The sequence below is a fragment of the Nematostella vectensis genome, chromosome 1, assembly GCF_932526225.1.
Source record: "Nematostella vectensis chromosome 1, jaNemVect1.1, whole genome shotgun sequence".
NCBI lineage: Eukaryota > Metazoa > Cnidaria > Anthozoa > Actiniaria > Edwardsiidae > Nematostella > Nematostella vectensis.
The window spans coordinates 10,961,601-11,435,738 of record NC_064034.1 but is presented as its reverse complement, the minus strand read 5'-3'; the positions used below and the strand labels follow the sequence as shown (position 1 = coordinate 11,435,738).

Below are 474,138 nucleotides of genomic sequence, written 5' to 3'. Positions count from 1 at the left end.
ATCTTCTTGTCACGTATTCCAGTTATGTTTTTATCACCACGATTTTGGAGGCGAGCAAATTACATAGACCCGTAGAGAACCTTTTAATAAATGCTCTATCCGCTGATAGATCATTCTTCAAACCAGCAACATATTTGTCATGGTAGTCAACAGAAAAACTTAAAGGAAGTTAATCAGCCTTCTTTGAATAAGTTTACATTTTAAAATACAACAGCCGATTTGTAGGAAAACGTCAAAATAACCATACACGTCGGTCTGATTCTTTATGAACAATATTTGACGGAAAAATCTCTGTAACTGGCTTGATTATTCGATAGAAAAGATTGCTTTCGTGTGTGCTTTGTACTTTGCTCACGGAAATTTCATTGCATCGATATTTGTAAAGTAAACACAGTATGCCAATTTAATTGTGATCTTTACATCACGTTCCGACTAGAAACTGATACAAGACGGAAAAGGTAAAATAAACAGCGTTAGTAGAGCCATTGATTCATAGAGCAGGCGACATTAACAAAGCCTCTAGGCCATTAACAGTGTTATCATTGGCATCGCAGGTATCGATAGAGAGGTGATTCCCGCTGACTCACTGTGACTCATAAAGCAGGCGACATTAACAAAGCCTCTAGGCCATTAACAGTGTTATCATTGGCATCACAGGTATCGATAGAGAGGTGATTCCCGCTGACTCACTGGACTTGGGTGAGTCCAGTTGACGAGTTTTATTTGACGTGGCCGGTGGCGGATCAAAGTGGGATGAATTAAAGCCAAAAGTAATTCCTGAAGTCTTGATTCATGATTTTTTTTCAAACGATTCACAAAGAGGCATTAGACACTGTATAGACAGAGATGTGGGGTGCGTTCGCTTCCCCCACAAAGGCGGAAAGTCCACTTCCGGTCCGGTCCGGTGTTTTTATCATTAAATTGTTCCAAATAATTACATAAATACATAAAATATAAATGAATAATATACAAAAAAATAAAGAAAATACATAACAATACACGAAAAATAAAAATACACTTACAATAGAGTGGTTTTCAAAAACCCGTGAAATGCTATTTAGTTTTAAGAGGCTCGAGTTTTGTTATATGCTAAACGAATGAGGGTTCCAGCCTATCATCTTTCTTTTAAATAAATTGGGCTACCTGTGTTGCCACAGCATCACTACTCAGCGGTCTTTCTTTCGAAAACATGCTCAAATTGTTTCTTTACCGTTTCCTTACCAATCTCCCAGAGCCCACTACTACCTTTATGCCAGCGGCAAGGTATCTGGGATAATCAATTCCGTGGGCGATTCTTATTGGCTCTCGAGCTTGCTTCAGTGAGCATGCGCAAATAAAACGAAAGTGAATAGAACAATGGAAAAGCTTCACGACGCCTGTCACACATTCTGTAATTACTAGTAAGATCTGTTTAAAAAAATTGTAGAGAAAAATCCCACGAACCAGCGTATACATTTAAAACCAAATTTTATTATTGTTGCTACAAACGTTTAGTACCTTACAATAATCAATTGTAGCGTTTTTGGTCTTACAAGGTAGAGGGAAGAATTTTGGAAAGTCTATGGTAAATAAGAAGCGTGCAAAGTCGTAAATTGTTTCCTTACAATCTTGTTCCCAGAACATACCTGTCAACTCTCCCGCATTAGGCGGGAGTCTCAAGATTTTGGACCCCTTCTCCCGCTCTCCCGCGTTGAGCACAAAATCTCCCGCTTTTTAGGGATTTTTATCGCTTCCGAAAAATTATTCTATAGAAAATCGTAATTTTGCCTATTTTTTATTAAAATATTTGAAACAACAATTTCCTTGCGACGCGCAATTTATCTAACACCCTCGTGAGATCTATAAGTGGATTTGTTCGCGAGAGCTTTCTATACGGCAAACGCCTGCAAAGTTAAAACCACCCCTCCCCCTCCCAAAAAAATGAATATACCCCACCCCTCCCCCTAAAATAGTCTCAAGCCTTGAGATTTTCGGAGGTAGACAGGTATGCCAGAGCCCACGTACCCTTGTACCTTGCCGCTGGGCCAGTGCTGAAAAACGCAAGATTGGTTCCAGTTCCGCGCGGTTAAACCAGCCTTTTTGTTTTAAAATGGCGGCTTTTTACCTGCGAACTGTCACATTTTGGCGAATGCTAAGAAAACTAGACCAAACATAAGGCTATAATTTTCTTTATGACTCCCTCATTATCACTCAAATCTGTCACCTTTTGTATATTATGGTTTTAATGCTGTACAGTTAGTCAAAACAGCAACTGAAGTCAGCCTTTCGTACCTTTACTCTAACGATGCAACACTACGATTGTGATTGTTTTCGCCTGAGCATGCGCATGCGATATTCAGCACTCGCTGCCGCTGGCATAAAGGTAGTGGGCTCTGGGAATGAGATTGGTTTCCTTAGTAACAGATTCAAGATGGCTCCGTGGACAGCAACAAGAATACGTCCGACAAAATACTACGGCTTGTAAATATAAAAGATAACCAGGATTTTGATCAAAACAAGTTTGATACAGCTTTTAGTATAACCATGTCTCACAGGTATTGTGTCTGGGCTGGATTTGTTTATCTTTTACCGCAAAAACATCGAAATTACTGCAGTTTCTGATTGTCATTGTTGTCGTTTCTTTTTTTTTACGTATATTTTTATTGTCGGTTATTTTAGACGTTTTTGACTTGAATAAGTATCTCCTAAACTTATCTCAAATTTATACTAAAGCTACTACAACAAGCAATGGGGAGAGACGCAAGGCGCGATCCTCGATCTCCTAGAAGTGGAGTTACCAGCAGAGCCTATGAAACCAGAAAAGGTCAGAACTTAACCGAATAAAAACTGTATTCTTTTAGAAAATGTATGTTTATTTTGTCAAAGTGTGTTACTTCTCTATTTTATTTTCTAGGATCGGATTGCTGCATTCCAAATGTTTGCCGTGATGTATATCAAATATATTCAAATTTTCCGAAGAATAGAGGAATGTTATGATCAGGTAAGGTGACATTACTTACTTATGATTATTTAAATCAAGTATATATAGTAAAGGGACAGATACTAGCCCCAAATAAGTGCTAAGCCTGTTTTCCCACCTACCATAACTTTACCTACTTTACTCACAGGGAGCCCAAGCACACAGTGGTTTTTGGGTTTTGTGAGAAATTCTTAATAAAAAAGCAACGAAACTCACCGAGCGGTTAGAAGTGATCATTTTAATTACCTCTGTGAAGTTTCGTAAAATTCGGTCACCCCTACCTCATTCAACGTATGTGAGAAGGGAGCACACAGAGCGCCTTGACTCACTCACAACCACATTACTCAAAGACGATTTTTTTCACAAAAATGTACCATGTGCAAAGCATGTGCACATATTTTGCTCCAAAAACTACATTTTTCCTGGTCGGAACAAGAGGTTTTTGGCTTATTTTGAAAGTTACCGAAACCTTTTTTTGTCGTACTGCCATTTCTTTAGGCGGGATTTGGGTGGTGAGAAAATAAGAAGGGCAGAGGGGGGGTGGGATTTTTTTTGATTGAACAAGAGATGACGGTCTCTATCCGCATATGGGATTTTTTTCCTCTCAGCCCCAGACTGTATTACCGTCGGCTGTCCAGTGTTTAATCTTCACGGATAAAACGGTCATCAACGGATTTGAATTATTGACTTCTTTGCTGCTTCCTGCTGACATTTACAAGCTTCTGTGGATTTGACCACATTCACAATGTGGGCCATCTTCGGAACACACGGAGCGCCTTGACTCACTCACGACCAACTTCTCTCAAAGCCCTTTTTGTTTCACAAAAATGCACAGTGTCGTCAAACAACAGACCTAGAACTGTGCATTTTTGTGAAACAAAAAGGGCTTTGAGAGAAGTTGGTCGTGAGTGAGTCAAGGCGCTCCGTGTGCTCCCTTCTTATATAATATGTTGAATGAGGTAGGGGTGACCGAATTTTACGAAACTTCACAGAGGTAATTAAAATGATCACTTCTAACCGCTCGATGAGTTTCGTGTGTTTTTATTAAGAATTTCTCACAAAACCCAAAAACCACTAACTGTGAGCTTGGGCTCCCTGTGGTTTACTCAGCAACTAGACCCTGCGCGCAGAGTTGACTGGGAAACCTGAGATCTGCAATTTGTTTGGGTTGTTTTTGGATTTTTCTGCCCACCACCTTTGGACATAATAAAAGTATATATATTATCTTGATTACCACGCGAGTCATTGCGACAATTGACAGCCAAAATATTTTGACAGCTGCCTAAAAAGGGGCAGTGGGTGTCACATCTAGTATTTGTGTGAGGCGTAGTTTTATTTTCCCTCTCCGACTATTGAAAAATAAAATCGCCTGATACCGTACTCTGGCTAAAAAAAGGCCTTCAATGAGGGATAAAGGTATTTTAGGAAGAAAACAAAACTTATGTAGGAAGCACCAAAATACCAAACATTAGCACCAAAGACCAATCGTAGTTTTATATATCTTTAGGGTAAAGCCTTGGGTCTATATTGAAAGCACATTGGTCGATACAATTTGTGCATTGAATACATTTTTCAAAGTTTGAAAAACTACACGTACATGACTACTAACATATTTCCCACTAAAAATATACCAAAACCAAAGCAGCAGGCTTTTAACTATTCCAGTACAAGAATTCTGACACCTATTACCCCCCCCCCCCCCCATTAATAATTAAAACTACTCTATATTCTGTTGGATCTTGTCTTTATTTACACATATGCTCTAATTAATTGCAAAATTGACATGGTAAAAATAATATGATTAATCTTTATCGGAAGCTGTTCATTCAAAATAGATTAAGCAAAAAAGGTAAATACCTCAAGTCCATTCATGAGTTTCCAGAGCACATTTAATTAATCTTGAAGTAAATTGTGTGCGTCTAAAGCAGTCAGCACATAATTCTTATCTTGAGCCTCACAGGTCCTGGGTCTCTTCAGGTCGCAAATTGAAACACAAGTAAATACAGCGGAATCAATCTAACTTGAGATTATTTTGCACTATTACTTGGTAGAAATTAAGGCTAGGTAGAATATGCAATAAAGAAATCGCTAAATCGCTAATTCTCATACCTGTCAACTCTCCCACATAAGCGGGAGTCTCAAGTTTTCGGGCCCCATCTCCCGTTCTCCCGCGTTGGGCACCAAATCTCCTGCTTTTTAGCGATTTCTATCGCTTCCGAAAAATAATTATATAGAAAAAATCACTATTTTGCCTATTTTCTATTAAAATATTTGTAACAACAATTCCCTTGCGTAGCGCAATTTATCTAACACCCTCATGAGATCTAAAAGTGGATTTGTTCGCGAGAGCTTTCTATATGGCAAATGCCTGCAAGGTTAAACCCACCCTTCCCCCCCAAACAAATATATATATATATATATAAAATGAAGGTTGAAGGCTTTCATAGAAAGTGCTCAATACTCGAAAGTAGAGCGGTGTATAGTGTTAGTTTGAGAAAAATACAAACTACATAGGTTTCCCCTATGTAGTTTGTATTTTTCTCAAACTAACACTATATATATATATATATATATATATATATATATATATATTGCATTGTTATAGGAACCACGAAAAAAACAGTTGCATTTTATAACTGGGCTACCACAGGTATCCCAATAAAGAGAATACATATAAAAAAACCTTTGAATCAATGATGTCTCAGTGAGTGTGTGTTTGTTTAGGTAGTGCACCCACAAAAAAGAAGAGTTCTACGGCACTTGTTAGATGGCATCATGGGAAGGTTGGTAAACCAAGAACAGGTGTATTTTTGTCAAATGTATTGCATAACCATTCATTTTGGTGTCTCCCATCAGTGTCATTGAATTATTTCCTTACATTCTGTGCGATTACATTTTATTTGTTCGCCGTAATTGCTAGAATAAAATAAAAGCCCCAAATAAGCACCTCCCCTAAAAGGAAAGATATGAATAATGCCCCCCTCCCCCTAGATTAGTTGTCCTAGTGTGTTTCTAATTCTTTATTTTTTCTAATTCAGAATTCTTGAATTAAAGAATGAGATGGTACAGCTTGAGTTTTCGGAATTTCATTACTTTGACGATGTCCTATCAGATCTTAAACTGACACCTGTAAGTATAGATATTCTAACCATCTTTTCTTTGCTGATATTTACTTAACACAACTCATAATAAACTAGCATAAAACGAAATAACAAAATAATGAATCCTGTTTGTATTTCTGTAGGATGACATCGAAATTCCTATTCCAAAGTATTTCATCTATGAGAACTCCAAGGAGTTACAGGAACGCGAAAAACTCCTGGGCGGGATACTGGCCAAGATGGGACCACAAGACACACCCACAGTAAGTCCATTAAAGAAGAGAGAAACAAGGATTCTATGAAAGGGGGGATTTATTGTCCACTTTAAAGTACACAATCATTACATTTATCATCATCATGTGATCTGCATTGTGAACAGTGGGCAGTGCAGAGCCACGAAAAACGAAAGGGAGTGGGATAGGGTTAAATAAGTGATAACCAAGGAAAAATACAAATGTTCCAAATCACTGCCCGCTCATTTTTGGAGCTGTGTGCCCGTAGCATCAAACTCTTAACGTAATGTCATATTCGATTCATTTTTTCCTTGGTTAAAAGTGTGTCTTTACACACAAAATGTAAACCACCCCTATAATACTTTATAAATAGAATCCAACGGTTTTCTTGTATTTAATTTTGCTTCTAAGTCTAAAATCAAACGTGGTATATCCATGAGCCGTATTCAATGCAAATGCATGCAAATGGAGATTAAACAATTGACCTGATTCATTAGAGATATTCCTACCCTGGGTACCAGAGCCTCCAGACTTCTCTTGTCCAGTGACGCTCAGCCAAAATGCAGTCCGACATCTTGGCTGAGCGTCACTGGGCGAGAGAAGTTTGGAGGCACAGCTCAGCCATTGCAACCCCTCCCTTCCACTCTCAAAAATACTCATTATTAGGCCAAGTAAAAAGGGAACATGCGGCCCTTTTATTTATTTTTTCCCTTGGTTTATCAATGATTCTTACGATTCACAAAGGAAATTTCCGCGATGTTGCGAACGGGTGAAAAAAAATTGTAAGAAAAGCTTTGAAACGTCTGCCTTTATTTCAGTCCCCAGGCACTGCTAACGCACGAAATTTGAATTTCTGAGGAACAAACACTCAAAAAAGCAGCAGAAATATGTAAATAATAAGAAATATATATATATATTGATGCGGCCCCGAAAAAGGATGCGGCCGGGGACGATAAACATGTTTTTTTTTATTTTTTTTTTACTTGGCTTTATGAAGACTTACAAAAGAAAACCGTTTTGCGTTCTATTGACATGATCATCACCCGCTACCAAAAAAGCTTGGTATGATTTGAAAGTGTACCTCCCCTGTTCCTTCCCTTGGAAGGAAATTTGGAGAAGGGAACGTTATACATATGTTATTCGCGTCTAGTCAAGTTTAAAATTAGTCTGGTTAAGCTAGTATGCACGCGGGGCAAAATACCGATCTATCCTCTCAACACATTGTAGCCACTGCTAGTACGATTTGGAAAAATCACAAGCGGATAACCGATAATTGCAGAGGTTAGGTCAAATTGTAAAAACTAACATAGTTTTTCCATTGTTAATTGAAAACAAGCCTTTAGAAATTGTGAGCCATGCTTGCCCGCTATTCAGGATTTACCTTTATGCAAACAAAAAGTTACCCTGGGTACCAGAGCCTCCAGGGCTCGGTTCCTCGAAAGCAGGTTGGCGCTTATCCACGGATAAATATGATTATTGCGACATTTGATTGGATAACAACCTTATTTAACTCTGAGTTAGCGTTGCTTTCTAGGAACCCGGCCCAGACTTCTCACGCCCAGTGACGCTCGGCCAAAATACCGTGACGAGCGTCACTGGACGAAAGAAGTTATGAGAGTCTCTGGTACCCAGGGTAACAAAATGTTTGTAAGTAAAAATAACGACAAGCGTATCATGCTTCAATTGTTAGTGAACTTTGCGCTCCGCTTTGTGCCTAGACCTTTGACGTTTAGTCTGAAAATAAATAATTTAACAAACTCACTGCATTTAAATTAAAGAAGTATTTAAATATTCTTAAAAAATGCCTATATAAAAGTGAGACTGTAAGATTAAAAGCGAAAATTGTAAATGAGCAAATCGAATATAGATTTATCGCAACCATTTTCAACACGTTTTCGGATAAGAAACATCTGAGCGGATCAGGATTGGGAAGCGAAATTATATAATTCCAAGAAATTCATACAATTTACCTCAAAACGAAAGTTTCAATGAGATCTAGACTTACTTCGGAGCTAGAATATTAGAAAAAATATTTGTTTAAACTTGAAACCTATGTCCAAACAACTTTGTTTTACTCTTTAAAAAATACTTTAAGTTTCCATTACTGTAACGTCCTTAGACGCCCGTAAAATATATGCCCAAAATCAAAACGTCAGAAATGCAAACTAAACATCACCAGACCCGGCTACTCATGGGTTTATCCCAGGCATAGACGACTTTTTAAAAGAGCGTCCAAGCAATGTAATAGAATTGACTCCATTGCAAAATATTAACCTTGATTTCTGACCAATTTGTAGACAAATGCTTAAACTCAGAAACATTTCATGCCAAAAAAGACACGAAATTCCGAACACAGATCAAGTCACAAATAGATACCTTTATTGCGCTCTGTCAGGTCCCAATTTACAGCCATCAGCCACAATAATCAATGCTAAAACCTCCATTAGTGGCGAACTCCAAGTTTAGGCTAAATTGCATTCCCTCACTGCATCATGGGAGTCTTCACAGAGAGGCGGGCAATCTCCTTCCCCGTAATCATAACAGTTTTTATAAGTCTCTTTGCCCCAAAGCCAAACAAAACATTTCCAGGTACAAGGAACCAAGCCTGAAAACAATTTTTGAATAAGGTTGGGTAGCAAAGATGTACGACATTGGAAAGTATGAGGCCACTCACTAGAAATTCCTTTCTTACTCGGTGAAACCCTAACAAGGAATGATCCCATTGAATTAACCTCAGCGTGCAAACATCCATAAGCACATCATTAATTGTGCCCAAATAGAGTTCATGATGTCCTAAGGCACTCTCCAGATGTGAAAAAGCTGTAATTTTTAAGCAAAACTGTTGTAAGCAACAGGCTGTAGCAATGCCGTCGCTAGATTGAAAAGACACCGCAGTGCATTGTTGGAAACTTCAAGGCATAACGTTTTGGGTCAGCGGTAGCTTAACTTAACTGGTAGTGTTGGAAATAGGGGGGGGAGGTTTCTGTTTTCAGTCTGTTTTTCTTACAATTTTGCTCAAAAGTACCCAGGAGTTAAAGGGTTAAACTACATGCGTGTTTTTTTTTTACATTGTTATATCTGTGAAAATGTTCATTAGGGGATTTTTCTATGTCAAATTATACACCCTGCATAACCAAAGAAAGATGAATTATAAGTTACTGTGTAATGGCATACTTCGAGAAAAAAAAAAAAGTTTTTTTTCTGCAGTTTTCTAGGCAACCGTGAACGGCCGCATTACAAAAAGCCAGCTCGATATTTTTGTCACAATCATCCCTGCATATATCAATATTTAGAATTAATTTCTTGTTCTTTATCCATTTACCATCGGATATACAGGCCTCTGAAATAGACCATCAAAATTCTGAGCCTGGAACATAGTTGTACTTGGGAGTGTATATTTTTTTTAACATTTTTAATATTTTCTAAGCATTTTTACTTTATTTCATAGAGGGGATGATAATTTTTCACATACCAAATATTACCGGTATAGATTAACCCATTGACTCCTGGCTTTTTTGGAGCTGAATTTACAAAAAACAGACTGAAAACAGATACCTCCCCCCCCCTATTCTGAGTTTTATACAGCCCGTCAAAGTCAATGCTATGAGCATATTAGGAGAGTGAATCAGGACATCATGAAGTCTTTTGGGGCATAATTGAGTGCTTTGCTTATGGATATTTGCAAGCAAAGGTGGATTCATGATGATTTTTTCTTGTTTGGCTTTGCCCGGATGAGAAAATAATTTTCTAATGAATCACCACAGCTCTCCTAAATGCTGTCTTTTCTGAAACCAAATTGATTCCAAAATTGTTTATACTGCTATTCTGGGTCTGTATGACCTGGAATTGATTTGTTTGGCTTCGGGGTGAAAAGACAAAAAAACAAAACAGGTAAAAAACCATCTGACTTTGGGGAGAGGAGTGTTGACTGGCCCTCCCCTCGTGAATTTTCCCCTGGATCTCCCAGAATGCTTTGCAATACGTAAAGATATTTTCGTGGTTGTACAATCCTTCAAGGAATGGACATTGTGTTTTGAGGCCAAGGAAATGTACCTGGAGGATCATAATAAAGGTATCTATTTGTGTCTTGAGCTGTATTTGCTGATCTCTCTCCCTTGTGTGGTATTTTGAGCGTTTTATTGAGAGGGGTGATTCTGCTTTTCTCTCCTTGTTCGATTTGAGATTTGTCAAAGAACCTGTGCTATTATTTGGCTTAAGAGTAGATGCCAACACCTTGGTTGGATGCATATCTGCAAGACCATTTATCCCTTAGACTGATGCCTGAGTATCTTCATCTTGTTGTGTTTATTTTGAATTTAAGAATTTGTTGAGGGGTCAATGTGTTAACGACGAAACTGTTGGCGCCCAGGTAAAAACGCACATTTTCAGACACGCACCACGCCCGTTTTTTCGCCCAAATAAGGCAAAACGGCGCCGAGTTATAATCTTACGAAAATAAAATAAAGTCTGCCGTGAAGAAGTCTTATTAAAGACGAAAATTTCGTCGAAGTAGAATTCCAGTTTTTGGTGTATTGTATTCATTCTTCTGGTTCACGAACACGACTATTTGGGCTTTTTGTATTTCTTACGAAAAAAAAAAATATATATATATATATATATTAATATTTTAATGCAAATCCGTAAAAAAATTTAGCCAAATCGGACGACCCCCAATATCCGACTAATGCTCGAACGGGTCAAAATATGTCCAGACTACATCCCTCTTAAAGGTCCTTTGTGAATCAATGCCTTTGGAAGACAATAATAAAAATACAGAAAATAAAATAAAAAATCCGCCTGCCCGCTCGCTTTTTTTGGGAAATCCGGATGGGAAACATTTGTTTTTGAACTTGGCCTTACCAAACAACTAACTTTGGACTTGGTCTTACCAAACAATTAACTTTGGACTTGGCCTTACCAAACAATTAACTTTGGACTTGGCCTTACCAAACAACTAACTTTGAACTTGGCCTTACCAAACAATTAACTTTGGACTTGGCCTTACCAAACAATTAACTTTGGACTTGGCCTTACCAAACAATTAACTTTGGACTTGGCCTTACCAAACAACTAACTTTGGACTTGGCCTTACCAAACAACTAACTTTGGACTTGGCCTTACCAAACAACTAACTTTGGACTTGGCCTTACCAAACAACTAACTTTGGACTTGGCCTTACCAAACAACTAACTTTGGACTTGGCCTTACCAAACAACTAACTTTGGACTTGGCCTTACCAAACAATTAACTTTGGACTTGGCCTTACCAAACAACTAACTTTGGACTTGGCCTTACCAAACAACTAACTTTGGACTTGGCCTTACCAAACAACTAACTTTGGACTTGGCCTTACCAAACAATTAACTTTGGACTTGGCCTTACCAAACAATTAACTTTGGACTTGGCCTTACCAAACAACTAACCCCTGTCACGGAGCACACACGATAAATGACAACTTAAAGCCTAAGGACTTCAGGACCAGCCTTGCTAGCTCATTTGGGTTTTGATTCATCCCCTTTAGAGATAACGGGGTTCCACTATTAAAGGGGCAAAAAAAAACACGTAAATTCACATCGGTATTACGCCTTCTCGCTACATTCATTAGAAAGAGCATCATTTGATATACTCTTTGTGAAAAAATCAGCTCATAACTCCAACAGCAAAGATGTTAAAAGTGACAATAAAACCCTTCAAAAACGTTCGAAAGGCGGCCGCCATTGCTTTAGCTAGCGTGAGTTGGAAAGTACTTATGACGTCATTTGTCCCCCACAAGTCCATTGACAAATAGACGTGTTCACTTGGTGTCTGGCCTGAAAACATCAATATGGAGTCGAGAGAGCGAGAGGAGAGATTTTAAGACCCTCGGTTTTCTAACTCTTTAGAAAAAACGACAACAACAAACAATCAGAGAGCGGTTAAATGCTTATGTAAGGGGACTAGCCGGGATCAGATGAAGGCATACACGAAGCTGATATTTCAAAGCTTTAATTGTATTTGCCCGAAGGCCAGCACACTACAAATCACAGACTTGCTGCATGTATACACTAGGACCAGACAGCAATCCATATGGTGGTCTCACATGAAAGGGAAAAAATGCAAAACAATCCAAGAGGGAATGGAGTAAATTGAAACGTTTAGCAAATTGAACCAATCGTGGAAAAAAGTCAAGGCGTGGGAAATCATAGATTGATCTCTTGTCCAAATGTATAACTCTAAAATAACACTAATGATTAAGCAACTTTTAAAACTAAACTGCGCATGTACATCATGCACGTGACTACAACAAATTTCTATATTTAAAGTTAGGATAAAATTGTCGATGTCTAAACCAAGGGGTGTAAATGGCATATGGTTTCAAAGAAAATTCATGAGATTAACTTGCTAAAAAAAGGACCGACACGATTCTGCTGCGTATGTGAAACTGAACACACCCTGGATTTAGGCGTCACAAAAGTTCATCAAAGCGAAGATTATTGATGTCATTATTTGCCAATGCAGTGTTGTTACAAACGGATCTAGTATCACACTATGTTGTGCAATGCAAGAATAGACGTGAAATTACGACATTTGTTGCTATATCTATTTGAAAAGTATTCCTGCAATTTAAAAAAAAATCACTTGACATTCTTCAGTAATTCTTTTAGTGCTTCAAACGATAACTCACATCTTTCATGGGCTTCTTCACTTTTATCATAATGAGGACATTTCTTCGTGAGATCATTGAAAGTCATCGCATACGGCATCTTGACTCTGGGGTTTAAGTTCTCAGGACACCTATGATTAAAATGCAACTTATTTAGAGACAGTAAACTTGCATTCCATATCTATGCAAATACAAATATATTGGGTCATTGTAACACGCGTAAAATCTAATACCAGCAGTAATGTAGAACAACCACATCAACTGTAAATGTAGTACCAACCACAGATGTAGTAATGGTAATACGGTTCTAGTATGTTTTACGTTTAATGAATAACTCGAAAAAGGCATAGCCATAACGTAAAGGTATAAAATTAGGTACAATAGAATTAATATAATCAAATGAATGTAAAAAAATATGTAAATGGTGGCTGGGTTATAGCTGGGTAATGTACCGAAGGACCAGCACCATCAAATGTCTGATAAATTTTAAATTGTCGAAGCAAATGATGATCATGCAGTGGTAGAAGCAGCATTGTCACTAGACATTGATTTTTATTGAAATAGCACGTTCTTAAGGAGATCGTATGTGATATTTCACTAGCTCAGAGCTATTCGTACTGCTGCTAAACACCATCTATTTAAAAGTGTAAAATTTTGGATTCCTTATGTCCTCACAATAACCTTCTGTGGAAGCTTATTGTTTTTACTTCGGCCACCTACATTGAGCCGATTTACATAATGTTGAACAGCTGAGGGCTGTAACAAAAAAGTCAAAAATCACCTAAAAAGGGCCTAAAAAAGTGAAAGAGGCAATTAAAAAGTAGTGAATGTAGTTTGAGTGTAATACCTTGAATGTTTCACTGTTCTCAACAAATTAAGCACTAATTTACAAACTTTATTTCTATAGAAATAAAGTGTTTCACTGTTCTCAACAAATTAAGCACTAATTTACAAACTTTATTTCTATAGAAATAAAGTTTGTAAATTAGTGCTTTATTTGCTGAGAACAATAATTGAACACAAAAACTTACCAAAATATAAGAAGAACTTTGCTTCTTTTCGCTCCTTCTTTATTTTCATAGTCCAGAATAAGACCGATGTATCTCGGTTCGTCTGCTGGAAGGTCATCAAGGAGGTCTTCATGGCTACACTCACATTTCATCTTTTTCTTCTCAAAAACAACATTTTCTTTATTTTCATCCAACTTGAAAATGATGTAGCGGAGGCCAGAATCTGCCTTTGTCATTTCATTCCAGCCGTCAGTAAACTCCCTTGTAATGTTGACTCCTGCCTGTAAAGGAATAAAATATAATACTCTATCAGTGTTTGTGATTGGCCTCTCAAATATAATACTCTATCAGTGTTTGTGATTGGCCTCTCAAATATAATACTCTATCAGTGGTTGTGATTGGCCTCTCAAACAAATAACAGGGGTAAACTGCACGCATAATGTTTTGCTAGATTTTCAGTACATTTATAGCAAGGGCATTTAATTCAATCATGAAATTAATAGGTCTTTCACTTTTATCTCCAACTAGTGTTTGAAGAATTTGATTTAATATACAAGAAACACTGTTTTAATAATGTGCAAACTTTTTCACATAACAAACAGCAACATAGAATGTTGCAAAACTTAGCGCTATTGCACCACCCCTCCCTTCCGGTTTCTTGCCACACCTGTGTCAAAAGTACGGAAAGACAATAAAAACTGAGATAACATTTATCTTTCAGTAATTGTTAGAGTTAATTCACAAAGGTACAAATTAAATATTAAAACCTAATCGAACGCATTCGTACAAATTGCTTGCGTTTATAAATAGCTTCACTGTATATATTATAAAGGGAAATTATATTTATATAATTTTAAAAGAAACCCTGAATAGATCTAAATTATATTTCAACTATCACTGGCAATCAATTCGTACAACGGATATGCCTGATTTCTATAATCGCGGAAATGGTAGTTTAAATTTGTCAAAAGCATTAAGTTAAATACATACATGCCAACGAGAGACATTGCCCCGAAGATAAATATACTGTATTTTAATACTGATATCTCGATTAAAATTCATTAACTACTACATAAGGAATAAGTAAGTAGAATGAAGTAAGATTTGGACGGGAAACACGTAGGAATAACTTTGAACCATTGGTTACAAATTATTGAAAACCCTTGTACTAAACGGGGCGTCATGGTTCGTGAATTCTGATAGACCACAAGGCGAACTTTCGCTAATTACATATGAGTAGTATAAAAAACCACAACGCTTTTTAAAGTTAAAGCAGCACTTCCCTGGTTAAATTGACATAATCATTTTTTGCTGGCTTGCGGGACAGTAAGCGCTATGAGTGTGAAAACTCGCTCGTATTTGAGATTTCAGGTAGCCTTTACAGGTTCGAAGGTATATACATAGCAAGCGATATATCTCGGCGATATATGGCGGCTTTTCAGTGATTTCATGGCGAGCGGCGAGTAAATATCGAACTAGCACTGGCTTTCTTGCTCGGGTCTATGACAGGACAACAAACTCACCGACCTGGACATATTTTCGTCATGCTCCTTTTTTTAAATGCCTAAAGAACCCATTCTTTTGGGAATAAAGCTTTGGTTAGTTCCTCATGTTTGTGTGAAATTTCATGGCTCTCAGCAGGATGGCCACGATTTTGAATTTCAATTACAAACTTTTCGGGCGCCGCTAAGTACTACCAAGCATTTGAGCAAAGATATCGCTTATGTATCATTTTAGTATAGTTAGTATAGTATAGTTAGTAGTTTTAGCTTAGTTTTAGCACATATATAATTTTTAGTTGTAAAGCGCATTAGATCATATAGATAATGAATTTTGCGCTATATAAATAATAAAATTATTATTATTATTATGTTGGCCTTGGTTGCTTTTTCGAGAGTGCAGTGAGTTTATTATCCGAACTCATTTCAAAATCCTGCAAAAGAAGCCCCGTAATGACCACATAGGGAAATTGAGATCAATGATAATTCAGTGTAAACGTCCCTGAATCGTGCCTTTTATGATCATATCATTATGCCCTAAAAACAGTTGTAAAGTTGAGTGGAATGAGATTGATCCACGATATCCAAGACTGCTACAAGTTTAAGGCCCCTTTAAGTATTGTTTCTATCAAAATATAAACGGAATAACGAGGTTACATGAACCATAGTTTGTTTTAGTTCTACTGACTATGCATGAATCCGTCGTAACTCAAACGAAGCATACCGAACGATCTTTAGAATACGTCTATGGGAGTTTTGTTTCTGTATATTTAGGTCTCAATTTATTCGCTTCCGATTGGCTGAATCTTTGTTTTGGTCCTATTAAAAAGCGTAGACTATGTTGAAAACACTTACTTGAAATTGATACTTACCATTCTGTAATCCGTTAACAATTTCACCGTACCGACGCTGTTTGTCAAATTCCTTATATGCTCGAACGCCTCATTTGCATTGATCGATTTTGACCATATTTGGGCATGTTAAACTGGTAGTTGAAACCCGCGTAATAGCCAAAAATACGAGCACGTGTAGATAAACATTGATTAAAAAACTTATTCACCGCTTATTTTTGTTTTGTATGTAATGATTTTATACATTTATTATACCAATAATCTTTTACTAATATTGCGCAGTCGTCATATATAGTAAGATATAAGAACAAAAGAATAGATTGCAAATACCACAAAATTGTAAAAAAAAAATATTTATAAGTGAGAATAGAGCGAAAAATGAAATTATAACTATGACCGTAAAAAATATTCATTTTACAAATTGCATCTTAGGGTGGTGAGGGTTGAAAAATTTGAGTTAAAGAAAAAAAATATATACTACCCTCTTTCAGATAATTATTTTAATATTTCATGTTGGGTCAACTTTTGCTTTCCCTGTTTGGAAGCGTAGCCGGGATGTGCAAAATGCGACAGTTCCTCGTATTGGTAGGGACAACTAGGGCCACAGTCATGCCAATAATAGTACATTTTAACTTAATACTATAAACACTACCACATCACCAACAGCATAATTTCTATCATCATCAATATTTTCATTGTATCTCCATTATTTGCTACAAATTTATAATAACATCATCACAATAACATCAGAGAAATTACCATATCGCTGCCACCTTAAATGGCCTTTTAAAACTATAACCAGAAATAAATGTGACAATAGTGGAAAGTTCAGTAAACAGCTTAAACGATACTGCAATGATCACTGCAATGTACTGCATGGTAGTGAATAACAGTTTTGGATCAATGCACCCAATCAATACTACACCCAATCAATACTTTACAGTTACGGACTGACCATATCAGTCAGTGGAATATCTAACATTAGCCCTTGGACCCACTGAGTTCTTCGGCGTCAGACAATAGCTTATCGGGACATTATCATTTGGTTGCTCTCAGGTCTAAAATTCCCTATAAATTTCAATTTCAAGGGGTGGTTCTGGGTAGCAACGACATATTCATTTTAAAAGTTCCATTGCCCTGGTGTTTAATTTGTAGTTATATTTATAGTTTCTCAAGTCCAACCTATCTACTTTTTCCTTTTACCCTTATGTTTCTCATCTAACTCATGCGATTTTCGACCCCTTAAACCGTTTCCGTGCGCTGGCCGGCAGGATGTTGCCGAAACAGGCTCGTTCCCAGGACTGGCCGAGGGAAGGTGCACAGTCACGAGTATCATATGGAAAAAGTATAAAAGTTGAAGATTCCTTAAAAAGTATTGACCCACTTTTTGGGGGGTGCACGCACCCCCTGTGTACGTCCTTGTTGTGTCAATTGTATTTTTTTCATAATAATAAAATGAAGGTATTTTCCCTGATCGGGCCAATACTCTGTCCTTTTATAAGAAATGTCGGTCGTGTTCTGATATGCTATGCATGAATGACCTAAGGGATAGGCCTGGTTTTAGGTCAAAATAGCACATAAGCTAGATTAAGATTAAGCCTAGAAAAGCAAGCTATTTCTGCGATCTGTTATTATTTTGTGTGAAATATATTAGATGCATATTGACGGAATTGCCTTTAAAAGTATGGATGGCTCTAAAAAATTAAAGCGACTTAAGATCACTCTACTTCTTGGCTGGTTTTTTGGCGGCCTTCTTTGGGGGTTTGCGGAAAACAAAGAACGAAGACCTGGCGGAGAACGAAGACCTAAAAGACCTGGGAAAACAGCAAACCTCTCGAAAGAAGTCGAAATAATCATTCCCTGAACTATTTAGAAAAGACAATGCACTCATTTCCTGAATGCAAAAAAAGGTCTTCATTTTCCGTATAAGAAGGGGTACTGGGAAACGAGCTTGGGTTAGCAAAACCACAACAACTTAGCCCTTTCTATTAGCTATTATCACCTTATTATCATAAGTGTAGGGTAATACGTTAATACATTATCTCCAATATTCTTGTTTTCTAGCAAAGGGAAGAGATTCAAATGACGGTTGATGATGCTATCAGATTAATTCAGGTAAAATGCTTTTTGAAGCTATGTAGCTGTACTGTAGTCCTATTCTTTAGCCTTTTTTAGTATTAATTGAGTGTGTGCGTAGACAAGGCTTCTTGATCTATTAGTATGGCACCTGATTAAATCTAATTGTGTGTATGTGTAAACAATGATGGCTTATTGACCTATTGGTTTGCCACCTGTGATTAAACTAATGTTCAATAATGCGCATTTGTTGGCAATGTCTTATTGATCTGTTAATTCTCGAATTCAGGTCCACGAAAGAGCAAGGCAGGGTAGACTGAGGGCAAAATTCATGAGAGAAATTAGGTATGGTACTTTAAAAACTTTTTTTTTATGTAGTGGTGCTCTTGGTATAATTATTTGCATCAGTTTTTACTTATGCATTTATAAGTCTTTGAATTGCATTTGAACACGTATCTTCTAATATTTCATTTAAAGTCTCAACAAAATTCACAAATTACAAACAATAAAAATGCTACAAACTTTTGCGTTTATTTTAATTTAACCTTAATTTTTTTGGCTATTATTTCAACGTTTCCTCTTGACGTCAAAACATATGTATTCTTTTACACAGGCAACAAGAAGAAAGAGAGAGACAAGCTCAACTGCGTGGCGCACCAACAATGGACCCTGATATTGCAGCTACTAAAATACAGAAGGTGAGCACGTATATTAATTATAGCTGTCAACCAACTAGGACAGAAATCTTGTAAAATCGGGTGATGTGAAAAAAAAAAACAACAACAAAAAAACAAGAGAGCCAATGCGGGTGAATACAGAGAATGTATGAACATTTTCACAAAAATCATGCTTGTGATGAGGTCCAAAATCTTATGACACCCGCCTAATGCGGGTATACTGACAGCTATGTTTATGGTCCCTTGCATATTTGGGATTTCTAAGGTACAAGTTTTCATTGAGTAATTGTCTTTGAAACTTTAATAAAATCCTGATTTGGTTAACTTATATTTCAAAGTTCCGAGACATGTCTTTGTTTACATATTTTTACTAAAATTAGGTCTGGAAAGGATTTGCTCAGAGAAAAAGGACTCAAAGGTTGAGAGAGGAAGAGCTTATATTTGTTGGAATGGTGAGTTATATATCTTACTCTACATATTCGAGAACCTTTCTTTATCTAACTGACATTTTGTTACTTTTTTACAGTCAGCTGAACCAGAGCAGGACAAGAAAGACACTCCAATGTTTGCTGCTGATAAAACAGAGGTAAACAGGTGCTGTTTTCTAAAAAAATTATTCATAAAATAAAAAACAATCATAGTATTTAAAATGCCCAAAAACCTTATTTTGCAGACTCACAGACATGTTATACAAGAAGAACATGAAAGGGAATACCAACAGGTAAGTAAAATGTTTAGGAGAATAAGACCTCCTTTTTCATAGGGTTGTTTAGCGGCTGGTACTGTAAGTAAGATTGAATGTTGATTGGCATTTAAAATATTTTGTAAAAAGTTACTTGCCACAAGCAGCGCAAATCGTCACTCAAGCAAAACTTCCCATTATGGGGTAACTGAAGTGCAAAACCTGTAGTTTTCACCCTGTTTTATGCATAGAATTAGCCAGCATGGCAAGCTTCCTTGTACTTTGTTGACCACAAGACAAAATCAAATGTCGGCAAACTCCTTCAGGAGCACCTTCCAACAAGTTGTGGAAACATCACCAGCAATGTTACTGGGCAAGAAATCAGCATTTCTAGCTTCCTTGTGCTTTGTTGACCACAAGACAAAATCAAATGTCGGCAAACTCCTTCAGGAGCACCTTCCAACAGGTTGTGGAAACATCACCAGCAATGTTACTGGGCAAGCAATCAGCATTTCTAGCTTCCTTGTGCTTTGTTGACCACAAGACAAAATCAAATGTCGGCAAACTCCTTCAGGAGCACCTTCCAACAGGTTGTGGAAACATCACCAGCAATGTTACTGGGCAAGCAATCAGCATTTCTAGCTTCCTTGTGCTTTGTTGACAACAAGACAAAATCAAATGTCGGCAAACTCCTTCAGGAGCACCTTCAAACAGGTTGTGGAAACATCACCAGCAATGTTACTGGGCAAGCAATCAGCATTTCTAGCTTCCTTGTGCTTTGTTGACAACAAGACAAAATCAAATGTCGGCAAACTCCTTCAGGAGCACCTTCAAACAGGTTGTGGAAACATCACCAGCAATGTTACTGGGCAAGCAATCAGCATTTCTAGCTTCCTTGTGCTTTGCTGACAACAAGACAAAATCAAATGTCGGCAAACTCCTTCAGGCTTACCTACCACGGGTTATGGAAACAGCACTAGCAATGTTACTGGGCAAGCAATCAGCATTTCTAGCTTCCTTGTGCTTTGTTGACAACAAGACAAAATCAAATGTCGGCAAACTCCTTCAGGCTTACCTACCACGGGTTATGGAAACAGCACTAGCATAGTTGCTGTGCAAGCAATCAGCATTTCTAGTTTTCGCCACCAATGCTGATTGTGTGCATTTGGCTGAATTCCTTTAGGGCTTCTCTTGTCACATTCATTATATTGTTCCCATTGTTGAAAATTTCCCACTTTATTTGTTGTAATGATGTGATTTGTGTTATGTTTGCCAGGCTTTGGTCTCAATAAAAGAAAAGATTCGAGAGATTGAAGGTCCAGACATGAAGGAAAACATGCAAGACCAGATCCGACAATGGTTTATAGAATGCAGGTACTTTTGGCTTAGCCTGCAATACAGGCGTTTACCTGTTTACCCGGTGGTTTTATAGCCGCCACTTGGATTGGCGGCCACGTGCAAAAGGGCCTGGGATGTCACATCACTATAAGTGATCAAATTAGTTGAATTCTATTGTTTATCTATAGTAATTCTAGGTTCCAAATCCACTTCAATTCTATTCCATGTTTAGTGAATCTTGGAGGAAATTGCTCAGCCTTTTTGGGTCACACGCCCTTTTCTTACATGGTAAAAGGCGAGGTGTGGGTATTCTTTTTACATGTATATGTATTTACAGGGACAAGAGTGGTAAATTTCCCGACTACCCTGATGATGACGAAGGCGGATCAGCGGCTATCTTTAAAGAGAAAGATCCTGCAGAAGTAAGGAGAAATGAAATGAAAAATGAGCTCCGATAATATATTGATTAGTAGTTGGTGCAATTGTCTATTCACGATTTCGATCATGTTTGTTTTTCGTTTTACCAGCTTGAGAAAGAGGAGGCTGAGAAAGGTGAAGATGGTGGCAAGAAAGGGAAAAAAGGAAAGAAAGGAAAGAAAGATAAAAAGGATAAAAAAGACAAGAAAGGCAAAAAAGGGAAAAAGGGCAAAGGTGGAGATGAAGTAAGTAAACCAATTCTTCCTTTTTCGTCTAAATGAGTGAAACTTACTAAATGATCATTTGTTAGGAAGAGGAGCCTGGGATTAAGATGGCGGAATCCAGTTTTGTACCAACAGTGAACGAAGCAGCGGCAACATACAAAGGTATGGACTGCCTTTTTATACATTTTTATTGAGGCTTGTTCTATCTCTTATTAGACATGTCCCTTCGAATAGCAGAAACTAGTAAAACAACTGATGTAGAATCTAGTGTAGTTTGTAAACATGGACCTTTGGACATGGACCGGGACATGGACATTTATTGCATATCTATGGGTGAAAACAACAATAAAAACCTTATTATTATAACAAAACATTGAAGGGTCTAAAAATAAAAGCGTTGGAAAAGAAAAACTTGGAACAGTAAGCAGATAACTTACGGGAGAATTAATTATGTGAGAATTAATGACATGATGATACTGTAGTTAACCCACCATTAATTTTTACAGATGTCTGGCAGTTTAGAGATGAAACTGGAAACTTTGAGCAAAAACATGACGCTGAGTTGATCAAAGAAGCAAAAAGGTACTAAACAAACCCGCTCGATGAAATCCCGCTGTGTTACATGATTAAAATTCCTCCGTTTCCTTTGTAAGGATTGAAGTGGAAGAGGAAATCCGCAAGCAAGTAGATGAGCTGATGAGACAAGAGTTGAAAAATCTTAAGATGGTACGTTGAGTCGTGCACAGAAATCGAGTGTAAATGGCAATTCAGAGTCTAACCTACAGTTGTCTTTAGGCGGTTGATAGAGATAAGGCTGGAAAAAAGGGAAAGAAAGGCAAGAAAAGCGGAAAGAAAAGTGGAAAAAAGGTAAGTCTGATGAAATAATAGTTGAAATATTTTCATTGAACCTTGAAGAAGGTATACTATGAGTTTGAGTATAGTTGGATGATGCAGGCTTGTGACTTTGAATGTCCTTTTTGTAGAAAAAGAAGAAGAGCGGTAAGAAAAGCGGTAAGAAAGGAAAGAAGAAGAAGAAAGAAAAGGATTTGACAGCTGACAGGTGAGTAACTTTGCATATTTCCCTGGAGATGAATCGCGGTAAAATGCGGACAAACTACCTTTCTACATTATAAAAGTATATTGTTTGCGCCACAATGACTTTTTGCGTTTTTCAAATCTACATTAAGTAAAATAAATACTCCGCAAAAATTATAAACATGTGATCATCCAAAACATCTAAAAAGTGGATTGGCAAAAAGTTGCGCTAGGAATTCCACCTACTGTAGATGGAAGGGGGGAGGGGGGTATGGATCGTTTCTGAAATCAAATTTTTCATTAAAAATATGAACGCTAGATTTTGCCATTACTTCACCAATATTGTCTGTTTTCAGGACAATCGAATCCATATACGAGGAATTAGTCCACGAGGGAATCATAGTGCGCCCACCCAAAATCCACTTGCGAGACTTTGTCGGTGAATATAGCTACCTTGGGACCACACTAAGACAGGCAAACATCGAACCCATGCCGTCACTATCAGACGTACGACGTGTTATAACCGAGTTCTCGATCCTACCTTTGGGTAAGCCACACTGTAATATTTCAAAATACATAGAGTAGCTTTTGTTTTACAATAAAGCTACCCATCATCAACATCATCATTACTAGGCTCCCAACGTATTGCAGCCGAGCTCCCAATCTTGCCTTCTGGTAAGTCAAACTTACTATTTAAAAAAGAGCCCACAATCCAGTTAAAGCATGATGATACTATTCCAACCAAAATGTTCACCTCCTCCACTTGATCAGACGAACTCCCAGGAAGGCTTCCCTTCCACTTTGCACCGAGACTTTTATGACGAAATGCATGGGAGCTAGAATGCACAGATTTACGCCTCGTCGCATGTTTTTTATATTATATATTTTAGGGCTCTCCAATCGGATCGTGTCCGCTTTCGAGAAAATCATCAATCCTTCACTGCTGATCCTTGTCTTTTTCTTGTAGGCTCTCAGGCTGTTCATGAGAGATCTCCGATGATCAAGTCAGTCCTGATCACAGGGCCACGTGGTGTTGGTAAGAAGATGCTCGTACACTGCATCTGTACTGAGACAGGAGCTAACCTTTTCGACCTGACCGCGGCAAACATCGCCGGCAAGTACCCCGGCAAGGCAGGACTGGCCATGCTACTGCACATGGTCTTCAAGGTGGGTGAACTACCGTAAGGCAGGACTAGCCATGTTACTGCACATGGTCTCAAGGTGGGTAAACTACCATAAGGCAGGACTGGCCATGTTACTGCACACGGTCTCAAGGTGGGTAAACTACCGGCAAGGCAGGACTCGCCATGTTACTGCACATGGTCTCAAGGTGGGTAAACTACCGTAAGGCAGGACTGGCCATGTTACTGCACATGGTCTCAAGGTGGGTAAACTACCGGCAAGACAGGACTGGCCATGCTACTGCACATGGTCTCAAGGTCGGTAAACTACCGTAAGGCAGGACTGGCCATGTTACTGCACATGGTCTCAAGGTGGGTAAACTACCGTAAGGCAGGACTGGCCATGTTACTGCACATGGTCTCAAGGTGGGTAAACTACGGTAAGGCAGGACTGGCCATGTTACTGCACATGGTCTTCAAGGTGGGTAAACAACCGTAAGGCAGGACTGGCCATGCTACTGCACATGGTCTCAAGGTGGTTAAACTACCGGCAAGGCAGGACTGGCCATGTTACTGCACATGGTCTTAAAGTGGGTAAACTACCGTAAGGCAGGACTGGCCATGTTACTGCACATGGTCTCAAGGTGGGTAAACTACTATTACTATTTTCCTTGTTTGATGTGAAATGAGTATATTTTAAACACAAGAGAGGGAAAAGGTCAGGTTTAATCTCGTTCATGCGTTTCATTTTCAGGTCGCTCGTCAACTGCAGCCGTCGGTTGTGTTCATCGGAGACGCTGAGAGGACCTTCGTGAAGAAAGTTCCCAAGACTGATAAGGTATCTCCTGGGGTATTGTAGTGGAGAACCACTGCAATTGTTTGGCTAGGAACATAGTAACGTGTTTCTTAGTTGTGCCTGCCTGCTTGACTAATTTGCTCAAGTAACGTTATATTCTCCACATCTAATTTCAACAAATAGTTGAAGCTCAACATAGACTCGCTTTTTTCTGCAACCACCGAAGTTAAGGACTAGAAATTCAACTGCCTGTCATTAACGTTATCCTCTGCCCTCTGATTGGCTAAAGGACTTTCAAACGATGGTTTCTTTCACGCTATTTCATTGGAATGCGCCGAAGTTATACAGTTTCTTTAACAGTTCTCACACTTCCCTTTTGCAAATTATTTTTGGATATTAACCTTTTTGCCAATAGCAATTTGAAATATATCTGTTTGAACGTCACCCCTAAAAATTTATAACATACACATTATAACACTTCCAGTCCTCACTTTCAATTCTATATGACCAGAACCTCATCAGTACATATCAATTATTTTGTAGTCGGACCCAAAACGACTGAAGAAAGATCTGCCAAAGCTCCTGAAGACTTTAAAGCCTGAAGACCGTGTGATTATCATCGGCACATCAAGGCAGCCTTTTGATATCCTTTCAAAGAATCCGTTTGTATCAGAAACACTTGGTGTTGCTGGTTTGGTATATCCATAGAGATCCTAAATCTTAATGATTATCTTCTTTTTCATATGCATTCAAAGCCGTAGCCGGCCACGTTATATTGAGGGTTGGGGGGGCACAATACTAAAACATTAGGAAAATATTGGGGGGGGGGGGGGGCACAGCCACGTTCCTTCTGGTCATTGCATTATCATTTTTTATAAGATTGGGGGGAACATGCCCCCAGTGCCCCGACCCCTGCTACGGCCCTGCCATTTCACAAGATTTATTTAACATGTAACATCTCATATGGTAAATGCTTTGAACCATATGAAATCCAATGGCAATTTCGCATGGTCATTTCACACACATTTCGCGGTAATTGTAAGAGAGTACCAGCAGTGTATCTGCTTGAATCTTGTTAACATTCCTGATTTTTCGGATTTTGGCTTGTAACATGTTGTCTTTATGGTTATGGAGTTTAGTTTCATTTTTCCTTAACGCTGCACACATGCGGAAGTGAAGCCCCTCTGTTCATCTTACCAGAAGATCCTACTTGTGCCAAGGCCGGATTATGCATCCAGATACCGTAAGTATATCCCATCTAACATACCATCAGTTTTAGTGCCGATATATGCCTTCCCTGTCTCTTTAACAAACCAACACTTTTAGTGCCGATAAATTAGTCTCCCATACTTCTCTTAAACACTATCAATGCATCGCAATACAGTAAAAGTACGTGTTCAAGAACTCGTTTTGCTTTCGAGTGAATCGTGACTTGGCGACGGTTCTTATTTATCTATTTTTTTTTTCGCATCCTCTGCCATGTCTGATCGACTCAAGGATTTCGACGGATTTCGAATATTTTGTCGAGGAGAAAAATTCAAACCATCGGTTCCAAACATCTACAACAAGTAAAGGCCTGACAAATTACTGCACATAGTTTTAAGTGCTTTGAAATACAGTAGATCAATTTCTAACTGAAGTATTGTTTTGGCTACCTCCATTAAGCAACCAACCTCTATCCAGTGGGAACCTTAATCGGTCCCGAGCGTTGTTTGATCTTGGTTTCCCATTTTTTGCCCAGCATGTGCATAAGTGTTCTTTTAACCGCCACATGCATGACAGCCAGGTTAAGGTTGCTTTAGAGCTATTAATATAGTAGTCTTCAGTGCAGCCGTTCGTAGTGTCGCTCACACAACTCTCCCATTCCTAACTGGAGATGACCCAAAGATGTCATCCACCATTCGTTCCAGAACAAACGAATACAGTTAGTTTCGAGTACTTGCTACGAATATTCCCATAACTTCTCATATATGTCCTGTTGTTATGCTTAGTGTTATGGCGAACACTGATCCTGAAGTACGGCGGACGCGTGTCGGAATCCATGGACCTGAGCTCTCTTGCCAAAATAACTGACGGATACACCCAGGGACATATGGTACAAGCCATACAGCAGATCCTGTCCGAGAGAAGAATCCAGCAGGTCAGATATACCAAATAAACAATAGCCTGCGTAACAGGTGTTTCTGTGGAGCGAAGAATATGGCCGCGCGAAGAATCGGTCATATTCTTCGCTCGAAACTCCACAGAAACGCTTGCTACGCAGGCTAAATAAACAATTGTTGGCTTACTGTCGAATCCGTTGTATCGCGACGCCGCATTTACACAACATCGATTTGTTTTTGTCTTTTGGGATTTTCTGTTCCGCCAGCCAAATTATTATAAGCCATCTCTTGCCTAGTTCAGTTGCATGGCTTTCTGTCGCGACACTGTCTGGTTTTCGTCCAGAGGATAGCCAGGGAAGTGCACAAAGCGAGACTCTGATTGGCTCAGAATGGTTTTACTGACGAAACAGAAAACCAAAACAAACCGTGTTTTGAAAACGCGGGTCGCGATACAACGGATTCGACGGTAAATAGGTAGATTTGATGTGTTTCTTTAGGATTTTGGGCAGATCTTTTTTATCAGTCTTGAATAAGTTGGATTTAATGTGTTTCTATCCGTGGTTTGATTCGTTGTTTAGCTCTCCAAGCGTCCTCTGACTGCTGCCGAGTTCGTGGCTCCTTTGGCGAGAATTGACCCGATCTACAAGGAGGAGGAAGAGGCCTTCAAGGTTCGTCTCCAGACTTGTATACTTGTCTGTCCCTCATCAGTCACAGTTCAACTGCTAAAATGACTAAACGTCTTTAGCCCGCATAAATACAGTGCTGTCATAATAGAATTCGATTCTGGACTAATTCTGGAGATCTTGGGCATACATCTTATTCCAAAGCGTTTTTTTTTTCATGTTTATACGTTTTTTTATCCAAAAATGTTTCAGACGTGCTTTTTTCGACGTGGTTTTATATTAAATTGTTTCCTTGTGTAGACGTGTTTTTAAGTGAATATGTTTTTCTTGTCCAGACGTTTTTTTATATCAAATTGGTTTCCTTGTGTAGACGTGTTTTTATGTGAATGTTTTTCTTGTCCAGACGTTTTTTTTTATATCAAATTGGTTTCCTTGTGCAGACGTGGTTTTCCAAGACTCCCCTGGGCAAGAAGCGAGCAAAGGCTGCTGCAGGCGATGACGAGGGAGGAGACAAAAAGGGAAAGAAAGGAAAGAAGGGAAAGAAAAGCGGGAAGAAAAAGAAGAAATAATAGATCTTTCTTCTGAGTATTTGAGAAGTGTGTGTAGACTTATTTGTAAATATGTTTTTATTCCATTAATAAAACCTTTCAGAGAGGCCATGTTTGTATATGTGATAAACTTCTTTCCTCTAATTTTTCGACATGGTTGCGGAACGCGATCGCAGATATGCACACAATCTGCGCTATTTCTACTGGTAGAGTCTAGTGTTGTTGTACCGTTGCATTTTGATTTACAAAAATAAACAACATAACTCGAAACGCGTTCCCCGTTGAATTAAGGTCTTGGTAAAGGTAAATTTGACACCACTGTTTGTTTTTGTGGTTTTTGCAAAACCTGTATCAATAGTTGTTAAACTTTTTTTTTTTTCATAAATTGCATTCTAAGACGGCTAAAATGGGCCTTTGCTGTTTCCCGTGACCTGTTCACTGTGAATTCACGCCAAATCTTTGACTTTTCTAGCGTATTATTTTGAGGCGAGAACTCGAACTTGTCGGGTGTAACCTCGCGACGGGTTTTAAGATATAGCCTTCAAAATTTTCGGGATCTGTTAGATAATTATTCCATATCATAAAGTGTGTGAGGAATTTTCGACTGAAGATCGCTTTTACAGCACTTTTCGTGTCCAAATTTCGCCAGAAATTAGAGTTCCAACATTGATTCGTGATATTTTGTTGACATTGTCAAATAACATACACTTTGGTAGATCATTTATCTGTCATTGAGATGCACCTACGTGCAAGTGCATGCGCAATAACGCGTAGGTGCATTACGTTCTAGAGTAAACTCCGTACTTTTGAGTTTGAGGCCTCAAAACTTAAACACGGAATTAGCTATTGCAAAAATAAAACTTGCAGGAGATAATTCAATCTTTTATCTGATATAAAGTTTGTTAATGTAGTGAATATGCGGCGCGACAATCGTTTACGTCGTTTACCTTTACGCAGACCTTAAAACAAATCGATTGTTGAATCCAGTGCAACTCTAAATGCTCTGTTTTTTTTTTTATTTCTTTATTCACTGGCATAAATGAAATGAGGTAACAACAGTATTATAAAGATAAGCGTCTCACCGACGTGGGATGTGTCGAGTAACTGGTGTTAAATGTGGTTGCCTGTTAGCACCTTGATACCTACTCAAGAACTAACAGTGAGAAGGCGCCCAACCTAGACTTACCACAGCAACAGTTTGAGGATCTGAGACGAAGTGTAAATTTGTGAATCTGTCTAGCAAGATTAACACACATCTTAAACTAGTATAACAGAAATGCTTATCAATGCATACAAAACTTATTGAGAGTTTTATCAACCCATTCACAATCACCAAGTACCTATACAGCATCTCACTATCTATGGGTATTTTTCCTCTAAGTAACAATGATGAGCATCTACGTAAGAAGGGAAATCTACTCTACAACGCCATTCGCCTGTGGGTGCTACTTAGGCAATGATTCCATTAACGGCCTTGACGATGCAGCTAGCTGAGATGCCAAAGGCTTGCAGCAGATCGTTGGGCGGGCCACTCTCAGGAATGCGGGGCACAGCTAGGTGCGCCACCTTGATGTTATCGTTCACGACAGCGTGGCACACAGCCTCGCCGATACCGCCTGCAAGAAAACACAACCCGAAATAAGTAAGAGAGAACGCAACGCAATATAGGCACGAGAGAACACATTACAACTCTTACCAGCCCCAACATTGTTAGCGCTGTGTCGGATACGAAAATCTCACCAACTAACCACGCAAAAAGTTGTGTAAACAACACAACGTGGTTTGGTCCAGCCGTGATTTGAATTTGTTTCCAACAATATTGTTGCAAGGTGCTTGAGGCCTGTAATGAGCGCAGAATACTTGCCAGTGATGGCGCTGTTTGCGCACGATGTTTAAGTAATACACAAACTTTTCCTTTGCCCTGTGGCCAGCCCTGCGAGGCGGTATCAGCAACCCTTATTAAGGTTGAAACTGTTTACACGGGGCTTAGCGGTACCAGCAATGCTAGATGATGTTGCTGTTCACACGGGGCTTAGCGATACCAGCAATGTTAGATGATGTTGCTGTTTACACGGGGCTTAGCGTTACCAGCTATGCCAGATGATGTTGCTGTTTACACGGAGCATAGCGGTACCAGCAATGCTTGTGGATGTTGACGCTGTTCACACGGAGCATAGCGATACCAGCAATGTTAGATGATGTTGCTGTTTACACGGGGCTTAGCGTTACTAGCTATGCCAGATGATGTTGCTGTTTACACGGAGCATAGCGGTACCAGCAATGCTTGTGGATGTTGACGCTGTTCACACGGGGCTTAGCGATACCAGCAATGTTAGATGATGTTGCTGTTTACACGGGGCTTAGCGTTACTAGCTATGCCAGATGATGTTGCTGTTTACACGGAGCATAGCGGTACCAGCAATGCTTGTGGATGTTGACGCTGTTCACACGGGGCTTAGCGATACCAGCAATGTTAGATGATGTTGCTGTTTACACGGGGCTTAGCGTTACTAGCTATGCCAGATGATGTTGCTGTTTACACGGAGCATAGCGGTACCAGCAATGCTTGTGGATGTTGACGCTGTTCACACGGGGCTTAGCGTTACTAGCTATGCCAGATGATGTTGCTGTTTACACGGAGCATAGCGGTACCAGCAATGCTTGTGGATGTTGACGCTGTTCACACGGGGCTTAGCGTTACTAGCTATGCCAGATGATGTTGCTGTTCACACGGGGCTGAGCGGTGCCAACAATGCTTGTGGATGCTGACTGATTCTGTTTACACGGGGCTTAGCGTTACTAGCTATGCCAGATGATGTTGCTGTTTACACGGGGCTGAGCGGTGCCAACAATGCTTGTGGATGCTGACTGATTCTGTTTACACGGGGCTTAGCGATACCAGCAATGTTAGATGATGTTGCTGTTTACACGGGGCTTAGCGTTACTAGCTATGCCAGATGATGTTGCTGTTTACACGGAGCATAGCGGTGCCAACAATGCTTGTGGATGCTGACTGATTCTGTTTACACGGGGCTTAGCGGTGCCAACAATGCTGACTAATGCTGTTTACACGGGTTTACACATACCCAAGGAGACAATGCTGCTTTACCTTCATAATAGTGGTCCTCCACCACCACCACTTTGCCCCCACACGCCTTGGCGTGCTCCACGATGGCGTCCTTGTCCAAGGGTTTGATGGTGAACGGGTCCATGACCCTCACACTTACACCACTAGAGGCGAGCTCATCAGCGGCCTTGAGTGCCTCGGCCAGGGTGACGCCCGCGCCAATCACAAGGACTTTGTCATCAGCACTTTGGCGCACGATCTGCCAGGAAGAAAGTAGTTAGTTGTAATTAGTCTTAGAAGTTAACATCAGGGTTCCCTTTAAGACAGGAATGGTCGTGTTTCTTAGCTTTAGAGTTTCCCTGCTAGCAGAGGCCTCTTTTCTCTGTATTTCGCTGGGCTGGCGTTTGTGAGGAAAAGAGACCTCTGCCATGGGTCGCAAGTTCGTTTGATCAAACCGCCGTCCACGATCGTGGCCGGGAGATCCAGAGCACATGCTCCGTTCATTAATTACTGGCCACATTAATTTGAGCCCACAATGACTAGCGCCTACGTAAAGCGTTTATCCGCTGTGGGATAACAAGCCCGCATTCGAAACTGCGTCCTCCGTAGAAATATCACGCGACGAATTATAAAAGAAGCCATTAAATGCTTGTCTTCATTCAGAATTTTCTCTCTTTTGACTAACGAGTCAATCTACCGTTTACAGCTTTTGCATATTCTTCTGGAATTAGCTGATCTAAGTTTACCAAAACATTTTCTTCGAGTCCAACTGTGCGATATTTACATTGAAGAAACTCGCCTACCCAGATGTATTGAAATTTATCCCACAAACAAGACAAAACTCGTCTTTGCTGCGTTTGCTGTTCAATCTTTTTAGTAACGTTTTAGGTGATTGAAATTGAACAGTTGTTTTCTTTTTTTCGTAGAGGAGAACTAACCGGAGTTTGATTCATAACTTGCGACAAAATCAAAAACAGCCATCAAAAACATGCGTCACACAAGCGAGAACAACAAACTTTCTAAGTACGGTTCACCAAACAAATCAATCCTTGACAAGTAATCCTTGACGTCAGACAACAAGAGTTAGACAACAAGAGTCAGACAACATTCCGTGGTTGTGTTACCTTGGCCTTGCCAATAGTGAAGGTCTCCTCATTACCATAGATGACGGGCGTGGCTGGCCTGCTTGCCCTAATGAATGTCATACCGGTGGTGTTGGCAGCCAGCTCCACCGCCCTCTCACATGAGACAGCATCGCTTGGGTAGAACACGGTGCAGTTGGGCAGGGCACGGAACATGGCCAAGTCCTCTAGGCCCATCTGGGATGCACCGTCCTCACCTGGTAAAAACAAACAAATATATTCATCCTAACCTCTATGATACCTTTGTAAACCTTTTAGAAAATAAACGTTTCCCTTTCTTTTGCTACTGTCAGTATTATATTGGGTTATTTAATTTATTCAATTTCAACCAGTTATACTGGTGCGGTAGGTACAACAGAGCTAGGCTTCAAATCAATTACCCCCTTGAATGTATCGTTTAGTAATGTTGGTCACTGCCAGAGGGTTTATTGCGTCCCCAGTGGGTTTTTTTTTACCTCCCTTCGGTTCAGGTTAGTTTAGTGCAGCTTGAAGAGACGGTGTCCTTATCCAAGAAGACTTGAAACTCGGGAGAATAACTTGTGACACAAATTCAAATCAAGGCAGGATTCAGGAAAAATAATCCCCAGTTTGAGCCAGGATTCGAACCTGGGCCTCAGGGGTGAGAGGCCGACGCGCTAACACACTAGGCCACCCGTGCTTCCAATAGCTTCGAGTCACGTAGTGAATGTGACAGTAAGGAAAACTTACTATCAAATGAGAAACTATACATTTCTGATTCATTAAAGGCCGTACTCACTAAGGATTGTTTTGTTATCCCCAGTAACTAACGTAATGTGCACTCATGAATAACAAAAATTAATATGTTGATTTGCAGCGGGCTAATTTTCAAACATCAAGTTGGCAATTTTCTCGATATTTAAGACATTTTTAGTTGAATAAACTATTTTCATTCTAAATAAGATTAATAATGAGGGTAAATAATCGCTAGGTTTTTTTAACAGAGGGGTTTGAGCATGGTCACCTGGTGACTGAAAAAGAGGCAAAACCGGGCTAAAAATAGCTGGTGAACACAGCAAGCAGATAAAAAAAACTTTAGGAAAAACCCCATGCAAACTACCAATGATCAAGTTTTTCCAGACTTGGAAAATGAATAAAGCTTTTCATAACCTCAGTCAGCCACAAGTTTGTTATTGTTTTCATTTAAAGTTGGAAAACGAAATTATATGAAGACGTATTTAAATAACCATCTTGAAATAACTCCCTTATCCTTCCTATACTTTGCTTACAAAAAAATAAATAAATAAAAAAAAATCAATGGAAAAAATGCTGTTTTCACACTTGGTACTTTGGTAGGATGATAACATAATAACCTATATAACACCTACCAATAGAGCATCCAACATGGGAACCCATGATATTGATGGTGGAGTCCGACACAGCTGCCATACGGATCTGATCGTAGGCGCGAGAGAAGAATGCAGCAAAGGTACTGACAAAGGGGATAGTTCTACCCCTTGTGGCACACCCAACGGCCACGCCCACCATGTTCTGCTCTGCAATAAAGCACTCTATGAAACGGTCAGGGTGGGCTTTCATGAACTCTTGGGAAAATGTAGAGTTCTTCATGTCCCCGTCCAAGGCAATCACACGACTGTTGGCATTCCCAATCTTCAACAGGCCATTACCATAAGCCTGGCGGGTGGCAAGCTGTAAAAACGCACAAGTCCAGATAAGTTCCCATAAATGGCATCTTTATAGTTTTAAAAACTGTCAGCTTCCCCCCCCTCCAAATATTTTAATTTTTTTTTACCAGTAGGGGCATGGCTGTGCAAATATTTTCTTACTGTTTCTGTAATGTGCTCCCCCCCATCTTACATGGCCTGTTACAGCTCTGCAGTTCCATATCGGGAGGCAAATTGTGATGAAATCTCAAAAACAATGGCTCATTTTTTATATACCAAATAAAAAAAAACATTTGCAATAGATTTCCTAAAACACGTGATAAAAATAGATGCTTTCTCTCACTTGATATTTCGCAGGATGACAAAATGGTGGCCGATGGGTCTTTAAGTTATGTAGTAAGAAAATGATACCTTATCCCCTAGTTTATAGTTTGGTGGCTCTATCAGATGAAAGCTATGTAGTAAGAAAATGATACCTTATCCCCTAGTTTATAGTTTGGTGGCAGATGGATCTATCAGATGGAAGTTATTTAGTAAGAAAATGATACCTTATCCCCTTGTTTATAGTTTGGTGGCAGATGGATCTATCAGATGGAAGTTATGTAGTAAGAAAATGATACCTTATCCCCTAGTTTATAGTTTGGTGGCTCTGAAAGCTTGACCTCCGTGTTGTCAATGGCTGGAGCATCATCAATAACTGTGGCCGGTCCAAGACTGTGCTTGTTGTTAGATATCAGTTTCTCGATTTCAGCAATGGCGGCTAAACCCTTATCTCCCAATGCTTTGCCATGGAAGTTCAACTGGTCTTCAACACCTATACCATGCAAAGAGAGTTGTTGAGAAAGTCAAATGGACCCATCAGCAGGGCTGTTGTAAAGTGTTAAGTCTGTTAAGACTGCTGAATTAGCAAAACATTTTTTTCTATTTAACTGAATTACAGGGGCGGATCCAGGAGTCCCCCTTCCTTTTTTTCAGTAAAATTAAGGACAATGGGTGTGTGTGTGGGGGGGGGGGGGGGAAGGGTTGGTGGAGGCTGCATCCTCCTAGGCCTATTCTACCCAAGCATCACTGTATTATAAAAATATATTTATCTGATAGATATATGATACTGACTTATTTATGAAAAAGTAAAATATGAAATAAATATAAAAATTTTGAAAAAAATATATCTAAATAAGAAAATCTTAACAATCTGGAAACCAATAAGGCTAGAATAAATTCAAATGTTCTATACTGCAGTAAAATGAGCTTTAAAAAGCAATACCGATTATGCCACGGCCTTTAAACGTCTTGGCGATTATGCAGGTAGGCCGTCCTTTGGTGTTCTCAGCTTCATACATGGCACGACAGATCTGCTCCACATCATGGCCATCAACCACAACAGCATTCCATCTGGGGAGGTCAAAGCATCATTATGATAGAGGTTGGCTTGGATTTATTAAGGTAAGATTTATTTCTAACTAAAATGCTGATAAACAATTTTAATTAATTTTAATTAAAATTGTTATACTTTTAACACATTACAAGGAAAGAACCTTGTGACAATGAATAAAATTGTGCAAAAATTAAACAAAGATATTGAAAAAAAACTGTTCATACCACTGCTTGACCATTCAAAAACACGGACTGAACAGACAAAGTGCTTTAAATGATATAGATAGATCAGAATAGATTTGAAACAAGATGGGATGAAGATTGTTTTTGCAAGTTCAAAGATTTTTTGTGAGTTGTTGCTGTCTCATAGTTTGTTTAGTATCCCTGCAAGAATAAAGGGCATAAACAAGCCCCTCCTCACCCAAAAGCTTCAGCCCTCTTTCTATAGGTCTCCATGTCGTGCTCTAAAGAAGTCGGCTGACTCTGCCCTAGTCGGTTGACATCAAAGATAGCTACAAGATTGTCTAACTTGTAGTATCCGGCAAAATGCATGGCTTCCCATACGGCTCCCTCTGCAGCCTCACCATCACCCAGAAGGGTGAAAACACGGTAGCTTGCCTTGTCAAAATGTTTTGCTGTGTAGGCCATACCACAAGCACAACTTAGACCCTGGCCCAGGGAACCGGTTGCTACATCAGTAAAGCTTTGTCGCTAAAGGAAAATACAAAAGCTTCATGTAAAAATTGATTATTATTATTGCTTGTGATGTGTTTATTTTTTAAATATCAAAATGCAGACACAAAAAGCCAGTCACGCAATCATCCCCACAACCCAACAGCACACAGACTGAACTTACCGGCACAGGATGGCCCTCAAGCTCAGATTTAAATTTTCTTAGGGTCATGAGCTTGGCTTCATCAAATAGACCAGCTTCCATCCATGCAGCGTAAAGTATTGGTGCGGCATGGCCCTGTAAACATATTAAGAAATATTATGTAGCCACATTTGAATGGAATACAGTATCAGTGGTTTGCAATACATTTTTCTCTTCAAGTAACTTGTGCTAAACAGAGCCTCATTCCAACCAGTTTTGCTGAATCTATCTAAATATGCAAAAATAAGTAAATAAAAATCCCAAACAAGACACATTTATATCCTAGTCAGGTCAACTTGGTACTTTCTGGTGGAAAAATCTACTCTCAGAATTGTGAATTCTCTTTTCCTCAGATAAAGGACATTAATTTGGAGATAAGAGGTCTCTTAATGCACATCATCGGCCTTTTTTTAGGGGATGCAAAATAACTGCCAAATGTAAGGGGAAAAAACACCTCACAAAAAGCTATACCTTGGAGAGGACAAATCTATCACTGGATGGGTCAGCAGGGTTAGACACTAAAATGATAAAATATGGATGGATTAGATTCCAGGAATTATATCATTATATAGCTAATTCATTTCGAGGGGAAATTTCGTAAAAGAAAAGACCATCACCCAGTCTACTTTTCTGGACAATCCCCCCAGGCTTTATTCATTTGCCATAGCATTAACTATGTGACATTATTAAAGGTTATCATTTGTTCATTAGCAAACAAGACAGAGAGACATGGTTATGCAGACCAGAGGAGTGTAGAGGGCTAAAACTGGCAACCATTCAAGTGAGTAAGAATGTGTTTTCAAAATACTTAGATCTGGTGATCTTGGACTCAAGTTTTAATAGACAGATCACATGAAATGATCACAGGTCTACACAAGTAAATGAATGGGGGCAAGTACAAAAGTTATTCATGTCATTTACAAATTGTTCAGTTATAATTACTTAAGTAATTACTTAAGTGAGGTAAAAATACATAAAAGTATTTATAGGTGAGACATGAAATACTAATCAGTATTTATACTGATAAATACAGAGCACAAGCGGAATCTATTATAAATTGCATCATAGTAAAATTAAATGAAATAATTAGCACATGATGGTTCGAACATTTTTATGCAGATTCGCCATCTTTGGCCAACAAGGTTTCCACTGACCTTTGTAACGCATAGTGTGAAAAAATAGCACAGACATCAACTCAGCGATGGAGGCGCATGATGTAGGATGGCTGTCAAGTTGAAACAGTAAGGGAAAAAAAGAGAAAAATTAGTTTAAAATGATTTGAACAGTCACACGTGATTTACAAACACTTCATTGCAAATACTCATCACCCAGAATTTGAAGCATTTGTCGCCTTGATGCTCAAAATACGAAGTTTGTTTGCAATATCCTTAAGAGATTGGACTGTGCTCTGGTCGGGTTTATGGTAGTTGTCAGCCATATTGTTTTAAAGAAGAATAGTTTGTGATCGACTATGAGAGAGAAGAAAAGATTCCTTCGCTTGGCGAGAGCACGAGAGGGAAAATATACAGCCTCGACTTCAGGTAAGCCGCCAGCTTTTGATTGGTCAATGGGTACTCGTTTTAGTCCTCTACTTGGCGGTACATTTGATTCGATGGACAGGTCAACTTTTTGAAGTAGTTGGTATGAAGTTACCCTGCAAGCAGAGCTTTCTTCCCGTTTGTTTCTATCAATCGTTCGATTAACAAACAAGAACGCGAAAGAACAGACTCGCGACACGGATAAGTTCACTGATGGAAGCAATCAGGAAATAGCTCTGCTAACACTAAGCAGGGTAGTATGAAATTAGTTTTAGTAGTTCTTCCAATGTAAGTATGTTCGGCAGTCAGTGTATGGATTTTGAAAAAAAATGCATACACTCTTTCTTTTATAAGAACGTCTAATTTTCAGTTGAGCTGGGCCGTTCTTAATTTTGGGACATTTTAAGGCTGAATATGTTCTTAACATTTTTTTCTTAAAATTTAGTGTATATAAGAATATAATACCCAATGAATTATTAGGAAGAGAATTACACTTATGTTTCAGGGGGGGGGGGGGCACTCCCTTATATGGGCTATACGGGGACGTGCCGCTGGACAGGGTATGGTTTTTGACCACTCCGTCCTAAACAGGGTATATATTTCAGGCCTCTCTGTCCTGAACAGGGTACCGATTTGGTCGCCTTGCTAAAACTCGTAACCGCTGATCTGATTGCTTTGCTTGCCCTGTGTGCTAACAGGGCCCTAAAATTGAGGGTGTTGTCCTAAACAGGGTCCTAAAATCAATGGTGTTGTCCTAAACAGGGTCAGGTTTCAAAACCACCAGCGGCGGCTGATCTAAGTCCCCCCCGGGACTTATGATCAATAGCAATAAATAAGGTTGTTACTTTGCGCATTATTTGATTCTGCATTTTAGAACGCATCAGGACTAATAAAGTAAAGTAATTCTGCTATCTGAGCCTCGGCATGTTCTTAGCATTTTCTTAAAATTTGGTGAAATCTCACGCTGGACGCTCTTGTGATGAAAAGCCTTAACAAAAATTAATGGCACCCCAAACCAGAAAAAAATGTATACCACGATTTGAAAAAAATTCATGTACGTCTTGGAGAAAAGAAAAAAAAACCGTGCACTCCTGAAACCTCCTCTCCATCCCCCCCCTTCTTAATCTGTCCCTTCAAAAGTATGGTGATATAACATTTAAAAGCGCCACACCCCCATATGAAGATGAAAACTGTAAAATAAAGTTCATTTGTGGGTAAAAAATGTTATTAGCACATTTTTATCGCATTTTGCGTGGCGCAGGGGGAGCAGGGGGGGGGCAGGGGGAAGCTCGAATAGCAAAATTGAAACACAACAGCTAGTGCTTTTTGTGTTATTTTACCAGAAAGGTGTTTTTGTTCCATAAAAATCAAATAGTCTTGTAATCTACCTGGCTACAAGGGAGAAGAAAAACGGTAGGGGGACTTAAATCTTTAATTATGGTAATTGCTTATAGTAACAAGATACTAATATTGCAGATGGGGAGTGTTGTCTCGATCTTATTTACATGTGTTTAGCTTACTTACCGTATATAACAAATAAAATGATGACAGATGACGTCAAATGCGCGTGTGCATTCAAATAAAAAATCGACCAATCAGAGCTCCCGTTTTAGACCAGACGCCGCGGCGTTTATTCAACTTTCGTCATTCAGCTGCTGCGTGTATTTGGGGGCGGTGATTTCGAGAGTGGCATTTAGTCACAGCGGAAAATGACAATGGAAAATTTACCATTCTCATCGATTTGGATATGGAAATCACGTTTAGATAACAAACAAAGAAAAAAGCCTTCGTGTTTAGTTGGATAACAATTTGCTTGTCAAAGGTACTAATGGAAAAGGGAAAAAACAATGAAAATAGTGAGGCACCTGCTTTACAGCCAAATTAGTTGTTGCGCGACTCCGGCGAATCCCAAATCCTTGTCTCGTTTGGGAATAGCGCGTAGTCAGACACAAATTTTGGGGAAGGTTTGTCTTATTTTGATTTTTTGGTTTGGTTCACTACGCGCTATTCCCAAACGAAGAAATGAATTTTGGATTCTGAGAGGTCGCGCAATTTCTTTGAGACCGGACACAGGAGTGCATGGTATTGTTTGCTCCCACCCCCTCCGCAGCACGCACGCATACACACAGAGATTTGGCAGTAAGTTATTACACATAATCCAGGGCCGGGCATATTTCTGAAATTTTTAAATTTCCATCATCTATTTTTTAGTTTTGTTGTTAGTTTTTTAGTTTACTTATTTCAATCAATGTTGCACCTACGAATCAATGTATCCTAACCCGCGGTAATTCATGGTTAACGTAAAAATGCTGGTCTCTGAACGCCATGTGAAAATTTAGAGGTACATAAACAAGAATGCTAAAGCTTTCTAAGCCTGTGTTTGTTTATTAACGCTTATTCTATTATTTATTTAATACCGATGATGCACTGCGGGTTACGACACAGATTCTCCGAGTGCAAACTTATTTAAAGTAAAACTGTGGGCTAAGGTTTAGAGCTTACATATGGTAAGCCCCTTTTATCTATGAACTAAACACCATGTATGTTTCGTAATATCCTTTATCTTATCTTTCAATCTTTGAAATGTTTACATTAAGTATACCCGATATGAAATTGTGATAGAGAGTAAATTATATCTAAAGCCATACGAACAGGGTGGAGGTAGTTTGGAAGCAGACCTTCTAGGACTGGCACTGTCCAATCTTATAGAATACAATACCCCCCCCCCCCCCCCTTGACATTAGATAATCTGATCCTACGCAACATATTTTAGTGTAGGGACTGATTTTCTTCTCTACAGACCAAAGCACAGCTTGTAATTCTTTCACCAGCTAACTCTACTTTTCTTTCGTATCTATAAGATTCTAAGATTTTGTACGTGTAAGTCTCTAGAAATATGAAAGATAAGATAAGCCTTTGCCTTTTTTTAATACTACCTCTAGAGCATTTTTGGCTCTTCTAGTTAGGGTATTTCTACCGGAGTTGGCGCCTGCATATCTAATTGTTGTCCTGGAAGCATTAGAAGAACACGTAGAAGCACAGGAAAAAAACAGGTCATCTACACACTGCTTGACAGCTGGATTCGGTATTTACAAAGACGTCCCTAAAGATAAAAGCATGTTTAACAAACGATTCCGCCAGGAAAAATTTATTGTCCTTAATTCCGCCCTCAGGGGTTTTTGTCTGAGCTCACTGCGCTTTTTCTTCAAAATCGAGTCGTTTAAAAGGTCGCAACGCAAGCGCAGTGAGCTCGCAGATCAGCCAGTTGAGGTAGGAATGCGTGTTTTATTCAACACAAACAAGCATTATACATTATTTTGGACAAATTATCCTATAGCCCGTGGTAAGACCAATGAGAATGCGAGAGGTGCTAATAGACCAATGTAACCAATAAACTGCTTTAGTACATATCACAACACGATGGAATCCTTCTAGTTATAACGTGTCAATTAAAACTGCGAATCTCGTATGCTGATTGGCTAGCTGTCTTACAGCATTTTTCTTGGCCACGGAAGCGCGCGTCGAACTGACACAATGCCGTGTTATCTATCAATTAAAGACATAATAAATATCTTGAAAAAGCTGTTTATTTTCGTTTCCAAGCTGTCTATATTTCACTTAAATGCTTGGCAAAAAAAGGAGCGTGAAAAAAGTTTTTTTTTTAGTTTTGATAGTACAAAAAAATATTTGGATGGTGTGTAGTGTGTAGACGTAAAGAAAAACAAAAAAATAATAAAAAATACAAGTTCCTGAAAGAAAAACAACTATGTCTTAATGACACCTGTAAACGAAGCACTATTTTGGTTTGAGAACGGGCCCAATGGGAGAGAGTGCATAGGTCTAAAAGGGGCATTTGATTGGATGCGAGGATAACAAGAGATACAATAAAAATAACTATCTTTTTTTCCTGTTTTATCTAAAAGAAACTCCCTGCTTTCCCGGAAAAAAAGGGGAAGAACCCCCTTTCTTTGTTAATATCTCTTTTTTATCCATTTATTTAAACAATCCTTCAACCTTTTTTATTAAAGCACACAAATATAAACAGGAAAAATCGGTCTTACGATAGCCTTTACAAAAAGCGGCAAAAAATTCGACGACAAATATATCGCAAACGCTTTAACCTTAAAACGTTTTAGCTAAAAAATAATAAAATGGATTCCCTAACAGAAATGAATTAGAAAATGTTGTGCCAAATAGAGTTGCAGTGCGGATAACAAGAACATCTGCTTTTAAAAGCAAGCATTAAACGGTGATGAACACACTAAATTCACTTTATAAAACCCAGCTGGCATCATTAATAACCAAAAAGGAGATAAAAAATGTCAAAGAGTTTATCAGTGCGCGCGACCAGAGAATATTCACTTACAAGTTTTGGCGCGAAAATGTTACATGAGTCCAAGATCCTCCATCGTCTGGCGATGTTCCTCGGGGTGGTTGATAGCAAACAGCTTTTCCTCGCGTCGGCTATCTCTACAGCAAAGAAAATTCACCACGCAGAAGATAGCGACCGAGACTGCGCTTACGATAAACAAGAAAAGATAACCATTCAGTGTGAAGCGTTCTCTCTCCATAATCTTCATCACGACAGCAGTTGTATCGATGGTGGCGTTCGAGGGAGCCATTTTCATCCAATGTCTTTCGTTTTCTTCGTCTTATGTTTTTTAGCGGCTCTCAGCAAAAAACCGTACGAAGAGTGAACAACTCAAGCGGAAATGTGGCTCTTTTCTCGAGTTGAGGTGAACAATGGAAGGACGTTCTTACTTGATTGGAGTGATCTGTATGGTCCCACAAAAACCTTCTGACGAACAACACAATTGTTGAAGGACAATTATTCACCAAGTTTCTTAATTACCACCGAAACCGGAATATGGAAAGGCGCAGACCTTTTATGGGTAATTAAACGAAAACACATGCCCATAGTTTGAGCGAACTGTTTTATCATAATTTTTGGTCAAATTTCACTTTAAACTTTTTTATCGTCAATTAAACCTTCGCATATTTCTCTTAAAAACGAAGTTTCTCTAAAAAAAAATAGTGAAACTTGGGTTAATATTTAAACTACATGTATTAAGGTATTATTGTCTAGACAAAATAAAAAAAAGGCCACAGAAGATGAAAACAGCTTTTCTTGCCAATCATGTCTCTTTTCTAGTGGGTGTTTAACAGATTATAGGGCAAATAATTAAATATCTAAAAACTCAGTTGTTTTGGCTGCACCTTTTAGGTACGACCACTTCGTATATATATAGCATACCAATACAATACAATAAAACGAGTTATTGAGTTCAACGAAAGACATAGCAAAATGCTCAGACTCTACCCTCTATCTATCTAGAATCAAAACCCTGTAGGGAAAAAAGTCCTCAGGGAGAGAAGTTTCCTACAAAATCATTTGTTTTTCAAACAACCTTAAACACAACCTTTACTATCAACAGCTAAAGGTTTGCATGCACAAATAAATAAAAATGTTGTTCAGTAACAACAGCTTTGGCATTTAAGTTATGTAAATCAGTTTGAGACCAATCATCCACTATACAAAAACCAATCTTTAATATGATTCAGTTATTCAGTTTAGCACTAAATACAAACAATACGAAATATCTTAGGGAGTATTGAGAGTCAGTCAATTATTAGTATAAAGAGGGGGTCCAATTTTATTTTACGGATTCTTTTTTAAAAGGAGCCCTCTCTAAATACTAAATACTGGAAACAGGAGATGTGCCCCACGGGAGCCATGCACTATAAAAGCTTTCTAGTGGTTTTGAATATTTCACGCACGAATTTCAAAGGCAGCAAAACAACTTAAGAGAAAAGGTTCCCTTAGCTTTAAGGTGGTACAGACCTCAAAAATTTTAACAATTTGAAACCAATATACATTTATTCTACATGGGATGAAGAATGGAATACCACATTTGTATTTCATTAGCGTTGCTATGGTTACAGATAATAAGGGCAACGCCCAATTTTAGGATACGGTACTAAAAACGTAATATCTCCACTCCATTTCATTTAAAAATGTTCAAACTTGCAGACAATGTTGTTAAATAGTATATCTACAAAAATGAACTACAATCACTTCAAATATTTCCCCCAAAAAATCTAGTCTAGATCAGAACTTTCGTCTGTGACATTGACCAGCATCTAAAATCTAATTTTTAGATGACATATTACACTAAACAGCTTGTTTGTAGTTCATTTTGTGCATTGATATTCCATATACATGCCCTGAAAAAATCAAGCCAATCCATCAAATTGCTTTTCTTTAATCATCGCTAGCGTTTTGGTGATACACGGAAATTTAACATTTTGAAAAATAGCTGACTAAAGATAAAGTATTGTTATTCACAAGGTTTTAGTCCATTATTAAGCCATTTGGAGACTTAAAATGCTCCAGCAGCATAAGCTGGGCCTTCCTTTTGCTTTTTCTTGTCATCCTTATTCTTTTTTCTTCCCCTGAGCACCTTTACCTGCTTTTTAGTGCTCTCCTGAGCTTTGTGCTCCGAAACCCGAACACGGGTAATGTCCTGTAGCAAACAGCCTGCCTCAGTATATTTGCCTGGGGGATATTTAGGGCAGTTAACAGCTTTGGAATAGAGCTTGCCCCCATATTAAATGTAGAACTGCATCATAAAGTCCCAGTTCAAGTATGTCTCTCCCTACGTATACTTCCTTGGGGACCCTCTGCCAGGGCGAGGGACGCCTGATCTTAAATATCCGTGACCGGCCCATCCGCCAGCAAAACCGTTGAAGGACTCGTTCTGGTTCTGGGCCTTCCCATGGAGACACTTCTCCAGTAATGAGTCAGAACTAAGCCTAGTAAACACAGGTTTGCATTTTTCAATTATTTCCCTTGGGAGTCCAGCACCATGCTTGTATGTATTTCTGTGGCTAGCCTTGTCCCGCTGATAGTTACACCAGCGTGTAGAGCCTTCTGGGCACCGGTCATGTGCTTGGTGCTTCTCATTAGAAGCACAGTGAAAAAAGCTAGCAAGCACTGCCTTCTTCATTCCTTCCAAATTTCCAACATTGGACCGAACTGCAATGTCATAATAGTTTTGAAGTCTATCAATTTGATGGTCTGTAAGCTTGCCCTGACCCCCAAGGCCAGGGTTTTCTCGCTTCAGCTTACGTAGTGCAGAGCCAACACGCTTCTGTACGTGGCCTATGCACTCCTTTTTTTCAGCTGTTATGCCCATGTCCTCGTAAACATTCTCGACCCTTGCGAATCCTTTTGAGTCTCTATCTCCATAATACTCGGTGTAGCGAAGGTAACGCGTTTCTGTTGATCTCTTGAAAATGCGCTCAACACCTTCTGGTTCCATGGCAGGAGCCGAGCCTTTAAAGTTGGCCTTGCAGTTGACATGGTCAACTTTCCATTGCTGGTACTCTGGACTTGCTTTGTCCAAATGCTCATGTAGCTGGCATTGCTTACATGATACCGTCAAAGCCTCAACATCAAGAACCTTGCCAGTATCAATAGAAATGGCTGATACACAGCCATTTAGGGAAGAGTAGCCTCTCCTTTGCCACGTGCTATCAAAAGAAGCACCACAGTTAGTAGGCTCTTGGGATTCAGGATCTCCCTTTAATTCTTTAAGTTCCTGGGATGCTTCGCTCATGCTCTCTTCTGCCATTGTTTTGACATGTTTGAGAATAACACGAGCATTCTTTCCATATGCTTTCTCGGTCGTTGGAGGTGGCATGTTCATGATTTGGCACAACTTTTTGGCACCAGCATGCCCCTTTCCTAGGGTTCTCATCGCATAGACTAATCGCCGGTTAACCTCAAAGCTTTTTCCTTGCATCTTTGATGTATAAGTTACAAAGTTCCAGTCACAGTTCTTACATAGTAAGGTCAGGTCAGGCTGAATGCATAACCTTTTCTTTTGTAATCGTTCTCAGATAAACGCAAGGAGGCGAATTTGCCACACTCTCCACATCTTGAATGCTTGAATATGCCCGCTAAAACCTCCATATCCATCAGGCGATATCCGGTCATTCCTTGGGAAGCAGATTCTGCAAAAGACTGAGCTTTTTCCTCGGTTTTGCTGGTAATCTTGTGGAGTTTTTTTAAGAAAGCCGATTGTCGCAACGTGGTCGATTGCTGGCTCTTCGACACAGTTATTTTGCCCACTCTTTGCTTGTTTGGAAGAAGCACAACAAGTCAATAAACACTGCTACTAATAAAGTGTTAGAAAAAAAGCTCAGTGACGCTGCCTCACGCTTGAGGGAATTCTATGGAGAAAGAGAAGATGCCGTACTTGATGCTGCTGTGTCGTTTGATGGCACATGGAGTAAGCGGGGGTTCACTGCCAATTTTGGAGTAGGGATTGTTATCTCAGCTGATACTGGAGAGGTATTGGACTATGAAGTCATGTCCAAGACATGCGAGCAGTGCAAAGCAGCCAATAAGATAAAGGGGAGAAATCCTGACTGCGATGGCTCTAGTCCTTCAATGGAAAAAGAGTCTGCTAAGATTATTTGGGGGGAGATCAGAGGAGAAACACGGACTGCGCTATATCGACATGGTCTGCGATGGAGATAGTAAGTGCTATGCAGAGGTGTGGGACACTTATGGAGTATGTAATACATGCAATAAATATGAAAACATGGACAAGAATTCAGCAGAGCATAAAAAATGGCTGGAATCAAGTGCCCACAAAGAATGGGTGTCGAAGCATGACAGTGGAGAGGCAGAGTGCAGTCGGGTAAACAAACTTGACTGCATAGGCCATGTGCAAAAAAGAATGGGGAAAAATCTAATTTCCCTGCAAAGTAAAAAGAAGCTGTCTGATGGGAAGCCAGTTGGTGGAAAAGCTGGGCGGCTAACCAGGCCTACCATAGACAAGATACAGAAATATTATGGCAATGCAATCCGGGCATGTATCAATAAGAAAGCAAAGAAGGAAAAGGATGTCGACAAGGCAATTATAAAAATGCAGACTGCAATAAAAGCAGTGCTGCATCACAGCGTAAAAACTGAGGACAATAACACAAGGCACCTGTTCTGTCCTCAAGGCAAAGATTCCTGGTGTGCCTTCCAGAGGGACAAGGATTCATTTGTGGATAAACCTCACCATTTGGATCCTATTTTCCTGGAGTTTTTGACTCCGTTATTCGATAAACTTTCCAAAAAGAAACTAGTTAAGAGGTGTCTACCTGGATTATCTCAGAACGCCAATGAGTCAGTGAACTCATTGGTATGGAACAGATGCCCAAAGCACAGATATAGGGGCTTCACAAGTGTGCAGACAGCTGCGGGGTCTTCAGCGCTGCAGTTCAATGTCGGTGCTAGTGGCCGGCATGACATCATGTCTGAGCTAGAAATCGATTGTGGCAGGCACACTAAAAAAGGAAGTGACAGGAAAAATAAGAAAAGGGTACAAGAAGCAGACAAAAGAGGGAAACAGTGATTCCAAGGAAGCCAGGCATAAAATAAGGCAGGCAAAACTCAGGGAAGAAGATAGACTTAAGCTCCCAGTAAACCTATTGCCAGAGAATCTTCTCTTCTTTTGCCTTTTGCAAGAAACTTTAGGCATATTTGTATGAGTTTGAATAGAATTTAGGTTTGATCGTGATTTATAAGCGAAAATATGGCTGGAGTTGAGAAAGTGTGGCTGATTCATCCGGAATATCGCAAGATGCTGGGATAATTAGACTTCGGATAAACTTCGGGTTGTCGTTACGAAGCGCTAGCTTAGAATCACTGATAAAAAAGAAAATACCTAATAATTGTTGTAGTAGCTACATGTACGAAAACCACCGACAATAGCCTGATTAAACAAGTATTAAATATAAGTGTAAGCGATGTAGTTCCCTTGGGATCCACCGTGGCTATTTACACCTCTTTTTGGCTATAAAATCCCTGGTTTCTGTTATTTATTATCCATTCGCTGTAGTTGTACGCGCCGGGTGTTACACTTTCAACAGCCCACCTTACTCCCCACAGCGAGAAAAAAACGCACACCCTTTCACTGGGCTACCCGCTCTCAACTGCCTCGGGTCGACTTGACTCCCATAACTAAGTTCTTATGGCATTATTGGTGGGTGGCCCTAGTGAGAATATAAAAATAATGCTACGACTTCACAACCACCACAGGACAAAGATGATGCTAGAAAACTAACATTTTTTTAAATAGGATGTACAGACAGAGCTAGTCTGAGAATCACAGCGCATGCGCATTGATGACGTCAGCTTAGAATAATCCAGAAGAGTCTGGGCGAGCGTTGTCTTCAAAGAGCAAAGTTAAAGCCGCATTGTCGCGACAGTGCTGAATAACGTATGCGCATGCGCGTGCTCTGGCGAAAACAAGTACAATCGTAGTGTTAAAACATTCGAGAAAAGGTACGAAAGGCTGACTTCAGTCGCCGATTTGACTAACTGTACAGCATTGAAACCATACTGTACAAAAGATGACAGATTTGTGTGATAATGAGAGAGTCCTAAAGAAAATTATAGCCTTAGGTTTGGTCTAGTTTTCTTAGAATTCCCCAAAATGTGACAGTTGGCCGGTAAAAAGCCGCCATTTCAAAACAAAAAGGCTGGTTTAATCGCGCGGTACTGGAACTAGTCTTGCGTTTTTCAGCACTGGCCATTGTCACCATTTTACTTCCGGTCGATTACGTAGCAATCTCCGATGATTTTTAACGGAAAACGCGAAAAATATTTCAAAATATTGAAAGCAATGTGTTTATTGGAATTTTCTTTGAGGATGTGATTGATAATTTAGAGCGGATGGCCTGTTTAATATCTCGGATTTTAATAGATTCTTTTGTCTTTTAACGGTTGAGGTTTCCGTCGGACCTCCGGAAGTAAACTGGTGACAATGCGGCTTTAATTTTAATTAACATCGAGGTATTTTTTTTTTTCAGGAGAATTCATGAGCAGTTCGTAAATTTAGGTAAAACTAAATTGTCCTCCGGTTAAAACAAGAACTTCTTCAGACGTTAAAAATACAGGGTAGCGATGTGACAAAAAAATCCATTTACTGATTTAAAAAATATATATATGAGAATAAAAATCGTAAAATTTTACCCTCGGAATCACCTAGTGAAATAGTAAAGACTGTCCGCATAACTTATCACTACCGACAATAAATTTGACGTTCCAGTTCAAAAGTTTATCAGAACCATATGCTTAGGGCAACCTTACATTTACAGCTTTTACCTTTAAGAAGTTAAATTTCCAAAAGAAAATAAAAAAAATTCTGTCGCACCTAACAAAGTGTGTGTCATATTTTTTTTATTATCAGTTTTAATTATTTTCTTTACAATTTACATATAAATGCTACCGTTGCATTTCTGGTTAAGGCATTATACATAGTATAAATTAGCTTGTGTATCAAAATAAGAGGGACAACCCCAGATCATATGAAGATAAATACAATAAACCAGGATCTCTCCTTCACAAATGCTTTTCACTTCGATAAAATGAAAAATAACCCGCCAAAGCAGAGCGATGCATTATAAGTAGATTGAGGTTGCCCCTTGTTCAAAATCTTTTCAAGTACTGTTTTGTTTGCCAGGCTTACTGCAAAACAAAAATAGATACGAAAATAGCTTTTTTTAGTATTTTGCTGTTATTTTGTCGAAATAACGATCTTAATTTAAAGTTCTGTTCACCTGAGTTGAACACGTGAGATAACGACAACACCAGGATATTAACAAAATGTCTAAAGCCCGAAAGGCCATGTTTGTTCGCAAAGTAAGCGAACAAAAGTTGATAGGAAGCAACATTTCTCTCTTTTTAAAAAAAAAATATGTATAAACATTAGCACGTGTCCTGGTTCCCCACCAGAAGTCTACACCCACCTAAAATCTTACTAGTGGAGCCCTTTGCTAGTTGGGCACATATCTTACTTACTAGTAGGGATGAAGTCCTTCTTTTGAGACAAACATACCCTTGCCTTTCCCTGACCTTTCAGAAATAGCAGAATGGTAAAGGCCTCCCTGGCTCCCTCCTACTTAGGGCTCGTTTTTTACTCGTGATTCCGGAATGAGAATGATTAGAATAGAAAAAGCGCGCGTTCGTATATACTTCGTTCCCATTTCGAAATGCAATGAAGGCCATTCCACCAATTCTGCTACCTGTAGTAGAATGACTTGAATGCCATTCTGAACATTCTCTACCAACCATTCCCATTCCAGAATGATAGGAAAAAACGCGCCCTTAAGCTTAACGAAGATTAATCTTAGTCTCTTGCTATGCCCACTGTGGGGCAGGTCCTACTCTTGGATGCAACCCCTACCTACCTAACCCCTTACAGCAGGGCAGGTACATTTTTGGCCTAGAAACAACATTTCACGATCCAACTATACCACAATTCACCTATACCATTGCCTACCTGCTTGAATTCGTAATAGCAGCAGTCGTTTTTCTGGTCTTCGCTTTTAGGCCACATATCATCTATATCATCATCTATACTACTGGGAATGGAGACCCTTTGTGGGGAAAACTATACCTTTGATAACGCTTTACTATTATAGGCCACATCATATTTACTACTGGGAATGGAGACCCTCTGTAGGGAAAACTATACCTTTGCCTACGCTTTACTATTAGGCCACATCATCTTTACTAATGGGAATGGAGACCCTTTGTGGGGAAAACTATACCTTTGCCTACGCTTTACTGTTAGGCCACATCATATTTACTACTGGGAATGGAAACCCTCTGTATGGAAAAGTTTGCCTACCCTCGGGCCTCTTGTCTCGTATCTCATATCTCGTCTTCGCTAGTAGGGTCGGGCCTCTTGTCTCGTATCTCATATCTCGTCTTCGCTAGTAGGGTCGGGCCTCTTGTCTCGTATCTCATATCTCGTCTTCGCTAGTAGGGTCGGGCCTCTTGTCTCGTATCTCATATCTCGTCTTCGCTAGTAGGGTCGGGCCTCTTTTCTCGTATCTCATATCTCGTCTTCGCTAGTAGGGTCGGGCCTCTTGTCTCGTATCTCATATCTCGTCTTCGCTAGTAGGGTCGGGCCTCTTGTCTCGTATCTCATATCTCGTCTTCGCTAGTAGGGTCGGGCCTCTTGTCTCGTATCTCATATCTCGTCTTCGCTAGTAGGGTCGGGCCTCTTGTCTCGTATCTCATATCTCGTCTTCGCAATAGGGTCGGGCCTCTTGTCTCGTATCTCATATCTCGTCTTCGCTAGTAGGGTCGGAGTCCTCGTCGTCAGAGTGGCTGTAACCTCGGTAATCCTCGTCGAGGTGGATCTGCTCTCCCTTATGCATGGCTTCCTCCACCTGTAGCCGGGATAGCACCGTGCCGTATGTGGTGCACCTTAGTCGCTTAGGAGGGAGACCGCAGTGCTCGAATAGAACAGGAATCTCCTGATTGCATTCAAAGCAATTGGCAAGAAAAATGTCAGCTATATGACTATAATAAGATCATTGACTACTCTAGATACGAGATGCGTGATGAAGATTGAAATGTCTTATTTTTTTCATTGATTAATTTAGGCTTTGGAAATTTAAAATACGTAATGATTCGAATAAGCGCCGCTTTATTCGGGTCTTTCGGGGGGGGGGGCTTATTTCATTTGCACTCATATGAAAATATAGTTTGAAGGGATAATAAGTAGACCCGTGTTGTATGTGAGCTAAATAAAATGATTTTTTTAGAGGGAGGGGGCGCTTATTGGTGAGAGGCTGTTATTCCAAATTTAGTGGTCAAGGGGGGAGGGCGTGCTTATTTAAATAATTACGTATTTTATAGCAGCGATTAAAATAGATTAAGTGATTACTTAGCTACATATTATGTGCATTGGTTTCAGTATTTTTACTCGGATAACTCAAACCTCGCTAACTCGAACTCTTTTTTCACAAACCCAACTTCTTGGGGGAAAAGGGGGAAATGCAAATAAAAACTCCCGATGACTATTTTTTCTTCATTGCAAACACTACGTTGCAAAGCTTAAAACCTATTGTTAAAAACGAGACAAACTAAAATTGAGCAAGTAAATATCACTCCTAAATATGGAGAGCAATTCCTTATATGGAAACACAAAGGCTTGATTGTCACCTTGGTGATGGGGAGGAGGGTTTTGAGTTGATACTCGTGAAGCGAGTCGCTCATGCGATGAGACAGCCATTCACAGATCCGCATCACCATGCTAGTGTACCATTTCTGGGGGGAACAGATAAATAAAAGAAAGCTTTCACAAAACACTTCACCGCATCACCATGTTAGTGTACCATTTCTGAGGGAAGCAAATAAAACAAAGAAAACTTTTTAAAAACACTTCACCGCATCACCATGCTAGTATACCATTTCTAAGGGAAGCAAATAAACAAGAAAACTTTCAAAATACACTTCACCGCATCACCATGCTAGTGTACCATTTCTGAGGGAAGCAAATAAAACAAATAAAACTTTTTGAAAACACTTCACCGCATTACGGTGCTAGTGTACAATTTCTGGGGGAAGCAAATAAAACAAGAAAACTTTTTGATAACACTTCACCGCATCACCATGCTAGTATACCATTTCTGAGGGAAGCAAATAAAACAAATAAAACTTTTTGAAAACACTTCACCGCATTACCATGCTAGTGTACAATTTCTGAAGGAAGCAAAGAAAACAAGAAAACTTTTTGATAACACTTCACCGCATCACCATGCTAGTATACCATTTCTAAGAGAAGCAAATAAAACAAAGAAAGCTTTCACAAAGCACTTCACCGCATCACCAAGCTAGTGAACCATTTCTCAGTGAAAGAAAATAAAAAAAGAAAGCGTTCACAAAACACTTTACCGAGTCACAATGAGAGTGTACCATTTCTGAGGGAAACAAAACAAAGACAGCTTTCACAATACACTTTCGCGCATCACCATGCTAGTGATCCATTTCTGATTCAATACAAGAAGAGCCCAGAGCCCAGTTTAAAACTTGCCAATTGGACCATCCCCGGACTAGAAATTCGTATCAGAATAAAAAAGAATCAGGTGCGCAACAATTCGTAGATGCTGTACCTTAACAATATACTTTTTCAACCTCTCTTCACTCAGCTCCTTCATAACACGGCTGAGGTTCGTCTTGACAAATCGCGTAAAGTTCAATTCCATTTCATTGCCTGGATTCTACGAAAACAAAACCAACGATTTAAAATACATAAAAATATAGGTTTTTCTATACTACTGACATTTGAGAGAGTTACTCTTTACTACTGACGTGTGTGAGAGAGTTACCTTAAGTGCAAACACAGATGAGAGAAGCGATCCATGGTCATACCGGGCCAGCTTGTGCAAGAGCGCGTTAAGAACTGAATTCAGCTGGGAAGAATATACAGTACTAAGTGGAAATTATAAGAATATATGACCAGTAAAAGCTATTATTAAAAGGAATGTTTATATTTATTTTACAGTAGAATTCTAGCAACCAAAACCGTTCCAACCTACCTTTTCCGCGATACGTTCCGCCACATCCTTCTGAGATCCTGTCAGAACTTCATATACATCGGAGTGGTAGCGGTGCTGAGGGAGATTTGTGACCATGGAATAAGATACTTCTCATTATCTATTATTTTATTCTTTTACTTTTCCCACATTCTGAATTAATGACCATCAGCTGGCCCCGGTTTGACTTATTAATAATAATCTTTTGATTTATCAAAAACACTTTTGAGGCTTGAGCATCTCACATCGAGCGAATGGAGATGTATTAAAAATAGTAATTTGGGAATAGCGCGCAGGCTTTCATGTGTTCACCTGTCGCGTCATAAACCATTTGACTGCACACAGCAAGGGAATTGATTGGTCACGGTGGTATGATTGACTACGCTATATTCCCAGACAAGAAATGTCGGAAATGGATTTGAATTATCGGCGGTCGCGCAAAACCACCCCTTTACATTGTGAGCAATGGGTTTAAAATACGGGATCTCGGTCATGTGTGTCTCATCCGAAAGACTGATAACCAAAAGACATGAAACAGAAGAAAACCTGTATGTGGGTTGAGCTTGTTTCACTTGTCCTTATCCGCTTATTTACCTGTTCACTCTCACTCTCCTCTCGGGCACAAAGGATCTGCGACTAAAAAATATATATAAATCATGATTATTTCGTTTGCCGCGGAATAGGGATGATAAGGCCTACTCTTTAAAACACGTCCCTCGCTGGAAAAGAGGGTGACGCCCCTCCATAACCCGACCGCGTACCTGTTTCTTGGCCTGTGTGATGACGTTCATCATGACGAAGACAGTGCTGGGAATGACGTAATCGGTGGAGAACTTGGTGGTGCTTAGCCACTTATCCAGTCGTTCCTTGGTCCTACAACATGAACAATTGAGGCATTGCACCGAGGCGGGACACAACAACAGTCTTTAGTGAATCTAGTTAACACATAGATCTCATTTTTGCAAATATAATCCACGGATGACTCTAAGCGTGTCATAATCCTGAAAGTGTTCAGCCTGACTGTTTTAGGCAATTTAGTCCTTATGTGAAAAAAAAAATTATCTAAACAAAAAAAAATAAAAATAAAGTGGTTAAACAGGAACAAATAAAAATTTAGGTTTCAATTTTAGAATTTAAAGCTGGTGTGATGTATATGGCGTTCAGCGTTGTTTCGGCTTTTTTGGTAAATTCATGCATCGTCATCTGAATGGAGTGGTATTGTTATTTGTCCAGAGAACTCTATGTTCTACGCAACTAAATTCTGCTCGTCGGCCATAACTGCCTACATGGACTTCAGTAATGGAGTTATTCTAATGCGTTCTGATATCTACGAACCTCTTAATGCAGCTCTCGACCATATCTGCTGACATGAGCTTCAGTCTCTTAATCAGATGGGCCTCCATCACCTCATCCGGCCAATTAAGATCTGAAATAAACTGCTGCAGTGCACCAAGCTTCCAAAACAACTCCTCGGATGAGTTGCAGCCCTCTCTGAGAAAAACAAAGGAACGAGTCAAAAGTGGCGAGCTATAGAACTCTGTCAAAGAGGGGCCAAAACAAAGTAATGATTGCATTTTACAAATTTCGTTGAAAGGAATATAACATAATAATCCCTGCCCCTGAATTTTGGTCCCTCCCACATTGCCGACGTAGCAATTCTTTCAGTTTCTAACAGCCCTGGCAAAATCAGTTTCCATAAATTACGATGAGTAAGTAGGACATGTGTTCTTTCGAAAAATAGTGTAGTATTTGTACAGGGCTTACGACAGTAGTATAGAGGGGTCTGTTTGAGATTAATTTCAAGTGGTGCTCACCCGACCGCTATCCAAGTCTCCTTGGCGAAATCCTTGTGGACCGACTGGGCGATGGAGGACTCCATGAGGTCAATGTACCGGATAACCAGCGGAGCGAAAGTCTCGCGCAGATGAAGGTGAAACTTGCCGCGCTGTAAGGAGGCTGAAATAGGCAGAACATACTAACTGAGTACAGGGAGGCTGTAAAGGCTAATTTACACGCACCGTGCTGAATCGATTTATGCAAGCTCATTTGCCTGCTGTACAACTATTTCTGTTGTCGGGTCCGATGTTTTTCTTCGCAACTCAGACAATCGGCCCAACAAAGCCTGGATAGAGTAAAGCACACAAAATGGGTACAGGGACGTTTCTAACTCTTTTATATGCAGCCGTGTCCAATGTCCAGTCTTCTTTGAGTTGGACACTGTAAGGGTTATTTTGTTCGTCGGTTTCCGCTCTAAAACATGCATGGTACAAAATATCATTTGATCGAACTCACGTTCGTTGCTGAGGTAATCGTTGAGAAGCTGAAATAACTGGAAGCTGTCCCAGGTGTCTGGAAGTTGGACAGCCAGCGCCGCATCCATATCCACAGAGAACAGCGACCAGAAGATCTCTTGATGTTCCGCCATCAGGTCTGCAACCCAGGCTAACGCCTGTACAGGAATAACTCAATAATTAAGGGGTCATCCTACCCCTGATGCATCACGTGCTCACGTTTTCAACCCCAGCTAGCACCTGTACAGGAATAACTATATAATTAAGGGGTCACCCTACCCCTGATGCATCACGTGCTCACGTTTTCAACCCCAGCTAACGCCTGTACGGGAATCACGAGATACATAAGGGATACTTAAGTCACTCTACCCAAGATGCATTAGATCCACAACCCAAGCTAACGCGGAAAACGTACGCACGTGTGAAGGATCAAAGCAAAAGCTTCCTCCCGAAAATGTGGGAATTAGCCGTTAAAATGGTGCCAAGGCTGGTTCGATATTGATGGTGCTGAACTAGTCTTACGTTTTTCACCATGCTCGAAAGAAGACTTATTGTATACAATTTTGAAAGGATTATCATTGAATGTACTGTTGTCAGAATATCTGGGACGAGGCTGTAAAGGTGTCTCTATATCTGAATACTGTGCTTATATCTTGGCGTTGAGAGCCTACCTCGGCATGGTGCTCCTCGTTTTGTTGAAGCAGGTCGATGCAAAGTTCCGCCAAGTGCATTATGTCATCTAGTCTCTTGTCTGGTGGTGCGTCCTCTTTGCTGCCCTCTACAAAATGTGCTCAGTGAATCGTGACGAAAAAGTAATCATCGTTCAAATTTCTCCTCTTTATATATTGAGCGTCTCATTAGGTCCTTGAACTTGAAGACAGGATTTCTAAAGCTTTAAAAACACAAACTTGGTCCATCTGTTTGCCTCTTATTGGGTCATTGGTGGCTGTTCGAGAAAGTTCGAGAAAGTTTCTATTTTCATTGGCTGTTGCGATATTTTGGATTGAATTTGGTATACAGGGTGTTTCAATAGTTCGTGGACATTTTGCAATTTGTTATAACTTCAGTTCTGAGGGTCCGACCAACAAAATTTTAGGAAAATAAATACATTAATGTAGCAAGCTACCAAATGAATGTCAATAGTTTGCGTGTCCTACTTTTGCTTTGATGACGTTCTTAAGAAGCTGTGGCATGGAGTGAGAAAGTTCACTCAAAGTAGACAATGACACATTTCGCCAGGCTTTCTTTAATCGGGATTTCAGTGAGGTCATTGTCTTGGGCTGAGAATCACGGTAGGTTTCTTCCTCGATAATGCTCTACAAGTTCTCAATTGGGTTGTGGTCAGGTGGGATAGCCGGCCATTCTGCTTTTTCAATTAAAGCAGGAAGGTTTTTTTTGCACCAGTCCTGACTTGCCTTAGCGGTATGAGCTGGTGCTGCATCTTGCATGAATACCATTGACCGTTTATTTGAAAACAGCTTTCTCTTCGTAAGGTTATCAGAATTGGATTTCCTTGTAAAAAAGGTTCAACTTCTTTTTCCAGTATTCTCTTTGTGTAGTATTCTGAATTTACTGTGCAAACCCTGGGGTAGAAAGTGTAGTAAAGGTAGCCACGACAGGTCATGCCACACCAGACTATCCACTTTGCACTTCCTTTGACTTGACGAGACGGGGGAACGTCGGTCTCTTGAGACCCCCAAACAACATCGTTTTTTTATTTGGGGAGATGAAACGAGTACTTAGGGTACTCGTCAGTAAATAGAAAGTCGTCCCATTCAGTACCGGACCGAGACTTGTACTTGCGTGCGAACTTCAAACGGGATTTTCGTTGCCGGGCGCTCAATAATGGCTTTTTTTTTTGCCGCTTGAAAGGTTTCACCCCCTTCCTGGTCATGTATCTCCAGACGGTCGGCGAAGACACTAAGAGAGCTTTTCTCTTGAGATTTTTGCTTATTGTTCTGGATGAATATCCTCTCTTGTACTTGGCCTTTTCGATGACGCTTTTTGCAGCTTGGTTGAGCACTTTCGGCCTTCTACTTCTTGGCTTGTCGGCAAAATTTCGTCAAACTCGAGTCCACTTTGAAACCCTTGCTTCTTCCTAAAATTGTTGCCGTTGGCATACAAAATTGCTGCTTGTGCTCTTATTTGAACATTGTTCAGGCGTTCCTCTGTCATATTTGAATCCATTTTCCTAGCCTATATTGCGGACAGCCTATACCCAAAAATGGCGGGAAAACGTAATGACGCGCGACCAAATCTTTTTTCGCCTTTTGGTGGGAATTTGAATTTTTGTGTAATCTCAGCGAATAAGAGCATCTTGAAAGTGTCCACGGACTTTTGAAACAACCTTTATATAGTATAAAATATTAATATTTCGAAATTTCTTTACCTAATTTATTTTACAATATTGAACAATAACAAGGATGTGGCCGACTAGAACTCTTTTTTCTTACACTAATACCTTCTATCTGCGCATAAGCAGAGACGCGTGTGTAGTTGACAAGTGCAGCTTTCTGCAAACACTTCCTTATCTCGTTACGGAACTCTTCTGGCGGCACTGGCGTTGATATGTCCTTCATCATAACCTGGGAATACCAAGTGTCACACACATGTGCAAAGCACTATCCTCATTGGCTGATTTAGGCGAGTAACTGTAATCAAGTTTTTAAATTTATCTTTTTTTCAAACGTAATCAATAGCAAAGAAGTGGCAATGCAGAGCGAGATTCTCTGACAACTCTCCTTCATGGGCGCGTAGCTAGGGATGGCCGTCTAACCTCTTTTAGCCAAAAAGCCGGTCATTTGTTATCAGATAATCACAAAATCTCATTGGGTATGATATTTTCTAAGCTGCCCTCCCCCCAGCTATTCGCCCGTCTTCCCTCAGATAACAAAAAGTGTTAACAAATCTTGAGTCCAGTTCTATCACTTACGCGTTCAAATAAGGACAACGTCGCCTTCAACGCTCCTTCAGGCCGACCGAATGGAAAACAATACCTAATAAACAATAACGTTCAAATTGCAATGAAATGGTTTTGAACGCATAATGAAACTAATACCTAAAGGCTAACAAAAAGCTAACCCTTTAACTAAACTCCTCCCATTTTCTCTCTTTTTTTATGTTCTGTGTACCTGTTCGTCTTGCTCGTCCTGTGTTTGTTATTTCTGAAATTATTGTTGCTATAATTGTAACTATTATTTAAGCTAAACCCGCCTAGATTAGCCTGTTCTATTAGTGGGTGAGCACATAAAAGAAAAAAATAATGTATTTATGTTGAATAAAGTTGAAGTTGAAGTTGTAACATAAGAAATAGTAGAGCTAACAAAAGCAACTCACCCACAAGTAAAGAAAAATAAATAAATAAAAGTAAATAAAAATAAGAATTGAAATCGATCATTTCTGATTTTCAGGAGTTAAACCAACAAAACTTCAAGTTCAAGGTTTTGACTTTAAGTTATCCGAATAAAATTTTGATTTGACTGAAAACTAGGTCCAATTTCAAGGTAGATACCGAACTCAGTTCAATTTGGCAGGGAATTCAAGTGGTATGCGAGCTCAAGTTAGCGGGAGGCCTACTGTATCTCCTCTTGTCACTGATCCTTCCCGATGACATACTAACCTGAAGTGAGTAATCTGATGCGCCAATAGATTCCACAGACGATCCTTGATCTCCTCAAATTTATTTTTCTCGTCAACGGTGATCGTACCAATACCATCGGGCCTGAACCAATAAGCATACCATAAAAGCTCTATTAAGCCCCCATCTCTTTATAGCTTCCCTCTCTATATACTAAGTCCCCTGAGTCCACCTTGTTTGGCTAAAAAGAGTATGGTTCTGACATCCGCATTTGAGTGACACTATCAAATAGCTCTATCTCACCTGTTGCTATAGACAGGATTGTCATTATCAGATCTCTCACCTGTTGCCATGGACGTGTGATGCGCAGAAGGCAAAGCTGTAGTGCAGTAAGGTGGGATCTATCATAATCCCTGTCTCTGCTCGATCCAGCAGGTCACTCAGGTAATACAAGTGACGATGGCAGCCACGAACTCCGTAGCGCGCACAGTACTCATCTAGCACAAACACTTGGCCAGGAGAGAACCACCCCTAACATGAAAAAAATAATTACTGAACCAGCTGCATATAATGTAGTATGATTATTATAATCCACATGATGGGGATATGAACATCACAAGAATAAGCCATGCATAACACATATTGTGATTAGAAATAATTGAAATACTGTAGCAAATAGCCAGGAGGGAATCCCGGCCTAACATAAAGGATGATAATTGAACTATAACATATAGGATTATTAGTATACTTCAGGCGCATTTCCAGGATTAGCCAAGTGGGTGTGCAGTCATAGGTATCATATGGGAAAAGCATAGAATTTGAAGATTTAATAAGAAATGACCCACTTTTTGGCCGCCAAGGGATGGTACCCCCTGTGTACACGCCTGTACTTAAAATAGCAGAAAGGGAGGATGAAATCTTGTCTGGGGGAAGAAGGTGGACGAGCACTATGTGAGCTTATCTCATTAAGCAATTTCTCTCAAGCCTTACAATAAAAGGCATATTGTTCAGTAATGAGATTTGATATTTTGAGCTTACTAAGCAGGAATAGGAATCACTAAGTCTATGATCCAAGGTCCTCCTTTGCAGCTGCTCAAAAAGATAGTGATGGTCGAACTTGGACGGGTCTGCCTGGATCAGGTCATCAAACCCGTGCTTCTTAGCACGGTCAGCCGCTACAAGAAAAAAAAATTACATGACTAAATCCCTCTCTAAATAATGATATTGAAAGCCACAGCAATAGGGATACTGGCATGCAAGTCCTTACAACATCAACAGGGATGGTGGCCCAGAGTGCTGTGTCTTACCTCCTTGTACTCTGGAGAGCGTGCTGCTACTCTCCAATGCTGTCGCTACCATAGACAGCTTGGGTGCCACTGGTTTGTGTGATTGACCAGTGGCCATGTAGAGTTTATTCACCCATACAGTACGTTCAAGCTCTTCATCTGTAGCAAATATCATCTGGTCGCCCTCCTTGACAGCTTTGAAGAAGAATCTTCCACCTTTGAATTCCTCACCTGTACATAAGCAATTTGGCATTGGTAACTAGCAGTTCACACATGTGCCATTTCCGCCCATGCCAATTAGAGAAAAATTGCAAGCATAAGAATAAAAATAAATAATAATATATATCCAGAGTATGAAGCTTTCTCCACCTTAATAATTATAATACCTTAAGTCTCATATTTCATAAATACAACATTGCGATTATGCTTTATATAATTTGATTCTGACTTAATGAATATGAACTTGAATGCATTTAAACATAAAACTCTTAATGCAGCTGAATCTAAAATTTCAATAATGTGTTAATATGATTCATTCCCCTGATTACAGAGATAATTGCTGCAAGCAGCCACCAACCCTCAATCTTTTCACAGTAGTCTACTGTATAGCCGTCAAGCTGCATCATGTCTGAGGGCTCAGATTTCTTCTCCATATATGAGCACATAGCAAATGTGTACTGGCTCACCTGAAAGATACAACACTGTCATTGTAATTTTACCATCAAAACAGGTAACCTCAGGAATTCTTCATTGGTCTTAAAAAACACACAAGTCACTGAGCTATGATTTTTCTTCTCTTTTATCAAACATTGATAGTTTGGATTTATTTCAATCATCAGTATAAATAGTTTAAGATTCTTAGACTTTTGTGTTTTTTTTTTGTCCCGAAATTAGAACAAGAGTAACACCCCAGACATCTAACCGATGGTGTTGACCCTTTGAAACAGTTATTGTCTTATTTATAAACAAAAATTTTATAACAAATATAAGATGCAGAATTTGTTAGTGACAGTTTCATAATCACAACTCTACAGTACCTGTACAAGCACAAAAAATCGCTTCTTCCATTTCTTCCAAAGGGTTTTGCCATGAGCAAACAACATGCTGAAAGTCACATAAAACATAAAGTATCAGACTACCACCAACAAGAAAGGTTTTCCAACAACCACTCGAGTAGTCCATGGCCAAGATTAATTCTTCTGGACAAAGATTTGGATAACACTTCATACATAAAAAATCACAAAGAAAACGTGTATTTTGGTGCCTTTGGGAGAATTCAAAATAAAATTTAACAGCTTGCAATAAATACTTTTTTTTAAATATAAAGCACTACACATGATATAGCATATTCATATCTGAATCAACATTCTGTTTGAGTTTTTCTTACTCATTTCTACTCTTACCCTGACTTTTTCAGGTTTAGGGGTTTATCCATTTTGACTGCAACTTTCAGCTCAAGTTTACCGCCTGTCCAGCCCTTAGGAGCAGTAAGCGCATGCCACTCAAACACATCAGACCCTCCAGGAACAGGCTTGATGATCAGCTAGAAAAAGTATTTGTTCCATTATTGTACTTGACACTTATCACTTATCAGTAACTAAGTGTTCATGGAGACATGTGTGGTGGTCTTCGTGACAACATCAATATATAAATATTATTAAGAATTACTGTGCAATAATTTAACAAGGTTTTAGCAATGCTGCCTTCATTGTCTGTCTGACTGAAGTGAGCTGGCACTGGTAGCTCGTCCATGTGGTTGATGATATCTATCCATCCTGTGGCATCTGAAGTGGTTTCCTAGTCTACACCTTGTCTTGTTGTTGAATACATAATCCTGGCACCAAACAGCCTCAATCTCGACATGGGACTTCCCTTTGTCTGAACATCTACAGATCATTTAACGTATGCACAAGCGTGCCCATTGGAAAAGCTGTTCAGTTAGATCACTTGTCACTAGGCAGCATTGCCAAAACGCTGGTGAGTTATCACTCGCTAATGATCACTAACTGATTAATTCGTTAGTATATTTAACAGGGACAAAGACAGCTGTGATATGGTGTGACCTGGAGTAAACAAGACACATATGTCATCACTGAATCACAGGTTTGAACACCCACTCTGAGCTTAGGACATGTCTTACTTTTCAAAAACCTTTGTGATATACGCCAGCTTATGAAGTTATAAACTACTTTCCTCTTCTACCCCTATCACCCCAGTCAGTAAATTCAAAAATTCAGCAGTTTTCTAAATTAAAGTTATAAGAGTCCATAGGATATCAAGTCTCACTTACTCTTCCAAGCTCTTTGTCGTCAAGGGCCATAATCCCTAAGTTCTCTGCGAATAGTTTGATTTTGATGATAGGTCGGGCGTGGCATGTTGTGAAGTCACCTTGCGTGTCCCATCTTTGATACAAAAGGAGGAGGAAGTGTGTTACTACTGTGGAACTGGTACAAATGAGCTGTGCGTCTAATTAAAAACATCCAATACCAAGTTCTTTTTGTTGGAACAGGGGAAAACAAATCACAATACAATATATATTTTTCAAAATATTTGGCAGGCCCCCAGAGCTCTGCCCCTGCCATGCTTGAAGTTGGATTTTCTGTACTGTCAGTAGTAATGTTAAAAAATCATTTAAGGCCTTACACTGGTTTTCCTGCTTCTGCTTGACCTGTTTGTAATTTCTCTCCTCCTTCGACCTACAAACAAAAATTACCCTGCTCAGAGACAATAATAGCATTAGAAGCAAACGGTCCTTTAAAAGCATGCCACATGTAATCAATACACAAACAAAAACATTACAACAATAATACCTACCTCCATAGTACAGTAAACAATTTTCTTTGCTGGTAGTTGTTTGAGACCTCGAGCTTCAGAAACAACAACCTATTGGAAATAAGATTGCGAAAAATTCAACCTATTTCTAAACTCATTACAATAGGGAAATCATTCTAGAAGAAAAAGAGATATAATCTAAATAGGTACAATAGTGCAATAGAAAACCAATTAACACCATTTACAAGTCAGAAAAACAGAAGTAATGTCAATTCAATTTAATAAAAAGTAAGGATATTGTTTTCAGCAGTTTATTGTCAGGAGGATCTTCAGGTGATAGTGCTAAATTACCTCAATAGTAAATGACAAGACAATGTCGGACTTGGAAAGGGTTGGATCTGTATCATCAGGGACATCCACAACAGAGATGGAATTCTGCACCCTGTACAAGGACATCAAAGACAATTATGCACCATACACATGTACATTAAAGACAATTATGCACACTACACATGTACATTAAAGACAATTATGCATCCTTCACATGTACACCGTTCACATGTACATCAAATACAATTACGCACCCTACACAGGTACATCAAAGACAATTATGCACCCTGTACAATGACATTAAAGACAATTATGCACCCTGTACAATGACATTAAAGACAATTATGCACCCTGTACAATGACATCAAAGACAATTATGCACACTACACAAGTACATCAAATACAATGTGCCTTACACATAAGTACATCAAAGACAATTATGCACACTACACAATGACATCATAGACAATTATGCACCCTACACATGTACATCAAAGACAATTACGCACAATGTACAATGACATAAAAGACAATTATGCACACTACACATGTACATCAAAGACAATTATGCACCCTACACAAGTACATCAAATATAATGTGCCCTACACATAAGTACATCAAAGACAATTATGCACACTACACATGTACATCAAAGACAATTATGCACCCTACACATGTACATCAAAGACAATTATGCACACTACACATGTACATCAAAGACAATTATGCACCCTACACATGTACATCAAAGACAATTATGCACCCTACACATGTACATCAAAGACAATTAAGCACACTACACATGTACATCAAAGACAATTATGCACCCTACACAAGTACGTCAAAGACAATTATGCACATTCTACAAGTACATCAAATACAATTATGCACCCTGCACATGTACAGAAGAACATCAAAGACAATTATGCACCCTACACATGTACATCAAAGACAATTCTGCACCCTGTACAAGGACATCAAAGACAATTATGCACCATACACATGTACATTAAAGACAATTATGCACACTACACATGTACATTAAAGACAATTATGCATCCTTCACATGTACACCCTTCACATGTACATCAAATACAATTACGCACCCTACACAGGTACATCAAAGACAATTATGCACCCTGTACAATGACATTAAAGACAATTATGCACCCTGTACAATGACATTAAAGACAATTATGCACCCTGTACAATGACATCAAAGACAATTATGCACACTACACAAGTACATCAAATACAATGTGCCTTACACATAAGTACATCAAAGACAATTATGCACACTACACAATGACATCATAGACAATTATGCACCCTACACATGTACATCAAAGACAATTACGCACCATGTACAATGACATAAAAGACAATTATGCACACTACACAAGTACATCAAATACAATGTGCCCTACACATAAGTACATCAAAGACAATTATGCACCCTGTACAATGACATCAAAGACAATTATGCACACTACACATGTACATCAAATACAATTACGCACCCTACACATGTACATCAAAGACAATTATGCACCCTACACATGTACATCAAAGACAATTATGCACCCTACACATGTACATCAAAGACAATTATGCACACTACACATGTACATCAAAGACAATTATGCACCCTACACATGTACATCAAAGACAATTTTGCACCCTACACATGTACATCAAAGACAATTATGCACACTACACAATGACATCATAGACAATTATGCACCCTACACATGTACATCAAAGACAATTACGCACCATGTACAATGACATAAAAGACAATTATGCACCCTGCACATGTACAGAAGAACATCAAAGACAATTATGCACCCTACACATGTACATCAAAGACAATTATGCACCCTGTACATGTACATCAAATACAATTATGCAAACTAAACAAGTACATCAAATACAATTATGCACACTAAACAAGTACATCAAATACAATTATGCACACTAAACAAGTACATCAAATACAATTATGCACCCTACACATGTACATCAAAGACAATTATGCACCCTACACATGTACATCAAAGACAATTATGCACCCTACACATGTACATCAAAGACAATTATGCACCCTACACATGTACATCAAAGACAATTATGCACACTACACATATACATCAAATACAATTACACACTCTACACAAGTACATCAAAGACAATTATGCACCCTACACATGTACATCAAAGACATGCACCCTACACATGTACATCAAAGACAATTATGCACCCTACACATGTACATCAAAGACAATTATGCACACTACACATATACATCAAATACAATTACACACTCTACACAAGTACATCAAAGAAAATTAGGCACCCTGCATGAATATATCAAAGAAAATTATGCACCCTGCACAAATACATCACAGACAATTATGCACCCTGCACAAGTACATCAAATACAATTATGCACACTACACAAGTACATCAAAGACAATTATGCACATTCTACAAGTACATCAAATACAATTATGCACCCTGCACATGTACAGAAGAACATCAAAAACAATTATGCACACTACATAAGTACATCAAATACAATGTGCCCTACACATTAGTACAGGGAAGACAATTATGCACCTTACACATGTACATCGAGGACAATTATGCACCTTGCCCATGTACATCAAATACATCAAAGACAATTACACACCCTGCACAAGTACTTAAGAACATTAAAAACAATTATGCACCCTATACAAATACATTCAGACAGTTATGCAGTTATTAAAAAAAAAAGCTTTAGTTCTTATTAAGACGGTATTCATGTTTCAAATTAAGTTTCACCTGCTGGGCAATGACACTTTAAACAATATGTAAGATTTTTATTTTATTTAAATTTTGTATTATAAAGTAGTATTATTTTCTTCAGTAGTAAACCTTGCAAAAACAAATACTTACTTCTTAAGTCTGTATAGGGAATACTTGGACTCGGAGGAGCCTTTAGCAACAGGCAGGCTCTCTAGGGCACCCATCAGCTGGTTAATCTCTGCCTGTTGCTCCTCTACATACAAGGCTTCCATGTCTTTGATCAAGAAGGGTGGAAGGCGCTGCAAAAAGCAAAGAAATTCAAGAATCAATAGAAAATGTCATATCAGTAAATCAATCATTTGTGGGGTAGATCAAGGATCTCTCAAAGGAAATACCATTATTTAGGGAAGGACAAAAAAAAACATATGGCAGGAGACTAGAAAAGCCCTAGCAAATAAGGATAATAAGATATTTTTATATAGTCTTTGTTTATGAAAATAGTGTTGCATTGTTTCTGAGCAGGCTATGCAAGGATGTAAACATTAACAAATAAAAGAACATATGTCACCGTAGCTGTATAAAAAACCAAGATTTGTCACCTTTCTCTGCTCTGGAATGTTTGTCATCTTTCTCTGCAGTTCTCGTCTAATACAAGCCGCCTGCTCATCTGCATTGTCCAGCTGAAAAAAAATTTCATCATGATCTAATTCTGGTAATGCACTTGGAAATTATTGTATTTGGTGTGCTGTGTTAAACCAAATAATTATCAGGATTACACGACCAAAATCACCTAATTCCCATTTTTAATTACAGAGAGCAGGTTGGGATTTAGCAATGTGACCTGCTTGGGCATATTTTATGTAAAAAGCAAATGCTTGGGGAAATATTTAGTTTTTATATTGACAGGTGAAGTAAGTGACCACTTGATGTTCATCTGTACTTGGTTAAGGTTTCAAGCATGGCCTATTCAGGCCTAAATTTAGCCTTAGTTAATTGCAAATTTAATCATTTTTTTTTTCAATTATGATGAACATGAAATGAAATAAAGCAGGTCACAATAGATTTGCTATGTGTAGAAATATTGACATTTAGGATGGTTGGAAGTATTCCTTTTAATTTGAATTTACAATTATCATCTCAATGTAATTTCAATTTAAGGAAAATACTTTTTAAGGAAATTTAATTTATAATAGTGATATTTCTATCCATTAATATTACAATTATAAACTACAACTTTAAATACAGTCACAAGTAGGTTTAAAGCACTGTTACTTTTCTTATTTTACAGATTTTTTAAAACACTTGAACCAGTCTTGTTAACATTGTCGAAAGTTTTTATTCTATTGAAACAAAACACTCCAGGCGATATGGACTAATGCCCACGCGACCGTACTTCTAAAACATTCCGAGTACAAAACGCTATCATTTAAGAATCGACGGGTGATCAACCTTTAGTATGTATACTTAACGTCCAATTAGATTAGTGTTTATGCTTTATTGTTGACAATATGTAGTAATGCACAGATCAATGCCTACCTGACAAGCATTGTAGAGAATTTGGTGTTCATATTTCTTGATTCCAAGAATTGTTTGGAACATTTCGTAGAGTTGCTCTTTTGATAAGATCAATTCGGATGCGGCCGAGGCAGCAATTCTAGAGGTCCCTTTCCTAGGGTCATCCTCCCCGCGATAGATCGCATCAAATTTTGCCATCCATGCACTGAGCACCGTCTCCTTGCTCAACCCGTGAATTTCTGGAAGACTTCGAACTCTTTTTTCAATAATACTCTTAAAAACTTCACGAAAATCATTTGCAGAACAGCCTCCACTGACAACAAGTTTCAAGACTCTTTCGCTGCAGATAAATATATCATAGTATGCTCGAACAGCGTTATAAAATGCTTCGTCGGATGCGATTTTCGTGTTTCCATTCAAGAAAGCCTTGAACCTCTCCTTGATGGTATGTAGCTGTTGCTTGCTAACTTTAGCTTGCCTTCTCGCCATATCGGTCGGCTGTTTCGCGTTAAATGGGTAAGCAATGCAACGCAGGACAAATACGTAAAGCTGTAGAACCTCTTTGCGCTCTTCCTCTTCCTGAAACTCTTGCAACTCTGTAGCAATTGATCGAAGGGAGAGCGTAGGGCTGATATTTGGGGTAAAGTTGAGCCCTGACGCGAAAGAGCCGTGTGGACTGCCATTTGGCGATGGACCTCCATACTGATAAAGGGAGCTTTGATCTCCTTGAAATATAGTCAAAAGCTCGTTTGATACTTCTTCTTGGACCTCATCCTCTGATTCCTCTTCAGAAGAAGGGTCCAGCATTGTCAAGAAGCTCACAAGTTGGAAACTTGCTCTGAATCGAAAGTTGTTGCTTGCTCTTTTCCTTCTGTTTTGCCCCTCTTTGGTATGTTCTTACGTGGGCACACGCTGACCGAATAGCCCGTGGGCGGGCAAATGTTTGAATGTACATTTCCGCACGTTCAAGCCCGTTCAAGTGTTTTTTTTTTTTTCTTACTCGATAAATGCATTGCTTAATATCCGCAGTCAAGGAGTAAGCCAAGGAGTAAAGTGATGAGCGTTGTAAGCGAATCAATGTATGTGTTGCGTGACATATTTGGGATGCTCGGACAGTAGTAGAGTCAAAAGGTCACCAAGGTCACCCAATCAAGTCACCACGAAACTACTCAGTACTTCATTGGTGATCCCATGAAAGTCACTATCCCTAACCCTAACCCTAACCTACATGGAGTACTCACTGTGGGGTCAAAGTCACCCAGCGAGTGAGCGAGTGTTGGTGTACGGGAGGGGTGATTAAAGGTGGGTTCTTTAATTCCGAATGACCATCGAGGAGAACATACAAGCACACGGATACTCCAGTTTCTCAAGGCTCCGAGAGATTTCGAGCTCTGAATATATATAGCACAGGAGGCTAACACTACGTGCCCTGTTGTCAGTTTCGTGTATCAAGGATAAAAAAAATAAGCACGAGAAATGTATTGAATTAGCGGTGCGTAGTTTGTTTCTAAGGTCGAATCAAAGAAGGTTATCAGGCCGAATGTAGATTTAAATAAGATAGTGTTGTGTGACGTCTATCGATTGTTTTTCGAATTACTCGAGTTCGCGATGGCGGGGGTTGACCAAAATACTGTCCTCAAGTTAAAACAGGTTGCATGCGAAGCAATAGATAAAAATGCAAGCGAACTACATGAATTAAACAAACACATCTGGAAGCATCCCGAGGTGGCCTACAAAGAACGAAATGCTCATGAAATCCTAACAAGCTACCTCGCTATAAAAGGATTCGATGTTACGAGGCAATGGACGATGGATACGGCGTTTGGGGCACGTTACGGGATCCCCAAAGGTCCGTGTGTCGGGATTTTCTGCGAATATGACGCCCTTCCTCTTGTAGGGCATGCATGCGGGCATAATCTGATCGCCGAGGCAGGGGTAGCTGCTTCTATAGGTGGGTTTTGCTTCTGCGAGACGTGCTCTTTGTTGAGTTGTTTCCGTTCTTTGTGCCACAATTGAACTACAAAATGTCCGCATTTTTGCGAGTTTTAGTATGCTTAGTGGTATTTTTTGCCTTTTTCTTGTACTTTAGGTAACCGTTAACCAACTTTAGTTGGTGGTACGTGTGTTATTTGTTGTAGGGCATGTGGAGGGTGAGAAGCGCGCACGGGCTGTAGGATAGCAGCAGGCGTAACGATCTCGTTTCACCTAGCCTCCCTTCGACGCCTGCCTAAAAACGCCTGCAATGGAGGCTAGTTTCACCAGGAGTTGTCAAGTTATTTCAGCATTCTTAGGGAGGGATTTTAGACTAGATCAACTATAACTGCACAGAAAACTAAGGAGGTTATTATATTGGAAAGAGTCTTGTTATGTTGAATGGCGCTTTGGGTACATTTCATGTTTGATGACAAATCATAAGCAGCCCAGCCGGAGACGTTGTTGTTTTAACTTCGCTGGAGTCCAGACACTTATTCACAGGCGGTTGTTACGTGCCCTTTTTTTGAAAGGTCGTACAAGTCACGAGTCGTAACAGAGGGGGCTAAATAAAACGAAGTGGTTGTGACAGACAGCCTCCGCCCTCGCTATCCAATAGACCGTGCGTGGTTAATAATACAATATACCCTCTTTCTACAGTTGTAGTAAATATAGTAATGTAGGGAGCTGGGTGGGTGGTCCCCATGGATGGCCGCCAGTGATGCTAAACTCCAACGATGCTCCCCTTTATCTATTGCTATTTCAGGGATCAAAGCGGCTATGGACTCTGTCGAGGAACCTTTAGGTAATCTCCTCGTGGCTGGTACTCCCGCAGAGGAGTCTGGAGGGGGGAAGATACAGATGCTGGACAGTGGATGCTTCTCCGAGGTCGACTTTGCCATGATGGTTCATCCATGCCCGTTTGATGTTCTCCAACACTCGTTTCTTTCTTGTGCTACACTTGAGGTCATCTATAAAGGTAATCATAAAAAAAATGATCCCCTTTCGGGCGAAGTTGGAAAATGGCCCGCTCAACACCGACGGGGAGTCGGCTGCAAGAGTTTTTTTTTTTTTTTTCATTACGCCATCGTTTTCTCGTTCCCAGCGGATCCAGGGCTTCCTATTAGGCATGCTCGGCAGCGGTTTTTGCGGGCGCTTTCAAAGGTGTTTTTCGTGACCGAAGAATGCTTATGGCTTTAAGTTAGGGTCCAATCGGATTCACCGTCACAACCACAGCGTTTCCTTTTTTTTTGGGGGGGGGGGGGGGGGGGGTAGGGGACGTTGTGGTGGTGCCTTCTTTCCTCACAGCCAACCACAGGAATCCTTATTCCCCACTCGAACTTTCCTTCGTCAACTCACAACTCCCTGGTCCACCACAGGCCATGCTGCACACGCAGCAGCTTTCCCTTCGGAGGGAGTCAATGCACTGGACGCCGCCATTATGGCATATAACAATATCAGTACCCTGAGACAGCAAATGAAACCAGCTTGGCGTGTGCACGGCATAATCGTCGAGGGTGGGGTCAAACCAAATATAATACCGGACAGAACAAAGCTTGAGTACTCTGTACGAACCGAAGATGACAAAGACATGGAGACTTTGAAGCACAAAGTGATGGCGTGCTTTGAGGGAGCCGCACAAGCCACAGGTTGGTGAGAGCTCATAAGCCATACATAAGCCGGTGCAGGCACAAGAAATAGACGGGGGACTTTTAGAATGGATGCGTCAAGTCCATATACAGGATTTTATCTTTTAGTTTTAAGTCACTATCTCGATAACTGTAAGGGGTGGCGGACTACTTGTGGTTCAGTTTCGACTTCTCTAATGTCGTTTGGAGTTATCGAGGGTGACCTATATATAGAAACTAGTGAAGCGTTCGAGAGACCATAGGCCGATCTATCCTGTTTAATTAAACTGTAAACTCATTGGCTAAACTTTTCGGATACGACGCGGGCAGAAGTGTTTCAAAAAAACATTTCATGAGTCGTCCACGACATTTCATGTGTTTTTCAGCGACAATTGTTTGTTTGTTGAATTTAAGGATGCAGTCTTGAGACTTCATGGAAGGAGGAATACAAAACAGTCAAACACAACCCTAAACTTGTCCAACTTTACCAAGGCAATGCAGAAAGTCTTGGTGTGAAATTTCTTACCAAGGAGGAGGCAGCCACGTTGGGAAGTGGCTCTACTGACATGGGTAACGTGTCCCAAGTGCTACCCGCCATTCACCCCATGTACGGTATCGAGACAAAGGAGGTGAACCACTCACACGGGTTCACGGCCGCCGCCGGTACCGATGTGGCTCACCAGAAGACTCTGATCGCTGCTAAGGCGATGGCAATGACGACCATTGATGTGATATGTTGTCCTGATACTTTTGCTGAGATGAAGAGGCAATTTGCAAGGAAGTCGTGAAACAAAGCGTTTTAGACATTGTGTGTGTTGTGTTACGTTCAAACGTCGTAATACAAGAATACATATTACGTATTCTCGTATTACGTAGTATCTCTGGAAGCTTTTGCTCTTAGCAAGTAGCTACACTTCTTTGACTAGGTTATCAGGCAACCCTACAAAAAAAAGCGTTCGTACTATCTTTAAAGGACCTTGATGAAGAGCTATTCCTCATCTGCTATTGGTGTGAAAAATCTAGGGGAAAAAAAGGATTTGTATTTTAGGTAAAGAAAACATCAAATCTAACGTACATTAGATTACAAAATCAGTACTTCTCTTGAAATATTCTTCAATATGGCTCTGAGTGAGAGGCAGCCAATCTTCACCAAAAATCTCAGTTTCACAAAATTCACAACACGGTTATAAAATAGCCGGTATACGGCATGTACATTTATTGAACACTATACAACCATCTTAAAATACAACGGTGTAAATTTTGGATGGTGTGTGGTTATATAACAGGGGACTTGTTTTACGAATGTCTTTAATAAACTTATTTTATCTCCCCGCCACTTTCAATGTATAACTGCAAAAAATAAAGCATTCTTCTGATGCCTGACTGGTTGTGACTGAATACACCACGAAGTGTACCTCTACAATATGTCATTTAGACTGCGTAGCAAGAGTTCCGTTGGTTTCTGCATACAGTTCGACCAAGCAAAGAGTTCGACCTCGCGAAACCTTTTCGCTGGCTCACGGTAACGGTTGCTACGCAACCAGTTACAATACTTATTGAATCCAGTCAAACATCGCTTTAAGATACAATTATTACTATGAACCATCACTCCTTATTCACACCAATCTGGGCGGCGCAAACCTGCGAACGCCTCCAGCAAAACATCTTTACAATTAATCCTAAACCAAAACCTTGGCTAAACCCCTAATTGAGGGGTCAAACGGTATCGATAAAAGTGTCTGAGAAATCAAGAAGCACAAGGACCCACAATGCTAATGACAGTAAACTCTACAAGAGTCGAGGTATAATAATGACTATGTACAATGGGTTATGGTCTACGCTGTCATTGCTTGTAATAGCTGGCGCCTTGTGAGGGTGGTTTGCGCGCATAGGATGGTGGGTATGCCACGTGTGAGGGCACGCCCTGGTTCGGCGGCATGAGGTAGGTGGGCTGGCTGATGCGCGTCCCTTGCGGCTGAGAGGGGGTGGGAAGCTGTCCCGGCACAGTGATGAGAGGAGCCAGCAAGGAGGGCTGGCTGTGAGGGTGGTGGTGGTGTTGCTGGTGCAAGGCGAGGTGGTAATCTGGCGGCGGCTGCTGTTGATAGAAAAGATTAGAAAAGATGAGATTGAAATGTTTGCGGTAAATGTATTAGACATATGCAGGCACTTCAATTAGCCGCCGTACTCTTAAATCGGTTCTAAAACTAGCAGCGAACCCACACCCACCACCCCAGCCCACACAACTTATCGTAGAAGTGTGACTGTGAGGGTTATTAATATCGTATCTCAAAGCTTCCAAATCTGACTTACATTCAAACTCTGCCCACTCAAATTAACCGCCACTGCCTTTGCCGACAGTCAAATAACAACATCAAAAGAATGACTGAGTTTTAAGAGCTTATTGCGGGTGAAACAGGAATAGTCGTAAAGTGTAAAATGGTGAGAAATTGCAACCGGTGCATACCTGTGAATGAACCTGGGCGTAGTCAGACACGTGGTTCATCGGTTGCTGTGGTAACGCTAAGCGGGTGGGTGCGATGGGTGTATTGACAAGAATCTTAGACCCACTAGGCTGGCCCTCCTCGTCCTCGATATCCATGGCATCACCTGGTGAGAGGAACAGAAGAAACAAACTGAGCTAAAGTCTAGCAGGGATATGGAAATAAAAGCACTCAAGCAGATGATAATCCTGGTGAGAGGAACATCAGAAACAAACTGAGCTAAAGTCTGGCAGCGAAATATGGAAATGAAAGCACTGGAGCAGATGAGAACTAGTTGACTAAACGCGACCGAAAGGAAACAGGACTACCTATGTCCTTGGGCACTATTTTTTGTCCCTTTTAGTGTTTTGCTTACGTAGTTTGGATCCCGTTAGGCGCAACCGGAAATGGCAATAATGAGTTTTCATTTATTATGACCGTTCTTGTTTCTACGGTTTCTCATTCATTTATTCTTTTGTTATTGGTTACGAAGCAATATTTAAAATAACTATGCGCATAATTTTTTAAAAAAACCTCAAAATACATCAATAGTCGATGTACTTTAGGAAAAACATGAGGCATGAGCGCACGAGTTGAAAAATTAAATCCTTGCCCAGTAACAATTTATTAGACATTCCTCAAATAGTGCCTTACAATGCGCGACAGGAAGGGGCTACCGGAAATTCTCGTCTCTTCTTTCTTTCGTGTTAGTAGAGAATGACAAGAGGGCCCCTTTGAACGAACTGTAGCAAAACCCACATGTTCAGTCGCCCAGTGATCGGCCACTGAAGCAGAACGAGTAAAAACAACAAAGGAAGAAAATGACACGTACGCTTACCAGGCTGCTCCGGTGGGGGTGGGGGTGGGGGAGGCACGCTGGGAGAGTGGGACCCTGTAGACGGGGACCTAGTGCTGTTGCTACCAGGGGATGAGTTAGCATCTGAGGAGGAAAGATAAAGCGCATGTGTTAAGAACAAGGTATTTCATAAAAGATAAGTGCATAATGGAATCTGTTCACAAAGCAAATCTTCGATGGATAAGTGTCTAAGTACTGTAGCATGGTCTAAATTATGATGATTTAGAGGAGAGATTCTTAACTTTAAGAGTTTGAAAAGGGTTTGAAAACATATCAATAAGAATTGATACAAATAAGAATTGTAATTCGGGGCAGAAAAATTGTAGATTTCTATTAACCAGAAAAAATATAAAAATAACAAAATATATTTTAGGAACTACTCCACACAGCTTTAGGGTAACGACTCCTGTCCTTTTTCTATTCTCTCACCTTTCTGAAGTTGTTCTGATATAATTGCTGAGAGCTGCTTGCTGAATTTTGAGATCCCTTCCTGCTTTCTTGTGAGCATCTCTTTGTTCTTCTGAACTAGCTCTAAAGAGGTAGGCACAAAAGTAAATTCCACCATAGTTCCACACCTAGTAAACACACACTAACAAATATCCATGGACCGAAATATATCAATCATATCTAGGTGTCTATATGTAATAAATTTCTGTTACATAAAGGTTTCACTGAACACATGAGAATACCACTGACACTCACGTTTTCTAAGGACAGGATCCACGGTAGCAAGGGACCCAAACTTGGGACTACCAGTCAGCAAGGTTGACGTCGCCGTCAGGCTACTAGAGGAGCGAAAAGAACCTGCAAGAGATAACTACACATAAGGGCCAACCAATAGTCACACTGCTAAGTGAATCCAGTCACCGTTCCATTCAATTACCTACAAAATTTAATTCATTGGTTATCAAATCCAAATTACAAATGATGTCATAGGAACTAAGATGATGGAAATGGTAATTTTTATACATTTTCATAAATAATTTTTAAAGATGCCTTTGAAATCTTTAATCTTGTCAAACAATTTGTTTTTGTTTTGTTTGTTTGATGTCTGGCTCTGGGTTTGATTTAAACAGGCCAACAGAACTCAACGCTCTGTGCAAACAATACCAGAGTTTGGAAACACACATCATTGCCTGGTCTTACTAGGTATCATGTTGATGGATGCTGCAATCATTTACATGACAATTCCTCTGTCTTGTTGATGCTTGTGGCAATGATGGTGCTGTTTACACTCAAGTTGGGTTTCAGGTGATTACAAGAGTGTCATGGTGATAGGCAAGGTCCCTTGCACCTACCATTACTATGGCTATCATCATCGTCTGGACTGACAGGTTCAAGACAAGGCCCATTAGTACTGCTAACTCCACCTGCAGTGGATATCTGGCTCACACCAGTATGGGAGTCCACATTTGAGGTTGACATGTTTTGTAAAGGGCTACTTGAAGTTCCCTTAAGGGGTGTGCTGGAGGGTGTGGAAGAAGGTGACAGGCTACTGTTGACGACTGAAGGGGCTGTGGTGGACCTTGGGCTGTCACCAGATAGACGCTGCTGGGACCTTTTGCGATACTCAAGCAAAGAAACCTACGAACAACAACAACTGGTGAGAAAGAGTAGAAAAGGACAATGGAAGCAGAACTGTTACCTTAATGTTTTTAAGATGAAATTATATATAAATTAGGCATCTAGGAAGGATAGATACTCTATATCTGTCTCAACCTTTAGGTTAAGATAATTGAAAGATCATATTTCCTTCAGACACATTATAACAAAATAACCATCAAAAACATAGCATAGTGTAAAATTAAACCTTTACAGAGTTGAAGATAATTCAATGCAAGCAAATTTTTCCCAATAAACCCTATAGTTGCTGAAATTAAAACATGGCAAGAACGTTTTTGCCAGTAAACTCTATAGTTGCTGAAACAAAAAAAATGGCAAGCAAATTTTTCCCAATAAACCCTATAGTTGTTGAAATAAAAAAAAAAATGACAAGCAAATTTTTCCCAATAAATCCTATAGTTGTTGAAATAAAAAAATGGCAAGCAAATTTTCCCCAATAAACCCTATAGTTGTTGAAATAAAAATAAAGCCGCTGACAGCCCCCTTAAAATAAAATTATGTTCTGTTTCAAAGGAAATCCGTCATGTGAGCAAGGGAATAAAAGACAGTATAACAAAAATATTACCTTTTTCTTTCCAGGGGTAGAATTTTGCATATCAGTGGTACTGCTAACAGATGCCGACACCAGACTAGTAATAACACTTAGTGGCTGGTGGTGGGACACAGTGACAGGATGCAACCCAGTGACACCCGTAATGACACTAGTCGCTATAGAGGTAGGTGACGCCAAGGAGCTCCCAGCTGGACTCACTATTCTCGGTTCACTGGGCCTTCTGTGATAGCTCGCATTAATAGTCAAGGGCTGGTAATCCGAAATAGCCCTTTTCTCAAGTTCAGATCTTGGAGAGGGTTGCTCTGGTGAGATATCAGCTGTTACAAGAGGTGTCCTTAACTCAGGCTTCGCATCCACATGTATCTGGTCTGTCCGCGTGTCTAATTGTCTAGAATAAGTGCCAAGTAATGACTGTGAATAGTTTCCCGGTTCACAGACTGATACTGCTAAGTTTGTTTGGTGTTCACTTGGTGTTAAATCATGTACCAAAGACTGCTTTTCTTCCGGTAATGCCACAGATGTTATGACGCTTGGTGCAGTAATAACCAAAGTACTTATATTTGGTGGAGAAGACAAGAGTTCACTAGAAGGACAATCTGAGGGTCGATTCGACACATGATTGACTGTTGGTGCAGTTGAAAAGCTGATAGTAGATGCCAGAGATGATGTTGTTGAACACATATCTGTGACTGGGGTGTCCTGAAAAGTCTTGAGATGTCTCTTCTTCAATGGCAAGGGCTCTAAAAAATAGACCCAAGATATTAGTTGTAGTGCAGAAGGGTTTATGTCTCAAGGATAGAGGGTACAGGTATGACAAAATGGAATCAACAATGGCCCCCTATTTATGTCAAGATACCTTAAAGCCATAGAATATAAACTGTTTCCACAATGTTGCACGTGCATTCAAAATGCCACAGACTTGAGGGCCACTGCTGATCTTAAATAACAAGTGGACTTTACAGATGAAGCTATAGAAAATACTGTCAGAGTGCTTTGTTCACAGAGTTTTGGGGGCACATTCCCTTTCATTCGCATTTTGGATCAGCTGTGGCCCGCCAGTTTGCTGCATTTTGGATGCGCGTGCAACATCATGAAACTGTCTGTTAACAAAGCTTTATTTTCTGGATAAATAGGATAACATTAATACACAGGGACCCTGCACTCATTAACATGTTTTTAATCATATAGATATACAAAAATCAAACAAAACATTCTTTTATCATGACTTTGAAAACTGCCTTTAAAAATGGGGGGGAGGGGGGTAGTTTTGCACACACTTGGACAGCTTTTAATGTTGTTGAACTTTTTGGGCAGAATGCATTGCAATATTTTGTTAGATTATGTACCCTTAATTGTTCTTGTGCTGCTCTTGCTACCACTGATTGGTGAAACAGGAACCCTTTGCTTTAAGCCATTTGGTGGTTTGTTTTCTGGCATATTGTACCCATATAAGAACTGACATAACCAGCGCTGCAAATACCAAGACATTACAATTATAAATGGGAAGCAAGTCATTGGCCAGCACCACTTCTGAGTGATGCTGTTGGGATGGTGTTTATCAATTTAAAGAATTATAAGTTTCAATAAGATAATTTGTTTGTAAGAACATTAACCTTTTTGAGGGAGCAGTACAGCGGACTAGATCTGGATGCTTGCGGACCATGCAAGACCGCAGAGAGTGGGCTCCCAGGTGCCGGCCCAGGACTCCGCCCACTGGACACTAGTGGTGGGTAGCCATTCATCACGCTCTCAGAACAGGTAGGTGATGCTACAGTGAAAAGGAGTCGTTAGTGGGCCACTATATTCTCCTTATTCAATAATATTACACAGTAGTTGTCAAAGTAGTTGTCAAATCAAACATGATCTATGGTATCACAATAAATATATGCTCTCATTAAGATGGCAAAGCAAAATAACTGTTAGATCACTCCAATTGGTAAAACATATCACTAGAAAAAAAGTATCATCACCTTGACTGTCAAAGATATACTAGACAACTTCTAATCATAATTGGAAGGGGAGAAATCCCTTACCTGATGTTGATGGACATGGACTAGGAGTGTTGCTTTCGCTGCTAGCAACACTACTAAACTCAGCAAGTCGACCAGCAAGGGACATAAACCTATGGTCATCCATGGAGGAACCACCCATCTCGTCCACCATACCACCATCAGCCTCCTCATCCATGGCAATGTCGCTGTTGCTGCTTGCAATGCTTGGTGTTGGCTTGGTTTCAGTTTCACTTTCCCGTGGACTGCAAGGAGAGCTTAGACAGGATGTAGCATTTGATTCTCCTCCTTCTGTCTTGATAATAAGTTTAAGAGGATGGCCATGGCTGTCATCCTTCATCTGAAACAACAAAAAACTTTCAATCAATGAAACAAAGCAAATGAATCAAGATTAAACAAGACCTTAACAAATTGGCAAGACAAGATCACTACTATACCAGTTCTCCTAGCAGAATCACATTCTAGTATGGTATCCCTCCACTTTTTACTGGCTGTGGTTTACACATACAGACAAAATACCATACAACACACACCTTCGTCTTGGGGAAACGGAAATTTCTACTGGGGGATGTTGAGGGTGTGACAGAAGTTGCTTCTTCAGGAATAGTTGAGACGGTCTTAGGTGTTGTGGGTGTTGATGCAGAGCTGCTAGCTTCATCTGCAGAGTGAGGCTCGGATGAACAACTCGACATTCTTGGGCGTTTTTTCTTCATTGCAGACCCACCGTTGGACCTTCGCTTATGATTCATTCGCTTAGAGATTTTTGGACCTATACTCCTTTGCAAGATCTTTCCTTCTTCAGATGGAGTCCTTGTTATAAGTCTATGGTCTTTTGTTGGCTGTTGCCTTTTCTTTTCTTTCTTTTCCATTTTCTCTATTTGCTTTACTAAGGCTTCAAGTTTCCTTTCTTCTCTGCTGAGCTTTTTGTGCTGGCTCTCACCCTCGAGGGATCGATCTGGGTTGTTTTCAATGTCTGAATCACTGTCCCCCTGTGAAGGAGAATATCAAATTAAATAACAATTTAAGAATAGATGTTAGTTATTCCTCCAGGGAAAATATGGTATGGAATGGTGGAACAATCACCCTTAAGTACTGTCGCCCCTTCATAGTTAAGTACAAATGCCCAACTCAAAGAACAATTCACCCTACATTAGAAATGTTCGTCTTTTGAAGCAGGAAAGTCATGAAGAAGCATATATTCTTGTCCACGGTAGTTATTTGGATAAAAAAGAATACTGCTGTTATCGGGCCAGCTTTTAGTGGTTAATAACCAGAATAAACATGGTAGAGAAATAAAACTTACACTAAAAGAGTGCTGAAATGATGTTCTATCTTTATTAGGGATTTAGATGGGTCTGTTGATTTAGATACAAGTTAACAACACAATTTAGATGAAGCATTCTTCGATAAGATTCTTGTTTGTTTCTGAAGAAATTGGTAGAAGAATACTGCTGTAATCGGACCAACTTTACATCATTGAGAAACAATTCCTTCACTAAAAGAGAGAGTTTTATTCCTTTCTTTGTTTCTAGGTACAAAGTTATTTTTTTATAACCGCAAAAATTTTGTTTCGATCACTAAACAAAAATAAATATTGACTTTGAAATGAACCCTTCCAAAAACTGGTCTCAGATGGAAAATATATATAATCAGCTGTTGGGAATATATTCTTTGAGTAGAACACTTAAAAATGGTGGACATCTTGGCATTCTCTAAATGTCTAGGTTCTAAAACATGAATGCCTTTCAACTTGATACTAGTACATTTTTTTTACTTTTTTAACTTACATGGAAGCTATTGTGGCCAGGCAGGGCCATTCGGAGAGGTGACATCTTATTATGGTGGTGGTGTCCAGAGTTACTGCTATCGTCAGCAGTTGGTAATGGTGCTGAGAACTGCTGGTGCAGCTTGTCTTGTGAATTGTGGTTAGGCTGCTGGCATCGGAGGTTAAACTTGACAACAGCACAGGTGTCCTGGGAGCAGGCACATGTCAGGTGACTCTTGTACTCGTGCAAAGAGTGCTCAAATGGTATTGTAATCTCTGCCCCCTTGGGCAGCGGACAAAGAGAGAATAAAGCCAGGCACAGCTTTCCATTAGAGAAGAAATGACGCACCTGGAATAGGTAGTGAAGAAGAAAATATCAGGCAAATTCTAGAAAACTAAAGCTGAGATTTTTTCCAAGACTTCCAAAACTTGTTCCTACCTCTGCATTAGGAGAACAAGACCTCCTAACAAAGCGTGCATCATTTCCGAAAGTACGAGCATCTACACACAAGCACAGATGGTCCAGCTTGTCATAAAATAGCACATGAGGACTGTACCTAAAAAAAAATGGGTCGTTACATTGACACAACATGCAATTGATACAAAATGGTAGAACAGCAGTCCAGTATGTACATTGCATGTCCTTTTAAATGCACACCTTTTGAAGAATTGATTTTCCTTTTCAAAATTAGAACCAAGCATCATTCTGCCTTTGCATTTAATGAGGAACTGGTTTTTGTTCAAATCTTCAGTAGTTACAAGACCCTAGAGAAACATAAAAAACTGGTTAGCCAATAAATTCTAAAAATAGGAAAAAACAGCCATAATTTAGTCTTTTATTCTTCTGGGAAAGGTGGAGGAGGAAAAGGTTTCGTGTGACTACGTAATTTAGCTATGTACAATGTATCTTCAAACCTTGTTATTCCTTTGGACGTCCACAACTTCACAAAACTGCACATTCCCCTCTGGTACTGACACACCATTGGTGGAGTCATCCTTGACACTTAGCACCAGGTCTTCAAGCTCTTTACTATAAATGTTTTCTACTGCCTCTTCATAGTCTTCGTAAGCATAGTTGTTGTCCCAGGCCATGTTGGTGTCCTCATCAACAGGTAAAAAGTTTGGTGACCTCTGCTTGGGGTGCTAGAAAATGAAAAGATGTTAAGAAAAAAAAATATATATATATATCACATGCAAAATCATTAAGGACAAAGTAAAAAGCTAGCAGGAGAAAAAGATATTAATTCTATAGCTTTGTTTGACTTTCGTTTTAATACAAAGGAAGGTTGTACTTTGAAACCTTAAGGAAAAAAAGACAGGTGAGTTATTCAATTAGAAATAATATACACAAACCTTTCTTCGCTTATTCATCTTGTCCTTTTCCTTGTCCACCTAGAGAATCAAATATAAAGATTTAGAATCACAAAATACACCACCAAATGGTTCCAGAGACCCAAACTATACCTTATTCTTGCCTACAGTTCTCTTTCTCTTCTGACGGCTGACTTTTGCTGTGAGAGTTATTCTGGTTGGGGTGTTGGAGACAGCAGTATAGGTGGTATTCTGTCCCTCCTCCTCACTGTCATCATCGTCTTCATCATCATCTAAAAAAAACAGGTATCAATGGTTGAAGCACCTTGTGACTAAAGACAAGACTGTTGCCAGCTTAAAATCCAACCAGACAAACTTGATTTACAGTACTTCCTCCCTACATACCACTCATTTCTTGTCGTTTCCTGGATTGTATAGCTTTAGCAAGTTCCTTGTTCAAAGGTCTGTTGAGATAAATAAAACAATGTTTGATTAAAAAAGGAAGGAAGAAAATAGCTCTAATCTTGAGCTATTGGTAACTTACAGCATGAGAATGCAGGTAATATTGAACTAGTTCATTGTTGACACTTGTTATCACGTGTTAAGGTAGTTGAGCTAGCTGGCTTTGTTTTATGATCGTACCTTGGGTCACACTGTTCACATAGGTAGTTATCCGGCACTGCTTTTGAACTTATACCCATGCACTCAATATGCTGCCAGACACTACAAAACAACACAATATGATAAAACATCAACTCAGCATGATAAGAACGATGACGTCAAAGTTGTCTTGTCTATCTGAGCTCGAGCAGATGGAAGAAGGAAACTAAGAAAAGTTTAGTTGTCCAAAAGATGAAACAATCATTTGGAAATTTTGAAATTCAGGATATGACAGGCAGAGGGTCATTTGTCTGACAGCGTGCAAGGTTCTGGTGTGTCTACACATAAGTGTGGCACTAACCTGCACTTGTCGCAGCAGATCATGTATCCATCATCATGATTGTACCCGCTGTAGAACACAGAGATGTGGTCAGTTGAATGTAACAAGTGTGAGAGACAGGCTTAACACAAACAACATACCAAATGCAACGAGTGATGCCGCTGTCCCCCTCTTCCTCGTTGCCAGTGTCAACGTCTTCGGGAATGGGGCTGCATGAGTCAGGCGGGGTCATAGGTGGGGGTTGACCATAATTGTGATCCTGAGAAGATAACAGGCTTGCTGTCAATACATACAGGCAAACATGTGACTTTATTGGTTAAAAAAAGTCAGCTCATTTTATTTTTGAAACCAAATATAAATCATTAAGGAGCTTTAGATGAATAAACACTCATCAAGGCTAAAATTAGTGGTTGTGTGTGAATACAGAGTTGTAAACTATCAGAACAAATGGTTGTTAATTAACATATGATTTTCCTCCCAGCTTCATCAAGTCTCTTCAGCTTCATCAGGTCTCTAATTCAAAGTCCTCAACACCAGGTGGATTGAAAAGTAATTTATTCAAATTAAATAATAATTTTGAGGATCTAAAGGCTTATACCAGACCTTGTCGCATCACATGATGGCTATAAATATTCATCATGATAAGATCATGCATAAACAAAAAGATGATGCAAGAGGACTGACCACACTGCCTAGGAAATCTTTTCTACTTGTCTAGACCACTTCATAAAATCTTAATCAACAGAATGAACTGAGACACATTCACCTATAACAGCAGACAGAAATATTACAAAACAGAAATATTAGTCTACAACATGCTTAGACATTTCACCAGGGGCTATATAATGGGCACATGACAATCAGAGGAGCAAAAATCATGCTGGTTTTGCTGTATGTTTAATTGAAGATTGGTAAAGCCATAAGACTGAAAGTCTATGGGAAAAATTATGCTGTGAATGTCATTTAAGGCTTGGTATGAGTTTAATCCTACATGGCTAGGCTGTTTGTCTAAGCAGGAATAATCATGGGAGTACACTCAGGACATGCTAGTTCATACTAGTTCTTCATAACAACTAAACCTTATTGGATGCTGTATGCAAATACTGCTTGAGATCACAGGCTTAATTTATTACCAAAATGCATATTAGTTGACCACATCATCAAAGTATTCAGATGATATGATGTGTTTAGGTTACCAACAAGATCAGTTTCTAAACAAAAAAGACAATAAGGAATTCAAGGGTATAGATTATATATTACTAGTTCAAAATTATATTTGTTTTGAGTAAAGTAATCACCATAAATAAAGAATTTTAGAAGCAAAGCATTCAGCAAAGCAAAGCATCTTAAGACTCATGAAACCCAGAATTCAACAAGCATAGCCATTGGCTCCTGTAGTGACCAAGTAATCACTTGTGATAAAATGCAGTGTGGAAGCTCAGTCATTGAAAAAATGGACTACTAAATATTTTACAACTAACAACAGACATGTATTAGGTGCATAAAAGATGCTAAAGCTCATGCTTCATTCAGTGTCATGACCCACGAAGAGTTATATTAGATACGCGCAGTCTGATTGGCCAAGATTACAATGAATGCTTGGATGAGTCATCCCTTTTTTGTGCTTGAATAAAAACAAGCATAAACTGATAGAACAATAAATCAATCCCTTAGGGAAAAACTCTGCTGTGAAATTTCCAACCATTCATAAGAACTAATTCTACAAAAGAGAGCTTTATTGACCTTGAGAAAGAGTGGCTTTTATGTGGCTCAAAAGAAAGCTTGCTTTTTGTGAATTGTTTGCTTCGGTTGATTGGTTACACAGAAATGAATTTAGGAATTCTGCATGACAGTTTACAGAGTAGAACAAGTGCTGGCAAATGCATCAGTCAGAACAAGTGCTGGCAAATGCATCAGTCAGAACACTAAGCAATAATTTGAGCTGGGCTGAAATTCAGGGCACTCCTCCAAGTTCCCAATACATTATCTAAACATATTACTTGTCATTGCCATAGTGATGTAAACATTCAAAAATAGAATAACAAGTTGTAATATTATAAATTTGTACAATGCAGCATGGCAATTGGGCAAGCAAATAGAATAAATATGGAGACTCTTGAAAAACAGATCATAGAGGTGTGATAAGTACTTCCGGTCACTGTTATCATATATGTGCAAAGATGGCATGGCGAGCAAGTTACATGCAAGTAATGCTGGTTTTCACTTTTCTGTAGCTAACCTCAGTTGAGACGTCACTCACCAGGTAGGGTATGTGATGACGGGGCTGTACAACACTTGGCATTCTCCCTGCATTTGAAGATTCTCCGGGGTCTGGGCTGCTAAAGAGAGATTTCCAAAAATTATTCTCACAAAGGGCCCAAACCACAGCATGACAGGCACAGAATTCAAGAGAAAAATGTAAACAGTGATTGTCCACCCACAGAAACAGTAAAAATCTTAGGGACTTTGATACTTAGCAAAACTAGAATGTCAATAAACCTAGTGCAATAACATTATTTTGCTCATAACAAAATATATAAAGTTGACAGCAACATAGTAGTTTAGGTTAAGAAAGTGTTCATTATGCTTTTTATTTTATATCATTTTACCCATGTGGTCCAAGAGAAATGTTCTGTGCATATGTAACAAAGGGAATGTGAAACAATTATAAAAGGCTGCAGCCTTAAGATTGACCTCTATTGGGCAAAATTCCAAGTTGCAGACCTTGATCTCATACCAGTCATTATTTTGTCTAGTTGGATGAATTTGATACACCCCAGTAATTTAAGATGCTTAAACTAGGAAACATGAAGCAAAATCAAGCCAAAACAGAAAGAAGACAAAAGAATGAATAATGTCATCCTTCAATACAATCTCTAGTTACTATGGGAAAATATATATATATTTGTACTTATGGTAGAGCTGATTTCAACAGGGGTTATCCACAGATCTGAACTTTGCACCAAGCAACATTTCTTACTGGATCACTAATTCAAATTTCTTACATAGACTCACTCACTCAAATGTACTGAGCCAAGAGAGCAAAAATGAATAATGGAAAGCTAGCTACACATTATATTGAGTGCAAATAATTTGTAAATCAAATCCTGCTTTTCAACAGCAAATTGTAAACAAAAAAAGGATGAAAGTAAAGGGTGAAAAATTCATTATAAAAAATCCATGAAATGACATGCTTAAACAGTGCCAGACATAATTTTGTGGGATAATAAACATTCTCTGGTGGCTTAAATACAGATTTCAAAGGGGAAGTGAGACAGGGGAGATGTGATGAAAAAAAGCTATCAAACAGCTCTTTTTCATTTACTAGAGCAAGAAATACTAGCAATTTTTCAAAGATTATAAGAAGTACAAATAAACAGCCCATACAGTATTTTCTTATCGAAAGTAACAATGATGGGAACAAACAATGTTAATAAAGGTTACAGAGGCTTCCACATCTATTTTGGTGAAATGTGTTCCCTTATTTATCAGTAACAGAATTCTGAGTGACACTTTTTTTCAAGTCATAAAAACTGTTTTATTTGGACTACGGTGTCTTCTTTATATAAGATGTTTCTTGATAAGGGCAGGAATCGCTTGGAAGCATACTTACTCCGTGCCTGCTGTCATGAGTGAACATTTGCCAATAAATGCAATATTTAGAAGGTACTAGAAAGGATGGGGTCACTCAAGGGCAGACCATAATAGTCCCCCATCATATCAGCTGCCACCAAAATGGATCCCCAGCACAAGCTTGCCACAAAACCTAGCGAGCAAATAACATGAACGTGGGTAAGTCAGAGCTAAAATAACCCCAGGGAACAAGTAATGGTTTACACGGCTTACGCATACAGTGACAACATAGAAAATTACAGAAATTCTATATGTGAAGGGCAAAGCAAGCTTGGATGACAGAGAGTCGTTCATAGATGCTTATGAGATATTTGAATGCCAGAAATGACCGATTCGGTTCTTTTAATGATCATGAAAGTTCACTAGTTGTATTTTTTAATGAGGATCACTAGACTGCATGGAAGTTCAATCATTCATTGCTGCAATCAGCCTGTAGATATGAAGACACAAGGCATATATATATCCGTGGATGTCACATTAAAAATTTATTTTGAAATATTGGTATTGTTTTGAAGATGAAGGGAATACCGGACTATTCGTTTGCAGTGAAAGTGTTTGGTAAGGCAAAGTCTTTAAATTACATTTCTAATTCAACCATCAACCAGGTAGTTTGGGAGCTGATATTCTAAATGCAAAACATCGAAGTAATTAAAAACAAGGTCTTTGTAATGAGAAGAAATAATAACAGCTTCACATAAAATAAGCGGAGAAGGCAGGGTCGAATTTCCCGTTGTCATTGCCAAACGCGATCAGTTCCGTGCCTTAATTTAAGTTTCAAAGATTAAAATAAAAAAAAATACTCGTGGATAAAAGCTTGCGATAAGCCTTGCGAAGAAGGAGATCGAAATGTGTTTTAATCAGCACATAGTCCTAGGCAACTATCACATGTGGAAACCAAATATAAGTGCATTTCAACCAATAACCTTGGCTAACCGAAATCCCTAGTTATGGTTGAAATGCGAGTGAAATAAGTTTGGTGGGCCTTCCATGATACCACACTGCGAAATACAAGAAGCTTTCATTTATGAAATCATTGGGTTTTGCATCGCGTACTTTACAAGTAATATCCGCAAGAAATAGTAAACAACTGAGATGTTTGTTGCTTCGATCTCTCGTTTCCCGATGTATTCGAAAATTCTTTCCGATAACACATTGTTAGATTTCAAAAGGGACAAACCAAGCAGGAATGTGTGCGCAATTGAGGGTAACAAAAATACAAGGGTTTTTTTAATTCCACAGAGGATTTGGTCTGGAACGAAATGAATACGACAGCGATGAATACCCATCGCAAAAATCAACAGCTTCGTTTCCATCTCAATATTAACGAAGAGTTGGTTCGAGATTGTAGTAAGTTTTAGGGTGTAACCATCAAAATTTTGCCAGTGTCATAGAAGATATTATTACCGAGGCAAAAACGAAATGAGAGAGTTTTCGGGGGCTAAAGGGCATGTCATACGACATGTGGCAGTAATTGAAAACCCTAGTAGGGCTCTACAGAAAGCATCTCACGAATTTACTACCCAAACATGAATATCAACGCGATTTAAGAGCAGTTTCTCGAATGGAGTCTCTTGTTATTCGTGTTTTTTTTTCAAGATTCAGTATGTTTTTTTTTTCAACATGCAAAGCTGTGGGCTGATTCGCTTCCTGTTGTATTCACACAACACAATCACAAAGGAAACACACAAAAGCCTCGAAAGACCACGCTGCCGTGGCCAACACGTTCGCCAAACACTTCCCTTCTCCTAGAATCATTTATTCAGCCTCAGATCATAGTTTTCGAAGAAGCGAAAGTACTTATGGGGGGAACTGAGTTTCGATAGCGAAACCACTCTCGCTAGCTGCCATGTGCGAACTTTCCATACATTAATGATAGCGGACGAGAAACGCAGAGACAAACACGACAGATGGCGACTAGAGAACCCTGAAAGCGACTAATCACAACACTGCAAGACACTCGCCATTAATTCCGCAACTATAACCCTAAAAGCCTCCTTTAAAATGGACACGATAATCATACCACTACAGCTTAATTTCGCGACACAACCTCCGACAAAAAAACGCACGGTATTCTTGAATGTAGATTTTTGGTGTAGAATCGATTGATAACTTAATTTGAACAAGGGAATCATCGACTAGAAGAGAAATCATTGCCTATCTGGATAGAACAAGGGACAAATTACAAGCAGAAGATTGGGGAGCTATGTTAATACGTAAGAGAATATAGTATTTTGTGTCGAGAGGTTCGTTTTAAAGGCCCGCCCCAGCTACTGAGATGAATTCGTTCGTAAGACAGTTTATCCGACAGCGTAGACCCCACCAAATAAAATATACATAACAAGGGAACTTCCCACGCTAAAATTACGACATTGTATGTCAAGGCCGTAAAGATCTGGCTAGAAATCGAGTAAATGTTCAATCGTATGGTAGTGGGGTGTCGGATTTCACTTTGTGGATCGACCAACTTTATCAAAACAACATGGCGAACGGACACATGGGAAATACGCTGGGATAAAATAGAAAGGCAGTAGAGTAAGAAACAATCTTCATAATGATAACAATCACCACAGAATAGATTAATACAAAAATGTGCAATAAATCCAATTTCTTTGACGGCTAAAAGCGAGGGAAATATTTTAAAAAACAAAGCGTTTCAACCAGATATGTGGCGAGATGTCGAGTGCCAAGTACACGTTTTTTACGATGTAGAAAAAGTTAAAATAAAGATTAAATAAAAGCTCTGGGTTATGGATGATAATCTTCTAGAGAATACATCGTGGATATAGGTGAACTCCCTATTACACAGATACATAGTTCCTAGTCTCCGGTCTTGCTAAAATAACATTGGAAATTCGTAAATTTAGATGCTCGCTTTGAACTCCGACTTAGAAAGGGTCTATAGTGAAATACAAGATCACATTTTCATTAAACTGAAAGGAAAAACACCGTTCTTTTCTACCATTACTTTATTACGAGTATTACGAGTAAGCTCAACGCATATGTCGATTTTCTCGTCATCGTAAGAGGTTGTACCCTCGTCAAAGCGAATTGTTTTTCTCTGAATTCTGCGCTGAAGCAAAGCAAATATCCAGAGAAAACACTCAGGGAAATCATATAAAAGGGTCAGGGAGTGTGATTTGCTTAAAATTATTGAGTGTTTTTCTCACAAGTTTAGGTGGAAAGGTTTTGAAAATAGACCAAAGTTTGCCAGTCTCCCAGTCATAAACACACATTAAATGTTAACAACATCGCAGAATATGGAATTTATCAGTTTAAATACAGGATTTTAGAGGCTAAATATGTCGACCAATTACCATGAGACGTGTTTTTTTAGTACAGAATTGGTGGGAAAATGGTGAACCTACCTTGGAAGGTCGCACGATGCTCTAGTAAGTTTGCTAACAGTCATCTAAACCCTGGCTAACACCACACAAATCCACCCCGATATCTCCACGTAGATATCCACCAACGAAACAATATATATATTCAATGCTTCTATGATGCTTGCCACTTGCTAAATGATTGCGTTTTGCCGCGAAAGGAGTTGTTTACCAGCTTATTTTGGCTTACGAAATTCCCTTACTTTTCGCCATTTGCTCGACCAACGAACAGGAAACAAGGCATAAGAGCGCATGCGTGTTAGGAAGGCATCACGTGATACAATAATACACTTGCGTACGTCACACGAGGGCATAACACAGAGCGTGGCAGGCCGCGTTAGTCGTAATCTACAACTAGGAGGGATGGAAGGCTACACTAAAGCGCCTACCACAACTAGGTTAAAAAAATTACCGCTAAGCTGTGCTAAACTTCAAGTCAGCGTTTGATACTAAAGATAATTTACAATCGCTATTCAATTCATTCATTTCAAAGCAACCGCATCGTCGTCATTCAAGCGAAACATAACGACGGGAAATTCAAGTCTTTTTAAAGTTATAAATGTATCGTAGAAATACAATCAAAATAAGACGAGGTTTGCTCGAAATGTAAATATTCCACAAGTATCTTATAGGGAAACTGAATACCTTATCCAAGATTTATTTTGTCCACATGCAAATATGTCCTTCGCTTTTGTCAAGACCATGACAAAGCAAAAATAACGTGTCACAAATAATGCATGGCACATACATTTTCAGAACAGGTAAAATGCCGCGTGACAAGCGCTACACGCTTCATAAATTAAAAGAACCGAGCGTTGGTTTATCGTACAGGAAAACAACCTTCATTTTGATGAGACTACGAGCATAAATCCTGTCGCATACAGCACGCGTGAAGGATTTTAGACAATAAAGGTGTGATATTTCCCAATATCCGGCAAACCGGTTTTTCCTGTTTTCATCGTGTTATCAACACAAAGCACGATTTGTTCAAGATAAAAAATTTCGTTTCTCTGGTCCAAAACTCGGCTCTATGTTAGTACGGACACGGTCCCAACAGCGCTTTCCCTCACAGCCATAATTAAACATTGCTACATAGCGAATGTCTCATCAATATACACGAGATCTCCCTCCAAAAGAATTTGTACACTGCTCAGAGCTCCATCTATCATAATTGACGTTCGGGTACTCAAATCCCTCGGAAATAATGGTTATTCCTGATAATTTTCATTTTCCAAGTAAACACCACTCATTTCTGAAGCTTCTACGGGTATTATCCGTTCCTTGTGCAATAAAGGTGGCAATCGATTCCTCTTGATTCGTTTTCCTTCATGTTTGGCAATTAGAAATTCCCTGCCAGGTTATCAAACACACGGGAGCGCATCAACCTTTCTTCGTTCATTATGCAAATCCCGGCATGCAACACGGGCAGCTTGTATAGACCTCATTCGCGCGCGTAAAATTCAGACGCGCGCGAAGTGAACAGAATTATGATATAAAATCCCTAGTATCTAATTTTTTTATGTTTAAAAAGAAGAAAGCTTGTCACCATCTTTATATTTCCCACATTATAAAAAGCAACAGAATCTTTGCCTAGATAAAATTACTTTTCAGCATTATTTTTAATATAACTAAGCTTGAATATTTGCATTAAATGCTTTTTTTTCCAATGTTTTTTTTAAATATGGACGCAAAGGCCATGATGGAGAGGTGCTTTATAATGCAAGCTTTTACCCGAATCTTTTTGAAGTAAAGTGACGTTAAAAGAATGAAATGGTTTCAATATTGAGTATGTTATCATTAGCAATATCTTTTATCGTGGTTTTGAAAGGCTGTTTTTCGCTTCTGGGCAATGGATAGAAAACCGAAATCATTAACCTCCTCACAGTCCTTGGGGTTTTCACGCTATGATACGCAAAGGTTGAAAAATAAAAATAACAGTCTCGGTCATCTAAGGTGCATTTGCTTGTCTACGTTTTCCTATCTGAGAAATAAAATAAATCTGGTTATCGGTTTTAGGGACGCAATTAGATTTTAGCCCACCAAAACAACAAGGAAATGAACCTCTTTCGAATCGTGAGGTTTTCTGCTGTTTTGTGCCATGATATTTGCATGTGTTATTATGGGGATACCATATATGCCCCTGTTTTCAGTTACGATTGCTATGAAAGAATGACAGGTGAATTCGCAATGCGCATGCTTTAAACGCTGTTACAGCCTCGCTTCTATGTTGTGGAAATCGCCCAAAAGACCCCGGGAACGAGGTTGCTGTTTGCGAAGTGGAAAACGAGATTTTGACAAGTGAAGGACCGCTGTTCGGGATTTTGGAGAGCACTGCGGGCACTAATATTGGGAGCAAATCCAAATTAGGTAGGTGGCTTGGACTGAGATAGTATCAGTGGCTCCAGGAGAGCAACCTCCTCCCCCTACCCATCTCCCCCTCCCCTTTCGAAATTCCTGGATTTCCCTCAGCATAGTCTGTAAGAACACTAACCTGGTTGAACTGAATCGTGCGCTTTTACGTATCATTGCTATATTTTATAAACGACCTACTAACGCCATAGAACATTCAACCTCGACGGCGCTCCTTACTAAATAAATGTCAGTCAAGGTCGACAGGTTTTGTCATCAGAGACTTTAAGACACGAGATATTTCGAGCTAGTGAAATGGCGAAATTAGTTTGGAGATCTCCTCGAGAGTATCAACTCTGGCTAGAAGAGGGGCTGCTTTTTTATCAACAACCCCCCTTCCCCACCTTGCCCCCTTGTCCCCCCCCCTGACACACGCTACCTTGAGCACTAGCCTACCTCTAGGCTTTGATACTTTTTCCCGCACGAAAACCCCGAAAACACGGAGTTCGCATACCACGGCCGCCATCATGGCGGCCGTGGAAAGACGTCAATAAAAATCTACCGACGACCGTGCACTTGGCTAAATATCTACAATATCATGATACATATGCAAAAAGTGAAACTTGATCAAAATTGATGCATCCTTGATTAGTTTGTATCTCAGCGCGCACAGCTGCCGCTCTCGTCCTTTGTAAAACACACGATAAATTGATCGCTACGAAGAGGGTTCTGGAAACCTCCTACGCAGAGCTAATCTTCACATTCGTTTATTATTCTATCTTAGCGGAGTAATGAGCCCACCCACGCGACGCTATTCATTTCAGTAGTGCCTAAATGAAATGGCTCTCGGTTTTTGGGGACAAATCACGTGTTGGTGTCTCCATCTGGCTTTTATATCTATGCGGGTAGTGTGAAGGTGGTGCGGTTGTAGGGGTGGGGCGGTGGTGGATCGTTTTTTTAGGGGGGGAGGGAGGGAGTGGTGAGATCCTTAAAACGAAGGAAACAATGCATGAGAAATAAGGTCAATGAAAAAAATATTAGTAAAAAAAAAATGCCACCAAAATCATAAAATCATACCTAACCTCTATCTATAACATGTCTATACTCGGAGAGAAAAATCCAGAACGGACCAAAGCTTCTCATCTCTCCCCCTTTCAAACTCAAGAAATATGAGTTGGTAGGATCGGGGAGACAAAGGGGGTAATGGTTGAATTGAGATAACTTTTGCCTGACTGTTCCACATATTCCGAAGTGTTTTTTTTTTCACTATGATTATGATGATCAACTGATTATCCTAAGTAGAAAAGTGACGCTTCCCTTCTGCTTCAAGTGTACAAAGAAAAAGTTTTTTTCTAACGCAGCGGGTTAAAAAAGGAGCCCTTAAAGATACCACCCACAATGTTTCCTTCACCCAAAATTATCCAAAAGTTTCCAACCTACAAAATTCCCCCCCCCCCAGACAAACAAAGCTTCGAACCTGCCGTCATGCTAATATCCGAGTATACCTTGGGCCAGATACCGTCCTTTTCCGCCTCTCAGAATTCCTCGGCTACAACCCTGACACACACACCCTCCCCTCCCACCTCTCGAAACATCTTGGCTACCACCCTTGCTGTTATATAGACAACATTAGGATCTTGTTTTAGAGAGTCAACATTTTGTACCAATCTTTCAAGACAACAGTCACAAGTTTTGAATTTTATTGGGCACTTTTTGGGTGCGAGCGGCGCACTAATTAAATGAATAGAGTCGATTGTTTCATCATCATTTGCACGCTTTTGCATTGAATACGGTTCATGGATAATACAACGTTTGAACTTAGCCTAAGAGTGTTAAAGACGGGAATATGAGCATTGTGAGCACACGTGACGCAAGAACACGATCATTCTTTTAGTTTTACAAGAGGTGTTTCTATCATCTCCAATGAAATTATCCTATAGATCACTCAGGGGCACTGTATAATTGCTTCCGATTCTGGAATGGCGACGACGAGATTAGGAAAAGTAGCCATTCTAAGGAGATAATTAGCTGGTAGACCGCGATCAGTCTCAGTCCTAAAAGGTCTCTTGCCAACCGTAAGTATAATAAGTATAGTCAAGACGTTTGGCAAGCTTGCATATGCTTTCCGACTTTGTTGGCTCGACCAAAATTGTGCGCTCGTAGAAACATAGCAATAAGTCATGGTGGTAAGCATGAATGGGTTGTTGAGGCCACATCTGTAATAACCTGCCACAGTTGTAATAAGGTAGGCCACATTTGTAATAAGGGGGGTTGCTAGAAAAACAAATAGAAATCGTATTTTTCAGGGATTCTGAGGTGTTTTTTTTAGGGTAGCAATTTTATTAGAATAAAATTTCATTAGAATTTCCACATATACCCTGAAGACCCCCCCCCCCCCCTCGGGGGTCTTCCTCAAGACTAATTAATATTTAACCCTTAGGCATGATGATTTGGTGGATTGTCTCAAATTGTACGTTTAGCTACTGCAATTCTAAAACGGTGAAAGTTAAATGGCTTAGAAGGAGAAGCGTGGACTAAGATCAGACAAGTGGATATTTGGCAAATACGCGTAAGCTTTATTGAATTAAGTCAAATACAAAATCTAAAAGTCCACTTAAAGATTAGATATCGTGGCAGTAGAGGATCTACGGGGGGGGTAAGATGTCCCCCCCCTTTGGGCAGCCTTTTCTATTGTTTTCATTGTGTCTGTGCATTCCAAAATCGAAGGTAAAATAATGGCGAAAATTTTTGGGTCCCCCCCTTGGCAAAAAGCTAGATCCGCCCCTGCGTAGATGTGCTTGCTAAAGTCGCTTCGGTTGCCGTGGGGTGGGGTGGAATGGTGTTGTTCCTAAAAAGCCCTGGATTTGTTCGGGGTCCTGCTGTAGGCCCTGTTACACGAGTTTAAAAGGGTGGGGAAAAAAGAGAAAAAGGAACATTGGCACTTATACTGCGAAATATGATACTGTATACACGAAATTTATCAAGCAAAGCTATTTACGCATTTAAGTGATTTCAAATACATGCGTAATTGAAAACCAGCAACATCGCCACCGACTAACAACTCCAAGTCCTCCAACACTAATATGTAATGAAGGGTGTGGGGTGACCACTGCAACACATTACCACTGATGCCCTAAACTATGAACAGGTTATTTTTTTTAATTGTTCAAAATTTTATTTGGCACCTTTTCATCTTTGATTCACGGGCGTTGCCCCAAATACATTCATATTGAAAAACTAAATTTACAATTGGTTTTCAATTATATTTCTATTTACAATAAATTCTCTATCATCGTACTTTGTAGCGATGTCATTATATAGTTCTCATTACAAAGCACTTTTCCTTATTGTTGTTGCTTCCCAAACAAATTGAGCTATTTCTTTTTTGGTTGCACTCTCCTGTTTCAAACTAATTGCCTGGAGGCATCGCTTTTAGATTCTGTTTTGTTGCGGATTGAAAAACCCTAATGCCTAAACTATGGATAGGTTATGAAGCAAGTGGTGCGGCCAATACCATCACTGATAAAAACACCTCGATTGTGGATCGTTAAATGTCTTTAATCACAAACGATGATAACTAAGAATCTAATACATACAATCGGCTAATCATCTAAAGTAACAAACTCACGATTATGAGTCAGTGAGTATCCCAAATTATACCGTATGACCGTGATCCAAGATGACCGACCGAGAAGTCCTGTCAGCGGTCTACTTGAGTCATCGTACCGGTCAGCGGTAGTCAGCGGTAGTCCCTTCATCCCCCCCCCCCCCCCCCTCCAGTCCGAGGCCAACGTGGGAAGTCCTCCGTAGCTTTGGTGTTGAACCCTGGGCCTCTGTCACTCGAGGGCTGCTCTGGTACACCGAACGTGGCGAAAAAGGCAGGGAGATGGCGAATTGATCTTGTACTTCCTGCAAGGTTGTTCTTGGCTGGGGAACTTCTACCTAGCCGGAAGAAGTAAAAAAGTCGGCGAACACTGCTTCGAATACCCGAACGAATACTTCGAACGGGTTGATGACGGCGCAGTGGGAAAAGGTGGGGTTCTGGCCTGTGACGGCGCGCTCCTGTTACAGTCGTGGCATTTTTTCCTGGTAACACGGATGTCATTCGTCATGCCCAGCCAGTATACAATGGAACGGGCCCGCTGTTCCATCGTTGAGGTTTCTTGGTGAGCAGTGTGCAGGCTCGGGAGCACCGGCTGTCGTAGGGATGGGGGGATCACCAGTCGATCTTGGTACATGAGGACGCCCTCCTCCTGGTAGACGGATTCGTAGAGGGTCCAAAGTTTGCCAGGGTTGGGTCATCTCTGCTAAGTTGGGTTCCTTTCTCAATAGAGAAGATCGCCCATGCAAACGTTTGCGGCTGTTTCCTGCGCTAGGAGGGTCCAGGAGATGGCACCTAGCTCCTGGGCAGTATCCCGTATGGTGGTCATTAGCGCAATCTCTGCGGCGTCATGGGGACTCGCTGAGCGTGGGGGGGGGGCCTTCTCTTCCGTGTGTGATGGGGATGGGTGTCTAGACGTGGCATCTGCTGTGTGGCTGCTCTTTCCAGGCAGGTGGTGTATCTCAAAACGTCATAGTAGGGTGCGCATCTTGAGACAGAAAAGTCGCGAGTTCGAGATCTCATCCAGCGTACGACCGCCGAAGATCTTTATCACAGTGATGATCATAAGGTGGCCACACCCTTGTGTGAAGTAGAGGGTCTGTTCCATGCCCCAAGCAACGACGAGGGCCTCACCCTCGATGGCAGCGTAGCGTTACTCGGCGGGCGACAGGAGCTGGAGCCAGCGAGGGTGATTCTCTATCTCCCGGGACAGCAGTCGGGCATGCCGGAGTAGGTTTGGGGTCGGGGTTGTCCGACGCGAGTGAGGAATTCGATAGTCCTCCACCAGTGTTGTTCCGTGTCATGGTCGTAGTCCACTGTGTCGTCAACGCATCGCTCTTTGCGCTCAAATTCAGCTAGGTAGCGTCGAACCTCCGATTGTAGCCGTCCCCTGAAGAAAGGAAGATTTGGAGTGCCCGTGTGTGGAGCAAGTGGTGTGATTACGATAAATCACCACTGATGCCTAAACTATAAACACATAATCAAACATGTGGGGTAACCACCACAACACATTGCCAATGATGCCTAAACTATGAGCAGGTTATAGAGCAAGTGGAGCAACCACGATAACACATCGCCACTGACGTTTAAACTCCCGCACGAACAACCTATGCCGAAACGCCACCAGTAATGGATTAAGAACTGCGTTGAGGCTCAATGAGATATAGCTCAAGGTTTTCCAAATCGTTTGCTTGGTGTCTGCTCCGACTCCGGAAGGTACCTCCACGATCAACCAGGAAATTCCGACCGGCATGACGAGAAACAGGAAATTCGAAGTGATCAGAAACACAAATTTCCGTGCTAGTTTGCCTTCTATCTGGATGCCAACGTTCTGTGTAGAATGTTTAATTGTCTTGTAGATCTTGAAGTAAAGTGAAGCGCAAGTGACGTAGACAAGAATAGCGATAACTAAAATCACTAATCTGACGTCGAACCCATGGATGCCTCGCAAGGGTGCGCACATGGAATCAAACCACCCCGTTATGTGTTTCACTGTGGAGATCAAGATAGCGCATATAAATGTGAAAGACCAAACGCCCAATGTAAACCACTTCGTCCACCGTCCAATCTTAAATTGAAGGTTGAAGTTAAAACTGTGTACAATTTTACAATATCGCTCAGCCGTCAGTAGAAACGACAGTAAAAGACTGGCAAACAGCCCTGTAATCATAGGGATACTGATGAGCTCACAGAAGAAAGGGGTTGAAATCAGACGGGAGTACGCTATGAAGGTTTGCGCACGACGCGTGGAAGTGATTACCACCAAGTACAAATCTGTGAGAAGATCAGCGAAAGCGATGTTGCACATGAGACTCAACGCCACATTTCGACGAAGACGGCGGCACCGAAGAGTTGTTACTATGACAGAGGCATTGAATACAATTCCTACTAACCCCAAGGCCAAAGTGACGGACGATATAGCGTTCATAGTTTTCCAGCAACGATTTCCTTCTACGAATTTGTACAGCGACGAGGGACCAATGGAAGAGGTTGACGGGCTACACGTCACTGCGAAGTCGTGTTTTTTGTACAGTGTTAGGTTTGGGTGAATGAATGAGGCCTGTAGTCCATAGCAGATGTGCTTTTCGACAGGAATGTAGTAGCTGCCAGTCATGGTGGTGATAAGTTCACCAGGGTGCTTATGTCTGCTTGACCCAATTCTGTCTATTTGAGAGAGCAAGAAAGGAATGATGCTAAAGTTTTTCCAGGCGTGACACTCGACTTTTGATACTGTTAGAAGGCCTTGTATCAAGCGTAGTCTTGGCAAAGAGAAGATATCATCGTTGGGTAGGAACTGGGTATTGTTGTACACGTTCAGAATAGAAAGGCGTGGGACCTGGTAAGCCAGATGCGCGGTGTCCCAAATCAGAAGGCGATTCGACGCGAGGTTCCTACGCGTGGTATCAGAAAAGTGATTATATAAATGTATCTCGTAATCTTCTATGGATTGTATGGTCGAGGATATTTGTACTGGTGGTAATGGTAAGAATGATTATGATGGAGATGGTTATAGTATAGGTATGATTATTAAATGGTGGTGATTATAAAGATGATTATGATGACGGTGTTGCTTGTGTGGATCATAATATCAAAATCAATGACGACGACGATGTTGATGCTGATAAATTCGATAGTGATGTGTAAAAGTTGAACAGCGTTAACTTGTGGTGATGACGTTGGCAGTGCCCGATGGCTAGTTCTTGTGGAGTCAAAAGCTAGGGTTGTTGAAAGTATAACTTCTGGGCTGGTATTGCAATGCTAGTACTAATTTCGTTGTATTGTTAGCATGTATATTTATCTGGGGTTGCGCCGAGCGCCCCCCCCCCCCCCCCCTCCCGCATCTTCAGTTATTTGGCATAATAACAGGAAATATAAAGAAATCCAGAGAAGAAGAATTTCAAGCGGCCAGCATATCTTGAAATCCTTATGATTCCGCCCCCTTATAGGAACCACTGAACCTGCCCCTGCAAGCGGAAGACTGGTGACGATGAATGACGTCATATGATACTGATATAATACTGAATAACAAGGTTCGTGTGTTGACCTTGACTTACAGCTCCACGAGATGGTCCAGACCTGTGAATGCTCCCTTCTCGATGCTCCGTATGCCACTCGTCGCTAACGATCTAAAACACCAACAGCTTGCCCTTTTAGTAGATAAAGAAGGTCTTTGTTATCATGAATTAAAAGAATTACTCACAAGTATGTCAGCTGTTTCATCATCCAGAAGGAGTTTGTCTTTACAATCATCAACTTGTTTCTAGAGAGGTCACTACAATAATATAGAAAACAAATAATTGAAAACGTGTAAGAACATTAGCCAGTTGTACCGTTTGCAGGTTCGTAGCCAGGATTTGCTAAGGGTCGCCCCATGAAAGGTAATCCGGAATCTGGAATCCATGAAAAAATGAGACTTGGAATCCGGAATCCATGCTACTGGAATCCGGAATCCATAAACTAGAATCCGGAATCCAAGACTGAAGCTAGAATCCGAAAAACAAGAACCCTGGAAAACAAAAATAAAAACCAGAGTCCACGGGAAAAACCCACATGGAACACACAAGGATCCGGAATCCAGAACCTTATTAGAGAACCTGTCATGGGGCGATAAGGGGGTGCGCAAACAAACATATAACACATGAAAAAGTGTTATCTGACACACCCTCTCTAGCTGACAATGTTTCGATTAGAAATTACAGCTTTTTGGCCTTTGAGGGGTTGGGAGGTAGGGAAGGAGGAGGGGGTGGAGAAGTCGTACTCGCGCCCTCCTTGTTCCTAGCAATAAAACTATAATACATGCGTATATTGACAGGGTTGAAATACCCTACAAACCAAACAGTCAAACCCGTCATACTTACAGGTGCTTCACTGTTGTCCCATTCATCGTCAAGTTCCGCAGATCTTCCAAACGGCATAAAAAGCACTTCAGTGTCACGTGGTGTGTTACGTTATTGAGAACACGGCATTCTGGGTAGCCGCCTGGTGCTGTGTAACTACCAGCTTCCGGGCAATAAACCGGAAGTGACGTCACGGCCGCAGTCATGATTAAAAGAATGACGTAGATCGATAAAGGCCTCTTAGCAATCATATGCTATAAAATGGAGGAATACTAAATAACTGAATATTACGAACATAGTTGAGTTTGTAAACAATAACTAATGTAAAATATAAAGAAGTGGACATCAAAATAGAGAAGCGAAGTTAGGCCTGTACAATGTCGTACGTTAAAATACAGCAGCCCATGAAAATTATTATTTACGCTGTTCATATTTTTTTGTTCTTATACTTGGACGTACGAACTTAAGCCTAGTTGAAAGAGACATTAATTTTATTTCATTTCCTCTTAATGGGAATTTTGAAGTCCTGTTACTACTTATAAGCTATCATCCGCAATGTGATACAATTGTATTTTTAACAAGCCTCTAGTACATGACATACTGCAGGCAAGCGCGTAGAATTTTCCGGAATCTGGACTAGATTTAAGTCATGAACAATGAGTGAAATAGAATTAGTTGTGTATAAACAGGCTAACCTAACGATTGGCCTCATCAAAATGGAAAAGAACTAAACATTAAAACTATAGACACAAAACAGACACATTATAGAGGTTGTTGATGTATTTCTAACTCCTTACCTTAAAAAAGTGTTTCGCTTCTCAAGAACCAGGTGTCTTTGAGTATCTAACTTGATAGATCTATTTCACCGAACTTTATTGCATCGCCTTTTTATTGCAAACAGGAAACATTCGCTATATCAAATTGTCACCGTTATTTGCTCTATATGTGTCAATACCGGAGCTTGTTTCCCGAAAACGATTCATTCCTTAAATTTGAAAAGCTTGCTAATTCTTATAAAATTTATGGTATCTAAACGTGTACCTCGAAGTCACCCGAGACTTTTCGGGCAACTTTCTGGCTTTAGCAAAACTTCGAAAATAGCCCTTTTGAGCGTAATCAGTTGGAATATGAACCACGAGGAAGTTTAAACTGTTATAAAACATAAAAGCGGTTCTCCAAAAGGAAAAAATGCAAAATAAAGTTTTCGGGCCAGAAAATTCTTGGGTGTTTCGAGAAACGGGCGCCAGGTGGGCGGGGGGGGGGGGGGGGGGGGGGGAGGCAATATTAGGCCTGCAATATTAGCTATCTGGTTCTGATGGATCCTTTGATAGTCAATGAATAAGTCATTAAAAAAAAAACAGAGAAAAAGTAGATGGGTAATATTTCACTATGCGTGAAGGAAAGATATCACTTTTGGCGCTCACTTTTGGAGTGTGCGATAGTTTGCTACCTAAAAAGTAATTTGTTCTGAGATTATTCCTAGACATGTTTGTGCAAAAATATTTTTCATCTGATTAAGGACTAGTAATAGGCGTTGAATTGAACCGTGAATCAGATCTATTTGATAAATATCAGTATGAGATGCACTTTCTCATAATTATCCCGATCCAGCACCTTGCATGGCTCTTGGTCTATTGACAAGCTAACCAAATCGCAACACCGAGCACTTCCAACCACGGTAGATATAATAGGCGGCACTTTTTCCTTCCAATCCTTTTACTCAAATATACTGTGAAGATTGGTTATTTTGTTATAGCTCCAACAAATATAAATTTAATTACTTTTGCTTATTTAAACTTCCTTGAACGAAACTTTCATTACATTACGTAAAAAAAATTCTTTTTGGGAGCCGTCTAATTTAAGAATAAACAAATATTAGCAATAAAAGGGATTAATTGTTTTTATTTAAATGCTAATTTATATGTAACTTATATAAATGTACATTATTTGAACTATTGTATAACTCATGACTTGAAATTATTTTCAAATCGAACGAGGAATCGTATGATTACGTTTTTATAATATACAAGGCAAAATTTGATAGAAAACGGCCGCATAATTTGTCTAAAAAATGGTAGGGGTTTGGACGAAAACGGTTAAAATATATCGGAAAGAGTCCACTTCTTAGTCCATTCCAAAACTATACTGCTCTCGGCCATTCTGAATAGAGTAATTTTGGCATGTATATTATAAATAAGAAAACAAGTCTGTAGATTTACCACAAGGACTTTACAAGGATGACTATGAACGCAGCACACATCAAAACTTTTGTGGGTATGAACACTTTGATCGCACCAATTTCTGTCAATCAAGCCACTGTCACAACAATCAGCTCTGTGATTTCCGATAACCTCCTGTAACTTTGAACACATCTATATACTGCAATATGTTATCAGTAACTGTAAACAGGCCAGTCTCTTTGTTGGATGTTTTAGGCATGGATGGTAGAGTAAAGGCAGTGCCCAGGAAGCTTGCTATGAACTCACTGATCAACCCCCAGCACTGCTCCACATCCTCACAAGGCAGGTACTCCACCTAGGAGACAGCCACACTTTGTCATAGTTTGTATTTATTATTGGAAGTCATATTATGTGATTAAATCTCAGTATTTGGCTAGGGTGACACATTAGCTGTTGACAGAGACTCTATTGCAGTGAGTTATTTGAGCCCATAGTGAGGGGAGAGCAGAAAGGATAGGAAAGGAATAAGGGCAGACAGAATTGCAATCATAGGCTGAAATGTTCTGAATGTACAATAATATTGAAGAGAAATATTCATATGAAGAGGGCAAGGTTTTCAAGTTGAACCAACTAGTGTTTGAGTACTGACCCTCTTGAAAAGAAGAGGTATTTTCAGTCAGTTTTGAATTATCTTGAAAGAAAAATGGGAGTTGAAGAAAATGATCTATAACAATATCTTTAAAATCTCCCTACCTCAATCAATACCCCTTTGACACTTGGGCCAAGCGAGATCTGCCCAATCTTCAAGATGAAATCTCCATATTCATAACTTGGTCCTTTCACCTGCACAAATAGTTTAATAATGTGAGCTATGGATTTACCATGAAAGAAGGGTTAGAATAATAAGAAAATGCTTCTAAGTTAATAAATATATATATACATAATAAATATAATTATATATACATAATTATATAATATAACAATAACATTAATAACAATTATTACATAATTGACATGGTTTCCATTGTTTTTTTTGTAGGGCTATATTTCACGTACAAACCTCATTAATATGCAAGTAGCTAAGAGCCCGGGGAGGGTTTTGATATTCAGCAGGGAAGAGCAGGGCTGATGAATTGAATTGAATTGCTCATTATAAATGCAAGGGATGTATATAGATACATCCCGGGGAAGCTCGTATACATCCCTTGCATTTATAATGAGCAATTCAATCAATTGACTACCTGCACTCTTCCATGCTGAATATCAAAACCCAACCATTTGGAACTTAAATTTACAATTTTCCAAAATCTATTGGACTATAAAAATGACAAACTTCAACATTAATTTCTTACATCTGCAGGTCTTTTTAGGGGTTTATTGCCACTTTCGCCCTGGCTCTTTATGACTTTATCAACCTTACAAACATCCTCTATCATTACTTCATCAACACTACAATGAATTACCTTTGATACTATCGAAACTTACAAAACTATCCGATTCTGCCACAGCTCTGGTTCTAATTTCTCACTTCTGCCCACTCTTGATAGGTATGAACAGCCCACACCGTGTTGGTTTTCACGTTCTCCGGAAACCTGTTGTGCTTTCTCTTCTCAACTTATTCTTCACTTAGAATCGTAATATTATGGCTTGTTGTTCAAAGGATCGTTCCGACAATATCAAAGTCCGGGAGAAACTATTCGACTTGCGAAAAGGTATTCTGTGTCTTCAAGGAACCTTGTTGTGGTTGTTGCTCTTGTATGTAAGAGTTAATTACCCTGCGGCCTCGGGATGTATACCGCTTATTGCCTCGGCTCTCAGTAATTAACTCTTACATTCAAGAGCAACAACAACAAGGTAAGCTCATTTCAATTTCTCATTTCTAGCTATCAATCTTAAACTGATTGATAATATTCTAACGGTATAGAGATTAAGTAGTGATACTTGCCAGTTACTTATTAGTGTTCATACCTCAATCTTGGCAGCTTTTCTTTGTGTATAAAAAGCCTTAAGGCGCACCATGAGAGAATCAAAGCCTGTCTGTGCAACAAGGCAAGTACCACTCTCTAACACCACAAATGATGAGTATGGGTGTTCGGTACTGTGTACCAGGTGCAGTACCTTGCTTGAAGATGCTGATAAAAGAAGATCAAAATATTCATGTATGCTTTAAGAATCCATTTATTCATTTATATTTTATTCTCAGATATAAAAGTCAGCTATTTTTTCAGTTATAGTTATTTTTATTATGTTTTGCTAGTACACCTATAGAGGAAAATATTAATAAGTTCCTCTACAGAATAAGGGGGCTTTATCTAACTGCATGCGTTGCACGTTATAGTCTCTGATGATCAGGGGAACAGGAAGGAATGATAAATGACAGTACTTCCTGCCAAGCATTTATTAAAAGCTTGTTTCAATATGGTTCTGAGTGGATTTGTTCTCCTTAGAAATTGTTGAAAACCTTTTTATTTATTATTTATTTTTTTATCTTATCAAATCAATGCTGGGGCGCCTTTCCCAGCAATCACAGTAATTTTCTTCATGCCAGAGACAGACAAACTAAAATCTAGTTCACTTACTGTGAAGGGAGGTTGCTTGATAAGTTTCACAGTCAACACACCAGTTACAAGTCTTTGTAGCACCAAGAAGCTCGGCCCTTTTCTGAAGCAATTCCACTGCTTGTTGGGTGCTTTTTCCCTCGGATAACTCCAATGGAAATACTCTGAGAAATGATGTGTCCAAAAACTAACTTTCTCAGACTGTATTGATCCAGATAAAGAACCACACACAAGTAGATATTAATATTCTAAGCGACTGTGTTTTTATGCATACTGGTAATTAAATTTTTCTACGATACTTTAACATAACAATCTTATGAATGTCGAAAGATGTGAAATACTGTCAAACCATTTGAAACATCTTTTATACTAAACATTCAAAAGTAATAGGATCACAATATTTACCGAGAAACCCCCATCCTGGCAAAGGAAAACAGTTTTCCCTTTGGCAAACTCTAAATTCCGTTTCTTTGTCCACAGTCCGCCATGTTGGACTTTTTCTATCCCTAGTCTTCCTCGTCCGTAAGTGAAGGCCAGGATTACTTACAGAGCAAATATTGCACATGGGTAGGCGGGGGTGGGGCTGGTGATTGATACTGAAAAACATCTATAGAGCAAGGGCAGGAGGAACAGAGTTCTCCTTGGCATTTTCATCAAATTAGGGGATTCATTCATGTCTTGGAATTTTGCCTAACAAACACTATTGTTCATCCTAGTCCTGATTGCCGCATAAAAATGAAGGATTTGGTGAAGTCCCCTTTTTTTCTTGAACATGTTAACTTCATGATATAAAGAGTACCCCACCCTACGCTTAAGGATATCTGTATTCCTAGCACACAAATATGTAGTCTGCGTGCAGCCGGAAATAGTTCCATATTTCTGGCTGCACGCAGGCTAACAAATATGTAATGCTGAAATACACATGGCAATTTTTTTTAAAGAATATTTACCTTTTGTCTTGCATAACATTTACATCACCTCACTTTAAATCATGTTTATTTTGACCAAATAGTTGCCTATCCTGTCAAGTGTTTCTAGTATCTTGTTACCAGGGGGGAAGATCCAGGGTTGAGTTACTCAGTATGATAAGGGGAGTTGAAAAAGGCACAGAATTTTTTACACCCCACCCCTCCCCCTAAAAAAGGCAAAGGAAAAAATTTACAAGCCAAAAATGACCTTATTGCATTGGGAGAAGTTTCCCTTTTGGTATGGCCAAGTTTTATCATTTTTCTTGTACTGTAGTTGGTTTACATGCAACATTGCAAGACCGACACAAAAAACTGCTGCCCGGGAGACTATTGGCTCACACAAAATACTGTAAAGATTTTAATTTTCATGAATCAATTGTGGTGTGAATTTGAGTGAGGAAATAATTACAGCAGTAAAGGATTACCTTTGATTGCAAGCAGGTTCAATAGAAAATGCTTATCTGGATAAACAAAATTTTAAAATCCTATTGCCCTGGTTCTCCATTCTACAATCTAATCTTAGTCCTTTCACTAGAACTACTCTTGGCTGAGAGCCTTTCTCTTTTTAGAAGTGTTCATATAAGGTTTTAGTCGCCACTCTGTTTCTGCCTCGATTTGATCTACAGTCCCAAGTTTAATCTCATAAACTGAAAAAGAAATGTCTTGAATTAAAATATGACACTTAAATGCACAAAACATCACAAACAAAACCAAACAAGCTCTTACACACTCATAAAATATATACTCATAACCAACTGTCCTACCTTTCATTTCAAATCTAGGGCCCACTTCTGAAAGTTCTATTTGTCCATCAACTTTCTTATATGTGTGATGCCTGAAAAAAGTATATATAGGTTTTAGCCAAATTATTATAAGTAAACAACAGAATTTGTACTTGCAAAATTCTGAAAAACATTAATGTATCATTGTCTCATCATTTAAAAAATAAAATATTCTATGCATGCCTTCATTGAGTTTTGAAAACCAAGGTGTTTTTGTTTGGGAGAATTCGAGAGCAGATCAGTGGAGCACGAGGGAATTCCTCAACCAAACACCAAGGTTTTAAAACCCAATGAAGGCACAAAAATAATGATTTATTTCTTTTATAAATTATTTCTAATCCTACGCAAAAGACAAAAAAACTTCACAACAGTGCATACTAATGGCGTCATTCCAGTGCATGTCAGCTCGTGCGCAGAAAACAGTTTTAAAAACCGGAAAACTGGCTTCAAATTCGAAGCAATATTTACTTTACTGTTTGGTTGTTCATCTATGTGGACTTATTTTGCAATTTCCTATCTACCTGGGAAATGTTTTCTTGTCTGAATTCACAGGGTTGTTCACTGATGATGCACAAATTATCTTTACACGATTTTATGCTGTGTCACCACATGACGTTCATCTTGTAATTAAAGTGACTAATCTCAACAATCAGAGTACCTGTACTATCTTATTTATTTTTTAAATTTGTATACAAAATGGTCACCTGAATGAGATATAGTCGCTCTGGTTTGCAAAAGTTACCACTCGACGAGTATCTTCCTTGGGTACAGGGAAGAGATATTTGAGGATATTCCTGACCTGAAAAAAGGTTAAGCTATTAGTTAATTTTGACCTCGTATGGCTACAAAAAAAAAACACATTTAATATTAGCTAGAAATATCTAAGACATCTGGAAAACTACAGTGCAAAAGTGCAGTTATAACAACTATAAAACTTAAAATATAGTTTAAACACATGATTAAAAGTAATTACTATATGGTTCTGCGATTACATAAGTTTATTTACCACCTTCATTTTTACATATAACTACTACCCATAAGTGCCTTTCAGTTGTAGAGCTGCCATAACTTTTGTGTACTGTCTCACAATGTTAAATTACATTCTAGAATTCATACTTAACATTCAAATATTTTTTTACATTCCCATTTAAATAATAAGATTACCATGTAACTAATAATAAATACACTATGACAAATGCAGACATGTGCGGTAAGCAATGAAATGAGATATGATGTCAGACATTGCTGCTGATGGACAACTTTCTCACTTTCTGAGGGTTAGGGTGATATAGAAAGTGAGTTCATTTATACTTACTCTGTCTCCTAGTTTGCTCTTGAAGTTGTGAAATATAAGATGGGGGTAGGCCTCTGACATTGTACCAATCTTGGGAATGTCATGCCGCATGACCGTACTAGAGAGAGTGAAGTATGCCGTGGGACCAAACGGTAAGTGACAGACCACTAGGCCATCTATCAGAATACAAATAGATTACATTACATACTGAATGAGTTTCTACTAGATGACTTGCACTTAGAATCATCTGACTTTTTGTTTGTTGTGTTCTGGGTTTTGGTGTCAAAATAACAACAACAAACATGTCAACGAAGGTAAAATAAATTACCTGGCTCTCCTCTGTGTTCATGAACAATAATAAGATCTGTCACATCATTAGCTTTACATGCATCTACAAGTTGCTTCATGACATAATTTCCACGGTTCAACCTCTGGCTGTTTGGGAACACAAGTCTCATTTCCTGTGAATGAAAAAAAAAAGCATTAAGTCGACTTTTACAGCGCAACCAATAAAACTGTGAGCACCTGAAATATGTATGAAATGTTGGTTCCGACCAATCACTTGCAAGATATTCAAACAGTCATCTAGAAACATGTCTCAACAAGTATAAGTCTCTGAATTTTCGTGTCTGATATGCAATAAGCATGCCACTGATATTTTACGTGTTCACGGTTTTACTGGTTGCGCTGTAAGTCCATAACTCTAAAATAATTAACTGAGAGCCACGATAATAAGTGATATACAGTATATAATAGCTGACATCTGAATGATTTATAGTATATGACCTATTGTGGTATAAACCCTTTATTGGTTTGTTAATGTCAATCCCAGGGTTTCCTCAAGACATGGATCACAGCCTAAGAGTTTGCCTTATTGGACTGAAGCACCACAGACAAGACAATAGGAAACAAAACAATAGAACAAGAATACAATTCAGTCAGTTATGTTAGGTCTTACAAGGGGGTTGCTACATAACTGAATGGTGAGACTAGAAAACATGCATTTTACATTAACAGTAATAGACAGATATTTATCTAAACCTTTGCAAACTGTTTCAGTCTTGAGCTTGGATTGTGTGAAGTTGTGATCATGATTTTTGGATCCTCAACACCGGCCCAGGCATATTCATCATCAATATGGCTTCCAACCTCTGGGAACATTAGAGGGTAATATATTAGAGTTGCTTTAATTTTTCGAAAAAAAAAAAGATTAATCTGCTAAACCTGCAAAACTTGGTATTTGTAGAAAAACTAAGATCCAACACCAGCAATGGTCTTTGGAAGAAGAATAGTACCGTAGAAGTATTACTTACCTATACTTAATATAAGGAACTTAAGTTAAGTACTTAAACTAAACTTACTTTCGTGTTTCTCGTCATCGAATTCAATTGCTTCTCTTAATTCAGCTTCATCTTTGCGCAGTTCTGTAGGAATTGCCTTTCCCTCTAAAACAAGAAAACGTCACCTAGTTAATTTCTTTCCGTAATCATGGATACCTCAGAATATAGAGTATAACTTAAATTCACTCTTACCAGAAAGAGAAAGCTTCAATTTCTTTTTCTTCTCATAAATCGTTCGTTCTTGCTCTTCTAGTGATTTTCGGTACAAATATTCCCTCCTTAACCTGGCTTGCCTTCGAAGCTATGGAGAAAAAGCGATATTAAGACGATGCATAGCTTATGGATCATGAGATACTGACAAAAAACTCGACAAAACAGAGTTTCACGTGCGTTTACCCACCATCTTGGACGGGAATATAGATTCTAGATGAAGGACTGGGGTAAGGCTAAGGCGAAAGCCGATTGTCTTCCACAGGGAGCCCACAATAAGACCTCCTGCAAAAGTGCGATCATGAAATGATTGATTTTCCCAGTTCGATTTTTACCAAAAAGATACCCAGAGCTTTTTCCAAGCATCACTGACTTGCTGATTAGCGTCTTTTAGCAGGATACCAAAGAATAAGCAACTTGATTGAAAATAGGAGTGAGCAATTTTTTTTCTACTTTTATCCATTTTCATACTAATACTTGGGTGACCTTCATACCCACTTGGCCGACCTCTTGGAGGCCAGGGTCTAAGGGCTTTTCAAGATCAGTGAGAAAAAGGTTTCACCAAGCGATCAAGTTTTTCTAACGAATTTTGACCGCAAGTCTCAAATTGACAGGAATCAGCATTTTAACATACGAAGGACACTATATGTGGGGAATATGTTTGATATGTAAAAAAGGCCCTGCCACACAAACGTTTTTTCTCTTGCTGTCTCGAAAAAAATGGTTACAGGTCGCACGCGCATTTTTTTTGCGTGTGACACCCCCTTTGCAACTTGTTTTGCATTTCTCAAAGTCGCACGAAATGTAGAACATCTTCTACTTTCTGCAACGAATTGTTTCAAGTCGCAGGAAAAACTTCACGTGTGACAGGGCGCGTGCGACCTGCAACAATATTTTGAGAGACAAGTTGCAGCCGAAAAGTCTACGTGTGACAGGGCCTTCAGTGAAAAGTGCGATCATGAAATGTTGATTTTCTCAGTTTTAGTTTCGCCAAAAAGATACCCAGAGCTTTTCTCTTTGCTTTTTCCAAGCACCACTGACTTGCTGATTCGCGTCTTTTAGCAGGGTACCAAAGAATAAGCAACTTTATTGAAAAAAGTAGTAAGCATTTTATTTTTACTTTTATCCATTTTGAATAAGACCTGAAGACAGCTCTAGATAAAAATATCAGATCAGAAACATTGAGCATTAATTAAAGCCGCATTGTCACCAGTTCACTTCCGGAGGTCCGACGGAAACCTCGACCGTTAAAAGACAAAAGAATCTATTAGAATCCGAGATATTTACATGCCATCCGCTCTAAATTATCAATCACATCCTCGAAGAAACTTGCGATAGACAAACCGCTTTCAATATTTTGAAATATTTTTCGCGTTTTCCGTTAAAAATCATCGGAGATTGTGTTACGTAATCGACCGAAAGTAAACTGGTGACAATGCGGCTTTAAACTTTATTCTTACATTATAAATGCTTATTTCTTTTTGATACAGGGTTCATTTGAATCATATAGATGACTCCTTATTCTAAATTAGGCCGTAGCTAGAAACTTTATTCAGGGGCAAGCCTCAGATATTTACTATTTGCTTCAGGGACAGACACTAAATTTTCCTATGTCTTCTGCTATTTGTTTTCCTTTTCTAATACATCAGAATTCCCTTTTATGCTAATATCTGAGTTCATTTTCATGCAGCTAAGCTTAAAAACTATGCCTGTGGAGCAGGATGCCTAGGAAGCACATTGATTTCAGTCCTGCACTTTAAATAGAAGGGGCACACCAATTATTATTTACATTTTTTTTTGCCCAACCCATCGCAAAGGTTCTGATCGTTTTAAAATTCCTCCTCATCTTTCTGGGACCATATTTTAGTGATTTGCTTTTCTTCATGCTTAGCAATCAACCAATCTCGAAATTTGGCCAGCCCAAAGTAAAAGAGCTGTACAACAGGGATGACAATAAAGAAGAAGAACACAACTATAAAACCCTCTGCTGTTGTCATGGAATCGTAGTCAAGTACCGTATAGATGTATGGGTTTCCATGGAGATCTGTACCCCCAACGCTCCAATAAATGATTGTAAAAATTAGGTAAACAGCTGTTGCTATGAGCGTGTACACAAAATGATAAATTCTAACTGGGATTCTACTCATAAAAGTGTCAATGACACAAAAGATAGCCACAAAAAGATGCTTAAAAACTCCCACAAAAGTATTAGGATTTTTGTCTGGATCATTTATCATTGTCCAGTACCCAATAGTTAGGAATAGAGTCATGTTGGCAGCTATGTTGTACAGTAGCCATGTGATCATGTGGTGGGCTCCGATGGCATCTTGGTGTTCATTGTCTGGCCTGGGAAGGTTGGGGCTTGCGTTAACTGGCTGCATTTCTACATCAACAGCTTTGCTTGCACCAGGTTTTTCTGGGTATTTGCGCTTGGCTAGATACTGCATCATCGACACAACGGAAGACACTATGAAATAGATGGTGGCAACCGTAAAACTCCAGTTGGTATAGAAGATGAAGAACTTTCCCTTTGAAATGACATTATAGAGCCATATGACGCAACAGAGAATGGAAATAACTACACGGAAGCCCACAAACACTGGTAGGGGAAGCCACTGTAAAAAAAAAGCATAAAATCACCACTAACTATTTTGCTAAAAAAGATTTTTGGATATTTGTTAAATAAATCCTTACAGCTGACTCAGTGATCTCATCTACTGATGCATGCCAAATCCTACGATGGCCACAGAGACACCGTTCTCTCCCGAAAATTAACAGTTTTCTCCACATACTGTAAGCTTATTTTCGGTTTCCTGCTCGCCATGTTGGCCGAAATTACATTTGGGGTCTGGTAACTAGTAATTTTTGATACCGTGATCTAAACGCCCCTCTCTATCTTACGCCCCCCCCCCTACCCTCCCTCCCAGCTTAAAAACAAAGGACATAAGAATTCCGGTAATATAAATCAAATTCAAATTGCCTTCTTGCTTAATATGAGCTTGTCTTCTACTGGTTGAGACTTGCTCAATGTCAAGAAACGCTTGGCTTGGCAAGCAGACTATAATTTAACTTGATCCGAACTGAGATTAGCTTCTCTTCGATTCCCTTGGACCATCGAAGTTTAATTAACGCCCTGGGCGTTTATTAGATCATTTACGGTATGTCAGAAGACCCTGGGCGAGGTTGGTAACTTGAACGTCTGCTGCTTTTGGCAAAATTTGGTAATTTGTAGAAATTATTGCACAGGATGTGTTTTCCCAGAATATGAGGACGTTTCTTTAAAGAAAGAAAGCATCATTTGGTTTGGATTTTCATGGTGATAAACTAATTTCAATCTAAAAAAGGATAAAAATGAGACAAAAAACATAAAATAAAGTCCTGTAATTCCAATGCATGGATTTCCTTCACATTTACCTCATTACTCCCTGCTGAGCTGTACCTGTAACAGAGCTTTGTCGCTCTGTTATGCACCCGTCGCGTATAATTAAACAATCCCAGCGAAACCCCTATCGCAAAACCATTCTTCCGTATCATCGCGATTTCGTACACGCTTTAGTCTCGTATGTACCGCATCATTTATCGCTAAATGTTTTAGAACTATTTTCACAGAGTTTGAGTTCAGTTTTCCAAACAGCTAGTTTACTCGCTGCACCTAAAGGATCAAACGGCGAAACCCCCGATCTTTGTCCAATGCGATGAAGACACCCCCAATCCACCTTGGAATCAAATCATTCACTGGAGTATGATAATTCAGGTGTCTGAACTGAATCATGATTATATAAAATCTGGAAACACTTAAAAAATGGAAAAAAAACCTTTTGATAGCGAATAAAGTAGTGCAACGCCACACAGAAACCGATAAACGATCGCAATTTCTTGAAATGACTTCTCAGTAATAGTTATTAAACAAAATAAAGCGCAGCACACAGCATACCTTGTATTCAAACCATTAACAAAATACGAAATACTTACGGGGGACTCAGTTAGATGCTCCACACAGCAATGCCACAGTTTGAAATTTCGTGGGTGGAACTCTTTTTTGCACCCTTTGCTGCACATTTTGAGATGAGACGACTTCGGTCTCCTTAAAGAAAGCAGTGACACTGAATATTCGCCTTCAGCTTGCGTGTTTTGATGACGGAAATATGTGTCATCTGTCTCATGAATTCGTCAGTGGGTAAACAAATTTTTGTCACGCAATCGTCAAAGCGAAAGTTTCGATACAAGAAAAATTAATTCCTTTTTTCTTGCACTTTCTATTTCTGCTTTGTTTGAAAACAATACTTGAGTACTTAGGTGACTTTGCCTAACAGTATATGTCACACGCAGGCTGGACAAAAAGCTTCAAGGATAAGATTTAGGAGGGATGAACTAGTCACGATATATTGAATTGTTGAGATCAGAGGAGGACGATCGTAAGAAATACCAACCTACACCTCAAGTTATGTTTATGACTTCCATCTGATAATCTTAATTTTAACATAACCATTACAAAATTGTTTATGAAAAATGGTCACTACCGCATCACCACAGGGAAACATTTATTAGTATACGAATAATGGAGATTAATGCCAAAACAAATATTTATTGTATCTACGACATCCTATACTGTCTTTAAATATACATGTTTGATACACTAATTTTATGTACAGCATAACAGCTATGTTCGATTATTAGTAAGATAATGTACACCAAGTGTATTACGGATCTCAGCGGTTATTATTCAAAGTAGATTACTAAAATCTTAAATGTCTTTTGCCTATCGCATTTGTGGCGTATTTAGAAAATGGCCAGCCTACTCGTAAAGTCCCACAATTCAACGTTTACAAAAAAAAAAAAAAAAAAAAAAACGACGAGGACAAGGTATTTTTTAACGATTGTAAAAACGCGCAAAACTTATCTTGACCTTCTTGAATTTTAAAACCTATCGATCAAAGTCAAGAAAACATATCCAGTGTCCCAAACAGAACAATTAGTATTCAGGTTCTGTATGTAGAATGATTGTTCATCACAAAAACATAGAGAACAAGACTCCACGTTCTTTCCCTTTTAAAAGGGGATCAAGGGCGGGGCCAATGGTGCAATCCCCTTTAGAAATTTGCTGATGTCTTGAACTCTTCCGGTAGGCCTTATTTAACAAGTATAGCTAATACATTATAAATTCTGATTGACTGTTCAGTCCCCAAATATCAACGACAATCAGCGCTACTCCCCAGTTCATTCAACAAATATAGCTAATCCACTATAAGTTCTGATTGACTGTTAAGTCCCCAAATATCAACGACAATCAGCGCTACTCCTCAGTTCAAGTCATCCAGTGAGTTCAGACTTTCGTTGTCATCATCAACTGCCCAAATGGCTTCTTTCTCTCTCAAGATCTTCGCATCTAAAACAGAAAAAAAAACTTGCTAAAAGGTTGGAAAAAATTGACTAGAAAGTCAAGAAAGCAATGCTATTATAAGCTTGTATTTCTATTAGTGTCATAGCCATGGGCCCCTCTCGGTGGCGTCTTGGGATTTTGTGGTAAGGTAAGGATTTATACCTTCAAGCCAAAAGAAACTTCGATTGGACGGTCCCTGTGGAATTTTGCCATTAACCCAAATTCTACACAGAAAGCGAGATCAGGGAAAAACTCCTCAAACCCTTGACCTCCTTACCTGAATAATGCTCGATATCGGACATTAGCCCGTGTTGTGCTAAATAGATATCATACAGGCGTACGTAGGGTTGTGTGCAGGAGGTGCGAACCCCACTTTACATTGAAGGGTCGTCAAACGTTTTTACATGCACCCCCTCATCCCAAACAATCCCACGACTGTAATGCAGACCAGTTCTAAGCCCTTGATAGTGTTGAATGGACATTACTGAGAAACATCACACGCAGTGAGGGCACACTTACAGATGTCCTCAAAGGACTCAATGACCTCTCCCAGAGCCTGCAGTCTTTCGTCTGCACTGGCCAGCTGCTGCTTGTAAGAGGCAAGGTTCTGTTCGTTCTGGGCCTTTGTTTGCTGGAACTGGCTGTACGACTCCTTGTACTTGTTGTATTCTTTAGTGAGCTCCTCGACAAACACGGTCAGGTTACTCTTGGCCGCGTTAGTCCGCTCTTCCTTCTTTGCTTTCATCTGAAGATGAGGAAAACAAAAAACAATGCTTTCTGTCATATGTCATATATGCACAATGATCATAATAATACAATTTCTAAATATTTATGACAAAGCTTTTCTATCTAATCAAGCTAGAAGACGATGACCAGACCCAAGTATGGAACGTTAAGGGCCTCCAATTCATGTAAGCTTGCGTACATATTGTCAGAGGGGCTGGTGTCAAATCAACAACACATTTCAACTGTGCAGCAATCCCCTTTAAAGGAACTTTAAATCCATATACTTCTTTGTATGTTTCTCCACCTCACCCATTCCCTGCTAGCAGAGGCCTCTTTTCTCTGTATTTCGCTGGGCTGGAGTTCGCGAGGAAAAGATACCTCTGCCATGGGTCGAAACTGTTTCTGTTGCGCATGCGTGAGCGTTAATAAGCGACCGACCGACGTGCCAAAACCCGTACCATCGCGCGAAAGCTGTCAATATGCTTTGCATGGGTTAAGTCGGAAATCATGAATCAAACTCCGGTTAGTTCTCCTCTTCGAAAAAAGAAAACAACTGTTCAATTTCAATCACCTAAAACGTCACTAAAAAGATTGAACAACAAACGCAGCAAAGACGAGTTTTGCCTTGTTTGTGGGATTAATTTCAATACATCTGGGCAGGCTAGTTTCTTCAATGTAAATATCGCACAGTTGCAAAACTTTTTGGTAAACTTAGATCAGCTATTCCCAGAAGAATATGCAAAACCTGTAAACGGAAGATTGAGTCGTTAGTCAAAAGAGAGAAAATTCTGAATGAAGATAAGGCATTGAATGGCTTCTTTGATAATTCGTCGCGTGATATTTCTACGGAGGACGCCGTTTCGAATGCGGGCTTATTATCCCGCAGCGGATATACGTTTCATGCATACGCTAGTCATTGTGGGCTCAAATAGTGGCCAGTAATTAATGAACGGAGCATGCGCTCTGGATCTCGTCCACGATCGTGGACGGCGGTTTGATCAAACGAACTTGAGACCAATGGCAGAGGTATCTTTTCCTCGCGAACTCCAGCCCAGCGAAATACAGAGAAAGGAGGCCTCTGCTAGCAGGGAACCTCACCCAAACAAGTGTGCCTGATTCCCCGGCCTAAATTTCAAAAGGACCCGCATATCCTCAGTCTATACAGTCTCTCTCCCCCCCGCCCGCCCCCACATCGTCGTCTGAATACTGTCCCCTATTATCTATCTAAATATGCCCTTTCCTTCCGTGGGGGGGGGGGGGGGGGGGGGGGGGACTCTCCACACGAAAAAGTGTAGATATGCTCGTCCCATCCCTTAGGCTTTAAAATTCGCCCTAAGTGCTATCCCTTAGGGTCTTCTGGAAATCTGCTATCCCTTAGGGTGTCTACCATGACCCGACCCAAAAAATACAAATCACACTTCCTGTTACAGTTTGTAAGACTTTCTGTTAAATCTCAATCAGTCGATCTCGTGTCAACTAAAGACAACGAACGTCAATTGGCAAATCATAATCGCCATTGTCCTTTGGATTGCTGTGAAGCCGGCTGTCACTCTAGCAATTGTTCGCAGCGATATCTGAAATTTCTTCTATCTCTTAGGGTTAAAACTTCCCTGCTAGCAGAGGCCTCTTTTCTTTGTATTTCGCTGGGCTGGCGTTCGCGAACCCTTAGGGTTAAAAAAATCCAAAAACCACACCCATTTTGCTATCCCTTAGGGTTAAAAAATCCAGAAACCAAACCCAATTTGCTATCCCTTAGGGTTAAAAAATGTAGAAACCACACCCATTTTGCTATCCCTTAGGGTTAAAAAATGTAGAAACCACACCCATTTTGCTATCCCTTAGGGTTAAAAAATGTAGAAACCACACCCATTTTGCTATCCTATAGGGTTAAAAAAAGAAAAACCACACCCATTTTGCTATCCCTTAGGGTTAAAAAAATCCAGAAACCACACCCACTTTGCTATCCCTTAGGGTTGAAAAATCCAGTAACCACACCAATTCTGCTATCCCTTAGGGTTAAAAATCCAGAAACCACACCCATTTTGCTATCCCTTAGGGTTAGAAAAATTTAGAAACCACACCCATTTTACCATCCCTGAGGGTTAAAATTCATTTTCTCAATGAGCATATGTACATCTTTTTAGGAAGAGTCCGCCCCGGCCTTTCCTTCTCTACGCGATCATATCTGGCCTTACCCTCTGTCTAAGCATGTCCAAGTTGCTGTTGCACGTTTCAACTGTTTGTTGGGCTTCCACTGCTGCAGCTGCCAGCGCATCTCGCAGTGCACGCTGGGCCATGATGTCCATCTCATGCAGGCGCTTTTCCTCCTCAATCTTATTGGCTATGGAGCTGTCAATCAACTTAGCCGACCCCTCTGTGTGTAAACAAAACCAACATTTATCAGACTGCGCAATGCACCAGCCATTGAGACGCCTTGTAGGGTACAAGGGTACATCTTACAACCCTTCCTGATGTGACACTTATAAAAACATGAGCTGTTCCCATGACAAGTACGTCAATGCAGGCCCATACCCAGGGGGTGCAGGGGGTGTGAATCCACCCCCCCCCCCCATAATGGCCGAAAGTCTACTTTAGGTTCTCAATAGACATGCTATTTGTACACAAAACTATAAAGCATAAGCTAGATCACTCTGGTTGTCATAAATCTATAAAGCCACTTTATTTGAAGCCAAATCTGACAATAAACGTCCCGTGGCGATACTGCAAAGGCATAAAAAATGTTCTTTTGTTCTTTTGAGGGTGGTCAGATTTTTATCAGAAAACTCACTCTTTCCCCCCTCCCCCATAAAAATTTAGTCCACTTTTCGGATTTCGCACCCCCCTGAGAAAAATCCTAGGTATGGGCCTGCACTGAGTGCCAAAATGTTTAGACATTAACTAATGTAGTGCTAGTAACTAATGTAGTGCTATAGTGCTGTTTACCATTAATTGTTTTTTTCCAATATCCTCCTCAAATTCCTCAAACAGTACCTAAGTGGATTTCGATGTCCTAGCAGATTTATGAAATTTACCATCTAATCATCCAAAGTCACCATGGATACAGCTAGATCACTTTGTCTGGGCTAGCTTTGTTGGAGTCATTTATTGGGTTTGCTAAGGGATCAGACACTTCCATAGCTCTTTGTATGATTTTGACCCCTTCCCCTGTCCTACCACCTCCCCCCCCCCATACCCTCCACCCCATCCTGTGTATCCTCGTCCTACCTTGGAATTGGTACATCACTGTCAGTGCTGCTCGGCAACATCCACTCAGCTCCTCTATTTGTCTCTTCCAGTCTGTCATCTCCTCTCTTGCTCTTTCCACAGACTTAAAGGAAAGGATTAAATCTCATTTACTACCACAACCAAAATAAGGCTGACCTTTGGTCATCCAAAACTGTGTGTCTTTTCTGCACACAAGCTGTATCTTGTTGTATGTCCCTTGCATACTAATTTGGCCCTCCCCCCCTGCTCTGCCCCAGAATAAAATCAAAAGATAGAGTAATTTAAAAGTCAAATCAATGTAGGTCTCCTCTTGAATAGCAATTAAGCTCAGATTAGCCTTCTTGGTCTTTTATCCCACCAACCTGCTCTGCTCGTTCTTGCATCTTTGTCCTACACTGTCTTTCTTCTTCCAGGGCTTGTTCTGCTTCCTGAAGAGCCTTCAGCCTGCGCCTCAGTTCCTCCTGCTCAGCACGGTTCTCTTGGACTTTTTTGCACAGGTCCTTATCTGTTTCAGTGTACTTCAAAAAGGCTGTCTCTGCTAAATTACCAAGGTATTCCAAGCTTTGCTCTAAAAACAGGTTTGTTTCCAGAATTAGATTGTGGATAGATTATAAAACAAAACCAAAATTACCGCCTTAGTCTTTTGAATTTTTAATGTATTTAACCACAGTTATATTGGATAAAAAATTCTAAACCAATAAAAATATGCAAGACACCTCAACTTACTTAAAATCTGACTACCTTGTAGGGGTATAGGTTCCCTGCTAGCAGAGGCCTCTTTTCTCTGTATTTCGCTTGGCCTCTACCATAGGTCGAAACGTTTCTAAGCGACCGCATGACGTGCCAAAACCCGTACCATCGCGCGAAAGCTCAATATGCTAATTTTTGTCGCAAATTATGAATCAAACTCCGGTTAGTTCTCCTCTTCAAAAAAAAAAAAAACAAACAAACAACTGTTCAATTTCAATCACCTAAAACGTCACTAAAAAAATCGAACAGCAAACACAGCAAAGACGAGTTTTATCTTGTTTGTGGGATAAATTCCAAGACATCTAGGCAGGCGATTTTCTTCAATGTAAATATCGCACAGTTGGACTCGAAGAAAATGTTACAAAATTTTTTGGTAAACTTAGATCAGCTAATTCCAGAAGAATATACAAAAGCTGTAAACGGTAGATTGACTCGTAAGTCAAAAGAGAGAAAAATCTGAATGAAGACAAGGCATTGAATGGCTTCTTTTATAATTAGTTGCGTGATATTTCTACGGAAGACGCCGTTTCGAATGCGGATATACACTTCACGCATGCGCTAGTAATTGTGGGCTCAAAAATTGTCCAGTAATTAATGAACGGAGCATGCGCTCTGGATCTCCCGTCCACGATCGTGGACGGTGGTTTGATCAAACGAACTTGCAACCCATGGCAGAGGTATCTTTTCCTCGCGAACGCCAGCCAAGCGAAATACAGAAAAAAGAGGCCTCTGCTAGCAGGGAAGGGTAGAGGGCAAGCAGGCATAAAGCCTGACAAAGGACATCAATGGAAGCCTGTACTTAATGGGAACATAGCTGAGTGATATCTCAACAGGAAAAGTGTCATCACCTGTTTTCTGTATATCATCTTCACAGTAGTCACTCATGGTGCTGAGCTCATTAAGCTCGTCATTCACCAAGGTCTCTGTGTCCTCTTTCTTTTCTCTGAACCTGCGTAAAACTTGCGCCTCCTCCTCCTTTCTCTGTCTTTCAAGTACCTTTGATGCATCTTTCTTTGCAGATTCAATAGATCTCTCTAAAATAGAGAATATATTTTTCAGAAACAACTAGGAACAATCACAAACAGAAGTTACAAAGTATCTGGATTATGATGCGCAATCACACACTGAACACCATGTGCAATCACAAACTGAACACCATGTTATATGGCACAATGACCACCATGTGCATTCACACACTGACCACCATGTGCAATCACGCACTGACCACCATGTGCAATCATACACTGACCACCATGTGCTATGACACACTGACCACCATGTACAATCAATTACACACTGAACACATTGTACAGTCACACACTGACCACCATGTGCTATGACACACTGAACACATTGTACAGTCACACACTGACCACCATGTGCTATGACACACTGACCACTTGTGCAATCATACACTGAACACAACGTGCTATGACACACTGACCACCATGTGCAATCATACAATGACCACCATGTGCAATCACACACTGACCACTTGTGCAATCGTGCACTGAACACAATGTGCTACGACACACTGATCACCATGTGCAATCATACACTGAACACAATGTGCTACGACACACTGACCACCATGTGCAATCATACAATGACCACCATGTGCAATCACACACTGACCACTTGTGCAATCGTGCACTGAACACAATGTGCTACGACACACTGATCACCATGTGCAATCATACACTGAACACAATGTGCTACGACACACTGATCACCATGTGCAATCATACACTGAACACCATGTGCAATCATGCACTGAACACAATGGCTATGACAAACTGACCACCATGTGCAATTACACACTAACCACCATGTGCAATCATACACTGAACACATTGTACAGTCACACACTGACCACCATGTACAATCACAAACTGAACACATTGTGCAGTCACACACTGACCTCCATGTGCAATCATACACTGACCAACATGGTGCAGTACAAGTATCAAGTTAAAGTTGAAATTCATGTCAATTTACCCAAGTGGTGAAGTCCCTCTTCTCTTTTCATATCTGCCTCATTCATCCTTGCCCTTTTCATCAGCTCTTGCCTTTCCCTCTCGCACCTCTTAAATTCAGCCAAGGCTGAGGTGCTCTCAGCAGACAGCTCAAACTTCTCAGCGATACCCTGACATGCCTCCTTAAAAACCTCAAGGCTGCTCTCCAAGATCTGGTTCGCAGAGCTTAATGACGTGGAGCTGTCATTTGCAAACCTAATAGCACTGGATAGCAGCCCTAAAGAAAAGAAAATAAGTCAGATGAGAGCAAAGTCAGAGGTTCAAATGCTGAGGGAGCCATGATTTTTGATTCGTGATCCATGTCCATTACCCTTGACTTCCTGTCCAATAGGGTGGAGGGTTGCGTATTCTGGTGTCTGTAAGAGCTCTGCCAGTGAAGAGATGCATTCTTGGATGTGCTCATCTACATAATGGAGAACAAATGATCTTAGAATGTTGCTTTATTTGGTCTATTCTTAGGGCTATACCACAATCAGGGAAAAGCAACCCCACCTTCACCCTGAAAATTACAGCCACTATATCACGCCATTATGTTTGCATGACAATGAGTCCAATTTATTAACCACAGACTTTATTCAACAGGGCAGTCATGGCCCGTGAACCATGAATCACCACTGGGTATTACAAGCTCAACCTAGCCATATTATATTGTGGCACATCCCTCCTTCTATACCACCTACAATTCCCTCTATATAGAATCCTGCTTGAAACTTAAAGGAGGAGCACAATACAGAGACATTAAAAAAAATTATGGGGTACAGCCTTTTCCTTACTACAGTTCATTAAATTATATATATTTTTAAATACTGAGGGGGGAGGGGAGGTTGCCTGTTTGCCCTGCTACGGTCCTGTAGAACCAAAGGCTAAGCAAAACATGCCCCTTGGCTAAAATCTTAAGATAAATTAAATAACTAGATTACATAAATAGTGACAAAATAGAACAAATTAACATGTAATTACCAATCCTTGGTTTGGATTTAACCCTGGATTTTTGTTGGTTTAAGCTCTCCTGATTGCTGTAAAATAATCCTCCTTTGGTTTCACTGGGAAGAGCTTGTGCCTGACAATAAACAAACACTATTATTTAATCCATGTAATAATTTATTAAAGCAATCTGACAAAGAGAAAATAGAGAGACTTTCGGATTTTAAAGAAACAGTTTAGTATTTGTTAAAAAAAAAACAATTTTACTCTTTCATCTTAATGTATGTTAAGAAAAGTGGAGGGGGGGGGCCGAAAATAAATAAAAAATACGAAAAAATCTTTCTTTTTTGAATTATTTTTTCTTTTAGCGCAAAAGGGGTGGGCCGTCGCTCCCCAGGTCCTCCCCCTCCGCTGGGCCTGATCCTCCCCCCTTCCTAAGCTAACCATAAATAAGATTCACCCAAACAAACCTTTGCAATATCTTGCCTCTCTTGGGTCACATCTGACTTGGCTGTTGCATTTGTCGAGTTAGTAATTTCGGGTTCCTCTACGGTAGTACTGCCTTCAGGAGATTCTCGGACTACTTCAATACTTTCCTCTCCTGTTAAGGCCTCGACGAATACCATACTTGCTTCACAGTTGTCTTCAGACACTGAATAGCACAAATACTGAATATGCAATATGGCCGAGCGAAGGAGAGGTAATTTTTAGTGCTCAAGTTTGATCTCAAAAGACGATTAAACAGGGAATAGACGAATAAACAAAGGAATGCAAATTGGAAGAAAATATTTCATGGGGGATCCAATAAGTCTTTTGGTTCAGAAACCAACAAGAATTAAACGTTACGTATGCATGATAAACTGGAGCAAAATTGTATGCAGCTTTTACACATAAACAGCGAACTCAACCCAGTCAAATTGCCAGCGGATGGACATCGCATTTTGAAAGTATACAGCTTTGCAACTCACTTTTCAAATCTTGATACCAACGTCCCTTAAAATTAGAAATAACTCTCTTCTTCTTGATTGCGTTGGGTGATCTGTCGCTGTTTTGAACGAAGTTGAGTTTTTTTTACCTTTGCTTTGCAGCAAACGGGTAATCCCATGACAGCATGATTCCAAGAACTTATGTAACGAGAATTCTTAACAAGAGCAGCGTCAAATGATTCAAGAAAATGAATACAAACCAAATGTACAAAACAGAAACGCAGATAGAACCTGAAGTAGAAGGTTTGTATTATAGTTACACATTATTTTGCGTACTAAGGAATTCTAGGAGTGAGCAACTGGAAACTTTATTATGAGTGTATTTGAGGTTCTTGCTAAATTCTCCCTACTACTTTAAGGGGTTTCCAAATTTAGAAGTTTAGGTCACGAAATTTCGGGACTGCTGAATCATAGACAGAAACAACACAGTGTCGATTACCAAATTACATATACAGTCGTCTCAAAAACAAAACATGGAACATCTAGAATTATCTTTCTCAAGCTTTTGTGCACTGGATTCTGTGTATTTGTAAAGCTTGTAATAATGCAATTTCTAATCCTTTGATCTAGGTGAACTTGAAAGAAACTAGATACGAAGAAGAAAAACATAACTCACATGAGTTTACCAAGAAAAACAGCTAGTGAGTACGGTAGACACAGAAAGCAGAGCGAGGATGATAGCACAATAATGAGAAAACAATAAAATAGCAAAATAAAAGTTGCGAGAAACAAGTTTTGATCTACCTGTGGATTGGTTGGGACGAGCCATCCGCATGACCACGTGCGAGGGAACAAAGCGCGGGAAATGGGAACTAGTTGTTTTCAACATGGCGGACTGAACGTACTCATATGAAGCATTGTTGGAAACTCTTTTATTTTACTCAGTTCAAACATGCTTACACCGCGATTTGAGCTCACACAAGATGATAACTTCGTGATTGTCGAGATTAAAACCCCATACGTAAAGGTGGGTTGGTTAAATTATTTTATAACTCGACAGAATTGATATTTTGAATCTCTACGATTTCCCATCAAAGATCGATAACAGATAAGTTGATACCAAAGCCATCGATCACCAACATCAGGGCCGTAGCAGGCCTCGAAATATTGGGGGGGAGGGGAGACACAATACAGAAACATTAAGAAGTATTTGGGGGGCACAGCCACGCTCCTACTGGTCATTCCCTTATAATTTTCCAAAATATTGGAGGGGCACGTGCCCCCAGTGCCCCACCCCCTGCTACGGCCCTGAACATCGCTTGGTTTGCAAGACTTTCGGACTTTCTAGTGACGTTTTTATAAAGAAAATAGTTTGGTATAATTTTGTTAGTTCTTACATCTGTTACATGTAAAATGACCCAGGCTAAAACTTTTTTCAAATTTATTCAACTTGTTGCAGATTTCAGATGTTGATTTTTTTATTGGTGGAAGAGAGTTCAAGTTTTTTGTGAAGCCTTACTTTTTAAGGTTAGTAGCACCAAAAAGTTACCAAATTTCGCTTTCTTTCCATTTTGATCTTGCTGGCAATGTTTTTTGTAGGCTAAATCTCCCAGGAGAAGTGATAGAAGATGGTAGAGAAGGTGCAGCCTATGATGTTGATAAAGGTTTGTAAAAAAAAAGCTTATCATTACATAACTACAGACAACTCTTGCCTCACATCTCGCTTTTAAAGGAACATTGTTATTAGAGACAAAAAAATTTCCCAGCTTCAACTCTACCCTTGACTTCTATAATGTGTACAAATATCTGCAAAGTGTAATCAGATAAATCCCTCTTCATAGGGACTTTCACTGTCAAGATACCCAAGCTGAATGTTGGACAGGAGTTTCCAGATCTTGACATGATAACTACTCTACTTGCACCTAAGAACAAGTTGCCAGCACCAGCAGGACCAATGATTGAAGTTGTCAATGATGGTAATTAAGTATACATAAAATGTGAAAATAGGCTTTGGTGAAATCTTTTTTGGAAAAAGACTGCTTTGGCTCCTAGGGGAAAGAGGGGGGGGGGGGGGGTGCCTAAATCTATGTAGCCCTAACTATGCTACCACTTGGGTGTGGAATGTGGGTATGTTTAATTGATTATGTCTTGCCTGTATTGTTAGCTTCCTACTTGATCATAGAGAGTGTGCTCTAGAAGTTTTAAGAAAAGGAGTGATTGCAGCCTCAACATGAATTTGAAAATTTGGTGAATTTTATCTGAACTTTCATTCTACCTCAGTAAAAGCACAGTGAAGTGACATGTCATCTGGAAGACTATTCCAGTGGGGGGTGGGTGGGTGGGAGGCAAGTCTGCCTCTGTTTGGATATAGGTTGCAACCGGGGTATGTAACCCTTACCCTGTTTAGGACTAAGTATCTGAATTAAAAAAAAACGTGTTGAGAAATTAAGAAATACCCCTCAAAGCTTGGAAGTCTTATAAAAAGGCTTGATGGCATTCTACTTTTACAATTCACATGGGATACCTGTTTTTATAATCCTGTTGAGGGATTAAAGCTTTGAGTTTTTACCCTGTCTAAGACAAGAGAAGGTAAAAAAAAAATGTGTGACATGCCAGCTTCCCCCCCCCCCCCCCCCCACACACACACTGTACTACTATTTTACCTTAAGTTCAAGAGGTTGCTAGGTTGTGATTTTAGACGCTGATTGGTAAAGGTGTTATTTTCAGCAATCATTATATGCATGGCAATGAGCAAGTATTTCACTTTCTTATGATTATTTCTTTTTCCTCTCTAAGGAGAAGAAAAGGCTGCATCTTTCAATTCGGATGAAATTGGTGGTGGTGGTGATGCTGATGATGGTGATGATAGCAGTGACTTTGACTGGGAGATTGAGCAAGTATTTCCCCATGTAAGATATTGACTATGCCATTCCTTACAGTGGATCTTAGAACAGCTTTGAGTGTGTTTACTATGTGTTTTAATCTGTCTCAAGGAGGCTAGTGTTATTAATGTGTTATTGTTTGGTCAGATAAACATAGAGCTATTTCTTAATGACATAGGTTTATTTTCTTGATCATTGTATCTTTAAGGAATAGCCATTGTTATAAACAGCAACTCAGTTACAATTTTATTTTAGAAATGTGTGTATTGGGGTTATATTTTCATTACTGGCAGCTTAACCTACAGCTTTTGGGGCTACTTCTGTTGTTTTATTCAAGGATAATCTTAAGTTAAGCATGGAAGAAGAGGAGAAATATGGTTTTGCAAGACAAAAGAGTGGTATTCTCAAACGAAGACAGGTAAGTGTTTACAGTCATCACATCTATTCTAATATATCATAATAATAATAATAATAATAATATTTTTTTTCTTTATCACAGGAGGAGTTGTTTGAGATAGCTGATATCCAGAGTCCAGAATCGATGTCATTATCTCAAATCAGAACTGCCCGACTCTCTTCTGAGGACCTTAAATTTGACCCTGAGCACTATCTGTACGTATCCTCCTCGGAAGACCAGTGTGTGAACAATGGGACCGCATAGCCAGGGGTCAATGGGTTACCTGAGCACTATCTGTACGTATCCTCCTCGGAAGACCAGTGTGTGAACAATGGGGCCGCATAGCCAGGGGTCAATGGGTTAATGTTGTATGGGGTTTTAGTTTTGTGAGTAGCTATGGAGACCTTTGTACTAAAATGTGCTCAACTAATTTTATAAGCCTCACTTTGGAGCTAAGTTTATCATGCTGATAATTTATCAAAAGTAGTTTTATGTTAATGCTGCTCATTCTAATGTAGCATTTGTGTTGCATTTGAAGAGCTGACTATTTTGATGAGGAATCAATTCAACATATACTGGCATTCAGACCCCCATGGACAACAGGTTACAGGCAGTCATCGGTAGAACCAAAGGTAGGAAAATATGCATCATTCAAATTGTCTCAATTGTGTTTTGTTATCACCACAGAGAACCGTTAGGAATCCTGGATGTGGCTGAGGATTTTTACTCCCCCCCTCCCTTTTCCCACCTTTATCTTCTTTGCACTTCTAATTGCAATTAACCTTTCATCCTGAACAAGAATGCGTGCTATATTTCTCTAGTGAAGTAACAAACTTGTATTTACTTTTGGACAGGCAGGAAATATTACTGTTCCAGAATTTCAGACCTCAAACAGGTGAGAGTTGATTTGTGTTCACAAGAAAAATAGACAAATTATCAGTGGCAATAAATGTGTTTAATGTTTTTTTTTTTTTTATTCTAATAGTGAGAACGAAGAAATTAATAACCAGTCAGAAAATACAGGTACTGATATTTATAGTTTTTTAGCAATAAGTAAGTTTCACATTTTTATTCATTTGTCCACATATTTATTAACTTGTCTTGTCTCACTTAACAGTTCAACTTACAGAGAAGGAGAAAGATAAAATGAGAAGATTGCCAAACAAAGAATGTATCCTTTGATTTCCAAATTTAAGTTAGGGCAAAGTTTCATATAGGCATAAAACCCTATACATTGTAACCTGGATTTTACGATACTAGATTTTACGTTAACCTTGGTTTTACGATGGTGTTCCTTTCTCCTAACGGAAATACAGTGAAATGTATAAGAAATTACCTATTTTACAATATTGGATACAACGATATTCTCGATTTTACAATACAAATCTGTTCTCCCGAGCTTAATTTTAACCTTGATTAATCAATATTACTGATTCTTTCTATCAACAGAGAGAAAACAACTCAAGACACCAGATACTTACTGTACAGCTAATCGATTTTTTAACTTGACAGGTCTCGAAACAGATTTCTACAAAGAGTAACTGTGAACACTCTTTCACAGAGTACGGGTACAATATTTTGTAAAAGTTGATTATTAACACAACCTCGCTACAATGATATTTTCAATAGATTATCCTAAATATCGTAAAATTGAGGACCTATTTACAACAATACCTCGATTTTATGATTTTTCTTTCTCCTGAGGCATATCCTAAAATCCAGGTTCCACTGTACTTCATTATAAAATGTTTCCTTCACACCCAAAAAAAATAGACATTCTAGATGAGGGTGAACAGAAGAGTCTACTGTTGGGGCTGGTGGACATCATGTTTGCATATGCGTATAACTATAGGACAACTGAGGGCGAGAACACTGTAAGAAAAGATTGATTCTCACAGAACTACTAGCCCTTTTCCTGGACCTGTTAGACTAAGTTACTTTATTTACTCCAACTTGCCTTTAACTGGACAAACACCATGAGCACTAGAATAAAAAAAGTTTGGGGTGCCTTGCATGCCAACACCCTGAAAGATTCAAATTATCGCTAATATATGTTTAAGAACTAGTACTACTAGTCCTCTGCCGATGATTGTATTTTTGCAGCCAGCCCAACCTACAATAACAAATGATATGAAATACTGTATATTCTCTTATGAGCCAATAGCTTGTACTAACTCTGGTGTTATTTGTCCCTGTCACTTGTTGTTAGGTTGAATCCGCTTGGACAGTCAATAAACTCAGTGCTACCCTTTCTTGGTTTGAGGTAATGGAAAAATAATTATAAGGAAAATGCAGAAGGATGCAGAACGTTGTTTTTAATTCACAGCACATTGCCAGAGAAGCTGTTATTTTTTTATCACAGAAGATAGAATCAGCAAATCAGTTCTAAACAGTTTCAAAGGATCGTTTAGGAATTGGTCCTTTGGTCATTAGTTTGGAGGATTATGGATTTGTACATGTATTTTCACGTTTTTTTTTTTTTGCATTTGTGGTTCTCTCATATTTAAACTACTAATGAAATTGAATATTCTAGAACAAAGCTTTTCGTCACAATTGTGCTTTATATGAATGTCAAATTTGGTGGAGATTGAACCAGCAGAGCTATGGAATTCTCAATTTATTTTTTCATGAAACTAAGTGTATCTAAAAGAGAATCCTGTGAAAATGAATATATATTCTTTCACAACAACTTTTTAGTGTAAAAAGTGTTAAGTGTTTATTATTATTTTTCACAATGGTTAAGATCTAGTAAAAAGTGTACAGTACCATGAACTAACCTGTTGTGCGCTCCCTTAAGTCGTTCACCAGTGAGTGTAAAGTACCATGTACTAACCTGTTGTGTGTTCCCTTAAGTCGTTCACCAGTCTGCGTACAGTACCATGTGCTAACCTGTTGTGTGTTCCCTTAAGTCGTTCACCAGTCTGCGTACAGTACCATGTGCTAACCTGTTGTGCGTTCCCTTAAGTCGTTCACCAGTCTGCGTACAGTACCATGTGCTAACCTGTTGTGTGTTCCCTTAAGTCGTTCACCAGTCTGCGTACAGTACCATGTACTAACCTGTTGTGTGTTCCCTTAAGTCGTTCACCAGTCTGCACGATGTCGTCTCAGCATGCTGCAGGCGCTCTCTAAGCTACCCTCTCCATCGGAACTGGAAGATATGTGAACGTGTTTTTGAGGACACCAAAGCTTTGTTTGACTCAGGTAAATAACACTATTCCTGCCCCCTGTCATCTCTCCAGGTGGCACTTTTCCAGTGACGGAGATCCAGGGGCCGGGGGGGGGGGAGGGGAGTGCCTGTTCTCCCTGTGGACTTAATTTATAGACATATGAGTCTCCTCCGATATGTTTTATGTATGCAACAGTTTAAGGAGATCCTGTCTCATCCTTTGCTAACTATTTGTGTTGGAGTATCCAGACAACAAGTCATGTTCGGGCATTCTGTTTCCGGTGCTTCGAAGTAGAGCTCTATCTTCTTACCAGCACTTACCAACATGTGGCTAACCGTACAGCAGTGTTAGGTCTGCTTACATTTCTGCTTACACATGTTTAGCTTAATTACTTAACAACCCTTCTGCTTTAACTCCAGGGAGACATCGTTTGCTAAGGTGTCTGCTGGAAATTCATGACTTGTTCAACCAGGATGACCCTCGATACTTGCTGAACGATCTTTACGTTACCGATTACTGTGTCTGGATCCAGAAAGTCAGGTATGTGCCTTTAATGTCTTAATATCCCAGGGTGTTAAATTTCGCCAAATCGTGTAGCGAGCTAGCTAGCCGCCCAGGCATCTGCTTTCGCAGGCTAAAATAAGGGGGGATCTTTGAGTTTATACGTAAAGCTTAGTAAAAATATCGTAATTATTTGGTTGCCATATTTTGGCATTAACCCGTCCATGTTGCTTTGTTTTAGTAAAAAGAAGTTGAAATCGCTTGCACAAAGTCTTCACGAGGTTAGTCGCTGTATATTCAAAATATTCTTAGACATACAAGACTTATTACATTTTTTCTTCTATAATAGTATAAACTAAAGATATCGGATGTTGGTTGGGAACTCGATGAACTAGTGTCAGCTGCAAAATCGCTCGAAGAAGAAACGGATGATGAGAATGATGATGATGAGGAATCAACTGATGATAGTGATGAATCAAGTGATGATAGTGGTGAATCAACCGGTGATAGCGACACGAGCGGTGAAAGTGAACAAGAAAGCGGAAACGCCACAGCTCGGAGTCACCAAGAAGATTCTAATGAACCTGTTAATAATCTTAACTCTAATGCTCAACTGCAGGAAAGCTTCGAGTCATTATCATTGCAGGAGACTTTTTCCACAAAACAAGGATTACAATCTTGCGACAGAGATCCCGAAAAAGTGGAGCTAGAACTTCCTGAGAGTTGCGGCACATTCAACGCGGACTCTAGTCTCCCAAAGGCTGCGGCTGAATTGCAGCCTAATGAAGATTTATCAGACTCTTCGACGGAGGAAAATGTGGAGATCAAATTTTTCAGTAGTGATCTGAACGAAAATCAAAGCCAGAAACCTAAAATTGTTTTTTTGGATTGATTACTTGACGAGACTTCTGGAATTAAAAGAGAAATTAAACATTACTAAACCTAAACCAGCTTTGTGGACGCTTTGTTTTCGAGGTTGTTTTTATTCTTTTTTTATTGCTTTATTTTATCTGACAGTTATTGCCGGAAGCACATTTTCGCTACTTTAGAGCTTATTGAGATACAAAATAAAGACAGTTAAAGGAGGTTGATAAGCATCAAATTACTCATAGTTTATTCGTATGTCATAAGGTTTTAAAATCATAGTCGTCAATTCATTTGCGCGATCATGTTGGAAAATAGGCCTTCTTTAAATATAAACCCCTCTACTACCTTGATATGCAAAAAAAAATATACTTTAACGGAAAAAAGAATGTGTTGCTTATATTAAAAAATGACATATACAAAGCTGAAGGTGCGCAAAAATAACTTCTACGCGCGGTTTCCAAGACTTTCGAAACCCTTGATAACGAAAGGAAGGGTTTTGTTTTGTCTACTTAACCACAGGAAGAAAGGTTACCGTTAGAACTAGAACTCTTATCATTCACTTGTACTAACCGAAATATCCTGGCCAGAACGATTACTTAATATGCATATTAGCAGATTGTCATTAAAATAACACGAACAAAAACGTATGATTAAACAGTCTCACCGGCAGACAATAATTGTCAAAAAATTTACTGCCGTCAACCTCCATGAAGAAGACGTTTAAAACAATGCTAAATCTTGCTTCCACGGACTTTCTCGAGCTAGATGCGCGCGCCGTGTCCAAACTTTCTCCTGTATCGATATAATGACGATTAGCGTGACATACCGTATCAAAAATTGAATATCTTGCGAAGTCACGTACTGGTGGCACATACCAACGCCATTACTAACACAAATAACCCTTTTCGGCATTGACGCCTTTGAACGATGTAGCTAACCCCTAACGTGTAGCTGGTAGTTCACAGAAAGCTACCCACAAATCTCCTCATAGCGATTTAGTCCCTCGCCGCAAGCTTTTGACAAAAGAAGAGATGAAAACAGAATAAAGAATGAGAAAAAAGCCTGAAACTAATATTATATTTTTGAATTTCAGTTGTTTTCAGTCCAGAAAACATAGGATTGATGATTACAAGATTATAGATTTCCTGTAGTTTTTACGTCAACATTTTGTTGCGGTTTCGAGCGCTCCTATCGAGATTTGCATTTTCCCTTTGACTTGAAATTAAAAGATAATGCTTTATCATTTTCATAATTACCTTATTATATATTTTTTGGCAAAATCCTGAATTTGAAATACCAATAGATAACATTTTCATATACAAAGGGAAAGGCAAAAAATCCCCTCCCCCACTTAAACCGTTTTACCGTTTAAGTAAAATACTTGGACTACGATATAATATTGGATATTGATTCTGAAAAAAATGGTAACTTGTTAGTTGGAGATGACTAATAGTTTGCTCAGGAAAGCGTTGGGAAATACCAAAGCTCTGAGGAAACTCAAAATTCCTAAAAATAGCCATGAAGACCAGGGCAAAATATCCTATCGGTTCCCGGGGTTTGTTGTGTTGGTCATGACGTCACGGATCACGTGACCATTATGAACACCCGCCCAAATTTCTTTTCACACATATTGACTTCAACGGTGCTGTTTCCTCAACAGTTTCTATACAAACTTTGAGCAACGGCTCCGAAAAATAGGAATTTTCCAGTGCAGCTTTGGTAACTAGGGATTCGACCCTGTGTTTGATCGCCAAATTTCGGTAAGTTGTCATAAAGATCACATGCAAAGGGAATCTGAGAATTTTCACATCTCGCGTGCGATGAGTTTGTTATTTCTTCTCAAGAGAAAAACCGTCGACCCCTGGTTCATATGAACCCTAAGGTCTCGGAAATGTCTAGAGGAACGCTATGCCATTCTAGCCATGTCTCAGCGCGGTTTTCCGCGTTTAGGTTTCGAACGCAAGTATAGACCTATCCAAAAAGTTGCTTTGTAGTCCGTGATCTGATATATTGCTGTAGTTTTGTAACCGCTTTGAAATTCTTTTGTCAGACAATGGCAAAGATCCAGTCACAGTGAACTTATGAGCATCCTCGAGAATGATTTGAGGTTTTAGAGTAATTGAAAAGGCGACCAAAGATCTTAGTTTGGAGTATTTCCACACGACATCGAAGTGCTCGCTTCTAGAATAGCGAGCTCGCTACGTTCGGTCTCCGAGCCATACATTCTACAACTATAAAATTAGCCTTTTCTCATCAGAGCTTAACATGCCAGAATCATGGAAGTTCTATTCGACAGTATTGCCGGATTTCAGTCTGCAAGATCGCACAAACAAGTGCTATATTATTCGGAATAAATTAACTGCGAATTTGTGCATGGCTTAGCAGTGCGGCGGCTTGTCTGGAGCAGAAGACTTGTTTACAAATACCAAATTTTGATTACAAATCCTTTCTTATTCTGTTTTCATTTTATACTAGAATGCTCTGCGTGAGTTAGAAAATTAAGGAAAATACGCCATGCATTTTACTTCTCGTTTTTAGGTTTACGGTTTACCTCCGATTTTGAACGTCACTTTCATCGCTTTACTTTACTTATATATCTTACCAGAGACTTACAATTCCCTGATCTTACTTTGGTATGCGTGAATCACATATCATAGGTTAAAACCATTTTCGCTGGAACTGAAATGCAAAGCAATTTTTATAGTTATTTTTGATATGAGTGTTATTTTAGTGCTATTTTGTTCATTGTTTTTTCACACTTTATTTTGTCAAAGTATCAAGGCTTTTAGTCCTCAAATTTCGACTTCGTCCCAACTTCTTTATTTTGTTAGTTTTAATCCAAACCGTTTCAAACATAAAACAAAATAAACAAAAGACATTGGAAGTGATTAAGCTTACTTTAGTTTATTTTTTTTTAAGTTTTGCCTTCTTTTCTGTAAACAATATTTGTAAGATAATTTACTTTAAATAATTTCAAAAGATAGCAAAGATGTCGCCAAATTGTCTAAGCCCGAATTAATAGCTTCATTAACTAAAAAGATCTTACTGATCAGTCAGAAAATACTACTTTCCTTTCTTTATTTTCTCTGAAAGAATTACCACTTCAATGAAGTACTGCGTTTATTTTCATTTATTCAAACGTACAATTAAATTAAGTCACGCACGACATCAGAGCTTTATCCTTCGTTATTTCCTGCCACAATGTTTTCATTCTAGAAACTGTTGATTACTCCCCGTTATTGCGCCTAGAAATTGACTTTGGAACCTATTATGTCCGATTTCATCATGCTTAACAATAATAACTGGGGAAGTACTATATTGTTTTAGCAACTACAAAATTATAAATGATTAATCATGATCCATATAAATAACTAAGCTTATCATAAACATGTTGAAATGATAAAAATGTCTGTGTTTGTTTTAGTATTTAGTATACAAGCTTTCTTATTACTGTATTTTTTTTTCAGCACCTTAGCGATGCATTTCTTTCTATGCATTGTCTTGTTAGTAGCAGGCTGTATAAGTCCAGGTGAGTCGATGGGAATGATCAACTTTACCAAATAACTAGTCTGTCATCCTGAAACCGGAGTCTTTTATTGAGTTTCATTGTTCTTTTTACTTGTTTGAATAAACGCAAGTGAGAATTATTTAATAAGCATGTACTTATCCTTGCAAGGTGTACGTTATTGCCTTTATAAAATTACCAGATAAATGTGTTCTATGTAGTTTGTTGCGGAGGGTGAGCGGGGGGCATGGCTCCATCAATTTTTGCGCTTAATAGATAAAAAATAATTATTCAAAAAAGAAAGACAAGTTTTTCCTTATTATTTTTTTTTCAATTGTCAGCCACCCCACTGTTCAGGTGCATATGAGCTCTCAACAAATCAGTGAAAGACTTGAAAAGTGCTTTATTAGGCCTATGAAAACTGAATGAAATAGATTTTACATGAGTAAAATAGATTTTTACTGTAGAAATTGGAATTGTGAAATAGTCTTTTTAGTTGTTTGTTGATTCTAAAACAATAATAGCCTGTAACTTGGTTAAGGGAAGGTAACTGTTTGATTTGTATGGTTATTCCTCTCATGGGAAAGGAACACTGAAAACAGCTGTTATAATGTATAGTACAATTTTTTTTTTATGTTTTTCTAGTTTCCGCCTCTCCGCCAATAATTGAGGCCCTGTTACCGGAAGGGAATTTAGATGCACCATCACAAGTGAAGGCAATGGATGAAGATGGCTTCACGTTAGAGTGCAGGGCATCTGGTAAAACACCCATAACAATGTATTGGGAGAAGGATGGAAAGTTGTTGGCAGAACTGGAATTCAAATATGAAATAATCACAGATAAACAAAAAGGTGTTAGCAAGTTGAAAGTCCAGATTCCTCGCCCTTCCCAAGATAATGGGAACTTCCAGTGCTTTGCAGAGAATGCTGAAGGAAAGGTGTTCAGCCGAAAGATTCGTGTAGTTGTTACTTGTAAGTAATAATACTTGATTTTGTCTTAAGCTAACTCATACATAATATAAAGTGTGCTTGAATCTTAAGATCTATATTTTTAAAATCTTCTATTTTAAAAAAAATCCAATCAAAATAGACAATGTTTTCCTTTTTTGCACATCATTGTGAATAAATGTTAAAAGTGCATTACAAAAAAATAAATTGTCAATAAGCTTGACAAGCAAGCTTCACATTAAAGCCACAGTGTTGCCAGAACTCTCTACCAATTCCTTCATTTTGACACTACATACCACTCTTTCCAGTATTGGAATTGCCTCACAATTGCACTGTAATACTAACATTTTGTTTTCTTTAACTTCTTTTAGACATTGGGAAGTTCACAAATCAGGATGAGAATTATGTGGAAGAGAAACAAGTGACAGTTGGCCAACCTTTCATGCTGAAGTGTCCTGAGAGGAACACAAAATATCCTCAGTTTGGTGCGAGCTACTACTGGGGTAACAAGGACAGCACAACAAACACCATCAATCTACTGCCACAGTCTTCGAACATTGCCATGACACAGAATGGAAACCTGGTCTTCTTGTATGTTACTGAAGCTGATCTTAAAACCATTGATGATTGGGGACGAGGAGCTAAGAATGGCACGATTCAGTGCAACGTTCAAGCCGGGACAACAACTTATACATCTCACAAGTTCCTGCTCAAGCAGGTTGGGACAGGTAAAGATTTTTCAAAGCTTGTATTTATGATGCACATTATATTTGGGTGTGCATGTTATATGGTAAAGATGTAACTTTTTCATTGAATTACTGTTGTTTACGTCTCCAGATAATTCCCCTCTCAAGCCAGTCTTTGTACAGGATGGTGAGCCCAAAACCCTTGAGAGTGCCATCCAAGGGAAATCAAAAGCCTTGTTCTGTGTTGCTCAAATGAGGTATGTAATTGCATAAATAAATGTACTTGGGTTTCAATTTGAGCATTTTCAACTTAACATAACATATATGTTATGTATTTTATTGAACCATAAAATGTTGTTGCCCTGAAAGCTGATGCAAGCAAATGTTAGCAACATGTGAAATGCTTTCATCCTTCAACAAGCAGTCAAAAGTCTAAGCTTGTAGCATTCCCCATTATTTATACTTTTTTCTGAAAATGGGCAGTTGTGTCCCTGTTATAGAGAATTGTAAACTGAGTCCGGATTTTTGTGTACAGCCCTGCGCCGAACAATGCTATTCGTTGGGTCCGTGTGGATAGTGTGACAAATGACAAGTTGCCAATTGTAGATGGCAAAAATGGTTTCTCCATTCCTGAAGACAAGTCTGGTCGTAATCTTATCATTTCACAAGTCTCCAAGGAGCAGCATGAAGGAGTTTATCAGTGCATTGTTGAGAACAACCAGGGCAAGACAGAGTCCCAGTTGAGCCAGCTCAAAGTATTTGGTTAGTATAAGATTAAATCATGCCTTCTAATCATGGAAGGAAATTATGCATGTCTTTTAGAAATTATCAGAGATCAGACCATAATATGTGTAAAAGGAACAAGAAATTTAAAGTACTTAATGTACAACCTTAACCTTAATAAAACAGTTTTTTTTTATAAAGGCTTCATACTTACATACACATTCTTCATTATAAATAACAATATGTACATGCTTTTTAAGGACTAGAGTATGTTCTGTCTGTTCCCCCCCCCCCCCCCCCCCTGTTCTCCATCCAACATTATCTCCGATATTGATAAATTGTGTTTTTCGTCTAGTGCCCCCGGGTTGGATTGTCAAACCCCCCCCAAAAATGAATATACCCATGTATGGAGGGGCTGTCCTGCTTTGTGAGGCATTTGGTGATCCAACTCCAGCCTACGGCTGGTATGTCAATGGATCAAAGATTGTCAACTCGTAAGTATTTGTTATTCTTTAAAGGTTATTATCCAACAATCACATTATATCCAATCCAAAATCTTTTTATACTTTTCTTGTGTAGAACTAAATACAGTACTGGGAATTGTTGATATTTAAAAAACAGAGAAGTGGATGAATAGCTGTAAAAACTATTGAGTCTATTTTAACAGCATTTTTGTGACAAATGTGACAACCTCAGAACAAACTTGTTTAAACTGACTTTTCAAAATCATTTAAATCAATTAATTACTGATGAAAACAATTTCTTACTGAAAATAAACCTTTCTATTCCTTCTAAAAATGTCTGCTTTATTGTTAACCCTAAGCTTCTGATGTATTTACAGACAACACCTTATAGTTACAAACAACAAGCTGACATTCAAAGCAGTTGAGTTATACGAGCATGCCGGTATCTACCAGTGTGTAGCAGAGAATGACTATGGCATGGTGGTCTCAACAACTGTTGTTGAAATTGATGGTAAGTTTCATATGGTGACCATACGGATATGAACAACAGGAAATATGTTTAGAATGTTGGTGTCTTCTGATGAATAAAAAGTGAGAATTTTGACATTGGGGCTTGTTCTATTTGAGGGTTTGTGTAACACATGTTATTGATTTGAACTTTGAATTTACATATACACATATTGGAATAAGTCAAGGAAATAAGGCAAATCATCATAAAACAAACAGGAGTTCTTGTTTATATTATTGCAAATGCTTGTATTAATGGGTCCCGATTTCACAAAAATTCACAGGTCTCTGCAATATGAATTATTATGATATTAGCAAGGTTCTTACAAAAAAATTGAAGATTATAATTTATTTCACCCAAGCGTATTGTTAGAATTCACAGAGTCATCACATGCGAATAGTGTACAATTTTTCAGTAAAAAATGACTGTTTTTTTGGTGTCCCTGTACTCACCTCTCACTATGTCCCTGCTACAGTAGTTTACCTTGATAAATTTCCACACCATTCTGAGTTCTCCATTCAATTTCATCCATCTAGCCAGAAAACCAGGCATCATAGGCTTTGGTCCGTTCTACATCTTTAAAGACACCAAGGGTGAAATTAAGTGTGACTCAAATGCCGCTCCTGCCGCCAACCATGTATGGAGCAAGGACGACCAGGTTTTGTCTATTTCTGGGCGCTACTCACTTGGCCCTGGAAACTCACTTGTGATCACTCCAGTGCAGCAAAATGATGAAGGAAAATACACTTGCAAGGCAACCAACCTCTTGGGCACTGATACCAAATCAAATGATGCTACTGTTTATGGTATGTAGGTGTATCAATCTTGTTTAGCATACTGGTACTGCTCCCCTTTATACTGTATTGGCGTTATCTCTGTCTTGCTTGGTTAGTAGGACTAAAACACTTTAATGTTGCACAGGAAATCCTTTTAACCTTCTGTTTAACAGAGGAAGTTCTACTGAAGACCATAAATCTGTTTTAATCATTTCTTTTAGAGAGGACAAAAATCACTGTAAGGCCAGATGCAAGTGTGGAATTGATAAAAGGCAAGCCCACAGACTTTCGCTGTCAGGCGACTGCAGATCCACGGCTCATGAATATCCTGAAATACAAATGGCTAAAGGATGGTACTGAACTGCAGTACACAGAGAACATCAATTGGATCCCAAACCAGCTAAGATTAAAGCTATCGGAAGCTGATATTGATGATGGTGCCGTCTATACCTGTGTGGCTTATACGGATGACAAGCTGAAGTACTCAGAGGACAGGGCTTCCTCTATTGCTAATGTCCAAGGTACAGTGAGTGGCTACAGCAGGGCAGTTGGACCACCAGAGGCTGTCAGCCTGTAATGGCTGGGCTCAGAATTTTGCAACAGGAGTTTGTGGGCTAAATGTAGGAGGCTAAAAAGTGACATACTGTATCTCTTATGCCTTGAGCTAGTTTGGCGGTGATATAAGTGGATTTAATTCACTGCTTTAATGTACTTCTTATTGTGTACATTGATTCTTTTGGAAAATTTTTCTTGTATTCTTGTTTCTTTTTATGTCCTGCCTTAATATGAGCTGTACTAAGAGGAATATTAATTGCGTCAGGTGTGCCTTTCCCGCCATCCAACCTCACCATCACAAACTGCTACAACCTGACAACTGTCATTACCTGGGTGCCTGGCTCATCCACCGGCAAACCAATCACCCATTACCAGATTGAGCAGGAATCTGAATTTGAGGCTGGGGTGTGGCAAATCCTGAAGAAAGTAGATGACCCCAAAAGTACCTCACTACAGCTGCAGCTAACTCCATGGGCCAAACTAAGGTTCCGTATGCGTGCTGTGAACAGTGTTGGGCCAAGCAGGGCTAGTCTGCCGACACCTGTGGGAGCATGTGAGACAAAGGTTTCCAGTAAGTACTTTAAATAGTTTACAAAGATATTATACACTAGGGCCACACCTAGAAAAGGGGTAGGGGTCTTCTTTTTCTAAGAACTCAAAACCACTGCATTGAAATACACTTCCCTGCATGCTTGCAAACATGTTGTTCTATGCCTGCATGGCATTTGCAGTCACGTTTGTTTAAATGTATTCTTTGCTGTCTTTTTTAGGACCCACAATGGTACCAAAGAACTTCCGTGGAGTTCCTGGCAAAGCTAATGAGTTGGATGCTGCCTGGACGGTAAGCTTTCTCTGTCCAACTGGCCTGGAAAATTGCGCCAGTCTGTCAGATTGAACCATTATATGGCTGTCTGCTCTTGTCCCATTACTGTCTGTCTTCCTGTCTAGCTTTTTAAATGATCTGTTTATCTGTCCCTGCTTGTTTTTCACTCTCTTTATATCAAGGTGCTGAACCTGATGACATTAACGAATTAGAAGAAGAGCTCTCTGGAAGGCTTGCTCAAATAAACAAATATTAAGAAACTGTGGTATAGAAGGAAATACTAAATAAGTAATTGGGCTGAGAAACAGCCAAGTGGACTCTCCTCAAAATCCTGACAATTGGCCTGTCATCAGTGTTATCACAACTGTTTCTTTATCTGTTAATTTGTCTACAGGACCTGCTTCTTTTTGGTTGGTGTCTTTATGGTTGTTAACCTTTTTCCCTGTTTAAATTTTAGCCTTTGACCAAGCTTGAACAGAATGCACCTGGATGCAAATATGTCTTGAAATACCGTAAATCTGGTGCTAAAGACTGGCAAAAAGTCACTATTGATAACCCTTCAACCGCCAAGTATTCCATCCTAAATCCTGGCTACTACGAGCTTTGGGAGTTCATGATCTATGCCACGAACGACATTGGAGATGGTCCCCAGAGTGACATCATCAAATCACGGTCAGGGCAGGACGCACCTAAAGACAAGCCTAAAAACTTGAAGAAGGGGGTTGTGACGGCTCGCACAGTCAGCCTGACATGGGACAGAGTGACAGTGGATCGCGGCAGTGTTGATGGATACATTGTAAGTGTGATGCGATGCCTTAAACTAGTTTTTTTTCTTTTTATCTTTCAAAAGCAAGACTGGAATTGAATTAGTTTTCCTTGACCACAACACAAAATAGGGAAATTCAATAAAAAAAATACAGGCAATTAGAATTTTCTGTTGAAAATTCCTATAAAAATGTAGCACGCTGTTGTATATGCACCCTATTTCAGAACCCAACTTTAACAAGCTTTAACAATTAGCTTTCTTTATTAAAAACACTTCCAATTTTTTTTCTTAATCATTTGTCTATAGTCCTACCACTGGTTCAAGACCATCGAAACCCAGAATGACCAGGAAACACCTGTGAGGACACGCCGCCGGCGTGAGATTCCTGTGGGTGCTCAGACCTATAAGCTGAATGCGACCAGCCAGCCCTCCCAGTCTGGCACAGTTCGAGGACTCACACCTTTTTCAAGTTACACGCTGGTTCTTAAGGCATTCAATAGTGGAGGGGAGGGACCAGAGAGTGATGCCATCACGTTTGACACTAATGAAGATGGTGAGTATGTATTAAGTGTATGGCCATGTAATTTTACGTTTTCACAGCTGGTTGCCTCACACTAGACATAAATAAGATTGATGTCTCAAGCGAAACTATGATAGATCAAGGATGAAAGCTTTGCCTTACTATTCTTCTAGCTGTTTCTTGTATTTTTTTCCTTTTCCTTTTGAGCTATCCAAAATAACACGCAGTGTTAGTGCGTTTGACATCTCTAACACTGTCTATTTCTTCTCAGTCCCTGGTATAGTCGCTGATGTTGATGTTACACCTTTTGCTAAGTACATCTTTGCCCAGTGGGGTCCCCCATTGGAGAGCAATGGTGTGTTGCTAGGTTACGCCATAGCAGCTGTTAAACATACGCAAGGTCAACCTGATCCACCCATGAATTCAGTCAAGTTCACCGAGCTCGGTACAAACAAGCTGGAGCATTTATTTGAAGACGTGGAACAAGAGAGCCACTATATCATCTACTTGAAAGCGAAGACCAGGATAGGCTATGGGCCTGTGTACACGGAGAGGGTAGATACTATCAAGCCAAGTGGTGAGTGTCATTTCACTCTTAATAGTTACCTTAATCCAACTTCTTTGTCTGTGTTTCCATATATCATTGAGTGAAATAAAAACTTGACTTCTATCCTTAATTCCCCAGCTCCTGCAAAGCCTCGAGCGCCTTTTGTTGTTGGGTATGAAACCGACAGTGTAAATGTCACGTTTCTATTTGGAAAGACTAAAGGGGGGTACCCAACCGAGTTCAAAGTCAAGTACCGAAACAAGGGTGAGTTTATTCAGTCCACAAGGACTATGGTCTGATCATGATGGAAGTAACGCCTGAGAGCATGTGCAACAAATTAAAAAAAAACTGTTCTGTTCTCTTTTTTTTCACCAAAGAAAAAATATTTTTTTTAACGCTTTTAAGTCCTCACAACTTTTGAAACTGTTATTGTATTTTTTTTTTTACCGTAACACCATTGCCCAAGAACCAAGCAAAAGATAGAGGGCAGATTTGTCCCCCATCCCATCGTTTGATGTGCGAGTAGTTTTGATTTCTGTTTTAGCTAGTAGTTTTGACTCTTCTGTCCTAGCGAGTATTTATGACTCTTCTGTTCTAGCGAGTAGTTCTGACTCTTTTGTTCTAGCGAGTAGTTCAGACTCTTCCGTCCTAGCGAGTAGTTGTGACTCTTCTGTTCTATCGAATAGTTTTGACTCTTCTGTTTTGTCCTAGCAAATTATTCTGACTCGTCTGTTCTATTCTAGCGAGTAGCGATAATAGCTACAAGGAGACTTCGTGGTCCAACCATTTCGAGAAGCGGTGGGTGATAGTTGGCGGCCTGTCTCAAGACCTCTATGAGTTTATAACTGTGGGTAGGAATGACCTGGGTGAAAGTATCGATAGCCCCCCTGCTGATGGACGTCCTGTGCCGTATGTTGGTAAGTAAATGTCAAAATAACCTCCCAAAATTACAATCTTATGCTTTATTTACCAAATTCAATCGAAATGTCACAACAACAGTCGATGGAAGTGGATGCTTTCTCACACTTGGTACTTTGCTAGGATTTTACGCTGCCGTACTTCACTGAGTCACACACAAGCATCCTTTTCCGTCATCTAATTAACTAAGATACATGTTACTCCAAACGAGTTTATCAAGTTGAGTCACTGCTTTAACTAGTGGAGTCTTCAGTAGACCTGCCGAAATAGTCACTGCTGAACCTGTTCATAATCTAGAGACTATCTTTCAAAATCAGTTTGTCTAGTGTAGTCATAAGTAAACCTGTTGTTCTAAACCTGATTTTTGTTTTTGCAGGCGTGGGTCAGCGGGCTACCCCTCTGCACAAGTCCACGTGGTTCATAGTTCTGCTCGTGCTCATCGCGCTGTTGCTGCTCTTCGTGGTCATCGTGGTCCTCTATCGCAAGAGGGGCGGGGCTAAGTACCAAGTCGGCAAGCGCGAGAAGGAGCGTGCGGGCATGCTGGACCAGATGCCTGATGAAGAAGATAACATCGAGATGGCAGGGTGGGTGTTCTGATAATGTTAATGTGTGTTTTTTTTTTTTTTTGCAATATTTGAAAACTATTTAGTTACTTTTTGATGTTGTAATAATATGTTGTTGTTGTATTTTGTTTATGATATTTTAAAGCTTTTGTAACTATTTTCGTCTTCACTGTTTTGTTGTAATATTTAAAAACTTCAGTAGCTTCTATCTTTTTCCCTTCCCTCTGCATTTTTGATATTCCACGCTTTTCCTATGCTGTCCGTTACAAATAAGTGTCCCATGAACATTGCGACCAAGCCCTTTAAGTATAGCGTGCACGTTGTGACCAAACCCTTTGAGGATGGCATACACGTTGTGACCGAGCGCTTCAAATATAGCGTTCATGTTGTGACCAAATTCTTCTTCCCCAACAGACGCGGAGACGATAACCCTCCGCCGTACAGCGACGGCTCAATAGGCAGGGGCAGTGATGACGACAAGGACAGTCTAGATGACTATGGCGAAGGGCCGCAGTTCAAAGAGGATGGGTCCTTCATCGAAGAGTATGGAGACGATAAGAAGAAACTTACTGATGGCAAAAACGACAAAAATGCCGCGGCTACGTTCGTGTAAAAACAACTTGAATGCCAACGAGGAAACCTTTTTCATTCAGACATCAGGCGAGTCCATCGACAGTATCCAAGCGCTGGAAAATTTGCGTTCACGCGTGAGAAATTCTAGCTGTACGAAGAGATCCTGATGTCACCCGAACATGGACAAACCTTAAATGTTGAAAATGAGAAACGAGCGCTCTTCGGCATTTTCTCGCATTGTTTGAGCTCCCAGATGGAAGTAGAAGTTAGGGCACCAGATAAAAGAACATTTCCAGATTTAAAAAGCGTGGTTGACTTCGAGACGCAGCCGGCGGCCAGTCCTCGGTCGTACAGCGGAGTCCATCAGCAAGAAGTATTTATGTTTTAGAGTTTGTAAAGGAATTCAAACGTTAGTTGTTAATAATTGCCTTATGGGATAAGAGGAGATAAAGAGCAAAGCCCGGCGCCTACATAAGCCAGCATTGCTTGATAAACTGCCATATGGCACCTCGCAGCATAATGTGAAAACAGCCAACAGTTGGTGCAGTTTGTACGGGGTTTCCTACATTGAAGATTTCCAATTTCTAGCTTTCCCTTTTCTACACGATAGCCCAGGGGCGTAGCCAGGGGGCCCGGGCCCAGCCCCGCTCCCTTCTAGCAGCCACAAATACAGTAAGTGTATGAGACATTATCTTAAACACAGGAGAAAATGCCTTGAAAGGGCCTTTTGGGTCCCCTCCTGTTTAAAATCCTGACTACGCCGCTTTAGCCCTCTGTAACAGACCGAGAGTGAAGAAAGAGAAGAAAAAAGGAACCGTCACATTCAGTCAGTTACAAGGCTCTGTACGGGAGGAAAAAGTAAATAAATCGTAGACATTGAGGCTGGTTAGTTTAAAGGGGTTGTGCCGCGAATTTTCGTTGTCCACGGGAAATCTTGAGCAATCTACACTGTATTTTATCTACTCTCGGGATCTACTCATTCTCTACCCATTAAATTACCCGTAAATCATTTATCATTAATTAAGAATATTAGGTTGCGTTTATTAAACCCTGCAACCTGGGAATGGTTTATCGAAACACCGTGACGTGGCCTGTTAAATATCAATCCATTTTGTGTTCAACCTGTTAGATTACACAATTTACTTCCTAGCAGAGACGTAGCCAGTGAGAGACGAGGCACTTGCTTGTAAAATGTTGGATATAGCTACTTTTGTGTAGGGCCCTTCATTTCCTGCCATGCTCATAATTTATTGCTGGAAACGTTTCTGCTTAGTACAATACCTAGTGCAGTTTTTGTTTTCAATCTGATATATCAGCCAGAGAGCATAAAAATTTGTACTTTCTTTGTATTGGCTAGTAATAGAATATACTGTTTAGGGAAATTTTAGTACTAATCCTATGACTGTCTATAAGATTGTAGATTATAAATATTTGTAGCGCCTTATCGGTTTTGTGAAATGTAACCGTAAGTGCCAAAGTATTTGGCCTAACTTTCAAGTAGACATTTCCTGGTTAAGAAATCGTTCATTGGGTAAACATCCGAATGAATCTGTTGCGATATCTATAAACTTTTGGTTGATGCGAATTAGATTTGCACTGAAATAATTCAACTGTAGCTACTTGATGCTGTTTTAGATATGTAAAAAAAACTTGTATTATAAGGCTTAAATGTCAGATAACCTAGATGTATATTTTGCACAGTCATTATCACGTTTAGTTTTTTCAATAAATAAGTTGCAGTGCCGAGAGATGTGGTGGTCACTTTGCTCCGTGTGGGTGGGGTGGGTGGGGGGCATGATTGGCCATGGCTTCAGGGATGGAGGACCCCTTGGCTACGGGAAAGACGAGGGGGAGATTGCCTCTGCTTTTTTTTAGGAGGGCCCCTTGGCTACAGGAAAGACGAGGGGGAGATTGCCTCTGCTTCATTTTAGGAGGGCCCCTTACCTACGGGAAAGACGAGGGGGAGATTGCCTCTGCTTCATTTTAGGAGGGCCCCTTGCCTACGGGAAAGACGAGGGGGAGATTGCCTCTGCTTCATTTTAGGAGGGCCCCTTGGCTACGGGAAGGAAGGGGGTGATTGCCCTGACTCTGTGGGAGGGGCTCCTGGCTCTGGGAAAGAGGGGGAGGATAGCGTACAATTGCTCCTGGCTCTGGGAAAGAGGGGGAGGATAGCGTACAATTTCTCCTTGCTCTGGGAAAGAGGGGGAGGATAGCGTACAATTGCTCCTGGCTCTGGGAAAGAGGGGGAGGATAGCGTACAATTGCTCCTTGCTCTGGGAAAGAGGGGAAGGATAGCGTACAATTGCTCCTGGCTCTGGGAAAGAGGGGGGAGGATAGCGTACAATTGCTCCTGGCTCTGGGAAAGAGGGGGAGGATAACGTACAATTGCTCCTGGCTCTGGGAAAGAGGGGGAGGATAGCGTACAATTGCTCCTGGCTCTGGGAAAGAGGGGGAGGATAGCGTACAATTGCTCCTTGCTCTGGGAAAGAGGGGGAGGATAGCGTACAATTGCTCCTGGCTCTGGGAAAGAGGGGGGAGGATAGCGTACAATTGCTCCTTGCTCTGGGAAAGAGGGGGAGGATAGCGTACAATTGCTCCTTGCTCTGGGAAAGAGGGGGAGGATAGCGTACAATTGCTCCTGGCTCGGGGGGGGGGGGGGGGGGGGGGGGGGGGCCCTTGCTCCGGTAAAGAGGTGGAAGAGAGCGTGATTGCCCCTGGCTCAAGGAAGAGGGGGTCCTTGAGGCGAAGTCAATAAAATAAAAAGAAAGAGAAGGGAGTAAATAGAGGAGGGCGCCTTTTGCTGTGAAAGGAGGGGGAGGGTGTTTACCTCCTGCACCTTTGCATTACACATGGGCTTTAGTTGACAACCAATACAATTTAAGCATAACTTTCTTTAATTTATAAATGCTATTAGTGGAAAAAGTACAAATAATATTATATTATAATAATTAGGTGATTCTAAAGCTCGTCATGCTGGTCGTCTCGAGTAACATCCTGAGATTTGTCATCACTGGCATCATCATTGCCGCTTTCGTCATCATCCGCTACTGGCGACTCTTCATCATCATCATCCTCGTCCTCCTCCTCTTTCGCTTCCTTTTTCGAGTCTATGGGTCAAACAATACCACTCAGAATGCCTGAAAATCTAGTCATCGATTCAAACCTAGTATAATGTCGCATTTTCGTAGGCGATATTTAGAGATTAGTGAAAAGGAAGAGAGAGACGAGAGAAGGATAAGAGGACGGTGAGAATATCGTAAAAAAGCATCGACCTTTATCTGACGGTCAGTAACAGTTCTAAACGCTAAAATTCAGTCAATTTAAAGAGAGCAATCGACCAACACCACAACCCGCGATAGAAAGTTCTAAAAGCATGAAAAAATCTGTTTCATCGCCGTCAAATACATCAGATGGCCGGCCTGTAATAAATGCACACACAATGCGCCAGCGCGATTAATAAACAATCTGTCTTTCGCGTATATGAAACAATAAGTACTATTTTTAAGCGAGAACATATGAGATCAGCTGGAAACAGATGACAGGCCCGTACCCAGGGCACCCCCACAACGACCGAAGGTCCACTTTCCGTTCTCAATAGACGTGCTATTTGTAGACAAAACTATAAAGCATAAGCTAATTACTCTGGTACGTAGCCAAGTCCGACAATAAACGTCCCGTGGAGATACTGCAACGCATAAAAAATCCCTTTTTGTCCTTTCGGGGATGGTCAGATTTTTATCAGAGAACTTATTACATCCGCTCCCCCCCCTCTCCCCCGGAAAAGTTAGGTCCACTTTTTCGGATTCCCCCCCCCCCCCCTTTCCCCCCAAGAAAAATCCTGGGTACGGGCCTGGGTTATTTTACAAGTGCATATAACTAATTCCCCAATTTGTAATTATTAATTCCTTAATTGAATCTTGATGCATTTGACTATTTTTCCATTGCCCGTCCCTGTGTATAACTGAGTATATCCCTATCCCTATGAGCCCCTCCCCCTCCCCCATCCACATTAACCACGCTCCGAGCCAGTGCTCACAAATTGTCCTAATTTTGATAGTTTGGCATGCAGTTGAAAAAACACGTTGTGTACAGGTACTAAGCCAGTCGTACCATACAGATAGACCAGTAAGAGCTATGAAACTAATGGCGTCACAATGTCATGGCTAAGTAACTTATGACGTCACTAGACAGCCCAGTAAGCCATGTTCCAGAGTCGCCTAATCTCGCGTATTATAAGGGCCTGGTAACTAGTGACGTTACTCAGCTTGTACCCGTGGGCCCCAGCGCGTCCTCGTGTAGTACATTACGCATGCGTAAAGCATGGCTAGCCCCGCGAGTGCTAGCTTGCTCTTTTTCATCAGCGCGGCTATGACCAGCGCGAAAAAGACGGCGTAGAGTAAGCTACCTATCTTCATCTGCCCTTCCGTGAAAAGGCGCCCTTTTTCAAGGTCTTCCTCCAACTGTTCCTCCTCGGTTTTCGGTTTCTTTTTCTTTTTACCTTTCTTGCGCTTGACGCATTTGTCTCCTTTGCGCTCGTAAGCGTTGCGGCATTCGCACGAGTAGCTACCGGGCGAGTTGCTACAAGTTTCGGATTCTGCGTCACATGGACTCGACTCACACTCGTCCACGTCTGGGAAAAAGGAATTACTCGTTACAAACATACCTCAGGCGACATCATTGCTCACGTGTTCTACCACTCATTCGACATGCTAAAAATTAAATATAGTCGCCTTCGTTTGCATCCTTTTCCACCTTTTCTCCCATAACCTGATAAATCGCGCAATTCGCAGGCATTAAGATATACCGTATAATAGGGCATGTAGATGTATACAAGGCCGTAGCAGGGGGTGGGACACTGGGGCACGTGCCCCCCCCCCCCCCCAATATTTTCAAAAATTATAAGGAAATGACCAGTAGGGGCGTGACTGTGCCCCCCATTGTTTTCTTAATTTTTCTGTACCATGCCCCCCAATAATTCTAGGCTTGCTACGGCTATGAAATAGTATAAAAGGGCCTAAATAATACCTTATTACACTTAATTTTCACGTCACTTTAATTTCGCGAATTTCGCGATTTTATAAGATTCGCGAAATCAAAGTGACGCGAAAATTAAGTGTCGCGAAAATTAGGATGCGCGAAAATTAAGTGAGTACACAAGAAGCCTTTTGGTGAATATTGGCCGTTCAATAAGCTTTATTGAAACACCTTGTCTATTAAATCATCTAATGTACATATAGTACGGTAAGGGGTTGAGTTGGACTGAGTATTTACTAAATTTACCCCACGCATCTTTTTGTTTTAGTTTTGATGATTACAGCTTACAGCTATAACCTTGCTAATATAGATATATATGGTGTACCTGTGCACTTATTATCCTTCATCTGGTATCCTGTATACTACATGGCTATAACCTTGCTAATATAGATATATATGGTGTACCTGTGCACTTATTGTCCTTCATCTGGTATCCTACGCTGCACTTGCTACAGGAGCCAGGCCCATCTCCAATACACGTCTCGCAAGCTGGGTCACATGCTGCAAGGAATGAGAGCTTTAGTTATCAAGACTTGAGAATATATAGCAGCTGCATAGCCAGGATTTTCAGCAGGAGGGGGCCCAAAAGGCCCTTTCAAGGCAGTTTCTCCTGTATCTTAGATGTCTTATACTTAGATGTCTCATTACTGTATATTTGGCTGCTAGAAGGGGGGGGCAGCCGGGGGGGGGGGGGGGCTGGCCCTCCGTGTTTTCAACTAAGAAATAAAAAATAAGGAACAGGGGAACTGCTGCTGGAAGTACTCATATTCACTTTTTTGTGTATGAGTAATAGCTACACCAACCAATGTATGGTAAAATGTGTATGTGAATAAAGTGTGGTATGGTATGGTATGGTATGGTATGGTATGGTATGGTATGGTATGGTATGGTATGGTATGGTATGGTATGGTATGGTATGGTATGGTATGGTATGGTATGGTGTGGTATGGTATGGGAACAGTATACGTTAGTAAGGCACATAGCTAGGGGGTTGTGCAGTGAGAATGTCCCTTTGAGTCAATTATGTTTAAACTTGTATGGAAAAGTAAAATATACAAAAAGTGGCTATCTTCATGTTCTATTTCCTATAGTTCCTATACACAACAGGTCCATATGTGAGGGTAGGACCAAGCAAACCTCCCCTCACTCCTCCTGGGATTGCTCAAATGAAAAATGAGTTAGTGACAATGCAAGCTAAGAGAAGATTCCCTCCAAAATGAAGAATGTATGTATATGTAAAAAAAAAAAACACATCCTTCTGTCAAACCATCTTGGCTTTAGCTTGCTTACAAGAGGAAATCAAATAAGTACCTTTGCATTCAAAGGAGCCAGGAGAGTTTTTGCAGTATTCGCCTGGTGAGCACAGGGAGTTTGAAGTATCTGCAGCACATTCATCATAGTCTAGGAAAATATAAAATACAAGGACAATGAATCACAATTATGAGTTATATCTTATATCTCAGTCACAAACACAAAAGTCCAACACTGGCTGTGTTAATTACATAACAACTGGCTGTGTTAATAAACATAACAACTGGCTGTGTTAATAACATAACAACTGGCTGTGTTAATAACATAACAACTGGCTGTGTTAATAACATAACAACTTGCTGTGTTAATAACATAACAACTTGCTGTGTTAATAACATAACAACTGGCTGTGTTAATAACATAACAACTGGCTGTGTTAATAACATAACAACTGGCTGTGTTAATAACATAACAATTGGCTGTGTTAATAACATAACAACTAACATACACCCACTTCAAAGATGGGTGTAAGTGGGTGGGCTTACCTTTGCAGCCCTCCTCTTCTGTCATGTTATAACCACTGTTGCACTCCTGGCAGGCCTTAGGGCCTTCACCGCTACAATTGCCCTTACAAGACTCATGGCATGCTGCAATAAGACAAAAACAATTGAACGCCTGAGGTGACCAACCAGTTTGTATGAGAAAAGTCACAATGATATCTATAATAGGTAAATATTGTGATAGAGGCCATCATTGTTATCAGCAATCAGCAAGTATCAACACCAAATCAACATCATAATCATTAATCATCAACATTAACACAGCATTGTCAGCAACATCATTAAATAATCAACTTTAGAACAAAGAGCATAACAACATTAACAGCATCATAATTTTCCTCAATGGCAACCAACACCTTCACCATGTTTCCACTACCATAGCAATCACCACAACCACTAAAATAATTTTCAACATCACCACCACTATCACAATCATACCACCACCACCACCACCACCATCATCATCATCATCATCATCATTACAAACACCACCACCACAATGACTTTAGATGCCACGACAACACCATCAAAAGGTGTAACAAAGGAATACAAAACCAGCAAACAAGTGTCTAAAAGAGATGGTCTGAAAGATTGCCATAAATGCCGGGTCTAATAAAGCCAGCATCTCACCTTCACATCTGAATGATCCAGGTTCGTTAACGCAGTACTCCCCACCAGAGCACTTGTCCACCTCCTGGCATTCATCCACATCTATGATACACAGACAATAGTCACACAATATGACTGAAAATCTTTTTCAAATTTTAGGCTCATTCCAAATCAAATAAGGTAACAAGTCAAACATTTATTTTAATGCTACTCCCTGAATGTCCTATAAGATTCTACAACGAGGGGGTCCGTAATAGCGAGAGTTGACTGGATGTCCCATAAGATTCAAGTTCGTAATATCATGGCTTCTGGAATTACGCGCTTGTGCGGAAGCGCGTAATTTGGCTTTTTCCGCGTAATCCACAAATTTCCGCGTAATCTCGCATAATTTGGCTAAATTTTAAAAGACAAAACATTTAATTGCACAGCTGATGTGTTCAGGGTTGTTACCTTTATTTCTCGTGAAAAAAGAGAGATATTCTTCGTAAGAGTGCAATATTTCGAACTGAATTTCCGAAAACAAATAAAATGACTAGGTGTTCTTTGCTTAACCGCGAAGGCCTAGGACTAATAATAAAATACTTTTTTTAATTGGCTGGTGGCTAGGAGCCAGAGAGAACTCGCCTAAGATATTTTCACGCAAAAAATTAACCTTTTCAAGTTATTTTGTGCTTTTCTTCGGTACAAAATGTTGTTTGGGCGTAACAGTTGATATTCCGTGTAATTTAGCGAGTAATTCAGTAAAGAATCCCGCAAAATTTTGATTTTTAAAGAAAAATGTATTGCAATATCCCGCGTAATTTAGCACGTAATGATTGATTTTCCACGTAATTTAGCGCGTAATTTAGCCAAGAATCCCGCGTAATTTTGAGTTTTTTTCCGCGTAATTCCAGAAGCCCTGTAATATGTCATTAAAATTTAAAGTTTCAGTCCCTCAGTTCATAAATAGCAGAAAGGGTGATCAGCTAAAATCTTGGTATAGGTTTCACCCTCACAGTATTAGTGGAAATCAGAGAACCCATAAAGAAACCCTGGACCTGCCCCTGAGATCAGCTCAAGACTGTGACAAAAGGTGGTTTGTTACATGCCCTAGTTAAGCTCATGAATAGCCATTTTACCTTTGCAACCCTCCTCTTCAGATTGCTCCCACCCTGATTTGCAGGCAGAGCAGTCTTTAGCGGTACCACCGTGACAACCACCAAAACAGGACTCATGGCACGCCTTACAGCTCATCTTGCCGTCATCACCCTTGTCTTCATAGTAATCATCTGTGCATTCATCACAAGCATCTCCCTCATAACCAGAATGGCAGTCACACTTTCCTGAGCCTGATCTGGTGCCAGCACCCTGGAGATGGGGGTAAACGAAAAGATTATCATCATGAAGAGATCAGCATATGGATTATGATGCTGATATATGATGATGATGATGATGATGAGTATATCTATGGTGGAAGAGGTGATGGATAATAATAATAATGATATCAAGATGATGATGTTGATGTTTGCAATCACAACAACAATATGAAACAAAGACGAAACAATGATGAAAGTGATTTTGTTGCTGGTGGTGTTGGTAATAAAGGTGAGGAAGGTGTAGTTTTTCTTATCATAACTGTGGTGTACCTGGCAGTCTCCGTGCTCGTTACATGGGCTGCTTTTCCCTCCCGGACACTCTTTGCATTCAGCACCATATGTCCCATTGGGGCAACACACTGTCAAATTACAATCAAAAGCTGTCAGTGTTCTTCCGTTTTAAAAACAGTCAGTGCCAGTGTTCTTCCTTTTAAAAACAGCTTGAGATAAAAAAAACATAATTACCTTTTATTTCATTTATGCAGAACCAGACCTTGAGATCTTTGTCTTTATCTTGTCTGTGAAAAAAAAAGCACATAGTAGTTTAGTTGATGGGGGTGGGGCTTAAACTTGTGGTGATCTCAAAACATGACTTACAATTTTATTGATTAGTAAGGGGCACCAGGAAAAGTATGTTTGTGAACAAGGTAATAACTGGAGGAGTCTCCGGTGTTCCTTTCAAGAGTAAGCAAAGCTATTAAAAATTGAATGCAAACTTTCAAAAGCAAAAAAAATCTTTACTACTTTGTCTGCTTTAACTTGCGCTTCTCACTTTTCCAAGGAAACTCTAAATGAAATGTCTAATAGGGTAACACCACTGGTCACGGACATGATGTCATAAAAACCTATTTCTGCAGTGTCAGTGGCCAAGAAGGGGGATGAAAAGTCACCTGGTCCCGTCACTCTCCCCAGTTTTCAAACATGAATCATTTAAAATCTAAATATTTTTTATGGGTTGTTTTGATTTAGTACTTACAATTTGAACCACCATTTTTCTAGCGCTTCTTCATGTTCTTCCACCATGGCATGGCACTGTTAAAATAATACAGAGGACCATTATCAAGCATTAATTTATAAGTGATACTACAATAATACAGAGGATGCTTATCAACAACTGGAGGAGTGAGCTCCCTTTTGGCTTCCCAAAATGTTTTTATTTTTTATAAAAAGACACATTAGTAAATTTCACATGACTAAACTATATCAACCAGACATTCCTCTCAATTTCATCTTCAAAAGGTTTTCATATATTTCCTGAAAATGCACAACACACTCTTACCTCAGAGCTACCACACAGACTCTCAACAATTTCCACAAGTCTTGTTTCACTAGAATGAAAGAAACATGTTCTAATCTAGAATGCTCATCTAGAATGCTTATCATTATGTTAATTAGGATCTAAAGGGGGGAGGTGGAGCAGGTGTAGGTTGCCCTGTATATCTGGGGTCGGGAGAGCATTTTGTCTTCTATATGCTAATACAGAATCTTCAATCTTATATGACATCAGATCCATTCCTCTAATTTAATCATGTTTACCTTCGTGCATAACTTCCCAATTTCCTCTCTTCCCAGTCTGTATTGCCACCTCCAAAGTTTGCCTTGACTGTTTTCTCCATTCCCTGGTAGAGTGAAAACAAGAACATCAAACTACTTTACAGAAGTTCCTGTACATCAGTGGTAATCAGTGCATTGATTGGTAATGCACTACCATGGTCAACTGGAAACTTTTTAAAAGTACCCTAAGGGAGCGGCCATTAATTGCTGAGGGGGCAGCAATTATGTGGGGGGGGGCTATGTTTTTTTGGGCGCGGATTTAGGGGGGTCACATTTTTGGGGGCTGTCTTTAAAGGGGGTCATATTTTTTGGGGGCATCGAATTTAAGTCTGGTTTTAATATAATACTGAGCAAGAGAGTCATTGTTGAAAAGAAAATTGTATTCAGTTCACAATTTTTCCTACTATTGTATATCTAGTTCCATATTGTTCAGGTACCAATCTTGTCTTTATATAAATAAATTTTGAGAAACCCTCTCATGGTTGACAGACAAATCAAATCAGTTGAACAAAACAAATACTTTAAAATGTTGCAAAACCTAGACTCAAATGTCTTTGTTAAAATTGTCGACAAAGAAGTCGTTTTCTAGCTACACCAGTATTTGTTGTTTATCTCTGTGCCACTCTTAAAATAGCGAAAGTGAAGGTTCTCACTTTAATTAAATAGGACAAATTTGCCATGCTAGCTGATCTATATTTTAGTAAAGGTTATATTCAGCTACACTCAGTATGCATATCAAGTCTCTGTGGTTTTATTGAATATGAAAATGTGGTGGTGGTGGTGGGGGGGGGCGCAAATTTTTGGGCGTCCGGTCTAGGGGGGTCACGATTTTTTGGGCTTGAATTTGAAGGGGGGGGGGGGGAATATTTGAGCCCAGGGTTTTGCAAAATGCCCCTCCCCCCAATAATTAATGACTGCTCCCTAAGTCAAGTAATTGCAGCCCATTGGCAGATCTAGGAGTGGGCAGATCTAGAAGTCAATTTAGAATGCAGCCAGCCCCTCCCCCGATTCTCTAAACTTTTGAACCGAATTAAGAAATATAATTAAATCCAAGGAATTCCCCCTTTATATAAAATTTTTGCTTCAGCCCTCCCCTGTTTGGAGATCAATTAGAGAGCTCTGAGAGAAGCGTACCATTCAAGTTATTTGATTGACAAGAATCAAACCTCATCAATCACTGTGGCGATGAAACAGTCAAGTTTATTTCAGAATATGGCAGAATCCCCCTTGCTTTTGAACACTTTGTCAATCAAGACTAAGATTTTCTGCAAACTGATTGAGGCGCATACACAGGGAGGCGGGCAAGGTGAGCACGCACCCCCACTTGGCGGCCAAAGAGTGGGTCACTTCTTATTGAAGGGTTGTCAAAAACTATCCTTTTTCCATGACACCTAGGACTGTGCCCCCCCCCCCCCCCCCCCCCCTAAGCCAATCCTGGGTGCACATGCCTGTGATTGACTAGCTTATTCTTAGTGGCTCAGTAGTGTATGTCGCATGGTTGTTAATATGTATGATGCTTTTCAGTACCAGTATAGAATAGTTACCCATGGGTCTAATTTCACAAGAAATTAATATAAATTATTTCATAGTTTACTCACCTTATAAAATGCTTCTACAATTTCACTACAAGTGTCACAGCTCTCTTTTTTGGCTGCATATGTCGGTACGATAATAAGTAGGCTTGCCGCTAGCACCGTGTAAACAAATATCTTACAATTTTTTTCTCTAATTTTGAACATTTTGTCAAGTGAATGAAATGATATCAACAAATAAGGTGAATTAGAAATGTTTGTACAAGAATTTTGTGCGCTTTTCTTCCAAAAGAACCAACGCAGCTATAAAAAAAATTATTTAGATTTAGAAAAAGCTTGAGAATTATAGAAAATCCGACTGTTATAAAAGTGTTAGATCTTTGGAAGGATTCTCTACGCTTTGTGTAGACATTTTGATTCCCTTCATCCAGCGTAGATTACCCGTCGTGCATTGAATGGCCAGGGAAAACTTTTTGAAACGGAAAAGGAGAATTCAAATTTCCATCAAAGTCACGCAATCTTTACATTCTCGTAGAACAATCATATGAAATCGCTCAAACTTTCTTTCGTTTATGCGTTTAAAACAAGAGCATCTAGCTGAAACTAACCTACGTTCATTGGTTTGAATGAAATGTTTATCGCCTATTTGTGGATAAAACCCAGATCACGATTGTGACTTTCCGAAGTGTCATAATTAAAATTCTCCAAAGCTGGGAATATTTCGTGGACCTTCTAGACTCATTTTTAAATTTTGACCAATCAAACTTATCCACGTGCATCACGTGACCTATTCAGACCAATCAGAGGGCTCCACGCTCTCGGCTCGTGGATGAACGTGGTTGGTTTGAAGGCCGATGACTTTCTTCTACACTTCAAACACCGCTTCCACCATTTACATTTTGTAGTAGCTGTCTTGCACTTAGGAAGGAAAGTTTTCCAGAGATGGGCAGGAGAACATACTTCTTGGGCCTACTGGCTCTCCTATTTATCACATGTAAGTTTGATATCTTATATTTTATCTCCATCTAAATGTTTATGCACATGAGTTTGTAGTTGCTTGCAAAGCAAGGTCTGTGCAAAACTCTCTGCACCAGTTACTTGGCGTTGTCACGGTATTTCGCTTGTATCTACCTCTTAAATCATGCCATATTCCAAGAAAACTAAATCACTGCTTCTATTGTAAAGCTACTCCCTAATCAAGACATCCACTCATTTTTTACTTTGTATATTTTCTCATTTTTTTACGACACTATGAAAATGACAATCTTTGTGTGTGTGTGGATTCATGAAATCTGATTTAGTCCATTCATAGAGAAACTTCTTCTTTGTGCTTGATAGGATGACAAGCTAGTTATTAAATAAATGCATTTATCCCTAAAAACTCTTAATCGTGAAAGCAAAAAAAAAAGATTTCCTGAGAGAAGTGAGCTCAAGATCGATATTCGCTATATTATAAGTTGTAAGTACTTATGCAAAGTGAAATGAACTACTGCTTTTGTATGAATGTCCCCTGGATACTTCATTCAGTAAGTTCTTACTACGGTAATTCCCATTGATATATAGAAAATACTGATTATTTTATTCAGGAAACTAGTTCCATTTACTTGAACCTTTAAATTTTTCAACAAAAGCTTGATGGTCCTTTGTTGGTCATTTGTTTTGTGTTTTATAAATGTTGCATAATTCAAGATACAATTTCAAAACCTACTAGTACTCAGATTTTTCTCAAATATTTTGGTTTGGGATAATGTACCCTCGCTAATAACAACAGTTGCAATGGTTGGTTAGTTTTGTGTGAACACAAATGGCATGTTCTGATTGGTCAATGGACTAAGTTTTTAAAACTCTAACACCTAAATAAAACTCAACCAAAATAACTTTCCTGGTTGAATTGTTTTCCTTTCTAAGTTTGTTCTTATTTATACATTAAGTTTGTGTCAATTAAACATTAACTTAACTACATAAAGCAAAGAATTTTACAGTTTGTGTTTAGTTCCCCTCAATTCTAGAATGTCTTTTTCAGGTGGACAAACAAATTCCATTTACTTTTCAAAGGTTTTAAATTTCACTGTTGAGCAAAGCAACAACTTGCTATTTTTTTAGTTTCTTGAATTCTAATCTGAGGCCTTCCACCAGGCTATGCAGTATGGCAACATATAAATTGAGAGTTGAGGTCATGTTCTCAATGATTTATAATTTTTTATAATAAAAAACATTTTTCCAATGGAAAATCCAAACACCACCAGTATAGCTTTCTAGAATATTATACTAGCAAAATGCTGTTTTTTATTAAACTATTGATGATGATTTACCCAAAAGAATTGTTTATAACCTGTTTCCTGCTTTGGCCTCTACTAATTATGCCCTTTGTATAATGTGCTTTCACCTATTCCAGAACTTTAAAACACAACTGTACATCACAGGCTGTGAAACATGAAACATTATTTTTTAAAAGATAATGATATTTTGTTGATGACGATGATTGATTCCAATAGTTAATGTGATTGAAAACACTCTCTTATTACTTGATAGCATGTCTTGCTGAAGAAACAAAAGAAGAGCCTGAAAGTGCTCCCAAAGTTGATGATGATGCAGGAAAGAGTAGAGATGCTTCAAGAACAGACGATGAAGCTGTACAGAGAGAGGAAGAGGCTATCAAACTAGATGGCCTGAACGTAGCACAGATGAAAGAGCTTAGAGACAAGGCTGAAAAGCATGAGTTCCAGGCTGAAGTCAATAGGATGATGAAGCTAATTATCAACTCTCTCTACAGAAATAAGGAGGTAAAAACTCATCTTGAATTACTACACAAGTCATCCACCCCTATCTGAAAATGGTTAAAACTTCGTGCTGTGGTTTATCTGTGTTTCATCAATAAGAAATCTAAAGTTCATGCTACCTTTAACAGTTTTACTGACACTGTCCTTTTTCCCTGTTTCAGATCTTTCTTAGGGAACTTATCTCCAACTCTTCTGACGCTTTAGACAAAATTAGACTCATGTCTCTTACCGATAAGACTGCTTTTGATTCTGGCGATGAGCTCTCAATTAAGATCAAGGCAGACAAGGAGAACAACATACTTCACGTTACAGACACTGGTATTGGCATGACAAAAGAAGAACTCATCAAGAACTTAGGTACCATTGCAAAATCTGGCACCAGTGAGTTCTTCCAGAAGATCCAGGTATTATGATCAGTTGATACTGTAGTCTTCAATAATCACTTTTGTCCTTTAATGCTTCACAGGTACCAAAATTCTATAATAAAACATAAGGTGCTATTTCCAATAATTCCAGGAAGCTGCATCCAGCGATTCTGCCTCTGACCTGATTGGCCAGTTTGGTGTTGGTTTCTACTCGTCTTTCCTAGTCGCTGACCGTGTCATTGTGACCAGCAAGAACAATGATGACAAGCAGTACATCTGGGAGAGTGACGCTAGCTCATTCTCCATCTCAGAAGATCCCCGTGGCCCCACCCTTAAGAGGGGTACTACCATCAGGTAACATCCTCAATAGCGCAGCACACACAACCACACTATGATGTTGTCTCCCATTTACATGGTGTTGCTACGTTTGAGATCTTTACGTACTCCCACAGTTGACATTTTGCATGACACATAGCATCCCCTATGTTCTCTATATCAAAGATGTTTTTGTACGTTTCCTGTATTCACCACTGTTTTCACCTAACCCAGGAGAGGGGTAATACATTCTCAGTTTTTCATGTTCGTATGTTCATACAAACATGTTTATAGAACAGGTAGTTTTGGTTAAGCAAGTAACGATTTTCAAATGTTCTTTGAAGCCTGCACTTGAAGGAAGAGGCCCGCGACTACCTGGAGCCAGAGACCATCAAGGATCTGGTCAAGAAGTACAGTCAGTTCATCAACTTCCCTATCTTCCTGTGGACCAGCAAGACCACAGAGGTTGAGGAGCCCATCGATGATGCACCTGAGGAGAAGAAGGAAGAGGCTGCTGAAGACAAGAAGGACGAGGAGAAGAAGGATGAAGACAAGAAAGATGATGATGTCGAGGTTGAAGAGGACAAGGATGATAAGGAAAAAAAGCCTAAAACCAAGAAGGTATGTGAAATTTTGTCTGTTGTTATGGTGCTTGGATTTAGTATCCAATGTTGTGGCCCCTTTGAAATATTAGATATCCCACTCCCCATTTAGAATTGAATGACCTGACCAAAAAACAGTATGTGCTGCTAATCCCCCTCTCTTGGACATGCATATAGAATCAATGTGTAGAATAATACATACTTAACACATTCACCCATTGATCTTATGTCTGTGTACCTACAGGTTGAGAAGACTGTGTGGGACTGGGAACAGCTCAACACCAACAAGCCGATCTGGACCAGGAAACCCAAGGAGATCAAAGATGATGAGTACAACGAGTTCTACAAATCCTTCACCAAGGTATGTACACATATGCCTGGAAAGCTAAATACTTTTTAATGCCTTGTTATGCATCCTCACACTAATATAATTTATAAATGACATTTTTAACTGCCATTGATTTTGAATTTGCATTTTTGCAGGAGTCTGAGGACCCTCTGGCCAAGATCCACTTTGTTGCTGAAGGAGAGGTTACCTTCCGCTCCATTCTCTTTGTCCCCAAGGCCGCCCCATCAAATCTCTTCTCTGACTATGGAAAGAAGATGGATGCGATCAAGCTGTTTGTCCGCCGTGTTTTCATCACAGACAACTTTGAGGAGATGATGCCCAAGTACCTTAGCTTCATCAGGGGTGTAGTCGACTCAGACGACTTACCTCTGAATGTGTCCCGTGAGCAACTTCAGCAGCACAAGCTACTGAAGGTGATCAAGAAGAAGCTTGTCCGTAAGGCGCTGGACATGATCAAGAAGATCCCTAAGGAGGACTACATGGCTACCTTCTGGAAGGAGTACAGCACCAAGTAAGGGCTTATGGAAATAGAGAAATTAAGCAACCGTGACAGCATTAAACAGCTTACTTTCATGAGCTTTTTTAATATCATTATAATTTTAGCTAAAAGTTAAGCAACAATTTTTACGCATCTAAATAACTGGCTAGTATAAGTAATAAATCTTTAGTCTTCCATAAACACTGTCTTTAACTATTTATGACTTGCCTGACTTCTTCCAGCATTAAGCTTGGAGTGATTGAAGACCACTCAAACCGCACCCGTCTGGCTAAGCTCCTCCGATTCTACTCCTCCAACTCTGAGAAAGATATGACCAGCCTTGCCGAGTACATTGAGAGGATGAAGGAGAAGCAGGATGTGATCTACTTTATGGCAGGACACAACCGCAAAGAGGTATGGATAAAATGGCTTCAGGGTCATCAAAACTCAGACATGGATCTGACTTATGTTTTTTTTTTTCTGCCACACAGCTGTGCATTTAGTAACAAGAATCTCTTGAAACACTGTGAAATACAATTTATAATAATGACTGTTGTATTCCAATTGCTTAAGCATTTACCAAACGATGGTTGCTGTATCCCAGTTTCATTAGTCCGATTCGCACTCATATGAACTATAGGGAATTCTCAGAATATTTTGGAATATGGCTGCATTATAAATGTTTCATACTTTCATTTCGCCTTTCAGGTTGAGAGCTCCCCCTTCGTCGAGAAGCTCCTGAAAGAGGGCTATGAGGTCTTATACCTCATCGAACCCGTGGACGAGTACTGCATGCAGAGTCTGCCTGAGTTCGAGGGCAAGAAATTCCAGAACGTCGCAAAGGAGGGCCTCAAGATTGGTGAAGACAGCGACAAGAAGAAGAAGAAGTTTGAGGAACTCGAGAAGACCTATGAGCCCCTGCTGAAATGGCTCAAGGAGGATGCTCTCAAAGATCAGATTGAGAAGGCCACTATCTCTGAGAGACTCCACGATTCCCCTTGTGCCTTGGTCGCCAGCTCGTATGGATGGTCCGGCAATATGGAGAGAATCATGCGCTCACAGGCTTATGCCAAATCCAGCGACCCCAGCAACGAGTAAGTTATGCCCTCACAAACCTTTTAGTAAGATGTGCTTTCTCGAACCCTTTAACAAGTTTTGCGTTCTCAAACCCACTTTTTACGCGCAACGTGTGTATTTTATGAGCTCCGTACTTCTAAAGGTATGTTTTCACTATTGATACAGAAGCTTTTTATCTGCACAAATAAGCAAGTATTGATTGGCCAATGCGGTTTGAATGACTACACAGTATCGCCAAGCGTACGCTTTAGTTTTTCCTGGTACAACGCACCAGACTTTAGAATTGTGACACCTTTCTTTTGGTTAAACATTTGTTTGATATTTTTCGACCTTCAGGTTACTATATGTACTCATGATGCTTCCCGCCAAAATGTGTGCACGGTAAGATTGTACTTCCTCTGACGGATCACTTTTGCTTGTTTAGATACTACGCCACGCAGAAGAAGACCCTGGAGGTCAACCCCCGCCACCCTCTCGTCAAACAACTGCTGAAGAGGGTCGAGGAAAACAAGGACGACCAGACAGCTAAAGATCTATCAAGGATCCTCTTCGAAACCGCCACTCTGCGCTCAGGATATCTTGTCAAGGTACAGTCAAGACCCTCGTCATTTATCAATCCTTGTTCAGACGCCACGTTGACACATTGTCATTTTTTCAGCCGCCATTTTCTAGTACAAAGCAAAATTACCTATCAATGTATCCTACCAAAGTTACATATTCTCCTTGTGGCACATAGGACAAAATACCAAGTATAAACCTTGTTAGTATAAGAAAGAATCTATTTCCATAAGCTGGTTTGAGGTTTTGCAATGTTTTTTTTATTGAATTTGGGAAATAAAGTATTAGCATTGTTTTGAAATTCCATCACATGGCCTATTGGGATAATCATGGTATGGGACGACGTTACAAGGACTCCAGATTCCCTGCCACAATGCTGCGCATTTTTCCAACAATGTTGGCACCAGTTTTTTTTATTTTTTTTTTTTTTATTGTTGCTCCATAAAATGAACCAACTAGGTTTCCTAGCCCAAAATCCTATGGGCTTATATTTCAAGTCTGTAAATAGATATAAATGACACTAGATATCACTTTTGTCCACCGTTCTAGGACTCGGCTGACTTTGCAGGCCGCATCGAGCGTATGCTCCGCCTCAGCATGGGCGTAGACTTGGAAGAGAAGGTCGAGCCTGAAGAGGAGGACGAGGAAGCTGAGAAGGAGGAGAAAGAAGAGGAGGTTGATGCAGAGGGAGAGAAAGAAGACAAGAAAGGAGAGGATAAACCAGCGATGGAGAAGGCCGAGGATGTCGACACCAAGACTGACTCCAAGCCCGACCCCAAATCCGAGGGCAAGGAAGATGAAGTTGAGGTGAGCCCGCCATCTCATTCGCGCGGACAAATATACCCTTGCTAAGAGACCAAATATTGAAATTTAACTAAATTGTTCTTAAATATCCCTTTGATATTTTTTGGATTTATATTATCGAAGTTTTTTCTTGGAGTTATTATTAAATTTTTATGACCAAAAATTGTGACTCGTTCACCTGCGAGTTTAAAACGTGAATTTGGTAAACCAAGATTTAACAGTTTAACGATTTCACGGGTAGATTTTGTCTACGATCAAATATAGATACTATTGACTATACTCCGATTTCTTTGTCTAATTTCATTCTCCCTCATTTTCAGGAGGAGAAGAAAGAGGCCCCAGCAGAGCCCAAGAAAGAGCTTTAAACATACGCACCGCCTAAAATTTTTCATAAAAAAATATTGTACATTGAATCTGGATGTTCCAGTTCTATCACCCGATCACGCATTGCGTTACCAAAACAAGACATTTGAAATGAAGGAATTACGTGACACGGTGTGGTCACGCGGGCAGCCCAGAGACAAAAGAACGAATAGAAAACAATCCAGCCAGTCGTTATTGGTTGGAGTTTATTTATGAAAATTTCTCTGCTAGGATAAAATATATTTGGCACTCTTTTTATACCCTTTAGAAAAGTGGCAAAGCCGCGCCGGGAATGGTAGATGGCCTCAAAATGAGGCAAATTTACAAAGCGGGTAAAAAAATATTAATAAACTTTGTATTAAAATTTTATATGTTGTCATAATATTATTGGGGAAATCTACATTTCCTAGGTTATTCATTGTTGAGCCAAAGTTTGGATGTTTACCACTAAATGCCCCCCTCCCCCTTGGGAGTGGACGGGATCGAGCTATCACTTCTTTTTGGAGCCTGGATTTTTTACAAAACCTCCTAATAATTCTAATATGCGTTATACTATGTTATATAAACTGATAACAATAGTTTTAGGTTTCCGGAAGGGGCCGCTTTCTCAGAATACCTTCCGTATCTCCTTTAGCAGGTTACCGAGTAAACCTTGGTTCACAGATGCCGCCTGTTGTAGCCCTAGTCTGGCTAATTTGTCAACGCAAACTTAAGGATATGCTTCTGGCTATTATAAGCGGTGCCTTGTAGTCCCCCACTATTGAACGTTTCGATTATCCCGAAGGAGAAACCTAGCCTGGCTAATTTTTAGACGCAAGCTTTGAGGATGCGCTTTTTGCTATAAGCGGTGCCTTGTAGTTCCCCACTATTGAACGTTTCGATTATCTCGAAGAAAAAACCTAGCCTGGCTAATTTTTAGACGCAAGCTTTGAGGATGCGCTTTTTGCTATAAGCGGTGCCTTGTAGTTCCCCACTATTGAACGTTTCGATTATCCCGAAGGAAAAACCTAGCCTAGCTAATTTCTAGACGCAAGCTTTGAGGATGCGCTTTTTGCTAAAAGCTGTGCTTTGTAGTCCCTCAACATCAGCATTGGTTGTTCCTTGATCGCGGCGCTCGTACCGAACGTCAGAGCGACGTCTGCCATCTCGAGGCCCATCAGCTCTCGTCTCACCGTCTTGGTGGCGCTGTGGTACACCCCCAGCTTGGCAGTGCGAATATCGAGTGAACGCTGGAACAGTTGTTTGGCTTCACGTGTAGCGTCCTTTGTGTTTTTCACGCGAAGAAGTTTTCCTTTTAAAAAAAAAATATAAGATTTAGTCTGATAAAAAAAAGGTTTTATTATTTTTTGCAAGACAAAAAGAATCGCATAATTCTATTTCTCTGGCCTAATCTATAATTCTAATACCCACCCTAGAGGTCTTTTCTTGTGAAATTTATTATCAAAGATTTTAAAGTACATTCCAGGTGCGCCCGAACATCCGAAGGCGCGACGAACAAGTGCCGAGTAAATACGGTTACCACTCGGCTATTCACCAGAAGCCTGGGTCACACAGATCCAGAGTAACGTTTTTTACTGCCATGGTGTGACTGGGTCAGTACGCAGCTCTTACAAGCTGCAATTTGATTGGGCAAATGAACAATATCCGCACCTCGACACAAAGAACGAGAAGAATAGAGACAAAATAACTCCTTTGTAGAATAAAGATAATAGGAGACAAAGCAGCTGCGTACTTATACTTGTGTGACTTTTTTCTTATTCTCTAGTGGCGCAAAAGAAACTTACTGAACATCCCTAGTGGCTGGATCATATATATTAGGGAATGCTGTGTGTGTTAGTAAGTTGTTATCGCTGGTTCCCCTTACCGAGCTTAAATAACGTGCTCGCCACCTCCAAGTGGGTCTTCCCTAGCGCTTCCTCGCGCATGTGCAGTGCCTCTCGGTACAGCTTCTCCGACTCGCTTATCTCACGTGACTCGCTGGTATCATTCCAACACAGGGTGCCCAGCAAGTCCACGATTCTTGCAACGGAGGGGTGAGTACGGCCGTACCACTGCTTACGCATGAGCATTGCTGTTTCTAGGGCTTTGCGAGCTTCTGACCACTGCTGCTGCTTCATTGACTGCAGGCCCATGTAGTAAAAGGCAGTTGAAGTCACTGTAAATAAGTAATTGTCTGAGAAATAGAATCGCTGAAATACAGCGCTGCTCTGCCATTGGCCAAGTAAGAAGGATTAATCATTGCCTCTGAGCCCAGGAGCTATCGCATTAAGGGGGTATTTCAGGCACGTAGGATTTTTCTTCTGAGGGTTGCGAAATCCGAACCCAATTTTTCCAGGATGGGGGGGGGGGGGGGGGGGGGGTACGGAGAGGGTGAGATTTCTGATAAAAATCTGATTATACCTGAAAGAACAAAAAGATATTTATTTTTTATTGATTTATTAATACGCTTATGTTTTATAGGTTAGTCTACAAAAAAGCACTTATATTGCTAGCTGGAGGTTCGCACCCCCTCCCCCCCCCCCCCCCCTGGGTACGGGCCTGTATTTGTTGACTACGACAAGATTGTATTTGATTTTGTACAGACATAAATTGGGTGCAAATAAATTCTGCTGAGAGTTGAAGGTTACTTCTTGAACAAGATCGTAACCTTTTATGAAAGCAAATATGGATAAAATCAAGTATTCTAGTTAGATATTTGGGAATCCTTCATACAACGCTCGATTCAAAAGTAAGGAGGATAAATAATAAAGAAAATGTTTACTTACCCGGAAAAGATCCAGCTAGTTGTAAATGCTTGAAGGCCTCTTTTAATAAAGGCCCAACAGAGGAGTCAATATGTGGGTCCGAATCATTGTCAGGTCTGCTGTGGCCAGACGTCGTCCGCGATCGACTGGATCGAGAAGGAACACGTGACTTGGGCCGTTCCTCAGATGGTCCTACAGGGACGTTTTCGCCGTCCATTCGGGTCATTGCCAGCTTACAAAGGATTCCACCAATTGTTGCCTCGTGTTCCCTCTGGTTTACAAAGAGAGATATTTAAAAAAATGGTCAAACAAAATTTCCAGGTGATTGAACTCAAGTGCAAAAGCACGGCTTTGTCAGGTCAGTCAATAAAGCTTGAAGCTAAGTACCTCGCCAAAAGGATTAAATTGTGGCAGTTTGGGAAGAAAAGAAGCCGCAAATCAACATTTACAAGAAAACGAACTCCACCCCGTCAAAGCCCCGCTTCCGCCCTTCTAAAAACGTTTACTAGATACAATTGAAAAGATCGCGATATCTTCCCCAAAATCAGCAGATGGTATTAATGGACGCTTTCCACCCTCGACATTTTGCTAGGATGGTAAAATAGAGGCTGACAAAGACACTGCTTTACAGCAACTGCTGTCGTCGTCGTTTTTCATGCTTATGGCGTTACATTACCTTATTACTCACGCATGTAATCTCACTCGACGTCTTCAGGGCCCCTGTGTACCAGTTTGCCGCCGTCGACATGGTCTCCATAGCAACGTACATATCTCCCAGCGCGCACTGCACATGGCACATAAGCTCCAAGTCGAGAACTGAAGCCACAGGGTTCCCAGTCTTGTACGCTGCCAGGAGTAGCCGTTCCGCTGCCTCTAAATCCCCACAATGCATCAGGTATTTTCCGGCATGGTACAGCACGACAGTTAGCTCCATGGGAGACAAAGGGTCTTCCTCGGTTTTATAGCAGACAGTTTCTACGATTAGCGGTTCCTCCACTCTAGAGACAGAGGACGCAGCGCGCAAGTGTTCTTGGGATAGTCTCTCTTTGGCGCTCTCTGCCATTTGTAGTAGCACAACTTCTGGTTTGTGACCTCGCGATTTGAGCGCTTTCCAATAGCACAGAAAATCAAGCTGACGCTGGGTTTCATTCCTATTGTGCGCAAAATAGACGAAGAGCCCGGGGTTAGTGATAGTTCTGCAAAGTTCCTCCAGGTTTCCGCTTATTAACTGTTGCCATGGTAACTCCTCAACAATACGTGGCGAGTTGGGCTGCATCGCAAAGTACTTGCCCAAGACCACGTGACACTGCTGCTTCTGTCGCTCCCAAGGATCGCTCATCGGTGTGATGACACGCTCGTGTGAGGGCGACGTCAGGTTGCTAAGCAACGCAACATCAACGGCGTTACGGATAACCCCGTGTGAGAAAATAAGAGCCCCAGATGGAAGCTCCAGCAATGCATTCTGGGCGGCTATACGGAGCATGCTCCAGTAGGCGGTGGAAATACTGTAGTTGTTGGCGTACCCCATGATCCTTAGGGCGCCTAGCATTTCTCTTTCGGTGAGGCCGCTGCGCGACACGCTGAAGAGGCGCATGGCATCTGCAACCCAACCGCTGTTCATTCTGCGAAGCCCAAGCATGGAGTATACTTAAAACAATACAGTCAAGACTTATTAAGTAGATACTTTGGGACTTGAAACGTGCGTTCAATGGATAGACGGGTAAAGAGAGAGGTACAACTTAATTTATTTACCAATGTCTCTATTTCGTCAGTAACTTATAGCAACAGACTCGTACCCAGTTGCTAAACAATAAAAACGAGAAAGAGAAGAGAACTTGAGAGAAAAAAAGAGGGCGCGCAAGTGAGTCTGGTAAGGAAGATGAGGGCGCGCAATGCGTTATGGGGAGACTCCTTTGCTCGCCCTTTTTTTCTCTCAAGCTCTCTTCTTTTTCTGTTCTTTTATTGATTAGCGACTGGGTACGAGTCCGTTATAGCACGGAAATTCATGCACTCAGCACAAGTCAAAAAGTAAAATTTTGATGCCATATGTCATAGTGCTTGTTACAAAACACAAATCTTGTACGTTGCGCTAGAGGTCACATTTTTTTTTTACCAAAAAAAATTTCATCTTACCTGTCACGTGACCCTTGCGCTTTGATTGAAGGCACTGGGTTCCTGCTAGCCGCTGGTCTGAGCCAGCCATAGTCATGTGTCCAGCGGCGTATGATCTGCTTCCAAAGCTCCCCCACCGAGGTAGCGTGCACGTACATGTCAAGCTGTCTCTCAGGGTTCTTAACCGTGCCCAGAATCCTCAGCTCGCTCGCTAGCGCAACGTAATACATGGGGAGTTCGCTTAGCTTTGAGCTTAAGATCTTGGCATAGTGCTGTTCGTCCATGAAATTCGTATAATTCGCACCAACATACTCCTCTAACAGTTTTCGCTTTGACTTTGCGTCTAAAACATTATTTAGTTCGATGAAGTAGGAGTCTTTGCGCTGTTTAAGCGCGCGATATGTTATATCGGATTTGATGGTGGTGATTATTAACCGACAAAACTCAGGAATTTCCTTCGGAAGCCACGTCAACTCCTTAGCTTGGTACGCCGGAAGGTCGTGAGATTTCCCGAACTCGCTGGCACCGTCAAGTACGATGACACTGGGCCCCAGTTCTATGGCCGCGTGGAAAGCCTCGGTCACACGCCGGAAGTCGGTGATGTCGTTGTTATCAATGATGTCATTGAGATCTGACCCAAGGTACTGTGTCCGCAGTTCTCGAGTACAGCGGCGCATGAAGTTTGTGACGTCAGCGGAGGAGGAGTCACATCCCACGTGATGTGGTACTAATACCACTTCCGGCCGTGCAGTTGTGAATTGCTTCAGCCAATAGGAGACAAGGGCGCTTTTGCCAGAACCGCGTTCACCTGATGAAAAAACTTAAATGTTTCTTGTGCAGCGAATAGATGAATAAATGAATGTCTCCTCCCACCTTTGTTGTTAAATACTATTATAGAAATTTCTAAATAACCATCGATAAAAAAAGTTGTATACTTTATCTAACAAATTATAAAAAAAAACACCTCAAAGCTTCCTCGTCTGAAGGGGCTCCTAACTAATAGAAATATTTCCACTTTCACGGAAACAGCAGAGTATCAGATATGCACTCACCCAGTAGAGTCAAGATGGGCGGCAACGAATCGCCTCCAGGAACACTTGTCATGAAAGTGCTCAGCATCACGTGACTCAGCGCAACACTCGTCTTGCGTGTGACGCCTTGTTCGACTTCGGCATGCACGCTCAACACGTCGGAGATCTCTCGGGTCCTCGGTGTTCGTATGAAGGTGCGCCGATAAGATTCACTGACGGTTTCGTGGAGCGACCACTGCCGGAAGGGTTCGGTGTTCGTATTGGAGAACACAAATGGCTCGATAGGAGAGTATAAAGTATTGATAACGCTTGTCCAGTCTGCCAGTACGAGGTCTCCGAGCTCCTCTAAGGTGCGAAAATGTCTCACAGGTAGCTCTGAGATAGAAGTATTAGAATGTTGCATGTATTGTTGGTGTAGAAAAAAAAAGACCTACTAGTATTTGTAGTTGCATGGCTAGGGTTCTCTAGTTTCTATAGATCTAAGATGCAGCTGATCTTCAAAATGCTGTTCACATAAAAAGACTTTCCGTAAAAAAAATGAAAATCCTTAAAAAAAGATTTTGCTGCCAAGGGAGGTGTCTGCACCCCTGTACCCTTAGGTACACGCCTGGAGGCTAGCGTATAGGTAGATGATGTCATGCCGCTTGACTGATAAAAAATAGTGGAGATGGGTGGGCTTCACCAAAAAGACATCATCTACAGCACTGATTTTCCAATGTCCCATTGTAACTGAGACAGTTATTTTTACTAAATTGGTTGGCTAACCTGTATCAATAACTTGCTGTTTGAGCTCTCTAAGCTTCTTGGCGGAGTATTCACTTTCGATTTTATGGTTGGAGAGTAGTATTTCCTTCTCCTCTTCAGAATCTGCACTGTCTATCTTTTCTTTTAGATGCTCCGGATCACGGAAATAGAAATAACCATAATCATACTTCTTACGGAATGACGCTTGCACAACCTCAAGCTCAGTTAGGCTGCTGCACCTAGGGAATAAACAATACGAAATATTTTACCATTATGAAGTGACGATTGCAAAAGAACCAATGGAGGACATACTGATAGGCTTGGGGCAGCTCCCTGTGTCAGATCCAGGGAGCCCTTGTCCAAGGGATGGACCAAGGGGTGGACCAAGCAGACCCAACCAACCATTTTCAGATATTTGGCTCAAACATAACAAGAAATATAAGGAAATTCACAGAAAAAAAAAACAATGAGTCCACCCTCCCTTTCTTAAAACCTTGCTTTGCTCCCCCCCCCCCCCCTTTTGGAACTCCTGGTTCGGCCCATGTGTATGTACTTGAACGGATCCAGGAGTATGCTAAAATTCACAAATTTACCTCACCAGGCGTAGAAATAGGGGTTGTGGGGTTAACACCCCTGCTATGAGAGAAAAAGCATGCTGTAAAGAAAGGTCAATTCAATTTCTGGGCCTCAAAAAAGCAGATTTTGCTCTTCAAACTCTCCTCTGAATCAAATTTTGGATCCTCACTCCATTTTTTAAACATATTGATGGCCCCAAGTCCTGATTCACCCTAGCCCTTTCTAAACAGACAAAAACAGGGCAAGGGATACAGACCCTAGACACAGGAAATACTGTGCCGTGGTTGTTCTGTAATGAAATTTTACACCCTAATTTAGAAAAAAACAAGGAAGAAATACAAAGAAATGCAAACTATGTGGCAGGTATTTTAAAGTTTTCGGCCTTAGTAGCTTCCTTCCCCTTGTATCCAACTATGGAGTGATTATCCCATGAAGGTGTTTACAGCCTGCACATAGGTGTTATTCTAGGGTGTAATAAGATTCTGCTAGGCTACTGTAACAAAGCTCCGGCGACTACACTTTGGCCCCAGGGCTCATGAAAATATATCATAAGTGTAACTAGGGGTTATTACCAAAAACTCCAACAATAATGTCGAAAAATTCCACCATCCCACTCCCCCCCCCCCAAAAAAAAACCAGACACATTCATGTACGAGATACGTAACCTGTATTCGTCCTCTTTGAGCCACTCATAGCCGTGCGAAGTAGCAAGTTCGTAGTTTTTAGTCAACCACTCCTCCGTCGCAACATCTGGAGGTTCGCTCTCGGACGGTCTATGGACCCCATATCGGTCTCCAAGAAGACAAATAAAATACGGAGCGCAGCGCTCCACATTATCTAAACAAACTCGTAAAATATGATCACTAGCGGATTGTCCTTGTTTTGAGTCCCAGCGCAAATCCACAGGAAGAAAGCTTGTTCCCCGTTCCTGGCACAGACGGTGTAACTTCGGGAAGACATGATCATTCAGGAAGTCCCTTTCTGCGTGAAAATCCCGGAATGTCCCACAAACGAATGGCCGTATAACCTCTCTACTGGCATTTTGGCTTCGCATATGGCTTAAACTTGCAGATTTGGAGTCCATGTTTGATATGTCCAATTGATAAATAAACTGAAATTAATTAGAGCGAGTTGTTAAAAGTGTGAAAAGTTAAAAAAAGACAGCACATTCTCTCGCCATAGCGTCATGAAACAAGAAAAACCTATCTCGCATTTTTCTCAAGGCTGCTCAGGTATTGATTCGTGAATGACGAACACTCTTAAGTCATTAAATTGGTAATTGTACATTCACCGTCCCAAATCGTGACTGCATCGAACGCTACACGCTGTCCCGGTATCCAAAACACTAACATCAACCAGGCGTTACTGGCCTACGTGACCGAGGAGGTCTGGACACTACGAAAATAATTTTCAACGAGTAGCGTGTGATTATTTGTTGTTAGAAATTTAGCAGATTCTAACCACCTATATCTACAATGCGATAATATGCAAGCCCCTCATTTTTTTTTAGAATGATTTCGATAGCAACAACAACAAACAGATTGGAAGTATGTTGAGCATCGAATGAAGATGACCCCAGCACGAAAAAGGTAAGCACGCAGATTTACCCAGACAGCAGAGTCGAATTCCAGTTTTTGGTGTATTGTAGACAAGCTTTAAAGTGTCTTAATTTCCGGGTTTATACCAATATATCAGTAGTTTAGGACTTGAAAACAAACCATACCAAGTTTTATTGCCGTACGACGGGTTTTCGTGGGGTTTTGCCGGCTTTTAAATGTAAATAATATCGCACTCTTGTATGGTGGCCCAGTGTTATAATAGTAAAACCAATCACAATACTGGAAATCAACTATAAAAATATAAAATAAAACGAATTAAAATCCAAATTCCTTTATTCAATATTTATTTTTATTCTTTGAAAAAAAGATGCAAAAATTTTGTGGCAAAAAAAAAATGGCAAAAAAATGACAAACAGAAAAATTAATTGAAACATCCCGCACGAAATTTATCCACACAAATAAATAAGATAAAACTGATAAAAAAAATCTGGACGTCCATAAATAAACCGCATTGAAAATCAACATTGAGTATCAACATGAAAAAACCAACATTAAAAATCAAAGGTAATTTTTTTTGTAATGCCAAAAAGAGGGAGAGTTTGCAGGTATGATGTACTCTTATATAAATTCCCAACTCAATAATAACCCAAATATTGCAAGGAAGCATTTTAATAGCACAACAGTATGCATACACCATGCACATCCTAGTCGTATTTGTAGCAACATTGTTCTCTAGTACTGTATTAAGTCTACCAGTGTATTACTAGTCATCTTCAATGCACCATCTGGTATACAGTTGAGGTTACTTCCAAAACAAAATGACACAGTTCTCTAATAGGGTTTGCACTTGATAATTGCAGTAGATTTTCATATAATCAAGGTATCCAGATGCAAACCGTTGATAATAAGGGGCAGAGGGGGCAATGCATGCTGGGTGAGAGAGGTACTTGTTTCCTGACACCTCAGTATTCATCCTCCTCGCCCCCATCATAATCAGCTCCAACCTCCTCGTAATCCTTCTCAAGGGCGGCCAGATCCTCACGAGCCTCAGAGAACTCTCCCTCCTCCATACCCTCACCCACATACCAGTGCACAAATGCACGCTTGGCGTACATCAGATCAAACTTGTGGTTGAGTTTGGCCCAGGCCTCTGCAATAGCTGTGGTGTTGGTCAGCATACACAGTGCTCGTTGAACCTTCGCCAGGTCGCCACCAGGGACTACGGTTGGAGGTTGATAGTTGATGCCCACTTTGAAGCCAGTCGGGCACCAGTCGACAAACTGTATAGAGCGTCTAGTTTTGATTGCCCCTATTGCAGCATTGACATCTTTGGGTACCACATCACCACGGTAGAGCATGCAACAAGCCATGTACTTGCCATGGCGCGGGTCACACTTCACCATCTGGTTGTTGGGGTCAAAGCACATGTTGGTAATCTGCGCAACTGTCAGCTGTTCGTGGTATGCTTTTTCAGGGGAGATAACTGGTGCGTATGTGACAAGAGGAAAGTGTATACGTGGGTAGGGTACCAAGTTTGTCTGGAACTCAGTAAGATCCACATTCAATGCACCATCAAACCTCAGCGAAGATGTTATGGAAGACACAATCTGTCCAATGAGGCGGTTCAGGTTTGCATAGCCTGGCCTCTCGACGTCGAGGTTGCGTCGGCAAAGGTCATAGATTGCTTCATTGTCGACCATGAAGGTGCAGTCTGAGTGCTCAAGTGTAGTGTGGGTGGTGAGTACAGAGTTGTATGGCTCCACGACAGCTGTTGAAATGTGTGGTGCAGGATACACAGCAAACTCAAGTTTGGACTTCTTGCCATAGTCAACCGACAAGTGTTCGGTGATGAGGGACGCAAAGCCAGATCCTGTGCCTCCGCCGAATGAGTGGAAGATGAGGAACCCCTGCAGACCTGAGCACTGGTCAGTCTGCGGAGAGAAAGTGAGCGCCTTTGGGTAGACCGTGGACTTTAACCACCAAGCCCTCATAAGAGGTCAAGGTGTCCCACGATCCACCCAAAGGAGCAGCTCGAACAAAACCACACCCTGTAAACACAAAGCTACATACAAACATATTACATTACAAAACACTTTAAACACACAAAGGGGACTTTATATTTTACATATTCATGCTTTTATCACAGCTTCAGAAGGAAAGGAGTGCTAGCTATTAAAAAATTGTACTTTTAATATTTGGTGCAACACTCTAAACCAAAGACAAAAAATGGAATAAAAAGTGAAAGCAAAATGAAAAATTGAACTGAGACAACAGGATTAAACCACAGGCAAACCATACAGATTTAGAAACACCTTTAGCTTGCAACACCCATAGGATTGGTCTAACTAGGCTTGAAAAACCTGAAACTGAATATACTTTTGGGTGGCCACATTTTTTAGTTTGATTTTATCTACTCCCTGGACCCTGGGGATATTTGGTTAATGTCTCTAAGTCTGTAAGGGGTGGGGGTCGGCCGGGCCTTACCTGGTGCCTCCAAAAAATTTAAACACATCCTAAACAGGGAAATTATTGATATAATTTCTAAAATCTTTTAAAAAATTGAAACAAAAAATGACTTTGGTAGAGATCTAGCATTCCTTTCCCCCACCCTCCCTTCCAAAGCTGTATCATTCTTCTTTCTCTCATCTTGCTTGCTTTTATTCCCGTTTATTTTTTATGCTAAGGGGATCACATCTTTATTTACTCAAACGATACTTACAAACAAACATATTTACAAACTCATATACAAATAGTTAAGAAGACTATGAAGATGACAAAACCACCTGCACCAATACAGATACTAAACATCTCCAAGCTTGTTCTAAAATAAATCCAGAACTCACTCAGATCTGAAGTTCTCTAATCAGCACAGGCGATCATAGGCCTTCATGCTCACCATTTTTCGAATCTTGTCCATGACAACCTCAACCATTTCCTTTCCAATAGTGTAGTGGCCACGGGCATTATTAGCAGCATCCTCCTTTCCTGAGATCATTTGTTCTGGGTGGTAGAGATAGCGGTACATGCCAGTTCTCACCTCATCTGTGTAGTAATAAAAAGGAATTCGATACATCTTCCTTCAACCATCCAACTCATCAACCAACCACCTAAAATCAACCAACCAGCTATTCAATCATTTGATTAAATCACAACTCCTTGAATTAACCAACCAGTTTGAAATTTTGGTCTCCTGGGGGTGAGGGGGGAGCTTATTGTAGATGGGGAGCCAAAAGAGATAGGGGTTTAATTGAGCTTTTTTTTGTGTGTTTTTCAAACAATAGGGGACTTACGCTAAGAGATCATATGACTTTTTTTTTTTGGGGGGGCGGGCAAATTCAAGCCAAAATAAACACAGAAATCACTGTGGTCGTTATGCCAGAGAGCAATGAAAAAAATAAAAATTTTAACAAACTTTCTGCCTTTATTAATAAGTGCTAAATAAGTTGCTTTTTGTTGCCGTTATTTTGCCGCTAAAGGCCTGAGCGTGCTAGTTTGCCATCCAAATGTCATGTGACCAACCAACATGACAACCAACCAGCCAAAGCTATCAATAAAACCTCAAATCTATCTGGTAATCAATAAAAAAAATCATATCAATCATACAACAATCAACAAAACAATTAATCAACCAAATGACTGACCACCCAAACAAAACAAACCATCAAAAAAAATCATATCAATCATACAACAATCAACAAAACAATTAATCAACCAAATGACTGACCACCCAAACAAAACAAACCATCAAAAAAAATCATATCAATCATACAACCATCAACAAAACAATTAATCAACCAAATGACTGACCACCCAAACAAAACAAACCATCAAAAAAAATCATATCAATCATACAACCATCAACAAAACAATTAATCAACCAAATGACTGACCACCCAAACAAAACAAACCATCAAAAAAAATCATATCAATCATACAACAATCAACAAAACAATTAATCAACCAAATGACTGACCACCCAAACAAAACAAACCATCAAAAAAAATCATATCAATCATACAACAATCAACAAAACAATTAATCAACCAAATGACTGACCACCCAAACAAAACAAACCATCAAAAAAAATCATATCAATCATACAACAATCAACAAAACAATTAATCAACCAAATGACTGACCACCCAAACAAAACAAACCATCAAAAAAAATCATATCAATCATACAACAATCAACAAAACAATTAATCAACCAAATGACTGACCACCCAAACAAAACAAACCATCAAAAAAAATCATATCAATCATACAACAATCAACAAAACAATTAATCAACCAAATGACTGACCACCCAAACAAAACAAACCATCAAAAATTCAACTGTAAACCTAACTTTAGAAAAAATCTTGAGAAAATATAGTGAATGTAACAGAAGTACCAAGAAAGCTAATGCGGTAGAATAAAGTAAATGTATGATGTTTTCAAATAAAATTAGGCTTGAGAAAAGGTTCAAAATCTCAAGACCCCCTCCTAATGTGGGAGAGTTGACAGCTATGTTCAACTAACCAATCAGCAAACAAGTTAGTTCAATGAATCAATATTAAAAACTATTAAACCAATCAACCAATAAGTCAATCGGCCAACTAATATATAAGGGAGTCAAGGACATTTCCATTCTGTCACCTTACCAATAACCGTAGGCTCAAGATCAACTAACACAGCTCTTGGAACATATTTTCCAGCAGCTGCCTCACTGAAGAAAGTGTTGAATGAGTCATCACCCGCCTCTTCACTTGGTCCACCAAGCATCAGCCCATCTGGCTGAATCGCATGTTCCAAGCAATACAACTCCCAGCATGCATTGCCTATTTGTACTCCTGCCTGGCCAATGTGAAGGGATATGCACTCCCGCTGGATTACCAAGAAAAAAAGCTATTGTAATTTGTGCACGTTTACAAATTATTTTCACTTAGTGTCTTTCATCTAGAAGTGGATTTATAGCTTTTATGAATTATTTTAAAAATGGTTTAGACGTTGAAAATCTTGACAAAAAGACATTGAAAATCTTGACAAAAATGTTTTTTTGATCAAGTGGCATATTCTTTTTAAAATAAAAGGAACTTTTGATAACAATATGAAAGCTTTAAAATACAAACAAAATGTTGTATAACCGGGATCACTGGATTTGATTTTAGAAATAACCTACTTTCTGAATTCCAGTGAAAAAAAAAATTAGGAAAATGAAAGCTAACAAGAAATGTAAAGTGAAGTATTTACCATTCCGCCAGAGGCGTGAAACCTGTTTGGTTTTGTGTAGTGTCGAGCTTTTTTTCTTTCACTACGTAGGTTTTTTACTTGCTTTTCCCCGAGGAAAAACACGTCTCCCTAGACAGAGATGTTTGGGGCTTTAAAAGTGTTCCTAATTGAAAGCATCACAATGGATAATGAGCTAATTATTTAGCTAATAGATTAATTACCTGATTCCTTGAAACTGAGGAAAATTCGATGTGTTAATTCCATGTTTTCTGGTACTTTTTAGCTTTTTCCATACGCTAAATTAAAACAACTAAAGGAAATAAAGTTTATCGTGTAAAGTCACAAAAATTTGAATAACGGACCAGCAAATGCAGCCAATCAAATTACCGGGACGTAATGGCGACTTGCGCCCGACATTTTCCCGCCAATTATGTTAATTAGAACTGAGCGCGCGATTTGGTGTTAAACACAGGAAGCCCAGCTCAAAGATCCGACGTCCGAATTCTGGTCAAACGTGCTGTATCACAGACAACAGCGTTTCGAGGATTTCTAAGTTAGATCTTGAGGCACGAGGAACTAGAATAGAACAAATCCTCTCCGTTGGTTTTTCCCTGATTTTTTCAAGTCCCCACTGACCAGAAGTCAAATTGGTGTACAGCATTTTGCCATGCTGAAGCCGAGAATAGAATAGGGGGGATTTAAAAATAGAATTTGCAGAGAGGAGGGGGGTGCTTTGGAATCATAGGTCGTCAAAAGCTTTAAGACCGAGGTGGAACGCGCCGCAGCGCAGAAATCTGCATTATCAACACATTGTCGGGAACATCAATGAGCAATTGAAAGTGTTTTCCTAGAACGGTCGCACTGTTTGTGTGGGGCTTCAAGATTGCCAAAATGCCTGAGAAACTAGCGCTTTCTTTATGTAGGGCCCTCAAAGACCAATGCCTGAAAGTCCGTAGCCTGAAAGTTGTTGTGCCTAATTTCTTACGCGTCTGATATGGAAATATTTCCGTGTTCTATTACCTTCCATCGAATATCTAATTCATTAAAAGCGTTATCGTTTTATTATTCTTGTATATCCATATTCTTTATATTTGTATCATAAGTGATGCACGCGCATCGTTTGCAGCAAGCACAAGGGAAGACTATATGGTATTATGGGCCGCGCGTCTTTCGCCCCCTAACGCTTGCTATCAGTACCACTAATACTGTTGATGTTCATATATCTAATCTAATGATAGGTCAACCCCCAGGAGCCCGCTCCCTACGGGCAAATTTTTATAACTGTGTTCATCGGATATCAGTTCTTTGTTGTTATAACATCTCGCGACATTGTTAGTCTTGTACACTCTGCAAATTTCCAAGGCAAACAAATAGATGCCGAAACACCGAGCATCGCCGCTGCTTTGTACTTTGTAAGGAAGACTATGACTGTCTGTGGCTCAATCGCCAGGCTGCTAGCCGGCTCTCATTCGGGTTTATTGGGATGTTTTTTTGGTGGTGAAGGCCAAGGTGCGCTGGGACAAGAGAATTCCCAATATTCGAAACAAAACAGCTCCGAATAAACCCGAATGAGAGCGGCCACAGGCCACGCTAGTGCGGTTTCATCAGGTTTCCCCTTGGTGTCATTGGAGCTCACTGCGGTTGTGATGTCAGTAATTCCTCCCTGCAAAAGCAATACAAATATCACCATACCATTATGTCTCTTGGTAGTCACCAACATAACCATAACATAATAGCTATGTTGTAACCATAATTATAATCATGATCATTAAAGACATGAAAATATTGTAGTACCAGCACAAAATCAACGTCCTTGTCACCATCATTATATAAGCCCGATGCACTCGGGGAAGAAAAAAAAATCACGCGTGGACTTTGCTCACTGCCTCGTGAGGCCAAAACCTCACAGTGTGCGGACGTCGATTGAACGAAATTACGTCTCGCGAGAAACTGAGCAAAATTCTCTAGGCTTGAACTGTGAGTTTTTTTTTAAGTGCACGCGTGAATTTTTCCTCACCGTGTGCTCCGGGCCATAGGTGTAAACAAGAGACCATGATGTTTTCTTGGTGTAAAACGATACACAAACAAAGTATAAATGACTGAATCCTGGTCTCTGAATGCAAAATTTTCCAAACCTGGAATTTCATGTTTTAACGAGTGCAACCTTTTTTGGGATGGGTGTATACGTAATGGGAAACCCAAAATAGATGGACTTTTTTTATGTTTACTTAATCGGTTGGTTAAATATCACACCATATTCATCGTATGCAATGGTAATGTGACATTACCTTGTTTTACTCCCAACACCAATCTCTTTACAATGGACTACAGATGACTGGTACTGAACAGGACTGGGTCCGACTGAGCTGGTGATATCATGTCCCTCGGTATCACTGTCTGTGTCCCTAACGGGCTCATCCCGTAGAACGTTCTTTTTCAAGTATTTCTCATCAGCATCCTTTGGCGCATGTGAATAGTCAATAGCTGAACCCTTATCGAATTGTTCATCTAATCCGTCTAATTTACAAGTCACTTTGCTTTTATTTAAATCTTCATCCAAGAGAACCTCTTTACATGAGTAGTTATCGGGCATTTGTACCACTGTACTTCTCTCTTGGAAATGCATGCCCTGTTTGCTCGGCTTGGATTCTTTAGTTTTGATCATTGGCGAAACCTTTCCTACCAAAGGATCAATTCTCGCGTCTCTGACTGGTTTTGCAGGTTTTTTGTTACGGCTTGGCTTGGCAAACCCCACTGATGCTAACTCCTTCAGAATGTGCGTCTTGTTTAGAGTCGTGTCCGAAGATGAGACGGGGCGCGTCTTCGACTGAATTTTCGTCTTACGTTGTGGTGGCACGCTCTGCATATCTCTCGCTCGGCGAAGCTCGCTTTCGCTGCGAACGGTCCTCCGTATCCTCGTTTGCGGGTTCGTATAGTAGCTGTATTGGGGCATCTCTGCGTAACCATTGAACCCATCTAGATGCTGTTGATACGGGTTGTGTCTGTAATGTGGTATCTGCGCTGAGTAGTCAAACAAACCTCCTTTCTCTTCCTCGTCTTCGTCAAAGCTCATCAGATCTTCTGATGATGATTCGTCCACTATCACAGGATCAGTATGCTTGTCAATCATCTCTTTGTGTTTTTCGCATGGGTACTTTTCGGAAGTCTGCACGAAGCTGGTTTCGTAGTTAAAGCTCGCGGGATAAAATTGGATGAGTTTTGGACTGGGGCTTGCCCTGGGAGTGTCTCCAAAAGAACTTCTACTCGACGATTTGCTATCATCGATTGAGAGCCTCTTCAAAGGAGGAGGCTTTTGCTCAAAGTGTGCTGCAACTGATTCAAGATTTGATTCCGAATGACTACACGGCCGCGACTGAGACTTTTTCAACGCGTTCTTCGGGCGTTCAACCACCACCCCCTTTTCATGTTGGCAGAAATTTTCCATTGACTGATAATTCTGCGCTGAAAATCCAATTGGAAACTCTTGCAGCTCAACAACTTGCCGGCGCCTCGGTTTCGATTTCATAATGTCTTCGACGCTCTGATTGGCCGGTGCGTCACGTGACAGCTTTGAAAAGCAGCCATGTGTGCAAGTCGTCCTGCCAGGATCTGTGCTTCCGTACATCCTCTGAGCTCGATGCCTTGACTGCCTGTTGAGAAATTCTCCGGCGCTGTACCAATCTGGTTCGTTCTCATCATACAGGGAGCTGCGTTTGTGCTCTGGGTGGTTGAACTGCTTGTAGTTGTAACCGTACTTCGCCGCTAGGAATTCGTAGCGGAACTTATCGCGTGATCGGGAGCGTCGAAGAATTGTCTGGATAATTGAGCGTGATTTTTTCTTGGGTTTGGTTGGGATTTCTGTCATGGATCCCATCCCGAAGTCTTCCATCCAAGGGGGCTATTCGAAAAAATGGAAAAACTATTGTAAGCAGAGTAATAGTAAGCACTTTAGATTTAGATGACAAGGAAACGTGGTTGAGAGAAATCCTTTAAAAAGTTACTATAGAGGGCGAGTTCTTGATCATTCTGGTGACCAACATTGAGACATTGATGTCCTACTATCAAACAATCAAAGAGAGAAAGAAAGGGGCAGGAAAGACGTGAGAGATATATGTGAGGGGAGAGGCAGGGACTGGGGGAAATGAAGGGGACAGTATCGGATGATTCCGCTCCGGATAGGACTGGTCAGATTAATGCCTGGTGCACACTAGTGACATAACGAAAGAACAACAACACTTAGTGACATAACAACAGAACAACTCTTTTAAGCCCGACATAACAACATGGACATAATGACATGAAGAAGTTGTTTTCTCTTATGTCGTTATGTCGGGCTTATGTCTTAATGTCGAGCCATTCATACTTAAACATACGAACATAACAGTGCGCGCGCACTGTTATGCCACTGTTATGCCACTAGTGTGAACCAGGCATAACAAAAACATATCTTACCTGCGCCGAGTACATACTCTCGGAAGCCAAGAAGAGATCATCATTATTCCTCCCAATGGAAACTGGCGTTGATGGAGACCGAGGTATAAAGGACTTCTTCGCCTTCTTCTTAGCCATGCGGTCAAACAGGCATTTACCGCATCTTCCCTTGTGCCTGGCGGAGGGGTTGGGGCAGCCTATGAGATCCAGATCAAGGTCTAGATCGCTCTTGTAGTGAGTCTTGAAGCAATGACAAGGCATGTGAAGACACGCAACTACCACAACGACCAGCACAGCGGTACCGGCGATACTCAGGAAGATCATTTGAAGCGAGTCCGTCTCAGCAGCCTTGGTCTGCCTGACAGCTGTAAGATAAAAAAATGATGTAATTGGGGCAATAAAAAGCGAAAGAATAAAATGGAAAGAATATAAAGGGCATTGAATGGTATTTTACGAGCGCTTGAAGCATACGAGAACCCCAATTGTCGGCACTTTAGTTTTAAAAATACAAGAGGCAAGCACTTAAAAACTTTTTTTAGCGAACATTGGAGCAAAGAGAACAGAAGTGCACTGTAGGGTTTCTCAATGCTGTAGGAAATAGGAAATGTGCCAGTAGTGAAGGTAGTTAGTTGGAGCGATAGAAAGAATGTGTGGTGCAGCCATCACTGATCGCTTTTCTCTCAAGCCAATGCTACTCGATTTATTACATGTGGGATAGAATCTAGGGCGAGCGTACAAGAGGTGTTAGTTTTGTACCTAAGTGGTAGATACTAACATGCATGCGTGTTGTACAAGCCTGTAGTTGGTATGTATTATTCTTAGTACCATTTACCTACAACTCTAAGGGCGCGTTTTTTCCTATCATTCTGGAATGGGAATGGTTGGTAGAGAATGTGTAGAATGGCATTCGTGTCATTCTGCTACAGGTAGAAAAATGGGTGAAATGGCCTTCATTCCAATCCGGAATAGCGACGCGGGATAAATGAACGTGCGCTTTTTCTACTCTAATCATTCTCATACCGGAATCACGAGTAAAACTGTAAAAAAACACGCCCTAACACCAGCTGTACGCTCACTCTAGATTCCATCCCACATGGAATAGATTGAGTTAGCATTGACTTGAGAGATCAGTGATGGCTGCTATGTGTGTATACCGCACATTTTTTCTATCGCTCCAACCAACCACCTTCTTTACTTGCGTTTTTACCTGTCTCTCCGTGTATTCTAGACCTGAGCAAATACTGGCCATATACTGCGAGTACTTATAGTATTTTGGGACTCGGGGTTTCTAAAATTATTAACTTTTAAAGTGCATTGGATCCCAAGCTAACAGACAGCCCTGTATAACGGATATCTCCCTATCACAGATTTCCCTATATAACGGACATCTCCCTAACGACCCCCCTATAACGGACAATCCCTGTGTACTGGAAGATCCCCGGACCGGACACCCCTGTAAACCGAAAGATCTCCGTATACCGGACACCCCTGTAAACCGAAAGATCCCCGTATACCGGACACCCCTCTCTACTCGACGATCCCTGTATACCGGACACCCCTGTAAACCGAAAGATCCACGTATACCGGACACGCCTGTATACCTGGAGATCCTCATATAACGGAAAATCCCCGTACACCGAAAGTCCTTCATATACCGGAAAATCCCCGTATACCGGAAGATCCCCATATATCGGAAGATCCCCGTATACCGAATGATTCCCGTATACCGGACTGTTTCGTATAACGGAAATTCCCCATATAACCAGATAACGGTCAGTTTTGTAAAAAAAAAAAAACACTGTTTATGTTAGACACTCTTGCTTTACCCACTAAATCTTTTGTTATTGATAGAGGTTTACTGTGTGAATCAATATTCATGTTAGAAGTGTAGTGAGAATTAGAATAATACTTCTAAAATACGTTACATTTATCTTGAACTATTATTGCCCTAGTACAATCAAAATATGTTTATCTAAAGAGCATTTGACCTTGTTTTTAAAATCCACTCACTAGGAGGAGTACAAACATTATTATTAAATTCTTGACAATCAATAAATTCAGATTTCACAGAGAAGAAAGCTTTGTATGAGTTTTTGAACGAAAAGAATAAAATCCGCCATTCGGTCTTTACCCTCCACAGGGAACACGGATGATACATAGAACAGACTACTTCGTTTTCCTCAACAAGTGAATTAAGCGATTTATTCTTAGAAAAACAACATTAGAGGCGTTATGGGAACGAAGAAAAACAATATATTTTCAGCAATAAACATTATTTGTCGCTCTTCACCTCCGCTCTAGCGGGCATTACCATATATGGTGCTGTGCGTTCCCCTTTAAACATTAAAAAAAAATCTATCAATTCACTTTAAGTTACCATTTATGTTTTCCTGACAACTTTATCGCCTAGATAAGAAAACCCAGTCGAAAGAGGGAAATATCCATGAGTCAAGGTAAAAAAAGTAAAAATTATACTTTTTCATTATCCATACAGCGTTGAACTTTTCAATGTCTGAGTTTATAAGTTTTTGTTTGTATCTTTTTTAATTAACATATTTATCCCTACTAAAAAGCATTTTTTTTCCAATATTATTTTTGATGTTTTGTCGGTAGACAGAGTGCTGTTCAGTGGTTTTCGTTGTTTAGATAAATACCTAGAAATTTTTTAACTTTGCGAGGACAACAACACATAAACGCTCTAAGGCATTTAAATTTCTTTTCTTTTAATTTTTCGGTTTTTCTTGCGAAAACAGCGATGTATGATCCTTGGCCAAAGTAAAACTTTCAACAGGACAAACCAAGTTGTAAAATAATATGTGATAACAAATTTAAAGCAAAATATAGATATGCTCACTAACATGGTAATAACTGGTTGGCTCTAATCATTTCCATAATGAAATAAAAGGAGAATTCCTCAAATTAGATTTTGTGTAACCTTTTTAATGATCAAGATATTGTTTTTGATCAAGTGAAGGGTTTTTTTTTCACATAAATCTGCAAAACATCTCCTTTTCGTGGGTTCATGTGTTGAAATGTAGGCTTTAGGCCCCCGCTTCCGTTGACGCAAAATGTAAATGTGTTCTCCTAACGTGTTAGAAGGCAACGTGCCATCTAAATATGCGCAATGTACTCGCCAAAATATACACCACCGAGACAATTACTTACGAGGCTTCAATCGCTGCTATTCTAAACTTTGGCTGGACGGATATATAAGCAAAAAAACCGCAATCAATAACATTGAATGAGAAAAAATAAAACATATGAATTTTAAGTTGAAAGATTATACTTTAGTCATATCATGAATAAAATAAATTTTAGATTTTTGACAGACTATTTTGCTAATATACTCAATCGAGTCTGTGGGGACTTTTCTAGTTATATTTGCTTAGGCTAGATTATATGCGCCCAATATAATTACCTAGGGCTTTGTCAAAAAGTGTTCAGTCACATTTTTTCTATCGTATTTTTAAAAGTGTAAGTACTTTTCCAATGGAATTCTCAGATAAAGAATAAAAATGAGAAGCAATAACCTTTTAAATAGAGCCGTCTACACAGAGACACATAGCAAAGCTTTTGGAGAAAGTGAAAAACCGAAATAGTATCGAAACTCCCTCCAATTTTTTTCTACTATCTTTAAAAAAAGAAAAAAGCAATTTTGTCGGTAATAAGGCCAAGTAAATATGTCATTGAAGGTAACTTCAGCTTAAATTATTAGAATTTCAGACGGATAAGATGAAATCAGTTGCATCTTCTGTCAAAAAATCCAACATAAAAATGACTTGACCCCCAGAGGGTAGCTGATATCTATCGCAAAAGCGTAACCTTCGGCTCCAATTTGCATTGAAAAAAAGAAAAACATAGCTGTTACAAAATACATACGAGCAATAGAATTTAAGACTTAAAGAGAGGAATGTAGAGTAGTGATGTTATTTGCGGTTCTGCTTATAGAAGCTGCGATCACGCGAGATTGGTGCCAAATGATCATCAAACACTGAGAGTACTCTCAAGGCATTTCGCCCACCACAACCAAATGATGCCTTCGTGGCTCCACTTTACGTGAATGAATTTCATAAAGGTTTTTTCATGAATCGTTCTCGATTTTTAAAGGTGAAGATTCCTTACCGAGTGAAATCTGATCGCTTTCTCCATGGGCATTCTCGGGTAGCTTCACAAATTCCGGTTTCCCTGTCACTGTGATGAAATTCGCGCTGCGTTTAGCAGTTCTCTTCAGCGCCTGCCAATCTCTCACGTTATTTCCTTGCCCATTATATGAAGAAAACCTTTTAAAATCCACACGAGTATTCGAAGTAACATTGGGTTTTCTTCTCTCCACCAAGTTCCGCGTTTTCTTCAGCAAACTGTCGATTTTTCCATTTGTGTATAAAGGCGCATTGACGGGGATTTCTATCGAGTTTCCATGTTTAGTATTTACAAAACTGTCGGCATTTCTAGCGAGAATATCTGCAGAAAAATCTTCCCCGTAAACCTGAAATGAAATGAAAAGATCATATAATAACAATCCAAAATACATTCCCATTTTATTGCCACGAATCTCGTTAGAAAATATCTGAACGTCGAGAAACTGTGAATTAAAAGAAAATAACATTATTTACCTGACACAAACATAAGAACATTACAATGATCGTGTAGAAATGCTTCGACAGATATACCCCATGTCTGAATATGCCGATCTCCATCTCCCTTTGAGGCATCAGCCTTGGCTTCGGTGAGAAAGGCGTTATCCTTCTTGAGCAATGCTCTCGTCGTATGTGAATACTAACATCCGTACGCGTCGGCTATAGCGTCATATTATCAACTCGCAGGAGTCCAACTGCAAAATGACAACTTTTTCGCACCCACATAAAATGGTTCCGCGAATTTGACTATGCAATCTTGATTAAGTTTATACTGTAAAATACGACGCGACAGGTTGCGTTGGCCAGAATTCTAAAAATACTCTATACTCGTCTCCAGGAGTTTAGCATAATTGAGCACTTTTTCTCGGAGCTTATCGGGCTGTGTGCAATTGCGAAAAATGTGAACACAATGGCGCTGTTCTGGCAATGTGTCACGCTTATTTCCCTCGTCTGTTTGGTGTGAATGCGATAATAATGTTATTTTCTCGTCTATTTTGGGAGCGTTGTTCGCGCGCTCAATTCATACCAGGACGCAACTTACCTCTGAACCACTGAATAATTACCATTCAAATCTCATTGGATATAAGCTCCATCTGACATTGTCTGCAACTCCTCATAATAAAATACCCACAACTACCTATACGATGCCACTATCGTTTATTCAAATAAACACCACTCAAATGTAAATGGTCAGCTTCTGAAACCAAAATTTTCATTTGCGAATGCCTTCGGAAAACGCATCGAAAATAACTTAAGTGGATTATTTATTATTCTTTGAAAAAAATAAGAATTAGCAAATGCTATGGTGAGTCGTCACACAGGCGTGCTTGTTGGATAAGATGTTTAATTTATTGGGTCAGGGATCGGCCTTTCAGACGATGACTCATCCGCATTGTTGTGGATTTTTGTGTATAGAGCGCACGATCAAGTAAATTCCCGCAGGTGGCTCGTACTGAACGGAATAATTCCTCAGCGCCCCATCAGCATGGTAATGGGCTAAAATCCTAAAGCATTTTCTCTAAACGCGTATTGTTGATCGCCGCGGGAAAAATTAAAAACAAACAAAAACTCAAATAAATATGAAATGAATCAATGGAATGTTACTTTAAACTATTAGATAAGACAATATTCACTAAAGTACTTTTATCTGTGCATCACCATTCGCATATCTTAAGTATTAGCCAGGCATATTCAAAGGATTTTTTTAACTTAAAAATGTTTTGGCGAGGAAAGGCAGATGACGTTTAAGGCCGTATTCATCATTAGGAAGCCATATTGTCGATTAACACTAAGATGGCTTCCTATAATTTATTGCAAAATGGCTTCCCATAAGCAGCAGTAAAATGTTTTCATGTGTAGTTGTCTCCGAACATCACCTGATCATTGCTAAAAGAAGCGACAAACCTTGATGATCAAAGAGAGGATGACCATAAAATGGTTTTGCTAAATCAAATAAATATGTATAGGTTTCAATGGCTGACCACCTATGTAATTTAGTCCTGTAGACTACGATCAAGGGTAACAAACATATTTTATATTTTTAAACATTTAATCGATTATTTCAAAATTGTTTATAGGCGTGATGCAAAGTAAATAATCGAATATACGCCGGGCCGCTTTTTTGTTGTTCCAGGCGAGGCGCTTATTTGAGCTATAACGGTAGGCTGAAAATGGATGGGAAGGCCCGCTATGTAGTCCCAGAAATGATCAGACGGGTCGGGTACTCTCCAAAAGAAGAAAATATCTCAGATGAACCCCTTGACCCCGGAATTTGTTCCCTTTAAATTGAACGAAATTCGAAAATTTTTTAATTATTTTATTCTGTAAGGGGGCTAAGGAAGTTTTTACATTTTGAAAGCTCTGCCTTTTGTGAATTACCCCTCACTTTTTAAGTTTTGTTTTTTTATCTCAACAAATAAAAAAAAAAGCAGACTCAGATGGACTTCAATTAGTGAATTCGGAATTTATCAATTAATTGCACAGCCTAGCGTAGTTTTTGGCAAAACATTTGTAATTCCGTCTCCTAGAGACTCCATTCTTCAATCTCATAGGAGACTTTTCATTCTGCATTTTCATAGGATGACCTTCTTGCACAAAAGGTAAAATTTTCATGGTATTAAGATGGCAGAAATTCAGGCTATTTGGACCTTTTCAGAAAACAATAAAAATGAATAAACAGTGTGTATTTACAACTTCAACATTTATTTAGCAGCCACATTTGGGTGTTTCTTGTTGTGCTTCTTGGAAAATCGAAGATTCCTCAAGAACTTGGGATCCACCTGAAAGATAAAAAAGGCCAGGTTTAATATAACTGCTGTAAAACCACAAGCCTACACAAGAATAACTAAATCCAAATTTTTTTATCTTCCTTTGCAAGAATAACTAAATCCATTTTTTTATCTTCCTTTTATTACAAAAGTTGTCATGCAACAGAGCAGGTATTGTACATTAGAAAAATTTATTATTTTTGCAATTTTTATATGTAGGGTTGCAAAGAAAAAGGTTAGGCCAAGTTTTCATTGCAAATGAAGGCAAATGAATCAAGTCGATTGTCTCTTCTTCATTTGTAATGAGTATGGCTCATAGATAATGCAACATTTGAACTTAGCCCTACGGGTGCAAATGATCAGTGACTTAATAATGATCTAGTTTTCTCACGTTTTGTGTGCAATGGGGCCAAAACCCTGATAAAAGCCCTGCTATGTTGGTAGATTATTCCAATAACACATGCAAATTGCCAGTACGAATTACCATCAGCCAAGTATGCTGCTGGTAATATAATATTTTATTGCAGAACAGAATTATCAAACATTTCATCATTACTATGTTTTGGTTCCTTTCGAAAACATAGATTTGAATGGTACCAAAATTTCTGACTGATGAAAAACACCTACAGATGCACATCACCACAATCCTTGGTCATTTGAACATTTAAGTTTGCATTATAGCTAAAACTATGCTTCTTTTTAGAAAACAACCAAACGAGGAAGGAAATGCGAGAGCACAAGAATGTTGTCAAGTAATGCTTCCGATGACTAGTCTTAGATTTTCAAACAAATGCTATGCTATGTATGTAATAATGGTGCAATTTCAAAGACAAAAAGAAACAAATCATGCCAAAGATACAAAGCAGACTTCTTTTATTCAACAAGCAAGACAAAACATGTATAATTTCATGAGACAACCTACAAACTGTTAGGCACAATATTTAAAAAAATATGCTTTTTACACACATTGCAGAGCTTAGTTATAGTGATCTTATTTTGTCAAATTTTATTGTCCAGTAATAGTTTTTATTCCCATTTTGCTTTAGTATACTGTTACCCACAGATAATATGCAAATGCATATAATACACAACCTATTTTGTTTAGCTCATTTTACAAAAAAATGTTAGAAATGACAAGAAAATAAGGAAATATTGAATTTGCAGCTGAAGAATGGTGATTAATTGCAAGATCAATTGCAAGATTACTCTGCAATTGTTTTGAAATTTGGAAACTTTTCTTTTCCAAATTTCAAAACAATTGCAGAAAATTCCCACAAGAATTTGGAATGTAAATCACAAAGCTTGGTGCAAAAATACCTGAACAACTTTTTGGGATGCCTTAAAGTGCAGTGCAGTGGTCACTTGATCACGATTATTGTTAAAAATGCCAAAACAATTAAGACATCAAATCGGTTCTATTTAAGTAAGATATGTAAATTGTGCAAGATAAAGCTAAACTTCTGCTTGCAATTGATTCACTTTGACTAACTTGGGCTTTCTCACGAGTCACCTTAAGAGAAATAATCTAGTGTCATTGCTTCTTTAACATTGCTTTTTAAACACAGCCAACTTTAACTATTCTGGACAACCTTGGGATACTAATTTAGTAGCCTGATCGATCAGACAATCAGAGATTTTTTATTTACTTTTTCTTCCCTTGTCTGATTAACTTTGCAAGAAAGCCTGTTCTGTGATGTTAAGGTAATCAGACATAATGGGGAAAGGAGGGGAAGAGTTATTCACTGGTTTCACAGTGATATGGGTTTTAACTCCTTCCAAGTCTATATAAAACACTTTTGATGATTAGCCTGTAAAGTTTATTTCATGATTGGCATCAGCCCCTACATTGGTCTCTCAACAAAAAAGTCAATCTTTTATTTTCACTAGACATGGTGCTTCCAAAATTTAGAGACATTTTTCACATTTTATGTAATAATAATCTATATAACGGACCTCTATTAAGCGGACACCCTTTATTCAGCGGACACCATCCAAAGTCCCGATTTTTTTGCCACTTAAATTCAGTAAATGATACCTCCATTAAGCGGACACCTCTATTAAGCGGACACGGACACATTTCACGGTCCTGTCTTAAACAATCTCTGTATTTTTTACCTCTATTCAGCGGACACTGTGGTTACCTTTTTCGAGAATTCTTATAATAATTTCATGGAACCGGCCAAACGACATAACCATTAACGATACACTTTGCTTAGAAACTTTATTTTACAAAAAGTAAGCAATACGCTAAAACTTTTACAGCTCGAAGTGATGACAAAATGGTCATTAATGCTGCTTGGTTCTTGTGTTATGCAACCTCAAACCCTTCTTTCTGTAATTTATCTTGCAGCCATGTTGTTGAGAAATTGTCTGCCTTGAAAATAAACATGGCTGGAATCTCGAGGCCGCAACCGCCGCCTCTGTTGACACGCTTGCCAGTTATTTTAACTCTCGCCGTGTTAGTTGATCGCTTCAAATACCTAGATAACCAAAGGGCCATAAGTCTTGGTGCATGCCCAACAACCTCCATATTACTATCTCTTGTCTCATTTGGATGAGAATAAGGTTTGTTTTTGCGACTTCTACCCCGCCGGGATCTTTTTGATTTCTTACGGACCACTGCTATAGCATTTGAATCTTCTTTGTTAAAAGGTTCACGTTTTAAATCGTACTCTTCGTCGATACTTGGCTCCCATATTTCTTTGTATTCGTGATACCCTCGGATGAATGACGGTACTTGAAACTCTTCATTAGACATATTAGCGGGGATTTAAGATTACTGTACTCTGTCAAAGAAAGACACTAACGTGCTTCAACAAACGACGTGTGTTGTCTTCATGGATCGCCCCCTAACACGGTTCCTGGCATTGTATTTTAATTGCAACAATAATGCCGCGTGCTATCTGAGCTGTCAAAAAGGTGTTTGCAAAATTCCCAACGCCGGATGGAATTTCATGTGAGGTCTGACTTGTTATTTCTAGCCATGGCTAAGCAAAATCGAACATGCATTGACTTGAATAGAAAAATTGAACTCTTAAACTATGCAAAGGACAACCCTACGCATGGTGTTCGAGTTATTGCAGCTAAATATGGTATCGGGAAAACTCAGGTATCGAAAATTTTGCAGAATAAGGAAACGATTCTCGCGAGCTATGAAAACAACAATGGTCATAGCAAACTTAAGAGAATCAGAACTGGAAAGTATGCCAATGTAAACAATGCTGTTTAAGATTGGTATTTAAGAATCTACCGAACAAGCAGTATCCCTATAAATGCAGGTATTTTGCAAACGACAAAGCATGGATGAGAACTGAAATTATGCAGGAAGTTCTGGCCAAGTTGAATCGGCGACTAAAGAGGGAAAATCGAAATACCATGCTGTTTATGGACAATGCCCCATGTCACCCGCCCTCATTGAAAAATACCTATTCCAAAATCAAGATAATCTTTCTTCCGAAGAATACGACCTCGAAGACCCAGCCTTTAGATTCCGGCATTATTGCGAATTAGAAGATCCATTACAAAAAGCGAATGCTTCGATTTATCTGTAGCAAAGTTTCAGCTACAATAACTGCGTCGGACATTGTGAAGTCAATCGACGTGCTCATGTCAATAGAGTGGGGTAAGCAGGCATGGGATGAAGTACAGGAAAGCACTATCATTAAGTGCTTAAGAGCACTGGTCTTTACCCTGATACTGAATCTGTAGACGACGACCCGTTTGAGGGAGAAGACCTTGTACAGCATGAACAAACCGACACCATGTTAGCAACGCTAGGTGCTCCCTGCACCGCACAGGAATTTTGAGATATTGATGCTAACGAGCCAACCTGTCAGCTAGCTTTAGATCCAACCCGTGCAGACTGGAGAGACCAGGCCAGGGAGATTCTATTTGATCAGGACGATATGACTCAGGAGGAAGATGAAACAAATAGTGACGACAATGAACCCGACGTACAGATAGTAGGGACAAAGGAGACGAACTTGACGTTAGCAGAAGCTACATTGCATGGTGAACGTCTTCGTCAATTCGCCCAAGACAAAGGGCACGAGGAACTGTCTCTTCTTTTTGCTCGCGCAAATGACATTCTGTATTCTTTACAATTAGCAGGACAAAAGAAGCAAACTACGGTAGCTAGTTTTTTTAAATAGGGATCGCAGTCTCTACCTTTCGACTTCATGATTTGTAACTTCGTGTACACTTCGTCATTGTTTTGTTTCAGGTGTTATACAGTACACCAAATGCTGTAGACAATCGCGTCACAAGCAATATGAAAATTGCGCAAAAAATGTACGGAGACTGCTAGTTATGCACTCTAAGGTAGTTAAAGTCAATAAAAAATGTGTTTACTCTCGAATTTGATCGAAAAAAAGTAGACCTCCATTAAGCGGACACCTCTATATAACGGACACTTTTCACGGTCCCGAGGGTGTCCGTTATATAGAGGTTCCACTGTAATACCTTTAATAAGACCGGGTGCAATGATCATCAACCGATCTCTTTCAAAAGAATAATAGATGGATAGGAACAATGTCCAGAAGTTGTAACATTAACCCATTGACTGGCTATTTTTGAGCTGAATTTACAAAAAACAGACTGAAAACAGATAACTCCCCCCTATTCTGAGTTTTATACAGCCCGTCAGCCCGTATTTTTCATAAAAAATACAGCTATGAGCATGTTAGGAGAGTGTCTCAGGACATCATGAAGTCTTTTGGGGCATAATTGGTACAGGCCGGTTGGCCGGTTGAGGGGTCAATGTGTTGACTGCACGACCAGGAATTCTTAACCAGCACAACAAAGAATTGCTTTATTGCTAAACAGTGCATTATGCAATCCTTCTTCTGTGGTTTCGTAGTTTGCATCAATCAAAAACGTCATAATGCTTATTGGTTAACAATCTTAAAACTTGCATTGGTGGTAGCATGGTAGCATATCTCGCACTGAAATACATTACAATCATAATAAAATTTGGTCAACAGCTGATGTTGAAGGATAACTGATGACCTAGAACCTGTAGCAAATCACATGCCAACGCAAGTCATGGAATCGACTTTCATCAGCCTTAGCTGTATGCACCCTGTTTTAGAGGCTTGCTGGGAACGCTTGTTCATAGTTGGAAGGGCAGAATGGAAGTTGTTGTACATGAATGAAGCCGCAATTTCCTTCGTTTTTGTGCTTTCATATATAATTACCAAATTTGTATGCTTCCAGAACATAGAAGTATAAGTCATAAGGATGTAGTACAGAGAAGTGAACACCAAAAAGATTAGATTTTTATCAATAAACGTACCCCCTTCAACGAAGGATATCGGTTGGTTCTTGGCTTCTTAATCCCGTTTCGGTGCCATTTGTGTCCTAGAGAAAGCAAAAGGAAAGAAAAACAAGTGAGAACGATGCAATATATTCGCAGAGACATTGTCAACTCACTAGGATACACTTTATTCATATTATACAAATCGAACCTTGGTTGTGGTTTGTGTGATTCTTCGACTTCGCCATTACGCTCGCACTTTGGTGTTTTTTCTAGACTCAAAGAAAAAAATCATAAAAAATAACCATCATGTACTAAAACAAAATGTATACGACAGCTGTAGGTGAGACTTCGTGAGCAGATGGTAATGAATACCTGAGAATTCCCAAAGATTAGAATGGCTACTCGACTGCTTTCCCTAAGAAATTTAGGTTTACAGTAAAAGAGGGAGAAGAGAAACAGGCTACCCGCAAAGAATTGTGGATGTATTTTAACCCAGGCTACCTGTGACATCTCACCACAGCAATCCTTCATTTTTCCACACGCGAACTCCCAAAAATTATAATCCCCATAAAGTTCCCGAGCTTTTTTGAAATTCTTTCGATGTCTAAAATACTAAAAAAAAATTGACAGAATAATCCGTCTAAGATCTAACACTGTCACAACATAAGAGCCATCGGTATGATAGAGGTTGCCAATCGCAACCGACCTCCTATGCACGAACAGAAGGAAAACTGTTATGTTGTGTATAGTAGTTCACATTTAAGTTCACATACAAAGGCAGCTATCAGATTTTAGTTTTACTTGAACGTCCAAAAAGAATGCAAAAACAGCCAACTCACCGCTAGGCAAAACACTGCTCTCAGATCAAATCTTTATTTTGGCAACTTAGCCTGTTTGCGAATTTTTACATACTTTTTTTCTTGAAAGCGGAAACTATCCCAGGTTCGACGGACGCGACCTACCTTTATGATAAAAAAGACGTTTTATTTTGTGAGATGTGAGATACGGAGCACAGGCTTACCATCCTCTTAGTCCGTCCTAGTACTTGGCTTGTATATTTTCACGATCGCCTCCGTAATAAACGCACCTGAAGTTCCGTGCGCTTAAAAAAAAAAAAAAAAACTCAGGCTCGTTATAAAATGGAGGGTTTTGTGGGAAGATGCGAAATTGCGGTGAGGCGAGCAACAGAGCGAAGCACACATATTTTTAATTTTCTTAGTAAAAACGCAACCACAGAAAAGATTGGGTAAACTGCTGTCATGCGCCATTAAATTTGTAGATATTTGGCAAGTGAAGTTACGGGCCAGAGAGTGCCTAGTTACGGGACAGAGTGCCTAGTTACGGGACAGTGCAGACCTAATGAACCACCGAGACACATGGCTGAGAGGCACATGACATGGAGGGGCATGGAGATATTGCCCATTTTAAAAAGCAAACTTGTCCCCAAAATCCGCGAACTTTGTGGCCGTTATTATTGTCGGTGGGGTCAGGGGCTCTAGGAACGAGATTGTAACTCTAGAAGTATTTGATGTACCAGCGCGCATGCGTGATACGTGGTCAATCTATTATTTCATCACGGGATGTCGTCATCAACAGAGTAAACAAAAAGATAAAATCATGAGGAAAGGATAGTCTTTTGTATATGTTTATGGTTTAGGGTAATTCTCTCCCTCTTGATTATTTTCCGGTCTGGTGTTTGTTTCATGTGCACGTTTTTGGATAATTGATTCCCTGCTAGCAGAGGCCTCTTTTCTCTGTATTTCGCTGGGCTGGAGTTCGCGAGGAAAAGATACCTCTGCCATGGGTCGCACGTTCGTTTGATCAAACCGCCGTCCACGATCGTGGACGAGATCCAGAGCGCATGCTCCGTTCATTAATTACTGGCCACTATTTTGAGCCTACAATGACTAGCGCATGCATGAAACGTATATCCGCTGCCGGATAATAAGCCCGCATTCGAAACGGCGTCCTCTGTAGAAATATCACGCGACGAATTATAAAAAGAAGCCATTCAATGCCTTATCTTCATTCAGAATTTTCTCTCTTTTGACAAACGAGTCAATCTTCCGTTTACAGGTTTTACATATTCTTCTGGGAATAGCTGATCTAATTTTACCAAAAAGTTTTGTAACATTTTCTTCGAATCCAACTGTGCGATATTTACATTGAAGAAACTCGCCTGCCCAGATGTCTTGAAATTAATCCCACAAACAAGACAAAACTCGTCTTTGCTGCGTTTGTTGCTCAATCTTTTTAGTGACGTTTTAGGTGATTGAAATTGAACAGTTGTTTTTTTTTTTTTTCGAAGAGGAGAACTAACCGGAGTTTGATTCATGATTTCCGACTAAACCCATGCAAAGCACATTGGCAGCTTTCGCGCGATGGTACGGGTTTTGGCACGTCGGTCGCTTATTAACGCTCACGCATGCGCAACAGAAACAGTCTCGACCCATGGCAGAGGTATCTTTTCCTCGCGAACTCCAGCCCAGCGAAATACAGAGAAAAGAGGCCTCTGCTAGCAGGGAAGATAATTGATAGAGCGCCGCTAAAATTTGTATTTCAATCATGGGGTTTGGATTACACTCTTTTTTTTTTACATATAAGAACCTTTTTTTTATAAGAACACCCAGCCAAATTTTAAGAACGTGTAAGAACATGCCGAGGCTCAGATATAGCAGAATATATATTTATAAATATTTCTTTTTCAATCCTGATGCATTCTAAAATGCAGAATCATGCTATTGATCATTAGTAAGTGTAATTCTCTTCCTAATAATTCATTGTGGTATTAAATTCTTTTACAGACTAAAATTTAAGAACATCGTTAAGTACATATTCAGCCATAAAATGTCCCAAAAATATAAGAACGGCCCAGCCTCAATTGACAATTAGACGTTCTTATAAAAAATAGTGTATTTCTCGTTCTTCTTGAGAAGATTTTACTCATGGTGTTTCACATCATGTGAAAAACCAAATTTGTCACCATCTATCTGTCTGTCTTTTAAAAGTTAAATGATTACGATTCTAATATAGCGAAAGGAGCTGAAGATAAAAATATTGGCGAATGCCGGGTAAAAAAATAGCACACTTGAAATCCCAAAAACAAGAAACGCCCTTAAACGTGGCTTCACTTTAAAATCTTAAAACTTTTAAAAGAAAAAGTCGACAATAACGCAGATTTATGTTTTTTAGAACGATATTTCGGCAGGCCAATACCTGCCTTCTTCAGGTTATAAATGAGTTACAATGGCATGTTACAGCTAGTATAAAACACTATTTGATTATCGCTTAAAAGATTGCAGGTTTAGTTCACCGTATCTTACTTTTTGTCTCAAAACATCGCACTTTGTGTCTTAAAAAACTCATCATTTGGCCTTTGCTTAAAACATTTCAGTATATCGTTCACGACATTCAGCTTTGTGCTTGTAACATAGCACTATTTGTCTATTGCATAAAATATTTGACTTTGTGCTTTATAACATGGGACTTTGTGTCTTAAAAAATCTCGCGATTTCTCGAGATGCAGGTACCTCTGGCTCGCCTTGCGGGACTACGGCCCCAATGATAACTCTACATCGGAAGCCTCTCCTCCAAACGATAAATCACGGCATTTGACTTAACAGCATTCCATAATATCTTAGGCAACGACTCACAATGGGTCGCAATGCTGAACTTTTTACTTTGTCTTATCAACAATGCTATTTATTTCGCTGAGCTTTATGGCTTATAATCTTGATGCTTATAATCTTGATTTAATATTTATATTTACTTATATATCTCTTAGTATTTCGAAATTACGTTTCTAGTCTATTCGCAAAGCATGCTGGTCTATGTAGAAAAACTCACTTTTTGCATTGTGACCCATTGTGAGTCGTTGCCTAAAATATTATGGAATGCTGTAAATGATTGTCAAAAAAGTTAGATATTATTACCATTCAAGCGATGAGCCGCCTCATGATTTACGTTTGGAGGAGAGGCTTCCGATGTAGATTTATCATTGGGGCCGTAGTCCCGCAAGGCGAGCTAGAGGTACGTTCATCTGTAGAACACTGAATAAAGCTAAATGTTATAAAATACAAAGTTAATTATTTTATGCAATAGACAAAAACTGAAATGATTTGCGCATTCGGCAAATCGCGAGATTTTTTAAGACACAAAGTCAAATATTTTATGCAATAGACAAATAGTGCTATGTCATAAGCACAAAGTTGAATGTCGTGAACGATATACTGAAATGTTTTAAGCAAAGGCAAAATGATGAGTTTTTAAAGACACAAAGTGCGATGTTTTGAGACACAAAGTGCGATATGGTGAATCTAAATCTGCAAATAAGCGATAATCAAATAGTGCTTTGTCGTGACACTCCAAGTGTGTTGTCGTGACGCAAATTGTTCAAAGTCGTGACCGAAAGGTGAGATGTTGTTAACGAAAACCTTGAGTGGCCCTCATGGGCTTCCATACTCGTGAACCCGGTGGCCTCAACCGGCGTGAAGAAACCGTTTAGCTACTTAGTAATCCACACCACCCTATTTACCATCTTCCACAAGTCACTCCTTACTCAATTACTATTTTTACCTTTTGTTAGTTAATCATCAATGAACTTTGTACATATACTAGCTGTAACATGCCATTGTAACTCATTTATAACCTGAAGAAGGCAGGTATTGGCCTGCCGAAACATCGTTCTAAAAAACATAAATCTGCGTTGTTGTCGACTTTTTCTTTTAAAGGTTTTATTAATTAATCAACTGTCGACGCAGACAACAAGGCCCGACGCACACCAGCAGATAGAGGCTGTCCGGTGGTTTCTTCCTACTTTTTTTAAAAATCTTATCACTTTCATAAACATCATCACGTCACGACATCTCTTGCTCATCTTGTTTACGTCTGGTGTGATCTCACGAGCCGGAGGGGGTATTCCGAGTCTATTGCAACGAAAATCGGGAAATTAGCTGGTGATCTAGGGAGATATTATTGAAAAAGGCATATCTATGGGCGAAATCTAGCATTTAGAGTGATATTTCTCGCTTTAGTATTTTTCTGCACTTTGTTCGAGTTGTTTGTTATTTTTAGCTCCAAAGTTGTGAGACTATTTCAGAGGGTTTTAAAACCCCCTTATATTGACGGACTGACCGCAGCGGTGCCCATCTAGCGTCAAACCCCATTTGAAGACCTATGTTTAACAACCTTAAAGGAAAAAACAGGATACACGTTGCCAATAATAAGTCGAAAATTACTTGAAATAAGGAAGTATGGGGTTTAGGTTTAACAACGGATACACAATCAATAAACCAAAACAAAACACAGGGGCGTACAGGAGGTCGAAAGGAGGCGCCTTCTTGTCTGGCGAGCCGGAAACAGAAAAAAAAGCGCAATTGACCTCTTGGGTAGTTAAAACTCTAGTCTGTAGAAGAGCTTATAGCATATTTCAGAGCCATCAGGTAGCGGGTTTTTACTTTTACGGGTATTTGGGAGGGAGTTTGTCAATAAGGTATTTCCAAAGGTGAAAACTCACCCCTTCGAAATTGTTAAAATATTCGAGGAGTACTTAAAAAAAGTTAAGTCAATCCATTGTGTGACTTGAAGCAACCTGAAATATCAGAAAAAAAAGCGATAAGTAAAGCGCCAAGAGCAAAGAGATAAAGTATTGCTCCAAAACAAACCCGTCCAAAAGCCTTACGGCTAACCTGCTTAATCAGACAACCCGTGGAAACTATCCCCGCAATCTGCTAAATAAAGCTAGGCGTTTAGAATATTCATTCCTAGTTTATCCACTTAGGCCATTTTGTCCGGAAAGATCCCGCGGATGTTAACTGCTAGCAGAATTCTCCCGAGCGTTTGCTAGCAGGGAAACACGGATACCACCAACAGACTTAGATTTTATAAAGATTCTTTGGTATTCTCTCCCTGTTGTGATCTAAGCTCAATCTTTTTGATAGCTTGGGCTTTCTCTCTTGGGTTACCTAGGTGTGCGACTCGCTAAGCTAGCTCACAGCACGATAGCAGGAATGGAGTCGTCGCCCCCAGGCTGTAATCGAGCCGAGTGCATGTGTGAATATCTTTAATTGGATTTTAGACGTTCTTTTATTTCCGATTGGGTGACGAAAAGGCGATTCAAACTGGGATTAAAGTTTCAAGGTCACTGGGGTTCCTCAGAGTAACAGAAGACGATGCAAGTAAAATCAGGGCTACCTACCATGGGGTCGAGAACTAAATTAGTTAGCATCTTCTTTCTACCTTATTTCCTTTGTCAAAAAAAGTCATAAGTAATATCTCAAGGCTAATTAGGTGGCCAAATAAAAGAAGGACAGAAAATATATCAAACCACATTCAAGTGTTTATAACTCTGTGGGGTAAATTTATTCATCTATGTATATACAATATTTACAATAATAATTCACGAACAATTGAGAATAGTTTCAATCGAAGTCTCTAATTATCTAAAACACAACGCTGATGAAGTCGAGGCACATTAATAGAAAATTGAAAACCGTATTTATATAGAATAGAAGAATATGCAGGACTGCACATGATAAAGTCATTAGAGCTTGAATGTACGATTTTTTTTAAGATTTGAAGAATGTGAAGTTGTTGAGTTCGCGCATGATTAGTCGACATAATATATTCCATTACAGAACATAACTATACTATTCCCATTTAACAAAACTTGTGGAGCTAATATTCTAATAAATTATAAATAGATATTTATATTTATCTGCTATTCAATGATTTTTGAATTCAATAACTCTCTGACTGACATTTTGCTATAGATCATCGCTTGTGTCCAATTCGCTCTCATCCAAGCTACTGGCTGGCGAAAGGGTACTGGTTGTGGAGCTGGGAGTACGAGGCAGATTCAGCGATCTCTCAAAGTCCAATAATTGACCCATGAAGTTGAAGTTGGGTGAAACGTTCGATTTTCTTGCCTTTACAAAGTCATAGGCCTCGTTAAGACTTAGGTGTTGGGACGACATTAGATAAGCGATGGTGATGGTGACGGATCTGGAAATACCAGCTAGGCAATGGACAAGAACATTACTACTTTTCTGCCGACCTTCGTCTGTTGATAAATAAAAGATAGAACATTAATAATAATTCGTAAAATAAAGAACGGTTCTTAGTATTTAATACATTGTTTTTATGTGTTACTTTTTGCTCTAATTGCTTTTTGTTTGAGTTATTATGAATATTAGGTTGGGCGGCAAAGGACTGTAAAGCAATAAAATAAAGTAGAGCAATTAACGAACACAACAAATCGTTTGCCTTATTTTCTCTTGGGAGCCCATTATTGTGAATATTTAGCGAAATTAGCCGTAGAAGCAATATGGGAAAGCAAATTCTAAAGACGATGTTTTGGGCAATGTGAATTTATAAAAGAAAATATTACTAGCCACGTTCGCTTTAAAAACAAAACAAAAACATAGTTTTATTTTGAAAGAATCGCGCGCGTCAGATTTTAAATTCCGATAGGTAACTCTGCCGAAAAGGCCAACGAGTTTAGTAATTCATTGTGTAACAATTGACAAAAACAAACACTACCTTAGGCCAAAAACACTAGAAGATTCTAGCTAAACGAGGTAAAATAGCCTCATTTCCCCTCAGGTCTAACGATGTATCGACTGAAGTATCAACACTTGAGGAATATACTTTAGTTAATTTCGCGCTAAAAGCGGCCGCAAAGTAAATAAAAAAAGCAACTATGCTTTTTGAAAAGATAAGAATGTGTTGTGACGGCTAAATTATACTTCAATTACTCACCGATAAATGCGAAAGCCTCTGGAAACAACTCCGTTAAATTTGCCATCAAGTTGTCCTCAACAGGTAGGTTCTTGTATTTAAATCCTTCGATATGAGCGAATGTATTTGGACGGTCGTGGGTTACATTTAGAACGTAGCTTATTTTGTGCTTTCTGAGTAGTTCGATGTTTGAAGCGTCTTTTTCGCTACCAAGGTAAAGGCGGGGAAGTATTTCGGCCAATTCACAGTTCGATACATTGCGATTCTCTGGCGTCGAAGGCTGCACATTTGGGAGTAATATCCTTGATGGAACCGCTTGTTCACTTGCCTCTCGTATTGTCAGTCCGGACAGGGATAGCAATGGCCGGCCGGACTCCTCTCCCGGCTCACAGAAGGATGGAAATCTTTCCTCAAACTTAGAAAAACCACCTAAAAATACAGAACGGAGTTAGAAGGAAAAGTAATCTCAAGAAAATTATCAAACCATTTTAGTACTGTCTCGTCTCATCTTGACAGAATGAAATGAACCATGAAATCCAAATAAACTGAAACGAATGCTGAACCGTACGGTTAACCAACTCGACAATGCAATGGAATTTGTTAACTCACCTTCAAGTAGCCGAAGAGTTCCTGGAGCACATTCGTCAGCCAATTTCTTTATCAGCACTGCCATTACCGAGTTAATTCCAATACTCGCGATGTCTTTGGTATTGGAGTCGTACAGAACTACTGCAGTTGCCATATGTAGGTTCTTGTTAAACTGCTCTTTTCCCTCTTCCGAAGATATCAGAGAGGTGAATGAAAAGTTATTTCCTTTCTTCATTCTCCGTAGCATTAAACTAGGGATAGTTAGATTTATTGCCCCTTGAATGTGACTACGAACGAACTCAGCGAAGGGACGACAGTCCAGCAACAGCACGTAGTTGCCGCTTCTCATTTGCTCTGAAAGCCAGTTCGGACTGCCTCCGCGCGCCATTACTTTCTTTTCCGATTGAGTCCTACGATATTTTCGTGGACTCTCCACGACAAAAGCAAGGGAAGGCATGATTAAAAAATTCAGTTCGTCGTAAACCCCCCTTCCTCTGGACTGAACTTGTACTGATTTAGTTCTCTAGTTCTCGCTCGCCATTTGATGCCGCGAACCGAAACTTTGTTTTAAGTGCGAAATTGATTGACATTTCCGATCATCAGAGTGTATTGGCATGTTCTATTTGACCAATCAAGAGCGAGGATATAAATAATCACAGTGTTCTATGCGCAATACTAGGTCATCTCCATGACAACTAACAGGAGGGAGTGACAGGCCTTCATACGCCTGTCAAAAGCTTCCGGTTCAGACACAATTGAAATAACAAAATTAGCATAACACTGGGGCAAGATAACAATTTTGGACACTAAATTTCACTCGAATTCCGGACATAAAACCAGCACTGTTGCTTGAAAGGGTGTGTAGAATATTCCGAAAGTGAAGTAGTCTTGATCATAGTTTGATTCCGTGCGATATTTTGTCGATTTGGTGACAAGCAATTAGACCTAAAACAAAAGGGGAAGGGGTGCGGCTTTGAAAGTTATTCAAATCTAGCGCCTACGTAAACTGAACTTATCGTAACGTGCATGAATGAGCACTCATAGAACATAGAATACACCACAAGCACAAGCGTAAAATGAAGCATTCAAGTCATGAATACAGTTAAGAGCAAGCTTTCATCAACTATGCAAGGATTTAGAGTTTGTTTTCTTTCCAAAAAGCTTGCCACATCGAGGTCAGAAAGGTCAACTAGAAAGTTTGAGATAAAAATACCTTGACCAACACCGGAATTACGATCGGAATAACGGACCCACAGAACATACTCTCACTTTCCCGAACTTGAATGAGGGAGGGGTGGAAGTATAGATGTAAAAACCCAGCCCTTCAAAAGATCAGTCGGGCATAAAATGGACAGGAAACGAAGTTAGTGGAAGGCGAAATAAACCAAAGAATGTCTATCCCGGAAATAGCTTTTTCACGAACACTTTTCCCGCCAAAAGGTTACTAGGTCCTGGTTGTCTAACAGCCTTTTTTTTAATTTCATAAGTTATTATTTTTGTCCAATAGCAATGGGCTTGTTTACTGAAGCCCTTTTAAACAATGGAAGTAAAATAACAGCAAACAAAGCTTAACTTATTGTTTTGCTAGCATAAGATAATTGGGGTTCCTAATTAAATGTTAGTTTGGAACCTTTTTGTTTTACCCAGGGACTGTAAACTCTCAACTCTTTTGCTAAAAATTTATAGAATGACGGGCTGTTTAACCCTTTAGCAGTATACTTTTTCCACTAAAATTCTTTAGCTCCTTCTAGTGAGTTGCTAACGACCTTTTGCACTCTTCGCCTGTATTTATGTATAATGTTTTAATTGAGTTATATTCTTTTATCCGACTGATGATTGAGAGAAGCAGCACTCAAACAATAAACTTTACATAATACTTTAATACTTTATAAAAGCTACTTTCCTCGGTTATTGGTGTGCGAAAACAAGTTTTTAATGTTTTGCAACAAAGAAGAAATGGACTTCACTAGTTGCAAAGACACATTAAGACAAACGAAGTAGGTTAAATAAAACTCTCAAGTGTTACTGAACTCGTCGTTTGAAACCCACGGAAGAGGATTTTCATGTTTGTAATGCTTTTAGAGGGCATTGAGTTACAGGGGTCGTCGGGGAGAAAACATTCCTAAGATTTGAGCGGCTCAAACGGAAAACCGAGTGCCACCTACGCAGAGAGAGGGAGAGAGATATACAGAAAAGATCCCGTTGGGTTTGGAATGGAAGAAACGTAAAAATGTTTTGTCGCCAACGGAACCGCGAAAACATGTGCGTGCGAGATACCAGTTCTGGTTCTCCCCAAAAACAAGTCGATCACATGGAAGGAAACAAAGCCTTTTAAAATCACAATGACCAGCATCATGGCAAAACGAGAAAAATAGTTTCATTTGTGAATATTTGCGGGCGATGCGTTTCACCGCAACGTGTGTAGATATTTTGGGACTTTTAGGTTAACCTTTTTACGGGATATAAGCTCTGACGAAACTCTATAGTCAATACATATCGTCGTTGTCAAAACATTCCAATAAAGACTTCATTCATTCATGGTTTGTCTATTTTCTTTATTTTTTTTTTTTTTGTCACATGAACTTTTATTACCATATTACGACTTTATGTCCTCGTTCCAGATTCGGGGCATTTCGGTGTTGCAAATTATAACATATTACAAGGCATATAGAAAAAATTCAAAAAGGCGCATTGTAGTAATTGTTGAGCAGCTCTGAGGACAGTGTTTGAAACGTCGCAATATATCTGCTGCAAGTATCGGGGGGGAGGAGAGGGGGATAGGGGTGTTTGCTGCATTCCATTTGCGTCGGGAGTCGAAAAAGACATGTGTATGAGCGTCAAGGAAAAATAGGAGGTAATCTAGCACTCAACTGCTGGAATTTGTTGTACTGTCTTCTCAGCCCTTATATAATATTCTAGATTTCATTCGACCTTTATTTTGTAATAGATCATTTAAGGGAAATAATTCTGATGGTGACAACGGGAGGATGGTAAGCCTGTGGTTTCTGACTATGGTATACAGCGGTTATTTTCTAGACCCTTGATGCCATTTGGTTTCAGGTGGTGACTTGTTGTACCAGGGGTTGGGTTCCCTGCCAGCAAAAGGCTTCTTTTTCCTGTGTTTCGCTTGACTTGAGTAGGAAAGTTTACGGACAGGAAATGACAATTGTGAATCATCATTTATCATTGAGAGAGAATTATCCAGTTGACTACTACGGTCATATCCCCACAACATTCGTGTGTGAGGATTGAGGGAACAATATAATATACCTTAATATATCAAGTTTTGCTAACTATGGCTAAACTCTAAACTAAAGAAAAATTCCTAATTGTTCGCTGAATGTTCCTGCATTGCCAGAATTACGACAAATTTGTCGAAGGGGGCGGGGCAAGCCTTTATTCATTGCATTTGTTAGGTGCACAGAGACCATTTACTTCCCACAGGTACCAGGTGACGGTTCTAGACTCAAAAGCTATTAGAGAGACTTTGTGTAAAGCTGTAAGACATTGAATATTCCTGCCTCTGGAGAACTAGGCGTGACCTAACTCATCACCTAATTCAGCTAAAGTTTACTTTTCACCATCGCGAAGCGGATACATGTTGGGCAGCAACTATCCTTGCTATGTAAACAAGCTAATAGTTCCTTTCCTTTCAATAGAAATGCCTATCAATGATATACATTATCCAGTTGTTCCTTTCTCAATAGAAATGTCTATCATTGGGGGATTCTACGCTAAAAATGAAATGATGTCCATTGACCAATCTTCGCGTGAATAAGGCCGATCAATGGCGAAAGTTCCGCATTCCTTTACTTCCAGCGAGTGTGTGACTCATCATATCTTGTGATTTATTGTACAGCAAAGGGAAACAGCTGGGCGTTGTGTGATGGTCGTTCTTGTGACTTCAAACCTTACGTAACGTTCATCTTTTGGGATCGTCAGGAAATTGGCTGATAAAAAACGTCTATTTAGAATAAAAAATGGCTTTTAGTGACATCAACTTGAGAAAAGGACAAATCAGGATATAACTTGGAGCAACTGCAGAATACCCGTCCACAAAGAGTTAACAATGAGACTTCACACCTCGATTTCTATAGAACGAGGCAGTAAATACAAGGAAAATGCAAATAAGTGGACGGGTCATTCTGCAGTTTAGCCTATAACTTGCAGAAGACTTTTTGATATTGCTGTCTAGATATATTATGCCAGTTTGATTTTTTTCAGTTAGAGTTACATGGAGATAAGTGAGAAAAAGTATATAGTAATTGCCCTGGAATGACACTCGTCCAGAATGATTTACACTCTTATAGTTCTTTTTGGGTGATTTTTGGACAAAACTTTTCTGCTCCACTTTCGACTGTCCCTTTCTAGGTGAGCCCAACAAGAGACTAGGTTATCTTTACTGATAAAGATGAGTGACACTATAAACTATCACAGATTGTTGAGTATCGAATTACATGAGCTGATGGTGTCAGACATTTAAAATTTTAAAAACAATTACTCAATATATGTGGAGCGCAACTCTTTGAGTGCTCACCAATAATATGATTGTTTCTTGTCTGGAGTTTAGCCAGAAGTAATCTTATACTCATTATAGATTAAACCAAGTATAACGAGGCATCTCCACCTTATATTTGTAGCATAGGCAGGGCTAGGTTTGTAACCGAAAGGAAGTGGCTAAGCTGTACACACATCTGTTCGCGTGTGTGACTAGATTAGCTGGGAGGACTGGAGGAAATCTGTGGTAGAGTACCCAGGGTTTTACGATCTTGGTTTTCCGTTAATCAAGGATGCGGGTATAATCTTTTACATTTAAGGAATTAGCAAAGTTTTACAGTAAGATAATAACAGGATGACTTATTTAGCGGTCAGCCCGCGCCCTCTGTGTTACCACAAGAAGTCCGTAAAATGGCGGAGCTTGTCATGCCTTTTAGCGCGGGCCGTACGGGAAATCATGGATCCGTAGGTATGGACCCGTTCGCATATGGTCCCGTCCGCATATGGTCCCGTTCACATATGGACCCGTTCGCTTATGGTGCCGTTCGCATATGGTCCCGTTCGTATATGGACCTGTTCGCTTTTGGGCCCGTTCGCATATGGACTCGTTTGCTTACGTTCACTCATGAACCCGTTCGCTTATATACCCGTTCGCTTATGGACCCGTTCGCTCTTGGGGCATAAAACGAAAAGTTATCGGGTCCATATGACCCCCTACGGCTTGAACAGACAAGGGCAATAAGATATTTATAAACAGCATTATTTTTTTTTAGAAATATTTCCATCGGAAAGCGTTGCGTTATTTCTGAGGGGATGTATGGCCCGCTCGCATCCGCCGCGCTTAGTACAGTTGCTGTACAGGTGTTATAACCAGATAACGGAGTAAGATTGTGTGTATCGGACAATATTTTTATAAGTAGGAGAGTGATTTTCAATTCCACTGTTGCGCATACCAAAAAACGCGCGCATTCCAACTATATGCTCAGTTTGACAATGTTCATGTTCAATACTACCTTTATTCTTTGAAAGGGCGCTACATTTATTCTCGCGCTGTCTTGCTTTTCACGCTAAATGAAAGCGAAGTATCACCAAAAAGGTCAAATACGACGCACGACCTAAGCGTTTTAGAACAAACCTGCTAATACAGTATATCTGTTTATAACTATCAGGGCGTTTTTCGTCTTTGTTGGTCGGGGAAAGGAGCTACGTCCCTGATATCATTTAACATTATGAATGTAGAGGCGGTTCCTTATCAGGAGGCGCTTGATTGAAACCCTGCTTACGGGGAAGTCTAGGGGTATTGGCACATAGAGATTTACTTCCGCAACGTGTGTTGCGTGACAAGCTTCGTACCCGGCAAGGATGTTCATATTATGATCCATGAAAAAAAATTAATTCAAGAATCAGAGAATGGGACAACCCAACACAACAGAGACGAGGATCTACTCTGATAATAAATTCATTCATAACCGAAAGAGACGTTGGTGGCTTTTCGAGCGACGATTCAAAAGCCAATACGAACTAAACATCATTTGTGTTGGAGATTTCACTTATTCACCTTGTACGCGATCTGATATCTTACAAGACTATATAAATCATAGAGCTCTGGAAGATAGCACAACCTCTTGGCCGACTGTCCGTGTTCGACTCCATATAAGCAAAGTATCTTGGAGCACCAAAAAGCCAAAATCAAGACGTGATATTACAGTTAACATCTTGGATATTTCGCAACCGGAAATCGATTCTTCTGTGACTCGAATCGATTGTTTTAGGGAGGCCGTGGCAGCATTGGTATTTTGCGGACCCCACAATCCAAACAGTCTATCTGGGTCTTTACGTTGGCGAAATGATGTTATAAGAGCTAAGGGAAGTGCTATACCGATGGTTCTAGTCGTCGATAATCTACCGAGCAATCCGGGTAAGGGATCAAAGGAATGGATTGGACCGGGGTTGCTATTTGGAAATAGAGAAGAGGTGGATCAGTTTTGCTCTGAAAATGGGTTTTTCTCTTGGCATGAGCTCAGCTCAGGTGATGGTTATTCGGAAGCGATGGAGAGGGCGATTAATTGTCTGATAGAAAAGGTACAAGAAGATTCTGATCTACTGAAGAACTGATAATGAAACGACGGACCAGGGGTTGGGGGATTGCTGTTGATCACACCCAAAGTGCTATCAATCCCTCAGGGTTTAAATTAATTTTCCCGGCGATCACCCCATTTTACATTTTCATGGGAGTCCCCCTGGCAATTGTAAATACTCCAAACAATTTATGTTTTTATTTTATTTTTTCTGTCTACCATCATACCCTCAGGGGGGGATACTCAGGTTATTATTGTCTTTTATATTATTAAATAAAAAATGTAACTGTCACAATATTCTGATCATAATTAGCCTTTTGCATAAATGTGCATGTTTGTCAACCAGCTCTGTATTAAGCCCCAACGTCACTGAGTCCATTCCATGTCTCCCCATGAAGTGCCGGTTTCATATAATCATACCCGTACCAATTCTTTAATTCATAGTCAATATCCCTTATAGTGATATACTTCTTACGATTAATCTCAACCAGTGCAGATCCATTCCACCAGATATCTGGGGCTGGGTTGAAGTCGAGGTACCCCCTATCTCTCCAGTGCAAACTCAGAGGTGTTAAACTCTCAATGGATTTCTTTATCTCCTCACTATAAAATCCCTGGTCTAAGTCCATCCTGCAATAACCTTCTTTGAAAAGCGAAGAATTGTTGACTTCGATATAAGCAGGTATATGAGGAACCATACGTGGCATATCCATAAAATAGTGTCCTAGGTAGTACATTCCACCAAAGTGATCTTGTAGTTTGGAGAAGAAAGTTCTGTTAGAGCAGATGTCTTTATCAAGAGCAAGGTCTACATCATGGGTCCATGGTATAATAGCTTTGCTTCTGATTCCTCCAAGTAAAGTACCATAGATAACCCGGTATCTTATACCTATTGTATTCAAGGCATTGGTTATATCCTGCAACATTCTATCGAGGACCACCATACAACAAATAGGCATACCCAAACGTGGTAATTCTACAGGGGGGGAATAAGGCTTTTCCTTGCACTGTTGTCCATTTGCAATACATGTTGTCCACTCAATTCTATCTTCCTGGACAATACGTAGAATACCATGGTCATTCCCAAAGTGTGCATAGTCTGGAAATTCAGGAACGCCCTCTTTAACTCCCCTATCTACTTTATGTAAACTGTCACTCAGAAACATATTTCCAAACTTTGCCATTTTCAAGTGACCCCCTGACCGGAGAAAGAAGTCCAAATTCCCAAGTCTTCCATATTTGGAGCGGTGCTTGATTTGCATAAAACTATCTCTTCGTATGACGAAAGCTCCGTCTAGTACATTACATGTCTGAAAAACATATGAACGCATACCTCTGCTGATCTTGTTATGGGCTAATAAATCATTTAGATTTATCGAACTAATATTCCCACAGTTTCTGATTTGCAAACTCCACTGATTCCTTGAGAAATGACACCATGTTTTGCGTAATATTTCTTGATATTTACCTAAGATATCTGTTTGATTTTCATCAGAAATTTCCTCAGCTCTTGTATGCGATTCAGCTACGCATGTAGCACCGTCGAAGTCCGATAGCTCTTCAGTCAACAGCTTTCCCAATCGAAGAACATTTTGCAAATCGCCTTCCTGAAGAAATTCCAGTCCAGATATTTCCTCCTTCTTAGTAAGTCCATGAGGAACAACAAGTACGAGCTTGGCACTCGGCTTGATCGATTGATCAAGTGTTCTGTCGAGGTTCGCGTGCCTGACAATAAATGACTCAGGTGTGATCGTATTCGCAGCTTGACTAGTAGTGTTAGTAATTGTTACACTCATTCCTTCTGATGTTCCTCTAATTGTTTTCAGTGACTGTTTTAATGATTGAGCATAGATATTCCGTACGCTTTGTTCATATGCAACCAAGCTTTCCAGCGGTTTAAGAGACGAACCGTGAAGAAATAAAAAGACAGCAACTTGGAACGAAAAAATCCATAACAATACTACACAAACGGCAGCTTTGAAGCGTTGTTTAGGTAAACAATTACGAACCCGAAGCATCCCTTGAACACACATTAGATAGACTGTTTTTCTGAGTAAATGATCGGTAAATGAAGATCACAGCTACTATGTCGTTCCCAGTGTCCCTGAAACAGGAAAACCATTCAGCTAAACTGCGGGGATACAAAAGGCGCGTATTATATTCTTGGTTTGCAAGCTTGTCTCAAGCGTATGCAGATTAGCAAATTTGACGGGGTTTCCTGTGAAAAGAGGTCCACCGGGGCGTTTATTAAATTTCGATGGTTCAAGGGGGTGACGTTCAGTAGAGAGGGGTGGTCATAAGTCTGCTTGTAGCTGCTTTTAGTGTCAGTCACGCAACGCTTCCATCACACTAAAAACGGCTGCGAGCAGACCAGTGTTCATGATAAACTATAACAATCCTAAGAGAAGTGGGGTTCTAATTTCAGTCAGGATCAAGTTAATTGAGCAAGACGCTCCTTGCACTTAGATTAAGCAAGAAGACAATTAAATTGGATTTATATCCTGTCGTTTGTTTTTAAGGATATGGAGGATGGAGGGGAGTTGAGGAGTGGGGGAGGGCGTTTAATAGAGGGGAGTTCAATACAAACTTGTAAGCTTAGGGGTGCAGGTTTTGAAAAGGGGGCGTCTATAAGTCCATTTATTGTATGCACAGCTCGTTTTCGGATTTGTAGTCACTGTCAACTGAGGAAAAAAAACTTAGCTGTTTGGCGTATACTGGAATTTCATAGGCGGAGGGTAAAGTTTATGATCGGATGATAAGGCACTAGTCATTTGAAAACCCCACCCCATGGTCCCGAGGAAGTGTGGGGTTAAAATGGGGTTTTGAACGATAATATGTCACTAGGGGGTGGGGGAAATTGACGGTTTTGGACTCTACTCAGGTGTATTAAGGACTGACTTGAGACTTGGTGGGGCTTATACGCGGACAAAATCTGTTTTTGCTAATATCTCCCAAACAGAAACAGCTATGATCACAAAACTTGGCAGCTACAACATTGATGTCAGTCCGAAGACTATTTTATTGTATGTTGCCATGGCAACCAATTTAACGAGGTTTAAGACTCAATTTACAATTTTTGCGTTCAAACAAAAATGGGGATTACACAACGACAATAGAGAACGCCTTAAATGATATATTTATAATCGCCATGAAATTCCCCACACCATGCTGTCTTTTAATCGTGTCCAGCGTCACGTGACCGTGAAAACCGTTGCCATGGAAACATAGTTTTGTTTGTATTTCAGCTAATGCTCTAGGTGGACAGCCTTAAAAGACAGCACGAAAAGAAGACTACTATAGGGATTGAAAATATGCATTTAAATTTGAGATCCACTATGTTTCTGTATTCCCCATTTTCCATTGAATGTAGAAAGCGAAAAATTACGCTCGAGCCACCTTAAATCGGTGCCATAGAAACGAAATTTGTCAAAATGTTTAGATCCATGCGAATAAAGTGCTTGCCAATTTTGGTTTCATTAGCACCTTGTGTCCCCGAGATATTGATGAAAATGTGTTTTTCAACGTATAAGCCTGTAAGTCAGGCCTTAACATACCTGAGTAAGACTTGTCCCCACCCTGGGGTTTGGGGACAAGTGAATAGCGTCACAAATTTACTTTGCAAATGTCATGTCAGTTTCTGGTTTGAGACTCTTTCTCTTCTGTAGCAAGCAATTCCATGTATCAGCTGAACAGGTATCAGTGTGTGGCAAGCTGCACTGTGAAATATGTGAAAACCAATATGAATGATAACTATGCCAGATGAAGATGATTTTTCTTTTTTTAGTAACTGTTATCTTTATAGTTATTGGTACAAATGTACTTGCTTTGTGTACTGGCTTTGAAAGATAAAGGCTTATATTTTAGATGGCTTGTTTTAAATGTCTTGTAGTTGCTTATAGTTTGCATCTCCAGGTTCAGTGGCATTTGACTGCACTTTTTGCCGAGGGGTGGGGGCTTTTCTCAGTTTTGTGCAGGGTCAAAGCTTAACCCCCACCCTAACAAGGACCATGGGGGTGAGGGTTTTAATTGACTAGTGCATAACAAACTTTCAATAAACTTAGATACATGGCCAACATCTAATTGAATCAAAGGTCACCAGTGGTAAGCTCGTGGAGGATGTATGTAACACGACAAAGTTGGAATTTTAAGTTAACAAAGTTGTTTCAGGGGTTTCATTATGTTTCAGAGTAGAAGGCGTTGGAGATTGGTAAGTAGGCAGCGGCGTAGCCAGGATTTTCAACAGGAGGGGGGCCAAAAGGCCCTTTCAAGGCATTTTCTCCTGTATTTTAGATAATGTATCATACATTTAGTGTATTTTTGGCAGCTATAAGTGGGGTCCCGGGACCCCTGGGCCACCCCCCTGGCTGAAAATAGCGGGCAGATCCGCGGGCCGCCGGGGCCTAATGAAACCCCTGAGTTTATTAACATACATCGTTTCTGTAAACACAATTTATCAGTTAAAAGACTTTAATGACTGCAAATTGTCATTGAAAACTATAACAATATAAATGAAACAAACGAAAACCGTCTTTCAACTTGTTTGTATAACTTACGTATTGACAAATTAATAAGACTTAATAAGATTAATAAGTTGGCTTAGAGATCACATAGACAATGCTCGAAGCACGAATGTCGATACATGTCTTGAATTACGTCCCCTTCCTCAATAAAAGAGAACATTAACTTAGATTGTGGCCAAGTCTGTTAGCCGAGTGTTGTTGACTCAAAAGCCAGTGATTTGAGTCTTTCAATCCACAGAATAATTGGGCGTTTTCAAATGAGTAGTAGCAAAAGCAGTGCTACCAAGAAAAAAAGTGACAACAATAACAAAAATAGGCAGTCGAGGACTGCATGTGACTCAGGCTAAAGAGGTGTAATATAGGAACAGAGATTGAAAATAGAAAATAAGATACAGAGGCTATAATTTGAAGTCTCCTTTATAAGTTCGCAAAATGGTGGCACCAGTTTTATGAGCTGACTAATATACTCATGCATAGAAAAAGTCTTCTGACAGTCATTGTTATGAAAAATAAGGTGTTTCACACTTTATGCATCAATGCTAAATATAGTATTAATGACAATTAGAAAATCGATCATCGAATTTTCACTATTACTGTTTCACGGGTCAAAGTGTTTTTTTATGGCTGTATTTTTATGTATGATCAAACATGAACTCCAACGGCCCAAAACTCTCTAAAACAAGCTCAAAACCACGATAGAACGTTGCAGTAACTAACAAACTTTATTTGTGATAAATATTTAGTAAAACAATAAATTATAACGTTAGTAGCAAAGTGATATTTGAACATATATAATTTGAATATATAAATATAATTTGAACATAAACTTTATACATAAGTTAACATAAACTTAAAAACATAAGTTTGAACTCAACGGTCACCACAGGAAGCCCACCAAGAAAAGTGACCTTCAATCCTTCTAAGGATTACAAATATGTATTTTAGCGGAGTATATCTTTTGGGTGCACGGGAAGCCTCCTTCCGACTAGAATTTTCTTGCATTTTGATTACTCATTTCAATAATAATAAATAAAAAAGTTTTCTACTTTTGAGGGATGAAGGTTTTTTAGACCACCCCCTCCAACCACATTAAAACTTTTATGACCCCCCGATCGACGTATCCAAAACTTTTTTACTCCCCCCCCCCCATCCATGTGGGAACCGATCCCCCTCGGTCATAAATAATGAACACTCCCTAAAGGTATCTATTTGTGACTTGATTTGTGTTTGCTTGTCTCTATTTGTAGTTCAGAATTTTGTTTTTTTTGGTAAATGTTTCTGACGTTTTGCAGTTGGGCCTATATTTTACTATAGCGTAGAAGTGTTAAATAGTTTATAATAAACGCCTCCTATCTAATGAACACCCCCTCGGGCCATCAAAATTAGATCATTTACGGTACGCCAAACTTCGGATAAAACCCCCCAGGAACCGCAATGGCTGTCTACGAGCTAAAAAAAAGGGATTGTGGAGGGTCCACATCAGGCGCTCAGCATATTCGTGAAAATTAAGTGACGCGAAATATCGCCATCTCAAAATTTTTCAGTCGCGAAAATTAACTGTAATAGTACATTTACATTGGATAGGGGAAATTGAGAAAAGTTCACAGATTACCCTACCTTGGGTACCAGAAACTCCATGCTTCGCGGCGAAAACGTTTTTAGCGAAGCGAAATAGCTCTGGTACCCAGGGTACGTTCACCCCAACAGGCCATCCTGAGATCAATATGGTGCTACCAGATTGCAATTTTCACTAACGCGGTGTTCATCATTCGTATTCGAGTGAATACGGCACCAGCTTCTGGTGTCTTTCGGGTAAAGGTTCCGGGTAAGGAAGAGTGATATGAAAGTCTTTAATATGAATAGAATCTTGATAAAATATTTAAAGGAAAAAAACGCACACACAAGGAAAGGCAAAGTTTTTAATCCCCAAAAGTGCTGAGATTCCCCTTTATGTTTACTGTTATACGAATAGTCTAACCCTTCCCCCCCTATCCCCATAAGGAGGGTCATTGCTTGCAAGTCCAATCACGGGTCTATTCGTTAGTTGCACGTTCCGGCTAAACCATGTATGTTGTGCCCCTTTACCTTTGGTATTCAGAAATTGTCCCTATGGGTTAAATAATGAAATTAGGATATCTTTATTACGAAATCGGCAAATTAAATCTATAATACAATCTTTAATCTGCTTATATACTCTTGCATTAATTATATGTCTACCAACTTCGCTTCCTGAAAAACAAAAAAGGAAGATAGATCATGTATTGAATATTCAAATATCATTTTATATTTATATAATTATTTATTATATAATTATATTCCACTAGAGTTCCACTGTACCCATGTTGAACTTACTCTTAAAGGAGACATGGCTGCAAGATCAATCAGGTTTACCTGAGAATGAAAATAAGGACATAGTTGGGTTTCAATCAAGTAAAATTACCTACGTATTTTCTTCACACGCACACGCGCGGCCTGGGTCCCAGAAGCCAATTCGACCTACTTCACCATTAAAATGTCATTCTGATATCCACTCACCTCAACAGGTCGCTTTGGAGTATCACGGGACAAGTCAATCAAGTCGGCCGCGTCTGGGTGTACAACCATAGGATTTAAACACGCGTCTTGGGGGAGACCCGGCGATACAAGCCCAGGTGAAAACGGGTCTACAAACTCATCCTCGCGCGCAATCTTCAGTAGAGGGCTGTCGTGGATTTTAGGTTCAGACACGCCATCGACTAGTTCATATTCAACAGCCTTCTCTACTTCGGGGTCGAGCGAGAGGTTGACATCAGCCATACAAGAAATGTTTTCCTGACACTCAGTGTCGAAATTTAGGTTCTGTTCATTGGCAAGCTCGCAAACAGGGTCTTGAGCAGGCGTCGCGCTGGCTTCTTCCTCGTCTTTCTGTGCATCTGTGTTTTCGGGCATTAAGACGAAGGTAAGCGAGAGTTCCAGAGGCACAGGGTCGTCACTTGATTCACATGAGCTGGTGCTGGGACTGTGTTGCTTGATTCTCGCACCGTCGGGACTGCATGTGGCCGAGTCGAAACGAGACTTGGTTTTGTTCTGACTAAAGTTGGGGGTGGGGATGAAAGACCGGCGCTTGATGCAGCTAGCGCTCATTGACTTGCTATTGACACCTGTGGCAGCGGAACACAGCAACAATAACAAACGGAACACGTCAACAATAACAATAAATAGAACAACGTAAACATCACTATTCCTCTAATGAAGATATAAAATAAACTGGTCGGAAGCTCTGCTAAATTCTATTTTGATGATGCAGTCTTTACTCTTTACTATTTTGAAATGTAGTTGATTCACTGGAAATGGAGAGTACACTTGACCAATTACTTTAAAATTCGAAAAGTTTAGTGTCATAGTTCACAACTATCACCGACCTTTGTTGGGTGGAGTGCTTGGCGCATTTTCACCGCACTCGTCCTTGGAGCGCGTTCTCATCTTCACCATCCCCTGAGGGGAGCCCATACCGCTCTGTGGTTTGCTCGAGGTCTTGCTAGCGCTACGTGGAGTGGCTAAGAGGCTACGGCGACCTTTCCGTGGTGTAGAAACTTCAGAAGAGCCTACGGAAGTCTCATCACAATTTCGCGCGGGTTTCTTCACCTGTGATCCTGGCATGGCTATACTTCGTCGCTTGGGTTGAGCACCTTGAGTTGGCGTTCCGCTTTGTCTGGGCGTAACCCCTTGTGACGAACCAGCGCTGGCAATTCTTCTGGACACCATGGGCCGGACAGGACTTTTCGAACAGGACGCGGAAGCGCTTCTGGTTGCACCGAGCGTGGAAACACGCGGTAAGGCTTTCATTGGCTGTGGCTTTCCACTCGTTTTAGCCACATCGGTCGGCCGTGCGAATGTCGGCTTGGCCAAGCCTTTGCCGATGTTGGTAAGGCTCCCCTTGCTAGCTGGCAACTGCCTGGTCGAAGTTCTTTTGGATGTTTTCTTGATGGATTCTGATTGTGGGGTTATCGTGAATGTCTCGTTTGGGTTGAAACTCGGAATGGACGAGGCACTGGAGTTGGAAGACACGGAGGAATTGGAGTTTGTTCGAGGCCGTGGCTTTGCTGTAAATCCAGGCGGTTTGAGACCAGATCGGGACACCAAGGTCAACTAGAAAAAGACAGACTTTTGTTATAATATACCGTACACCGCTAAAACTCGCTAGTAATTGGCATTGCAATACTTTGTCTTTTTTTTTTCTTACCTTAGACGTTTTTGGTTCTTCAGTCAACGAAGTATCGCTTGCGCTTGAGCTATTATGATTTCTAGAGAAGGATCTAGAAAAACGAGAAAAAGATGAGAATCTATAAAACAATCGATCAGCATCACCCTGAAATTACTGATGATCCCTTTTGACTGTCAATAAGCCAATGATACTCTTTCTTTAATACCAGATGAACAACACAAATACGAACAAATAGGGTTGAATTGAGGTGCGCTAAAATAGTCGGTTTTGTCTTATAATGATAAGGAAACTGTAGATACCATTTCTTACCTATCTGTTCGAGAGAACGAGTTTGATTTGCTTCTAGGTGTGCTAACGAGTTCACTCTAAAAAAATAACAACAAAATAGGGTTTCCGTGTTTAGTTGATAGCCTGAATATTAGTGATCGGAGGTAAAAACAACTGTACGTACTTTTATTGGCACGAATTATTTCCGAATCATATTTTTAAAATAATTAGATGTTATTTGGATTTTACTGTATAACAATGAATTAAAAAAAGCTATTTATAAGAAAAACTAAATGATGTGAGATGGACAAGGCACAGTTTGAATTTTCAAATAGAGCTTACATCATACATTATTTTGCTAGTAATAGATTACTTTCGATAATTGATGGAGCTTACACGAAAGACATCATAAGGATTTTTAATAATTAATTCACTAAGTAACTCTAAGTAGTTGTAATGTTACGACACAAAGGAATTTACCATCTTTGGGCTATCAGCCTTTACCATAATGACACCTTTAAAAGGCTCAAAAGGAGAGCACAAAACGTTAATAAATAGAGGAAAAACAGATACAGATGCTTTTTGCTAATTCATTTTGGATTCTTTCAATATGAGTCAGATTCAAATACAAGTAAGGCAAAACCTAAAATATGAGGGCTACCGTTGGCTGTAATACAATATTGTAATACAATACTTTTGATAAATGAAGGTATGTTACCTTAGCATAGATCTGACATGTTTATAAAGAGTGAGGTACAAATTGAAGATTTTTCAAAAATTTCAAGTTTCCGAGAGAATAGGAAGTATATTTGAACTTTAGAGGATATAAAACAGACTTCTAGCTAGTATTTTGATTAAGGGCCTACACTTCTAGCTTGTATTTTAACTAACGGTCTTGTTTTTCACATTAAGCAGCTTATTTGCCCAATTTACCTTCTCCATCTGGGGGTATTAGTAGTAGTTATTTCTTTTTGATATAATTCAATGCAAATCCATCCAGACTACTAAAACCCTACCTATCTACTGTTTGCTGCAATCCTATAACAGAGTTAAAGCATAAGGACTTACAGAATTGCGAGTTGTAGGTGCTGTATTGATTTTTTTCAGGTGTAACCGAGTACTCTTTCCTGGTTTTGAGAGGCCACTTGTGCCTCTTGTATCATGCTTGCTTACAGGAGTCGTATCCATGCTTGAGTTCTTCTCAACAAGTGCTCGCCTTCTCACCATAAAACCAGCATCATTATCTTTGGGAGCATTTATCAATTTATCTATGCTTTTGTTACCATCCATATTTGCATTAGCAACCACAAGATTGGTATCAGGGCTTAAATTTTCTTTTGTATTAGTCTGAGGCAAATCTGACTTATCTATCCCAATGTCTTTTAACAACTCAGGCATATCACTTGCTGGTTCATCTTTTTGTTCTTCATCAGCAGTATTCTTAAGCATACAAGCTACAGCAGTGGCTTCTTTGAAAATTTCCACTATCTGTTCAGCTGTCAATGGGCTCATAGGCTTCCAGTCTTCATTCTCAGCCACAGCATGTACTTCTGCATTTGTGGCCACACAACGTTCTTTGTGTCCAACTGGACCAAAGAAGATCTCATCGTCATCTTCTTGCCTGGAGTTTGTAAAATAAAATGTGTTTAGTAAAAAAAGTTTGTGATACAATGAACCTTACAGATCTTGGAGCAATTGAGGGCTAGGGAATTGCACTGAATAACACCCTTATTTTGGGGCTACTGTAAAGACCAAATTTAGAAGTTGTAAAGTCTGTATCACTTTTGCTGCAAGTGTGTGCCTTCACTATGAACATTATTTGGCAAACTAAATTAACACACAAATAAAACTACAGGCGTGTACTGAGAGGGGTGCACAGACATAGGAATCATATTTACAACAGATAGTATTTGACGATTCTTCGGTAAGAAATGACCAACCTTCTGTCGGCCAAGGGGGGGTGTGCGCACACTCTGCTTTGAATGTGCATTAACTGTGTGTTGTCTTGCTAAAATATACTATCAACAACAAAATGCCTCATTGAAGCTCATTTTAGATTAAAACTCATTTCAGTGGACTGTTTGAGGGCAAACTAAATGATTATGTGTACACGTAGTGTTTGTATACAGGAGATGAGAGGTTATGATTTCCATAAGAACATCTAGCCTGATGTTTTACAGCTAAATGTTAAGAACATGTTATTGAATATGCCGAGGCTAAGATGGCAGCAACATATTGCTTTGTGCAACTGAAAATTAGACATTCTTATAAAAAAAAAGTGTTTTCCAGCACCAGCACTGATGATGGCATCAGGTTTTTATGAAGTGTGTCAGTTCTCCATAATTCTTATAATTTACAAAATATGTGTTCTTCTCTGGATCGTGTTGTAAACTAGAGCTAAAAGCAAATTTCTTAAGTCTTACCGCTATATTACACAATTTAAGTAATACAATATATGTTTTTGTGGCAAAAAGAGGTGTTGTTTTGTTCGTTATGATAATTAAGATAGGTAGGTTGTTTTGTTAATTTGAATGAACTCATCAACTCATTCTAAACTTACTCTTCGTCTGAAGACAGTGGTAGATCAAAGTCGAACTTCTCGTCTTCCAGAAGTGCAACGTCCATCTCTGAAGACAAATAAAACTGTAGCTTAAATACTCGTTCCTCAAATGACACGATTCAAATTATAATAAGTACCCTTCAAAGCTTCCAAGTGGAAGACGTCGGGAACGCAACCAGTCGATTCGATCAGTCAATGAACTAACAAATAATAATATAAAAGGCACGAAAGTACTCAAAAGAATTTAATAAGCGACGTCATTTCGCTGCAATCAAAGCTAGAAAGAAATTACGATCAGTAGTCAAAAGAGCCAAAAAATATAAATAGATTTTAGTTGCGCGTCAGCAACGGGCAAGCAATCTAACTCTATCAAAAACGTTCGATCCATGCGTTTACTAAAGTCTGTTTGAAATGTCTGTTAATCCTTTAAGCCATCTAGCTACATACCACTTATACAGAAGGATACTTTACAATCTAGACGCTAAAACATACCCATTTCAGTGTATCCGAAGTCCGAACTATCCGTGTTCTACAAAAAAAACGGCATTGGGTTTCAGATCTCGCGGTGTGATTTTTAAATTTTGACACGTGATTGCTATATGTGATCTGATTGGCTAACAAGCTGTTCTAGTCTTCCGGAAGCCAGGATCATAACACAGGGAACCCATGCTTATAACATTGACCCCTCAACCGGCCTGTACCGGCTTTTGGAAGTACCCACAACCCAAAAAATTCATAAATGCAAAATAAACACAACAAGATGAAGATACTCAGGTATCAGTGGATCAAGGGATAAATGGTCTTGAAGATATGCATCCAACCAAGGTGCTGGCAACTACTCTTAAGCCAAATAATAGCACAGGTTCTTTGACAAATTTCAAATCGAACAAGGAAAGAAAAGCATCACCCCTCTCAATAAAACGCTCAAAATACCACAAAGGGAGAGAGATCAGCAAACACAGCTCAAGACACAAAAAGATACCTTTATTCTGATCCTCCAGGTTCATTTCCATGGGCTCAAAACACAATGTCCACTGCTTGAAGGCTTGTAAAACCACTTGGATGCCTTTACAGATTGCAAAGCATTCTAGGAGATCCAGGGAAAAATTCACGAGGGGAGGGCCAGTCAACACTCCTCTCCCCAAAGTCAGATGTTTTTTTGAAGCCTTTTCACCCCGAAGCCAAACAAATCAATTCCAAGTCATACAGACCCAGAATAGCAGTGTAAACAATTTTGGAATCAATTTGGTTCCAGAAAAGACAGCATTTAGGAGAGCTGTGGTGATTCATAAGAAAATTATTTTCTCATCCAGGCAAAGTCAAACAAAAAAAAAAACATCATGAATCCACACATTTGCTTGCAAATATCCATAAGCAAAAGCAATTATGCCCCAATAGACTTCATGATGTCCTGAGACACTCTACTAATATGCTCACAGCTGTATTTTTGATGAAAAATACAACTTGTGCTCGCTTCATCGTTTCATCAACTTATGCTCGCTTTAGCACAACGATGAGGGATTAAAAGTGGGGATGCAAAGCACTGTTGGAAAGCTTGGATACTGCTGACTACCGTTCGACTTTGACGGGCTGTATAAAACTCAGAATAGGGCGTAGGTATCTGTTTTTTGTAAATTCAGCTAAAAAATAGCCAGGAGTCAATGGGTTATAAAAAGAAAAAAATATAGGATAACGCTTTATATAAGGAGTGTAGAGACCTTAACTTAATCTTTGTTTGTGTTTTTTTTTTTTTGCAAAATAGTGGTATAATAAGTGGCCTGTGCCTTGCCTTGGGATGTTACATAGAAATAAAAATATATATCCCCCAAATCTTCCTCCTCAACCCCCATCCCTCTACAATCCTGCTTTTTTTTTAACTCCCCACCAAACCCCCTGGGAAATAATCCTGGACCTCTTCTGTTGCAAAATTGTGATTTCTGGCTACCCCTTCCTGAACGTGAATCTGAATCCCATTTCCATGGAAGCTTAAGCTCACCAATCCAGTCCCAACTTTTCTGTTCACTACCACAAATCCTATCTGTGAAAGCTCAAGTCCCATTCCTTATAACACAAATCCTAAACCTGAAACACAATTCCTAAACCTGGAATTTTATATCCCATTCCTGGTAGCACATATTGTGTCCCTGAAATTTAACATCCAAATATATGGGTAATATAGATTAAGCACAAAGTCAATCAATGAGATCATCACATTTTAATTAAAGAAAAATTTAACTCTCTGAGCCTGAGCTATTGTTTCCTGCAGCTATGATCAGTATGCTTTAAATCACTGAGGAGCTTGCACTTTTACTCCATCATATTGAGCATGGCTTCAGAGCTGTAGAAAATATTCAATTTTCTGTACAAGGCATGCCACACAAACAAATACATGGCCTTTCTCAGATAAAGTATAAAACCCAAGAAGCCTTTTCTATACCCCTTTACTCTGCTTAACCTTTCTCTCAACAGTGCTTATGCCCTTTTTTGGGCCTACAGGGAATACATTGAAAACAGTTTCCATGAATTATGTCCTGTGTCCTACTTGTCACACAGATGGGCTATCTTTTCTTTAAAAGCATAAAATTCAATTCTCTTGTAGAGGCAGCCATTGTCACATCTGGGATACCTTCTTCATATAAAAGCCCAGTGTAAACAACACAAAAACTGAAAAGATTGCTGACCCAGCAAAGGTGGCACTAATTGCAACCCTTGTTGGGAGGTGCACTGAAGAAGTTTGACAACATTTTCTTTGCCTATGTATATTCATTCAACCAAGTTTAGCAGTGCCAGAAATGCTGGCTGATGTTAGTGCTGTTTGCACTGGTTTAAAAATTCAATGTGCCTCTTTTGTAGATCCAGTCATGCCCATTTCTTGTGGCCTGAACTCTGAGAGGTCCCCGTGGGTCTCCTCAGAGATCTCTTCATCTCGAGTCTCCTCCATGAAATATGTGTCCAATAACTCATTAGCATACTGCCGTAATGTCTCATTACAATTATATTCCAATCCCTCAAGACATGCAACTCCTTCTAGCTCTTCAAAGGTGTTTTTAGAATCAGGGAAGAGTCGGAGTGCCATTTCTGCAAACTGCAAGGCAGTTAAAACAGTATCTTGGTCATGGGATTTCAAAAGGTGAACAAATCCTTCCATTCCTCTACAATCCAGTACAACTTTGAGGCAATCAGGCCCATGGTAGGAAATGTTGCACAGGGTAAGTGCTACCTGGAAAGTAAAAAAAAGGAGTTAAATGCTATTTCATCCTGGCGCCAAACTCTGAATTTTATTGTTGTTAGTCAATTTAAATTTGTATTAATTCATTATGTTAATGGTGTTGCATTTGAATTTTTGTTGATTGAAGCAGTTTTTACATCATAAGTTGGTTATAAAAATGCCAAGTGGAGAAAGAACTTCAGGGCCTTTTGCCCTACAAAACCATTGTTGAATCAAACCTTGAGTGCTTTCTTCTGAAAACATCAACTTCCAGAACTGGCATACAGTAGTAGTAAAAGCATGATACAATTTGATAGTGAGTTTTAAAGCTGACCTCTTTCTTGATGTCAAATGCTTCTGAGGCCAACATTTTCACTGTAACTGGAACCAAGCCAGCATGTACAACAGCCCAACAGCTCTCTGCTGGTCCTGCGGTTAGGTTGGACAAGACCCACAAGCTCTCCTTGCGAACATGTCGATGTGAGGACTGCAAGCATGCCATGACAGCATGAAGGAGTAAGCCGCCTTGCATGGCCATAGCACCATACTCATCTGGGCCACTTATGATGTTCCCTTCAAGGGAGAAAACAGAGATTATTTATAATCAAAATAAAACTGTTATAAAAGCTTAGATTAAAGTTCATACAATATACAACAATTTAGAAATGTGGGCCTTGTTACGACATGCTCTGCAATCAGAATAAACCATTGAGGGCAGGTAAAACAAAATCATGATCATCAGTCTGGAAAACACGCTTGACAATAGATGATGATATCTTACCCAAACATCTTAAAATGGGTGTAATGGCCTGGCTGTTTGGCTGTGCCTCTTGTACCAGGCTATGTAGAATTCTAACAAGATGATCAATTACTCCACTTTCAACAAATGCTGCCAGATTATCAGGCTTAGAAGTGAGATAAGTCGAAACCCAAGAGACCTCTGTGACAACCTCAATGGTACTCTGTCCAGGCACAAGAAGAGCGCAAATCATGGAAGCTATGCCGAGCCCCATCATGTCATCAGCAGCCTGGCTGTGACCTCTTGCTAGATTAGATAAGGCAAATGCTGCTGACTGCACAATTGATGGTATCTCAGACTAGAAACAGAAAAAAACAATTAGTATGTCTATGGAATCATGGAAAATGTTCAAAATAAACCGAATAAACTAACAGCAAACAAAATGCTAAATGGAGTTTTTTTAATATAAAGACACTTCTTGGAAAGCTTGGATAACTCAAACTCTTGCTAAATTGAGCTGACTTCAAGTTCCCTAGAGAATAATTTTCTACTTGAAAACTCAAACTGTATTACATTTTTCTTAGGATTCAAGAAAATCCTATATAGCTTTTATCATGACGCTCGTAAATTGTAAAATAATTTGGTAAAACTTCACTGTAAAAGCCAGTATCAGGGCATATCAGTAAGAACACAAAACCATGACATGAATAAAATGGCTTCTATGTGGCCCTGCACAGTGCAAGTTTTCCCGTCACGTCAAAGGGCTTCGTAAAACAGGATGTTATGGGCTGTAGATACCTTTAATAAATTGGCCATGGGGGGGACTATTCCTTGCGCACGCAAAAGGTCCCTACACTCGACAGAATCCCCCGACATGTTTCCAAGCGCCCAGGCGCACTGGTCCTGTAACGACAAGTTCTGCCCACTAAGATACGTAATTAAATAAGGCGCTGCTGCTTTTAACACCCTCAAAGTGTCCTCGTGGGTGCCCGCAGACAGATTTGTGATGCACCAAGCGGCTTCAAGCTGTAAATCGATGTTGTGACCAGTCAAGTACCCCACGACTGAACGAAGGCCATTTTCAACGCCCATAAAGGCGCTTATGAGCTCGCTTCCTTGTGCAAATGCCTTTCTCAAACTGCGTAAGCAGTGGAGAGTATTAGAATCATACTTTTGGATTGCCTTGGCGTAGTCTCGCACTTGTTCGACAGTGAAATCTTCTTCCTCGGCCTCCTCTTCGGCGAAACGAATTCGTTTGGAACTCAAAAGTCTTTCGCGCCTTTCCTTGCGTAAATCTGCTTCTTGGCCTCGCCGTCTTGATCGTTGGGCTTGTACGCTGTGTCCACCTTGCTTGTAAAGGTCTTTTCTGTTCATCTTGTTGTCGTTGATCAAGAGGATATTCGGGAGACAGTATTTTGTTAAAAAATCAAATCACGGTCGCCATATTGAAAACAATAGAAAATGCTATCCCAGAGTGCAACGCAAGATAACAAATCCCATGAGCCACTACGATACAGAGTACACAGGAAGCCCAAAGTCTCAATAAAAAATTCGCTAATAACGATCTGCACTTACTTGATTAAAAAAAGATAATGATAAAAATGGCAATATATCAACCAACGACCTGACTTTTAATATCATGGGTCATATTCCCCGCTATACATTCTAGGTCAACTTTTGATGAGCCCAAGTCGTACTGATCAGCGGACATACCCATGACTGCTCAACCGCCCGCCATATTTGAACGAATCGAAAGCATTCTTTTGCAAAGTTTCTTCAAAGCTTCATGAATTTCTTCTGATGCGGGAAAATTAGACAGTGCATAAGATGACTTCAAGTTTAGTAAGTGATTTTTATTGCTTTCTATGAAATTATGATGATTTGTTGGTTCTACGATGTCAAAAGATAGTTTGTTTACATTTACACTCCGAAATCTACACGTCAGACTTGTGTTGTTGTGACTCCGATTTCAAAAACATTCATTTCATTTTTACTTGTAGGAAGATCCGACGCTTGAGCGTCATTTCAAAGGGCACAGAGACACTGTCACAAGCGTGGATTTCAATCCCAACATGAAACAGCTGGGTAACACTCATAACATGTCCAATTTTATTTAGCTGTTATTCAGAGTGTAACTTTCTCAGATATTTCTAAACTTCATTACGAAACAATACAAATCCTTTACCCTTTTTTATACAGTCACTGGCTCTATGGATTCTAGTTTGATGATTTGGCATTTCAAGCCGCATATGAGAGCGTACAGATTTGTTGGACATAAAGTAAGAGTATATATCAAGGGTTTGTTTGAATATTTTTAGATAATTAGATGTCATGACTATTAGGGGATAGCCACTAAGATTAGATGAGATCTTACAGAGCATGAGGCGGTCACAATCATTATAAAATAAGTAGTTTTCTCTCTGGGATTAAAAATGTCTGTGCACCCAACTCAAAGTTTGAAGAAAATAAGTTTATTCTTTCAAATTCCATCAATGAAAATACCTAGCTATGATGTTAGATTATTAGGCAATGTCTAGCATATTACTAAAACCAGTGTCTCATTTATGCCCCATGCCAAGTTTTTTGGCCTATCTATTATCCTAGCAAAAGATAAAGTCTAGGTTCCACTAAAGTATAAATTACCTAGATGTTTACTTGATTACTTCAGAGCTAATAAAATTACATTTGCTAAACATCCGATAGCTTTCATCTATTAGAAAAACAGATTTATATGAAAAGATATATTTAGAATTATAAATTAGAAAAACTTCAAACTCAACTGAAAATATGAATTGAAGAGCACTAGTCTTAAACTGTGCTCCATTGTTTTCTCTAGGCCAAATACCACTAAGCCTCACTGCAAATAAATGATATTATTGAAAAAGGGACTAATTCATTGCCTGGTAACTTGATCAGTCCATTAACCGATTGATTTGCTCATTCCTAGGATGCTATACTGTCTGTAAAGTTCTCTCCGTCAGGTCACTTGATTGCTTCAGCATCCAGGGACAAGACAGTCAGACTCTGGGTCCCCAGTGTGTGAGTAACAGAACAATCAGCCTGCTGAGGAATTATCATTCTTGCAAGACTGCAGTCGCAGAATAGTACAGTCGTCAAATAAGTCATTTGAGTGAGCGTGTTGAAAGGGTTTAATAGAAGGGAATTCTCACTTTTGTTCAGGATTTTACAAATCATTGATTGTGCACTTGGAATATTTATTGGAACCATGAATGCCAAAAGTATTTTCACATGTTACTTATAGAAGCTCCTCTCTCAACAGGAAAGGTGAGAGTACAGTTTTTAAGGCACACACTGCAACTGTACGAAGCGTGGACTTTTCAGGCGATGGCCAGTCACTGTTAACAGCATCTGATGATAAATCATTAAAGGTTTGTTAAGTTTTAAATAGAAAAAAAAATCGTTTTTTTTTTTCTTACTCATGTTTGTTATTTTGATTTTAAAGGTCTGGACAGTTCATCGCCAAAAGTTTTTGTATTCATTGAATGCACATATGAACTGGGTGAGATGTGCAAAGTAAGTCTTTGAAAAATGTACACAGCAACTCTTGACACAACTGTTGAAATCCGTGCATGCGCATATACATTGTAAAAAAAGGAAAATCCTGTTCTAGATTTGATGCCATGGCAGTTAAGCCTTTTTTGGGTGGTGGAGGGTGGGGGTGGGAATTCATCAGTGTGTGTACCATCTCAATGACTCTGCAGATCCTTAAAAAAAGAAAACTTGCTTTGGCATTGCAATCTTATTCCTTTTTTCTTATTCAAAGGACTTCTTAGTGTTGATTTCAATTGACTGGTATAGTATATGGATATGGTTTGTTATCTTTGCAGTAGAATCAGTATTTTCAATGACTTCTCATTTTTCTAGGTTCTCCCCAGATGAGCGTCTGATTGTCTCTGGTAGTGACGACAAAACAATCAAACTGTGGGATCGCACAAGTAAAGATTGTGTCCATACCTTCTATGACCCTGGAGGGTTTGTAAATTCTGTGGAGTTTCACCCGAGTGGGACCTGCATAGCTGCCGGGGGGACAGACAGTACAGTCAAGGTAAAGTATGACCACGCATGGATAAATATTTACTTCTGGTTTAAAGTATAATAGCTGACTCAATTCTTGCAGGTTTGGGATATCAGAATGAATAAACTTCTTCAGCATTACCAAGGTAAAACAAGTTCAGCCAAAATTAGGCTTTAAATGACTCATGCTATACAAGGTGATATTTTAAGTCTTGTTTTTGAGGGGGCTCTTATACTCATGATAATATATTTCTAAATAATCAGCTCATACTGGTGCAGTCAACTCAGTGTCTTTTCACCCATCTGGTAACTACCTCGTGTCTGCATCAAGCGATACAACCCTCAAGGTAATATCCATGCCCTTTTCACTCATATTATCTAATGTAGTAAGCCATCTTTTAATTTCTTCATTTTTGTCCGTAGATTCTTGATCTAATGGAAGGAAGATTATTCTACACTCTACATGGACACCAGGTACAACATGGTTTTTATAAAAAAATATATTGTTTGCTCAGGTTAACCTTGTATTGTGGACACATGTCAACCTCCTTTGACGTGATCCATAATCGCGATACAATCAGTGTGTCACTGTCACTGTAGTGGGCGCATCCCTTTCAGCAAATATTTGAAGTAGTCCAGTGAATCATAGGTGGCCCAGTGTGTTTACACGTAAGCATATAGGGCCTCTCACCTCTGCTGAAACGGGTTTGACTCCTAGTTGAGACATGGATATTATCTTTCTGTTTCTCTGCCCTAAATTTGACTTGTTGAATGTATGTGAGCTTACTAGAAGCTTGTGTTCCTCAATTCTCCAGGAATTGATGTTCTTAACACATAATAGGGTTTTAAATGTGAAGCGCTTAGAACATGGTTAGTATAAGCGCTACAATAAATGCTTTATTTATTTTATTTATTATTCTGGATACAGTATATTAACGCAAGCTTTCCCCCCTAAGAACACAAGCAAAAAGGTCAATTTAGAACTAAAAAAAAAACATGATTTAATCTTTTTCTCAGGGACCAGCAACATCTGTTGTGTTCTCAAGAAATGGAGAATACTTTGCATCTGGTAGCTCAGATGAGCAGGTATGTTATCAAAATTTGAAATGTAAAAGAAAAAGAAAATCGAAGAAAAAAAATCAAAAAAAGCAATATCAAAAAATACAAAAAAGCTAACAAAAATTAACTATAAAAGAGAAAAGCAATAAAAAAAGGAATAAAAAATATTAAAAAGGGGGAAAAAATATATATATATATATAAAGAAGCAAATGAACTGGGACAGAGTAAAGTAAAAAAAGCGCAAACTTGTAAAGAAATATTATAAGTGGGAAAGCCGCCTTCTGTGTACAAACTGTAACTTGTAGCTCGTAATGTATTGTCATGTAAATTGTAAACATATATATGTAATAAAATTTATTTAAAGAAAAAGGTCACAAAATTTTCTGGACTGCCATTTTAAGTATAGTGTATGGACCATTTGATCTGACAGTGGTGGATAGGGATTTCTGCACAGATACCCATAATTTATGATATATATTTTTCTATAACTCCCCCTCCCCCCACACACACCATCCGATCTTGTCTGGCCCTAAATAATACTTTTTCCATTTGCAGGTGATGGTTTGGAAAACAAACTTTGACAAAGTTGATTATCAGGAAGGTAAGTACATGATATAGGCATAGTGCTTTTTTATCATTGGCTTTGGTCATATTTATCATTGGCATAGTGCTTTTTTATCATTGGCATTGGCTTTTAATTTGATTATGGGGAATTTTTTGGGGGATAATGGGTGGAATTTGAGTGTAAAAGCAAGGCATTGGCAGACTGGAGACAGTTGACAAGAAAGAGATATGAAAATCTGTTCTTCTTAAAGCGACAGTGCTTGCCATTGTGCTGCTAAGCAATCTGACAACATTCCATTTTGCAGTTTTGCGAACACATAGGAAAAGAGCGGCGCCAGTATCACCTTCGCATACTCACGATCCTCCACCACAATCCCCTTCAAAGCCAAGGGAACCAGGCCAGGTAAAGTATGCACGGCTGAGCAAAGTATCTGTGACCTAAGTACACTGCTGTGAGTTGATATATCTGGCTTTACAGAAGAGATATAAGACCCATTTACCTAGTAAATGTAGGACCCATTTACCTAGTAAATGTAGGTCCTATTTACCTAGTAAATGTAGGACCCATTTACCTAGTAAATGGTCTTTGGTACCTTTACTGTACTAGCCATAATGAAAAAATGCAATATTTTGGATCTAAAACACACACACAGCATAAGACACCAAACTGTAGATCAGTCATCAAGTGAAAGGTACTTTTTCCTTTTTTTCCAGATAAATGCTAGTGCTCATCCTAGAAACATGGGAGTTGGTGACCCTGAAGTTGTAGAAGTTGGACCTGCTATGTTCTCAATACCCCAGGTGCTTAAATAACTGAACTTATCACATCTATTGGTCATATTATGATAAACATTAATAACTTTGCACACAAGAGAGGGCAAGGGTTGATTTACAAGCAACTTCCTTGACAGAATTATTGTTGTCCCCTCTTAATTCCTTGAATCTCTAATGGAGGTGTGTTAGACAAGGTTGGTGCAGTAACAGATACTCTGCTCCATCTACAAGTTATGTTAAAATATGTTTGGTAGTTCTAATAAAACAAGTAAACATCGTATTTGATTGTAAGGACTGTCTATGGACATGGTACAGCAGGCCAGCATCCCCAGTGGTTCAGTTGGTATGACTCAATATTTTACTCTTTCTTAATACTAAATCATCCCTCAATCTTTAAATATCACAGCAACAGAGCAAACTTGATGACTACACAGCTCATCCAAACCGCCTCAGCCTAGGGGGCGTGGTCAACGATCCCCCGCAGACCACCCCTCTAGAACGGCGTGATATCCCTCCGCAACTTGCTAACACCCTGGAACACATTGTTGGACAGCTAGATGTTCTCACTCAGGTATGAATTAACTAATGGCTGCTTCTAATTGGAACTCAAGAGTAATTTTCTTGTGGATGTGCTTGACCCATTTTCACTTGTGTTCTTGCAAACTAGTGAGAACCAACCTTTGCAATAACAGGAAGAAATGGTATACTCTCTCACTTTTTGTCAAGATCTTTAGTAGCCGCTTTTAGTGTAATGCATGCCTTCCCCACAAGCTTGGGGGGAATGTGGGGAATTTAGTTCTTTTTAGAGATCACATTTTTTTAACCTATTTATTGTTGCTGGGCCAATTTCTGGGCATGCTGCCTATCTATTCTGGAAATGCTGTCTATGTTTCCTAGTTGGCAACTAAAGGCAAGCATATTGTTTAATGCACGAGGCTTCTCTCAGAAACAAGTAATCACATTCAGTTGGTTGTGTTTTTAGAGAAATTCTGATTAAATTATTCTTTAATAAGTGAATGGGGGGATCCAGAAATAGGGGGGAGAAACACTTGAAAGCAAAAGGGCTGGACCACTGAGTGTTGAGCAGCAACTTAGGACCAATACCATATTTTATTTATTTATTTTAAATAAGCTTGCCCAAGAGAAGTACCCCATTCATTCTTACATGTCCTTATTTATACTTAATTCTTACAGTATGTTCTTGTTGTCTGTAGACAGTGTCAATATTAGAGCAACGGCTCACTATGACGGAAGACAAGCTCAGAGAGTGTCTGGACAACCAGCAGAAAATTACTTTGCAGATAAGGCCCAATGAGTAGAGTGTAGTGAGGGATGAAAATAGGTTGTAATTTCCACTAGCTCTGTACAAAATTCTCTTAATAACTGTATTTGGAAGTTTGTTTTCAAAATTTCTAAAAAAATCCTGTAAAATGCTAGTCCCCCTCCCATGGAGATTGACTTATCACACTCTGTGATGCTCTAGCTGGCTCAAGTGTTGCATAACGTGACAAGTCCAGCACGGCTAAATGCAAAAATTCCAAGTGTGAGCCAGCTAAGCTTGTAAAATTGGCAATGGGCAGACAACACCTAAGCATACTACTTGAAATTCATTTATATGAGACTCTCTTTTGTATTATCACAGGACAACTCTTTATACCCTATTATCACCCAAGTGTACATAGGTGCCGAGTAATGTGAACAGGCTATGTGAAAATGTAAATATGTACTGTCAATAAAAAGAAATCTTATGCTGTATTGTCTAATAGACAAGCGTTTGTAGCATTTTCAACAGTATTTGCGCATGTTTTGCTTTCCTGCTCAACCCTTGACTAAAATAATCATACTGTAATAAGTTTGTGTAAAATTTTATTTTTATATTACCATATATGGCGACATGTATGGATCAAAATGTGCATTTTTAAATATATCTACAAGTATCTGCATTCAAATTTACAATAGTGTAGTTAAAAATACCGTAGTTGGCATTCAAGATTTGATTTTTTTCTCTACTCTTTTTCTGTCCTTTGCTGAAACTTTAGAGGCAATTTTGATCTGAAAAAAAGAAATAGGAAAGCTAGCTAGCTATTAGCCTGCTTGTAGGCAGTACTCAGTGTTATTATCGCAGAAAACCTGTTCTGTGAACAGGCGAAATCTTTGAACAGAGGATCAAGGTTTTCTGCAATAGTAACACTGGGTACTTCCTGCAAGCAGGCTAAAAAAGCAATTGATAGTATCTTTTCTAGCTATTGTTCACAGATGTCATTGCATTCTGTGGATAGTTTTTTAGTGTCCAAGCCATCCATACCTGATCAACTGTCACCTGTGTGTGAGGCTGGAAACAGGAGAAATGATAATGATCTGTAGCACCTGAATATGGAGAGGAAACTCTCCAATGAAGATATCTGAAAAGAAAAGTAAAAATGTTATAAAAAAAAAACAGCCAACTGTACAAATTGTATCTCACTTCCTTTTTTAAAAAAATAGCTGATGCCACAAAAACTGGCCTAACAACAAATCAATCATCCTAGAACATAACAAAAACAAGTCATATTGCAGTATTGAGCTAGGTTTTAGGCCCATTATCCTGCATTTCTGTAGCAAAATCACAGGTTTTTCTCAAGTAGCCATCATCTGAAATAGTTGGGCTAACCATTTGAGATTACTTTGGGTTTTGTAAAAATAAAGAAGGCCAATTCTTCAAACAAGAATATATTTTGGCAAGATGCTGGGTCATCTACTGCATTTGTTCTTAGCAAATCAGACTCGAGGAATTTTATTTCTGCTAATTAGCCGGTACCCATGATTTGCTAATGGGGGGGGGGGGGGGGGGGGGTGGGGTTGATAATCCTTTAATATTAAAAGAAACAACCAACTTTTGGTATTCAAGGTGTGTGTGATGAGTGCTTGTCTAAAATCTGGCACTTCCCAGATCCTTGTATCCAGGGTTTGGGAGTACAAAGGCATAGAAAATGTGCAAAATTTTGACCATTTTTTGGTGGAGAGGTGTGTGTGCCCTCTTTTTCTAGTTACAATGCAGACCATCCTTAATATTGCAAAAGTCCAGTTAATGCAAGACATTTACCCACGAATTGATTGGGAGGGTGCACAGTCATAGGTATCATATGGAAAATAATTCCTCAATAAGAAATGACACACTTTTTGGACTTATAACACACTTTTTGCACTTATGCATTCCCCCCCCCCCCCCCCCCCCCCCAGAATGCTGATCATTACAAAGGGACATAAAGATTACCTGTTAGGAACAGGTGAATAGCATTTGTCACAAATCAGTCTATTCCTGCCAGTTGGGCCATATTCAGCATGTATTTCTATATTCCATTCACCCTAGGGGTAAATAATACAATTAAGCTCCTACAACACATAAAGCTGGTAAAGTTGGTGAGTGTATTTATGATGTATGATTTGAACAATGATGTTATTGTCTTTTACTTACTATTTTTCCACTTTTTCTATCCAGAAGCTCCTGTTACGAAAAGGAACTTTTTATAAACTTTGATGAAGATAAAAAGCATTGACAGTGGATGACTAAGTTAGCAATGGAAAATCTTCTTACCTGTATTGCTTTTTCTCTTTGCTCGAGCTCATCTAAAGGTAATACCTTTTTTGCAACCTTTTCAATGGTGTTATCTAGTACCTGGTGAAAATGGAAGTCAGCTTTTTCAGTACCTCAAGTTTAACCCCTAACTGGCCAAATGACCTACTGTACTGACAGGAAAAAAAACTGTCTGATCAGCTCACTGACTGCAATAAACTGACTAGCATGCCACCTGCAAGCACTATCTCAAGTAAAGACCCTAACTGGCAATATGCTAACTAATCAACTGCCTGATCAACTGACTGTCTTATCAACTACCGTCTGATAAACTGACTAGCATACTTACCATCTAAAATGATCAACTGACCATTGACTGACCAATCAATTGTCTGATCTACTGACTGTTTGATCAATTTACTGTCTGATCTACTGACTGACTGATCTACTTACTGTTTGATCTACTGACTAACTGATCTACTGCCTGTTTGATCAACTTACTGTCTGATCTACTGACTGACTGATCTACTGATAGACTGAAAAAATGACTGTCTGATCTACAGACAGACTGATCTACTTAATGACTTATCATCCAACTTGCTGACATGGGGTCAGGCAAGAAGACATCCACCTTAACTGGGACCAGTAGCTTATGTGTTGAGTTTGCTCTGCAGCTTGGACAGTCAGTTGCCTGCTTTAGCCAGCCTGTGATGCATGAATGGCAGAATGTGTGAGAACACGGCAATGCATGTGCACTTATCATCAGCTCACGGCAGATGCAGCACAGCAGCTCTTCATTGAGATCTTCAAGCCATGCCTTGGTTTCATTTCCTTGAAAAGTCATAGCAAAGTTTATCATTGAAGAGTTATTTGATGTGATCAAATGTTGAAAAAGAGTTTACCATCATCCTTGTTTAGCCTTTTTCTTGCATCAATATTCTAAACAAAAATCATAGCCACAGATTAAAACATCTCTTTATTCTAAGGGACTGGTGAGTAACTGTAATAGACAACAGATATTTGTTTGTAGTGGTTTGATGTACCATTTTTGATTTAGGATCTCCCTTTGAAAGCAATTTTTTGCTGAGAGGGACACTTTTTTCCACATGATAGAGTTACAACTTTAAATGTATACAAGACTGGCTTCACCCAAAGCCTTGTGTTCCTGGGGGAAGCAGAACAAAAGCTAAGAAATCAAATTATCAAAAAAATTACCAAATTATTTAAAAAAATACCAAATTATTTCTATGAGTACATTGTGATGTTTTTGTGCACCCCGCTTTGACAGCAGCCCTTTTATAGTTGTACCTACCAAGTTAGATATCGAGCTACTGGATCCCCTGATAAGTTTAGATGAGACACTAGATCTTCGACAATGTTTTCTTTCAGGCTGGCTTGGACTGCAGGACGACACTAAAGTTACTACTCAATAGAGAACAGAAAGTTGTGTATTTCTGACACATTTTTTCCACTGGCTTTCAAAAATGAATTGTGTTCCCCCCTTGTGGAATAGCTTTATTATTAATTAAGGGTGTAAATGGTATGATCATATATGGACAAAATTGTGACTTTTGAAGTGCTCTGATGAACAGTGGCTACTACAAGTTTTGGTCCAGTGTTAAGATGTTTAACCACATTCTGTGTTTTATAGATTATTAATGATATTAACACACCTCTCATCATCAGAATCCAAAACCTTTATTCTTCGTCTACGCTTAGACACTCGTACTCTACCATCGCTGGTTCCCTCCCCTGGGGAATTTTGGCTGTCAATCAAATGACTGGAAACCAATGATTGGCTAATGAAATTGTCACTCAACTTAGAAGAACTTTTTTGCCATTTGTTTTCACTTTTGATGACGGATGGTCGTTTTCTTCGAGGTGTGCACACGTCCTTAGGTGTACACACGTCCTTCACACTTACATTATTTTTATCGTCCTTCTCATCACACTCGAAAACATAGACAAGTTCCGATTCCGGAGTAGAGACAACTCTCCCTTCGGGAGTCTGGACGCCGGCGCCTCCAAACACAACTACATCACCATTACGTAAAACACACTTTTTCCTTTTCACTGAATTCACTAAAATACCATTCATCCCGTTGCACTCTAAAGTATAGGAGTCGTTGTCATGGGATATTTGTGCGTGGAAGCGACTTATCATCAGGGGGGATACGAGGCTGTCCATAACAACATCAGCGAGGGCCGGGGTTCGGCCGATTCTAGTGATGGGTTTTCTTAGCTCAATTGATTCAGGCTGAAGAGCGATGTTATACTCTTTGCCTTGCATTTTCTTTAGTCGAAGCATTGTGTGTCAGCATAAATCCCCACATAAATCCTAAACGGACAAAAAAATTCCGTTTGTTTTGCTCACTGGCCTTCCGAATCACCCCCTCGAGAAGCCTGGTGACGAAGACACAGGTATCCAGTGAAGCTTCAAAGATTGCTGTTCGAGTGAACAAGGGTATCAGGACGTCTTCCTTTCAAGAGATTCTCCGAAATTATTTTTTCAATAAGCCTATTATTCCTGACTGTCGCATCCAGAATGTTATTCGCCTGCACTTTTTTATCAACACGCAAAAGGCCAAGATTCACTGGGACCGAGAGTACAAGACTTAGAAGCGTTACAATAGTCAAGGCCAGGTTTTCAGAGGATAGTTAAAAATGCTAAGGGAAAATTAGAAGGGAGGTGGTAATTGAATTCACCAATATATTTTGTAAAATGTCAAGTGCATCAGAAGAAAAAAATGTTTAAGAGGCAACTAGCCTACACAATTCCTTATACTCTCTTTGGTAACATTACAGTTGATAATGAAAATACTAAAGTTTGGCCATTCTAATACATTAACTGTAGTTAACTGTAATTTTCAAGAAAGGCTTGAATTGAGGTTGTAGGCATATTGAACATGGTTTATTAATAACTGGGAAAAAGAAAGGTTTGCTTGCCTGCAAATGTATCATTTTTTGTCGTTGCTTTTAAACAAGCAATAAAATCTGTTTATTATTTGGTATTTTCTACTACAAGTCCAACAATGTAGTTGTTTAGGTCTTTTTACACCAAAATTACCACAACCCTGGAGTTCCAAAAAAGAGGGGGGTGAAGCAAGGGTTTTAAGAAAGGGGGGCCACATTAATTGTTCCTCCGTGGACTTCCTTGTATTTCTTGTAATTTTTAAGCCAAATATCTGAAAATAGGGGGGGCCTTGGCCCACCGCTAGATTCACCTTTTGATAAAAACATGGGGGAATACAAGGCTCCTAGTTATTTGCTCTTGTAAGGCCTGATACATGGATGTCCTGTTAGGTAATCCTCAAGGAATCTCACGTGATCGCCCTGTAACTCCACTGCATTATCCCTAACAACCCCCCCGGATCCTGTCCTTCTTTTTAGTTCCGTCAGGAGGGTTCTCGGGTCACCACAGACATTACTGACCACTGTCACTTTCTTCCCTTTCGCGCGGTTTTCAACTACAAGAGGGAGTTTTCCTTTCTTTGTTTTTGACACAAAGAATTCTCCGCAAGTCGTGGGAACCTCTTTAGCTGGAATTTCTGCTGCCCCTGTAGCGGGTAGAGCCGAGGGAATACTTTTTAGTGGTTCATCGGTGCGCGTCGTCTCACTCCTAGAATTACCCAACACAGGAAAATCAAGGAAGCTTCCCAACGTCAGCCCAGCGGGCCTGCCCTCATGATCGTCTCTGAAAGCCTCCTCTTTCCTTTTATTTCGCTTTGGCATTTTTGCATGCTAAAAAATCGTAGAAAACATGGCGCCCTTATTTTGGTACTATGAGCCAACTGTGTAAGCGACCTTCGGTCCGCGGTAAATTGGAATACGCATGCGCCTTGCGATGTCAACAAACCCGCCGTAAGTCCCGCAGCGCGCCTTTATGAAATAGTGAAATGTTGTTATGGGTTCTAGACATATAAGCTTAAAAGAAGCCGCCGAGCATGGATGTACTCGATTTATTCCATTTTTGTCGAATTGGAGATGTGGAAAATACCAGGTTAGTGCAAAGTTATAGTAAAACAAGGCTCATACAAACTCTTTAAGTAGTCGATAGTCGACGATTACGCATGTCATATGATAGGTTTGAGCTCCTAAAGTTCTCTGGCATTTTTTTTATTTTACTGCAAATACCAAATATATGTTTCACAAATCTATAGCTGGTAGCTCATCTAGCCCTACCATCTGTCTTAGCTGTAAAAGATTCAGGTTATAAAGCTTAACACAGCTAAGGGATATATCCTTTTGCGCCGTGGCATCATCATAAGTATATATCGCTTTCCGCAACATTGATTATAAATAATATGTTTTGCAAACCGTTACCCCTACCACCAGTCTTTTATGTCTACCACAAGTCTGTTAATATTGTATTTTTATCTATCTACACCAGGAACTTAGTGGAGGAAGAAGATGTCGATGTTAATGTGAGGGATTGCTGGGATAGTACACCACTGTAAGTCATAAAAATCCAAGTCACTCAAATTGAATTTTTTTAATAAACAAAATATTGCACATGGCACGTTTCAACTGGTCACGTATTCTTCCTAGGGTGCATTTATGTGGCCATTTTTCATGGGATGTGATTATTTAAAAATTCAACCATAAAGTAAATAGTTATTTCAAGTGTTGTAAACATCACACCTACATACATGGATGACCTTGGTAGTTTGAAGCACTTCTTTCAATAACTTTTCATATTGTTGTTTTTCGTTTTGCTGTTATGTAAGAAATGACAATGGTAAGAATGATTGTGTCTGTGCAACAATAAAAATAAATCAATTTTATTTATATTTTGAATGTTTTTGCCAGGTATTATGCATGTCTATGCGGTCATGAAGCTTTGGTTGCATATCTTCTGTCAATAGGTATTATGATACTTTATGAAATTACAACTATATGCCATATGTCGAAGCTAGGGTGAATAAATGATGAAAATAAGGCTCGGAATTGAGAAAGATCGGCAGCTGTGACTGAATGGGTCAGCATTTGTTTTATTTGCATAATATCCTGGGGTGCTCAATTTCATTTGCTCAATAGAATCACCAAATTTTTAAGCAAAACAATGATTGTATGCTTAGCAGTAAACAAGGCCTTACAGAACTTTCGTGAAGTTTCAATAAATACTGAACCGGCCCCCTTTGAAAATTTCTAGTTTCAACCTTTGAAATCGATAAATCTAAGTTAATATGTAGTTGTAAAAGAAACAGCTATCGATTGATAATCACCATTAGATACAAGTAACGTGGAAAAACTTCACTGTAGATGGTATATTTTGTAGTTTTGTTCACTTTGTTTTCGTTTAACAGGTGCCAGATGTGAGCCAAATACATTTGATGGAGAGCGATGCCTCTATGCAGCACTCACAGACAGAATTCGCAAGATCTTGCAAAATTACAAGGCCATCACCAGTACATGTATGAGAAGGAATCCTTATTATGAGTTCCTTCGCAGGTTGGTTGATGATATGATGCGGTTTCAATCTTTAAGCAATAACACACTCATTTCCTGTTTTGTATGCATTGTAGGACTCTAGAAAGTGGTGATTTTGCAGATGTATGTTTTGTGATACATGGACAGAGATTCTGTGCCCATCGAGCTATTTTAACTACACGTAGCAGCTATTTTGCTAGCATGTTTGAGACAAAATGGAAGGACAAACATGTTATCACTTTGAATAATTCATTGGTAAGTAGGATGCACTAGGTTGTTGTTTTCTGACGTCACAAATTTATAATTTTTGAAATTATTTTTCAGGTAAAACCCTGGGCATTCAAGGCTTTGCTAAACTTTATTTACATGGGTATGTTGATTATAAAATATTTTCTTTGGTGTGAAAAGGTGGTCGTAATATGGCACTGGCACTGGATGTGACCCCCTTCCCCAACCTCCTTCACTCACACCCACCACAATTGACCCAAAGGTCTGTTGAAAAGAAATTTTACCTATTGAGCTAATTGGATGAGATGCCTAAGAGCTAGTTTTCTTAAAACAGTTGTACAAGGGTTTGGGGTGATCATTTTAATGACAGTGCAATAGGGGTAGCGATGGGTACCTTGAAATTTCAAAAGTCTTGCAAAAATTTCGCAAAGTCTTGGAATCTCAGCATTAAGCAAGTCTTGTTTTTTCACAATTTTAGTATTTGCAGCTGTTTTTTTTAATCATAGTCTTGGATTTTTAAACACGATCCCGGAGCCTCTGATTCTGTTAAACGCTATCTGTATTATGTTGTTACAATGCTAGTAGCAAGATTGTATTGTTACTCTACTTTATTTTTTTTTTTCAACTGATGCTTATGACATACCTCGGGCTCAGATTCCAAAATTCAACAAGAGTCTGGTGCTCGGATTACGAAATTTGACTAAAGTCTCAGGCCTTGTCAAGTCTTCGATTTGCCCATCGCTACCCCTGCAATGTATGCTGGCATGGACATCTTGTCAGTTTTGTGAAGAAAACCGCTTTAAGCCAATGAGAATGCGAGGGATATACTATCTGATTAACATTGAGTGCACATTAGAAAACAACAGAATCCTCCCAATTACAAATTTGATGTCAATCAAAACTTTGATTCTAGCAAACTTGTGGGCTCAACTTTGTTTAAACTATGTATTGATGGCCACAGCATTGCGCATCACACTTATAATAAAGCAATTTGGGTGATGTTTGGGAACCACATGATCACCCTGATCTCACCTAGAGGAGTTCTATCTATCTAAGGGTTTCCATTTAATTGTATCAATCACATGTAAATCAAAACCAAATAAACCTAATCACTTGTGAAAAGAACCATAACATATGGAAACTGGGGAATGGGAAAACCACCTCCCCCTATCCCCATCCCGCCATCCTCCCATGCAGAGCTGTAGCAGGGGGCGGGGCACTGGGGGCACCTGTGCCTGTTTCTGTTTCTGTATTGTGTCCCCTCAATATTTCAAGGCGTGCTACGAAACTGCCATGCCAATGTAAATCCTGACTACAAGCCTTGCATATTCTTATTTTTTGTACATGTTTGCTCACTTACTTACTTTTTTATTTAGATCGTCTAGATGTTGATGTCTCACAAACCATGGATGTTTTACTCTTGGCAAAACAGTGTAAATTACATGTGCTAAAACAGCTCCTTGAGATGCGTTTACGAGATATTGAAATGATGAGTAAGTATACTTTCAAAAGAAATGACTTGAATGGAAAACACATGTTTCCATTTGATGAGATTAATTTTTTTTATCAAGGTGATTCCAAGCCTGGAACTCATGAAGTCAAAGTTATCAGTGTTGAGCCAGATGCGTCTCTAAGGACAATGCAAGGAGAATATGGACAAATGGCAGAGATTGCTATTCCTCAACCCTATCGACAGCAGGTATGAAATGTCAATAGTTATCATTTCAAATATAATCAGTAACAGTAGCAATTCCCAGTCAATTCCCAGATATTATCAATTTTTATCACTCATATTTATTTACTTATTCTTATTTTAGCAATTTCCTCGAGAATTTGGAGGTAGGCTAAATTTCTGGCATCATTCTCTATTATAAACTATTTATACGATATTATATGTTGAAGTATTATTTCTATTTTCTTTAGAGTTTTTCTTCCCGTTTTCCCTGTCTCTACCAAATGATGACAGAATTCCTGGTGACCTTCCATCATATACTGATATCTGTATCAACGTACAAGGAAACAAATTCTTCTGCCACAAGGTATTAAATAACTTTAAAAATTCCAAAGTTCCCTTTGAGGTCGTGTATTTTTCCTATCATTCTGGAATGGGATTGGCTGGTAGAGAATGTTCAGAGAACATTCGAGTCATTCTGCTACAGGTAGCAGAATGGATGGAATGGCCTTCATTCCATTCCGGAATGGGAACGCGGGATAAACGAACGTGCGCTTTTTCTATTCTAATAATTCTCATTCCGGAATCACGAGTAAAAATCACGAGTAAAAAAAATGATAAAACCTGGCAATGTTACCTTCTTTCAAGTGATAGCATTATTCTGTCGCGGCTTTTTTGCGCAATAAAAATTTTGCAACTAGTTCACAAACATTTTTGTTGTCTTGTGCAAGCCGAGCGATGCGGTGCCTAGCAACGCTAGGTGTTGTTGTACGGGGCTCCCATGTTGTTCGAGCAACGCCAGCATTATTGGGGCAGCAATGTCCTCACATCTGATTTTCTATCTGTTTTTATTTTGCTTGTAGATGTTTTTATGCGGCCGCAGTGATTACTTTAGAGCTCTTTTGATTGATCACTTCGCTGAAGTCTCAACAGAACCAAACTCAATACCGGAGTTGGCACTTCATGACGTCACGCCGGAGGTCTTTGCTGCTGTTGTGTCCTTTGTATACAGGGACAATGCCGAGGTGTGCAGTTTCAGCTAGCCTATTATTTTATCCTGTTTATATCTTACCAAAAAAAATTTTGAATGTTTTTCAGATACCCCCTGGTACTTATGTTTTGCAAAGAGTTTCGAGAAGAATCTGGCGATCATGGGAATAAATACATCTTTGCAATCACGAAACACATCATTGCGCCCATAAAATAGATAATTGAATAGACACTCGTGGGACAGATTTATTCAAGTCTGTTTCTGTCAATTTCTGGAAAAAGCAAATTTTCTTAGCGGTTTCTTCAAAGAAAACAACCACCGAAGTGTGCGAATTTCGCTAATACAGTTATTAATTTTGTCTAGCTCACAGATGAAATCCTTTATAACGTTCTCTGTGCCGCGGATATCTACCTACTACACGGACTCAAGCGACTATGCGAACACAAGATCAGCGGCCTACTTGACCGTGCTAATGTTTTGACAGTTCTCCGGACCGCGCGGCTTTTCTCGCTAGACCGACTTGAAATGAATTGTTGCGACTTCCTTGCTGGAAACATCGCAGAGGTAATCTCCATTAGTCGTAACTCATACCCACGCCGGGTCTCAAAACCGTCCTTAATAATCAACATCGGTATCACCATCATCTTCAGTCAACATCATCCTCTCCAGTAGCGGATCTAGGGGGGGGGGGGGGGGCTTAAACCTCCCTTTGAGCTGCCAGAAAGCCATATAACTAAAAAAATTATCCCCTCCCCCCTTTGTCACTGAGCGAAAAGCTAGATCCGCCCCTGTCCTCAGTTATATCATTAGCACCATCATTTACAATACCATCATTAACAGCTTCAACAGTTCTATCGTCCATCATCATAATCTGTCATAATCAGCGTCATCTATCATTATCATCATCATTATCAACATCGCCCTTCTACCTTAATCTTGTCGTTATCATCATCGGTTTTTGTCATCACTATCATCCATCAACATCATCATCATCGTCAACGGCACATATCCACCTTAACTAGTTTCCATGGCAGCTCAACAACACGTTTACCTACTAAACATACAGCTCAACGACATCAGTTATCAATATCACCGTCATCTTTCTTATACCACACCACCTTATTCATCACCATTATCTTGTCGTTATCATCAACAGTTTTCGTCATTAACATCATCCTTGCTCAACATCACACATTCATCTTAACTTGTTTCCTTGAATACTGCACAGTTCATCGATAGCCAAGACTTTCACGAATTGATCCTCGAGGATGCCGCGGCCATCCGCAACAGAGAGGAGACCGACTCGATTCCAATCGTGGACGACCTGAGGTTCCACCTGTACAAGAACATCCTACCAAACGATGGCAGTGGCTCCCTGTGCTTGGAGGGAGGTGATGCTGAAATTAACCTCTTGATCCTTAACAACATCTTGGAAAAACTCGGACTAGACTGCTGAATGGAACAAGAATGCTGAAATGTACAGATAGTGAATTTGAATAGAATTTTAAAGAAGACCTGGTGAGTCTTGAATAGTGAACTAGAAGGCTGAATTGAAGTCAAACGCTGTTTCCTGCAGAATCTGTCTCAGTTCAATCAGCGCACGAATTAATGAATCGTAGAAAAAAAAATTAAGTTAAAGAGGCTGTGAATTTTATTTCCACATTTTTTATATTTATTTTTAACTCGTGAACACGTAGCACTCGACTAGCTGTAGGAATTCAGGAATTCATTTACCTCAAGATGGTAGTTACCCTCGCAAAATAAAAGGATTTTGTAGAATATATTGACTGATCGATTGTTTGTTTGGGATAGGCGCCCGACCGACTGATTCGACAATGTGTAGTTCCAGAAAATATCCATACCCCCTAATGGAAGGGGTTGGAGGTATGACCCCCCCCCCCCCTGCCTCATACAGTAACTGTTAAGGAAACCGGCCTTCTTAACCCCCCCCCCCCCCCCCCCTGTGGAAATTCCTGGGCGTTTGACACCCACCCCACCCCACCCTACCCCGGAATTTCAAATCCCCTTTATGGGGATGGACATTTTCTGGAACTACACAATTAATGTTTGCGATGACGGTGATGATAAAAATTGTCTTTTGAGAAGCTTGCAAGAACCTCAGAGCAGATATCAATTAGTAGAATCCACCGCATTTGTGCAATCCTTCATTCCTGGTAGATTTTCAAGAGAAATCTGATCGCCCATATCACGTGATTCATACGGGACCACACGTGAATGCCTCGTGCACAATCTGAACACCTCGCGTCTGTATGTCCTATTTGCAAGGCAATAGAGCATCGGGTTTACGCATGCGCTAAAGAATGCTAGCATGCTGAAGCCCATGTAATAATCTTGCGTTAAAATAACAATCTGGTATTTTTTAAGAATCCAAAACGTTTCAATGGGAAGCCAACAAACTGTCAAGAACAGAGCCGCCAATGCGCACATGCGCACAACACGTTGCATGGTTCTGTTGCGATGGATGCTTTGTGATAGCACGGTATAGTAACTGTTACCAGGAAAGTTTCGCAAGGCATCACGGTACACTCTCATTGGGTCTTGTCGCAACCGTATCCATATATGGCCAAAAGAAGCCCATGTGACTACACTGGGGATGTAAAACGTGATGGTGATGTGTAACACAACAAACGCATTCTCAAGTGTCACGCCATAGAATGGCGTCACCCATCGGCAACGGCCGTCTGAACCGAGCTTTGTGATAAACAACTCGAATATTTCTGTAATGGATGCAGATAGCCATATAAGTCCAATATATCCATAGATTCGCCGTCTTCCGAACTTGGCCTTGTACTTGGTTGGCATGACAACAGCATACCAGCGTTCTATTGCAATGCACATTATTGTAGCGTTGGACGCTTTTCCTAGCACGAAGATACAGTAAGTTGAAAAGACAAGACGGCAGAACACTTTACCACCAATCCCTGTCAGCCTCGGGAAGGACTGGGGAGGAATGGCGTAACCAGGCGTGACCAATAGGAACACTCCTATACGAATAAACAAGGAATAAACGCTGTCAGTTGCCTGTTTGCACAGTTGTACACAGGGGCGGACCTAGGATTTAGAAAGGGGGGGGGGTGACCTTTTTTCTGTCGCAATTTTTTTTTAAGATTTTAGGAATATATATTTCATGCTACAAATTCTTCTGCAAAATTTCGAAATACTTTTATTTTCCCTGTTTGTGAAAATCGCGTTATTGATTAAAGTTTTAAATTAAAAATAACCAAAAGCATAAAAGCTCCTCTTACAACGGACTTTACCGGATTACCGGAGGAATTCTTAGAAAAAGGATAACGCCATCCGCCATGGTTGCGCTGCCATAAAACGCTACTGACCTCCATCCTGTCGATCGACACATTTGCGTATTCTATCGTGCAACCCAGCAAATTTTGCAAAAATCTTCCAGTTTGCGCTTTCTATTTTCCGGTGCAAGTGCATTAATCAAAACACAATTTTAAAGGAATTCTGCCTTGAAAAGCTCATGGCAACACATTGCGTACTATATTGCAGGCGTGGCAAATGACTCGATTCAGTGGATAAAGGCAGCATCCTTGATATTCGGCTTCCAACTTAGATATTCCCACATAACCTCCTTTCTTATCCGAGCTCATTGATGAGCTATGCCCGCGGCAGTTGGTCAAGTCAACCTCATTTTTAGCCAGGGATTCTTGTATCGCTCTTGCTAAAGCTTTCCACTTGAGCATATTGATAATTTAATCGTAGCTTCAGTTTGCTTCTTCAACTCTAAACTATGTGCGAGCATTAATTTGCCGCTCCATTTAGCTAGTGGTAATATATACGAGTCCGTGTGTTTTTAGAGGAAGTTGGCAAATTCTGGGGTAGGGCTTTCCCATAAAAGTAGACGATAGGGTGATCGCCCTTTCTTTTAGGGCATTAAATTTAACCAATTGCTATAAAATTCTTACGCTTTTGCCATTTCTTAGGGGGTCTCACGGGTCTCGCAGTGATTTTAGAGCATAGGATTAAAAATTGCTTCGACCACATCCAATATGCTATCTTTTAGGGTTATAAAAAGTTGCTGAAAAGTGCTATCCCTTTGGAGGTTTTCGGCTTCCGCCAGTTATACCATTCTGATTCATAATGCATGCCCTGTTTCGCCTTAGTGCAGTAGCCTGGCTTTCTGTCGCGAATATTGTTTGGTTTTCGTCCAGTGAATATCATCGCGATACATCAAATTCGGCTGTAACAAATTTGCAACGATTGGTGTTTTTTTTTTTCAAAAACGCTTTTTTTTCACCCAACAACGGGGGTGACATGTCACCCCCGTCACCACCCCTAGATCCGCCACTGTGTACAGCGAGATTGGACACCCGATATCGCGCGCACAGAATTGTATGGAAAAGCTGCCTGTGATTGGGCCTGTCATTGGGCTGACACTCCTATAGAAAGAAAAAACAGGAACAGGAATTTCCAACTCCTATATCCCGTATCATTGCCTTATGGTGTCGATTACTTGAGTGAGTTCAACCAACCTTCTCCGGCAACTAGCGGCCAACAGAAATATTTTACCTTTGGTTTGCACACTTGGTCTTTACTTACAAGGTATAACAGTTATTAGACAAAAAATATACACGATTTTCTCTAAACAAAACACTTTTTCACAACGTGCTTTGTGTTTGAAATTTCCTTCTGAAAATACGTACCTGTGAGAACATCACATACTGCCAGATTCATGATAAGAACATTGTAGGTTTGTCGAAACACTGCTTTTTTAGTAACCAACATTATTGTAAGTATCAGATTTCCAAGAATAGCTAAGGATGCAATAACACCGAATACCAAGGACACAGCTAGTTGATCCATTGAAACAAGACGATGGCTGCTAGCTTGTCCTGATGACTAACTTACTGTGTTAGGAAATCAAATATACACTATTATCGATTATGAAACATCTGCTATTCTGAAAAGTTCGATTCATTACTTGTTATTTACATAAAACTACGTTTCCTCTCAAGGGAAATCTTTTTGATCAAGTTGTTGATAGTAAAAGTTAGTTTGTCGTAAAGGGGGCACCATTTCAGTCAATTTTAGATCATTTTTTTAATTTTTGATTTCTTGAAATAATTAAAATCCCTAATTTCACAAGGTTTGCTTGCCTTTATTCCAAGCTTAAGCGATATGAAACAGATAACAGCATAAAAAACAAAGAGAAACCAATTAAAGGAATTAAGGAAAACAAACAGCAATCAAACGTCTATGAAAAATGTCTGCAATAGATAGTAAATGGGACGCGTATATGTGGAATTGGTAATTAGAAGTGCCATTTCTGCTTCCATCTGCTCCATTTAAGCTAACAAAATTGACATACGTTGGCTATCGTTGGTCATTAATCGTTTCAAAAACAGAATCATTTAAAAGATAACTTGCCTAATTGTCTTCAGCCAACAATATTTCCCGTACTGAAACCGCGTACTGAAATTGCTTCGGGTTGACTATTGCGTGTAATCTGCAAATTCGAGACAAATCTCCCACCCGTTTATCTTTCGTTTACTTTCCATTTACCGTCCTGTCTGGGTTCCGGTAACCTTGACAGCAGATGGAAGCAAAAGCAAGGAAAACGCGTCAATGATCTTGGAATAACCTAAAAAACACATTTAGTGCAAATTTAGCGCACACGAAATGTTAATGAAATTATGAAAAAGATTTTCAAATAATGAAACTCTTCTAAAAGATCCCTAGTCAGCCACGCCTTTGCTGTTGGTTTCATTCAATCAATACTTGAAGATATTAATTATGTGATGAAATTTCGAAATAACGCATGCCCCGCGTCCGTTCTTTTTTTGCGCTCGTCCCCAGGAACCGCGCGGCTCAAGATTCAAGAAGGCGCCCGATATCATTGATAGGCGTTTCCAGATAGTGCTCCCAAAAAGCAAGAAAAGTGCTCCCAAAAACACCCAAAAAGTGCTTAAAAACTGCTCCAAAATCAAAATAGTGCTCAGATAGTGCGAAAAGAAAATTACCGTATATTTTTAAAACAGTTTAGAGATAAGTTGTGTTTTAATTAAAATTTGAAGAAAAGGAAGAATATTGCTTTTATTAAATGCATTAGAGTTATATTGTTGTCCACGAACGGGTAAATCACACTTTAGTGTATAACAACCTTTAACTGTATTATAGATGACTTTTTTTGTGTGTGTGTGTTTGTTAACCTTTGTTATTTGGATACTACTAAAAACAATGTTCATTTACAAACATAACCAATGGCAATAATGTCAAACCTGATTTAATTATAACAATCTCCTAACGAGAAATAATTACGATAGATATAAAACAAGAAAACGTGGTTTCCAATTTGCAAGCAATGTAGTGCTAGCAAATTAAAGTGTTAGTAGCTAATAATAACTCATTTAGAGCTTTCTCTGGTTGCGATTGTATCTCACCATCACAGATGCCTCTGTAGTGTAGTTCTTTAGAGCTGCTTTAGAGCTGAACTCCACAGGCTACCCAATATTTGTGGTCAGTACCGTAGCACAGGCTACCCATTAAAAAATGTCGAAATCACCATTCTTACAGTCTTAGCCTAGTTGAGATAATATAATTTGTAGTTAAGGAAACTAGAAATGTCTATATTAGACAACAAAATCTAAAAAAGCTAGAAGTTGACTTGTTTACCCAAAAAGTGCTCTCTGATCAAAATAGTGCTCCCAAACCCAAATTGCGCTAAAATAGTGCCGAGCACAATCTGAAAAGGCCTAATCATCGAACGGAGAGGGTTTTTCGCGATGATGACACCGAGTATCACCCGCAAGCAGGCTAAACCTATACCAATAAAAACTTCTTCAATTAAGCCGATGGAAATGGATGCTTTTTCACACTTGGTATTTTGATAGGATCACAAAATGGCGGTTGACAGACAGTCTTTAACACCCTGACTGACAAACACTATGGTATACCCCGAGGTTACACATTCAGAAACGTTTCTCCTTCCCCTCCCCCAAACAATGATGTTTTAGCACCAATCTCGCCCCCATAGCAAGTGAACTTTGGGGCATCCGAAATGCGCGAAGGCGGTTTGAATTCAAACTTGTTACCGGGACATTGCAGCTTCGGAAAACGTCACATTCTCACCACGAAACCCGATGCACCACAGGAAACCCGAAAAACACCAGTACCAGGCTAGGGTTTGGGGAAGACTAGTGGAGGCCAAGAGTACCGTTTTCTAGATAAGTGCTAAAAATGGCTTGGTAATGAGTAAGTACGCAGCTGCTTTGTCTCCTATTATCTTTGTTCTACAAAGGAGTTCTTTTGTCTCTATCCTTCTCGTTTTTTGTGTCGATATTGTTAATTTGCCCAATCAAATTGCAGCTTGTAAGAGCTGCGTACTGACCCTTGGTAATATGATCTAATCGAATATGGGGAGTAGCTGTGGAGGCGGCAGGGAGCGTGTACCCTACACTCTCCTCTATAAAATGTGTGTCATCGAAGGATCTGAATTCGAGTTATACAAGTTCAAGATATCTGGGTTAGAGTTGTCCGAGTTCTAGTTATCCGAGCAAGAGTTATCAGAGTTGGAGTTACCCGATTTCGAGTCATCCGAGTTAGTTGTCCGAGTTAGAGGTGTCCGGGTTTGAGTTTCCTGAGTTATCTGAATTAGAGTTATCCGAGTTACTGAATTAGAGTTATCCGGGTTACTGAGTTAGAGTTATCCGGGTTACTGAATTAGATTTATCCGAGCTACTGAGTTAGAGACATCCGGGTTACTGAGTTAGAGTTATCCGGGTTACTGAATTAGATTTATCCGAGCTACTGAAATAGAGTTATCCGAGTTACTGAATTAGAGTTATCCGAGTTCTAGTTATCTGAGTTCTAGTTCTCAGAGTTTGCGATGTAGCGTTGTCGTTTGAGCTGCAGCTGAAATGCAGCTGTGATGGTCGATGTTTTGTGCTAAAAAAAGATGATGTCGGGGGAAATCGGTTTGCAATTAAACAGCTTTGTTTGTAAGATTCCCTTTCCATATGTTCACAAAAAAATCCACAACAAATGGGAACAGTGCAATGATTTAAACAGTCACTGATATTTCCGACAGGATTACATTTGCTCGCCGCCAAAAAATACTCATGAATTGACCAAAAGGCAATTTTTCAGTTGACCATTCGACAAATCTGTCAAAACACGGACTCATTCTCAATACACCGCACTCAAAATTGGTATCTATTATTCACTTTTCATTAAATTAAATACACAGTGCATTCTAAGCGAAAAGTTAGAGGTATACACTTTTAGGAAGTACTGCCTTTGTTCTCCAGCTGCGGGGTGACTGAGTAAACTTACCGCTACGCAAAAACAGGTTTTTACTGTCGGTTGCTTTGCCGGGACATCAGTTTTCGCCTAGCCTAGCTCCAAGGAAGGCGTTAAGACAATGTGCGTCTATAGTTAAACGCAAGTCAAAAGGTAAGGAAACACCCGACTCCTTACCACAAATAATGTTATATAGAAAGTAGGTAAACGTCTACAAAAGGCTTTGGTTTTGTTTACTGACTTAAATGTATTTTGATTTCGTTGCAAAGAAACTTTATCTTAAAAGATATTGTTTATTTTTAATTGATTAAAACTTAAACGCATTGTATCAAAATACTGGATCGTTATATAGATTGCATCACGAGTACTATTTCTTTTATTTACAAATTACCCCGTGTTTTCAGTTCTGCTTTTCACCAATTGGTTACTTTGATTTTGGTTTGGGTTTTCTCGCTAAATCACAGAATTGATACTGATTAATGAATAAAATAGTTACCTTCAAGGGCCCTTTAAAGTATTGCTGTATAACATATTATTTATTCGACATAACGAATATATTTTCAAAAATTTATTCGCGGGAGCCAAAATATGGCATATTAATATTTTTTTATTTTCTAAGCACAAAATATTTTTTCATCATCCTCCTCCTCAAAAGAAGTGTTCATATGATATTGTTATGAGCGTGATTGACAGATGTCATACCTTGAAGAGCTGCCGAAAAAAGTCCAGATGACAAAGCGACGTCTCTATCACAGGTGAGCTAATCGACGATCATGACTACCGAACTACCAGCGAACACTTCTCGAGAGCAAATCGGATTCGCCACGAACACTTCTCGAGTGCATGCTGCCGACCCGGATGCACCGTCACCGTTTCGTGCTTTGTTTGGAGCTGTCGCATGTCTCTCGTTGTTTGGCAACCTTCTTTTGTGTGTTGTCATGGTGCGACGTCGATCCATGCTGAGAAAAACGTACAATGTGCTGATTCTCAACTTGGCGTGCGCAGACTCCCTTACAGGTACTTGTGCGCATGCGCAAAATATCACTAGGTACTTGTGCGCATGACAGGCTCTCAAAGAAAATCTGCGCATGCGCATACTATCTCAGATACTAGGTACGTATTCACTCGTGATTTATCACAACTCATATTTTCCCGATTGATGAAGCTGATAAGGATTTACACCATTGTAGCTTACTGTACGCAAAAATATACGATAACAAATATAAGATTAATGATCAATCAACCGTTCTACTTGCATTTTCTTTTTATTTTCCTTATTTTGCATTTCCCTTTAACATGTACCATTTTCCAATTCGATATGTATTCTTCTCATATTTTTATTGCTGTTGTTAACGTTTAAGGAGAAAAAGAATATAGTGCCATGAGCAAGGAAATGCCTAGAGCCTAATCTAGATGTTAGTTTCGACACCAGACAATAACGCTGTTATTGTTTTTAAATTTTCTTGAGAGCTAAGAGATTATGTGCAAGGGCACAAAACTGATCTGCTCCGCAAAATATTTGTTCCGCAGCCCGTTTTTTTACTGGCTGGGAAGATGTTAGACCCCTCGGTTGCTGCGAAAAAAATCGTTCCGAATGGTTCTGCTGGCAAATTTGTGGTGCCGAACTAGTCTGCTAGTTGTGGGAATATTTTTGGGTGCCCTGGAGCAGATGCTTGGGGAAAAAATCGTCCCGACCGGTTATATGGGCAATTATTAAAAAAATACCCAACCACTGCTGCTGACTGGGAAAAAAAGGAATGGTCCCTCCTAGGAAAAAAAGCATATAATTTGTTCCCAGCCACTTTTAAAATGTATTTTTCCTGCATCAGATCATATTCAAACGACGAAATATGCCATTTTAACATGTTTGGGAAGGGGGGCTCGTTGTATTCCCTTGTATGGAGGAAGACGTATGGAGGAAGACGTGCAACGATTCGCTTTTATCGTTTAGTGTTAATCTGTCATGCTTCGTGTCCTGGGTATATTCTAGCGATTGACATACCGCAAAGTGCCCTGTCACGATAAAACAAACACACCATATACTGCTGCATTTGACGGGCAGTCCGACTGCCCGTCAAATCAAAAATAAAAAAAATTTTAAGAAACATCTGAGAAGTTTCTCTTTTTCAAACCAAAAGAAAGGAAACGGAAAGGAGACCGACTTCTCTTCCAGGAGTAGATTGAAACCCCTATCTTTACGAAAAAGCATTTAGTATCGTCGCTCTTTAATCTTCTCCTCAGCGTTTCTGTATTTGACGCAGGAGTTTCACTGTGTTATCTTGCAATTGACGTATAATCCTCTTATGTTTCCTGACAGGCCTGTTTCTTCTCATCACTCCACGGTACGTGGTATCCCAAGAGATATTCTACCCCCTTGAGGGGGTAAAAGGGGATATGTTTTGTAGGTTCTTCTGGTCCACCTACTTCTTGTTTCTCTTCGGCAAAGCTTCAAACGCCAGCATCATGTGCCTCGCAATCGATCGCTGGTACTCCATACTGCGACCAATTAGGTACAACTGGCTAATAAACCATTAGAGTGCGACACGCACTACCGTGGCCACAAAGACTAAATTTACCATGCAACGCACGCTACCATGACCACCAAGACAAAGTTTACCATGCAACGCGCGCTACCGTGACCACCAACACAAAGTTATACAATACGACGCGCGCTACCGTGGCCACCAAGACAAAGTTATACAATACGACGCGCGCTACCATGAACACCAAGACAAAGTTTACCATGCAACGCGCGCTACCGTGACCACCAAGACAAAGTTATACAATACGACGCGCGCTACCGTGGCCACCTAGACATAGTTTACTTTGCAACGCGCGCTACCGTGGTCATCAAGATAGAGTTTTACAATGCGACACGCGCTACCGTGGCCACCAAAACAAAGTTATACAACGCGACGCGCGCTACCATGACCACCAAGACAAAGTTATACAATACGACGCGCGCTACCGTGGCCACCAACACAAAGTTATACAATACGACGCGCGCTACCGTGGCCACCAAGACAAAGTTATACAACGCGACGCGCGCTACCATGACCACCAAGACAAAGTTATACAATACGACGCGCGCTACCGTGGCCACCAACACAAAGTTATACAATACGACGCGCGCTACCGTGGCCACCAAGACAAAGTTATACAATACGACGCGCGCTACCGTGGCCACCAAGACAAAGTTATACAATACGACGCGCGCTACCGTGGCCACCAAGACAAAGTTATACAATACGACGCGCGCTACCGTGGCCACCAAGACAAAGTAATACAATACGACGCGCGCTACCGTGGCCACCAAGACAAAGTTATACAACGCGACGCGCGCTACCATGACCACCAAGACAAAGTTATACAATACGACGCGCGCTACCGTGGCCACCAACACAAAGTTATACAATACGACGCGCGCTACCGTGGCCACCAATACAAAGTTATACAACGCGACGCGCGCTACCATGACCACCAAGACAAAGTTATACAATTCGACGCGCGCTACCGTGGCCACCAACACAAAGTTATACAATACGACGCGCGCTACCGTGGCCACCAAGACAAAGTTATACAATACGACGCGCGCTACCGTGGCCACCAAGACAAAGTTATACAATACGACGCGCGCTACCGTGGCCACCAAGACAAAGTTATACAATACGACGCGCGCTACCGTGGCCACCAAGACAAAGTAATACAATACGACGCGCGCTACCGTGGCCACCAAGACAAAGTTATACAATACGACGCGCGCTACCGTGGCCACCAAGACAAAGTCATACAATACGACGCGCGCTACCGTGGCCACCAAGACAAAGTCATACAATACGACGCGCGCTACCGTGGCCACCAAGACAAAGTCATACAATACGACGCGCGCTACCGTGGCCACCAACACAGTTATACAATACGACGCGCGATACCGTGGCCACCAAGACAAAGTTATACAATACGACGCGCGCTACCGTGGCCACCAGCACAAAGTTTTCAATACGACGCGCGCTACCGTGACCACCTAGACAAAGTTTACCTTGCAACGCGCGCTACCGTGGCCATCAAGATAGTTTTACAATGCGACACGCGCTACCATGGCCACCAAAACAAAGTTATACAACGCGACGCGCGCTACCGTGACCACCAAGACAAAGTTTTACAATACGACGAAGTGCACAACCTAGTCTTATCGCAGTCACGCGTTCCCTTTTCAGATACAAAATTGCATTCGGTCAGCGTCGGTTGCTAGGATACATCGCGCTGACGTGGGTGACGAGTGCTGTGACGGAATGCATTGGACTGTTTAACGTGACAGAGCGTGACGGGGTTTGCGTGAGGATTTCCCCCTTCTACGGCAAGCGAGCCGAGCAAGTCTTTATCCTTGTACACGTGATTGTGACCTTCTACCTTCCTAGTCTGGTCACGTGGTGTTCCTTTGCCCATATTTGGCATAACATGTCACGCACGGTCACGTGTCAAGCGGCGATGGAAAACAGCAGCGTTGTGCTGAAGAGGAGGCTTGTGCGCATGTGCGCGCTGGCGGCATTTTTTCTCACACTCTGCTGGTTCCCCACTGAGACGTTCTTTGTCCTCAAGCACGAGAAGGTTCTAGAACTTTCTAGCGGGTTCTACTGGGGCTTTAACCTCCTTGCCATGTTCAGCTCTTGCATAAACCCGTGGCTATACTGCCTTAGCAACCGGACCTACCGACGAGAGTTCATGGCGCTCCTGTTATGCATGCCTGGGTTTCAGACAGGCGGGTCGTCATGGCAACCGACTGCGACACTTCAAATGCCACTAAGGCCGTCGCAGTTGCGAGCTTGGGGAACTGGACCGGGACTGCAGGAGTTAGGATTTAGGAATTGTGAAGAGTCGGAGACAAGCGTGTGAGTCGGACAGGAAGGAAGTCAGAAGGAAAGTGACATAAAGGGGGACGGGATGGAGTGAGGGGGGGAGAGGAATGAGGTCGGGAATGCTCGATTTAAAGCAGAATTACACTTTTTTGCAGGTTTGTACGGCATAGCATATGTTTGAGAGCCAGTTTACATAGGCAACATAAGCAGAATCTTATGCTGAAAAATTCCCATTTTCCTCTATTTTTTGTTTTGTTAAGGTTGCCACGCTAAGGGTTAAAGAAATTCATGCTTGAATCGGCGAAAAATAGACAAAAGAATCTACGCGTCACGGTCGGCTTGATTTACCTCGGCCTCTTTTCACGCGCAGTCATACGTATCATACAGAAAAAGCGATTTGAAGTATAATATCGAATAAGAAATGAACCACTTTTTATCCGCCAAGGGGTGGGGGGGGGTGCGCGCATACCCTACGCCCTACGCACCCCCCCCCCCCCCCCTGTGTACGCGCCTGTTGGGTGAAGCAACTATTCTAGTACCATTGAGCAGATTTAATATAGACGCTTTTTTATCATAAAATGGCGGCGACTTTGCTTGTGTTGAAAGGCAATCGTGACGGCATTGCGTCACCATAGCAACACTAGTTGTTAGCATCGGGGTGGTTCTTCTCGAAGTCTTTCTTGAGTTGTTCAAGCTCCTCAGGTGCCATCATGATGTCGCCTTCGAAGAGGTCCATTCCTCCACCTGAAAAACATTAATACAAAGCTACGCATTAGATAATGTGTGTTAGCAGAGCAAGAGATAGACGTCTTAGAGCAGAAGTCATGTGACCAATACTGCCTATTCTGTCTAGTCGGGACTTTAACAACTTTTTTAAAAGCAATGTTTCAGTCTAATAATTCATGTATCGTAACTTAAATAAAAACTAGTTGGCATTATAAATGAAAAAATATCGGTTTCTGAAATACACAGCAAGTGTTTAGAAGGACATAAACACCAAAAGACTAAAGTACAGTTTCGTATGATTTATGATCATGCACTTTACCCATGAGGCAAACGCCGCCTTGAAAAATAAGAGATAGACTATGTACACGGCTGATTGCCTAGCGTAGAGATTGATATGAGTTCAAACCCAGAAAGATGTTATGAGTTCAAACCAAAAAAAGCACTGCATTTACAAAAAAAAAAAAGGAATTTTACAACAGATACTCCATAGTTAGTAAATTACCCTAGACCTTATGGGTGGGGAGAGTGGACCAGGTGGCCCATGTTAGCGATTTCCTTATTTTCAAGAGACACGAGAAGGGTTAATCAAAAGATTGTAAATCATACTTACATTTAGCTCTTCATAATGAAGAGAATTAATGGAAAGTTGAAGATAAGCTAGAACGGAAAATGGAATGAAATGCTCCATTTAAAATAACAAACTAAATGTTAATGGACATTTGTTTACAGAAGAAGATTTACTTTTTTTTTCTACTGAAAAAAGATTAGATATTAATCGTGTCGATGAAGAATTAGCAAGTTTCTGAGCTACTAAGAAGACAGTAGAAAAGAAGCCCAATCAAGATACTATACCATGGAAAACACTACAGAGGAAGCTGTCGCCGCTTACGTTTATTTGACAGGCCCGTAGCCAGGATTTTTAGCGGGGGGTTGACGTTTACCTTTTTAGCGGTCCATTTTCCCTTAGGTAGCTAGCCCTAGCTCGCATTTGTACTCAGTTCCTTCATTAGAGCGGACCTTCCAGTAGAGTGTGTGTGTGTGTGTGTGTGGGGGGGGGGGGGGGGGGGGGGGGGTTCTTTCGAACCCCCCGAACCACTCCTGGCTACGGGTTGAAAATAGACGTGAAACTTGACTTACGTTGGTTAACTTCAATTTCATTAAGAAAATCGCTGTCGTCTTTGGTTTCTATCTCCTCGTCACCAGTCTGATCTTGGTCAACACTGTGCACTGCATCATCACAACCCACAGTTTAGCTCAAAATGAATATTTCTTGCGCCTACACAACTCACACAGTGGTTCTAGTTCTCAGAAACATTTCCAGGTCCCTTTCCATGATTTAAACCGTATATATAAGCAAATCATACCCTGCTAGCTTTTTCCTGAACGAGAACGCGAAAGAACAGAGACGCGAAACGGCTAAGTGAACTCATAGAAACAAACAGGAAAAAGCTCTGCTACCAGGGTAGGAAATTAAGACTGAAATGTTTAGAGAATCGGTAAAAGAAAAAAAAACAATCGAACATTGTTAAAAAAAGAAGAATTTGACCGATTGGACACAATTCTCTATATATTCATTTGAGCCTGGAAAAGTAATAATATTTAGCGGAAAAAATCATCCCCTTTAATTCAATCATTTCTTCAGTTAAAAAGCCCAATGCTATATTTATATTTTGTCCTCTAATATTTTAACGTAACTATTTGATTTTTCATTTTTCTTACCTTCGGGGGCACTGTTTTCATTTCCCCGTACAAAAGCCAGCGAACACAATACAACAAGAAATATCTTCATCCTCCAGCCCCGAGTCTTAAATGTTCTCGAGAGTAAGTTAGCTTGACTGGTTCACATGGAGAGCGAGAGAGCCGGCTTCGTGGAAACAGCTGCTGTTTGAGCCAATAGGAACTCAACATTCACTGTCAATACACTTGACGCATATTGGTTTTTAGTATGCTTTTAAACGCAATTTGGGGGGCTTCAATCCTGGGTGAAACCAATAAAAGAGATGCTAATAGAAGCACTTGGACTATTTATTGCGAAAAAACATCCTATTCATTTTTTTATATCATCAAGGGGAAATGACTCGCAACCTATGGTAAAAAATGCTGTATGATGTAAGAAAACGAATCCCCATGACCCATGTTTATTATGTTAACATTTTGCATTTCGATTTTGGTTTGTTTGACACTTCAAGCAGGAAGAATAGCTGCGCTAGAATGAGTGATATCGATATGTATTTTTGAAGACTTAAAAAACCTGCAAGTATAATAAAGGATAAAATGAATTTGAAGCTAACATGTGCACCATGCGTCAAAGTAGCATAATCAAAATCATCGCTACTGGTGTCGGTGATGGCGGTGATGAAAGTTGAGTAACACGATGCATAGCGTGACCATGGACAGTAGGATACCACCAATACACGTGATCAACAAAAGAGCTGGCTGGTGATCATCCTAAGAAAAAAAAGTACACTATTAAATTGGACAATCGAACTTAGTTAACACACGCACTACTATTGGAATCTTCCAAATGATAGATTATTTAGACTTGAGGGGGAGGGGATATCTTTCGAAGAATTTCTCTTTCAGGAATTTATTTCTGATCTAAAAGCTATGCTCGATTTTATCCATATAGCCATATATGTATATGCCTCCAACGATTGATATCCTAACGCATAAACAGCCCAAATGCTTCGCTACCAGCATGCAGCGCGCGCTCAATTTTGTTTTACGTCATAGTAACTAATTAAGAATTCATTAACCTAAGTACTATTTCAAGAAACTCTTTTGCAGTTCAGGTATCTACGAATATATCTCTTGAAAAATGCCAAATTACTGGCGCTGCGCTACGATTGGCGTGCTAGCACTCGGCGGGGTGGCCCTCGGGTATTATGGGTACAAGTACTGGTGCGGAGATGAGGTGAGACAAGGGACGAGAAAAAGAGGGCACGCGCACGGTCGCGCGTATTGATGCGTGCTCGCACCTCATGAACTATGGTCAGTCATATTCATTTCTTCCTCTTTTCACAGGAAAATGTTTCAAGCTCCGATGGGGAGAAGCTCGCGGTAGCGGAGTCTAACCAGATGTCATCTGTTAAGAAGCAGCAAGTCGCCAGCGCGTTGGTAGAGACGGAGGCGTCACTTCTTATCGCAAAGGACGACGACCAAATCAGTGGTGAAGTCACTGATGCTTGGGAAGGACTTTGCAACAAGAAGTGCGATGCTGCCGCTGTTAAGCTGAAAAGCACTGAGGTCGCTGCCTTTGGAGAGGAAGTCCAGTCATTTTCGGAGAATGAAACTCTATGTGTCTCCATCAAGCCCGACTCTGAAGGCGATAACGAGGAACATACAAATGGCAACAACAATGCCGAAACTGTCGAGCACAAGAATGCTGACATGGCTTGTAGCCGGCCTGAGTTGACGAAAGCTGAGGACAAATCTATTGCAAAGCGTGAACCAGAAGTGACCGTCAACGCCATCAACATGGAGAAGCAACTCGAGGAGGACGAGCCAATTGACGAGGAGGAAGAGTTCGCCAAGACAATGGAAGCTATGGCGTGCTTCGTGTTCTTTCAGGGAAGAAGTATGGAAGAGATCAGGCAGGCTGAGGTGGAGCTGGGCCCCCTGTGGCCGATTGTCGTGGCGTTTAGGGAAAAGGTTCCTGAGGATCACCCGATGAGGAACCAATTCAAAGGGTGAAGCGGCCGCTCTTACGCAGATAGCAGACTTTGGATTTCACTATTTGGACTTTATACTATTATACTATGGTTATCAAGACTTTTAACTTCTTTACTATAAATCTGAATTTTCTCACTAAATGCTTGTATCAATGATTTATAATTCTAATTTATCTGGCTTTTAATACAATGGAAGGCTTTTGTTTTGACAATCTTGTTGACTTTTTAAGACTTTCTAATTCATCACTTCATGATCGTCTAGATCCTCTGTTCTATCATAAATGATAAATAATGTTTAGAAATGGCATAATAAATACCTCCAAAGCTGAATTTTGAAGTACCTTGATTATCGCGCCCATTTTGCATCCTTAACGGTTATGATTATCACAAAACCTTACGTACCACTTACTTAGTGTGAGTGCTGTTGGTACCGTTGACACAGCAACAATAATTTGGCCAAAACCCAAGCAACCTGACAACAAAGACATTGATCTCATTAGATTAGGAAAATGATATTTGAAGATTACGCAGTTGTGTGTAAAATTTCACTGGAATAGAACAATAATTTTGAATAACTTCTTTTATACTTTTTTCGCTTCTATTCGTCGCACCTCCTTACTTCTACGGAACGACATTTTCACTTCCAGATAAATTGCAATTTATTTCAGGTCCTGTATGTATCTAGTGAAGGCATGAAATATCCGCTCGCTTCTTAAAAAAATGCAAGAGTGTATGATGTAAGAGAACGAATTACGGCGACCCATGCTTGATACCAATGCTTTTTGGTTGTGTTTCATGTGTCATTTTAAGGTAATTCCCTTGAATTGCACTGCGCACCCCTTCTGCGCATAGTGGCGCGCGCTGTTTGTTCGAATTTTCCGGTATTAAGTGCGCGTGCGCGCCAAGTTGTACAAGAAAACAAAGCAAAAGGCACGCGTTTTTTACTTAAAATCGCTTTGACAGAAAAACGAAGTCGGTTACCCCCATTTTTTATTTGCTGAAATAGTTAATTTTATACGGAAAAAATTTTTTGAAAATTTTTTTTATTTGCTGAAATAGTTACTTTTATATGGAAAAATGATATACTGAAAGAAGAAAAAAGTTGGGTTGTAGAAGTGTTTTTATTTTCTCTTAAAAGCCGTAAAAATACTTCAAAATGGCGCTTTTTACCGTATAAATAGTGGCGAAAATAATGTCTTCAAGTGCGATCTCTTAAAATGTAATTTGTTTTGAACATTAGCTACTACGGGTTATTGTTTAGGGATCGGATTTTGGCAGCCTCGACAAACAGAACTTAATTTTTTAAAGACTATAGGCACTCTTTTTGGATACTAAAGGGTTGGGATTTTCCCTCGCGCGATCAGTAAAAACGCGTCAACTCTACGCCCCTCTGTTGTGAAAACGAGTTCGATGCCCCCATTTTTTTATTACATTTTTTGAAAGCCCTTAACTTCAATATTGTTTATGCCAAGTTTTAAAAAATTCTGGGTTGTAGAACTATTTCAAGGGAATTACCTTAAGGACCTATGGTATTATCTTTTGAGTCCGTTGCTGAGAAATTTGCTTGTTTTATAAAATCTTCTGTTTTTGTCAAATCTCTTGGAACTTTCAACATAAGTGTTTTAGACATAAATGACACAAGTGATAACGTCATCTGACCCCTCCCATGGTCACGTGACCCAGAACAGAAAAACGTGTCGGAGAAGCTACTGTTCAAATCTAACATTATTTTTTTTGCAGAAATATTTTAACATTACTTTTTTCTAAAAGTTCACGCATCGGATTTGCGAAATTTTGATACCGCGAGAAATAGCGAATTTTTATGTTCTTCGTAAACCACATATTTGGTAATAACTTTCTCATTTCTTCAAAAATCAAAAATCCCATGCGCTAAGTTGTTAGGAATGGTAATATCAATGGTTTGATTGAAAAAAAAAATCACACTTGTTGTAAAATGTTCAAAATTAACGTATTTTTCTCGCGCGGAAATGGCCGCTATCTTGTTTTTTCACCATCTATTTTTATTCTCGAAAAACATATGAAAATTGTATTTTTTCTCTACAAAATGTCGAAAGTTTATTTCAATCTCTTGGAAAAAAGAAAAAGGAAAATTAGAGCTGGAGTTTCGAAGAAAAAAAAAAGGCTACTCGACCGGGAATTGAACCCGGAACGCTTGCTTACGAGTCAAACGCGCTAAACACTGTGGCAGGCAAATTGTGATTTTAGTCTATTTGACCAAATGTAGCGCTTTTCCCTTTAGTAGCAACGGAGTTTCGTAGCAACGAGATAGCACCATAGGCCCTTAACGTTTTGCATTTGGATTTCCGTTTTGTTGACTCTAAACATATAAAGTAGCTGCGCTATAGGGTGTGAGATATCGATATGTATTCTTGTGTAAAAATATACGGGAAGACTTGAAAAATCTTGAAAAGTACAATAAAGAATAAAATGAATTCGAAACTAACATGCGTCAAAGTAGCATAATCGAAATTATCGCTACTGTTATCTGTTGCTGGTGTTTGTACGCGATGAAGGTGAGTAACGCAATGCATAGCGTGACCACGTACCTGAGCATGATGAAGGTAATTAACGCAATGCATAGCGTGACTTCATATCTGAGTCTGACAAGGGTGAGTAACGCAATGCATAGCGTGACTTAGTACCCGAGTGTGACAAGGGTGAGTAACGCAATGCATAGCGTGACTTAGTACCCGAGTGTGACAAGGGTGATAAACGCAATGCATAGCGTGACCTCGTATCTGAGTCTGACAAGCGTGAGTAACGCAATGGCGTGACGAAGGTGGGTAACACCGTGCATAATGTGATCAAAGAGAGAAAAAAGGCTCCTACTATTAGCTTGGATAAACGAAATGATTTAACGCACCACCACTAGTCTCTACTGTTAATATCTTCCAAATGGTAGGTCATTTAGAAATACCCAAGGGGAGAGGGGATATCTTTTGAATAAATGCCCTTACAGGAATTTAATTTTGCTCTGAAGGCTGTGCTCGATTTAATCAATATAGCCATATGTATATGTCCCTAACTTTTAATTATCTACTGGACCTTATATAACTGTTTATTGGAGCAGTAAGAATACCGTTTCTTAAAAAAACAATTCCTAAGAGAAAAAAACCCAAATGCTACATGCCAGCATACAGCGCGCGCTGAGTTTAGTTTTTTTCATTTAGTTTTACGTCATAATACCTAATTAAGAATTCATTAACCTAAGTACTATTCCAGGAAACTCTTTTGCAGTTCAGGTATCTACGAATATATCTCTTGAAAAATGCCAAATTACTGGCGCTGCGCTACGATTGGCGTGCTAGCACTCGGCGGGGTGGCCCTCGGGTATTATGGGTACAAGTACTGGTGCGGAGATGAGGTGAGACAAGTGACGAGAAGAAAGAGGGCACGCGCACGGTCGCGCGTATTGATGCGTGCTCGCACCTCATGAACTATGGTCAGTCATATTCATTTCTTCCTCTGTTCACAGGAAAATGTTTCAAGCTCCGATGGGGAGAAACTCGCGGTAGCGGAGTCTAACCAGGTGTCATCTGTTAAGAAGCAGCAAGTCGCCAGCGCGTGGGTAGAGACGGAGGCGTCACTTCTTATCGCAAAGGACGACGACCAAATCAGTGGTGAATCGACTGATGCTTGGGAAGGACTTTGCAACAAGAAGAGCGATGCTACCGCTGTTAAGCTGGAAAGCACTGAGGTCGCTGCCTTTGGAGAGGAAGTCCAGTCATTTTTGGAGAATGAAACTCTTTGTGTCTCCATCAAGCCCGACTCTGAAGGCGATAACGAGGAACATACAAATGGCAACAACAATGCCGAAACTGTCGAGCACAAGAATGCTGACATGGCTTGTAGCCAGCCTGAGTTGACGAAAGCTGAAGACAAATCCATTTCAAAGCGTGAACCAGAAGTGACTGTCAACGCCATCAACATGGAGAAGCAACTCGAGGAGGACGAGCCAATTGACGAGGAGGAAGAGTTCGCCAAGACAATGGAAGCAATGGCGTGCTTCGTGTTCTTTCAGGGAAGGAGTATGGAAGAGATCAGGCAGGCTGAGGTGGAGCTGGGCCCCCTGTGGCCGATTGTCGTGGCGTTTAGGGAAAAGGTTCCTGAGGATCACCCGATGAGGAACCAATTCAAGGAGTAAAGCGGCCGCTCTTACGCAGATAGCAGACTTTGGATTTCACTATTTGGACTTTATGCTATTATACTATGGTTATCAAGACTTTTAAGTTCTTTACTATAAATCTGAATTTTTTCACTAAATGATTTATAAATGATTTTTAATTGTAATTTATCTTGCTTTTAATACAATGGAAAGCTTCTGTTATGACAATATTTATGGCATTTTTAAGAAATTTTATTTCATCACTTTTGTATCCTTCCATGATCCTTTGTTCTATTATAAATGATTATTATTGATTATAGAAATGGCATAATAAATACCTCCAAAGCTGCATTTTGAGTTGCCTTGATTATCACGCCAATATCTCCCTTAAGTTTCATAACAATAAAAAAAACCTGTCAGATAGTAGTTTGACAGCAACAACAACAAATGATTTTTAATACAAATAGTGAAACATACTGAGGCTACATGCACTCTTTTACAATTACAAAGAGAAAGATAAATCAAGATTCTTAATAATATTGGCGTTTTGCTAGTTTTCCTTTTTGTTCTTTTTTACGTTAACATTTGTTTTCTTGTTTCTCTTCTCTTTTCTTTTCCTTGGTCTCTATTTTTTTTACGCTAGCATGTTTATTTTTAACAGGTATGGTACTCAACGAATATGACATGTAACCTCAGCTCCATACCGATAGGGGACATATTTGGGCTATGGACACCTCAAGGTAACTGGAGGGCTTAACGGGCAAGGGAGCGCTTAATAACTAAATTTCTGGTTTAAGTTCTGGCGGGTATTGAAGGAGTTGTTAGGAATAAATCGAAATAAGTAGCACACACAACAAAGCGGATGGTAGATTTACCGTTGACATGGCGACCCTTGTTTGACTAGAACCCAGGCACTAAGAGACTGGTACTGGATTTTACGATGACCTCCGATTTTACGATGGCGTATCTTTCTCCCGGCGGAATTAAAGAGAAATGTGTAATTACCTTGATCTAACGATATTGGATACAACGATATTCTTGATTTACGAAACAAGTTTGTTCTCCTAGCCTCGTTCCCTGGCTTCTATTGGCTGAGCGTCTTGTCGGTTAATGATGTCACTTTTGATTTTCCAGACTGTTTGACTACAGAGGACTACATGCGGACAAAACTACTGTTCTCCAAAGATCTGTTTTAGAGATTTTTTTAGAGATTTTTCTAAATTTAATAGTGAAAATTTCTTGTATGATATGAACCAGCTTGATTGGAATTCCCTTCACCAATCAACTAAAACATTAAATGAAAAAACTGAAGACACAATTCATGCCATCCATTCTGTTATCGATAAACATGCACCAATGAAAATTGCCTCTCGTGCAAAAAAAAGACAACTTAGTAAACCATGGATTACCAATGGCATCTTAAAATCAATAAAGCACAAGCAAAAAATGTACCGAAGTCACTTTTTTAGCAAAAACCAAGAAAAAGTAATAGCATACAAGCAATATTCTAATACTTTATCACATCTTCTCAACAAAAGTAAAAAGGAATATTTCCATTCTCAATTTATTAGCTGTAAAAACAACCTCAAAGCTACCTGGAAATTAATCGGCAAGCTGATACAAAGGAAAACAAAGGGGCAAAGTGCTCCTAGTCGCATTACTTCAGGAAATAGGTCGTTTACCAATCCTTCTGATATTGCTGATCAGTTGAACAAATTTTTTACAAATGTAGGAACCAATCTAGCTTCCCAAATTAAAGATGACAAATCCATATCTCCTACATCCTATATTAAACAATCTACAACTTCTTCTTTTGTTATGTCTCCAGTTTCAGAAGCACAGGTTTTTTTACTTTTTGCATCTCTTAATGAAAATAAATCATATATTACTATTCCTAATAAATTTATAAAATTGTCAGCATCCATCCTAGCCTCTCCCTTTACTGCCATTTATAATGAATCTATAGCAAGTGGTGAAGTCCCTGATATTTTCAAAATCTCAAGGGTTACTCCTATATATAAAAGTGGGGATGCCACTGAACCAGGGAATTATAGACCAATATCAATAATCTGTTCATTTAGCAAGATTCTTGAGAAGCTTATCTACAACCAGCTGATTTTTTTTCTTGAAAAACATAAAATTTTATTTGAATTTCAATTTGGATTTCGGAAAGGCCATTCAACCGAACATGCCATATTAGAAACTGTTGAGACCCTCAAGTCTTCTATTGACCAAGGTATGACTACATGTGCTATTTTCTTAGATTTTTCAAAGGCATTTGATACTATTAACCACGACATCTTATTAGCTAAAATGTACAAATATGGAGTCAGGGGAACCCCCGCAAAATGGTTTTCTAGTTATCTCTCTAATCGTCATCAGTTTGTCAAAATTGGCAATGCGGAATCATCTATGCTACCAATCTCTTGCGGAGTTCCTCAAGGATCTACCCTTGGTCCCTTATTATTCCTCTTATATATTAATGATCTCCCCAACTCTTCTAAGAAACTGAAATTTAGAATATTTGCAGATGATACAAATCTATTTTATACTTCAAAAAACCCCAAAGATTTAGAAACCACTGTTAATAGTGAATTAGACAATGTCATCAAATACTGTAACGCTAACAAGTTGTCCATTAATTTTAAGAAAACACATCATATCACTGTCACCTCCCCCAGAAAAAGTGTTTCTATTGACTTAACAGCATATGGTATAAAGAATACTAACAACATAAAATACTTAGGTGTCTTTATTGATGAACATCTCAAATGGAATTCACAACTAAATCATGTTAATAAATGCCTCGCAAAAAATCTTGGAATCATTTCCAAGTTACGTTATTTTCTTCCCCTGACTACTTTAACACAACTATACTATAATTTAATTTACCCATATATTTCTTATGGTATAATGAGCTGGGGCTCGGCAAGCCAAACACGGCTTCGCCCTATCAAAACGAAGCAGAATAAATGCATTCGCTCTATTTTCTTTGCTCCCCAAAGGGAAAGTCCATCGAATTATTACCAACTGCTTAGGATCCTGAATCTTGATAACATACATAATCTAAGGATATCATCTCTTGTTTATAAGCTCCAACACTTTCCTGATACTATGCCTAAGCCATTATGTAATCTAATCCTGCCTGCCACTCAAGTTCACTCACATAATACCAGATATGCTTCCAAAGGCAATCTCTTTAGGCCAGCTTCCAAAACCAATTATGGATTAACTAAATTTACAGCCATGTCTTCTAGATTTTGGGAAAAAATACCAAATTGCATTAAGTCCTTACCTTACAATTCCTTCATAGAACAACTGAAATTGCATTTATTAAATAATCAGAATTAATATTGATCCACCCTGGCCAGATTTACTTTTCCTCACTCTAAAATATTATATTTTGTTTATGTATATATTATATATTGTAAAAAAAAAAAAAAAAAAAAAATAATAATAATAATAATATTATAATAATATTATAATAATATCCTGTAAGACCCTCGAAATCTGACTGTGGCAGTGACCATCTCGAAAGCTTATGCTTCTATGGTCACTGCGCACCTTAAATTTTTTTTTTCTTCTTAAGTACCGTAAATAGTTAACTTCCCCTTTTTTCTACCTGTATCCAAATATTCTTTATCTTATTCAAAATAGTGCAAAATAAAAAAAAAAAATGAATGAATGAAAAAAATGAATGTTTTCCCAAGATTTTCAATTTTTACCGCGATACAGCAATATTACAGATTCTGTCTATCAACAAGACACCACAAATGTACAGTACATTTAATCGAACTGTACAGTCTTACGCAACTGTACAGTCTTACAGAGTACAGTTACAATATTATTATTTTGTTGATAATTAGCTGATTAATTAATTGTTGATTTAAGTTGATAATTAACACGAACTTGCTACAACAATGGCGGTAGGAACAGTGTTTGTTAGGCTAAATTCTGATAATAAACCAAAAATGAATAAATTTAGTCGGTCAGGTTTCGGGGACAGTTCGCGCCATCCTCGGGGACCGAGGGCGCCACGGAGATCAGAGGAGGCAAGCGCGGCATAGAGGGAGGGGAGAAAAGACCCCTCTTCTTTCTCCCCTCCCCTCCCCCGCCCTCGCCTCCTCTGACCTCCGTGACGCCCTGGGTCCCTGAGGATGAGTAATCTGAGCCAAGGGGTAGTAGCTCAGATCACAACATTTCAGCCAAATTAGAGGAAAATTCGTAGTTTATTATCAGAATTCAGCCAACACTGTTCCTTCCGCCCTTGCTTAGGGTATCGAACACCCTGTTGACAAAACATTATTCCACTTCCCCACCAGCGCAAGTGGTTCCCTTGGAAGAACAACAGGTGGGATGTAAAGGCTTATGAATCCCCTAAGCCAGGAACGCGTTTTATATAACTGATGCTGTAAAATGAGCGTACGGCTCTACTGGATGGAGTGGTGGTAGATCAAAACAAACCGCGCGCGAAGTCTCGACGTACTGCTCCGGGTTCTCGGTAAAACGGCGGACGAGCTGACTGCGCTGATACTCGGCGGGTAATGTGCGCGCTACTCGACGTACTAGCTCACTCCATACCTTAGAGGCGTTGCGGTCGTCTCGAGGGTAGTCACTATGCTGTGAATTAACCGCAATTACCACTGGTGCGTATATCCACACATGACCTCGAAACACGAGTTCGGCTGCAGTAATAACGTATCTCTGGCTGTGCCACCAGCAGATATCATCGTAATCCGTGGGATATGGTATTAAATAGTGTATTGCGTCCCGATGGAAAGCGTTGAAGCACGCGTCAAAGTGCGTGACTGGTACGTAGTCTAACTTTTCAGAGTTGTTGCTTGATTTCCATTTAGGACATAGTCGACGCCGTTTTTGTAGCATATCTTCTGCGGAGTGATGAATTTGGTAATTAGCGGTTCCTACTGCTGGTCTTTTCTTAACCAAGAACTGCTCAAAAGCTCTCATAGGAGAAATGCTGCGCTCTTCAGACACGAAGCGATTTCTGTACGATAATTGTACGTCATCATCCATGAAAATGTAATATAGGTACTGCTTTTGGCAACTTGTCGATAAATAATAGAGTAGATTTCTCCCCGCGCTCCAAGATATTTTCTCTTTGAAAGTGTAGGCGACATGGGAAGGTGGTACGTTGCCGCATTTACGCTTGTAACTCAGCACAATCACATCGCAATCGCAGCTGTGAGCGTCACCAAATCCCCCAGATTCGAGCAGTCTCGGCGGAATACACACCGCCGTTTGAACGAGATAAATTAATTTTGTTGTACTTCGTGGTACTGGGCGTTTCTCCGACCATTGTGAGCCTTTTTGCCTATGATTAATGAAGAAAAAAGATGATAAGACTAATGACATGAGAACTATCATGCTTCTCCTTCTACTAAAGGCAGATGGCCGAAAGCATCTCGATTTCATCTCGTGGATTATTTTGTGATGCTAAACTGATGCTACCCCGGTTCCAGAGCCTCGAGTGTCTCTCTATTCAGTAGCCATCGAGAACCAGGGTAAACTGATGCCAAAAATGATAAGTGTTAGCGAACTGGGCCGGCCTGTACTTGGTGTATCCAGGTGACCCGCAAGACCGTCTAAGAATCATAAGGGAGCGGTCATTTATTACTGGGTTGGGGGGGGGGGGGCGGATATGTAGGGGGGCTACGTTTTTTGGGGCGCCGATTTAGGGGGGTCACATTTTTTCTTCTAGTTTTTTTTTTTATGTAAAAATGCATATACCAAACCTCATGTTATCTTTTAGTTTTTTAATGTAAAATGCACATATCAAACCTCATTTTCTCTATTAGTTTTTACGTAAAACGAATATGTCCAACCTCATGTTATCCATCCAGCAGTTGATCGTGAGAGGAACTAGAAAGCCCTTATGCGGCCACAAGGTGAAATAACCCGAGGAAGTCTTCTTGCAGTACCAGTCGTGGGCTTGTTCAGCTTGGCCTCGATCTGACTTCCGCCAGTACCTGGCACTGGGAGCAGAAACACATAAATATTTGGCTACCGTGAATGATCGAATGATCTTATCAACGCCCCTTAAAGAACGCCTCTTATCTAATGAACGCCCTTCCTAAGTTTACAAATTTGCATTGAACGCACCTCTGACCCCTTACCCTAACCCGCTTCCCTCCCTCCAAGCTTATAAAAGCAAACGACGTAGGAATTCCGTATAAATAAAATGTAATCGCCTTCTTGCTTAATCAACACTGGTCATTTAGTAGCTTCTTGCTCAATGTCATGAATCACTTGCTAAGCAGGCTATAATTTATATGATCCTGACTGAAATTAGAACCCCACTGCACTGGATCAGTTCACCGTCCTGGGCCATCGTGAACGATTTCAATAATCCTTCACGATTTTAAGAACCCTTCACGATTTTGGAAATCCTTCACGATTTTTAAAATCCTTCACGATTTTGGAAATCCTTCACGATTTTTAAAATCTTTCACGATTTTAAAAAACCTTCACGATTTTGGAAATCCTTCACGATTTTGGAAATCCTTCAAGATTTTTGAAATCGTTCATGATTTTTAAAATCCTTCGCGATTTTAAAAATTCTTCACGATTGAGAGCTGCTATTCGTGCGCGTACACAGAGGGGTGCGTGCACTCCCCCCCCCCCCAGCGGCCAAAAATTGGGTAATATCGTAATTTCTTATGAAGGAAACTTAAAATAATACGCTTTTCTATACGATACCTATGACTACGCAATCCCTCTCTGGCAATCCTGGGAACGTGCCTGCTTATAATCCCGTTTAGACATCGGCGATCTCTTTTTTTCCCCACACACGGAATAAAAAATAAATAGGAGTTTGAGTATAAAGAGGGACCAAAAATATGTGTAAGAACAGAACGCTATAAGTTCATGAACAGATGCCTCAGTCTTAAATTTTGTAAAACCGTAATCAGTACAATAGATTATTAATAATGTTGTGCGCGGGTTCGTTTATAAATACTTCTACACAAAAGTACTTCACAATTAATTGAAAAAAGGAGAGATGTTGCTTTTCGCAGTATTTCACTAAGACTGTGAACATAAGGTGGGGATCCGAAACAATTACGTGCAAGCTCCATTTTTATTTCCATAACATCGCGAGAAGAAGAACTAATCTAAAAACACCGTAAATCACATTAGCAGCGTACAGTATCCAATAAGCTACACGCACCCCATAAAATAGAAGAAGGCCCAAAGAAAAAGGCTGTCACACTAACACTGTTTAATTATCAAATAAGTATACATAATAAAATACTCTTTAAAAATCAGATCCTTATTATGACGTATTGTCTCGTGATTGAGGTCTGCCGTCCGAGGCAATCGAGTGAGTCTACGAGGTCCTCTCTTCGGCTCTGAGATCTGAAAAAAACAAATTTTGAGAAAGCCGGTCACTATCCACATGACGTGAAGCTTCAAATAAGCCCATTTCACATCGAATAAGGCGGAGAATTTCTCTGAGTACTTAGTAACTTATAGCAAACAAAATAGTGCGACTTTTTTGATTGATGCGACTTTTTGTAAAGTGTCATTGAAATTTGAGCTTTTCGTCCCTGAACTGATGCACAGGGCAATGATAATCAAGGAAAAATTATCTTAAAAAGCCAAAATCTGGTTATGTGCACTTCGGCTTCACGTTATTTGTGTTTTGAAAATCAGTTCTTATAACAAGGAACCTATAGCCGCCAGTGCTTAAAAACGCAAGACTAGTTCTAGTACCGCGCGGTTAAACCATCCTTTTTGTTTTGAAATGGCGGCTTTTTACCGGCGAACTGTCACATTTTGGCGAATGCTAAGAAAACTAGACCAAACCTAAGGCTATAATTTTCTTTATGACTCCCTCATTATCAAACAAATCTGTCATCTTTTGTACAGTATGGTTTTAATGCTGTACAGTTAGTCAAATCAGCGACTGAAGTCAGCCTTTCGTCCCTTTTCTAGAATGTTTTAAAACTACGACCGCGCTTGTTTTCGCCAGAGCACGCGCATGCGCATACGTTATTCAGCACCGTCCCTATAGCCATTTAAGTAATTGTGTCTTCTCTCTTTATCTGGAATTGCCCGTTTTCCAGGATTTTCCGTCATGTCAGCAGGCTCAAACTAATACTTGGGTTTGTCATACCGTCGTAGTTTGTAAAGAACGCCCCTCTCTAATAAACGCCTCCTTTCTATTGAACGCCCCCTTTGGACCATCGAACAAAAACGCCGGGGGCTATTATTAGATCATTTACGGTATGTTGATAAATAAATATATTGAGATGGAGAGGGAGGAACGAAGAAAAGGAATGTAGGTAGGAAAAACAGAGATGAATGAGGAATAGTAATGGAAGAAAAAGGGATTTAAATAGGGGAAGAAATAGGTATAGGAAGATGGAAATAGGGGTTAAGAATGTAGGGAAGAAAAAGAAATAGGAATAGAAGGGGAAGGAGGGAGATGAATCAACGGGGAGGGTCTAAAGAAGAATAGAGTGAAATGAAGGAGGAGGGGTATAGAAGGGCGTGCGAAAGGGAGAGGGGTGCCTGTTATATACTATTTTTTCATCGAACACTTTCTTTATTTTTAATTAAATCATTCGCGTGTACGCAATGCAAGCATATGCAAGACGGGACGGGTGATTTATAATCTGTCTTTTAAATGTGTGTATGAAACGAAGTTGCCAAGGTTTTTTTTGCTTTCGGTATACATCTCAAGTGAATGATTAGTTAATGATGGTTTACGCTTCCAGGCGAGTGCACTATAAATCATAACAAAAATAATACGTTGATTTTTATAGCGCTTTTCTCTTAAGGATCCAAAGCGCTTTACAATAATATAAAGGATGATATAAATAGCAATGTAGTATAAATCTGCTTTATGTATTTGTGTATAACCTCATTTATCATGTTTATAATCAATATTAAAATGTTATAAAAATAAAGATCTGAAACGATAAAAAAATTTAGTGGCCGCAGAAAGGGAATTTTTTTTTAATGATTATTAAAATATTTATCCAAAGCGTGCTGGAAAAGAAGTGCCTTCACTTTTGATTAAAGTTAGACAAATCATCACAAGCTCGGATTTATGATGGTAAAGAGTTCCATTGGAATATACATCGTTGGAATATACATCGATGATATCTAGGATTTGTTAATATATGTTTTTCGAAGAAGGGCGTAGATTTATTGTTGGTTTATATGGAGTGAGTAGGTCAGTTAAGTAGGTGGGGCAAGGCCATTGACGACCTTGAAAGACGCAAGGAGCAAAGCTTAAAATCTATTTGCTCTGTGAAAAATAGATTTGATTAGCAACCAATATATGTCTGCAAAAATCACGATACCTACGGAGTTCGCATAACAAATTACAAGACGTGTAGCGTTTACCGAAGAAAGTACGATTTATATATTGTACTTTTTTCAGTTAATTTTTAGTTTATATCATCTCATTTCTTCTTATTATTATGATCAGTGGGACAAGACTCAGATTTTTCTTTTATTTGTTTCGGGAGCTATTCTTTCATATGTGGTTTGTGAAATTCGTGTTCTAAAGGGGGCAGCTCCCCCTCTCTGCCCCCGTGCTAACTATGGCCCCTAATAGAAAGATGGTTCTGAAATCGCTATAAGGCGAGCTCGCGAAACAAGTGTACTTACCAATTATAACTGGGGTCTTGACTTTAGCGGTAGAACGGTACTTGGCCATCTCGCATCCGCGCACTTCCACCATCACGGCCATCATCACCATACACATCGCGCGGAAGAATGCGTGGTTAGCCATACTATAGCTACCTCGACCTCCTCAGTGTATCTAAGACCCTGTTCTCACGGATCCGGACGAATATTCGTCCGCACAAATACTGTACCTGGAACACCTGTTCAGACGGACCCGCACAAAATCTGGCAGTTTGCTGAAGTGCTCACACGGATCCGGGCCGGTTTTGATACGCTAGAAACATTTGAATGGCTTCTCTACTTGTCTTCCCTAATTGGTTGAAGCTATCCGTATCAGCCAATCACATCGCAGATTGTTCGCGGGCTTTTAAACACGGAGTTCCGGTATAAAAAGGCGAGCCCCGGGCCCTCGCGGGGGGTCTCATTGTCACTCAACCTCCTGGAGTGAAGAGCCCCCGAGAACCTCCATAAAAAATTCAAATCACCGCCATCACCATTGCTTTTTCTAACTACGCCTGCCTACGAGTTTGAGCTTCCACATCCCTCAAAAGGCGATAATAGGTAAGAAAAATACTTTTCTTGTAATTCTGTTATTCGTCTTTAGCAAAAAGCTCAAAATTTTATTTTATTTTTAGTGGCAAAAATCGATAAGATTTTCAGAGGGGTTTTTATCACGATGCATGGCGTGCCTTGGAGCAAGTAGCCATAAAATAATGTAGAACCGGTAAAGATGACAGATTTATTTATCTTTGTATCTTTGCATTAGAGTACCAGGAACATCCTACCTTCAATAAATAAGCAAAACGATACATTTTGAGCATTAAAACTCGCTCGTCTAATCCAGCCATTTTCACATTCCAAACCTCCCATTCGCACAACAAAAGCGCTTAGCTTTGAAAATAAATTTTTGGGTCTCTCTAATATTTGATGGACGTGACAACATTCCTAGCTATGTTTTTTTGAGATAGATGGCGTTTAAAAAATGTGTCTGAAATAAGAAGCGAAATAAAGTTTACAAAAGAATTCTTGTGATTTAACTTATATCTTAATAACTACTTAAGCTTACACTCTTATTTAACTTTTAAACTGCATATTGTCAAATTGCATTCTTATTTTGGCAGGGCAATAAATATTTTCTCAAAAAGAAAGAGAACAGCTGTATTATAAACTGTATTTTGAATCATAATTGTCTAGTTTGAATTTAATGCATCTGTAAATAATATCATGTTTTTCAAGTACAACTACAACTTCGTTTATATAGGTATTTGATTCTAAATGATATAAGTAAAGTCCATGGAAAATAATGTTGTAGACAGTATCCTGCTAATTTGAATATTTTGTAATAAAAGATTGACTGATTAAAATTTGAAGTACTTGGTACAAAGTTGATTTAGACCCCCTCTACTGCTCAAGGAAGGGCTTCTATAGCCATTAGCTAGGCAAGGTTTTGAAAAAGAAGCAGAAACCAGTGCCACAGGGTACCCGAGTATGAATTTTACAAAATAATTTATTAAGCATGCAAAACATACAATATGAGCATGGAAACATCCTACAAACATACTTTCTATATGTTGCAAGTCGCTACAACTAAAACAGCCTAAAACCATAGGGTGCCTGAGTCATATATTTGCATGAAGGACTCAGATAAATATTCAGAGAATGTTTGAGCAGGACGCTATGCTTACTTATTATGAAAAGATGCAATTTTAGCAATTGCAGTCCTTCATTGAAAGTGCGACAGAAACCTCAACAGTTAAAAGACAATAGAATCTATTAGAATCCGCGCTATTTAACAGGCCATCCGTTCTAGATTACCAATCGAACATCCTCAAAGAAACTTCCAATAGACACACTGCTTTCGTAATTTTGAAATATTTCGCGTTCCCTGTTAAAATCATGGTAGATTGTTACGTAATCTACCAGAAGTAATCCGGTGACAATGCGTTTGTAAACCCAAGCGAGTAACAATTAGTTATCGCTGTTGTCTTTGCCTGGATCCCCCCCCCCCTGCTTATTTGTAAAAGACTTCTGTGGTTGAAATGGGAAAAGAACGAAAAGCGGAACCTAGATTTAAGATATTGAACGATAACTTCGATTTTACGTTGACGTTTCTTTCTCCCAGCGGAATTAAAGAGAAATGTATAATTACCTCGATCTAACGATATTAGATTCAACATGAATATTCACGATTTTTCAAAACAGATCTGTTCTTCTAGTAAGGGAAGTAAAGGATTCTGGTAGAAGTGGTATCGTAAAGGATTCTGGTAGAAGTGGTATCGTAAAGGATTCTGGTAGAAGTGGTATCGTAAAGGATTCTGGTAGAAGTGGTATCGTAAAGGATTCTGGTAGAAGTGGTATCATTTCTTTATAAAGGGAACCTGAATCCCCTATCCCCCCCCGGGGGATACCTGTCACACCTTTCGGTAGAATATACTTACAGGTATCGGATAGCTTGGTAACCGCCTAACCAAGCGCACCCGAGGAGCCAGGCCTCCGAGCCACAGCTCCCCTCCCCCCCCGGGGGATACCTGTCACTGTAAAATGAGCGTACGGCTCCACTGGATGTAGCGGTGGTAGATCAAAACAAACCGCGCGCGAAGTCTCGACGTACTGCTCCGGGTTCTCGGTAAAACGGCGGACGAGCTGACTGCGCTGATACTCGGCGGGTAATGTGCGCGCTACTCGACGTACTAGCTCACTCCATACCTTAGAGGCGTTGCGGTCGTCTCGAGGGTAGTCACTATGCTGTGAATTAACCGCAATTACCACTGGTGCGTATATCCACACATGACCTCGAAACACGAGTTCGGCTGCAGTAATAACGTATCTCTGGCTGTGCCACCAGCAGATATCATCGTAATCCGTGGGATATGGTATTAAATAGTGTATTGCGTCCCGATGGAAAGCGTTGAAGCACGCGTCAAAGTGCGTGACTGGTACGTAGTCTACCTTTTCAGAGTTGTTGCTTGATTTCCATTTAGGACATAGTCGACGCCGTTTTTGTAGCATATCTTCTGCGGAGTGATGAATTTGGTAATTAGCGGTTCCTACTGCTGGTCTTTTCTTAACCAAGAACTGCTCAAAAGCTCTCATAGGAGGAATGCTGCGCTCTTCAGACAAGAAGCGATTTCTGTACGATAATTGTACGTCATCATCCATGAAATTGTAATATAGGTACTGCTTTTGGCGACTTGTCGATAAATAATAGAGTAGATTTCTCCCCGCGCTCCAAGATATTTTCTCTTTGAAAGTGTAGGCGACATGGGAAGGTGGTACGTTGCCGCATTTACGCTTGTAACTCAGCACAATCACATCGCAATCGCAGCTGTGAGCGTCACCAAATCCCCCAGATTCGAGCAGTCTCGGCGGAATACACACCGCCGTTTGAACGAGATAAATTAATTTTGTTGTACTTCGTGGTACTGGCGTTTCTCCGACCATTGTGAGCCTTTTTGCCTATGATTAATGAAGAAAAAAGATGATAAGACTAATGACATGAGAACTATCATGCTTCTCCTTCTACTAAAGGCAGATGGCCGAAAGCATCTCGATTTCATCTCGTGGATTATTTTGTGATGCTAAACTGATGCTACCCCGGTTCCAGAGCCTCGAGTGTCTCTCTATTCAGTAGCCATCGAGAACCAGGGTAAACTGATGCCAAAAATGATAAGTGTTAGCGAACTGGGCCGGCCTGTACTTGGTGTATCCAGGTGACCCGCAAGACCGTCTAAGAATCATAAGGGAGCGGTCATTTATTACTGGGTTGGGGAGGGGGGGGGGGGGCGGATATGTAGGGGGGCTACGTTTTTTGGGGCGCCGATTTAGGGGGGTCACATTTTTTCTTCTAGTTTTTTTTTTATGTAAAAATGCATATACCAAACCTCATGTTATCTTTTAGTTTTTTAATGTAAAATGCACATATCAAACCTCATTTTCTCTATTAGTTTTTACGTAAAACGAATATGTCCAACCTCATGTTATCCATCCAGCAGTTGATCGTGAGAGGAACTAGAAAGCCCTTATGCGGCCACAAGGTGAAATAACCCGAGGAAGTCTTCTTGCAGTACCAGTCGTGGGCTTGTTCAGCTTGGCCTCGATCTGACTTCCGCCAGTACCTGGCACTGGGAGCAGAAACACATAAATATTTGGCTACCGTGAATGATCGAATGATCTTATCAACGCCCCTTAAAGAACGCCTCTTATCTAATGAACGCCCTTCCTAAGTTTACAAATTTGCATTGAACGCACCTCTGACCCCTTACCCTAACCCGCTTCCCTCCCTCCAAGCTTATAAAAGCAAACGACGTAGGAATTCCGTATAAATAAAATGTAATCGCCTTCTTGCTTAATCAACACTGGTCATTTAGTAGCTTCTTGCTCAATGTCATGAATCACTTGCTAAGCAGGCTATAATTTATATGATCCTGACTGAAATTAGAACCCCACTGCACTGGATCAGTTCACCGTCCTGGGCCATCGTGAACGATTTCAATAATCCTTCACGATTTTAAGAACCCTTCACGATTTTGGAAATCCTTCACGATTTTTAAAATCCTTCACGATTTTGGAAATCCTTCACGATTTTTAAAATCTTTCACGATTTTAAAAAACCTTCACGATTTTGGAAATCCTTCAAGATTTTTGAAATCGTTCATGATTTTTAAAATCCTTCGCGATTTTAAAAATTCTTCACGATTGAGAGCTGCTATTCGTGCGCGTACACAGAGGGGTGCGTGCACTCCCCCCCCCCCAGCGGCCAAAAATTGGGTAATATCGTAATTTCTTATGAAGGAAACTTAAAATAATACGCTTTTCTATACGATACCTATGACTACGCAATCCCTCTCTGGCAATCCTGGGAACGTGCCTGCTTATAATCCCGTTTAGACATCGGCGATCTCTTTTTTTCCCCACACACGGAATAAAAAATAAATAGGAGTTTGAGTATAAAGAGGGACCAAAAATATGTGTAAGAACAGAACGCTATAAGTTCATGAACAGATGCCTCAGTCTTAAATTTTGTAAAACCGTAATCAGTACAATAGATTATTAATAATGTTGTGCGCGGGTTCGTTTATAAATACTTCTACACAAAAGTACTTCACAATTAATTGAAAAAAGGAGAGATGTTGCTTTTCGCAGTATTTCACTAAGACTGTGAACATAAGGTGGGGATCCGAAACAATTACGTGCAAGCTCCATTTTTATTTCCATAACATCGCGAGAAGAAGAACTAATCTAAAAACACCGTAAATCACATTAGCAGCGTACAGTATCCAATAAGCTACACGCACCCCATAAAATAGAAGAAGGCCCAAAGAAAAAGGCTGTCACACTAACACTGTTTAATTATCAAATAAGTATACATAATAAAATACTCTTTAAAAATCAGATCCTTATTATGACGTATTGTCTCGTGATTGAGGTCTGCCGTCCGAGGCAATCGAGTGAGTCTACGAGGTCCTCTCTTCGGCTCTGAGATCTGAAAAAAACAAATTTTGAGAAAGCCGGTCACTATCCACATGACGTGAAGCTTCAAATAAGCCCATTTCACATCGAATAAGGCGGAGAATTTCTCTGAGTACTTAGTAACTTATAGCAAACAAAATAGTGCGACTTTTTTGATTGATGCGACTTTTTGTAAAGTGTCATTGAAATTTGAGCTTTTCGTCCCTGAACTGATGCACAGGGCAATGATAATCAAGGAAAAATTATCTTAAAAAGCCAAAATCTGGTTATGTGCACTTCGGCTTCACGTTATTTGTGTTTTGAAAATCAGTTCTTATAACAAGGAACCTATAGCCGCCAGTGCTTAAAAACGCAAGACTAGTTCTAGTACCGCGCGGTTAAACCATCCTTTTTGTTTTGAAATGGCGGCTTTTTACCGGCGAACTGTCACATTTTGGCGAATGCTAAGAAAACTAGACCAAACCTAAGGCTATAATTTTCTTTATGACTCCCTCATTATCAAACAAATCTGTCATCTTTTGTACAGTATGGTTTTAATGCTGTACAGTTAGTCAAATCAGCGACTGAAGTCAGCCTTTCGTCCCTTTTCTAGAATGTTTTAAAACTACGACCGCGCTTGTTTTCGCCAGAGCACGCGCATGCGCATACGTTATTCAGCACCGTCCCTATAGCCATTTAAGTAATTGTGTCTTCTCTCTTTATCTGGAATTGCCCGTTTTCCAGGATTTTCCGTCATGTCAGCAGGCTCAAACTAATACTTGGGTTTGTCATACCGTCGTAGTTTGTAAAGAACGCCCCTCTCTAATAAACGCCTCCTTTCTATTGAACGCCCCCTTTGGACCATCGAACAAAAACGCCGGGGGCTATTATTAGATCATTTACGGTATGTTGATAAATAAATATATTGAGATGGAGAGGGAGGAACGAAGAAAAGGAATGTAGGTAGGAAAAACAGAGATGAATGAGGAATAGTAATGGAAGAAAAAGGGATTTAAATAGGGGAAGAAATAGGTATAGGAAGATGGAAATAGGGGTTAAGAATGTAGGGAAGAAAAAGAAATAGGAATAGAAGGGGAAGGAGGGAGATGAATCAACGGGGAGGGTCTAAAGAAGAATAGAGTGAAATGAAGGAGGAGGGGTATAGAAGGGCGTGCGAAAGGGAGAGGGATGCCTGTTATATACTATTTTTTCATCGAACACTTTCTTTATTTTTAATTAAATCATTCGCGTGTACGCAATGCAAGCATATGCAAGACGGGACGGGTGATTTATAATCTGTCTTTTAAATGTGTGTATGAAACGAAGTTGCCAAGGTTTTATTTGCTTTCGGTATACATCTCAAGTGAATGATTAGTTAATGATGGTTTACGCTTCCAGGCGAGTGCACTATAAATCATAACAAAAATAATACGTTGATTTTTATAGCGCTTTTCTCTTAAGGATCCAAAGCGCTTTACAATAATATAAAGGATGATATAAATAGCAATGTAGTATAAATCTGCTTTATGTATTTGTGTATAACCTCATTTATCATGTTTATAATCAATATTAAAATGTTATAAAAATAAAGATTTGAAACGATAAAAAAATTTAGTGGCCGCAGAAAGGGAATTTTTTTTTAATGATTATTAAAATATTTATCCAAAGCGTGCTGGAAAAGAAGTGCCTTCACTTTTGATTAAAGTTAGACAAATCATCACAAGCTCGGATTTATGATGGTAAAGAGTTCCATTGGAATATACATCGTTGGAATATACACCATACACATCGTTGGAATATACACCATACACATCGCGCGGAAGAATGCGTGGTTAGCCATACTATAGCTACCTCGACCTCCTCAGTGTATCTAAGACCCTGTTCTCACGGATCCGGACGAATATTCGTCCGCACAAATACTGTACCTGGAACACCTGTTCAGACGGACCCGCACAAAATCTGGCAGTTTGCTGAAGTGCTCACACGGATCCGGGCCGGTTTTGATACGCTAGAAACATTTGAATGGCTTCTCTACTTGTCTTCCCTAATTGGTTGAAGCTATCCGTATCAGCCAATCACATCGCAGATTGTTCGCGGGCTTTTAAACACGGAGTTCCGGTATAAAAAGGCGAGCCCCGGGCCCTCGCGGGGGGTCTCATTGTCACTCAACCTCCTGGAGTGAAGAGCCCCCGAGAACCTCCATAAAAAATTCAAATCACCGCCATCACCATTGCTTTTTCTAACTACGCCTGCCTACGAGTTTGAGCTTCCACATCCCTCAAAAGGCGATAATAGGTAAGAAAAATACTTTTCTTGTAATTCTGTTATTCGTCTTTAGCAAAAAGCTCAAAATTTTATTTTATTTTTAGTGGCAAAAATCGATAAGATTTTCAGAGGGGTTTTTATCACGATGCATGGCGTGCCTTGGAGCAAGTAGCCATAAAATAATGTAGAACCGGTAAAGATGACAGATTTATTTATCTTTGTATCTTTGCATTAGAGTACCAGGAACATCCTACCTTCAATAAATAAGCAAAACGATACATTTTGAGCATTAAAACTCGCTCGTCTAATCCAGCCATTTTCACATTCCAAACCTCCCATTCGCACAACAAAAGCGCTTAGCTTTGAAAATAAATTTTTGGGTCTCTCTAATATTTGATGGACGTGACAACATTCCTAGCTATGTTTTTTTGAGATAGATGGCGTTTAAAAAATGTGTCTGAAATAAGAAGCGAAATAAAGTTTACAAAAGAATTCTTGTGATTTAACTTATATCTTAATAACTACTTAAGCTTACACTCTTATTTAACTTTTAAACTGCATATTGTCAAATTGCATTCTTATTTTGGCAGGGCAATAAATATTTTCTCAAAAAGAAAGAGAACAGCTGTATTATAAACTGTATTTTGAATCATAATTGTCTAGTTTGAATTTAATGCATCTGTAAATAATATCATGTTTTTCAAGTACAACTACAACTTCGTTTATATAGGTATTTGATTCTAAATGATATAAGTAAAGTCCATGGAAAATAATGTTGTAGACAGTATCCTGCTAATTTGAATATTTTGTAATAAAAGATTGACTGATTAAAATTTGAAGTACTTGGTACAAAGTTGATTTAGACCCCCTCTACTGCTCAAGGAAGGGCTTCTATAGCCATTAGCTAGGCAAGGTTTTGAAAAAGAAGCAGAAACCAGTGCCACAGGGTACCCGAGTATGAATTTTACAAAATAATTTATTAAGCATGCAAAACATACAATATGAGCATGGAAACATCCTACAAACATACTTTCTATATGTTGCAAGTCGCTACAACTAAAACAGCCTAAAACCATAGGGTGCCTGAGTCATATATTTGCATGAAGGACTCAGATAAATATTCAGAGAATGTTTGAGCAGGACGCTATGCTTACTTATTATGAAAAGATGCAATTTTAGCAATTGCAGTCCTTCATTGAAAGTGCGACAGAAACCTCAACAGTTAAAAGACAATAGAATCTATTAGAATCCGCGCTATTTAACAGGCCATCCGTTCTAGATTACCAATCGAACATCCTCAAAGAAACTTCCAATAGATACACTGCTTTCGTAATTTTGAAATATTTCGCGTTCCCTGTTAAAATCATGGTAGATTGTTACGTAATCTACCAGAAGTAATCCGGTGACAATGCGTTTGTAAACCCAAGCGAGTAACAATTAGTTATCGCTGTTGTCTTTGCCTGGATCCCCCCCCCTGCTTATTTGTAAAAGACTTCTGTGGTTGAAATGGGAAAAGAACGAAAAGCGGAACCTAGATTTAAGATATTGAACGATAACTTCGATTTTACGTTGACGTTTCTTTCTCCCAGCGGAATTAAAGAGAAATGTATAATTACCTCGATCTAACGATATTAGATTCAACATGAATATTCACGATTTTTCAAAACAGATCTGTTCTTCTAGTAAGGGAAGTAAAGGATTCTGGTAGAAGTGGTATCGTAAAGGATTCTGGTAGAAGTGGTATCGTAAAGGATTCTGGTAGAAGTGGTATCGTAAAGGATTCTGGTAGAAGTGGTATCGTAAAGGATTCTGGTAGAAGTGGTATCATTTCTTTATAAAGGGAACCTGAATCCCCTATCCCCCCCGGGGGATACCTGTCACACCTTTCGGTAGAATATACTTACAGGTATCGGATAGCTTGGTAACCGCCTAACCAAGCGCACCCGAGGAGCCAGGCCTCCGAGTCACAGCTCCCCGCCCCCCCCGGGGGATACCTGTCACTGTAAAATGAGCGTACGGCTCCACTGGATGTAGCGGTGGTAGATCAAAACAAACCGCGCGCGAAGTCTCGACGTACTGCTCCGGGTTCTCGGTAAAACGGCGGACGAGCTGACTGCGCTGATACTCGGCGGGTAATGTGCGCGCTACTCGACGTACTAGCTCACTCCATACCTTAGAGGCGTTGCGGTCGTCTCGAGGGTAGTCACTATGCTGTGAATTAACCGCAATTACCACTGGTGCGTATATCCACACATGACCTCGAAACACGAGTTCGGCTGCAGTAATAACGTATCTCTGGCTGTGCCACCAGCAGATATCATCGTAATCCGTGGGATATGGTATTAAATAGTGTATTGCGTCCCGATGGAAAGCGTTGAAGCACGCGTCAAAGTGCGTGACTGGTACGTAGTCTACCTTTTCAGAGTTGTTTCTTGATTTCCATTTAGGACATAGTCGACGCCGTTTTTGTAGCATATCTTCTGCGGAGTGATGAATTTGGTAATTAGCGGTTCCTACTGCTGGTCTTTTCTTAACCAAGAACTGCTCAAAAGCTCTCATAGGAGAAATGCTGCGCTCTTCAGACACGAAGCGATTTCTGTACGATAATTGTACGTCATCATCCATGAAAATGTAATATAGGTACTGCTTTTGGCGACTTGTCGATAAATAATAGAGTAGATTTCTCCCCGCGCTCCAAGATATTTTCTCTTTGAAAGTGTAGGCGACATGGGAAGGTGGTACGTTGCCGCATTTACGCTTGTAACTCAGCACAATCACATCGCAATCGCAGCTGTGAGCGTCACCAAATCCCCCAGATTCGAGCAGTCTCGGCGGAATACACACCGCCGTTTGAACGAGATAAATTAATTTTGTTGTACTTCGTGGTACTGGGCGTTTCTCCGACCATTGTGAGCCTTTCTGCCTATGATTAATGAAGAAAAAAGATGATAAGACTAATGACATGAGAACTATCAGGCTTCTCCTTCTACTAAAGGCAGATGGCCGAAAGCATCTCGATTTCATCTCGTGGATTATTTTGTGATGCTAAACTGATGCTACCCCGGTTCCAGAGCCTCGAGTGTCTCTCTATTCAGTGGCCATCGAGAACCAGGGTAAACTGATGCTAAAAATAATAAGTGTTAGCGAACTGGGCCGGCCTGTACTTGGTGTATCCAGGTGACACGCAAGATTGACAGGAGTGGAGAGTGGAATGAGGGATAGAACTGGGGGAGGAAAAAAGATTAGGAATGTAGGTAGGAAAGACAGAGATGAAAAAGAGATAGTATTGGGAAAAAAAAGGGATGGGGGAAGAAATAGGTATAGAAAGAGAAGTACGAGAAGAAGAGGGAAAGGTGACCGAATGCCTGTTATCTACTTTTTTTTCATCGACCATTTTCTTTATTCCTAATTAAATGTTTCGCGTGTTCGCAACGCAAGTACATGCAAGACGTAGACGCGTGATTTATTATTCTGTGTTTTAAATGAGTGTATGAAACGCCGTTGCCAAAGGTTTTATTTGGTTTCGGTATACATCTCTAGTGAATGATTATAGTTAATGATCGTTTAAGCTTTCAGGCGAGTGCGGTTTAATCATAATAAAAATAATAAGTTGAGTTCCATATACACCCAGAAAGAACGCCACATTATAAGGTGACGCCACATTATAAGGATTTGTTAATATAGGATTTTCGTAGTAGGGCGTGGATTTTATGTTGGTTTATATTAAGTGAGTAGGTCAGTTAAGTAGGTGGAGCAAGGCCATTGTGCCGACCTTGAAAGCAAGGAGCAACAGATTTAAAAAAATATATTAGCTCTGTGAAAAATAGATTTAATTAGCAACCAATATATGTCTGCAAAAATCAGGATACCATCTGAGTTCGCAGAACAAATTACAAGAAGTGTTGCGTTTACCGAAGAAAATCTTCGGGCAAACCTTCAAAGAAAATGAGTAACCCCTATCATCATGGAAGCGCAAACATGAAAAAAAAATGCGCAGCTTGCAGGATGGTGTGAAAAGGGAAGGGCTTAAACGATTTTGCCATCATTTACGTTAAACGTGTTAATGTTATTTCTACCTATTAATTAAATGTACTTTGTTACAATCTAAAATTTTGGTTTTCACCTTTTCTACTTTCAACTGTAACCATTACCAACATTCAGGCTCTTTCGCTACCATTCATGTTACAGGGCCACGTTATAAAGTTTGGATATTTTAATTTTTTCGGGTTTTTTAAAATTCCTGCTTTTTGGGGGCACCTCCCGTGTTAAAAGCGAGCTCGGAAATCCGCAAAACAAGCTTCCTTACCAAAGTAACTGGGGTCTTGATTTTAGCGGTAGAACGGTACTTGGGCATCTCACACTTCCACCAGCACGTTCATTACCACCATACATATCGCGCGGAAGAATGCGATGTTAGCCATACTATTGCTACCTCGACCTCTCTGTGTATCAATTAGCCTGCGTAGCGGCGGTGAAGGGAAGGAGAAGAGAAACAATCGGAGCTAGCGGACGGAGATTTGAGAGATAAGGGGAACAAAAGCTTCCTTCTACTTTACCGGTAGTGTGGGAGGAGGAGTGTGTGTTCTGTTTTTCAGTCTTTTTCTCACAATTTTGCGCAAAAGGAATACGTTAAACCTATGGTTTGTGGGTCTACCAGCCACTGGGATCAATATTTTGGGGATGAATAGTGCTTCCCTTGCCGACAGTGACCTCTGTGAGGAGGGTCGTACTTATACTGGCTTGTCTTAGCACCCTGTGTGCTTTCATTTTTTTTTCTTTAGGGGGGGGGGGGGGGCAGTTAGTTGTAGAAGTTTAAAGTTTAACTTTTTAAAATGAACACTTAAAAGCCATTTATTACCATAAGTGAGTTATTCCAATATTTTACGTCTTACAGGCGCCAGTTCGAGAGGGGTCGAATTGATAATTAAGAGTGGTTTAGCCAACGTGTGACTGACGACTTGCCGAATAAAATCATTTGGTAGCTAAGAGATATTCGGCGAGTCAGCGGCAGACGTGAATATCGGCCCTAGATCCGTTTTGGGTGATATTGTTCTCAAGGAATTCATTTTGAATATTGAATTATCTCATCAGTTTAGAAATTATACATCGCCACCAAATTGTGTCCGTAATATCGAGAGTTGACTGTGGCGAGAGTACTTAATAAAGGATGATTTCTTTGCATTCATCGGGATTGTATTTCTGTCTGTTCTAGAGAGGTATCTGCGAAGGGGGTTGTCCGTAAGATGAAGGTTGACTGTATTTCTGTCCGTCCTAAAGAGGTTTCTGCAATAGTGGGTTGTCCGTAAGACGATGCGTTGACTGTATTTCTGTCTGTCATAAAAAGGAGTTTGTACCAGTTTTTATCAGTACCAGTTTTTAGTAACTTGTAACTTCTGGTCACATGCTTAACAAAGCCCCTTTGAAAGCAGCCAAGTCCCAGGGATGTGTACTGAGTCTGCAAACAGCGAGTTCCACCCTCTCCTCATCACATGATCCTGGAGTCTCCCCTGTGTTCTAGATTGGGAAGACCTTGAGCGGGACGAGCGCCATTGGGTAAACAACGCTTTTTTAAGAACATAAACCAGGACGCCACTAGAATGACAGTTAGAATGATGGTCACAAAAACGCCGGTGAAAAACCCTCCTACCGCGGTCATGGCGAGTGTCCTGAAACAACAAATCCTTACTGAGTTTGATGGGCGAAAAACTTACGGCATTAGTCAGAATTGTGCAAGGCAAATGGCTTTGTTTCAGTCTTACCTACCGTGTATAAGGTAGGCCTAGCTTGCACGCCTGACTCACGGAAATTGTAAAAATGATGCAAGGGAAATGTGTTTCAGTCTTACCCACCGTGTATAAGGTTTGCCTAGCTTGCACGCCTGACTCACGGAAATTGTAAAAATGATGCAAGGCAAATGTGTTTCAGTCTTACCCACCGTGTATAAGGTTTGCCTAGCTTGCACGCCTGACTCACGGAAATTGCAAAAATGATGCAAGGCAAATGTGTATCAGTCTTACCCACCTTGTATAAAGTTTGCCTAGCTTGCACGCCTGACTCACGGAAATTGTAAAAATGATGCAAGGCAAATGTGTTTCAGTCTTACCCACCGTGTATAAGGTAAGCCTAGCTTGCACGCCTGACTCACGGAAATTGTAAAAATGATGCAAGGGAAATGTGTATCAGTCTTACCCACCGTGTATAAGGTTTGCCTAGCTTGCACGCCTGACTCACGGAAATTGTAAAAATGATGCAAGGCAAATGTGTATCAGTCTTACCCACCTTGTATAAAGTTTGCCTAGCTTGCACGCCTGACTCACGGAAATTGTAAAAATGATGCAAGGCAAATGTGTTTCAGTCTTACCCACCGTGTATAAGGTAAGCCTAGCTTGCACGCCTGACTCACGGAAATTGTAAAAATGATGCAAGGGAAATGTGTATCAGTCTTACCCACCGTGTATAAGGTTTGCCTAGCTTGCACGCCTGACTCACGGAAATTGTAAAAATGATGCAAGGCAAATGTGTTTCAGTCTTACCCACCGTGTATAAAGTTTGCCTAGCTTGCACGCCTGACTCACGGAAATTGTAAAAATGATGCAAGGGAAATGTGTATCAGTCTTACCCACCGTGTATAAAGTTTGCCTAGCTTGCACGCCTGACTCACGGAAATTGTAAAAATGATGCAAGGGAAATGTGTTTCAGTCTTACCTACCGTGTATAAGGTAAGCCTAGCTTGCACGCCTGACTCACGGAAATTGTAAAAATGATGCAAGGCAAATGTGTATCAGTCTTACCCACCGTGTATAAGGTAAGCCTAGCTTGCACGCCTGACTCACGGAAATTGTAAAAATGATGCAAGGCAAATGTGTTTCAGTCTTACCCACCGTGTATAAAGTTTGCCTAGCTTGCACGCCTGACTCACGGAAATTGTAAAAATGATGCAAGGCAAATGTGTATCAGTCTTACCCACCGTGTATAAGGTAAGCCTAGCTTGCACGCCTGACTCACGGAAATTGTAAAAATGATGCAAGGGAAATGTGTTTCAGTCTTACCCACCGTGTATAAAGTTTGCCTAGCTTGCACGCCTGACTCACGGAAATTGTAAAAATGATGCAAGGGAAATGTGTATCAGTCTTACCCACCGTGTATAAAGTTTGCCTAGCTTGCACGCCTGACTCACGGAAATTGTAAAAATGATGCAAGGGAAATGTGTTTCAGTCTTACCTACCGTGTATAAGGTAAGCCTAGCTTGCACGCCTGACTCACGGAGATTGTAAAAATGATGCGAGGCAAATGTGTATCAGTCTTACCCACCGTGTATAAAGTTTGCCTAGCTTGCACGCCTGACTCACGGAAATTGCAAAAATGATGCAAGGGAAATGTGTATCAGTCTTACCCACCTTGTATAAAGTTTGCCTAGCTTGCACGCCTGTAACTCCGTGTTACCACATGCGTCACACCACGACATCTGGTCACGCACTTGTAACGATGTCACGTGCTTGATGAACGTCTCCAGCGGACAGAGTGTCTCTTTGCAGCCAGGCAGCACGTGGAATTGCAATGGATCCTGGGACGGGTAAAAAAGGGAGAGAAAACAAATAAGGTGTGAGATCCAGAACTTAATAAGCAAAAGTGTTTCCATATGAGATGTTTTACGATGACACCCACACTATCATCGTCAACACCATCGTCATCATCATTACATCATCACCATCAACACCATCATCAGGCGCGTACTCGGGATTGGCTGCGAGGGGGGGGGGCAGTCATAGGTAACATATGGAAAAAGGATATTATTTGACCATCCTTCAATAAGAAATGACACTTTTTGGCGGCCAAGCAAGAGGGGATGTGCCCGCACTCTGTGCATCCCCTCGGTTTTCGCTTGACCATCATCAGGGTATGCTTCACGATCATGACCTCGTCACAATGGCATACACAGAGCCCCCCCTTTCCGAAACACGTTAAAATGGCATATTTCGTCGTTTAAATATGATGTGATGCCGAAAATATCCATTTTAGAAGATGCTGGGGAAAATATCCGTTTCTTTTTCCCAGGGGTCGGGTTTTTTTATTTTTTATTTTGGTAAGGCATTTTAGCACATGAATAATTGCCCGTTTAACCGATCGAGACCCCAGCAACCGAGGGGTTTAACATCTTCCAGGCCAGCAAAAAAAAAAAAAGGGGATGCGGAACAGATCCGTTTCGTGCCCTTGATAACAATTGTGGCATTCACTATCCTCCTACTAGGCATCGTTGTAAACACCATGATAATAGACGCATTGCCGTCAACCATCATCATCGACCATCTTCATCAACAAAGAGAAAACTCCCCATCATCATGATCACCATCTGCCTCTTATATACCATTGCTTGTAATACCTGTCCAGTGTCATTATCCGGTCCATCTCGGAAGCCAAAGCGAACATTATACTCCCCCACATTGGTCTGGAGCAACTCAATGATTACCAGTGAGGCGTAGGATGGAATTGAATGCAGGGTGAGGTCTTTATCCAGCCCAAGAGTCGCAAAGAGAGATGTTATTGTAGGGTAGTGAGCTGAGTAATACAGGAGCTGCAAACCAAGAAAACGAAACAAGTCATTACACCATTATTTTCGCATTTAACATGAGAAACACAAATTTAAATACTCGTAAACTTTGGCACAACATTTTGCCATTTTCGCTAAATTTGGTGTAAATTATTCTATTGGCCATAAAATATGAGTTCGTAAAAAGCGAAAAAGGAAAGGAGCACATATGTTTAACGTGCAAAAATAAGAATTCCAACTTTTTAACAAAGCCAATATTCAGTGTTATTTTTTTGTGTTCCAGAATTTACATAGAAGTTATTTCAAAACATAGCTTGGATAACCTTAGCTTTACGATGCCCTGTCTTTGTCTCCTGGAAATTTTCAGCAATCTCATTGGCTAGAATCCCCCCTCCCTTGCTGCCAATCACGTCAAAGCTGAATTTGTGGCTCTCGACCCAGGCTGCGATGGACTGCACCCGCTGCCATTGGCCTTTTGTCAAATTAAGACTCGTGTCTCCATATACTCGATGAAGATGAATGAAGTCATAGCTAGAGAAACGACAAGGAAAAGTAACAGAATGTTGACCAGCTAAATAAGCAAGGCATAACTCAAGTCATTAGTTCATCATCAAGTAGAAATGTAGAGTACATAGGGCGGAGTTATTTCGAGGGGAGGAAGGGTCATCCTGAAGTTTTAATTGCATTTTTTTCTCTCATAGGGAGAGGCAGAACCAGGACTGCCAAGGTATCCCATTCTTCTTCTAGCCAACTCTTCTTCCAGCTCTTCCAGTTCAGGGCAGTTCTAAAAATAACTGCTGTGAACTATTACAATCATTGGCCTTATGGCCGCGCTTTACAGTCTCAATGTCTATCTCAAAAAGAGGAATAACTTTGACAAATGACTATCAAAAATGCATTGTGCCAAAAAATTGGATTCCATTGCAAAATGAATTACTTCAGACACCCCTCTTCCTCCCTCAAATAGGACAAACTTAAAGTGAAAATAGAAAAAATCAAACCCAAAATTATCCATTTCCTTCACACATTTTTCTTTGTATGGAATTCGAAAAAATAATGCTTCCTCACACATTATAAAAATTTTCTAGCTGTATGTCCTCCATCCCTGTTAAATCTTCAAGCTCCTTTAAGAAATTTGCACTCTGTGATTTATATGATGTGAATTGCTCGCTGTTGTAGAATGCAGAAACTTTTTTCTGGAATGTTGAGCAGTTCATCCAACCACGCAATAGTTGATCATTCTCCACATCAACAGTATGAATAGGAACCTGGAACAAAATCAGTCAAACTAGCATCAATATAATAATAACACCAATAACATAATAATAACAGGCCCGTAGGCAGGGGAGAGGGTGCTCATGCACCCTTTTAATGGCAGGGCCGTAGTCAGGGGAAGAGGGTGCTCATGCACCCTTTTAATGGCAGGGCCGTAGTCAGGGGAAGAGGGTGCTCATGCACCCTTTTAATGGAAGGGCCGTAGTCAGGGGAAGAGGGTGCTCATGCACCCTTTTAATGGCAGGGCCGTAGTCAGGGGGAGAGGGTGCTCATGCACCCTTTTAATGGCAGGGCCGTAGTCAGGGGAAGAGGGTGCTCATGCACCCTTTTAATGGCAGGGCCGTAGTCAGGGGAAGAGGGTGCTCATGCACCCTTTTAATGGCAGGGCCGTAGTCAGCATGAGGCAAGTGAGCCCCTTGCCCCTGTAAATATTTTATGTTTAGTGTTTCACAATTGAAATGTATGAGATAAAACACCTGCTTTTGTTGGATTTATTATCCAGTGGCTAGCTTTGGCTAGGTAAAATTTTTATTCTGGCTACAGGCCTGAATGGAAACCTTAAAAATGCCCCACCCATTCCTCCAACTCAAATCAAGCCTACAGGCCTGAAATAATAATAACTTTTCCCAGTTGACGCCCATTCGACAGGTAGCTGTTTGTTCTCTGGGAGAGACAGCTAAGCATTAATACCAGATGCAATTGCTACTCGACAGAGCAAAAAAATGGCACGAAATTTACAATTCCCAATATATAAGCTCAAGATTCCACATACAAGGAGTTCCTCTGACCAAATGCTTTATTCCAAATTTTAAAGAAATTTAGAACATATGAAATTTAGATATTAGCGAGCAAAGTTGGCTTAATTTCTGATCAGCGCCCGACTTCTCCCTAAAAACGAGGAGAATTCATACTTTGACCATTGGAAAATTGCACTTCAAGCCTCATATCTCAAAGACGAATCCATTAGAAAAGAACACTTTTTGATATGTTGGTTTACATAACAAAAGGAACCTCTCTGCAAAAATTCAAGCTTACCGAAGTAAACCAGACCTTATTTTGGAAAAATTTGACATTCTTTTGCTCTGCCTTGCTACTCTAACAAAAGCACACAGATTTTTTTAACAACAGGTTCATTACGCCATGACATCAGTTTTGTGTCTTATCTGTAAGACAAGAGAAACAATTCCAAACCCATCTTAAATCACCAAAGCTCAAATCTTGCTGCAGCAGTAGGCCATCTGTGCTGCTTCATCAAATCAAATATATGTATTTTAACAGATAAAAGGGCAAAGAGGGCATTTTGATGAAAAACAGGCTCATGATTTGATTCATCTCAGACTCAATGTATGACTGAACCCCAAATCTTTTCAGGCAATGAGAAATATGTTCACCCATTACCTGTTGAATGTTGTATGGTGCTGAGTATATTCTGCCATACGAAGTGGACTGCGTCTGGTTCATTGGGGGGTAAAGTCCAAGCAGAAAGCTTGAGGCACTGCAACCATATGACGATAACATTTGGTTTTGCTTTCTGTCCATGGTAGCAATATACCTGTTGAGTGCCCTGGTCATTATAAGTCAATGTACCTATTGAGTGTCACTGGTCATTATAAGTCAATATAACTATTGAGTGTCACTGGTCATTATAAGCCAATATAACTATTGAGTGTCACTGGTCATTATAAGTCAATATAACTATTGAGTGTCACTGGTCATTATAAGTCAATGTACCTATTGAGTGTCACTGGTCATTATAAGTCAATATAACTATTGAGTGTCACTGGTCATTATAAGTCAATGTACCTATTTTCAGTGCCCTGGTCATTACCTTTAAGTCAATTTACCTGTTGAGTGTTCCTGGTCATTATAAGTCTATATACCTGTTGAGTGCCTCTCGTCATTAAAGTCAATATACCTATTGAGTGCCTTTGGTCATTATAAGTCAATGTACCTGTTGAGCGCCCCTGGTCATTATAAGTCAAAATGTACCTGTTGAGTGTCCTAGCAAAGTCACTGGATCTGACATAGACCTCAGATGCATTATACTTCTCCGTGAGCAAGTTTAAATGTGTTGACTCATTGTATTGTCGTCTGATATACTCTCCCGCCATGAACATCTCATCCATCCCCCTGACAGTCAAGCTACTGTCCCCTCCCTCTACAAATGTTTTGTGGTGCTTGGTGAGAAAGCCACGGCTACCATGCCGAGAGATGACAACAACTTGTTTGATGAGTGGGGAACCTGATGGGCTCAAGATAATTGTGAACATTTATCAAGGTTGAGATCAACAAATAAACATGATTGCTTTACTTATATAAATCTGAGCTAGGATAACAGCTTACATCGTTGTCCGGAAGTGAGATCTAAACTACTAATGATTATCCCTTGAAACTGAATGGGCTCCAAATCGATAATGTTATTTGACTGAAAGGCAATACGTATTGACTAACCTGTTATGGAAATACTAGAACACAACAGCGACAGTAGAAACACGACTAGGAAATGAACAACGCGTCCGGATACTTTGCGACGAATTAGCGACGGATAGGAAAGTTCCATCATCATTTGTTAGTACTACTTCAGATAGCAAAGTGAATATGAACGCAAAATAAAAACCTCAACGAAAACCTTATAAAAGAATTTTAACTCGTAAATTCCTCTGCACGAATGCATACGAGCAATGGTCAGCGGTGGTAAACAATATATCTATTTTTTTTTCGAAATAATTAAAAAATTAGCATGAAGTACCCTAGGATGAATAAAATAATGACTAAGTGTACAACTTGAACTCCCATGCAATAAAAAAACTCTCGACTTTTTCAACCTTCATATCTGACGCCCCCAGCCCCACCCCACCTATCCAACTAGCACTATTGTTTGTACGAGAGGGAAGAAAGACTGGAACTAGTTGCTCAAAATGGCAAGTGAAGCGAAGGGACCGAAGCGAAGAGGTAAATCTTCATTTCTTCATTAGGGGTTTGTGTTATTTATATTTTGCATCTTGGTCCAAATTCTATAAAGTATAAAGATAAGTCCAAAGAGATTTCTTATCGAAATGGCATTCCAACAGCATGGAAATCAAGGTAAGAATCGGTCGAACTTTTTCAACGGTCTGCAATTCTATGACTTTAGTAAGCTTATTACATTCTTTTTGCTGTTGTTGCTTTAGAAGTTCGGAATAGAAAAATCTTACAGGGTCTGGAAGAAAAGAAGCGTCAAATGATGAACCAACAGCAAGGTGGCGGTGCAGGGTAATGTTAACCAGTGTCATCTCAATTTCCCTTCATTTTTATTGCATTGTCTGGATAATAAGAAGAGTGCGAATAAGAGAACTGCGGAGCTAAGAAGAGGAAAATTTTAGGGCAAGGTGTGGGGGCCCCAGGCCATCTCTCCTATCCTCTCTTGCACCCCCCCCCCAAACAAAATTTTCTATCGCCTCATCTCAGCAGCACTTTTTTGTGGCTTTTCCCCACACTCCACCCTGGGTCCTAAGGGATGTAGTTTCCAGCTATCACTTGATAACCAGCTTTGCTTTATAGTCCTCTTCCTGGCCCAAGCCATGTTGCCAGACCACCCACAGACGCTGGCAACACGTCAGCGTCAAGAATACATGAGCCGGTAAGTCATGGATTTTTTTGGTGGCACAGAAAAAGGCACCCCTTCTCCAGATTTTGAGTTTTTGGACCAAAAAACTAAGCACATATGCATATAGTGTCATTGATGTCCGTAGGTCCAACTCAAGTGGCAATGTTTTGTTTTTATTTTGAATTCTTGTCATTTAAAATTTGGACCATAGACTATGTGATTTATAATAAGTTATGTTATTGCTGTATTACAGATTGTGCGTAATCCGTAAAATTCGGACCATAGACTATGTGATTTATAATAAGTTATGTTATTGCTGTATTACAGATTGTGCGTAATCCAAATCAAACCCATCAGTTGGCCATCAGCCAGAGACAAGCATTAGAGGTATATAAGGGGATACAAGGCTAAGAACATCTTGTGAACGAATTCATACATTATCTTACATGACCATTACATGACACATAGCATTTCAGGCCCATAACTAGGAAGGTTCAAAAGAACCACCCACTTGACTGGAAGTTCTGCTCAAATGAAAGAATATTGAAGAACATATTGAAAAAAGAAACTGGTCCACTAAATGCATGTACAACCACCTCCTTCCTTGCTAAATATCCTGGCTACAGGATTTCACTTTCTCTATAATATTAGAAATTCTTACTACTGTACACAGCAAAACTTTCAGTTGAATGAATTTTCTTTTGTGATGTACCTGCTAATCAAAGGGGGTTACATCTTTATTTAATTTTTTTAGTTTTATCAGATCCCCTTGTGATACATGTACATGATATTTTTTTTATATTGATAATAGTTAAAATATACCAAACCAAAAATTACCAAACCACATTTTGGCCTAGCAGTTTTAGTATATATTTTTTCCTTTTTTTTTTCCGCTTGTCATGCCAACTGCCACTTTGCAGCATTTGACATGATTGTCATACTACAAGTCAAGCTTTGGACAAATTGTCCATACACTGATACTTATCCTTGTCATATTTGCGTGTGCATGCTGACTTAATTTACTTGATTGTCACACTACAAGTGATGCCTGGGACAACTTGTCCATACACTGATACTTATCCTTGTCATATTTGCGTGTGCATGCTGAATTAATTTACTTGATTGTCACACTACAAGTGATGCCTGGGACAACTTGTCCATACACTGATACTTATCATTGTCATATATGCATGTGCATGCTGACTTGATTGTCACACTACAAGTGAAACTTGGGACGACTTGTCCATACACTGATACTTATCCTTGTCTTGTTTGCAGCATGCACACTCTGTATCACCTGGATTCTACATCACTCAAGATTCCATGTATGGAAACCTCATTCTTCCAGTAATCCCCAGGGTGGAAAGTGAATAATATGAAACACTCAATTGCTGTTTCACACATCTGCAGACAGGGATTTGAAAGGACCTATCTGCTCAAGTGGAAAGTTAACACCAATGAAAAAAACTGAGTATCAATGCAAGCTTGAATAAAATATCTTAGAGAGAAATGGTCCACTTAATGGTTTAAAGAAGCCCTCTGCTCAAAATCCTATGGACCTGACTCAATTCAAAGAGTGTTGAGGTTGGAAGCAAGTCAGAAAGATACAGTTATTGCACCAAGCAGCTACTCAAGGAGCTGAAAAACAGATTGACTAATTAATACCAGCCACATGATGTTCTGTGTAGTTTTCTATTTGATTGAAGTGTCATAGTGTAGTCTAGATTCTGATCAATAACTGGATTGATCTATTTTGAAGTCAATATCATGAGTGTGAGTTGCAATACTACCAAACTACGATTCCCAAACTCCAGGCACCCCAGATCACTCATAATCACCCACCCCTATAGTACCGCTCTTGCTGCAATGAAAGCCTTGGTTCCCGAAAATACATCTTTCAGTAAATGTAATCAGTAAACTGAAGTTGGCCTAAAGCAGCAACAAAGGCAGATTGCATGCCAAAAAGCAAGAGATTTTTCCATTTAGTTGTCAGCTAATAGATGCCATGCAAAGAAGCTGTAAAAAAAAATTAATTAAAGGGCAAACTCAACAAAAAAATACTTTATTGGAGTAAGAGTAGGGAATAGAGGAAGAAAATTCAACACTACTATTAGATAAAAAGGCTTTTCCCTATTCTTTGTATTGTTACACAATAAAAGCAAAGAAAGTATTATATATGTTCATCTAGTCATCAGAACTTAAAGACCCACTCCAAATAAAATAACATTTGCATATGGAGCTCATAAAAAAATTGTATATTAGATGGACCTTACATTATGCAACCTGTAACAGGCTACAGCTTTCAACTGAAAGAAACATATAATGTCATATAATTTTTTTTTATATTTACAAATAAATTTCCTGAGAAAAAATTTCTTTTCCCTACATTTAAAAGTAGTTCATTCATATGTTTCTTCAAACGTTACTGTGTCGAAACAACTTGATTCCCCTCAAAATGTGGATACTGTATTTTACATTGTTTCTTGAGTGATCATGATTTGAATAAGATGTGTATTTAAAAGTATTAAGAAAGTTGGTAGAGAAGTATTATGAACAAAAGCTGCAAAAAATCCAAAGGGGTCTCTGGTCTTGATTTAGGGTAGGTACATTATATATGATATTATATATTGTTCTGAAATGTAATTCTATTGTTCTTTAGACTTTCGTTTATCCATACTTTCTTTGTTCTTTTGACATTCTGTTGTCGGTTCATTACTATGTATCATATATAACGTACCTACCCGATGTAGGATCCAAGGGTAACATGTTGTGGCTGAAGGAAAAGTATGGTTTTATTGTAACATTTTCCAAGTAACTTCCACCTCCAAAAGCTGAAATTCGCGTTATCCAGACAGAAGGTTACAATGCCTTCATACAATAATTGAACATCAAATATTAAAATAAATTTAAAGTTTCACTTTAAAAAATAACAAGAACATGTTTCAAATTTTATCAGAGCCTTGGCAAACATAGTGTCTGCTTATTATTGCTCTTACTGTCACACTCATCTTGTAGGGAGGGAACGTCTGACACTAAGAAGAAGTTTTGACACCAAAATGTATTATTTGGATAAATTATCTTACAGCTTCATTTGAGTAGTGAAAATAGTATATATAAGTGCAGTATTACAAGCATGGAAATGATTTTTATGAAACATTTTCTTGACTGAACGACATGCCCATATTTCTAGCCATATAGCCACTGACTGTATAAATTGAAGTGAAAGATGTCATTGCGTCCGACAAGAACCAAAGCTTGGCCTTTTGAGCTTGGACTTTTTCTTGCTTGATTCAGAAACAGTTAATTTTAGGTCATCAGTCGATTCACCTAAAACGGGAATAAAAATTTGGTAATCAGAGACATAAATGAGAGCAGGAGAGAGTGATAATAGACCAGCGAAAAGAACATGCTAAGTTTAAGTGAGGGCAATGCTAATAAAACTGCCAAAAAGCTGGATGAAAAATCACCAAAATGGACTTTCACCTTTTTTTTACCAGTACTGGTGTACAGAAGTTTAAAAAGGACTCTCAGGAATACTGAAAGCATTTTCAAACATTAAGACAAAATTGCAAGTTTACATAGGATATTATGATTAATTACAATTTTTATTTTTATATCATTTTATATTTTTATTGCAATTTGAGTAGAGAAAGCTACGTCACTGACCCTCTTGGTTGAGGTGCTCCGAAGAGCTATGCAGGTCCTCTAGATATGGAATGACTGTCATCCCCCGCACCTCATCCCCACCGAGAGGAGGGATAGCCACAGGATCACGAGGTAGAGGGTGGGTCTTTATCACCCATCTGGGGAACCACAATGAATACATCAGAGTCAATGGTCATCTATTATTGGCCTGATATTGGCGTAAGGGTTTTACCTGTGGTTTCGTATTTGCTCGATAGTGAGTCTTTTCTCAGGATCTGGATTCAGCATACCTGGCAAAAATTTAATTAACTTTATGTTTTTATGCCTCTTATATGAAAAAAAGAAGATATGATAAAAGTGAGTGCAGATGGTTAAGGTCATAGGTACCTTTTAATAAGTCGGATAAAGAATCATCTACTTCATCAGGGATTGAGAATTCCCCTTTGCCAATATTCTCAAATAGCCTGTATATATTGTCACCTTCGAAAGGGTATTTCCCTGTTGTTATATTGTATCTGAAAAGCAAAACACATAAACATCACAATCTTTATCATCATATAAAAGAGCCCAGATGATAAAAATGTAATGATTTTTGTAATGGTATAGACATTTTTTTACCATTTCCACTGTTATAAAGTACAAAAATGTAAATCTATAAATTCTGCTGTGAAAACACGATGAATGAATAAATAAATTGTTCTTCACTAGAATTATAGAGTACATTACTCACAGTGTAACCCCTGCAGCCCATATATCCACTTTAAACCCTGAGAAGGTCTCAAGCCCATTAGCTATCTCAGGAGGTTGAAAGGCTGGTGATCCTTGACTAGTGCGACAAGTGTCATCTGCACTGAATGGACTGAGTCTCTGGAACCGTGTAACAAACAGCCATAAATACATCAGACTTAATTGAGGCTCTGTGTTCCTGCCATGCCAAACGAAACCTTGTTGGCTTTTCATGGCAACCAACATGCATTAAGGTTAATGTTTAATCAGAAGTCACACTACATGAGTCAGGCTCAATAGCTTTTGCATAGTTGACATTGACATATGGTCAGCTGAGAATAGTAATTGATTCAGCACAACAAAAGCTTCGTGCCTTTGCCATACACCACTCCTGTGTTCAGAAGCATGCCAAACATTATTTATTAATATGTCACGCTGCTTATGAGCTAGATCCAAATAATGAATCGGGTTCATGAGCTGATCCAAATAATGAATATATATCGGGTCTCAGACAAAACAAAGTTTGTTATTAGAAGATTAGAAATATTTGGTTAAAGATATATTGATGTGTGAAGATGTGATTGAATCTGTGTGATTGTAAGCCTGTGAACTCGTTTGAAGTGGGAAGAAGCTTTAAATCAGGTTTGACAGTATTTTATCAATGTACCTCTGCAACGCCTAGATCAGAAATCTTCAGAGTGCCATCTGTAGACAAGAGTAGGTTACTTGGCTTGATATGTGGGCAGTGTCAAGGAATGTCAATACAATTGGCAAATAACCTAATCAAAATTTGTTCAGCATATTCATTTTAATTTTACATGCATTTCTTTTCCAATGTCCAATATTCAAAAGCTTTTGGAAACCCTAGCAAAAAGTAAGTTGGTGAATTGAAGATGTCTCGTTATTGCTTGAGTTATAAGCTTGATAATTTGTGTGCTTAGTTCTTGAGTTTGGTAAGTGTTGCTCTATGGATTTTATTAGAAAACACTATCAAGCAGATCTTTAATTTGTGTGCTTAATTCTTGAGTTTGGTAAGTGTTCCCCCATAAATTTTATACAAAAATATATCAATAATATTTAATTATCACATCATAAAATATATGCAAAAAATTTTGCAATCTAAGGGCTGGATAGCCAAACCATTTCAATTTTGGGATTTTATGTTGGAATGTCCATTTTTTTTTAAAATCACAAGCTAGAAATCATGTGCTGAACCTGGCTGAGTTTTGTTTCCATTTGACTTTTTGAACATTTAACATTATTTTGATGTCTATAGTGTTGTACTGCTAGTGTTACTAAAGATGATTCAAAAGCCAAAAGGCAATAAAAATATGCATATTGTTCATTTTCCACTTGAAAAAGGATATCTTTATGTACAACGCCTTGACAATGAAGATACTTTAGGCCATCCATCAACTGGCAAAAGTACCTGCAAATAGTGGAATTTCACTCAAACGATGAAAGCAAAACAGCAGTGGGCATTGAATAGGCATATGAAAATGGATGAGGTATGTATATAAAAAAATAATGTAGCAAGTTAGCCTGAAAAAGAATAGCTTGAATTTCATCTTCTCAATTGGCTGATGGAATTAACATTGGATGACGGTCTACTTACCCATGTGCTTGAGATATTGGAAACTTGCGGTCATCAACACTTTCCAGCATCTCTTGTAACTCACCCACACAATACTCAAATATCATATACGTGACAAGGGTTAAGAAAGATAAAAACAAGTGAGTAAAGGAGAGCATTCTTTGGCTTCTATAATTTTTCCTTAAAACTGTTTTGCATAGCTGTACATCATATATGAGTATTTGCCATGCCTTTCATTTTTAATTGCCAACCCTATTATGAGGCTTATAAAGTACTGTATGTGCAAAATTATACAAACATTCTCTCTAACTACTAACTACATTGTTTTCTAGGTTCTTCTTGTGTAACTTGGGCCTCAAGCCCCTCAAATCTCTTAGTTTACTGACCAGCCAGGCTCAGCCAGCTGAGAGGCCAGCTGATAATCTGTGTGTGACTTAAATGTGGGAGATTACTAATGGGAAACTATTAGCATAACCAGTTAAAAACTGATAAAACAGTCCAGCTTAGATATTACAGTAATTAAAGGAGCATTACGGGGGAAGGTCCAGGATTTTTCAGGGGTGGGGGCACCCACCTATTTTACAAAACATATGGCGGGAGGTACATTTCTGAATTAACGCTCCCATACATTCTTATACAATTTTTGTCAGGGGTGGGGGGTACCGCCCCCTCTGAATCCATCAATGAATCATTTAATAATTGGTGGATGATTGGTGGTTAATAGTGAAACATTGTGAGCTTTGACAACAACACTGCAGTTAAAAGAATGATAAAACTGGCAGCCTGTATTGTTACTGTCCTGAGAATTTGAAATACCTAAATAATCTAGATAATAGAAAAATGGCAAACAAAACACGAAGACTTCTTATGTACTGTTAACAAAGTGGGAGTGGGTTATTTGTTCGAGTATAATTAAATTACGTAAACAACATTGCAGTGAGTGATTTCAAAAGGATATATTTTTTGTTTTACTTCGTCGTAAATAACATCATAAAGCTGTATAACATTTTTATGATTCAAACGCTTAAGTAAACGAATTTCCCTGCGAAGAAAAAAGTAATAAATATAAGTTACATGAACAGAGGCTAGACTACTACTCTAAATACTAAACGTTGAGGTTTGGATTATCAACAATTTTAAGAACGTTTGAGATGTTCAAACACAACCGATCATTCTATGAGGGCTTGGAGAATTCACCGCTTGAAACTAAGGTTAGAGTTTGAAAACCCAATGCTCACCTTTTTACATTTTGCTCGCCGTTAGGTATTCGTCTTAACCGTCGCTTTTTCAAAATTTTGACAGCACACCTCCGAAGGTTCTCACAATCTAACATTTCCTTGACCTTTCCATAGGAGCCTTCTCCAAGCATGTCTCCCATCAAATATTTTCCGACAAGTTTAGCTCGCTTTGCACGCGGAGAATAAATTATTTGGTCGGAATTAACGCGATGGAATATAATCGTAGGGTCATCGTTCTCGAGCCACGGAGGAGAAGAGAAATGAGCTAAGGGGTTCACGTCCAAGTCGTTTTCATCGGGGCTCGATCCACCCATAATGAACTGCGGCTGACCTCCATTGCCAGCTACCATACTGTCCACCATTTGGGGACGTAGGGAAAGAGGCAGGAACCATCCAAGATTAGATTTTTCAGCTAGTGGGATGAGGCAAAGCTCCCCTCTCTCTCGACTCAATAACAGCCACCATCTTGGTTTACGTCACACCGCTGCTATGACGTCACGTAAACACGTGACACCTAATGGCGGGCATTTACAAAACCAGTTCAAAAGCAGAGGTGCAGGACCACCCCCGTCTATTTTCTGGAGGTACCCCCGGGAATATTATCTGGGACAACAAACGTAGCAAATAGATTGTCTTTTTATGAGAAGGGAAACGATAAATCCAGGTGCGTGCGTTTCAAGTTACTACCCTTGACACCACCCTGCGTTTTACTCAAGCCACGCCCCTGCTTGGTAATGAATTAGATTTTTTTTATCAAAGCTTGAGTGTGAAAGGTCTTATCTAGATCATGGGTGCATTTTATTTCTAAAGAGCCATATCTTTGCGATTCTGAATGGAAATCAGAATTGATTTTCAGATCTGGTACTCATTTAACGTAATCTTCATATATTATCTAGATTATGGGTGCATTTTATTTCTAAAGAGCCATATCTTTGCGATTTTGAATGGAAATCAGAATTGATTTTCAGATCTGGTACTCATTTAACGTAATCTTCATACATATACCAAAAATACTACGATAAAAATCCTTGGTTACGTCATATTTTATGACAAAGTGCGTTAGCTTTTTTATGACAAAGTGCTTTGTTACAGCGTGAGAGACTCTACACTTAAAATTGCACGATTTAAAGGTTTTTTGACTTTATAGTATTTAGGTTTGAGACCCCCACCTCCGATGCCTGTGCAAAGGAAAATATTAACTCTAGAATCTGAAATGCTTTTAAGAATTTACGAGGTTTATTCACTGTTTTTTTTCAAACCTAAGAGCACAAAATATCTAGATTACATGCATCTTAATGTAGCTTGCTTTTGTTGTTTCTGAGCACAAAAATATGTCGTATTGAGCGTGCGTGAACAAAGAAGAACAAAGGCTAAAGGCAGTAACGTAGACCTAGGTCGTAGTGTACTGCACATGGTGACGACATATCGCTACATTAATATAGGAACACACCCATTCCCAAGAGACGCAAGCAAAAAAGACCCCGATATTTTTTTAGTGTACATCTCAGCGAGCTGTGCGTGGCGTAACCGACTATGACAGGCCTGGGATCCTGGTTATTGCCTCCCCATTAATGCGCGAGTACCTCAGGTTCCTTTGTGTTGCATAGTTCGCTAGATAGCGGTGCTGGGGCCGAAATTTCCAGCTTGTCCGTAAAGCTTTATGCTGTCATACGGCTTTTCAGTACATGTCTGGAACGTATGGTCTATTTTTTTCTCATTTTATCTGATCTAGACGAGGTTCGATTCTTGGCCATGTCCTCGAATTGTTTTTTTCTTTGTTTACTATTATACTACCAGACTAGTAGTCATGATATTATAGCACATAGCCTGGATTTGCCCACGGGGCAGTGACATGCGCTATGCAGACTTGACGCTTACATGGCAACACATGCCACAGGGTAACCATAAGAAAATTGTCATCACTTCTTGAATTGCGATCTTATTGACTTGAACAGTACAGGGTACCCGGTGTCAGGTCTTAGTTAGGGCTAGCAGACCCATTGCCAAGATTTTCGAAGATTTTAATTTTGGGGTTAACTATTATCCATCGGTTTTCAAGTAAATTCTATATGGGGAATGTACCAACGCACTTTGTTATACCTTGCGCAATTTCTAATACAAACTATCTGACAATCCACGGAGGCGCGTGTAGGGTGCGGACCCCACCCTGCTCATGTAGTCATGTAACCGTAGTCGATGGAATCGACTACGGCTGACCCCTTTGTTGGTAGCTTTAAGACACGGTTAATTTTATGTGTGTATTTGGATAGGAAAAGCTTATTGATGGATCTAGCGCCCTTTTCACTTCGAATCCGGCGAATAATTGTTAGACTGCAACGAGGTGGAACAAGGAGGCAGATGCGGAAGGGCGCCGTCTCGTTACGCTGACCGCGACGCCCTGGATACCCGAGTATGACTGCATCACAATGTGTACTTTTGGCGTTTCTCTTTTGCAGGAGAAATTTGAATAAATAAAACTGACAAAGAGTTAATTAACCTGCACACAAATCTTTTTTAATAAAATAACTTTTTCGTCAACTTTTGTAAAACTGCACACAGTTTGTTACCTTTCTTTATACAATGCTTACCAGCAATAAATAAGATATATTTACAATCTCTCAAAACCGAAATTCGACATATTTTTCTGCCGTATAAATTGTCTGATCACACAGATGTTCAAAAAACTCAACAACAAATGAATACAAGATCTTTAGGGCCACTTTCGCGCGATCTACGATCTTCGATACCAAGTAACTATCTTCCCAGCTTTGCTTGCCACATGGCAAAAAACTCTTCTCTTGCAAACCCCATAAAATCAGGGTAAAGACCTACGTTGTAAGTAAAGAAGAACAAGATTAATGGAAAAGGAAGGGTGCGTCTTGGGGTCGATGGTCTCATATACACCACTTCCAATAGCTAGGGTAAACAATGTAGAGGTGGGTGAAGGGGTTATGTGCACCTCTATTACCCTCCCCCCCCCCCCCTCCAAGAAAAAAAATGAAAGCCTCACTTGTCACCGGTGGATCATCAGTGTCTGATACTCTTTACTATATCAAAGTAACAGTATGCCAAAGGGGTAGTAACTGCATTTATGTTGTTGAGTTTCGAACATCAATGATCATCTTGCGGAAGCGTGTGGAGGATCCAGGTCTTGGCCCATGTGACTTGGCAGAGTTTGGAGGAGATGGTACATTGCGGTTACTGTTTGCTGAGCCCTTTACATTACTGGCTTTCACAGTAAAGCTCCTCATTTGTAGTGATGCTTGGCCCTGCCTGTCAGGGGGTGACATGGGAGGCTTTGGCACTGCTTGTCTAGCTCGATTTCTGTTGTTGTCAAGTGAAGTTTCCTCAAGGGAAGTCTGCTTGAATCTAACAGGCTTATGTTTTGGTGACCTACAATGGGATATCCTTTGTTAAAATAAGAATGTCATTTCTGTAAAAACTTGTTAAGTGAAGTTTCATCGTTTCATCAATCTTAACTTACGTTTGATTGACTGTGGGTTTGCTTAAAAGTTCTTTCTCAAGCCTTGTTCCAAGTTCTCGTAGTTCTGTTAAAAATAAGATTTATCAATATATAGTTGCATGCATAGTTAAAGTGTGTGTACCTTTTTTAATTTTTAAGTGCACAGCTGATGTGTTCTTTTAGGGTTCTAACCTCTATTTCTTGTAAAAAAGGCAAATATTCTTGGTAAGAGTGCATTATTTTGAACTGAATTTCTAAAACAAAAAAAGACTAGGCGTTCTTTTTTTAACCATTCTTTGTTAAGGCCTGGAGCCAATAAAAACTTGCCTAAGATATTTTCGTGCGAATTGCGAGTAATTTAGCTTGTAATCATTTGTTTTCCGTAAAATATGTACAATCCCGCGTAATTTAGGGCATAATAGTTGATATTCTGTGTAATGTAGCGCGTAATTCAGTACAGAATCCCCCAAATTTTTAATAAAAAAAACATGCATTACGCGCTCCCACGTAATTTAGTGCATAATCATTTATTTTCCACGTAATTTAGCATGTAATTTAGCAAAAAAAATCTGTGTAATTTTGATTTTTTTTCAACGTAATTCAAGAAACCCTGACTAAACAATACAGTACCTTTGATAGATGGCTCGGGGTCAGGTGATGCCATTACTTGTTGCCTATAATCTGACTCCTCAACTAGACACTCCTACAACATTAGACATATTCAGTAGTAAAACCTAGGAAACACTTGGAGGGAAGGATTTATACAGTACTAACTTGTAGAAAGGAAATATCATCAGACAGTCTTTGCTTCTCTTCAAGGAGTAAGCTTCTGAACAAAAATAACAGCCCAGTTTTAGTTACAACTATCTGCTTGAGTAGACAAATGTATAGTCAAATAATCATCATGGAGTTGTACTCTACCTCAGATGGTCTGTTATTCTATCAATCTCAAGAGCATTCAGCTTGTCATTCATAGATTCCAAGTGATCACTCAAAGAGGAAGTACATCTGTGCACAAAACAATCAACAACATTAAATACTGTTAGTCTAAGCTGACATCTATAAAAAATATATCATCACTTACCTGCTTCCTTCACTACTAGGTGTGGCTCTCATGGGTGTCTGACGGCCGTCTTGCGAGCTGGCTGCTGTTGATGGTCGACTGGATGCACTGCGGCACCTTTTTACAGTAGCCTCTTATAAAGAAAAGTATTGATAGAGTAAGTAAGAGATGACACAATAAAACTTGGAATATTTGAGGTTAACTATGAGTTATTTAAAGGAAGAGATTTAGAATAAATACTGTTAATATTGTATCTGAGAAAAAATAGAATAACATCTACCTGGCCTTTCCATAACATAATCCACAATTTCATTATCCTTCTTTGAGAGCACAGAAGATGACTGCCTGCAAAAGACAGTGACAAAGCTAATTAATTATTTCTTAATTATAACAACAACAACAACAACAACAACAACAACAACAACAACAACAACAACAACAACAACAACAATAATAATAATAATAATAATAATAATAATAATAATAATAATAATAATAATAATAATAATAATAATAATAATAATAATAACACTGAAATGCGTTATGTCCAATAGTATATACATGTATTTACAACCAAATTTGTTTGTGTTGTAAATTTTTTTTGACACTTGCAATCAACTCTTTGTATCAAATTTTGTAAAATCTATTTATTGTTTTGCTTTGAGCCTTTGCAGAAGTCTTTTTTTTTTTCTTGAAGAGATATGCTTAACCTGGCAAATCATAAAAATACAAGCTTCACTGTAGATGTGTCTCTCATAGAAGAAAAAAAAAATGACAATGCTTCTGGCTGTGCTGTATGTATTTCAAAAAGAGGTATCATCTGAAGAAAATCCAATGTTCATATGATAATTATAAAAAATAAATAAATGTACCTCCCCTCCTCTTCTGCTCGTTGTTGCAGCATCCCAACAAACATCATGATCTCTTTTTTCAGGTTCTCCCTGATAAGAGGAGGTTCTGGTAGTCTACTCAAGTGTCTGTTCAATGCAACCTCTAAAAACGAGCACATCCAACAATGAGGGTAGGGTAAGTAAAGTAGTAGTCGAGACTGAGTTGAGACTGCTGCACTTGGTGGTATATTTAGCTAGTATTCTAGATGTCTAGCCAACAGGCCATTCCAGCTATAAGCATGCGCACACACTCACCATGGGAACCTACCTCAGCTACTGCCATGCAGTGCATGCTTCATTTGGTGCAAGCTTAAAAAAGCATTTGCTGCATTGTGGTAGTTCAGGTAGGTTTCTATGGTAATGCCCACACAAATTTATAGCTGGAATGTCCTATTGAGGGGTAGCCATGCATTATTGTGTTGCTACAGTGTACTTCTGTGAAATTGCAATTAAAAACCTCAGCTGCTGAAAGTGATGATAAGCAACCAATTATTTTTGTGCTAAAAGACTAAACATTGACATTGTCCAATAGATTCGATGCCCTCTCTTTCTTGCGCTCGTTTCCAATTTCGTGATAACTGACCTCTTTCTTCCCTGTCTGTCTCTTCATGGTATTCTCTCCAAATTTCTAATAATGATGTTGCCTTAAAAGAAAGATCGATAAGAGATCTCTTCATCATATTTAGAGTGAAACTTATAGCACTTAATAACACACAAATGCCTATGACAAAGGCAAAACCCTTCAAAAAAAAAAAATCAATTTAACCAAAACAAAGGACTATTTGACAAGCTTGATATTATGACCAGCAGGGTTTCATTTACCTCATTATGGAGCTCTACAGTCTCTTCAACCAGGTCTTCCCCCAAAACTTCCTTGATTTCAGGTCTTTCGCTTTTTGCTACAAACTCTTCAATAAGTTTCCAGAGTGAAGGCTGGATTTCAAACTCGCTAAATGTCCAGTCCATAGGATGGGAAGAGTTAGACGAAGACATACCACGAATTAAAACAAATAACGTTACAAAATCATGACATTTTGTCAGGTAGTTAACTTAATCAAACTCCTTAGTCTCGTTTTGCGGCCCTACTTGAGGAATTATGCGATCATTAACAGAATCACATTTATAACAAACATGGACGCCATCTTTGTTGCTTAGAGGTAAAAGCTGAGCAGCCGTGCCTTCAGTTCAGGTGCTAATAAAATATGGATCGCTTCGCTGGATTACGGACCGCGGATCTTGTGGAGATGCATGAGGTTTATTGAAACTCCCAAAAACCTCTCGGCCCGTAAAGTTGCCCGAAAAGCACGCGGGTGATGAATTTCTTGTTTCTCGAAGTTCTCGAGTTTTCCGAGAAACGGGCGCCTGGCCTAAAGGCAGGCCTGACATCCACCTACTGATCGATTGGGATTCTGCCCAACAAGGGGGCATCTAGGCTTGCTACAGAGGCGGGTTTAGGGGCGGGCCCAGGCACCTCTATTTTCAGATATTTGGCTTACTGTCGAATCCGTTGTATCGCGACGCCGCACTTTCGAAACATCGATTTGTTTTTGTCTTTTGGGATTTTTTGTCCCGCCAGTCAAATTATTCTAAGCCAATCAGATTTTTGCCATCTTTCGCCTAGTGCAGTTGCCTGGCTTTCTGTCGCGACACTGTCTGGTTTTTGTCCAGAGGATAGCCAGGGAAGTGCACCACAAAGCGAGACTCTGGTTGGCTCAGAATGATTTTACTGACGAAACAGAAGACCAAAACAAATCGTGTTTTGAAAACGCGGGTCGCGATACAACGGATTCGACAGGAAACAAGAAATATAAGGAAATCCACGTAAGAACAGTGAATCCTGCAACACTTTCTAGAAACCCTTGCTCCGGCCCTCACTTTTTGTACCTCTAGATCCGACCCTGTGCTAGAGCCAAAACACAGTAAATATTTTTGTTTTCAAGAAGTAAGGAGGCAATAAGAAAAAGCATCAATTCTCTTTTATTCATACATCCATTTATTCTTTTTTTTCAATAATTCTTTTTCTACCCATTATTTTATCCTTCATTCTTATTACATCAACCGGAGGGGAAGCACCAATATATAACTATGTTATTGGATTAAGAAAGGGGTGGGTAACCCTGACCGACCCGCCATTGGATAGTTGTGGGTATCATTAGGGTCACGACAAGTTGGCTCTGAGAATCACCGGGTGCTCCACCATGCCTCCTTACTCATCACGACCAGAAGAATGGCCATTTTTGATCCTTAGTATTTTGGGCCTTTTCGGACCCACCCCCCCCCCCCCCCCCCCCTCACCCACTCAGTTGGGGAGAGAATCCAGTTGCGGTCCCCCATAGCACAATACCTCGAGGCTATTTACTAGGCTAGGGCCTAGCACATCCATTGTACAGTTATCATTGACAAAATTTTTTATGTGTCACTCTTGAGCCCTGTAACTTGCGTAGGAAAGGGTGGGGGAGGGGTAGGGAAGTCAGCTAGAGTAAATGGGTCAGTACGCAGCTCTTACAAGCTGCAATTTGATTGGGCAAATGAACAATATCCGCACCTCCACACAAAGAACGAGAAGAATAGAGACAAAAGAACTCCTTTGTAGAACAAAGATAATAGGAGACAAAGCAGCTGCGTACTTACTCGAGTAAATATAATAAATATAACAGAATTTGGTCGTAATTTGTTTTCAGAGTGCTTGTTTTGCCGAAAACCGTTTGCGGCGTCCCTTGTCTCTTTCAGAAGTAAGATTACTTCTAAAGGGTCTCTCACAAACCTTATAAGCACAGCATGTGACGCTTGAAGCCTGCTAACCGGCTCTTCAATGGGTTAATTCGGAAATTCCTTTTTTGGGGGTGTCTGGACTCCTGTGGCGACCAAAAAAGCCTTTCCCCCTCCCCCCATTATTGATTTCTTGCGCCACGGCGATCCTGAACAACGAAAACACACAGGAGAGCCGGCTCACTCTAGACGCTTGATAATTATAATAATTATATTATCACTGACTAAGCAGGTCAAACCACTGGTGTGTGGTTTGCCTTGGGGTGTCTGACGCGGAATATTACTACATCGGCTACATCACGTACACCGAAAATTTCTTCAACGCATTCAATAGTATACCCACAAACCTTTTTATTGTAATACCTACAATAAAAAATTCCCTACTGCTATCTAGTAAAGAAAACTTGAAGCGAGAGATCAGTTGATCATATAACTAGACTAAAACATGATCACTTTGAAGGTTGGTCAATGGAAATTCTTGAACTGATCAAGTTAAAGGTTTTTTTTGTCTTAGCCTCTGTTGATGATGATTACATCACGTACATCAAAACCGCTTCAACCCCCATTGCCATTATCAGAGTAAAGAGATCTTGCAGCGAGATGAGTTGAAAATGTCATCAGATGCAATTCTCACTTTGTTAGTCTTGTGGTCAAGCTACAAGATTTTTATAAATAAAAACCTCAAAAATTATCTCTGTTGGTTATCACGAGATGAAATCCCTTCGCATTTAAAATAAATATCGCACAAAAGCTAAAGCAATTATAAATCCATTTTGACCTAACCATATGGTTTAGTCACGTGACAGGAAAAACCAAGACACAACTTTTGTTTCCTATTTTTGACTCAGCACTCTCTGTCCGTAATGATGGATGTTCTAAGATGTAGACCCGAACGTCTCTATATCTAAATAAAATTAAACATATTTTTTACACAAACAGCAAAATAATTTCTACATAACCGAAAACAAAACGGCGCACTTTGGCGCCCTGTTGTTATTGACTACGAAGCGTGGCTTTGTTTAACGATTGATAATATATAACCTTAAATCAATCTGTTGATTAAACTCTCTCTTTCAAATTAAGTACTTTTCTACCTTCTTGAAATAAAAAGTTCTAATGGTTCTCAGTTGAGGCCTCATTTTCTTACTCAAAGTATACACCATAAACCGTAGCAACGCCAAACAACGAACCATTCTTGAACTCGTACGTGGTGTAAGTATCAAAGTTGGCGTCCCACAAACATCGGCTCCCGATTCTCATAGCTTGTTTGCCGAGCTGTCCAATATGAACCAAGCAGATAATCTTGTACCTCTGCACACTTAACTCTTTCACCCGGTTCTTTAAGGTCTCGGATATCGTCTTGGTCAATTGTCGACAAGTATTAGGGTCATAATTTACGTCAGCCAAATTCTCGATTAATACCTCCTTCATTATATTCCGAATGTTTCCTTCAGGGAACTTCTTTGTGGGAGTTGTTTGATAGGTATTTTCCATCACTGGTTCCATCCCCTTTCTGGAGTGAGGTGTCACCATTGACTGGGCGATAGAGACGGAGCTAGCTGGCCGGGTAGTCAACCCTTTTACAGGAGTTGGTTCACCTCTCTTCTTCAATGTTTTAGCCGCTCTTTCGGCCTTTGATGTATCATGCTGGTCTGCTTTTATCACTTCGGAACTCATGATTTAAGTCGGTGACCTTCGTTAGGATCTTTTTTTATATATCAAATCCGGTCAAGCGATTGGGTTTCGCAAAGCGCCCCGTTGTACTCGCTACGCGAGGTTCATAAAATTCTAGAAACCACGGCAACCTTGCTCTCAGTTTGTTTCCTGTTCTGAATGTTTGTCTTCCTCGGCTTTAAGATTCTGCCACAGCTGTCTCTAGTCCATGAGATGGTTGTTGTTAAGGTAGAGTCCCTTGTTGTAGTTACGCTATTTGATACGCCTCAGGGGTAACCGTTCAAATGGCTACCGACAAGGTTTAGTGAACACTAACAACTAAAATTGGAAAAGGCTTTTAAAATAAAATACTTTGTTCGTTGTTTACTCTATTGTAGACACAAGCTGTATTATTTGAACAACAAAACCAAGCGAATTGGGCACGATTCTAGAACACAACAAATGAAATACAGACGAATTGAAATTTCCCCATTATCAGTTATGGATTTTAATTAAGAAAGCCGGTTATTAGTCAAAATGGTCGTCTAATTTTGTTAAAATTGCAAAAAGTGATCGTCTAAGTGACGATTGTGTTGACTTACCATTAACATCCAATTGTGCGAAACCAAGCAACGAACATCTTGTAGACGTAATTTGCATTTTCTTGAGTGTGTTCTTAAAAAAAATCAACGGAATCTTTGCCGATTTTACGCATAATCACTTTTTTGCATTGTCTCATGGAAAATATTACATATAAAACAATATTTCATAATTTCTTTTACTCATAAAAATAATTTCTGAATATCGGGGCATTATTTCGTTACATCAATATATTAAAAAATAAAATATTATGAATAGCTTGCAGATATGAAAATATTTGGTCAAAGGTCCTCTTTATTGACCTGTCTCAAGGCTTCTTTCATAGTCAGCGGCTTCGGTCTGTTGCGGCGAATAAACTGGAGAGATAAGAAAGAATACAATTTTAATCAAGAAAAAAAACACGATAATTTTTTATTAATTTGTGGGAAACAGGCCGCATGCGCGTGACAAGTCAGGCTAAATTACATATGAGACGAGAGGGGGGGGGGGGGGGGGGGGTGCGCACCACCGTTTTTCAGATATCGGTGGTATCAACATAGGTAATATATATGGAAGATATCGAGAGAAAATGAATCAATTGCGCTACGCTTTTTTATGAGAATTTTAGAAGTGTAAAATTGTCAAAATTTCTCGGAGAAACCTATCCCGGAACCCCCTGTATAAATATGTAGTTTATCCGTCATGAAGTTCCGCGACATGTTAGGCCATCCCGAAAAGCATCGACGAGCGCGCCAAATATTGGGCAGTGACATATTTTAGCCGGTGGCTATACTAGAAAACATTTAAGACTTTTATGCAACCTTTGTAACGACGATTTTTATATTTAGCGGCGATATAAGAATGTTTCGACCGTTTTCGAAAGTTGAGGCAAGTTTCGTGCAATTTTGCCAGTGGTAAAGTGGCGTTTAACTGGGGATTTCCGCTGTGTTTTGAATTACGTAAACGTGTAGGTGTTATTGGACCATGAGCGCAGCACTTTTGGTGAGAAAATACACTGAGGTCGTAGTGAAGTCACAGAGCACTTAAAAATTGCCACTACAAACAGGCCCTTTTTATACACCCAGATCACTACCATCCGTCTATTGGTCAATCTCTATAAAAAATCAATCTATTCCAAGCCCTATCTATAAAACACCTGGCTGTAAGACATACCTCCATTGTATCCTCTAAGGTGGTGTACTTGTAGTTGTTGTTCATATTAGAAGTGTAAGCTTGATACATGCGGTTATTGGCATCCACAAACTGTTCCACCAATCGTATTTGTTGTCGCAGCATATCTGTCAATGCTACTACTGCAGGATTGTAGGCGGTTATTGCTGCAAGTATTCACAAGTAATTCAACAAAATTTATTAATAGAAGTTTGTTGAGAAGAACCTTGTTTATAGTACCTTCCATGGCCTCAGGAGACACAACATGTGTTGCTATGGGAGAAGGATCAACGTACTGCATACCAAGTTGAGGTCCAACAGCTGCCATGCCTACACCAAGGCCTGTAAGGATCAACAAATAATAAAATCTTACTGTGTGATTCTATGTTCCAAAGTTCATACTGAAACATCACTCAGGGTGGGAAAGATGGGTGATATAAATCATGTTTTACAGATAACAAAAACAAATATATTTATTCTCTTTTTCATGTTCTGCAGAAACAAGTACGATAAGAAATCATGTTTCATAAATAGCCTGCTAGACAGCTTCAGTTGGTTAACTGGAAATAACTGATTCCTCTCTTGCTTTTTGCATGCAACAAGAGTCCCAAAACCAAAAAAACCCATTAATTTCCAAATAAATCCACTAGGTTAGCAGACTACACGGGATAAATTGAGTGTTTCACATTTCTGAAAATTTATTCATAAAATAGTATTTCATGAAATAACCTTCTACTATCCTGTTAAATTTGCTGTAATGTTTCGGTTACCTTGAGGGAGAGTACTTTGCATGCTGCTTATTTCAGGGACAGTCTGTGTTGCAATCTCACAAGTATTCCTGTTGAGTTTGTTAGACTCATTCTATACAACCAAGAAAACAAACATAAGCTCATTTTAACAAAATTTAAAAGGATATTAATTAAACAGTTTGTCATTTTTTTAACCATGTACCTTTCTATTATAAGACCTTGAGTTGCTATCATTTGATTTATTTGATCTGTGATGACTTGACCTTGAACTATGAGATGACCTTGAACTATGAGATGACCTTGAACTATGAGATGACCTTGAACTATGAGACGACCTTGAACTGTGAGGCGATCTTGAACTATGAGATGACTTTGAACTATGCCATGACCTTGAGCTATGGGATGACTTAGAGCTTTGACCTTGTGCCTTTGAAACCTCGCTAATTGTCACATCATCCTCTGTTGAAAAGTTCATGGAGTAGGATGGTGCAGCACTCTCACGACTCTTAGCTCTTGATCTCCTGCCGTTCTTGTCTGGCTCTGGGCTGCTTTGAGCTGTATGCTGCTCCTGTACAGAATCATTTAATTCTATGAGAGACTCTGGTACAACATCCTCTTTAATCTCTTCTATAACCTCGTCCTCGTCTGTATCAATTTCAGAAGCAAAGTGAAGATTGTTCATGATGGCATCCAGTTCTTTAGGCTCACTTTTACTTTTTGATTGGCTGTTATTGTTTAGTGACATGTTTTCGTTGACATCTCCTGTGCTTTTCTGATCATCACTTAATTCAAATTCTGCTAGCTGGATTCCATGTAGAAGTTGAATAGAGCTGGATGAATCTGATTTAAGGTCTTCAGATAAGGAATGCGTCAGCATCACTAAATTTGGCTTGTAATCATCGTCACTATCACCATCAGCTGGCTTTTCAGAGTGAAAGCTCTCTACTGCTGAACACAAAAACAAGAGAATACAGGGTATTTTAGAGTAAGTTTGTAAGACTTGTAATCAGAATATGTGAGCTAGATTCTTTATCAATTAGGTTATTTTACCTTGCTCATCTTCAGAACTCGTAATCGATATGTCAGGGGTCTTATCCTCGTCATCACGCACCGCCTTTTCGAACTTCTCTCCTGACCAAAGCCGCTGAATGCCTGACTTCTTTTTCAAACTGTCAAGATAGTCTTGTAGCTCTCGATCGCTGATATCTTCTTCAAGCAAACTTCCCTTTCGTGGAGATGCTTCGAGGGAATTCTGTGAAAATGACCGCGCTTTTTGAAAAGAATCCTTCCATAAGGCTTTCCCAGTGCTTGTTTTTCTCTGCATTTCGAGGATTCGAACAAACCAACCACCGTTTCGCGCTCCCTGTTTCGAATCTATGTTCAAATACAACAACAAACGGCCATTTTGTTTGGAATGGTTCGAAACACTCGGAATGGGCCTGGATCCGAGGTATTCGGATTCGGAGTTGAATCGAGTCGATACTTAATCGTGACGTCTGTACCTCTTCTCGCAATAATCAGAATCTTTTATACAAATATTCTAGTATACAGCGTTCTTTACTTATTCCAAGTCTGAGCCTCGCCTCCGGCCAATGATTTAGAGGTGACTTGATTAACTGATATTTTATGGTACGACTCCCGCCGAGATATTTCCGAGAACAGTTGTGTTGATGGCGCGGCTACCAAGGAGAATAGAAACAACTTTCATCTTGGTCCAACTATAATGTGAATGTAATTTAGGTTCCTTATTATTTGTATCACGAGTGGTTCCTGGGATTTTTTGCAAAGCGGAAATGGAGCAAGGTTGTTTTTGGTCTGACCGTACTAAAATTATCCGAATTCAAAGGACATAACAAGCTAAAATACTTTGTAGTTTATGAGGGCTACTCCACTTGGAACACATCGAGGTATCCAGAACTCCTTCTAGGATGAGCACTATTTCTCCGCCTTCTTTGGAACAAATTTGCCTAAATTACATTTGTGGAAGTATCCAAGTTCTTTGTTACGAAGTACAGGAAAACGTGGGCAATTTACAGCGAATCGCTTTCAAGTTTCCAGTTTTTCTCCACGAACAACTTGCCGAGAGCATATTGCGTCAACTTGCATGCACAGGGAAGCTAACTCTCAACGTCTTGACACTGTTTATGGACCAGAATACATGCAGATTAAAACGTGCATGTATTCGAAGCTCCGATGTACGAGAGATTGGGCTGAGACTTATACTGATGCATCATAACATCACAGAGCTTGATATCTGTGGAACTGAAATCCCTTTCTCTGAGCTCTTCGCAAGTTCCCTTGAAGGTTACGAATGCACATCTTCCTTGAGGAAACTAAACATAAGTCATGCAAAGGGTGAAATTGATTATGCTGCACTTGGCTACTTTAAAAACCTTACAAGCCTTGACGTCAGCCACAACATGTTCAGTGACTTTGACCTCAAACAGATTTCTATCAAATCACCTAATCTGCTCGAACTCAATATATCCTGCACATCTATAACTGATGCTGAGGCATTTGGCCATCTGCGGTCATCACTTATCACACTCAAGGCATACCACTGTCCAATTTCCTGGCAGAGTCCAACAGAATTTTCAAAATTCACTGCCTTGCGGCATCTTGATATTTCCAGGAATCCAGGGAGTCCTGAGGGTTATGACTGGCCTGGTGATGCTGAGAAACTTGAAATGCTTCTTCTTGATCAAAACGCTTTGAGAAACCTTGAGATTCTTGACATCTCTGGAACACCACGTGTGATGGACCTGCCCCTTCAAGTTTTTATATCATCACATCCAAGGTTGAAATTCTTGGGGCTTTGTAATACAGGGCTTTCTTCTTATGCAAAGTTCCTACCCAAGGACATCGAGGTAAAAACACAAATACTTTATAGTAGGAGTTATTTATGAGCCCTGGTAACTAACAGAATTATTAATTTTTTTCCACATTTCACAAAAATTGCTTGACTGTTAAAAGCTGTTGCACCAAATATCTATATTTTCAATCTACAAGCTGCCCACATATTTTACTGTAGGCTCCCTGGCCTCTGGATATTAAGAGAAATGGAAGAAAAACACGTCTGCCAACCAGCAAATGCTAAGAATTGTTGCGATCCCCTCCAAAACAATTTTGGTTACCCAAGCACCCCTCTTGGCTATACCCCAAACATATATTTTTTTAGAATGCTGGGATGCTATCTCAAAAGCAATAAAGTCTATTAGCTCTGCTACTGCCCATTTGATGGTTCTAGCAACTGTGTGTTCCACAGATCACAGGAGAGGCGACAGAGCAACAAATTCTCTTGTCACTTTGCTGCTATCCAGAACGTTCATCCTACATGACAGAAAGTCTTAGGAGACTCTTTCAAATCAGCAAGAATTGGACACAGGCTAGATTTGAGGTTCTGCAGGTTGGTTCTTCTTGTTAGGAAAACACATTTTATTGCTTTTAACATTTTTTGGACCTGACAAGATTTTTTCTCCTTCTGCAGATAGTCCTTCCACCCATGGAGAAGCACCCCAAGGACCTGCGAGTGCAGATGGCAGCAACGTAAGTGTTTGTTTCTCAGGAACAAATTATTATGATTTGGAATAAATGGTGTATTGCAGACCATATTTCACCAACTGAAATAAACCATGAATTAGAGCCATATCAATCTTTGTTGATCTCCCCATAACTATCTGTTTTTCAGAGCTTGTGTTTTCAACTTAACACGATTTGCAGTGACTCCGAAAGACCTGCATCCTGAAACATTAGGGTAATGTATTTTAACCTAAATTGAAATTAAAACTTATGTCATGGCCCCTCAAAGGCTAACTTTTGCAACTTGATGGCTTTTAGGAGAATTGCCAACTTGGTTTTGAAGGCTATGGAGACATTTCCCCGTAAACATGAGGTATGATACCCTTGTTTTTTCAATTATAATATTTAAAAAGAGACTCTATTTTGATACTAGATAACTGGATTTATTTTTCAGTTATTAAGAAACTGTCTTCTTATTCTGGATTCCAAGCCAATGCTGAAGAAAGCTGTAAGTTTATTTTTAATTTCTAGAAAATCACTCAAACAGCCATAACAGAATGGTAGTGTACAAAACAAAGGCATTAGATCTAAAAACAAAGAGTCCCCAGGATTCTATAAATGACTTCCAAAAAGATGGAAGGATTTTTAAGAATTAAAAAACCTTTGATGTCTCCTTAACAGCATCCATACAATACAACATTCAAGCTATTTAATGCAGTACTGCAGTAGTCAGGGACACTGTTCAATATTTTTTGTAATTTAGATTAAATTATTTGTAAAATTTCAGAAATTTGACTACTATGTTGCATGCATGTCAGCCATGGATGCACTCTGCCAGTTCTCAAATGATCTAAATATTGTCAAGCTTGCCACAAAGATCTGTGCTATCCTCACAGCAAAGGTACAACAAAAATGGTAACATTCAAAATATAAATGTATGCATTCTACATCTTTTGGCTTGGATTCCAATATGAAGTTACACAAAAGGCCTATTTTTTTCAAGATTTCAACTTATGAGACCATTGCACTGGGGACGGATAGGCATTTAAAGGTATTGTCTTTGTCATGTTTTTTTTTTTTTGTGCCAGAAAAACACTAGAAGTATGTGCTCATTGAAATCAACAACTGAACTCAATTTATTTACTGTCCCTTGAACGCCTGCTAGGGAGGCTAACCCCTGGTATGCCCATGATGCATTCCAAATATGGTCATACCACACAGGGAGCCCATCCAAAATTATTACGTCCAAATCTAATGAAGCTGTATAGTGTGAACCAAACTTAAGTCAATTGGTATATCTTTCAGGCCTTGATGTATATTGTGGAAGGAAAGGTAGAAGCTGTGCAAGCGGATTACATTCTCAGTGTGACCCTGAGTGTGCTTTGGAATCTAACAGGTAAGCAGGCACAAACATAGGGGGGGAGAACCCCAGCCCCTTGGCCACCAAAAGGAGGCTATGTATAAGTGAAGGATCATCAAATAATATTATCCTTTTTCCAATAATACCTACACTGCACACCGTACCGTCCACTCTCCCCCTATTTTTATATTTGATAGCTCTGTTTTTTTAATGATTTTAGATGAAGCATGTTGCTCATGTCAACTGTTTATTGATAGCAAAGGACTCAAGTTGCTACTGAGAGTGCTGAAGGTATTTTGATCATTCAGACAGTTATTTCTTGTGTTTATGCACAATACTTTTCATCAAATAATGGCGTCAGGCTGATTTGTCTCTAAATAACTTACATCTTTTACATGTAATACTTTTTTAACTTAAAATTTCTTTTTCAGACTTTCACTTTGGAGAACAAAATAATCATAAAGAAAGTTCTTGGTACTATGGTAAGGGCCTTTAGGGGGTACTGGAGTGGTTGGTAGTAATGCTGGTTGCTTAAACAGCATACAATAAGAGCAACCAATCCATCATAGCTTTATATTCCTTCTGTGATAAGTATGGCATCTGAACATCATCTTAGAGCTATAGAGTTTAAAAATGTTATAATAGCAAGTAATCCAGACGAACTCTTCATTTTAGAGTTACATACCACTGTGTGACATTCCAGCACTGTTTTTTCTTGTGATTGAGCTGCTTTTAAAATACAATGGTCTTTTGTCTGTAGAGAACTTTATATCTTTAACATGTAGATCAGTTTCTCGCTTGAAATAGCTGCTGGAAATGGATACTTTTTGTGACTTGGAAATGTGCGGTGGTGCTCTATTTTCAGCCACCCGGTCGTCCTCTGGTACCCAGGGCATCCAGTTCACAAGCGCGATAACGAGGGGGTCCCTTACCCCCTCTGCAGGCCTTGTTCCGCCATGTTCTCGTGCCTGTGACCTCGACGCCCTGGGTTCCAAGGATGCTACCCTGTTGTATTTTTCCTGATTTGTCAGAACAACATTTCTGAGGTCCATCATCTTCGCCACCACTTTATCAATGATGAATGTATCGAAGCTCTAAGGTAATGCCCCTAGGCCGTAGCCATAATTTTGAGCAGGGGAAGGGGGGGGTTCGTTTACCTGCTTAGCGGACCATTTTCTTTTAGGTAGCTCGTCCTAGCTCGCAGTTGTACTCAATTTTCCTTCATCAGGGCAGACCTTAAAGTCGAGTGGGGTGGTTCTTCCGAACCCCTCCTGGCTACGGGCCTGTGCCCTAATAATTGAAATGAGAATTGTATTAAATTTGGGAATCCTACAGGGTCAGGATTAGGTTCTTTATCCATCCAGCATTTCCTCACCTTTCTTATGTGCAATATTTTTTCGTGACACTCCCCATCTAAAGGGGATGTCAATCCTGCACCCCTTGAAATCGGTGAAATATGTCTTGTATATTCTGTACAAAAATTAGGCAAATTACTGTATCCTTCAAATACCGTTTCCATCTCATGTTCTGTCATGCTTCTAGGAATCTGTTGAAATGCAATGAGATTGATGTGAGTTATTTTGCTGGTGGGATTCTTTCAAACATCGCGCTGGCCTGGACACAACCGTTTTCCACGAAAAGCAGTAGATGCGAAGTTCTTGAGCAGATTGTGAGTAAGCTTGTTATTACCCTTTCCTAGTCTTTACACTCCTCTAACATACAATAGAGCCCAGGCTCAAGAAGAAACATATTTACAAGTTTACAAAAGTCACATAATCTTAATATACGCATTGTGCGCACAGCATAAATCTTTTTGTGGATTGTTCCCACAAAACGTGTTTGCGTTCTTCTATATTTTATTATGAAATAAGCGTCTTTTGCAAGGGCATTTAATATTGATATTAATTCCCATCCTAAGAGGTCGTTCATCTCCGTGTTTTGTTTTAGCAAGATGTGGTCCTTTCTTGGGAGTCGCCAGGGGAGGAAATGGTAGCTTACAGGTAGGGAGGATGGTCAGCAGTTACTAGGACACTGGGAGTTATTACATGAGACCCCGTGGCATGTGCTTGCTGGGCCTGCAGGTTGTGTGGTCCCAGTGACTCCATCATTGATTCCTGGGTGCTAAATGAGAGTCTTTTTCTCATGTTTAACATAATCACATATAATACAGTCCACATTCTACATCTTAATTCTATCTCAAAAGTCTGTTTTTGTCGATAGTTCAATAATAATATTTTTTTTTCCTCTATTGTCATGGCAGATCGTTCACGCCTTTTCTGCCTCTGTTGAGCTCCGATTTGCTGTCGATTCAACTATGGGCTGTCTGGGGGATACTTCACGTCTGCACAAGAAATGGTACTTGACTGAATATGATGCTGTTGATACGATGGTGTTGTAACTAATGCTGCTGCTGAGGATTGTGATGGTGTTGATGATGGTGATGATAATGATAGTAAAATTGGTGGTGTCGGTTGTGCTGATAGTAGAGGTGATGGTGGTGTTTGGGATGATGGTGGTGGAAATAACAGAGATTATGATAATGGTGGTAGTGATGATGATGGTGGTGGTGATGTTCATGAAGATGGTAGAGACGATGATGGTAGTGTTAGTTGATGTTGATGATGGTGGTGGTAGTGGTGATGATGTGGGTTGTGGTGATAATGATGAGGATGGTGGTGGAAATGATGATGGTGGTGGTAGTGGTGACAAAGATGATGGTGGTGGTGATAGTGGTAATGATGGTGATAGTAGTGGTGATGGATTGCGACTGTGATCTTCGTAAATATAATAATCATAACGATGTTACACTAAGTACGTGACCATTCCTTGTTTGTATGTACAGGCCCTCGCTATGTTCCACTGTTGCTGAGCGACGGCATAAGAGATGTCCTCGTGCGTCTTGCAGGCGACTCCAGCTGCTCTGTACCCTTGAGGTGCATGACGGGAAAACTTATCGAAAAAGCTGACGAGTTCCTAGCCAATGCCCAATCACATGGGGTCACGGGGGATTTATCAGATTGAACCGAAACTCCCGAGTGGCCTGTTTACACAAGCGCATTTAGTCGCGGGACGCGAATAGATAAAAATCTATGTAAAACTAAAGTCGCGCGACAAAACATGTTAAAGAACCAGAGCCGTAGTAGGCCATGTAAGATTGAAAAGGGGGGGATACAGAAACTATAAAAAAATAATTGGGGGGGGGGGTCACAGCCAAGCCCCTACAGGTCATGCCCCCAGTGCCCCGCCCCCTGCTACGGCGAAACAGGAGAGGAACAAGCATATCATTGTTTACCAAGAACCTTTGATTGTTGTTAAGGTTCAGAGCTCACAAATTTGTTATTCTGGCCATTTTCTTCTCGTGCTACAATCTCATCCGAACATTGGGCTACGTGGACATTTTATAAGCAAAGAGAAAGCGTCGGCTTTTTGCTTATTGTTCTCAATGGCTGCCTTTTTCTTGAACACTGGACTGTGAGGGACTTTTTGAGAGCAAGAGTTATTTAAATGGAGCTACCTCAAGGCAAGTTTACCGGCTGTACAGATCTTAGGCAACCCAGCTTTTAGGGGTTTAGCGCGCTCTATCGCAGAGAATGTAAATTTTATGCAAGCAAATTAAAGATAAATATTTTAATATAAATATATTTCTACAGTAAAACTCGCCTAAGTCGCCGGCATGTAAACCGCCAAAGTGTCAAAGTCGTCACTCCCCAGAAAGTCCCGATTTGATGAAATAAAATTTTCAATCAAATTTCCTGTTTTTTTTTATAAAGAAAAGTATGACATTATTTTAAGTTTTCCGACTCAAATCCTGGAATGAAACGAATATTTTTCATTCTTTTTCAAGTCGTAAATTTCGTGACTACGCAGGGTGTACAACTATCCCGTGATGATGAGATATCTGTGTATCAGCATCAATCATGTGAATTGACGAATTCGTGAAATACAAATCAGGCCATAACCACAACATAGCAAAAATATATGGCATCAATAATCTCCGTGGACGAAAGGACGTCTTCGCTGCCTTTCGACCTCCCTGATGTTATTTTAATCCAAATTTTCAGACACTTCACCATCAAAGAGTTAGGGACATTGTGCCGCGTCTGTCGTAAATGGAACGAGTTGATAACTACTGACTCGACCTTCAAGCGCTTCGTCCCAAGGTGCGTCGCTAGTCACAGGACCGCTTCCGAGCAGGCTTCATATTACGATGTCGTCAGATATTTGACTTTGTTTAAAAAGATTACACGAAATGGGACACGTCGTGTAAAACATTGAAAAATGGACCAGACACGGGAAGAAAAAAGACCCCCCAACAGTGACATCGACAGAATCATTAAAGTTTGAAGTATATACCGAAAATGTATTAGTTTTAATTTTCCTTTCCAACTTCTGAAAAATAAAATCGCCTGATACTCGGGCTAGAATCTCAAATGAGTCTATTTCGACAAGAATTTCGGCACAGCGGCGTAGCCAGGATTTTTAACAGAAGGGGGCCCAAAAGGAACTTTCAAGGGCATTTTCTCCTGTATTTTAGATAATGTCTCATACAGTTACTGTATTTTTGGCTGCTGAAAGGGGGGAGGCCCGGGCCCCCTAGGCCACCCCCCTGCGGCAATTAGCGCACGATTGCACTCTCGAGTAGAGAGCATTAAAGACATCAGCGAGGACTGGTGCGAGCTCGAAGGCAAAGGTCTTTAGAACTACATTTGGGATGGCATCCGGACCAGGGGACTTGGTCTTGACTGTGAGTGTCGTGTACGCCTCACCCTCGGTGACGAATAGCTCGGAGGGATCTCGTGAACATCAATAGCTGCAATGATCGCATTAGTCAGAGGGGTGAATGAGGAAGTCTGACCAGTAAAATACCGGTTAATTCTATGACACAAGGTCTCTATATTGAGATTGCCAATGTCAACCACAATCAGTTGTCTGTACCATTCCCCATGGTTGCAAGACCAGAAATTATCTCTTCCTTCCACCAGCGTCTTGGGTTGGTGTTTTTAGGTTCTTCACTTTGCAGGCATAGTAAGATTTTTCGCTTTTCGCAATTGCACTCGCTACTTTGTTGCGCCAAAGCTTGAACACAGGGGAGGTTTTCCTAAACTTAGCTAGGGACTGTTGCCTTTTTGCAATCCAGGGCTTCACCTGAAATGTATTCCAGGGTTTTTTGTTGATATGGCGGTGTGAAGTTTTCAGGGAGAGGTACTCATTGATGGCTTAAAACATTCATGAAAGTATAGAACTTCTCGCGAGGACGCTGAGAACACATTTTGCCATGAAAAGCTCGTAAGCCGAAGTTACGTAAGCAGCTGTCTCTAGAAGTCTGTCTCTGAAGTACAAAGACACAACAATAGTCACTGGCGCTGATTTTCGGGAGCTGCGAAGGATCTTGTAAAATCTTGGGTCTGTTTGTTAAAACCAGTGGGGATCTTCCCCAGTGGGTTGAAATCGCCCGTCACCCATATAAGGCTATCCGCATGGTTAAGGACCTGCCTGGTAATTATGATGACCAATCGGTGTGGGTTGGAAAGAATCATTCAATTAGATGTTATCAAAGGATGGATACAATAAACTGAAAAGAATATTTGCAGAATAGCAATCATTTTATTATATATTGTCTTAACGATGACTGCTTCAATGAGAATCTCATTTTGCTTGTTCATATCAAACCCACTATGAGTTACAATACATCAATACATGGATTCTCTGAGTGGAACATTTCAAATGGGAATTATATATATATATATATTAAATGAAATTTTCTACAAATTTTACCTATGACCATTCACAGTTTTGATCGAGAACATGAGTATATAATGCCCACTAAAACAGTTTAGGAAGCTTGCGAAGTCTGTCGATGTCCAGCACTTTTGGTGGTGCGCTTTTAAACTGCTGTGGATCAGGACTAGGCGGTGGGGTAAGACATTGCAAAAGCTGTGAAGTCTTACTAGTACTATCAACACTGCATTTCCTGTGAGCAGGTTTTGAACCACTGTCTATTGCATGTGATTGTTCTCTCCTTTCCTCACTCAATTTTCTAGCCACCAAGTTGTACTTTTCCAGGTAATGTTGTGTTGCCATAGATAAATTGGTTATGGTGAAATCAACAGGGCTCGACCTGAACAAGTTATGTTGGCTTCCATATCCATGATGTCCAGCAACTGTCTTTCCCTGTTTGTGTGAAGCTTGATGCAAATCCTGTAGTTGTTCGCTTGTAAGATACTTCAAGGCAATGGCATCTGCATCGCTGACTTCATCCATGGTTTCATCCAGCGCAAGAGAGACATAATTAATGCATGGATGATTTGGGATAGCATTCATTGAAGCAGATCTTGAAAATGTTTCGTCACGACCATTTGTTTGTGTCCTATATCAAAAGAAGAAAAACACACAATATTACTAGAAATAAGACGATAAATGGCGATGATGATGAGCGGCATACAAATATTAGTATTCTTGATAAGTAATTTTAATTCACTGATGATTGTCCAAGCATACATACCTATGTTCTTTGCTGCTGTTACCACATCTGATTTTTTCCAGCTCTTTCATCGTGGCTTGTATCACCTCCTCTGTAGTGGGCTCATGTACCCTTGTTTGCTCTCTAGGTTCTTGTTCCTCAAACTTTTCTTGCTTTTTGGATTCAAGGACAGAAGACACAACTTGCTCTCTGCTGGATGACTTATCAGTCTGCGACTTGTGTGATGATTCATTTTCACCTTCTACTTGCTTGCAAAGAAATTCCCTTGCATTTGCCTGTCATAGAAATAGTCCAACATGGTATTCAAAGAAACTTTTTGGCTACATAACCAGAGCTTGACACTCATGCATACTTTAACTGATTAACTAATCAGGGAGAAACAAAGGGACATCAATAAGAAGTTGGTACATAATTTCCAAATAAGCTTTCACATTATCATGGGTGATAACTAATATTAAAATGGGATTACACAGTAGACGTTATTGATTACAGGGTGGATAAAAAGCTCGTGCACTTCTCGTGTACTTTTTTAGTTGAGTAAAAAAACAAGTCTTACAAAACAGCATGACAATGATAAAAAACTTTTATGGTAGTGTGTGAATACGAAAAATCAATAGCCATAGTGGCCGCCTTTATTATTTATTACAATTTTTATGTTTAGTTATTTTATCGTCGTCGCGATGCGATCACTGTAACTTGACTTGTTCAAAATACTCTAAACACTTTCTATCGGTTCATGGTTAGGTTAATTGGCTGGTAATTCGTCCCTTTCTATTGAATTTGGAAAGTTTTGTTGGCAACATTTGATAAGTAACATTAGCTTTGTGAACAGGAGTTCCGTTTTGTATGGATGTCATGTCTCGATTCGCACTGAACTCCCTTATTTTAGTAGCTGATCTTGGGCACGGGAATTCCTAGAATCACATCGCTTGTATTTTGCTTTGATGATTGTATTTTGGACGACTATTTTGGACGCAGCGCTCCGACCTTTGAATAATTTTAGCTATTTACGTGCTATTTCTCTAAATGAGCTGGCTGATGACCTCAAATTGCTGCCTCTCTTTTCAAATCAACAACAAAATTGTTGCGAAATGTACATTTCTGACTTCGCATGCGCGCAACATTTGACTGGAAAAAGTTAAATTCTTCAAGATCTTAGGACTTCTTTAGGAATACTAACCAATGTTCTTCACTTTTTTAAACTGGAAAGCAGGTTTGTGGTCAAATAATATTCTAGTTTGAAAAACAATAAAATCAACGCATTATAAAAAGTGCACATGATCCACCCTGTAGTAATGATGTCTAAAATCTCAGACATCAATTTATCTGATATTAGTATTGTTTTTTAGTAAAAAAAAGTCATACCAAAAGATTGTCATAGAAGAGTTTTTCATTCTTCTGCAGCAAGTCTTCAAAATGCGAATCCTGTATTGCTTGTTGCTGTAGTTTTGGGCCCCCAGACTCATCACCAGTCCTATCATCGTCCATTATTAGACTTGCACTTTCACCTGAATAATCAGAAAAATGGTTAAAATCAATGACAGACCAACCGACCGACAGACTGATCAACACCGACCAGGGGCAGGCCACTTATTGGAATTTTTTCCTTCACACGTGCAGTAAGTTATTACAGTATACAGTTATGGAGCTTCTAATGGAGCCTTGATTTTGCATTTAATGACTCACAAGCTTTACTCTTTTAGGCCATAAGACAATGAAAATCAGGTCAATAAGTTCCCATAGAGCCTGCACACTTGGTCACTAAGAGTTATGGATTTGTATTTATAGGCCAAAAAGGAGAGCTTATCATAAGGTCTCACCTAAGACTGGGCTCAAGAAGCTATTCTTATCCATCCTCCTCTCAGTGGCCTCGGGACTTCCTATGTAGCTATGGAAATCAACTGCATGGACAGATGAAGCCAAAGTTGTGTTGGGGTCTTCAGAGATCATAGCCTGCCTCGCATCCTCAGCATTAAGCACTAGTGATTCTCCGCTTTGATCTGGGTAAGTGGGAGAAGCAGTGGATGTGTTATTTGAATTCAACTTCATGTGATCTGTTCCACTCTCAGGTTCTTTAATAGGTGATGTAGCAGCTGACTTTTTTCCATTTACGCGGATGGGAGAGCTGAGCATCAGGCTGGCACCAGTATTTGTGCACATGGTCACCCTGGTGACTGCTGGGACTGTTGATGGGCAGCTGGCTGGTAGGGGTGGCGTTTCAGTTGGCACGCTAGCAGTTGAGAGGTTCTGCTGTTGGAATTGAAGAAGTTTGATCTGGACAGAAAAAAATTTGGACACATTGTAGCGAAACTGAACAATACATTACCTTTCCCTATATTATCATGCAGCATGGACATGAGAGTATGTACCCAGTATCCCTTGCGCTCATTGCAGATATGGCAGATATGTTACTTACTTACCCTTGCTTTCATGCCACATGAACTAATTTGCAGAAATGTATTTCCCATTATACATGTCTAGTAACATTTGTGTTATACATGTCCTTTCCCCACTTCTTTTGTTGTATTGTTTTGTCTGACACACAAGTTAAGGCTATAGTTCCTCAGTAACAGATTGTGAAAACTATGAATTAAACAGCAATTTTATATTACAGGCACAGTACCTGCTCTTGAAGCTCTTTTATTTGCTCTTTTAGTTGTTCCTGTTGCTTGAGCATGGTATATGGGTCAAGGTATTGAAGAGACGCCTCACTGTGAATACTTGTCACAGCACCGCTTCCTGGCAAACCGCCAATCACAGCATCGCTTCCTGGCAAACCACCAATCACAGCATCGCTTCCTGGCAAACCACCACTCATCACAGCATCGCTTCCTGGCAAACCACCACTCATCACAGCACCGCTTCCTGGCAAACCGTCAATCACAGCATCGCTTCCTGGCAAACCACCACTCATCACAGCATCGCTTCCTGGCAAAACGCCACTCATCACAGCAAGACTTCCTGGCGAGCCATCATTCCTTGTCCAGTCAATTGTTAAATCTCCAACTCCTGAATCCTGGAACCTGCTTGGTGATACCTTAGTTTCTGTGTTTCTGCTCCCCTTAGTGACTGGGATTGGCTGAGAATGGAAATCCTGGAGCTTTTCTCCTCTTTGGATCTGAGAGTCACACCGGGCAGGGTCGGCGTTATTTTGTAGGGATGGGTGATCATCTGATGCCCTCTTATTTGGTAGGGATAGGTCATCTGATGCCCTCTTATTTGGTAGGGATAGGTCATCTGATGCCCTCTTATTTGGTAGGGATAGGTCATCTGGTGTCCCCTTTTTTGGAAGGGATGGGTCATCTGATGCCTTTGATTGAGTTGGTGAGCTAGCGCATGGCTTATATGGAGCAGCAGCATAGTTGTCTTCAAATTGATAATCTTGACAGCAATTAACTGGTGCCTCCCCCTGCTCTGTCCCATTTGACTGTGTGGACTGGAGGTTGCCTTGCGTCTTTGGCCTATGAATAACAGGTGTAGAGCTGGACCTGTCCGAGACTCTCCCTCTCCCTCTTGCAGGTCTACCTGTGCCCCTAGAGTGCGGGTTTATGTTTTTCCCTCTCTTGCTTGGCAACACAGGGGTGTTCTGAGATTGATTGTCTCTTGTAATCTGCTTTAGGGGCTCCCTATTTGGGGAATTTCTAGCATTGGAAATAACCTGCTTTCCAAAGTTCCTAGGTTCTGAGAAAACATTTTCTTTGTTAGGGAAGGAGTTCCTGGATTGCCTGGTTTGTTTTTTCAACTCAGGAAAACAGACAACTGGAATCTCTAATTCTTTCACATTTGCATTTTCTTGGAGCTTCCTTGTATTTGTATCTTCAAAGCTTAGAGATAATGACACTTCGGGTACTTCCGGCACAAATAATGGATTCTGGTGAAAGAGGAAATTTGCACTATTTAGCAAAGACTGTACCACATAACATGACTGGCATGGGTATTTTGGTCAAGTTCTTTTACAATTCTGGATTATGCAGTCAACTTGCCAATAAAATAAAAAGAAATTGATGAAGCTAAATTCCCAACTCGTTTTAATTTTGTAGATTATCTGGAATGTAGAACTTGATGGAAAGACGAAGAAAGACAAGGCCATGGATAATGCCTTCATTTAAAGGTAGCAAAGAAAGCAGATGGAAAAGGGTGTATGTATCACCAACCTGTCTTGCCTGTGGGTGTGGCGAAGGTGAGGGACGAGGTATCAGGCTGCCATCTTGTAGGTATGAATTTGATGTTTCATGGGTAACTGGTTGCTGGGTCTCACTGGGAAATAAATGTAGTTTCTAGTGAGAGGTACACAATTCCAAACCATTTTGAACAACACAATTCATAGCCTCTTCTGCAGGCATCTCGAGTGTTTTTTACTCTCAGTATTTTTATGAATCGGGGTTCCTGTGGTGAGTTGAACTGAAACTGGGAGCCAAAAGAAGGGAGGGGGAGATAAGAAATGAAAGAAAAATCCCTCTTTTCACTGACCCAGGCCCCACTCTTTCTTGAATATGCCACAGGAAGCCCGAAATTGAAAAAAAGCCTTTTTTTTCACTTGAGATGCCTATACCATAGGTCAGATAAGGCAAACTATCATATAAAGAATGTTCCAGCTTAGCCTCATCATCTGGATAAGTGTCTCCATGTTCATTCATGTAGATTTGGCTGTAAAGTTAAGTGTAGCAAGGTAGAACCCTACCCTAAGGATGCCAGCTTTTAAAGGACACTTTACACATTCTCAAAATACCTGAGAAAAACATTTTTATTTTATTTTGAGTTCTATCTAATATGAATCATGAATTACGCCTGGTTGATAGATGTTGGCACAGTAGGAAACCTGCAGTAGAGTACTTCCATACCAGTTTGAGCTCTGTCTCTTGTTGTTCCAGCTTATGACGGCTTGATCAAACAGGTTTCTGTTAGTGTTGTCACCACAGGGTAGTAGGTCAAAACGCAAGGGTTCTGAAAACTTGTCACTGAAAGGCTAAAAGACACAATATTTCCATTTAAGACACAAGCACAATTTACATTAAAGACTTTAACATCTAGCCTCTTACCACTTCAAAATGTAGATTTTCATAACAGCTGTAGAGTTCAAAGGGACCAGTGCTAGACTGTTCCTAGTAATTAAACACAGAAGGTTTGAGCACTGCATATCAATGGAAATTCCTTGCGATTTTCAAGTCAGCTATGACTTACCTGTGGGGCACATTCCCAGAAGATGGGAGCTGCATTAGCAGGCGAGTAATGCACAAGAAGGAATGTGTTAGGAGCGGCAACCACCCTACAGAGAGGTAAACATAGTGTTACACATATACATATTGTGTTTGAACAAAGCTTTCAGTAGGACACCTGAAGGTTATAGTAAATATAATTATTTTCCAGGGAGGTGTGAGAGTACCTTTCTTTGATGGATTTGCAATTCAGGAACTTGATACAGCATGCCCACACAAATGGATGATGAACTGTGAAAGAGCCACTTACCCAGCTAAATGTGAAAGAACAATTATGTGGGCATCAGTAAATGATTGACAAGCAATGAGTAATAAGGCACTTTTCTCAAGAGTTGGCTCTGACCCATTAACAACAATCAGCCATTAGTTCCATGGTACAGTACTGTATAACTTACACTCCTATAAGAGGGAGGGAAAAAGCCTTGGGATCTGACTCCAAGAGGAGCAATAGCTTCCTGGTATTATCCATGGTAAGAAACCTGCAGAAAACATGTTTGGCTTGGTTAATATTAAAAGTTCATTAGAACTTTTGTCATTTGTCTTGAAGAGGGGGCATGAAAAGAGAGAGGGGGGAATTTCATTTTTTCTTCTTCTTTTTTGTTTTTGTAATTTTTGCCCACTGTATGGTACATAAACTATTTACATCAACAGTGGTTTCCTTTTCACATTTTTAATTAGTAAGAAGCAAAAAACCTGATACTCTTTGAAACATGCTTCAAGAGATAGTTTGAAAGAGATTGGCCATGTATAAAGGTTTTGGTATATCTAAGTTCTAAGTATATCTATCTTTCGTATACTCACCCACACTTAGGGACTCCATGGACTTCACTCAAGCGCAGTGGTCCTGCCAGGTTCCTGGCTAAAGCTGTTGGTATAATGGGGACTGGGGTAACAGGAATGGCTAGGATACCAGTTTCCATGGTAACTGCTCCAACTATGAATAAAACATGAGACAGTTAGGCAAGGTGGGCTTGGAAGTTTATGAACTTTGTTATCAGTTTTCAACATTACATTTATTAATTTTCAACATCGAAAACTGTCATTATTCAAAATTGTGTAGTGTTTCTCAGACTGCATGTTTCCTGTATTAGGTTTCCAAATTGGTAGGAAAGATTGAAGTAAACTTACAGTGCAAGTTGAGTATGACTTCATCATCGCCACTGTGAGCATGACAACAGGCCTTAAAGCTGATGAAGTTTGTTAGAGTCAGAGCATCTTCTCCAGTAATCCTGCTATGTAGGACCATCAAAGCCCGATCAAATTCCTCTTTTGAATGTGTGACAGAGTTTTCAGCTCCAATCAGTCCTTTAATAAACTACATGAGAGAAAACATTTGGTAACTTTTAGTTATACACTGTAAATCACAACCAACTACAACTCACTTGTCATTGATAAAAAAAATAATTTGCAATCTAGGCAACACCATTTTGATTGAATTTTTTAAGTGCTACTAAAAATATCAGCTTGGCAATTCACAAACTAAACCTCAACACAATCAACTGACACAACAAACACAAGCAACTGACAAGTTGATACTTGATGAGGAGCTGATGTTTTCTTTCCTTTTTCCATATTTTCTCTGAAATTTGACTGTACCAAAGTTCACTTCTATTTTATTTTTGTCATCAACCCATCAGTTGCAAATGGTCAGCTCCTTGCAAGGCTCCAGTCACATTTATTACCCTAATTGGAATTACTTGATCACCAGGTACAATAGTTGTTGGTACTTTGTATTTTGCTCCTTTTGCACTCCCTGACATAAAAGAAAGTACTGTTAATCAAAAAATGGCATATAATTAACGTTTTAAAACAAAATCCTGTCATATTTCTCTCACCATCCCGCTCTGCTATTTCTCTTCCAGGATCAAACCTGTCAATATGTAGAGCCAGGCCTTCTTCTCCTACACACAAAAGGCAATAAGAAAATGGTGAATCCATCAATCTAATTATGAAGATGCAAACTTGTTGGACTGATAATTTGGTGTTTGGTTAAAAGGTATTAGTAAGCTTTCAAGATAATCAAACAGGGACCTATCAGAGTTGTTGGACTTACGTGAGTCTACAGATAATGAGCCTATCAGGAAGGAATTGAAGGGGGATGCTGATTGATTTAGGTGTCGCACGGCAAGCCGCAGAGTCTGCTCATTGACCATCACCCTCATGTTTCTACCAAGAAAGAAGCAGATGTTAACTGCGTATGTTAAACATATGTAATGAAAGGCCATACTGTCATTACATTTCATAAATAGGTCAATAGGTAAAATTGTATTACTTTTGTTTTTAATACTGTACATATTTCAGTCTTGGATAAATCAAATTTACTCCTTGGAATTTGACAAAATAGAGTGACTGCAGAGTGACTAAGTTATTTTTAGCTGGTTACTAGGGCTGAAAGACTTAACATATCCCTAGGAACTACCAATAGCCTCTGTGTGGGTTGTATGATTTGTTTTCTGGAATCACTAAATAATAAAAGGACAACATTTAAAAGTTTACCTCCTAGAATAAAGATGCAAGAGCTCATGGTCACCCTGTGGTCTCCTGTCCCTGAAAACAACCCAGAATAAGTTGATATCAGTTAGTAGAACAAATCTAAACTTCATTTAGCAAAACACCCAAGCAGTCCTGAAAAGAAAACTTCAGAAACTAGTAGTTGACTCAAAACACTTGTCTTTATTAAGACTTCTTTAGGGCTTTACCACTAGGTTTTGGTGTACTTTTAAGTGTTCATCAGAAATTTCACTTGTATCTACAGTTTCCTCCAAAACTAAACAATGTCAGTGATCTTTGTCAATAAAAAAAAAAAAAAACATTTAGGTTTGGTAAAGCAGAGAAGACTATCAAGCCTAAATTCAGGGTAACACCATTTGTATGGTGACCTTATTAGGGAAACTCAGGAGAATTGCAAACATAGGCTCTTCATTCATTGAACGTGTCTCTTACCATAGAATGTGGGTAGTGGGAGGAAACTTGAAGGGCTCGACTGTTACAGGATTTTGGCTATAAAAAAGTGCACTTTGTTACAGAATTCATTATCATATGCTGAACTGAAACCGTTACAATCAAAGTAGGCACACCAGTATACCAGGAGCACTGTGCTGCAGTTAAGATAAAGGAGAAAGAGTAAGTATGTTTAATGTACCCGTTGTTATGTCCAAGTAGTGTACAAACACTGAAAATGACCCAAGCCTACTACACTCATTGACGAGACGGCGAAAATTTACAGTCAAAACTTTTATGAATGAGAGATAATCAAAGAGAGATGTTAAGACTGTAAATGCAAGATCAATTGTTTAAGATAAGACAGGCAGCCCAGGCAATGGTTTTGAACTTGTTCGTAGCTTGGAATCGGCTGTTTGTAGTAGAGGTAAAACAAGTGGATTGGAGTAGCGATTTTTTGTAAAATGTTGCCAATAAAATTGCCTTAAAACTTAGAACATGTCTTGTTGTTACCAAATGTATGTCTGATAACCATTTGGGGGTGGTTTTCTTCGCGAAATATACAGCTTCACTCACCCTACTAAGGAAAGAACCAAGGTTGGAGGCGCCATATAGAATGTTTGTACCCTGGCATAGGTCAATGAGATAAAAATATTTCGTTTGTTGTATTTTCCTCGCGAATTTGGACAGGATTTGAGTGCTACCGAAAAAGGCGCCTCCAACCTTGTTTCTTTCCTTAGTAGAGTGAGTGAAGCTGTATATTTCACGAGGAAGACTACCCCCAAATCGTTATAAGACGCTACAAACTACAAGCTACAAAATAGCTTCAAAACCATTGCCTGGGCTACCTGTGATTAGAGTTGGAACTTACATAGACACTCGTCTTCGTTTGATTGAGGCTTAAACCTGAGTTGAAACTTCGGATAAACCATGGTTGTAATGAGCTAGAACTTAGCAATATCTAAAAATACGTCTATGTCTCGCAACAAATAACTACTAGCAAATACCTCCATTGTGATTTCGGAGAGTGATTTGGCCCCTGTGTCCTATTCCCATTAGTAAAGAATGCCGATGGCTTTGGAGGAAGGATTCTTGGGTTGCTAACACACTCCATATTATACACAATACCAACAGCACCGTTCCTGCGATAGCAATCAAACATCAAAGGCTAAAATCAGTGACGAACAAAGTCTATAAGGTGCAAAAATATTCGCTCGCGTCTTATCGTGAAAGAAATTGTTGATGCCATCGAGCACATAACTCAACTGTGTTACGCTACCGTACCATATATAAACCCTTAAATACAACTCAGACCTTATTCTACATCTTTCATACCTTTTGGGATCACATCTGATGCAATAAAGTGCTCAATTTAGAGTCGAAAATCAACTTCCACTTTTATAAGAAAACAAACACAAACGAAAATGCCGCGCAAAGCTACCCGGCCCCAGTACCACGCGGGTAGTCTGGGAGCGAGGCCAAAACACAGGCCGCCCAGCAGAATGCACTCAGGAAAAAGATGAGAAGGTCTATAAATCTCGTTTCCGTTGCTCGGTTGATAAATCCCGTTTCCCGGTCTACCATCTAAAAAAGCAAAACCTGATTCCACTAGCCCTAAAGTTAAGATATCAGTAAAGGATATAGTTATTTTAGGAAAGTGAAACGAAAAGTTTATTTACATTTTTCAAAGTGTAAATAAAAAGACTACCAGATTTACCACACATTCGACTAACCACGGGAATTAGGATACTTCGTCAGCGATTTTATTTCAGATTAAGGTTAGAAATATTTTATTCGCTGTGTTCAATATTCGACACATAGTGGCATGGCAGGCCCGTACCCAGGAGGGTGGAGGGGGTGCGAACACCCCCCCCCCCCCCCCCACACACACACACACAACGGCTGAAAGTCCATATTTGGTTCTCAATAGACGTGCTATTTGAAGAAAAAACTAAAAATCATAAGCTAGATCACTCTGGTATGTAGCCAAATCCGACAATAAACGTCCCGTGGAGATACTGCAAAGGCGTAAAAAAATCCCTTTTTGTTCATTCGGAGGTGGTTAGATTTTTATCAGAGAACTCCCTCCCCCCCCCCCCCCCCCCCCCCCCCCCCCCCCGGGAAAATTAGGTCCACTTTTTTTCGGATTTCGCACCCCCCTCCCGAATTAAGAAAAATCCTGGGTACGGGCCTGAGTGGGTGGGTCTGCATTTTTGTTTATTTTATTAAGAAATCGCTGACAGTTTCATTTGACGTTTGATTGAAAATTGTAGTAATAAAAGATAATAATGCATTCAGCTTGACAGTTTACGTGACAAAATGCTAATAAATTTCACACGTAAACTTATAAGCTAGGTCAAATGTCCAAGTAAGAGAACAGAGATGGCCTTGATGTAACTTCGAATATAATTAAAAACGAAGGGACATTTTACATTGATGTTGTTTTGAAAACAAATATATATTTTTAGACGTTTAGACTTAGGTAAAGTATGTTTTGTGAACGTCGGAAACACAGTTTTACCTCATTCATTTTTTTTACGTCCGAGTTGTAGGTTTAATGTAATTGACAGTTCAAAAAGCGTGTCTGTTGGCCTTGTCTCGAAGTCTGAAGGTGACGTGCTAAGTCGAATAGAAATAGTCACGTGACGGTATAAGAAGCCGTGCGACACAGCACATCACAAAACACGCACATCAAACTGAACGGCGGCTGCGAAACACAGAAGGAGTCTGCTTTGTGTAAGTATTTTTTTGTTTCATGTGATAATCAAACAATATATCTATGAGCACTAGGCTCTGGCTTTAAATCGTTACGGTTTGCTTTATATTCTCGGCGAAATTTAGCGTGTTTTGATGCTGTACTAGAATAACGTGTTCAAAGTGAAGCGACCAAATGTTTACCTACCGTTCCTTCTAAACCACAAACTCATGATTTTCGCTTAAACACACATAGCTTGTGTTTTCTATGTAATGATTCTTGATCAAGCCCCTTTTTATAATGATGGTGGCTGTTTGCGAGTACTATTTCGTGTTATTTGGATAGAAAATGGCGTATTCTTGGCGCCTGCATCATGAAAATGATTAGCTACCTCTTATACTGAATTAAAATGGCCGAAGCAAATTACCGATGTTTACTTCATTTCTAAACTCTTTCATATCAAATAATATCGTATGTGAAAATTTTAAAAGCAATGGTTAATTTTAACTTATGTTTGATATTGCGTGCCTTTACTTAATAGCGACCTAAATCCTCATCACGAAATTTGAATTTTGACAATTTTGAAAAAGAAACGAAGAAAAAGAAGAGTTCTTATTGGTTTCTTTTTCAAAGTTTGGACAGACTGCAGTTGTTGATGAAATTTCGACAGATACCTTAACCGAGATTCTCGATGCGGTTAAATCAAAGTTTTGATCAAGAAAAATATTTTTGATATTTGTTATTTAGCTCATCATTCTTGCATTTTTTTTGCTCTAACGGCAATAAGGGATGGAATGCAATGGTGTAACGAAAATGAGTTTTCCCTACTTCTTACCAACCTTGCTATTTTCTTTTGAAATTCCACGAAACCTAGAAAACATTATGTCAAATAATATTACTTATGTGCTTTTTCCTTTGATTTAGTCAAAATAAGATTCTCATAATTTTTCTTCCTTAGAAAGTAGCCATGATCCTATAAAGTGTTTTTCCATAAAACCAGCTGCTATTTCTTGTGTGTTTTTTAAGACAGAGTGGTTGTTGATGAGGCATAATGTGAATGGACCAGAGGTCAATTAGATTTTCATTAAAGGAGTGTTAGTATATGATTTCTAGACACCAGAACCCAAAAAAGGATATTAGGGCACCCCCTGTGTACAGGAAAAAAATGGCTATTTGTTTTTATTAGCCAACATATTATTTGGAAGCCAGAAAAGCCCCCCCCCCCCCCCCCCCCTCCCTGCTTCCTCCCCCATTCCACACATATCACATAATAACTCTAGGATCTGATCCTATATACAAAGAACTGTTGTTATGGTTTTGGAAATATACTTCCAAATGCAAAACGATGTTACTACAAAAACTGCATGCTTATAAAAAAAGTTGCATTACATCAAAATTAAGTTACAACATCATAAAATATACAATCAAGGATGAGGCTTAAGAAAGTAGAAATTTGCTACTGTTAAATTCTTGTTTACTTATTTTCTGTATTTTCATGATTTCCAACATATCTTGCCTTATCACAGGTCACTTATAGCGGTCAATGCTCTAAAAATGACAGGACCTGATTGCTAGCCCTTGCAAGGACACCCCACAGGGTGTAGATACAAACTAAATGGGTAGGTAGTATTTCATAGAAGTGTTTTTATCATCCCAGGAAAGTAGGTGCTCAGATCAGATCTTTCAAATGATTTATCTCCACTAAAAAGTTATTTGAAATATATTATTGTAAATAATCATGGAAGCCAATTTTATCTAATATTGGTGCATCTTGTATTAGAGGGGAATATATCCGTCTAAAAATTGATGGTAGTCTTATAATAATATGGTTGGTGGCAGTCAATAAGCATTTAAAAAATCACTCTTTTGATTGACACAGACTTCTTAGGTAGTTTATGTTCTGATTTGTACTGTTATAGGTTCTTTGGCATGCTTGATAAATTTCATATCTTAATCAAATTTTCTTGCATCCTTGTTGGTTGTTATTTGCTGAGACTTTCAAGGTGGCAACAGCTGGGCATGTTATACTATATTTGCATTTCCAGAAATGAAACAAAAGTGGATGATAACAAGGGTTCATTTATTTATTCATTCATTCATTCATTCATTCATTTATTTTTTTGCAGCTTTTTCAAAATGGCACAAAATTGTTTAAAGACAACTACTTTGAAAAACAAGCATCCAAAGACATTGAGATTTCACAGCAAGCAAAAGCTGAGTGAACTCACAAAGAAGCGTGAGATGATTTCAGGGTTTAAGAAGGCGGTTATAATATGTGACTCTGCGGATTTGAGTTCTAGTGACACCACCACATACAGACCCAACAACATTGTAGTAGAACTACTCAAGAAAGATCCACTCAGATATGGAAAGGTTACTTTTTACAAGTTTACATCAGAGAAGGAAGTCAGAGAGGAGCTGTGCAAGCAGTTCTCAATTCTTAGAAATAAAAGGCAAGCTATGATAATTAGCAGTAGCAAACTCCCCCCCCCCCCCCCCCCCTCAAAGTCCCCCCTATGTTTCCAGATCGACAACAATCACAACAAAAGTTCTGGATTATAGTTGCGACTTAGTTGCGTGGATGTGCCCCTCCCAAACTTTATTAATGTTTCTGTATTGCCCCTCCCCAATTATTTCGATGCCTTCTGCAGCTCTGATTTAGCTACTTGCACAGTTATAAAAAGATACTTTGTTGTAGGTTCTGGTTCGCTTCTGCTGATCAATATGGCAAGCTGAATTTCCATACATGGGATGAATGGACCGGCAGAAACATCAGGCGATGGTTGCCTGGGAGCTCAGCCATGTACCTTATCCTCGAGGTAAAACAATGGTTTTAATCTTTGCTGCATCTGTTTATTCATTTTATTTTAGGCAAAGCTATTTGCGCGTAAAGGTACAGTCAAACACCAAGTTCTTTTATTAGTTTTGAGCACAGTAAATCATTCCGCTCCGGTACACCGGGCATGCCCGGTACAAGTTTGCCTAGGAATTGAAAACATTTAAATGAAGTGGTACCGCTTTTCTATTGACACCTGGGTTGTTATACTGAGGACTTGGCAAAAGCCATAAAAAAACTTCATTTTCACCTGTGTCTTCATATCTGTTCGTTTTCAGGGTGATGGAAGAAAAGTGCCAACGTTATCAAACATCCTAAAAGGGGAATCGCTTACTTATCCAATAAAAGGGCAACCGTGCAGCTTGGCATTCTCAGGGTACTCTTCAAGTAGCACTGATGGCAAGTCAAAGAATTCGACCATTGATTTGGTGTCGTCTTCATCTTCATCGTCGACGCTAGGAAAAGCTACAAGCGACAGTGCAGTTAATATCGATAAAAACGCAAGCGACAAGGCTCCGAGTGAGTCGGACTCTGCTAGTAGTCTGCTTGTACTGTGCGACGACGATGACCGAGGTTCGACGTCCACGTCTTCTTCAAGTATCAGGAACTCATCACGGAAGAGTCCTAGTTCAGTGAGTGCGAAAGGTTTGGGAAGCGCTTTTCCTACTAGTTACGCAGAGGATGTTAAGAATAGTGAGGTTGGAGCGCCAGTCAAAAGAAAGGAGAAGAAGCGAAAGCACTCGGTAAGTGAGGAGAAGAAGAGTTCTTCCAAGCATCGCAGTATGACCTGTAGTCCGGATGAGCAAAGTCCAACCTCTAAGCGCTCAAAACTGGATTCAGAGGAAAAGGCCCTTCGATTGTGTCGACATCTTTCCTCGGCATCTTGCTCTTCCGGAAGACCATCTGTAATTACGTCACTGCATCGTAACTCCGAGCCGTCTAAGTCTCCGAGGAACCCACTTTCGATACCTTTCATCAACCCATTCTGCACAGTACCAAAAGCAAACGATAAGCAAAACGAACAAATCAAATCAATGATGAAATTCCAAGAAAACGTTTTGCGTAACCTTTCAAACAACGAAAACAAGGTAGGGGCCTACCAGCCCCCTGTCGGCGCGTATGTAGTCCCTCAGGCTATGTTGCCGTGGAAGCAAGTAGGGACTAATAAGGGAGAGGCTCTAGGCATGCCCTCTGCCGGTAAGGGCCCAAACTTGGCGTTTATTCCCTTGGCATTTCCTCCCCCCACATACCCTCTCGGTGCTGTGCCAGTTAAGGTAGTCCCGGTAGACAGGCAAGGCCAAGAGATCACAGACGAGTCCAAGAAAGGATCAGATGACGACACTCGAACAACACAGAGTGAGTACTCATTGAATTTAATGGTTCTGAGTCCATGTCAAAGAATTTCATTATGGATAAGACTATGGCTAGGGGATGTGGTTAGAGAATGGTTTTAGAAATGTGCAGTGATGAACTTGGACATGAAAATTTGCGCCCCCTTTTGTCGTCAAGTATTCATCAGTAAGTTGACGACGAGTTCAAATCTCTTTTCAGCGAATCAGGCACGTGCAACAAGACCCCCACCTCTCCCTCCCCCACCCCCTATGCTTTGCTTTCCCATTAAATTTAGCTTGAGAAATCCCTTATGAACTTTTTCGTTTGCCAATACGCAGATATATTTAAATAAGCTAGAGTGAATAGATAGAAGTTTGTCACTCTGTGTTGGCCATGAGGAGGTGAAATCCTATGGGCACGCAACAGTGACGTAGCATCTTTAACATAATCCTCACAATGACCATTATGTGAGACAAATAGAGGATCTAGAGCTCTTTTCTGTCCTTAACTCGCGCCTATCGCCAAGACAACGTGCTCTTGGGTTTGCACATGTCAGGGCCTCGTGTAGTTGTGGATTCTTTTTGGCCTCCGGTTACGATTTACTCCATTAAAAGGAAATAGGGAAATGGGGGCGGGAATTACACACCAAATACATGTATTTAAGTTCTGTAAAAACCCTCAAGGGAATGTGGGCGAGTCCTTAATTACAAAATAAGTAAGGATTTTAAAGTTGGCGGGAATAGATTTTTGGATTATTTTTAAAACTTACAGCGGCGTAGCCAGGATTTTTAACAGGAGGGGGCCCAAAAGGCCTTTTCAAGGCATTATCTCTTGTGTTTTAGATAAAATCTCATACGTTTACTGTATTTTGGCTGCTAGAAGGGGGGGGGGGGCCGGGCCCCCTGGGCCACCACCCTAGCTACGCCCCTGCGTTATTCTTGAAGTTTTGGTAGTTTTAACCAGATGAACCTAGATTTTAAATACACGAATAAAAAGGGTTTGAAATTAATAAGTATTTACCCCGTCCCTACGATTTGATTTTATTCATCAGGTAGAGACAACGAAAACAAAGACACGAGGGGGTGTCTAGAGTCTGATCAAGATGATTCTTCTTTAAAGGTATGTCTTGGCCGGTTTGGTATATAGACTTTGGCATAGTCTACATGGGTGATAACTTTGTTGTATCTGTTTTTGGCAGGAATCCCCGCCACTCGACATATTTCTTGACGAGGAAAAAGTGGAAGCAAAAATACATAGGACAAGTGAGTTTTATAATATCAAGAGACCATCATGGCCTCTTGATCATATTGATTTTTGACGTTCGTAAATAAGGTTCATTTTTCTACACTTAAAAAACTCGAACATTTCGCTTAGGTACCATCACGCATTTATGAATATTGCATTAACGATTTATGTGAGAATTCGAGCAGCTAAAATATATTTTTTTTTCACTCGGCCCTGTTAGTTCGAACCAAGGTTTTCCTCCCTACAGTGTCCAAGTTTGGCGTGGACCCAATGTTTTTTCGCTATTTTCACACACAGTTTTTCGCTTTTTTCCAGTCCCCCCTCCCCTGAGGGCCTTGATACTCAGGCTACTTGCCCCAAGTGTCGTGGCCGCCATCTTGTCGTGGCCGTGTGCGAGCTGAAGGGAGGGGGGAGGGGTAAAATTTGATCGTTTTCGTGGAGAACACGGTCTGCTACGTTAAAAATAGGGACCCAAAGGGTACACGAGTCTAAGTGCCAACTAGCCTGCGTAGCTGGCGATTATGTCGAGTATCAGAGCAGTCAGTTTCTATCCGGGAATACTTTAACTCGTTCGTAGTTTGTTTCGTTAGCTCATTTTTTTTTTTGCCACGTTAATCCAAATTCCCAGTAATAACCGGGCCCGTTAGGGTACTGGGAGAGTTTTGCTTGCGGTAGCGTCCTGGTTGTTTACGGGTTCACGATAAGCAAACTATAATTTTCAGAGTTATTGAATAGATTGGCTAAATAATTATTAAATATCAGTAAAAAGCGTAGATTTGTCGAAGTCTGTAGACAACTAGTACCCCAGACACTGCTGTGGCAGGGGCGGCGGAGTGGTCCCATAAATGGGATAGGGGGAATGAGGGGGAGGGGTGGGTAGTGGTTTCAGGGGGAGGGGTGATTGGTGGTTTCAGGGGGGGAAGGGGTGGGTGGTGGTTCCAAATCCAATTTATAAGAACGCGGGGATTTTAAACTGTTCAAAAAAATTGTTATCGGTTGCATACATACCGCTTGAAAACCGTTGGTTTAAAAAAACGTTCATATATATCTAAAGAAACATCCGCTCAGAAAAGCTTTCAAGAGTGTGGGGCCTGGCGCCCCCCGTGCCCCTCCCCTTCCGCCGCCCCTATGTGGCATCGGCACTTTTCAAAAAAGAAAGACAAAGAACAAGTAGATATGTCTCAATTTGTAGCAAAACTTCCAACACCTTCGCAAAGTTGTTTACATTTTTTGAGTAATGACGCAGCTGCTTTGTCTCCTATTATCTTTGTTCTACAAAGGAGTTCTTTTGTCTCTATTCTTTTCGTTCTTTGTGTCGAGGTGCGGATATTGTTTATTTGCCCAATCAAATTGCAGCTTGAAAGAGCTGCGTACTGACCCCATTTTTAGGCACACAGTGACAGCTAAATGTCAAATCATTTGGCAGAAAAGAAACCTGATTGGCTGGTAGGGAATCCCATAAAATAATGTTAGCCGTGATTGGCTCACTCCTTATCGGGCAGTGGAGTGGTTTCCTCAAAAGGTGAAAACTCACTACAACTCGACACAACTTGAAAATGGCTAGATTTAATCGGAAAAAAGCACCAAATTGGGTATTTCAACTTGGCTAATTCTAGATGAATAGTTGGTGTATAAATTCAGCTGGAAATATTAAGGAAAAACACCGTTTTGGGTATCAATTTTGGCATTTAAAGTAGTTCCCGGTAAGTTAACGGGAGCTCTTGAGCTCCCGTATGTTACCGGGCGAGGTACCGGGATTTTTTCCGGGCCCGAAAATAGCGGGCGTTTGGAGAAACACCTGAAAAGTTTATCGGGGGCTTCCCGGTGACTTTCCGAGTTTCAAGGTTAATGGGGACTTTTAAGAAACGACCCTCGATCTTCTAATATCAAGGATTGGGGATGATCTAGTGTCAGATATTGTAATACGTGATCCGGCACTTTCTGATCTCCTAGCTGTCCACTGTAAGTTACGTTTAAAACAACCCCCTTTGCAAAGGGCAGAAGTTCGATATCGTAAACTTCGTTCTGTAAATATGGAACAATTTTATAATCTCAAAAAGTCTGGACTTTTCACAGATGACATCACTGATTTTTCTGATCTTGTGAAAAACACTTGAAAAACATGAAGCGCCCCACCAAAACTTTACGACCATCGGCTCAGTGGTAAAACGAAAACGCAGAATACTAGAGTGTCGCTGGCGTAAATAAATAGTTTGTCGACAAAGAGCTGTGTGTTAAACAATGCAATGAAGTCAACTCGGTGCTCAAAGAGGCTAAAACCTATTATCTCAGACAGCTCGTCAGATCCAAAAGTCCTCTTTAACACCGTTGATACCCTTCTCCACCGCAAGGTAGTATAAAGCGTTTCCTAACAACTTACTCAACTACTGAGCTAGCAAATTATTTTTCAGACTTCTTCTCTGATAAAATAGCAACCATTAGATCTGAACTAAACAGTGCTAGTGGCCAGACTCCATCTTCCTTTTCGTTCTCCGAAGGTAAAGAAACTACTTCTACCTTCTCGGAATTCTGATTGTTGTCCCATAAAGAAGTTGATCTTGTGAGCTGGACCCCATCCCTGCATCTATTTTTAGAGGATGTAAAATTACCTTATTGCCAGCCATAACCAACATAACAAACATGTCACTACAGTCGTGGTCGATGCATACCAAGCTGAAGGAGGCGGTTAATAAACCTAACTTAAAAAAAACATTCTTTTGAAACTGAAAAATATCAGAGTTTCCGGTTCATCTCTAATCTGAAGGTTGTTTCTAAGGTTCTGGAGAAGGCAGTCGCCTGCCAATTGAAAGACCATATCTGTGATAACAACCTTGAAGAAGCTCTCCAGTCTGCCTATAAACGGTTCCATAGCACTGAGACGGCCCTTTTAAAAGTGCAAAACGATATTCTCCATGATATTGATGATCATAAATGTGTTATTCTTTTACTGTTAAATATGTCAGCCGCTTTTGATACGGTGGACCATGAGATATTGTTTGAGAGAATAAGTAAGCGTTTTGGAATCAAGGGCAGCGTGCTGAGTTGGTTTCGCCCTTATCTAAATGACAGGTCTATGTCCAAAGAAATGCGCTATGGTGTTCCACAGATTTCTGTACTGGGCCCAATGCTGTATGTTATTTACACCTCGCCTATCGGTGACATTATATGAGGCTATGGACTTAACTTCTATCTCTACGCTGATGATACACAGCTATATCGCTGTTTCAAGCAAACCCCTATTGATAAATCTGCCTCCATCGCAAAAAATAAAGCGTATGTTCATGACATCGATAACTGGATGACAAATAACAATTGGATAAAGAAAAGACTGAGCTACTAATTCTTAGTGCTTAACATCGTCCTCCCCCGACAATAGAACCAGTCAATGTTTCTGGTGAAATTATTCTACCAACACCATCTGCAAGGAATATTGGGGTTATTTTTGACAAAAGCGTGTCCCTTGAAGTTACTAATATCTGCAAAGCATGCTTTTTCCGCCTAAGAAATATAAGCAAAATTCGTGACTGTCTATCCGTGTCGGACACAGAAACTTTAGTACATGCTTTTATTACATCTAAATTGGATAATTGCAGCTCATTGCTATTTGGATTACCAAATTGTTTAATTGATCGCCTTTAAAATGTCCAAAACGCCGCAGCGCGTCTTATCACCGCACTAAAAAATGTGAACACATCACACCTGTGTTAATTAAGACAGCTTCACTGGAATCACGGAGGTATGTATACAGGCTATGGCTTCCCATGTCCCAACGTATGAATTTAAGACTTTTACTTATTATTTACAAAGCGCTGAATGGCCTAGCACCAACCTACATTGCAGAAATGCTGGAGGCATATAAACCCACAGTAAATTAACGCAGTCTTCTGTAATAGGTAACATATACTTAGACAGTGCGCATGCGCACGTTCAACCCACATGGAAAACTTTCTTGCAGAAACCTGCGTATAAATATTTTTTCGGCTTTAATGCTTATTGACCGTAGAGGTCACAGGTCGACAGAGGGCGTTTTATACTTCCCAAACCTTTAACCGGAAGTTTAAAAATAATTCAAGGATTACTGTGTTGCAAAAAGCACAGTAAGAGCACAAAAAGTTCACGCAGGTGAGCAGGCAGAACGCGTACGCTAACATAGAGTCTAGGATGCTCAAAGCACCTAGACTCAAAAACGTCTCTGCACGGCGAATGGCAACCGGAAGTTCAGCTTTTTCCTTCTTTGTAAAGTTTCCGCTAAAGCACAATTGAAGTAGACGTATAAACTTTGATCACGCGGGCTCATATAAGAAACCTACTCATTACGTAATCTCCTTTGGTTGCCGTCCGTTGTCCGGGGAATGACTTGTTCTCTCAAGTCCCCTAACATTCTTTTGCGTTCAATTCACCAGATGATCCCGATAATTTGTTGGAGGATATGTTACCCCGTTCTGGGTTCTGTGAGGTATGCCTTTGCCTTATAATTCATTTAGCTTTTCAAAAATAAAGAACCAAAAAAAAAGTTCAAGAGACCCACTCAATATAGCGTGTAGTGTCCATATCATAGCTTTACTTGACATAACTCAAGGTAACAAAACAAACCCCTTACGATAAAATGAGTAAAACAGAATTTCGGCCTGTAGAGCTAACAAAAGCTTGTTGCCCAGCCAAACATGGGCATCGGCCACATGTAACAGCAACGACAAATACTATACCATAGAGAAAGCTTGACTGGATCGTTTTAATCACAAGTGCAAATGCTCTTACGAGTTGGGCATATTTTGGTCCTTTTAGGGAGGAGACATGTTCACCCTGTTCCTAAAGCACCCAATCCAAGAGGGGTTCTGTAGGACTAGCATGGTGGCGAGATTCGGCAGTGGTACGCCGGTCAGTCTTCAGATGATCAACCCGTTTACACTTCGCGGGGCAGCCGTGCCAAGTAAGTCCTCGCCTGGCCTCTCCATGCCGTGAAGACTTATTGATCTGCATTGTTATACCCCTGTTGGTTTCTATGGTGAATATTCAACAAGTGTAGATGCTGTTGATGATTATTACTTGCACTGCTAGCTGTATATAGCAGGGCCGTAGTGATGCCCCCCCCCCCCCCTCAATATTTTCGAAAATTATAAGGAAATGACCAGTAGGAGCGTGGCTGTGCCTCCCCAATATTTTCTTAATGTTTCTGTATTGTACCCCCCTCCCCCCAAATGTTACGTGGCCTGCTACGGCTCAGTATTGCCAGGAGCCCGAGAGGGGGATTAAAGATTCAAAATGGATTTGGTTCAAATTTGGTAATAGATTGACATTGATGTTTGGTAATAGATCCCCGGCCTTGTGTGGCAAATAATTATGATGAAGATTTTAATAATAGTAATTTTCTGGAGGAGAGGATTGTGAATTCCGACGTTTAAAACCCCTCTGTTTTTACTCAGTTCATATTCTCATTTCTTCGCATCGATCCAAAAGTTGTGTAAACAATATGTTACTGCTGGAAACTGCTGTAAACCGATGCCAATCAGTACATTTTAGTAGCGAACTAAATCCAATTGAATCGTAGAACTCAATCCACCCTAAAATAAAAAAGTTGTTGCTAAAGTATTAAGAGATTCAGGGGGTGACGATACTTTCTTGATAGGACGATAAGACCATGACAATAGTATAACACAAGCCTGGTCCAGTGTCACACAAGTCTTTAGTGTGTCTTTAGTATTGCAGTATTGCAAACTGTTTTATTTGTGATCAGGATCGCATCACGCTGGTCGTGTCACGGTTGTGCTTGAGAATGCCACAGGTCAAGCAATTGGCACTGCAAGTTTTGTATACAAGGACAACCTGATAGTTTCATTCCAAACGTTGCTCTCGTCCAGCTATGGTATCCAGATGGTACGCGCTCTCCTCAACATCGACGGTGAGTGGCAGGCGGAAAGCTCACATGCAAGCCCCGCAGCTGCGGGTTCAGTCAAAACAAAATTTGACTGTTTTTTTTTGTCGTTTTTTGAAAAAAAAAATACTTCTGTGGTTGTTGCAGACGATTCTAACGACGAGATCTTGGAGCTGCTGGTGTACATGTCGGCCAAGATGAACTTGAAGCAGCTTGTAGAGATGATCCTCAACTCAAAACGAGGGGAGGCTTTGTGCATGAGGATGAGCGTGAAGTCCCGCCAACCCGAGGACGTCGCGCGGGTCGTGGGACATCTCCACATGGTCAAGTCTTTAAAAGCTCTGAAAAGCAGGTTAGATTGTGGTTATGGGTGGGTCGCGGTAAGGTCGAGCCCGCGGGTGGTAGACCACCTACTTGATATGTTGTAGTAAAAGGATAAGTCGCTGGTATTTGTGGGATGCAGTCATGATTGTATTGGCCGTGAGGTCGCATTTAGGTGAAGGTTTTGGCCATAGTGGGTGGCGCTCTCAGGTAGCTTGTGGTAAATCACCGAGTCGCGAGGGAGGCGCTAATTGGAAGCGGGCGATTATTTCAAACTTCAGCTTTAATTGAATAACTATCATGTCTTTATTCTAAGTATCAAACTAAAACCATCAAGCTAAATAATCAAACAGTAAGAAATTAGACAAGAACAACCCCAAATCAGTATATTTACATATGCTTTTGATTCTTAGGTTCAAGTTGAATAATGCACCCTCAGAGCAAACACAGCCGAAAGACTCAGATACGCTAGAAAACACGCCAGAGATCAAATCTCAAAAGGGTAATGGATCTGCCTTTTTGTAAGAGCTCTGTTCCTTTTAATTGATGGACGCTGACAATAATTTTCTTACGTTCTCAGGACATAAAGAGGCTTGTTCAGAAGACGGTAAAGTACCAAGTCAGAAAGGTGAGTTTTGGTTTGCGAAATATGCCTAAAATGGTGTACAATTATTGGCTTGAATATACTCGCCTTGTCTTGAAGATGTGATGCCACGATTGTGAAGAATGTTGCAATAAAAAAAAACACTACTTGACTATTCAATTCATCAATTAGCAATAAAATCAGTCAGCTTATGATATATATCAATTCACGCTGCCAGCGTAAATACGCTCTTATGAGTCCTGATGTTTTCAGGTTCATTGCAAGAGACCGACAACCTCATGATGCTTTCTGCCATAGCAAGTCATATGGTGACAGTACAAACCGCAAGCCCTCCCCATGCCAGTCACAGCTACCAAACCACCAACACCTCAAAGGAACCCAAAAGCGCCTCCAAACGAACGACCGGTTGTCCCAATATCCATGGACACAACGCAAGCATAAATGGTGGTAACTTCAAACCTCATTCAGACGGCTTCCTTAAGAAAGTCTTCGTGTTGCCCTGGCAGTCTCGTTATCTTCCTTCTCAGTCGGACTTGTGCAAGCTACGTGCCACTAGGCAGACGTATGGGAAGGTGATGTTCAGTGCCGACATGAACGAACCGGATGTGATGTCACGGATACGAAACTCATTTGCACATATCCGGGAGTTAGAGTGAGTGGTGCATATGTTTGTTCAATAACACAAGTTTTTAATTGTTCTCATAAAATTTAGAAGAAAAAAAATGAAAAAAAGATGGTGCATTTCGGAAGCCAATCACCCTCCCTGTACCCTGGTCCCAGAGCCTTGTGCGTTTCTATTTAGTGGCCAGCGAGGTTCGCTGGCCACTGATTGTAAAGACACTTGAGGCTCCGGGACCAGGGTACCCTCCCTGAAGCTTGGTAAATCCTGGTGGCTAGGAATGACAACTATTTTTGCGGGGGAATGGGGGAAAAGATAAGAATCTGATGAAGTGCAATGTCTAGCAAACCCCTGGGGCAGCATTCACAGCATGGGATTTAGTAAAAGGGAAAAAACCTTGTTTTTGATATTCACACCTGTTTATTGTGCTTGTATGCAAGATCTCTACTCAAAGCCTAATATCTGCAATTACCACAAAAAACACTAGGTAAATCGTTTCTTTCTTATTTTGTTTGCAGCTTCAGGCTTGCTGTTGTAGACCAGACTGGAAAACTTGTGTTTTACGATGGGAAGTGGACAGGCAGAATAATTCGCAAGAAATTACGAGGGAACTCTGTCCTTTATGTTGTACCATGCCAGAAGGACTGGAAGGAAGAGGAAGTTGATGGGACAGGTTCTGCAGACAGTTCATGCTTATAGTATAAGCCAAACATACAGAAAATATGTTAGCTGTTGCTTGGAGCATTTAGAATGTTGTGTTGAAAGTAGAGATGCTAAAATATAGATATATTTAATAAAGCTTAAGTTTTCTATTGCATATATCTTTCATTACTGATCTAGCCTTTGATTTCTGGTAAGCACCTAAAAACATAGAAATTCCAAATAACAAGTAAAATGTAACTTTAAAACACACAGATTTTTCCTTTTAAAAAAGTGAGCAACAAAATTGGATTAAAAATGATTAGTAGAAAAATATCACTGACCTCCCTGTCAGATTGCAAACCCTAATTCTCTATGAATATTATTCTGTATGTTGTACCATTGGTGGTTATTACGGACCAGATTTACAACGACATAGACTTGAGGACAGCGCACACGCAAGATTTCCGCATGCTACCTTATTTTTCTTTTAGTGCCACATGTGGGCCGTAATTGTCCCTCTGCCGTCGTGAATCTTAAAAACCCTATTAGGAAAGAGGGGGGGGGGGGGGGGGAGAGGCTCCCTCTACTTTTAAAATGTCAGTGGTGGTATCATATATTCATTCTAAATTTCTATTTGTAACATAGACGCCTGACCACAAGGAGAAAGAGGGTACATTTTTTTTTTAATTCAATACAAATTACTTTTTTAAATCACCAGGGGAGAAAGACATCCCTATAACAATGACATAAAAGAAATATTTATTAATACATTTTTATATCTTATGCCATTGAATATGGGTACAAAGGATGCCACCATTTCAATACTTTCACTTCCCGAGCAGGGTCTAGAATAACCTGTATGCCTGACTCCCACTGGTAACGGCCATCATCCCTGTGTGCATGAAATCTCATTTTCACTCTTTGGTGCTTCATTCCTGCACTCAATCCAGTCAAAACTTCAGTCAATACCAAACCTATAACAGGAGGAAAAGGTATATAATTCATACATACTACGGAAAACACTGAATTGTTCTCTTCTGGGTTATCATTTACATCATCCACAGTGGCAAACCATTCTGGAGTATACGTTCTGGGCTTTTTCTGCCCTGTTCTTTTATTTAGTTTGAAATAGAAAATCCACACTTTCTTTCCGCCTTTAGAAATGACTCCCTTACACCATGTTGATAAGCATGTGAAGTGTAGCAATGAGTCAGGAGGGTTATGCCCGGTGTCTGCGTTTGGCTGGATTCTCACACTCAAAGGGTCATAGCAATGGAACAATGCTCTGATCACTCGAGGTCTCAATCCTGGTCTACACTTGATCCGATCAGGTCTTAACTCTAATGGCAGCTTCTCTGGGTCTGGTATAAGGCGGTTATAGAATGAAAGCCAGAAATTGGAGGAGTTAATAACCATCTGGGTCCCTCTACAAATAAGAGAAAATGTCCTCACATCTTCAGGCTGTATGTACTTAGCAATCATATCCCACAAATCTAATGGATAGGTTAGTTCACCACTAAATTCATTATTGCTGTCTGATTGTTTGCCCTTTTCTTTCTTCTTTTGTTTGGTGAATGTTGGTTTCGTGTGGTGCTGTACTTCATCGCCGGTTTCCTTGATTTTTGCATCGTCTGCGGATTCTGTCTCCGATTCAAAATCTTCTCGTTCAAACCATAACAAGTCATCTTGCTTCATGCTTGGAGAGCATATCACTGCAAAAGAACGATATACCCGGGATCATTATTATTACGTAACACACGTTTTGGATTACTTTCGCTTTTTGCTTACCAGGTTTCCGAGTGTGTCCTCGCGATAATTTTTTCAGCTGCTCTTTCGCATCTTGGACATCAGCAAAATCCTTGATGGACACATCTAAGAAAGAAAAGCAATAAATCTTTGCATTATCATCGAGAAGAGATGATATTAACTAAGTAAAATAAAATGCAAAATGGCTTCCTCGATTCTTCGATGTGGCTTTACCTTCAGATGTTATTTCTCGTTTTTCTATTTTATATTTCACTTTTTTTCGCTTTGACTTCTTTTTCGGCATTTAATCCACGTTATTTTAATTAATCAACAGTTCAGTTGAACGCTTCTAAAAGTATGTTTTCGAAATCTAAGGAACAACTAACGCTGTTTGTTTTCCTCGCTGTGGTCTGACTTGTTTTGGTCAGGCGTTCCTAGGTTTCCGAGAAAAAGTGGTGACCAAAACCACAGGCAGCCCATACTGATACCGGTGAGAATACTGAATGTACCACCGTGACCGCGCTGGGCTGGGCTAGTTTGCTGATTTTTCATTGGGGATCTTTCCCTGGGTAGTAGTGGATCTAGGGGGAGGGTTTAGGTGGTTTATACACCCCTTTGGGCTGCCAGAAAACCTTTTAAGGCTTAAAAGTTACTTAAAATAACAAAAAAATTACCCCCTCCCCCCTTTGTCACTGAGCCAACCCCCCCCCTTTAGCCTAAAGCCAGAACTTCTCTCCCAGTGAAGCTCAGCAAAAATGTCGTGAGCGTCACCGGACGAGAGAAGTCTGAAACCCAGGGTATGGGGATCTCATCATTTGCGGTAGGCGTTATACCAACAACAGTAATAAAAAATAATGCGCTCGCATAAAAAGAATGCTTTGCTTTTTCTATCATGGCTAATGCACAGAGAAGATGCATTCCCTACTTTTTAAAGCAAAATGTTGGTTGTCTTTATTTTTGATGGTTCTAGCTGTTCATTTTACGTTTTATCCAAAACTGCACGCATGCTCACATGTCTACAAGCGCCTGCAAAGAAGTATTAGATGGGCCTTGCACTAACAGGAGACATTGGCAATGACATCATCTTAATGCTGGGGCGGTACAGAATCCCAATGGGGGAAGCAAGGGTTTCAAGAAAGGAGTGGCGGGCGGATTCATTGTTCTTCCGTGAATGTCCTTATATTTGTTATTCTCGAGGGAAATATCTGAAAATAGTGCGTGGGGGGGGGGGGGGGGGGGGGGGGGGGCTGCGTCTGTCGGCCCACCCTTGATCCGCCCATGGTATGTGACCCATCAGACAATGCTGGTATAGTAAAGGTGCATACGATGTAAATAGATTTACATAGGCTGTTTTTATTGGAGAATTGCCGTGTTGGAAGCTACGACTCTGCTCATTTTTGGTGTATGTGTGTTTTGTTTTTTAAATCAAAGGATTTGCAAATCATGCCCTTAAGATTTTATACCCTATATATTAAAGAAATCTTCACAAAATGCATCGGATTTCAAATATCATGTCTATGGTTGTTGTCGTTTTACTTCGGTTTACCCTGCGTTTCGTTTTAATTTTCCCCTCCCTCCTACAGAGCGAATAAGTCAAAATTTTCACAGAGAAGAAAATTCATTTGTAAAATATTTGCTCTGAGCACCTGGCTATCAATCTAACACTACTGAATTGGACTTATCAGCACCTGAAGCGACTAAACATGAGACGAAAAAATGATTTGTTTTTCGTTAATGTCGCCAGGTGAAGATGACATTTTCAATTCATGGTAAAATTTCTACAATTTCGTGTTCCCTCTATTTGCATTCGGTGCTTCAAAGACTTGGGCAACTACTTATTCCGTTATGGACTTTTCTGTTTTTTTTTTTTTTCTGGTGATGTTTGGAAAAGAAAATATTTAATTTTCGACGATATTTAAAAATACATAAAAAGAACGCAAAAGAAAATATTTAATTTGCGATGATTATTAAAAATACCTAAAAGGAGGAGAAACGACTTGGAGACTTGAAGGTTCGATGGCACCTTTCTATTATTGCTAGAAGTTTCACGACAACTTTGACGGTAGGGGGCTTTAAAAGATGTTAGCTTTAGTATTTCTATAGACGTAGATCATAGTGCGAAGCTTTTAATATCTAGCGCAAGAGTTTCGAATCTGTCGTGTTTACCAATCCCATATCCTTGTTTTCATTTTGGGAGGTGCGGGTATATAAAAGACCTTTCACTCAAAAGACGAGTGATTACGACAATCTTGGAGTTGCATTCGCGTTGAATTAATATGATGTTTGCAGTGTATACACATTTACATTCAACAGTGCAAACAGATGCCCGCTCTTGTCCAACCAGAAAGCACCTTCGGGCGACATCGTTTACATCTCCACAAATTATCTACGCGATCACAATTACCTTCCTTCTCGTCTATTGAAGTCAAGTTATATATTTTCGAGTCTTGTAGACATCTGCTTTAGTCTGCTAAGTCTCCAATGGGATAAAAGACGGTTTATCACTAAACTAGAAGTAACCGCCTTATTCCCATTTCATATACTTGGTCTTAGCATGAATGAAACTTTTGGCTTCAAACTGAATGGCACGATTGGGCAAATAAGCATGGCATTTCCCAATGAAACAAGGGAGACATTTTGTTATTTTCTCCCAGATGCAGAGTTTGATAAGGTACCGTTAAGATACAGAAGCAACTTAGTAACGGCTATCATCAATATCGTTTTCGCTCCCATAGCCGTGCTGGCTAATTTCTTGGTGGTTTACGTGATTTTCCGCACACCTAATTTGAGGCAACCATCGACAATTCTCCTTGGTTGCTTGGCGCTCTCCGACATTTTTGTTGGTTCTCTGGTTCAGCCAAGCTATGTGGCATTCCGACTAATGGAAAATAAACTTCATTTCGTCCCTTGTTTCGTACGGATGTTGTATTCCAACGGTTTCTACATATGTTATGGAGTTTCTTTCATGACCTTGAGCGCAATCAGCTTTGAGCGTTTTGTGGCGTTAACGCTTCATCTCCGATATCGAGCTTTGGTTACGACAAGTAGACTATTGAAGATTGCTATCGTCATCTGGGCCATAGATATAATCCTAACCGGTCTACAGTGGTCTGGCATTAACAAAGTAATTTGCGCAATCCATTTAACTTTGTGGATTACTTGCCTTCTAACCTCAGCTTTCATCCACTTCCGCGTCATCAAGATAGTGAGAAGACATCAAAAAGACATTCGGCAACAGCAACTTCAAACAGCATCTCTTAGCTTTCACAAACAAACTAAATTAGCCATGAACATTGCCTATATTGTAGGCTCTTATTTCTTATTCAATTTTCCCGTATTGTTTGTAACCACATTTCATCAAATCGCAAGTGGCAGTTTGGGAACTTATGCATTCTATAACTGGACCGAAACAATCGCATTTTTGAACTCATCAATCAATCCACTCGTGTGCTGTTGGCGAAATAGAAATATTCGAAAAGCAGTTTATCGGCTTATCAAGACTGGATTTTGCAATAACGATAGTATAGCTACTGAGGAAGAGTTTTCGCACTCGGGAAACAATAAATTCATAGTGAGATTTGCCGCGAATGGTCAAAAAACGAGATACGATGGCACTGCTAATGCTGGTTGCCCGGTTGAATCCACAGACGGTGATGGTTTGGATGCACAACAAGACAGGAATTAGTCAATGAATGACTTTTTATTATGTGGAAAGATTTTTTGCCGATGATAATGCGAAACATTAGGTAAACACTTAAAAATAATCAAAATTGCAACAAGTACAAGTTTACTTTTAGCAACACCTAAGCTGTGGCTAACCACAGCTATTGGAAAAAAATCGAAAATAGTCATTAGGTTGTTGAATCATGAGTAGAAGAACCTTGTTTTACTTTTCTTTTACTGCAGAAGTTACCCTGTGATGTTCTAGTAAATTATATAAAAAAATCCGAAAGGCAGACTATTCAATAGGCACTAACTGGTCACGTGACTTTTTTGAGGCAAACTAAAGCCAAAATAAACACAGAAAACACTGCGCCTTTCAAGCCAAAGAATGACGAAGAAAATACAATATTTAATTGTATAATATTTAATATATAGCTTATTCGTAAGCGCTGAATAAATTGCTTTTTTGTTGTTGTAGTTTTGACGCCAAAAGCCGAGCGCGCATTTGCCACCCAAACAGTCACGTGATCTGTCGCCTATTATCAATAAATCATTATTTTACCAACCACTACTTGTCTCTCAGGGGCGGATGTTGACATGATTTCTTGACAAGGGGTGGGGACGGGCGATAATAAAAATATGGCGATATTTTGATTTTTCGCAAATCCTGCATTACATGGTTTTCGTTTCATTGTAATTAGCATTTCAATGAAAACCCCTTTTTGTTTGTATTTTGTGGTATTGCTGTAATAGAATTTAAGTTGAAGGAAAGTGCATTGTTTTTCATTTCTTTCAAAATTGGAAAATGACTCCCCCGATGTCCCGATTCAATACCCTGTGAATCTTTCAATGCTCTGTAGAAAATTGGAATTTCAAATTAAATTTCCTTTTTTTTTTAATTTCTATTTCATGATATCAAAATCACTTTCATCCCTGGCAGTAAAGCTGGGCGATTTTTAAATTTTTTTTTTAATTGGCCCTCTCTCCGCAGGAACCATCATGGTCTCTGAAACTGGGAGCTTTCAAGGAATTACAAAGAAAAGCTTGGTTTGTGTTTCTCTATCCCCTTCTCTTCTTATTGCAAATTTACAACGAAAGCTTCAAAGTGCGCAAAAATACAAGAGTGCGCGAAAAAAAAAAACCCTAAGAAGTGTCGGTGCGCGGCAAACAGGCGGAATTCATATTTTGCTGCTATAATAACATCTCTTAAGCACCTTTATTTTATCTTCTCTGTTTTCTTTCCTTGCTATCTCAAGTTTTGCAATTTTTCATTATTGACCTTTCGGTTTTTTTTTTTAATTTCAATGAATTACTCCTTTTCCACTGTTCCGTTTTAAAGAGGCTTTCAAGAAGACATTCTAATCGGAAACCAGTTGTTTTCCAAAGCAACAGTAGGCATATATCGACAGAGAAACCCATTTGAGCCTGTCTTAATGCCACTCTCTTTCGACGGCTTGACGAGATCCTATCGTTGCGTCAATAAAACCCGTTAAATTGTGCTAAAGAAGATAATATCACACAAAAACAAGTACGCAGGTGGCAAAAAAAGACTAGTCTCTTCATTTGCATTCACTTGCGACTTTTATTTTTAGTGTACTTTTAAGAAAACACACTCCGGTGAGCTGTTGTTAACAGGGAGAGTGTTTTTACCAAACTTGACTTTTGACTTGGAGAAGATAAGGTAGCGAAACATCACCCTTGATTTGAAGACCCGGGTAGCAAAGGCATATTGTAATTAGTTGTGCTGTATAATGACTGCCAATATTTCTGGATTTTTCCCCCGTTACTCAAACGCAAACAAGTGTTTCTTCCTTCCCGAGCCAGATTTTGACATGATAGGGGAGCGGCGTGTTTCGAACTTCATCACAGCGATTATCAACGCAGGATCATGTCCAGTGGCAGTGTTGGCGAACCTGTTTATCATCATAGTTATTGCCAGACGCCCTTCGCTTCAGAATCCATCTAATGTTCTCTTAGCGGGCTTGGCTTGCTCAGACCTACTAGTCGGACTTATAGTACAGCCGTGCTATGTTACTTTTCGCCTCATGGAGAACGTCGCAAAGTTCGTGCCGTGCGGCTTTCGTGTTGTGTATTCCGAAAGTTTCTGGGTTTGTTATGGGGTATCGTTTATGACTCTAAGTGCTATAAGTATTGAGAGGTATTTAGCATTGCGACTTCATCTGCGGTACAAGGGAATTATCACCACTAGAAGAGTTCTATTTGCAATAATCCTAATCTGGATTATTGATGTTCTTCTAACGAGTCTGCAATGGATTGCTGAAGGTACAACTCATGTCAGACGAACTCAACTAGTGCTCTTCATGGTCTGCCTGCTAGTTACACTAATCGCGCATCTGAGAATGCTAACCATCATGCGACGACACCATAAGCAGATCCAAGTTCAGCTATCCAACGCAAGCAGCCTGCATGTTCAATCCAAACTTGCTGTAAACGTTATGTACATTGTGGGATTTTACCTCATTCTTAATATGCCTGTAATGGTAGTGACGTTAAGCACGTATGTTAATGGAAGTCATTTTAATCGAAATGTTTTCAGCTGGGTTGAGACAATTGCGTTTTGTAACTCGTCGCTGAATCCTATATTGTGCTGCTGGAGAAATGCGGATATACGGAAAGGCGTGGAAAGCCTCGTGTGCTCCCGAATTCGAATTTTGGCGAGTGGCCACAAAACACAAAATTCAATCCGGTCGATCGCATACAACGAGAATGGCACAATCCCTGAGAATATTAAGACTTTTGAGAATCAACAAAGCTAGCTGTAAGTCCACTGAGGACTTGTAGAGACCTCGGCAATTTATAATTATAAGCTATTATAGCGATTATAATGTTGATTTGAAAAAAAAAGACGCCGAAAAACTGTTTAGTTTTTGGCATGGTGATGCGTTAATTTAAAGATAAAAGATAGAAACAGCTAACAATAATAAACCAAGGAGTCCATAAGACAGCAGCATGTTCCATTGCAAGGAGCTTGAGGCGTCTTATAAAGTACAGTAGCTATCAAATATTTGGAAGCGTGCGGTGAAACATAAAAAACAGTCAATATAGTACGCCACCGCGCTATTAAATCGATGCACATGTTTCTATTACAAAGATTATCTTGACAACAAGACATTGCTATCCTTCCTTTCCATCCCCTCAGAGACATAATGTCAATAAGTCTGTTTAATTGCGAATCAGCTGTCAATTGTCTTGATTACTCTGCACTTAGGAACTTGAGAGAAGAGTCAACTTGTAGAAAAAGGGGACGAATTATTAAAGGATGACGCATTAAATTTTTGGGTAAAGTCTTTTTTATATATTCAGGGACGGATAAAGGGAGGGGTTGTAAAGAGAATCGACCCCCCCCCCCCCCTCCCCCTACGCTAGTGAGTGGTTCCGTCTTGGCCTCGAAATATTGGGGGGGGGGACCAAACGAAAACATTAAGAAAATATTAGGGGCACAACCAACGCCTCTATTGGTCATTTCCTTATGGGGGGGGGGGGGGGGGGGGGGACATGCCCAGTGCCACATTCCTGTTACGACCCTGGACGTGATGCGCAAACGAACCTACCCAGCAATAGTATGTCGACAAGTATGTTCCCCCGAGAAGAAATGTAAAAATTGGTCCCAACAGGGGCTCATAAGTATGAGCCCCTGGTCCCAAAAAGTGCTATTCAAAATTTCTGTTTACAGGTATGCCAAAGTAATCTTAATTTTTGGGTACAATTCTTTTTATTTGGCCTCCCCTCTATCGGCATCGTTCGGGTAAAGTCCGGAGAGGATCGAAAGCCACTCGTAGACACTCGTAAAAATAACATAACATGACGTCATACCGTGACCCGGTAAACCCGTCCCAGTCCCCAAGGCGAAGGTTCGAGGAGACAGTTTGGTCGCCATTGTTTGCCTTGTAAATATTACCACATTCCCTTGAGTTTACTGCTTTACCCCTGCATTAATCACGTTATATACCAAACGGTCTTCCACAATGGTCGATGAAGTTACTATGTGTAACAGTCTTTTGAAATGGGTGAGTTTAAATAGACTGCAAAATTTGTCTTGAGCTATTGCGCGGGCAGTCGTTTCTTGATTAATATTTGAATTTAGTTGAAGAATACTATGATTTTCTCGCATCTACAGCTGAACACATTTGAGGGGGTTAAAGCTCCACATTCAAGTGCAGAAGAACTCGTAGATGGAGTCGCATTATGCGAATGTCTGGCGGAAATGTGAGTGTTATGATGTGATATTGTTCATCTCTTCAAGAAAGATTTAGTGCAAAAATCTTGGTACTTACAAATATACTCTATATTTAGATAAAAATGTTGTCCGTTTGAAGATCTAGATGTATATTTTTTGACAATCGATCAGATCGTATAGACTTTCACTATCGCAAATAAAATGTAAGACAATGCATTCTGTTGTTGGACCCCAATATTAACGTTTTTATTATCAGATTTCAAACTCTTAGAATAGGTAAAAGATTTAGCGATGCACATTCTACTTTGAAAAGCATGCTATTTCCCCCTAGCTTGTCGTTGCTTGATATTTTCCTCCTGACGTTCTAGTTGCTTGTGTCTTTAGCCATCGACCTCGTGAACGTTTTCATCATTCCATTACAGATAGGGTTCCACGACCTGGTGTTCTTTTTTGTTGTTTATTTTACGGTTTATGGATTTCTTTTGTTTTATGTCGATACAACTGCCTTACTTCCTAGTCTAAATTGTCAAACTCTTGTATTATCCCATTGCATATAAAATATAAAATAACTTGTTTGATGTTGTGTAACAGACAATGCTTTGAATAGACCACGCGATAATAAAACTAATCGTTATTTACTCAGCGCTCCTGACTGGTTTGATGATGAATGGACTTCAAAGATTCGTAAAGACATTGGTGATAATAGAAGACTCCGTGTAAGTATGATGACTTTTTAGTTTCACCTCATATTCAAATGCTGCAGCTTTACAATGAAATTGCTATTCTCTTATATACCCTGTTTAGTAGGACGGTGCTTGTTTGACATGAGTAATTGCTGTTTCAACAGCTCAGTAATTTGAAGAAGCTGATAAGAGGCATCCATGATTATTACACAGAAGTGAGTTCTATGTCTATAAGATAATATTTAACGCTCTGGATCGTACATGCGTGACAGAGTTTTCTTTTATTTTCATATTGAAATATTAATCATTTTGAATGATATTAGTAAAAGATTTATCACACATGATAGGCCCAGAGTCTTTAATTATTTTCCATTGTTTCCTGTAATGATAGTTACACATTTAACTTGTATATGCTTTTTATTCTCTTATAACTGCTCTTAGGTTCTCACTATGGATATAGCTGGGTTCCCAATGCCAGATATTAATGCAATAGGTATGCTATTTTTTTTTGTTTTATACCTAGTTATGTTGATGTTTTATTTAAGGAGAGTGGTTGTTAGTGGGCAATATTTGACTTCATGTTTTTTATCATAGCTGACTCTGCAGATGTATCTGAGCTTGCACGACTGCTGCAGCTTATACTTGGATGTGCCGTCAATTGTGAGGACAAGCAAGGTGAGGTTTGGTTAACAGCAACAACAGCAACCAGAACAATGATGATAATAAAAAAACAATAGTAGTAGCAATGGATATTTACAACTCCCTGGAACTTCCCATAATAAAATAGGATGTGAAAAAGCTCACTGTTGATGTAGCTCTGAATCATACTGATTTAGGATTGCTGTTCATTTTCAGAATACATCCAAGTGATTATGCAGCTGGAAGAAACAGTGCAACATGTGGTGATGACTGCCATTCAAGAGGTATAAGGCTGGTGGGCCAGAAAAATACACCTAGCATATGTCATATGGCACTCCCCATCTTTATCCTCTTTGAAGGAAGCTTTATCCATAGAACTCAGGGTTGCTTACAACATTTGCCTGCCTGACACATAGGACATTTTGCTGGCCGCCTATACTTAGAGACAACTTCGAGTACTAAAAGCAGATAAATAAAGTATTGTTTACACTTCAACAGGAAAAAAGAACACAGTGGGAATATGCCTTTATGTTTAAATGTTCCACTATTCTATGCAAGACAATATCCAACAGTCAAATAGGATTAACAGTCAAACAGGCCAAAGAATTCTTGCTTGCTATTGGTCAAGAGAAAATAGATATTCAACTAATGTTTTCTATGTCTTTAGTATTTTAATGGCACTGTTACAGTGGCACCTCTGAGCTGAGCTGAGTGCTGATGGTTTGTCATTATTCCTTGAAGTAAAATTAAGTAACTATGGCTTTTTTTATCAACAGCTTATGACTGCTCGGGATCAGACACAGATCACCCCTGAAATGTTTAAGGAGCTGGAATCCCAGGTATTTATGAAAACTGTAGGATTACTTAGTTCTATGTCTCCTCTCCTTTTTGTAACAAGAATTTCTCTGAGTCTTGTTTTCTACTCTAGACAGGGATTACACTGTGCTATAGGTAGATAAAGAATTATATAGCCCTCCAAACAGAAACTTGTCAGGGTAGCAAGTGTTACATGGGATCTGCCATCAACCACTCATTTAGCTTGATCTATTCACTGCTCCAACCTTACACTGTTAATGAGAGAGAGCTATAAAATCTTTATTTGATGACAAATGTTTACTTGTTAAATGATGTTCTCTAACACTTTTAATGGTTTCCATCAATCAGCACAAGCGAACCTTAGAGCAGCTGACAACTGCAATGGTAGAGAAGGAGGAATTATCCCAACGCTGTCATGAGCTGGATGACCAGGTGACTTGGATTGACATTTATTTTTTTTTGTTTAAAATAACCTTATCTTGATTGGTTGTTGAATCATTTAACTTAGACCCAGTACTGAAAATTCAAAACCACGCCTGTTTGTGTGTGTGTGTCTGCGTAAGAACAGAGACAGGACACAGACAAATGAGCTGCTAGAATCAAACAGGAGAAAAACTCTCATAGAAGGGCTAATTTTTCTGTTACGTCCTAATAAATGTTTTTAATTATTATTTTCATGCTAATCTTGTACCACACTGTTTTCCCTCCATTGCAACCATCAATAAATATCTATCTTTATTGGTATCTGATGTATTATTGTTGTACACAGATCACATACCTCAGGGAGTCTGAGTCTACCATGCAGATAGAGAATGAAAGGCTCCATCAGCAGCTGAGTCAGATTGACATGGGTGATAGAAGAGACAGCTTGACTACAGGGTAAGATAGGGCCAAGTGTGCATGGTTGATATGGGTGATAGATAAGACAGCTTGACTACAGGGTAAGATAAGGCCAAGTGTGCATGGTTGACATGGGTGATAGAGAAGACAGCTTGACTACAGGGTAAGATAGGGCCAAGTGTGCATGGTTGACATAGGTGATAAAGAAGACAGCTTGACTACAGGGTAAGATAGGGCCAGGTGTGCATGATTTACATGGGTGATAGATAAGACTGCTTGACTACAGGGTAAGATAGGGCCAAGTGTACATGGTTGACATGGGTGATAGAGAAGACAGCTTGACTACAGGGTAAGATAGGGCCAAGTGTGCATGGTTGATATTGGTGATAGATAAGACAGCTTTACTACAGGGGAAGATAGCGCCAAGTGTGCATGGTTGATGTGGGTGATAGAGAAGACAGCTTGCCTACAGGGTAAGATAGGGCCAAGTGTGCATGGTTGACATGGGTGATAGATAAGACAGCTTGACTACAGGGTAAGATAAGGCCAAGTGTGCATGGTTGACATGGGTGATAGAGAAGACAGCTTGACTACAGGGTAAGATAGGGCCAAGTGTACATGGTTGATATGATGGATAGATAAGACAGCTTGACTACAGGGTAAGATGGGCCAAGTTTGCATGGTTGATGTGGGTGATAGAGAAGACAGCTTGACTACAGGGAAAGATGGGCCAAGTGTGCATGGTTGACATGGGTGATAGAGAAGACAGCTTGACTACAGGGTAAGGTAGGGCCAAGTGTACATGGTTGACATGGGTGATAGAGAAGACAGCTTGACTACAGGGTAAGATAGGGCCAAGTGTGCATGGTTGACATGGGTGATGGAGAAGACAGCTTGACTACAGGGTAAGATAAGGCCAAGTGTGCATGGTTGACATGGGTGATAGAGAAGACAGCTTTATTACAGGGGAAGATAGCGCCAAGTGTGCATGGTTGACATGGGTGATAGAGAAGACAGCTTCACTACAGGGTAAGATAAGGCCAAGTGTGCATGGTTGGCATAGGTGATAGAGAAGACAGCTTTACTACAGGGTAAGATAGGGCCAAGTGTACATGGTTGACATGGGTGATAGAGAAGACAGCTTGACTACAGGGTAAGATAAGGCCAAGTGTGCATGGTTGACAGAGGTGATAAAGAAGACAGCTTCACTACAGGGCCGATTCTACATGGTTGACGTGGGTGATAGAGAAGACAGCTTCACTACAGCTCTACTGACTCATCCAAACAAGACTAGCCCTAGCTTCCCTATTCTCAGAGTTTTTCTATAAAATATGAATATAATTAGAATAAGTATAATAGTGGTACCAAAATGAGGCACATCCACATGGTGTCCAGTAAGAAATAGCTAGGCCGGGAATCCGGGAGCAATTCCCTTCTTACGAACAGCACACATAGCATGAATATTTGCATTTTATCTTTTTTTTACAAATATATGTGGATTAATAATATTTAAACTTATGTTTGTTGTTTAGAATGTCAAATCAAAAGCTCAGTCAAATGAAACAAGAAATTGATCAACTAAAAGAAGAAAATTTTATACTTGAGACAGGTTAGTTCATGCCTTGTATTAGGTTTATCTTCAAGTTCAAGTTCTAAGACGTTGTTACTCTCTTACTTGTAGCAAGGGATGAATACAGGATAAAAGCTGACCAGCTGGAAAGAGATGTAGAAATTCTGAATGAAAAGGTATGCTTCAGCTAAATACTGATTAAATCAAGCTGATTTTGTATTTTAATGCAGGGTCCATACATAAACCTTCAGGCTTATTAAAACACCAGATTATTGTTTGACCCTGACTGTTCAACATTTGCCTGGTATTTTGTGCAAAACTGCCATGGAGTAAACCCGCATTTGTGATTGAATACTTAGTAAAGTATGTATTAATATTATTGTAATGGCTCAGCCTTTGTTTTCATACTGTATTCTTCAGGTGTATACTGTATTTCCTATATATTTTTTTTTGGTAGAATGAGCAGCTCCAGGGACTGGCAGAGGAATCCCAACAGCTTAAAGATGAGATGGATGTACTTCGCCACATGCAAGAGAAAGTGGTAAGACCTAATAAATGCTGACAATAACCAGTTTGGTTTGCATGACTAACTCACAAGTCTGGGTGATAAAGTCCAAGTACCTACTGTATATTATAAATTTGTTCTTTGTAATTTGTTGACTGTGTGCATTTTTATTTTTAGTCCAAATATGAGTCAACCATTGACATGTACAAAAAAAAGTTAGGTAAGTATGCAATTTGCAGGGCATTTCTTTCCGTGATTTAATTTTTTTACCAGCTTTTCTCATTGTCTTTTAAAATATTTTCTGGAACTTCAAGATAAAATTCTAGATTTACTTTAGAGCTAGCAATCTTATTGGCTTCTCTTGACATGACATCGCTATCAACCAACCTAATCAAGACATAGTCTGGCTTGTAAAAGTTCCTACAATAGTTCTATTCCTCTGGTTTTATTCAAAGCCGTAAGGGTCACTGTTTTGTTCATGAACAGAGGAGTTGTCTGACATGAGAAAGCAGATGAAAGCAATGGAAGAGAAAAACGTCACATACATGCAAGAGACAATGAATCTCGAAGAGGTGAGGCTTTTGTAAAATAAAATTTTAGTGGTATATACAGTAATTACAACAACAGTTGAAACTCTGTTAAATGGCCATCCTCTGGACTTTGCCACTTAATGAAGTTTTATAAAAGAAATAAAACAAATACAATTTAAAATATGAGGTATATATTCTGATAAAAGCTGCTGCATCACACTGTTTGCTTGTCTACTTTTTTACATTAAATTTCTGTCACTACCAACAGGCCCTTTCACTTTTATTGTCATTTTTTTCAACAAAGGGTTCTTAGACTCAATAATGAGATTCTATTGCCCCATAAGGAGCTAATGATAACAGTGAATATTAGATTTGGGACTATTAAATGGTGCCACTTGATAGAGGTATAAAATATAGTGTTTAATTGACCCATATTTGGAAGTGACTGCTTACAATTTGTCCCCTGATTATTCTAACTTTCAATGCAGTAATGAGAAATGTAATCTTTAGTAACTAACTGAGTCTGGCTGTTCCCGTAGGACCTGAAGAAAGCTAATGCGCTCAAAACACAGCTGGACACCTATAAAAAGCAGGTATGGATAAATACAGGATAGAACAGAGGCTTTCAAGCTTTATAGTATGATTAATCAGTAGCAAGTTCCAACAATTGTGATGCTGTAAAACTCTGAATTTACTCTAGCTAAATGTAAAGCCCACTGAAAACTCACTAAAAAGCAACAGCCAATAAGCTCATTTTTGGAATTTTAAGGAAGTCATTGTCATCTACAGGTCCATCAACTACAAGTACAGATGTCAGAACTCCAGAGAAGGACCGACAGGGTAAGCATGCTTCCAGCATTTATGTATATCATTTCCTTATTCCTCTAAAGCAGTGATGTACTGTATGTGTGGGCATGGTATGAATGTATTGGCAATGTAATGTTTTTGGAATATGTGATTTACCTTCCCCACTTGTCTCTTGATTTCAGGCTGAATTTGAAGCCAAAAAGGCCAAAGAAAAACTGGTGAATTTAGAAGGCGAAAATGAGGTAAGATCAATGTGTGTAGTAATCAAAACGTGCTGTTCTACTATACTGTACCCTTAGTTTGTAGAGCTGTACCTAACAAAATGTGAAGCAAAAGAAAAACCGCTTTAGAATCATTTAATAATCATAATGTTCAAGATGATTGTGTTTCTATGTTACATAGATAACTTGATTTTTATTGATCCACAGCGGGTCAAGCAAGAGAAGGAGAACCTGAGGGAACAAGTCGAGGAGTTACAGCTCACCCAAGTGGCAGGGAGCATTCCGATGCAGATGTCTCCTGGGACCCCCCCTGTGGATACATTCTCTGCTTTGTCACTCTCTCCTGAGGTCAAGTGAGTAATGAAGAGTATTCATGCATCATTACTTTTAGCTGTCGATGCTTTTGGCTCTTGAGCACTATCATCCACATTGTGGTACCATTGTTTGATAAACATGATCATATGTTGGTGAATGGCATATTTGCAGAGAGAAGCTGATGAGACTAGAGCATGAGAATAAGAAACTGAAGGCTCAGAAAAATGACGAGAATGAAGAACAGGTAAGGAATGTCTAATGGCACATCTAGCCCAGATTATTTGTCCTATCAGGTCAAATCCAGTTCATTTGTCCTATCTTGCCCAAAAACAGATCGAATCTTTCGTCAAATCAAACTTAGCTTGTATGTTCTGTCAGGCCAAACCCAGATCATGTATTCCATCGGGCCAAACCAAGCTTATGTATTCCAATACGTCAAACGTAGATTATGTATTTAACTAAATCAAACCCAGACCATGTATTCCATCGGGCCGAACCAAGCTTATGTATTCCAATACGTCAAACGTAGATTATGTATTTAACTAAATCAAACCCAGATCATGTATTCCATCGGGCCAAACCAAGCTTATGTATTCCAATACGTCAAACGTAGATTATGTATTTAACTAAATCAAACCCAGACCATGTGCTATATCCTGACTAAACCAGAAATCCTGGTGATCAGATAAAACCCTTTATAATGTCGGAATTCCAGTTACAGGCTCTGCCCATTGTTTGACCATCGTCCCTGTTTGACTTAGAATATGTCTTGATTAATTCAGAATCGCTTGCTTGTGTAGCCTGCTGACAAACGTTTATCGGCCAGAACAAAAAAAGATGGCGGCCACGACTTGGCGTATAGCAAAAAACACCAGGAAGCGCCTGCTAAACTAATGCTTGTGTCATTACTTATCGGTGCATTTCTTCCTACCCACAGACCCAGTTACTTCAGAGTCTACTAAATGACGCAAACGAGAGAAAAGACCAACTGGAGAAAGAAAACAGGTCAGAGCATGCGTCAGCCTCTAAGCGTGACAATAAGAGCTTTAACAGACCCATAGCAGCCATGATTATCAAAAAATGAACCTCAAAAGAATATTTTCCTGACATTTCCATTATTATTGTTTTAGATCCCTTAACCAGCGCATCATGGAGATGGAAAGTGAAGTCGATGACCTCCGCAACCAGCAGAAGGCACATGCCAGTGACCAGGACTCCGAACTAGACATCAAGTACAAAGACCATCTGTAAGTGAACTTCCTAACAGGCTAATATCCCGAACTAGACATCAAGAACAAAGACCATCTGTAAGTGAACTTCCTAACACGCTAATATCCCGAACTAGACATCAAGTACAAAGACCATCTGTAAGTGAACTTCCTAACACGCTAATATCGAACCCCCTTATGATTTTATCATAGTATTCTAAGGATCTTTGCCATAATAGTTGTGCTTCTTTCTTTAGGGATAAGCTGAGGGAAGCCAACGAGCAGCTGCAGAAGAAGAAGGCGTATATCGATAGCTTGGAACCAAAAGTCTCCAGTAGCAGTGAGTAGTCGAGTTATCCAAGATTGTCTCGGCTCTGTTTAAGATAACCTAGAAAAAAAAAACTCTCTCAAGATAACCATCCACGATCTGATATTTATCAACGATATTTGATTGAAAGTACCTCGCTTGAATGAATGAGAGGATGAAAATGCATAAAGCAAAACGGCGGCCCCCCTCTATGTTGTCTAACCCAGCCAGATTGTTATCGTATTGTTTTGTAAAGGCAGATATATAATATAAAGTTTCGACCATGACTGCAACATATAGACCGTGATAAGAATACTGTATAAACTTTCAATTCCCTACACGTTGCTAAATTGCCTTACTCCTGCAAAACCAATGAGAATTGACTGTCTGATAATTAGTATATGTCGTCTGTCATTTTGCCATCCATATCCCAGTGGGAGAAAACATCCATATCAAATGAAATATCGTACTTTTTAAATGTTATTTCAAGATTTCTCCTTTTAGTTTAAATTTTGAAGGATATGTCTGGCTACTGCCCTTTAACGTAGTTTTACATTATCTTACACATTTTTACCCAGCTGAAAAAGTCAATGAGCTACAGTCCATGCTGTCCAAGAAAGAGAGCGAGATGAAAGCGATGGAAGAACGGTACAAGCGCTACCTAGAGAAAGCAAAGAGTGTCATCAAGACGCTGGACCCCAAGCAGAACGCGGGTCAGTCACAGGAAGCGGTGAGCGCACGGGCCTGAATGAACGAGGCTAACTTGTCCACTTTTATTTACTTGATCGTATCGTTTGCCCCCTTCAGGTTGCCACGTTACGAAATCAAATGCAGGAGAAGGACAAACTTATCGAAAATCTAGAGGTACGTCTTCTTAGTACAGTGGGCGCGCGATGGACCTCTAGAACTTGGGAAGCTAGTGGTGTCGCCCCGAGTAACTTTGGCGCAACCTCGTCGCCAGGGTAGTCTGGGTCAGAATAGCCTGGGGATGAGGTTGTCTTAGGCGCTAAGTGGACAATTTGCAATGTCTCTTTTTAATAACTTGGGCCAGTCGTGTGTCTTTGATTGTTCTTTGTTTATTTCTATATAGCGTGATTGCACATCTAAAGATCGATATATTCATGAAATTTGATTACTTGCAGAGAGACCACGAGAAGATGCGCATAACAAGGGAAAGAGAAGAGAAGTTGATTGTTAGTGCTTGGTATGAAATGGTAAGTATCACTTTGCCTCCAGCTTTTACTGTACAAAGGTGTACAAGGAATGACAGTGAGTCACTGTTGGTCTTTTTATATCCACACCGCGTAGCTGGGGGGGAATGCGCAGGTTGCGTATCGTATCCCCCCTCCCCACCTCTAGCGCAAAAATTACGAAGTTGTCTTGATATCTAGATTGTATGGTATTTTTCTATCCTTACTAATTTTGAATGCCGTGCACGTGCGAACAAGGGTGTAATTCTAATGGTTGTTTTTTGGGGGCTGCGCACAGGGCATGCAGCTGCACCGCAAGGCAGCTGAGGACAGGTTAGCGAGTAGTACGGGTGGGATGTCATTCCTCGCACGACAAAGACAAGCCTCCAGTCGACGAACCTCTACACCCTCCAGGACACAAAACAATGCAGTAACGTCAAGGTAAGAAAGACGGACGGACGGACAGACAGACAGACAAACTAACACAGACAGACAGACAGACAGACAGACAGACAGACAGACAGACAGACAGACAGACAGACAGACAGACAGACATGGAGTTCCAACAGCTAGACAGAGACACACAAACGGACAGGTGGCCATAAAACAAGGCAGCCAGCGTACACTAATGTATAGCAGAATCATTGCCTTGACGCTCTTCTGTTTGTCTCACAGGGACACATAACGATGCTAAAATAACAGAATAACATGCAGTGTACATTGGTAAAGCAAAAGGGAATTTTTGCGCAATTAATGATCGCCAAGACTGGAAGCACCATATCGTTTGTGCCAGGATTCCTATCGCCATATTCGCTAGTATCTAGCTAGTAAATATACATTTCCCGTCTCAGGGCTTCTCTGGGCGGAAGACGATTTTGTACTTGAGCTTATCAAAGCATGTATAGGTAATAGCTCTAGTCAACACTATCCTGTGTCGGGACAAAACCACAGTCAACTAGCGCTTATAAATAAACCTCCAGGCAGACGTACAATATAGCATATTAGGGGGCACTAACGCCAAGTTTGAGTAGGTAGGGGTGGGGGTTACAGGTTCGGGGAAGGGGATGGGGCGGGATCCCAGAAACCCTATCACTTGGATAAGTTGGCTGGATAAGGAATTATCCACTAGTTAATTATTATTTCTCAAGCCCGAAGGCCTAATGAGCTATTGACTCTGAGCTTGTGAGGGTGAGGAATAATTGTTCTAGTCAAATCACACTAGATAGTCAATTTGTGCAGTCAGAAACGTCTGGTTTGGTTATTTGTCACTTTTTGACTTTAAAATCTATCACTTTAAGGGTGTACTGACATCTGTTGCTGAGGAAAATTGAATATAGCATAAAAGCTTTGTGGAAAGTTATATGGGTCTGATATTTGCCAAGTTGGCCACCACAAGTGTGCTGACTATTATGACGACGTTACCCAGTGACTTCATAATGTGACGCCATAGATACAGATAAAAGCAAATATTTCAAGTAAAAATTGCTCGAAAACAAATATTAAATAGGTTTTATGAATCTTGAGGGATTGGCGCATTAAGCCAAACATGCGTTTTAGAAATGATTGAGTATTTGTTTTTTTTTATGATTTTTCATAGGTCCTGAAATCCATATTATTTGATATAATTTTGGTTTCTGTTAGATTAACACTAAATCCATGCTTAGCTATATGAAGGAGAATTTTATAAAAAGGAATACAGCAAAATATTGCGTTTTGAAATAACTTGGCGGCAAAAAAGCTTTTTTTAGAAAACGCAGAACCGGAAGTGAAATAAAGCCCGCGCGTGCTCATTCGGCCTGCTCAGACACACTGATGATGAAATTTAAATGAAGTTTAAAAACAAAATCCAATAGTGTTTCATGGTATATATACATTAAAGGAACGACATCCGTCATGTCATGGTTAAAATTGAAAAAGTATTTTAAAATTCTGATATAGCGCGCGCTACTTTGAAATAAAATTTTCAGTGCGTGCGCGATCGTTCGGTGTTTGCAGCGCGCGCAGGTAGTGAAAATTGAAAACTTTGGCTTAATAAAGGTTGGCTTGACTAAATCTTCGCTGAATCTTCGTTTTTACAAAACATTGGAAATATCATCACCCGAAAAGGCTGAGATCAACTTGAAGTCAATTTTTGGGAACTTGAAACGCATATTTTTATTGCTTTTACTTCAGGAAAGCTTGGAATGACGAATTCCGTGTTATGTATATGCGCGCGCTCAACGCCACCAGCGTAGCAACGTCGTTACTGAGCAACACTAATGTCAGTACACCCTTAGAATGCAGCATCCATAGATCACTAGTATGATTTGCAGATAACTCTTATTTTGCCCTCTAAACAGAATGCAGCATTCATAGATCACTAGTATGATTTGCAGATAACTCTTATTTTGCCCTCTAAACTCGGCCTAAAACTATAACAATAGAAGCTTTGATGAACTCGGCCAAATGGCCAGAAGTGGGCGGTTCAGGTGGAAAAGGAGTGAGGGAACGGTTCAAAGTGATTGTGACAGGCATTCGAAACCAGTCTTTAAGATAAACTATCTAGACTCAAAAATGTATATAGAAGGAAAAAAGTTTGCAAGAAAAAGGCCCAGTGAAGAAAACGGAACATAAAAATTAAAACTGGAGCGTCGATATATACAATATCCGACATATGAGTGGAAACAGTGGGAAACCCGCCCCGAGAAATATGGAATAATCCCCGAATGAAATAACTTTTTGGAAATGATGGGGTATTTAATAGCCTTTTATATCAAGCTTTTTTCAACATTACAGTGTAATAAAACAATTTCTCTTTTTATTTATCCATAAATGACCAACCCATGTAAGCTAAGGAAAGAGCGTCTTTAATCTAACAATAGAGTGAATAAAACAGATAATTTTATTAACAATAAAGTGAGAGTTCCAGAAGTACGCCGTTGTCTGTAATCGCCTCAAGGTTACTGAGCCTTGAGAAGCCTTAGCCGTGAGATGCCCAGATCATCGTGTGTCACTTAACCGTTGAATGAGGCGACGGGGCCATGACAACTTGGCGCGCAGTACTGGGGGAATGGCTTGACGGCCAAGACCTGGAAATAATGGGGATTCCAGTTTACATTCACACATCCATGTGACTACAGCATTAACTATGGTTCAAGACTATTCGAAAAGAAAGAAAGGAATAAAAGTATTATTTTCATAAGCATAGGTCAGAAAGGTCTTGAATAAGAAATCGGCTGACAGCACTCATGGTTCAAGGTCGGAGAAGTCACATGACAAGTCGCCCTCGCGGCCGCTGTAGGTCTGTCGTGCAATGCGCTGGCTCCAGATAGAGCTACAACGGCAGCGATTCACCTACCCCACATCTCTTCGCGACATTCATATCTAGAATTGGACCACAACTACGTGCTATGTAATAACCATCTCACACTGAAGAATGTGACGCTGAATCTTGATCAAACAAAATGTGAGAGTTGATGAGATGCACGTATTTGGTGAAAACAGCTGACCGAGATACTCTAATGCAATCGAGAAACTAATCAACTCTCATATGATGGATTTGAACACGCAACAAAGTGATTCAAAGTCTAAAAAGTGGTATAGTCGCTGAGAGACGTAAAAGTGCACGGTCAAAAACACAAGAGAAATCGACCCTCATCTTAGTTTAATCGAGGTTGGACCCTCGTCGGCCCAGGGCGTAGCGGGGACCGGAAGCGCGGTGCACGTAATAAGTAACGCTGTATCGACGTTCTTACTTATCTCTCGTAGTCTCGTCATGGAGTCCAGTTTGGCCGTACCATCGACTTCCGTCATCGTCCAAAGACGCTCAAACGCGGGGGTAGCCCATGTGCCACGCCCTGCTCTCCCTGCCGGCTTCTTTTTGAAGACGAACTTTCTTTTAGAAATCGGGTCCTCTACAGCTATTGGGCTATCTCGGTCCCTACTTCGGGCGCTCGTCGTAGGTCGAAGGTCATCGTCTCGTACCGACAATGTATCGAACAGTTCCGTCATCTCTAACCTATTCAGCTCAGCCACTTTTCGTTTTGGGAGCTTTGTACGAGACCGTCGGCCGTATTTTTCTATGACTGTCAAGTTGAATTCCTCGTCGTCCTCAGAATCTGAGATGAGACCCCAGAATTTATCCTTCTCGTGTTGGACTTTGTGGCAATCGCAACACATTCTGCCGACTCCGTTATCGGGCGAAGGTGTTGTAGAGTCCTGCTCACCCTGGGAAAACATTATTAAGTCAATAACACAATCCAGCCCAAAATGCCAGAAACCTGGACAAATCATTTGTAGCTTAATATCACAAGCTTGTACAATAGGCGAAAAATAGCAGCATCCTGGACAAAACATGTAGATGAGCAGCTCAATGATAAATGCTTACCGAGAACACAAAGCAGTCAGCACAGAATACGCGCAGTGTCGTCAGCTCCAACCAACAGCAAGCAAGCGCTAGACGCAAGTTTCAATAAACTACAGACAAGTGGGACATTTCTTATTGGAGGATTGTCACATACTATCCTTTTTCAATATGATACCTGCGCACCCCCCTCAACCAACCCTGTGGACGCGCCTGAACTACCTTTTTTCGAGGTGCGCTGAGAGACTTCCTGGCGAATCTTGACCTCTCGATGGCGCTCTCTGTATTATGAATGGTACATTCCACATCCCTCACACACTGCATGCTAGACGCTCTGCTTTCTCGTGAGCTGAGCAAGCGCGCTCTCCTGTCTCGCAGAAAGGTCTCGAGCTTCTCGACTCTTTCGGTCAGTTGCCTATCGACGGTTAGTGTGCAGGCGCTAGGCCCAGGACTCGGAGAGCACTGAAGGGTTTGGGATTGCTGTGGTGTAGACTTGGGCCTTGACCTTGCCTTCGTGGAGTACCGCGAAAGACTGGTCTCCACAGTTGAGAGGAGATCTTCCCGTTTCTGTCTAATTTTTTCCCATCCGACCTCGTCTGAGACAGATGGAAAGGTTAGTACCACATCAGGGCCTGCTCCAAATAACAAGAAGTGGCAATCGGTAGAGTGAGGTGGAAAGCTTTTCTTATTTCTATAGTGGATGAAAGGGAAGTGGATTTGATGGATACCCAGCCACCCCCTCTCCCCTTCCCCACCACCACCCCTTTTGACTGAAAAACGTAACAGCCTAGGGACCCTGGCAGATCCAGAGGCTGAAGGAATGAGAATAAGAACATTTAAAAGGGTGGATAATGCAACACGTACGTACGCCTATTTCAAATAACGTCGCACTCAATGAAATCAATCTATCGTAACCCGCAGTGCTTCATGGGTAGCGTATAAAGTGCTGAATCGTGGTATCTGAAAGCCAGGCAAATGTTCACAGGATTGAACAAGAATTCTATAGCTTTTGAGGCCTAGATTTGTTTTATTTATGCTTCTTTACTTATATATTTGATACCCATGAAGCACTGCTATTTACGACACATGGATTCTGAGTGCAACCTTATTTGAAATAGGTGTATACCAGAAACTCAACCCATCCCCTTGGTCCGCTTTTGGGGGGGGGGGGCTGATACCAAATGATGGGGCCTGATACCAAAAGAGCATTTGCTTACCTATCCAATCACTTTCTTGTGTCTTAGCTTCAGCTGATTTAACAAGCGGTGGCATTTTATTTGCCGTCCTCTTTTCGATTCCATCTTCAAACCTCTTCATGCCGTCTTTGATTTGATTGACGTCTCGTACCAGTCTCCTCAGCGCGATTACCACAGCATTAGAAGTGAGGTCGCCGAAAAAGGCGTCCATCTTCGCCAGGTCACTCTTGCGGTCTAGCTTCTCACCGAGGAAGATCTTCATATCTCGAATGATCGCAAGGAGCACAAAGTCATCCCCTTCGTAACCGTTCCTTTGAAGATCCTTGCACAGAGAGAGAACATTTTGGAGTTTGCTGCAGATCTGTTCTTCACTATTAAACACTCTATGTCTTTTGGAAGTCATAATGCTGAAGAGTCGTTTGCAGCGGTTTTATGTGCGCAGGAAGAGAAATAGGCGGGTTTTGCTTTGTGACGCATTTTAAATCATAACAGCGCGCACGCGTTTCTAGAGCGCGCAAGGAAAGAAAAAAACCATACGCCTGTTTAATGGCGTTTGCCCGGTGTTTATCACTATGTTTACCCGGTAATTTTTGCAATTTTTACCAGGTTATTTTCGCTACGTTTAACCGATGTTTTTAGCAACGTTTACCCGATGTTTTGTTTTTGAAATGGTGTTTTTTGCTATGTTTTACCAGTGTTTTTCACTATTCAAACGGTGTTTTTCGCTGTTTACTCGGTGTTTTTCGCTATATTTACCCGGTGTTTTTTTTTCGCTTGGAGGAGGAGAAGGAAGGGAGGGTAAAGAACCCCCCTCCTCCTCTCCGGCTCGCGCGCGGCCAGATCAAAACAAGATGGCGGCCACCACTCGACGCTTGCCGAAAAACATCGGGTGAACGCATGCTGTGCTTTTATATTTTAATGGGCTAAAATCAATTTAACCGGCGATCATAATATTCTGAACCGTCGAGCATTGTATTTAAGTTTTACAGAGATAATTATTCCATACTTATTCCACGCCACACTTATTCCAGTTAATAGCGGAGCTCCATACCTAAGAAAAAAGTAGTATATAAGAAAAATATGGTAACAAATATTGGTAACCCATCGACCCGAGTTTTGGTGACGCGATGTCCGTTCGTCCGTCCCCAAAAAGCATCGTACGACAACCAAACTTGGCATGTGTCATGTATGTGTTAAGAGAGGTGCAAAACTGTGGTCACGTGGTTTGTGACGTCATCGATGACGTCATTAGAAGCAAAAATATGATGACGTCATCAAAATAAAAAAATATTTATATTTCACGAAGGAAACATCGTATGGCAACCAAACTTGGTAGGTGTCATGTAGGTGTTCAGGGGGGTGCAAAAATATGGTCACGTGTTGTGTGACGTCATCGATTACGTCACTTAAAGCAAAAAAACTTGTTTAAAAGCAAAAACATTCATATCTCGTGAAAAAAACATTGTATAACAACCAAACTTGGTAGGTGTCATGTATATGTCAAGGGGGGTGCCAAGATATGGTCACGTGATGCGTGACGTCATCAATGACGTCACTAGAAGCAAAAATATGATGACGTCATCAAAATAAAAAAATATTTATATTTCACGAAGGAAACATCGTATGGATACCAAACTTGGTAAGTGTCATGTAGGTGTTCAGGGGGGTGCAAAAATATGGTCACGTGATGCGTGACGTCATCGGTGACGTCACTTTAAGCAAAACTATCCCGATATCATATCTATATTCATATCTCCTAAACGAAACATCATATGACAACCAAACTTGGTATGTGTCATGTATGTGTCAAGGGAGGTGCACAGTATTGTGACGTCATCGATGACGTCACTAAAAGCAAAAAACCTGATGAAAAGTAAAAAAATTCAAATCTCTTGAAAGAAACATTGTTTCACAACCAAACTTGGCAGGTGTCATGTTGGTGTCAAGAGGGGTGGGTGCACGGATATTGTCACGTGATTTGTGACGTCATCGATGACGTCACTAACATTCTTATCTCATGAACGAAACATCATGACAACCAATCTTGGTATGGGTCATAAAGCTGTCAAGGGGGGTGCACCAATAAAGTCACGTAATTCTGACGTCATCAAGGACGTCACTAGAAGCACAAATGTGTTGACGTTAACATATTTTATTAAAAAAACATCGTATGACAACCAAACTCGGTAGGTGTCATGTTGGTGTCAAGGGGTGCTCCAATATGGTCACGTGATTGTGACGTCATCAATGTAGAAAACATTCATATCTCGTGAAAGAAACATTGTATAACAACCAAACTTGATAGGTGTCATGTATGTGTCAAGGGCGGTGCGAAAATATGGTCACGTGATGCGTGACGTCATCGATGACGTCACAAAAAGTAAAACTACCCTGACGTCGAATTATCGTATGACAGCTAAACTTGTTATGTGGGGGAAAGGGGGGTTAACAAATTGGGCGCGTGATTTGTGAAATCGTTTAAAATCGCCAAAACAGAAATATAATAATAATATTTAAAATTTCTTAAATTATTAAGCGAGAATAAAGCAAAGGTTTGGTCGTTTGGAGCTCCGCTTTTAGGCAATGCCTAAATCTATATTACAATGCTATACATACTCTGCAGCATACAAATAATATGAATTTTTATCCTTAATATATCTTCCTTTTGTTTATGCACACGGCATATTAAAAGCGTAGACTGCTGCGAAGAAACTGTCATTACATTCATTCGAGCTGTTTCCTCGACACAGTCATTTCCAGGCGTCATAAACAGTGGACTAACCTTATATTCAAGACCTACGTCATTTAACGACTTCATATCTTAGGACTTGCTTTGATTTCAGATGACTCTATATTTGGGACGTCATATCCAGGTCTTACGACACATTCAGGGCTTCCGTCATACCCAAGTCTTACGTGATATGCAGGACTTGCGTCATATTCAGGACTCACGTCATACCTAGGATTTATGACACACTCAGGATTTACGTCATATCCAGGACTTGCGCAGACTCCCGACAACAGGCACCACAAAAGGGCACCCCCCAATGGCCTCACCCATGACCCGCACATTTATAGACACCGTACCTCTCTGCATGGGCGTGTACAATACCTCATACGTCCCGTCCCGTCTGTCCACAATGACATCCACATTTACCCTTCTGTTATCATCCGTTACGATATCCACCTCAAGTTCCCCTTCTGATCGACCAAGGGGCTGCCCGTGACAGTCATTCAAAATTACCACAAACCGCGTGGGTTGCGTGACAGGGGCGGCCTTCAGGCCCAGTCCGCGCGCGGTGCACTGCTTAGGACATGCGGTACTCATGTCAAGTTTCCCAAATGTCTCTATGGCTTTGTGTAATAGCGCATCGTCACAGCGAAGCCTGAGAAACGAGCTTTCCACGGGCAGCAAATAGCTCGATTCTTGATCCATTAATTCAGTCAATCGCGAGGTCAGTAGCTTCTTTAAGTTAAGCGTGGTGCCGTCTTTGTGATTCGCACTCGTTGTTACGTTAATCTCCGTAAATTTACACGCATGCCGTAATAACTGCAGCGACTTTTGCAAGCGTTGTTGCTGCTCTTTGAGCGCTAAAGATCTCGATTTCTTGATACCCAATACTTGATCACGAAGCTCTTTTTTACGCTGCCAAAGTGTCGTCACCTGGTACTCAAATATCACTTCAATTTCACTCAAAACATTTTTCGTCCTTTTGTTAACCTCAGCTACCACAGTATCTAAAGTTGGAATTGTCTCTTCGATCGCCTTGCAGAACTCCTTAGCCTGCTGTAGCAGACTTTCTATCTGTTTGTTGCACTTGTCGATGGCTACGTCTAGCCGCACATGCGCGTGCCCTATTTGTTCGTCCAGCGCACAACAGTCCTTGCATACAGCCTTATCGCAGCTTTCGCAAAATACGGCCAGTAGCTCTGATGGGTGCACTGAGCAGTATAATGGACGCCGCAGGTCCTTTAGAGAGTGCTTCCGTAGCTCGTCCAGGTACATCAGGGTATGGCCCTTAGAGTACTTCGATGTCTTGTGCGCATGGCCATGCAAGGAGCAGAAGTAGGTTGCGCATTGCTTGCAGCGAGAGACCGCTGTGGATTGCTCACTGTCGTCGCAAATGTCACACATGATCTATAATGCAGAATCACAACTAAATCAGATTCAGGCGAATAGCTGGTTAGCTAGCCCTCTTGGCCTAAGTGTAAACAAGGGACGTCACGGTAACTTTTGCAATTTTTTTTTTTTAGCAGCTGGTGGCCGCATTACCTGCTTTCCGCCGTGTAGAGCCACCATATCCAGAACGCTGTTCAGAAGACTGTCACAAGGGAGATCTTCCACGTCTCGCGGGGACTTTATGTTAACTGCGTGCTCACTACACACCGGGCATTTCAGGCAGCCATTTAGCTGCTTTTCTAGGCACGTCTGAAAATAATTAAGATAACCTAATTTTTTTCTCTTGAGAATATTTACTAGATTATACCGGCGTATTATTTTCTAGATCACCGCAACTATCCCAGTATCCCGCGACCAGCCCATTAGATCACCGCGACCATTCCACTTGTTCACCACGTCAATCCCAACAGATCACTGCGACCATTATGCACTAGATCACCTCGACCAGTCACTAGATCAACGCGGCCATCCCAATAGATCATCGCGACCATCTTACTAGATCACCATGGCCATCCCAAAAGAACACCGCGACCATCTCATTAGATCACCGCACCATCTCAATAAATCACCGCGACCATCTCAATAGATCACCGCGACCATCCAAATAGATCATCGCGACCATCTCAATAGACCAATGCGACCATCTTTCTAGATCATCGCGACCATCATAATAAATCACCGCGACTATCCCAATAGATCATCGCGACCATCTTACTAGATCACCATGGCCATCCCAATAGAACACTGCGACCATCTCAATTGATCACCGCACCATCTCAATAGATCACCGCGACCATCTCTATAGATCACCGCGACCATCCAAATAGATCACCGCGACCATCTTACTAGATCACCGCGACCATCTTACTAGATCACCGCGACCATCTTACTAGATCATCGCGACCATCTTAGTAGATCATCGCGACCATCCAAATAGATCACCGCGACCATGCCAATTGATCACCGCGACCATCTTACTAGATCATCGCGGCCATCTTACAAGATCATCGCGACCATCTTACTAGATCACCGCGACTATCTCTATAGATCACCGCGACCATCTTACTAGATCACCGCGGCCGTCTTACTAGATCATCGCGACCATCCAAATAGATCACCGCGACCATCCCAATAGATCACCGCGACCATCCAAATAGATCATCGCGACCATCTCAATAGACCAATGCGACCATCTTTCTAGATCATCGCGACCATCCCAATAAATCACCGCGACCATCCCAATAGATCATCGCGACCATCTTACTAGATCACCATGGCCATCCCAATAGAACACCGCGACCATCTCAATTGATCACCGCACCATCTCAATAAATCACCGCGACCATCTCAATAGATCACCGCGACCATCCAAATAGATCATCGCGACCATCCAAATATATCATAGCGACCATCCCAATAAATCACCGCGACCATCCCAATAGATCATCGCGACCATCTTACTAGATCACCATGGCCATCCCAATAGAACACCGCGACCATCTCAATTGATCACCGCACCATCTCAATAAATCACCGCGACCATCTCAATAGATCACCGCGACCATCTCTATAGATCACCGCGACCATCCAAATAGATCATAGCGACCTTCCAAATAGATCACCGCGACCATCTTTCTAGATCACCGCGACCATCTTACTAGATCATCGCGACCATCTTAGTAGATCATCGCGACCATCCAAATAGATCACCGCGACCATGCCAATTGATCACCGCGACCATCTTACTAGATCATCGCGGCCATCTTACTAGATCATCGCGACCATCTTACTAGATCACCGCGACCATCTCTATAGATCACCGCGACCATCTTACTAGATCACCGCGGCCGTCTTACTAGATCATCGCGACCATCCAAATAGATCACCGCGACCATCCCAATAGATCACCGCGACCATCCCAATAGATCACCGCGACCATTCCACTTGATCACCGCGACTATCCCAATAGATCACCGCGACCATCTTTATAAATAACAACAACCAACTCATAGATCACTGCGATCATTCCACTTGATCACCGCGACTATCCAAATAGATCACCGCTACCATCCAAACAGATCACCCCGACCATTCCACTTGATCACCGCGACTATCCCAATAGATCACCGCGACCATCTTTATAAATAACAACAACCAACTCATAGATTACCGCGACCATTCCAACAGATCAACGCGACCATCACCAATAGATCAACGCGACTATCCTAATTGATCAACGCGACTTTTCCACTTGATCAACGCGACTATCCTAATTGATCAACGCGACTATTCCACTTGATCAACGCGACTATTCCACTTGATAACAACAACCAACTCATAGATCACCGCGACCATCCCACTTGATCAACGCGACTATTCCACTTGATCACCGCGACTATCCCAATAGATCACCGCGACCATCCAAACAGATCACCGCGACTATCCCAATAGATCACCGCGACTACCCCAATAGATCACCGCGACCATTCAAGCAGATCACCGCGACTATCCCAATAGATCACCGCGACCATCTTTATAAATAACAACAACCAACTCATAGATTACCGCGACCATTCCAACAGATCAACGCGACCATCACCAATAGATCAACGCGGCTATCCTAATTGATCACCGCAATTCTCTACAACCCTCTCACAAATGATGCAGCAAATAAAGTCTCACCTTGCAAATGGAGTGGAGGCATGGGAGGATTCTTGGGTCCTTGATCACGTTACTACACGCAGGACAATACAGACTGACGCCCACCGGAGGCTGAACTCGCTCCGTGCTACCGCTGGCCATGACATGTTTATCAGCCAATCAAAGGTACCGCATATGCGTGAGAAGAACGCTGAAGTCTGCAAAAGGCACGCAAAAACTTCAAAAATTATTATTGCAAATAAAAACAAAAAATTAGTTAAATTGGGTTACCAATGCAGACAATACAATGGTTTTTAAAATGTGCTTGGTGGCCTTTAGGACCTTTTTATCTTTTTATCCTTACATTGAATATTTTCGTCAATAAATTTTTTTCTATTCTAAAAATATAACAAAAGTTAATTGATGTGAGGCAGTAAAATTCGCGAACGTAACGTTACCTGATTCGCATCTTCATATTAGGATGAGATAAAGAATCAGCGATCAAAAAGGTTTGTTGTTTCTGACGCCTTTCACTCGCGAAATTGTCACGTCGCGAAAAGTTATGGTAAATATTACAGACGATTACAAATGGTTACCATTATAACTAGCAATCGAGCATATTTTTTTACGTACGAATAAAGGCAAAGAGCGTATGTAATAATTAAAAACTTAATATTCTCGCATCAACGATTGTGTTAATCGACGATCAATTAATCTAAATTGGCTTTCGCCTGCCGCTTTCCAAACCTAGTTATAAGCGTTGATAACAGATCATTAGATACATCAGTGCGTTTAGATTCATTTAGAGTACTCAGACTGTTGAGCAAACCTTAAATTCCTGCCGTCAGTTTATAAAACAAATAATCTCAACAAAGACTAGTGTCGAACACCCTGTTTGTTGAAGTCACGTTCAGTTTGATTCAGCCATGCAAATCTCGAGAACTTCGCGTACCAAATAGAAAATTTCATCAATTTTGCTCAAAGCCCATTAAAGGTAGTTAATATTCTAAATCTTTTAAAAACTTGAGCACTTTTCAAACAGATGGCAAAGTATGTTTACATGTCACGGGTTTGCTTTGTTGTCACAAGAAAGTGCGCTGTAGTTTTGTATGATAAACGCTATGTCTGACTACTTTCTTGGTTTATACCCCAAATCCAGTTTGTGATTTGCTAGTATAGTAGTACGACTCCGTATTACAAAAGTATCGGTTTTAACTCACCTAAATTATTCAGGATAAGTTTCCTCCCAAGAGATGTGTGTTTCCTAGACACCGCCTCGCTTTTCGGTTGGCAGTGTAACAAATTGTGAGAAAGTCAATTAAAAGGGCTTGTCTCTTTTTCACGTCTTTTTCGCAGGCAAAGCTCTTGGTAATTCAGTACAATTAAGTCGGTTCTCGATAGACGTTTGCTCAATTCACTGGTTTTGACCTTATTGACGCTACCAAGACTCAGAGTGTTTTGAAAACAAGCTCAAATGCACTCGGCTTATCAAACAGAATCGACGTTTTGTGACACCAGAGCGTGAAATAGAAAATTTTCCGCTAGGAATTAATGAACCGTGGACTTGGCGGACTAATGACGAAACAATTGAAGGATTTGATAGATATTTGCAAGATCTTAACCATCTGTAACCCTACTAGATTAGCATCGAAGTGCAACGCTGTGCTTATAAATATTCACTCAAGGTCTGTTCGGATGGTTTACTTTTGAGACCTGTATTGTTGCACGCTTTATTAGAACAGTGGGGTGCAAGAAAACACTGTTGTCTCCTAGATTGTTAGCTCCTAGACGTTCGCAATTGGTTCAGCTATATGGAAAACAACTGCCAAAGGTTATTACTTTATCGACTTTATTACGAAACAGCTTCAATCATTTTCGGTTAGATTAAGAATCACAATCAAGGGCTTACCGTCCAAAGTCATTAGTTATGTCGCTGAATTTGATATGTTGTTATTTTTCAGTGAAATGTGAATAATAAATCTGATCAAAGCTGTCACGGCATTTGCAGCTCCGCCCATGCATGGCTTATTTCACTGTCCCGTGCAGGGGCTTTAATGGAGTTATCTAGAGTGGGAGATCATTTGTCAAAGTGAACCTAAGTAGAGTCGACCCTAACAGGTTATCTAAGGGGAGATAAAGTGATTAAGCACCGACGTAGTAGGCTTACTTTGCACACAGGGCTACCATAAGGACGGCCAACACGCCTGACAAAATGCACGTCCAGCAATTGGATTCGCTGGAAAAGGGATTGAAAAAACGGGAAGAACATCTCTCCTTCTCTCCCTCGCCAAAACGAACTCACCCTAGTGCGTACTGGAAATTATTTACTTCCATGTTAGTCTTCACATTAGAAACCCTCAAACCAGCTTAGTACCCTCACTATTGGTTTACTGTAGCATTTGCTCTTTATCAATTTCCAAGATATCTATCTAACCTTTTTTAATTTGCTTATTACGAACCTAGGAAGGACCGTGCAGCTTGCCATTTCCTGTGATGTGGTCTCCACCTTTCTTTCCGTCATGATTGAATTTGGGATATCTTAAAAAAATATGAAATGAGATGCAACCGATCTTGTTTAGCATTTTTTTTCAATAAAACCTCGATTGTATTCTGTTTTTCTTTGCAGCAAGTTTATGTGATGTGTACAATATAGTGTATCCTAGAATGTTCCATGCGGTCAATGTTTTGGCTGTTTGAATTGACCTTTTTTGCTACGAAACAGACAGATGTCATAATAAAACAGTAAAACCAGGCGGTACTCGGTGTTATTATCGCGAAAAACACTATCCGTTCGGTGATCGGTCGCCATCGCTAGTATGAGCATGCGCGTGTTCTGGCAAAAACAAACACAATCGTATTGTTGAATCGTTCGAGTGAAGATACGAAAGGCTGACTTCAGTCGCTGTTTTGATTTACTGTACAGCAATAAAACCATACTGTACAAAAGATGACAGATTTGTTTGATAATGAGGGAGTCTTGGCTTTATGCTAGTTATAGCATTTTCAAAAATGTGACAGTTCGCCGGTAAAAAGCCTTCCCTGCTAGCAGAAGCATCTGTTCTCTGTATTTCGCTGGGCTGGCGTTCGCGATGAAAAGAGACCTCTGTATCACCGTTTAATGTAACAACTGCGTTGATTTGTTGTTACATCAAGCGTTAGTGTTTCATTAAGCGGCGATTTTTGTTACATTAAGCGTTAGTGTTACATTAAGCGGCAGTTGTTACATTAAGCGGTGATACAACCTCTGCGCCATGGGTCGCAAGTTCGTTTGATCAAACCGCCGTCCACAATCGTGGACGGAGGGATCAAGAGCGTATGCTCCGTAGTTAAAACTACTGGCCACTATTTGAGCCCACGATGACTAGCGCATGCGTGAAGCGTATATCCGCTGGGATAATAAGCCCGCATTCGAAACGGCGTCCTCCGTAGAAATAACACGCGACGAATTATAAAATTATAAAAGGTTTTGGCACGTCATGCGGTCGTTTAGAAACGTTTACGCATGCGCAACGAAAACAGTTTCGATCCATGACAGAGGTCTCTTTTCCTCGCGAACGCCAGCCCAGCGAAATACAGAGAAATGAGGCCTCTGCTAGCAGGGAATAAAAAGCCGCCATTTCAAAACAAAAACGCTGGTTTAACCGCGTGGTACTGGAACTAGTCTCGCGCTTTTCAGCACTGTCGACGCCATCTGATATTTTGAGCCTCGCGGTTACTGGGGGCGTCTGTTCTTGATAAATGCTCAAAATAAGTTTTTTTGTTTGTTTTCATTTCAACAATTTCATTTAATATTTTTTTTATTATCACTATACGTTAAATGAAAAGAGTTTCGTTACACTTCGCGTGTGAAGTACCTGCCCCGATAAATATAGCCGCTGTCCGGATTTCGTGGGCACACGTAAAACGAGTGAGAAAGGTCCAGGACCATTTGGGAGCCGTTTTTTTACTATGGTAAAATTGGTGATACAACGAACTTTTTGATGGTTTGGATCGATTTATACCAATTTGTTGCTCAAAAGTTGCCAAGGAAGGCAAAAGTTGCTGGTCCTACGAAAGGTTGCTCAAAACGCCAAAAGTTGCTGAGCATGATCTGCATATGCCTACCAGAAGGGGCGTGGCTGTGTTCCCCAACATTTTCTTAATGTTTCTGTATTGCCCCCCCCCCCCCCCCCCCTACGTGGCCTGCTTCGGCTCTGTTGTTAAAGCCACATTGCCACAAGCTTACTTCCGGTTGATTACGTAACAATCTCGATTATTTTTTAACGGAAAAATATTTCAAAATTGTGAAAGCAGTGTGGCTATTTAAAGTTCCTTTGAGGATGTGATTGATAATTTAGAGCAGATTTTAAAAAAGTTGGTTAAAATTGAAACCCACTTAGTAGCCCCTTCAAAACGTGCCATCGATCTGATCTTTGGAACACATAATCACCAATGCTTCTAGTTTTCAAATTCACAATAAAAATAAGATATTAATAATCGGCGAGGCGCGACGCACGTGATTAGATTTGCCTAGATTTGCCTTTGCACGGCCTCCGAGCAACGCTTTGTCTACACGACAGCCCGTTTGTACAACCGTTTTTTTATCACATTGTCAACACGACAGCCCGTTTGTACAACCGTTTTTTTATCACATTGTCTACACGACAGCCCGTTTGTACAACCTTTTTTTATCACATTGTCTACACGACAGCCCGTTTGTACAACTTTTTTTATCATACTGTCAACACGACAGCCCGTTTGTACAACCCTTTTTATCACACTGCTACACGACAGCCCGTTTGTACAACCCTTTTTATCACACTGCTACACGACAGCCCGTTTGTACAACCTTTTTTTATCATACTGTCTACACGACAGCCCGTTTGTACAGCCGTTTTTTTATCACATTGTCTACACGACAGCCCGTTTGTACAACCTTTTTTTATCATACCGTCAACACGACAGCCCGTTTGTAAAACCGTTTTTTTATCACATTGTCTACACGACAGCCCGTTTGTACAACCTTTTTTATCATACTGTCTACACGACAGCCCGTTTGTACAGCCGTTTTTTTTATCACATTGTCAACACGACAGCCCGTTTGTACAAGCGTTTTTTTATCACATTGTCAACACGACAGCCCGTTTGTACAACCTTTTTTTATTATACTGTCTACACGACAGCCCGTTTGTACAACCGTTTTTTTTATCACACTGTCTACACGACAGCCCGTTTGTACAACCTTTTTTATCACACTGTCTACACGACAGCCCGTTTGTACAACCCTTTTTATCACACTGCTACACGACAGCCCGTTTGTACAACCTTTTTTATCACATTGTCTACACGACAGCCCGTTTACAACCTGTCCATCACACAGTGAACACTCCGTTTTTACAACCACTACAAACCCATCGTCTGCGAAGATATCTCTTTCAGGAAGCTATACTAGAGAGGTCAGTACAAAGAAGCTTTTGGCGTGGATTGTAAGGCTATCTGTCGCTTTTATTTGCGCTATAGGGGATGGCTCGGGATGATTTTGGAATAGGGGGGTCATTGTTCGTAGGTTATCCCGCGCTTGTATCGCTAATATATTATCGCTATCGGAGAAGGCTTGGTATAGTTACGATAAGATATCTCATTAAATTCCATTATTCTTTTTTTTTTTGTCGGTTTGGCTTTTTAAAATATTTCTCATCCAATTCCATAATTCTTTCCCTTCGAAGGTTTGGCTTTGCAAAAGATTTTTTATTCAGTTCATTTTCTATCTCTTGGCAGGTTTGGCTTTTTAAAATATTTCTCATCCAATTCCATAATTCTTTCTCTTTGTAGGTTTGGCTTTGCAAAAGATTTTTAGTCATTCATTTCATTCTCTATCTCTTGGAAGGTTTGGCTTTTTAAAAGACTCGCCATACGAGCCACTCTTCAATACGTTTTCTTTCGTTGCCCCGCCAGTGCAATGCTGAGCGGACGACTTTGTCCATGTGTCTGGCACAGCCTTTGTCCGGATTCACGACCAAGACGAAGACGTTCGACTCGACCTTTACGGCCCAGTCTCCAGCGAACTCTTGGGAGAGCTGTGGTCTGGGTTTTACTGGGAAACAACTATATGTTGTCAAAACGCTCGCGATCTGTCTCGACTGGGGATTTGAAAAGCGCGCGAAAACTAATTAGGAAGTTAGGAAGGCCGCGGAAGAGAAGCTAAAGTCGGAGAGACTGAAAGTCGAGGAGATTTCATTGACTTCAGAGAGTGAAGAGACTGCGGGCTCAATCACGGACACATATACGGAAGGGACACTGGGTCAGAGTAGGTGCAATCTGAGAGCGAGGAATCTCACTGCACAAAGAATAGTGAACCCGTAAAGCTAGTTGGAACTGTAAAACACAGGAGACATTGGGAAATATGTAATATCTACCCAGGAAGACTGCTGGCTGGCGTTTGAAAGGATCAGAGTACCGGGGATATTCGCCCTTATTGAAGGCCATTTGAGGCCTGACAAATGAACGCTTGAAAGGATCAGAGTACCGGGGATATTCGCCCTTATTGAAGGCCATTTGAGGCCTGACAAATGAACGATTGAAAGGATCAGAGTACCGGGGATATTCGCCCCTATTGAAGGCCATTTTAGGCCTGACAAATGAACGTTTGAAGGGATCAGAGTACCGGGGATATTCGCCCCTATTGAAGGCCATTTGAGGCCTGACAAATGAACGTTTGAAAGGATCAGAGTACCTGGGATATTTGCCCTTATTGAAGGCCATTTGAGGCCTGACAAATGAACGCTTGAAAGGATCAGAGAACCGGGGATATTTGCCCTTATTTAAGGCCATTTTAGGCCTGACAAATGAACGCTTGAAAGGATCAGAGTACCGGGGATATTCGCCCTTATTGAAGGCCATTTGAGGCCTGACAAATGAACGTTTGAAAGGATCAGAGTACCGGGGATATTCGCCCCTATTGAAGGCCATTTGAGGCCTGACAAATGAACGTTTGAAAGGATCAGAGTACCGGGGATATTTGCCCCTATTGAAGGCCATTTTAGGCCTGAAAAATGAACGTTTGAAAGGATCAGAGTACCGGGGATATTCGCCCCTATTGAAGGCCATCTGAGGCCTGACAAATGAACGTTTAAAAGGATCAGAGTACCGGGGAAATTCGCCCCTATTGAAGGCCATTTTAGGCCTGACAAATGAACGTTTGAAGGGATCAGAGTACCGTGGATATTCGCCCTTATTGAAGGCCATTTTAGGCCTGACAAATGAACGATTGAAAGGATCAGAGTACCGGGGATTTTCGCCCCTATTGAAGGCCATTTGAGGCCTGACAAATAAACGTTTGAAAGGATCAGAGTACCGGGGATATCCGCCCTTATTGAAGGCCATTTTAGGCCTGACAAATGAACGCTTGAAAGGATCAGAGTACCGGGGATATTCGCCCTTATTGAAGGCCATTTGAGGCCTGACAAATGAACGTTTGAAAGGATCAGAGTACCGGGGATATTCGCCCCTATTGAAGGCCATTTGAGGCCTGACAAATGAACGTTTAAAAGGATCAGAGTACCGGGGAAATTCGCCCCTATTGAAGGCCATTTTAGGCCTGACAAATGAACGTTTGAAAGGATCAGAGTACCGGGGATATTCGCCCCTATTGAAGGCCATTTGAGGCCTGACAAATGAACGTTTGAAAGGATCAGAGTACCTGGGATATTTGCCCTTATTGAAGGCCATTTGAGGCCTGACAAATGAACGCTTGAAAGGATCAGAGAACCGGGGATATTTGCCCTTATTTAAGGCCATTTTAGGCCTGACAAATGAACGCTTGAAAGGATCAGAGTACCGGGGATATTCGCCCTTATTGAAGGCCATTTGAGGCCTGACAAATGAACGCTTGAAAGGATCAGAGTACCGGGGATATTCGCCCTTATTGAAGGCCATTTTAGGCCTGACAAATGAACGTTTGAAAGGATCAGAGTACCGGGGATATTCACCCTTATTAAAGGCCATTTTAGGCCTGACAAATGAACGTTTGAAAGGATCAGAGTACCGTGGATATTCGCCCTTATTGAAGGCCATTTTAGGCCTGACAAATGAACGATTGAAAGGATCAGAGTACCTGGGATATTCGCCCTTATTGAAGGCCATTTTAGGCCTGACAAATGAACGTTTGAAAGGATCAGAGTACCGGGGATATTTGCCCCTATTAAAGGCCATTTGAGGCCTGACAAATGAACGTTTGAAAGGATCAGAGTACCGGGGATTTTCGCCCCTATTGAAGGCCATTTGAGGCCTGACAAATAAACGTTTGAAAGGATCAGAGTACCGGGGATATTCGCCCTTATTGAAGGCCATTGAGGCCTGACAAATGAACGTTTGAAAGGATCAGAGTACGCCACATTACTGATTAAATTGATACTATTTCGAAACTTTGAAATTAAAGCTACGAATTGAGGCTAACTTCCTATTCTCAGACTAATTCCAGGGGTGGCGTCCTCATCGGGTATCCTGTGCTTGGCGCACCCGCGAAGAAATGGGTTCTACATGAGCTGCTCGACGTCACATTTCCGTTAACCCGCCGCAGGAAACCCGGTCAGAACACGTTGGACTAGGCTGTGAATTTCTGAAAGCCATGAATAAACAGGGTGATAAACAGAGATATTGATTGATTGTGATTCTCGTGCACGTATTGTATTAGTTAGGCCTATAACTATAGACTATTCAATACCCTTGATACAGTATCGGATCTAGGGGGAGGGTTTAGGGGGTTTGCAACAAAAAAATCACCCCCTCCCCCCTTTGTCACTGAACCAAACCCCCCCCCCCCCCCCCCCCCCTTAAGCAAAAACCTAGATCCGCCCCTGTGATATGCTGAGAGTTCGTCCCTGGGGGTTCAGGTTCAGCGATGGTTAAAGAATGTCGATCAACCACTCTTTTGTTAATTGTTTATCAATCAAATACAGCGATTTATTTGCAAGGAACTTCAAAATAACAATCCACGAATGAAGTCTGATACGTTATTGACGATATTTCATTGAAAATATCTCGCTGGAATTAGCCTATGGAAATGGATTCTTTGTGTGACTCGGAATTGAGCGGGAGTATATAATCGAGCATGTAAACACAAATTACAGTGTGAAACTCAATAGAACATGTTGTGGAATATTAGTACATGAACCTAATAAAAAATGCGGGTCACACAAGCAATAAAAGTAATAAATAATCTGCTCGTCATGTTTGGTCGCCTTTTCGTGTTGTAATTAACATTCGGCACGAAAAATATAGGGGGAAAAAACTACCCCAGTGGTAAATATGCTTCCCTCTGTTAAGCATAGCCACGTCCAAAGTCCCTAAACATTGGTCACTCAATCACTTTATATCACGTACAAGCAGGAAGAAGGAATTCTTCCAAAACGAAGAATACAAAGAAATGAATTTCGACGCGGGACAAAAATTCCATTGCGCGCGGACTTCTATCATCTTTTTTTGTTAGATTAGTTGTTAAACACACCCTACAAAGGAGTTTGGGTCTCTTTTAATGTTTCAGCAACAACAGAATGTAATAACTTTTTTAATTAAAATTTTCCTTAAGTAATCGTCTTTCAATTCCCCCCCCCCCCCCCAAAAAAAAAAAAAAAAAAAAAAAAAAGAAGTTTAGCGGCCACTGTCAATATCAATGCCAGTATCAATATCATTTCGTGATATTCATTTTTGGTCAGTTTACATGGTTGTCATATTTGTTTAAGATTCTTTATCAATTCCACGACTGATTACATTTTGGTACATAAGATAAGTAATCTACACGAATTCAAGTGGAATAACAATCCCTTACAAAAGTGTGATGTAACCTCTGTTTGTCTTTTTCTTCTCTTGGCGCTGCCGACGTATTTTATCACCGACGCAAGACAAAGGAAATAATGTAACTCATCGCATGGGAAATAAAAAATGCTTTTTCCATACATGTTTGTTTGTAAGCTCTGCACTATAAATAAGACGCACAAATCTGTTTAACAAACACTCTCATCGCAAATTGACTGAAGAAGAAACTCTGGAATGTATTGAAGGTAAGGGCTGTAAGATTCACCCTAACATTTATCAACCAGTCTGTCCCTTACTATCCTCTACTCTCGAACATATCAATGGTATATTTGCAAAAGAACGATCCACTAGGTTAACTAAAGGCTTATGCTATCTAGATATTTGTGAAGAATGATTTTTTTTGTCGCTCATTTACTTGGCCGACGATGCCAATGGATGCCAAATAGCGGCGTGTGTAGCCGTGTTCAAATGTCTTTCTTGTTTAACTTTTTCGACTTTACTATACGTTGTTGTTTTATGTTTAGTTCATTCGCAAAAAAAATCGTCCGGTTCCATAATAGCCCATGTCCTTTAAATTTTGCAGCCTGCACGTTTAAGATGCGAGCGTGTTACATTGCTTTGGCTTTGTGTGCTGTGGTAGTGTGTTGTGATGCATCGTGTAAGATGGCGAATTGGTGGAGCAGCTTTGACAAGAAAGGCTTCTCAACTTGTGGATCCGTTACTCAGTACATGAACGGACTCTACAGAAACAAACCTTCAGGATATCAGGGGATATTTCTGATCGAGCAAGCACGTTGTTGTGCCAGGCCGAGGCCTTACTGGAACCAAGCCACGTCCTGTATCATGGCTGACTGGTGGAGTAGTTTTGACAGGTGAGAGACTGAATAATTTTCCAGTTGTTCTGACTCATATAAATGACTCGTTTAAATGTATGTCTTACTTCGAGAGAGAACTAAATAATAAGAATAAAGTATTGCACGCAAGTCGGACGAAAGATGGGGAGGATTTAGCAATTGGAATTAGACGGCGAGAGTTCGCAGTATATTAAAGCTGAAGTGATAATCCGAGGGTAGTTTCATCTAGTTATAGGTATATACCTATAGTTATGGCTAAATAAGGTCTCAGTATATCAAATGCGATGCAAGGTCGATTTTCTGTGTTTTTCTATTTTTTGTTTTCGGGTCGAAGGTTGGAAACATTTGCAGAGGGGAAAATAAAAAGAGTAAAATGGCTTATTCAAATATATGGGCCATACAACGTCGGTTTAAAAGAGAGGAGCATATTCGAAACTTAATTTATTAGAATTATTGTTTCTTACTATGGCACAAGAAGGTAGGAGGAAGAGGGGGGGGGGGGGGGGAGAGGGAGTCTTCGGTTTTCACTGTGTATTTCTTTTTCGTTCAGGAACAATCGTTGGAACACATGTCCCAATGGTTACTTCCTCCGGGGATTGTACCGAAACGACGGCCAGAGCCTGGATAACATCGAGGTCGGCAAGTGTTGCAAGCCCGCCAACCACCCGCACTGGTACGGACACTGTTATGATCAAAACGTGCGGGCCAGCTTCGACAAGGAGGGCACCAGCAAGTGTGGGGATGGCTACTTCATGACTGGATTATACCGAGGCAATTGCGATGAGATCTATTGCATTGAAATGTTCAAGTGTTTTAAAATGGTTCCAAGTAAGTTGTGAGCTAAAAAATGCGATTTGCACTATGGAATCACCTGACTCTTCAAGTAAAAACTCGCGGGCGTTTCTGCTTTTGGCGGCACAATAACAACAGCAAAGCGTAATGAGCCACAACGCTTTTTGTCGGAAAGGCTTTTAGTGTCACAAGATTTTATTTTCTCGTCGCTTTTTGAGTTGGCGATCGCAGCTATTTCTGTGCTTATTTTGCCGTGGGTTAGTTTTCAACTCTAAAATGTCACGTGTTTCTTTAGTGCAAGTCGCTTGGAAAAGGCCTGGTTCCGTTAGGGCTCGCGGAGCTCCGCCAGGAACAAAAAGACAACAACAAAAATGGAAGCACGCGAGGCTTTTGAAAAGGAATTATCCAAAGGATGACTATTTGAAATAATGCGAAAATCCGGGGACAAACCTCGGGGACGGTGTTTCCTTGAACGAACTTAAGGACCTAATGAAAGTAAACTCACCCCTTTGTGCTATTATGAAAATTGAAGCTAAGATTTAGTGTCTAATTATCACGATTTACATAACACACAGAAGTTGCTGAATGGCAAATGGTGCTAAAAGGGCGGCCGCTCCGCAAGGATATCTCAATAGATTTTTTTGTAAGATTACAGATGAGAAATTACTTCCATAGTAATTTATCCATATTTTCCGAAATATAACATGATCCATGATACCTTACAATAGAAGAACTGCGCTGACAATTGCAATATGCGCTAACGTTTTTTGAAAATAGTTATATGAGTTGATGGTTTACTCCATTTTTAGCACCCCCAAAGATGCAATCCTTGGATGATGTCAAGACCCGTGTTATGGATGAGACCATGGCAGAGTTGGCATTACTTGCTCACTATCTTGGCTACGGATGGTGCGCGAGCTGCCGCGCCCAGTTCGTAGGAGAGGACTTCAGACGGAACGGGGACAGCTGGGAAGCGGACAGGAAAGGCCCGTGCAAGGGCTACATGAATCATCACAGGCTCAAGATGCACTACAGAGACTTCAAGTTTGGCGTCAAGAACATCGTCTACGGCAAACCAGTTATTCAGACATTGAAACCTCAGTCGTACATATCTGGAAGCGAAAGATAATGAGGATCATGAAGTGACACGCACGGTTTCTGAGCAAGTGGAAAGCACACGTACCGTCACCCACGAGACAACCAGCTCGTGGAAAAAGACACATGGAGTCGGTATCGAGTTAAGCTACACCCCTCCCGATGCAACAGGAGGGGTGGGAGTAAAAGCGTCGTACAATTTCAACTACGAGAAGTCGTCGACCCAGACGGACAGCACTGCAAATACGCAGAAGTACACGAGCACAGTCACATCGACAAAGACGCTCAAACCCTTCACAGCTGCTCAGTATCGTATTATGCTGACAAAAACGAGAACCACCGTACCGTACACAGCGACCATTATCGTGCACTTCTCGGCAGAGCTGGACGGATTCCTGAGGTGGGGAGGAGGAAAAGACGGAGACTCTACCAACTACCATTACGAGTAAGTCGTGGCTACCATTACCAATAGGACGTAAATACCATTACTAGCATATCATAACTTACATTACCAGTAATACTTGGCTACCATTTCCAGTACGTCATAGCTTCCATTTCCCGTATGTCATAACTATCATAACTAGTATTTCTAATACGAATATTTTTCTTTCTCAAGGCACCGCGGCTCAAATAGAAGACCAACATTCAAGTACAAATTCGGCGACTTGTCAACTCCGTTCTACAGCGCCCTTAAGAAACAAAGTGACCGAAGTATGCGACCATGGGAATGGCATGAGATGAAAGCGAGATATTCCCATGCACAAACCCTGATCAATGCTCTCACCGACGAGAGCAAGTATGAATTTACCTTGACTGGGCAATTTGAGGACGTGATTGGCCACCATGTAGATATACATTGGAGTACCACATCGCTAAAAGTACCGCGTGGACTCGAGAGAACCCTCGCTGAGACGCATTTCCCAAAGATCAAAGGCACTTCCCTCAAACGTGTCTTCCCCAAGCCACCAACGGAACGTCTCTCGATGTCGAAATCTCAAACTCTCCCGCTGCTTCTTAATATCAATTACGATGACCCTGATACCAACGTACATGGGAAAATGACCGATCCACCGAGAGTGTCTCCCAAGCCTCCAAAAGTGGACATCTCCATAAAAGAACCACAAAATATCCCGCATGTTCCCAACGTGGATGACGAAAGCAAACTTAACGAGTGAGAAGTACACGCACACGCCAATGAGGACTGGACGCCAACTTGATGTGCAAGGGAAGAATATGAAAGGACAGCATTTGAAAATAAAATGAGCATTTAAAAAAAAGTGCGTTTGTAATATTTCTAGTTTTAGTTTTTGCACCCTCTAACTCCCTCCTAATTCAACAGTTTATGGTTTCCCTCGAGGGTTCGAGTTAACGGAATTTCAAAGTATAATGATTGCTAGACTCCTGCTTCGAAAGTTCGAGTTAATGGAGTTCCACTGTATAATGATGATGGCTAGACTCCTACCTCGGGGGCTTTCCAAAAGGATCAGTAGTGTACTTCTTTTGAAGTGGCTTATTCTATGATATCACATACAGATAGCACCACAGGCCCCTCCCTTTTGTAGTGAGGCATTTTTTTATTGCTGAATTGTTCAGGGCCGTAACAAGAGATGGGGCACTAAGGGCATGTCCCCCCCTCCCCCTCAAAGTTTTAAAAAATTAACAGAGGGTAGGTTGTATGTGTAGATTGTGCTAGTAAATTTGGGAAAAGTTGCTTGATAGTGTAGCCAAAAGTTGCTAAAAAATCAAAAGTTGCCACCAGAAATTAAAAAAGTGTCTCGCTCTCTAGAGTCGTTTGTCCTAGATGAATGCTCAAAACATGTTTGTTTGTTTTTCTTTTTTTTTTTTTTACATTTCAACAATTTCATTTAATATTTTTCCCAACTTTATACGTTGAATAATGTTTCGTGCACTTCGCGTATGAAGTACCTACCCCGATAAATATAGCCGCTGTCCAGATTTCGTGGGCACACGTAAAACAAGTGAGGACTGTCCAGGACCATTTGGGAGCCGTTTTAATAAAATCTACTTTGATAAAATTAATTTTTTTAGATGAAACAACGAACTTCTTGATGGTTTGGATCGATTTTATACCGATTTGTTGCTCAAAAAGTAGCCAAGGAAGGCAAGAGTTGCCCTAGGTTGCTGGTCCTACGTCTTAAATAAAAACAAGCCCAGAACTCCTTTGAGGTAGACTACAAAGATCACTAAATTATTCAATGTGAGAATGTGAGCACGCGGGTGCTAGCAAAATCCAGCAACATAATCGAGACTAGCAGAGAAAAAAAAAAGAAAAGAAAAACGGGGCCATATATCAAGGACTCTTTGATTTGACTTCCTTGACGGTTTATTTAAGCCCTGATTGCTTTGGAAAGTATGATTAACCATGTTTTATTTGATAGCTAGATAATTGAAGCCTCGGCTAAGCCGGGTTGAATCTCACAAGATTCATAAGTGGGTAATTTGCTTCTGAAATGAGGTCTCTGACACAGTGACACAGCGGGCTCAGCAGCACCCCTTAAAATGAATCAGAAAATCTTGACATTTTCAGAAGCGTCACTAATCACAACTCTGCCCATAGCGTCCACAGCTATCCCACACGGACTATTCAAGTTGCCCATGGCACATCTCGCCAGGACGCTTCCATCTTGGCCTAGCACCAGTATGTAGTCATTGTAGCCGTCAATAGCAAGAATGTTATCGCTAGCATCACATGCAAGCGCATCAGTAGTAAACAGGTTACCGTTATTTCCTTTCTCGTTGATTGCGAATTGTCTGATCAAGTTCATGTCGGAGTCGAGGACTTGGAGCACGCCACTGTTGGCCAATGCGACGATGACCTCCCCTAGAGAGTGCAAGAAAAAGAACATTTTTAAACAGCAAACAACACATTAACTTTGGCCAAGACTTTTATTTTCTAGAGATTTGAGAAATTCACTTTTTTCCTTAAAATATAAAATGAAATAAGAGTAAATATGTCTCAACTACTAATGTGGTAAAGAAAAGCAAAGAAAAAAAAGAAAAAAAGCGGGGAGTTGGGTTTTGACTTCGTGTTATCTGAAGTAAGATGACTGGAAAAGGCCAATTCAAGGAAAATCAACTCATTTTAAGATAACAGAGAATTTGAGTTACCCAAGTAGATAGTCAGTGGGTTCTATTGTACATTTTTTTAAACTACCTTTAGAGTTGACCGTGATGCCACTCGGTGCGTTAAGGAGACCATTCCCTTCATCAGTAACCGCTGTATAGCACGTGACTTGACTCCCATCATCCCTTGCGAAAACATGCACCTTGCGATTATGGTAATCCGACACTAACACCCTATCGTGGTGATCCACAGCAAGTCGGCAGAACTGGCCCAAACCATCTCCCTCCTCGAACGGCCTCAACCGACCCACGAAATTGCCGCGAGAATCAAACACCAGTACTCCATCACCACTCCAGTCACACGCTATGACACGACCAGCGCTATCCACAGCTACATCGCAAGGGCCGCACTTGAACTCACTCGCTGCACCCCCCTTGCGGCCAAATTGAAATAAAAAGTTCCCGGAGGCGTCAAAAACTTGGACTCTAGCGTTATCCCGATCGCTGACAATGATACGATTGGTTAAGTCAACGGTTATCCCGCGAACACTTTTAAACTGTCCGCTGTTAGATCCCGACGTCCCGAACGTCAATTGGGGGATATCGAGTTGCGAGTAGTCACGTGCTTTATCATACGGGACATTTATTGTAAATGGGCTACCGCTGACCGGAAATGACCTGATATTGGCGGCTATTTGGTACTGGCCTACTAGCGTTGGCGTGTAGGTCACATGGTATCTTCCTTGTTGTTTTTCTGTGATACCAGCCTCGATCCGCTCGCCGCGTGGGTTTGTTATATCAATCTGGAGATCCGTGTCTTTGCAGCTGAACGTACGCCCATCTCTGTACCTAAAAATATTTTAGTATTCATCACTTTATCAATTTTTTCTTTCTTATCAACCTTAAGTCTTTTAAGACTTCTTGTATAAGGTCTTTGAGTAGTTCTAGTGCCAAGAATGATGCTGTGTTATGTGATATTGTGTTTATGGGTCCATTTCATAATTGAGTCCCCATTATTTGAGCTAATATGCGGCGTCGGGGCTCATTATCAATTTAATCACTTAATTCCCCTCGTGCCATGGTATAACTTATAATCATAAATGAAAGAGGTAAAAAATGTTTGGATAGTGTCTTGTAGATAAGTGCCATGAGATAATAAGTCACTATGCTAGCTACGCAAACTATGCCTATTTATTTTCAATCATACGACTTGACTACGAAGCTCCCTGTTTCTATTAATGTTTAAAAACCTCATTATAACGCTTTTGCCGCTCTCTACTCTGTATTCCCCCCACCCCCCACCCCTACCTTGCCGTGACGGTGAAAACTGCCTCTCGTTTGGTCTGCGCGGTATGTAGCCCCTCCCCCTCGGCGCTAGACGTCACATGACAAGCGTAGCCCGTCTCTAGATGTCCGTAGTCTTGTATCGCGCTAGTGATATCGCTTTCATCTGCTGTGTAGAGCAGCTGGTGATCTTCGCGTGGGTAAAATTCGTAACTTTCATTCATTAGGTCCCTCAGTCTATCAGCAATGACGTCCTTTATTGAAAGGAGGTAGACTGGATCGGCTGCGACATATAAGGGACTAGTAATTAGCTTTGTTCCCAAACTACTAGCGGTCAGATTATCTCATCTAGATTCAAAATGGCGAATCCTCTAGAGGTGACGTCATGAAATAGCTGGCCGAGCAGCCTAAAGACGCCTGGGAACGAGTCTATCTGGCAATATACAATAAGAAGGTAAAGCTGAAGTTAACTATGGCTGACTACAGCAAAACCCTGCTCGAAAACAACAACAACAACAACAAATGAAATAAAAACTCTAAAACAAAAATCAGTCGATTTAGAGCCTAGCTCTGTTGTACCTTCCGCACCATTATAACTGGTGAAAATTGAATAAACGAATGAATGAATGAATCAATCAATCAATCAATCAATGAATCAGGGAATCAATGAATGAATAAATAAATAAAGTATAAGCGGAGGATCGAGTAGACGGGGCTGATTTAAAGCTGTCCACAATGATGAGCGAAGGAAGTTTATTGAGGTATAATGTGGAACAGAGCTCATCATTGATACCATTACCTTGATCCAATACGGTTCTAGCAACTCGACACGAGTCCCTCAGTCTGTCTCTCGCGCGTCTCATATTCTCCCTCTGTACACCAAGAGACGTGTTTCTCATCACACGCACCGCCTCTACACGCTCGCGAAGATACTCTCTGCGTGTCTCTAGCGCGCGTATCTGCTCGTCTATACTCGCGTCGAGATCGTGTCGAGCGGTGTTTGCCGCGCGGTCCACGCGTGTCATCATACTCTCTATTACGGGGAGCGCGTCCTCCACTCGCGCGTACAGCTGTTTTGTCTCTAGCAATAGGTTGGACAAACTGAAACGGAGGATCAAACACTTGGTAACTGTTATGACTGCCAGTGGCAAAGTATAAAGCCCCGTTTAAACAACACTAGCATTGCTCTGGCGAGACGCTGGTCAAGAAATGCTGGCGCTGTTTGAACACCATGTTGGGAGAACATTAGAGATAGTTTACTACTTTTGTTCAGGTGAGCAAGCAATGCTGACCGACGTTGGTGCTGTTTTGTTTGAATTATGTTGTCTTTACGAGGAGCGCGTCCTTCACGCGCTTATAGCTGTTTGGTTTGGTGAAGGCAATGGTAAAAAATGTCGCGGCTACCCAGGATGCACCACAGACTCTCACCATAAAGCAAAACACCGCCAAAATGAGCGCCGAATGCATGTGAAACGAATACCAATAATGAAATATAACTAGAAAGACTTCAGACAACTTCTAAACAAAATATTTGGTCTCAGAAGGCGTTGTGAAAAGTTCGGGGTTAACGCTCGAAACCTCTACCTTTGAAATGTTTAGGACCCTCCTTATACACTATATATTTCGGTATCCATTGCTGATGCAAATAAACCGAGTTGATAATTCCAATTCACTTGCTTTTAAAACACAGACACTTACCGCGGGTGTACTCTCGAAAATGCCTCGTTTACAAAGTGACACTGATGTCCCCTGTGGGGATCCTGAAGGGCACAGTTTCTACACAGGTTCTTGTTACAAGTGTCACAGAATAGCATGAGTTTCTCGGAGGGATGGAACTCGCAGAAGGCTGGGCGGTAGAGCTCCTTGATGGATACAGATCGAAGATTTTCTAAAACATTAATAAAGTGGAAAAAAGTCAATTTGGCGCTACTGACATAATATTTAAAAATGGGATTTCCACGCGATTTTTGCACTAATGGGGCGCAAAACAAAACACTGGGAACATTAAAAACTGCGCAGAATATAGCAGCTAAATTTTCTTTTGGTGAAGGTTAAAACCGTACTTCCGGTAGAAAGGTCTGCTCTCATAGATTGGGATGGTTGTCAGGTTGTCTAATGGGAGAAATCGTACGCCATTGGTCTCATCCCAAATATAACTTACGTATTCCATGATGTTCTTTGAGTATTTGACTGCAATGCTCAGGTCACATTGATAAGTTTCGCTATGTTTCAATTATCGGATTTTGGGGGATTTTTAGTATCTTGTAGCACACCAGATGAAGAAAAACCTTTTATGGTGGGTCAAATAGCATATAAAAGACTGCCAGTAAAATCCTAGATTGTTACCAAGACCCCGCGTGACGTACCTGTCGAGAGAAGGGCGTGGTCCTTCATGTGCTTGTCCCGCTTGTGCCCCTCCTCGTGAATACCGCACAAGTAAAGCGCGCACTCGCGACACCTGCAAACCGCGCGGGACTCGGGCTCACTCTCGTCACACACATCACAAATCATCACGCCCCCATCACGCAGAGCCAGCTCGTCCTGTAACGCAATCGCCACGGCGTCACGCGGTAGCTCCTTTGCCGTGCGGTAACTGTCCAGCGGTATCTCCCTATTGCAGGAGGGACAGTGGGCGCGCACTGACTGTCGGTGTAGGATAATGTCCTCGATGCATCGCCGGCAGTACGTGTGTAGGCACGGCAATACACGCGCGTCACGCAAGAGTGCGTGACATATCCCGCATGCCAATTGTTGTCGTATGTCGTCCTGTGACCCTGTCTCTCGGTTTGTCGCGTCCTCGTATATCACGCTTTTAGAGTGGGGGGTAGAGGCAATCTCTTCGGGGTCATTTGATGGCTTAGCTGTTTCTGTAGCTCTCATAACGTCGTGTCGTAAGCTTGATTGCTTTCCTATGTCTGATGGCTTAGCTGTTTCTGTAGCTCTCATAACGTCGTGTCGTAAGCTTGATTGCTTTCCTATGTCTGATGGTTGAGCTGTTTCTGTAGCTCTCATATCTCCGTGTCGTATATCTGTTGATTTAGTTGTCTCTGTGGCCTTATCTGCTTGGACAGTTTCTCGTATCCAAGGTAATACCTTGACTTGTCTAACAGGTGGAGTTATTGTGATTGTCGGGGTGCTGTGACTTGGGCCAGATGAACTTCTCACTTAGAAAAAAACGAAATGTCGTATATACCCTCATATCTTAAAAAGGGCACTTGCTTGTCGATTGAAGATTGTTTTACTTTTGACTGTTTGAATTTAAAATCGTGCAACATGTTTAGTTACGACCAAAGCAAATCCTAATCCTAATCCGATCCTAACTAATTATTGGTAGTACCGGAGTACTATCATTTACTGCGAATATTTACCAAAGCCATTAAAACATTTTCAAATTCTCCTTGTTCACGAAACACTCATATAATTCACGAGTCCTGTTGCTAAGACGACAGGTTTTATTAATTCAAATGAAATATCCCTCAATAACATAACCAGTCTGTTTTAGGAGAGGAAGCTTGCGTTCCATTAAATAAGAAGAACTCTACCCGTAGAACTCTACCCTACAAAGCATTGTTTCGTAAACTGGTAAAGGCACATAATAATAAGTTATATAGACGTACCTGTAGTCATATTATATGTTGTCGGCTCAGTTTGTCACCACTCACTGCTCTCTCCTGATTTTTCTCAAAAGTTCTTGCGTTCCTTGATAACTTAATTCCTTTCCGAACTAGTTGTTTATATGCTAATGAAGTTATTCAATTAACAAACGGCTCGCGCTTTGATAAAAGCCATGGCGGAGCTCAAGCAATAGAGACTCCGGTGGGACCTTTTCCCGTCGTAGCTCAAGCATCATTTCGTCTTGGCGTCACGGCGAATAGGGTCACATATCATGCAAAGTGTGTAATGGATAGCACAAACACCGGCGAAAGAATTTCTTAAAGCGAAAGGTCATGTCTAGAGCAATGCTTCAGGTAATCTGCAGTAAATAACTGAAACCACCTCTTTCTTGAAAACTGCTTTTTATTACATTTTTTTTTTCTTACTCTACTTGGCGCGATAGGATTCCTGGATTGAAGAAAAAAGCTTTCAGATAAAATCAGATATTCTGAATTTAGATTACCTTCCCTGCTAGCAGAGGCCTCTTTTCTCTGTATTTCGCTGGGCTGGCGTTCGCAAGGAAAAGAGACCTCTGCCATGGGTCGAAACTGTTTTCGTTGCGCATGCGTGAACGTTTCTAAGCGACCGCATGACGTGCCAAAACCCGTACCATCGCGCGAAAGCCGTCAATATGCTAATTTTTGTCGCAAATTATAAATCAAACTCTTAAAAAAAAAAACTGTTCAATTTCAATCACCTAAAACGTCACTAAAAAGATTGAACAGCAAACACAGCAAAGACGAGTTTTGTCTTGTTTGTGGGATAAATTCCAAGACATCTGGGCAGGCGAGTTTCTTCAATGTAAATATCGCACAGTTGGACTCGAAGAAAATGTTACAAAACTTTTTGGTAAACTTAGATCAGCTAATTCTAGAAGAATATACAAAAGCTGTAAACGGTAGATTGACTCGTTAGTCAAACGAGAGAAAATTCTGAATGAAGACAAGGCATTGAATGGCTTCTTTTATAATTCGTCGCGTGATATTTCTACGGAGGACGCCGTTTCGAATGCGGGCTTATTATCCCACAGCGGATATACGCTTCACGCATGCGCTAGTCATTGTGGGCTCAAATAGTGGCCAGTAATAAATGAACGGAGCATGCGCTCTGGATCTCCCGTCCACAATCGTGGACGGCGGTTTGATCAAACGAACTTTCGACCCATCTTTTCCACGCGAACGCCAGCCAAGCGAAGTACAGAGAAAAGAGGCCTCTGCTAGCAGGGAATAGATTACCTTACTAGGCTTAATTTTCGCGCGTACTTTTAAGTATTTAAAAATTCTTGATTTTCGCTCTCTTGATCTTCGACTCTCGAGACTCGCGAAAAATAAAAAACGCGAACTTTATTCTGGCGAAATTTAATGATTTAGAAAATTAAGAAAAATTGATGACAGAGGTTCTGTTAAGACCTCCTAGTAAGATGTAACAAAACAATCGATAAAGGTAAAGGAACAAGAACACTTTTAAGACTGACTTGAGGCAATTTAGCTGCTGCTCAGAACTTATTTGGTTTTGTTCCGATATATAAGCCCTGTTTTATTTGTTGGTTAACGTCAATTTTTTGTAAAAACGAGAAATAAGGTTACTTGAACTTAAAATTCGCGAAGTAGATCGCGAAGTTCTGAGCTGTTCTGTGCTGAGAAAATTTTCACGAAAATAAAGAAGAATAAGGTTTTTTTCTGAGAAATATCCAGGCTGGTTTTAGTGGTCCTTCCTACTGACTCAAACCATCAAAAGATAAAAAATTGCATGTAAAAACAAAAAAAAAGGTAAAAACACATATACATGAATGATTGTGTCAAGCGTTTTGATTTTGCATACTTGTCAAGAATAATAAAAACATTTTTATATTTTGAAAGAAACATTCCAAATGAACGCTTTTTACACCGAGACTGGAAACAAATTTGCCATACTTTTTCACCAAAAAAGTATTAAAAAAACCTTTTTCTTATCAAATCGCATATTTTAAGCATATTAGTTTATAAAACATACCTTTTCGTGCGATAGTTTGAAAATAACACTAGAATACCTGTGGAAGCAAAAATTGCAAATTTAATTGCATTTTTGCATTTAATTTGCTTGGGTTTTTTAGTCCCACCGTGCGTGCTAATTCCCAAACGGAAGCGAAATGTAATGAGTGCATCAGGGGCAAAAGGGAAAGTTTTGTTTTTATGTGCAACCGTAGCAACAGCGGCAGGGGACTCCAAGGGGAACTTCTCCTCGCTAGTGCGAAATTATAAAAGTTATACATGAAAAGCCTCTATATTGGTGTCTACTTTTCTGTCCACTTTCCATCTTAGGACTGAAAATTTAAAAGAATTTTTCCTGAGCTAATATATTTTCACATATAGGTGACGCCCCTCCTCCCTTGTAAAATTCTGTTTCACGATATTTGTCGCCAGGTCTTTCAGTGTATCTTTGCTGGACGTTAACTTGGCGTTATCGAACTTGAAATTCTTTAATTAGTCGATAGAACTTTTTATGGAATATGTAATTGTTTCTTTTAAAACAGTACTTACATGTAGTAGAGAGCTTAAAATGAGTACGGCAAACATGCATGGTCTGTAAAAAGAGAAATAAAACCTTCGCTTGTTAAGACCTCCATCATCTAGAATGCTCTCTTGTTCAAAAGTCATTCAAATTTAATGTTCATTCTTTAATTTAAAAAAAAAATAACAAAGATGAAATGATCACCCACTGACTGTTTTCCCACTTTCGTACTATTATTTCCATGACAAGACGTTACATAAAAGTGTTATGATGGGAAATGTTATTAGCGACCAAACCCACCTGGCATTTGTACTAACGTCCACAAGTGGGCCTGATTATCAGTATGGCTTACTCGATGAAATTTCTCGAGATATTTTTTATCTGTCAGTTTTGCTGTATCAGCTCATTCCACTCGCAAACTTATCGCGATAAAGTGTTTGTAGGCGAACCCTACCAGGTTTTAAATGGTGTAGACTGGCTAGGATGTATACAGGCTTGTCACGGAGAGTGTACTTCGTATAATTTCTACCTGACGGAGGGAGTTTGTGAGCTATTGGCAGGTCAGACGACGGAGTGTGATGGTGGCAGAGGTGGAATGAGATTTCAAGCGCAAGCTGTCTCTCAACAACTGCGCGCGGCGCCGGGAAAAGGGGTACGATCTACCATAATTCTAAGGATTAAAAGTATAGTTTTTAAGTTTAACTCTAAGTAGAAATCAATAGATAAATATCTACAACCCTGTAAGCGATAAGGATAAATATAACTTTTACAATAAAATACAGAAGTGCGAAACTCCCTATGAATTCTAAAATATAAGCTTTTTTATTTGCAAATATTTTTTTTGCGCTTTGCGGTCTCTAACTTTTTAATTAGCATTTTAATGCATAAGGTAAATAAGAACATGTCGCCAACCATCTGATATTTTAGACTCAGAGTAAAGCCATCTTGAAGTAAAGAATGTAAAAGCATTGGAACCCTTGGCAATATCACTGGCGAGGAGACAGACTAGTATATTTTGTAGTTTAAACAATTTAAAAATTGCATAAGGAAGGTTGATATTTTTTTTACCTTTTTGTGAACTGTATTTGTTTTTTTTTTTTTTTTTTCTATGCTTATGATCCCTTGCACAAATAGCGTAGATTATAGTCTTTAAAAGGCGTTTGGAGTCTCGCACCTACTATATCCTATTGTGAAGTTATATCCATTCTTTTTGTGGACGACTTTGTGGATGAATATCTTTATATTTTCGTCCTCCTTTTAAATCAGATAGTCTTATTTATATTAAATAGTTACATTTCGATATTTTTTGGGTATATCCTGTCGCTAAATTGATATTAACGCTCTGATTTGTCATGCAGATTCTATGCACGTTCATTCGGTGCCCCAATTATAAAAAAAAAAAAGGAAAGAAAAAGAATAGAAACGAAAGAAACTGACGCTGTACAACAGATGGCCCGGATCCGACTTCTCTCACAAATCGTATCTTGGAATTGCCGACATTCGGTCCCGCAAATTGTCGGGTGTAAATCTTACAACTACACACTGCACACTTTTTCACATTTCTCGCCGATTGAAATTAGTGTGCGATGATAGAAACATAACCACAACTGCTTTTAATATGCAACGTCTCCTTTCCCCTTTTTAAATGTCAAATTGGTGTAGCGGGTCGTTTCCTTTTATATTCATACGACTCGCTGTTACCAGAATATATGGATTTCTTCTTCATTAATATTTTTTTCCAGAAAAACATTACTCCTGACAAGTTATCAACAACAGCAACGTCATCAGTCAAGACAAAAGTGATGTCAGCATTTACCCTAATAACAACATCGAAACTGAATACAACATCGACACTGAAAACAACATCGACAACGACATCAACAACAACAACAACATCAATGTCAACATCATCACCAACAACACTTTCAATATCAAAATCAACATTGGCGTCGAAATCGGCGTCAACACCAACACCAAAATTAATCTCAACATCAACACCAACACCAACATTAAACTCATCACCAACATTAATGTCGGCATTAATATCAACCTCTTCACAAGCATTAACACCAACATCAACATCAACACCAACACCAGCATCAACTTCAACATCAACTTCAACACCAACATCAACAACAACATCAACTTCAACATCAACTTCAACATCAACAACAACATCAACATCTACACCAACAACAACATCAACATCTACACCAACATCAACATCAACATCAACATCAACATCAACATCAACATCAACACCAACAACAACATCAACATCAACATCAACACCAACGTCAACATCAACATCAACATCAACACCAACGTCAACGTCAACACCAACGTCAACATCAACACCAACACCAACATCAACATCAGCTTCAACATCAACATCAGCATCAACGTCAACATCAACACCAACACCAACATCGGCATCGATGTCTATGCGGCGTATGTAAACTTATATCATTATTGGATGTTATTTTTTCATCTTTTTAACCGTTTCATTAAAAAAACGATAATACTTCCGTACTTTTAGCATGCTTTTTAGAAAGTTTTCATCGTACGGTAAGATGTATTTCGCTGCAACTTGTTCGATATTATTGCGTCAAATTCTAACTCTTTCTATTCGCATTTAGAGCTGCAGAGTTATAAGTTCTGAATGGAATTTGCGCATGGAATTTTTACGTTTTCCATGGGCCATTCTTAGGGTCGAATTTCTATCATTCTTACCACAAAAATGAATGCGTATTGGATCCGCGTCTCTCTTTTGATTGGAGAATATCAGCATGCTTTGGGAAGACGAAGTTTCTGGTACTGATTGCTTCCATATATGGTGTTGCAGTACCCCACGTGACGGTCACGCCTCTGCTACAGACAGTGTTGCTTGAAAGCAGCGATAAGGGCATATATTTAACGGCCCCAAATACAGACAGAAATGGACATACAGGAAAAAAAGAACATCCATAAGGTATTTATCGCGCAAATTTGTTGCTGGGAGCGCTTCAACGAAACATCAATACCATCAAACAGCCAAAATGTGCAGAATGGTATAGGTTCATGCAAACCTATCTACCACGCTGCCTCAACGGCGAAATGATCGAAGGGGGATTTTTGAGAACTAGTATCATTTATTTTGCATGTATGTGCATTATTAGGGCACAAATAAACGAGAAGTAATTGAATAATTATTTTAGGATATTGTTTGTCATAAAGGGCTTATTGTTTGTACGGAGGCGCTAACGTTTGTAAAAAAGCACGCAAATGACTTTCACAAAATACTATTGTTTGCACTTGCTGTAATAAAAATGTTTATGAATATTTCGTTCACTTTATTGATTGCGAGTTCTCGTTTTATTGATATTTTGTTTGTGCTATTGTTATGTATCCACTCGCAAATGATTTTTCATTCCTGGTTGTCGAATAGTGTAACTGAATGTGAAGAAAATGCAATTGTGTTCACTCAATTATGTAAAGTTCGTTAATGTATTTTCTTTAAGTTCAAATGATTTTACTTTAGCTTAAATGACAGTACATCGGCGTGAATGTTTGTCATTTTGGCTAAAATGAATGCGTATTTCTCGGTAATGAAAAGCAAAAGGTGTTAACTGTTATATTCGATCCTTTTTTGCGGGAAAGAGTGATATTTACTCACACTTTTCGAAATGCTCTGTGGCCATGATGGAAAAAAAGATTTCGGAAACAAGAAGGAAGTAAGGAACCCTTTTGCTCTGGGGATTAAAGGAGCGATCTGTGTTTCATGTGTAGGGGCCACCTGTGGCGGTTTGGGCCGCGCGCCCCTGGATCGACCCGTTTGAAATGCATTGTGGTGCGATTTTCCCATGTGAGTTTGTAGAACGGAAAAAGGGATTGTGAGTTGGATTATTAAATAAATAACTGAAATAACACAAGGAATCGCGGGTGTTAAACATGGATTGACTTTTTCCTTTCGTTTTGTAGACAGATGACTGACACGGCATCTTCACGACCGTCAGCTTGTGGTAGCTTCTACCGCCTTCCAGACGACACGTCAATCATCAGCACTACCTGCATGAAGTGGGACAATGATAATAACCGATGGGCAGGAAACTCCGAAGACGCACTAGTCAAGGATTTGATCCAGATGAAAGACTATAGCGGAAATGAACACAAACTTGGCATGATTAAAGGGGATATTTACTGTGGCACGGGAAGTTACAATTTCAACAATGCTACCTGGGCAGTATATTACAGATAGATGGCAGACTAGAGAGGAAGCAGAAATTTGTACTCCTTTATTACCTCACTTCCTTTTTTTACGGTTCCTTTTTTTAATTTCATTATTAAGGAATGGTTGAATACTAGCCCAATGCTAAGCAAGGGAGCGGTCATTTGTTAGAATAATTGATAAAGCTGACTGTTAATTTGGTATAACATTTTTGGTTTGACGAGGAAAATTTATCCAAGGGCTCCCGACATCAAATACACAGTACTTAATAAGATCTAAAATAACAATGTTTCTATTTACTTCTTTTTCGCTATTGGCAATATAGCATGAATTGCCTTTCTGTAATGTGTTATGTACGTGAGTCGTATACAAAACCTTTTATAAAAATAATATTATAAAATATGATCTATTAAAGCATGCTTTGCAAATACCCCCAACTCAGACATTAATCGATTCGTTGGAAAAAAAGGCGCGTGTCCAGAGGGGGGGGGGGGGGGGGGGGGGGGAGGGGGGGAGTCCGAGGATCTCACCCTAGTCATGTGACGAGCCTTCTTCGACTCCGGTTGACATTTTCGTTGGTAGCTAAAATATGGTTAATTTAACGTGTGTATTTGGATAGAAAAAATGTCTGGATCTAGTTCTGGATTTTTAACGAGTAACCTATTACAGATCGATTAATGTCGATCCGTGCTCCGTGACCTGCATCTCTGCCCCCCCTCCCTTTCCCCCACGAGTTTCTCTCTAGCCACGCCCTTGAGAAAAAGATGCCCGCGATCGCGAGCCCAACGTGTAAAATACAGATGGCAATGCGGACAATACTTCAGCAAACGCTGAAAGACAGTGGCGAAGGCACAATTGTACTTGAGCCACGTGTCCACCACTACGATTCCTCTATTTTTGACCTGTATATGATAATACAAAGGTTCACCCAAAAATGGTACTCGAATTGCCAAATTTTCGTCTTTAAAAAGAATTCTTTAGGGCAGACTTGAGTCTAATGTAAAGGCATACTGTACTTTTGGAGTACAAAAAGCCTCTTTAATTCCTTCTTAGAGAAGGATTGATCTCCGGGGGGACTCTGATAAAAACAGATGGGAGTGATTGTCGGCAAAATCGATTTTAACACTAAGGAATGGCACTTTAGGCGTGGTCAGCAGAAATTCTTACCCCTAAGGGATAACAAATTGGATGTGGTCGAAGGTTTTTTTTTTAAAAAACGGCGTTAAAACCTTCCTTAGGAATAGCAATTGGTTGAATTTTATACCCTAATGCTAAGTTCAAACGTCGTATTATCCATGAGCCGTATTCAATGCAAATGAATCAAGTTGACTGTTTTTATCTTCATTTGCATGCATTTGCATTGAATACGGCTCATGGATAATAAGACGTTTGAACTTAGCCTAAGAGATAACAGAATCGGAAAAATCCTTCAACCCCCCAAGGGATGGGATGGTCGAAATTTTATACCCTAAAAGATGTGACGATCACTCCCGTCTTTTATACCCTAAAAGATGTGACGATCAGCCCGGTCTTATATACCCTAAAAGATGTGACGATCAGCCCCGTCTTTTATACCCTAAAAGATGTGACGATCAGCCCCGTCTTGTATACCCTAAAAGATGTGACGATCACTCCCGTCTTTTATACCCTAAAAGATGTGACGATCACCCCCGTCTTTTATACCCTAAAAGATGTGACGATCAGCCCCGTCTTTTATACCCTAAAATATGTGACGATCATCTCCGTCTTTTATACCCTAAAAGATGTGACGATCACCCCCGTCTTTTATACCCTAAAAGATGTGACGATCAGCCCCGTCTTTTATACCCTAAAAGATGTGACGATAACCCCCGTCTTTTATACCCTAAAAGATGTGACGATCAGCCCCGTCTTTTATACCCTAAAAGATGTGACGATCACCCCCGTCTTTTATACCCTAAAAGATGTGACGATCACCCCCGTCTTTTATACCCTAAAAGATGTAACGATCATCTCCGTCTTTTATATCCTAAAAGATGTGACGATCACCCCCGTCTTTTATACCCTAAAAGATGTGACGATCAGCCCCGTCTTTTATACCCTAAAAGATGTGACGATCAGCCCCGTCTTTTATACCCTAAAAGATGTGACGATCACCCCCGTCTTTTATACCCTAAAAGATGTGACGATCACCCCCGTCTTTTTTTTCTGGAGAGTCCCTGGCCCGGAATAGTGTTCCTTGGGAGTACTTGAATCGTCGTCGTAGTTAGGAAGATTACAAAATATCCATCCAAAAACATAGCCTCGTCTTTTCAAATTCAATGTTTACAAACGCCAAGGCCCTTAGCGTTTGGGATTCGCCTATGCAAATCGATTTTTTTTACTAGCTTTACCTTCTGGGGATGAAAATGGCGGCAGAGAGACTGGAGAAGGCCCCTTAAAAAATTACTTCTAGAAAACAGAAATCCCGCCTACCAATCAGATTCTTGTGTACTGAGACTAAATACATCCGACCGCGTGCATAACATTTGATAGGACATGATTTAATCTTTTAATCAAATACAGCCTCCTCTCTTCGAACTGTAGTCATTCAAGACCAAACTTATTGTTTAGATCCGTCGGCTACTGGGGCAGCTACCTAAATAGATTTTCCCGTTTATATTACATAGTCTCGCCTTAGTGTAAACACTAAGGTTTTATGCTGCTTCTAACAAAGAAACATGCCACTCTATACGTTCATACCAAAAGTGGAAGTTGAGAATTAGCATGCGTATTTGCTTGACATTTGGCTATAAGAGCCAATCCGCGTGCATTTACAAAATGTAAGCCCCACTATATAAATTCCAATTCGTCATATGTGTCCATCATTGTCGTCACTCTTTTCAGGTAAGTTCCTTTTTTCTTTAGCTAGGATAAGTTAAGCAAAAGAGAAATTAAGAAAAAAAAAAACATATCCAACAAGCAATTCATTTATATTACTGGCTTCCCGATGACCATTCAATTTGATATCCGTAGGTCACTCATTGTATCTTGTTTTCACGAATCCGCCGATTTCAGCTTCTTTGACATGCTAGTACTTGGTGATTTTGCTTTATTTCGCGGAAAAAAAAACTTCAAAGGGCGTGACAACTGTTTGTCGTAACCGGTGCTACTTCCAGTCATTAATTTGTGGAAGCACGGGTGACCTAGTGTTAGCGCGTCGGTCTCTCACCTCAATGTACCAGGTTCGTATCCTGGCTCAAACTGGGGATTTTTTCCAGGTTCTTGCCTTGATTCGAATTTGTGTCACAAGTGAGTTGAAGTTATTCTCCTGCGCTTCCAGTCTTCTCGGATAAGGACACTAAACCGGAGGTCCCGTCTCTTCAAGTTGCACTACACTAACCTGAACCGAAGGGACGTAAAAGAACCACTGGGAACGCAATAAAAAACCCTCTGGCAGTGACCAACCCCAGTGACAGTGCTTACAATGCTTACTAACAATACACTCAAGGGGGTGCTCGATTTGGAGCCTAGCTCTGTTGTACCTCCCGCACCAGTATAACTGGTGGAAATTGAATAAATACTAAATAACTATTTTTTTTTTACGTGAGACCTCTAAATAACGAGCAACCAAAAATAACATTATAAATAAACTCCAAACGAGTGCTCAACTCGGCATGAGCTGTAGTACATACGCTTGAATCAGACATTGTATACCTGTTGCTATGCAAGAACCTCTTTATCAAATACGTAATTGTATATATGTATTCGGGCCGTAATTCATGGTCGCCAATCTCATTAGGGGATCTATTAAGAATTGATCACATTAATTATAATCGATGATAATAAAATTTAATAAAAATGATAATGTGTTGTGAGAGATTATGTTGATATAAATTTTAGTAATTGTAGCAAGCAAATATACTAGTCAAGATATTTACTCTAGCTAAAAGGATAATTCGAGGTTAAAAGTATTCTTGTAGCACTGTTAGTTTTTTAATAGATTTAGCTTGAATGCGAGAATGTTTGTATAATTAACAGATTAAGGATTAGTAAAATAATGACTGGGACTCACGTCTCGGGACTTGTCTGTCTTCAACTTCTCATTAAGTTGGTAACGTGTCTTCTGTTTATAAAATTTCCTTTTAATAAGAAACATTGACTATTGGTATCATTAGCACTCCACGTACAGACGTAGGACCGCCCACACTCTTGTAGGAGCTGCTGGGCTCTGCTAGGTTGGTAATCTGATCCAAGTCAGCACGCACCGCCCACACTCTTGTAGGAGCTGCTGGGCTCTGCTAGGTTGGTAATCTGATCCAAGTCAGCACACACCGCCCACACTCTTGTAGGAGCTGCTGGGCTCTGCTAGGTTGGTAATCTGATCCAAGTAAGCACACACCGCCCACACTCTTGTAGGAGCTGCTGGGCTCTACTAGGTTGGTAATCTGATCCAAGTCAGCACACACCGCCCACACTCTTGTAGGAGCTGCTGGGCTCTGCTAGGTTGGTAATCTGATCCAAGTCAGCACACACCGCCCACACTCTTGTAGGAGCTGCTGGGCTCTGCTAGGTTGGTAATCTGATCCAAGTCAGCACACACCGCCCACACTCTTGTAGGAGCTGCTGGGCTCTGCTAGGTTGGTAATCTGATCCAAGTCAGCACACACCACCCACACTCTTGTAGGAGCCGCTGGGCTCTGCTAGGTTGGTAATCTGATCCAAGTCAGCACACACCGCCCACACTCTTGTAGGAGCTGCTGGGCTCTGCTAGGTTGGTAATCTGATCCAAGTCAGCACACACCGCCCACACTCTTGTAGGAGCTGCTGGGCTCTGCTAGGCTGGTAATCTGATCCAAGTCAGCACACACCGCCCACACTCTTGTAGGAGCTGCTGGGCTCTGCTAGGTTGGTAATCTGATCCAAGTCAGCACACACCGCCCACACTCTTGTAGGAGCTGCTGGGCTCTGCTAGGTTGGTAATCTGATCCAAGTCAGCACACACCACCCACGCTTAATTGAGTGACCACTTCTTCCCTTTTCGTTCAGTTTCGATTACAAGTTGAATATTTGTTCCAAAGTTACATTTTTTACTTTTCCTACCTACTCGTTTAGTTTCATGGCAAAGGACATTCGTTTTGTATCCTTAACCCATTGACTCCTGGCTTTTTTTAGCTGAATTTACAAAAAACAGACTGAAAAAAGAAACCTCCCCCCCTATTCTGAGTTTTATACAGCCCGTCAAAGTCAAACACAGCTGCACCTAGTCAGCAGTATCCAAGCTTTCCAACAGTGCTTTGCGGTCCCCACTTTTAATCCCTCGTCGTTGTGCTGAAGCCAGCACAAGTTGATGGTTGCTTGTATTTTTCATCAAAAATACAGCTATGAGCATATTAGGAGAGTGTCTCAGGACATCATGAAGTCTTTTGGGGCATAATTGAGTGCTTTGCTTATGGATATTTGCAAGCAAAGGTGGATTCATGATGATTTTTTCTTGTTTGGCTTTGCCTGGATGAGAAAATAATTTTCTAATGAATCACCACAGCTCTCCTAAATGCTGTCTTTTCTGAAACCAAATTGATTCCAAAATTGTTTACACTGCTATTCTGGGTCTGTATGACCTGGAATTGATTTGTTTGGCTTTGGGGTGAAAAGACTTATAAAAAACCATCTGACTTTGGGGAGAGGAGTGTTGACTGGCCCTCCCCTCGTGTATTTTCCCCTGGATCTCCCAGAATGCTTTGCAATCCGCAAAGACATCTTCGTGGTTGTACAAGCCTTCAAGGAGTGGACATTGTGTTTTGAGGCCAAGGAAATGTACCTGGAGGATCAGAATAAAGGTATCTATTTGTGTCTTGAGCTGTGTTTGCTGATCTCTCTCCCTTGTGTGGTATTTTGAGCGTTTTATTGAGAGGGGTGTTTCTGCTTTTCTCTCCTTGTTCGATTTGAGATTTGTCAAAGAACTTGTGCTATTATTTGGCTTAAGAGTAGATGCCAACACCTTGGTTGGATGCATATCTGCAAGACCATTTATCCCTTAGACTGATGCCTGAGTATCTTCATCTTGTTGTGTTTATTTTGCATTTATCAATTTTTTGGGTTGTGGGTACTTCCCAAAGCCGGTACAGGCCGGTTGAGGGGTCAATGTGTTTAACTCTTTTCAAAACTTTCCTTTGTCCTCGCTAATTTTGCCGAATTAATGTTATGTGAGATGATTGTCAAGTATTGTCCAATCACTGCACTCTGCACACGTGGTCAGTTAGTACTTGTCAATCAAACCTACTACTCCTTTTACTACAACTAAGGGGCGGACCATTTGACTTTTGAGGGGGTGGGTGGGTGATTTTGAAAAAAACAATATCCTGCAAGCTACATTTCAAAGAAAAATATTGCATTCAAAGCAAATGAGCAGAAAAAAAACTCATGCACAATTTTAAGAAAAAAATGTTGCAAAGCCATTGTGTGAAAAGATAAACTCTATGAAATAAAATCAAAATTCTGTGATGACTTTGATAAAACGTTTTTTTCTATATTTTTGATATGTGTATTTTGTATTTCTCCTCACCATATTCTTGAAAGTTTCTATAGGTCGAGACTCGCCCTTTCCACTATCACACCCTATGTTGAAACTTATAAGTTGTGTGGTATCCTCCTATCAGATAAAACTAGTTCCCAATGGTTTTATCCTAGAAATCACATTCTGAAATAAAACAAAAGTGCTCATGCTGAAGATTTTTCAATGATGATTGCTATAATGCCCTTTGCAATCATTTTAGAAAAAAATACCAAAAAGTTTACTTGTACAACAGAAGTCACAAACTTTTATTTTATTTTGAAATACCTTTTATTTATTTGTTGTTTTATTAAGACTTAATAAAACAACATATAAATGAATAAAAAGGCTTAATAGATCAATATATAAACTGTAACATCATATTTTATATAAATAGATAAAATAGACCAATCTTTCATAATTAATTTGATGGACCGAAATAAATTATAATGTGAATGAGGAAACAACTAAAATGGTTGTTTCCTCTTTGTGTTAACATATAGGCAGAGATACCAACCATCGATTAAAATTCAGGAGATGGGATCTATATAAATGCTTGCCCCTAAAGATGTCCTTGTTTTGTGGAATATTTCAACAGAACCTTAAACAACATTTTAACAAATGTGGGAGATTTCAAAGAAGCTTCTCTTTTTTTGCTATTTTATCTGACTCAATATGCAAGGTAAGAGCTTGATAGCGAAGACTCGTTTGGCTATGACACGAAGGTCTTACCATGTATAATCCCTATACCTATAGTGAGTTTATTGAATTATAATTTCAATCTATTCGAAGGTCCAAAAGAATGAAACACAACGTATGGAGTTCTATATTAGAGATATTGGACGAGAAAAGAAAAAAAAATGCCGATTGGAAAAAAATGCTGCAAAAAGACGTGGGCTCCAAGAAAAAAAATATCCTGCATAGCAGTACATGGGGAAAAAATCATGCACATTCGATGGACGAAAAAAAAATTCTTGCAGACATAAAATCACCCCCCCCCCCCCCCCCCGCGTAAAAACATATGTAGTGAAGGCTACCGGCAATACCGGACCATAATGCTCGATACCCATTTGTGTAGAAGCGGTGGTAGAAATCAAACAGAGTTATTAGAACTAAGCGAAATTATTGTGATTTATTTTCCTGCTTGTTTTTTTTTCTTTCACCTTCCATTGAACCATACGCTCCTGCGCAGAGCTTTCTGAGTCACTCGTTTTCTCTGCTCCACATCAATGGAAACAAGTGACACAGGAAGCTCTGCGCTGGGAGGGTAATGGAACCAGGGATAAAGTAAAATCGTGGGCTTTAGTAAGAGCGAAGGGGGTTGTGGAAAAATGGTATATAACTATGCGACTGAGTTTTTTAGTTATCGCGCATTTAGGTCATTGCGCAATGCCTAAATCTATATTTTACATTTTTTACAGAATCAACATGGCAGCTTTTAAATTTTTGTTTTTCCTGGTCGCTGTTGCTTTCGTGACAGGTTGGTATTGAAATGTGTTCAAGATTTAGCCTGCCCAGCGCAAAAATTTCATGGTAAGGTGGCCCGCGTCAAAGAAAAAAACTACTTATAAAACAATAATAAATTTTCAAGGCGCTCCCATACAATCATTATTTTGCACGATTTCTCTAATTCTCTCAAATTGTGAAAGAAACATCCAAGAATTGGAGTTTCTTGCAGTACTAGGTAAAATCCAAACCGATTGCGGAATAATTGAGGTTAATCGCAGGTCGAAGTTTGGAAAAAAGCGACTGTAGTACGACAAAAATAAAATGTGAGACCCCTTTGAAAATCGTGTTTCAAGTATCACGCATTTGATATATAACGATTTTCTGTTGGGCCGATCTTGCTCTAAATCGACTATAACAATTTGGACTCCTCGAGATATGTCTTCAAGAATAACAAGCATATTGCCAATCAAACCGTTCACAGAAAGAATAATACCATCTAAAAAAAAAAGAAAATATTTGGGGCACAGCCACGCCCCTACTGGTCATTTCCTTATGTTTTTTTTTTAAATATTGGGAAGGCACATGCCCCCAGAGCCCCACCCACTGCTATGGCCCTGTTAAAGCAACATTTGATATGTCCTCCATAAAGGTGTGTAAGCATTAACATTTATAGACCGTGTTTTAGAGTTTTGCGCTTGTTGAAGTAAGCAGGACATTTTGTACATAATCATAATCTGAAAGCATCAATTTTGATCGCTTTAAACTTTTGGTGGACTGTGTCTACCGATTGATTGTCATCGATTTGATTGCAATTTGTTTGTCATTCTTGAAGACGTCTATCTCGAGATGTCCAAATTGTTTAAACCAATTTAGGCCCAATGGAATATCGCTATATTTCGTGATACTTGAAACCCGATTTATTTATTACAGCATATATATTTCAAAGGGGTTTTACATTTCGTTTTTATACTACAATCTCTTTTTTCCAAACTTCGACCTACGGGATTAACCTCAATTATTCCGCAATCGGTTTGGATTTAACCTAGTACTGCAATAAACTCCAAATAAGAGAATTAGAAAAATAGCGCAAATAAATGATTGTATGGGTGCGATTTGAAAATGCATGATTTTTTTGATAAGCAGTTCTTTTGAATTGTCGCGGGCCACCTTAAGTGGAGTTTTTTTTTGTGTGCATCGCGGTTTAGTAAGCAGGCAAGTGAGGTTGTTAGGTAGATAGATGAGGTAAGGTAGGTAGGTAGGTAGGTAGGTAGGTAGGTAGGTAGGTAGGTAGGTAGGTAGGTAGGTAGGTAGGTAGGTAGGTAGGTAGGTAGGTAGGTAGGTAGGTAGGTAGGTAGGTAGGTAGGTAGGTAGGTAGGTAGGTAGGTAGGTAGGTAGGTAGGTGAGGTCAGGTAGGTAGGTAGGTAGGTAGGTAGGTAGGTAGGTGAGGTCAGATAGGTAGGTAGGTAGGTAGTCAGGTAGGTAGGTAGGTAGGTAGGTAGGTAGGTAGGTAGGTGACCTACATGAAATAAACAAAGTTTTTTCCCCTAGACATTGCTGTGAGTCAGACATGTACCTTGCCCTTTGGAAACGGTCAAACAGGTTTTTGCAGCAACCAATGCCCTTCTGGGTACATTGGAGCCTGGGACCTTCCCCACCAGTGTGGCGGGATGTCAGGGAACCAATGCTGCTTCATGCAAACTTAAGGTGAGAATGATTTCAGAGTTCTACCTACCAATTAACACAAACATACACTGTTAGTTTCAGGGAGTTATTTTTACTCCACTCAGAGAGTAAAAACTACTCTTTGCGATGGAGTACTTTTAAAGGAGTAATTTGAACTCCTTTATTGGAGTAAAAACTACTCCACTGGGGAGTAATTTTTTTGTTTACTCCCTTAACGGAGTAAGTTTTACTCTGCTGAGAATTAGTATCGAATGTTTATTAGAAAAAGAGTAATTGTCACTCTTGGTGGTCAAATAATGGAGTTAAAAGTACTCTTTTCTGGGAGTAATTTTAGCAGAGTAAAAGCTACTCCAACTATCTGAAGTGAAAAGAGTTATTTTTACTCCAGATGGTCAAGAAATGGAGTAAAGAAGTACTCCTTTTAGGGGGTAGGTTTTGAAGAGTAAAAACTACTCCAGCCATCTCGTGTTGAAAGAGTATTTTTTACTCCAGCTGTATCTTTTTAGAGCAGTAAAAAACCACTCCAAATATATAAAATAAAGAGAGTTGTTTTTTACTCTGAATTAGCTGAATTTAAGAAGGAAAACGATAGTCTTTATTATATAAGACAAAAGATAAAAATAATAATTTATCGTATTTATTGGTATTGAGACAAAAAACTCTACCCTGTGCCTAGGAGTTTCCTAAGATTTCCTAAGTTCGATCAAAACAACAAAATATGATTAAACTTCCTAAAAATTCCTAGGATTTCCTAGTATAAGCAGTAGACCAGAAAATTGAAATAATTTGGATAAGAAAATCTTAGGAAGAAGATTTGAAGTTCTACAATTTAGGAACTCTTAGGAAATTCTTAGGAAATCCTAAAAGAACATTTTCAATACAAGAACAGGCCTCGCCATACTTGCATATATTGTCAGCTATACTACAACAATAAGAAATGTAATCAAAGACAGGCTTGGACTCGAACATGAGTTTTATGTGGTGTACTTTCAAAATTCGCTCAGAATAATTAGTACTGCATATTGTTTCTAATAGAAATGCTACTTGAGATTATAAAAAAAAGAAGTCCCGCTTTGCAGATAGAAGACGGCTCACCAGGGCGCAAAATCATAACGGTCGAACGAAAGCCATTATCATAACCTCCAAACGGATAGCCGTTTATTCCCGTCTTTTCTACGCGTAATCCACCTTTTTTGAGGATTTGATGGCAGAACATGGATTGAAGTTAAAGGTTAGTGTGTAATGGGCTTTATAATGTGATAGGTTTAATACTAAATGTGATTTTTGCGACCAACTTCAGCATCAAATCATCGTTCGTGAGCGGATTTCTCGAACTAGACTGATATGTTTTGTGATTCTTTGTTATCTTCCAAAGCAATACTACCTTCTTATGTGTTTCTCTTATTATCTTCGCAGGACATTATGATAGAGATAGTAAAATGTGCTCGAGTTGAAAGCCAGAAAAGAAAGAAGTTTGAGGTATAAGGAATGTATCAATACGTAAATCGCAAGAAACGGATAAAAACTTTGTAAACTTAAGTTATTCACTAATCACTGTACTTACATCTAAAGCGCCTATGTTTTACAAACTGTTACTTCAAGCACAAAATTGAATAACTTAGCTTAGTAAAAACCTAGTAATCAGTCTTGCACCTAAAATTTGTCCAGATATTTATTTTGAATATCTAATGTTACTGTAGTTGGTTTTTGTCCGTATATTCTGATCACAGTAAACCCTGCATATGAAGAACCTAGTTATCTTTTCAAGCTAGCCTACCAGGTTCAAATTTAAATGGTGCATATAGAGGCATTAGGCTTCTAGCTTCTTATCTGAATATACAAAGATGGAGGAGGAGGCAGTTCTTTTGGAAAACCGTAATGACGCCAAAAAGGGTAATGTTCCAAGCTGTTAAAGTTGTTATAGAAAAATAATATTGTGTTATGTTTGTTTCAGCTTTGTTATGTTGGGACACTTGTTAGTAATTTTGTCCTGGATACCTTATGTCAAATGACTATTATTTTTCAAACATTTTTTCAACTTATATTTTTGTTATTTTTTAAACTGAATTGTTTAATTAAATGATTTGTCAAATTCATAATAACGTCTTTTCCTTGGTGTTTCTAAATTACTCTACTTTCTCCAGTATTAACCCCTGAAGTAGGTGGAGTTTAAACGGCCATTTTGTAAAAACAGGGGGGAGGGGGTTGAAATCATCCCTTTAGTTACCCAATTAGTAGGGGGAAATAACAAAATAGGGAGTTAAAATTGACTCCCATTTTGAGGGTGAATTGTACTCTTTTAATGGAGTAACTACAAGCAACCTAGTAAATTACTCCACTTAGCTACCCCCTAAAGTGGGTAAAATCTACTCCCCTGAGAGAGTAGGAAAAAAAGGAGTAAAAAATAACTCCATTTTGAGGGTAAATTGTACTCCTTTAATGGAGTAATAGCAAGCAACCTAGTAAATCACTCCCTTTAGTTACTCCCCTACAGGGGTAAAATCTACTCCCTTGAGAGAGTAGAAAAAAGGGAGTAAAAAATTACTCCAAAAAGGGATTCATTTTGTACCTCGTTTTTTTACTCCCCTTTTGGAGTTAAAACTACTCTCTGAAACTAACAGTGTAACATACACAAACATAATTAAGATGAAATTGTTTAAGTTCTACCTACCAATAGATACTGCTACAAACAAAACTAATTATTACAGAGCTGTAGCGAAATTCAAATTAGTATCAGTAGTGTACACGACACACACTAAGTTCTGATTTTTAACAATATTATTTTAACGGGCCTTTCGATGGAGTAGACTATCCAGTACACAATCCAGGACCCCCTCCCCCCTTGAACACGAAAATACATAAATAAATAAAGACCCCCTCCCACCTAGAAATTAAAAGCAAACGAAAAAAAAAAACACGAAAATACATTAATAAATGAAAATATCTTTATGTTTTTATTCCAGGATGGCTCGTAACTACTGTGCCGAATGGGATATACAATAGCCCAGGGTTATCCAAACAATAAAGACGTTACTGATTGCTTCATTTTCTGTGTTCTGTTGTGAGCATCGGGTACGCCCATTCATAGAAAAAGTATGCAACGCATCAAATCCTGAAGCTTAGCCTATCCTACTTCTTACACTAATCGACTCTCTTTTGACCTTCCAGTATAACCAAGGGCATACAACGAGCCCCCCTTCCCGAAACGAGTTGAAATGGCATATTTCGTCGTTTGAATATGTTCTTATGCCGAAGATACCGATTCTAAAAATTACTGGGAAATATCTTTTCCCTTTTTCCAGGAGGGACAATTCCTTTTTTCCCAGCCTGCAATAGTAAGGATTTTTTTCCCAGCCTGCAATAGTAAGAATTTTTTTCCCAGCCTGCAATAGTAAGAATTTTTTTCCCAGCCTGCAATAGTAAGGATTTCTTTCCCAGCCTGCAATAGTAAGAATTTTTTTTCCCAGCGAGCAGTGTAGGCAGCATTTTAAGACATGAATAATTGCCCGTATAACCGGTCGGGACGATTTTTTTTCCAAAGCATGCGCTCCAGCGCCCCCAAAAATATTCCCAGCACAAGTAGTCCGACTCCATGAATATGCCAGCAGAACCATGCATTCGGGACGATTTTCCCAGTAACCGAGGGGGTCTAACCTTCCCAGCCAGCAAAAGATACGGGCTGCGGATCAGATCCGTTTTGTGTCCTTGGATCCAACGACGTAACTGGCTCCCTCGACAGTCTCTTCCCCCCTCACTAGAATGTTAGATTTCTTATGCCGATATGGGGTTTTAAGATCCTCCTCCCGCCACCTCTTCACACAAAGACACACACACACATCGATCGATGTTCACATTAGTGCATTCATGGGTATACAGAGCCGTAGTAGGCCACTTAAGATTGAGGAGCACAATACAGAAACATCAAGAAAATATGGGGGAAGGGTGCAGGAACGCCCATTGGGGGGCACAAGACCAAGTGCCCCACCCCCTGCTACGGCTCTGGTATTCACCGTGGATGTTGCCTCGTACCCGGGCGTCTCAAGTTTGTAAAAGCAATTATCACTTCCTCGGAAAGCAATGAACCAGCGTGCTCTCTCAGCGAGCATAGTCCGGTCACGCTCTAGTAAGCGCGGTAAGCCCTAGTAAGCCCGGTATGAGACAGCCGTGAATTCACGTTTTAAAGCCAAGACTCCAAATCGCTTCGCTTTCCTGGAGTTACTCTCGTTTACTTAGCTTGACAGGCATGTCGATTATTGTAGAGCTAAAAAAACAGGTCCTAAAATTGAGAGTGTTGTCCTTAACTGGGTCCTAAAATCATAAGTGTTGTCCTAAACAGGGTATGGTTTTTCTGAATTTTTGTCCTAAACAGGGGAACAGGTTCAGGTTTCAAAACCCCAAGCGGCACCCTTATATACAGGGTAAAAGTTAGGGGGATGCTCGTGCATAATTTAGCCTAACAAACTCTGTTTCTACCACCACCGCCCTACGAAATTGTTTTCTACCACACGAGTCCATACACGAAGTACCGAGCTTCACTAGCTACCACTGCCCAGTATGCGCGTAGGCTCCGGCCTGCCATCTTTTATTGTGTGCCATACGTTTTCCATGTGATGCTTATAGAGCGATAAGAAAAGATCTTTTACAAACGAACCAACTTTCTGCGCGGCGAAACGAAATAATATAACGATAAATCAATTCGGCCATAACTTTTTTAACTGTAAAGGAATCGCTTAGAGGCGCGTGGAAATGGTGAAACGACGCCAAGAGGGTTCGAGTGCTGATTCTGGCGCGAAAAGCAGTGATGAGGCCACAGACTCAGCACATTCCTCCAAGGAAATGAAAAGGAGAAAGTTATCCTCTACCAGAAGCCTAGACCCAGTAAGTAGCTAAGTAACTAATATTATTCTTGTTTTAATATATCGTTTTACTTGAGTAAACTTTGTTCATAACATTACCTTGCCACTAGCTTAGAAAACTGAAGGCAGTGTAACATTTTCTCCGTCAAGCCGTAAGCTTTATTTGTTTTACTAAAAAAGATGCTTTACTACTATGTAAACAATATTTCGCAGTTTGATTTAGCCTTCTTGAAGTTTGAAATTAGCGAAGAACTCCACAACTCTTTTCGAAATATCAATTTTTTATCAACTTACATCACAACAACCCATCCGATTCAAACTACGCGCTGTTTGAAAAAATAAACAAATAAAGAATAAGTCATATATAAAGATAGTTGGAGCAATCCTCTCAATTCGATTGAGGCTTTGGATTACTCTTTCGTTCTGCATCGTAATAGTGTGAAAAATATGTGTGTTACCCATTAGGTTCTGTTTAAAATTCATAATCTCCTGACATTCCTGTGAACATTAGACTGATCTCTGTTCTGAGCTGTATGAAGCTATCAGAAACTACAGATCTGAAGATGGCAGAGTGCTGTGTGAGGCCTTTATACGAGTCCCTAAGAGAAGGTGAGACTCAAATACAGATTTTGCCAACATCTATTATTGTACATGGTGAACAGAGTTGTGCTGTTGTTATCCAATGATTTTTTTACAGTCGAATCTGTAGTATCGCAACCAACGTTTCGTTCTGCAGTTTGTTCTGCAAGTTCGAACCATCTTTGATCTTTTCTGTTCCGGGGGTCATAATTCTATATATTGTGGTCAACCCTCCTGGTTTTGCCAGGAATCTCAAGATTTATGGTTTTAAGACAAAATCTCCCCACCTCCAAATTTTGAGAGGAGGAACAGAAAAGACCAATGACGGTTCAAACTTTTTGAAACACGGGTCATGATACAACCGATTTAACTGTAAGCTGCCTTATGTTGAAATATCTTGTTAGCAGTTTGCAACCCGTTATTTGTGGTGTTAAGCAGTTGTTCAGCTGTCTGTACACTAACACTTCCTACTAAATCAGAAATACATACACTTAGCAATGTTGTATGGTGTTTTACTGTCTTGTTGGTGTTATTGCAGAAATGAAAGATAGGGATTTTGAAAAGACATTCTGAGAAATTGAGTCAGACATTGGAACACCTTTATCTATGTTGTTTTGATGTAGAAGCAGCCCTGAGTATTATGATGTAATATCCACACCAATTGACCTGCTCAAAATCCAGGTGAGCTGGGTAATAGTACAATTTTTATGGCATTGGTCACGTTTTCCTCAAGGACTTGATATATACCTATTTTATGTAATAATGCATGATTTATGGCGTTCATAAAAGAGTGCTCAATACACAGATGTAGAGCAGGATATATCTTGATGTGTGGGAAAATTATGAACTACTTTTTTTATCCCTACAAGCCTGTTTCGTGGTTGGCCACTCATTAGGAGATTTATTAAGTATAGAAGCATTACCATCGCTTATATACAGTCTATATACATAATTTACATAAATAAAGGAGCAAAATTTGAATGGCTTAAAAAGTGCACGGTTTCCCCCTTTATTTATGTAAATTATGTTTATAGACTGTTACGTAACCCACTGCTGTTCATGGGTAGCATATAAATGGGTGAATCCATGTGTCATAACCCACTGCTGTTCATGGGTAGCATATAAATGGGTGAATCCATGTGTCATAACCCACTGCTGTTCATGGGTAGCATATAAATGGGTGAATCCATGTGTCATAACTCACTGCAGTTCATGGGTGGCACAAATGGGTGAATTCATGTGTCGTAACCCACTGCTGTTCATGGGTAACAAATAAATGGGTGAATCCATGTGTCGTAACCCACTGCCGTTCATGGGTAACATATAAATGGGTGAATCCATGTGTCGTAACCCACTGCTGTTCATGGGTAACATATAAATGGGTGAATCCATGTGTCATAACACACTGCTGTTCATGGGTAACATATAAATGGGTGAATCCATGTGTCGTAACCCACTGCTGTTCATGGGTAACAAATAAATGGGTGAATCCATGTGTCATAACTCACTGCAGTTCATGGGTGGCACAAATGGGTGAATTCATGTGTCGTAACCCACTGCTGTTCATGGGTAACAAATAAATGGGTGAATCCATGTGTCATAACACACTGCTGTTCATGGGTAACATATAAATGGGTGAATCCATGTGTCGTAACCCACTGCTGTTCATGGGTAACATATAAATGGGTGAATCCATGTGTCGTAACCCACTGCTGTTCATGGGTAACATATAAATGGGTGAATCCATGTGTCATAACCCACTGCTGTTCATGGGTAACATATAAATGGGTGAATCCATGTGTCGTAACCCACTGCTGTTCATGGGTAGCATATAAATGGGTGAATCCATGTGTCATAACACACTGCTGTTCATGGGTGGCACAAATGGGTGAATCCATGTGTCGTAACCCACTGCTGTTCATGGGTAGCATATAAATGGGTGAATCCATGTGTCATAACCCACTGCTGTTCATGGGTAGCATATAAATGGGTGAATCCATGTGTCGTAACCCACTGCTGTTCATGGGTAACATATAAATGGGTGAATCCATGTGTCATAACCCACTGCTGTTCATGGGTAACATATCAATGGGTGAATCCATGTGTCGTAACCCACTGCTGTTCATGGGTAGCATATAAATGGGTGAATCCATGTGTCATAACACACTGCTGTTCATGGGTGGCACAAATGGGTGAATCCATGTGTCGTAACCTACTGCTGTTCATGGGTAGCATATAAATGGGTGAATCCATGTGTCATAACCCACTGCTGTTCATGGGTAACATATAAATGGGTGAATCCATGTGTCGTAACCCACTGCTGTTCATGTGCAGCATATAAATGGGTGAATCCATGTGTCATAACTCACTGCAGTTCATGGGTGGCACAAATGGGTGAATTCATGTGTCGTAACCCACTGCTGTTCATGGGTAGCATATAAATGGGTGAATTCATGTGTCATAACACACTGCTGTTCATGGGTAACATATAAATGGGTGAATCCATGTGTCGTAACCCACTGCTGTTCATGGGTAGCATATAAATGGGTGAATCCATGTGTCATAACCCACTGCCGTTCATGTGCAGCATATAAATGGGTGAATTCATGTGTCGTAACCCACTGCTGTTCATGGTTAGCATATAAATGGGTGAATTCATGTGTCATCACCCACTGCCGTTCATGTGCAGCATATAAATGGGTGAATCCATGTGTCATAACCCACTGCTGTTCATGGGTAGCATATAAATGGGTGAATTCATGTGTCATCACCCACTGCCGTTCATGTGCAGCATATAAATGGGTGAATCCATGTGTCATAACCCACTGCTGTTCATGGGTAGCATATAAATGGGTGAATCCATGTGTCATAACCCACTGATGTTCATGTGCAGCATATAAATGGGTGAATCCATGTGTCATAACACACTGCTGTTCATGGGTGGCACAAATGGGTGAATTCATGTGTCGTAACCCACTGCTGTTCATGGGTAACATATAAATGGGTGAATCCATGTGTCGTAACCCACTGCTGTTCATGGGTAGCATATAAATGGGTGAATTCATGTGTCATAACACACTGCTGTTCATGGGTAACATATAAATGGGTGAATCCATGTCGTAACCCACTGCTGTTCATGGGTAGCATATAAATGGGTGAATCCATGTGTCGTAACCCACTGCTGTTCATGGGTAACATATAAATGGGTGAATCCATGTGTCGTAACCCACTGCTGTTCATGGGTAACATATAAATGGGTGAATCCATGTGTCATAACCCACTGCTGTTCATGGGTAACATATAAATGGGTGAATCCATGTGTCGTAACCCACTGCTGTTCATGGGTAGCATATAAATGGGTGAATCCATGTGTCATAACCCACTGCTGTTCATGGATATAAATGGGTGAATCCATGTGTCGTAACCCACTGCTGTTCATGGATGGCACAAATGGGTGAATCCATGTGTCGTAACCCACTGCTGTTCATGGGTAGCATATAAATGGGTGAATCCATGTGTCATAACCCACTGCTGTTCATGGGTAGCATATAAATGGGTGAATCCATGTGTCGTAACCCACTGCTGTTCATGGGTAACATATAAATGGGTGAATCCATGTGTCATAACCCACTGCTGTTCATGGGTAACATATCAATGGGTGAATCCATGTGTCGTAACCCACTGCTGTTCATGGGTAGCATATAAATGGGTGAATCCATGTGTCATAACACACTGCTCTTCATGGGTGGCACAAATGGGTGAATCCATGTGTCGTAACCTACTGCTGTTCATGGGTAGCATATAAATGGGTGAATCCATGTGTCATAACCCACTGCTGTTCATGGGTAACATATAAATGGGTGAATCCATGTGTCGTAACCCACTGCTGTTCATGTGCAGCATATAAATGGGTGAATCCATGTGTCATAACTCACTGCAGCTCATGGGTGGCACAAATGGGTGAATTCATGTGTTGTAACCCACTGCTGTTCATGGGTAACAAATAAATGGGTGAATCCATGTGTCGTAACCCACTGCTGTTCATGTGCAGCATATAAATGGGTGAATCCATGTGTCATAACTCACTGCAGTTCATGGGTGGCACAAATGGGTGAATTCATGTGTCGTAACCCACTGCTGTTCATGGGTAGCATATAAATGGGTGAATTCATGTGTCATAACACACTGCTGTTCATGGGTAACATATAAATGGGTGAATCCATGTGTCGTAACCCACTGCTGTTCATGGGTAGCATATAAATGGGTGAATCCATGTGTCATAACCCACTGCCGTTCATGTGCAGCATATAAATGGGTGAATTCATGTGTCGTAACCCACTGCTGTTCATGGTTAGCATATAAATGGGTGAATTCATGTGTCATCACCCACTGCCGTTCATGTGCAGCATATAAATGGGTGAATCCATGTGTCATAACCCACTGCTGTTCATGGGTAGCATATAAATGGGTGAATCCATGTGTCATAACCCACTGCTGTTCATGTGCAGCATATAAATGGGTGAATCCATGTGTCATAACACACTGCTGTTCATGGGTGGCACAAATGGGTGAATTCATGTGTCGTAACCCACTGCTGTTCATGGGTAACATATAAATGGGTGAATCCATGTGTCGTAACCCACTGCTGTTCATGGGTAGCATATAAATGGGTGAATTCATGTGTCATAACACACTGCTGTTCATGGGTAACATATAAATGGGTGAATCCATGTCGTAACCCACTGCTGTTCATGGGTAGCATATAAATGGGTGAATCCATGTGTCGTAACCCACTGCTGTTCATGGGTAACATATAAATGGGTGAATCCATGTGTCGTAACCCACTGCTGTTCATGGGTAACATATAAATGGGTGAATCCATGTGTCATAACCCACTGCTGTTCATGGGTAACATATAAATGGGTGAATCCATGTGTCGTAACCCACTGCTGTTCATGGGTAGCATATAAATGGGTGAATCCATGTGTCATAACCCACTGCTGTTCATGGATATAAATGGGTGAATCCATGTGTCGTAACCCACTGCTGTTCATGGATGGCACAAATGGGTGAATCCATGTGTCGTAACCCACTGCTGTTCATGGGTAGCATATAAATGGGTGAATCCATGTGTCATAACCCACTGCTGTTCATGGGTAGCATATAAATGGGTGAATCCATGTGTCGTAACCCACTGCTGTTCATGGGTAACATATAAATGGGTGAATCCATGTGTCATAACCCACTGCTGTTCATGGGTAACATATCAATGGGTGAATCCATGTGTCGTAACCCACTGCTGTTCATGGGTAGCATATAAATGGGTGAATCCATGTGTCATAACACACTGCTCTTCATGGGTGGCACAAATGGGTGAATCCATGTGTCGTAACCTACTGCTGTTCATGGGTAGCATATAAATGGGTGAATCCATGTGTCATAACCCACTGCTGTTCATGGGTAACATATAAATGGGTGAATCCATGTGTCGTAACCCACTGCTGTTCATGTGCAGCATATAAATGGGTGAATCCATGTGTCATAACTCACTGCAGCTCATGGGTGGCACAAATGGGTGAATTCATGTGTTGTAACCCACTGCTGTTCATGGGTAACAAATAAATGGGTGAATCCATGTGTCGTAACCCACTGCTGTTCATGTGCAGCATATAAATGGGTGAATCCATGTGTCATAACTCACTGCAGTTCATGGGTGGCACAAATGGGTGAATTCATGTGTCGTAACCCACTGCTGTTCATGGGTAGCATATAAATGGGTGAATTCATGTGTCATAACACACTGCTGTTCATGGGTAACATATAAATGGGTGAATCCATGTGTCGTAACCCACTGCTGTTCATGGGTAGCATATAAATGGGTGAATCCATGTGTCATAACCCACTGCCGTTCATGTGCAGCATATAAATGGGTGAATTCATGTGTCGTAACCCACTGCTGTTCATGGTTAGCATATAAATGGGTGAATTCATGTGTCATCACCCACTGCCGTTCATGTGCAGCATATAAATGGGTGAATCCATGTGTCATAACCCACTGCTGTTCATGGGTAGCATATAAATGGGTGAATCCATGTGTCATAACCCACTGCTGTTCATGTGCAGCATATAAATGGGTGAATCCATGTGTCATAACACACTGCTGTTCATGGGTGGCACAAATGGGTGAATTCATGTGTCGTAACCCACTGCTGTTCATGGGTAACATATAAATGGGTGAATCCATGTGTCGTAACCCACTGCTGTTCATGGGTAGCATATAAATGGGTGAATTCATGTGTCATAACACACTGCTGTTCATGGGTAACATATAAATGGGTGAATCCATGTGTCGTAACCCACTGCTGTTCATGGGTAGCATATAAATGGGTGAATCCATGTGTCATAACACACTGCTGTTCATAAGTAACATATAAATGGGTGAATCCATGTGTCATAACCCACTGCTGTTCATGGGTAACATATAAATGGGTGAATCCATGTGTCGTAACCCACTGCTGTTCATGGATATAAATGGGTGAATCCATGTGTCGTAACCCACTGCTGTTCATGGGTAGCATATAAATGGGTGAATCCATATGTCATAACCCACTGCCGTTCATGTGCAGCATATAAATGGGTGAATTCATGTGTCGTAACCCACTGCCGTTCATGTGCAGCATATAAATGGGTGAATTCATGTGTCGTAACCCACTGCTGTTCATGGGTAGCATATAAATGGGTGAATCCATGTGTCATAACCCACTGCTGTTCATGGGTATAATCATGTCCCTGAGAGCCATTTGATTGTTAACAGGCTTATTTATTTGGTTTCCATGGAGCAAAGGAGCTTACATTATGACTAGTGAATTTTATTATTGCAGCCTTATTTGAAATTGATGGATTAATTGTATAATTCTTACCTGAATTTTCTTGTTAATGTTGTGAATACTTGTCAACCAATATTTGTACTTTCAGGGAGCATATTTCAACTCGAATCCAATTGAATCAGATTGTACAGAAGATTGTAACAGTATGTGAAAAACGTTAATATAAAATTTGTGGTATCTTCCTAGCAACGCCTAAAGACTGATGAGTATGAAGATGTTGGCACATTTACTGCTGACATGGAGCTATTGTTGGACAACGCTTTAAAGTACTACAAGCCAGATTCACAGGAGTATCAGGATGCAACCCAACTAAAGCAAGTGTTTGACGAATTAAAGGAGGAACAGGGCTCAGGGGATAATGGTACGTTGTTTTACTCCACTAGAAAATTTCAGGAAATATTTTAAAAACTCCTTTTCTATATAGTTTTATAAAAAAAAATGAAATGAGCGTCAATAGATGCAAAATCCAGGCTTCGAAAGCTGTAGCTTAGGAACTCCTGTTCGTGTGGACATTTGCATGGCTTTCAGATACCAGGATTCAGCCATTTATACGCTACCAATGAAATACTGCCGGTTACAGTACATTGAATTTCAAGTGCAACCTTACTGAAAATAGGTGTATTATAGTTCAATAGTTCTTTATAAATTGGACAAACTGGAACCCTACTAACCCTGCAGTACTTTTGAAACCCAATTTCAATCTTACTGTATTTTTTAATTATGCATTTTATGTTTTTACAGATGAATCTGATGATGCTATGGTAAGCACAAGTCTAATAAATCTTGCTGTACATTGAGATCATGGGTGGATCCATGGCAGGGCACGCCCACCCCGCCCCCATTTTTCAGAGATTTAGTTTAAAAGTATAACGAAGTATAAGAAAATCTTTGAAAAAACAATTTATCTTTCCCCCTCTTCCTTAAATTCTTTTATTCAGCCCCCTCTCATTGTAACTCCTGGATATGAATGCAATGTAATAAGCTCCTCTCACATCAAAGACTAAGTTATATAAGTGATGCAAGTATAGATTTACTTCAGTATATCTATATTTGTTTAGAAGATGGTACTGTATGATTTGTATTATACACTATCTTATAAAAAATAATTATTATATTTTTATATCTTGTTTTTTGTTTGTTTATTTTCTTTTTTCTCTTTCTTTTTTTAATAGGAAGAAGAAATGGAAGTTGAGGAAAAAAGAAAACCTGGTAGACCAGGCCGTCCTCCAAAAGATGCTTCAAAAACTAAAATCCTTCCTTCTGGTTTGTTATTATTACCCCTTAGAGCAAGCATATCTGCTTGATGTCAGGGCTTGGAATTAATGAGGGGCATGGTTAGCCAGATTTAAACCATGTTCTAAGGGCTCCATACTGTAGTCCTAATACATATTAAGAATGACCCATCATGGAGCTGAGAAACACAAACTTCAAGTAAGCTTGCATTCATTTAACAACTCAAATTCAGGGCCAAGAAACAGAGAGATGCTACCATGTCTTGACCAGGAAATCAAACCTGTTTCATTAGAGGTGAAAGGCCCTATTCACTGACACGCTAACACACTGGGCCACCTGTGGTGAAAGGCCCTATTCACTGACATGCTAATGCACTGGACCACCTGTAAATACCTAATTAGACCTCAACCTTTTGAAAAAAGACAACAAATTGAAGTTGTAAAGCAAGGAGATATCATAATTGCAGAAAAGTAAAAAAAGATCATTGATTAGATGTGATTTTTCATTTTAGGTGATGAGGATGATACTGAGTCGTCATCTACGGAGGGAGACTTGTCAAGTAGCAGTCAGCAGTTCTATGAGGAGATGGTCGGCGCTGTGCTGGAGATGCAGGATAGTCATGGACGTATCATCTGTGAACTCTTCAAGCGACTTCCACCCAAAGATGTGAGCTTAAACAATGTTTATTAACCTATGTTATTGTTTACATTTGAAAATAAAGTTGTGTCTTCTTTCAATACGGGACTTGCGCTAAAAGATTACAGTATGTGACCTTTCTGGGTGGCAAATTTAAAACAAAATAACCACAAAAATGACTGTGCCATCACACCAGAGAACGCCAGTCAAATCTTTAAATGAAACGAAAACACTAATCACTGGAAAATAGCTTCTTTTATTTAGTCTAATAATTTGCTACTCAGGGTGTAAAAAAGATCTCTTTCATTGATTGAATTCACCAAAATGTTGCTCATTAAAGCAAAAACGGGAACCATTGGTGTACTGTATACTTGGTGATGACAATGCTACTTATTAGAATCTGTCTTGCCCTGCATTGCTATGTATCATTGATGTGACTGACTGATTATCTTTTTCAGCTTTATCCAGAGTACTATGCAGTGATAAAAGAACCTATTGATCTGAAGATGATCAGTACAAGGGTTAGAGTGAGTATTTACTTATAACAACATGGTCAAGTCACACAGTTCTTTCTTCTGTCAGGCCCAGCAATTTGCTGTCAAAGGGCTCTTGACAGCCGCACCTTTGTTCTGGATTTCATTCAAAACTGGAAGATATTATTTGAAGAAATTTCAAAATAACCATCTAAAAACAAAATTTTGTTCATCAGCTTCCCCAAATCAGATGACACATTAGAAATAGGTCTCAACAGGAGTCTGACAGAGACCCTTTAAAAACGAAATGAAAACAATGTGTTTGGATTGCAGGCCCATAGCCAGGATTTTTAGCTGGTGGTGGTGGGGAGGGGGGGGGGGCATTTACCCATAAAGCAGAGCAGTAGCTCAGAGCAGAGCTTCCAGTCAAATGGGGGGTTCTCCCTCCCCCCCTCCCCCAAACCCCCTCATTTCATTTTCAGTTCATTTTGCATTTTTTCTTGTCGTGATAGAGCTCATACTATTCCACTATTGAGGACTTGGAAAAGGATCTTCAGGTGATGGTGAAGAACGCCCATACATTCAATGAGCCTGGCTCACAAGTCTACAAGGTAAAAAGAAGGGTTTACTACAGTACATTTTTCAGTATTTTTTAATTTAACCAACAATTTATCGGCAGAGTTTTTACCCAAACCACTTATTTTTCTTTATATATTTACCTTACAGTGTATGTAAACTCTAAGCTTATATTGCTAACATACAGTATACAAACATTGGAAATCACTTTTCTGACTTATTAGGATGCATCAGCAATCAAAAAGACCATCCAAGCTAAAAAGGCTGAGATTGAGCACACTCTGCTGGGAGCAAAATCCAGCTCCAGACTAAAGTAAGCACTGTATCTATAGAGGAACCATCTTTCCATGCAGTCCACAGACTGTTTGCAGCGTACTTGGCACTAGACAGCAAACCCTGTAATTGCTTGAATAAGCATGCTCCCCAAATGTCTTGGTGTGTGTCTTGGTGTTCAATAGACTTTGTTGACGAGGGGGACTGTATGTTAGAAATGATAGCTTACAATATACTACTTGCCATAGTATTTTAACAAAAAGCTTGTTTTGTTATTGGGCTTGGGAAATATTTATTATATGTTGTTAAAAAGCAGTTTTCAGATAGAAATGATCATGAAATAAGTTCCTCCCCTAAAAACATCCTCTTATGGGACATAACAACAAAATATGGGGCACTAAGGATTTAGGGTATGTATGTTTGGTATGCTGATTTAATTGGTAGGAATTACTTTTCCCATTATGTTATTTACCATACATTGTGCTGACAGGGCTCGTCGTAGCTCTGGTCGAGTGAGCTCTGCTGTAAGTGCTCTTCTTGAGGAGGAAGATGACCAGGCAATGTACCAAGCCACAGAAGGCAGCCAGGAAGACCAGGATGATGATGCTGGAGGTATGTGCCTTTAATTATCATGCACTTTCACACTTCTATCATATAAAACCCTGCATTGGGTTTTCCACCCACAATTTCAAGAACACAAGTTGTGTTATAAGCTCAAACGTCGTATTGCAGCTGCCTTCTATGCCTTTTATGCCAAAGCTGCATCTGTTCTATTGTAATTCAACATTCCAGCCATAAAATGTGATGAGGTGCTTATTTAATTAATTAATTTATTTATTGTCCATAGTTTTTGCATATTACAGTATATCTTTTTTGCAGGAGATGATGACGTTGGTGGGGAGGATGACGCTGAGAACCCTCTGATGATGTTATTTAATGAGATATATCAGCACACTGACCCGACAGGAAGACCAATGGTGGAGCCTTTCCTGAGGCTGCCCTCGCGCAGGTTGGTTTAGAGTTTATGAACCTAAATTATCTTCTTAACTACCAATGGAGGTGTAAAGCAGAAAAGGATTAATTGATATATCCATGTTATTTATCATCTCGGCACATGATCATGGTGTGCTGTGGTACGCACTGGCAAGTAAGGGCAATCAAAACCAAAGTGCATTAGATCAATATGTTTCATGATGTTAATTGTTGTTTTACAAGTACTAAACATTTCTCATTTTAATTACCAACGATGGTAAATTACAGCTAGAGATACCCTCTATTCCAATAACTGTGCTTTCATTTGTTCATGTGTTTTGTGTTTTTATATATTGCAGAGCCTATCCAGATTATTATGAAGTTATCAAAAAGCCTATAGCTCTGATGAAAATAAGATCTCAAATCAAGGTATACTATATCCTACGTATACTATCATGATTTTGTCAAGCCTATGTATAACTCAACATGGTCACCGTCTCACATTAGTAGTCTGGATAAAACTATTAAGGCCTACAGTATGATAATGCCCTTGTAACAGAAAAGCTTTGAGAAGTGATGATGTAATTTGCGTCGTAGGGTGTGAGATGGTAACAGTTTGCCTGCTGTTATATGCCACTCTACCCAGATGAAGACAGCAAATCCATACTGATCCCATATGTCTGCTCTAGCTCATACTGATCCAATATATCTGCTAAAACTCATACTGATCCCATATGTTTGCTACTGTATGATTCATACTGATCCCATGTTTGCTATAAACCATACTAATCCCATATCTTTGTTATAATCCATACTGATCCCATATCTTTGCTATGATTTATACTGATCCAATGTTTGCCATAATCCATACTGATCCCACATATCTGCAAAAATCTATACTAATCACATGTCTGCTATACAATACTGATTCCATTTGTTGGGTAAATCTTTATCTATGTTCAGTATATATTTTGCTTGAGTGCTGTACATATGTGACCCGACAAGGGAAAAGGTACACTAGCAAAAAACAAATTTTTGGACAAATCTGGAAGATCAACGAACGCTTATTCTATGACGAGGGAACAATATTGTTAATAATGAGGGAACGATTTGGCTTCGTTATATCGATCATAAACGATCTTGTTCCCGGACCACAATCGAAAGAACGTCTTTTAAATTCAGAAGTTCGTTCCCGTCAAATTCGAAAAATTGCTCTAAAGTTCAGAAGATCGTTCTCTAAAATTCTGAGAGTTCAGAAGATCCTACTCTTAGGTAAGGAGGCTTGCAAGTAATGCTTTATAGCATTTTTAAAAATTTACTCTTTATAAACTTGACGTCTAGTAGTCTCACATCTTGTCCGATTTCATTAATAAGGATGATATTAAATCATCTGTATTTAATGTGCTACTGGTTATTTTATTTATTGGTAACTGATTTATAGTTATAAACAGACCAAAATTTTATTAACTTTCCATGTATTTCCAAAAATAATTGTACTTTTTCTTTAAATTTGCGGAGAGACATAACTTAGGCATGATGGGGATCATAGTGGCAAGTCTAAACTGACCATGTAAATTTATATTGTCAGCATACTCCATTTTCTACCTTTGTTTCGGGCAACATTGTGTTATCCTTCAATTTGTTTAAGAGCAAGTAGATACACCTTTGTTGTCTTCAGCCCATGAGAGCTTAGTGGTTGTCTTTATATGTACGTAAAGGACAAGGGTATAGATTTTTTCGATTAGAGATGACCAAAGAGCGAATTCCTACAATTATTATTTAGATTTCGAATCCTCTTAAAAATTCAATGTATTCGCTTAAAAATTGACAAATAAGCAATTCCGTTCTTATTCGTTTTAGTGAAGTTAAGGGGACCCTACAATGCAGTTACTTGCCAAGTTCTGTCCCTTTCCCGAAATACAACATCGAGAATGAAGTGGTTTTAATCCATTCTCTATCCCTAGCCAAAAACCTATGTGATCAATGGAAACCCTCTAATTATTCATGTTGTGGACTTGGGAGACATTTGCATGTGCAGAGATATTTTGCAAGGGAATAACATGGCGCTCTATTATTATGCAGCAAACTTATTTCAAGATTGCGTTACCAGTTTGCTACATAACAATAGAGAAATGTCTTCATGCACGTGCAAATGTTGGAGATCGTTTCTCGTAGAAACCTGATATCGTTCTGAATATCGTAAAAGCGTTCTGCATAATCCGTCAAACAATATATTTCATTTATAGCCCGAACGCTTTTTCTCTTGCCGGGTCACATATTATCTCTTCAATTAAAGTTTATTTGTCCTTTGTTATTTTGTTAGCATTGCTAGCTGCAACCAACATATTTTTTTCACATTTTTTTTTCTCTTGTCTATGATGGATTGATGGGTTCTTATGTTGAGCTGTACAATTATTCATTTACCTTAATTAATGTTCCTTTTACAGAGTGGGCTTTATGACAGCCTTGAGGCTTTGGAAACAGAGCTAGAGCTGTGTTTCAATAATGCCAAGACTTACAATGAGCCTAACTCCATGCTCTATAAGGATGCCGAAAGAATGCTAGACCATATGAGCAAAAAGAAAACTGAGATTGTCCAAATGATGGCTGACAAAGGAATTAATTTGGACGAGTTTCTCAAGGTGCACATTACATAAACCATAAACAGATGGTACCCCTCCTCTATTCTTTGTTAATTTTAAACTGCTTTTTTATTTAGGAGATAAGAGATTCTTAGTCGAGACATTGGGAGCATCTTTCAGTTTCTCTCCCTGAATTTGACTTGCTGAACATAATATATTATTTATTATGTGGGCTTACTAGAAGTTTGTTTTCCTTAGTCCCAACATTCTTAATATGTATTAGATTGTAAATGTAAAGGCCTAAGAAAATGTATAACAGGTGCTATGCAAATATTTGTATTGATTTTTTATAGTATACTGTTCAGCAGTAGCATTATTTTAGGAAGTGATGATGTAATTTGCGTCATACAGGGTTTGATGGAAACAGTTTGCCTGCTGTTTATATCCCATCTATCCTACATGAAGACATCAAATTTATACTGATTCCTAAAATAACCTTGTCCCAACCCATAAAACATACACCACTTCTTGATACCTCCATACATATGTATCTTCCTTCAGCATGATGTCTGTTTAATAACCTCATGCCATGTACACTCCATAGACAAAGGGGAAGGCAAGGAAGAGCGAAGCTTCAGATGGTGCCTCAGTTGCTAGCCCTGCTCCTCACATCCCTGTACCACAAGTGAAACAGATGAAAGAGATGAAAAAGAAAAAGAAAGTAGCTATTGATGGAAAGGAAAAGCCTAAGAAGAAGAAAGGAGAAGAGGTTGATCCTATGATTCTGAAGAAGCGCATGAGGCAGCTTTTCAAAGCTGTCACTAACTATCAGGTACTGTGGCTTCTGGTGTAATGCCTCAACCATAAGTATTTTTAGAATACAGTAACAGTGCTTTCAAGTGTATAGGTGCCACAATATGGTTTCCTGATCTTGGTGGTACAGGGCGTAGCCAGGAGGTGGCCCAGCCCCCCCCCCCCCCCTCTAGCAGCCAAAAATACAGTAAATGTATGAAACATTATCTAAAATACAGGAGAAAATGCCTTGAAAGTCCCTTTTGGGCCCCCTCCTGTTAAAAATCCTGGCTACATGTATGTCGCTGTTGCACGTACTGTACTGCAGGCCTTTCAACCCAATTCTAGTTATAGATTAGAAAATAATTAGAGTTGAAAAACCTCAGTTAGGTTCAGGAAATTCTTTGTAGACTTGTTTTTACTTCCATCTTTCATCATTGCACCACGCTCTGACTTGTTTGCTAATGTAAAGTTTTATATGAAAATTAGTGACAATGTACCCAGAGTAAATAATATGATTGATCAGGGACTTACAACTAATGAATATTAGATAGCAACATCTACTGTATTATAGACTACAGTTTGGCTGCCAAAAAAGTATAGTTACATTACAGTTAATCTTGCTAAGAAAGTTGTTGAGTTTCTTTTTCTGAGAAATAATTTGATTTGACTTTTGCTCATTCTTTTTACTAGGACGAGAGTGGGCGCTACTTATCTGCCATTTTTATGGACCTTCCCTCATCAGAGGTAAGAATTGACACTTGACCACTTGTCTGATGCTTGATGGAGGAAGTGATGATGTAATTTGCGTCGTATGGTGTGAGATGGAAACAGTTTGCCTGCTGTTATATGCCTCTCTACCCATATGAAGACTGCAAATCCATACTGATCCCATTATAGTTCTTACAAGTGTTGGGCCCTACTGTAATTGATAATCGATAATCAACACTCTCACTTTCAATAGAGGCAATAGAGAACAAAGCCACTTGCACTTGCAAAAATCGTACCTGTCACACATTTAGCAAGTGCCTATGTTTAGGATAATTATTTAGTAGGCCAAAATATAATAAAAATGATGAAATTTCTTCTTAGACAAAATAAGTGATACATACACAACAAAGCAATTCCTTTTGTAAATATGATTTTATATCACTTTCCAAAAGGAACAGAATATTGCTTGAAATATCTCGAACTGTTTGTGACTGATCAGATGGTTAAATAGGGCATGCAAGACCCATCGTAAGAGACTCTACAGAGATGAAGACATCATAAACCATACTGGTCTCATATGTTTGATTCCATGATATTTACCTAAAGATAAAATACCATGTGCAGTCCATACATTATCTCATGTTTTGAAACTATTTTAGAACACTGTAAATGATAAAGGTTTTTTTTAAAGGGAACATAGGATTACTTACTAGTGCAATTCTAACTGTTTTACTTAGTTGTATATAAATTAACTCTTCCTTGTATGATTTAATTTGTTTAATTCCAGGAATACCCAGATTACTACAAAGTAATCTCTGAACCTGTATGTCTATCTCAGATAGAGGGCAACATTCGAGATAATAAGGTAAATATAAGAATAGAGAGGCACAAAGAAGTACAAAATTTGTTATCACTTCACCTTAGATCTAGAGATTTCTTATTTATTTTTGGTGCAATTTACTTCTGCACTATAACAATCTTGAATGCTAATCAGGCGCGTTCATACATAGGGGGGTGCACATGTGTGTGTACCCCTCCTTGGCAGCAAAGAAGTAAATCACTCCATATTGAAGGACCATCAAAATGTACCCTTTTTCCATATGATACCTTAGACTGTGCAATCTCAGCAGTTCCTGGTGTATCTGTATTGAGCTAAGTGTATAATGGTTTTGATGAAAAATATCTTTGTTAAATTTTTTCAGTATGCTACTGAGGAGGAGTTGTTGCTCGATTTTGAGGTCATGTTTGATAATGCAAGATATTACAATGAGGAAGAATCACAAGTTTATCAGGTCAGTTACACATTGTTTCAAGATGATGTGATGATAGACATGAAATGACTACCATCTCTTTACGATTGTTTTACAGGATGCATGCCTCTTAGAGAAAGTTTTGAGAAAGAAGAAGAAATCCCTTGGTGCCCTCCCACCAGGTGACTATCATTTTCTGTGATACGAGATATATACCATATATGCACAGTATATAATACCATCTAAAATTTTCAAGGATGATAATTCCATAATTTTGAAAAATGAAAGGACAATTTCACCAGACATATTTATATTTATTATATTTATTATATTTATATGTATTCTGTTTATACTATAGTAGGAACCAGTGAAGGAGCCTCTCCTGCACCAGCTCCCAGTGGAGTCTCGTCTAAATTGCCAACACCCACCAAGTCAGGCCGGATATCGTGAGTAGCAACACAACAAGGGTGCATCTATGACGTCTTCTCTCTTTCTCCAGCTCTAGTGCATGTCTTCTTTTCCCAGCTGATCTTCTGGTGCTAATGATAACCTTATTTATCCATCTCATCAGCTGTTACTAATGTGTCATTTCTTGTCTTTTTCCCAGCTCATCCCCAGGTGTTGCTAGAAAATACTACCAGGTTCCATCAGCGACAAGCGAGCTGAAAGAATTGTGCCGTGAACTATTTAATGCCGTCAAGGATTGTACGGTGAGTTACTGTATGCTGCACAACAGTCACATCCTTTGTATCTTTTTATTAATCTTTATTTGTTTACACCTCAGGACGGTTCTGGAAGACAACTATGCATCATCTTTCAAAAACTTCCTTCAAGAGCTGTAAGTATAATATAATATTTTAATTTTTCCAGGTACCGTAAATTACCTAATAAAAGACCCCTATCTAAAAAATGCCTCTTATCTAACAAACGCCCCCCTAAGCTTACAAGTTTGTAATGAAAGCCCCTCTCTAATAAATGCCCCCTCTATTAAACGCCCCTCCCCCGCCCCCTTCCCTGCTTAAAAACAAACGACATAGGACTTCCGGAAATAGATCAGGATGTCAGCAATTTTATTTCGTTTTGTCCTCGCAGTGTAGCACCAGGAATAAGCCCTACTTCTTGTTTTCTTTTCCGCATACTTGCACCGTTAAATAATTGCATTCGTCGCACGGTAAACGCTTGCTACGCAGGCAAAATTAAAGTGATCCTGGCTGAGACTAGAACCCCACTGCACTTGGGCAGGGCCGTAGCCAGCATGAGGCAAATGAGGCACTCGCCTCGGTTAAATTTTGATGTTTAGTGTTTCACTATTAAAAAGTATGAGATAAAACACCTGCTTTTGTTGGATTTATCATCCAGTGGCTAGCTTTGCCTTGGTGAAATTTTGATTCTGGTTACAGGCCTGTTGGATTTGTTATATTTTCTTAGTTTGTAAAGAACACCCCCTTCTAATAAACGCCTCCTATCTAATGAACACCCCACCCACCTCAGACCATCGAAATTTAATAAACGCCCCGGGCATTTAATAGGTCATTTATGGTAATAGCCTAAAAGGGTCAGTCGCCATTTTGTCATCTTAGCAAATTACCAAGTGCAAGAAACCATTAAGTCTGCTGATTTGGGAAAGCAATACAAAATTTATGATTGAAATTTCTCTTCCAATTCACTATGAAAATAAAGGTGTGGCTGACAACGGCTCTTTTGGAATTGAAAGTGGGTAGTGACTATATTTATTGCAAACCAGAAGTTATGATAAAAAAAAAATTCATTCTAAACAAGTTGTTCTTTGGATGGTTAGGAATACCCAGACTATTACACCCTGATTAAGAAGCCCATTGACATGGCCAAGATCCAATCCAAGCTGAATGGGGACCAGTACCAAACTTTGGACGACTTTATGGCAGACTTCCATCTGATGTTTGACAATGCCTGCAAATACAATGAGCCCGATTCTCAAGTCTACAAGGTACAATTCTGTTAGACATTCTGTCAGCCACATGAGACATGAGTGTTGCGACCTGCAAATAACTGAAATGGCATATTTTTCTAGTATAGCGCTGTTTGTTGGGTGCACACATATTTGAATATATTATTATCCAAAAACACAGATAGCCACCCTGTTGTAAAAGGAATTTGGAGATGGGTGTCATGTTTTCATTGTCGTCACTGTTATTTTCCAGGACTCCCTCACTCTTTTGAGGTCTCTGCTTAGAAAGAAAGCAGAGTTAGTTGGTAAGCAATTCCACTCTATTATATAAGACCTAAAACATACTGTACATATGCACTATTACATTCTCAACTTTTTACATACCATGAATTCTAGCTTTACAATTATTTGAGTCCAAGGGGGCAATTTGAAGTGGGAAGCAGGATGTTTATTTCAAAATTCTGACTTTATGTTAATATCTGTTATTTCTTAAAGTTAGTTAAAAAAGACAATAAATGATAAATTACTGTATTTTTGCAAAATTATCAATCATCCTTACATTTTTCAATGGAGGGGGCCACTTGTTGGAAGGGATGCATATTGAACACTTTTTGCCTTATGTATGTGGGGGTGGGATGGAATATATTAAAGCAGGGGCACTAAACCAGCATTTCTGCTACTTGCTTTGTCTGAATTGTCTTTTTCGTGTCGTTCCCTGGACCTGCTCCGTCTGGCTATTCTCATGGTGATTGGTGTTTCTTGTTCATGCCATAGGCGATGAGAATAGGATTCCCAATGCGTCTTTCCTGGTGCAGAAGCTTCTGATGACCCTATACTCTTCAGTCATGCAGCATGTGGTAGGTCAATTTTGCTCACCATATACCCTTGGATATGGGATATAGGAAGGCAGATGTTATGGTATTTATTTATGTAAACCCCTGTATTCCATTAGATTATTTAAGTCATGTTGTTGTCTTTGTACCCTAGGATGAGGAAGGGAGATGTTATAGTGACTCTCTGGCGGAACTTACAGTCAGACATACTGATGCTGGTGGAGAAAGGTTAACATTTGTCAAAAAGTAACAGAAAGCTTTAAACTTCTCAGCTTTAGGTGTCATTCTAACTGATAGACAGTGGTTACATGCATGTTTAGAAAAGTCAATGGTAGTTCCTGACTCCAAGGTCAAAATTACACATGTACTGTAGGCTTGTGTGACTAGATTTTGTGCCTTTTTTCTGCAGGAAAATAAGTTTGGAGAATATGGGGGAAATGTTGAAGAGGGTGAGTAGTGAAAAAAGGGGCAAAAGATTTGCACACAAAGGGCAGTGATTTAGTAAAACTGTCAAAAACGGACATTAATTTTATCATCGTTTTTATTGTTATCTTTTTTACATTTCAGTACCAGTACCATCGACTGGATAAATTTCAGGAAGACATGTTTTCCATTTTTGAGAAGGCTAGGAAGATAAGCCATTCAGATTGTGAGGTAATGATGCTTTTTTCTTGTTTTTTAGTATTAGTATTTTGTAGTATGACACAACACTTTATAACTATGTAGAGTTACTGAGTGCTTGCAATACAGTTCAGTTAACTTCTCATCTTTATTAGATGTATGACGATGCCTCGGAGCTACAAGTGTACTTCATCACCCAGAGGGACAAGCTGTGCAAGGAGGGAGAGCGCCTCATCTCCCCCGCCCTGCTGGTCACCCGCAGACATCTGCAGCAGGAGCTCGACGAGGAGCGAAAGATAAAGGCAGAGCAGGAGGCCCTTGAAGAAGCAAAGCAGAAAGAGCTCGAGAAAAATACTGTTACATCAGACATGGTAATGGAGGTATATTTAAAGAGTCTCGCTCAGCCGCATTTTTGTCATCCTAGCAAAGCAAAATACCAAGTGCAAACAAGCATCCATTTCCATCGGCTGATTTGAGAAAGCTATGCGATATTTACTATCAAAATTGTTAAATGTTGTAAAAAAACTTTGTTTTTAGATGTTTTTTTAGATGGTTTATTTCAATGAAAGCATCAACAAGGCATGGCTGACAAGGAATGCTGGTCACCTGCCATTGATTTTCTTTATGCTTAAAAATGCAATGGCCCACTTGCAAGAGAGCCATCCCCTTTCAGTCCGATCCTGGCAAACATTTTTTGTTTGTTTGTTTTTAATACACAGTATATCAGTTTTATTGTTTGAACAAGTCATATGACTTGTTGAACAAGTTGAAAAAGTGAGATAACTTGTTCAAGCAATGATAAGCCTTCTTAATAAAGAAACGAAAGACAGGGAGGTCTCATCTATTCACATCCTCTGCAAATACTGCACAGTGAAAACTATTCAAATTATTCAACACTACTTTAATGGACAAATAATGGCATTAAGGTTTATACGACTGTATTCTCCAATTTCCATTTAAGATGATTTTATTTTCCCAATTACTCTTTTTACAATCAGACTGCTTCAAATGATGAATCAGGCGTTGAGGAGTTGTCCCTGGATGGTAACAGATATCAGTTGGGCGATTTTGTATACGTTGAACCAAGGTATGTGTTGTCAAGATGTACTATTGTGTGACTAGAAATCTGCAGACAAGCTTTAAAATAACCAGATGGTCTGTGTAGGCGCAGAGAACTCAGCATCCTCATAAAAGGGCCAATGGCCCATATGCGTAAAAATACCATTAAACAGCCTTGTGTTGATTTATTTTCTTAGGGTGTACCATTGGTCTTACGAAAACAAAAATGTATTTATCTCATTGGACTGTTTATTTTCCAGGGAAAGCAACCTCCAACCTCACGTTGTGCTGATTGAAAAACTGTGGGTAGATACCAGTGGAGAAAAGGTACAGTTATATGGAGTTTCATAATAAATGTGGATGATAAATACATGTAATAAGATTAAACCTGCAAAGCTAGTATAAGTTAATACAATGTGATTGAGCCAAATGAATAGCAGGCTCCTTAAAAAGTTGCCATATGGCTAATGTCCGACCACGGCACACAACTTATGATAGGTAGATTTGAGCGAAGCAGGAAGCGATATCATTCAGAAATCGTACCGATATTTTTACTGTGCGTTATATAGCTAAATTCATTAACTGAAAAGGAACTCCATGCAAAATATTGTGCAAAAAATGTCATACAATGTGATGAAATGTTTTTTTTTTTCGTTTTATCCAGTGGCTTTATGGTAACTGGTACTACCGACCTGAGGAAACCTTCCATTTGGCAACGAGGAAGTTCTTGGAAAAGGTATGTATGTGAGTTGTTTACTTATGAGTATATTCCAGATGTGCCCAAAGAGAGTTTCGATGAAGAGAATTAATGATCCAAACATTTTGCATATTAGGAAGTCTTCAAGAGTGACTATTTTGCTCCTGCTAAAATCAGCAAAGTTCTTGGAAAGTGTCACGTGATGAGCGTGAAAGAGTATTTCAAGCAGAAACCAGAGGTAATTATCCCCATGTTTGTATGTGCACAGTCTATATATACTACATATCCATATTTTTGTGTGTTTTCGAAGCTAATGATGTGTTTGTGTGTATACAGATCATGTGCATGCATGTTGTATGACTTAAATCTTTTTATTAATCTTAGGGTTTTCATGATAACGATGTGTTTGTCTGCGAATCAAGGTACACCAACAGAAATAAATCCTTCAAGAAGATCAAGGTGATTAACAGCCTTCTACTGTAGTTCCCAGACAATATATATTCCTTACTTTACTCCCACCTTAAGAAATAAATTACTCATTATTTGTTGATTGCTCCCAGCTCTGGCCTTCACAGACGTCCAATGTGAAACTGATCGTGAGAGATACCCCATTGGCCCCTAAACGGGTGTCCTCTGTTTTTGCGCCTAACAAGCTGGACCAGACGGAAGCCATGGACACAGATGATGCGGATGATACTGAGGTGGATACTCGGCGGGTAAGACCATGGCCTGGGAGAATATACTTTGAAATGGTTGCCTTGGGATTGGATCCTTATAATATCTGCCTGCATATAAGGTCTGTGAGTCGCTGGCCTTGATTTGTGAGTGTACAACACCTATCACCTGAGAGCTCTGCCTAAGTGCCAGGTTATGTAACGACTGACTATGCAAACCAAGCACCCGACCCCTTTTTTCCTTGGGGTGTTCTTTACATTAGGCGTATTCCAAAGAAACCAACACGTTCACATTGAGGTTAGCCTTGACATCAAAACCTTGGCAAACTATTCCACTCAAGGACTTTATTATATGGCTACGATAGTACGCGCGCTGTGATTGGCTAATTTGTAGTCGTGACATTCCCGTATTGCCCGTCTCTGAGGGCATTACGGAATTCCGTATTGCCCTACGAAAATTTTTTTCACAATCTTTTGGTTTTTGATATTTTTCCACCTTCAAACTGCAAAACGAGCGACAGCGAACATTCGAGTAGCGAATTCTAACACCCAGAAGAAACAGAAATGTTTAATCAGCGGGCCGTCTTTTTCCGTATTCGGAGCGGGACATTTTGTGAGCTTTTTTGTGTTGCTTTGTTCAGTTGCACGAATTTCGCTAAAACAAAATAAACCAAAAAACCGAAGCCACCAAAAAAACAAAAACAAGAAACAAACAGGTCTTAAAGAGGAAATTTTTGACACAAAGAAAAACAATAAGATCACGAGCCGCCACCGATAGCCATAAAATACAAAGCTTAAGTTATTTATATCGGATAAACAAACAAATGGATAAATAACAAGGGGTGTAAAGACCCAGAAAAGTCTCTTTAAGATAAGAACTACCTGTTATTTGTGAATGCAATATTTCCATCAAATCAAAACGCCGCACAAAGCGATTGGCCTTTTCATTTTAACTTACTTCAGAAGTTTGTTCTCTGCATACCGTGGATTTTTACGAACTAAACAGTCCATTCATGCCGTGAAGACTGACAACTCAGCTTTCTTTGTTATTGTTTGGATCAACTTCATCTATGATGAAACCTGTAGCTTCCAAGAGTCGTCCAATTACTACCAATTACTTGTTGTTGAATCTTTTCACTCATTTACATTTTTGATTTGGCAGCGCGCGAGTGTTTTTTGTTTTCCCGCCTTTTTTAAATCGATCGATAAACTAATCGATATTCGCGCGAAAGCGATAGTTGATTTGTTTTCTTGTCATTTTTATTTTAAAAAGCCATATAATAAACAACTTACTAACCTCGACCGTTCGGTCATACCGGAAAATATCAAACCTCGGTTAGTAAGTAGTTAATCATGCAATTTGAGGGAGGCATGACGGAAAAACATGACATGACGCTTCAAATAAGCCCATTTCACATCGAATAAGGCGGAGAATTTCTCTGAGTACTTAGTAACTTATAGCAAACAAAATATCAAGTGCGACTTTTTTAAATTGATGCGACTTTTGGTAAAGTGTCATTGAAATTTGAGCTTTTCGTCCCTGAACTGATACACAGGGCAATGATGATCAAGGAAAAATTATCTTAAAAAGTCAAAATCTGGTTAAGTGCACTTCAGCCTCACGTTATTTGTGTTTTGAAAATCAGTCCGTGATACAAGGAACCTATAGCCATTGTAAGAAATTGTGTCTTCTCTCTCTATCTGGAATTGCGCGTTTTCCAGGTTTTTCCGTCATGTCTTTGAGGGAGCATTCTATGGAACATATTGCTTTTCCCTTACATGTATGTATTGCGTTTTCTTGATAGAATGTTGTGCTTGAGAATTATCCAAATCCTGAGGAGGGCTGTACATATTTTGAGCAGCTGTGTATACGAGATATGCCCTACAAGCTAGGTAGAATTGGGTTTGTATTTGTACCTTCGTAACTGTTAGTTGGAAGTTAAGATTTACGTAGGTGGTACTCTTCACAACAAAGATTGTTTTCTTTACCTTTCCTGTTCACAACACTGTAATACACAGAAAAAGCGCTGAACTAAAAAGGGCCAAAGCCAAACGCATTTTTATTGTGTTTAACTCTGTTAAGGCAAATACAGAAAAGCCTTAGATATCCATCATTGTCATTGCTTGCTTAGCCTTTTTCATACCAAATAAGGTGTTGTGACTGGTTCTTAGTCTCCCAGAACAGACTGAAGCAATACAAATTAGGAGATGTAGCTGGGGAAGTAAACCGGTGCTAGCCGGCCAAGATGCCTTGGGTTCTATGGGAGACGGCATTTAGTATCATCTTCCTTTTGCCTAAGATGCACTTTGTGCTTGAGATGCCTCATCATTGAAATTGAAAATTATCGATGCTACCGATTTTAAACTTGTTAAAACTTGTTCCTTTTATTTCTCCATCTAGGTGACAGTGTGTACATCCGATCTGACGAGGATTATCTCTACATAGCGAGACTTGACAAGATATGGACAGACAGGAAGTAAGGGTGTCAGCATGGATACATTATATGTACTCACATTAATGTGAACACCAAACTTTACCAAAAGGGCCACAGTTATTAACAAAATGTGCCCAGCTGCTTCTACACTTTATCTTATAAGGACTAGCAGCTATAGCCAATACGTTCAATGGTCCAATGAGTACTTTGTGGGACAAACGATAAACGATGAGCAATTTTTATGATGTGTACGACTTTTCCTTACAATCGCAATCACAACAACAGCTGCAACATAAACAACAACGTTTGTATTCCAGTCGATGGTGCTAGTGAGACATGTAACTTGTTTGTAACCAAATGTTTCCATGCATTTAGCGGGGAGGGCTGGGTCCATGGCCCATGGTTCATCGGTCCCGGGGAGACTCAGCATTTGCCCTCCAAGATGTTTTACGAACAGGAGGTATTCTTGAGCTCGTTGGAGGAAGTTAGTCCCGCTGTTTGCATCATGGGCAAGTGTATGGTGCTGCCACTAAGGGACTATGTCAGATGTAAGTACACATTCAACAAGAGTTAATTTTTAGAGGATTAGTGCACCATATGATATCCAACATTTTCACTTGCACAGGCCGCCCAACAGAAATAGCAGAGAAGGATGTGTACCTCAACGAGGCTCGCTATGACGAAGAGGAAGGACAGTTCAGAAAACTGAAAGGGCTCAAGGTACAGCCACTTCTAGTCTCTCTGATCTGATCACAGTGCAAAAACGAACGGGCAACACGTTCATTTTTCCTATTATCTGACCAGAGTCATTTACGTCAGATACGTCAAGACTCAGGGTAGGGCTAACTACTGTCAACAAGAGCCCACTGATTCCCACGCCATATCCCCTTTTTAACTTGTGGATATGCGAAGCATAAGTCAAGGAATTATCGTGGTGGGTCACCGTCAATCACTCGAACACTCTTTGTAAACCTAATTTCGATACAAAACCCCATCGCAAAGTATCTCCATGTGGGATGTAAATATATAATTTTGCATTGAAAAACTAGTTTATTTTAAATCGGCATGTTTGTGTCATTTCAAATCCTATACTCGATGATTTTATTACCCATAAAAAGAGAGGAGATAAAATTAGATGTGTGCTACGACGTCTTTTGCACATGCGCAAATTCTCACTGTTTGAAAAAGCAACTTATTAGCTAGAAAACAAAACTAGTTGGGGATTCATAAAGTAAGGTGCCAAGTGCAGTATTCTAGATGCAGGGCGGTCTAAACGTGCCTGGGGGTCTTATTATTGATCGTATACCACAGAAAACCCAACTAGGAAACGCGATCGCAGGGTCTGGGTTCCAGAAAAATAGGAAAACGGAGAGTTTCCAAGACAAAGCAACTTTATAAAAGCAGGGCTTAATCGTAATTGTGAGGACGAATGAATACCGCTGAGGCCGCTAGATTTCAGTAATTTTACGATTATTTAAAAAAACGGATGGATGAAAATGATGGACGAGTGAAAAGGCTTGGACAATAATATTTAAGGTTACATGTTTTATTTTGCCATTACAACTAGTTGAGGAACAATCGAGCTTGCACGAACAGAGTCATATCAGAACTTTGGGCGCTTTGTGCCTTCTTTGTAAATGAATCACATAATGCTCTTGAAAGTAAGTAAACTTATATATAATCTATTGATTAAATTTAGCAAAACTTATTCAAAACGTTTTTCTCTCGAATTCTTCAGTTCTCTATAGATACCTTAGTCCTAAGCAGATATGATTGTAATAACTGTTCCTAAATTATTAGTTGACCCCTTGAAAATGCCCTCAGAAAGTATCATTTGAACTTGTAACAGTATCCAACTTACACGAAATTTATTTATATATTCTATAGCACCAAACAATTTTTTAAAAGAAAAGTGCCACGAGTTTGCCTACGGCGTGCCTTTGATTAGTTTTTTTTTTTTCAGTTCTTTCTCATTTGACCAAATTCTTGTGTTTTAGCGGTACTCCCTGTCTATAAACTGTAACGAGGAAGAGTTCTACTACTTCGAGGAAGCTATCACGCCTCTTAAGGTATGCATTTTCACAGTAATGTGAAGGTAAATAGGTTCCGCCAGAACATACCCTCCACCGATAGTGTCTTGGTCGTTGCCAAGCACGAATATCCCAGTACCACCAGCGACGATTTTCCCCTTAGCAAGACCTGTGTCTTTGAATACCAGGGTGTTATCTACGAAGAACTGGTAGTCGCCATTGGTGTTATCCCACGTTATGACGACGCGATGGAACTTGGAGTCCGCTTTGATATAGTAGGGTGTCGACGTAATGAAAATACAAGTCACAGGTTTTAAATTGATCGTTTTCGAAATAACAACTCCGTCCTGTCTTACTCTAAATGTCACTGTGTTTGGTCGTAGCTATGGGGGCTTTCAATCTTTCACGCTCACTATCGGGTTAACAGCTTAGATTCGCAGAATCTACACAATTTATTCAAGTTTCACAAGAAGATAGCTAAGAGGAAATATTCCGCTAAATAAGTTAAACTAACCCCTCCCCGCCCCCCCCCCCCCCCCCCCCGCTCAAAACCTTGGCTACGGGCCTGTGTTGATTTTTTAGTTTAAATAGCACTTATACGCAAACCACTAAGTTTCCTTACAGCATACAAAACCAGGATCAGAAACTCGAATCTTTGCCTGTGTGAACCACCTACAGAACCATCGCGCATTTCCTATAGCACCGCAACGACAAAAGAATAACATATTAGATTGATTTAGATTAGATTGACGGAGGCGAAGGTACCTCTTCAAAGTAATGGTATTACTAGGGTAATGATGTATAAGCACATTTGGCCATTAAACTATGGGTAATGATGTATAAGCACATTTGGCCATTAAACTATGGGTAATGATGTATAAGCACATTTGGCCTTTAAACTATAGGTAATGAAGTAATGAGACAAGGCGATGAATGTTTTTTTTCTTGTCGCTCATCCCTAAGGTCCCATCGCCATTGCTGTTTGAAGACCAAGACATGATGGCCGCCGGGGAAAGAAGCAACTCCCCAACTTCAATTGATTCCACAGATTCTGGCAAGGTAAGTGGGGTGTATGTAATAGTTTTTTGGGGGGGTTCTTTTAGGGGCTAAACTATTCCTTTAGTCATAATGTTTGTATAGATTTAATAGTAAAATATTCATATAGATTGATGTCTGCGTGGAGTGTGTGAAATCTTTAGGGCAGTAATGGTTAAATGTTCAAACAGATTTTTGATGTCTGCATGCAGTGGGTGGTATTTTTGTTGCAGATGAGTTGTTTAAGTGGAAACATATTATGTAATTTTATAACGCTGTTGAATCACCCAGAACAAGTAATCTGTGTACTAAGTCTGTTTGAATGGTCCCATCTATTAACCTTTTTTACGCTACTGTATGTAATTTCATGATAAGCTTACAAGGTCTTGCGAAATAAATTTTGTAGAAAACGAAGAAGAGAGGCCAGTCTGGCTACCTGCTCTTCTCGCATGAGATGAGAGGCATCATCCGCAAGGAGCATCCTGAGTACGCATTCGGCGAGATCAGCAGGCTTATCGGAGAAGAGGTAACTCCAATCTGGCCTGCCCTAAGCTCAAAGTCTCGTTTGAGACATGATTTGTTCTTAGTTACATGTGACATTTAAAATTAGGGAGAAAATTAGGGAATTGTTTGGTTCTCTGTTTTTAAGGAATGACTGATATTTACACTTTCGGATTGTTTTATGAATACGGCATCAGAAAAAAAAAAGGAAAGAAAAAAACAAGCCTGTTCTTTCTTGGTTATAGATTCAGACCAAAACATATATTGCCCTAAAAATAACGCTCCCATGGTAAAATCTGCTTGCTTTTTCAAAAACTGTATATTGTATTCTCGTTAGGAAGATATTGTTTGTATTGATTTGCGTACATTATGAATAATTTTAGTGCAACACCTCCACCACTCACCCTCTGTTCTATTCTAGTGGCGCAACGCAAGTGCCGCGCGAAAAGCGGAATACGAGAACAAGGCACAGATGCAGCTCAGCCAACTAGAAACCGAGGTACGTCACTTCGCACGTCTTAGATCCTTTATTGAGGACGTACAATAAATTCACCCCACGTCATTGCAATTTCAAATTTTCTTGAGCAGAAGAATGAACAATGCTTATAGACCCAGTCATTGCAATTTCAAATTTACTTGAGTGGAAGAATGAACAATGCTTATAGACCCAGTGTTGTGCATTGAATTATTGAGCTTTGAGCCCATTAAACACGAGTCTCCGCTATAAAAGGGAAAGCTCCTCAAATTTGCAATTATCTATAATACGCTAAGTAATAGACTGTTGACCACCCTTTACGAAAAAACGGCTGAGCTAGAAAACTTCAAAACCACGCCATTTCCACACATTGCCGGAGAGGAGGATTGCAAAATGATTTTTATTTCAAGATTATACCGGATAGAAAAGTTCTAACTCGCGCGTTTTTGTAAGCGAGAGGATTACACTCGCATAGGCTAACTAATTTTTTTCCGAAGCAAAAAGGACTATTGACCTTCAGACCTCCGTGTCTTTCAAGAAAAACACACTAAAAGTATACAGTAATGAGTCTATCTCCAAAAATTTCATCGTAGAGGAGAAATCTTAGTTTAGACAATTTCGGAAGATGTGTAAACAAACCTTCGAGCGCGCGAAAAATCAAATCTGAAAAAGAATTGGAATACTTGCCGTAGTTTCATTGCATAGATAGATTAATTGTAGCTAAAAATACAACCTTCTTTTTATCGTTATTTAGAAAGGCATTATTCCTACCTCGAAAAGAAAGTAGATTCTTTAGCTCCATCGCGCATAAACAAAACGGTTCGCAAACAAGAAAACGGAAGAAAAGAGCTTTTATCTACAACTGCAAGACTTTTGACTTTTGAACAACTTCAATTCAACAAGGGCACCCAACGACAAAAATTTCAAAACCTGCCTCAAATGAGTTAAGATAAGTTCGTTTGCAGTCATTTTTATACAATATAGAGCTTTCCTAGATATTTTTTATCTGTTCGGATTTGCTAGGCGAAATTACAGCCATCCGAAAAATCTAGTAACTCATCCCGAGGCATCCGAAACTCCGAACGATTCTAAGATCCTTAAGCGAAATTTCTAGGTAATGTCCCTTGTATACTCGCTCCCGAAAATACTAGGGTTCCTTTTTTTAAAGCATGTCGGACGAAAATGGTGATGGTGGTAACAAAAGCAACTCCGAAAAACATAGGTGATCCAGCTCTCTTCCCGAGAAACATAGGTGATTTAGAAATACAAATTCCGAAAAAAGTAGACATTTCTAGGCCGACCCCGAAATCCGTAGGTGACCTTGCTTCCGAACAGATATTTGACCGAAAATAGTCGTTGGTTGCCCTTGATTCAATTTATCGTGCATATTTCACGGGTTAGCCACTAGTTATCATAATACTGCCAAGCTAGCAGACACAAATTATGAGTCGCCTGTAAAATTGCTTATCTCTGAGCCTCATTCGGCTGGAATAAAACTATTTTTCCATAGGTCATAAGACAGTTGTGTTAAAAAAATGATAAATTTGTGATTTTTCAGTGCAAAATTTTAAATTTTGCGCTATCCATAATCCAACGCATCAGCATAAATTATTCTCGCGCTGTGATGAAAATGCTCAAATTTAAGACCGCACACAGCTTGATATATCATTATTTTACTATAAACAGAACCATCTTAGATGGACAACTCTAGGAATGAATTTTAATTTGGTTTATCTCTGGAATATGGAATTTAAATTTGAGCGCTCAGAGCAGTTGTCCTGACATGACTCAATGAAGGCTGATTGATAACTGATTGTTTTTGAGCCCGGGGGTGGGAGGAGCTTTCCCTTTTATAGCGGAACCTAGTGTTTAAGGGAGAGAATGATGGGGTAGATTATTTCAGCAGAGGTCGATAGACGCACAGCAGCTTGTGTTTGTGTTGATAGAGCTTGATGCCCGATGCTCATTGGCCGAGTACGATGTTTGTGTACGACCTTCTAGTGTGTATTGTGTTTTAGAGCTTGTCGCATGCAGACGATAGACCCACTACAATGTTTGTGTACGACCTTCTTGTGTGTATTGTGTTTATAGAGCTTGTCGTGTGTGGACAATAGACTCAGTACAATGTTTGTGTACTACCTTCTTGTGTGTATTTTGTTTATAGAGCTCGTGGCATGCTGGCCATGGGCCCATTACACAATGTTTGTGTACGATCTTCTAGTGTGTATTGTGTTTATAGAGCTTGTCACGTGCTGGCCATGGACCCACTACAATGTTTGTGTACGACTGCATGTGGCGTGGCTGTGATTACCAGTACGAGGACCTCCAAGACCTGCGTGTGCATGTACTTGATAGTAGCAACCATCTCCGCAAGCAAGGTAAATACTTTCAGAAGGCATTATCAATCCAGGAGGGTTTAGGTGGTGCGTCGTTTCATTTCTGATGACATGCGTGGATCCACTTCAAAAGGTGTGTGGACGTATAGCAAATGGACATAAAAAAGGGGTAGGTGTAATAAATAAAAATGAATACCCGCCCAAACCCTCCTCGCTTACATGCCCAGTATCTGCCTCATGACTTGTTCTTGGTTACAGATGACGGGTTCTATCACTGCCTCTGGGCCACGTGCACAAGAGCAAGAAGAGGAGCTAGGTAAGACCTATGCTCATCGTGTTTTCCTCGTCTGATAGGGTCACATTTCACTAACTGTCAGATATCAGTGGGATTGTTCAGCTTTCTTTGAAAAGACGTAATTGTATCAGTTGACTTTGGCTTACCTTGGAAAGTACTGAAAAATGAATTTTTGTTTTCTTTTCGTAAAAATTTATATATATAAAAATAAAACACCAGGAAAATTACTTTGTTTTCTCAGAGATTTATGAAATGAATTCTCAACCTCGTGTTAATTTATTTATTTCACTGATTATGTCTTGTAGGCCATACAACTCGAGTGCGAAGCTCTTCCGCCATTGCCGCGAGGTTCATCTGGTTGGCCCACCGCGAATTGTCGCCCCGCTGGACCGTAGCAAGTAAGTGAAAATGCTCCCCTCTTTTCCATATTGGTGAAACCTTTTTACAAGCTCCTTTTTTCTATTGAAGATTCACTTTTCTCCTACCCTACAATCTCATTTCTGCTCTGCCTAGTAATCTAGTCGACATGTTATCAGCTTTTCACGTAATGTTTGGTCGCGCTGGGCAAAATGATGGTCCTGAACCATCAATTTTCTTGCTTTTATATTTTTTAGACAATTGGGACTTGTGGTAAGGGATCACGTGACCTTTTGGGTGGCAAATTCAAGCCAAAATAAACACAGAAATGACTACGCCCGTCACGCCAGAAAACGACGTAAAAATGACATCTTTAAATGAAAATAAACACTTTTCCTGAAAACAAACTTTCTGGCTTTATTTGCATGCGCTAAATAAGTTGCTCTTTGTTGCTGTTATTTTGCCGCTAAATGCCTGTGCGCGGGCTAGTTTGCCACCAAAAAATCACGTGATCTAAGAGATCTCTTAGCGCATGAGTAAATTCTTACAAGCTTGTTGCACATCCTAGGAACTTTTTCCCGCGACACCAAGCTTCATTCACCGAACCAAGCCCCGATTCTTCTCCACCCCCACCCCGCACACCCGTTGCACCCTCCACGTCCCCCGCTGTATCCCTCGGTCCGGCAGCGGGCGGTATGGGCCAAGGGGTGATGGGCATGAACCAGGGGAACGCTATGGCAGGTCAGTTCCAAGGGAATACCGGCACTGTTAGTAGCCCTACTCAGTATGGCATGGGTGGACGGATGATACCTCAACCGAGCATGCAACAAGGTGAGGCCAACTTTGCTTAGAGAAAAGAAAATTAATATTTGTCCGTGAATAACTCGTACTTATTATTGAAGAATTGCGTAACAATTTTATAGTTTATATTAAAAAAGAACTGCTTCATTGTCATACTAGACACACTTTGCCGACTGTCCTTTTACAGACAGAACCAAAGTGTTGATGCCCTGACTTACTAACCAGAGCTAATTCTACTAGCTGATACGTCAAATATACATCGCTCAAATTTTGGTTTTCTGCAAAATACAAGGAGAGAAACCTAAGTGTGACCACTCTTGATCTGTTCTATTGCTTATGCACCCCAGGAGCCGACGCTTGGCTTTTATCTTTGTATATTATGATTTTTTACTTCCCTAAGAGAACGACGCCAACGCAGTCAGTTGAAAAAATAATAGACGGGACGAAATGGATCTAGTATAAGTGATTTTATTTCTTCATAGAGAATTTACCACGAACTTTCAAACAAGTATACTTGACCTCAATATAGACAACTCAACGTGATTTGTTTGGGGGATAAAAGTATGCGTATAGGTTCAAATGCTCAAGCATGGGTTTTCTGTTTCACCCTTCAAATGTACTTACACTATCACTGGTTCTAGCACTGTATCACAGCATGCGCTTCCTAATGTCACACTTGTTGCTTTCCTCTCTAGCCATTTATAACAACAACAACGCCCAAGGGAACACAATGTTCAACAACCAAAATATGCCACAGACGCCCACCCTCATGATGCAGCGGCAGATGCAAGGGATGGGAATGACTCCACAACCGCAGCAGCAAACACCTTCCATGCCAGGTAATGCGAGCACCTCCCATGTCAGGTATAGCAGGTAACTCCCATGCCAGGTATAAGAAACCCCTCCCATGCCGGGTCTAGCAAGCGCCTTCCATGCCAGGTATAGCAAGCACCTTCCATATCAGGTATAGCTAACACCTTCCATGCCAGGTATAGCAAGTACCTTCCATACCAGGTATAGCAAGCACCTTCCATGCCAGGTATAGCAAGCACCTTCCATGCCAGGTATAGCAAGCGCCTTCCATGCCAGGTATAGCAAGTAACTTCCATACCAGGTATAGCAAGCACCTTCCATCCCAGGTATAGCAAGCGCCTTCCATGCCAGGTATAGCAAGCACCTTCCATCCCAGGTATAGTAAGCGCCTTCCATGCCAGGTATAGCGAGCACCTTCCATGCCAGGTATAGCAAGCACCTTCCATATCAGGTATAGCAAGCACCTTCCATGCCAGGTATAGCAAGCACCTTCCATGCCAGGTATAGCAAACACCCTCCATGCCAGGTATAACAAGCACCTCCCATGCCAGGTATAGCAAGTAACTTCCATGCCAGGTATAGCAAGCGCCTTCCATACCAGGTATAGCAAGCGCCTTCCATGCCAGGTATAGCAAACACCTTCCATGCCAGGTATAGCAAGCGCCTTCCATGCCAGGTATAGCAAACACCTTCCATGCCAGGTATAGCAAGCGCCTTCCATGCCAGGTATAGCAAACACCTTCCATGCCAGGTATAACAAGCATCTTCCATGCCAGGTATAGCAAGCACCTCCCATGCCAGGTATAGCAAGCACCTTTCATGCCAGGTATAGCAAGTAACTCCCATGCCAGGTATAGCAAACACCTTCCATGCCAGGTAATGCGAGCACCTCCCATGTCAGGTATAGCAAGTCAGGTATAAAGGGCTGTGGAAATTTGCCGGCCTGGAGCAGGATGCAGGTTAACCCAAGGATAAATGCGACATTTGATTGGATAAAAAGAGCATTTATCTCTGGGTTAGCCTTAACCTGCTTTCTAGGAACCCGGCCCTGGAGTGTATTTTTCTTAGATCATTGTGTGCCGGCAACAATTGTCAGTTTAACCTTTGATTCATCTCATTGACAGAAAGTAACAGAAAGTTCATCTCATCGAAGAGGATGACAAAATTATTAGCCTATAATTCCAATAGCATTTTATTTGTAACTCGTAACTAAGAGGAGCGTTAATTCCTTGTTTGTAGGACAATCCCCAAGCTATCAACAGACTTACAGCCAGTCTCAACAGCAATTCAGCTTCCAGCCCGCCATGAACCCCTTACAGCAGATGAGCCAAATGAGCCCCGTCACACCCCAACCGGCTCCTCAGCCAACCAATCAGATGCCTCCCCAGCAGGCTAACCAGTTTAACCAGATAAACCAGTACCAGCCTGCTACACCTCAACATCAGCAAGGGGCCCAGCCCCAGAACCCTGTACAGCAAGTACCGCTACAGCCGTCACAACCTGAAGTTGTAAGTGCAATACCTCTTGGAACCATTCTACTGAGGCTAGCGGTTAACGAATATATGGGAATTCTATGGCCCCCGTTAAAACCTGAAGATATTTTGATAAGGTTCTTACACCCATTTTCAAATCTATGCGGAACCTATTTTTAAATCTATGCGGAATCCGTGAACCTGAAGATATTTTGATAAGGTTCTTACACCTATTTTCAAATGTATGCGGAATCCCGGGTTTCCAATGTTCTGTCATTCGACAAAGCTAGTACTTTGTGGAGGTTCCAATCTAGTTCCTAAATTCAAACTACATGAAGTATATTGCTAAACTCTTCTCTCGACATGATCCAGAGAGCCGCTCAAAACATGAAAGCTTTTAGCGACGATCTGCGCTGGAGAGTAATTTTCCATCAATATTTACTATATTTACTTTATATTAAGACTCATTTGTTAAAGACAGTGCAGAGCACTCTTTGTTGGGAAATCATTCGCATACGTACCAGAAAACGCCATCTGAACACGGGGACGTCAAGAGCCGTGCATGGAGACCCAAGAATCCAAGGTCGTCTCAAATTTGAGAATGGTTATGACATCCAAGAAGTATTGTCGAATGATTACGTGGAATGACAGAATTGGAAACCCGGGATTCCGCATACATTTGAAAATTGGTGTAAAGCAACACGTTACAGGTTTGCAATTACTGCGACTGCATATGTTATAAATTAAAGCCTGACTATCCGATACTTGTATGTTATACAGCCCTATTCAAATTAGATCATCTTGGTAGTGAATTAAATCCGCTTGAATCACGGTGATTTCCAACAAATACACCAGCAATTCAAGTATCGCATAATACAGGAAATGTGCTATTTTTAAGAATGATTAGAGTTTTGAGCAATCAAGTCGGATCTACGGACTCAACCTTCTTTTCGATGTTCCTTCCCTTTTCAGTTATTTAGTATCCCTATATTCTTACGTGTTGTATCTGATTGCAGCCCGCTCCAGTGTTCGATGTTCCTTCCCTTTTCAGTTATTTATTATCCCTTTATTCTTACGTGTTGTATCTGATTGCAGCCCGCTCCAGTGTTCATAGCGCCTCCTTCCAAGCCGCAGCGTTTGCATCACTCGGAGGCCTATCTCAGGTAAATGATGGACGTTGAAGGGAACGTGGATGGGGAGCGATCGCCTAACAGTGCTCCCCTTCTATTCCATAGGTACATTGAAGGCCTCCGTGATGGAAACCCGCACATGAGTAACTGGACTCAGTCCCGCAAGCCCGACGCTGCTACCATGACTCCTCAGCAGCTTGCCCAGTTACCCGTCCACTGGCTCGGTAACAGTTACGGCGACTTTGATAACCCCGTGGACGCGCTCTGGGCTCTGAAAGAGCACATGATGAAAGATGCGCTCTCGCTCTCGCGATTCGGGGAGCCGTGACGAGAACGAGCTGTTTATAACCAGGGGGCCGAAACCGGGGTCATGTCTGTCACGCGACAAGAAAGCTGAGAACAAGAGTTTGCGTGGCGTTGAAGACGTGACGAGAAAGAGATGTCATGTGACAAGGAAGCTGTGAAATGCCGTGACTAGGGAGCGGTGAACAAGATAAGATGTTGCGTTACAAGGAAGTCGTGACTAGAGAGCTGTAAACAAGATGACATGTTGCTTTACAAGGAAGTCGTTGCGTGACAAAGAAGCTATGGCTAAGCCGCGACGAGAGATTCAGAGTTAGATCAGGTGGTTGTAATTCGTCTTCAGTATTTATGTTGACATGATTTCTCTTTCTCACGGTACTCTTGGTACTTTTCCAGTTTTAAGTTTTCTTTTATACACTATACATACAGTATATACATATATAGGAAGGCGTCATAGCATGTGTATGCCGGCCAATAGAGCGCCATTAAGATGGTATAAGGTTTATAATATATTTTTATCATGTACATTTGACGCGCGTCAAGAGCGCTTTGTTTTGAAAAGAAGTCCCATTGTGCTGTTTGGATTATCTGTCGTGTAAATGAGGCGCTAAGAGGATTAGACCCAAAAGCATCTATGTTTCTGCACCCGCTATACTTGATTGATATTTGATCATTTATTGCGTGTGAAATTGGCATTTGCTTCAATGGACGCAGCCACGCTCTTCAGTATTTACAAAAAAAGTTCTGTGAGCGAGAACATTTGAATAAATCTTTTTTCACCTCAACCATAGTCTTGAACATTTCCTAATACTTCACATTTTTATGTTATGTTCACAGTAAGATAAATATCCGTGTATGAGAGTGAAGTCTGTCCGATGATTAAAAATATCTATTTAATATATCACAATATCTTGGATAGTGGATGGTGTGATGTCTTCGAGCTCTTGAATCCTAGATCGTTCTAGGTCATTGTAGTTAGACTATGAATGTCAAGGCACTACTACATTCATAGTCTTCATCGTTAGCTCATAGCCCGCCAAAAGAGCGGCATGAACCACGACAGCGCGCATCAAACCCGGAACATAGCCACGGTACAGCGCTCTTGGTCCTTCATTCCTGAGGAGTTCACGTAAGGCATCCCGGGCTCCTCTTGCATATGTGCCCTCTGGCGCTACTTGCACCCTTGTTTTGATTGCGTCAATAGGGTACGTTATCATCCAGAACACCAGCCCAGCACTTCCGCCTGACAGCATCACCGCAATAGGGCCCACCTGGTCACGTGTGCGGTCACCTGACCTCATGGCACGTAGAAGTCCCTCATAGGTAAGGTACCAGAACCCCCCTCCGATCACTTCACGGCCCATTGTCGGCCCAAGCCCTTTGAACACGCCCCGTAATCCGCCCGTACGGTATACCTGTACCAGACAGTCGCCTAGGCCCTGGTACCTAGCTCTGGTTCCGCTCTCTTTCTGGACTTGCAGGAGACATTTGACTCGCTCCGTCGGTGCGTAAATAAACGACACGCATACCCCACAGAACACACCGGCGTTGTAATACTGTGCCAAAGTAGGCTCTTTGTTTGGGTCGGACAGCTGCAAACGCTTTCCTATAGACAGACTGTAGAACGTTACAGCCGTCACGGGCGCGGCTACCAGCACCGGGGCAAGCATACCCTTGTATAGGCCCCGGGCGCCCTCACTTTTGACTGTCCGGGCCAGCATGTCTAAGGGACCTGCTCCAACGGAAGCCTGCAGGCGGACCTTAATCGTGTCCAGCGGTTGGCCTGCTGTCACTCCTGTCACTCCTCCTACTGAACCTGCGATTAGATTGCGCAGCGGGGATAAGCGTCGCGTGTTTACTTGGTCTATGGTCTCGCTCGATCGATCCATTGTGTGGCTTGGAGGAGACTCGGCTTCTATAAGAAAATAGTGTCGATCATCAAAGTTGTTGTCCGTCTATCAGGTCCGTCCGTCCGTGAAATGTCCGCCTGTTTTTTGTCCGTCTGTCTGTTGTTCGTCCGTTTGTCAGGTCCCATATGTCCTTTGTCCGTCTTTCAGGTCCGCGTGTCTGTTTTCCGTCTGTGAGGCTCGTCTGTCTGTTGTCACGCTATTAAAATTTGCCTTTTATACTTTCCGACCCCTGCTAGAGGCAGAACAGCAATCAGACTTGGTGAAGAACCTTCGATTTCAACTATGAATACCGTAACAGCGAAGCAGGACCCTTTATTAAAACTTAACTGTCGATAAACTGCTATAAACTTCACAATATGACAATGACTAATTTGGTATCATGCACCTCTGTAGCGCGGTTATGATAATATTAGCAATACATCAGTTTATTGACATTACTATCTGCTAATGGACTTTTATCGTTAATCGCAAATTTCAACTTTGTACCGCTCGCAAAGCTCACCTCGTTTACCTTGATGCGTTGTATTCTACTGTGTACGATTTCTTCCCAGTTGTATAATGGCGTGATTTATTCAATACGAAAGCCGGTAACACAAGTCACGGAAGCCAGACTAACCGGTCATCCTTTGACCTCATCACCTGATGGGTACCCTGTGCATTTGCGTTTAGAGTGAGGGCAGGGGTGATGCGCATTTGCGTTTAGAGTGAGGGCAGGGGTGATGTTTTTTATCTTTCCAAGATGCTTTTAATTTGCGTTCTCGCGTCATTCGCTCGTGAATTTATTATGTAGAGAGATAACAAGCGAACCATACGTGAAGTAATATTGTTTATTATATTATTTGCTTTGACAGCACGGCCTTGCGAGTTTGCTCGAAGTGAAGGTCTTTCTTCTGAACTGAAGGCTAAATCCGTCTTCTTTTTCAAATATCTCAAAGGTCTTCATCAAAGAACGTAGGGAATTAGGTTAATATTCTTTGTTGTTGTTTGTTGACCTGTTCGAACTGTAATAAAAAAAAAAGCTCGCTAGATAGATGCTCGCTAGGTAGATGCTCGCTAGGTAGATGCTCGCTAGGTAGATGCTCGCTAGGTAGATGCTCGCTAGGTGGATGCTCGCTAGGTGGATGCTCGCTATAAGGTGGATGCTCGCTAGGTAGATGCTCGCTAGGTAGATGCTCGCTAGGTAGATGTTTAGCTCTTGAGGTGGCATTTCTATCTAACTCTAGAAATTTTAGAAAAAACTGACACGATTTTTTTCAGTGGAAACATCGTATCTGGCCTCTGATTGGCTGTATGATATTTGTCACTACTAGTGAATAAAATCGTACGACAATAATAGGAAGCGTGCTAGCTAGTGTAAGGGAGTTTTCAAACAGACATTATGCATCTCTCTTCTCTTTTCTTTTTTTTTATTGATGAAATCTAACGTAATTATTTTTGGTCTGGATAATAAAAAATACTGCTTATCTTATCAAAGCGCCAAAGCGCCTATTGCGTGGAACTGATAGAAAAAAAAAACAGATTAAACAAATAAAGCAGAGCTCCTACGTGTAGCCGCTGAGCTACGAAACAGAGTCTAGGCTAAAACAATAGGTAGTAGCTTTGTTGAGATTTCCCTCACTTTGCATGGTTTGGATAAATACAGTAAAAACAAACTCATTTATAACACCCGCTAAGAGCAAATAATTCTCACGGTCTCGTGCATTAAGGAAATTACAAACTGTAATTGTTTTTAGTTGTTTGTTCTTCAATTCTTTTTATTTGTTTGCCACGGGTGCCGAGGAGTCCTTGAAACCGTCAGGCTTTTGTGGGTTCTACACAGAAGTTAGTTATAAGGGATATTTGCCATTAGAACTGATCAAAATACAGAGAAACTTATGTAAAGAGCAGGGTATTCCAACAGAATTAGAACTCAGAATAGGCGTTAGAAACGTTTGAATCAATGATTTTAGAAACGACAAATATTTTTATTTGTTTTCCATTAGAGGGAATCTTTGTTTTCAAGAAGACAAAAAAGAAATGAAATCTCACATTACAAAAATCCTTAAAAAAAAAAAAACATTGTGTGGGTGGGAAAGAGAGTCAGGACGTTTGTGTTCAGCTACAGTTCTCAAACATGGGTGAAAACCTAACAAAATTCCCTCCCTGATCTCGACGGTCTTTTGGACCCCCTATATCACACTACTCCCCATCATTTTGAATTCCGAAACGTGGCAACGATTATATTATTAGCCTTTTCATTAAACGTCATCTGGAAGAGAACGTCCACTTAGAATGTAATGAAATATCTTCTGGGATCCAAAAAATGATGGCTAGCTCTTAAATTGTATTTACTCTTCATAAACTAACGTACTCCGTACTGACAGATGCGAAACAAATTACTAACAACGCTCTTTTTACATTCACCGGGATGCATTTGAATTCTCGTTACATGATCCTGGGGACGGATAATTGTTTCACAGGCTTTTTAGCTGTCGGAAATAAGTACATATATTAAAAAAAAAACTCCAAGCGCTACGCTCTTACAAACCTTTATAAGGCGACACTCACCGTACAACAGCACAAAGACGAAAAGGATACTGGGATGATGATGCGTGTACTTTGCTTGCTGGCTTTTTTGCCGGCCTTCCTCACAATGGTAAGTTCGTTCGAGGTGCATTAAAGATGTAGCATTCATCAGGGGCGGATCTAGCTTTTTACTGAGATGGGGTTTGACCTGGCAACGGAGGTGAAAAATATTTCAATACATTGACTTTCTGGCTCCCGAAGACTACAGAATAGAGTAATCTTGAAAGCTTTTTGCGCATAATATTCCTTTGGCAGCCCAGGGGGTTTTAAACCCCTCTCCCTTGAACAGAACTGCATATATTAAGCGGCATATAAACTATGATGACCATCATGTAGCGACTGTACTTTTTTTTATTTAGCCCGTTTTATTTCCAAATTTGTTTTGCGAAAGTGATCAATGCATTTTATCTCATTTCAACCTAACCTAACCTCTTGTCTCGATTTAAACTGGGCACTTGCCTTTATAAAATGTTTAAATTACTGTATGACCATCACGATTTGAGAAGAGTATTCCATAACCACGTGACATGTGATTGACAGGCGTCTCCACCTACTCAACACTTAAGTAATCTACACGAGGTGATGACCAGAGACGAGAAGGTGCATTACTTCGAGGCCGACTCATCAAACCATGGTAACTATAGCAAATATTACCGGCAATGGTAACTATAGCACCTATCTCCCGCAATTGTAACTATAGCAACTACCTGCGCTGATCTATTGTTGTTTCCCAGTTCCGGAATATGACGTCATAAAACTAGACAACCAACGACTACGTCGCGATCCACCCCGGAACCTCCTGCGGCTGCCCATATTTGGTAAAGACATGGAGTTACAGCTGGAGCCATCGGATGGCATTCACCGTGAGCTCATGGTAGAGCGACTCAGAAAAGACGGCATGACAGAAAAGCTGCTACACAAACCCGAGGCTGACTTTTATCATGGTCACGTGGTATCGGAACCAGGCTCCTTGGTGGCGCTACGCCGAGATATCAAGACCGGGGAGCTGGTAAGTGCATAACCTATGAGCCACGCCTTTTAGGGTTCTTGTTAGCCACCGCCATTTTATCTTTCTAGCAAAGTACCAATAATGTATGAATGATTTCATTCCCATCGGTTGATTTGGAGAATTGTTCGTTGCGAAATTTCAAGGTGAATTCTGCAAATAATGCATCACATTTCATTTTAGGGGGCACTTTGAGATTTCTTCTCATAAATTGTCTTGTTGAAATCAATAACAAAGGTGTGGCCGACAAGGGCTTACGTGACGTAGACTATAAAAACGCTATACGAATGTATGCTCACTTCAGCAGCAAGCTCAATGTGTGAAATTCACTCCATCTTAAATTGACAGGGCCAATAGCTCAATAGACTCACTTTCCAAAACCCAGACGAGATTCTCCCATACACGGGGCATGCTAATCCGGGCTTTTTTCATGTTTCTGTTTTCTTGCCATGAGTTGCCAAAAATGCGCAGTATGCGCAGATCATGCGTGCGTTGTCACCCTTTTTTAAGGGGGGAACGACTGTCATTAGTGAGTACGCTGAACTTCTGTATGCACTTTGTATTCTCAAAAGGTATCTGAATTTGTAAAAGCACAAGGAGTTGGGGTGCCCTTTGGAACAAACCTAGTGCGCGGTTAATTACCCGGGCTTTCCTAATATACTACAACGTACGCTTTGCCTAGATCGGATAAAGATGATTGATGGCTTTTGTTTAAAAACAGAGCGGATCCATAGTAGTCCAACAGCACTTACACAAGCTGGAACCAGTAACCGCTGACCTGAAAAAACGCGCAGCACTTCATGGTGACGGACACCACGTGATATCACGGCGTAGCCTGCGGCCCTCCTTAAAGCAGAGTCCGGTGCGAGGTAGGATATGTATGGCAAAGATAGTTACACAGCAATGTAACAAATGTGGTTGCACTGTGAGGCTACCACGAATGGGTGTTTTTGGGATTATACACCTATTTCAATTAATGTTACACTCGGAGACTCCATGAGTACAAATGGAATAATACTGGTCTCTGAACGGCATGTATTTGTTTACAGGCACATAAAACAACTATGCTACATATTTCCAACCTGGATTTGTTTTATTCACGCTTTTTTTGTTTAATATATGACCCCTGCAGGTAACGACACATCGATTCCTCGAGTGCAACCTTATGTAATATATAGGTACATATTCCTTGAAGGTTAGTTAAAGCAGAAATATTTGTATCTCACTCAACAGCCCCGCAGACAATAAAACGATCGTTACCCACAAAGCCTTTAGGAAGAAAGGTGATTGAATACATGATAACAATGGATCACGTGACGTCAGAGTTCTACAAAGACCGCGCCGTGGACTATATCGCTAACCTGGCCAATATGGTGAGTCTATCAGTAATATATGATCAACTTTTGAATGCTACCTATAATTCCGACAACATATGGATCTAATTTTTGCGTGCGCCTGTCCTTAGATGCGCAGATGACGTCACAGCGCAAAAAAAGTGAACAAAAAAGTACGCAACGATACGCACTTGCTGTTGTTGATACGCGGTGACATCTGTGCATGTGTTAGAGGACAGACGCACAAAAAGATTGAGCTCTATTTGTTATACAACAATGAAAATGTTTTCTTACGTTACAATCTAGTTTTGTTGAGCCCGCGCGCGCATGCTGACGTAATAGCACATGGACCCTTGACCAATCAGAGCGGGCGATTTACGAGTGTCGTTGTATAACATCTAATATTCTTATTCTAGGTGAACAGGCTGTACGCCGATCCGTCGACAGGAATGAATCTCACAGCTGTACTGGTCAAAGTGATCATCATACAACGAGAAGAGGTGATGAGACAGACAGACGGAAGGACGGACATACAGACTTAGGGATTTCTTTTGTTTCTATATCAATCGTCCTAACGTTGTTACTATTGGCTGCAGCCATTCCTGAACTTCACCAAACATAACATCCGTTCTGGTGGCAGCTACTTGAACCGCTTCTCCCTATGGGCCGAGCAACACAACAGTCCACCCGCGGCACCTGAACACTTTGACAACGCCGTGCTTATAACCAAGTGAGTCACTTAAGACGCCCAATAGTAGTGTACTATGGTTAATTTACAGTTTGCATCAGTTGGAGATGATAAGACCACCTTCCCTGCTATCCTTGTCATCTCTTGACCCCATTCCCCGGGGACGGGAGGATTGGCGGTTAAGAACACATGTTGGCTGCATACCTTACCTTTTACCCATTTCTCTACTGCGCCTTCGTATTGCTTCATTATCAAACTTGTTTTCTCTATTTGCAGGCGCATATGCGGTCTCGCCGATTGCAGTCTTAATGGTAAGGTGTCATATAGAGTTGATGCTACCACGATCTGTAATAACTCTGACGACCGGGAGGAAGTCCACGCATTCTCTTGTATTCAACATGTAATCTATTGCCATATACGAATCAAAGAAAATGGAGATAAAGTAGTATGCGAAAAGATCAATAGCCATAACTTTAGCTAAAGTGTTTACTTCAGTACTTTATAAATGTCAAGCCAATAATTTTCATATCAGGTCTGGCGTTCTGTGGCTACTCGTGCGAAAGTCGGTATTCAGCCAGCGTGAACGACGATCAAGGACTCCAGACTGCTTTCTCAATCGCTCACGAGATGGCCCACAAGTACGTTATGGTTTATCACAAGCCGCGGTATAACCGTTACTCAAAATTTCTAACCTTGCTCTCTTTTTGGGGTTATCCGGAAATATTTTATTTTCGAACGCGCAGTCGAGGTTCACTGGGACCAAGGTCACTCGTCCCACAGGTTTCCCAATAATGGAAAGTAGATCATTTCTGAAAAAAAACCCAAATAAGATCCGGCTTGTAGTTTAGTTACTCTGGATGTTTAGGTATATTTATGTCATATAACCAGTATGCAGAGAGTTTTGACAACTCTCTACTGTATGTAACATCTAGTAGGACTGCCGATATTATCAAGTATCATTTCCTTCTCCTTAGTTTGGGCGTAGACCATGATACGGGTGATTGTTCTGGGCATATTATGACGTCCGGACAACCAAGTGGCCCGGACGCCTTTACTTGGTCCAAATGCAGCAGAAAAGAGCTTAAACAGAGTTTTGCGTAAGTGAGGATTCTGATTACGAATCACAATTACCCTTTCCATGGCTTTTGAAGTCTTTCAAGACTCTTTGCCTATGGAGCATAGTTTTTTTGTCCAAATGCTAGTGTACGCTTTTCACAAAAACGTACTGCATGGCAGTGCTGAATAAGGTATGCGCATGCGCGTGCTCTGGTGAACACAAACACAATCGTAGTGTTGAATCGTTCGAGTAAAGGTACGAAAGGCTGACTTCAGTCGCTGTCTTGACAAACTGTCCAGCATTAAAACCATACTGTACAAAAGATGACAGATTGGTTTGATAATGATGGAGTCATAAGGAAAATTATAACCTTATGTTTGGTCTAGTTTTCTTAGCATTCGCCAAAATGTCACGGTTCGCCGGTGAAAAGCCGCCATTTCAAAACAAAAAGGCTGGTTTAACCGCGCGGTACTGGAACTAGTCTTGCGTTTTTCAGCACTGGCGTTCTGCATTTGTATTCATAGGGTCAATGGACTTTTTCTGTCGAGGTCTCGTTGGTTCCCTTAGATCTCTGTCAAAAAATGGACATGTGATTTGTAGGCTACTAATCTCTAAGGCCTTGACGTTCATTCTCTTGTAAAATAGTGGGCATGAATGCTACGACAACCTGCCGCCTAAGCTAATTAAAATCCCGTCACGCCCTCCCGGCTTCAATATCGACGCAGATGAGCAGTGCACCATGATGTACGGTAGAGGGTACAAACGGTGCCCCATCACCCAGGTTAGTCTCACGCTAGTAAATAATACGCATTATATATGTACAATGGCTTAATCATCTAACGCGCTCAAGCACCTTGTCTTTCATGATAAAGGATACACGCGGTGCCCCGTCACCCATGTTAGTCTATCAATATATGGTATAACTAGAAATACTAAAGACAAGCCGTAGAAAGACTAGATGGTCTGTGTAGGCGTGGTGTAGACAAGCTATAAATCAACACGAAAAGGTAGGTTAAACGCCTCTGTGAGACAGAGTAGTTACGCTGACGTTTCGAGCGTCCATCGTCGGAGCAATAATGGGTTATATGCTGTCATTTGATGAAAATGGTTGATCGCTTTCGATTCTTCTGATGCTTATTAATCTATTTATCCATCTTGTATCGCAGCACCAGTGTGACCAGATGTTTTGTTACCGTGGGAACTCTTGCGTGGCCCGGGGCAGCCCGCCTGTCGATGGCACCGCGTGCGGCTGGAGAAAGGTAAAAGGGGAGAATTAGGTTTTCACTTTTTTTTCTGATTCCTTAGCTAACGCAGTTACCTCTACTTTTCTGCCCTTTTCCCCTGCTACATAGGGTGGCAGATTTGGTCGGTAGCAAAATAACGAAGTCAATACAATACAATACAGTGCAGTGCAGTGCAACAATTAGAATTAAGACTGTATGTGCGTACTTTTGTATCAGTGGTGCATGAAAGGCCGATGTGTAGAGGTCGGTGCCAGTCTTCCACCGCCAGTGGACGGACAGTGGAGTGACTGGGGCGAGTACAGTGCGTGTACAGTCACGTGCGGTTTTGGAGTTCAGCATCGTGTGCGCACGTGCACCAACCCATCGTGAGTACTTAAAGAATGTCGATCAACCACTCCTTTGTTATTGTTTACATTTGAAAATAAAACGGTTTATTCGCAAGAAAACTTCAAAATAACAATCTACGAATAAGGTCTGATACGTTATTGACGATATTTGAATGAAACTATATTGGTTAATCGCTTGAATGAGCCTATGTAAATGGAAGCTTTGAATCACTCGGCATTTAAAGGGAGCATAAAATGGCAGCGTGATTGACCTTCTTAGAGTTTCGTCATATGTGTTTATCGATTTGTACCATCGTCCTTACGAATGTATCTCTCATTACCGTTAATCTCGAACACTTGACGCAGTAAAAGATATAGTTCTTGCTTAGCTGTTGATAGAGAGAAACCTCTTTCAACGTGCAAATGTTTATTTCTAGAATCATATAGCTTTTTCTTGCTGTGTTATAGTCCCCAGTTTGGAGGAAAAGATTGTGTCGGAACTCACAAGGGTGAATGGAGAATATGCAAGAAGCAAGTAAGTGCCAATGTTCCGTTATTCACACACTACTACCATATGCAAGAAGCAGGTAAGTGCCAATGTTCCGTTATTCACACGCTACTACCATATGCAAGAAGCAGGTAAGTGCCAATGTTCCGTTATTCACACGCTACTACCATATGCAAGATGCAAGTAAGTGACAATGTTCCGTTATTCACACACTACTTCCATATGCAAGAAGCAGGTAAGTGCCAATGTTCCGTTATTCACACGCTACTACCATATGCAAGAAGCAAGTAAGTGCCAATGTTCCGTTATTCACACGCTACTACCATATGCAAGATGCAAGTAAGTGCCAATGTTCCGTTATTCACACACTACTACCATATGCAAGAAGCAAGTAAGTGCCACTGTTCCGTTATTCAAACACTACCACCATATGCAAGAAGCAAGTAAGTGCCAATATTCTGTTATTCACACGCTACTACCATATGCAAGATGCAAGTAAGTGCCAATGTTCCGTTATTCACACACTACTACCATATGCAAGAAGCAAGTAAGTGCCAATGTTCCGTTATTCACACGCTACTACCATATGCAAGAAGCAAGTAAGTGCCAATGTTCTGTTATTCACACACTACTACCATATGCAAGAAGCAAGTAAGTGCCAATGTTCTCTTATTCACACACTACCACCATATGCAAGAAGCAAGTAAGTGCCAATGTTCCGTTATTCACACACTACTACCATATGCAAGAAGCAGGTAAGTGCCAATGTTCCGTTATTCACACAATACCACCATATGCAAGAAGCAAGTAAGTGCCAATGTTCCGTTATTCACACACTACTACCATATGCAAGAAGCAGGTAAGTGCCAATGTTCCGTTATTCACACACTACTACCATATGCAAGAAGCAGGTAAGTGCCAATGTTCCGTTATTAACACACTACTACCATATGCAAGAAGCAGGTAAGTGCCAATGTTCCGTTATTCACACAATACCACCATATGCAAGAAGCAAGTAAGTGCCAATGTTCTGTTATTCACACACTACCACCGTATGCAAGAAGCAAGTAAGTGCCAATGTTCCGTTATTCACACAATACCACCATATGCAAGAAGCAAGTAAGTGCCAATGTTCCGTTATTCACACACTACCACCATATGCAAGAAGCAAGTAAGTGCCAATGTTCAGTTTTTCACACACTACTACCATATGCAAGAAGCAAGTAAGTGCCAATGTTCCGTTATTCACACACTACCACCATATGCAAGAAGCAAGTAAGTGCCAATGTTCAGTTTTTCACACACTACTACCATATGCAAGAAGCAAGTAAGTGCCAATGTTCCGTTATTCACACACTACTACCATATGCAAGAAGCAAGTAAGTGCCAATGTTCAGTTTTTCACAAATTCCTACCTACCCCTGACTCTACTCTCAAGCTGGGCTTTCGTATGTATTTGGTTGTGTGTGTGTGGGGGGGACTCCGACAGACTAGGGTGACCGTCGGCAAAACCGATTTTAACCCTATAAGGGATGATTCTTTGGGCGTGGTCAACAGAAATTCTTACCCTTAGGAGATGACAAATTGGGTGTGGTCTTAATAATTCCTAAGAGATAGCACAATCGGAGAAAAAACGTTGTACGCCCCCCTAGAAATAGCAGTTGGTCGAATTTTATACTTTTTTTTATAGCTGCGTACTGTATTTGGATGTGTGATCTGTTACACTTTGTAGACTTGTCCAAACGGGGCGGACTGGCGCAACGAACAGTGCACAACACAGGGTTACCCGTCACAATACTACATGAGTAAGCAGTACCAACATAATTATATTGAATAGAATTGTTGTGTGACTGGTTTTGTTGGATGGAATGGCATATGAAGCCATGCGATGACCACGTGCAATCACTGGGCAACATTTTTAAATTTTATTTTATTTATATATTTACAATATTTTAACAGAGGTTTGAATGGGGCTCTGTTTACAATAACTGTACATAAAAGTGACAAGTTACAAAATACAACACATAAAAATGGCAAGGGCAGAAAAGATCTGAAAAACTTCCTAACGTCTGACTCAGAGCTGGTGAACGAAACATTTTTGATCGAGCAGGCAGAGAGAGCGCTGGTTTCGGCTTATCTGGTACACTCTTTTTTTTGTTATAAGAACCTTTTTTATAAGAACGTCCAGCCTGAGATTTCAACAAATTTTAAGAACATGCTAAGAACATGCCAGATGCAGTAGCAGAAAAGTATTGCCTTTTTAGTCCTGATATGCGTTCTAAAATGCAGAATCAAATTGTGCTTATAGTAACAACCTTATTATTGCTATTGATCATTAGTGTAACTCTCTTCCTAATAATTCATTGGGTATTACATTCTTATATACACTAAAATTTAAGAACATTGTACATATTCAGCCTTAAAAAATGTCACAAAAATTAGAACGGCTCAGCCTCAACTGAAAATTAGACGTTCTTATAAAAAAAAGAGTGTATTTCATGATAGGCATCTTTATAGCCCCATCTTTATAACAGGCTGTTTGCCGTATGATTTACGTTTGCCGTATGATTTACGTTTGCCGTATGATTTACGTTTGCCGTATGATTTACGTTTTTCAGGTCACGCGCCTTGCACATTGTACTGCCGGCGAGGGAACGTGGCGGAAATCCTGGGTCCGGTCGCAGATGGCACCCCATGTTATCGCGCCCCTGAAAGGCGGGATGTGTGCATCGAAGGGAAATGCCGGGTGAGAGCTTGAGAAAAGTAGTGATCTCTTCGTATATCTTACCTTGATAAATGACAAGACAGATTTCAGCAGAGAATCGTGCAATTTCCAACAAAGGGCGTCAAAAAGCTTGTACCAGGAAAACTTTCCACGTTTTAATTCTGTGGGAATTTTGGTATAATTACTCAAACTTCCAAAAA

The 474,138-nt window shown here is 40.1% G+C and overlaps 54 protein-coding genes, 9 long non-coding RNA genes, 1 other non-coding gene and 1 pseudogene across 85 annotated transcripts in view; 25 read left to right on the top strand and 40 right to left on the bottom strand.

The window, feature by feature from the left end:
* Positions 1-2,368: 2,368 nt before the first annotated feature.
* LOC5517464 (dynein regulatory complex protein 11) lies at positions 2,369-28,044 on the top strand. The gene is made up of 28 exons (XM_032387417.2): positions 2,369-2,534; positions 2,713-2,803; positions 2,894-2,980; positions 5,684-5,742; positions 5,998-6,088; positions 6,204-6,323; positions 18,361-18,411; positions 18,662-18,717; positions 18,986-19,070; positions 19,430-19,501; positions 19,576-19,635; positions 19,723-19,770; positions 21,008-21,105; positions 21,407-21,491; positions 21,597-21,731; positions 21,797-21,872; positions 22,217-22,292; positions 22,364-22,436; positions 22,506-22,577; positions 22,694-22,770; positions 23,102-23,292; positions 23,713-23,912; positions 24,621-24,704; positions 25,206-25,305; positions 25,828-25,905; positions 26,654-26,802; positions 27,343-27,432; positions 27,828-28,044. Exons 1-28 carry the CDS (start codon positions 2,524-2,526, stop codon positions 27,954-27,956), a joined length of 2,544 nt encoding a protein of 847 aa, XP_032243308.1. The 5' UTR covers positions 2,369-2,523; the 3' UTR covers positions 27,957-28,044.
* LOC125567866 lies at positions 14,135-16,311 on the bottom strand. The gene is made up of 2 exons (XR_007311846.1): positions 16,170-16,311; positions 14,135-16,070 (listed from the first exon to the last, which is right to left on the bottom strand). It is a non-coding gene; the product is annotated as an uncharacterized LOC125567866 (long non-coding RNA).
* Positions 28,045-28,934: 890 nt separating the features above from the next.
* Positions 28,935-37,567, bottom strand: LOC5517465 (transketolase). The gene is made up of 11 exons (XM_001637433.3): positions 37,364-37,567; positions 37,190-37,260; positions 36,507-36,553; positions 36,018-36,131; positions 35,583-35,872; positions 35,052-35,179; positions 34,408-34,601; positions 33,491-33,812; positions 32,127-32,341; positions 31,045-31,261; positions 28,935-29,551 (listed from the first exon to the last, which is right to left on the bottom strand). The coding sequence occupies exons 1-11, from the start codon at positions 37,471-37,473 to the stop codon at positions 29,385-29,387; spliced, it is 1,875 nt and encodes a 624-aa protein (XP_001637483.1). The 5' UTR covers positions 37,474-37,567; the 3' UTR covers positions 28,935-29,384.
* A 2,138-nt stretch (positions 37,568-39,705) lies between these two features.
* LOC116601167 lies at positions 39,706-42,406 on the bottom strand. The gene is made up of 2 exons (XR_004289927.2): positions 41,940-42,406; positions 39,706-40,676 (listed from the first exon to the last, which is right to left on the bottom strand). It is a non-coding gene; the product is annotated as an uncharacterized LOC116601167 (long non-coding RNA).
* A 693-nt stretch (positions 42,407-43,099) lies between these two features.
* Positions 43,100-45,380, bottom strand: LOC116601166. The gene has a single exon (XM_032361850.2). The coding sequence runs from the start codon at positions 45,376-45,378 to the stop codon at positions 44,230-44,232; it is 1,149 nt and encodes a 382-aa protein (XP_032217741.1). The 5' UTR covers positions 45,379-45,380; the 3' UTR covers positions 43,100-44,229.
* A 3,418-nt stretch (positions 45,381-48,798) lies between these two features.
* On the bottom strand, positions 48,799-68,456 carry LOC5517466 (calcium-dependent secretion activator 1). 2 transcript variants are annotated; one of them, XM_032361858.2, is made up of 27 exons: positions 67,550-68,456; positions 66,613-66,693; positions 66,164-66,312; positions 63,244-63,334; positions 62,935-63,003; positions 62,764-62,816; positions 62,411-62,522; positions 61,524-61,663; positions 61,158-61,224; positions 60,698-60,806; positions 60,142-60,351; positions 59,873-60,009; positions 59,178-59,365; positions 58,877-58,978; positions 58,190-58,253; positions 57,719-57,842; positions 55,929-56,035; positions 55,259-55,415; positions 54,781-54,922; positions 54,302-54,457; positions 53,728-53,839; positions 53,561-53,602; positions 52,970-53,044; positions 52,760-52,843; positions 52,544-52,651; positions 51,594-51,698; positions 48,799-50,902 (listed from the first exon to the last, which is right to left on the bottom strand). In XM_032361858.2, the coding sequence occupies exons 1-27, from the start codon at positions 68,333-68,335 to the stop codon at positions 50,705-50,707; spliced, it is 3,768 nt and encodes a 1,255-aa protein (XP_032217749.1). In that variant the 5' UTR covers positions 68,336-68,456; the 3' UTR covers positions 48,799-50,704. The 2 variants fall into 2 exon arrangements, with proteins under 2 accessions (XP_032217749.1, XP_032217751.1); XM_032361860.2 differs by lacking the exons at positions 48,799-50,902; positions 51,594-51,698 and adding an exon at positions 51,871-51,915.
* A 151-nt stretch (positions 68,457-68,607) lies between these two features.
* On the top strand, positions 68,608-72,503 carry LOC5517401 (peptidase M20 domain-containing protein 2). The gene is made up of 4 exons (XM_001637354.3): positions 68,608-69,479; positions 70,266-70,478; positions 70,879-71,148; positions 71,542-72,503. The coding sequence occupies exons 1-4, from the start codon at positions 69,137-69,139 to the stop codon at positions 71,913-71,915; spliced, it is 1,200 nt and encodes a 399-aa protein (XP_001637404.1). The 5' UTR covers positions 68,608-69,136; the 3' UTR covers positions 71,916-72,503.
* On the bottom strand, positions 72,315-91,094 carry LOC5517467 (inactive histone-lysine N-methyltransferase 2E). 4 transcript variants are annotated; one of them, XM_032361857.2, is made up of 24 exons: positions 89,663-91,094; positions 86,278-86,430; positions 84,925-85,000; positions 82,805-82,923; positions 82,686-82,733; positions 82,367-82,447; positions 82,130-82,188; positions 81,878-82,017; positions 81,767-81,805; positions 81,329-81,556; positions 81,072-81,178; positions 80,853-80,970; positions 80,436-80,762; positions 79,182-79,637; positions 78,673-78,988; positions 78,253-78,407; positions 77,986-78,109; positions 76,652-77,379; positions 75,762-76,047; positions 75,166-75,267; positions 74,893-74,994; positions 74,440-74,547; positions 73,592-73,734; positions 72,315-73,222 (listed from the first exon to the last, which is right to left on the bottom strand). In XM_032361857.2, exons 2-24 carry the CDS (start codon positions 86,292-86,294, stop codon positions 72,971-72,973), a joined length of 4,131 nt encoding a protein of 1,376 aa, XP_032217748.1. In that variant the 5' UTR covers positions 86,295-86,430; positions 89,663-91,094; the 3' UTR covers positions 72,315-72,970. The 4 variants fall into 4 exon arrangements, with proteins under 4 accessions (XP_032217748.1, XP_032217747.1, XP_032217744.1 ...); XM_032361856.2 differs by having other exon boundaries at positions 84,925-85,003; positions 89,663-91,093; XM_032361853.2 differs by lacking the exon at positions 86,278-86,430 and having other exon boundaries at positions 84,925-85,003.
* On the top strand, positions 83,023-89,034 carry LOC116601169. Its single transcript, XR_004289928.2, has 2 exons — positions 83,023-84,800; positions 84,899-89,034. It is a non-coding gene; the product is annotated as an uncharacterized LOC116601169 (long non-coding RNA).
* Positions 91,095-95,178: 4,084 nt separating the features above from the next.
* LOC125556784 (probable glycoprotein hormone G-protein coupled receptor) lies at positions 95,179-98,905 on the bottom strand. The gene has a single exon (XM_048728584.1). It carries the CDS (start codon positions 98,239-98,241, stop codon positions 97,168-97,170), a length of 1,074 nt encoding a protein of 357 aa, XP_048584541.1. The 5' UTR covers positions 98,242-98,905; the 3' UTR covers positions 95,179-97,167.
* Positions 98,906-98,999: 94 nt separating this feature from the next.
* Positions 99,000-101,208, bottom strand: LOC116601170 (leucine-rich repeat-containing protein 4C). The gene is made up of 4 exons (XM_048728592.1): positions 100,762-101,208; positions 99,986-100,218; positions 99,328-99,399; positions 99,000-99,253 (listed from the first exon to the last, which is right to left on the bottom strand). The coding sequence occupies exons 2-4, from the start codon at positions 100,213-100,215 to the stop codon at positions 99,178-99,180; spliced, it is 378 nt and encodes a 125-aa protein (XP_048584549.1). The 5' UTR covers positions 100,216-100,218; positions 100,762-101,208; the 3' UTR covers positions 99,000-99,177.
* A 642-nt stretch (positions 101,209-101,850) lies between these two features.
* LOC5517402 (mediator of RNA polymerase II transcription subunit 20) lies at positions 101,851-105,253 on the bottom strand. Its single transcript, XM_032361862.2, has 5 exons — positions 105,108-105,253; positions 104,724-104,866; positions 104,113-104,276; positions 102,898-102,987; positions 101,851-102,499 (listed from the first exon to the last, which is right to left on the bottom strand). Exons 1-5 carry the CDS (start codon positions 105,119-105,121, stop codon positions 102,293-102,295), a joined length of 618 nt encoding a protein of 205 aa, XP_032217753.1. The 5' UTR covers positions 105,122-105,253; the 3' UTR covers positions 101,851-102,292.
* A 428-nt stretch (positions 105,254-105,681) lies between these two features.
* Positions 105,682-109,621, bottom strand: LOC5517469 (U3 small nucleolar ribonucleoprotein protein IMP4). Its single transcript, XM_001637438.3, has 9 exons — positions 109,487-109,621; positions 109,279-109,387; positions 109,108-109,191; positions 108,788-108,897; positions 108,075-108,207; positions 107,768-107,922; positions 107,157-107,251; positions 106,435-106,505; positions 105,682-106,317 (listed from the first exon to the last, which is right to left on the bottom strand). The coding sequence occupies exons 1-9, from the start codon at positions 109,487-109,489 to the stop codon at positions 106,208-106,210; spliced, it is 870 nt and encodes a 289-aa protein (XP_001637488.1). The 5' UTR covers positions 109,490-109,621; the 3' UTR covers positions 105,682-106,207.
* Positions 109,622-110,726: 1,105 nt separating this feature from the next.
* On the bottom strand, positions 110,727-113,714 carry LOC5517470 (protein rolling stone). 2 transcript variants are annotated; one of them, XM_032361846.1, is made up of 2 exons: positions 113,269-113,714; positions 110,727-111,911 (listed from the first exon to the last, which is right to left on the bottom strand). In XM_032361846.1, exons 1-2 carry the CDS (start codon positions 113,353-113,355, stop codon positions 111,126-111,128), a joined length of 873 nt encoding a protein of 290 aa, XP_032217737.1. In that variant the 5' UTR covers positions 113,356-113,714; the 3' UTR covers positions 110,727-111,125. The 2 variants fall into 2 exon arrangements, with proteins under 2 accessions (XP_032217737.1, XP_032217736.1); XM_032361845.2 differs by lacking the exon at positions 113,269-113,714 and adding an exon at positions 111,991-112,155.
* A 151-nt stretch (positions 113,715-113,865) lies between these two features.
* On the bottom strand, positions 113,866-123,455 carry LOC116601163 (cingulin). The gene is made up of 11 exons (XM_032361844.2): positions 123,306-123,455; positions 122,808-122,989; positions 122,374-122,473; positions 121,724-121,816; positions 121,376-121,630; positions 120,226-120,411; positions 118,990-119,195; positions 118,628-118,730; positions 117,598-117,776; positions 115,196-115,421; positions 113,866-114,682 (listed from the first exon to the last, which is right to left on the bottom strand). Coding segments are annotated over exons 1-11 (1,617 nt in total). The 5' UTR covers positions 123,307-123,455; the 3' UTR covers positions 113,866-114,596.
* LOC5517404 (protein SHQ1 homolog) lies at positions 123,426-131,463 on the top strand. The gene is made up of 18 exons (XM_048728537.1): positions 123,426-123,566; positions 123,894-124,290; positions 124,723-124,790; positions 124,863-124,927; positions 125,105-125,239; positions 126,060-126,172; positions 126,483-126,563; positions 126,645-126,757; positions 127,081-127,174; positions 127,397-127,437; positions 127,528-127,565; positions 127,660-127,713; positions 128,316-128,416; positions 128,752-128,805; positions 129,620-129,743; positions 130,129-130,249; positions 130,452-130,491; positions 130,560-131,463. Exons 2-18 carry the CDS (start codon positions 124,216-124,218, stop codon positions 131,100-131,102), a joined length of 1,860 nt encoding a protein of 619 aa, XP_048584494.1. The 5' UTR covers positions 123,426-123,566; positions 123,894-124,215; the 3' UTR covers positions 131,103-131,463.
* On the bottom strand, positions 127,481-129,718 carry LOC125567858. The gene is made up of 2 exons (XR_007311836.1): positions 129,600-129,718; positions 127,481-128,655 (listed from the first exon to the last, which is right to left on the bottom strand). It is a non-coding gene; the product is annotated as an uncharacterized LOC125567858 (long non-coding RNA).
* A 1,215-nt stretch (positions 131,464-132,678) lies between the features above and the next one.
* Positions 132,679-145,696, top strand: LOC5517471 (fibronectin type III domain-containing protein). Its single transcript, XM_048728530.1, has 19 exons — positions 132,679-132,837; positions 134,545-134,606; positions 135,228-135,554; positions 135,902-136,258; positions 136,368-136,473; positions 136,752-136,978; positions 137,295-137,433; positions 137,781-137,914; positions 138,448-138,717; positions 138,909-139,208; positions 139,508-139,813; positions 140,013-140,083; positions 140,523-140,861; positions 141,138-141,384; positions 141,623-141,928; positions 142,037-142,162; positions 142,642-142,815; positions 143,193-143,400; positions 143,794-145,696. The coding sequence occupies exons 2-19, from the start codon at positions 134,555-134,557 to the stop codon at positions 143,990-143,992; spliced, it is 3,888 nt and encodes a 1,295-aa protein (XP_048584487.1). The 5' UTR covers positions 132,679-132,837; positions 134,545-134,554; the 3' UTR covers positions 143,993-145,696.
* Positions 145,697-146,828: 1,132 nt separating this feature from the next.
* LOC5517405 (cysteine-rich with EGF-like domain protein 2) lies at positions 146,829-156,557 on the bottom strand. 2 transcript variants are annotated; one of them, XM_032361870.2, is made up of 13 exons: positions 155,914-156,549; positions 154,298-154,380; positions 154,041-154,089; positions 153,738-153,793; positions 153,227-153,279; positions 153,032-153,120; positions 152,525-152,753; positions 151,428-151,508; positions 150,783-150,884; positions 150,298-150,387; positions 149,392-149,487; positions 148,451-148,582; positions 146,829-147,059 (listed from the first exon to the last, which is right to left on the bottom strand). In XM_032361870.2, the coding sequence occupies exons 1-13, from the start codon at positions 156,052-156,054 to the stop codon at positions 146,911-146,913; spliced, it is 1,350 nt and encodes a 449-aa protein (XP_032217761.1). In that variant the 5' UTR covers positions 156,055-156,549; the 3' UTR covers positions 146,829-146,910. The 2 variants fall into 2 exon arrangements, with proteins under 2 accessions (XP_032217761.1, XP_032217760.1); XM_032361869.2 differs by lacking the exon at positions 146,829-147,059 and having other exon boundaries at positions 147,833-148,582; positions 155,914-156,557.
* Positions 156,558-156,680: 123 nt separating this feature from the next.
* On the top strand, positions 156,681-163,907 carry LOC5517472 (endoplasmin). Its single transcript, XM_001637357.3, has 12 exons — positions 156,681-156,841; positions 158,380-158,630; positions 158,789-159,031; positions 159,144-159,346; positions 159,652-159,928; positions 160,154-160,270; positions 160,393-160,769; positions 160,979-161,150; positions 161,445-161,830; positions 162,238-162,400; positions 162,921-163,178; positions 163,496-163,907. Exons 1-12 carry the CDS (start codon positions 156,790-156,792, stop codon positions 163,538-163,540), a joined length of 2,544 nt encoding a protein of 847 aa, XP_001637407.2. The 5' UTR covers positions 156,681-156,789; the 3' UTR covers positions 163,541-163,907.
* On the bottom strand, positions 163,727-172,069 carry LOC5517473 (tetratricopeptide repeat protein 41). Of its 2 annotated transcripts, none has more exons than XM_032361865.2 (8): positions 171,411-172,069; positions 170,191-170,408; positions 169,447-169,800; positions 168,416-169,202; positions 166,971-167,904; positions 166,304-166,553; positions 165,403-165,693; positions 163,727-164,829 (listed from the first exon to the last, which is right to left on the bottom strand). In XM_032361865.2, exons 1-8 carry the CDS (start codon positions 171,827-171,829, stop codon positions 164,555-164,557), a joined length of 3,528 nt encoding a protein of 1,175 aa, XP_032217756.1. In that variant the 5' UTR covers positions 171,830-172,069; the 3' UTR covers positions 163,727-164,554. The 2 variants fall into 2 exon arrangements, with proteins under 2 accessions (XP_032217756.1, XP_001637491.1); XM_001637441.3 differs by having other exon boundaries at positions 166,959-167,904; positions 171,411-172,068.
* A 68-nt stretch (positions 172,070-172,137) lies between these two features.
* Positions 172,138-177,837, top strand: LOC116601172. Its single transcript, XR_004289929.2, has 2 exons — positions 172,138-172,334; positions 177,004-177,837. It is a non-coding gene; the product is annotated as an uncharacterized LOC116601172 (long non-coding RNA).
* LOC5517474 (tubulin alpha-8 chain) lies at positions 172,958-177,681 on the bottom strand. Its single transcript, XM_001637442.3, has 4 exons — positions 177,539-177,681; positions 176,950-177,172; positions 175,201-175,346; positions 172,958-174,235 (listed from the first exon to the last, which is right to left on the bottom strand). Exons 1-4 carry the CDS (start codon positions 177,539-177,541, stop codon positions 173,267-173,269), a joined length of 1,341 nt encoding a protein of 446 aa, XP_001637492.3. The 5' UTR covers positions 177,542-177,681; the 3' UTR covers positions 172,958-173,266.
* Positions 177,838-178,559: 722 nt separating the features above from the next.
* Positions 178,560-187,329, bottom strand: LOC5517475. Its single transcript, XM_032361866.2, has 5 exons — positions 186,562-187,329; positions 186,071-186,434; positions 181,970-182,313; positions 179,806-181,415; positions 178,560-179,180 (listed from the first exon to the last, which is right to left on the bottom strand). Exons 1-5 carry the CDS (start codon positions 186,658-186,660, stop codon positions 179,150-179,152), a joined length of 2,448 nt encoding a protein of 815 aa, XP_032217757.1. The 5' UTR covers positions 186,661-187,329; the 3' UTR covers positions 178,560-179,149.
* A 1,439-nt stretch (positions 187,330-188,768) lies between these two features.
* On the bottom strand, positions 188,769-194,655 carry LOC125566036. The gene is made up of 4 exons (XM_048728408.1): positions 194,482-194,655; positions 194,318-194,378; positions 194,146-194,210; positions 188,769-188,864 (listed from the first exon to the last, which is right to left on the bottom strand). Exons 1-4 carry the CDS (start codon positions 194,638-194,640, stop codon positions 188,787-188,789), a joined length of 363 nt encoding a protein of 120 aa, XP_048584365.1. The 5' UTR covers positions 194,641-194,655; the 3' UTR covers positions 188,769-188,786.
* Positions 194,656-199,321: 4,666 nt separating this feature from the next.
* Positions 199,322-200,372, bottom strand: LOC125566062. The gene is made up of 2 exons (XR_007311073.1): positions 199,797-200,372; positions 199,322-199,699 (listed from the first exon to the last, which is right to left on the bottom strand). It is a non-coding gene; the product is annotated as an uncharacterized LOC125566062 (long non-coding RNA).
* A 74-nt stretch (positions 200,373-200,446) lies between these two features.
* LOC5517407 (dual specificity protein phosphatase 6) lies at positions 200,447-203,004 on the bottom strand. The gene is made up of 3 exons (XM_001637445.3): positions 202,456-203,004; positions 201,868-202,275; positions 200,447-201,169 (listed from the first exon to the last, which is right to left on the bottom strand). The coding sequence occupies exons 1-3, from the start codon at positions 202,889-202,891 to the stop codon at positions 200,874-200,876; spliced, it is 1,140 nt and encodes a 379-aa protein (XP_001637495.3). The 5' UTR covers positions 202,892-203,004; the 3' UTR covers positions 200,447-200,873.
* Positions 203,005-208,233: 5,229 nt separating this feature from the next.
* On the top strand, positions 208,234-209,301 carry LOC5517476 (ras-related protein Rab-32). The gene has a single exon (XM_001637358.3). The coding sequence runs from the start codon at positions 208,342-208,344 to the stop codon at positions 209,044-209,046; it is 705 nt and encodes a 234-aa protein (XP_001637408.3). The 5' UTR covers positions 208,234-208,341; the 3' UTR covers positions 209,047-209,301.
* Positions 209,302-215,434: 6,133 nt separating this feature from the next.
* On the bottom strand, positions 215,435-221,146 carry LOC5517478 (G2 and S phase-expressed protein 1). 2 transcript variants are annotated; one of them, XM_032361896.2, is made up of 10 exons: positions 221,053-221,146; positions 220,698-220,760; positions 220,561-220,627; positions 219,069-219,621; positions 218,043-218,098; positions 217,752-217,824; positions 216,931-217,657; positions 216,065-216,669; positions 215,882-215,920; positions 215,435-215,758 (listed from the first exon to the last, which is right to left on the bottom strand). In XM_032361896.2, the coding sequence occupies exons 3-10, from the start codon at positions 220,623-220,625 to the stop codon at positions 215,735-215,737; spliced, it is 2,142 nt and encodes a 713-aa protein (XP_032217787.2). In that variant the 5' UTR covers positions 220,626-220,627; positions 220,698-220,760; positions 221,053-221,146; the 3' UTR covers positions 215,435-215,734. The 2 variants fall into 2 exon arrangements, with proteins under 2 accessions (XP_032217787.2, XP_032217786.2); XM_032361895.2 differs by lacking the exon at positions 220,698-220,760.
* A 1,614-nt stretch (positions 221,147-222,760) lies between these two features.
* Positions 222,761-225,974, bottom strand: LOC116601154 (importin subunit alpha-2). The gene is made up of 4 exons (XM_032361817.2): positions 225,306-225,974; positions 224,550-224,865; positions 224,103-224,341; positions 222,761-223,780 (listed from the first exon to the last, which is right to left on the bottom strand). Exons 1-4 carry the CDS (start codon positions 225,879-225,881, stop codon positions 223,394-223,396), a joined length of 1,518 nt encoding a protein of 505 aa, XP_032217708.2. The 5' UTR covers positions 225,882-225,974; the 3' UTR covers positions 222,761-223,393.
* A 226-nt stretch (positions 225,975-226,200) lies between these two features.
* LOC5517479 (POC1 centriolar protein homolog A) lies at positions 226,201-232,705 on the top strand. The gene is made up of 16 exons (XM_032361820.2): positions 226,201-226,349; positions 226,508-226,592; positions 226,707-226,786; positions 227,455-227,546; positions 227,788-227,896; positions 227,971-228,041; positions 228,393-228,573; positions 228,646-228,688; positions 228,807-228,889; positions 228,966-229,016; positions 229,560-229,628; positions 230,158-230,203; positions 230,472-230,569; positions 230,881-230,967; positions 231,347-231,511; positions 232,155-232,705. The coding sequence occupies exons 1-16, from the start codon at positions 226,335-226,337 to the stop codon at positions 232,257-232,259; spliced, it is 1,380 nt and encodes a 459-aa protein (XP_032217711.2). The 5' UTR covers positions 226,201-226,334; the 3' UTR covers positions 232,260-232,705.
* A 132-nt stretch (positions 232,706-232,837) lies between these two features.
* Positions 232,838-237,056, bottom strand: LOC5517480 (polycomb group RING finger protein 1). 3 transcript variants are annotated; one of them, XM_032361821.2, is made up of 9 exons: positions 236,167-237,056; positions 235,806-235,893; positions 235,396-235,432; positions 235,125-235,324; positions 234,515-234,595; positions 234,395-234,424; positions 234,194-234,285; positions 233,246-233,342; positions 232,838-232,992 (listed from the first exon to the last, which is right to left on the bottom strand). In XM_032361821.2, exons 1-9 carry the CDS (start codon positions 236,799-236,801, stop codon positions 232,927-232,929), a joined length of 1,326 nt encoding a protein of 441 aa, XP_032217712.2. In that variant the 5' UTR covers positions 236,802-237,056; the 3' UTR covers positions 232,838-232,926. The 3 variants fall into 3 exon arrangements, with proteins under 3 accessions (XP_032217712.2, XP_048582856.1, XP_032217713.2); XM_048726899.1 differs by having other exon boundaries at positions 235,806-235,915; positions 236,167-236,310; XM_032361822.2 differs by lacking the exon at positions 234,395-234,424.
* Positions 237,057-237,740: 684 nt separating this feature from the next.
* LOC5517408 lies at positions 237,741-238,292 on the bottom strand. Its single transcript, XM_032361823.2, has one exon. It carries the CDS (start codon positions 238,223-238,225, stop codon positions 237,755-237,757), a length of 471 nt encoding a protein of 156 aa, XP_032217714.2. The 5' UTR covers positions 238,226-238,292; the 3' UTR covers positions 237,741-237,754.
* Positions 238,287-244,432, top strand: LOC5517481 (ankyrin repeat and BTB/POZ domain-containing protein 1). 2 transcript variants are annotated; one of them, XM_032361818.2, is made up of 13 exons: positions 238,287-238,493; positions 238,884-238,946; positions 239,303-239,358; positions 239,800-239,944; positions 240,019-240,178; positions 240,248-240,293; positions 241,528-241,644; positions 241,723-241,850; positions 241,969-241,990; positions 242,075-242,190; positions 242,687-242,848; positions 243,178-243,378; positions 244,043-244,432. In XM_032361818.2, the coding sequence occupies exons 1-13, from the start codon at positions 238,438-238,440 to the stop codon at positions 244,268-244,270; spliced, it is 1,500 nt and encodes a 499-aa protein (XP_032217709.2). In that variant the 5' UTR covers positions 238,287-238,437; the 3' UTR covers positions 244,271-244,432. The 2 variants fall into 2 exon arrangements, with proteins under 2 accessions (XP_032217709.2, XP_032217710.2); XM_032361819.2 differs by lacking the exon at positions 238,287-238,493 and having other exon boundaries at positions 239,772-239,944.
* Positions 244,433-244,944: 512 nt separating this feature from the next.
* LOC5517482 (QRFP-like peptide receptor) lies at positions 244,945-246,536 on the bottom strand. Its single transcript, XM_032361914.2, has 2 exons — positions 246,422-246,536; positions 244,945-245,819 (listed from the first exon to the last, which is right to left on the bottom strand). Exons 1-2 carry the CDS (start codon positions 246,534-246,536, stop codon positions 244,945-244,947), a joined length of 990 nt encoding a protein of 329 aa, XP_032217805.2.
* A 4,325-nt stretch (positions 246,537-250,861) lies between these two features.
* On the top strand, positions 250,862-256,889 carry LOC5517409 (G-protein coupled receptor 83). 2 transcript variants are annotated; one of them, XM_032387452.2, is made up of 4 exons: positions 250,862-251,244; positions 251,847-252,108; positions 253,409-253,601; positions 255,309-256,889. In XM_032387452.2, exons 2-4 carry the CDS (start codon positions 251,865-251,867, stop codon positions 255,982-255,984), a joined length of 1,113 nt encoding a protein of 370 aa, XP_032243343.2. In that variant the 5' UTR covers positions 250,862-251,244; positions 251,847-251,864; the 3' UTR covers positions 255,985-256,889. The 2 variants fall into 2 exon arrangements, with proteins under 2 accessions (XP_032243343.2, XP_001637411.2); XM_001637361.3 differs by having other exon boundaries at positions 250,862-252,108.
* Positions 256,890-259,425: 2,536 nt separating this feature from the next.
* Positions 259,426-260,674, top strand: LOC116621579. The gene is made up of 2 exons (XM_048727882.1): positions 259,426-259,587; positions 259,698-260,674. The coding sequence occupies exons 1-2, from the start codon at positions 259,492-259,494 to the stop codon at positions 260,364-260,366; spliced, it is 765 nt and encodes a 254-aa protein (XP_048583839.1). The 5' UTR covers positions 259,426-259,491; the 3' UTR covers positions 260,367-260,674.
* Positions 260,675-263,118: 2,444 nt separating this feature from the next.
* Positions 263,119-264,821, top strand: LOC116621578. Of its 2 annotated transcripts, none has more exons than XM_032387455.2 (2): positions 263,119-263,263; positions 263,841-264,821. In XM_032387455.2, the coding sequence occupies exons 1-2, from the start codon at positions 263,261-263,263 to the stop codon at positions 264,507-264,509; spliced, it is 672 nt and encodes a 223-aa protein (XP_032243346.2). In that variant the 5' UTR covers positions 263,119-263,260; the 3' UTR covers positions 264,510-264,821. The 2 variants fall into 2 exon arrangements, 1 of the variants encoding a protein (XP_032243346.2); XR_007308139.1 differs by lacking the exon at positions 263,119-263,263 and adding an exon at positions 263,568-263,729 and having other exon boundaries at positions 263,841-263,869.
* Positions 264,822-268,240: 3,419 nt separating this feature from the next.
* LOC116606653 lies at positions 268,241-270,505 on the bottom strand. The gene is made up of 2 exons (XM_048727818.1): positions 270,314-270,505; positions 268,241-269,802 (listed from the first exon to the last, which is right to left on the bottom strand). The coding sequence occupies exons 1-2, from the start codon at positions 270,325-270,327 to the stop codon at positions 268,866-268,868; spliced, it is 951 nt and encodes a 316-aa protein (XP_048583775.1). The 5' UTR covers positions 270,328-270,505; the 3' UTR covers positions 268,241-268,865.
* Positions 270,506-271,692: 1,187 nt separating this feature from the next.
* LOC116606654 lies at positions 271,693-276,266 on the bottom strand. Its single transcript, XR_004291976.2, has 2 exons — positions 274,110-276,266; positions 271,693-271,844 (listed from the first exon to the last, which is right to left on the bottom strand). It is a non-coding gene; the product is annotated as an uncharacterized LOC116606654 (long non-coding RNA).
* A 143-nt stretch (positions 276,267-276,409) lies between these two features.
* LOC125563050 lies at positions 276,410-277,583 on the bottom strand. Its single transcript, XM_048727758.1, has one exon. The coding sequence runs from the start codon at positions 277,566-277,568 to the stop codon at positions 276,591-276,593; it is 978 nt and encodes a 325-aa protein (XP_048583715.1). The 5' UTR covers positions 277,569-277,583; the 3' UTR covers positions 276,410-276,590.
* A 6,120-nt stretch (positions 277,584-283,703) lies between these two features.
* On the bottom strand, positions 283,704-287,200 carry LOC125556818 (the record flags this gene model as incomplete). Its single annotated transcript, XM_048734190.1, has 3 exons — positions 283,704-284,763; positions 286,147-286,220; positions 287,102-287,200. Coding segments are annotated over 3 exons (1,167 nt in total), but the record flags the coding sequence as incomplete, so codon positions are not given.
* Positions 287,201-287,231: 31 nt separating this feature from the next.
* On the bottom strand, positions 287,232-294,428 carry LOC5517483 (prostatic acid phosphatase). Of its 2 annotated transcripts, none has more exons than XM_048727475.1 (8): positions 294,115-294,428; positions 293,653-293,905; positions 293,062-293,158; positions 291,457-291,656; positions 290,712-290,919; positions 290,221-290,412; positions 289,238-289,404; positions 287,232-287,506 (listed from the first exon to the last, which is right to left on the bottom strand). In XM_048727475.1, the coding sequence occupies exons 1-8, from the start codon at positions 294,227-294,229 to the stop codon at positions 287,326-287,328; spliced, it is 1,413 nt and encodes a 470-aa protein (XP_048583432.1). In that variant the 5' UTR covers positions 294,230-294,428; the 3' UTR covers positions 287,232-287,325. The 2 variants fall into 2 exon arrangements, with proteins under 2 accessions (XP_048583432.1, XP_048583491.1); XM_048727534.1 differs by having other exon boundaries at positions 293,653-293,913; positions 294,115-294,425.
* A 126-nt stretch (positions 294,429-294,554) lies between these two features.
* LOC5517410 (SOSS complex subunit C homolog) lies at positions 294,555-297,422 on the top strand. The gene is made up of 5 exons (XM_048728020.1): positions 294,555-294,747; positions 294,834-294,915; positions 295,204-295,282; positions 295,577-295,636; positions 296,528-297,422. The coding sequence occupies exons 1-5, from the start codon at positions 294,720-294,722 to the stop codon at positions 296,621-296,623; spliced, it is 345 nt and encodes a 114-aa protein (XP_048583977.1). The 5' UTR covers positions 294,555-294,719; the 3' UTR covers positions 296,624-297,422.
* On the bottom strand, positions 297,296-302,950 carry LOC5517484 (serine/threonine-protein kinase STK11). Its single transcript, XM_032387450.2, has 10 exons — positions 302,453-302,950; positions 302,173-302,256; positions 301,236-301,325; positions 300,988-301,049; positions 300,288-300,358; positions 299,625-299,761; positions 299,282-299,409; positions 299,127-299,184; positions 298,916-299,052; positions 297,296-298,576 (listed from the first exon to the last, which is right to left on the bottom strand). Exons 1-10 carry the CDS (start codon positions 302,812-302,814, stop codon positions 298,479-298,481), a joined length of 1,227 nt encoding a protein of 408 aa, XP_032243341.1. The 5' UTR covers positions 302,815-302,950; the 3' UTR covers positions 297,296-298,478.
* Positions 302,951-304,940: 1,990 nt separating this feature from the next.
* On the bottom strand, positions 304,941-309,045 carry LOC5517485 (coiled-coil domain-containing protein 24). Of its 2 annotated transcripts, none has more exons than XM_032361916.2 (10): positions 308,691-309,045; positions 308,452-308,512; positions 307,851-307,971; positions 307,259-307,323; positions 307,000-307,111; positions 306,837-306,923; positions 306,690-306,741; positions 306,546-306,618; positions 305,937-306,000; positions 304,941-305,845 (listed from the first exon to the last, which is right to left on the bottom strand). In XM_032361916.2, the coding sequence occupies exons 1-10, from the start codon at positions 308,859-308,861 to the stop codon at positions 305,542-305,544; spliced, it is 1,110 nt and encodes a 369-aa protein (XP_032217807.1). In that variant the 5' UTR covers positions 308,862-309,045; the 3' UTR covers positions 304,941-305,541. The 2 variants fall into 2 exon arrangements, with proteins under 2 accessions (XP_032217807.1, XP_032217806.1); XM_032361915.2 differs by having other exon boundaries at positions 306,690-306,744; positions 308,691-309,044.
* A 1,928-nt stretch (positions 309,046-310,973) lies between these two features.
* Positions 310,974-312,340, bottom strand: LOC5517411 (dynein light chain Tctex-type 5-B). The gene has a single exon (XM_001637454.3). The coding sequence runs from the start codon at positions 312,312-312,314 to the stop codon at positions 311,781-311,783; it is 534 nt and encodes a 177-aa protein (XP_001637504.2). The 5' UTR covers positions 312,315-312,340; the 3' UTR covers positions 310,974-311,780.
* On the bottom strand, positions 312,251-316,383 carry LOC5517486 (uncharacterized protein C19orf44). 3 transcript variants are annotated; one of them, XM_048727246.1, is made up of 7 exons: positions 315,839-316,383; positions 315,088-315,736; positions 314,991-315,051; positions 314,810-314,900; positions 314,280-314,381; positions 314,043-314,206; positions 312,251-313,246 (listed from the first exon to the last, which is right to left on the bottom strand). In XM_048727246.1, exons 1-7 carry the CDS (start codon positions 316,110-316,112, stop codon positions 313,172-313,174), a joined length of 1,416 nt encoding a protein of 471 aa, XP_048583203.1. In that variant the 5' UTR covers positions 316,113-316,383; the 3' UTR covers positions 312,251-313,171. The 3 variants fall into 3 exon arrangements, with proteins under 3 accessions (XP_048583203.1, XP_001637505.2, XP_032217765.2); XM_001637455.3 differs by having other exon boundaries at positions 314,991-315,736; positions 315,839-316,382; XM_032361874.2 differs by having other exon boundaries at positions 314,991-315,733; positions 315,839-316,381.
* A 24-nt stretch (positions 316,384-316,407) lies between these two features.
* Positions 316,408-323,304, top strand: LOC5517487 (protein zyg-11 homolog B). Its single transcript, XM_048727245.1, has 16 exons — positions 316,408-317,655; positions 318,054-318,194; positions 318,276-318,334; positions 318,477-318,542; positions 318,626-318,680; positions 318,762-318,815; positions 319,095-319,208; positions 319,311-319,358; positions 319,613-319,703; positions 319,888-319,958; positions 320,099-320,149; positions 320,699-320,766; positions 321,210-321,336; positions 321,615-321,667; positions 321,928-322,022; positions 322,510-323,304. The coding sequence occupies exons 1-16, from the start codon at positions 316,717-316,719 to the stop codon at positions 322,686-322,688; spliced, it is 2,211 nt and encodes a 736-aa protein (XP_048583202.1). The 5' UTR covers positions 316,408-316,716; the 3' UTR covers positions 322,689-323,304.
* A 1,947-nt stretch (positions 323,305-325,251) lies between these two features.
* LOC5505236 lies at positions 325,252-335,745 on the bottom strand. Its single transcript, XM_001626038.3, has 20 exons — positions 335,640-335,745; positions 335,312-335,446; positions 334,308-334,364; positions 333,861-333,911; positions 333,418-333,530; positions 333,200-333,265; positions 333,047-333,117; positions 332,493-332,679; positions 332,166-332,298; positions 331,760-331,843; positions 331,532-331,618; positions 331,330-331,414; positions 331,188-331,250; positions 330,990-331,114; positions 330,303-330,405; positions 328,772-330,019; positions 327,969-328,422; positions 327,514-327,656; positions 326,170-326,423; positions 325,252-326,034 (listed from the first exon to the last, which is right to left on the bottom strand). The coding sequence occupies exons 2-20, from the start codon at positions 335,416-335,418 to the stop codon at positions 325,491-325,493; spliced, it is 3,975 nt and encodes a 1,324-aa protein (XP_001626088.2). The 5' UTR covers positions 335,419-335,446; positions 335,640-335,745; the 3' UTR covers positions 325,252-325,490.
* Positions 335,746-336,932: 1,187 nt separating this feature from the next.
* LOC116613058 lies at positions 336,933-350,645 on the top strand. Of its 2 annotated transcripts, none has more exons than XM_032373658.2 (15): positions 336,933-337,040; positions 338,526-338,618; positions 339,126-339,452; positions 339,698-339,818; positions 340,114-341,191; positions 342,219-342,286; positions 342,366-342,429; positions 346,816-346,868; positions 347,198-347,342; positions 348,147-348,311; positions 348,432-348,636; positions 349,019-349,107; positions 349,186-349,233; positions 349,462-349,861; positions 350,347-350,645. In XM_032373658.2, the coding sequence occupies exons 3-15, from the start codon at positions 339,136-339,138 to the stop codon at positions 350,525-350,527; spliced, it is 2,934 nt and encodes a 977-aa protein (XP_032229549.2). In that variant the 5' UTR covers positions 336,933-337,040; positions 338,526-338,618; positions 339,126-339,135; the 3' UTR covers positions 350,528-350,645. The 2 variants fall into 2 exon arrangements, with proteins under 2 accessions (XP_032229549.2, XP_032229548.2); XM_032373657.2 differs by having other exon boundaries at positions 342,363-342,429.
* Positions 350,646-351,069: 424 nt separating this feature from the next.
* LOC5505239 (putative transmembrane protein 183BP) lies at positions 351,070-352,636 on the bottom strand. 2 transcript variants are annotated; one of them, XM_032373659.2, is made up of 4 exons: positions 352,451-352,636; positions 352,259-352,342; positions 351,923-352,182; positions 351,388-351,444 (listed from the first exon to the last, which is right to left on the bottom strand). In XM_032373659.2, exons 1-4 carry the CDS (start codon positions 352,518-352,520, stop codon positions 351,433-351,435), a joined length of 426 nt encoding a protein of 141 aa, XP_032229550.2. In that variant the 5' UTR covers positions 352,521-352,636; the 3' UTR covers positions 351,388-351,432. The 2 variants fall into 2 exon arrangements, with proteins under 2 accessions (XP_001626089.2, XP_032229550.2); XM_001626039.3 differs by having other exon boundaries at positions 351,070-352,182.
* A 1,860-nt stretch (positions 352,637-354,496) lies between these two features.
* LOC116613061 (G-protein coupled receptor 12-like) lies at positions 354,497-356,650 on the top strand. Its single transcript, XM_032373666.2, has one exon. It carries the CDS (start codon positions 354,771-354,773, stop codon positions 355,899-355,901), a length of 1,131 nt encoding a protein of 376 aa, XP_032229557.2. The 5' UTR covers positions 354,497-354,770; the 3' UTR covers positions 355,902-356,650.
* A 772-nt stretch (positions 356,651-357,422) lies between these two features.
* LOC5505250 (histamine H2 receptor) lies at positions 357,423-359,172 on the top strand. The gene has a single exon (XM_032373667.2). The coding sequence runs from the start codon at positions 357,631-357,633 to the stop codon at positions 358,654-358,656; it is 1,026 nt and encodes a 341-aa protein (XP_032229558.2). The 5' UTR covers positions 357,423-357,630; the 3' UTR covers positions 358,657-359,172.
* Positions 359,173-359,741: 569 nt separating this feature from the next.
* LOC5505244 (protein Hook homolog 3) lies at positions 359,742-372,621 on the top strand. The gene is made up of 28 exons (XM_048727779.1): positions 359,742-359,907; positions 360,018-360,106; positions 360,721-360,793; positions 360,925-360,975; positions 361,202-361,253; positions 361,355-361,435; positions 361,616-361,683; positions 362,176-362,238; positions 362,564-362,647; positions 362,985-363,094; positions 364,588-364,664; positions 364,737-364,801; positions 365,083-365,166; positions 365,308-365,350; positions 365,617-365,702; positions 366,200-366,253; positions 366,450-366,500; positions 366,650-366,709; positions 366,896-367,041; positions 367,175-367,247; positions 367,941-368,008; positions 368,134-368,250; positions 368,469-368,551; positions 369,097-369,248; positions 369,326-369,382; positions 369,661-369,732; positions 370,007-370,149; positions 370,384-372,621. Exons 1-28 carry the CDS (start codon positions 359,866-359,868, stop codon positions 370,391-370,393), a joined length of 2,154 nt encoding a protein of 717 aa, XP_048583736.1. The 5' UTR covers positions 359,742-359,865; the 3' UTR covers positions 370,394-372,621.
* Positions 372,539-375,667, bottom strand: LOC116613059. Its single transcript, XM_048727790.1, has 4 exons — positions 375,268-375,667; positions 374,273-374,646; positions 373,443-373,914; positions 372,539-372,776 (listed from the first exon to the last, which is right to left on the bottom strand). Exons 1-4 carry the CDS (start codon positions 375,647-375,649, stop codon positions 372,688-372,690), a joined length of 1,317 nt encoding a protein of 438 aa, XP_048583747.1. The 5' UTR covers positions 375,650-375,667; the 3' UTR covers positions 372,539-372,687.
* A 2,132-nt stretch (positions 375,668-377,799) lies between these two features.
* LOC5505245 (tripartite motif-containing protein 45) lies at positions 377,800-383,745 on the bottom strand. The gene is made up of 4 exons (XM_032373664.2): positions 383,287-383,745; positions 382,109-382,284; positions 379,520-379,675; positions 377,800-379,384 (listed from the first exon to the last, which is right to left on the bottom strand). Exons 2-4 carry the CDS (start codon positions 382,226-382,228, stop codon positions 378,236-378,238), a joined length of 1,425 nt encoding a protein of 474 aa, XP_032229555.2. The 5' UTR covers positions 382,229-382,284; positions 383,287-383,745; the 3' UTR covers positions 377,800-378,235.
* Positions 383,746-392,521: 8,776 nt separating this feature from the next.
* On the top strand, positions 392,522-395,876 carry LOC5500585 (annotated as a pseudogene).
* Positions 395,877-396,925: 1,049 nt separating this feature from the next.
* On the bottom strand, positions 396,926-403,642 carry LOC5505233 (E3 ubiquitin-protein ligase TRIM71). Its single transcript, XM_001626042.3, has 7 exons — positions 402,585-403,642; positions 401,334-402,131; positions 400,666-400,855; positions 399,767-400,068; positions 398,992-399,250; positions 397,775-398,532; positions 396,926-397,441 (listed from the first exon to the last, which is right to left on the bottom strand). The coding sequence occupies exons 1-7, from the start codon at positions 402,592-402,594 to the stop codon at positions 397,125-397,127; spliced, it is 2,634 nt and encodes an 877-aa protein (XP_001626092.2). The 5' UTR covers positions 402,595-403,642; the 3' UTR covers positions 396,926-397,124.
* Positions 403,643-407,432: 3,790 nt separating this feature from the next.
* LOC5505234 lies at positions 407,433-409,755 on the top strand. The gene is made up of 3 exons (XR_007308194.1): positions 407,433-407,562; positions 407,957-408,082; positions 409,072-409,755. It is a non-coding gene; the product is annotated as an uncharacterized LOC5505234 (transcript).
* A 2,357-nt stretch (positions 409,756-412,112) lies between these two features.
* LOC116607136 lies at positions 412,113-422,006 on the top strand. The gene is made up of 4 exons (XR_007308190.1): positions 412,113-412,183; positions 417,251-417,309; positions 418,827-418,982; positions 421,925-422,006. It is a non-coding gene; the product is annotated as an uncharacterized LOC116607136 (long non-coding RNA).
* Positions 420,058-420,863, top strand: LOC125563175. Its single transcript, XR_007308192.1, has 2 exons — positions 420,058-420,192; positions 420,378-420,863. It is a non-coding gene; the product is annotated as an uncharacterized LOC125563175 (long non-coding RNA).
* Positions 422,007-423,513: 1,507 nt separating the features above from the next.
* On the top strand, positions 423,514-461,360 carry LOC5505235 (protein polybromo-1). 2 transcript variants are annotated; one of them, XM_048728067.1, is made up of 51 exons: positions 423,514-423,839; positions 424,329-424,426; positions 425,020-425,077; positions 431,470-431,644; positions 432,025-432,044; positions 432,456-432,546; positions 433,028-433,182; positions 433,611-433,679; positions 434,138-434,236; positions 434,426-434,514; positions 434,965-435,086; positions 435,354-435,483; positions 435,806-435,875; positions 437,894-438,088; positions 438,633-438,860; positions 439,514-439,567; positions 440,319-440,396; positions 440,734-440,823; positions 440,900-440,963; positions 441,140-441,227; positions 441,389-441,491; positions 441,566-441,619; positions 442,580-442,747; positions 442,962-443,013; positions 443,483-443,565; positions 443,696-443,769; positions 443,951-443,990; positions 444,109-444,195; positions 444,318-444,533; positions 445,161-445,249; positions 445,482-445,548; positions 445,886-445,957; positions 446,055-446,156; positions 446,303-446,377; positions 446,479-446,634; positions 448,398-448,485; positions 448,994-449,069; positions 449,403-449,575; positions 449,653-449,747; positions 451,025-451,096; positions 452,021-452,116; positions 452,499-452,618; positions 453,015-453,092; positions 455,308-455,446; positions 455,663-455,720; positions 456,005-456,097; positions 456,625-456,887; positions 457,553-457,696; positions 458,910-459,178; positions 460,238-460,305; positions 460,378-461,360. In XM_048728067.1, exons 1-51 carry the CDS (start codon positions 423,708-423,710, stop codon positions 460,598-460,600), a joined length of 5,598 nt encoding a protein of 1,865 aa, XP_048584024.1. In that variant the 5' UTR covers positions 423,514-423,707; the 3' UTR covers positions 460,601-461,360. The 2 variants fall into 2 exon arrangements, with proteins under 2 accessions (XP_048584024.1, XP_032229531.2); XM_032373640.2 differs by having other exon boundaries at positions 443,696-443,787.
* LOC5505248 (congested-like trachea protein) lies at positions 460,964-463,083 on the bottom strand. 2 transcript variants are annotated; one of them, XM_001626043.3, is made up of 2 exons: positions 462,988-463,083; positions 460,964-462,490 (listed from the first exon to the last, which is right to left on the bottom strand). In XM_001626043.3, exon 2 carries the CDS (start codon positions 462,462-462,464, stop codon positions 461,565-461,567), a length of 900 nt encoding a protein of 299 aa, XP_001626093.2. In that variant the 5' UTR covers positions 462,465-462,490; positions 462,988-463,083; the 3' UTR covers positions 460,964-461,564. The 2 variants fall into 2 exon arrangements, with proteins under 2 accessions (XP_001626093.2, XP_032229545.2); XM_032373654.2 differs by having other exon boundaries at positions 462,997-463,055.
* Positions 463,084-464,994: 1,911 nt separating this feature from the next.
* LOC5505252 (A disintegrin and metalloproteinase with thrombospondin motifs 7) overlaps positions 464,995-474,138 on the top strand; it is a 22,173-nt gene continuing 13,029 nt past the window's right edge. The window contains exons 1-16 of the mRNA XM_048728072.1: positions 464,995-465,120; positions 465,591-465,684; positions 465,785-466,059; positions 466,778-466,925; positions 467,290-467,429; positions 467,807-467,890; positions 467,987-468,120; positions 468,355-468,389; positions 468,611-468,716; positions 469,053-469,175; positions 469,781-469,916; positions 470,302-470,394; positions 470,596-470,744; positions 471,174-471,240; positions 472,946-473,018; positions 473,832-473,959. Coding sequence (XP_048584029.1) covers positions 465,067-465,120; positions 465,591-465,684; positions 465,785-466,059; positions 466,778-466,925; positions 467,290-467,429; positions 467,807-467,890; positions 467,987-468,120; positions 468,355-468,389; positions 468,611-468,716; positions 469,053-469,175; positions 469,781-469,916; positions 470,302-470,394; positions 470,596-470,744; positions 471,174-471,240; positions 472,946-473,018; positions 473,832-473,959 — 1,839 coding nt within the window. The 5' untranslated portion in view covers positions 464,995-465,066. The remainder of the gene's footprint in view (positions 465,121-465,590; positions 465,685-465,784; positions 466,060-466,777; positions 466,926-467,289; positions 467,430-467,806; positions 467,891-467,986; positions 468,121-468,354; positions 468,390-468,610; positions 468,717-469,052; positions 469,176-469,780; positions 469,917-470,301; positions 470,395-470,595; positions 470,745-471,173; positions 471,241-472,945; positions 473,019-473,831; positions 473,960-474,138) is intronic.

What these genes read in the sequence shown, in the direction of transcription:
- LOC5517474 (XM_001637442.3), bottom strand. An exon ending in TCTTGAGCCTACGGTTATTG is followed by an intron (nt 175,347 to 176,949) that starts GTAAGGTGACAG and finishes ATTACTACACAG; the next exon opens with ATGAGGTGAGAACTGGCATG. An exon ending in TGGACAAGATTCGAAAAATG is followed by an intron (nt 174,236 to 175,200) that starts GTGAGCATGAAG and finishes TTCTCTCCGCAG; the next exon opens with ACTGACCAGTGCTCAGGTCT.
- LOC116621579 (XM_048727882.1), top strand. Translation starts at nt 259,492, where the DNA reads ATGCCAAATTACTGGCGCTGCGCTACGATTGGCGTGCTAGCACTCGGC. An exon ending in AGTACTGGTGCGGAGATGAG is followed by an intron (nt 259,588 to 259,697) that starts GTGAGACAAGGG and finishes CTCTTTTCACAG; the next exon opens with GAAAATGTTTCAAGCTCCGA.
- LOC5505248 (XM_001626043.3), bottom strand. Translation starts at nt 462,464, where the DNA reads ATGGATCGATCGAGCGAGACCATAGACCAAGTAAACACGCGACGCTTA.
- LOC5505245 (XM_032373664.2), bottom strand. Translation starts at nt 382,228, where the DNA reads ATGGCCAGCGGTAGCACGGAGCGAGTTCAGCCTCCGGTGGGCGTCAGT. An exon ending in GCCTCCACTCCATTTGCAAG is followed by an intron (nt 379,676 to 382,108) that starts GTGAGACTTTAT and finishes AATTATTTTCAG; the next exon opens with ACGTGCCTAGAAAAGCAGCT. An exon ending in CTCTACACGGCGGAAAGCAG is followed by an intron (nt 379,385 to 379,519) that starts GTAATGCGGCCA and finishes TCTGCATTATAG; the next exon opens with ATCATGTGTGACATTTGCGA.
- LOC5517472 (XM_001637357.3), top strand. Translation starts at nt 156,790, where the DNA reads ATGGGCAGGAGAACATACTTCTTGGGCCTACTGGCTCTCCTATTTATC. An exon ending in GGCTCTCCTATTTATCACAT is followed by an intron (nt 156,842 to 158,379) that starts GTAAGTTTGATA and finishes ATTACTTGATAG; the next exon opens with CATGTCTTGCTGAAGAAACA. An exon ending in GCAAGGAAGATGAAGTTGAG is followed by an intron (nt 163,179 to 163,495) that starts GTGAGCCCGCCA and finishes CCTCATTTTCAG; the next exon opens with GAGGAGAAGAAAGAGGCCCC.
- LOC5517466 (XM_032361858.2), bottom strand. Translation starts at nt 68,335, where the DNA reads ATGCTGGACCCTTCTTCTGAAGAGGAATCAGAGGATGAGGTCCAAGAA. An exon ending in CTACTGTGAAAAGATTGAGG is followed by an intron (nt 60,352 to 60,697) that starts GTTGGTGGCTGC and finishes GCTTATGTACAG; the next exon opens with GTGAGGAATTCAAAGGTGGA. An exon ending in ACGAGGAGCACCATGCCGAG is followed by an intron (nt 55,416 to 55,928) that starts GTAGGCTCTCAA and finishes ATTCCTGTACAG; the next exon opens with GCGTTAGCCTGGGTTGCAGA.
- LOC5517478 (XM_032361895.2), bottom strand. An exon ending in CCACTGTCTTCAGACGAAGA is followed by an intron (nt 219,622 to 220,560) that starts GTAAGTTTAGAA and finishes TACAAACTCCAG; the next exon opens with GCAAGAAGATGACGATGAGA. An exon ending in AAGAACCAAAAACGTCTAAG is followed by an intron (nt 217,658 to 217,751) that starts GTAAGAAAAAAA and finishes GTCTTTTTCTAG; the next exon opens with TTGACCTTGGTGTCCCGATC.
- LOC116601166 (XM_032361850.2), bottom strand. Translation starts at nt 45,378, where the DNA reads ATGCAAGGAAAAAGCTTTGAGGTTAACCGGCGATTAGTCTATGCGATG.
- LOC5505233 (XM_001626042.3), bottom strand. An exon ending in TTTTCGAGAGTACACCCGCG is followed by an intron (nt 400,069 to 400,665) that starts GTAAGTGTCTGT and finishes CCTCCGTTTCAG; the next exon opens with TTTGTCCAACCTATTGCTAG. An exon ending in TAGAACCGTATTGGATCAAG is followed by an intron (nt 399,251 to 399,766) that starts GTAATGGTATCA and finishes TATATGTCGCAG; the next exon opens with CCGATCCAGTCTACCTCCTT.
- LOC116613058 (XM_032373657.2), top strand. Translation starts at nt 339,136, where the DNA reads ATGGCACAAAATTGTTTAAAGACAACTACTTTGAAAAACAAGCATCCA. An exon ending in TCGCGGGGCAGCCGTGCCAA is followed by an intron (nt 347,343 to 348,146) that starts GTAAGTCCTCGC and finishes ATTTGTGATCAG; the next exon opens with GATCGCATCACGCTGGTCGT. An exon ending in CGCTCTCCTCAACATCGACG is followed by an intron (nt 348,312 to 348,431) that starts GTGAGTGGCAGG and finishes TGGTTGTTGCAG; the next exon opens with ACGATTCTAACGACGAGATC.
- LOC5517409 (XM_032387452.2), top strand. Translation starts at nt 251,865, where the DNA reads ATGACTACCGAACTACCAGCGAACACTTCTCGAGAGCAAATCGGATTC. An exon ending in GTGCGCAGACTCCCTTACAG is followed by an intron (nt 252,109 to 253,408) that starts GTACTTGTGCGC and finishes GTTTCCTGACAG; the next exon opens with GCCTGTTTCTTCTCATCACT. An exon ending in TCCATACTGCGACCAATTAG is followed by an intron (nt 253,602 to 255,308) that starts GTACAACTGGCT and finishes TTCCCTTTTCAG; the next exon opens with ATACAAAATTGCATTCGGTC.
- LOC5517476 (XM_001637358.3), top strand. Translation starts at nt 208,342, where the DNA reads ATGGGACAACCCAACACAACAGAGACGAGGATCTACTCTGATAATAAA.
- LOC5517487 (XM_048727245.1), top strand. Translation starts at nt 316,717, where the DNA reads ATGAGCACTATTTCTCCGCCTTCTTTGGAACAAATTTGCCTAAATTAC. An exon ending in CTAGATTTGAGGTTCTGCAG is followed by an intron (nt 318,195 to 318,275) that starts GTTGGTTCTTCT and finishes CTCCTTCTGCAG; the next exon opens with ATAGTCCTTCCACCCATGGA. An exon ending in CGAGTGCAGATGGCAGCAAC is followed by an intron (nt 318,335 to 318,476) that starts GTAAGTGTTTGT and finishes TCTGTTTTTCAG; the next exon opens with AGCTTGTGTTTTCAACTTAA.
- LOC5517485 (XM_032361915.2), bottom strand. Translation starts at nt 308,861, where the DNA reads ATGTCTTCGTCTAACTCTTCCCATCCTATGGACTGGACATTTAGCGAG. An exon ending in TTATGTTATGGAAAGGCCAG is followed by an intron (nt 307,112 to 307,258) that starts GTAGATGTTATT and finishes TTTCTTTATAAG; the next exon opens with AGGCTACTGTAAAAAGGTGC. An exon ending in CCCCGAGCCATCTATCAAAG is followed by an intron (nt 306,001 to 306,545) that starts GTACTGTATTGT and finishes TATTTTTAACAG; the next exon opens with AACTACGAGAACTTGGAACA.
- LOC5517483 (XM_048727475.1), bottom strand. Translation starts at nt 294,229, where the DNA reads ATGATGATGGAACTTTCCTATCCGTCGCTAATTCGTCGCAAAGTATCC. An exon ending in TTCTAGTATTTCCATAACAG is followed by an intron (nt 293,906 to 294,114) that starts GTTAGTCAATAC and finishes TGAGCCCATCAG; the next exon opens with GTTCCCCACTCATCAAACAA. An exon ending in CTAGAAAATTTTTATAATGT is followed by an intron (nt 290,920 to 291,456) that starts GTGAGGAAGCAT and finishes TCGTTTCTCTAG; the next exon opens with CTATGACTTCATTCATCTTC.
- LOC5517404 (XM_048728537.1), top strand. Translation starts at nt 124,216, where the DNA reads ATGCTTACACCGCGATTTGAGCTCACACAAGATGATAACTTCGTGATT. An exon ending in AAGATTGCCAAACAAAGAAT is followed by an intron (nt 127,714 to 128,315) that starts GTATCCTTTGAT and finishes CAAAAAAAATAG; the next exon opens with ACATTCTAGATGAGGGTGAA. An exon ending in CAACTGAGGGCGAGAACACT is followed by an intron (nt 128,417 to 128,751) that starts GTAAGAAAAGAT and finishes ACTTGTTGTTAG; the next exon opens with GTTGAATCCGCTTGGACAGT.
- LOC5517405 (XM_032361869.2), bottom strand. Translation starts at nt 156,054, where the DNA reads ATGTTCAAAATTAGAGAAAAAAATTGTAAGATATTTGTTTACACGGTG. An exon ending in TTGTAGAAGCATTTTATAAG is followed by an intron (nt 154,381 to 155,913) that starts GTGAGTAAACTA and finishes TCACTCTACCAG; the next exon opens with GGAATGGAGAAAACAGTCAA. An exon ending in ACGAGCACGGAGACTGCCAG is followed by an intron (nt 152,754 to 153,031) that starts GTACACCACAGT and finishes CCCCATCTCCAG; the next exon opens with GGTGCTGGCACCAGATCAGG.
- LOC125556784 (XM_048728584.1), bottom strand. Translation starts at nt 98,241, where the DNA reads ATGACTGGCAGCTACTACATTCCTGTCGAAAAGCACATCTGCTATGGA.
- LOC116601154 (XM_032361817.2), bottom strand. Translation starts at nt 225,881, where the DNA reads ATGAACAGAAAAGACCTTTACAAGCAAGGTGGACACAGCGTACAAGCC. An exon ending in ACCCATTTTAAGATGTTTGG is followed by an intron (nt 224,342 to 224,549) that starts GTAAGATATCAT and finishes TCTCCCTTGAAG; the next exon opens with GGAACATCATAAGTGGCCCA. An exon ending in CATTTGACATCAAGAAAGAG is followed by an intron (nt 223,781 to 224,102) that starts GTCAGCTTTAAA and finishes TTTACTTTCCAG; the next exon opens with GTAGCACTTACCCTGTGCAA.
- LOC5517408 (XM_032361823.2), bottom strand. Translation starts at nt 238,225, where the DNA reads ATGCCAAAGCGAAATAAAAGGAAAGAGGAGGCTTTCAGAGACGATCAT.
- LOC5505244 (XM_048727779.1), top strand. Translation starts at nt 359,866, where the DNA reads ATGGTCGATGAAGTTACTATGTGTAACAGTCTTTTGAAATGG. An exon ending in TGATGACTGCCATTCAAGAG is followed by an intron (nt 361,684 to 362,175) that starts GTATAAGGCTGG and finishes TTTTATCAACAG; the next exon opens with CTTATGACTGCTCGGGATCA. An exon ending in CGGGTCAGTCACAGGAAGCG is followed by an intron (nt 369,249 to 369,325) that starts GTGAGCGCACGG and finishes TGCCCCCTTCAG; the next exon opens with GTTGCCACGTTACGAAATCA.
- LOC5517481 (XM_032361818.2), top strand. Translation starts at nt 238,438, where the DNA reads ATGGATGTACTCGATTTATTCCATTTTTGTCGAATTGGAGATGTGGAA. An exon ending in TGCTGGGATAGTACACCACT is followed by an intron (nt 238,947 to 239,302) that starts GTAAGTCATAAA and finishes TGTTTTTGCCAG; the next exon opens with GTATTATGCATGTCTATGCG. An exon ending in TCACTTTGAATAATTCATTG is followed by an intron (nt 240,179 to 240,247) that starts GTAAGTAGGATG and finishes ATTATTTTTCAG; the next exon opens with GTAAAACCCTGGGCATTCAA.
- LOC5517464 (XM_032387417.2), top strand. An exon ending in TAGAGGAATGTTATGATCAG is followed by an intron (nt 2,981 to 5,683) that starts GTAAGGTGACAT and finishes GTGTTTGTTTAG; the next exon opens with GTAGTGCACCCACAAAAAAG. An exon ending in CCGAGAGAAGAATCCAGCAG is followed by an intron (nt 26,803 to 27,342) that starts GTCAGATATACC and finishes TTCGTTGTTTAG; the next exon opens with CTCTCCAAGCGTCCTCTGAC.
- LOC5517486 (XM_001637455.3), bottom strand. Translation starts at nt 316,112, where the DNA reads ATGCAGAGAAAAACAAGCACTGGGAAAGCCTTATGGAAGGATTCTTTT. An exon ending in GAGTTCTGAAGATGAGCAAG is followed by an intron (nt 315,737 to 315,838) that starts GTAAAATAACCT and finishes TTTTGTGTTCAG; the next exon opens with CAGTAGAGAGCTTTCACTCT. An exon ending in CAAGGTCTTATAATAGAAAG is followed by an intron (nt 314,901 to 314,990) that starts GTACATGGTTAA and finishes TTGGTTGTATAG; the next exon opens with AATGAGTCTAACAAACTCAA.
- LOC5517469 (XM_001637438.3), bottom strand. An exon ending in AGAGCAAACTAGGAGACAGA is followed by an intron (nt 107,252 to 107,767) that starts GTAAGTATAAAT and finishes ACCTTTTTTCAG; the next exon opens with GTCAGGAATATCCTCAAATA. An exon ending in AGCGACTATATCTCATTCAG is followed by an intron (nt 106,506 to 107,156) that starts GTGACCATTTTG and finishes TACTTTTTTCAG; the next exon opens with GCATCACACATATAAGAAAG.
- LOC5517482 (XM_032361914.2), bottom strand. Translation starts at nt 246,536, where the DNA reads ATGCTCAAGTGGAAAGCTTTAGCAAGAGCGATACAAGAATCCCTGGCT. An exon ending in GAGCTCGGATAAGAAAGGAG is followed by an intron (nt 245,820 to 246,421) that starts GTTATGTGGGAA and finishes TTATTCGTATAG; the next exon opens with GAGTGTTCCTATTGGTCACG.
- LOC125566036 (XM_048728408.1), bottom strand. Translation starts at nt 194,640, where the DNA reads ATGAAGGATTGCTGTGGTGAGATGTCACAGGTAGCCTGGGTTAAAATA. An exon ending in TCACACAAACCACAACCAAG is followed by an intron (nt 194,211 to 194,317) that starts GTTCGATTTGTA and finishes TGCTTTCTCTAG; the next exon opens with GACACAAATGGCACCGAAAC. An exon ending in GATATCCTTCGTTGAAGGGG is followed by an intron (nt 188,865 to 194,145) that starts GTACGTTTATTG and finishes TTTATCTTTCAG; the next exon opens with GTGGATCCCAAGTTCTTGAG.
- LOC116613061 (XM_032373666.2), top strand. Translation starts at nt 354,771, where the DNA reads ATGAATGAAACTTTTGGCTTCAAACTGAATGGCACGATTGGGCAAATA.
- LOC5505236 (XM_001626038.3), bottom strand. Translation starts at nt 335,418, where the DNA reads ATGGAGTGTGTTAGCAACCCAAGAATCCTTCCTCCAAAGCCATCGGCA. An exon ending in TAAAAGAGCTTCAAGAGCAG is followed by an intron (nt 328,423 to 328,771) that starts GTACTGTGCCTG and finishes TTTTCTGTCCAG; the next exon opens with ATCAAACTTCTTCAATTCCA. An exon ending in AACAGCAGCAAAGAACATAG is followed by an intron (nt 326,035 to 326,169) that starts GTATGTATGCTT and finishes CTTTTGATATAG; the next exon opens with GACACAAACAAATGGTCGTG.
- LOC125563050 (XM_048727758.1), bottom strand. Translation starts at nt 277,568, where the DNA reads ATGGTCGGAGAAACGCCAGTACCACGAAGTACAACAAAATTAATTTAT.
- LOC5517411 (XM_001637454.3), bottom strand. Translation starts at nt 312,314, where the DNA reads ATGAGTTCCGAAGTGATAAAAGCAGACCAGCATGATACATCAAAGGCC.
- LOC5517407 (XM_001637445.3), bottom strand. Translation starts at nt 202,891, where the DNA reads ATGCCTTCCCTTGCTTTTGTCGTGGAGAGTCCACGAAAATATCGTAGG. An exon ending in AACTCTTCGGCTACTTGAAG is followed by an intron (nt 202,276 to 202,455) that starts GTGAGTTAACAA and finishes CTGTATTTTTAG; the next exon opens with GTGGTTTTTCTAAGTTTGAG. An exon ending in AGAGGCTTTCGCATTTATCG is followed by an intron (nt 201,170 to 201,867) that starts GTGAGTAATTGA and finishes ATTTATCAACAG; the next exon opens with ACGAAGGTCGGCAGAAAAGT.
- LOC5517475 (XM_032361866.2), bottom strand. Translation starts at nt 186,660, where the DNA reads ATGCCTCAAAGGGAGATGGAGATCGGCATATTCAGACATGGGGTATAT. An exon ending in TGTTCTTATGTTTGTGTCAG is followed by an intron (nt 186,435 to 186,561) that starts GTAAATAATGTT and finishes ATTTCATTTCAG; the next exon opens with GTTTACGGGGAAGATTTTTC. An exon ending in AGAGTATGTACTCGGCGCAG is followed by an intron (nt 181,416 to 181,969) that starts GTAAGATATGTT and finishes TTTTTCGAATAG; the next exon opens with CCCCCTTGGATGGAAGACTT.
- LOC116601163 (XM_032361844.2), bottom strand. An exon ending in AGAGGGACTTCACCACTTGG is followed by an intron (nt 120,412 to 121,375) that starts GTAAATTGACAT and finishes TCTCTATTTTAG; the next exon opens with AGAGATCTATTGAATCTGCA. An exon ending in TGGACATGCTTAGACAGAGG is followed by an intron (nt 115,422 to 117,597) that starts GTAAGGCCAGAT and finishes CCTCATCTTCAG; the next exon opens with ATGAAAGCAAAGAAGGAAGA.
- LOC5517410 (XM_048728020.1), top strand. Translation starts at nt 294,720, where the DNA reads ATGGCATTCCAACAGCATGGAAATCAAG. An exon ending in CCAACAGCATGGAAATCAAG is followed by an intron (nt 294,748 to 294,833) that starts GTAAGAATCGGT and finishes TTGTTGCTTTAG; the next exon opens with AAGTTCGGAATAGAAAAATC. An exon ending in GCCAGAGACAAGCATTAGAG is followed by an intron (nt 295,637 to 296,527) that starts GTATATAAGGGG and finishes TCTTGTTTGCAG; the next exon opens with CATGCACACTCTGTATCACC.
- LOC5517484 (XM_032387450.2), bottom strand. Translation starts at nt 302,814, where the DNA reads ATGGTGGACAGTATGGTAGCTGGCAATGGAGGTCAGCCGCAGTTCATT. An exon ending in CTGATCTAGGCGTTGCAGAG is followed by an intron (nt 299,762 to 300,287) that starts GTACATTGATAA and finishes ACACGGTTCCAG; the next exon opens with AGACTCAGTCCATTCAGTGC. An exon ending in GGAGCACCTCAACCAAGAGG is followed by an intron (nt 298,577 to 298,915) that starts GTCAGTGACGTA and finishes TTCCCGTTTTAG; the next exon opens with GTGAATCGACTGATGACCTA.
- LOC5517402 (XM_032361862.2), bottom strand. An exon ending in TCAAGCAACCTCCCTTCACA is followed by an intron (nt 104,277 to 104,723) that starts GTAAGTGAACTA and finishes TTCTTTTATCAG; the next exon opens with CATCTTCAAGCAAGGTACTG. An exon ending in GAAAAGCTGCCAAGATTGAG is followed by an intron (nt 102,988 to 104,112) that starts GTATGAACACTA and finishes CTATTTGTGCAG; the next exon opens with GTGAAAGGACCAAGTTATGA.
- LOC5517480 (XM_032361821.2), bottom strand. Translation starts at nt 236,801, where the DNA reads ATGCTTCGACTAAAGAAAATGCAAGGCAAAGAGTATAACATCGCTCTT. An exon ending in AGCTACTGGTCCCAGTTAAG is followed by an intron (nt 234,596 to 235,124) that starts GTGGATGTCTTC and finishes CATTTTCACCAG; the next exon opens with GTACTAGATAACACCATTGA. An exon ending in CACAGGTGACAGTTGATCAG is followed by an intron (nt 232,993 to 233,245) that starts GTATGGATGGCT and finishes TCTTTTTTTCAG; the next exon opens with ATCAAAATTGCCTCTAAAGT.
- LOC5505250 (XM_032373667.2), top strand. Translation starts at nt 357,631, where the DNA reads ATGACTGCCAATATTTCTGGATTTTTCCCCCGTTACTCAAACGCAAAC.
- LOC5517473 (XM_001637441.3), bottom strand. Translation starts at nt 171,829, where the DNA reads ATGGACTCCAAATCTGCAAGTTTAAGCCATATGCGAAGCCAAAATGCC. An exon ending in ACAGCAAGTTATTGATACAG is followed by an intron (nt 169,801 to 170,190) that starts GTTAGCCAACCA and finishes CTTCTATCTCAG; the next exon opens with AGCTACCTGTGAGACATTTT. An exon ending in GCCCATCTTGACTCTACTGG is followed by an intron (nt 169,203 to 169,446) that starts GTGAGTGCATAT and finishes TTTTTTCATCAG; the next exon opens with GTGAACGCGGTTCTGGCAAA.
- LOC5517479 (XM_032361820.2), top strand. An exon ending in CTATGTTCTCAATACCCCAG is followed by an intron (nt 230,968 to 231,346) that starts GTGCTTAAATAA and finishes TAAATATCACAG; the next exon opens with CAACAGAGCAAACTTGATGA. An exon ending in AGCTAGATGTTCTCACTCAG is followed by an intron (nt 231,512 to 232,154) that starts GTATGAATTAAC and finishes TGTTGTCTGTAG; the next exon opens with ACAGTGTCAATATTAGAGCA.
- LOC5505239 (XM_001626039.3), bottom strand. Translation starts at nt 352,520, where the DNA reads ATGCCGAAAAAGAAGTCAAAGCGAAAAAAAGTGAAATATAAAATAGAA. An exon ending in ACGAGAAATAACATCTGAAG is followed by an intron (nt 352,343 to 352,450) that starts GTAAAGCCACAT and finishes TTTCTTTCTTAG; the next exon opens with ATGTGTCCATCAAGGATTTT. An exon ending in AGGACACACTCGGAAACCTG is followed by an intron (nt 352,183 to 352,258) that starts GTAAGCAAAAAG and finishes GTTCTTTTGCAG; the next exon opens with TGATATGCTCTCCAAGCATG.
- LOC5517470 (XM_032361845.2), bottom strand. Translation starts at nt 112,086, where the DNA reads ATGTGGAGAAAACTGTTAATTTTCGGGAGAGAACGGTGTCTCTGTGGC. An exon ending in ATGAGATCACTGAGTCAGCT is followed by an intron (nt 111,912 to 111,990) that starts GTAAGGATTTAT and finishes TTTTTTTTACAG; the next exon opens with TGGCTTCCCCTACCAGTGTT.
- LOC5517401 (XM_001637354.3), top strand. Translation starts at nt 69,137, where the DNA reads ATGGCGGGGGTTGACCAAAATACTGTCCTCAAGTTAAAACAGGTTGCA. An exon ending in AGGGGTAGCTGCTTCTATAG is followed by an intron (nt 69,480 to 70,265) that starts GTGGGTTTTGCT and finishes TTGCTATTTCAG; the next exon opens with GGATCAAAGCGGCTATGGAC. An exon ending in ACTTGAGGTCATCTATAAAG is followed by an intron (nt 70,479 to 70,878) that starts GTAATCATAAAA and finishes GGTCCACCACAG; the next exon opens with GCCATGCTGCACACGCAGCA.
- LOC116601170 (XM_048728592.1), bottom strand. Translation starts at nt 100,215, where the DNA reads ATGATTGCTAAGAGGCCTTTATCGATCTACGTCATTCTTTTAATCATG. An exon ending in GGGACAACAGTGAAGCACCT is followed by an intron (nt 99,400 to 99,985) that starts GTAAGTATGACG and finishes ATATTATTGTAG; the next exon opens with TGACCTCTCTAGAAACAAGT. An exon ending in ATGAAACAGCTGACATACTT is followed by an intron (nt 99,254 to 99,327) that starts GTGAGTAATTCT and finishes TTGGTGTTTTAG; the next exon opens with ATCGTTAGCGACGAGTGGCA.
- LOC5517467 (XM_032361853.2), bottom strand. Translation starts at nt 89,706, where the DNA reads ATGACTGTTAGCAAACTTACTAGAGCATCGTGCGACCTTCCAAG. An exon ending in ATCAGAACAACTTCAGAAAG is followed by an intron (nt 74,548 to 74,892) that starts GTGAGAGAATAG and finishes TTTCCTCCTCAG; the next exon opens with ATGCTAACTCATCCCCTGGT. An exon ending in ACCGGAGCAGCCTGGTAAGC is followed by an intron (nt 73,735 to 74,439) that starts GTACGTGTCATT and finishes TCCTCTCACCAG; the next exon opens with GTGATGCCATGGATATCGAG.
- LOC5505235 (XM_032373640.2), top strand. Translation starts at nt 423,708, where the DNA reads ATGGTGAAACGACGCCAAGAGGGTTCGAGTGCTGATTCTGGCGCGAAA. An exon ending in CCTTGGTGCCCTCCCACCAG is followed by an intron (nt 440,964 to 441,139) that starts GTGACTATCATT and finishes TTTATACTATAG; the next exon opens with TAGGAACCAGTGAAGGAGCC. An exon ending in CGAGGAAGTTCTTGGAAAAG is followed by an intron (nt 445,958 to 446,054) that starts GTATGTATGTGA and finishes TTTGCATATTAG; the next exon opens with GAAGTCTTCAAGAGTGACTA.
- LOC5517465 (XM_001637433.3), bottom strand. Translation starts at nt 37,473, where the DNA reads ATGGCTGACAACTACCATAAACCCGACCAGAGCACAGTCCAATCTCTT. An exon ending in TCACACTATGCGTTACAAAG is followed by an intron (nt 36,554 to 37,189) that starts GTCAGTGGAAAC and finishes TTATCATTTTAG; the next exon opens with TGTCTAACCCTGCTGACCCA. An exon ending in ATAGATTTGTCCTCTCCAAG is followed by an intron (nt 36,132 to 36,506) that starts GTATAGCTTTTT and finishes ATATGTTTACAG; the next exon opens with GGCCATGCCGCACCAATACT.
- LOC5517471 (XM_048728530.1), top strand. Translation starts at nt 134,555, where the DNA reads ATGCATTTCTTTCTATGCATTGTCTTGTTAGTAGCAGGCTGTATAAGT. An exon ending in AAATGATGCTACTGTTTATG is followed by an intron (nt 138,718 to 138,908) that starts GTATGTAGGTGT and finishes CATTTCTTTTAG; the next exon opens with AGAGGACAAAAATCACTGTA. An exon ending in AGATACTATCAAGCCAAGTG is followed by an intron (nt 141,929 to 142,036) that starts GTGAGTGTCATT and finishes TTAATTCCCCAG; the next exon opens with CTCCTGCAAAGCCTCGAGCG.
- LOC116613059 (XM_048727790.1), bottom strand. Translation starts at nt 375,649, where the DNA reads ATGACTTCCAAAAGACATAGAGTGTTTAATAGTGAAGAACAGATCTGC. An exon ending in TCAGCGCACCTCGAAAAAAG is followed by an intron (nt 373,915 to 374,272) that starts GTAGTTCAGGCG and finishes ATGTTTTCCCAG; the next exon opens with GGTGAGCAGGACTCTACAAC. An exon ending in GACGAGACTACGAGAGATAA is followed by an intron (nt 372,777 to 373,442) that starts GTAAGAACGTCG and finishes CATTATTTCCAG; the next exon opens with GTCTTGGCCGTCAAGCCATT.